At 36.8% G+C, this 576716-nt stretch overlaps 1 protein-coding gene and 2 non-coding genes across 3 annotated transcripts; 2 read left to right on the top strand and 1 right to left on the bottom strand.

Moving 5' to 3' along the window:
• Positions 1 to 283851: 283851 nt before the first annotated feature.
• Rngtt (RNA guanylyltransferase and 5'-phosphatase) lies at positions 283852 to 513229 on the bottom strand. The gene is made up of 16 exons (XM_026410973.2): positions 512986 to 513229; positions 502452 to 502561; positions 496650 to 496753; positions 496460 to 496548; positions 486737 to 486812; positions 485208 to 485448; positions 477384 to 477493; positions 476124 to 476225; positions 445081 to 445216; positions 430843 to 430914; positions 426737 to 426901; positions 408341 to 408409; positions 379105 to 379205; positions 330937 to 331003; positions 288080 to 288203; positions 283852 to 286685 (listed from the first exon to the last, which is right to left on the bottom strand). Exons 1-16 carry the CDS (start codon positions 513047 to 513049, stop codon positions 286522 to 286524), a joined length of 1794 nt encoding a protein of 597 aa, XP_026266758.1. The 5' UTR covers positions 513050 to 513229; the 3' UTR covers positions 283852 to 286521.
• On the top strand, positions 358435 to 358508 carry Trnas-uga (transfer RNA serine (anticodon UGA)). The gene has a single exon. It is a non-coding gene; the product is annotated as a tRNA-Ser (tRNA).
• On the top strand, positions 488194 to 488296 carry LOC113198664 (U6 spliceosomal RNA). Its single transcript, XR_003302870.1, has one exon. It is a non-coding gene; the product is annotated as a U6 spliceosomal RNA (small nuclear RNA).
• Positions 513230 to 576716: the final 63487 nt, after the last annotated feature.

The raw sequence follows: 576716 nt of genomic DNA, 5'->3' as shown, positions 1-576716 counted from the left end.
ATTTTATCTGTAAACCAAATTTGAAGTGGTGCACTGTGGCTCCGCCATGGGGCGAGGGGGCGTGTGATCTCCATTATAACCCTCTAGCATAATTTGGCCTCCTTTACCCTTTTTTTTCTACTTTGTGAGCTTTTTCGAATGAAGCAGACAGATGGTTTATTGGAAGACAGTCTGAAATGAATGGGGAAAAAAGTGGGTGGTACTTCACTAGAAGGTGAAAAAGATGAGAGACTAAAGAGGACCAAATTCCCAGCCTCTCAGAGATCCTTTCGGCAGCATCTGTTGGTTTTTAAATCAATTTCCTTCCTATTTCTTCCTCAGTAAGACTTTGTTGACTGCTTTCATTTTATTGTTTAAGTGAAAAAAAAAATAGCATGTGGGTTATCTAGTGCTTTACCTTAATGAAAAAAAAAATGTTGCCTTTAATATTTCTTCTTCCTTAACTGACTGGCTCAGCTCTTGATGTGATGAAAATAGATTATCCAAAGAACACATCCACTATAAGCAGCTACCATTGGACTTAGCATCCAGCCTAATGATTCAGCAGCTCAGTTTGCCTCCAGCAGAGGTTAAAACACTCAAAACCAGGAAGAAAAAATGGTAGTGGGGATGGGGAGACAATTGTAGCTGCCAATCAGTGGTTGGATTTTTTTCATAACACTATCACAGGAAAACTGTTTGCAGTATTATCAAGATTTAACTTAAAATTGAAAAGTTACAATGATTTCTTTCTTTCTGCTACTCCAACATAGGAAGCCAACAAAATAAACAGTTTCATCTGTAATGCAAATGGAACCTTTGGAAAGAGAAAAGGTACAGCCATCAGTAAAAGGGAAAAGGGCAGCCACCACTGAAAGACAGGGCTGTGGGTTCAACAAAGGAAGCACTTTGTTATGACACTCATGGAATTAAAGATACCTTGTTGCTCACAAGCTGGCCTCTGGTATTCTGTTTGAATCTGGTCAATTACTGTGATTATGACCTTGAAAATGGCTTAAAGTACTGTCTTCCTAATGTCACCCATCAATTGTCCAATGCCAGAGAATATAAATCTCTCTGATAATTGGTCTTGTGCAGTATTGAATTATTTTTTTGTGATTAGTTTACCACCTATATTAGCTTCCTAGAGCTGCTATAACAAAAGTGCCATTCACTGGGCAGCTGAAACAACATAAATATATTTCTCACAGTCCTGGAGGCTAGAAAGCTGATATCTAGGTTTTGGCAGGGTTGATCCCTTCTGAGGGCAGAGAAGAAGAATCTGTTTCAGGTCTCTCTCCTAGATTCTGATTGTCTGCTGGAAGCCTTATCCCTTGATTTGTAGATGCATCACTCTGGGCATCTGCCTTGACCTGCAAATTTCCCCTTGTGTCTCTTCATGCAATCCTCCCTCTCTATATGTGTGTGGTCAAATGTCTTCTTTTCATAAAAATATCAATTTTACTGGGTTAGAGCCCATTTGATGACTCACTTTAATTTGATTAACTCTATAAAGATCTTAGTTCCAAATAAGTCACATTCTAGTGCTAAGGGTTATGGCTTTGATGTCTTTTTTGGAAAACCCAACTTAACCCATGACACCACCTATGACTAACTTAGTTGGTGATGATTCTTTTTTTTTTTTTTTTTAAAGAGAAAGTGAGAGAGGAGAGAGAGAGAATTTTTTAAATATTTATTTATTTATTTATTTTTAGTTCTCGGCGGACACAACATCTTTGTTGGTATGTGGTGCTGAGGATCGAACCCGGGCCGCACGCATGCAAGACGAGCGCGCTACCACCTGAGCCACATCCCCAGCCCAGTTGGTGATAATTCAACTGAGATTTCAGCTATTCTTAAATGAGAATAATCAACTGTCCCTGACAATGAGACTATTCATTGTCTTGGTGTACCTCTTTCTGGAATAGAACTAGGCCTGTTCAGGGCCTAAAGAACAGAGACAAAAATTCCAGGAGATTTAATTCTATGCCTCCTTTTGGGCTCCAAGTTGCCTTCTGGTGACTTATCTTCCTGCTAATCAAAATAGTGTCACATTCCACCCCACCAGTCACATTCCACCTCACCAGTCATCCATGGCCCCAAAAGTGTTTGGAGTCAGCCATGAAAGATGTACTTCTCCCACCAACATGGCACCTCTGCTATGTGGTAGTTCACTGATCTTTCTCTGGAGGTTTCGGTATTGAGGGAGTTTGCTCCAGGGTATCAGCTCTCAAAGATCTTAAGGGTAACCCCCTTTCTTCAATTTGCTGTCTCCTCTACTGAAAATACTGGAAAATTTTTTCCAGGATCGGGGGTGGAGATAGATGAGGACATCATGTAATGTCTCATTTCACCTGCTGTTCAAATGAAATGCAATTTGCATCATGAAGTTGAAAATACATCCGTTACAAGAAGCCTGACAAGTCACATCCAGAGGCTTGGACTTACAAGAAAGGAAGGTAACATTATAGTTTCAAAGATGGATGCAGGCTAGAGTAATGAAAGATGCTATGTCGACCACAAGTTACTATTTCAGCATCAGACAAAGTCAGTCATTCCTTTACTATTTCATTTAACCTTTCTGAACACAGGCCTAGTCCAGAAACCAGAATTCTAATGCAAATGAAATAAGCATGAAGATCTTTGGTTTCCACATGTAGGCCTCATCTGAGCAGCACATTTCTCATGTGTATACTAAGGCCATTGACTGAAGTTTTTTCTTCACCTCTTTATCCACAGTCACGGTGAAAGTATCATTATGGAGACTCTCGCCAAATAATTCAAGGACTTAAGAAAAGGAAAATCACAACAGAAACAGACTATTGGAGAGATCATTTATGGGGTCACAAATATCTATTTTGATGACCATTTACCTTTGTTTGATAACCAGAATTCACCAAATCTAGTGGCAATGAGTCACACACACTGCAAGTATACAGAAGTACATGCTCAGTGGTTTGGAACCCTGAGTAATAAAAGTTGAACAAATGGATAAATGGTCTTCTTTATGATTGTGGAAATAAAGGGAATATTTCTTCAGGAAGTGGTAGCTTTCCATTTCTATTATTCTTTTCATGAGTTTGATGGATGTATCATATGGGATTTTTAAATGTGTGCATGTGTGTGCACGCGCATGCGTGCGTCCATGTGCATACATACAGTGAAAAATAAGAAAGCATATTTCAGCTTTGGCTTTTTAAACTTGTATTGCAACACATATGTTTTGTTTTTATTATAAACACAAGGCCATTATTTCTGGCAAAAGAAAAAGAATGCTTACCCTTTATGAGGAGACTGAAAGCAAATATGAAGGATTGAATTGTATTATCATTCAGTGAAAATTGGGTGCTTTTCTAGATTGACATAAAGAACTCTTTCTACAGTCAGTTAGAAAGTAGCTTGAAATCCAAAAAACATATAAGGCAGTTCTCAAGTTGAATAGCAGAAGGTTGAAAGTTGAATTTGTACACTGCTTGTATGCCATCTATTTCCATGGTGCTTAGAACAAATTCAGTAGGTACAAAAAAAAAGTGCCTTTGGCTCAGTGATAAATGAAGCAGAATAAGTCATGCAAGGAGACAAAGATAAAACTATGCTAGGGAGAATATAGAAGAGATGCTCTGGAGCGAGGGGTTTTAAACATACATCCCTAAGGCTGCTAAAAATCTACCTATTGTCTGAGCAGAGAGACCAAAGGAGAATTCCTGAAACTTCCTGCTGTTGGAAAAGAGGGAGCTATAGTAGTACTACTCTTTGTTCCTGACACAATAAGAAGGTCTGCATGGTGAGTTAATGGCAATAGGAAAATGTGCACAAACACAGGAAGAGCTCACCTATTCCTGACCAGAGGAAGAGCAGTCAAGAAGCGGACCACATCTCCTGAAAAGCTAAGGGTTGGAAGTCTGGTGTGATGACTGAAGACCAGAAAACCTGAGAGCTGAGTCAAGTTTCATTAATCCCGGCCGTATGACCTTGGGCTAGCAACACCTGGTTCTGAATTTAGGTTCCTTCCTCCATAATATGAGTATAGATCACTTTTCTTAAAAGTACTAGGTGATGAAGATTTGGAGGGACACATACAAACACAAATAATAGTGGAAAAACAGGAGCAGAGACCATTTGATGATTAGCTAGGTTATGCCAATACCCTGTAGTCATCTAGACTGCAGTATGTTATGTAAGATCAATTAAGCTTGATAGATCTTCTCCCACTGCTTGAAGTTCAACTCTTACTGCCAACAGGTCTCTGGAGACCAGAGCATTTAGAGTTTATAAATAAAGAGAAGAAAGCTAGAGAAATGGCCAGCCCACTCCCCAAATCCAGACACTGGGCAAGTTTGCCATGTTGAGAAGGGGATGCCAGAGGTCAAAGAGAAAGGATTCATTTAACTCAAGTGTCTTTTAAAATCTGGTTTTGCTGGGCATGGGGGGGGTGCACACCTGTAATCACAAGGACTTGGGAGGCTGGGACAGGAGGATCACAAATTTAAGTAGCAGCCTCTGCAATTTAAGTGAAACCCTATCTCAAAAGAACAAATTAAAAACATCTAGGGATATGGATTAGTGGTTAAGTGCCCTTAGGTTCAATTCCCAGTACTCCCCCTCAAAAAAAAAAAAAAAACATCTGGTTACACTAATCACTTGTAACCATGGTTCAATCAGTATGGAATTTGGAAATATGGAGGTAGGAGATGGAGGGGGCAAGAGATTTCCCCACCACCTTCGTCCACCTGCTTGCTTACCTCAAGAGATTGGTAATAATTAGATCAATCAGGTATGACCCCCTTTGTAAATTGCAAAGTACTACAGAAATATAATGGATTGTTATTGATAGAGGAAAGGAAGGAGGACAGATTTGTTAATAAACCACCACATGCCTTGAAATGGCCTCCAGCCTCCCACTTTTAGGAACGCCAATCAGTCTTGGTGGTGAGCTTCTGCAAATGTTGGAATTCCAGCATTTCAATATTGTATTGAATGAAGGAGGTGATATTGGAAAGCCCAGTTCCCCATACTGACATGGAAACTGGTATTAACTTTGACATATGAGATCAGTCTTTAAGTCTTGTCTGCAGCAACTCCAATAGAGGCTAATGTGATATACTAACATGAACACCATCTGCAGAAAGCTAAAGTTATTAGTGCCTGAGGTTCTTAACTCCAAAGAGCAATTGCAGTTTACTATTTGAATGTAGAGATACTCAAATTCAGTATTTGAATGCTAAATTCCTAGCTTCTTTTCTTCTTTTGACTTTCTCTTTTGTTATCAAAAAAGATTTCACTAATTTAAAGGTTAGCAATACAAAAGTAGGTGAATATATTATAGTTGTAGCCAAATAATGGGATACCATGCTACCCAATGTAAAATGTTTTTGATGTAACAGACAAAGTGAAAAATTTAAGTTATAAAGCAGTGTGCAGGCTTTGATTTCATTTTTGTGAAAAAAAAAAAACCCATAGCTATCTGGAAACACAGCTATACATACTTATGCACATACAAATGTCAATGTTCACATTTTCCATGTTTTCTATGAATACATAGAACCATTTTATCATCAAAAAGGAATGTTACTTATAAATAATAAATTTTACAAGGACTTAATAAATCTTTTTTCATTGTTCTTGTCATTGGTTTCACAATTCCAGGAGGAATTTTGACCTCAGGCATTGTGGTCACAGATTGCTACAACTGGCACCGTTTATTTTATTTACATCAAAACTTCCACCTATAGCATATTTTTATTGTTAATGATTCACATGATACAGCAGAATGCAGAATGCAGTATAAAAATGCCTGCACGGAAGGTCTTCCACTTGTCCCTCCAAATTCATTCTTCACCTGTCCCTGCCCTGACCTCTGCTCTGGGCCAGCTGATCCCCATGGACAGCATCAGTGGGCTCCTTTACCTCTGACTTCCTGGAGAGTTCAGTCAGTGAGGAACCTTGCAGGAGAGTGGAAGGAGGGAGGAAAATGCAATTGGTCAGATATTTAATGCCCTGACTTCTTCCCTGAGCAGCCATCAAAGATTGTGTCCCTTGGTCAAAGGCCAAAGATCCTCTGGGAACAGTTCTTCTCCCACTGATCCTCTTATACTGGGTTCCAGAAACTAACCTCTGCCCTTGTCCCTTCAAACCTGTGGATGAACCATTCTTTTCCATATAGCTTTCTCACAGCTTTGTAAATTATAGAACCACCTTTAGATTATTCTAATTTAAGGGCTTTTAATTAATTTCAGGAAGTTAAATTTAATAATTTCCTGATAGAAAGTTGATACTGTGCCCATTCTTACGACCCACTCCCACTCTGTATTTTATCACAAGGGAAACTGTAGATATGAATTTAATAGACAGCTATCCAGATTATTTTTCCTACATTTGCACATCAATATATGAGTGTGTATACAGATGTGATTATATTTGCATATATGCATGTAGGCATAATATACATATATAATTGTTTTCTTTTTAATTATCATATATATATTGTCCTGATACTTGCTGTATCACTCCATAATTTATTAGGAGTTATTTCCCTGTCAATGGATATTGATTTATTTCTGATGGCTAAACAGTATTCCTTAACATGGGTTACCTAATTCATTTAACTTCTTATCATCAAACATGTATCTTCTTTATAATTTTTCTTTAATCCAAGCATGTGAAAAATGCACACATTTACACATATACCTTTTTGCATGTGTGCAAATATTTCTTTAAGAGGAAAGATTCCTAGAAATGGAATTGTTGGATCCAAAGACATTGGTTTTGAATTTTGATTAAAATTACCAAACTGTCTTCCAAAAGTTGTGTCACCAATTTTCACTCTAATGGAGAAAGAAAGGGCCAATTTCTTCATTCTTACATTATCCATCTTTTTCAATTTTGGTATTCTAGTGGGTGAAAAATGTCTTATTGTTTTGATGTGCATTTTCCTGATTACTATTGTGGTTGAGCATCTTTTCAAATGTTTATTGGCCATTTGGGTTTTTTTCTTCTGGGAATTGCCTCTTTAGATCTTTTGTACATTTTTCTTCTGGTTTGTTTGTCATTTCTTTTTTATATAAAAGAGACTTTTATGTTAGATACATTAATTATGGCCTATTAAATAAAATATATTTTCTTTCAGGATGTCATTTATCTTTTAATAAGTTATGTTATGACATCTTGTTATGTTATTTTCTGGCCTACAGAAATTTTCAAATTGGTACTTTTTTATTTTATTTGCTTTTTTTTTTGACTCAGGAGTATAAAAAACACATTTAAACAGATAAATTCTCCTAACCTCACTGTGTATTCATTTTATTACTTAAAGTTACATAATGTAAAAGTGGTTACTTATATAGCCACAATTTATCTATTCACCTACTGAAAGTCATTTGGTTTATTTGGGGGTTTTGGTCATTACAAATAGAATAATTAAAAACATTTATGTGAAGGTTTTTGTGTGAACAAAAGCAGAAATCTTAAATTTTGGTAAGATCTAATCATTTTTTTTCTATCATGGATTATATTTTTGTTGTTAGATATTATCTAAAGAATCCTTGCTTAATTCCTGCTCACAAAGATTTTCTCCTGTTTCTACTAAAGGTTTATAATTTTATCTTTTATTTTTAAATCTATGAATCATTTTGAGTTGACTTTTGCTATAATTTTGAAGTTTAGGTAAAGTTTCCTCTTTTTTCTTCCTCAAATGAATGCCCAATTTTTAAACTTGAAAAAAATAAACGGTACTTTCTCCTTTGGATAGCCTTTGAACATTTATTAAAATCAATTGGCCATAATTATGTGAATGTATTTCTGAACTCTCTATTCTGTTTTATTGATCTATGTGATTATGTTTTTACCAATTTCACACTGCTTTAATTAGTTCAGTCTTATGGTTTGACTCTGTGGTGTCCCCTAAAAAATGTCATGTGTGAGACAATGATAGAATGTTCAGAGGTGAAGTGATTAGATTATGAGAGATGTGCCCTAATCAGTAGATTAATCCACTGATATGGATTAACTGGTTAGTAACTATAGGCAGGTAAGACGTAGCCATAGGAAGTAGGACATTGGAGGTGAGCCTTTGTGGTTTATATTTTATTCTTGGTGAGCTGACCTCTGCTTCCTGTTTGCCATGTCCTGAGCTGCTTTCTTCTCCATCATCTTCTCACCTGGGGCCCAGAGCTATGTAGTCAGCTAACCATGAACTGAACCTCTGAAACCATGAACCAAAATAAACTTTTGCTTCTCTGCATCATTCTTGTTAGGTGTTTTGGTCATAGTGACAAAAAAAAAAAAAAAGAAAGAAAGAAAAAAGCTGATTAAAACAGAAATTGGTACCAATAAATGAGGTTGTTGTTATGACTAACCTGACTACATGATTCAGAAGCCTTTGGAGCTGGTTTGGAGGGAGGAGAAGGGAATTTTGAAAAGTTTAAAGATGCAAGCAGGAAGAGCTTTCAAATATTGTAAGGAGACCTTAATGGGCAATTCTGGTGGGAGCTAAGAGGACCAGAGTGCTGATAGTAAAGACTGAGCCCATGAAGTTTCAGAGGAGAAGGATTCTGTTGGAAACTGGACTAGAGACCATTCACGTTATGTTCTGGTAAAGAAATTATCTACATTTTGCCCATATCCTGAAGCTTTTTTGTGGGGTTGAAGTTAATTAATCTGGTGGAGGAAATTTCAAGGCCACATAACATTTGGGCAGTGGTACAGACACTGATGGCTTCTGTTAGCCAGGTTTACTCTAATAATCAGAAGGAGAAAGATTTGAAAAACTTGGAGTTTGACCAAAAATAAATAAATAAATAAGAAGTGAGTAGAACTGGAGCTAAGGATTTTTTTTGGCTAATGAAGACATTACAACCACTAAAGACATGCTAAGTACTTTGCAAAGAGACAATAAGATGGTTTGAGGGCATTTCAGGAATTGGCAAGATCACACTCAGTCTCAAGACAGAGAAAATAAAAATTCCTTTGAGAAGAGACCATGTGGGCACCCTCCTTGTACAGAAGGACCTAGGAAGTTAATTCACTGTGCTGAGTCATGCAGTCAGAGGCTGCTGTGGTCCCAAGAACCTTGGCTATTGCTCAATATGGAGGCAGACCTTGGCATCCACAATGCAGTGCTGGATTTGCAGGAATGGAGGATGCTGGAGTTATAGGATCATGGAGGCTTTCACTGAGACTTCAAAGAAAGGTCTTGGAGGTCAGGCAAAATATAGAAGGGTTAAAGTCCCTACAGAAATGGATGAAAATATGAGAAGGAATCCAAAGCTGCAGTGAGACCCACTGAAGATTAGAAGATGCCAGTAATGTGGAATGTCTGCTGTGAAAGCTGCAGGAATTGAGACAAGCCAAAAGAGAGGCCATGTGGGCTGCAACCAGCAGGGCCATAGGTACAGAGGTAAATGAGCCATTTGGAAAGAACATCACAATGTCATGTGCCTTAGATGCTGGACATGGAGTGACAGAACTTATTTGCCCATCTGGATTTCAGTCTTGCTTTGGTCCTATTCTTTTTCTTTGTCCTTGTTTCTCCTTTTTGGAATGGAAATATTTACTTTGTGCCATTATATATTGGAAATGTGCAATGTGCTTTTGATCTTTATTCTCATAGCTAAGAGTTTGCCTTGAGTCTCAGATGAGATTTTGAACTTGAAATTTTGAGCAATACTAGAATTGTTAAGACTATGGGAACTCTTGGGAATGGACGAAATGTGTTTTGCATTGTGAGATTGGCATGAGCTTTGGGGCACCAGGACAGGATTTTTATGGTTTGAATATGTGGTGTCCCCCCAAAGCTCATGTATGAGACAATACAAGAATGTTCAGGGGTGAAATGATAAGATTATGAGAGATGTGACCTAAGCAGTGGATTAGCTGTAGGCAGGTAGGATGTGACCAGAGGAAATAGGTCACTGGAGTTGTACCTTTAGGGTTTATATTTTGCCCTTAGTGAACAGAGCTCTTTCTGCTTGGTGATCATGGAGATCATGTCCTGAGCTACTTTCTCCACCATGCCCTTTTTCCATGATGTTATGTCTCACAATGAACCCATAGCCACGCAGTTGGCTGACCATGGACTAAGTCTTTGAAATAATGAGCCAAAAGAAACTTCCTTCTCTACCTTGTTCTTGCTATGATCACAATGGCGAAAAAAAAAATCATAGGTTTATATCAAATCCTAAAATCATACAGTGAGATTTCTCCAACTTCATTTTCTTTTCCAAATTTCTTTTATTTTGTTTTTCAAAATTGTTTTGACTCTTATAGTTCCTTTGAATTTGCATATGAAATCTTTTATTTTATGAAAAAAAATCTGCTGTTAGAGTCATCTTGTCTCAACCATAGTACAGTTGGGCCAGAGCTATGGGGTACATTGTAGACAGGCTGAAGAAAATGCCCAGAGACAGCTTGGGAAACAAAGGGTTTTTTGAGGAAAGCTTACAAGAGATGAAAGACATGACAGGCTTGGTAGCAAATACTTCTAACCCAAGAGACTTGGGAGGCTGAGGCAGGAAGAGCACAAGTTTGAGGCCAGCCTCAGCAACTTAATGAAGTCTTAAGCAATTCAACTAAGACCATCTCAAAATAGATAAATAAATAAAAAGAGGGGAAATACTGCTCCAAGAAGAGTTTTAAGGTGACAGGCTGGCAGGACCTCCATCTCTCACTCTGTTTTGCCAGGGAGTGCTTCTTCTCCTTCATGGTACTTGGTTCAGCAGCAGCTGGCTGGCCAGCGACACATATCCTTTCCACAGTTCTCTAGTTTATCTGACTTTCCCCACTCAGAGGGGTTTTATATTTTAGGCTGCAGAAGCAATGACATCATCAACATTAGCTTGCTTAGTTTGCTTATCTGACCACTATCCCTAGGAACAGCACACATACAAGAAAGTAACTTTCTACAGATAACACTAACTTGTCCTAGTTCCTAGTATATGTAAGAGAAAATCAATGTCCTCCAAAGTAATACATACCTGGACTTTCTGGCCCAGACTTGCTCTCATTGTTCCCTTTACTTGGCTATGTTTCGGGGAACAGAAAGAAGGCATTTAGGGGCATGGTATTTTACTGTCCCCTTTTAAGGATGATATGCACGACTAAGTATCTCATTTGGAGGGAACTTTTGAACTATTATCTTTCACCTGTAACTGTTAATAGGTGGAGTATATTGACAGATATTCAAATATTGAACTAGTCTTGCATTGGCAGATACAGCACCTTGGTTATGGTGTGTTCGTATGTTGTTGAATTCAACTTGCTAACACTTTGTTGAGGATTTCTGTGTCTATGTTTGCAAGGGATATTGGTCTACGTTTTTGTTTTGTTTTGTTTTTGAAATGTCTTTGTCTAGTTTTAGTAGCACTGTAATAATGGCTTCTTAAGTTAGGAAGTATTTGCTTTATACTTTCTGAAATATAATATATATAATTGTTATAATTTTTTATTAACTATTTTATTGAATTTGCCAGTGAAACCACCTGAGCCTGGAGATTTCTTTAACTATAAATTCAACTTTTCTAATAGTTACAAGACTACTCATGTTATCTACTTCATTTTGAATAAGTTTGGGAACTTGGTGATTTTTGAGAAATAAATCATTTCATGTAATATGAATTTTTTATCATACAGTTGTTCATAGTATTAAAATAATGTTATTTTAATATTCATGAGATACAGTGAGATCACTTTTTTATTCCCCATATTGGTAACTTGAGTTTTTTTCTTTCTTTTTCCCTTAATCATTGTTACTAGAAATTTATCAATCTTATTGGTCTTTTCACAGAACCAGCTTTTGGTTTCACTGATTTCTCTAAGTTTTTCTGTTTTTAATTTTGTCATTGTCTGCTCTTATCTTTATTGCTTCCTTCTTTCTGCTTGTTTTGAACTTGTATGGTTCTTGCTTTACTAGTTTATAAAAGTGAAAACTTAGATTGATTTAAGACCAGTCTTCTTAATATTATAAACAATTTATACCATAAATTTCCCACTTATGATCATCTCACACATTTTGATGTTTTGTATTTTCATTTTTGTTCAATTAAAATAATTTCTAATTATCCTTGAGTCTTCCTCTTTGGCTCTTTGGTTACTTAGGTATGTTTTTTTCTTAAAACCCAAATGTTTAAGACTTCCCTTTAGGTTAAATATTTTTAATTTATTAGGATAATAGTTTATTTTGACAAGTGTTCCATGTATACTCTAAAAAGTACTTAGTCTCCTGGTGTTGGGTGAAATGTTCTACAAACAACAATTATATCCACTTATTTAATGGTATGTTCAGTACTCTCTCTTCACTGATTTTCTGTTAGTTCTATTGATTACTTAGAAAGGAGTATTTCAATTTGTGAATATCATTTGTCTATTCTCTTTTGAGTTCTGTCAATTTTTGTTTTATATATTTTTAAGCATTAGAGCCAGATGCGTTCATATTTTGAATTGGTATATCTCATTGACCTTATAATTTTTTTAATTATGTTATGTCACTGTTTATCTCTGGGATATTTATTTGTTTAATACTAATAGATCCACTGCAGCTTTCTTCTGATTAGTGTTTACATGGTTTATGTTTTCTATTGCATTACCAAATATTATTAAATATATGTATATCATTTTATTCAAAATGTGTTCCTTATTCACATTTATTATTGTATCCAAATTGTGTTTTTGTAGCAAGCAGGAAATTTGGTCTCTTTTACTTAATTAAATTGATTAATTTCCTTATTTATTTATTTTTGAAGTACTGGGAATTGATCCCAGGGGTTGCTCTACCACAGCCCCAGCTACAAACCCAGTCCTTTTTATGCATTTATTTTTAAATTTTGAGACAGGGTCTTGCTAAGTTGCCAAGACTTGTCTTGAACTTATGATCCTCCTGCCTCAGCCTCTTAAGTCACTGGAATTACAGGTATGTGCTATCATGCCCAGCTATTATCACACTTTAAAAATAAAAGTTCATTATGACAATCTCTGTCTTTTAATTAATATGTTTATATTATTTATATTTAATAGAATTGTTATCCTTGTATTTAGGTCTTTCATTGTGTTTTAACTTTTTCTGTTTTCTCTGATTTTCATTCTTCTGTTTCCCCTTTTCTACATTCTTTTGGATTGTTTTAACATTTTTCTTATACCATTTCAATTTATCCATTGTGTTTTTACTACATTTCTTGGAATGCTTTTTATGAACTGGATGTTTTGTTCCCTCTTAAATGCACTTATTGAAAACCTACCTTTCCCCCTCAAAATGTGATGGTTTCAGGAAGTGGGGCTTTTGGAAAGCAGTTAGGATTAGGTGGAGCCCTCAGAATGAAATTCATGCCTTTATAAGAGTCGGAGAAAGCTTGTTTCCCTTTTCTCTTTTCAACCATGTTAGGATACAGTGAGGATCAGGTAATCTGCAACCTGGTAGAGGGCCCTCACCTGAATTTGACAATGCTTACATCCTGATCTGACTTATAGACTACAGAAGTATGAGAAATTCATTTTACTGTATTTTGTTATAAAAGCCTGAACTAAGTCAATACTTTTTCTAGTGGTTGCTCTAAAACACACACACTTAACTTTTCACAATCTACTGAGAATAAATGTTTTACCACTTCAAATGAAAAACATGTAGGTCCCCCACTTTATGTTGAGTTGTACCATACATCTAGAATATTGAAAATATATTTATTTTTTTAAGGCGTCCTACAAATTTTAATTTCTAAACGAGTAAATATCAGTCTCCATAAACACTGAAGCAAAAAAACTTCTGGAGTCCCTTCTTATTGTTATTATGAAATTTGAAAAAGTCCTGAAGGCTGAAAAGTGAAACAACCACTGTAGGTTATGCCCAAATATGACTAGGTCATTTCTTCCTCTGATCTCACAAGGAGCAATTTTGAGGGTATTTCAAAGGTTGGCTGTATGAGGCAGACTGTGAATGGGTTTTTGTCCTAAGTACAGGAAACTCTTGTGGTGACCTGTCAGACCCTCAGGTAGTTAGTGCATTTGGTGGTGGTTGGTGGTTGTGGTCTTTGTTATTGGGTTTTTTATTTGGATTTTTTTGTTTGTTTTATTTCTTGGCTTTGGTTTGTTCTTTTCATTTTTATTTATTTTTCACAGTTTGTATCCTTAGTCCTATTCAGGTTGCGTAGTCAGAGTAGTCCTGCTGTGAGACCACTTTCATGAACCATTATCAGGTCCAGGAGGATATTAGATATGGTAGCTTTGCCAGGTGAGACTAGCCTACCATCTACTCACTGGGACAGAGGTGGCAGTGAAAGTCCTGCCCAATATATAGCAGCACATCCCTGTCCTATCCTAACCAGATATGATGAAGATCATGGAACATCAGAATATGATCTAGCTCTTTCAGATCATTGAGACCATTAAAAATATCTACTGGTGGGGGACATACAAGTGGGGGGCAGCTATGAGATTGCATCCTAGAGGCTGGTGGCATGCAGGAGGAGGATGCCCAGAGACTGTGATCCTTGGCAGATCACAAGGGCTGTGCATTACTTCCAGGAGAAGAGCATCATGTACCAAGACCTGAAGGCAGAGAACATCCTAGTAGATTCCAGAGGCAACTTTGAATTCATTGACTTCTGCCGAGTAACAGGTCTATGGCTGGGCAAAGTGGAACAAGTCTGGGGCACTCTCCTATACCTTGCCCCTGAAGTCATCCGGTGACAAGAATATAAGCACCCCCTGCTCAGTGATGTCTGGAGCCTGAGTGTCTTTCTGTATTTTATGGTCACAAGGAGACAACGTTTTGGGGGAAACACCACTAAAGAACTGAGATGTTGTTCTAGTCCGCTTTTTTTGCTGCTGTGACAAAAGGATCTGACCAGAAAAACTGTAGAGGAGGAAAAGTTTATTTGAGGTCTCACGGTTTCAGAGGTCTTAGTCCATAGAAGACTGGCTCCATTCTTCGGGGCTTGAGGTGAGGCTGAACATCATGGCGGAGAGTGTAGCAGAGGGAAGCAGCTTACATCACCATGAGCAGGAAGCAGAGAGGGAGACTCTTCTCTACAGATACAAATATACATCAAAGTCATGCCCTAATTCCCACCTCCTACTGTTATCATGTGAGTTACCACTCAGTTAATCCCTATCACAGGATTAAGTCACTGATTGGGTTAAGACTCTCACAACCCAATCATTTCTCCTCGGAACCTTCTTGCATTGTCTGACATGTGAACTTTTGGGAGTCACCACATATAAACCATAAAAAAGTATATAGTGAGGAATATTCATCTAGTTATTCTAATGAACCACTCCTCAAAACCCAGACCCCACAATTATGACAATCATGTTTTACATGGTCTATGACTGGTATAATACCTGGGTGTCCCTAGTAAATTGAAAATACAATGAAGCAATGGCTATGTACCTAATACTCCAGCACCAGATAAGACAGGGGGAAGGCTTCTTGTTCCAGGTGAAACCTGTGTATCTGGGGGATTGATCTTGCCCAGGCCTTATGGATCCTTCCAATTTACCTGTTCACCCAAGGAATAGTGCCAGTGAGCCTGCCCTTCCCACCTTTCCCTTGTTCTGTGATCATTAGATGCCTGAGGAGGTCAAGAAGTCAAGGCAGAAAGGTGGTGGAAGAGCCAGTGTGCCTACCATTCATCTTTGCTTCCTGCATGTGAGGATGCCCACTCCCAGCATAGCCTCCCAGCATGACCCTAAGTTCCCCATACCCAGCTCCTGGAGGATCATCAGTAGGTGGGACACAGCAGACAGCAGTAAGTCCTCCCAAGGTAAAAAGTTCAGAAGAAACACACATCCACAAGGCAATCCCTCCCAGCAAGGGCTAGAAGGAGGTGACTGGGAGGATTACCACCTGCATTCAACAGCTGTGTTGTTGCATGGTATGCTATACCAGCTGGCATTCAGGAAAAAAAAAAATGGCTCCAATGAAGAGGGCAGAAATGTGTTAGATTCATAAATAGAGTGACTCCAATGAAAATGGAGAGCTGAGACAAAGTCAATAGAGAGCCAGAAGACCCTGAGCTCTGGGATCCTGATATCATGACATGCACATGGACTCAAACAGCTGCAGGAGAGAGGTGTGCAAACTGGCTTAGGCTTCTATGCACAGATTCCAACCAGCAGCACATATGGATCCACCAGAAGTCTCCTAGGCCCCACCTTAGCCAAAGTAGACAGGGACTTGTTCATCTTGAGCCAATGTAGGTAGGGACAAACTAGTCTTGAACCACTGTAGATGGAGACTTGTTCCCCTTAACAGAGATTCTCTCCTTGAACCAGAGTAGACATGATTCACTTTGACCTGGTTCCATTGGGCCAAAAATACCATATTTAAATAAATGTTGAATTATTCTTATGAATACTGGCTTCCTTATTAATTCACAACCAGTTTGTCAATGTCCCTAAAACATTTATCTGGAATTTGGTTGGAATTGCAGTAAAGTTAGACTATTTGGAGGGAAATTATCATCACTCAGTACATTTCTTGGTATGTAAGAGATCCTTGGTAAATATTTATTGAGTGAATGAACGTTTTCAGAGAGGGGATATTGTATGCCTTTCCTTTACGTATATATTTTAAGTTCTCTTTTAGAAAGATTTAGTTTATTCTTATAACATAGTCATTAATTTATATATGTGTGACTTAAGTTGGACCAACCACAATACTCTGACTCCCTTGACTATAATTGATTTGTCCAGCATGGGCAGCTTATTCAAGTGGTGAAAAACATACCCTTTCAAGTATTCTAAAAATTGGAGCAGAAATAGTTACAGTTTCTCTGATGTGAATGATAGAGTGAAATGTGGGGCCCTGCTACTAAAAGCCATCATGGCACTGTCCCATAGAGAAGAAGGGCATGAGAAGCAGAGGTGAGAGGCATTCACTACTCTCCTGGTTCCAGTTATCCCAGAAGCCAGCTAAACTCTTGCTGTTATGGTCTGAATGTTTATGTCTTCCACAAATTCTTAGGTTGATATCCTAATCCTCCACTCCCAACAAAGTGGTGATACTAGAAAGTAGGGCCTTTGGAAAGTGATTGGGTCACGAGAGTGGACCTTTCATGAATGGTATGTCTTTATAAAAGAGGCCTCAGAGAGCTGCTGTGCCACTTCCACCATGTGACAACACAACAACAAACTGTTCTCTGTGAACCAGAAGTATGACCCCACCAGACTTATCTGCTCACACCTGAACTATGGACCTCCCAATCTCCAGAACTCTGGGAAATAAATTTCTGTTGCTTACAAGCTACCAGTTTTTAGTATTTTGCTATAGTCACTCAAATGAACCAGGATACTTAAGATGCTAAGAACTTGACTCTTCTTCCTGCAGTTAAGTGAGTGACAAAAGTCATCCTTTTTATTTTTTTGAAGTTTGTTCAAACTGGATTTCTGTAAGTTAAAAGCAACAGACTCCTAACTATCATAAATATCTCTAATGATTCAAAAAGGATTCACTCCAAAGTTTCAAGTTAATATCTCTAGAAAACTAGTTTTATGAATGAGCCATGTTGATTATTATTATAATCAGCTAAGTAGTGGAGCATAAATGGTAGCTTTATAGTGGTTAAGCATATTTGAAAACTAGTTTCAAAAGTTAAGCATTCTCTTTGCAATCTTGCTCAACTTAATTAGCCTAGCAAATTATAGTTAATGCAAATCCATCAAGATAAATTTCAGGCTAGCCTCTGTCAAATTATCTAAAATTAGACATTAATTAAATAGTATAGTGCTAATTTTTTCAGGTGCTAGAATAGAGTTGCATAATTAGAAATCACAGATATTTTCTAAAAATATAAAGTCTGACAAACATTTCAGTAGTAACAGTTAAAACTGCCAAATGACTTACTAGTGATATCATTATTCTACCCATGTCATTACTCAAAATGCTAAGTAAACATTTAGCAATTAATGTTCTAGGATGAAAAGAAAGAGCCTAGTGAATTACTTATAATGAAATATGGGAGCTCATTAACCCCTTTTGCTCAAATCTCTGTAAGCTGTGGCTTTTATTTCCTTCCATAGTATCTACCTCATCCTAAACCCTTCCTCAGTCTCTGCAGCCAATCCTATTCTTGCTCTGGTTTAAAGGATTTAAGAAATCTTCACCAGAAGCATTGAGGCTCATGGCTAATACAACCTCACACTTATTCTTGCTCTGATCTGTTTCTTAAGACAAACTTGAGGCCCAACTCTACTGACCAAGTGTCCTTGACAGAGTTCCATGCCCTTGAGATCTGAATAGGCCTTAGGTTCAGAACCTTATCCCTGAACCATATGTCTGGTATTATATCTGGGCTTGTGATAGAAGTCTTGATGCCAGCTTCTACCTGCTTTTTACCCACCACAAGACCTGTGCTGTGCTTATCTCACCTACCAGGACATTCTCCTGAGATCCATTAATCCATGTAGTGTACATACATCTTCTATCTTCTTCTGGGACCTCTCTAGAGGCTTCAATCCATCCATCCTGATAGCCATGTCTAAACTCCAGAACCAAGTCCTCCATTATAAACTCAATCCCAGTACCAGCCTCCCCCAAGGACCTGTTCTTCACTGTCAATCTATTTTTCTTGGCCATTACTCAGAATTGCTTCTGTGCCTATAATCTTCCATGATCCTCTATCCTTCCATGATCCTCTCTCCTTACATTGCATTATAATTGTCTACCCAGCTAGCTCCCCCAACTAGACTGTCAGCTCCTTGAAGGCAGGTACAGAGCTATATCCAATATTACATTCTAAGTTCTATGCATATATTTTTAACAAATAATAGTGTGCATTTTACAAATAATATTGTGTATTTTAATAAAGTTGAAGTATAATACCTCAAAAAAATCTAAGAACAAAATAATAATTACTGTCCCCAGCTCCTCAAAAGAATGGTGGGATACTTTCTTGATTAGGAAGGTTGAACCAAAAAATTTTCTCCCTCATCAAAGCACCACAGTATTTCATTCCATTTAAATCTCTCTTGACTATCCACAGTGATGCAACATTCATCAGGTCATAACAGTATGGAACTCAAGACCAGTTCTGTGTTCTTCTGGCCAACTTCAGTGCATAGCTTTGATCTTTGGCTCTTGAGCTCTCATCAGTTTTAACAGTCTGCATTAACATGCTTGACACCATAGTGATAATGATATTGTACTCACGCTAAAATGTAAACAACATTTAAAAATTACAGGAATATATGGCATAAAAGGTACAATTGCAGGACCTAGAGTCAGACGTAAGATTAAATCATGGGTCTTACTGTATAATGCTAGGCTACTATTTTCTTAACTTCTGTATGCCCAGTTTTGTCCTCTTACAAATGGGGGCAGGATGAATGAGTTGAAGTGTCAAGCATAGTGGCAGGCACAGCATTATTAACTATTATAAGCCTTTAAGAGCATGTTTTAGTTAGCTTTTCCACTGCTGTGACTAAAAGACCTGACCAGCACAATTGTAGAGGAAGAAAAGTTTATGTGGGGACTCATGGGTTTCAGAAGTCTCACGCCAGACAGCAGGGCTCAAGATAAGGCAGAACATCATGGCAGAAAATTGTGGCAGAGAGAAGCAGCTCACATGATGATCAGAAAGCAGAAACAGAGAAAGACTCCCTTGGCAGATCAAAGTATATACCCCAAAGCTATACTCCCAAGGCCCACCTCCTCCAGCCACACCCCACCTGCCTCCAGTTACCAGTCAGTTAATCCCATCAGGTGATTAATTCACCGATTAGATTAAGGCTGTAACCCAATCATTTCTCCTCCAAGCCTTCTTGCATTGTCTCACACATGAACTTTTGGGGGACACCTCACAACCAGACCATAACAGAGCAGCATTTCCTTTCTTTTTCCTTGGTATTTTCTAATTCAAAACTGTTTATTGAACAGCTTACCCTGTGTGACACACTGAGCTAAGTACTATGGGGAGTAGGAAGCTATAAAGTACAGTGTCTGCCCACTCAAGCTTCTAATCCAAAGATGGGGTATGATATACACAGCCCCCAAACTACCCATAGGGACAACAAATAAGAGGTGCTTCAGGAAAGCCAGAGACTAAGTGCTGTGAAAGCTTTGTGGATGGCAGGAGAGGGCACACACGTCTCAGAGAGGAGGAGCCCTGGGTGTCAGTGCAATGATGTGTATATAGTATATAAGAGGTGTGCCATAAATACCTAATTTTTGCCCCATAGTGTTCTCAACTAGTAAAAAGTAGTGCTCTTTAAAAAAAGGCGCCAATCTGACAATCTGAGTAATATGAGAGATTTTTTTTCTTCTTCTGCTATTTATGATTCTGTCACAGAGATATTTAATTGTATAGTATTCTTTAAGAACATGCAAAGGGATCCTTGCAAGTCTGCCTAATAGGTACTCATTAATTCAGCCAAGCTAAACGAGCTGTAAATGAAACTGACAAATGCTATTATCCCTCTTGCTATATTTTTCTTTTTATATTCCGCAGAATATAGTTTGAGGATCTCAAACCTCCTGACACTGTGCAGGGAGCCAAAGGGCCACAGATAATTAATGTGGACTGGTGCTGAATCCATTTCCCTTTCATCATTAATGTGTAGTAAAAGCCACAGGAATATCCAGTCCAGAGTCTTGGATTCAGTAGTCTTGATGTCCCTTGAAAAGCATCAGATTTAATTATCTTCAACCCTATCCCTCCCCTTCCTGATCTGTGGGTTGAAGTGAGGAAGTGCGCAGGTCCACAGAGGTAGCTTCCTGGGCTACCTTCCCCAGAGAAGGGTGAGTCTCCCTGACCTGGGAGAGTGGGGGGATGAATAACAAGGCCTGCTGTTTTAAAAGTTGATGCCAAGATTATCAAATCTGTGCTGGATGTTTGTAGATGGCCATGTGGCAAGTTTTGGTGGGGATTAGGGCCAGCTCCACATTCATCTTGAAATGTCAGGGTCTCAAATTATACCATACGGCATTTATTCCTTCAAGTTTTGCACATCTGCTCTTTGTAACCTTCCTTTTAAGTACAAATGCATCTGGGAGAGTCAACATATTATGGAGTTCTGCTACATGTTAGTGAGAATTTGGTTTGTCACTCTCCCTCTGAACATCATCATCCCCATCAGCAGCAGTTTCCACAGCCATCATTTTTTGGGGTGTCTATTTTGTTCCAGTCACGCCACACCTGGATTTCAAAGGGTAAGTACACAGAATCTTAAAACAGTTTTAAAATCACTGTAACAGTTACAAATGAGATGGGCAATTCTAAATTATTTATCAAAATTCTTTGAACCAAGTAAGTTGGTTCTCTCCAGTCAATTTCTCAGTATCCAATTCCATACATTAGCACAAAAATAATGTGTATTTGGACTTGAAATGCACTTTGTGCTTTTGTTTGAATATAAGTGCATCCCACCATTCTGGGAATTTAGGAATACTTTGAAGCCATGATCATGTTGTGCTACACAAAAGTCTCTCTTTGGAAAGGATGGGACACTGCCTGGGTTCTAAACAACCTTCTTTCTGCTTGATGCCAACTGGTTCAGCACCCACTTTGGCAATAAACACTATGCTGCCTTTTAGACTGACAGAACTTCCACTCAAGACTCAGACGTACATCTCTACCATACTGGAGGCTTGGTTTGGTGGAACCAGGGTGGGAGGACAGAGGGAGATGGAAGTTCATGCTGAACCAGGAAGAGCAGGTATTATGAATGGATGTCTTTTTGGTTCTGTCTACACACACACACACATACACACACACACACACACACACATACACACAGAGCCTTATCAAGGGGTATACTCTAAGGTGCAGTTTTCAGCTCTTCTCACACATCCTTATACAAAGGTATTAATTAGAAGGATAGTTCATACAGGACCTACTTTGCTCAGGTCCATAAGGGGCACCCACTGGTACCGCCAGCTCTCTTGACAGTAAGTCGACATCTTAGTTGTTTCCCATGTGCACCAGAGATGCTACCTTTTCCGGGAACTGCATGATGATACTTGAATTCCTCTGTGCCTAATAATAATTTATTATTTTTAATTTTGTGGTACTGAGAATAAAAATCTATGGGTACTCAACCACTGAGCTACATCCCCAGCCCTTATTTTGTATTTTGAGGCAGGGTCTCTCTACATTGCTAAGGCTGGCCTCAAATTTGTGATCTTTCTGCCTTAGCCTCCCAAGTATCTAGGATTACAGGCAGGCATCAGCACATCTGGCTTAGAGAAGAATTTTTCAAGCATATTCTTTGTATATATTTAAAAGGTTTATAGGCAGGTTTAAACTCACTTCACATCATCATTTCTCTAAGAGTAAGTTTTGCAGATCCCAGACAATGTTGTGGTGGGAGTTCAGACCATGATAAAGAAAGCATTCTCAGAGGAATCTACTAGAGAGCTTTATCTCAGCTTCATGATGTATCTTCAAAATATTTTCATTCTAAATATCATATTGCTGTGTATTTCCAAGGTGTGTAAAATTCAAAGTGTAAAAGCAGTAGGTAATTTTAAAAGTTCTAGAATCCAAACATGGCTCTGATGTTTTATTCAAATTGTATTTAAATTGGGGGCTAAGAATAGAGTTTCTCTCTTATGGACAATACCATAAGGCTCTTCCATACATGGATGACATAAGACCTGTATTTATAGTGCAATTTTCCTGGAGACTTTTTCAAAACATCATATTCTTGTAAATTATCACTTAAATATCAATTTTTTTAGAAAGTATTCTAGGCAGCAAATGTATATTTATTTTTCTGGGAACATCCCCAAACCGCTGAATCCAAGCTGTGAAAAGCAGTGTGGCATCCTTTGTGTTATCCATAGCTCTCCGAGGCCAGTATAGATTGGGTGACCAGAGAATCCTTTTGCTCTTCATTTGCATTCTTAGGTTTCGGCAGGGAGTGCCCATTTGTCCAGCTCCATTGTAGCTTTTGGCATAGGCCGAGCCGAGCAGGCAGCATTTCTCTCTGCCTCATCAGTCTCAGCTTGAACACTCACACACAGCCAACTTCTCCCTGTACCTCCTGTGAGATGGGCTGAGACCAAGTGTACTTGAGTTAAGGCTTATTTCACCTATAAAATGATATCGCCTGCATCTCAAATCCTACATTATTGGTTTTGAATTGTGAAAACTGTAATATCCTTCATTTTGTTTAGATCTTTAAACTACCAGATTCCCAATCATTAAATTTTGTTATATCTACTCTACAATTCATTTGGCTTTCCAACTTTTAACCGATCTTATTTTTTACCTAAGACCTGAAAGGCTGTTCTTTCCATGACTGAACTTCTTGGATCTTCCAAGCTTGGTTTAGGAATAGTATATAAAAAGTTAAAAATCGTCTATCCCCTCATTCACAATCTACCTTCACAAAGTACCCAACAATCTTGGGACTGGAAAAGTGCTGTCTAACCAGAATATTGTCCTTAGGGCTGAAATTCCAAATATGTTTATTTATTTCTTTGTCCAAGATATATTCACCAGCAATTTCTGTGAAGTGAAAGTGTTAGCTTAGAAGGCAACATATTAGCGTTCAATAGATGTTGGGTTAATTTGGCAGGAATCATGGTCCTCAGGGAATGTGAGAAAATATGAATATTTCAAAGAGGCGAGCAGATCAGAGTGTTGGGTCCAGAGTATAGGAAACACAGGTTCAATGGAAAACTGAAAAGAGTGCTCCAGGAAGAAGCCTCCCTGACCCCAGCACAGGCATCAAAGGGAACCAATTATACACAAATAGTGAAAGGTCTATCTTTTATCAAGAGCCTCGTATTTTTCAGGAATGCTACATGACTGTTTTATATATTCTAATTCACAGAACATTGCAGCCTGTCTGGCACCCACAGATAGTACTGACACCTCCTAACAATTGACAGTAGGTACCTACACCTCTACTTCACTTAGAGGTGAAGGATGTGAGGTCGAGCAGGCTCAGGAGTTGGCCTTACCTTGATGTATCTACAAGGGTAAGATCTGGCACTGGGTGTGGTGGTCCATTACCATCCCATGCTGTATCCATTCTGCCATTGATGGCTCAAAGGAGGAGAATAAGGAAAAAAGGGAGGGAAGGCTCTCTGGAGACAAACTCTTTATAATGTCAGATGTCAGCTCTGCCAAGGATACCACCTGGGACATAGAGCACCAAAAGAAATATGTAAAAATTAACTTTATGCAAGAACTTAAGTCATGTAACTTTCAAGAGGCTAAGTATATTCTCATTTAAAGTTGAATTTCCTGTCTTTCAGACTCAATCTTCTGTGGCCGGTATAAGAGCATGAACTTGCTGGGCACAGTCGTGCACGCCTGCAATCTCAGCAGCTCGGGATGCTGAGGCAGGAGCATGGTGACCCCAGCAACTTAACGAGGTACTGAGCAAATCAGTGAGAACCTGTCTTTAGAGAAAATATTTTTTAAAAGGGCTGGGATATGGCTCGGTGATTAAGCACCCCTGGGTTCAATACCTGGTACTCCCCTCAAAAAAATCATGAATTTATTTAATATTATTCCACCATGTTACAAAAAGTATTAAAGGCAGGTTCTCTAGATTAAAGATAACAGCTAGAAATATATTATAAATAAAAATAGAGGCATAAATTGGATCACCAGTGAGATTAATCTAAAATAGCACATGAGCAGTCTGATAAACTTGCCATGGGGGAATCTTGACTTTCTAGCACAGAACAGAAGAGAGCTTGACAACATATCATTCAGTGTGCATAAAATAAGGCAAATCATTTGCTTACATGGGAATTGGATGGAAATATGTCCATACCTTTTAATGGTAGGAAAAAAAACCAGCATTGATGTTTGCCAAGAAGACACTTCTACTACAATATAACACCTTCTCGGTAAATGGCCATTATTAACATGACCATCAATTATTTTTTCTTCTTTTAAATATTGCTTGTGGCTTCTAACATTTTTTCAACTGTGACCAAAAAAAATCTATGAAGCAAAAGAAGACAAAACTTTCTTGTCAATATTAAAAACTCAAATGAATACATGTAATCTACTACAAACAAGAGAATACATCAATTAAATATAAGCCTTGTGGATCAAAATTGAACAAAATAATTAGTGTTTAGTGCAAGTCATGCTGCTAGAAAGAGCAAAACTGATGGTGAAAAGAAAATGAAAGATTCATTGTCTTCTCCCCAAATTAATTGCCTTTGGCTCAGAACCATAGTCTATGGCAATTAACAAACTAAGGAGTTCACCATGCTGCTATCCAAATAGAAGCAAGAGTACCTCCAATTCTAGAAAATAACAAGTTAGAACGTAAGATCTGGTCTGGTATGAAGCATGGTACCCTAAGTATGGATAAAGCAAGTCAAGAGGTGAATCAGAAAGAATAGCAGAGAATAGTGAAAGGACCAGCAGCCAGGGTCTTGGGCTTTCAGGTATCAGAAAATTAGACAACGGGTGTATAAGATAAGCTTAGCTCATTCTGTCAGCACCACAAGTGATGAACACCCACCCAAGTCTAAAGATGAAGACAGAATTGCATTTGGCAAGACTACCACTGTCTATAGACCAAGAGCACCCCACATGCAGAGTGAGCAGGGACAAACCAGGGAACCGATATCTAGTGTCTGAGTCCAGGTCTGGATGGAGCTCTCTGATGGAGGCTAAGGAGAAAAGCACACACACACACACACACACACACACACACACACACACAATTAAAAAATATTGCAGAACCAGGGGGAAAGATTCTTTTTATAAAATCAAAGGAAGAACATACCACTGAAAGAAATATGCTATCAAAATCAGAAAGAAAAATGGGCATTCTTAATTGCATACTGGAAGACACAATTTTTTTGTGATGTAATAATAGGAAAGTCTTTAAAAGACCAATCCTATCAGTTAGAACAAGGAATAATTGGTTTAAAATGTCCTGTATAAATATAACAAAACCCATCTGCTTAGGGGTTAAAAGAGGGAGGAGTAATCAATCTCATTCAACTGTGAAAGATATATCTAAAAGAAAATAATATTGAAAGTTCATAAATAACGTGCTACAAAGATAAAAAGGAGGAAAAAAACAAGCCGAGAATATATGTTGGACAAACAGAATGAAAAAGTGGGTACCACAATACAAAAGAAATCAAGATAAAAACATAGAAATAGTGAAAAAAGGATCATTTTATGTTAAAAAAGGCAAAATTCACAAAAAAGAAATTATATGTATATATGTTTGTGTATGAATCTGAAAGACCTATATAATGTACCATCATTATAAATTCTAAAAACTTATATATTCAGAGAAAAATGGACAATATCAATTTTGGGAGTGTTAAGCTAAAAGCAAATGTTGTGCTCTGTAAATTTCTTCTCAAATATCACGCAAATTTTATAAAATTATCATGTGTTCATGTGTTCTACTACCAAAAACCTCAATAGTTCCCAAAATGACACAGTGTCTACCTTGCATATTAAAACAATAAATTAATATAAAGTTTAAACAACAATGAAAACTTAAGATGTTTTGATAGCAACAAATGCATATCAATCTCTCCAAAATGACTCTCTTTAGAAACTATTTGATCAAAATAAAACAGAAATGACTGTAGAACATTTTTAAGCATCAGAAATTGAAACAATAGTTTCAATTTAAGAAAACAGATGGAAAATGATTCATTGGACTCAACACTTTAGAGAATATAAAAAAAAGGTAAAGAGCTAAAGTGTATAAGGCAAATTTTCGTCAATAAGCACAGAATAAACAGAATAAAGATGACAGTTTTCTAGTGACTTAAGGAGAAAAGAGCAGTACCACAAAGAATAAGTAAGTTGGAATAACATGGAAGACATAACAGACACAAATTTTAGAATGATAAGATAATGTGTTGTATTACTCAATGTTAATATTTTAAAAATTCAAATGAAATATAAGCTTGTCTTTTAAAACATAAGTTACTAAAATTGACTCATGAAGGAGTCAAAATCAAATAGACAACACGGAAAAGACGAAAAAGAAGTCCTGGCTCTGAAACCAGATGGAGATTTTTTTGAATGTGCAAGGAACAGCTAATGCTACAAAAATTGCTCCCAAGAACAGAAAGATATAGATAGCTACATAATTTATCTTATAAATCTAACATTGCTCTGCACTCAAAACGGAAAACCAATCCCTTTTGATATATTCAAAACCCTGAAACAAATTACTAGCAAACTAAATTCAAAGATATGTGAAAAATCAACCAAGCGATATTTATCCCCAGAATTCACAAATATATCAAACAGATTGAAGAGGGAAAAAATTATGTGATTGATAATAGACGCATACTGAAAGAGATTTTGGTCCTATCCATTCTTATTTTTTTTTAAGATTAGAAAACTAGAAGTTGAAGACTATCTGAACATTATTAAATCATCAAAGGCCATCATACTTCAAGACGAAATACTAGAGGCATCTATTAAAATGAGGAGCAAAGCAAAAATATCTATCAATGTTATTGTACCAAATTATGCAACGAGTTTATGACAATAAAATAAAACAAAATGTGAAATATTTTTAAACATGAATTAGGAGACATTGTTATTACTTATTGATGACATGGTAATAAGTCAAAAATTGAAGAAAATTATCTTCAAAATAAAATCTCTTGGACCTAGGGAGAGCTCAATATGTTAGTTAGAATTAGGAAAAACACATTTTAATATTATTGGTTTTCCCATGATGCCCCCAATCACTGGTCAGAAAATGTAATGGAAAAATATCCATTCATTAGTAGCATACTAAATTCATGATGTTTTATCTCTGCTGTGAGCTCCAGTCCCTAGTAATCCCATTATGTTTCTTTGGTCCACTTCCTCTCCTATCCTGGTCATCCTTTCATCTCCAACTTAGCTGATAACACCCATCAGGTGGGAGCTCTCTCAGCTTCCTCCATCCAGCTTGGCAACCTACCTGTAGCCTCTTCTCTTTTTCCACAAAATCTCAGTGGTCTCACAACCTCTTCCCCCTTCCACTTACTTTACATTGTAAATTAACCTCTCTTACTATTGTACCACCAATCTCCTTCCTTTTGCTTCTATTCTAATTCTGTGAAAATGTGGTTTTAAAAAATCTCTCCCACATTTTCATACTCCCTGCTTCTTCTCTTCCAGTTCCATCCTTTGCCCCTTTACAGATATTTCTTCTTTTAAAGAAACTGGGACATTATTTATATTTATCAGCCTCATTTCCTAACCTTCTTCACTTGGTATATGAACCTATTCTAATCTGGCTCCACCCACACTGCTCCTCAGAAAGCACAATTTTTAAAAGCCACACAAAACTACCACATCATTTTGAAGAGAATGATGAATTTTCATTCTGTAGCTCATCTGCTGGTCATTTCCTTTTTGGGATAGTTGTATTCCTAGGACACACAGTCAACTGGCATTCATCCACCCCTGATCTCTTTCATGGACATTCTTTCTTCTTTATCTGCATTCTAAATGTTTGGGTTTCTCAAAGTTGTGGACCAGAAACCGTTCTCCCCCAGAAATCTCATTTTAGATTTTCTCATCTATACCTGAAATTTATGAAACAGGACTGTACTGTTCTATGAGATTACACTGGCCACATGTATCTACTGAGAACTTAAAACCATGCTAGTCTGAAATGAGACCTGCAATAAGTGCAACATGTGCAACAGAGTTCAGAATTTGGGGATGAAAAAAATTAAGACTGTACAGTAGCTCAATAATATTGATTATATCTTGAAACACTAATATTTTGGATATATTGACTGAATAAAATATGTTCCCTGATATAATTTATAGTTTCTTGTTTGATATGGCTAACAGAAAAGTTTTAGTTACCTATATGATTTAACTTATTTTTGTATCAGACAGTGCTGGTCTGTATAGACACTGGCCATTTCAATATATGTGTCTCTAGATAAGAGTTTTCCTTTAAGCTCCAGATCCCAAATCCAACTGCCTTCAGGTTTCATATTACCTATTGTGCTAATTATCAATATATGCTTTTAGCTCCAAACCCACTTTCCTTTGCATTGTGATGCTAGTACTGAGACTCTGCTGTTCACATTCTTCCTTTTCCAGATATTTGCCTTTTGGTTCTTCCAGGACAGGCTTTAAATATTAATATCACCTGCAGTGGTTAATAGTGCTTCATCCCAGCTGATGCAGTCAGTTCAAGTTTCCCTGTTTTTATACAATTACAAAACAAGCTCATGCCCCCAACTCTGAGATTCCAACACAGAGGTCTGCAAGTCTGGTCTTAGTTCTGTGGGTGCCTCTTCAAGTTCTCAATTCTAAAGACCCCGGCCTCGTCCCTTTCTTCATGTAGCCTTATGATCAGGAGCTGCTTTCTGCAGGTACTAACTATGCATTGTTTCAGTGTTTCCCCTTTTGTTTAATATTTTTCAATACTTAATCAATTTCTTAGATTAACTCATATCTGTTAATCACATATAGGTGGTTTTTATTTTCCTGATTGGAACCTAAATGATACATATGGATTGCACAAACAGAACATGTCTCAAAATTAAACATATCCTCTTTACTCTAAAATATGGTCCTTTTTAAGTGCTCACTGTCTTAGCAAATGGCAGCACCCAGTTCCTCTTGTCCTGAGGAAGCCCTGTCACCCTTATACATGCTCCATTAACTCCTAAAATAGCCTTTTGCATCTGCTCAATTCTCTCCACTGTTGACTTCTTTGACCAGTTTTCCATGAGATCACAGCTCTGCATCTACTCTCAACCATATAACAATTCTCTCCCTTTGCAGCATAACTGATCTATTCAGTAAGCACATTTGATCATGCAACTTCTCGCTTTAAAACTTCCCATTATCCTGACATTTCCTCTGGTTAACTCCTCTCCATTCTTCAGCTCTCCGCTCAAACACTTAGCAATTAAGACTTGAATACATGGAAAGATAATGTGTTCCAAGACCATCATAATGAATACTGATTAGATGGAATTTTTTCTAAAATAATTTATAAATATAACACAAATCCAATAAAATGTCCAATGGAAAGTGGCATAACTTTGATACTAAAACTCAATGATAGCATTAAAATGATAAACTAATATTACCTATTAACATGGAAGCAAAAAAATCTTCAGTAAGGTAGTATAAAATAAGATCCTCTCCTTTAATGAAAACAAAACACTATAGTCTAATAGAATTTAGGATGAGGAAGCAATGTGCTTCAATATGGAAAAGTGATTTAATGAAATTTATCAATTGAATAAAGAAATATATGCTTATCAATTACTGTTGAAGAAGCATCTGATAAAATGTGAGATTTATTTACAATAAAATCTTACCCAAGAGACAACATAATACATAATACAAAGATTAAAAACCAAGACAAGAGTGACCATTGTTCCTATCATCAAAGAATAATGCAACAAGACCAAAAGAAAATGAAAGACATAAAAGTCAGAGAAGATAAAATCTCTGTTGTATATAGATGAGGGGATGCTCTCCCTCTCAGACCAAAAGACAATCAACTGCGTTTGCTCTCATAAACATAGAGAAACCTAAGACTTTAAAATATACTATTAAATTCAGTTAAAAGAGGCAAAAGATTCACTCCAAATGGAATCAAATATATTGACTCTCTAATAAACTTATCAAGTAATGTGTTAGAGTTACATATATATATATATATATATATATATATATATATATATGTTTTTAAACTACAAATTTACTCAAGGACTCAATAGAATATTTGAATTAGCGCAGAGATATCATGTGCCTAAAAATTTCAATTATATTAAAATAAAAATTCAATCCTAAATAAAATCTTATACAAAAGGAATTTTAAAACATATGTTTATTTTACACAAAAGGAAACTAACAAAAGCAAAACATGTTTCTAAAAATATCTAAAATAAAAATTAACTAAAAAGAATAGTCAAAATTTTTGAACAATAAAAATAAGAAATGGGCCTTTTCCTGTCTGAATTTAAAATACATTACAATAAAAAATTAATTAACTCTTGTGAAACAAGCATAGAAATGGGTGAACAAAAAATGAGGATAGAATATATGATTTTAGGATATGATAAATTCGTTACTTCAAAACCATTGGAAAATGATAAATTATTTAACAAGTAATATTGAAATATCTAGCTACTCATTTGAGAAAAATCTATGTATGCATTAAAATTCACATAATAAGAAACATGTGGCAATATACTGATGTATCAATTGACATTGTTTTAGTTCAAATAGTAAGATCCTACTTACTCTATTAACAACACCATGTTGGAAGGAAACTGCACTATCTCAGAGAGCTAAATAAAAGCTGAACAAGGAAACCTACAGAAAGACTCAAGCAAGGGTTGCTCTGAGGTCCTCAGTAGCAGGAGCTCTCAAATTTTCTAGTGAGAAGGCAACCATCATATGTGTCCATTCCAGTCAACTCTTAAGGTCTCCTTACAATTCTCAGGAAATAACCTGGTGGGTTCAGGTTTGGCTGGTTTTCTCTTTGTTTAGCTAAGCCACCAGGTCAAGGTGTAATATGGGTGACACCAACATAGCCTTATATGATGAAAAGCCACTTCATTATGTGCCTTTACAACCTATGCGGTAAGGCTCATTTTTCATAACAGGGTGGTAAAGTGCAGAGTTCTGGTTTTACATATGTTGGTATATATATTAAAATATTGGAGGGATATTTGGAAGAAAACATTGTTTTCCCTCATTTATAAAGGTGTATTGAGACATGAGTGGCAAGTTTGAGTGACTTATTTTCTTCATACTTTATATATACTGTAAAAAAATTATTCTTGTAACAACATTAATTCAGTCACAATGTTCCTAGCAATTGGCTACATTGTTCAGTCAAGTCCCCATTTTCAAATAAAAGTACACTAAAAATTGGGTATGAAAGAAGGGAAAGCCTACTAAAGAAATGATGGACCTTAAGTGTGGTGATGCATGCCTGTTATCCCAGCAACTTGAGAGGTTGAGGCAGGAAAATCTCAAGTTCAAAGCAAGCTTCCATAACTTACAGAGACCCTAAGCAACTTAACAAGACCATGTCTCAAAATAAAAAATAAAATGGTCTGGGGATGTGGCTCAGTGGTTAAGTGTCCCTGACCTCAATCCCTATTACAATCAATCAATCAATCGATCAATCAATGAAAGAGAGAATTGTGCTGCCATAAACATTGATGTGGCTTTGTCCCTATAGTATGCTGTTTTTAAGTCCTTTGGGTATAGAAAGAGGAGAGGAATAATTGGGTTAAATGGTGGTTCCATTCCCAATTTTCCAAGGAATTTCCATACTGCTTTCCATATTGGCTGCACCAATTTGCAGTCCCACCAGCAGTGGATGAGTGTGGCTTTTTCCCCACATCCTCACCAACACTTGTTGTTTGCCTTCATAATGGCTGCCATTCTGACTGGAGTGAGATGATATCTTAGAGTAGTTTTGATTTGCATTTCTCTAACTGCTAGTGATGATGAACATTTTTTCATATATTTGTTAATTGATTGTATATCCTCTTCTGAGAAGTGTCTGTTCAGGTGTTTGGCCCATTTATTGATCGGGTTATTTGTTTTTGTTTGTTTTTTTGTCTAGTGTTTAGCTTTTTGAGTTCTTTAGCTAAACTGTGGAACCAACCTAGATGCCTTTCAGTAGATGAATGGATAAAAAATTGTGGCATCTATACACAATGGAACATTACTCAGCAATAAAAGAGAATAAATCATGGCATTTGCAGGTAAATGGATGGAATTAGAGAAGATAATGCTAAGTGAAGTTAGCCAATCTCAAAAAAACAAATGCCAAATGTTTTCTCTGATATAAGAAGGCTGATTCATAGTGGTGTAGGAAGGGGGAGCATGGGAGGAATAGACAAACTCTAGATAGGGCAGAGAGGAGAAGGGAGGAGGCATGTGGTTAGAAATGATGGTGGAATGTGATGGACATTATTATCTAAAGTACATGTATGAAGACACAAATTGGTGTGAATATACTTTGAATACAACCAGAGATAGGAAAAATTGTGCTTTATATCTGTAATATGAATAGTAATGCATTCTGCTGTCATACATAAATTTTAAAAAATTAATAAAAAAAGAAATTATAATAAAAAAGAGAGGGAGGGAGAAAAGGAGAGAGGGATGGATGGAGGGAGGGAGGGAGGGAGAAAGGAAGGAAGAAAGGAAGGAAGGAAGGAAGGGAGGAAGGAAGGGAGGAAGGAAGGGAGGAAGGGAGGAAGGAAGGGAGGGAGGGAGGGCAGATAATTCCTCCTTAAGAAATATAACCTAAAGTGTGTGTCCTATTGTCCTGATAGCCTGGTTCTTCTGGGTCGGATTGACAAAATAGCACCAGCTCATTGGGAATTTCATGGAATTAATAGTGATGTTCTGGAATTAATAGTAAATCCCAGTCAGTGGTCACAACCCAGAATCAATCTCATCAGTATTTATATCAGAGTAGGCATGTGCCATCAGAGAGCAACAACACACATCTGAGATACTGCTGAGATTGGGCTAATTTCACAAACTTGCTTTGGTCATTTTGCATATTTTTTTAGTATTCATTTATCACATTTTGATAGGTTTTATTACATTACTTTCTTTCCTAAATTTAAAAAATTCTCTCATTAATTTTTGAACAGTTGATTCATTCACTGAATTCAGACCCCAATGAAATAATGGTTCTAGGCAATATTCAGAAATTTCTGTTAACATCACAAAAACGAGAGACAACTGAACATTTCCTATTGCTTTATGGAAGGGCAGAACACTGGGAATGAAGTTTTCTTGTCAACATGGTAAACCTGGATGTACTCGAGCCTCTGGCTCTCACCTCTAGTTTACAGATACACCAGGGACAGTAGAACATGGAAAATAACACCATGAAAGCCATTAGCAAAAACCAGCATGTAAGAAACCCTATAATAAACTGTCTGATTTCTTAAGTAATACATTTGAAGAGGAAAGGAAAGGGAAGTCATAGTTAAAAGAGAATTGATGATCAAGTACCAATCAGGCTTTGCTTTAATTGTGACATCAACAAACCAACTGAAAAAAACTTTTTATCCATTTAGCAAGATCTTACTAAACAATATTCCAGTCTTTGCAACTATTCAAAAGTTTAAAATGATATAGCTAATGATATTTCAGCACTGTTTAAACCAGTAGTACTGAAGCTGAAAGAGGTTTCAATTTAATAAATAGCATTTGTACAAGATGAGAAAGAGTTTATTGGTGGATGACATCAGATTTAATAACATTTTTATTGAGAAAATAGTTAGTAGATTGGGGATTCAACTCCATTCTTCAAATTATAGTTACATTGCAACTTCAGCTTAGCTACAAATATGAGTTCAGCCAAAAATCAACAGGCATTCTGTGAGAATGGAATTTACAATAAAGAAAAAGAAAATTTAAAATAAGAACATTTTGAAACCAACTATTTTGTGATACTTTAAATTACTGCTAAAATATTAAGATGTGATAATATTATTGTATTTTTAGCTTTTAAAGTTCCTTTATAGGGACGGGAATACAAAAGACAGTAGAATGAATCAGACATAACTTTCCTATGCTCATACATGAATACATGACCAAGATAACTCCACATCATTTACAACCGTAAGAATGGGATCCTAATTAGAATACATTATACCCCATGTATGTATAATATGTCAAAATATACTCTACTGTCATGTGTACCTAAAAACAACAAATAAAATAAATAAAAATTAATTGCCCTTATATTTTAAAGAAAAAGTTAAAATTTTATGGATTAAATTATATGATGTCTGAAAAATGTGAAATAATCTAGTGGGTGTTAGGAGTATAGATAAAATAATCTTGATTGTCAGTAAATAAGTGTTGGAATTGGGTAATAGAAATATGGCAATTCACTATTTCAATCTCTCTATTTTTTCCATGTTTAAAATTTTCTATGATAAAAAGTTAAAAAAAGAAATTACAAAGTTTCCATTCCAGTCACCCTTGTCCCAATTCATAATTCTCTCTAGGTAATAACTATTGGTAGTTTCTTATGTATCCTTCCAGAATGTTCATGCAATATATTTTTTTTATAATTAGAAACACCTTAAGATTCATATTTTTAAAAGACAGGTTTCTTGAAAAATAGCTGATTTTCAACCTATCCGTTGACAATCATTTGAGTCTATTCCACAAGACTCATGCTCATTTTCCCCTCTCTGACTTCCTTGGACACAGCAGCAGCTCTTGGGGATCGGGGTAAGTGCTTGAAAATAATGACAGAAGAATCATTCCTAGTGACTGTTTCCATGGGAATGGGAATGAATCAGCAGCAGAAAACTCTTAAATTTCAGCCTGAGGGTCACAGAAGGCCATTCCATTTTCAAAGGGTTGTGGCTGCTTACAGCTTTTATGTTTAGGGTGATGAAAAATATCAAACATAAATTTACTTCATTGAGGAACATTACCTAATCCTATGTGTGAAAACCTAGCCATTACTCAGACAGATCTGACATGCAGTCTGCTTATATGTACAGCCCTGGTTGTGAGTAGATGCTAAATATCATCATCTTAAGGATGGCTGTGATTGTTCTGAAGTTCTGCTGCTCTGTAGCGTTTGACAGTGAAAGACAGATGCATGTGGTTTTTGAAGGATACTGGTTTACAACTTTGAGTAGTACTGAGAAGGCTTTCTGTGGGCTAATTGGAATGCAATGAATGATAGAAATGAAAATTGAGATTAATTTAAATTAATCTTTGATAAGAAGAGTTTGAGGAAAGACAGCAGCCTCAAAAATTCTTAAGTGAAAATAAGTTTTGGAGGAAGCTATTTAAAGCTATTTTAAGTAATTATACTCAATCTGAAGGCTGTTTGTACATCTGTCTTTTTATTGTTTAGTAATACTAGATTACGATTCCAGAACAATATGTGGTCTCTTCTCTATGCACATCCAGCAGCATGAATCTTGGCAATATATCATCTGGGAAATTGTTTTCTGGGTGATGAATTGCCAGGTTAAGAGTATTATATTCTTGCTATCATGGCTTCATTATCAGAGCATTTTAGAAAATGTTTTTATATGATACAGCAGTACTTTTGTGATGAGAATTAATATAACATTTTAACAAGCAGTTTAAGAAAAACAAACTGGTGGTTTTCTATTTTACTCCACAATGTTATATAGGCAATGTAGATAATAACATTATAGCAACATTTTTAAAAACTGTGCAATTGACACCTACTTATATAATGAAACAAAAGCAGAATAAGTAAAGGCATTTTTCAGCTAGTGATTCATTAAAATAGATAAAGATAAATGAATTTCATGTGTAACATCAGAGGATAGTAAAATTAATTCCATATTCAGTTTCAAATAGGTGTGTGTGTGTTTGTGTGTGTGTATGTGTGTGTGTATGCACGCACGCACGCACAAGTATGCGTGTGTGTTTTGAGGGGACAAAGGCAGGGTGCCAATGCTTCATTTAAGAAAAATCATAAGATAGTAATTTTTTTTGTCTCTGTTTAGCTCTAGTTGAAAGCCGTAAGTGATCACTCAAGTTATGCAGTGACTTTTTATGAGATAAACTTCAGCACCTCCTTCGAGGCATGCAACATTTAAAACTAATTAACAGTTAGTGATTTTGGAATATTCCCAGACTTTAAAATTTTGTTTTCTTATAGAAACATGTAGTAAGAACACATAGTATTTGGAAAGGGTACTCCATTTTCTCTAAGTGAAACAGAAGACAAAGGAACAAAAAGGACAACTAATAAGTAACATGAAACAAGCTAACAAAAATGACAAGAGCCAACAAGTCCCAAGCAGAAGGACTTGCAGGAACATTAAACAATGGTGTTGGCATCATGCAGACTGGAGATGCTTGTTCATAACATGGAATGGACTCTCAGCTGTGCTCCTTAGATTAGTGTATTATTTCTCTATACTTTTCCTTATAATTCCACATTTGTCATTTAGAACACACTATACAAATATACTAAAGGCCAGTATTTATTTTACCTTTTGTGTCCTAAGACTTGCTTATACTGTTATATTTTTCAACCACCAGCCAAATGGAATTTCAACTCTTAAAAGTACAAAAGTTCATAAAATACTTATTAATTTTCAAGCTTTGGGGGTACATATTTACATGGTTGGGCTGTTGTTTTTCTAGTATTGTTCTCACAGTCTTTAATACTTAGAAACTGAGAATTGATTGATTGGGGTAGGATTTGAATTATCCTCTACTTATAAAACAGTCATTTTAGACCTTGCAGGGTATAAAAGAAAACATCCCAAACCTTGGGTGTCAAGTGTCTCTATGTTCTAGCATGCATGTATAAATCCTTAAGACAACCATTTTATGCAAATATAATGCCCCATCTATGCAATGTCTGGTACCAGGCTACCATGTTTTGGGTGCTTGACAAATGTCTGATGATCTGCTAAAAAAAACTGAGGCTGAAGAGCTGCGTGATTCATCCAAGAAGTTATTTGCTTACTAAGTGGCAGAACTAGAATTCAAAACTCAGGTTTCTGATTCCAAACTCAGCATTTCCCCTCTCTCTACACTCCTTCTTTTTAGAATCAAAATATGCTTCTCGTATTGTACTCAAGTCTATTTAAAAATAGAATTGCCTGAAGAACTGTTTATGGAGATACCATATTACAAAGAAAAGAAGCTTTAACACAAGACTTTTGAATTTACCTCTGGCTTTGGCTTTAGAATTCAGCAATGGGAACTCCTCAACCCAGGAAAACAAATAAACCTACCCACCTGGTTATAAAAATGTGTGTCCTTCCAATGAAAATTATTTAGTGGTGTATGATAGACCCCCATCTTGGATACACCTCGGAATCAGAAAATGGACCATGATGATGGGAGAGGGTTTGCAGCCCTCCACATCATAGCATGCAGTAGTTTATGCCAGGATGACATATGGGGCTGGCAGCAGTCTCACAATGAATTAAATTCAGAGGGGTGTTATTCCCAGGAAGAGGACTGAGTAGTTGGGCATGCATCCATTTCCTATCTTTCATTCAATAAATATTCGTCAAGTACACTTTAAGTACATTTAATCATAATTTAAGTAACATTGCCTCATCTGTAAAGTGGGAGCAAAATAGCACTTGTCTCATGGAGTTACGAGGATTAAAGGAGTGTGTGCAGATGGCTTAGAACCATGGCTGGCATGTAGGAACTGCTCAATAAATGTCAGCTGTGATTATCAAATTCTTACTGTGCACCAGACACTGTGCTGGGGGCTGGACAAAGACAAATGTGGCATTAGTCTTTTTCTCAGGAAAGTCATAGTTTTCAGAGGGAGACAAACTTACCAATGAAAGCCATGTAGATAAGAAAGGAGAAAGTTCCATAGGATGCAGGGATAGAACAAAGGAAGATAGTGGTCACGTATGTTTGGGAGTCTTGAAGAACAGAAGGATTCTGCAGGTGAGGGAGGTAGAGACATGGGGAAGACACGTTCTAAGCAGGGGGATGTGGAGAAATAAGAAAAGCTTAGAGCTGTGAATATTCTGGTTGGAGCAACTGCTGCTTTAGGATTGAAAAGAGGTTTTTGTTGGTGAGAGGAAGGTGGGATGCCAGAGACAGATCCATCCATGAAGGAACATGTCTTGTCTGCAACGAGAAGCCATTGAGGTGCTCTCAATAGAAGGGCATCATGAACAGATGTGTGCTTTAGAAAACATGTGGGGTTAGCATGGGAGATAGGTGGATGGTAGGGGAGGGATGTAGATAAAAGGTACGAGTCTGGAGGCAAGAAGGGAAGAAAATAGCTTAACCTATGAGCAGCGGCAGTGGGCTTGGAGGGGATGACAGATTCAAGAGACTTTAGAAGGGTAGGATGGAAAAGAAGTTGGAATCAAGGAGGTAGGTGGCAGTGAAAATAAAGGTCCGATACCATTATTTCTAACTGAGACACTTTGAAATATGTTCAGCAATGTAGGGATGGAGAAGTAAACATGGACAGATAGATATAAGTTCTGCTTTGAATACAGAAAAAAATGAAGATGCTTGGAGAATATTCTGGTGCAGATGTGCAGTAGGCTATTGGATGTGTGACTTTTGAATGTAAAGAGTGGTGAGGCTGGAAGTACAGATCTGAGGCCATCAGCATATTGATGGACATGGAAAACACCAATGAGATTCCTCAGAGAGGACCTGTAAGCACAGAAGAGAGGTATGCTGAGGACCAGACTCTCGAGAACCCACCATACAAGTGATGGTAGGGCAAGAGAAGCCTGGAAACGAGACCCAGAAAGAATAACCAAGAGACAGAGGTTGAAGCAAGAAGAGTTATAAAAGCCAAAGCAAGCCTGGAACCTCAAGCAGGCCATCAGTATTATATACCATAAAAGGGACATCATAAAGCCCGAAAGAAGCCTATTGGATCTGAAGAAGAGGGATTTGATATTATTGTTGCTTCCATCTTTGTTAGGTCAGTTTTCAGAGGAGCCAAACTGCGCTAGGTTTCCTAGCATACACAGTCATGTGTGCACAAACTCCTAGGTACGTTTTCTCCTAAACAAGTTGCTGTCTTTATTAAATTCCTAAATATTTTGTATAGTACGTGGCCCTTCCCTTCTATCATGTTTCTTGGCTCCCCGTGTACCTGTGCCTTATTGATAGTCTAAGCATCCATATGCTGAGTTTCAAACTTTAGGAAACTAAATTAGAAATCTTTTCCAAAGTGAAAGGACCTCCATCAGGATCCTTTTCCCTAAGGAAAATGACTTTTAGCACAAAAGAGCCATTCTTTATTATTTCAATTATGTCTACCCACAATGTCCCGAAAAGCTCCTATCTTAATAGGAGGATCTGCCAAGTGTTCCTGAAATCAGATTGATCTGTAGAAATGTCCTCCAGCTTCTACCACAGGGCAGTTTTTCAAAGAAAGTCTTGAAAAACTCTATAGAAATGACTGTTACATAGGTTTCACCATAGTTCTTTATGCTTCAGTGTAACCCTTATGAACTAAAATTATGGTTCAAAAAGTTGCATTTAAATTTTAGCTTTTTAATTTGTATATTCACTGTAAGTTTCAAATATTGTACAAAAGGTGCCATGTACCCTTAACCCAGTTTTTTTCCTAACGGGTACATCCTACATAATTATAGTATAACATCAAAACCAGGATGCTGAGCTGGTAAATGTGTCTGCATAGGTCTATGCCACTTTATTGCATGTATGAATGTGATCACCCAGGAACCATCATGGCATTCAAGAAATTATTCCAACACTCAAAATTCTCTCCCACATGACCCCTTTGTCATTTCAAAATGTTACATAAATAGAATCATACAGCATGTGATCTTTTGAATTTGTTTTTCCCCCACTCAACATCATGACTCAAGATCCACCCAAGTTATTTCCAAGTATCAATAGTTTTTTTTTTAATTTTTATTGGTGAATAGTATTCTATGATATGGATGAACTGTTTCATTTAACCACCCACCCAGTGAAGGATAATTGCATTGTAAAACTTCTGTTAACAGATTTTTCTGTGAGCTTGAATTTACATTTCTCTAGGATAAATGCCCAAGAATGCAATTGCTGGGTCACATGATAAACATACATCTAGTCTCTTTGAGGAATAGGCATACTATTTTTTCAGAGCAAGTAGATACCATTTAACAGTCCCAATAGCAGGGAATGAAAGATTCAGTATCTCCATATCCTTAAAAGCATTAGTATTGCCACTATTTTTTTTTCAGTTGTTCTAACAGGTCTTAGTGATTGATCATTGTTATCTTAATTTCCATTGTCCTGATGGCTAGTGATGTTGAACATCTTTCAATGTGCTTGTTTGTCATTTGTAAATCTTCTTGAAAGAAGTGAAAGTTTTGTGTCTTTTGTTTATTTTCTAATTGAATTGTTAGAAGTTTTTACTTTTGTTGTACTTTTGAGTTTTAAGAGTTCTCTATTGTATATATTTGTACAAAATAGAGTGTATCTTTTTCGATATGTGATTTGCCAAGGTTTTCTCCTTGTATGTAATTTTGTCTTTTCATCCTCATCCTCTTAACAGGAGCTAGTGCAGAGCAAAATTTTTAATTTTAATGAAGCCTGACTTACCAGTTTTTTCGTTTACATTTCATTCTTTTAGTGTCATCTCATACTTGGATCTTAAGATTGAAAATTCATATGGAATATCTGGAGGTATAAAGACAATCTGTACTGAGTCCAAAAAGTTTTCATATCTGATAATTACAGATGAATGGAATTTGCTCCAAAATAATGCAATTTGGAGAATATAGTGAAGAAAATGTGTGTGGAGGAGTAGATGAACAAGAATGGCCATGAGGCAAAAGCCATTGAAGCTGGGAGGACAGGTACATGGAGATCATTACATTATCTTTTATATTTTTGTATTTGTTTGACATTTTCCATAATAAAAATGAAAAAAAAGCAGCATGTATCTTTTGACTACATAATCCAGTTTGGGAAACTTTGCCTTAAGGAGAAGATTGAAATATTGGGAAAAGAAAGTTATTTGAATAGAGATGTTTATAGCAACATTATCCGTGAAAGTGGAAGGGAAAAATCAGAAGCAATACAAATAGCTAACAATTAGGGAATGGTTATATAATCTATGGTATATCATCTCCAGGGACCATTAAGAAGCCATTAAAGTGATAAACATGAAGCCTGAAGATACATGAAAAGTTTTTTGCAAAATAATGTTAGACAGAAAAAACAAAACACAATCCTTCAACTTTAATTTAGCCAGCCGTGGTATTGGGATAATGTGGTTTTATATTTCTGCAGCAAAATGTTAGTGCATTTCCCTAAACAATTTAATGATCATTTCAATTGCCATAAATAAAAGAAAATGGCAACGAGATTCAGCCCCCTTATAGACCACCATGGCAAGTCTAGGCAGGAGAGCAGGAAAAATGGTCCCCTATTCCACCACCTCAGGGTAAGGATAGATGATAGCAGCTCATACCCCACTCCTCAAAATATATTCCCTTAGGCATCGTGACAATGTGTTAAAATTTCTGGCAGTTACACAGTATTATGCTAAGGTTTATAAAAATTAAACAAAAGGCAATGCAAGTGTAAAAGACCCTAAATTTTAAAGCCAAAGGGCTAATTTTTAAAAATTACTAAAGATAAGTAGTTTACTTGACTTGTAACTTGAAAGAGGATCTACCTTAGAACATTGCAAGGCTCACACATACTTCCTGAATAAATGTGGTGAATTAGAAGAAGATCATGTTCTTAAAGGCAACAAATCTAGTTTGTATTGGAATTTGTGATTGTTCTAAAAATACGTCCACAAATTCCTTGATATTCTTTTCTTTAAAGTGGGGAGTCTAATTCTCCTCCCCTTATGTATGGACTGGATATAATAACTCTCTTTTGATGCATAGAAAAGGTGGAAGTGAAGATGTTTGACCTCCAAGATCAGGACATAAAGGCATGTGGCTTCCTCTTGGTTCTCCCACAGATTATTTGCTCTGGGGACCACAACTACCACGTTGTGAGGACACTCACCAGCCCTTTGGAGAGGCATGTAAAAAGAGGAACTGAGGCCTCTAGCCAACAGCCACTTGGGTTAGCTTGAAAGCAAATCATCCAGCCCCAATGAAGCCTTCAGATGTCTGCAATCCCAGATGACATCTGCAACCCCATGAGAAACCCTGAACTGCACTCCACTAAGCTGCTCCTGAATTCCTGACGCATACAAACTGTGAGATGATAAACGTCTGTGTTTTTTAATATCTAAGTTTTGGAATAATTTGTTATATAGCAATGTACAATACAAAAATTTTTAGCAGTGTTCTAGAAGTGTCATTTAATGTCATTTTTAATAATATATATTTAGAAGCATTTTATTGATTCTCTTAACCACTGACCTTCTCCTATATGACTATGATTTTACCCATCAAAAATTTTGCCAACTAGAAAATTCATCATGAAACGGATTCTACAAATACTGAATAATTTCTATATTTAAAACCTATATGCTTATTTATGCAGACTACAAAATATCCATGATATAAACAATAATGCTAAGGGAAAATGGATTTGTATTTTAAGATGTTTAAACAATAACAACTAAAAATATATGTTTTGTTAATATTATTTCCAATTTTTTTCTTAACAGTGTTTCATTGTTTAAATTTTGCTTTATTTGTAATTTTGTTTTTAATTTTTATATTGAACATAAGGAAAGAGAAACAAAAAATGAATAGATTCTAGAACCTGAGAAATAAAAGACCCTGGAATTTTGGAAATATTTTTCATGTGACAAGTACCACGTGTTCAGGCAATTCCCACTTCTCACCCCCACCCTGACTTTTTTGGCAGACAAAAGTATTATTTTTGAAATGTGAGCCGGTGTCTTTTTTTTTGGGGGGGGGTGTAATTTATTTTTAAGAAAATGATATAACGTGACATGTCCTAGACATGATATAAGAACCCATTTCAATGTTTTCTGTGACTATTTTTGTGTTTGAACTTATGTTCTTTGCCTTCATCAAGGGTTTCAACTAACAGTTACCACCAGAGGAAGTGTTCTGGTTTCTTGAAAGGAGACCATGGGTCACAGAGTTTTCGATTCCTATGTATCAGGATATGAACTAGCTGGCTTATCCTGTAATAATGCCATAGGTGTTCTCCAGGAGACATGCTTTGCATTTCATCTCAGAGAGCAATCCAGTATTTTCTTTCAAATACTGCCACAGAAATAACCTAATGGAAAGTCCTTCCACGGAGAGTGAGGCTATCTGTCCAGGTCAGGCTGAGAGAGAGGAAGAAAGGGTTTGGTGTCAAAATTATGCACCATGAAAGCCTGACGTGGTTAATTCAGAACAAAGAAAAGCCTCTGTGATGCTAAGACATTATGAAAATGATAAATTCTAATGATAAAAAATCAAGCCTGATTAATATCTCCTGCTTAAGAAGCCACTTAATTAATAGGATTGAAAATAATGGAACAATAAACAGTACCAGAAAATACTAAAGTAACCTATCCCTCAGTTACTATACCAAAGTAATTTGTGAAAGCAAGAATTTTGCTTTTGACTCCTGGACTTTGGAGAAAAGAAAGGTTAGGAAAACCATTTGTTAACTTGTTAGTATGGTGGGAAATCGCCACATTGAATGTCTTTTAGTAGTGAGTTAAATTGTGTATCACTTGTGCCTATGTCCATGAGAGGTTTAATGTATTCACCAGAGGCTCCCATGTCATAGCAATCATACTAGTAAAGTTTACCAATAGTTGACCTGTTATTTGAAGCACAAGATTAAGGCTCACATTTTGGGAGAATTTGAAGCCAATGCTCAGACTTTCAGTAAGAATAATGAAAGCCTTCCTGGGAAAAATATTTGAACATAGAAATATTATATGTACAATATGAGATTTATCAAAGAAAATATGCATTAATAGTTGACAAAAAGTTACAATGATTTATTGTTTTTAAAGAGAAAATGATGACAAGATGCAAAATTAAGACTATAGAACATGAGACACTAATTTCCACTTATGGCTTAGTCATATCCATATTACTTTTTTTAAAAAAGTATTGAGCAGTGCAATGTGTGTGGTACTCTACTGCACACTGTATCTAATAAAAACTAAAAGACATAACTAATCTTAAAAGTTAAACAACGAAAATGGTATCTGATACCTGTAGCTCCATAAATTCAGATGTACATAGTACCTAGAGTGAAAATGACCATGTGCTGCCTTTTATCTACAAAGATGATGCTAATGTCCTTCTATGGAGAGACTTTGAACTTTGTGCTCTTCTCAGGAGTGGTGTTGGTCTGTTTGGAGTTTCTCTCTTGGTCTATGTCATGTTTTATTTAGCTGACTAATGGAGTAGAAATCAAGGTCAGGAATAGAGAACAGAGGGAAACTAACTGGTCTTACCAGAGCCACATGCATACATGTCTCACAGAGCTTTAACGAAATTCATTGATTCGTAAGAACACGCTGAAAGAATTAGATTTATGGAGTTTGACAAGAGAAAGCCACGAACTGTCCTAGACAATCTTAACAGTAGGTTTGAAGCTACTCAGTAAATGTCATACAACTGTTCTTTATTCTATATTGGTTGCACAAAGGAGATAGTTTTCAAACTGTAGCTAGAGAAACACCTGATGTAACATAAGTAATTACTGCATTCTAGAAGAACTGGACAGAATAGTGTCTTTTTTTGTAATGGCTGGATTTTTGAGATACTGTCTTGAAAATAAATAAATGGATCTCAGGTGGCTCTATGATCCCCCAAAGCATGGTCTTCCTCTTATAAGGGCAAGATGAAGTGAGAAGCCCTGTTTTTATTGATTTTACAGGAGCCATGCTAGTCATATAGAACTTTTTGTTTTCACAGAGTTCTTTTCCATTTGAAAAACAATGTTATGTTTTAGCCATATGGATTAGTATTAAAAATTAGACTTTACTTCCCAAATGTTGCCTAGTATATATGGATCAGTATTCATCATTTGTGGGTGGGGGGTGAACACAGATCCCAGGAGGAGAGACCTAGAAGTATCCCTGGAGCATGAGGGTGAGTTTCAAACAACATCCCTGCATTTAACCTATGTCCATTGATAGTTTATGCTGCAGGGATTCATTGTTATGAACGGGGATGACACATTCCTCAATGGGTCTGGTGAAGAAATGGATGAGCACCACTGATACAGATCAATGAAAAATGAATTTGATTAAGAGGTCAAGTTGTGGACCACCTGAGTTCAAATTTTTACTCTACTGCTTCCAAGCTGTGGGCAAGTTACTCACCTTCTTCAAACCTCACTGCCCCATTCGTCCAATGGGGATAATAATAGTGATGTGTTTACAAATGGGGGAAATTTAAATGAGCTAAAGCTAGTGAAGCTCTCCAGGATGAGAGCTCATAGCAACTGGCACTCAGTAGATATTAAACAGTATGGTTAGATGTTGAACACAGAAAGTCTCTGATCTGTTTGAGAAGAAAGAACGCTATTCTCAAAATATCATTCTAGTAGTATCTGAGACTTGATGGCAATTTCTTTTAGAAATTGTAAAGGAAAGTCCTCCATTGGACAGAAATTAACTAAATAATTCCTAAGTTTTCTTATCACATTCTAGAATTCTTTGAAATGCAGTTGAATACAGGAACCTTTGCCCCTTTGGCAGTCTCTGTAGAATGAACACTGTGTGAGCAAATGATGATTATATACTTGGTAATTTCAGTGTAATTCAGAGTTCACTGGTCAGGTTCATGCCTACAATTCCTTATCTCATTTGTCCTCAGCTAGCCTGATTCTCATTATCTGTGAAGATTCACATGGAATGATTTATCAAACTTTCCAACAAAACTTCTAAAGGACAGCCAGTTGCTCTAGGAGAAAAATAAAATTCCTATGCTGAATTTTATTTTGCCTGAAATATTGCCAAAGGGATAGCTTCTTGTTTTTAAAGAAGCTCAATATTGTTCCCATGCTGGACCGAAATTTATTCTATGACCATGTTTGTATCCCTCTACCTGTCATTCCTGGTCCTGAACATGCCTCCTTGCTTTCTTGCTATTCTTTCCATGGGGGAATGAACCACACTTCTCCATGTCTCTGCTCTTTGCTCTTCCCTTCAAATCTTTCAAAGTGCAGTGCTCATCCCTTACTCTGGTCTAGCTAAAACATTCTCTCTCTCTCCCCACCCCCATCTCTGTCTCCCTCCCTCCCTCCGCTCCCTCACCCTCACCTTTTTCTTTCTATATCTCTTTTGAGTCTCCATACCCTCTATGAACTTACTGATTATGTCCTTTAATTGTTGAGAAATTGATTTTATGTCTGTGCTTTATCTCAACTAGACTGTACATTACCTACAGAAGGCACTGCACTTCTTGGCCTCTTCTTGGTCTGGGTATGTATAACTTAAATCTAGATGTTATGCAATTGACTTATTAAAGAATACCTCTAATTCAATGAAACTATTCACTAAAGTATCAAAAATAAAAGTAAGAGTTTCTACTATCATTCATTGAAGTCTTATTATGAATATTGATCCATCTTATAGCACCTACCATGAGCTAGATGCTTTGCATCTATCTCATGTCCAATTCAATCTTCACCTCAATCTTGTAAAAGAGTTATTATCGTTATCATTTTAGAGATAAGGAAACTGAGATTCAGAGAAAGAAATTTCCCAAGGTCAAATGGCTAGAGATAGAGCTGAAATGCAAGCCAGATGAGGCTGATTTTAAAAGCCATATTATCTCTACTATGCCATACCACACAGAATCCACTGCACCATGCAACCCAAGCCAGCCAGGACCTAACTTCCTGAGAGCATCTTGACTGCTCCTGGGACAGCACTATTGCTCAGACACTGTGGGGCTTTTGCTACTGGCAAAGGCACCAGCCTACATTTTTGTGCAATGCTAGTATTGCTTGAAGTAATCAGCAGTGGATGAGAAATTCATGCTATGCTTATGATGCTGCCATCAGTGGCCAAGCTGATTTTGTCTGTCATGCAGAGTAATTCAGCTCTTTATTATGAATACTACATGGGGACAATTAGTATTCTGTTGGTTCTGAAACAACAAAAATCCTAAGGTATACAGAAAGAGCATGTGGAGCCTGGCCCATGAGTGAGAATTTCGTGCAGAGGAGCCAGTAAGTCACCAGGTTGTGAAAAATCAAGTCTGTCCAGATAAATTAGTACCAAAATCCCAAACAAAAATAGTAAATTACTGAGTATTGCTCAGAAATTTTATCTCCAAATCATAGAATAATGTAAAAACAACAATCAGTTAAGTCTGGGGGGGATAAGGAAATGGGTTCTCTCAATTTTTTGCTGCTAGTTATATATATTAGAACCACCATTCAGGAGACAATTTGGAAATATATATTGAAATCATAACTTTGCTCTAGCATTCCAGATGGCCTCTGAGCTAACTAGAGGAAAAGAATAAAACACTGGGGAACAAAAATTGTCTCCTTCAGGGGACTCATATTCTCCCATGACCAATTGCATCGAACACTAATCTACATATTTGTTGAACTGGAGATGTTTGGGAAAGGGGAGATGTATTTTATTACATTTTTTTCATATAATATGCAACTCACAAAGATCAAAAGAATACACAGTGCACAATGAAAAATCCCTTTCCCATACCCCATAGCCACCCAGCTCCTTTCCCAGAAGCAATAAGTTCCTGGCTTATGAATTTTTTCAGAAATATTCTCTGCAAACACACACACACACACACACACACACACACACATATCTGGGGGGAAAGACTCTTTCTAAGACAATAGTTACAAGAGAGGTGCCAAGCTTCGGTGTAAATTTTTATCTTAAAAATATAATTCATTGTCTAACCGCTGAAGACCTCCTCAGTACAAATTCACTTACTATCATTATGCCAAGCTGAGAAGGGTAGCCATTAACATGGAGCCCTGTGTTGCTCTTGGCCACAAATATTTGAAACTCTCCAATCTGGACTAGTTGCCTCTTCCGACTGGGATCCTCCTTTTCTTTCTGCCACTACCTTGGATTTGTTTGCTTTGTTTCCTGTTTTGTTAATTCATTTTCAGTCACCATAATAAACACCCAGGAATAATTAACTTATAAAGAGAAAAAGGTTTGTTTTGACTCACAGGTTTGGAGGCTCCAGTCTGTGATCCATTGTCCTTGTTGCCTGGGCCCTGTGACATGGGAACCATTTCATGGTGGGAATTATATTCCAATATCATGGTGGAATATCAGAGCAGGATATCATGGCAGAGCAAAACTGCTTATATCATAAGCCAGGGAGCAAAGAGAAAGAGAAATAGACCAGGGTCCCATAATCCCTTTCAAGGACATGACTTAAATAACTTACCACCTTCCCATAGCATTACCTAAGGGACCAAGTCTTTCATACCTGGGCCTTTTGGGAATATTCACGATCCAAACTATAGCACCAGTGCTGTATTATTACTCTCTCTTGGTATGCTTTCTCCTTTTGGCCCAGCACATCCTTCAGTAGCCTCTTGAGAATTCATGAGAGTAAAGTTTTTGCATATGTGAACATCTTTTTTTCCACTCTTCCCCTTGATTGATAGTTTGGCTGAGTATTGAATTTTAGGTTGAAAATATTTTCTTTCTGTCTTTGAAAACATTAGTGTTTTATAGAGTGTTGCAGAGAAATCTAAAACTATACCAATTCCAAATCCTTTAAAACCTTGCCATTATTGAGAACAGGAACAAACAAATGAAACTATATTCACATTCAGCCTCACTGTTCTCCTGTTCATGGTCTCCAGGCTAGATAGACATGCGGTCGGGGCTTCTCCCTTGGGATGAAAGTGGTGATGATATGTAAAGTTTCTTTTAAACTTAGGATTGAATTGTATGATATAGGTGGGGGCATCTGAAATTCCCTGTGGGTATGAGAAGTTTTTATCATTGCTGTTTAGCAATCAGTGTTGCCTTTATCTTTCTTGTTTTTTTTTTTTTTTCCAAAGCTCCTCTTGATTCTATCCACTGACTTAGGGGAAAACACATTAATTTGAGCTAATAGGCCTGTCAAGATTAATGAAAAGTCTAAATTGCAGCATGTTTTAAAATTCCAGGCAATCTGTATGGCTATAAAATGAGCTTTGGATCATGCATGTAAAGACCTACATTTAATTAAGTCCAGATTTGCTCTACCCCATGTCCTTGAACCAGTCCATTAACCTTTCTGAGTTACAGCTTTCTCATCTGTAAAATAGGCATAACGCTTGTCTCACAGAATTGCTGTGAAAATTAAATGTGTTGCACATCAAAGCACCATATGCACTTAAGAGATATTCTTGCAGTGATTTAAATTAGATAATGTTGCCTACTGCAGTGTCTTAGGGAATGTACTTTAACATATAGGAAAGAGTAGGTATATGATTATTTTCTTATGTTAATGTGTTTATAGGTTGCTGGTAACTGTTTACATAATTTTAATTTTTGTCATAATAATTGGTTATGGTAAAATGGTCCCCGTTCCTTGCTCAAATTATTAGAAATTACAACAGATAAGTTTTATTGCAATTTTACGTTTTTCATTTGGAAAAACGTAAAATTGTCACTCTGGAGTAGCAAGAACTTTCTGAGAAATAAAATTACTGAAATAACATTGGGATTTTGGTGATTTGAAATAAATGGAACCCTGTTATTATTACTTGAAGCTGAATTGGATTTCTTTAATGGAAAATAAAATAGGACCGAAATGACTTTAAGGAAGAAGTAGCAGTTTAACTATTTTGAGGGGCTTTTCTTTTTTTTTGGAGATAGAATTGTACAGACATATCTTATAAAAAGCCCCTAACAAGGCAACAATGACTCAAGATTGGATTGAAACAGGTGTCACACACCAGTTTCATCTGACATTGCACCTCAAGGACTCTTGTTCTTTCCAAGCACTGCTGTTTAGGTTGAAGAAATAAACAAGAAACATTTGAGAGTTCTGTCATTCATGGGGAAATACAGTCAAATACTGCCAAATACTGTAAAGGAGAATTCATCCCAAATGAAAACTGAATGGGAAGGCTTTAGGAATGGTCTTCTTCTTCTTCTTTTTTTTTTTTTCCTATTACAGATTTTTCTTTCCAAAATGTTCTTATTTCTAATATTACCACAATTTTATGAAAAAATGGTATAGTTTGGTCTTGGATCAGATAACACCCTTTGTTCATTCCATAAGTATTTATTGAGCACCTACTCTGTACTTGGCACCATCCTGGGTGCTAGAAAAGCAGCAGTGAATAAAATGGGCAATTTCTTGCCCCCACAGGACTTTTATTCAAGCAGCACTTCACAGTGGCATCAGGCAAGGAAAGCCCAGATGGCAGGCATTCCTAAACAGGAGAGGAACTGATTCTCAACCACTTTCAACTTTCACTTCATGCTTAAGAGACCTAAAACCTTTGGAGCCAAAGGGTGCTCCAAAACTCATACTTATATGGGCATCTAGAAGGCAAAGGAAGACAAAGCATGGCAGTCTCAAGAACCTGGGTGCACATGGATGGACCATACCACTTCACTGAAAAACCCCTGCTCCCTCCTTTCACTAACAAAGAATGGCAAGCTGCCAACCTGACCAGGGTGTCAGGGGTATTCCAGAACAGCCTCAGTTACTAATATCTAGCCCCCATCTCCTCGTGGGTACATTCGTACTTGTCACACCATGTTTTCTTAACTTTTGTTTGGAAAAATATGGCCTCTGTCACCATAAAGCAAATGCTGGAGCAGCAGCTGAGATATTTTAACTCTGCTCTGCTAACACCATGTAGCAAGGGCAAAGAGGAGACAGACTGATTAACAGAGGCAGTAATGGCCTGACATCATAAGGAAAAGACCCATAACTTTAATATACCAGCAAGCCCAGTGGCATCTGGGGAGAAGGAGTGACTCTATGCTTTGCAGAGAGGGGAATTTCAAACATCTAAAGGTGTATCAAGAACCCTCAGAGCCAGAAGAGTGCTACCTGAACGGTAACTTTTCTTCCCCTTTTTCCTTTTCCTTCCCAGTTGGAGTGAAATAACTCTGACCTTCCTATTGGGACACTCAGTGGAACATCTGGCCCCATCTAGCCTCTTTTTCCCTGCTTGTTTCCTATTGCAAATTCACCTTGCACATTCTTCACTAGGGAATGAGGTCATGGAATCAGTACCAGGAGAAACACCCTTCCCCAGTCACAAACTCATTGATAGAGTCTCTTAGCTTTGTCTCATTAGACTGAAGTTTCCATTCCCTTCTAATAACAAAAATTACATATATTTGATCTTTTTTGAAGTTCACTTGGTTTTACAAGGATGAAGATTATTTATTTATTCTCCATTCTCCTTTCTGAGCACATCCAGGGTAGTGAAATCTCACTTGTTCATGTTGTTTGATTCTATTAAACATAATGTCACAGATTTTTTGAACCGAATCAGACTTTACAGGTCACGTGGCCCAAACTCACATTTTATAGATGAAGAAAGTGAAACCCAAGGAGGATAAACAACTCTCCCTGATTATAGAGCCAATCAATAGCAGGCTCCAACCCCATAGTTATTCCACTAGAAATGGGACAACACTGAATAATATTTCCATCAGACTTCTCATACCTCTGAAATCTGCTAGAAGTTTGGAGAGGAAATAAAATTTCACAGAGAGGCTGGGAAAATACCCAGGTTTATGGAGCAACAATATTCCTCCCTTAAGAGGGACTTAAGGCTTACCAAAGCATTGAGGCATTTTGGACCATACTTAAAGTGTTTCTTCAGCCCATAGATGGCACAGTGGAGCACAGAGTAATTTAAAGTTGTTGTCATTATGACCCTTCATGTTCAAGAACTTTGGTTCATGAAGGATGCAATATTGAATGGTCCAATTCTACAATTCCTATGGTTCTTGACACACAATACAATTTTAGCTGATAGCAAGAACATGCTATCACATGTGCTATAGAAAGCTTGACTTGGACAAGTGCGAACAGATACCCCTTTTTGTCACAGTGAATTTCTAAAATTGATATTGTATAACCATGTCTGCAAGAAAATGGGCTGTAGTTACTATAGAAACATGATCAGTGGTGTTTGGTGCAGTATTAGAAGTGCCTATGTGTACATATGAGTGTGTGAGGGAGTGGTATATTCTTGACCAAAAAACAGCCACATCAATGTTTATAATAGCAGCACAATTCACAATAGCTAAACTGTGGAACCAACCTAGATGCCCTTCAGTAGATGAGTGGATAAAGAAAATGTGGCATATATACACAATGGAATTTTACTCAGCAATAAAAGAGAATAAAATCATGCATTTGCAGGTAAATGAATGGAGTTAGAAAAGATAATGCTAAGTGAGGTTAGCCAATCCCAAAAAACCAAATGTTGAATGTTTTCTCTGTTATAAGGAGGCTGATTCATAGTGGCATAGGGAGGGGGAGCATGGGGAGAATAGATGAACTCTAGATAGGGCAGAAGGATGGGAGGGGAAGGCAGGGGGCAAAGGGTTAGAAATGATGGTGGAATGTGATGGACATTATTATCCAAAGTACATGTATGAAGACATGAATTGGTATGAATATACTTTGTATACAATCAGAGATATGAAAAATATGCTCTATACGTGTAATATGAATTGGAATACATTCTGCTGTCATATATAAATAAAAAATTAATTTTAAAAATGAGCTCCAGTAGACAGGAAGTGCCTAAAATGGAAAAAACCAGTCTGCTTACACAATAGTACTACATAATTCATTTGACTTAGAGATGATTAGCTCTTCTATAATTAATTAAATATTTAATTTGCTATCATCTGGTTTGCCTTGTTAGAATTTAGAAGAACTTTGAGGTGTTAATTTGAATATTCTAGTACTCTTTAACATGCTTCCTACCAACTCTGAACTCTTACTTTTTTGTCCCCTTGATAAATGTCTCCATAGCAAGTCCACAGTTTCTTTTAAGGTGATAATAACTAATAAATTTCCCTATCTTCTTGTGCAACTGTTTACTCAACAGGCACTGTGGCCTGGAAATAGTAAGAGCTCTTACCCATCCTTCATTGTTAAAAGAACTAGCTGACATTTTATGGCTGTTTTGAGCATTTCCCATCCACTGAAAAGTATTAAGCTAATTACTTTAGAATGGTCACTATATGAAGGAGTTAATAGAATTTTTAAGACAGACATAAGCAAGAGTCTGGCTGTACTAGTACTTTCTTCTAGTGTGGGTACATTGTCACTGGAAATGCTGAATAAAGGAGAGAAAGTGTGGGAAATTAATTATGGGTGTTAATTAGGCAGCTGGGTAATTGGGACTGACTATAATGTCTGTACAGCCAAAAAGACAGAAACGACTCTGGTCAATGTAAAATTGGTAAAATTTGTGGAGGTTGCTCCATCTTTGAAGACCAAAAAATTAACAATAGCAGTTCTATACTCTCTCAATTGTGTGTTCTATCTATAAATGTTTGGGAGGGATTCTTTATCCAGTGATTTTATTAATGTCTCCATATATAAATTGGTAGTATACCAGAAGAGGATTCAATGTGTCAGTTAATAAAGAACACAAACTAAAATGATAAAGCCCTAGCTTTTATCTCTGTCTATCCTGCTGCTTCCAAGAATGCAGTTAGCGAGCATACTCACTTGCTAAGGGAACAAGTGTAAAGAAATGTGTGTTCTCTGTAAAGCAGGAAGAAATTTATAAAACTTTGGCCAGTATTCACACTTTTAGGAATCCTAATTGCCAGTACTAAACAATCTATGTTTTCATTATTCTGGGTTAAGAATTATCCTCTCTTGACTCTAAGGAATATTCCAAAGCAGAATTTCTTTTTCTTTTTCTTTTTTTTATGTTTTGGAAGTTTTTTTAATTCCATTTTTTTATTGGTGCATAATAGCTATACATAATGGTTTGTTGTTATACATTCATACATGCCAAAAAGAATTTCTTGAATTAGATTCCACAAATATTTGTCTTGAACTTTTGACTAGACATTAGTCAAAAAGAGTTCTGAGCAATACTGAGTCCTAGACGACCTCTAGCTGCTTTCACAATGCATTTTTGACATTTTAACACTCTTTTAAAAAATCCTGCCATTAAAAACAACTTCCTTGATGTGGTTGTACCTTTTCCCAAAATTTACTTGACCTTGGAATCCATTTGTCAGATTATATCTATCAACTCATCAGGTACTTTGTAAAGCCCAGTTCTAGAACAGAAAGTCAAAGAATATGGTCTGGAGGAGTTAGTCATCTGGTCAATGCTTTTTTCAGAAATCTATTACTTTATCCCCGAGATGAAATTGCACAAGTCTAGTAAATGTGAGCACACCATCTTACAAGGATACCATTACTTTACTACTAGAAACTTTTTCCACACATTAAACTTCAATACATGTTCCAAGAACTTTCACCAGTTAAAATCCTAATTCTAGTCCTTGAAGTAGCACAAGGTGATGTTTTCTCCCACTGACGGTCTTTGAAAAATCAAAGGTCAGTGATCACGTGTACTGAGTTAATACTACTCCAGGTAACTAGCTCTGTTTCTTCAGCCCTTTATCTTGTGACATTGATTTTCAGTTCCTCAACATCTTAGTTGTCCTTCTCAGTTATTCTCCACTTTGTCTGTGTCCTTAAAACGTAGCCCCGAGAGTTGCAGGCATGACAGTATTTTGAATATAATCTAATATCAAATAATAGAGTGGGATAATTACTGTCCTTTGACCTCAACATTTACTGCACAGATTGTGACAGGTTTGGCTTCCAGAAAGCAAACTGAGATGGAGATTGGTGTGCAGGAGGTTTATATGGAGTGTTCTCAGAATCAACATCCATGGAAGGAAGAATAGTAGGGCAAGAGGAATGTTGAACTGTGATACAGTATCAACAGAAGTTGGCACTTTGAGTTAGCTGAGTTGATTTTGACCAAGTTGAGGTAAGAGAAGTAGCTGGGGCTTCTATATCACTATCCCATCATCAGTCACTGGATGAAGGTCACCCAGGAAAAGAGGACTATCTCCTTGAGAAAAGCAATCTCTAAAAGGAGCTGCCAGGGGCTGGTGCTGTAGCTCATTGGTAGAGTGCCTGCCTTAAGCACTGGGTTCGATCCTCAGCATCACATACAAATAAATAAATAAAGATATTGTGTCCATCTACAACTAAAAAAATATTGTAAAAAAAAAGGAGTTGCCAGTTGAAGACCAGAGGTTGGCCACGCTCGTGGCAATTAAAAGAATGTGTCCTTCATCCCTGAAGGGTATTGTGGACAGCACATGAGAGTAGCTACCACACAGTTAATTTAGGACCTTATAGACATTGATTAGGATTTTAGATTACCTGCAATTGAAAATCTTTAGAGGATTTCAAGTAGGAGAATGTCATGATTCAGTTTGCATTTTTTAACAGACCACTCTTGCTATTGTGTTAAAAACTAGAGTGGAGCAAGGGTAAAAACAGAGGAAACAGGAAGATACTGCAGAAGCCCATCTGAGAGTTGGCTATAACCTACAGTAGAATGATATCCATGAACATGGAGAGAAGTGACCATCCTTGGGATCTATTTCAGAGGTAAAATGGTTAGGTTTGGAAAATGGATAGAAGTTGGTTGTGAGGAGAAAAATGAGTTTGGACATGATCTAAGGGCGCTGACATGAACGACTAAGGGAATAAGGGATGTTTACCAGGATAAGGAATACTGGAGGAGGGGCCATTGGGGATGAGAGTAGGGAGGGGACATGCTAGGTTTGATGAGTATGAGACATCCAAGTGGAAATATAAAGTAAGCAGTTGTAAATATAGATCTTGAGCTCAAAAAAGAAATCTGAGCTGGCAGTATAAATTTGGGAGCCCATGGCTGCTTACTGAGCCCATGGAAATAGATAGACATTCTAGAAGGAGCTATAGAAAGAGAAGAGTAGAAAAAAAAGAAGGCCCAGGACAGATCTTGAAGGGACCCCAGCACTAGAGGCTGGCTAGCAGAGGGTAAAATACAAAGGAGGCTGTGAAGAAAAGATCAATAAGAAGAGCAGAGGGGAAGCCAGAGGATGTGGTATGGTGGAAGCTAAAGAAAGAGCATATCAGAGGAGAGAATAACTGTCAGCATCAAATCCTGATGAGGGAAAAGTAAGAGGAGGGTAGTTATTGCTGCCATTAATAAACACTGCTTCTGACAGACATAAAAGATATGGAGGGGGAGTAGAAATGGATTTATTTTTGTTGTTGTTATTATTGTTCTTTTCAGAATGCATGGCTTGGTAATGAGGTGTCAGCACATCAGCTTGCTAGATCTGGAAGGATGTGTGGTCCAGACTGTGACATTCATCAGCTATTCCCACTTTCGGCGGCTTCTGTAACAACTTACCAAAAAAAATAGAGTTGATTAAAGCAACAGAATTTGTCTTTCCTAGTTCTGAAGGCCAGAACTCTGAGATGGAGATGTCAGCAAGATTACGCTCCCTCGGGAGGTTCTAGAGGAAGAGTCATTTCCTCCCTCTTTCAGCTTCTGGTGGCTGCTGGCATTCCTTGGCTCACGTCTGCATCACTCTAAGTCCTGCCTTGGAGTCATAATTCCTCTTCCCTAGGTGTGGGTCAAATCTCCCTCTACCTATTATAAAAACATGTATGATGGCACTTAGGGACCACTTTTGTTGAAAGTCTCCTCAACTAAAGAGTCAAGTTTATCATTTATAAGATTGCACTCCACACAACTGTAGGACAAAATTAGCTTTATTTCTGCTACTAGGTCACAAATATCACCTTTTCACCAGTTTCCAAATAAAATGTAGATCATTTATCAGAAGTGCCTTCAACATTCATCTCTCTGCAAATATTTTATACAAAGACATTTAGATGTTTTTTGCTATCATGCACTTCAAGATTCTTCCAGTCTCTACCTGCTTTTACTTCCAGGGCACTTAAAAATTTGGGGCATGTTTTACAACAGTGCTCTACTTCCTGGTGCCAAAATATCTATTCATTTTCTATGATTCGGTTCTCCTCTAGTCACAGGACTGGTGTAAGAAGTAGGTACATGCTCTGGGACAGGCCCATCAGAAGCCTTCTCTGGGATTTAAAAATTCTGCCTCAGGAAAGAAATTTGTGATTCATTCTCTCATTAAGACTGTCAGGCTAGAGTCTAGGTCTGGGCACCCAGATGCCCTAGGAAGTACAGAAAGTCTATCCTCACTAGAGAACAAAAAAGACGGCACACCACAAACACAGATAAGGGTCAGATATAGAAAGTGAAGATTTATTTTGAGAAGCAGCACATTATGACCCAGCTAATCCACTCCAGGTATATATCCACAAGATCTAAAACCAGCATACTACTGTGATGCAGCCACCTCAATGTTTACGGTAGCACAATTCACAATAGCCAAGCTATGGAACCAACCTAGGTGACCATCAACAGATGAGTGAATAAAGAAAGTGTGGTATATATACACAATGAAGTTTTACTCAGTCATAAAGAAGAATGAAATTATTATACCATTTTATATTTTATACCTTTACATTTTATATTTTATACCTTTACATTTGCCAGTAAAGGGATGGAACTGGAGAACATCATGTTAACTGAAATAAGCCAGACCCAGAAAATCAAGGGTCAAATGTTTTCTCTCATATGTGGAAATCAAAAGATAATAGCAGGGAGGAAATTCCAAGAAAATAGAAGAGAGATTAGTGAAATAGAGTAAGAGAGTTGAGGGAAAGGAGAAGGGACAGAAAAGGGAGGAACTTTGAATGAGCCTAATCAAATTTTCCTATGTACATATATGAATATACCACAGTGAATTTCACCTTTATATCCATAATGCTCTAATTTAAAGAGACTATAAATAAATAGAAGTAAGATCAGTAGAGTAAAGGAAGCAGAGGGAGGAAGCAGGGAAGGAAAGGGGAAGTACTGGGGACTGAATTGAAGCAAATTATATTCCTTGCTTGCATAATTATGTGAAAATAAACCCTAATACTATGTATAACTAAAATGAATGAATCTCCCTTTTTCTTATGTTCTCCAGTTCCGTCCCTTTACCAGTCGAGGTCAAGACCAAATCTGAGAGACTCATTCAGAGGTTGGGTCAATGATGGGAGTTAAAGAGACTAAAAGGAGTAGAGTGATAGGCAAAGAGACCCCTGGAGAATGTGCTCTCCCAGAAGCTGAGAGAGATAGAGAGACCCAAGAAGAAGGAGGCAGTCAGGTGGGTCAGGTGCTACAGATTGATCTAGAAGGATTGATGTAGAAGGGAGGAGTGAAAAGGCACCCATAGGTTCGGTAATTGGGAGTAATCAGTTAGTGCTTGGAAGGCACCATTCTGGGGAATGGTGAGGACTGGTACAAGATTAGAAATGGCTGAAGAAGTGAGTGGGAGGTAAGGAGGCACAGAAGGGAGGGAGAGAATATGTGGAAAGTTGAACTTATGGTGAGAGAGTGAGGAAATTGGGGTAAATGCAGACAGGACTGGTGATTTGTTGGCAGGAATATGAGGACTTCCATTTTCTCTATAAAAGACCAGTTCTGCTGTAGATTAGAAAGAGAGAAAGAGAGAAAAGCAGTAAAGTTTGATGCAACAGGGGGTGGGGGTGACATACAGAAGTTCAGGGGATGGTAGTTTTGAAGGAAATGGAAAAGATATTAAAGTTATAGAAGAAGGTGGAAAAGTGCCTTACTCATAAAACATCCAAAATTGCCTGACAGTTTTGAGGGACTGTTTGAGTAGCCCTGTGAGCCAAGTCACACTGTTGCACATATTCAACTCCAGCTGGTAAAAAGTCTCAAGGTCTCCAAAAGGGTTGTTAATCCAGGCCTGTGCTTCAGCCAGAACACTTTCAACTGGAGAATTTTTCAGATTCTTCCCCCGACCCCTTAACTAACAAAAAATAATCTGGAGCAATATTAGAGCCCTGAACTTTTGGGAGGGGAAGAAGAGAGTAAAAAGAGGACAGCAAAGATGACTTGGAGATACTGAAGACAATTTTAGATTAAAAAAAAAGTTATACAAAATTACATATAAGAGGTTGTGAGGGGAATGGGAAAATAAACAAGGAGAGAAATGAATTACAGTAGATGGGGTAGAGAGAGAAGATGGGAGGGGAGGGGAGGGGAGGGGAGGGGGGATAGTTGAGGATAGGAAAGGTAGCAGAATACAACAGTCACTAATAGGGCATTATGTAAAAATGTGGATGTGTAACCGATGTGATTCTGCAATCTGTATTTGGGGTAAAAATGGGAGTTCATAACCCACTTGAATCTAATGTATGAAATATGATATGTCAAGAGCTTTGTAATGTTTTGAATAACCAATTAAAAAAGTTTAAAAAAATTATAAATAAATAAATATTAGGAAATGAGTGTCCTCAGTTCTTCTGTTCTGCTCACTCAGAAAACTGAGTGTTGGGCTGGGGATATAGCTCATTTGGTAGAGTGCTTGCCTCACATGCACAAGGACCTGGGTTTGATCCCCAGCACCACAAAAAAAGGAAGAAAAAAAAACCTAAGTATTGCCAGCTGAGCTTGTGATGCTGCATGGAGATTGAGTAGAAAGAAGAGGACTGGGAAAAAGAAAGTGGGGGTTCCCATTGAAGAGTGTTGAGATTTATACTTGATGAAGAATAAGAAATAAAAGCAGAGAAAAAAATCTAAAGTCCATCTCACAGTGAGAATTTGGTTTGGGGAACTAAGAGTAAAAAGGAACTTGAAGGGAGTGGCCATCTGCCAGTGCAGGATATTAAATGTGGAAGAGATAGAGAGTATACTTCAGGGAAAAAAAAAAGAGAGAGAAAGAGAGAGTATACTTCAGATGCTTAGAATGTGCTCCTGTGGTGAGATGGATCTTTCACATTTCTGTATTTCCTGCAAATATTGCAGGTCACCTTTGAAATAATGTTTATCTACCCAAAAAGCCTTGGAAGATACAGACAGTATCTCTCTTTAGAGCACAGAGCACGCATGCTTGCTGACCATATATAAAAGATGTGGGTTCTCTGAGCTTAGGGTTCCTCTCCTGTAACAAAACACAACACAACACTACCACTTTCATCTGGCTTTCTTGGGGACATCATGCTGAAACTGAAACATGGGGAACTGGAGCAAAAATGCTGATACTCTGGCCACTACCATTGCTGTGAATGATACACTGTTCTTCACATCAGATCCAGGAGTCCCTTGTCTTCTACCAGCATACTTGTAAGCTTCCAAGTAGTTTAAAATCTCAGACCTTTCATAGTTCTTAACAAACCATCTAAGCATCCCCTTGCCATCTTCTTGAAATACTAAAGCACAAATTTGAATTACCCAAAGTACCTTTTTCTATCAAACAGTTATTGCTTTCAGTTAATATCCTGAAGAGACAGGCTCTATCGACAAGGCCCAGTGAGCCCCCTTCTGTTCAGGTTACATCCCACCTCGTCCTTTTCCCACCTTGTCATACCCACTACCCCTTAACAGTAGACTAATGCCATAATATGCTCTTCATTTCTTTCTTTATTTTTACCTACCACAGATCAAAAGAGGAATTGAAGTGCCTTTAAATATTCACAGAATGCAACAAAATAATGTTTAAAAATCAAGTAAGTGAGGAAAGCAGACTAAAAGAGAAAATAAGGACAAGGGAAATTAAAAATGAAGCCAGGCACACACACTGTTTTGTCTGGGAGATCGGTCATGGATTTGATTCTCAGCTTTCTTGCAGGCATTATGAAGATGAAAATGCATAAGACTCAAATGTACTTGCTTTTCATGTGCTTGATTAAGTTCATTAGCAGCTCTTCCCTACACAAGTTTTGTACCTTCATAAATCTAATTTAAGTGTGCATTGCTAAATCCAAAGACTGTTTCCATTTTTCTCATATGAGCATTATTTGTAGATAGAAACTCTAGTTAAAGATTTAACTCTACCGCTTATTTATTTGTATGAACTTAGTAGAGTCCCTTAATCTTTCTATTATCTATAAAATAGGAATGGAACAAAAACACAGCTCACTCATTCATCACATACTCATTTTAATATGTACTGAGCATTTACAATGTACTGAGAGCTTCTGAGAACTGAGATAAGAGTGAACCAGACAAACATCCCTGCCCTCATGGAGTTTACATCAGGCAGGGGAAATGTCAGAAATAATTTAGCTAAGTAAATATATGCTATATCATAGGATGTTACTTTGGAAAACAATAAATGAAGGAAGGGGACTGTGAATGCTGGGAGAGGGCAAGAGGATTGTGATTTCATATAGAGGACTCAGTAAATATATTATTGAGAAAGTGCCACTCAGATAGAGATCTGAGATAGGGAAGGAATGAACCATATAGATATATGGGAGGTGGGGATCCCATGCAGATGAACCCCAAGTACAAAGGCCTTGAGGCAGGAAAATTCCCAGCTTGCCTGAAGGCCAGTATGACTCAGGGAGGTAAGCATGTTTGAAAGTTGGAGAAGATAAAGGCAGAGAGGTAAAGGGGAGCCTGACCAGTTGGGGACCATCCGAAGGATTTTTATTCTGAGGACAATGGGGATCCATCCTGGGGTATGAGGAGTTGACCAGAAAAGAAACATGATCTGATTTTTATTTAAACAGAATCATCTGGCTGCTTAGTTGAGAATAAATCATATGGGAATAGGAAGTAAAAGCAAAAGCAGAAAGGCCAGTATTGAGGCAATTACAATAATCTAGGCCAAAAATAATCAGGGACATTGTCCAAACTATTAGGAGTGAAAGTGGGGAGAGGTAGTTATGGAAAAAACAAATGATGAAAAAATTTTTTAAAGGAGATGATGCATATGAAAAGAAATTTAAGAACTGGACGTGGTGGCACATGCCTGTAATCCCAGCAGCTCGGGAGGTAGAGGGAGGAGGATCACAAGTTCAAAGCTAGCTTCAGCAATTTAGCGAGGCACTAAGCAACTCAGTGAGACTTTGTCTCTAATAAAATACAAAATAGGGCTAGGGATGTGGCTCAGTGCTCAACTGTCCCTGAGTTCAATCCCTGGTACCAAGAAAGAAAGAAATCTAAGAACCATGAATTCCAATACCAATTTGACTTGTTCTGATATTGCATATTGAGGGAAACTTCTTAGCATAGTTTTAAGAGGTAGCATCATAGATATAAAGGTTTTTGATGTATACCAAGAAGACATTTCAACTAGAAGCCAACTGGATAACTTCAAAGTAAAACAGAGAAGGAGGGAAAGCCATTCCAGAGCACATCAATAGGCTCTAATTTTCTGCATTTTTATCTTTACGCTTCTCTCTGATTTTCATTTTTGTTGACTATAAACTTATATTTCTTTTATATCTGGAATGTGGTTTTCTTTTCCTTGGATAAAAACTCTACCAGGGTTAGCTCAGGGTCGAATATGGCTCAGGATTGTCCAATCAGAAGAGGGGAGATGGGAAAGTGCTTGCTTCTACCCCTGGTTTTCCATGGGTAGAATGAGTGTGAATTCCCCTTGAATTCAGTCAGAGGAGCAGAAAGGCTAAAAGCACAAAAGTGAAAGAGAGGAAGGTAGAGCAGGGGTGGGGCTGGTGTGTACTGGCAGCTGTAGCCACAACTAGTGTAAGGAAGTGGGCCAGGGAGCTGGGGTGTGACTCAGTGGTAGAGCCCTTGTGAGGCTTCAATCCCCAACATTGAAAAACAAACAAACAAACAAACAACACAAAAGGAAGTGGGGCAGGAAGATGTGAAACAGGGCACAGGTCCCTCTGCATTTATAACAAGGAGCACATTGGAGTTTGTAAACTTTCATGGAGAAAAGTTTTCTAGAGCCCAGCATCAGGAAATAACACAATGGTTCCTTCATAAATTGATCTATGAGTTAGTGAACAGTCCCCTGAACCTAGCAAAAAGATCTAGTTTTCTAGCACAGCACATGCTTCTTTACCAGCTTGTAAAATCTCCAAGGGTCAGACTCCTTATGTGATAATGGAAAGCAATATTTCACCAGATGGTCTAAAAATTAAACTAGATGATAAACAGAGACATTGCATATATATACATCTATAATCTAATGTGTATTCTGCTATCTGCACAATGCTAACACAGAGAACTTATGAAATGTGAATACCTGTGGGAAATGCTCCCTATTGCAGTACTGAGCAGAGCTCCAGCAGGCCAAGAGTCTTAGGTAGGGTATGGAGGCTTCTTGGTTCCCCACAGCCAGGACAGAGAACTTCCTCTTTCCTGAAGAACAGCAGAGACAGAATCTGGGTCTCTGGTTCTTTCCACTCCATTCTCTTCCCTCTTTACCAGCATGACCAGTTAGTGAAGGAGCCCATCAGAGAATCCCAGTGTGGCTAGAAAGAAGCTTATTTGCAGCATGTAGTATGGATTCTGCCAAAGACCCACATTTCTACAGTTATCTTGTTAGAGAAAACCAGTGACAATGCCCAGCCCACTTACAACACTGCTTTAAGAGAAATTCATAATCCACACCAGTGGAGAATATTAAACTGTTTGTAGTCCCTTACGTGTTTCACTTCTTTCTTTTGATTAGCTCATTGTACATAAAAACGGGCAAAAGATTATAATTTGTAATTTAAATTTGCATTCTAAGTAATAAGTCTATTTCCTTAATTCAATGTTGATGTACTTTAAGCTATAACTTATGTACTATATATGACAAATCCACACTTTAGTTATAAAAATAATGCATTCATAAGGCTTAAAATTGGAAAACAAGAGAAAGTCTAAAGATCAAAATACTCACTGACAATGACTTCTATTATGCTGATGTATTTTTTTCCAACCTAGACATTTTTGAATATTTGGAGATTGTTTTTTCAGAAGTACAATTTTGTTTCCTGTTTTTCTCTATATCTTTCTAAAGAGATTTTTTTTTCATATATAAGAGTTAAAAGTCATAAGGTAGAAAAAGTGAATGAAAAGGGCCTATTGAAGTCAGCATGTCTGGCAGTAGACAGGTTGAAGTCCTTTTAGGTGTGGCCACAGAATAAGGGTGGAGAGGCAAGTGGATAAAGATAGGTCACTGTGACTAGCTGGGAACTAGAAGCTTCTAACATGGGCAGAGAGGATGAGAATATCTCTCTACATGTTCATCAGGTACTGTTATATCCTAGTCAGCCTCATAATAAGATTCCACGTGCCCGCTTGTATAGTCTGATTCTCTTTCTAAATGAATTTGCTGTCCAATCTTTTTGTACTGGTTGTCCAGATAAGGTTTTCTTGTTTGTTGCTTTACAAATCTCCAGAAGTCAGATTTTTATTTTCGATTTCTCATAGTTCCTCATGTGAAACTTGAAGAAAATGAAAAGTTTAAAGATGTGGGAGAAGAAGTAATAAGCTTAAGTATTCTCTATGAAGTAAACAATTCCATTATTTTCCTTGATTTCAAGGTTATATTCACTTTCATAGATCAGCATGCTGGTCTTTACATTGGGGTTTCAAGGAAGGCTGCGCTTATAAATTAGTAAAATGTATGAGTCATTCCAAAGTTGTGTTGGAGCCAAGACTCAGCTCCCAGCCTAACAAAACACCCAGCATCTGTCCTAAAATCAGTGGGCCTTTCACGAAGCACCGTTCCTGGAATCCAACCAACCTTAGGGTTAAACTATCGAATTTTTATTGCTTTTCACACTGTTGTCCAATTACTTTAAATGCTGGACTCTTGACAGAGGTTGGTGGCATTTTGAGAACGTGTATTTATGGGAATGCATGAATGGGCTATAAGGCAGCGATTCCCAAAGGACCACAACAGCACAGTTTTTAAAAATAACCTTGACCCTTGCATTCCAACGACATTAGTAAGATATAAACTAGAGTTATGTGGTTGTGGCTTTTGGAACAGAATGAATCTATGGGGAAATACATGGTTGAAGAGGGGAAAACCAAGAAATACCAGATAAATTAGTGAAAAGCACACAAAGATGGACTTCATTCAACCAGCAGAAAGTTCCTTTTGATGTCAATTAATCCCACAGATCATAGAGGTTATTAGGCTGAATTTTTATTCCAAGGATAAAACTGTAAAGGAAAGGGAAAAGATTTTTAAATGGCACTGCCTTGTACAGATTTTAGGCAATGAATCGAGCTCCCAAACAATCTCACTTATTAATGGCCTGAAGTGTACTGGGCTATCAAATTGAGTGGAATAGAAGACAGCACATTCCATGTTTGAAAATACATGCATTATTGCATTCATGCATGTCCCTGCTAGGTTAGGAAGAGAGGCATAAATGTTTTCACAGGTAGAATAATTTTCCAGCTTTTAGTCCCAAACTGACACTACACTGACACCAAGAAAATTGGTAGAATCTCACCGAAGCTTAGATTGCAATAAATGTGAATGCAAATGGTGTGCCCCTTTGGACCCTGAGCAAAAGGGAGAGCTTCTTCTCAGAGTTGAGGGGGTGACGCAGGAGATGAGGAGCAAGCATTGAGAGTGGCAGTTTTGTGCTTTTGTGCAATCAATATTGTTTATGGATTGCTGTGAGATGGCTGCATCCATTTGAAAAGGGGTCGGGGAAGACACTACAAACACATACACTTGAGAATTTCAGGAAATTACCCAAATGCTCAAATCTTTCCCGGGGGCAATGGTTTTCAATAGGAGTTTACATGATAAATCCATGCAGTGAATACATTTAAAAAATAATAATCTGGCAGCCCCATGGAACAATAGCACACCCATATCGGCTGCTTATTTTGAAAAGAGTCTTTAGTCAGAATGTGTGTGAAATTAGGCCATCAAAAAAGGAACAAGACAAAGGAGGCCCACAACGACTGGAACAGGCGGACAGGCGGCGAGGCAGCTTATCCACCGTCCCTGACAATGACGCGCACACTGCGGAAACTACTCAGAGCAGGGGCTTACAAAGAAGCAGACAAAGCCAGCGTGGAAATGGATGATAAGCAGAGATCTGCGGCCATCAAGAGGGAGAGAAGAGGAGGCAGCTGCAAAGACAGGGGGCTGGAAACGATGGAATCAGATTGTAAATAAAAGCAGATAGGACCTACCCTGTGTGGGCTGCAATTCACTGGCTGGGCATCGCTACCCTTAGCTTGCTCTCTGCCATCGCAACAGCTTATGCACTGCTGATAAATAAGGTTGACTTCCATAGCCAAAGTGATGTTAGAGTTTTGAGGATAGAAATGATACTGCAGATTCCAAGTTTGGTTGTGAAAAATATCATGTCTGCAACTAGAGTAAACAGCAAAGGCTAAATTTTCAAAAACAAAAACCTAGGGCCAGCATTTGTGAGAAAGCCCATTCACACCCACACTCTGGCTGGCAAAGGAGATGTGGGCATAACTTGCAGGGAAGTCGCTTCCTAAGGGAGAGCCCACTGACAGCCCTCATCATTCTCCTGGCATAATCTCGTAGTTACAGCCCCATCTTCTGTGAGTGCAAGATCACCACTTTTTCAAGAACTTTTTTTAAAATAAAACACCTGAGTCATTTCTTTCCCATGAGGGACAAGTGTTCCCACAAGACAAGTGGCAATCAAGGTATAAGCCACTTGTTTTAAAAAATAATTTTGGAATGTACAAGAAGCGTATTTCCAAAATAACCTTTCCATATTGAAACTTTCCATTTCCATGGCTGCAATTTTCTAAGGTTTGCTTGAATGATCCATTGCTAGATTGAAGGAATGATACATACAGCTCCTCGGGCTTATTTTGTTTTGTTTTCCCTACTGTGACTAGATGTGGGTGGATGAAAAAAGCAGGTATCAAAGCATCACTAAAGAATCAAAGGCTGTAGGGCAAAGCCAAGTCCCAGCCTAGACCGTGTCCTCTGGATTCTCAAATAGATGTGTATCAAAAGTTACTTTGTATTTTCAGGAGTGGAGGAATAATGTCACAGAAGCACTCTGAGTATCACAGTTCATTAGCTGGTCAAAGTTAGCAAGAGGGAGAGTGAAGAAGAAAAGTGTCCCCAAGAATGGTTTTACAAATTGATCCTTAGCTCTAGCACAAAGGAATGATGGCAGAAAGAACAGAGGAAGAATTTTTTTTTCCTTCCCCATTATATCTCACTCCTGGTACACAGTGAGAGAAAATTCCATGTTTTATAGCTCCACTCTGAGTCAATATCTGCAGAATTGCAACTATACTGTGGTTTGCTGGCTCAGAAAACCTCATGAGTGTTAATGGAGGGGACATCTCTAACTCAGCAAGGTGGCAGGTGTTTTGGGGGGTGGGAAGGGGTTCTTGTGATTTGTTGCTTCTTGTGGACAGAGAGAGAATGGCTCTTTGAAGCACATCACTTGTTTCAAAGTGAAAGACTTGGAAGAAAGTCTTTGAGAAAAGTGGCTGAGGTGGGTAGTCTTCTAATAATGGTAGGAAATTCTTTCCACAGCATTTGGGACTCTGAAGACCCTGTGATTTCTCCTCTCAGTTCAGCAAGCTGCATCCCTCGTTTGGATTTCGGAAAGGTGCTAGCCTGCCTGCGCCTCATTATAACGAGACTCCAGGGGGTGGGGAAAGAGTGTGTCTGCGCTCCACAGTCATCGAGTCTGCTGTAAAAATTGTACTGACCCCCTTCCTTCTCAAGAAGCTGTAATGAAGAGTCATCTTTCTTTCTTTACTGTAGTTTTATTCCCAAAACTAGCAGAAAAGATTCCCCCATGTTATTACCTTGAGGGGACCAGTGCTGTTAATAACAAGTCCATCCAGCCCAGATTCTAAATGTTAATAGACTGCCGGGCCTCGGGGGGAGTCGTGTTCGGCTGGGGAAACGGGCTGGCAGCGGCCCATCTCGCAGCGTTGACTCATGCCTGAATCACGGCCAGCCTGGCAGGATGTTGTTTTGGGGAAGTTCGCAGGCCTGTCAAAAACCTGCTGTTGCCATTGGCTGATATTATGCAAGATTCCAAAAGATATTTATTTATACTCTAATTTTGAGTATGTTGTGTGGTGCCCCCAACTCCCTGACTCTACTCAAACTTCAAGTGACCAAAAAGGAAAAAAAAATTTATATATATATATATATATATATATATATATATATATATATATAATAGTTCCATTAAAAGTAAGGAAATCGTAAGAAGAGATGATCAAAGTATGTCATTTGCATGTATGAATATGCCACAATGAATCCCATTATTCTGTATAATTAAAATGCCCTAATGAAAAACAAAACAAAATAAAATAAAAGGTGCTTTGCCCCCAAGCTCCCTTCAGCAACTGGGTCAGAGCTGTGCCAAGCAATTTGCTGTCATTCATTAAGGCCTTTCTTGACTCTGCGGTGGGTGCAGTTGGGAGGCAGGCCTGGTGAAGGGCAAGGCTGTTCCTTTCCACACTTGTGAAATGTCTCTATAACTTGCTGGGCTGAGGACTAAGCATGTCACTTCCCTAATGGAGTCAGGCCTAGGACTAGACGGATTTCCTTTGTTTCGGGTCTGACTGATGTTGGGGAGGGGGTGGGGTGGTGACTGTGAAGCTCTTGGAAAATTTGAGGAGACTTAAGCTTTTCCATCTCAGCTTCTCCCACCCCCTGAGTCCGTAGGAGTTTAACTGTTAGAGCTGAGGAAATTCTCCCAACTGTGCCATGGAGCGCTGATAAGTTCCTTTGCAGAAACTTGGTAGGCAGAAAGAGTGTGAGTGAATTCATTTCTATGCCTAATTTAAGACACAATTGAGAGGCACAGTGTTCTAATAGATGGCATTCTGGCTGAGGAATTAAGAAACCTGAGTGCCATTCTTAGCTCTGATGATGGCTCAGTGCAGTGAAACTGAGTGAGGGTTGGCACTTTCCAGAAGAATTTGAACTCTAGAGACAGTCAATTCAGGACAAAATTATACAGAAATACAGCCATGATGCCCATGATCTGCAGCTTTCATTGTTCTGATAAAAACCAAATTTAGCTCTCCCTAAATTCTTAGAAAAGTCCTAATGAAAAATGTTCTTTGAGTTGAGCCTCTAGGGGGAAAAGATAGAATTGTTTAGCATTCCCTGTGCAAGGGGAAGCTTTCTTTGGAACGTTGTTCAAAGCAGACCTGGGTTGTGGAGGGGGGCTCTCCCCCCACACTGGCAATGGGGAGGCACACGGGGCTCTTTCAAGTCCTGCCTAGGGCACTGGACACAGCTGCACTGCTGCCTCCCTGGAAAAATGACCTTGGCCATTAGCAGGAGTGCTGGTGGTTGTTTCCATCTAAATAGCACACTCTGGGAAGGTTTTTAGATTTAGAAGACTAAACAATCAATGCCCATAGTTTTACTGCCTTTACATCCACCGTAATTTGCTCACTGGTCAAAGATTGTTGGGAATCATAACAAAGTAAAAGGAAGTTCACCTTAGGAAACTGTCTCAGGCCACCATGATTACATACAAATAAATCTGGAGTATGGTTATGAACAAATTACATTACCATATTGACCCTTCAAAATAATGATCATTTAATGAATTAACAAAGAGGCCTGAAAACAATACTGTAATCCTAAGTTCTATATAAAGTGATCATTTTTGCTGTAACACTAAGAACCTCTTTGATTCCTTTTTCCCATGTTTTAATTTTTCAATTTTCAAAATTCTTTATTGATATCCTCTTCTGCTTTATCCAAAATAGGCTTTTTAAAAAATACATCTTACTGATTCAGTCATTCAACTCTGGGCCATGAACCTGGCTATGTAAGTATTCGGGATACAAAGATAAGTGTCTGTCCCTGACCTTAAACTGACAGTCTGAAAAGGGAAAACAGAGCAATGAGGACAAGACTGGATCATGGGTGCTCTGAGTTGAGTCTCTCATGTTCAGCAGGGATGCAAAGACAAGGAGAGTCTGGGAAAGGGGGATAGGAGAGAGCATGTGATAAGTAAGTGTTTCCTAGGTGGAGAAAATGCTGTGTGGCCTTCTGAGAAAAACAAAAGCACACACAACCTGAAGTGTTTGGCCAATCTCAGTATTTGGAGCCAGGATAGAGTAGGCAACTGGAAATAAGAACATGAGAAGCAAGCAGAGGTCAGACTTTGGAATGTCGCCGATGCTTTTCTGGGTTTTATCATGTAGTTAATGGGAAATGGTGGAGGAATTTTATCCTGGGAATGATGCAATTCAATATGCAGAAGATATCACTATGGTGCATGGGTAGAAGTTGGGTTGGAGAGAGGTTTAAAAGATATGGTTCCTAAGAACACATTTTCTCTTCTTCTGTGAACAAAACCTGTATTTTTCGTGAGAAGCCAACTGTCCTTTTCCCACGCCCAATCAATGAAATTTGGGTAAGATGACATGACTCCTTTCCTGGCTCAGTTAGGCTTTTGACCCAGTAAAGCCAAGCAGAACTTGTGCTGGACTTTTACTGACTTTTACTGAAGCAGATAAAGAAGAGGCTATTTCTTTTGGCTGAGATGGCTGGAAGCCCAGGACTGAGTTGCCATTACTATCCACATTGGGAGAACCTGCATCAATACAGCAGGAAGCAGAATATAAGGATAGAGTGACACAGAGTTCTATTTATATCATTTTATACCTTGGATTGGGCTGTCCCTGACACTTCAACTTCTAAGTTATATAAATCCATTTAGTTGAATTTATTGTCACTTTTCCAAGGTTCCTAACTAACACAGTTATCTAACACAGAGGCAGAAGGACGAGTGAGGAGACAACTAGAGTGGTCCCCAGGAGAGCCAAGAAAAGGCCCAACCAAGGCAGTGCTGGCAGTAATGAAGAAAATAGTGACAAAAAATAAAGAAACCATGAGGAAGAAATTCAAGACTTAGTGGTTTAATGTGAAGTGAGGAGAGGAAGCTACCTAGGATGATTCCCAGGATTTTAACCTGATGACAGGAGGTGCCATTCACCAACATAGAGGAGAGATGAGAAAGAAAAGGTTTGAGGCAGAAGAGAATGAGTTTGATTGTGGATGTGTTGAATTGGGTTCTCTGGGATCGCCAGATGGAGATGTACAGTAAGCAGTTGGATAATGATTCTGGAAGTCAGAAGAGAAGTCTGGATGAGCTTGAGATAGGAAATAACAAATGTGGCTGGCAGATTCCTACAACTCATGACATCTATTAAAGACCTAAAGATTCCAAGATGAGAACATGCAATGCATAGGAACCCAAAAATAGCTGTTTCTCAAACAAGGTGCAATTTGGCATAACAATTCTTGTTTTGTGTAGAATTCTTGTTTGTTCAGTACATTTTAACATCTCCAGATACTAGGCACTACATGCCAGGTACCTTCTATCCTTTAATCATTGAGGCAACTGGAAATGCCTACTTATAATTCCAAACATCTCCCTAGAGGGACAGTTTCATCTTCCGTATGCCATGTGAATCCCTTTGACCAGTGTGTGAATCTGTGTGCTAGCTTGTAGCTATTACTGTATCATTCACGCAAATATAAATTAAATAGCCTATTCGTAAGCTTTTAAAAAAGTTATTCAGTAAATGTAACCCTGAAGAAGCTAGTGTGCTTTGCACAGAATCATTCTCTCTGCCTATTTCTTTTTGTTTTTTTAGAACTCCTGACTTCTCAGACCAGTGCTCAGAAGTTCTATGTCCAGTTACCATCCTCATCCTATGTTTCACCTGGAATACATCATTTTCAAGTGCAAAAATGTCCACATGTGTAAGTGTGCATGTGTACTGTGCTATACCACACATCTAATTTGTGTCTTGCAGACAGGCATCCATAATGCAACCTACATGTTCCATTTCTAAGTTTGAGGAAATGTTGTATATCACTCAAAGTTAATCAATATGGCAGTGTGCTCTGAAAGTGAGAATCCAGTAATATAAATTCACATTTATCTGCAAATGAGCAGGTTTTCATGTACCCATGTGTGGGGAGTGACATGTAATGTGGGGTTTATAAAAACCTCCGATGATGATGAATATATAAAAGAAGAGTGTGTGATGATTGGCTCCTTGATTCAATGAGTAATAGGTACCTCTCAGACTAATTTGAAAGCCTTCATTTTTTTTGACAAGCTCTTTAATTTTCACAGTACCATGAATTAACTTGTATGTAAACATAGCAATTTGATGAATTTAATGCATTAAATAAAGTGCATTGAATGCACACTATTTCATACACTTGTTCTTAAAGCGAGAATCTCTAGGAAATTAAGTTGTCTTTATCTTTTAAAGCAGAAGCTGCAGGAGGTTGATTTTTCCTCCCATGTCTATTGAAATAGAAGAAAGTCTGGGGAGGAAAAGTCAAGAATGAGGAAAAGTAACAAAGGGCTAAGGGTAGGAAAATGTCATTGTCCAGAGGTGTCCTAGCCACACAGATTAAAGAACAGTTTTCAGGCCTGGAGCCTAGTCTGCAAGGCAAAGAAGGACACAGAGAAAAAAAGCTCAAATTTCCTGATCCAATATACTGTTAACAACCTCACATCTGGTCAACATTTTGTGGCATCTTCATTAATTTCCAAATTAAGTTATCTGTGTAAGTGATTGGTTTCTACTTTGCTTCCCAAATCATTACCACAAAAGCAGATGACTGTGGGTAGCAAAATGAATTTGAAAATGTCTTTTCTCCATTGCATTTGCTAAGGTGTTATGCAGAGCCAGAAGCCGAATATACTCCCTTCAGGTTGTAAGAGGAGGAGAGGAAGAGCCAGGGCATTTTGTTGGGACCTTTGTTTCCAGGGAGGAGGGCACTTAAGTGCAGACTATTTATCAAAGAGGAGAATGGTTTATAATTGAGCAGTGGAGAGATCTGGCAAAACTTTGGTCTTTATATCTCCTTAAAACTTGAAAGAAGGCACAAATATAGGTGTAAAAAATGTTTTTGATGCCTGCTTAGCAATCTTCTTCAAAGAATTGCATTTGCTTTTTATTCAGCATGACATCCTCAAAGTCTGTGTCCTACACTGAGCAGAATCTCAGAATTCAGGATAGGATGCCAGTTGGCAATGATCTCATCAACAAAAAAAACTCACATGAATTTTTAAAAAACCCAGGTTATTCTCAAATGTGCTTTATAAATGAACAAATGGAATTAATACTGTCTTGTTACATCAATAGTCCAATCACATACATCACATATACCATTTTTTATCCAGCAGAAACTAGATTTTCAAATCTCATTTCATTTTTTAAGTAATAAGCATGAATAATGATATTATGAGTAGTATTATTAGTATTATTAGCACTATTGACAGGAGCATTATCAGTACCATGTATCAAAAACCTCCTTTTTATTCTAATTGTAGTGATTATTCTATTGATTGTGGAGAAAACCAGATAATCACAACCTCCGTGTTGGCCCAGCCCAGAAATTCTTTCTCAGTAGGTTTTGGGCATGCAAGAATTTGAATTTTTAACAAATGCAGGGTAATACTGATGCTTCTGGCCCAGAGATTGCACTTTGAGAACTTCTGCCATGTTGCCTATGTATACTTCTGGTCATTTTTCCGGTCTTTGAAGCTTGGGTGCATTTGTACAAAAAAAAAAAAAAAAATCAGAGTACTAACTATTACCTGACATTGCTTTCTCCAATGTAGTCTGTAAGCAAAATATGGGTTCACACAAAAGATGGGAAAGTGTTAAAAGATGGGAAAGTGTTGGGTAATAAGGCATTACCAAAAACTAATGTTCCTGATGCTTAACAAGTACACTAACTATGAAAGGCAACTGGATGCTTTAGTCCCAGAAAATGTGCTACTTCACAAAGTCCTTTGGGGCATACAATTATTCTGAAAACAATGTTATCATAAATCCTTATGACAATAAATTCATATCTTTTGAGGAAATAACCAAATGTCACCTGAAGTTGAATGAAGTAAATAATCAAAACAGAACATATAATTTTGGACTTTAAAAAAGGTGTATTTTCTTTTGTGCCATTTAGATTAAATGATAAACTTCCAAACGAAGAGGTCCAAATTTTCATAGAGTAATGGTGGGTTTCCAATATAACTGCTTTGGAAAGGGAAATAATTTGAATCAAACAATTCTAAGATGCCTCAACATTCTGATATACATTTCAATAGCAGTCTGGATCCAAAGCAGTCGCATTCCTTATTTCTTTATATTGTCAATTGCAGGGTTCACAAATTGCATAGGAAACGAGTAATATGGAAAAAAAATGTTTTTTAGTACTGGGAATGTATCCAGGAGTGCTTTACTACTGAACTACATGTCTAGTCCTTTTATTTTATTTTATTTTATTTTATTATTTTATTAATTTGGAGGCAGAGTCTCACTAAGTTACCAAGTCTGACCTCAAGTTTGTGATCCTCCTGCCTCTACATCCCAAGTCACTGAGATTATAAGCACATGCCATCACACCCTGCTTGTTATATGGAATATTTTTAAGTAAACATTTATTGAAGCAAAACAACATACATACAAAAATGTGAGCATATTATAAGCATACAGATCAACACATGTTTAGAATGAACACCTCCATGAGCTCTACAGATTGAGCAATAGAACATTGCTTCCCCAAAGTCTCTTTTTCCTGTCACTCCCAGCCACAGCTTCTCTTCTGATTCATGTTACTTATTTTTGAACTTCCAATGCTCTTTTGTGTCTGACTGATATCACTCAATATCATGCTTGTAAGATATATCCATTCTGTTGATGCAGCAGTAGTGATTCACTCTTGGTGTAATGTAATATTTCACTGAATTAACATACCACACTTTGTTATCCTTTCTGCTATTAAAAGATATTGAATTGTTTCCAATTTGGGGATATTACAAACAGCACTTCTATGAACATTCTGGTACATGTCATGAATGTCTCTTGGTGCCACCCTATGTGCAACCCATACAGGAGCAGAATTGCTAGATCACAAGTTATGCCATTTCAGCTTTAGCAGATACATCAAAGAGTTTCCCAGAGCACTGGGTCACTGTACTCCCGAGACTGAGTGGGATACTGCAGTGCATTCCTGCCAGCCCCTGACATGGTCTGCATTTTTAAGCCTGCCCATTTTCATGAGTGTGTAGTGGTGACTTGTAGTTTTAATTTGCATTGCTCTGGGGACTGAGTACCCTTTCATCTGTTTAAAGGCCACTTGGTATTTATTCTCTATTGTGAAGGGCCTGTCAAATTCCTGAAAGTAAATATTTTTTTCCTACTGATTTATATGTGTTTCATTATTTATTTTCAGGAATTTTAAAATATATTTTGGATATGAGTCAGGTGTCAGTAATGTTTTGAAACTTTCCCATGTTTGCTCTTTCCCTCTCTTAAGGATGATTTTGTGTGTGTGGTGGCGGGGAGTACCAAGGATTGAACCCAGGGGCACTTAACCACTGAGCCATATCCCATCCTTTTTTTTTATTTCTTTCTTATTTTAAGATAGGGTCTCACTGAATTGCTTAAGGCCTCACTAAGTTGCCAAGGCTGGCTTTGAATTTGAGATCCTCCTGCCTCAGCCTCCCAAGATAATGGTATTATAGGTATGTGCCACCATGCCTGACTTAATGATGACTTTTAATAATGAGTTCTTAATTTCAATTAGCCCAACTTATTATTTTCCTTTATGTTTGGTGATTTATATGTCTTATTTAAGTCATATTTGCCTTTCCCAATGCCAGGTAGATAACTCCTAGTTTTCTTTAAGTATTAATGTTGTAATTAACTTCTGCCTGTGGTGTGAGATAAAAGTCAATATTTGATATTTTTCCAATTATGAATATCCAGTTGATTCAAAATCATTTTTTCAAAAGAGTATTTTCTCCATCGCATTGCAATGTCACTCTTGTAAGAGTGTGTGTGTGTGTGTGTGTGTGTGTGTGTGTGTATGTTTGGTTTCTATTCCTTCAATTGATCTATTCATTTATTTTTTGGCAAGTACTAGATTGTCATAATTACTCTGGCTTTATTTGTAAGTTTTGACACCTCTAAGTTCCCCAACTTTTTCCTTGTTCAATATTGTCACTGGTTACTTTTGTATTTCCAGATAAATTTGAGAATTGCTTCTCAGTATTGGCATAAAAAGAAAAAAATTAACCTTGTAAGATTTTAGTTGTCATTATGATAAATCTATAGATATTTAAAGGAAAAGGGAAGAATCTTAACTATAATGAATCTTTCAAGATATGAATTTTTCAAGATATGAATATTTTATGTTTCTCTATTTAGACAAGAATTCATTGAATATTTCAAAATATCCAGAAGAGAGGATTTGAATGTTCCCAGCACAAAGAGATGATAAACGTCTGTGGTGGTAGATTTGCCAGTTACCCTGATCTGATCATAGCATATCATATACATGTACTGACATGCCACAGTGAACCTCACAAATATGTACTATTACTATGTATCAATTGAAAATAAAAATATATTACAAATGAAATTACCAGTAAGAAGAAAATAACTAGATCTTTAATGACTTAATAATGTTATATGTTTTCTTTTGTCTAGTTTTCTTGTACAGTTTTTGGTCAAGTTATTCACAATAATTTGTGTTTTATGTTATTGAAATTGTATTTTTAATTTGAATTTTCTATTTTTTATATACTGTTATGGGAATAGAATTGATTTCAACAACTGAGTTCCCATCTGCAATATGATGTTTGATGTGTACTATAGGTTGGGTTTTTATAAACAAATTAAGGAAATTTCCCCTTGTTCCTAGTTTGCTAAGAGATTTTTTAATATGAGTGTCAAATCTATCAAATGTGTTTTCTGTATTTCTTATGGTTATATGGTTTTTCACCTTTATTTGGTTGTGGTAGTCAAATATTGATGATTGTCAAGTGTTAAATGAACTTTACATTCTTTTTTTTTTTTTTCAGTGCTGAGGATTAAACCCAGGGCCTTGCACATGTGAGGCAAGCACTCTACCAAGTGAGCTATGCTCTGAGTCCCCTGAACTTTACATTCTTGAAATAAACTTAAATTAGTTAAGAATTATTACCTTTTGAATTTACAAATTGATGAGACTTGCTCATATTTTGCATTGGATTTTTGTATCTAAATGTATGAGTGAAATTGCTTAGGTTTTATCAAGTTGTTGGTGTCAAGGTAAGATTAGACTTAGGAAATAAGTTGGGAAATGTTTCCTGGAGGAGTTGAGTAAGCTTGGAATCACCCCTTCCTTAGATGTTTAATTGGATGTTCCTATGAAACCTCAAAGGACTGGAGATTTCTTTGCTAGTAGGTTTAAAATTGCAGATTAGTTAATCTAATAGGCACAGGATCACCCTTTGGTAAGATGTCATTCTAGGAATTTGACAATTCCATCTGAATTTTCAATTTCATTGGCATAAAGTTTCATAAAGTCTTTTATAAAAATATTTATTTTTTAGTTTTAGGTGGGCATAATATCTTTATTTTCACATTTATGTGGTGCTGAGAATCAACCCAGTGCCTCATGCATGGTAGGTGAGCACTCTACCACTGAGCCACAACCCCAGCCCCCATAAAGTCTCTTCTTATCATTATAATAGGAAGGATCTGTAGTGATGTTTCCTTTTTATCACTTATATATTCATTGTTTTGCTTATTCTTGTTTCATTCTTTGCTTGAAAGTTACTAATTCTGTTAGTCTTTTCAAGTCTTTTGGTGTTTGCCTTTCTTCCAAAAATTTTCACAAATTATAGTATTTTCTAAACCATAAATTCTATAATCCACTAAGAAAAAATGCAGAGCAAGAAAAATCTTAAACTTCAAGGATTAAATAGCAAAGCCTAAGGGAAACCCATGAAGTTCATTATAGACAACACCCTGAAGGGTAAGTTTTTAGCTATTTTCTTTATATTTCCATTTTAGTAACTTTACTACAAAGCAGTTGCTACTCACCTATTTTAAAATCTCAAATTCACATTAATCTCACATTAAATTCAGCTTTCTGCTTATTCTGATATCAAATAGCCAATGTAATGTAATGCTTTTGTATCAACTCATATAGAAGAATGGGACACAATGCAAAAGTTGGGTAACTCCACATACATTTTTTTTATGTTTGTTTGTTTGTTTTGGTAGTTTATAAACTTATCTTTGTACTCTACCTCCTACTTTCTCTGAATTTAATTTGCTATTTATTCCTCTAACTGAGCTTACTTGGACAATTAATTTTAAGATGTCCTTTTTAATTTATAGTTTTTGTTTGTTTTGCCTTTGTTTTGTCCTGGGGGTTGAACCCAGGGCCTCATGCACGTGAAACACGTTATAGCAGAGAGCTACACCCACACCTTATGCAGCTTTTGTCTCAAATCACAAATATTGATGTAGTGTATTATTATCTGATTAGAAATATTTTACCATTTCCTAATTTCTATTTTCTCATTTTCTAATGTCTTCTTTTGTTTCACAGATTGTGTTGAAGTGGATTGCTTAATTTCAAAACTGTGTGGGATTTTCTAGTTGTTTTGTTGTGCTTTTAATTGTTATTGATTGATTTCTAGATTAGTTCCACTGTAGTCAATGACCATGCTTTGAATCATCTCAGTTGTTCAAAACTATTAAGTCCTGCTTTGTGGCCCATCCTATAGTAAATTTTATATTTAAAGTGTTTCTCCTGTAAGAAACATGAGTGGGCTTGGTTTATTTTAATTCAGTCTGATTTTTAATCACAATATTTAGTTCATTTATCTTTAATGCAACTACTAGTCTATTTGGGTTTATGTCTGAAATCTTAAGTGCTTATTTTCATTTTATCTCACCTGTCATATTTTTTTTTTCATTTTTAGTTTTTGCCTTCTTAAGGATGAGTCAAGAAATTATTCTTTGTTTTATCACTAGTCATCTCTTAATTTTTCTTCTTTAACTATTATTTTAGAAATTATTTTGGAAATTGTAACATCCTCCCTGACATAATATGAATTAGAATTTTTACTGTATAACCAGATAAAACTAAAGCCTTAAAACATTTTTAATTCATTACACATGCTTCTGTATTGTTGTTATTTTTAGTTTTTCTACTTGTATTGCAAACCTGCAAAGACATTGTTATTGTTTTTTAAAAGTTAATGTTCATCTATATTTACCCCCATTCTTACTCATTCTTTTGCAATTGATTCCTTTTTTGTATTCTTTGCTTTCATTTGGGGTTGTACTCTTTCTGCCTAATTCATTTAGTTATCTTTTTTAGTGTGACTATGCTGTTAAAAATTTTTATTAATATTTATTTATATGGGCATTGTTTATTTTACTTTACTGTATAAGAAGTTTTTTCATGGATAGAAAATTCTAGATTGGTACTTTTATATTTTCCACACTTGGAGATATAACTATTCTCCTCTAACATTTCTCTTGCAAACTTTTTCATTCATCTTACATTTTCTTTTTTTCTTTCTTTTTTTTTTGAAGATTTTTTTTTTTTTTTTGCCCTGTGGCTGCCTTTATGACTTTTCCCCTTAATTTTTAGTCTTCAACAGTTTACTATGATGCACCTCATTGCAGTTTTCTTTGTATTTTCTCTGGTTAGGAGCTGTAGTGCTTCTGATTTCATAGCATGGTGCTTATACTTTCACCAGTTTAGACAAATTATCACTCAGAACCTCCTCAAAGTTGTTTGTGCTTCTCTCTTGCTTTCTCTGCTTTCCTTCTTGGATTCCATTTACAAATATATTAAAACTTTTACCATGTAGCATATATTTATTATAGTCTTTTCAACATTTTTAATTTTCTTTTCTCCTTCTGTTTAGTGTGTCTGTATATATATATATATATATATATACACACACACACATATATATATATATATATCTGTCATCCCTTTCAGTTCATCTTCCTTTCAACTCTATCTGATACCACATTTTTTATTACTGCTATTATACTTTCCAGTTCTCAAATTTCTAATTTATCCTCTGTTTTACAGACTCCCACTATCTGGTGAAATTTTTCATCTTGTAGTCTATTTTCTCAGACATATCAATCACAATTCTTAAGATAAAAGTATGACTAATAAATTAAATAGCTCAGACACCCTGAAGTCTGTATCTATTTTCTGTTTTTTTTTTTTACTTGTTCTGTCTCTCAATATGAGTGGCAATTTATAAAAGGATGCCAAAAATTGTGATGGAAATACTGCAGAGCCACCTCCATGGTGGACTCATGAAACCCTCTGGCAGAGAGTGAACCGGTCACTGTTACTCTCTGAAGGTTTGGTCTCCTTAGCCCTTAGAATGTAGTCAGCTGAAAGCCTAAGGTGTCTACTAGTATCGTATTTTGGGGCTCCAATCTTTTTTATCTCCTTTGCACCATGAAACTGAAAAAATCTAATCAAAAGCACCAACCTCCACTTCCAGGATGCTTTTTAGCTGTTTTCTGTCTGGCTTCATGGTCTGTGACTCTGCTTAGTTTAAGAATCAGAAAAAGCCTCAAGGCTGTCGCCAAGTGTGAACTGGGATCTTGGCCTCTCATCACCTGGCTGCTTCACTAGACCCAAACTCCAATTTGTCACCCAACTCTGTAAGATTGCCTGTAATTATGCTTAGCTCCTCAGTTTCTTTCTCTATTCCAAGAATTTGAAAAGTGTCCCCAGAGGTAAAGTATTATGTACAATATTCTTCTCACTACAGTAAATTGCTATTCTCTCTTAGATCTTGATCTCTCAAGTCCTGGTGCTTTGTAGTCTTTAATCCTTTAAAACAACTATTTTTGCTTGTTTTCTTCTTCTTCTGGCTTTCTTAGTTGACCTCAGTGACACTTTTGGTCTTTTATAAACCATACTATCATATTGAGAAGCCAAGTCCTCAGTGCCATGGAATATCTTTGTTATATAACACCTTCCTTCCTTCCCGTGCCAACTCAAGCACTCCTGTGGTTATCTGTAGCAGAGAATAATGCTTTACATATCTTTTTCTAAAAACACTGTTTTTTAAATTTATCGTGACAGATCTCCTATAAAATACATATAATGAACCTTAAGACCACACCTTGCATGGACAGATGTGTCTTCATGAGCTACTGTACTGTTTAAGTCAAGGACACATGCAGTCCTTGTCAATGATTGAGCCTGGAAAAGTAGCAGATATTGGCCATTTCTTTTCTTTCTTTCTTTCTTTTTTTTTTTTTTTTTTTTGGTACCAGGGATTGAGCCCAGGGATGATAAACCACTGAGCCACATCTCCAGCCCATCTATATTTTATTTCGAGACAGAGACTGTCACTCATTGAGTTACTTAGTGCCTCACTAAGCTGCCAAGGCCAGCTTTGAACTTGAAATCCTTCTGCCTTAGCCTCCCAAGCCGCTGGGATTACAGGCATGCAACACCGCACCCAGGTAATATTGGCCATTTCTACTCGGTATGGGATTTTTCTGCTGGGGATCTTTATACCAGTGCTCTGCATTTGAATGGCCTAGACTCAGACTGGTATCTGTCTGGGACCCTTCCTATAGACATTTTCTTCCTTCTGTCCTCCACAGGTGTTAGACCTGCATTACTGTATGAATGCTCTGTCTACTCCTATACCCTCTCCTTTTATCCTACCCAGGTTTTACTCCATAATATTTTGTGTTTCTAACTCCATCTTGGTATCTGCTTCCCAAGTGACTTGAACTACATACACTTACATAAATCCTATCCTTCTAGTTACTCCTTCTAAACTTATTGATGATGACTGAAGAAGTACAAAATATTCTTTGTTGAGGGAGGGAAGGAATTTTGGGGGTAGGAAGAATGGTAGAATAAATCAGACATTATTACCCTATGTATGGATGTGATTCTACATCACATACAACCAGAAGAATGAGAAATTATACCCTATTACATATGATGTACCAAAGTGCATTCTACTGTCATGTATAACTAATTAAAACAAATTTAGAAAATTTAAAAAAAAAAACTAAATGGGTACATGAATCTTGTGAAGGTAATTTTATGTATGATTGAACTTTGTAGAATTAAAAGGGAGTCATATATATATATATATATATATAAAACAAGCATTAATATCAAGATTATAAATATGCAAAATTAGAATTGTGCTGCCTATCTTAATACAATAAAGTCCCTTGAATTTTTTTAAAATTCTTTGTTGAGCTACCCCACTAGCTTCTGTTTTATGCAGCATAGTGAGATTTACCTTACTTACTTTCCTGATAACTTGTTGTCGTCAGCTTTTTCCACTGCTATGACTAAAAGACCTGACTAGCACAATTATAGAGGAGGAAAAGTTTACTTTGGGTCTCATTGTTTCAGAGGTCTTAGTCTATAGACAGCAGACTCTATTCCTGAGGGTTCAAGTTGAGGCAGAACATTATGGCAGAAGAGTGTGGCAGAGGGAAGCAGCTCACATAATGATGGGAGTCTCCACTTGCTAGATACAAATACATACCCCAAACCACGCCCCCAATTCACACCTCCTCCAGCAAAACCCTACCTGCTTTCAGTTACCACTCAGTTAATCCCTATCAGGATATTAATTCACCAATTGGGTTAAGATTGTCACAACCCAATTATTTCTCTTTGGAACCTTCTTGCATTGTCTCACATGTGAGCTTTTGGGGGACACCTCACATCCAAACCATAACATAACTCAACACTGGGCCGTCTTCAAACACAACATCTCTTCTCTACATAGTTTGTTGTGACCTTTTGTTATTACTACTGCTGTTCTCGTTGGGAATAAATATTTATTAATTTCTTCTTTTTATTTTTTTCATTTTTTTGTTATTACTACTACTGTTCTCATTGGGAATAAATATTTATTAATTTCTTCTTTTTATTTTTTAGTTTGTATATACAGCTTGTGTAAGAAAGCTGTATTCAGCTTTTAACACGTACTGGAAACTTTGCTGGATTTTCTTCTCAGAAAAATGGAGTCCTAAAAATACAAATAAAAACACTTCCCATCTAGCATGTCATGTTCCATCATTCCGGCATCTCTCCTACCCATCAGACTATAGATTCCTCCACTTTTCCCCAACTGGGCTACAGCCTTCTGCTTGATATAGCCATGTTCCCCAGCAAACAATACCTTTTGGCTAGGCTATGTGAGCAGCTTTGAAAGTTTTAGCATCACTCTTTCCTATTGTCAGACAACACCCAGCTGGCTCTGAGTCCTTTTCTTATGCTTCTGATGTAAATTGAAGCCAAGGCAGTAGGGGAACAGGCCCACAAAGGGATCACAGAAAAACCGCACTAACAACAAATCTGAGGAAAAGACTTGACAAGTCTTGAAGAGAAGAAGATACCAGGCAACCATCAAAAGCTGATAATTTCCCAAGGACTGGCATTTCCTCTGGAAGCATGGCCAGGGGGGAAGTTCTTAATGGCCTGTGGGAAGCTCATAATGGCTTCCAGGTTCCTTTCCATTATCCCTGCTAAAATAACTCTCATTTCAGAAAATACTATTCTCAGTCGTTCTCCTCCAGCCCATGGAAACCAGGCCGAAGAGTTTCATTATCATTATGTGGCAGAAAGAAAAACTAGGTCTCTGACTAACATGCCTGCTCCAAGAGGCAGCCAGGAGCACAAATGGGTCAGTGGCAATACTGAACAGAGGGTGATGAGATTCTAGCACACGGTGCTTCTTCTGGGCTTGCCAATCCTTTCTGTGGTCTCATGGCCGCCCTGCACTGCTGAATAATTTTAAAGAAATAGCTGGGCCTTGACAACTAGACTAAGATGAGCTTTTGCTCTTTCACAGTGCCTACCACCAGGGATCCAATTTTGAATGGTTTACATGAATCAGTAATTTCCTCCTTTCTTGACAGGAACTCCACACTGAAGTCTACTAAATTGTATCTGGTATAATGTCCAATAAAACACAAGTACAATACGCTCAAATGAGAAGATGGAAAATATAACTGATAAGCTGAAAGGATCTCAAGATAAGGAATTGAAATACCACAAAGAAACAAAGATTGCAGAAGGGCTCTGTGTTCAGAAAGCAAGCACAATTTCAAGCTCACTGATATGTTTTCCCTGTCTTCAAGGCACAATAAATCAAGAATACTCAAACCACCGAAGATGAGATGATACTGAAGCAATTTTGCAATCTTAATCACAGCAAACTCTTTCTTTTCCTGCCTTACATCCTCTGTGAATGAGTCAATGCTTTTTTCTTCCTTTCAACTTCAGTATGAAATTTGTGGTGCAGCTAGATAAGAAAAATGTGCAGTATTTATCTGCTCTACTTTTCCACTAAAGTTTGCCTCTAACAAGGCAGAGAGTGTGCGTGCATCAGGAAATATTCCTGACCAAACTGTGAGGTGACTATGCAGCACCCTGCTGCCATCTCTGTCAGAGCTCTTCCTTGTGAAATACCCAGAAGTTCCCACTCCAGGGAATCGATTCTGTGTGCTCCTCTTAATCTCTACTCCCCATCATTCTGACCTGCTGAGGTGTTGATTCTAGCAAGCTGTTGGAAGAGAGCATGACATTTTGGCCTCCAAACCTTGGCTCAAATTCTTTGCTTGGAATTCCCTCCCTGCTCTCTCCATCTGTTCAGTTTGTGCATATTCTTAAAGGCACATATATCAGACAGGATACTTTTGATTGTAAGTAACTAAGATCATATTCTAACCAGTGAAGGCTGGAAGGGGTTTTGTTAAGCCAGGCCATGGAGAGAGCAGGACCTGGCTGACTACAAGGTATCTGGAGCTAGGGTCCTAAGTTAGTCAAGACTTGACTTCTCCCTTTTTCATCCCTGGTTCTCTAAGTGGTTCAGTTAAATTCCCTTCAAGAAGCTTTCACATAACATTGGCAATGGCTTTCTGACCCTCAACTTTTTTCCCAACTTTGCCAACAGAGAGGAAAGAAGAAAGGAACTCCTTTTCCATGGGTCAAATTTTTCAATTCTGTGGAAGAACACTGAATGGCCTAAATTGGTCACATGCCCATATGTATGCACTTGGGAACAGGCCAATATCATTTGCAGACCTCAGTAGGGCTACATGGTTGGTGAATACAATGAAAAGAATTCTCTAAAATATTTTTTTAAAAAAATAAAGCTTTTTTCTAGAAACAGAAGAACAAGAAGAAGGTGATTTATAGATCAAAAAATGGGTGTCCTCCTAAACCTCAGTTCAGTTCTGCTTCTGTTAAAAGTATGACCTTCACATACTGAGACAAGTATCTTTGACATTCTCAACCTGTTATGGTTTGGATGCTGCAAAGTGTCTCCAAAAAGCTCACATGTGAGACAATTCAAGAAGGTTCCAAGGAGAAGTGATTGGGTTGTGAGAGTCTTAACCCAATCAGTGAATTAATCCCCTAATCCCCAAAGAGGGATTAATTGAGTGGTAACTGAAGGAAGGTAGGGTGTGGCTGGAGGAGGTGGGAATTGGGGGCGGTGCCTTTAGGGTATATATTTGTATCTGGCAATTGGAGTCTCTCTCTCTGCTTCCTGATCATTATGTGAGCTGCTTCCCTCCGCCACACTCTTCTGCCATGATATTCTGCCTCACCTCAAGCCCTGGGGAATGGAGTCTGCTGTCTGTGGATTGAGACCTCTGAAACCGTGAGACCCCAAATTACCTTTTTCTCCTTTACAGTTGTTCTGGTTGGGTTCTTTAGTCACAGCAGCAAAAAAGCTGACTAAAACACTACCTTAGTCTCATTTATTAAATTAGGGAGTTGGGTTGAATTAAAGGACCCTTCAAGGTCTAAAATTTTATGTGTTTCAAAGTTTTTTTATCATAAAGGCTTTCTTGAGCATCCTATATTACTCTCTCCCTTCTTGGAATCACTCAACATTGGTGACATAACTTTCATGGATGATATGAGGAAAAATATTTATGTTGGACTTTATCTTCAGTTAACTATTTGGAATGTTAATTTAGAATATTAAGGATATCAATGTGTATGGCTCTTAAACAGAAGATTCAAAAGCAAGTTGTTGAATTACGACAAATTATTCATTCAAAGAAACTATGGTGGCAATAAATGTTAAATAAAAACACCAAGATAAAGTTACATTATAAAATTATTAGAGTCTGTAAACAAGTCTGGATGACACCTGGCATTTTGCCAGAGGAAGTGGTTTGTGAAGTAACGCCAGTGAGCCATTAAGTGTGGAGATTCCTTATTGGTTGACTGCTGTATCTAGTTTATGTTAATTAAGATAAGCTGTGTGGAATGTATAAATACCTCTGTTGTCCTACAATAAAAGGCTCCCACTCCTGCTGTATCAATCTACACAAGTTGTTCATCACCCCCCGGTTATTTTGCCCAGCCAGTCGGGCTGCGGCATAAAATCATCACTATGTAAAGACAGAAAAAGTTGGAAAGAAAGGAACTCCTCTTTCAGTCACTAGGTAAGATGGTAATTCAAGTTTAGATATTAAATCTCTCCCCAGATCATCCCCACAGTGGAATGCACATGATAAGAATATGGGAGACATTTCACTTCAGTCATGGAAAAATGAAATTGGACTATCTATGAGATACAAACCTCAAGGAATTTCAGCTGGACATATTGCAGATGGTAACAATGACAAAATATATTAAGATACCTTCCTGAGTGCCAGATTGTAGAAAAGAAGAAGAGATATCAGAAAAGCTTGTGCAAATGTTACAATGGAGTTTTGGCTAAAAGCATGGAAAAGACAAGGGATAGACAGAAGCCAATTTTTTTGGCACACATTTCAATAATTTGAGCCAATATATTCACTAGTTGCTGCTGAATAATTTACATGTTACTGAACAAAATGGATAAAAACTAGTAAGAGAGGCTTCTTAATGCAACCAGGTTCTCCTTTCAGGTAACACATAATAGAGTGAGAATGCAGGCAGACGTATCTGAAATGGAAACTGGGATGAATTGAAAACTTAATGCATTGTGCTAGCCCAAAGCACTAGCATCACCAACAGAAAAGAAGCTATGCAGAGATGAAGTCTGTCTTTTAAAAATGCAGAGAAAATGAAATTCTGTTGAAAAAGAACTTAAGAGATATTGTGAGCAATGATTAGAGATCAGGAAACAGATTAACAAGTGCTCACGAGAATCTACCAGAAAAAAAAAAGAATAATTATCAAAAATATAATAGAAGCAAGCTTAACTGAGGTAAAGGAACAGAAATTTAAAAACTTAAAGAACTTCCTGTGTGCCGAACAAAATCAATGTAAGTAAAATCACATTCTGGCAAACTGTTTAACAACTGCCAACACAAAAGTTACCAACAAAACAAAAAAATAATGCCCTTTTTCAGACTCCTTTTTTTATCACATAAAGTAAAGCACGTTTTGAGACATTGAAAAAAAAAGTTTTGGTCAAAAATACCCAGATCTAGGGGCTGGGGATATAGCTCAGTTGGTAGAGTGCTTGACTCGCATGCACAAGGCCCTGGGTTCAATCCCCAGCACAACAACAACAAAAATACAATTATACTCAGATCTAGAAATAAATACATAAAATAGTATACCCAAATCTGTGCTTGAGTAAAAATAAGAAAAATGTAAAGAAAGCAGACAAGTTTTCAAATTCCAAGAACCAAAAAGTTATAATATGTGTAATATACATTTTTTCTTGAAAAAAGTCAATAAAGGGAAAGTACAAAAACAACTTGTAAATATATGATATAGAAATACAAATATTGCAAATTTTAAAAAACAAGGACATTAGATCGAAACAACACTAATTTAAATATCATCATCATCATCATCATCAATAAAACAGGAAAAAATATTAAAGTATGCCAACCAAAACCAAGATGAGAAAATAGGGAGGAAGTCAAACTCATCAAATAATGTATTTAAAATTAGGACCGGGGTTGTGGCTCAGCGGTAGAATGCTTGCCTAGCACATGCTAGGGGGTTCCATCCTCAGCACCCCATAAAAATAAGTAAAAATAAAGGTATTGTGTCCAAAGCAACTAAAAAATAAATATTTTAAAAATTTGGTGAGATTTATTGTGTGTAAATTATACCTTATTTCATGAAGCTAAATATGTGTACAAATATATATGTATATATATACAAATATATATGAATAATACCATAAACAACTTTATGCAAATAAGTTCAAATATTTAGATGTAATAGCAGCTGTTTTAGAAAAACACAACTTTGTAAATTGACAATTGAAGGAAAATAACTTTTCTTTTACAAATTTACAGTTAAAACTTTTTATGTTATAATATTTATATTTGTGCATATATATAATATTTTTCCTGTTTTATTATTGATGTGATGATAATTATTATTATTATATTTAAATTAGTGTTGTTCATGTCATCTTGTTTTATTATGTCTACCAATGAACTCATAATGTAAAAGTTTCCACAAAGCATTTGACAAAATTCAATGTGAATTGATAATGAAAACTTTTAATGAATGGAGTATAATAGTGAATATCTTTAATCTGATAAAGTATGTTTCAAAAGAAAAACAATGAAGATCATATGTCATGGTGAAAATTGAAAACCATTTCTCTGAGATCAGGAATAAAACATAAAATGAGATGACACGAATAAGGGACTCATTTAGATAAATGTATATGATTTAACATTTAAATTAATAACAAAATTTCTAAGATTGGATAAGAAAATAGATTCTAAACAGATGATTCTTACAAAAGACACTCAAAAGTGGTGCAGATTAAAATTAGGCTCATATCAGGCAACGGCCACGAAAAAACAAAGAAATATTAATGCCAAAGTAGATTTCAAGCCAAAGACATTAAATATGGTAAAAGAATTCTTTTATAATGAAGCATCTCCTTACTGAATATATAGCAACCAATAAATAGACATAATGAACAAAAATACATCTAATAGACCCTTTTTGAAAAAGGAGCTTGTCAGAGACAATTACAGTAGAAGCTTTAATCTAGCATCCTCAGTTTCTGACAGGTTAAGTAGATAATAAATGAGGACATGAAGCCTTAAATAATTTAAATACTGACCCTGAATTAACAGATGCATGCCATGTGTTCTCTATAAGGAACATGTCCTTCTGTTTTATTTTTAATTGACAAAAAAAAAAAAACATTTAAATGATATACTTGTGGACTATGATGTGATTTTATATATATATTTACATTATATAGTGATTAAATCAAGCTAATTAATAATTCACCAGCTCACAAAATTTACTGCTTTAGTAATTTTAGAATATATAATACATTATTCCTTTATGCCTTCTTTTTAATTGCCTATGAATCACTTACAAAATTTGACTACACATATAAATTTTGAATACAAATAGCGGACACTGTGCAACCCACACGTTCAGGAAGTCAAGGCACTACATCTACAAGCCAGTAACAAGATTTAAGCCAAGTCTCAAAAAACCTGAGCACATTTTTTAGATGTTGTCTTAAATAACCATTGAATTGATGAGGACAACATAATTAAAAACAGAGACTGTCTTTCACAAAATTGAGAATACCACCTTCACCACCTTTCAGAATTTGGGGAATAGGGACAAGAACTGTACTTAGCATTTTCAAAGGAATTTTAAAGGAAATTTTTCTATTTCCTGTATTTTTTTTAAAAATCTAAACAATTCTGATTGTTTATTTAGTGATAAGCTTTAGACTCTGACATCTAATTGTCTCTAATACAGGTTGAGAAAGGTTGCCCAGCAATAAAATTTAAGAATCAATTAGACTGGGTGCAGTGGCATTTGACTGAAATCCCAGAGACTCAAGAGGCTAAGGCAGGAGGATTGCAATTTGGAAACCAATCTGGGCAACTTACTGAGACTCTGTCTCAAAATAAAACATAAAAAGGGCTGGAGGTGGGGGTGTAGCTCAGTGGCAGAGCACCCTTGGGTTCAATTTCCAGTACTGGAGAAAGAAGAAAGAAGAAAGAAGAAAGAAGAAAAAGAAGAAAGAAGAAAGAAGAAAGAAGAAAGAAGAAAGAAGAAGAAGAAGAAGAAGAAGAAGAAGAAGAAGAAGAAGAAGAAGAAGAAGAAGAACCAATTAGATTTCTGCAGTTGCTTGTAAATCAGGCCTGGAGATGACCCAGTTTATGTCCACTGACTGGAATTGCCTTCCCTCAAAACACCACCCTCTGCTCATCACATCTCTCCTTAGATGGGTTTCTTAGCTGCTTAAATTTTTGGGATTGACATATGCCTTTGTAGAGACAAAGCTCTCAGAAGGCATTGCCAGGGGGATGGCAGGTTGACAGGAGAGGGGAGTATTAAGCTGTGGCAAGTTTCACACTGCTTTACCCACCTGACCTAAGTTATCTGCAGAGTCCTCCTCTGGCTGGACCGTGATAATGCACATGGGGAAGTGGGGAAGAGTGCATCAGGCTGGACAGCTCTGATAACTGGGGAAGTCAGCTGTGGTGTCTGGCCACCCGTCGACAAACACAACAGTCCTGTAATGAAATTCAGTAAGTACAATGATAAGCAAGTTTCATCTGCACCATTTCAAAAGAGGAGTTTAAAAGTCTGAATCGAAGAGACTCTTTTACACTCCATTGAAGGCAATAATCTCAGTATCAGACAGGGCCAAATTTTCTCTGAACGATTCAGAATGAGAAAATGCTTCTGCTTCTGGAATATCTAATATCCCCACGCTTGCCTGAAGTCTGTAAAATGCAGGCCACCTCGTCCTATTTCCATAGAGATCACAGCAAGTAGGCCCCTGAATCCAGGAGACTGCTGTTTTCCTTCAAGGGACAGCTCAGCACTGTTACCTGGACTGGAAATGAGGCCTTGGTATGACAGAGATTTTCAGAGTAGAAGGATCCGCCTCAGAAACCCTGGGTCAAAAGATAAAAACAAAAATAGAGTGGCAACCAAACACTTTGATATTTAACAAAGGAAAATGGTAAATACAGTGATTCTGTAATTACAGAAATGGGAATGAAAATCAGCAGCCCTTCATTAGGGGGAAATAAAGGGAGTACCTGCTTTTTCAGAATAAGCCTTAGTTTGAATCCAAATTTGTGAACCAGATTCTATCCTTTCAAGATTTACAACTCATTACTGCTTAAAAAACGAAACCAACAAAATTTAATTTCAAAATCTAATAATCTGGCCTCTTAGCAAACTCTTTCCCATATATTAATTAAATATGTGTCATTGGTAAATAGTGTTAACATCGTGCTTTGGATTTTCCTACTTTTGATTTTTGAGTTTTATAATTCCTATGAACTCTGAAATGTGTTGTTCCTTTATCTCCGTGGAAGATAAATATCCTTAGTAGGCTAAGCCTACTGGGGCTAACAGTCCACATTTTTTAGGATATTTGTTGAAATCAGTGGTTCAAGTTTGATCTTGGAGAAGTTTTCCTTCCAAGAAAAGTTAATTTGGCTAATACAGGTACTAACTGAAATATCTGAGACAATGAGTTTTTATGTTTGTCTTCTGACTTGTAATTCTTCCCATTGCTTTATCCATTTCCATACTTGGAAACTATGGAAAGTGATTCTAAATGGTTTCAACTTGTTAAGCTGAAAATTGTAAAATTATATTGCAAAATAACTAGTACTGAATCAAAGTTTTAATGTATCTTCTTACATTCTCATGACATTGAGTGAAGATAGGTATGTCATGAGAAAGGAGAGGGACTTCAAGATGACTGTACTGCCTACCTGTGACCATGCTGACACACTAACTTGTGTGGCAAAAGTGCCAGACTTGTGCCCCAAATTGACTTTATTTTTGTCTTGTGTGTCACTTCAAGTCTTCTCTGTGGAAAGTTTCATTACTTTTCCTTTTCTCTTGATGAAAATTGGAGCAAGCCCCATATTATTTTTTCAGTTTATTTTTTAACAGCTTTAATAAAATATAATTCACATGCCATGAAAATAATCCATTGTAAATGTACAATTCTGATATTGTTCATAAGTTTATTTAGTAGGTCGTACAACTATCAAGACAATCCAGTTTTAGAAAATTTCTAGGACTCTCCCCAAATTCCTTCAACCCATTCTCAATGAATCCCTGCTCCCTCTCCAGCCCCAGGAAATACTGAGCCATATCATCTCTAAAAATTGGCCTTTTCCAGACACTTTATAGAAGTAGAATCATACAGTGTGCTGTCTTTTGTATCTGGCTTATTTAACTTTTCATAATGCTTTTGAGTGTCATCCTTGTTGAGGCATGTATGTTCCATGTTCTATGTATGTTCCATGCATGTTCCATGCCTTTTACTGCTGAATAGCATTCTATTCTCTGGCTATGTTTTGTGTATATATTTGCCAATCACTAGATATTTAGGTTGTTTTCACTTTGGACTATTATGAAGAATAACATGTGAAAATTCCCTAATAAGTATTTGTGTAGACATGTATTTTGGTCATAAATCGACCATAAAGAATTAGTTTGGGGAACCTCAATCTTTTCTCATGGATCTGAATGTACATTCTTACACCAGTACAAAGCTCTCATGATTACTGTAGCTCTACATTAAGTTTTTTTTTTTTTAAGAGAGAGTGAGAGAGGAGAGAGAGAGAGAGAGAGAGAGAGAGAGAGAGAGAGAGAGAGAGAATTTTTAATATTTATTTTTTAGTTCTCGGCGGACACAACATCTTTGCTGGTATTTGGTGCTGAGGATCGAACCCAGGCCGCACGCATGCCAGGCGAGCGCGCTACCTCTTGAGCCACATCCCCAGCTTTGAAATTGAATAAATCCTCCAAGTTTATTCTATTCTGAAATTGTTTTGGATAACCTAGATCCTTTGCATATCCATATAAAATACTAGATCATAAATCAACTAGAGTAATAGACCCCCATAACTATGGGGGATATGTTGCAAAACCTCCTATGGATACCTGAAATCACAGATAGTACGAAACTCTATGTATACTGTTTTTTTCCTATACATAGATACCATATTAAAGTTTAATTAGGTACAGTAAGAGACTAACAACAATAAATTATAATGAAATTGTTATTATTTTATGATGAACTCACGGGTATGGGCTAGCACTATTCTCCAAAGAGTTTCTTATTTTCTCAAGGAAGCCTCAGCCTTATTTTTTGTTTGTTTGTTTTTTAATTAATTAGTTAATTTTAATTAGGTATATATGACAGCAGAATGTATATTTTTTAAAAATTTTTTTTAGTTGTAGATGGACACAATGCCTTTATTTTATTTGTTTATTTTTATGTGGTTCTGGGGATCAAACCCAATGCCTCATGCATGCTAGGCAAGCTTTCTACCATGAGCCACATCCCGGCCCATATTTTGATTCATTGTACACAATTGTGGCACAACTTTTCATTTTGCTGGTTGTACACAATGTAGCATTGCACCATACATGCAGTCATACATGTACCTAGGGTAATGATGTCCATCTCATTCCACCATCTTTCCTGCCCCCATGCACCCTCCCACCCCTCCTTGCTCTTTGCCCAAAGTTCCTCAATTTTCCCCATGCCCCCCTTCCCCATTATGGATCAGTATCCATTTATCAAAGAGAACATTTGGCCTTCAGTTTTTTGGGATTGGCTTACTTTGCTTAGCATGATATTCTCCAACTCCATCCATTTACCTGCAAATGCCATATTTACTCTCTTTTAATGCTGAGCAATATTTCATTGTGTATAATACCACAGTTTCTTTATCCATTCATCTATTGAAGCATCTAGGTTGCTTCCACATTTTAGCTATTGTGAATTGAGCTGCTAGGAACATTGATGTGACTGCATTACTATAATGTGCTGATTTTAAGTCCTTTGGGTATAGACCGAGGAGTGTGATAACTGGGTCAAATGGTGGTTCCATTCAAAGTTTCATAAGGAATCTCCACACTGCTTTTCAGATTGGTTGCACCAATTTGCAGTCCCACCAGCAATGTATGAGTGTGCCTTCCCACCCCCCGCCCCACCCCCAGCATCCTCGCCAACATTTATTGTTGTCTGTATTCTTGACTGCCATTCTGACTGGCATGAAATGAAATCTTAGAGTAGTTTTCATTTGGATTTCTCTAATTACTAGAGATGTTGAACATTTTTTCATATATTTGTTGATCAAATGTGTATTTTCTTCTGAGAAGTGTCTGTTCAGCTCCTTAGTCCTTTTATTGATTGGATAGTTTGTTTTTTGGTGTTAAGTTTTTTGAGTTTTTTATATATCCTGGAGATTAGTGCTCTGTCTGACGTGTGTGTGGCAAAAATTTGCTCCCAAAATGTAGGCTTTCTCTTCACCTCATTGATTCTTTCTTTTGCTGAGAAGAAGCTTTTTAGTTTGAGTCCATCCCATTTATTAATTCTTAATTTTATTTCTTGTGCTTTAGGAGTCTTGTTAAGGAAGTCAGACCCTAATCTGACATGTTGAATATTTGAGGCTGCTTTTTCCTGTATTAGGCATAGGGTCTCTGGACTAATTCCTAGGTCCCTGATCCACTTTGAGTTAAGTTTTGTGCATGGTGAGAAATGGGAGTTTAGTTTCATTTTGCTGCATATGGATTTTCAGTTTTCCCAACATCATTTGTTGAAGAGGCTATCTTTTCTCCTCTGTATGTTTTGGGTGCCTTTGTCTAATATCAGATAACTGTATTTATGTGGGTTTGTCTTTGTGTCTTCTATTCTGTACCATTGGTCTACATGTCTATTTTGGTGACAATACCATGCCATATGTTGTTACTAAAGCTTTGTAGTATAGTTTAAGGTCAGGTATTGTAATGCCTCCTGCTTCACTCTTCTTGCTAAGGATTGCTTTGGCTATTCTGGGTCTCTTATTTTTCCAAATGAATGTCATGATTGCTTTTCTATAAGAAATGATGTTGGTATTTTAATTGGAATTGCATTGAATCTGTATAGCACTTTGGGTAATATGGGCATTTTGACAATACTAATTTTATCTATCCAAGATCATGGGAGATCTTTCCATCTTCTAAGGTCTCCTTCAATTTCTTTCTTTAATGTTCTGTAGCCTTGATTTTAAGGTCTTCCAGCTGATTCAATCTAGCCTATCAACATTGTCTCCTATAGTCTCTCTTACTTAAAATTTATTATGGACATTGCATACTTCCTTCAAAGCAACATCTAAATAATGTTTGATTGAATAGCTGGGGACTATAGGCTAGCAAAGTTAATACATTTTAAAAATACAATCAGGTAATCAATTTTTTGCAATAAAAGTCTGCTGGTACTTTGAAAGGGATTGCATTGGCTCCTAGTGTTCAGTGTGGGAAGATTTTTAATTACTAACTCAATTTCTTTTTAAAAAAATGTTTGTAGTTGTAGATAAAAACAATACCTTTATTTATTTACTTATTTTTATGTGGTGCTGAGTATCAAACCCAGTGCTACTACTGAACTACAAATCCTGCCCCATAAACTCAAATTCTCATATAGATATATTTAGATTTTGTACTTCTTCTTGCATCAATTTTGGTAACTGATGTTTTTCTAGAAGCTTATTTCAGTTGTCCAGTGTATTGGCATTTAATAGTTCATGATATTCTGCTATAGTTATTTTCATTTCTGAAGTGGCAGCAATGGTGTCCTGCTTTCACTCCTGATTTTAGTTTTGTGTCTTCTCTCTTATTTTCTCTGTCCTCTAGCCACAAATTTATCAATTTTGTTAATCTTTTAAAAGAATCAATTTGTGATTTCAATAGTTCTCTATTATTTGTTGTTTCCATAATTTCTACTCTTTATTATTTGGTTCCTTATGCTTGCTGTTATTTTGCTCTTCTTTTCCTAGTTTTTAAATTGAGTGCTTAGGATATTAGCTTTTGAGACCTTTCTTCTTTTCTGATAGGTTTTTAAAAATTTTTTTATTAGTTGCTCAAAACATTACAATGATCTTGACATATCATACATTTGATTCAAATGGGGTATGAATTCTTATTTTTTCCACGTGTACAGATTGCAGGATCACATTGGTTATACAGCCACGTTTATACACTCTGCCATACTAGTGCCTGTTGTATTCTGCTGCCCTCCCTATCCCACCTCCCCTCCCCTCCCATCAACTCTCTCTACCTCATCTACTGTAACACATTTCTCTCTCTTTTTTCTTCCCTCTCATACCATCTTATATGTAATGTTGTATAACAATGAGGGTCTCCTTCCATCTTCCATGCAATTCCCCTTCTCTCTCCCATTCCCTCCCACCTCTCATCCCTATTTAATGGTAATCTTCTTCTCATGCTCTTCCTCCCTGCTCTGTTTTGAGTCGCCCCCCTTATATTAAAGAAGATATTTGGCATTTGTTTTTTAGGGATTGGCTAACATCACTTAGCATAATCTGCTCTAACGCCATCCATTTCCCTGCAAATGCCATGATTTTGTTATTTTTTTAGTGCGAGTAATATTTCATTGTTTATAAATGCCACATTTTTTTATCCATTCATCTATTGAAGGGCATCTAGGTTGGTTCCACAGTCTAGCTATTGTGAATTGTGCTCCTATGAACATTGATGTAGCTGTATCCCTGTAGTATGCTCTTTTTAGGTCTTTTGGGTATAGTCCAAGAAGGGGAATAGCTGGGTCAAATGGTGGTTCCATTCCCAGCTTTCCAAGGAATCTCCATACTGCTTTCCAAATTGGCTGCACCAATTTGCAGTCCCACCAGCAATGTACAAGTGTACCCTTTTCCCCACATCCTTGCCAGCACTTGTTATTGTTTGACTTCATAATGGCTGCCATTCTTACTGGAGTGAGATCTGATAGGTTTTTAAAGTTATAAAATTGTTGCTCAGTATTACTTTGGACTCTTCCATATACTTTTATATTTGTTTTTGCCTCTTCAGTCCAAAGTAATTTTTAGTCTGCCTTTTGATTTTTCCCTTGACTCATAGATGTTCAGAATTATGTTAATTTCAAAATATATTGGATTTTCCCAGATGTCTTCCTTTTTATTGTTAATCTCTAATATACAATTCTTCTCTAAATCAGCATATGTTTTAATCAAGAAAATTTGTATGTGCACTTGAAAATAATTTGTATCTTCTACTCTTTGGATAGACTATTCTAGAAATGTCACATCAAGTTGGCTGATATTTATATTTTTTTTCTGTTGATTTTTTAAGTTTTTTGTCTAGTTTTTCTGTAATATTTTGAGCAGGCCATTGAAATCTTCAACTATTATTGCTAAATTGCCTCTTTCTCCTTTCAGTTCTGACAGTTTTTGCTTCATGTACTCTGGGGTTCCACTGTGAGGAATGCAGATATTTTTAATTTTTATATCTTCTTAGTGAAATTTGCCTTTGAAGTAATATATTAGTTCACCCACAGTGACAAATTATTTTTAAAAATTTTTTTTAAAGACAGAGAAAGAGAGAAAATCTTTTTTTTCTTTTCTTTTCTTTCTTTCTTTTTTTTTTTTTTTGAGATGAACACAACACAATGCCTTTATTTTTATGTGGTGCTAAGAATCAAACCCGGGTGGCACCCATGCTAGGCGAGCGCTCTACCGCTGAGCTACAATCCCAGCCCAATGACAAATTATTGATATCCTTGTATTAAACAGACAACTTGATTTGTTTGTCTATAGGAGTTTGATTTGATTCATTTGATTCATTCGTCTATAGGAGTATTTTTGCTATTCTGATCTTCCTTTGCTACCTTATTTTGTGTTGAGTAAATATTTAAATGTTTAGCTCAGGAGGATGGAATCAAAAAATAGTGTATGAAAGAAAAAAATGATAAAGTAGATTTCATCACAGAAGGCGTGGCGCCCCAGTGAAGCCATTAATTGGCAAGCAGGGAGGTTAGGGAAGGCCATTAGGTGGAATCCCACCAGCCAAGCCCACACGGACCCTTGGGCCGAGCACGGGTTCTCAGAAGGGGAAGGAAGCGGTACAGTCCCATCCCCCACAGCGGACACTCCGCCGAGCCAGTCAGCGGCCACCATCCGGGAAAGCTGAAGGATACACCGCCACTCTCCTTCAGAGTGCGACATCAAAACAGGTCGGTGTCATTCAGCTCACCCCCCAGACAGCGGGAATTCGCATAAAATCTCTCCTAGGCTTGCCGGGAGAGGGAGTATCAAGCTGAGCCTCCATACAGGCTAGGGGGAAACCAGAGACACCTGACCTCCAACCCCTCCTCCCAGTAGCAGCCAAAAGGAAACCTTGCTAGCCAGCGCTGGGGGATGGGCAAGCAGAAAAAATCAAAGTGATAGAGTGCCAGGGATCCCAGCAGCCTGCAGCAGGGCCCGGAGAGCCAGGCCAACTGATTCGCGTGGCCTGCCCTGCGGCTACAGAAGGCGTGGCGCCCCAGTGAAGCCATTAATTGGCAAGCAGGGAGGTTAGGGAAGGCCATTAGGTGGAATCCCACCAGCCAAGCCCACACGGACCCTTGGGCCGAGCACGGGTTCTCAGAAGGGGAAGGAAGCGGTACAGTCCCATCCCCCACAGCGGACACTCCGCCGAGCCAGTCAGCGGCCACCATCCGGGAAAGCTGAAGGATACACCGCCACTCTCCTTCAGAGTGCGACATCAAAACAGGTCGGTGTCATTCAGCTCACCCCCCAGACAGCGGGAATTCGCATAAAATCTCTCCTAGGCTTGCCGGGAGAGGGACTATCAAGCTGAGCCTCCATACAGGCTAGGGGGAAACCAGAGACACCTGACCTCCAACCCCTCCTCCCAGTAGCAGCCAAAAGGAAACCTGGCTAGCCAGCGCTGGGGGAGGGGCAAGCAGAAAAAATCAAAGTGATAGAGTGCCAGGGATCCCAGCAGCCTGCAGCAGGGCCCGGAGAGCCAGGCCAACTGATTCGCGTGGCCTGCCCTGCGGCTACAGAAGGCGTGGCGCCTCAGTGAAGCCATTAATTGGCAAGCAGGGAGGTTAGGGAAGGCCATTAGGTGGAATCCCACCAGCCAAGCCCACACGGACCCTTGGGCCGAGCACGGGTTCTCAGAAGGGGAAGGAAGCGGTACAGTCCCATCCCCCACAGCGGACACTCCGCCGAGCCAGTCAGCGGCCACCATCCGGGAAAGCTGAAGGATACACCGCCACTCTCCTTCAGAGTGCGACATCAAAACAGGTCGGTGTCATTCAGCTCACCCCCCAGACAGCGGGAATTCGCATAAAATCTCTCCTAGGCTTGCCGGGAGAGGGAGTATCAAGCTGAGCCTCCATACAGGCTAGGGGGAAACCAGAGACACCTGACCTCCAACCCCTCCTCCCAGTAGCAGCCAAAAGGAAACCTGGCTAGCCAGCGCTGGGGGAGGGGCAAGCAGAAAAAATCAAAGTGATAGAGTGCCAGGGATCCCAGCAGCCTGCAGCAGGGCCTGGAGAGCCAGGCCAACTGATTCGCGTGGCCTGCCCTGCGGCTACAGAAGGCGTGGCGCCTCAGTGAAGCCATTAATTGGCAAGCAGGGAGGTTAGGGAAGGCCATTAGGTGGAATCCCACCAGCCAAGCCCACACGGACCCTTGGGCCGAGCACGGGTTCTCAGAAGGGGAAGGAAGCGGTACAGTCCCATCCCCCACAGCGGACACTCCGCCGAGCCAGTCAGCGGCCACCATCCGGGAAAGCTGAAGGATACACCGCCACTCTCCTTCAGAGTGCGACATCAAAACAGGTCGGTGTCATTCAGCTCACCCCCCAGACAGCGGGAATTCGCATAAAATCTCTCCTAGGCTTGCCGGGAGAGGGAATATCAAGCTGAGCCTCCATACAGGCTAGGGGGAAACCAGAGACACCTGACCTCCAACCCCTCCTCCCAGTAGCAGCCAAAAGGAAACCTGGCTAGCCAGCGCTGGGGGAGGGGCAAGCAGAAAGAATCAAAGTGATAGAGTGCCAGGGATCCCAGCAGCCTGCAACAGGGCCCGGAGAGCCAGGCCAACTGATTCGCGTGGCCTGCCCTGAGGCTACAGAAGGCGTGGCGCCTCAGTGAAGCCATTAATTGGCAAGCAGGGAGGTTAGGGAAGGCCATTAGGTGGAATCCCACCAGCCAAGCCCACACGGACCCTTGGGCCGAGCACGGGTTCTCAGAAGGGGAAGGAAGCGGTACAGTCCCATCCCCCACAGCGGACACTCCGCCGAGCCAGTCAGCGGCCACCATCCGGGAAAGCTGAAGGATACACCGCCACTCTCCTTCAGAGTGCGACATCAAAACAGGTCGGTGTCATTCAGCTCACCCCCCAGACAGCGGGAATTCGCATAAAATCTCTCCTAGGCTTGCCGGGAGAGGGACTATCAAGCTGAGCCTCCATACAGGCTAGGGGGAAACCAGAGACACCTGACCTCCAACCCCTCCTCCCAGTAGCAGCCAAAAGGAAACCTGGCTAGCCAGCGCTGGGGGAGGGGCAAGCAGAAAGAATCAAAGTGATAGAGTGCCAGGGATCCCAGCAGCCTGCAGCAGGGCCCGGAGAGCCAGGCCAACTGATTCGCGTGGCCTGCCCTGCGGCTACAGAAGGCGTGGCGCCCCAGTGAAGCCATTAATTGGCAAGCAGGGAGGTTAGGGAAGGCCATTAGGTGGAATCCCACCAGCCAAGCCCACACGGACCCTTGGGCCGAGCACGGGTTCTCAGAAGGGGAAGGAAGCGGTACAGTCCCATCCCCCACAGCGGACACTCCGCCGAGCCAGTCAGCGGCCACCATCCGGGAAAGCTGAAGGATACACCGCCACTCTCCTTCAGAGTGCGACATCAAAACAGGTCGGTGTCATTCAGCTCACCCCCCAGACAGCGGGAATTCGCATAAAATCTCTCCTAGGCTTGCCGGGAGAGGGACTATCAAGCTGAGCCTCCATACAGGCTAGGGGGAAACCAGAGACACCTGACCTCCAACCCCTCCTCCCAGTAGCAGCCAAAAGGAAACCTGGCTAGCCAGCGCTGGGGGAGGGGCAAGCAGAAAAAATCAAAGTGATAGAGTGCCAGGGATCCCAGCAGCCTGCAGCAGGGCCCGGAGAGCCAGGCCAACTGATTCGCGTGGCCTGCCCTGCGGCTACAGAAGGCGTAGCGCCTCAGTGAAGCCATTAATTGGCAAGCAGGGAGGTTAGGGAAGGCCATTAGGTGGAATCCCACCAGCCAAGCCCACACGGACCCTTGGGCCGAGCACGGGTTCTCAGAAGGGGAAGGAAGCGGTACAGTCCCATCCCCCACAGCGGACACTCCGCCGAGCCAGTCAGCGGCCACCATCCGGGAAAGCTGAAGGATACACCGCCACTCTCCTTCAGAGTGCAACATCAAAACAGCGGACACTCCATCCAGGCAGTCAGTGGCCACCATCCGGGAAAGCTGAAGAATACACCACCACTCTCCAACAGCTTGTAACATCAAAACAGCCAGCAGCAGGACCCCGGAGATCCAGGCCAACTGATTCGCGCGGCCTGCCCCGCAGCTACAGAAGGCGTGGCGCCTCAGAGAAGCCATTAATTAGCAAGCAGGGAGGTTAGGGACTGCCATTAGGTGGAATCCCACCAGCCAAGCCCACCGCCCACGCCCGGAAGAGGCCCAGCGATCTGCCAGCATTGTAGTCACGACACCCCAATTGTAATAGGGACAGAGCAGAGCCGCCTTCCACTCCCGGAACAGGCCCAGAGAGCCGCCAGCGTGATAGACACGTCACCCCAATTGGAGTAGGGGCACAGCCGCCGCCCGCACCTGCAAGGGAGACTTTTCAACTATACAAGAGCAACATAAATAAATAGGGGGTAAATTTCAAAACACAACAGTTGCACCAAGTAGAAAGAAACGCGGGCAGTATGAAAAGACAAGGAAAGAAAGGACCACAAGCAATGCAGGTCAACTCAACTTTAGAAGAGGTAATAGCTGCAACAGATGGAATATCAGATAAAGAGTTCAGGATATATATGCTTCAGATGATCTGGAGTCTCAAGGAAGACATGAGACAGCAAAATCAGACAATGAAAGATCACATTGACAAACAAATCCAGGAAGTCAAAGATCAATTTCACAGGGAGATAGAGGTAATAAAAAACAAACAAATTGAAATTCTAGAAATGCAGGAAACAATAAACCAACTTAAAAACTCAATTGAGAATACTACCAGCAGAGTAGATCACCTAGAAGACAGAACATCAGACAATGAAGACAAAGTATTTCAACTGGAAAAGAACATAGACAGCTCAGCAAGTCTGCTAAGAAACCATGAGCAGAACATCCAAGAATTATGGGACAATATCAAAAGACCAAATTTAAGAGTCATTGGGATACAGGAAGGCACAGAGCTCCATTCCAAAGGAATAAACAGTCTATTCAGTGAAATAATACGAGAAAACTTCCCAGAATTGAAGATTGAGACAGAATCCCAAATCCTAGAAGCCTACAGGACGCCGAATGTGCAAAATCATAAGAGATCCACACCTAGACACATTATAATGAAGATGTCCAACATACAGAATAAGGAGAGAATTTTAAAAGCTGCAAGAGAAAGAAAGCAGATTACATTTAGGGGTAAACCAATCAGGATAACAGCTGATCTCTCAACACAGACTCTGAAAGCTAGAAGATCCTGGAATAACATATTTCAAACACTGAAAGACAATGGGCTCCAACCAAGAATCGTGTATCCGGCGAAATTAAGCTTCAGGTTAGAAGATGAAATTAAAACCTTCCACAATAAACAAAAGTTAAAAGAATTCGCAGCTAGAAAACCATCTCTTCAAAAAATCCTTGGCAAAACATTACAGGAAGAGGAAATGGAAAACAACATTGAAAACCAACAATGGGAGGTAGGACAGTAAAGGGGGGAAAGTAGTCATAGAGGATAACAAATCAGGTTTAGTAACATCAATAAACAAATATGGATAGAAGAACAAACCATATCTCAATAATAACCCTAAATGTTAATGGCTTAAACTCACCAATTAAGAGACACAGGCTAGTAGAATGGATCAAAAAACAAGACCCAACAATATGCTGTCTACAGGAGACGCATTTGATAGGAAAAGATATACATAGACTGAAGGTGAAAGGTTGGGAAAAATCATATCACTCATATGGACCGCGGAAACAAGCAGGAGTGTCCATACTCATATCTAATAAAATAGATTTCAAGCCAAAGCTAATCAAAAGGGATATAGAAGGACACTTCATACTGCTCAAGGGAACCATACACCAACAAGACATAACAATCATAAATATATATGCCCCAAATAATGGTGCAGCTGTATTCATCAAGCAAACTCTTCTCAAGTTCAAGAGTCTAATAGACCAACATACAATAATCATGGGAGACTTCAACACACCTCTCTCACCACTGGACAGATCTTCCAAACAAAAGTTAAATAAGGAAACTATAGAACTCAATAACACAATTAACAACCTAGACTTAATTGACATATATAGACTATACCACCCAACATCAAGTAGCTACACTTTTTTCTCAGCAGCACATGGAACCTTCTCAAAAATAGACCATATACTATGTCACAGGGCAACTCTTAGACAATACAAAGGGGTAGAGATAATACCATGCATCTTATCTGATCATAATGGAATGAAACTGAAAATCAATGATAAAAGAAGAAAGGAAAAAGCAAGCATCACCTGGAGAATGAACAATAGGTTGCTGAGTGATCAATGGGTTTTAGAAGACATCAAGGAGGAAATTAAAAAATTCCTAGAGTTAAATGAAAACACAGACACAACATATCGGAATCTATGGGACACATTGAAAGCAGTTCTAAGAGGAAAATTCATTGCTTGGAGTTCATTCCTCAAAAAAAGAAAAAACCAACAAATAAATGATCTCATACTTCATCTCAAAATCCTAGAAAAAGAAGAGCAAAACAACAGCAAAAGAAGTAGAAGGCAAGAAATAATTAAAATCAGAGCTGAAATTAATGAAATTGAAACAAAAGAAACAATAGAAAAAATTGACAAAACTAAAAGCTGGTTCTTTGAAAAAATAAATAAAATTGACAGACCCTTAGCCATGCTAACGAAGAGAAGAAGAGAGAGAACCCAAATTACTAGCATACGGGATGAAAAAGGCAATATCACAACAGACACTTCAGAAATACAGAAGATAATCAGAAATTACTTTGAATCCTTATACTCCAATAAAATAGAAGATAGTGAAGGCATAGATAAATTCCTTGAGTCCTATGATCTGCCCAGATTGAGCCAGGAGGATATAGACAACCTAAACAGACCAATAACAATAGAGGAAATAGAAGAAACCATCAAAAGACTACCAACTAAGAAAAGCCCAGGACCCGATGGGTATACAGCAGAGTTTTACAAAACCTTTAAAGAGGAACTAACACCAATACTTTTCAAGCTATTTCAGGAAATAGAAAAAGAGGGAGAACTTCCAAATTCATTCTACGAGGCCAACATCACCCTGATTCCAAAACCAGACAAAGACACATCAAAGAAGGAAAACTACAGACCAATATCTCTAATGAACCTTGACGCAAAAATCCTCAATAAAATTCTGGCGAATCGGATTCAAATACATATCAAAAAAATTATACATCATGATCAAGTAGGATTCATCCCTGGGATGCAAGGCTGGTTTAATATACGGAAATCAATAAATGTTATTCACCACATCAATAGACTTAAAAATAAGAACCATATGATCATCTCAATAGATGCAGAAAAAGCATTCGACAAAGTACAGCATCCCTTTATGTTCAAAACGCTAGAAAAATTAGGGATAACAGGATCATACCTCAACATTGTAAAAGCAATCTATGATAAGCCACAGGCCAGCATCATTCTGAATGGAGAAAAATTGAAGGCATTCCCTCTAAGATCTGGTACAAGACAGGGATGCCCTCTCTCACCACTTCTGTTCAACATAGTCCTCGAAACACTGGCCAGAGCAATTAGACAGTCAAAAGAAATTAAAGGCATAAAAATAGGAAAAGAAGAACTTAAATTATCACTATTTGCAGATGATATGATTCTATACCTAGCAGACCCAAAAGGGTCTACAAAGAAGCTATTAGAGCTAATAAATGAATTCAGCAAAGTGGCAGGATATAAGATCAACACGCATAAATCAAAGGCATTCCTGTATATCAGCGACAAATCCTCTGAAACGGAAATGAGGACAACTACTCCATTCACAATATCCCCCCAAAAAATAAAATACTTGGGAATCAACCTAACAAAAGAGGTGAAAGATTTATACAATGAAAATTACAGAACCCTAAAGAAAGACATAGAAGAAGACCTTAGAAGATGGAAAAACATACCCTGCTCATGGATAGGCAGAACTAACATCATCAAAATGGCGATATTACCAAAAGTTCTCTATAAGTTCAATGCAATGCCAATCAAAATCCCAACAGCATATCTTGTAGAAATAGATAAAAGAATCATGAAATTCATATGGAATAATAAAAGACCCAGAATAGCAAAAACAATACTAAGCAGGAAGTGTGAATCAGGTGGTATAGCGATACCAGACTTCAAACTATACTACAGAGCAATAGTAACAAAAACAGCATGGTACTGGTACCAAAACAGGCGGGTGGACCAATGGTACAGAATAGAGGACACAGTAACCAATCCACAAAACTACAACTATCTTATTTTTGATAAAGGGGCTAAAAGCATGCAATGGAGGAAGGATAGCATCTTCAACAAATGGTGCTGGGAAAACTGGAAATCCATTTGCACCAAAATGAATCTGAATCCCTATCTCTCGCCGTGCACAAAAGTTAACTCAAAATGGATCAAGGAGCTTGATATTAAATCAGAGACACGGCATCTGATAGAAGAAAAAGCTGGTTATGATCTACACGCTGTGGGATCGGGCTCCAAATTCCTCAGTAGGACACCCATAGCGCTAGAGTTAACAAATAGAATCAACAAATGGGACTTACTCAAACTAAAAAGTTTTTTCTCAGCAAAAGAAACAATAAGAGAGATAAATAGGGAGCCTACATCCTGGGAACAAATCTTTACTCCACACACTTCAGATAGAGCCCTAATAACCAGAATATACAAAGAACTCAAAAAATTAGACAATAAGATAACAAATAACCCAATCAATAAATGGGCCAAGGACCTGAACAGACACTTCTCAGAGGAGGACATACAATCAATCAACAAGTACATGAAAAAATGCTCACCATCGCTAGCAGTCAGAGAAATGCAAATCAAAACTACCCTAAGATACCATCTCACTCCAGTAAGACTGGCAGCCATTAGGAAGTCAAACAACAATAAGTGCTGGAGAGGATGCGGGGAAAAGGGCACTCTTGTTCATTGCTGGTGGGACTGCAAATTGGTGCAGCCAATTTGGAAAGCAGTATGGAGATTTCTCGGAAAGCTGGGAATGGAACCACCATTTGACCCAGCTATTCCCCTTCTTGGTCTATTCCCTAAAGCCCTAACAAGAGCATGCTACAGGGACACTGCTACATCGATGTTCATAGCAGCTCAATTCACGATAGCAAGACTGTGGAACCAGCCTAGATGCCCTTCAATAGATGAATGGATAAAAAAAATGTGGCATTTATACACTATGGAGTATTACTCTGCATTAAAAAATGACAAAATTATAGAATTTGGAGGGAAATGGATGGCATTAGAGCAGATTATGCTAAGTGAAGCTAGTCAATCTTTAAAAAACAAATACCAAATGACTCCTTTGATATAAGGGGTGTAAACAAGGACAGGGTAGGGACGAAGAGCTTGAGAAGAATATTTACAGTAAACAGGGATGAGAGGTGGGAGGGAAAGGGAGTGAGAAGGGAAATTGCATGGAAATGGAAGGCGATCCTCAGGGTTATACAAAATGTCATATAAGAGGTAAGGAGGGGTAAGTCAAGAGAATACAAATGGAAGAAATGATTTACAGTAGAAGGGGTAGAGAGAGAAAAGGGGAGGGGAGGGGAGGGGAGGGGAGGGGGGATAGTAGACAATAGGACAGACAGCAGAATACATCAGACACTAGAAAGGCAATATGTCAATCAATGGAAGGGTAACTGATGTGATACAGCAATTTGTATACGGGGTAAAAGCGGGAGTTCATAATCCACTTGAATCAAACCGTGTAATATGATGTATTAAGAACTATGTAATGTTATGAACGACCAATAAAAAAAAAAAAAAAAAAAAAAAAAAAAATAAAGTAGATTTCATCAACAGAAAAATCTTTTTTGTTTTGTTAAAATATTTTAAGATGGTAAAAAACAGATTTATAAACTGGGAGAAAATATTAGCAAGCTATACATTCAACAGTAAACTTGTATCTGGAAAATATAGAGGTATTCCAAAACTCAACAGTAAAAAAAAATCTAATAATTAGAAAATGGGCAAAAGACATTTAACCAAAAGAAGGTGCACAAACAAGCACACAAAAAGATGTTTACCAGGCTGGGGCTGGGGCTCAGCAGTGGAGCGCTCACCCGGCATTTATGAGGCACTGGGTTTGATCCTCAGCCCCACATAAAAATAAACTAAAGGGTGCTGGGGACCGCGGCCTGTGCCTCCGCTCCTCCGCCAGATCGCGCGCCTGCTGTTTGCCGGGGCAGTCTCTCGTCTCCAGCCTCCCGTCTCCCGCAGTGATCGCCGCAGTATCCGCCGCACTGCTGCCCGCCCCCCAGACTATCTTTTGCTAATATTGAGAAGTAGCCCTGCCCCCAGTTCTTGGAGAGGACCTGTGTTCCCATCTTGTTGTCCTGCATGGAAATGTGTCCAGAGGAAAATTCAGAATTTAATGCAGAGGTGAATTATTTTGCATTGCTTGAAAAGCTAGTTTAAAATGGCAGTGTTGAGGCGGGACCCTGACCACCGGCGGATGGCCCCAGCGGCCTGCTGAGGGGTGGAACCGGCCCCTCCCCCAGTGCCTGCAAGCTAGGCGAACCTGCAACCCACGGGCGGGTCAGGTCCAGCAACCTGCCGAGTGAGAGAACAGCTACACGCGCCTGCAGGGAACGCGGTCAGGACCCACAAGTAGGACAGGGCCGGCGGCTTGCTGAAGGGCAGGCCCGTCCCCTCCCCCAGTGTCTGCAAGGTAGGCGGGGCTGTGACCACTGGCAGATCGGGCCGAGCGACCTACTGAGTGGTGGAACCGGCCCCTCCCCCAGTGCCTGCAAGCTAAGCGAACCTTCGACCCATCGGGAGGTTAGGCCCAGCAACCTGCGGAGTGACAGAGGTGCCCCTCCTGCCTGCTGGGTAGGCGGACCTTTGACCGACCAGCAGAGCAGACCTAGGGCCTGCCAGCGTAGTAGACGGATCACACAAATTGGAGGAGGATCACAGCCACTACCTGCCCTGCAACGTGATCTTTCAACCATACAAGAGCAATATAAATAAATAGAGGGAAAATTTCAAAAACACAACAGTTTCACCAAGCAGAAAGAAACGCCAGCAGTATGAAAAGACAAGGAAAGAAAGGACCACAGGCAATGCAGGTCAACTCAACTTTAGAAGAGGTAATAGGTGCAACAGATGGAATGTCAGATAGAGAGGTCAGGATATACATGCATCAGATGATCTGGAGACTCAAGGAAGACATGAGACAGCAAAATCAGATAATGAAAGATCACATTGACAAACAAATCCAGGAAGTAAAAGATCAATTTCACAGGGAGATAGAGGTAATAAAAAACAAACAAATAGAAATCCTAGAAATGCAGGAAACAATAAACCAACTTAAAAACTCAATTGAGAATACTACCAGCAGAGTAGATCACCTAGAAGACAGAACATCAGACAATGAAGACAAAGTATTTCAACTGGAAAAGAACATAGACAGCTCAGCAAGTCTGCTAAGAAACCATGAGCAGAACATCCAAGAATTATGGGACAATATCAAAAGACCAAATTTAAGAGTCATTGGGATACAAGAAGGCACAGAGCTCCATACCAAAGGAATAAACAGTCTATTCAATGAAATAATACGAGAAAACTTTCCAGACTTGAAGAATGAGACAGAATCCCAAATCCTAGAAGCCTACAGGACGCTGAATGTGCAAAATCATAAGAGATCCACACCTAGACACATTATAATGAAGATGGCCAACATACAGAATAAGGAGAGAATTTTAAAAGCTGCAAGAGAAAGAAAGCAGATTACATTTAGGGGTAAACCAATCAGAATAACAGCTGATCTCTCAACACAGACTCTGAAAGCTAGAAGATCCTGGAATAACATATTTCAAACACTGAAAGAAAATGGTTTCCAACCAAGAATCGTGTATCCGGCAAAATTAAGCTTCAGGATAGAAGATGAAATTAAAACCTTCCACGATAAACAAAAGTTAAAAGAATTCGCAGCTAGAAAACCATCTCTTCAAAAAATCCTTGGCAAAACATTACAGGAAGAGGAAATGGAAAATAACATTGATAACCAACAATGGGAGGTAGGACAGTAAAGGGGGGAAAGTAGTCAAAGAGGATAACAAATCAGGTTTAGTAACATCAATAAACAAATATGGATACAAGAACAAACCATATCTCAATAATAACCCTAAATGTTAATGGCTTAAACTCACCAATTAAGAGACACAGGCTAGTAGAATGGATCACAAAACAAGACCCAACAATATGCTGCCTACAGGAGACGCATCTGATAGGAAAAGATATTCATAGACTGAAGGTGAAAGGTTGGGAAAAATCATACCACTCATATGGACTGCGGAAACAAGCAGGAGTGTCCATACTCATATCCAATTAAATAGATTTTAAGCCAAAGTTAATCAAAAGGGATAAAGAAGGAAACTTCATACTGCTCAAGGGAACCATACACCAACAAGACATAACAATCATAAATATATATGCCCCAAATAATGGTGCAGCTGTGTTCATCAAGCAAACTCTTCTCAAGTTCAAGAGTCTAATAGACCACCATACAATAATCATGGGAGACTTCAACTCACCTCTCTCACCACTCGACAGATCTACCAAACAAAAGTTAAATAAGGAAACTATAGAACTCAACAACACAATCAACAACCTAGACTTAATTGACATATATAGACTATACCACCCAACATCAAGTAGTTACACTTTTTTCTCAGCAGCACATGGAACCTTCTCAAAAATAGACCATATACTATGTCACAGGGCAACTCTTAGACAATATAAAGGGGTAGAGATAATGCCATGCATCTTATCTGATCATAATGGAATGAAACTGAAAATCAATGATAAAAGAAGGAAGGAAAAATCAAGCATCACTTGGAGAATGAACAATAGGTTGCTGAATGATCAATGGGTTTTAGAAGACATCAAGGAGGAAATTAAAAACTTCCTAGAGTCAAATGAAAACACAGACACAACATATCGGAATCTATGGGACACATTGAAAGCAGTTCTAAGAGGAAAATTCATTGCTTGGAGTTCATTCCTCAAAAAAAGAAAAAAACCAACAAATAAATGATCTCATACTTCATCTCAAAATCCTAGAAAAAGAAGAGCAAAACAATAGCAAAAGAAGTAGAAGGCAAGAAATAATTAAAATTAGAGCTGAAATTAATGAAATTGAAACAAAAGAAACAATTGAAAAAATTGACAAAACTAAAAGTTGGTTCTTTGAAAAAATAAATAAAATTGACAGACCCTTAGCCATGCTAACGAAGAGAAGAAGAGAGAGAACCCAAATTACTAGCATACGGGATGAAAAAGGCAATATCACAACAGACACTTCAGAAATACAGAAGATAATCAGAAATTACTTTGAATCCTTATACTCCAATAAAATAGAAGATAGTGAAGGCATAGATAAATTCCTTAAGTCTTATGATCTGCCCAGATTGAGTCAGGAGGATATAGACAACCTAAACAGACCAGTAACAATAGAGGAAATAGAAGAAACCATCAAAAGATTACCAACTAAGAAAAGCCCAGGACCGGATGGGTATACAGCAGAGTTTTACAAAACCTTTAAAGAGGAACTAACACCAATACTTTTCAAGCTATTTCAGGAAATAGAAAAAGAGGGAGAACTTCCAAATTCATTCTACGAAGCCAACATCACCCTGATTCCAAAACCAGACAAAGACACTTCAAAGAAAGAAAACTACAGACCAATATCTCTAATGAACCTTGACGCAAAAATCCTCAATAAAATTCTGGCGAATCGGATTCAAATACATATCAAAAAAATTATACACCATGATCAAGTAGGATTCATCCCTGGGATGCAAGGCTGGTTCAATATACGGAAATCAATAAATGTTATTCACCACATCAATAGACTTAAAAATAAGAACCATATGATCATCTCGATAGATGCAGAAAAAGCATTCGACAAAGTACAGCATCCCTTTATGTTCAAAACTCTAGAAAAATTAGGGATAACTGGATCATACCTCAACATTGTAAAAGCAATCTATGATAAGCCACAGGCCAGCATCATTCTGAATGGAGAAAAATTGAAGGCATTCCCTCTAAGATCTGGTGCAAGACAGGGATGCCCTCTCTCACCACTTCTGTTCAACATAGTCCTCGAAACACTGGCCAGAGCAATTAGACAGACGAAAGAAATTAAAGGCATAAAAATAGGAAAAGAAGAACTTAAATTATCACTATTTGCAGATGATATGATTCTATACCTAGCAGACCCAAAAGGGTCTACAAAGAAGCTATTTGAGCTAATAAACGAATTCAGCAAAGTGGCAGGATATAAGATCAACACGCATAAATCAAAGGCATTCCTGTATATCAGCGACAAACCCTCCGAAACGGAAATGAGGACAACTACTCCATTCACAATATCCCACAAAAAAAATAAAATACTTGGGAATCAACCTAACAAAAGAGGTGAAAGATTTATACAATGAAAATTACAGAACCCTAAAGAAAGATATAGAAGAAGACCTTAGAAGATGGAAAAATATACCCTGCTCATGGATAGGCAGAACTAACATCATCAAAATGGCTATATTACCAAAAGTTCTCTATAAGTTCAATGCAATGCCAATCAAAATCCCAACAGCATTTCTTGTAGAAATAGATAAAAGAATCATGAAATTCATATGGAATAATAAAAGACCCAGAATAGCAAAAACAATACTAAGCAGGAAGTGTGAATCAGGCGGTATAGCGATATCAGACTTCAAACTATACTACAGAGCAATAGTAACAAAAACAGCATGGTACTGGTACCAAAACAGGCGGGTGGACCAATGGTACAGAATAGAGGACACAGTAACCAATCCACAAAACTACAACTATCTTATATTTGATAAAGGGGCTAAAAGCATGCAATGGAGGAAGGATAGCATCTTCAACAAATGGTGCTGGGAAAACTGGAAATCCATCTGCATCAAAATGAATCTGAATCCCTATCTCTCGCCATGCACAAAAGTTAACTCAAAATGGATCAAGGAGCTTGATATTAAATCAGAGACACGGCATCTGATAGAAGAAAAAGTTGGCTATGATCTACATACTGTGGGATCAGGCTCCAAATTCCTCAATAGGACACCCATAGCCCTAGAGTTAACAACTAGAATCAACAAATGGGACTTACTCAAACTAAAAAGTTTTTTCTCAGCAAAAGAAACAATAAGAGAGATAAACAGGGAGCCTACATCCTTGGAACAAATCTTTACTCCACACACTTCAGATAGAGCCCTAATAACCAGAATATACAAAGAACTCAAAAAATTAGACAATAAGATAACAAATAACCCAATCAATAAATGGGCCAAGGACCTGAACAGACACTTCTCAGAGGAGGACATACAATCAATCAATAAGTACATGAAAAAATGCTCACCATCGCTAGCAGTCAGAGAAATGCAAATCAAAACCACCCTAAGATACCATCTCACTCCAGTAAGATTGGCAGCCATTAGGAAGTCAAACAACAATAAGTGCTGGAGAGGATGCGGGGAAAAGGGCACTCTTGTTCATTGCTGGTGGGACTGCAAATTGGTGCAGCCAATTTGGAAAGCAGTATGGAGATTTCTTGGAAAGCTGGGAATGGAACCACCATTTGACCCAGCTATTCCCCTTCTCGGTCTATTCCCCAAAGACCTAATAAGAGCATGCTACAGGGACACTGCTACATCGATGTTCATAGCAGCTCAATTCACGATAGCAAGATTGTGGAATCAGCCTAGATGCCCTTCAATAGATGAATGGATAAAAAAATGTGGCATTTATACACTATGGAGTATTACTCTGCATTAAAAAATGACAAAATCATAGAATTTGGAGGGAAATGGATGGCATTAGAGCAGATTATGCTAAGTGAAGCTAGTCAATCTTTAAAAAACAAATACCAAATGACTCCTTTGATATAAGGGGAGGAAACAAGGACAGGGTAGGGACGAAGAGCTTGAGACGAAGATTTACATTAACAGGGTTGAGAGGTGGGAGGGAAAGGAAGTGAGAAGGGAAATCGCATGGTAATGGAAGGCGATCCTCAGGGTTATACAAAATGACATATAAGAGGAAAGGAGGGGTAAGTCAAGATAATACAAATGGAAGAAATGATTTACAGTAGAAGGGGTAGAGAGAGAAAAGGGGAGGGGAGGGGAGGGGAGGGGAGGGGGGATAGTAGAGAATAGGACAGACAGCAGAATACATCAGACACTAGAAAGGCAATATGTCAATCAATGGAAGGGTAACTGATGTGATTCAGCAATCTGTATACGGGGTAAAATTGGGAGTTCATAACCCACTTGAGTCAAACTGTGAAATATGATGTATTAAGAACTATGTAATGTTTTGAATGACCAACAATAAAAAAATAAATAAATAAACTAAAGGTATTAAGTCCACTTACACCTAAAAAAATAAGTGTGTTTTTTAAGATGCTTACCATCATTAGCCATTAGGAAAATTCAAAGTAAGAACACAACGCTATATTATTACACACTTAGTAAAAATAGCTGAATTAAACACCAGAAGCTGAACAACACCAAATGCTAACAAGAGTGCAGAGAAATTAGATTTCTCATACTTTGCTAGTGGAATTGTAAAATAGCATGGCCACTCTGGAAAACAGCTTTCTACTTTCTTATGAGACTAAAGATGCACTTATCAAACCACCCAGTAATTCCAAGCCTTTATCCTAAAGAAATGAAAACTCATTCACACAAAAAAATTGTACCTGAATGTTTATAACAGCTTTATTTAGAATATCCTCAAACTGGAAACAATGCAGATATACATTAAAAAAATTAAATGGTTAAACAAACTCTAGAAGAACCACACAATGGAATATTATTTAGCAATGAAAAGAAACAACATTTGATTTCACCAACAACTTGGGTGGATCTGAAATGCATCATACTTCGCAGGAAAAAGGGCAGTTTCAAAAAATGACATATAACATGATTGTATTTATATGACACCCTCAAGATGACAAAACTATAGACATGGAAAACAGATTAGTGGTTTCCAGAGAACAAGGATGAGGTCAGGACTAGATATGACCATATGAGGAGTTTCTTTATAGTGTGAGAATACTCCTGTATTCTGATAGTGATGGGGTTACACAAATTTATATTTGAAACCAAACTGCATAGACCACACACACACACACCATAAGTACATGTAAAATCTAATGAAAGCTGAATAAGATTTTCAGTCCAGTTTACAATATTATACCAATGTCATTTTGCTGGTTTTAGATATATTTTACTCTAGTTATATAAGATGTTACTATGGCAGAAACTGGTTGTAGAGCACAATAGAAACTATGTTCTATTTTTCTATTTTTTTTAACCATCCCGTGAGTCTACAATCAATTCAAACTATAAAGTTAAAAGCAAAACACATATTCATATATATCCACTAAAAATATCTGGTCTAATATTCCATTTTCATCTGAAGATAATTCTTCCTAAAGGTTTTTCCTCTTCTCCTATATTAATCAATTGATCTCTTTCTCAGTAATAGTCAAGGTTGGAGAGGGGAACAAAAGGAAGAGAGAAAATAGAAGAGCTCAGATTCGTTCTGCACTAGGATGGCCTCCGGTTCTTCAGGCCTGGCAAGTATTCATAGTGGGTGCTCCCCATCAGCACATCCATGTCCTTCTTCCATCATCTGTCAGTCTTGCAGACAATTTCCTGAGTAAAGGCAGTGTCTCTTAGTTGCAGATATGCCAGTCTCTTTTCTACTTCTGCTCCCATTGGTACTCCCCACAACTTGTGAAGGCCAACACCCTGGAAGGTCAACCCTGGGCACAATTTCTTTTAAAGCAATTTAAGATCACCATGCTCTAGGATTTCCATATCTGGTGACTGGGATTCCCTATCCTTTGATCTGCTGATCAAAGCAGGTGCAGTCCACTCTGTGGTCATGGGACATTCAAGCTTTTCATATATGAATTGGTCCTCAGTCCTCTCTGCATCTTCCCTGACCCCACTTAGAAAGATTATTCTAGAATATTTATATTCATAGAATATCTATAGCAACATGAACAGTAAAGGCTACCATCACCTCAGCAAAATTATATAGTTCATTTGATATCACTACATTTGATCTTGAAAATCAAGCCCAATGGCTAGTTGAATGAGTGCTAATTGAAACTTGTCTGATTCATTTCTCATACCTAATAGCCAAACAAGGCAGTATCTTGAATTTAAATTCTTATTCAGGCTACAAAACATGCCACCAATCCTGAAATGCAAATGTAGCTTTGGACCACTCTACCACTATAGTTTAGCAACCAATTAAACAAATACATGCAAACAGATCAATCTTAACTAGACAAACTTCACTAAAAGATAGATCTTTATAGAGCCTCAAGACTGCCATGGAACTCTGCGGCTTGGGCAACACTCTGGAAAATGACACACTAATAAGGAAAAAAAAAAAGTTACAGCAAATGATCCAGCAGAGCTTGAGGGAAACTAGCAGGCAGAATCCTAAATTGGATATGTCACATTTTGGCAATAGCAGCCACTTGTGATTAGTGTGGAACAAGACACTAACAAGGCCCACAAGAAGTCAAAATAAGTGGGAGACAAATGAACCTCAAACAAAGGATGAAAATGAAGACAGCTCAATCATTGTGGCCTTCCTTGTCATGTTGGCGGCTCCACCACTCTCCAAGATACAGTCAGACCCACTTTTCCCTCTTTCTTCAACTTTGCACTCTGACTCTTTCTGTCCCCAGAGTCTACCTTCTGAAGCCCCCCACCAGCCCCTGCGGTAGGACTGGTCCTCTCACACCACCTGGGTTGTGGCCTTAGTTTCCTAACGGGTGTCTGTATATTCCATCCGCTGCCTCTGTTTTCTCCTGTGTAAAACACCAAGTGAAACTCCCCCAAGTGACATTTTCACCTTGTCACTTCTGAGTTGAAGAACTTACTGCTTCCTCGTCAGCTACCTAACTCTTCAGAACTCTTCAGCTCAACTTCCAAAGTAAAAGCAGAAATCTTTCTCTGAGAGTCTTCTATTGCAGACTCTGGAGAAAACATGAAAACCCAGCCATACTTTAATGTTTTCTGGCATTTCTCTGGACCAAGTCAGGATGAAAAGTAAGATCTTTTGCCAGAGGGGGCCTTCAGGGTCTCTGGTTCCTACCACTCCAGGGAAGACAGTGCAAGCCGATGGCATAGAAGGGAATGAGCCTGGTTCCAGCCAGTGTAGGTTCTCCCTACCTGGCCTGAGGCTCTGTATTTGGACAGGCAGCTACAGCACATAGAGCAGCTATAGTACAAGTGGTTGGTATGCAGTCCACTGTCTCAGGACATTCCTAAAAGCTGGCACTAACACCCTCCTTCTCATAGCTTGAGGAGGTCTAAATACAAAGTCTATCCCAACAGTGAATGACTAAGTACTAGCATTAATATAAGACTAAAGCCAAATAGCACCTGTAGTGGGTTTAATGGGTTCCCCAAAATAGATGTGTCCAAGTCCTAATCCCCTTATCTGTGAACGTGACCTTTTTGGAAACAGGGTCTTTACAGAGTAATCAAGTTAAGGACTTACAGATGAGAACATCCTAGATTTATGGTGGACCCCAAGTCCAACAAGGGCCTTTTAAAGAGAAGGGGAAGGAGATGTGAGGCCTGAGAGACACAGAGAAAGTGAAGGCAGAGGCGGAGGCTATGGAATCACAAGCCAAAGAATAACAAGGGTCACCAACACCAGAAGCCAGAAAAGAAGCATGAAAAGGAAATTTTCTCAGAGCCTCTAAAGGAGCCAGTGCTTCCAACAACTTGATTTGTGACTCCTGGCCTGGAACTTTAAGAGAATAAATCTCCATTGTTTTAAGTTGTCAGGTTTGGGATAATTTGCTATGGCAACCATTGGGAAACTAATTCACCAGAATAGAATAAGCTTTTAGAGACAGGATTAAATCAGAAATTATAGTTAAAAATGTAATTATTACTTTAGTTGTATTATTGAAGTTTTAGGGTCAAATTTGAAAATTTTACTGTGATAGTACTGGAAAAATAATTTCTCAATTGCTATATTTTATCTGTGGTCATATATAGTACATATTCAGGATATGAAGAGACACTTTCAACTGAGGTTAATATAAGAGCAAGATTTCTAAACTATCTCATTCCCCCCATAATTGTTTTTATTTTCTTCAAATTTGTTTTATGTGTTTATGTAAGGTAATTTATCATGTATGTCACTGTACCTAGTTTGGGAGTAGAAGTCAACTTTAGTTAGCAAGATTGATATTTATTTTCAAGTGACTTTAAAAAATAACCTCCCAAATAGAACTTTTACAGACTCACATTCTAAATGGAATTATTTATTTACAATTTTTAATTAAATGTAACTTTCTAAGGTTATTTTTATAATAACATACATATTGTTATACCAATAATTCTAACAAAATTATAACATAAAGTCTATCTTTATGGTAGAGCTATTAGACATATAAGTCACATATATAATTTTAAATTGTCTAGTGAACACTTTAAGAAAAAGTAAAAAGAATCAGGTAAAATTAATGTTTCTTGTGTGCCAGGGATTGATCCCAGAGGTGCTTTACCACTGAGCCACATCCTCAGCCCTTTTTTTCCTTATATGTTTTGTTTAGAGACAGGGTCTTGCTGAGTTGCTTAGGATCTCACTAAGTTACTGAGGCTGGCTTTGAACTTGCAATCCTCCTGCCTCAGCCTCCTGAACCACTAGGATTACAGGCATGCACCACAGCACCTGCAAAGGTTAAATTAATTTTAATAATATACTTCATATAACCCAGTAGATTCAAACTATTACTGTTTCATCAGGTAGCCAAAATAAAATAATTATGGAGGTATTTTGTATTCTAGCCTTTTTGTTGTTGTTGTTGCTGTTTGTACTGTCTTCAAAATTCACAGTGTTATTTATACTTACAGAAACCTCAGTTCAGATTCACTCCTCTCGTGTCCTCTATAGTCACATGTACCCCCAAGATACCCTATTGACCAGCACAGCGGTAGAGATTGCTCTTGGTCATTCTACACATTCCTATATTGGATGACTACTTCTAGGTACACCAATGACTTCATTTCAAGTTGACAATATTTTATTAAAATTTCCAGACTTAGAGAAAATAAAGTAACTACAGATAAGAAAATTCTAAATGTTGCTTTGAAGCAATCTTTGCTCATCCTTTCAAGATTAACTTAACATTTTCTTTTAAATTCTATTTTCTAACAAGAAATCAGTTCAAGCCAAAATATATTTGAATTTCATTCCAACAAGTTTCTTTTGGGGAATTATCAAAAGATCATCAACAAATAATTTTCTTAAAGTCTAAGACTTAATGGGTGTAGAATTTCGGTTTTGCAGGATAAAAAGAACTCTGAAGATGGATGGTGGTGAGGCTTGCACAATAATGTAAACATACTTGATGCTCATGAACTAAACACTTAAAAATGGTTAAGATGGTAAATTGTATGTTATATGTGTTTAACCCCCCCCCACACACACACACATACCCATAAGACAAAAGAAAATTCCACTCTCCTAATGAAGGTTCTCCTCTCTAAACACTGGCAATGCCAAACTCACATGCTAACATTTTCCCTCTGGATTTCTGAATATCTGCATAAAAACAGAATAATTTCTATATCCACAAGTTTTATTTCTTCTCATGATTCCAGCCTTGTTCTCCAATGAGTTTTTTAAAATATTTTTTAGTTGTAGATGGACACAATACCTTTATTTTATTGATTTTTATGTGGTGCTGAGGATTGAACCTAGTGCCTCATATATGCTAGGCAAGTACTCTATCACTGAGCCACAACCCCAGCCCCATCCAATGAATGAGTTTTGATCAGATTAGTAACTGTAGCCTATACAATGTGGCCATTTGTTTCTCTCTTTCTTCCCCCAAACACTATCTAATCCATAGGGCCATGAGACCCCACCTCAGGACCCTGGAAAATCAGCAATGTGCATGACAAATACATAGACCGCATAATCTGATCCACAGTCACGAAAAATGGACTTAATCATTTCCTGGGTGCTGACATTTTCTGTATCATACCTTTCCAAAAGGCCCTGGCAACATAAACTAGGACAGATGTGTGCCTGTCATCAGCAGTACTTGGTGGATCACGCGACATCTACTGAAAAGTGTGTGTACTGTGCCAGGAACGTATTCCCAGCCCATGTGAGCATCATCGTGCTCAACCTCAGTCCAAGTCGTGTGGCTGCTTTTCCTGGTACGTCTAAGACCACTGAAAAAAACGAGGGATGATCACATAGAATAAGAAGTCCACAAAGGTGCTACAAACTCCCCGGAAGCACAGAGTCACAGGATTCCTGGGGAGCTCCCATCATCCTGCACTTGGTTTGGGTCTCAGTTTTTGCCACCATCCAACCCTGAAACTGGTTTTTGTCCTGAAACTAAATCCTGTTTCTACTAAAGCTCACATATAAAGTCAGATTTTTCTGGGTAAGCAGAAATTGAAGATGTTTTAGGATGGGAACAAAAGGTCCAGTGGCTATTCACCTCAAAAAATAAATAAATAAATAAAACTTGGTTTTGTTTACAAGAAAGAGAAACTTTGTTAAAATGCAAAGTCACATCTTTGATAGCAATAGAGGAAGGGGAAAGGCAATAAGAACACCGATATTCACCACTTTCTCAGCTTATTAGGCAGGTGAACAGGCAGAAGGGGACACTTTGGATATTTCTTAGCCAACTTTCAGCTTTGAGAATAGCTTACTTGAAAGAAAGCAAAAGACCTTTTCAAAGTAAGATGAAAGAAGATTCTCACATACTGACGAAAAAATAAAGCAAGAACTCAGGGTGCCAAACCCATCACTCCAGACCCTGGAAGAATATGTGTTTCATTGGGATCTCTGGCAACCTTTGATGTGCAGAAAGATATGCACAGGGGGAAAAAAAAGTTATATCCATCTTATCCTTTTAATAAAAGTTTTTATGTTATAATATTTGTATAGTATTTGGAATAAATAAAAATATCCATAAGCATAAAAAGTAAAAACTGCCAGAATCCTACTAGCCACATAATTATTGTCAATGTTTTCAGGGACAATTATTTTTCTAAAGAAATGGACCAATATTTTATATATTATTACTTGCTTTATTTTCCTAATATTTCAAAATTAAGATATATTTTGCAAGCAAAGTATATCCATTATCTACTGCTACATGAAAAAGGACCCCCCCCCCCCAAAAAAATTGTAGCTTAAAAAAAGCAACAAACATTTATTAGCTTATACAGTTCCTGTGGGTCAGGAATCTGGCAGTGGCTACATTGGGTAGCTCTGTGCAGGATCGCCCATGACATTACAGTGAAGGTATCAGCCAGCCTGCAATCACCTAAAGACTGGACTAGCCATTTCCAAGCTTCCTGTGTTGATTGTTTCTGGTGTCTTATTTGATTTCACTAATATGTGTATTAATATTATTTATTAGGTCTAAACTTACACCTAAACCAATATCACACTATCTTCATTACTGTACTTTACAGTCCATTTTGATGTAACCAATTTTTAACATGAAATAATATGTCATGAACATTCTTCTAAGCCAACAATTCTATTGTGACATCTTCAGTGTTTATAAATGTCTAGAGCTCTATTTTCTAAAGTATGCTTTATGAAAAAATTCCTTATTCTTGTTTGGTTAACCTTTATATTTTAAAAAATCATGGTAAACATCCTTGATGTTGTTCTAAACTATTTGCCAAGAATAAATTTTTAGAAATTGAAGTTCTAAATTAAAGTGTGCACTTATTCTTAAGGAGTTTCATATATATTGCCAAAGGCTATATCAGTTTACACCTGCCACCATCAGTGTACTAGAGAACCAACACTGGATATTATCATTTAAATTAAAAATTGCTATATAATTTTAATTGATAGACAACACTAGTGTATCATTACTATTTTAATGTGCATTTATAATTACCAGTAAAGCTGAAAGAATATTTTATGCATATTAGCCACACAAATGGCTGTACAAATACAAATTTCCTCTTCTTTGAATTGCCTGTTCATGTCATTTGGTCATTCTTTGTTTGCCTTTACTTCTTTCATAATGGATTATGGTCAAAGCTATTTGTATCCTCAACGTAGAAGTCCTTTCAGGCCAATTACAGTATAATTTAATATAATTTTTTTCTAGAAAAAGTAAAAGTGAAATGATAACATGGAAGAAATGCTATTAAACATCACTGTTAAAATGATTTTACTCATTATAATTATATTATTGCCTTGTCGCAACCATTAGCTCATTCTCCTTATATTTGCATAAAAGTCAGGCTCCGCTTCTTCAGGGCCTTGGCACCACACTCCCCTTATCCAGATGGCTTCTGACTTCCTATTTTGCCCTTGCTTTTTCCTAAAGACTTGTCATTTCCATACTCTTGACCTGTTCCTTCCAAATGTGTTCTTTGCCACTCCTCAGGTGTTCTTTTCAGATTTCTCCCAGAAATTCTTTTTCACCTATCAAATCAAAGTCTTTGGCCAAGATATCCTTACTACCAACCTTTCCTTATTTAAAAAAAAAAGTAAATGTAGAAAAATTACAGGGGATGGGGAGACTTTTTAAAGAACCCTCAAAAATGTTAAAGGGGAAATTTTTGTATCACTTACTCAAGTGTTGTGCCTGCTTCTCTTAATCACTTGAGCGTCATCGTTTAGCACAGGAAATTTCCCTTGGATCTCAGTACCAGGAATAGTTATACTCTTAAGCAGCTGGTTTGTTTTCACTTATGGACCTCATGAATCATTTAACCGATCATGCTCTCCTATCTGAGTTGGCTGCTAGAAATCACAGAGTCAGATTTGCCGTCCATCTGTAGCAAGTGGATTGCATCTCAGGACATACTTTCTGCACATGAATCCCACTCTCAATTCTCATCATCTTGCTTGTCTCCTTATTTTTCCTGTGCTTCTCTTATTTTTCCCAGTACTTATTACCCATTCCCTCTGGCTTTTTTAACTTAAAAAAGTAAAGTCTCATATATTTTGAAAACTGACTAAAGATTCTTTTCTTCAGAATAAGAGGAGTCACCTTTAAATAAATAGACAGTCTCCTGTTTTATGAGAAAAAGAAAGAAAATTTGTCTTGGCCTAATGTTGCAAGGCATGGTTTGCCTACCAAAGACTAAAAGCTCATAAAATTAACTCTTATACCCTAATCTTACTATCCTTTGAAAATAGAAAGGAGGATTATCAAAAATTAAATGAACTACCCAAGAACATAGACTGAGTCAGTGATAAGGGTCCGTAAAGGCCCCTTGCTTTCTCCCCCTGCACATTGATCATTAGCCCAGCACTCTTCTTGTACTTGGGTCATGACACCTTGGACTAGCTGATGCTTCAGGAATTCACTCAAAAAAACCACCATTCCCTGGCAGCCACCTTGGGTTTTAGACCTATTGGGAAGTTGATATAAGGCCATTACAAAATTAATTGTTTTTGTTTGGGAGTGGTTATTTATTTATTTAGAGAGGCTATAGTAGAGCAAAAAATTATTGTCTCTTGACTTTTGCAAAATCTATCACTCAAAACTAAGAAAAAATTACTGTGATTTTGTTCATCCTCACTGCTGAAAGAAAAGTACAAAAGAACGCTATCACAAAGAAAAATACTTTCTATTATCAAAGTACATTTGGTATGTTCAAATGTACAAGGATGCTTAGAAATTCAAAGTGGGCTCAACAATGATTTTGGTTAGAGTTGTCAGGGGAAGCTGAAGAGCATAACTGAGTTAAGACTGAAGGAAAGGGGAGAGTTCTAATCATTTTAGCCAGGTGGAAAAGTCTTCAGGACATACTAGTGATACAGAAGCAAGAATCAGGAAGTTTATTGGATGTGAACAAAGAACATCATTCACTAAAGGGGAAGGACAACTTGTGGGTTTAATCTGTATTTCTCACCTTCATAGAAAAAAGTGAAAGCCAAGGGACATTTTTCTATTTTGTTCTCAGAGGTGGCCACAAGGCACTGTATGTTCCTGAATAGGACAGTAATGGGGTAACCTTTTTTTTTTGTTCAAAACAGTGAGAGAAGAATAGGAAACAGCATTGGGAGGGGTGGTGTTAGGAGTGCCTCCCAGTGACTCTGTGAAGGGAAAAGAAATGTTCAATTTGAGACTCATAGTACCATATATTTTCAAAAACTAAAATAAATAATTTTTAATGTTTTCACTATAATGATAAATGTTTGAGGAGATAAATATGCATACACTGATTTGAATAGTCAACAATATAAACATGTATTGAAACATCACATAATGCCCAATAAACATGCATAATTTTACATATCAATTAAAAAACCAGTAAATCGTCTAGACTTGAGCGTTTGTCTAGAGGAAACCTTCAATAAAAGTGCAATTTATTTAATAGCTATAGGGCATTCAAATTCTCTATTTCATCTTGTTTGTTTTAGTGAGTGGTATTTTTCAAGAAGTTTGTCCCTTTTATGTAAATGATCAAAGTTGTTGGCATAATATTATTCATAACAGTATCATCCTTTTTGTGTCTGTAGAATTTCTAGTGATAACTTTCCTCCATTTATGACATTGGTAGTTCATGTTCTTTAGTCCTCATTCTTGCTAGGCACTTATTAAATTCAGTTATCTTTTCAATAAAACTTTTTTTACTTTTTAAATTACCAATTGCTTGCTGTATTTAATTTCATTAATTTCTGCTTTTTATATTTGCTGCCTTTTATGTACATTGAGCTTACACTCTTCTAATTCTTTATTCTTAAGGATTCACATTAGGTTATTGATTTTAGGACTTATTTTCTTTCTCATATTAGCAATTAATGCTAGAAAGTTCCCCTTAAAGTACTGTTTTAGCTGTATCCCATATATTTTGATATTTTAAAATAATCATTCCATCAGATTTGTTTTCTAATTACATGGCATTTATTTGATACACAGTTTATTTTAAAATAAACTCTAATTTTCAAAAATGTGGACTTTATTTTTTGAAGACATTTTATTATGAGTTATTTATAATTTATTTCTACTATTGCCAAAGAACATTTTCTGTATGATTTTAATGCTATTAAATTTATTGATATTGTTTTACAGCCCAAAGTATTGATTGTTTACTGTGCACATGAAAAGGTTTCATATTCTACTATTTATGGGTGGCATGTTCTACAAATATCCACTAAGTAGTTCAATAGTATTGTGCAAATCTATATTCCTACTGATTTTCATCTAATTTCTTTGTTAATTTTCAAGAGATTAGATAAAAATTAGCTTAATAAATATGCAAAGAGCTGATAAGCATATAAAAAGTTGTTCAACATCCTTATCATCAGGGAAATACAAATCAAACCCACAATGAGATATTTCCTCACACCTATTGAAGTAGCCACTATCAAAAACAAGAAACCAGAAAAAGAAATGTTGGTTAGCACGTGGAGAATGTGGAAGCCCTGTGCACTATTGGTAGGAATGTAAAATGACACAGCCACTGTGGAAAGAGTATGGAGGCTCTCAGAAAATTTTTGAATAGCTATCATGTGATTCAGCAATCTCACTTCTATCATGTGATTCAGCAATCTCACTACATCCAAAGGAACTGAAAATAGGATCTTGAAATGTAGTTGAGTTATTCATAACAGCCAAGAGGTGGAAGCAACCCAAACACCCATCAACAGGTAAATGGATAAGAACAATGAGGTTTGTATAGTCAATCATCAGTTTTTAGAAAAAAGAAAATCCTGTCACATGCTTCCACATGGATGAGCTTGAGGTTATTAGGCTAAGCAAAATAAGCCATTCACAAATTACAAACACTATATGATTCTGCTATGCACATATAATTAACACTATACAGTATATTTTTAAATAGTTAAAATGGTAAGTATTTTTACCATATATATATATTTTTTTTAAAGAATGGAATAAATCTCCAAGTTTGTAAGAACTGAAAAAGAAATGTCTAGGGTCCAGAACTGAGCCTTGGAGGAGAACAGAATTTGAAGGAAATTCTTAGAAGAGGCAGAGAAAGAGTATGAGGAGTTGAAAGAGTATAATATCCTACAAGCTGAGAGAAGGAACAAGTTGTAAGAAGAACAAAATGCTACACAGTGATGGATCAGATGTCAAGGAACAAGAAACCATGACAGTCCTTAGATGGGATGGTTTCAGCATTCATTAATCAATTCAATCCACGGGTGTGTACTGAGCTCTAACTATGCGCCAGGCAATATTCCAATAGGGGACAAACAGGGCAGAGTCTTTTGCTGTTTGCAGACAACCAATAAATATATGTCTGCTAATCCTAAGTACTATGAAGAAAAAAAAAACAATAATCAAAGAAGGCTGATGGAAGACACTATTTTGAATTTTTAAAATAGGGTGCCCAAGACATATGGATATATAGGGGAAGAGTATTGGGGAAGGGGAGAAAGAAAATGCCAAGCCTTAAAAAGCAATAAAAAGGCCAGTACACTTTTTTATTTGTTCTTTCTAGATATGCATAACTGTGGAGTGTATTTTGGGATATTATACATACATCAGTATAAGTGATTCTAATTAGGATCCCATTCTTGTGATTGTACATGATGTGGAGTTACCCTGGTCGTGTATTCATATGTGAACACAGGAAAGTTATGTTTGATTCATTCTACTGTCTTTCCTATTCCCATCCCTGCTTCCCTTCATTCCTCTTTGTCTAATCCAATGAACTTCTACTCTTCCCTCCCACTCCCCTTTATTGTGTGTTAGCATCTGCATATTGGCCTTTGTTTTTTGGGGGATTGGCTTAGTTCAATTAGCATAATAATTTCCAGTTTTGTCCATTTACCAGCAAAAGTCATAAAGTCATTTTTTCTATGGCCGAGTAATATTCCATACTGAATATATACCACATCTTCTTTATCCATTCATCTTTTGAAGGGCATTGAGGTTGGTTCCACAGCTTACCTATTACGAATTGAGCTGTTTAACATTGATGTGGCTGTGTCACTGTAGTATGCTAATTTTAACTCCTTTGGGTATATGTCAAGGAGTGGGATAACTGGTGGTTCCGTTCCACACTTTCTGAGGAATCTCCATACTGCTTTCCAGAATGGTTGAATCAATTTGCAGTCCCACCAGCAATGTATGAGTGTACCTTTTCCCCCACTTCCTTGCCCAAATTTATTGTTACTTGTATTTTTTATAATTGCCATTCTGACTAGAGTGAGATGGAATCTCAGTATGGTTTTAATTTGCATTTCTCTAATTGCTAGAGATGTGGAACATTTTTTCATATATTTGTTGACCATTCGTATTTCTTTTTCTGTGAAGTGCCTATTCTGTTCTTTTACCCATTTATTGATTGGGTTATTGGGGTTATTTTATTTTATTTTTATTTTGGTGTTAAGTATTTTTTCATTCTTTATATATGATGGAGATTAATGCTGTATCTGAGGGCAGGTAGCAAAGATTTTCTCCCATTCTGCAGTCTCTCTCTTCAAGTTCTTGATGGCTGCCTTTGCTCCTTTGCTAGGAAGAAGCTTTTTAGTTTGATACCATCCAATTTATTGATTTTTTTTCCCTTTGGTACTGGGAACTGAACCCAGGGGTACTTTACCACTGAGCCACATCCCCAGCCCTTTTTTATATATTTTATTTAGAGACAGGGTCTCACTGAGTTGTTTAGCACCTCGACATTGTTGAGGCTGACTTTGCACTCGAAATCCCCCTGCTTCAGCCTCTCGAACCACTGGGATTACAGGCGTGCACCACCACACCTGGCCCATTTATTGATTCTTGATTTTACTTCTTGCACTTTAGGAGTCTTGATGAGGAAGTCAGTTCCTAAGTTGCAAGGTCTCTGGGCCACACTACCAAAAGCTCAATACACATTTAATGCAATTTCTGTTAAAATTCCAATGATGTTCTTCAGAGAAATAGAAAAAACAGTCATGAAATTAAGCAATTCTCAGGAAGAAAAATAAAGCAGGAGGCATCACAATGCCAGATCTTAAATTATACTACAGAGGTATAGTAACAAAAATAGCACAGTATTGGCACCAAATAGGCAAGACCACCAGTGGAACAGAATAGAGGACACAGAGACAGACCTACATAATTACAGTTATTGTGATAGTAGGAGCAAATGTGACTCCATTTTGTTTTATGACTTCATCCTGTAAAACAACCATGCCAAGTAGAAGTCATGACTGGAGCAAGATGTTCTTTCCCTTTTGCTATAGAAACCTTTAAGAACACGGAACTACCTAATGGGGTATTGTTTCTGTAACTAGGGTAACAGGGCTCTGTTTCTGTAACTGGGGTGACTGGGCTAACTGTGATTGGTTAGGCTTGCCTCTGCTTGATTGCACTGTCCCGCTTCTGTAACCTGGCTTGCTTGCATTGGCTAGACCCCCCAACATTCCTTTTGCAGTTTTCAGGCTTATAAGGAGTGCCCTTGCAATTGTTCAGGGCTGATCAGGAGAACAGCTTTATGTTCTGGTCAATCTCCACTAGTGTGCTTCAATAAAGGCTTGATTCAATTATATGTGAGTGGTCTGGAAGTCAGTTTATGAAACCCTGGGATTAAGCTTTAACTATAACATTATCTCATTATAGACAAAGGTGCCATAAACATACATTGGAAAGAAAATAGCCTTCTCAACAAATGGTTCTGTGGGTAACTGGAAATCCATATGTAGAAAATGAAATTTAACCCCTGTCACCCTACATAAAACTCAAAGTGGATCAAGGAGGCCAGTACACTTGAAGCACTGTGGGGAAAGGGAAGAAAGGGAAGATGTGAGGTCTGGTGGGTGGGTATGGCACTGGAGATCAAGAGGGAGGGGCATCAAGTTCACAATACTTTAAGTAGTTTGCTAGTGAAATTAAGGAGAAATGCAATGGACTACATTGAATGGCTCATTGGTGTCACAGGAAATCTTGTTGCTTGTTTTTAAAGAAAAGTGAGATATAAATATTTTTGAAAAGTAAAAAGAAGAGATAGGGAAGCTCTGGAAAGAGACAAAAAATGTTATAGAAGGAAAAAAAAAACTTTGAATGAAAGCCAAAACAGTGTTAAAGGTGTTAGATCAGGGAACAGGAAGAAATACCTTCCTCCAGAGATCCTGGAAAACAATGGAAGAATAAACCTGCAGCCATCCATGCCTGCTTTCAGCACTGTTCCCATACGGTGCAAAGTCAGGCAGTATCAATTCAACTCAATGGAAGACAGATGGTCCTAGAAGTCTGTAGGCACAGAAAGATGTTTGAGGTGATTCATTACAGCCAGTGAAGAAGGCTTTTAGTGGCTGACTACAGAATTACTACAGAATCTTCACAAAAACTAAGGATTGGTGAGATATGGGTTTAATATGCCTGGTAATCATAAGGAGAAACTGTTCAACTTTCATTTTCCTTAAGTCTTCTAAAAAAGATTGAAATCTAAAACAAATACTTTGTAATAATTAGGCAAGTTAGACACATTAGAATATATTAGCAGGATTATTTTATGAGGGAAATCATGCCCAGTAAAACTAAAAGGCTTTCAAGGTAAAACTAAAAGGCTTTCAAGGTCACAACCTGACTAAAGGTTTGAGAGATGTAATAATGTTAGACCACTATTCAACATTAGAAAGGTTAGTTTAAACAATCTTAGGTTCATAGCCCCTCTGTCTTAAAAAGGTTTACAGTAAACAAGGTACTTTGGATTTTTGACAAAAGGCAACATAATGTCTTGAAATCTAACGTGCATGGTTGGTGTAATTTACTAGAGCTCAGGCTCAGCACTGAAAATCATTAGAAAAAGCACAAAGAGGATGAAAGTCAAATTAATAGCACAGTGCTTCTCTGTAAACCATAATGCAATACTTATCAGGCGTCAAAATGACTTTTTGTGTAGGCTGATACCAGCCTGCATCTTCATTATTATTGTTTTAAATTTAATATATAGCATCCCCCCAAATTAAAATAAAATATAGCATCCGTATAAAAACACATATAAAACATACATGGGCAGTTTAATGAGTGATAATCATAATTATCCATTTACTTTCCCTCAGGGATCACTACCATCCTGAATTTTATGTTAATCATTCCCTTGCCCATTTTATAGCACTTCTAACTATGTATGATCCTCAGATAGCCATATTGTTTAGCAACAGCTACCTACTTCCTAGCTTTAGTATTGACCAACATTTAGATTTTCGCCTTATAGTGAGTATGAAATTATGTGTCCTTGTGGTTTTAACTTACATTTCTCAGTTACTGAGTTTGAGCCTCTTAGGTTTTATGGAACAGTGGGAATGGATCTTCCAATAGCCTCTCTGTCCATTTTTGTATTGGTTTCTTACTTCTTTCAAGAAATTCATTATAAAATCCAATGAGCTGTATGTCCTACAGACATCTAATTTGGTCTGTTTTTCCAATGAACAACCATCCTTATTATGTCTAAGATTCACTAATTCCCCTCTATGGTTTTAGGCTCTTCTAATTGGTTGGGTTGGCTCTTGTCCTAGCCATAATCAGTTTTTATAAATGTTTCATGTCGGCTACATATTAGTATGACAAATCAATAGTGCATTTTCAAACCATTTAATGGTTACTATTATTTAATCTATTAGATTAAGATTAATTGTTAATCTATTAGATTAAAATTAATACAATACTAGATAAGGTAGACAAATGTCAATTCCATATCTTTATTGACATTTGTCTACCTTATCTAGTATTTTAGAGAGTGTTACAGTAGTAGATTTGCCAAATTTTTTTTGATAGCTTGTCAACTTTTGATTTACCTGTTTTGAAACTACATTACCTTGATGCTTAAAGTTTAGATTTTCTGTACTTTAGAGTCAACTAAAAATTGCAACATTAAGTTGTGATTCTTTTTATTTATTATCACTTTATAATAATTTTTACCTAATATTAAAATAACTGCCTATAATCCCAGAGACTCAGGAGACTGAGGCTAAGGCAGGAGAATTCTTTCAGTTTTTTATATCTTTTTTTTCCATCCTTTGATTCTAAATATTTAGATATCCTTGTGAAGTACATGGTTTGTTACAGTAGTATAAGGCTGGGTTTCTTTTTTTGTTTTTTTGTTTGTTTTGTTTTATCTAGCCTCGCCATCTTTATACTTTACTTGCAGAGTTTAGTCAATTTATATTTACTCTGATTAATAATATAAAAACCTTTCCTTCTTAATGTCAATAATTCATTCTTAAAATGTCAGATATTTTGCATGAAAACACTAACTAGGAGTCCATTTTCTTTTATTTTAACTGAGAAAATATATAATGCATTATATGTTAATCTTACCTCCCAACCATTTTCTTAAGTAAAATACTTAAACTTAAATAACAAATTATCATACCAGGATGGAAAATACTTAAAACATTGTTTTCCAATTAACAAATATGTAAAGTCTGCATGTACACTTTAAATATTATAGTCACAATTTGGCAAGGCAAATGACAACAATAATGAACAGATTTGTTACAAAAAATAGAGTGAAATTTTCCAATAAAAACAAGACAATTACCTGTAATGAACTGTCAGTCACCAAGTTAGAAGAAAACTTAAAAACAGACAGGAGCAGGGCTGACAGTAATCATCACTGGCTATGCAAAGTATTGATGCGGGATGAGTGAGTTTATAAAACATAGTTTCAAGCAAACCATCAACTCCGAAACTGACAGAAATTCTCCATCATTTGTCACTGCTGAAGATGATCCTGAACAAGAAGGCCAGGAGAAACTTTCAAAGGAAGTGAACAATATTTAAGGGTGAAAGTTTTTGCAAAATGGAACTTTGTTTCAACTCCCATTACTTGTATTTGCTTTCTTCTTTCTTCATAGTTTTCTTCAACACTTCTTGGGTGTGGTGGCACTGGCCTGTAATCCCAGAGACTCAGGAGACTGAGGCTAAGGCAGGAGGATTTGAAGTTCGAGGCCAGTCTGGGTAAATTATCGAGGCCCTATCTCAAAATAAATGAACAAAATTAAAAAATTTAAAGGGCTGGGGATATAGATGACCAGTAGATCACCCCTAGTATCGATCCTCAGTGTCGAGAAATTTGTATTTTTATATGGCTGAATATAAAAGGCACTTGGCTTATGTTCAGGATAAGCACACAGTGGTAAAGGGCAGTTTTCACTAAATGTGACTATGATGTCTTGCTCAGGGCCAGCATCTGTTTTGCTGGAGCTCTGCTTGCTTTTCAAAAGATCTTCAGATGATTCTAATGATTTATCCATTGTATTGAATGCAACCTGATACTTTTTCAGCCTATCATTTTATTAAAAATCCTTCGAGTATTTGGAATGTCAGCAGAACCTGCTCTTGCATACCTACTGGCTGGTAAAAATTATATTCAGTGGTATGTAAGTTCTATGATATTTGGTTGTTAAAAGGAGATGTTCTTTAGACAGATGCTAGCTGAAGAAATCTCTACACTATATGCCTGTGTTTTAATTTACAATTTTATCATTTTTTTTCAATTCTATCCCTCTTCTCAGTTTCCCTCCCTCCCTCCCTCTTCTTTCTTGCCTTCAAGTCCAAATATGGGCTGGCTTATGGCTCTGAACCATCAGCAAAGACACTAGACACCTTCTCCCACTCCAAACACAAAGTTTCACTCAGGTGGTTCACCTGGCTGCCTCCTTCCTTGGAATGGGTTTCGTTTTTTATTTTCTATAGCTCCAAGTAGGTAGCTTTCCAGAGTCCTGGCTTATCTGGAGGTCACCTCTGAAAGCATTCCCAGCTTTATCTGGCTTTAGTGCTCCTTTCCTGTCTCTGTGTCTCTGCCAAAGCAGAAGCACAAGGTCTCAGTACAAAAGCCAGCTGGGTGCTCCCATGCCACCTGAGGTTCTGCCTCGACTTTAAATCTTACCTCTGAGAAGTCCTTAATTATGTGCCAGCTCAGCAATGGATTTGGAAAGGTTTTTTTTTATGATTCAGTATTTAACTTTTTTCCATCAAGAAGGCTGCTGCAGGCATCTAATCTGCGTGCACTGCCGCCTGCATGCCCGTCCTTTTTACCATTGTTCTCCACACCCCGGGAGCCAAAAGACGGTCAATTAACTTCTCAATTTATGCTAAATGAATCCAGAAAATAAACCAGCAGACCAAAAGTGCTATAATATTTTAATATGGCAAAAAGAAACTTAAATTCAAAGAGTAAAATTAGGGTGAATCATGTACCCAACTGTCACAGAGGAGTTGTGTGCATAGAGAGGTAGGTTGCTCACCAAATTCAGCAGAATTTGAAATGAATAGGGCCATTACTATTTTGGGATATCTGTAAAGAATTTTTACAATGATTTTGTTTAAAATAGCATTCTTATGGAGAAAAGTGGTTTCATCTGGGTCATGGGAATTGTACCTGATTAGTACTTTATATCTGCTTATACTTTTCACCCTAAAATATCTATAATAAACATGTCTTACTTTTGTGAAAAGAAAAAATGGCAATAAGGGCTTTTTAAGGCCAAGATATAACATGAAATATATTGGGGACTGGGAGGCAGTATCTACCAGAGGACTTCAGAAGGTCAGCACTTGGCTATAGATACCACAGAGCAGACGAGTGCCTTTGATCGGAAAGGAGAAAAAAAAAAGATCAAATGGCTTATGGCAGCAAATGGTGTGGAAAGTTTTAAGTATGAAGAATTTGGCAGAGAATGGATTCAGAATGTTATAGGTCTTCATGCTTAGGGAGACGTGTTCCTTTAACTCACAATGATGTGACTAAAAGATACAAAATGAAAGCAGCTCTTTTGAAGTCTGACAATGACAAAAAAAACTTCCTGAAATTGCCTAAAATTAGAAAATACATTTAAATTTTAATTAGGATGATGAATTGGCTCAATATCCTATACACACAGGAAAGTACAGAAGAAAATCAGGTTACTCTGGAGGATGCCCAGGCTGAAGTCAGCAGAGATTTCCTTACTCAATCCATTCATTAAGTTATTGGATGCCTACTATGTGCCAGTTACTATGGTGGATCTCGGGATCCACAGACAAATAGTGAGTCATTTGCCTTCAAGAATCCTGAGCTCTTTTTAGGAAGGCAGATTTGTCCATGGTGCCACAGTATAGCACAGTAACAGCGCATATGTGAAGGACTAAGTCCTTTCATGGATTCCACACAGCACAGTGTCCCCTCCTTGGTATCTGACCCATTCTCCAGTCAAAATGCATGGATTTTACTAGGTAAGCTTTACTGAAAGCAGAAGAGGCAACCACCACCACCAATTTCTTGAACAAGAGAGACCTTAACTAAATTTACATTAGGAGAAATAGAATTCCAGAGAAATAGAATTCCCTGGCTTCACGGAACAGTATTGATGATTAAAGTATTTGGCCAAGTATGTGGCCTAGAAAGAGAATTCAAATACTGGTGTTTTGAAGCATAGAACATATACACTGATGTCCTCTGATCCAGAAATTGTTTTATTTTATAGTTTCTGCAGAACTGAACTGCTTTTAAAAGAAAAACAGAACGGAAATGCTATAACACAAATGATAGAGTACAGGCATATGATACCATCGCTCCTATTTCCAAAGCAGCTGTCCAAGAAGTAAACGTGAGACAGTAAAGTCAGAGATGAAAAAGTAGCTCATTGTTTATCAGGTTTTGTGGCCTGAGCTTCCTAAGGCCAGTGTTATGGTTTAGATATTAGATGTCCCCGCAAAGCTCATGTGTGAGACTATGCAAGGTTTAGAATAGAAATGATTGAGTTATGAGACCCTTAACCCAGGAGGTGGATTAATCCTCTTATAAGGATTAACTGAGTGGTAACTGAAGGCAGGTGGGGTGTGGCTGGAGGAGGTGGGTAATTGTGGAGGGAGTGTATATTTTGTATCTGGCTAGTGGAGCCTTTTTCTCTGCTTTCTGATCATCATGTGAGCTTCTTCCCTTTGCTACAGTCTTCCGCCATGCTGTTCAGCCTCACTTCCAGTCCCAAGGAATGGAGCCAGCTGTCTATGGACTGAGATCTATGAAACCATGAGCCCCCCAATAAACGTTTCCTCCTCTAAAATTGTTGTTGTCAGGTCTTTTAGTCACAGCAGCAAAAAAAAAAAAAAAAAAAAAAAAAAAGTTGTCTAAAACAGCCAGTTCTAGAGAACTTGCCCCATCCATACCTTGAAAAGAAAATCTGGAAGGTGACATTATATGGAGAAATTGGGCCAATCACATTTAACAATAGGAACTGTAGGAAAGCAGAGGTTATGAGTTGAAGCTGTGGCTTTGTTATGTCACAGGCAAGATTAGTAAGAGAAGATGCTGACCAAAAAAGCAAGAATATACTGATCAGAGAAAAGCAGAGGATTGGTTGGCAGAGATAAGAATGGCCCTGAGATATAGGGAAAGCATCAGTCTTTCACTTTGTTCCTGAATCCATACATATCCCTGAAATGACCTGACATACCTGTAAAAGAGCTCACTTTTTGCTTAGACTAGCTTCAGTGGATCTGTTTTTCTTTCTATTCTAAAGAGTCCTGACTAAGACAAATCAGAAAACAGCTGAGCAGAACCATTTTATTACTTGGCATAAGTAACATTCAAATGCTTCAGTGGATAAACAAGCTCTATTAGTGAAAATCAACAGAATACTGCAAAGCAAATGGTGAAAAATGCACTGCTGGCTACCTTAACACCTAAACCCGAGAGTGCAGAATAGATTGCATGTAACTTGGTTTCTTGGGAAACCAAGATGCATGTCACAGGGGACATTTTACGTGCACATTTCTTATGGAAATAACAGCCTGAAATGACTACTGATCTCAAAAATGTTGTGAAATCAGGTGCTTCCTATTGCAGCAGAGACATTAATTTAAGTGTAATTCATTATGCATCACAAAAACATAAGGCTTCACAACAGTCTCTGAATTTTCCAGATCACGATATGATCTGATGGACTGAATGCATCAGCTTTTTTTTTTTTTTCTGGAACAGTGTTTATGTGCATGAGTCATATATGCACTTACACAATCTTTTTCGATACTTACAAGTCATCTATTAAATGGTAATAGCCTAAATACCATTAAGACAATAAAAACAGATTAGTCTTCTGCTTAGCAGATAAGCCTATAAACTGGTTTCTTGTCTATATCACTCATCCATTATAGATCTTCCACCTTCTGAAAGATGAATAATTTTAGCCCCTGAAGATATTTGCTACATATATTACTGTGGTAGTCATCAAGTTGGAGGGAGGGCTGATAGGTGTGGGCAACAATGATAAAACGAACAGCCCTCTTGTCTGTCAGGCAGCAGAGTAAATGGGTGAGCACAGCCCTCATTATCGCCAGTTGAGTGGGTATGTGTGGCATCCAATTTCTGGGCATGTACTCCTCTCTGTGATAAAATAAATATGATGCCACAAAAACTTACTTATCATAAATAAATTCATCTTATGAGTAAGTAAAAGAACATCACATGTGACTTACACATGAGTTCATTTGGGGCCCTGTTTTTTTTTTTTTTTTTTTTTTTTTTTACAAATAGCCTGCCCTTTAAAATAAAATAGCCATATTATTTTTTGCCACACTAGAAGACTATATTCCTTGGGGAAAAATGGCAGATCAGAAATCAGAATCTAACAAGCTGTGCATAATAAATGTGTAGCATATGTTACAGCTGAATTCATTCCCACTGTTTTCAGGGTATACATCTACCTAGAATTGCAGAAGTGCTTGTTATCTTGACAACACCAGGTCAAGAAAAGGAGATGACGAGAAGAATGCCATACACAGCTCGAGTTATTGCCTCCTGGGACAATATCAGGATTCCTCGCAATAAATCCATGGGAGTAAATTCTGGAATCACTAGGGCTTAAAATTACAATATCCCAATTATAAATTGTTCTCAGCATTCCCATAGGACCCTTGGATTAATTTTATAAATTGTATTGATTTTATTATAATATACATCCTTTACAAAACGCAGGTTGCAAATGATTCAAGCCTCCTATTAATTCATTCTATTCTTTGGATTTATCTTCCCTAACAATTCTTACTAGTGTAGCAAATACTTCTCTCTCTCTTCTTCAAAACCCCCACTTTCTTTTCTTTAAAATGTCTTCACAATTTATTATCTTATCCTTCATTCAACAAATATTTATTGACTGCCAACTAGTTATAACATTATACTAGACACTGGCAGAGATGTAAACATGTGTAATATATATCCCTAGCCTTCTAGAAATTAATCTTTCCCAGGACAATAAGACATGCACACATGAAAAGTGAAATATCAATACAGAAATTAAAATAATGTAAGGTTATAAAAGAGATGTAAAGCAGCACATTTTAAAATGTAACTAGTATAGAAAAAAAGAGAGGAAAATAGAAGAAGCAATAATCTTTCAGGGCTGGGTGGTCAGAAAAGCTTCCAAAAAAAAAAAAAACCAGATAAAATAATTTTAACAGTTTTAAAGGAAGCAGTCTGGGTGTGGACAAGGGTACAGGTTAATACTCAGAGGTAGTATAGACATGGTGTGTTGGGAGAAAATGCACCACTCCACAGGCTGGGAACAGGTTTAACAGGAGTGCGGAAGAGCAAACGAGAGCCACTTGAGGATCGTGTGCAGAGCATCTCAGCTAGTAGTCTGTGCTTAATCCTAAATGCAATGGGTACCCATGAATGGTTTTGACTATTAAATGAACTTTATTTAAATCTAATTTATAGTGGCTGGGGTTGTGGCTCAGTGGTAGAGCACTTGCCTAGCATGTGTGAGGCACTGGGTTCGATTCTCAGCACCACATATAAATAAATAAATAAATAAATAAATAAATAAATAAATGTAGGTCCATTGACAACTAAAAATATTTGAAAAAATAAATAAATAAATCTAATTTATAGGGGGGATAGTAGGGGATAGGAAAGGTAGCAGAATACAACAATTACTAATTGGGCATTATGTAAAATTGTGGATGTGTAACCGACGTGATTCTGCAATCTGCATTTGGGGTAAAATTGGGAGTTCATAACCCACTTCAATCTAATGTATGAAATATGATATGTCAAGAGCTTTGTAATGTTGTGAACAACCAATAAAAAAAATAAAATTTAAAAAAATGTAAAAAAAATCTGATTTATATACAATCCAATGTGCACATTTTGTTTTGGCTTTCTAAATGTATTTTTAATTATAAAATAAAAATTTTATAAATTTATGGTGTGTTACGTAACATTTTGACATATGTGCACATTGTAGAATGGCTAAATTGAGATATTACCATATGAATCACCCCATACATCTATTGTTTTGTGGTAAGAACACTTAGAACCTACTCCCTTAGTGATTTCCAAGAATACAATGCATTGTTATTAGCTATAGTCACCACGACATACAGAAGATCTCTTGAACTTATTTCTGATGTATGAGATTTTGTATCCCTTGGCCAACATCTCCCTAAACCCCTCACCCTGGCCTCTGGCTACCACCATTCTACTTCTTGCTTCTGTGAGTTCAGCTTCTTTAGATCCCACATTTAAGTGAAATGTACACATAGTATGCTTCTAGATGAGCTTTAACAAAAGGGTCTTGTCATGTCACCACCACAGCAGTTAAACTATGGCAAGTCTGCATCACTCCATAAAGCTCTCTTGGTCCTTCCAGTAAATCCATCCAAAATCCATTCTTTTGCAGTAACATACCACAGTCCACTACTTCCCATTACTTGGCATTTTGACTAGTTGCACATTGAACTTAAAAAAAAAATTGTGGTGTTGGGGATTGAACTCAGGACCTTGTACATGCAAGGCAAGCACTTACCCACTGAGCTATATCCCAGGCCCTAAACTAAGATTTATGTTGCTCTATTATATTTTGTATTTGCTACAACCATTTCAAAAAGAAGAGTTTTTTCCTTTAAGCTTTATGAACCATTTCTTAAGTCCAAGATTCCAAAGTGCTATTACTGGGTTAAACCATGGGATGCCCCATTCACCCCCACATACACCCTATTTTGAGTGTGATGTTGAGTCTTATGCAACAGTTCTACCTTGCTCTGATTCCTAGATTCCTGAGGGACATGATGGAGGTGTTGTTGTTGTTTGTTTTTGTTTTTATTATTATTTTATAGTTCTGCACTATAACAGGGTTAATTTTGACAGAATCATATACACATGGAATATAATTTGCTCCATTTCAGTTCCCAGTACTTTCTTTTCCCTCCCCTTCTCCTTTCCCCTGTTCCCTTCCTTCTACTCTACTGGTCTTCCTTCTATTTATTTTTTTAACTTGGTGCTTTATATGTATAAAGGTGAAATTCATTGTGATATATTCATATAAATACATGGCATAATTTGGTCAATTTAATTCCTCAGTTCCTCCCTTTTCTCATCCCTCCTCCTTCCCCCTACATCCTCTTCCTCTACTCCACTGATCTCCCTTTTATTTCCATGGTGTCTCTCCAGATACCTGCACTTCTTCCCTTTATTTTACTCTAGTTTCTGCATATACAAGAAAACATTCAACTCTTGACTTTCTGCATCTGGCTTATTTCACCTAGTATGATGTTCTCCAGTTCCATCCATTAATGCCATAATTTCATTCTTCATGGCTGAGTAAAACTCCATTGTGTATGTAATCACATATTCTTTATCCATTAATCTGTTGACAGGCACCTGACCCTGGTTCCACAACTTGCCTATTGTGAATTTTGCTACTATAAACATTGATGTGCCTATATCACTATAGTATGTTAATTTTAGTTCTTTTGGATAAATATCAAGAAGTAGGATATCTGGGTCATATGGTGGTTCTATTCCTGTTCTTATGAGGGATCTCCATAGTGTTTTCCAAAGTGCTTGTACTAATTTTCAGTGCCACCAACAATGTATGCATGTACCTTTTCCCCAACATCCTTGTCAGCACTGTGTGTGTGTGTGTGTGTGTGTGTGTGTGTGTGTGTGTGTTTCTGGAGATTGAACCCAGGGCCTTGTGAATGTGAAGCGAGCACTCTACCAAACAAGCTCTATCCACAGCCCTATTATTTGTATTCTTAATGATTGCCATCTAATTGGTATGAAGTGAAATCTAAATGTACTTTTGATTTGCATTTTCCTGATTGCTAGATCTGGAATATTTTTAATATATTTGTTGGCCATTCATATGTCTTCTTTTCAGAAAAACCTGATCATTTATTGGGTTATTACTACTACTACTACTACTACTACTACTGCTGCTGCTGCTGCTGCTGCTGTTGCTGCTACTGCTGCTGCTGGTGTTAAGTTTTTTGAGTTCTCTATATATTCTAGATATCAATCCATTGTTGAAGGAGTAGCCAATGAAGATTTTCTCCTATTCTGTAGGCTCATTCTTCATACTTCTAATTGGCTCCTTTGCCATGTAGAGGCTTTTTAATTTGATGCCATCTCATTTATTGATTCTTGGTTTTATTTCTTGAGCTTTAGGGATCTTGTTAAGGAAGTTGGTGGATACAACAATATGTTGGAGTGTTGACCCTATGTTTTCTTCTAGAAGTTGTAAAGTTTCTGGTCTAATTTCTAGGTCTTTGACCCACTTTGAGTTGATTTTTATAAGGGATGAAAAATTGGGGTTGAGTTTCATTCTTCTATATATGGATACACAGTTTTCCCAGCACCATTTGTTTAAAAGGCTGTTTTCTCCAATACATGTTTTGGGTACCTTGTTGAATATCAGATAACTATCTATTTGGATTTGTCGCTATTCTTCTGTTCTATTCCATTGGTCTTCAGGTCTGTTTTGATGCCAGTACCATGCCAGTTTTGTTACTATAGCTCTATAGTATAGATTGAGATCAGGTATTGTGATACCGTCAGCATCACTCTTCTTGCTCAGGATTGCTTTGGCTACTCTGGGTCTTTCATTCTTCCATATGAATCTGGGACTGAATTTTTCCTAGTATGAATTTTTCCTAGTTCTGTAAAAATGTCATTAGTATTTTGATGGAATTGCATTGGATTTGTATATTGCTTTTTGTAGTATAGCTATTTTGACAATATTTATTCTGCCTATCCAAGAAGGTCTTTCCATTTTCTGAGGTCTTCTTCAATTTCATTCTTCAATGTACCATAATTTTCACTGGAGAGGTCTTCCACCTCCTTAGTTTAAATTTATTCCAAATTTTGTTTTGTTTTGTTTTTTTAGATTTTTGTGAATGTAATAGTTTTCCTAATTTATTTATAAGCAGGTTCATTGGTGGAGTATAGAAAAGCTATTAATTTTTGTATGTTGATTTTGAATACTGCTACTTTGCTGAATTTGTTGATCAGCTCTAGAAGCCTCCTGGTAGAGTTTTTTGGGTCTTCTAGGATCATGTCATTAGCAAACAGATAATTTTACTTCTTTTCCTTCAATTTTTCTCTCCTGCCTGATTGCTCTGACTAGAGTTCCAAGGACTATATTGAATAGGGGTGATGAGCATGGACATATTTGCCTTGTTCCTGATTTTAGAGGAAGCATTTTCAGTTTTTCTCCATTCAATGTGAAGTTGACTTTGGATTTGTCACATAGAGCCTTTATAATGTTGATGTAAGTTCCTTTTACCTTCTACCAGTGTTTTTAACATGAATGGGATTTTGTCCAAGACTTTTTCTGTATCTATTGAGATAATCATGTGATTCCTGTCCTTAATTCTATTTATGTGGTGAATTACATTTTTTGATTTGCCTATGTTGAACCATCCTTGCATCCCTGGGATGAAACCCACTTGATCATAGTGTACTATCTACTTAATGTGGTTATAGGTACAGTTTGCTAATATTTTATTTTAAAAATTTACAGTGACATATGCATGTAATCACAGCAGTTTGGGAGGCTGAGGCAGAAGGATTGCAAGTTCAGAGCCAGCCTCAACAACTTAGCAAGGCTCTAAGCAATTTAGCAAAACCAAATCCCTAAATAAAATTTTTAAAAATTGACTGGGGCTGTGACTCATAGTTAAGTGTCCCTGAGTTCAATCCCCTGTACAAAAAAGAAAAATTTTTTTGCAACTATGTTCATCAGGGATATTGGTCTGTAGTTTTCTTGGTGCATCTTTCTCTGATTTTGGTATTAGAGTGATACTGGCTTCATAGAATGGAAGTAGGAGTATTTCTTCCCTTTCTTTTTCATGGAATAAACTGAGGAAGATTGAGATTCATTCTTTAAACATTTTGGTAGGACTTGGCTGAGAATCTATCTGGTCCTGTAATTGTCTTTGTTGAAAGGCTTTTACTTTTCAATCTCATTACTTGATATTGGTCCATTTAGATTTTCTATATTCTAATGGTTCAGTTTGGGTAGGTCATATGTGTCTAGAAATTGTCGATATTTTCTAGGCTTTCCTGTTTATCGCAGCATAAATTTTCAAAATAGTTCCTAGGGAAGCTATTAGACTCTGCATTTCAGAAGTGTCTGTGGTGATATCTCCTTTTTCATCTCTAATTTTGTGGATTTGGGTCTACTTTTTTGGTTACTTTGGATATGGATTTGTCAATCTCATTTATTTTTTCAGTTCTTCATTGCATTGATCCTTTCTATCTTTTTTAAATTTTAAATTTCCTATTTTGGTTCTGATAATGTTTCCTGTCTACTAATTTTGAATCAGTCTGTTCTTCCTTTTCTAGAGCCTTGAGATGTAATATTGGATTATTTATTTTGATCTTTCTCTCTCTCTTTTTTTAAATATAGGCACTCAAGGCTATCTTTCCTCTTAGAACTACCTTCATACTGTCTCAGAGATTTTGATATATCTCTGTCTTAATTTGTTTCTAAGAATTTTTCTGTTCTTTCCCTTGAGTTCTTCCATGACCATTCCTCATTCAAAAGTGTATTATTAAATCTCCAGGTGTTAAAATATGTTTTTATCCTGTTATTGACTTCTAGTGTCATTCCAATATGATCTGATAGGATGCAAGGAATTTTTTTATGTTGTTGTTAAGACTTGCTTTGTATTCTAAAATGCAATTTATTTTAGAGAAGTTTCCATGTGCAGGTGAAAAGGAAGTAAATTCAGTTATTGATAGATGAAATATTCTATATCTATGTTAGGTCTATTGGAATTATAGTATTTTTTAGTTCTGAAAAGTCTTTATTTAGTTTATGTCTAGATGACCTATCTGTTGGTGAGAGAGATGTGTTGAAATGACTAAATATTAATGTATTGGGGTCTATTTGACTCTTTATATTGAGTAGAGTTTAATGTATATAGGTGCACTGACATTAGGGGTATATATATGTTTATATTCATTATATATATGTATATTATATACATATAATATACATATAATATACATTATGTACATAATGTATATTATATATATAATATAATATATACATATAATATACATACATATAATATAATATATACATATAATATAATATACATATAATATAATATACATTATATATATGTATATAGGTGCACTGACATTAGGGGTATATATATATGTTTATATTTTGTTGTTGGATTATTACCTAACCAGTATGAAGTGAGCTTCTTTATCTCTTCTTATTAATTTTGGCTTTAAGTCTACTTTAAGAGAATAGCTACTTCTGCTTGTTTTCACTCTCCATTTTCATGGTATAACTTTGACATCCTTTCACCTTCAGCCTGTGGATGTCTTTGCCTATGAGTGTCTTGAAAACATATGGTTGGGTCTTTTTTTTATCCATTCTGCCAATCTATGTCTTTTTATTGGAGAGTTTAGACCATTTACATTCAGTGTTTCATAGATGATTTTTATTTGGTTTATTTTTGATGTTTAATTTAGACTTAATTCTACTTTCACTATTATTCTAGTGAGATTCATCCATATACTGGATCTGATATTTACTTTTTCATTTTTCTGCATGAAATATTCATTGAGTTTGTTTTATAGTCCTGGCCTACTGGTTATGAATTATTGTAATTTCCACCTAGCATGGAAAGTTTTTATTTAATCTTCAATTCTGAAGGATAGTTTTGCCAGATATAGCAATCCTGGTTAGAGCCCTTATCTTTTAGGGATTGTTATGTATTATTTCAAGCCATCCTGGCTTTAGGATCTAGGGTGAGAAATCAATACAAATTCTAATAGACTTCTCTCTAAATATGGCCTGCCATTTTTTCTGTGGCTGTTAGAATTCTATCCTTGTGCTGTACATTAGGCATTTTAATTATAATGTGTCTTGGAGAGGATCTTTTTTGATCACATATTTAAAGTAAAAGTGTTCTTCATTCTTCTCAGCTCTGTAGACTCAATTTGCCATTGCTAAATTGCTAATTTGATTTACTCTTGGGGAGCTGCTATGATAGTATGGTTGCTTCTGAACTGCTTTATTCCATTCCCCCAAAGGGATAAACTACATGGTTAAAAAAAATACTAAAAATATAGCTCATTAAAAATAAAGAGGTTTGGATATGAAAGCAGAAGGAAGGGTGGAATATTCTAAAGCTGAGAGGAGAGAAAGTGGAAGGTCATGCATGAAGGTTCTAAAGGAGGGGAAGGGGGAGTGATGGAGTAGAAGAGAGAGAACAAGATATTTTGCTATTAGAAGGATAAAAGAAAGAAATAAAAGTAATAAAACAAGCAAACAAGTACATAAGAAAAACACCAATCCCCCGATGTCAAACAAGAAATATGAAAAATAGAAGAGCAATAAATAAACCACAAAATAAATAAACAAACATCACTATCTCTTAGAAAAAGAAACCAAAATAGTAAAAGAATAATAAAGGAAAAGAAATAATAAAAAGGGGGTGAAATTTCAGAAACATATGTGTATATGTATATACATGAACCAATCACTAAAAATTTTTTAAAAATAAAAACTTTAATAATAAAAGTTAAAAAAGAGGGACTGGGGTTGTAGCTCAGTTGTAGAGCACTTGCCTAGCACCTATGAAGCACTGGGTTCAATCCTTAGCACTACATAAAAATAAATAAATAAAATAAAGATATTGTGTAAAAAAATGAAAAAGAAAAACTTTGACTAAAAATGCTTAAATATTTCCATGGAGTTAGCTGAATGAAAATTTACAACTTATTCCAAACTATCCTTCTGTCCCTCACTTCTTGGACTATGAGCCTCTTCGAGGGCACCAGGGCTTGATAATATTAAACCCAATCTATTTTTGTAATTTTCACCACTTGGCCTGATAGAGTAGATTGGAAGTGTAGCCAGTAGAAATGACTCTCAGCTTCTCTGCTCACCTGAGCGGGGAGGTGTACAGAATTACCTTTTATTGAGATTTTGTCCAAATGTTTTAGATTTCTGCTACCACTATTTGGAAATGGTGCAGAGATCTTTTGGGAAGTTCCCTCTCCTGGGGTTGAAATAGAACTTTGGACCTTTGTTTGGGGTATGTACTCTGGAGAAATTAAATCCTTCAACCCTGAGGGCTGAGTAGATGTTGATCTTGGCTGGACATCTGAGTGTCTAGTCCCCAGAGTTCTACTCAAGGACAGGGCAACAGACCCTCTCTTGGATGGATGGAGTGTGGTATGCTTCCTGTATCCTGCCCACCACCCAAATGTGAATTTCCAAGTCTCCATCCACAAATAAAATCACATCCACCTAATAATTTTCTTTTTATCCTTTTCTGCTAGTCATTCTCATGCCACCAGACTCAAAGGGAGAGCAGGATGCACTCTCCTCTGTAACTCTGAGCATCAGCAAGCCTGCTTAAGGCTTCAGGTTTAGATCCACTATTCTCCATAACCCTTTGAGGATTGTGATTTTCTAGGTGAACTCTAGGTCATGCAGTAGGCACTGCAGAATGGAAGTTTTTGTAAGGACTCTGTTTCCCATCGAAACAAGATTCAGCATAAACTTCTTGAGCTGAATCTCTACCTCAATTCTTCACTTAGACATTGAGAAACATGGAGCTCATTTTGTGTGCCACATTAGTCCACTGTGTTGCCCCTCCATCTGCAGTGACACAGCACTACTGTTGCTGTTGGGCTCAAGTGTATTTCTTATATCCCAATCACGACACTGTAATCTCTGGGCTTCTCCAAAACTCTGACAGACAAACAACAATTTATAATGGTTTTCTTCAAACACCTTGTTATGAAGCTTTATTCATTTCATTCAGGTTCTAAACAACAGAGCAAGTGGGGAGTGCTCCTTCTTCTACTCTACCATTTTGTAATCCTTAATTGGTATTATTATGGGCATCAGCAAGCCTGCTTAAGGCCTCAGGTTGAAAATGCCAGATTGATCACATTTAGGCTTCCTCTCTCTCTCCCAAGACCTGACAAAATGAAAATAAATAAGAGGATATATGTTTATCCACAAGGATAAAATGAATGAGAGATATTAGCAGACAAGAAACTTCAACACATCTTGGGAAGACAAGAAGCAGATGGAGTTTCAGTAACTATCTTAGCAGAGCGTATTATATTTGATAGAACTTCGGAAAGGAGAACTCATTTTATCCACAGACTCTCTGAATTGCTCAGACTATTGATCAGATGTGGCAGAACAAAGAGATTGAAAGTTTGTGTGCGTGTAATGACTAGACTCCTTGTTCTCTCTCCTGTGTTATTCTGTCAGAAAATATGCACCCCTACTCTCTCCAACCAGTGCACCAAGCAAGAGGTAGGAAAGTTACTTTCTTGAGAACTCAATAAATGGCAAACAGACTCATATAAAGACATATTATTGTAAATTCCAGAACACTAGAGATAAAGCAAAGATTGATAATATTTTTTAAAATGTTTTCTGAGAAGAATATAAAACCACACACAGAAGAACATGGATCAGAATGTTACTAGATTTTTCAATAACTACACTAGATGGTGCAAAACCATACAGCAATATTCTCAAAATTCAAATGGAAAATTATTTATGAACCTAAATTGTATACCCAGCCCAACTATCAATCAAGCATGAGAGTGTAAGGCAGATATTTTCAGAAAGGCAAGGTCTCAAAAATTGTTTTCCTGTGCACCATTTCTTAAGAAACAACTGAAGGATGTTTTTGATCAAAATAGAAAATTATCAAGATAGAAAAGGACATATAATTCAGAAAATGTAGGAATTCAACAGGAAAGTAGTGAGTGAAATTTCCAAAATAATGTTGATGGCAAGTTCCCTTGTGACAGCCAGGGAGAGAGGGGGCAGGGAAGCAGGAGTACCATTGGTTTGGGGGGAATTATCTCCAGGAAAAAAATAAATGAAATTGATAGATTATCTGAAATGTTTTAAAGAAAACTATATAAGCAAGGAGTAGGAAGGAATCAATAAATTCAAATTGAATATGTAAAACAATGCAAGCTAGTAATATCTTGGCTGGAACCAGGTGAAGGTGTCTTTAAATAAAAGATGCATGCATGCATGTCACAGGGGACAGAATATGAGGACAGAGGGTGAAAGAAGAATCACACTGTATCCAGAGGTTCTCAGGCTGCTTTCTGGAAATGTCTCAGGCAATTGCAGAATCTGTTTGTTTTTGTTTGTTTGTTTTTCCAGTTTACTGCAAGGTGAGAGGTCTCCGCTATTTCTGCCAAGTGGCCTGTGGTGTGTTACATCTTCTTGGGAGCCATCTGTCCCCAGGCACAGCACTTGAGTTGAAGCTTGAGAACTCTGATGGTGGTGTGAAGTCTATTGATGTGAAAGGGTTTCCTGGGGTCCACCTTATAACCCTTGTGCAGGAGTCTGTTGTCACATCCTAGAGCTGAGTTGTGTAAAGTAGACTAAGTAGAATACAGCTCAAACGTTACACTTTAAAGCCGCCATGTGGTGCTTCCGCCTATTGAAAAGGCTTCCACAAAGAGTACAGGAGACAGCTAGGCTTCCTGCTGATTTTGAGAAAGCAGACAGCTCTCTGCCTTTTAAAAGTCTAGGTGGAAGTCACAGTGGGAGTGTTAGTCTGCAAAAACGTTTGCTTTTTTACTTTTTTTCATTCTTCACTACTATTATGATTGTTGTTATTTGTCATTAAAGTCTGACGGTGTTGTAAAGTATATTGATGGAAAAGGGAAACAGAAAAGTCTTTAAAATATTCTTTGCTTCACACAGCATAATGCACATTGTGCTAAGATAAAGGTGGAATGGCAACCTAGCCAAAAAATAAAATAAAATAAAAAACCAGCAGGGACATTGAGGGCACTAGGCTGGGGATGGTACCAGACCAATGAGGAGGATGCTAAATGGGTATACCAGCTGGGCATGCAAGCCTGAAACGGAGGCTCATAGATCCGAATTCAGATACTCATTTGAATGCATGCAAATGTTTGACATGCTTGCAAAATAGAGACAATAATTCATATTGTGGGATTATTTCAAAGAGCATATTGAAAAACTTTAAAAAGTTATAAAAGTATAATTTATTATTAAAATTTACATCATAACAATTCATATACAACAGTTCACATCATACCTTACTCTTTAGTCAGCTTTTTCGCTGCAAGGACTAAAAGACCCAACCAGAACAATTTTAAAGGAAGAAAAGTTTATTTAAGGGCTCACGGTTTCATAGGTCTTAGTCCATAGAAGACTGACTCTAATCCCCGGGGCTTGAGATGAGGCAGAAGAGTGTGGCAGAGGGAACTAGCTCACATGGTGATCAGAAATCAGAGAAAGAGAGAGACTCCAATCGCTAGATACAAAATATATACCCCAAAGCCACGCCCCAGTGAACCACTTCATCCAGCCACACCTCACCTGCCTCCAGGTACCACTAAATTAATCCCTTCAGGGATTAGTTCACTGATGAGGTTAAGGCTATAGGCCAATCAGTTCTCCTCTGAACCTTCTTGCATCATCTCACACATGAGCTTTTGGGGGACACCTCACATCCAAACCATAACAATTACATAACATATAATTAGTACGATATAAGGTATTATTATTATGATACTCTTTATAATATAAAATGTATATCTTTCCTGTTTTAGAATTTAGTTGGATCCATGGTTCCCAACACATAGACAATTAAACTGTATCTGATGTATAACTGGAGTCACTAAGGTGACAATTCTCAAATTATGCGTTTGATATAAAGACCAACTTCTCAGCTGAGGCAGCTGTTAAGTAGTAAAAAAGCCCTGGTGTCCTTAGGATCCAACACCAGTTATCTTGACTCTACCACTCCTGCCCATGTACTCTAGTCAGTTCTATTCCCTCTCGGAGCCCAAGTCTACACATATATCCAACAAAGAGTTTAAATGGGTAGTCTCTAAAGCTCTGTGCCTACCTAGAAATTTTGTTTTTCATACAAAGCATTTGGGTTAGGTATAGGAGTGAAAGCAAATGTGTTAGTTATCTATTCCTACATTTAAAAAAAAATGACCTCAAAGTTAGTGACTAAAGCAACATCTCTTATCCTACAGTTTCTGTAGGTCAGGAATCCAGACTCTGCTTAGCTGGGCACTTCTGAAAACGAGCATATTGAAAAACTTTAAATTATAAAAACCTCTGACTTGGGAGTCTCTCAACAGGCTGCATTCAGCTCTTGATCAAGGCTATAGCAATTGCAGGGTTCAATGCAGGAGGATCTGCTTCTAAACTCATTCATATGTCTATTGGTAGAACTCAGTTTCTCAAGGTTGTTGGACTGACAGCCTCAAATTCTTACTGATTACAGTCTAGAGACATCCATTCCTTCTACATGGACTTCATCATAGGGCCACTCAAAACAGAGTAGCTGGCTTTCCCCCAAGTAAGGGTTCTGAGAAAGTGAGAGAGAAACGGTACCCAAAAGGAGAAGCCACAGTCTTTTCATAACCAAATCTTAGTAGTAATATTTCACTATTTCTGCTAAATTCTGTATATTAGAGAAAAGACAGTCCAGCTCATTTTCCAGGGACAGAGATTATACAAAGGTGTGTGCAATGAGAGGCAGGGCTTTCTGAGGCATCTCTGAGTCTGCCAACAATAACTAAGGGAGCCTCATCAGGGAATTGCCTCCTAGTTAGAATCACATGCTACTGTTTATCTATGAGTTTATTTATGCAACAAACATTATTCACTGCCATCCATGACAATGCCTTGTGTTATCTACTCTGAGGTAACAAAGACAATAGCTTAGAAGGTCCTTGTCCCCATCTACTTAATTTGTTCTCTGTAAGTAAGGTAGGAAGCTACCAGAATCCCCTGAAGCTGCTTCTCAACTCTATGTGCCACGAGAACCCAGAACACACCATGATACCAATATCCTTTCCTGTTAAGAACTACTAATAGGAGAAGAGCTAAAGCTGGTTTCTATGAACTACAGGAAAAAGTAGGAACAGGGAGACTATAAGAGGATCTGTCTCCCTCTACCTCAATTTAGTGTAATGGTTTGCATTCAAAATGTATGATAAATTGTTGTTGACTTAAAAAGTAAAATAGAAAAGGAGATACAAAGAATACTACAAGAGTTTTTAAAAGGCAGGATACTTAACTAAGAATATTCTTTGAAGACTTCCCAAAAGAGAGACGGAATTTATATTTGCTTTCTTTTGAAATAAAATTTTCCTGTAAAGTTTTGACAACAGTTCCTGTTGTTGAGAGAACAGCACGGGTAGGAGTTAAGCCCCTTGTGAGAAACAGTGAGAGAGAAGTGGGTGAGAGCTACATACTCCTTCAGTTTTTAGCATCCAGAGCCTCGGGAATATTCTGCCTCCTTTTATCTTTCTTATGTCAAGACTCAAGGAGCAAAGGATGTCTTTATCAAAGACAGACTACTGGCCCAGGGCTATGGCTATAATCCCATCTCTAGGCAAGAGGATGACAAGTTCAAGGCCATCCTTAGCAATTTAGCAAGACCTCACCTCAATTTTTTTTAAAATGTAAAGGGCTGGTTTTGTAGCTCAGAGATAAAGTGAAAAAAAAAAAGACTACTGTATATTGTGAGTCTGGTTGATGTTAGCAGTCACATGAAGAGACACAAACAACCCTGAGTGGATTATTAGTGGCCTCCAAAAATCCATGCCCATTTAGAACACCTAAATGTGAACTTATTTGTAAATAGGGTCTTTACAGATGTAATTAGTTAAGAATCTTGTGACTGAATCACCTGGATTTAGGGTGGACCCTAAATCTAATGATTTAGAGAAGACACAGAAACACAAAGAGGGACATGTAAAAACAGAGGCAGAAATTGGACTTTTGCCTCCAATAACACTGTGATTTTTAATTTAAAAAAAAAAGTCTATTTCAGTCTGCCTCACAAGTTCCTAGAAAAGAGCCCTAAAACCCTTGTCATTTCCTAGAGCCATAGAGGTGATAGGAGGATATTTTGTTTTAATATTTGGTCTTTGACCCTAGTTCCTGGCACAGAGCAGCTAATCCCTGGGAATTTTCTGGGCAATAGTAGCATCTTTTGTTCAAATGAAGCTATTCTTGATAGGAGCTGGTCAGAAAGACAAAGCCACCATTAGACACTTGGAACTTCCAACCCATCCCCCATTCTCCAGAAAGGGGAGAGGGGCTGAAGATGGAGTTAATAATCAATCACGCCCATGTGCTGAGGCTTTGGTAAAAGTCACTGAATGAGAGGGCCTAGAGAGCTTTCAGGTTGGTGAACACAACCATGTGCTAAGTGAATAGCACACCCCAGTCCACCAGGACAGAAGCTCCTGTGCTCAGGTCTTTCCTGACCTCCCCCTGGGTATCTCTCCATCTGACTGTTCATCTATATTCTTTATAATATCCTTTATTAATATACCCAACTAAGAAATGTAAGTGAGGATTTCCCTGAGTTTGATGAGCTTCTATAAAATATCAATGGAGCCCAAGAGGGGGTCCTGGGAGCCTACAATTTATAGCCAAGTTGGACAGAAGTTATGAGTTGTGATTGGTGTCTGAAATTAGGAGCAATGTTGTGGGACAGAGGCCTTAACTTGTGGGATCTAATGCTCTCTCCAGACAGTATCAGAGTTGAGTTAAACTGTAGGACACCCAGCTGGTATCATAGAATTTCTTGACCATGGACGAAACCCCACACACATCTGGTCACAGAGGTGTTCTGTGTTGAATGCGTATTGAATTTTTTTTTCTTATCTCTTACACCTCCATGAGCCAAGAAACACCTGGAGCCACCAAAATTGAAAAATGTGAGGAGGAACTCTTCCCTAGGCCTTTGGAGGGCATGCAGCCTCGAGGACACCTTGATTTCAGACTACTGGCCTCTGTAACTGTGAGAGAAATTCCTATTGTCTCAAACCATGAAGTTCGTGGCTATATGTTACAGCATCCCTAGGAGACTAATACAGTCCCAATTACCCACAGAACTATGGGTAAACCCAAAATCAGATGTATCAAGAATTATTTCCCTAATATGGGTGCTAAGTTTTTAAGTCTTCCTGTGCCCTAGTGGGATTATTTTCTGCCTTTTTGTGGTTTTTTTTTTTTTTTTGGTACCAGAGATTAAACTCAGGGGCACTCAACCACATCCCTAGCCCTATTTTGTATTTTATTTAGAGTCAGGATCTCACAGAGTTGCTTAGCGCCTCACTTTTGCTGTGGCTGGCTTTGAACTCATGATCCTCCTGCCTCAGCCTCCTGAGCCACTGGGATTACAGGCAAGCACCACCTCACTGGGCTATTTTCTGTTTTTTGAACATTGTGCATGATAGGAAGAGGAGCACAGAAAACTAAAGTGTTTGCATTGCTTTGGTTTCCTGGCCAAGGGGGTCCTCCAGTTACATCCTATTGCAGCTCCTCAAAGGGGCTTAGCTCAAAAGATGTGCTTGGATCTTTAGAGAGTGTCCTGTAGAGTTAGGCAGGAGAGTAAGATCACAGGGTCAACATGTCCCTGTTAGACAAAGAGGACAGTAATCATACCTCCCCAATGTGGTATCTTATGAAGAATTGATGCACTAATGTTCACCACACATGGGATTATATGCTTAATACATAGTTTAATTCATGTTAATCATGATCACTATTACTATGAGCTAGGACACAATGTTCACAGGAGCAAAAGATATATTTGGAACTATCCTGATATAAGTGAGCAAGAAGGAGCCTTGTTTGATGATTAGAGAATCTTACAGGGGCGAGTCCCTTTCAATCTCATTAATGAAACTTTCTTTGATCTCTCAACTGTTCTCTTGAAATTCAATCAGTTGAAGTACAAATATATATTCATTTTTGTAAATTGAAATTTTGTAACAGTTGATGATTAGGAAAAGCAATTCGTTTTATTTATAAAACAATTACTGAGAACTTTCAAAGAGGTGAATAGGGAAATTGAGACAGTCATATGATATAGTGTTAGCTAGCTTATGTTAGAAAGAACATAATTTTACTTTTGAGCTAACATTCTTAAGAAGTTAAAATATAACTAGAGGCAGACCACAGATCCACACTGTCTAACAGTAAACACTAGCCACACAGGCTTGAAGCATGGCCATGTGAATTGAGAAATGATGTGCTTATAAACTTCATGTTGTAAAGACTTATAAGGAAAAAAAAGAATTTAAAAATATCTCAAGAATTACTTATATTTCTGGGTACAATGGTATTGCTCCTATGCTCCCAGTGACTTGGGAGACTGAGGCAAGAGGATCACAAGTTCAAGGCCAGCCTCAGCAACTTAGCAAGACGTGGTCTCAACATGAAAAAATTTTAAAGGACTGGGAATGTAGTTCAGTGGTAAAGCACCTCTGAGTTCAGTTCCTAGTGCCCACAAATAAATAAATAACTTTTATGTTGATTATGTTATTTAAATGATTTTTTGACATATTAGGTTATATAATATATTTTTAAAGTTTATTTCACTTGTGTTTTTCACTTTTTTAACATGGTCACTGGGTAATTTAATTTAACATGATCACACACATCTTGCACTTGCTGTTCCACTTACACCTCTCTTGGATATAGTTGCCCTAGACAATGAGAGGCAGAAGCCCTTTCCATATATTCATTAATATATTTATTCTGCCATCATCAGTCCTTTGCAGTGGGCACGGTAAGATAAATCCACGACAGGCTTTAGCACTTAGGGAGGCTGTTGGGAGGGAGCTGAGCTGTGTGGAGACACGTGTACTGAGCTGGGCCAACTTGCCCCTGGTCATCTCCCTGCTGTGTGCCCTGGCCACTGCAGGCCTCACCCCACACCTCTCAGCTTCAGGGGGAATTGGCCACTGTGACCTACACACACGGGGTCACACACAGAGTTTTCTCCAAATTAATCCCAAGAACCCTTATGGATTCTTTCCTAAAAAGCAGCAGAATCCTTTGTTCTGGACAACAGGATTTTTTTTTCCCCAAGAAACTTCTATGAAAATTCTCTGCCTTCCTTTCCTCTCTTCCAACTCTACAAAATTCCATAGTGTACCTGATAACCAAGTCGGTATCTAACAACTTCACATGACATAGGAAGTGACTGTTCCACCAGAGTGCACCCCGTTGCAATTCAGTCCCCATCCTGTGGTTCTTTCAGACGCACTGCATTCAGCCGGGCCCACACATGTTTGCATGTGGTTGATAAATTAGTCTTTCTTCTTTTTTCTAAACGATATTAATATTTCTTTGATTTTTGTTTGTTTGTGCCTTACCCACGATTCTTTTAATATTTCTTTGATTTTTGTTTGTTTGTGCCTTACCCTCGCCTTATTTTTCTCCAGTTTAGAAGCGGTACACTATTTCATGCACTCTTGGGTTCTTATTTTCTAAAACTTGTTTTCTTTGATCTTTTTAGAGTCCCCCTCCCACAAAGATCCTGGTGTTCCGCTTAATAACTGAAAACAGTACTTTAAAGCAAGATGCGTGGAGTGAAAAAAAAGGACCCTTGGCTTCCACTTTCCACCCCTCCATTTATCCTCACACAAGCTTCCCTGTCATGGTAACAGGCCTGAGTTATTGATTCACGTTCACTGTGCAGCCGCCCCTTCATCCCTTTCTGTCATTCTTGTGTTATCTGCTGTTCCCAACAGAGCATTCATGTCACAGTCTTTCCTGTTATCCTGCAGGTTTTCATCTTGGATTCCATCCTACTTGTTTTAGAATTGGCAAAGAAATAATATTAATAATGCTGGGTTTTGGATTGTAAGTAAAATTGTATAAAACAGGAGTGCTAGTCATTTTTTTTTTTATTTTCTAGCTTATCTTATTCCCAAAAGTGAAAAATGCACCTGCTACTTAAACCATAATTCTTTTGGAAGTGGTTTCTTGGTCAGAATCAAATTTCCTTTGCCTTTGAAATAGCAAATACATCAAGACTGTTGTTTCATTCCATATATTGAATTATGGAATACCCATAATATTTCCTGGGACCTGAAGATTTCTTAATGTTTGCAGGATCTAGTTCCAGAACACTATTGCTTCCTGACAACTCAGCTAGAGAAACATAAAGGGCACCATGTGAATTTGGAGTCAGAAAAAGATGTTTTTATACATTTTTCTTTATTTATTTAGTATGTGGATATAAAAGGCCAATTTGGGATTGCTACCTACAGTGGTCTACTGTGATTAAAAAACACAATTGATAATTAAAATAGCCTTTGTTAGTTAATATGTTTTTAATCAAAAGCTACATTACAAAAAGATTAAAACCATGTGTAAAATTTTAAAAAATAAATTTTTAAACATAAAATAGAGAAGAAATGAATCTCAAGGATTTAAATATTTTAATAACCTTATTGGCATATCCTAACTCCTTTTTCTTTTTTAAAGCATATTTTTTAAAGAATGCATTTATAGAAAATATGCTCCCATAGGCAAAGACATAAAGAAGAAATTAAATTATTTTAGAGAGATTTATTTTTTACATTTTTAAATTTATGGAATGGTTTTAATTGTTTAAAAATCCTTCCAGCTCTTATTTCTTCTTTTCATTATAAACTGTGCTCTCTCACTCTCTCTCTCCCTCGCTCTCTCTCTCATATGTATATATAAAATATATATATATATATATATATATATATATATATATATATATATATATATATATAATCAATGAGAATGCTATGCTACCTGGATTTCTTTTCATCCCCCTAATATCTACCTTTTTATTATCTGGGTAGATCTCCTTCTTTACCAGGTCCTGATTCTCCACAGAAACTTGATGTCTGTGTGTCAGAAAACAGGTTTCAATGTTAGGAGCTGTTGTGGAGTGGACGCCTCTGTGGACTGCGGAAGGTGTCGTGCGTGGTTCAATTCCCAAGACTGGTCTACCCCAAAGCTTATTTTCACAGGAATATAGGCCCTCCCTCACTTTTCTCCCTACCTCCCAAAGCAGACAAAATCTGGAATCAGATCTCATATCCCAAGCTACAATCATGGCTTTTATCCTGTCAGATACCATGTACTCTGATATGAAATTAGGGAATCCATAATTTGCTGCAGAAGATGGGAGCAGGATCATCCAAAATTAATAGTTTAACAAGCTATTAATGTATCACCATCACCCTCTCCTACCATGTGAGCTTGTCAGAGTCCCAGAAGTGATAAAATTCTGTCAGGTTTCCATAAATGAAAACATAACAGCCAGATAGACTTTTTAAAAGAGAAATTCGATATCTATCTACTTAGTGGGAAAGCATATTTGAACTCTACCTCACACCCTCTGGTCATCATGCCCTCATGTGTGGCAGAGTTAATTGGCACCAGAAACTCAAAAGAAAAATGTGTTCTTGCCGGCAAGTCCTTTCCACCTCAACCTCCAGTAAGGTCATATACCAAGAACACAGGTAAACCCAGGAATTACCCGAGAGGGTGTCAACATGACACTCCATTATCACAGGAAGAAGAGAATAAAAATTTTAGTTATATGACAAATAATTTTATCAAAATGGCAGCAAATACCCAGAGAGCTACATTATTCACTTTTCAACTGTATTTTTTTGTCAAATGTACAAAACCCTATTCCCAAACCTTTGTATTTCTCTGAAGATACCCTGCATTCTCTTTTATTGTATTGTCAGCCTAACTCCACGTCCCTCTTGATCTCTGTTCCCATTCTGATCTCAGCTTTTGAAGAGACTTAAAGCAAATCTTGCTTTGGCCTGGCAGACACAGAGCATGGGTTAGCAACCTGACACATTTGGGTTTCCATGGCGGCTGTACCCTTTTCACCTTGTTTCCCACCTATATGTTAATGCAACGCTCAAGGAATGGGTAATACATTACCAAAGAACAGGAGTAGGGGCCCAATTAGAGATAGGATGGGTATGAATCCATTAGTTCTTAAGTGGAGCCTTTAGAAATTGGAGAATTCTAGAAGCTCCTTTCATCCTGAGTGGATGCTGGGAAGAACACAAAACCTTCAGTGTAATCACATACCTGCTCTCAAGGCGGGTATACATAAGCCCAGCCTGATCAAAATGGAACCCTGAATAGAGCTGGAATAAAAGTTCCTTTTGCAGAGTCTGCTCTTCTGGAGACAATGGTAAAGCTTAATCCCAAATCTGTTCTGTATTCCCCTGCAGGGGGCGAAGGCAGGTGGCAATTTCCTTGAACTCTGAAAACCATTTAATTCTCTTCTGGGAAATATTTAAGTTGGCCTCACTCTGTTGGCCAGCTCCCCTCCTGGGTACCTGAGCATTCAGGGATATCTTCTCCTAGTTCTAAAAACTCCATGCTGTGGAACTCAACAGGGCCTCCTGCCATGAGGGAAAAAGTGCCAGTGATGTTTCCTTAAAATTAGAATCCAGTTCACCAAGGCTGGCTTTCTTACCATCACTAATAGGAAAGTTTCCATGCAAAAGTAATTCAAGTATTATATCAGGCATGAGTTTATAGGATTGCATGACTTCTGGTCATGTAATTCCATTATTTCTGGTTTTCAACTTAATATGGATTACACTAAAATTAAATTCCAGCATGCACCAGATAAAGGAAACCCTAACATAGAGTAAGAATTGCCTTGACTTTTTCTAGTGACCTTCCTTCCTATTTCTTTGATTTAAAGAAAAATTTTTTTCAGCACCCTGTGCTACCAAATTAGGACCCTCCTACCAGGTGAAATCCTAAATTGAAAAAAAAAATAGATTTCATATTCTCCCAGAATAGTGTTTAGGAGAATTTTGCCTAAAGTCACACTTTGTGGGGAGATGGACCATTTCAGGGAAGTAGTTGGCTGCTCCTGTGTGGTTGTCTTGATGGCACTGCCAGGAAAGTCAACATCCCAGGGTTTGCCGTTGAGCATGAGGGACGGTCTCATGTAGGCACTTGGAGATCTGCCACTTTTCATAAAGCACAACTATGTTATGATTGGAACTCCTATGCCCTCTGTTGCCCTGGTCACATAAAACTATAAAAACACAAATGGACGAAAGCAAGGTAGAGTGATTGTAACCACAAGTGTTGACCTCTGAGGAGAGGAGAAGACAAAATCATTGTCTATGGGTCCCAGGACTGCCTGAGGAAACCACCTACATCCCAGCTCTGAGGGGTCTATAGTTCAAAAAGTATAACTAGATCCTTCCTGTTGAGAGCACGCACAAGGAGTGAGGACTTATCTGGGGAACGTCAGTCACCAGTGCCCACTCAGCCACTGAGGGACAGGACCAGAGGCAGAATCCTGAGCTTGTGGGTCTGCACTAGGAACTGTCCCCACTTCCCATCTCCAGACCCAGTGGACACACCAGCAGGGGACTGCAGCTGTAGGTAGGTTGGGTTCACGACTGGATGCTAATGGTCAGATCCACATACACACAACATATACCAAAAAAAAAAAAAAAAGGCAGGGATTTTGTGATTATTCCTTTCACAGGATAAATACGAGACGTTCCATAATATGTACATGAGCAGTTTTTTACACAATTTATGAAATTAAATGTTCCCTTTCACATCAGGGAATGTTGTTGAGACTTTGTGTTGGAGAACATGGTAAGAAGTAGTAAGGGGCACCCCAAATGCATTCTGTGTGTGTCTGCTCCTCCCCCCGCCCTCTCTCTCAGAGACAGGAAATTCTGGGCAGTGGTCCTTCTGGAGTGAGGAAGGACAGGTGTCCTGGAGTCAGGCCCAAGGAGCACGCTCAAGAGCAGCTGTGAGGAGGAAGTCTCCCACACAGAGCAGCAGCAACAGCCAGGCGAGCAGGTCAGGAAGAGCAGGCTCTGCACAGGGGACCACAGGTTCAAATACCTGCAGAAACAACCCAAAGGCAGGCAGAGCAGAGGGTGTGTGCTTTCGGTTAATAGAGATGCAAGCACAACTGTTCTCCCTGCAAGTCCCACAGGCCAACCCTGTTCCATCTTATCAGAGCTCTGATAACTGTTATGTTAATCTCTTACCTCAAAAAAAAAAATTTTTTTTTTTTTTTTTTTTTTTGCTAGTGTGCCACTTTGGAGGTGATGTTCACAACAGGTGACCATTGCCCCTCCTGGCCCCATTGCAGCTGCAGTTCTGCCCTGAATTAGCTAAAGCTGGAAGAGACATAGCCAATCAACTCACTGGACCCAACACTGCCAGCTATGGGGGATGGGATCAGGTTTAGGCCCAGGCTTGAGCACACAGAGGACACAAAGAAGCCCCAGATGGCTGTGGTAAGTGCAAGGCCAGGGGCCCAGACTTTCATGGCCAGGTGGAGGAGCAGAGCCACAGGAGGAGGAGGACATAGCAGAGTGGACAGAGGCACAGCTCTGCCCCTGACTGACTGAACTCGGAGCCTCCATTCCTAGACCTACTTTGCATGCCCTTCAGGTGTCTTCCACTCCCAGCCTCCCTTTCTAGGTGACACTGCCCAGCCACCTTTGCCCAACACAGAAATGCTCAGTTTTTGCACTGAGTGCCTTTAGATTCTCCCTGTCTTCATTCAAATGATCCGAGGTGGTCAGCTGAAAGTTCTGTGCACCATAGCAGGGGTGGTGACCAGTCAAGGCCACCTAGATGCCTCTTCCTGAATCAGGGAGACCTGGGGGAACGGTCACTGGGCTGCACAGGAGAGAGAAAGTAGACATGTAGACCACAGAACCAGGAGAGAGCCCCAGAGACAGCCACTGCTCCCTCCAACTGCCTCAGGTCCTGACGGCTCTTCATGTCCATTGACAGTCGTCCACAGTACTCTCCTCTTGGTGGCAAAGTCAGCAACGCTCAGCTCATGTCCTATTCACTCCTTGACACTTATCATTTCTCAGCCATTCCCAGTTAGGCACAGCCCTATTACCAGTGGTCACAACAGCTGTAAGGAGCAGACACTATAAGTCACTGCTGAGTGGAGACATTCCAAAGCCCACAAGTGGGCCTTCGTTCTGCCCTTCCCTGCCGCAGTGGCATTCCAAGTTTCCAGAGTTAAGTGACAGCTACAAGCCGAGGCCCCCCACCTCCACCCTACCAACACCACCACCTCAGTTCCTAGCACAGGAAATAAACCTTGGGAATTTCTGGGTTATGTAGCCACCAGAGCATAACCTCGCCTATCCTACCTAACACATCCCCAAACCCTAGTCCTTTTTCTTAACCCAAACTGCAAGAATTTCCTTATTCTTACAAGTCTAAGCCACCCACCCATAAATATGAGATGACAGTCACAACAATGCCGAGGGAACATTTGACCAAAATGCACAGTCTCTGCCTCCGTCTTCACATCGCCTCCTCCCTAGTGTGTCTGTCTCAAACTCCCTCTGTCTCTCTTGAGGATACATGTGATTATATTTAGGGTCCATGGGATAATCTGGGAAAAACTCCTCCTCCAAAGAGCCTTAACTTAATCACATTTTTTTGTTACATAAAGTAATATTCACAGGCTCTGGGGATGAGGACATGGACATGTAATTAAGTCGGGGGCCAGGTGCACCATTCGGCCTACACTACCTAGCAAAAAGTGAAGTTAGCATTCCCTAATATTTGTTAAACAGATCAATACATTATAAGTGAATCACTCCTCAAAGCCTTGACCTCCTCTGTGAAATTTGGTGTATCCTTACGCAGTCTTGCCAGGGTCTGTCTTCCCTACGCCCTGCTTGCTGGATGCACTTCTACACCAGGTCTCCTTATGGCATGCTAAAACTGTCGGTTTCCTCATCTGCCTCCTCCGCACCACATCCTGCCACCCCAGAGTTTTTCAGGGCACAAATTGTGTGGCACAGTCTGACCTCTCTACTCTCTGACACAGAATTTAATATTCCTTCAATAAACAAGTGACCTCCTCCTAAATTAAGTACATGGAATAAGAAAAACACTAAATGACTGTACCTGAATCCCCACCCCTAGAATTTCCGTGGATTGCAAACACTGCGTTTGACTGAGCTGAAGGTAGGAAAAGCCTTTATTGTGTCTAGAGGAAGGTGCATTAGGCCCTGAACCTGTGGCCCTTGACTGGCTTGTGCGTGTTAGGAAGAGGGAAGGCTCGCTTCCCTTTGTCATGCTGAGCAAATCCACACAGGGTCTGAGGCCCTTTCTCTCAAGGCTGATGGGAGGATTAATCTCCATTGGTGAGACTTCTTTCTTTTGCAGTGAGTCAGCGGGAGCTCAGGCTCAGAGCGAATCTCACCAGATGGAAGGCTAGAGATCCAGGCACTGCCCAACATAGAACCAACGCTATACTTATTAGTCACGTTAACGAATCAAGTAACTGAACAGAGAAGCCCGTTATGGAAATCAGTGTAAGGATAACTGGGAGGACAAGGTGCACATCTCTTGGTGAACATTATGACCACTTTTCTCTCATAGGCGAATCACAGATGATTCCTTCTTCTCTCATAGGTGAACTGGTACTCTGCTTCTTGCAGGGACTCTGGCGCCTCTCTGGCATTATTCCTGGTCAAGCTGACGTCTGGTGTTAATGTTAAAAACTCTTACCCTGGAATGACTTAGAGATACCTCTCCTCATATCAAATCTCGTTTAGGATTGGTGTGAATTCTCACCACCACTGAAGCACAGTAGGGTGTCTATGAGGAAAGAATGCTTTTTTCCAGTGCACAGAATTGGGAACCCACTCCTCCCCAGAAATTTCCAGGTGAGAACAGAATTGCTAGAGTTAGCACACTGACATTTAGTAGTCCTACCTGCACCCTCCTTATACAGACACACAGGGCACAAACACACAGTCGCTACTGATGCAAGGGTTCCCCAAGGAGCCCCATATTTCCAGATCAAAGCAAAGGCCAGCACTCCTGCCGTCAGGGGACCAGAACCCCTGTGACGGTAACTGGACCAAAATGAACTTCTAGCACTGATGCTGCTGGAAAAAAGCCCTGTGTGATCTGACGTCAGGGCTTAAAGATGTTCAGGGGCACAGAACCATGAGGAAAGGACCAGTAGAAAAAGGGAGACAGCCTATAGAATGTGCCTATTCCTGAGCACTCTGGGCTGTCCTTGTGACCCTGTGACAGTGGTGTGCCATGAAAGCACCCACTGACCTTGAACACTGGGGTGGCACCTTTCCCAGGGTCCCTATGGGTTCCATCTTGTGACTTGCATTCTTGCTTCTCTGCACACCCTTTTAAAAAGCTGCCGCTGCTTCTATTTGGCTTCCTGCTTCTCACCTCACCCCTCACAGCAGCAAGCCTTGAGCTGCCAAGAGGAAAGAAAACAATCCCCACTAATCCATTTCTTCAAAACTGCTAGTCAATTAATGTTAGCCTGACTTTCAAAAAAATGAAAGTTTTTTTGAAATGTTCAGAGAAAACACATATTTTTTTGCATATAAATAGAAAACTGGGAGAATGTACACCAAAATGTGCACAGTGGTGCTTTGATTGGGAATAGGAGAGGGGAAAGAAAACAGACTTCATTTTTGTTTTCCTTCAATTTTTTTTTTTTTTTGCAATGGGCCTCCATTCCTTTTACAGTTAGAAGAAATCAATAAAGATATTTTCTATTTAAAAAAAAACAGCAGAACAAGTTCATTTTTGCTCCTGACTTGACCAAGAAAAAGCAGGAAGATCATTCTGAAATTGCAATTTGTTGAGAGGTGGGCTCGTTTGGGTATGCTGTACATGCACTTGCATTTCTCACAATGACAGAGCATGCGTGCACATGAAGAGTGCAGAGAAAACAGTGCCACGCAAGGCTTTTGCCTTCCATCTGCAAGATGCTGAAGTGTGAATCCTCCATCTGCACTTCCCTGGCTGTGTCTGAGAAAGAGTCAACACCTCTTCTTCCTCTCACAGCTGTGCAGGGACCTTTGTGCCACAAGGGATTGGGCCTTTTTTTGGTGTATGCCAGGAATCTTCATGGAGAATCTGGTGCATTGTGCCTGAAACACTTAACTTTAAAAAAAAATGAAGAAATATTTAATGAAGATGACGAAGGTTGGGGATGTAACTCAGTGGTAGAGTGTTTGCCCAGTATGCATGAAGCCCTGGGTTCAATTACCAGCACAAAAATAAATAAATAAATAAATAAATAAATGAAGATGACTGACAGAAACATAGGTGCACACGTCAACCAACCAAGTAAACAAAAAATATGGAGGCAAATAAACATTAAAACAAGCAAAGGGAATAAAAGAGAAGAGATAATGGGTGTGTTTATCTATTTTTCATTACTGTGGCAAATTACCTGAGGTAGACTAACTTTATAAAGAAAAGAGGCTTATTTTGAACTCACAGTTCTGGAGATTCAAGGGCATGGCCCCACATCAGCTCAACTCTGGTGAGGGCTTCATGGCAGAAGGCATCAAGGCAGCAGGAGCACATGTAGGAGTAAAAGATCATATCAAGAAGCCAAAGTGGGACTGGGCTCAGTCTTTTATAACTACCTTCTTATAAGAACTACCAAGGTTCAAAGAAAACTATGTTAGTCCCTTCTGCAGCTCCTTCAGAGACCCAGCAACTCCTATAGGTCTCACCTCTTCAGGTTCCACTACCTCTCACATTACCATACTGAATACCATATTGAATACCAAGCCTCCAACACATGAACCCTTGGGGGAAAAAACTACCTCCAAATCAAGTAGTGGGAATTACTAAACTGATTTGGGAAAGATGGAGTGAGCTAAAGATGGCCTTGTGTTGAGGGAGATGAGAAGGGGGAAGGGTGGTATAGAAACTCCCCTCCCTTACTTCTTGTCCTATGGTCATGAGTTGGAAATACAATAACCCTCAAAAAAAAAAAAAGCAGATATTTCTGTTTCCACCTTAGAAATGAAGAGAGCATTGCAATCACACTCATAATTTAAAAAGCTAAAGCAAAACACAAATTGACAACTTTTCCTGAACCCATCAGAGAACTGAGTTCACAGGCAAACATCCAACCTCCAGTCTGGAGAGGCAAGTCCCTTTGGGAATAAATAACGCCACACACTTGCATTTGCATACCTGGGCAAACACTGCCATATAGCAAATAAGTTGATAAGAGGATTTAGCTAAAATTTTTAAAGAGTTACTAAAGGCTGGTCACGGGCTAGTGAGAGAGTGCTAAATCCCTGACGTATGCAGACATGAGTGGGGTTTGTATCCTTTTCAAGGTTTCACTCCACGAGAGGCTTACTGGAAAAACTGGGGGAAAATTCTGAGAAAGCTTTTGTTCATGATGCCGACTGGAGAAGGCAGAAAGCAGACACCAGTGAAACTTCACCCAAGAACTATTTCTTCTCCCTCCCACAAGGAGCACAAGCTTTTAGTCTGCAGGAAAATCAGCAAAAATGGCCACCTACCATCACTGCCAGAGTCCTACTGCAGCAATGAGAAAGAACCCGAGTTTTGTAAAGGTGTACCCCGAGTGGAATGGCAGCATCACCCCCTGGGATCCCCACTGCTGAGAAAAGACCTGAATGCTGTGAGAGCCACACCCCCAAGACCCGGGCTCACCGGGCCTGAGATTAAGGCTAAATCAGAACATCAGAGAACAGCTCCCACACACACCCTTCCCCTCCACCACAGTAACAAACAGTGAGTAAAAATAATAGTGCAATACGGCTGGGGGAAGTGTCAGTGATGGATTCTCTCTAGGGAGCAGAAACAGAAAATTCTTCAGGAAAAGTAGTAACCCACAGGGCTGGGGATGTAGCTCAATGGCAAAGCACTTGCTTGTCGTGTGCAAGACCCTAGGTTTGATCCCCAACACTACAAAAGAAAGACAGAGGCAAGGAGAGAGAAAGAGTGACCCAAATCCTACAAAGAAGTTATACTAGAGAAGCTCAAAACCTGTGGTACACTAAAGGTAACCCAGGGTGACAAGAAACATCGCTTATATAACAACCTTCTCGCAAGAACTACCAGGTAGCCTAGCTCCTGACTTGATTAACACAAATCCCACACTAAAGCCCTGGAAGAAAAAAGGACATGCTCATCTCCAGATATAAAAATAAATTATCTTCTGTCTATAAAACATGTATAGTTATTATTATACTTAATAATTAATTATCTTCTATTAAACATAACATACATATACATAAGACACAAAAAGGTCAGAAAAAAACACATTTTGAAGAGAGAAATTTTTCAACAGAAACAGACTTATGTATGACCAGATATTAAAATTATCAGAGAATTTAAAATAACAATGGCTAATATGATATGGTTCTAATGCAGGATCATATAGGTAATTTCAGCAGAGATATAGAAACCCTACAGAAGAATCAAGTCAAAACCACAGGTACAGAGAGGAAAAATCCCTTCACAGAGCATCCAAGAGCCACAAGACAAGATTAAATGCCCTAACATAAGTAAAATTGGAATCCCAAAAGTAGAAAATATAACAGGTCAAAAGAAATATGTGAAAAAATAATGACTGAGAATTTTCTAAAATTAATGATATACACGAACCACAGGATGAAAATCTCAGAAAACACTCAAAAAAATTCACACATGCACACAAACACACACGTACACATCTGAGTTTATCATATGAAAAATTCTGAAAACCAAAGACAAAAAGAAAATCTAATAAGCAGTCAGAGGAAAAAGACACATAACTGACAAAGAAGCAAATTAAAACCACATAAGATATCACCATGTACCTATTAGAACATCTGAAAAATAAACTGATACTATCAAGTGCAGACAAGGATGTAAAGAAATGGAAATTTACGTTGCTGGTAGAATATAAAATGGTACAGCTGCTCTGGAAAAGAGTTTTCCAATTATATATGAAGATAAATATATAATTATTATATATATATATAAAATATATATTTACCCTATGACCCAGCAATCCCACATCTAGATATTTATAATGGAGAAATGAAAATGTCTACTCACACAAATGTTTGTCAAGATTCTGCTCATAATCTGCAAAAATTGAGAACAACTCTAATGTCCTTCAATGGATAAATGAATAAACAATATATGTTATAATAAAATGGAATTGCTCAGAAATTTTAAAAAAAGGAATAAACTACTGATACAACATCATAGATGAACTTCCAAGGCATTATACTGAATGAAACAGAAAGTCTCAAAAGTTTACTTACTATGTGATTCCACTTTAAGATATTCAGGATAAGGCAAAACTCTAGAAAGGGAGAATCTCTCAGTTGTCACCAGGATTTAGTAGTTAAGAAAGGGTATGACCTCAAAGGGCAACATATGGGATTTGGGAAGATGACACAATGGTTTTATATCAACATTGTGGTTGTTTTTACATGCATCAAAACCATAGGAACAGAGAGGAAAAAAATCTCTCCTCAGGGCATCCAAACATGACAGTATCAAATTTGGCTTAAAATTGGAATCCCAAAGTAGAAAATAGAACAAGGCAGAAGAAATGCTTGGAGAAATAATGGCCGAAATTTTTCTAAAATTAATGAATTTTATATACTCTTAAAAAACCAATTTCACTGTATGTTAATTTTTAAGTATAATTTTAAAAGTAAGAAATGAAGATAGAATAAGACGGAGAAGCTGTGAAATTCTATAGCCAGGGAAACTCATCCTCCAGCTCATGCAGCTTGTTCTTCAATACATAAGACTAATTACTCTAGGTCCTGGTTTCTGAAGTGCAAGGGGTTGATTCCTGGGAAACAGTAAAGTTCTTTTTATGTGTTAGGACAGTTTCCTTTGCCTTGACACCAGGTATCATGCAACTTTGCATCAAGTTTAAGGTTTGCTCAGCAGAAAGTGACTTACTAGAGGTATGACATAGGGCCAACAGCACCATGATGAACGTACATTTCAGAAAGCTGAAATGTCCTGGCTCATTTTGATTTCACTATAGCAAATGATACTGAATTGTTAACTAATGTTTGTTCTTCCAATATTTTTACTCCTGCCTCCAATCTAAGCAAGTAGACAGACTCTTGTTAGCCCTTGTTTCAAAAGAAATTGGAGCCAGGGACTGAAGTCAGCCAGTCTTCCTGGCTTTGGTTTGCCAAAACTTGAGCTAATTGAGAGGACTATGCTTAAGGTTAAAGATGATGGGGAATTGTTAGAATTCCCCTAAAGGACAATGACATCATTCAGCAGCAAAAGAGAGGATTCAAACTTTCAGGTTACAACATATGAGGACCCATTGCCAACTGCCTTCCAGCACCCCAGGGTGAACGGAGAGTAAAGGGGAAAGCAAAATGTGCATGAGGAGGCAAATTCATAGCTCTGGAATACACAACCACTGCTAAGCTTTTTTTTTTTTTTTTTAATGGAAACAAGTCTGATAAAACAATGAAACAAGACTCCCCACAGAATTTGCTTTGCATAAGTCTTCTGGAACCTTTGCCCAACAAGCCAAGGGACAAGAAAAATACAAATAATAAATGGTGAGAAATTTTCCACCAGCCTACCTGGGTGAGAGCTTGGAACACCTTAACTCTCATCTAAAGACAATGAAATATTGTAACATTTCTTGAATCCAATCAATGCTATCAGAATCCCACCCTTATATCTTCAGCATCCACCATTTCCATGCTTACTGGCCTAATTTCCAACTGCCCAAACCTCCAAGTCTGTTCCTAAGGGCTGTCAGTGGCTGCTGGTGTTGTTTTCACCTATAGAAGAGTAAGGCTTTTGAATTCCAAAATCTTATGCTACCTAAAAACAACTTCCCACCAATGACTGGTGAATATCCTTAAGCAGGATAACTCTAAAATATATGTTTTATACTGCTTCTCAAAGTTCTCCAATAAATGGGGGATTAAATGCCAGTTGTCAACAATGTAAGGTGCTTGATAAAACCCCATATTGTCTTTCTGGCCTTCTCTGTCTCGATTCCCCAGTGACTTAATAGTATTTACTGATACCAATTCCCAAAAAGACTGTTTTGACTCAAATTCTTGTCTTATGGTCTGCTTCTGAGAAGCCCAAAGTGAAGACCACCAAGATCTTAGCTGCAGATTAGTATCTATTACTTTTTTATTTTTAAAATGATCTCTTAACTAATTATTATTGGGAAAATCATTTATTCTCCACCATTCTACTTTCAGTAATGGAAAGATAATTAAATAATAATTAAAACACAGATTCTTACTACTCATTCACTCACACCTCTATAGGAAAAATGAGTTATCTAGTGAGTTCAGAAAAATGAATTGAGAATATTTAGCTTGACTTAGCCCATCTGGGCTTCATTATCGTTTCAGATCTGTCTGCCTACAGAGAGGATGCCTTCTGGTCTATCCAGCCCTGTGGCAGTTACCAAGGCAAGATGGATCTGTTATTGCACAAGTAAATTTTCTCATTCAGAGATTCAGGATTACTACTTAACCCAATTCCATCACTGATCGAAGCCATTCTCCAATTCTCTAATCAACTTGATCAATAATAAAGCTCAATATTGATTTCTATCTCCTGCATTTTGTTTCTCAGCTGATTCCAAATTTAGAAGAAGTAGGGAAATGAAATTGAATCATTGTTTAAGTGTTGCCCAACTACTATTGAGATCAAGCCCAGCCAGGTACACCTGGAATCCCAGCGGCTCTGGAGGCTGAGACAGAGGGATTGTGAGTTCAAAGTCAGCATCAGCAATTTAACAAGGCCCTAAGCAACTCAGCAAGACCTTGTCTCTAAATAAAAAAGGGCTTGGAATGTGGCTCAGTGTTAAATGGCCCTGGGTTCAATCCCTGGGTACCAAAAAAAAAAAAAAAAAAAATCAAGCCCATGTTTCGTTTGTTTACTCATTATTTGTATAAGTAGAAAATTCCAGATTGACAGGATTTTGTTCTCCTTTTAGTTCTTTAAAGTTGTTTAGCTGTTTTGTTTCTAGTAAGAAAATTTCTGTTATCTTTTATTTCTTTTTATTTGACATGTTTTCTGGCTACTTTTAATATTTTCTCTGTCATTGGTTTCAAGCAATTAGAATACTAAGTGCTTTGCTTAGATATTTTTCATATTTCTTGAGCTTGGAGTTTTCTGGCCCTTTTTGGATATATGGGTTTATAATTTTCATCAAATCTGAAGAAAATTTAGCCATTATTTATGTGATTGTTTTTCTGTTCTTCCCACTCCAGCACTGTAATTGCACCTCTCTGTGACTGGTATCCCATAGCTCACTGATGATTTTAATCCTTTCTTCCTGTGTGTTTCATTTTGGATAGTTTTTATTGATGTCTTCAGGTTCACTAATTTTTTCTTCTGCAACATCTAATCTAACACTAATTCTATTCAGAGTATTTTTTATTTATACCTTGAACTTTTCATCTGTAGAAGTTTCATTTGGATCTCAGAACTTCCTTGACTTAACATTTTGAACAACTGGATTACAGTTACAATAGCTATTTCAATGTACTTGTATGCTATTAACATCTGTACTAATATTTTCTTATTTGATTTTTTTCTCCTTATTATGGATTCTATTTTCCTGCATCTTTACATGTCTAGTAATCAGTGATTGGGTGACACAAATTGTAAATTATACCTTGTTTTGTGCTGGATATTTTTATGTTCCTATAAATAATCTTGAGCAGTTTTGTTCTGGAATGTTGTTAAGTTTCTTGGAAAGAACTTGGCTCTTGCTTTTAAGACTTACTAAGTGGTCCAGAAGAGCCCTTAATCTAAAACAAATAAATTTCTTCAGCTGAAGCAAGACCTGTCTGAGTATTCTACCCAATGCCCTGTGACTTGTGAGGTTTTCTAATGTGGTTTACAGAAGCATTGAGCAAAGGCCATTATTCCCACCACGTCTGGGTGATTTTTCTCAGGTCTTAGTTTGTCTCAAATACATGAGCTCATCAAGTACTCTGTTGAGAACTCAAGGGTGTCCTCTGTGCATTTCTAGAACTCTCTCTCTCTCTCTCTCTCTCTCTCTCTCTCTCTCTCTCTCTGGGACTCTCTCTCCTCTCTAGGGCTTTGCGCACTTCCGAAGCTTTGGTCTCCCTGGATTTGAACTTCTGGGCACCTCCGAGCTCTCCCTGGATTACCCTCCCTAGGCTGTGGCCTGAAAACTCAAAAACAGTAAACTGGAACAATTGTAAAATTCACCTACTTTAGTTTCTGCCTGTCGGGGATTACTCTTTTTCATTTCAAAAACAAAGATGAAATAAAGACTTTTTTTTTTTTCAGGCAAACAAAGGCAGAGAGAATTCATCACCAACAGATCTTGAACAAAAATGTTAAAGGAAGTTCTTCTGGCAGAAGAAAAATGATACCAGATGGAAATTTGGATCTACACAAAGGAATGAAGAGCACCATAAATGGTAACTATGTGGATAAATATAAAATCCTTTTATTCAAATGGATAGCCAGTTTTCCCAATAGCAGTTATTAAATAGTCCGTGATTTTCCCACTCAAATAAAATGCCTCCTTTATAATACATCAAATTCCTTAAATATATTTGGATCTATTTGTATATTTTCTCTTCTATTCCAGAGACCTACTTGTCCATAATTACATGGTAGTACCATTCCATTTTTATTTCAGTCGCTATATAATTTAATTTCTGTTAGGATGAGTTCACTTCATTGTTAATTTTTTAAATTTGCTTGATAATTCCTCCAGAGTTTTTCTATGATTTAAATTTAAAAGGCAATGTGTTCATTCCTGTACCCTGCCCCATGCAAAAATGTAAAATCCTGTTGGGATTCTGACTAAAATTGCAATCAGTGCATGTGTTGATTTTCAGTGCAACAGTTAACTGAGAACATGTTTCCATATATAAGATATCAGAGAAAGAAGTCCAGGGATTCTGGGCCTAGGTAGCACCCTGGTATGCTTCACTTCATGCTGAAGCTGTGGCAGCTTAGAGAGTCACTCAGTAAGTGCTGTGTCACATGCTGTCTAATCAGAGGACATTGCTAAGGGAAGAGCACTCTGAATCAGCCAAGGAAGGAGGGGGGAGAGGAATGTAAGCGTAGAATAGTAATTCTGATTTATCTGGCCCAGTAGTCTCTCTTAGGAACATAGTCAGCTTCTCTTTGAGGGGGTAACTTTTTTGCCAAAGGATTTGTCAAGGAAGAAATGGAGAGAGAAATTACCGTAAATCTAAGGAGGTATATAAAGACAAGATTTTGATCCTTGATCATGGACTAACCCATGGCTCTGCCACTCACGCTGTAGGTCCTGTTTGGCATTCTCAAAGTAAAGGTAAAAGAGGACAGGAAACCATGATTTTTTTAAAAGACATGAAAAATATATTGTAAAAGTGTTAAATATGTTTGTAAATAACAGCTAAAATTCCGAGGATTTTTCATTTCTCCAATGTGCATGGAGGGATCTTTAATGGAGACAGCTACCATAGTCCCCGGGGGTGAACTGCACCAGCCACCTGCCCCTGCCCCGGCACCTGAAGCTTGCTGCAGGATTGAGAAGAGAGAGGACAGAAACTCCTGAGCTTCTGGGCTCTAATCCACCTGAGGCAGATGCCACTGTGCTCTCTACCTCAGTGAGAGGGGTTGCCAAAAGGAATCCTTCTCTTACTCTTAGCTTTACTGAGAGCTGTCAGTTCTGTCCCTGGAATGGTTTTATTTCCCAACTGAAACTCTAAACTGTGAAGACTTTGAGACAAAAGCTTATACCACGCACACATAAATGTACTTGTATTCTGCCTACATCCTTTTATATAAGAATCTCAGAGAACTATGAAAACTGCGTAGTGTCAGGGTTCACGTATCCCCATCTTTCATGTGAAGGAACAGAGAGGAGAAAGAAGTACTGAAGTCCTTTGAGCTGGAGGATAACCTGAAGGTAGAGCTCAGAGGGGAACATATGCCAAGAACATACCCTTGGAATCATCCCACTCTGACTGTGGCTTGCTGCCAACTTGAGTGGGCAGTGCAAAAATATTCACTTTGCTTCAGAGATGTTCCTGGGCAGTGGCCTGGTTACTACACATATTACAGACTGAGCAACTATTCCTTAAGCTGAATCCTCAGCCCATTAGCTACCAGAAAGACTCAAAAGAAGAGGAAGGTAAGATCAAGAGGATTTAAATCTACTAAGAGGAGAAAATACATAGAAACATAATGTAGAAATGCTATACCATGTGTTCTTGGAGGCCAGAGACTGTTTCACTCAACTTTGTAGCCCAGGACCTGGCTCCAAAAATAAAAGGTAAACTAAACTGAACACTTGCATAGTACACAAATAGGGGTAATCAGTGCTGAATAATTCCTAAGAACAGAGGGTTCCTGCTGGGCTAACCAGAGAGTGAGGTCTACCTGCTATAGGAAGGATTTGACCTGGATCTCAAAATTCTTTAAGAATGAATTCCTACCTAACTTTATTACTTCTTTCTCACTCTGTACTGTGAGAAAGTGAGATATTCCAATGAACACTTTTATTTATCCAATGATAACCAGCTCATTCATTCATTCTACAAATAGTGTTTAGCACATGCTATGTGCCCAGCATTGCCCCAGAGTCCAGGGTTACAAAAGTGAAGAAGTCAAATAACCCCTGCCCCTAATACTCCAGAGAGCCCTGGGTCCATATGCTCGCCTCCCTTTGGCTCTGACCTCCCCATTGTGTCCTAAGACCTTCTTCATATCAAAGGCTAATTCATGCTTCTCTTCCATCTGAAAAGAGACAGCAGCCCATCAAGATCCCTCAATGTACTGAAGAGGTTAGCAGTGACTGTAAACAGCAGGTTATTCTTAGGCCCTTGGGAATCCCTAATGAGAAGAAACTGTCATGCTCAAATTCTCCAGTGACAGTTTCTTTGGGGATATTCCCTTGGGAAACACTGACTGGACTGTGTGTGTGTGTGTGTGTGTGTGTGTGTGTGTGTGTGTGTGTATGCACGCATGCTATTCATAGTCTACTTCTACCAGGGAAAGAGTACAATTGCAAATAATTCAGAGACACCATAATTAGCAACAGGGTTTTCATAACAACAAGAAAATCAGATGGGGACTCTGACCCTAGCAGCCCACCCACATCTTGCCTTCCTGCTTTTAGATTTTAGTTCCATTTTCATCGTTACCTCTCTGAGATAAAATGTGACTCTCTCCCATAAACACTCATTGTAGGTGGGGTTCTGACATGCCCCCAGACCCATCCTCTGACCTCAGTGACTATGCACTTGCTCTCTGGCCCTGTCTACTTAAGTTCAACCTACCCTCGGAGTTCTTTGAACACCTTCACTATTAAGCAGAGATTGGAAATCCATGGCCCATAGGCCCAATTGGGCCCACTGCCTATTCTTTTGTAAATAAGGTCTTAAGGAATACAACTCTACCCATTCTATTACATATCATCTAGGGCTATTTTCCCACCATAGTAGCAGAGTTGAATAGTTGTTACAGTGACTATATTGTCCAAAAAACCTAAAATAGTTATTATTTGGCTTCTAATACAAAAAAAGTTGCTGATTCCTACTAGAGAATAATAGAAATTTAAGACATATTCCATGTTTTTCATTGTATCAAAAATGCAATTGTTTGGGTTAAAAAAATTACATTATTTTCAAAAATGTGAATTTTATATATTGTTTGTAGTAGTTTACCTTTAAATATAAGATTTCTATAGGTTTTTGTGTGTAGTCCTCATTTGTTAGTTTCCAGTATGTCAAAAGCCAATAACATTCTATTGAGTTCAAAGCACAGCTGTTAAATAGAGAAGTGAAATGTTTGAGAATGGCCTCCCGTGGAGTTTTTGCTAGCATTTGTAGGGATATCTTGTTTTGACATGTGCCATTCTTTCTTTGGTCAAACTATGAAGTGGAATAGAAGAAATAGAAAAACAGCCATAGAGTTCATAATATTTAATGTCATTTTCAGTTTGGACAAAAGAAAATTATCTCAAAGAAAATCAAAGCCTCAATGGGAAGCAGGAGTTCCTGAGACATCTTGGTATTTCCTGCTTTAAAGGATCTTAAAGTTATTAAACTTGCTAAGGGACCGTAAAAACAAAAAGACCTCTTATGAGCAAATGGTCATTTTGGTTACTTTTATAAGAAAAAGGTACACTCATACATTGTTGTGAGACTGCAAATTGGTGCAACCACTATGGAAAGCAGAAAACTGGGAATGGAACCACCATTTGATCCAGCTATCCCACTCCTTGGTTTATACCTGAAGGACTTAAAATCAGCATACTATAGTGACACAGCCACATCATTGTTTATAGCTCAATTCACAATAGCTAGACTATGGAACCAACCTAGGCATCCCTCAATACATGAATGGATAAAGAAAATGTGGTATAAACACTCAATGGAATATTACATAGCTTTAAAGAAGAGTGAAATTATGGTTGGAGTTGGAGAATATCATGCTAAGCAAAATAAGCCAATCCCACAAAACCAAAGGCCAAATGTTTTCTCTAATATGCAGATGCTAATTCACAATAACAGGGGGCACAAAGGAAGAATAGCATTACCTTTCATTAGGTAGAGAGAAGTGATGGGAGGGGAGAGGAGGGGATGTGGAGATAAGAAAGACAGTAGAATGAAACATTATTACTGTATGTATGTATATATGTGACTACATGACTAATATGATTCTGCAACATGTATACTCAGAAAAATGAAATTATATCCCATCTATGTATGATATATCAAAGTACATAAATGCATTCTACTGTCATGTATAACTAATTAAAACAAATAAAATTTTTAAAAGATAATCTATAGCTACATATTCACAGCTAGCTGATAATTAATTGTTTCTAAATTTTCTTGAATTTGTTATATGTAGCTGCTTTATATTGGGAGGAAAATTTACTTGGATAATGTCTCTAACAGACCTATAGATCAACAGAGTACCCTGTATATGCTGAGTCACTGAGGGACTATCCAGGGACTAAGCAGATTAACTATTTCAGACATGAAAAGGGAAATTAACCTGGGGTGGGGGGTTGCTGAAAAGAGTCCCAGGAATGAGTCTCTCAAAGTGGGCCTCAGATGACTTTGATCACACAGGAAGTGGGAAACCTATTTACAGGTGGTATAATTGCCTAAACAAAAAACTAGGAGTCTCTAACAAATTAGAATTAATAAGAAAATGTGATAAAGAGGCTGAAGATAAGACAAATAGACAAAAAAATGTGAAGCTTTTCTTTGTACTAACAGTAATTGATTTGAAATGGAAATGGAAAAAAAAACTTTATTTACATTTGCTATGAAAGTATAGAAGGGCTGATCTCTCTTCCAGGATGCTCACCACAGTTTTAAAGAAAATATTTGGGATCAGGGGACTGATAGCTACCTCCCAGTCTTCTACAGGTTTCGTAGGACTAGACTCAGCCTAGTTCCCATGTCTGTTTAATGTCAGCCCAAGTCTTCCCATAGTGGCTTTTCCAGAGTCTCTGAGACTCCACACAGCACTAGCAAACCCTAATCACATCCAATTCCCACCCCATACGACCCTCCCAGATTCTTTCTCAATCTGTGATCAGAAACCAACCTCTGAATGGTTATCCACAGAATGCTTCCCCTTGCCCTCCTCTGACAGAGTCTATTCTTTCTTCCAACACATCATGTGTCTTGGGACCAGGAAGGAAGTCAGCATATTTCTGATTCATCATTGTCACTTCCTATTCAGAAACTGCCAATGAATGCTCTTCCTTCAAACTCTTATTCCCTCTCCTATATAGCCAGCAAGTCACCATCTACTTTTGTAAATAAAGTTCTATTGGAACACAGCCACATTCACTTCTTTCCCTATTGCCTACAATGGCTTTTAAGCTACAATGCTAGAAGTGAGTACTTGGGACAAAGACCATATGATCTAGAAAGCCTGGCATTTGCTGTTTGGGCCTGTACAGAAAAAGAGTAGAGAGACAGTCTTAATAAAGTCAGGAAGCTTAGAAGTCATTCATGAAAAACACAATAAAAATTGAAGTTTATGTAGCAAAAAAATATTATAAACAAAGCACAGAAGCAAATAAGATATTGGAAAAAAAGATTTATCACAAATGAAGAGTCAATATTGCTAATACATACAGCCTTTGCAAATTGATAGAACAGACATCAAATATCCAGAAGACAAAAACAGTCAAAGGATACAAACAAGCAGTTCATAAAAGAGGAAATACAAATAGCCAATAAACATTAAAAGATGCTCAATATCAGTAGTGATCACATAAATGCTCAATATCAGTAGTGATCACATTAAAACCATGAAAAGATACCATTTGCTATTTTAAGAGCATAATAACAACTAATGCTAACCAGGGCATGGGAACAGACACTTCCACTCATATGAATTACTTTAGACTTTTGAAATGGCAATTTGACAATAGCTATTAAGATGGTTGACAGATTGATAGACAGATAGATGGATAGACAGATATCTTGAACAAGCAATCCCACTTTAGTAAATCTACCTTATAAAAAATAAAATATCAATTCTTGTATATGGGATATTTTTGCAACATTATTTGTCCAGGCAAATAAACCCTGGAGGAAGAAAAGAGAATATCTAGTAAAAAGCATATATGCTACATAATATTATGTAGCTATTTACAATATTGTATTTGAGGAAAAGGGCTAATTTCCTTAACATGTAAGAGGTCCCATGAATCAATATTGAAAATAAATAATCCAATTTTTCTAATAAGTATAGAATAAATAATTCGCAAAAAATTCAAATCTCCTCAAAAAAAGGACCATCAATCTCATCTGTAATTTTAAAAATGTAGGTTGGAACTATTCTCAGATGCCAATGTTTGCCTACCATATTGTCAAAGGAGAAAAGTTTAATGCCATATTGGCAAGGGCAGGGATTCAAGCCCTGATTTACAGGTAGATCTATAAATGACTAGAGCTCCCTGGAAGACAAATAAACTATGGTTATCGAAATTAAAGTCACATATTTGATCTAACAGTTCCATTTCCAGAAATGTAGCCTACAGATAAGTGTATATGCATGCTGAATGGTATAGTTATAAGGTTATTTACTGCATCACCATGAAAGCTAAACTAGGGGGAAAATAAGCTAAATGTCGGATGGTAGGATGTACATTAAACACATTTTGGGTTATTTGTATAATGGGCAGTCATTTAGAAGTGTGAAACCAAATAATAAATAAAGGAATGAGGCAGCTTTACCTGGGCTGATATGGAACACTTCCCAAGACATATTTTTAGGTGAAAAAAGCAAGTAAAGACAATGTGGGAAGAATTCTATCCAGAATGAGACACACATTTTCATGCATAAAATAGCTCTGTATGTCCTCAGAAGATAAATGATAGCAGCAATCACTCTATGGAGGGCCAGTGAGTGACCTTGGGCCTGCATTAAAAGGAACACTTAAGTTTCATTGAATAACACATTTATCTTGAACTTTCCTATCATGCTCACATATTACAAAAACAAATAAATTTAATTTTTAAAAAAGGATTCTGAGATTTGGATCTAGAGAGGTGTCCACAATGTATTGTTAAGTAAGAGAAAGTTGCAGAGAAATATGTACAATATAATTCTATTTTTGATAAAACACTGAATATTACTCTATGTACATATATACAATAAGTGGCATTCTACACCATGTACATCCAGAAGAATGAGAAATTATACTTCATCTCTGTATGATGTATCAAAGTGCATTCCACTGTCATGTATAACTAATTTAAAAAGTTTAAAAAAAATAGATGAACACAACATTAAAAAAAAATTTTATTTTTTTATTTTTTTTTTATTGGTCGTTCAAAACATTACATAGTTCTTAATACATCATATTACACGGTTTGATTCAAGTGGATTATGAACTCCCGCTTTTACCCCGTATACAGATTGCTGTATCACATCAGTTACCCTTCCATTGATTGACATATTGCCTTTCTAGTGTCTGATGTATTCTGCTGTCTATCCTATTCTCTACTATCCCCCCTCCCCTCCCCTCCCCTCCCCTTTTCTCTCTCTACCCCTTCTACTGTAAATCATTTCTTTCATTTGTATTCTCTTGACTTACCCCTCCTTTCCTCTTATATGACCTTTTGTATAACCCTGAGGATCGCCTTCCATTTCCATGCAATTTCCCTTCTCACTCCCTTTCCCTCCCACCTCTCATCCCTGTTTACTGTAAATATTCTTCTCAAGCTCTTCATCCCTACCCTGTCCTTGTTTACACCCCTTATATCAAAGGAGTCATTTGGTATTTGTTTTTTAAAGATTGACTAGCTTCACTTAGCATAATCTGCTCTAATGCCATCCATTTCCCTCCAAATTCTATGATTTTGTCATTTTTTAATGCAGAGTAATACTCCATAGTGTATAAATGCCACATTTTTTTTATCCATTCATCTATTGAAGGGCATCTAGGCTGGTTCCACAGTCTTGCTATGGTGAATTGAGCTGCTATGAACATCGATGTAGCAGTGTCCCTGTAGCATGCTCTTGTTAGGTCTTTAGGGAATAGACCGAGAAGGGGAATAGCTGGGTCAAATGGTGGTTCCATTCCCAGCTTTCCGAGAAATCTCCATACTGCTTTCCAAATTGGCTGCACCAGTTTGCAGTCCCACCAGCAATGAACAAGAGTGCCCTTTTCCCCGCATCCTCTCCAGCACTTATTGTTGTTTGACTTCCTAATGGCTGCCAGTCTTACTGGAGTGAGATGGTATCTTAGGGTAGTTTTGATTTGCATTTCTCTGACTGCTAGCGATGGTGAGCATTTTTTCATGTACTTGTTGATTGATTGTATGTCCTCCTCTGAGAAGTGTCTGTTCAGGTCCTTGGCCCATTTATTGATTGGGTTATTTGTTATCTTATTGTCTAATTTTTTGAGTTCTTTGTATATTCTGGTTATTAGGGCTCTATCTGAAGTGTGTGGAGTAAAGATTTGTTCCCAGGATGTAGGCTCCCTATTTATCTCTCTTATTGTTTCTTTTGCTGAGAAAAAACTTTTTAGTTTGAGTAAGTCCCATTTGTTGATTCTATTTGTTAACTCTAGCGCTATGGGTGTCCTATTGAGGAATTTGGAGCCCGATCCCACAGTATGTAGATCATAACCAACTTTTTCTTCTATCAGATGCCGTGTCTCTGATTTAATATCAAGCTCCTTGATCCATTTTGAGTTAACTTTTGTGCACGGCGAGAGATAGGGATTCAGATTCATTTTGGTGCAAATGGATTTCCAGTTTTCCCAGCACCATTTGTTGAAGATGCTATCCTTCCTCCATTGCATGCTTTTAGCCCCTTTGTCAAATATAAGATAGTTGTAGTTTTGTGGATTGGTTACTGTGTCCTTTATTCTGTACCATTGGTCCACCCGCCTGTTTTGGTACCAGTACCATGCTGTTTTTGTTACTATTGCTCTGTAGTATAGTTTGAAGTCTGGTATCGCTATACCGCCTGATTCACACTTCCTGCTTAGTATTGTTTTTGCTATTCTGGGTCTTTTATTATTCCATATGAATTTCATGATTCTTTTATCTATTTCTACAAGATATGCTGTTGGGATTTTGATTGGCATTGCATTGAACTTATAGAGAACTTTTGGTAATATCGCCATTTTGATGATGTTAGTTCTGCCTATCCATGAGCAGGGTATGTTTTTCCATCTTCTAAGGTCTTCTTCTATGTCTTTCTTTAGGGTTCTGTAATTTTCATTGTATAAATCTTTCACCTCTTTTGTTAGGTTGATTCCCAAGTATTTTATTTTTGGGGGGGATATTGTGAATGGAGTAGTTGTCCTCATTTCCGTTTCAGAGGATTTGTCGCTGATATACAGGAATGCCTTTGATTTATGCGTGTTGATCTTATATCCTGCCACTTTGCTGAATTCATTTATTAGCTCAAATAGCTTCTTTGTAGACCCTTTTGGGTCTGCTAGGTATAGAATCATATCATCTGCAAATAGTGATAATTTAAGTTCTTCTTTTCCTATTTTTATGCCTTTAATTTCTTTTGACTGCCTAATTGCTCTGGCCAGTGTTTCAAGGACTATGTTGAACAGAAGTGGTGAGAGAGGGCATCCCTGTCTTGTACCAGATCTTAGAGGGAATGCCTTCAATTTTTCTCCATTCAGAATGATGCTGGCCTGTGGCTTATCATATATTGCTTTTACAATGTTGAGGTATGATCCTGTTATCCCTAATTTTTCTAGAGTTTTGAACATAAAGGGATGCTGTACTTTGTCGAATGCTTTTTCTGCATCTATTGAGATGATCATATGGTTCTTATTTTTAAGTCTATTGATGTGGTGAATAACACTTATTGATTTCCGTATATTAAACCAGCCTTGCATCCCAGGGATGAATCCTACTTGATCATGATGTATAATTTTTTTGATATGTATTTGAATCCGATTCGCCAGAATTTTATTGAGGATTTTTGCGTCAAGGTTCATTAGAGATATTGGTCTGTAGTTTTCCTTCTTTGATGTGTCTTTGTCTGGTTTCGGAATCAGGGTGATGTTGGCCTCGTAGAATGAATTTGGAAGTTCTCCCTCTTTTTCTATTTCCTGAAATAGCTTGAAAAGTATTGGTGTTAGTTCCTCTTTAAAGGTTTTGTAAAACTCTGCTGTATACCCATCCGGTCCTGGGCTTTTCTTAGTTGGTAGTCTTTTGATGGTTTCTTCTATTTCCTCTATTGTTATTGGTCTGTTTAGGTTGTCTATATCCTCCTGGCTCAATCTGGGCAGATCATAGGACTCAAGGAATTTATCTATGCCTTCACTATCTTCTATTTTATTGGAGTATAAGGATTCAAAGTAATTTCTGATTATCTTCTGTATTTCTGAAGTGTCTGTTGTGATATTGCCTTTTTCATCCCGTATGCTAGTAATTTGGGTTCTCTCTCTTCTTCTCTTCGTTAGCATGGCTAAGGGTCTGTCAATTTTATTTATTTTTTCAAAGAACCAGCTTTTAGTTTTGTCAATTTTTTCAATTGTTTCTTTTGTTTCAATTTCATTAATTTCAGCTCTGATTTTAATTATTTCTTGCCTTCTACTTCTTTTGCTGTTGTTTTGCTCTTCTTTTTCTAGGATTTTGAGATGAAGTATGAGATCATTTATTTGTTGGTTTTTTCTTTTTTTGAGGAATGAACTCCAAGCAATGAATTTTCCTCTTAGAACTGCTTTCAATGTGTCCCATAGATTCCGATATGTTGTGTCTGTGTTTTCATTTAACTCTAGGAATTTTTTAATTTCCTCCTTGATGTCTTCTAAAACCCATTGATCACTCAGCAACCTATTGTTCATTCTCCAGGTGATGCTTGCTTTTTCCTTTCTTCTTTTATCATTGATTTTCAGTTTCATTCCATTATGATCAGATAAGATGCATGGTATTATCTCTACCCCTTTGTATTGTCTAAGAGTTGCCCTGTGACATAGTATTTGGTCTATTTTTGAGAAGGTTCCATGTGCTGCTGAGAAAAAAGTGTAGCTACTTGATGTTGGGTGGTATAGTCTATATATGTCAATTAAGTCTAGGTTGTTAATTGTGTTATTGAGTTCTATAGTTTCCTTATTTAACTTTTGTTTGGAAGATCTGTCCAGTGGTGAGAGAGGTGTGTTGAAGTCTCCCATGATTATTGTATGTTGGTCTATTAGACTCTTGAACTTGAGAAGAGTTTGCTTGATGAACACAGCTGCACCATTATTTGGGGCATATATATTTATGATTGTTATGTCTTGTTGGTGTATGGTTCCCTTGAGCAGTATGAAGTGTCCTTCTATATCCCTTTTGATTAGCTTTGGTTTGAAATCTATTTTATTAGATATGAGTATGGACACTCCTGCTTGTTTCCGCGGTCCATATGAGTGATATGATTTTTCCCAACCTTTCACCTTCAGTCTATGTATATCTTTTCCTATCAAATGCGTCTCCTGTAGACAGCATATTGTTGGGTCTTGTTTTTTGATCCATTCTACTAGCCTGTGTCTCTTAATTGGTGAGTTTAAGCCATTAACATTTAGGGTTATTATTGAGATATGGTTTGTTCTTCTATCCATATTTGTTTATTGATGTTACTAAACCTGATTTGTTATCCTCTTTGACTACTTTCCCCCCTTTACTGTCCTACCTCCCATTGTTGGTTTTCAATGTTATTTTCCATTTCCTCTTCCTGTAATGTTTTGCCAAGGATTTTTTGAAGAGATGGTTTTCTAGCTGCGAATTCTTTTAACTTTTGTTTATTGTGGAAGGTTTTAATTTCATCTTCTAACCTGAAGCTTAATTTTGCCGGATACACGATTCTTGGTTGGAGCCCATTGTCTTTCAGTGTTTGAAATATGTTATTCCAGGATCTTCTAGCTTTCAGAGTCTGTTTTGAGAGATCACCTGTTATCCTGATTGGTTTACCCCTAAATGTAATCTGCTTTCTTTCTCTTGCAGCTTTTAAAATTCTCTCCTTATTCTGTATGTTGGACATCTTCATTATAATGTGTCTAGGTGTGGATCTCTTATGATTTTGCACATTCGGCGTCCTGTAGGCTTCTAGGATTTGGGAATCTGTCTCATTCTTCAAGTCTGGGAAGTTTTCTCGTATTATTTCACTGAATAGACTGTTTATTCCTTTGGAATGGAGCTCTGTGCCTTCCTGTATCCCAATGACTCTTAAATTTGGTCTTTTGATATTGTCCCATAATTCTTGGATGTTCTGCTCATGGTTTCTTAGCAGACTTGCTGAGCTGTCTATGTTCTTTTCCAGTTGAAATACTTTGTCTTCATTGTATGATGTTCTCTCTTCTAAGTGATCTACTCTGCTGGTAGTATTCTCAATTGAGTTTTTAAGTTGGTTTATTGTTTCCTGCATTTCTAGAATTTCTATTTGTTTGTTTTTTATTACCTCTATCTCCCTGTGAAATTGATCTTTTACTTCCTGGATTTGTTTGTCAATGTGATCTTTCATTGTCTGATTTTGCTGTCTCATGTCTTCCTTGAGACTCCAGATCATCTGAAGCATATATATCCTGAACTCTTTATCTGATATTCCATCTGTTGCAGCTATTACCTCTTCTAAAGTTGAGTTGACCTGCATTGCTTGTGGTCCTTTCTTTCCTTGTCTTTTCATACTGCTCGCGTTTCTTTCTGCTTGGTGCAACTGTTGTGTTTTGAAATTTACCCCCTATTTATTTATGTTACTCTTGTATACTTGAAAAGTCTCCCTTGCAGGTGCGGGCGGCGGCTGTGCCCCTACTCCAATTGGGGTGACGTGTCTACCACGCTGGCGGCTCTCTGGGCCTGTTCCGGGAGTGGAAGGCGGCACTGCTCTGTCCCTATTCCAATTGGGGTGCCGTGACTACAATGCTGGCAGGTCGCTGGGCCTGTTCCGGGCGTGGGCGGTGGGCTTGGCTGGCGGGATTCCACCTAATGGCAGTCCCTAACCTCCCTGCTTGCTAATTAATGGCTTCTCTGAGGCGCCACGCCTTCTGTAGCTGCGGGGCAGGCCGCGCGAATCAGTTGGCCTGGATCTCCGGGGTCCTGCTGCTGGCTGTTTTGATGTTGCAAGCTGTTGGAGAGTGGTGGTGTATTCTTCAGCTTTCCCGGATGGTGCCCGCTGACTGCCTGGATGGAGTGTCCGCTGTTTTGATGTTGCACTCTGAAGGAGACTGGCGGTGTATCCTTCAGCTTTCCCGGATGGTGGCCGCTGACTGCCTCAGTGGAGTGTCCGCTGTGGGGGATGGGACTGTACCGCTTCCTTCCCCTTCTGAGATCCCGTGCTCGGCCCAAGGGTCCGTGTGGGCTTGGCTGGTGGGATTCCACCTAATGGCCTTCCCTAACCTCCCTGCTTGCCAATTAATGGCTTCACTGAGGCGCCATGCCTTCTGTAGCCGCAGGGCAGGCCACGCGAATCAGTTGGCCTGGATCTCCGGGGCCCTGCTGCAGGCTGCTGGGATCTAAAAAAAAAATTTTAAAGAAGTGTGGAATGAGCTATGAGCACAGGTTATCTTGGTAGAAATGGATTTGGAGAGAGATGCTTAGCTTTTCCTGATGTGCCTTTAAAAGAAATAGTCTACTATTTAAAAAGCATCATTTTTAAAAAGTTTAGTAGTTTTAATACAGTAAAAAAAATGCCTAGGTGGAATCAGAATAGATGTTTATTCTCTTTATTTTCTGGTTGATATTGCAATGAGTTTAAAGCCCCACAGACAAATAGTGCCTGACCAGCATTATTCTTCTCCCCATCTCCCTCTCAGATGTGAACATTCTGGCCTTCATGCTCTCCTGTCCACAGATGCAGCACTATGCAGTTATTTCAAGACACCATCCCAGCTAACTCCATTCCACATTTAAAAATTCTTAAGAGTGCACAGTTACCTTGAATGCACTCTATGCAGGCCTTTCCTGTCTCCACTTCTCTCTTGGCCATCAGTGTAAGCTACTGCATTTCTGCATAAACAGCAATGGTGCCACAGCAAGCCAAGTTGGAACTTAAAACAACAGGAAAAACCAGTAGCACTGATCCTGTCTTTACTTAAAATGTTCTGTTTATTGTGGATTTTGTCACATGAACTTTGACTTTTTAAATGGTTTATTACTATATCTAAATGAATTTTTTGGCTTAAATTTTACATCCTAGGCAAATGCCTCACTTGCCCTGCTCAAGCCCAGCACAGCTCAGGCCAAAACAAAATGAAAATGAACAGTAGGATGGGCTTATCTCAGGAACCCAAAAATTATCCCAGGGATTTATGCTCTACCAAGGGCCACTGGGTGACTTTAAACACGCCTGACTGCCCAACTAGAGCATGACCTCTGCTTGGATTCTCCTCTTATGCTAGAGCTGCTCTGTCCAGTACAATAATCCTAGCCATGTGTGGTCTGTAAATTTCACTGAGCTAAAATTACAAGCACAGAAGGAAGAGCAAGTCCCTGATACAACTCTGAGGCAGTTCTGTGACCTCCCATCACCCTGTCGTATCCCACCACCCTGCCATGCTCCCCTGTGCTTGGCAGGAAAAGTATGGACAATAACACACTGCCCAAGTCACAGTAAGCACAAAGTCATTTGTTCCTTCATTGTTCAATCAACAAGCATTCATTAAGTACCGACTATGTGCTCTTCTAGGTAATGAGGATACATTAGTGACCAAAACAGAATAAAAATTCCTTCCTGGTAGAGCTTTCATTATAGTGAGCAAGATAGAGCAGTAAATACAATAAAGGAACAGGACTTGCAGTACATTTGGTGATGACAAGAGCTAAGGAGAATAAAGCAGGGAGGAGGTGGGATGAATTTGCATCTGATGGCAGTTTGGGGAGGGGCCACAGGAAAAGTCACATTTGAGAAAGACCTAAGAGGTGAGAGGGGTCAAGGTTCTGGCAGAGGCATTAGGGGAAAACCAAAGGCCAAGGAGGTTTGCTGTGTTTAGGAATGGAGATGGGCCCCTGCTCTGGAGTGGGGTAAGCAAGAAAGGATGACAATAGTGCAGGTGCCCTCAGAGCCCACTGGACTGTTGAGTTTTGGCCACTTTTACCCAGGTATGGAGTTTGTTACTCCATGGGAATATCCTTGGTCCTTTGTCTTTCTGTCTGTCTCCTGTTCTTGGCTACCATGGGAGGTTCTGTCTACCATCCCACTACTTTCTAGTGGTCTCTGGAACCCTACTACCAACCCCTACCTCCATTCTGCAGCCTCCCTTCTGAAGCTCAGAGTCCTCACTGATTTTCTTTCATTCCACAATATCTTATTAAAGTTCCATTCCTCAGGGTCTAACCACTAGCCAGGACTCTATTATTTAAGTTTACAATCCTCCTTGCCTTGTCTTAGGGAATCAAAAACACTTAAGACCACCCCAAATTTGCCTGCCTGCATGCTTCTCATTAAATCTCATTAAATCTATTTCAAATGATCAAATAGAGTAAGGCCCAGCAAAGATCTTCATGAACCCCACTGGGCCAGCTTAGCTTTTGTTGCTGGGCTGCCAAAGGTCTCTGAGGTGACAGGAGAGGCAGGGGACACTCAGAGGTCAGGGCAATAGTCACTTCCTAAATGGCACAGAAGCACTGAATATTTTAAGAACTTGTCAGGCCATATCAGAGCCTGACAGCAGCTGAATATGTGCCCAGCCTAAGGCCACACGTACAACTTGATGCAAACCACTCTAGTCTCCTATGTGATGGCTTGACTTTAAAGTTATAGCCACAGGCTCCTCTAGCAATGATTCTTGAGGAAACTAACTTTTTCTTATTTGTCAGTGAGTCAACTACACTTACCAGCACAACACTCCTAGAAGGGATAGGCACATCTTCCTAGAATTGCCTGCCATAAAAAGAAAACGGGTGAATGAACAGAATGCATCCTCTTTGAATTGTTCAGAGATGATTTGCCTGCGTGTACCACCACCAACTGCTCCTTTCTGTATCAAACATTCAGATCATGTTCACTGTCACTGAAACAACAACACGCTGGCCTGCTGAGAGATCAGACAGCCAGCATAATCTCTGAAGCTAACAGAAGCTCATTTGTGACCCTGACAAGTAGAACTTGTGTAAAAAGAGGAAGAACCACCTTCAAGTTTGCCTGCCTGCATGCTTCTCATTAAATCTGAAACCACAGGCACTTCCTGCAAAGTGCCTTAGCCCTGGCAGTTCTTGCTACACCCTTGGCCACTGCTGAAGATTGCCCACTTCACCAGCATCTAGCACGAGGCCTGGTGAGGCAAGTGGAAGAGGTATGATGCTCTGGGAAAGTGAGAAGGGCTGGAGCTGGGTGGGTGCACCTCCTGCTGCCTCTCAACAGCCGGACCCCCTGGATAACTCCCATCAGGGAACTCTTTCAACTCATGCTGCCACCAGGGAGGCACCATCATGAGTAGCTACCTTGTCAGCTAAAAATGTTGGCAGATAACTCTGGATTCACAATGGCAGGCTAGACACACATATTTGCCTGCCATTGCTATTGAGAGAGACTCTCTCCACCACAGATAAATATGCCAAGAGCCCCAGACCATCAGCAGTGTGTTGCATGAAACTGGCAGAGCCAGGGGGAAACCACTTGGCAGAGGGGACTTTGAGTTCTGTTAGGGAAGAGCCTTAAGGTAGAAGTTAGCAAGTATGGTTTACAGGAGGGGCCAGTCAGAATTTCTAAGTTGGATAGTTGCTGGAACAGTCTGTGAACTTAGGAATAAATAAGTTTATATATATATATATATATATAAACTTATATATTATTATTAATATATAAGTTAATATATATTAATAATATACATTATTATTACTCATACAGCAATGGGCATTAGCTTAGCTTACCCATCATGAGTATGGTACAGCTCATCTGCGAGTTATGGTACTTCTACTCATTGCAAATTGTAGCTTCTGTTTTTCAAATCCAAAGAGAAATAAATCCGTAAACAGGGGAGAGAACGGAAATATGAGGCCATCAGTGAATGAGAAATTGCAGCAAATTTCTGGAAAACAAAATGCAAATGAAAGTGGTTTGATGGATGAACAGATGGAAAAGAGGCAATCCCATAATATCCTATGAGAGAGTTGCAAAGAGGGGCCACCTTGTGTGTGACCAGATATCCAACAGTGATAACTACTGTGTCATGCACCGCCTCCTGGCCCATGCCCTGTGCCCTGGGCTTCCTTGCCTTATCTTCACTTAATCCTTGAAATGTCCTCAGGCCGTGAGTAACCACCCCTAAATTACAGATTAATAATTTGACACTCAAAGCCTTGGTGGGGTGGTGAGCATCTGTGATCCCAGATACATGGGAGGCTGAGGCAGAAGGATTACTTGACCCTACAAGTTCAAAACAAGCCTGGGTAACATAGTGAGACCTCATCTCAAACAAACAAACAAACAACAAGACAAACAATCAGAAAATAATGATTTTTTTTTTCTTAGCAAGTGTCAGAGCTTTTACTCAAATTCACGAGCTTGATTAAAAGCTTCAATAAAGGAAAGGTAGTATCTCTGGCTCACTATCACATGCCCAGTACTTGCCTGGCCAGTTCAGTACCCGGCATGTAGCAGGCACTATGCATGCACATGTGACACACACAGAGAGGGTGGGAAGATTGGAATGATGAGTAGGTAAGTAGAAGGGTACATGGGCGATTGTACCAACCCAGATCCCAACGATTCCAAAACCCACAACACCACATTGCCTGCCCAGTGTTCTGGGGTATCAAGTAAGGCGGGCCCTAGATAATAACCACAGATGTTAGTTAAAGCCAGACGGTGCAGAGACTATGGCTCTCAGAAGGCAGAACTCAGGGTGAGCAGGAAGTGCGCAGCAGAGATGTCAAACAACAAAGATTGATGTCAGACAACAAAAGGTCAGGAAAGTAGACCAAAAGGTCCCAGCAGGAAGAACCAAGAGTTAAGAGAGTCCTGAATAGCAGGCCTGGGCTGCTTCCCAGTACAGGAACAGAACCTGTTATTACCTTGTGTTTGGATTGAGCCAAAAGGCCAAGAAGCAGTGAAGCGTGATGTGGAGCCAGAGGCTCAGAGAGCCAGGTGCTCACTATATTTATTCCTGTATTTTTACCCTGCTTGGTTCTAGGAAGAGCATAAGGCACCTCACAAGGACACAGAAAGTACAAGGTAACATAAATAAAAGCAAGATGAAAAAGGAAAAAGCAAATAATAAGGACTGGGTCATAAGAAGCAAACAGAAATGAAACGACAGGGATATCTTAAGATCCTATGCACTAACTGAAGATATGCATGTCTGCCTCTAAGCTTTCTAGAGGCCAGCATTAAATGTGTGCGCGCGCGCACACACACACACACACACACACACACACACACCCCTGTCTGTGAGCTACAAACAAACCAATTGCTCAAGAGAAACACAATTCTTCTGGTACTCAAACCAGACAAGAAAGTATCCCTTTGTTCTTCCTTATAAAGATATTCTGAACATCCTCAGAAACACCAGTGTCAAAGTGCTCACCAGGAGCTGCCGCCCGTCACAGGCCTGCCTCTGGTCTTACACCTGAGGCTGTTTCCTGACCGGAGGACTAGAAAGAGACAGGACCCCAGGCCTTCTGACACATGGTGCTGAGGAAAGTCAAAAGACCACATTTCTCAGGCAGAGCCGAGTCTTTCCAGTCCACAAAGGCTTTCCCCAGATCCCCCTGGTGTGTATTTACTGCCACCTATGAAGAGAGAAGATGAGAAAAAGAAAAAGAAGGACAAAAGCAATGAGAAGAAAATTTAACTCTGTTAACATTGTCAGATGGGGCATGTCAGCAGAGAGCATGCACCCTACTCCTTGGATCTGCACGTGGCAAAATGCTCCTAGCCTTTCCATTGTTTTTTCCTCTCCCTCTGTGTTTTAGTCAACTTTTTTTTTTTTGTCACTGTCGCCCAAAGACCTGACAAGAACAATATACAGAAGGAAAATAAAGAAGGAAAAGACTTGAGGAGATTATGCTAGTAGAGACTGTTGCACACCTTACTCCTACATTACAACCTTGTTTTTACCATCTTAATTTCCATATCTTATTTATTTTGGCTCATGACTTCAGAAGTTCAATCCATTCTTGGCCAACTCTAACAGCTCTGGGCTCAAGGTGAGCAGGAACATCATGGTGGAAGGGTATAGCAGAGGAAGCCAGCTCAGGACATGGCAACCAAAAAGCAGACAGAAAGCTACACTTACCAGAGACAAAATACAAACCTCAAAGGCCCACCCCACAGTGACCTATTTTTTCCAGTCACACTCTACCTGCCTATAGTTACCACCCAGTTAATTCAGTCTAGTGGATTAATCCACTCATTAGGTTATAGCTCTTATAATCTAATTATTTCACCTCTAAACATTCTTGTATTATCTTACACATGAGCTTTTGGGAGACACCACATTTCTAAACCATAACACTCTGTGAACCAGGTAGGACGAGTCCCTGATTGGTGGGTGACAACCAATAGTTTCTTGATGGAATAAATCTAACCTTGTAAAAATAAGCATACAGGATCTGTTAGCATAGAGGATCTGCTTTCTTTATATCCCTGTTCACCTTTGCCCTCATGGGTAAGTACATCAGGCTGCAGGCACAAACCTTCCTGCAGGAAGGCAATCCAAGGCCTAGACTTGAGGAGATTGTGCTAGCAGAGACCGTTGCACACCTTACTCCAACATTACAACCTTGTTTTTACCATTTTAATTTCCATATCTTATTTCCATGTCTAAATATCTTCGTAATTCTATATTTGGGTGGGGAATAAAGCAACTACCAGGTCTTCTCAAACTCTTATGAAAAAATACACAAGGTTTCTCTAACTGAAAGATGTTAAAAACTAGAATGAGTCATTTGCTGTGGTTTCAATGTTTGTGTCCCTCCAAAACTTACATCAAAACGTAATGCCATTGTGCTGCTATTAAGAGGGCTTCATACTCGTGAATGGAATGAATGCCCTTATAAAAAAGGCTTAGGGCTGAGGATACAGCTCAATGGTAGAGCACTTGCCTAACAGGTGAGAGGCCTGTGCTTAACCACCAGAACCACAGAACCACAAAGAAGAAGAAGAAGAAGAGGGGGAGGAGGAGGAGGAGGAGGAGGAGGAGGAGGAGGAGGAAGAAGAGGAAGAAGAAGAAAAAGAAGGCGGCTTTAGAGAACTAACTAGCCCTTCCATTTCTTCTTCCATGTAAAGATGCAGCAAAGAGTGCCACCATGAAAGCAGGGAGCTCACCAGACTCCATATCTACCAGCACCTTGACTTTGGACTTGCCAGCCTCTAGAACTATAAGAATGAACTCTGTTGTTTTATAAACTATGCTAAGGTATTTTGTTGTAACCACGGAGACCAAGACACACTCAAGAGCAGGCCTTGTGCTTTATGTTTGCACCACTGATTATCTATAGGCCTTGCACCTAGCAGTTTTCAAGCATTATACATTTTTGGTCCCCTGGGATTTTCAATGACCTGTTATGCTATGGTTCAAGAAATATGACATCTGAGAACTATCCCATTTTCATTACCAGAATCTAGATTTTTGTAAATTTCATCCCTGAAATATCTGTGGTAAAGGTGTTGGAGACGCCATACTGTGTAATTGGTAGTCCTTAGGTAATGGTCAGAGCTTAAACTATCAGTCCCCTGGTATATTGTGGATACTCTTCCACAAAGTCTGACTCAGAACATTAGGAGCATTTTCTAAAGTAAATGTAGGGGCTATACTTAAAATCTGTGGGGGAAGGGGGAAGGAAACTGTAGCTCCTGAACATGAAACAAATTTCTCTCTCCCACTACTTTTCTTGAGGAAACTCAGAGATCCTCATTTGACCTGAGTTTTGATCTATTTCTGGATTTATGTAGAACACCAAATCTGCTAATAGTGAGCATTATCATTATGTTATTTTTAATGTTTTGGCACAAAAACTTCCCTGACTAATCAATTATTTCCAGCTCAGCTAAGTCTTCCACCTAAAACTATCCAGTCCCTTGCTCTGATAGTTCCTCTTTGGTCTGTTTCACCTCAGAGCTTACAGAGCAGACAAGATGCTATAGGGTCCTTCGGCTGTGAAGTTCTTCTCAGAAAGAACATCAGCCCTGAGAGCTGAGGTGAACTCCTGAAGGACATGCAGTAACTGAGCACTTATTACCAGCTTTCTTCAAAATCATTTCTTAATTATCCCCTCTCTAGAAAGTTATTATTATTATTAAGCTAATCTAACAAATTTATGTAACTATTATACGGGGGAAACTAGAAAAATTTAAAGTCTAGTTGCTTCCATCACTGCAATAGAATTGAAAAAAAATGAATATCTATATTCCACTCCATAAATGGTTGAGCAACCAATTTGCACATAAGCAAATACAAGCAGAAAATTATCAAGGATAGAAATGCTTGACTCCATAGCAATGACAAATGCCAATTTAAATAACTTCAAGTTATCATTACACATCAATTTACACAATTATTAAACATTGTTGATGGATCTGTTCAGAAATAGTCTTACATATTTTAGGAGAGCAGCCCATCAAAATGTATTGAGTTAAAAAGATCTAATGCAGTAATTCCAGTTTAGGAAATTTACTGTAAACAAAAACAATGTATAAAAGACTCGCAGTGACGTTATTTATAATAGTAGAAAGTTGTTAATAGCCTGATTCCTAGCAATAGAAGGATGGCTAATACAAATTAGGATAGGTCAACACAAGAGTTACTCTACTGGCTTTTTTAAAATTAGTGTTTAGTAAATTCCATTTACCACAGTCATTGATATGCTATTGTTTCTATATTCCTCATGACTTTTGCTGTTCCTCTATTCCCCTTTTACTACCTTCTTTCCTATTAAACATGTTTCAGGGCTGGGGTTGTGGCTCAGTGGTAGAGTGCTCACCTAGCACACATGAGGCACGGAGTTCAATCCTCAGCACCACGTTAAAAAAAATGAAATAAAGATATTGTATTTACCTACAACTAAAAATAAATATTTTTAAAAAGTGTTTTAATGTTCCATTTTAATTTTTCTCTGTTGATATTTTATTATATATTTTAAATTATTTTCTTAGAGGTTGCTGTGGGAATTACAATGTCTATAATTTATCATAATTGATTTTAGATTGATACTGACTTAATTTTGGCAGAATATAGCAACTCGATTCCAATATAGCTCCATTTTCCCCTCCTTTGTATTACTATGACTATATACATTGTGGACTACACGTTATATAGATATTTTATATACTCTAATCATACATAATGTATCATATGTAACCATATATGACATAGATGATTTTGTATAATACATCATATTATATATTATATATTTTATGTATTGTAAACCCAACAATATAGTATCAAAATTATTGCTTTGAGTGATCATGTATGTTTTAAGAGATGAAAAGAGAAAAATTATATACATACACACACACACACACACATATAGTCCTTTATATTTACTTATATATTTAACATTGGTGCTCTTCATTTCTTCTTATAGATTTATCTTACCATCTTGTGGAATATCATCTCCATCTAACTTTCTCACTTTCTTCAGTATGACAAATATTCTTCTTTCTCTCCCATCCCTTCCTCCCTCTCTCCCTGCTCCCCCCAACCTCTCTAATTTATTTTGGAGTGTTTTTATTTCAGCTTTATTTTTTGAGGAAAAATTTCATTAGCTACAGCACTCTTAGTGAACTTTTTTTTTTCAACACTTGGCCTCCATTATTTCTGAGGGGAACTCCATTCTAATGCTTTCCAGTTTGCATTCTTTTGCCTTTCTTGTTTTTAATATTTCCATGTTCAGATGTATACATTTTATTTTCTTATTTTCCTCTGTTTAGTAGAGAGAAATTTATCTCATCCACATGTATGAAAAAAAAGACAGTATTGCTTGCTTTCAGATTTTGCAGAGGTTTGTTGTAATGTTGTTATTATTGCTCATTCAGCTTTCCAATCTGTATGGCCTTACATGGTGTATGACTTGACCCAGGTGTATTCTCTCCCAAAGTAAAGACTTCTTGTCCTGGTGCTGGGCAAGTTAAGTCCAGTTGAATTCAATAAATAGTTTGAATTGGGAATGAGGCCAAGCTGAAGCACTGAGGACCTGTAGGACACAGGCAAGTAATGGCCTGAGGAAGGTCCAGCAAGAGATAACAGGATGAATGACAGGAAGACGGGGCAGTCAACAGAGAACCTTGGTACAGGCAACATTCAGATGCATAAGCAGGAGAGTAATCAGAATCAAGTATGTCTACAACCAGGTTAGCAGAACCCAGCCAAGTACCTGGACTCAAAGCAGGATTTCAGAGTGACTGTGGAAAGGAACAAGGTTTAGGAATTCAAGAAGCATAGCTTCCTTCTGCTTCTGTGATCTTGAGCAAGTTATTAACCTCACTGAGCCTTATTTTTCTATTTGTTTTAAAGGGCTAAAGATAACTATTTTTGCAGAGGTATTGGAAGGAATATGTTTTAGTCAATTTTTCATAGCTGTGACCAAAAGACCTGACAAGAACAATTTTAGACAAAAGTTTATTTGAAGCTCATGGTTTCAGAGGTCTCAGTCCATAGACAGCTGGGTTCATTTCTTGGGGCCCAAGGTGAGGCAGAACATCATGGCAGAAGCGTGTAGAGGAAGAAAGCAGCTCAAAACAGGACAACCAGAAGCAGAGCGAGATTTTGCTCACCAGGGACAAAATATATACCCCAAAAGGCACACCCCTAGGAGCCCACCTCCTCCAGCCACACCCTACCTGCCTACAGTTACCACTTGGTTAATTCCTTTCAGTAGATTAATGCACTGATTTCGGTTAAAGCTCTCAGAACCCAATCATTTCACCTCTGAACTTTCTTTCATTATCACACCCAAGAGTTGTGGGGGAACATCTCATATCTAAACCATAAGAGACTAAATTTATTATACACAAAATAGGTGGTGCATTATGTGGGAAATAGTAGGTGCTTACTAAATAGTAACTTTTTATTATTGAAAATGTAGAAGGTGATAAATAAAGCAGAGCTTCACTTATAGAGGACCATTAAAGCTTAGTACAAGAAATTGAAGATTTAGTTCTCACAATCCAAAATCAAAATGATATTCTATTTATCTGCAAGGAAGCAAAGATCAGAGCTAGAATGTATTCAGAACTCACCTAAATATTGCACTAATACCTTATATTCCTATTTGAAGCACCTGATACAAAATCAGCATCTTTTAACAGTTTGAGAAGTTCTTTTCCTACAAAGAAGCCAATATGTTAATACCTGTTCTAGTTCTCATTACTCAGTAACAAACTTCTTCAAAATTTAGAGGCTTAAAATAATGAAAATACTTGCACTGATGGTGAATCTTCAATTTGGGAAGGTCTTGGCAGTGTAGCTAGTCTATGCACAGCTCAGTTTCAGGTAGGGTGATTGAAAGTCTGGGAACTGCAATCAATTAAACTTGTTCACTCACTACCAGCTGAGACCTTATCAAGGGCTTAGCCAGAACACCTACCCGTGGACCCTCCATATGACCTGGCCCTGATCCTCCTCATAATATAATGGCTAGGTCTAAAGGTGAATAGTGGGAGAGAGACTGAATAGCAGGAGTCAAAAAAAGCTTATCTTTAATGAAAGAGAGTCAACATTACAATGTTAAAAGAGCTTGTTGAATAGGACATAGTAATGGAGCCACCTTTAGGAAGAAAAATCTGCCACTGAACTTGTATTTTCTTTTTTTCAGAAATGCCTAAGAAAATGTGCAATTGAAAGTAAATGAAATTTATTTAGCCCAGTAATTTGATCTAAGTTAAAAGTTATGACTCCCAGAGTGATGCATAATGCACCTTCTGCAGCCACACACGTAAATCACTGTTTTCAGAAACAGTAAAGTAGCTACTAATTTTTTAAGTAAATGCTGATGACTGTTGAGGAGATTTATGTCTTCTGGTTTTCATGTGGTCAACGATATCGCACAGTCTACTTTGGAAGTTGATGATTTTCAACAAATTCTTGTTTATAAAGTTGTACATTCATCACCAACTTTCTCAAGAAACAAAAATCCAATAGTCAATATTTCATGAAACATGAACTGTATTTTGATCTCACTGCCAACAAAAGAGGAAAAATTAGCAGGAAATTAAATAAATTGAATAATTCCATACGATGGAATGTTATTCAACCTTAAAATGGAAGAAATTTTGACACATGCTCCAATGTGGATGAACCTTAGAAACATGCTAAGTGAAATAAACCAGTGATAAAAGAACAGAAGTTCTATATTGTCACTTCTATGAATTACCTGGAAGAGTCAAATTCATAAAGTAGCATAGCCATTGCCAGGCACTGGGGAAATAAAATTGGGGAATTAGTGTTTAATGATGCATATTTTCATTTGGGGAAAAAAACAAACTCTGTAGATGGGTGGTGATGATAGTTGTGAAATAATGTGAATATACTTAATGCACCAAACCATACACCTAAAACTGACTAATATGGCAAAATTTATGTTACATATATTTGCCATGAATAATAAATGCAATGAATAATTAAATAATAGGTGCATATGTATCCTACAGGATAAATACATGACAAACCATTGTGTAAACTGTTCAGAATGCTTTATGAACTCTATTGGAAGGCTGTTGTTTCTCTATATCTTGTACATATTTAGATTATGTTACAAAACCTATAATTTCCCCAAGTTCCCCACAGACCCTTCCAAACAGCAATCTGGTGGTTTCAGGAAAATGATTCTTACGAACAGCCAGTTAAGTCACCAAGTCACCAGTAGATGACAGCCACGTCATTACTGCTCCCACCACCACCTGAAAATGGAAACAAGTAGTTATCTACTGAGTCTGTGTGAAGTGGTTTTATTTAAGAGTATGTCCTCCTCCTGCCTGCTGCATATAAGGGAGGTTTTAGTTACTTGGTATCAAGTTAGGGTGAGGGAGAAAATGATCATCTTCCAGATTTAACACCTTAAGTGAGAATTCTGTACACTACATATTCTTCTTATTCATTACTGAACAAGACCGTGATAGAGGCTGGAAGTACTCCTTGGAGATGGTACCAAACCTCTCCCAGATTGTTTTAATGCAACTATTAATAATAACATTATCTTTAAAAATGAAAACATCAGACTTGGCATGGTGTTGCACACCTGTAATCCCAGAAACTTGGGAGGCTGAGACAGGAGGATCACAAGTTCAAAGCCAGCCTCAGCAACTTAGTGAGGTCCTAAGCAACTTAGCATTACCCTGCCTCAAAATAAAATAAATAAATAAATAAATAAAAAGGGCCAGGGATGTGGCTCAGTGATTCAATGCCTGGTATTAAAAATAGAAGAGAAAATATCTGGGGAAAATATGAAATGAAAGGGAACATTAGAAAAATAGCATAAAGTATGTCTACCCTGGGTACAATGGGACTTATGGTCACAATAAAACTGATGTAATAATTAAACATGGCTCATTACAAGAGTCATTGTGGGAATTAGATGAGATAATCTTGTAAATGCATTTTGTATAATCTTAAGTGTTACATGAATATCAATCTGTATATTGATTCATATCTGCATCCTTGCCCACCAATTATTTCAAAAAGATTTTACCATCATTTTCTAAATTTCCAAAAAGTATCTTGCTGTGATTTTAATAGGCATTGCATTAAATCCATATATTAACCTAGGAAGAACTGTCATCTTCACTATTTTTAGCTTTTCCAATAAATAGTATGGTGTAGCTCTCCCTTTACCCAAGTCTGCCTTTATTGTCCTCATTAGAGGATAATAAAGATTATTGTTATAGATTCTTTAAACAAATCTCTTTGTCCTGATTTAACTTAATAGGCAAAGATTGAATGTCCTGTTGCTATTTTAACAGAATCTATGCCTTCGTTGCATTTTCCAGCTTCTCATCACTAGCATATAAGATTTTTGAGTGTGTGGTGAATTAATCTTACATCCTTTTCTCATGCATGCATCCTATTTGATCTCATTACCACTTATGGTTTCAGTTCCAGAATCTCAACTCAGATATCCCACAGACATCTCAGACAGAATATAACCAGAAGAAAATTCATCTTCCTCCCAGAACCTCCTCCTCCTTTGATATCCCTAATTGCAGTAAACCACATTCCCTGCTGTACAAAATAGAAACTCGGAAGTCAACCTTGACCTTTCTTGTGTTCTTTTCCTCCCCTACATCTCTCCAGATATCAAATCATATACACGCTAACTCCTGCGTATCTCTTGAATCCAATGTCTTCTCTCTCTTCAGGTTCAGGCCTGGAAATAAAAATAGGTCTTGGGGAGGGAGCTTTGTTGTTGTTTAACTGTTCTCCCATCCTCCATTTTGTATGACTCTCCTCTTTGCCCCAGATCCTCCCAACCCCTACACACACTCAAAGGGATCTTTCTGGAATCGTGCTGCTCCTCTGCTTAGAATCCTTCAAAGAGTTACTCATAGATTCTAGGAGAAAACACAAGCTTTGTCCTCCTGAGGAGGATGCACAACACCCATGACTCAGTGCTATCTGCATCTGCATCCTCATCTCCCAACACTGAACCACCTTCACCCCCTTTATTATAGTCACACAGGTGTATTTCAACTTACATGATTCCTATTCCCTCCATCTGAGAATATTCTTAAGTTTTTCAGGTCTCTAGTAAGAGCCAGCCCATCTCCAGAAAGACTTCTCTCACTGCCTCTAGGTTTGACTGTCAGTCTCCAGATGTAAAACCAGAAGTGGGCATCCCTGAAGTGAGCTTATGCCAAGGACAACACAGTACATTTCTTGCTCTTAAAGTCTTAACATTCCATAGGGAAAGCAGATGGCAAGTGAAACAGATCAGCACTTGAAACTTGGTAGTATATGAAATCAACTACCTAAAACGGGAAATGAAACCTCCTCTTCTTGTTCTTGCTCAGCATGCCTGGTAAGAACAGTAAAATCTTTGTCACAATGAACTGAAATCAAAGATAAACTAATGGAGATAACATCCAGCTCTGTGTTAGATAGTGACTCCTCCTGCTTCTGCCAGGGCCACTGACCAGGAACACAGGTGAGCCCATACAGCAAGGTTGTGAGGTAGGGATCAGAGAGGCTGTGACATGCTCTCACAAAAATGGGGAAAAGCCATTGTTTGCTGTTTGGTGATTTTACTTATACCAATTTAAATTACCAGGATATGTCATTCTGGGGTTAACATCTGCAGAGTACTGATGAGGGATGGTGGAAAGGGACATGCAGGAGCCCAGGAGGCCATCTACTGGAGTCCATGCCAGTCCTCATGGAGTGCAGGAGTATCAGAGATGTCAGTTTGTTTTTTGTGGTGTCTGTCTTCAAAGTACAATACAGGAACAAACCCTAGTGTTAGTACTTATCTGTTTTCCAGAAATTCTAGCATGATACAAGAGGACAGGACATGGGCATGTTACACTCCAGTGGACCATTTAGACTCCCTTCGCCACTGACTCCTACCAGGACAAAGCAGAGTTAGTACTTTGTCTTGTCATGTTCCACTCACACCAGCATTTGTGTTCACTTTCGATCACATTCTAATTTATGCCGCTTAGCTATATTAATCCTAAGTGAGGTACATGCTCAGTTCTATATATTTTGCTGTTGTTTAAACAAAAATTGACCCTTCTTTCTCTGTAATGGATCCCATTACATTTATGTAATATTATATATACTGTCCTGGAAACCTCACTCTCTCTCTTTGCTTTTTCCTTTTCTTTCACATAGAAGGAATGTAAAAATCAGTTAAATTCTTTGTGTTTAAAAAAAAAGAGAAAGAAAGAAAAGAAAAGAAAAAGGCAAATTGGAATATCTAGGTTGAGCATCTCTAACTTGAATGCCTAAAATCCAAATTGCTCCAAAAGGAAAAACTTTCTGAGTGCCAACATGCTTCTACATTTGGAAAATTCCATCTGTGACCTTATGTGACACGTTACAGTCAAACTATAGGTGCACTATTAACATTGCTTAAAATTACCTTCAGGCTATGTTGTATAAGGTGCATATGAAGCACAAATGAATTTCATATTCAGTGTTGCATTCCATTCCCAAAATATCTCATTATGTACATGCAAATATTCCAAGATCTGAACTCAGAAGTGCTTCTGGTCTCAGACATTTCCTATAAGGAATACTCAAACTGTAACCTACTTTGCTAACCTCATCTTCAGCAGAGATGTAGCTAGGTTTTTCCCTCTTGTCACTTTCCTTAACTGTCTCTGTGATTATATCTTTTTAAAAATTCTATATTCACACCTGGTAGTTTTCAGAGCATATAAAGTAATCCAGTGATTTGCAAACTCAGTCAGTTGGCAGACCTCTTATAAGTAGTTATGATATTTTTATATTCATTATAATACCATAAATATTCATTCAACCAAATATTTACTGATATCTACAGTGTGCCAAATTTGAGGGCACAATGGTATTTAAGTTTACTTTTTTGATGTATCCTAAACACATCTAAACCTCATATATCTGAACAACAATATATTCTTTCTCACAACTCTGTCTGAAGACATGGCAACTCTACCTGAGCCAGCTAGAAAGACCTCAGCTAGGCTTGTGCATATCTGTGACAGATGGCTGGTTAATCTGGATGTCCTAACTCAGGTGTCTGGCAGTTGATAGGTGTTGGTCAAGGTGTCTAAGTTCCTCTTCATATGGCCTCACACCCTCCTGGGCTAGCTCAGTATTGCTCACCTGGAATCCAATACAGAAAAGGGATCCAATACAGAAAGCCTCATTACACTTCTACCTACATCATGTTTGCTAATCGCATCCTAGCCAGAGGAAATTATATGGGCATTCTAGATTCAGTAGGTGGAGAAACAGAATGCACCTCTTGTGAGATTATTTATAAAGTCACACTGCAAGAGGATAGATGCAAGGAGAGAAGAACATGTGACTATTCTTGGAATCTATGATAGCCTCTCCTGGCCACAGATTATTCATTCTTCCCACATAAAAGGACTCCCACTTCCCTCCTAAAAATGAAAATCTTATCTAATGAGGGCAGTAGGTTTTAAGTCCAGAATCTCATGTCCTAAATTAGGTCCCCATGTAGTTCCTCTTGACTCAGACACTGATGAGCTTAAAACCCAAAATACAATAGTAAGGCAAGACAGGATAGCTCCCTATCCCTTTCCCTAAAGGGAAGAGATGGGAGTCACCTGCCAGTCACAAGTTTGTGACTATTTTGGTGCCAATACCATGCCACTTTTGTTACTATTTTTCTGAAACAAATTGAGCATGTGCTACAGGATTCCCTGCTGTGAGAAAGAGACTGGGTTTTTTCCACATTTTATTTATTTATTTATTTATTTATTTATTTATTCATTTATTCATTTATTTATTCTAATCACTTATACATGACAGTAGAATTCTCTTTGTACCCAAACTAGAATCATACATGTACCTACAGTAATGATAACCATCTCATTCTACCATCTCTTCTACCCTCATGATCCCTCCCTCCCTCCCATTTGCCCTATCCAAAGTTCTTCCACTCATCCCACCCATCCCCCATTATGGATTAGCATCCATTTATCAGAGAAAACATTTGGCCTTTGGTTTTGGGGGATTGGATTACTTTGCTTAGCATGATATAGCTGCCATTCTGACTGGAGTGAGATGAAATCTCAGAGTAGTTTTGATGTGCATTTCTCTAGTTAGTAAAGGTAATTTCATTTGTTTGTTGATTGATTGTATATCTTCTTCTGAGAAGTGTCTGTTCAGCTCCTTAACCCATTTATTGATTGGGTTTTTTTTTTTTTGGAGTTAAATTTTTTGAGTTCTTTGTATATCCTGGAGATTAGTGCTCCATCTGACGTACATGTGGTAAAGATTTTTCCTCATTCTGTAGGCTCTCTCATCGCATTATTGATTGCTTCCTTTGCTGAGAAGAAGCTTTTTAGTTTGAATCCATCCCATTTATTGATTCTTGATTTTATTTCTTGCACTTTAGAAGTCTTGTCAACGAAGTCATGTCCTAAGCCAACATGATGAAGATTTGGGCTTACTTTCTCTGTATGAGATGCAGGGTCTGTGTTCTAGTGTCTAAGTCTTTGATTCACTTTGAGTTGATTTTTGGGCATGGTGAGAAATAGAGGTTTAATTTCATTTTGCTACATACAGATTTCCAGCTTTCCCAGCACCATTTGTTCAATAGGCTATCTTTTCTCCAATGTATGTTTTGGGCGCCTTTGTCTAATATGAGATAACCGTATTTATTTGGGTTTGTCTTTGTGTCTTCTATTCTACTCCAATTGGTCTACATGACTATTTTGGTGCCAGTACCATGCCACTTTTGTTACTATTTTTCTGTAGTATAGTTTAAGGTCTGGTTCTGTGATGCCTCCTGCTTCATTCTTGCTAGGGATTGCTTTGCCTATTCTGGGTCTCTTATTTTTCCAAACAAATTTCATGATTGCTTTTTCTGTAACTATAAGGAATGACATTGGGATTTTAACTGGAATCACTTTGAATCTATATAGCACTTTGGGTAGTATGGCCATTTTGACAATGTTAACTCTGCCTATCCAAGAGCATGGATAGTTGGGAGATCTTTTCTAAGGTCTTCTTCAATTTCTTTCTTTAGTGTTCTGTAGTTTTCATCGTAGAGGTCTTTTGCCTCTTTTGTTGAACTGATTTCAAGTATATTTTAAGGCTATTGTGAATGGGGTAGTTTTCTAATTTCTCTTTCAGAGGATTCATCACTGATGTATAGAAATGCATTTGATTTATGGGTATTTATTTTATACAGAAAGCCTCATTACACTTCTACTTACATCATGTTTGCTAATTCATTGCTGAATTCCTTTGTTAATTCTAGAAGTTGTCTGGTATCATTTTCTGAATCCTCTAAGCATAGAATCATGTCATCATTAAATAATGATAGTTTGAGTTCTTCTTTTCCTATTCATATCCCTTTAATATCTTTCATCTGTCTACTTTCTCTGGCTAGAGTTTCAAGAACTATGTTGTACAGAAATGGTGAAAGAGGGCATCCCTGTCTTGTTCCAGTTTCTAGAGGGAATGCTTCCAGGTTTTCTCCATTTAGAATGATGGAGAGCCTTGGGTTAGCATAGATAGCTTTTACTATGTTGAGGTATGTTTCTACTATCCTTAGTTTTTCTAGTGTTTTGAACATGAAAGGGTGCTGTATTTTGTCAAATGCTTTCTCTGCATCAATTGAAATAATCATAATGACTCTTATCTTTAAGTCTATTGATGTGATGAATTACATTAATTGATTTCTATATATTGAACCAACCTTGAATCCATGGAATAAACCCCACTTTACCATGGTGCACAATTTTTTAAATATTTTTTTGTATGCAATGTGTCAGAATTTTATTGAGAATTTTTGCATCTATGTTCACCAGGATATTGGTCTGAACTTTTCTTTCTTTGTTGGGTCTCTGTTTGGTTTTGATGTCAGGATGATTCTAGCCTCACAGAATGAGTTTGGAAGGGTTCCCTCCTTTTCTATTTCATGGAATAATTTGAGAAGTTTGGGTATTAATTCATCTTTGTAGGTCTTGTAGAACTCAGCTGAGAATCCATCTGGTCCTGGGCTTTTCTTGCTTGGTAGACTTTTGATAGCGTCTTCTATTTCCTTGCTTGAAATTGATCTGTTTAAATTGTGTATGTCCTCCTAATTCAGTTTGAGTAGATCATATGCATGTAGAAATTTGTCAGTGTCTTCAAGGTTTTCTATTTTACTGGAGTATAAATTTTCAAAATAGTTTCTAATTGTCTTCTGTATTTCAATAATGTCTGTCATGATATTTCCTTTTTTATCAAAAATTTTAGTAATTTGAGTTTTCTTTCTCCTTCTTTTCATTAGGGTTGCTAAGGGTTTGTCAATTTTATTTATTTTTTCAAAGAACCAGCATTTTGTTTTGTCAAATTTTTTAATTGTTTCTTTTGTTTCAATTTTGTTGATTTTGCCCTGATTTTAATTATTTCCTGTTTTCTACTACTTTGGGTGTTAGTTTGTTCTCTTTTTCTAGGACTTTGAGAAGTAATGTTAGGTTGTTTATTTGTTGACTTTTTCTTCTTTTAATGAATGAGCTCAATGCAATGAGCTTTCCTTTTAGCACTGCCTTCATAGTGTCCAAGAGATTTTGATATGTTGTATTGGAGTCCTCATTTACCTGTAAGAATTTTTTAATTTCCTCCCTGATGTCTTCTGTTATTCATGCATCATTCAGTAGTGTATTATTTAGTCTCCAGATGTTGGAATAGCTTCTATATTTTTTTATTTTAGCATTGCTATATAATTTTATTCCATTATGGCCAGACAGAATGCAGGGTAGTAACTCTATTTTTTGTATTTTCTAAGACTTGTTTTGTGGCATAACGTGGTCTATTTTGGAAAAGGATCCACATGTTGCTGAGAAAAAAGTGTATTCGCTCATTGATGAATGGAATATATATGTCTGTTACATCTAAATTATTGTTTTAGTGAAATCTCTAGTTTATTTGTTTTTTTTTTTTTTTGGAAGATCTATCCAGTGGTGAAAGAAGTTAAAGTCACCCAGTATTATTGTATTGTGGTCTATTTCATTCTTGAAGTTGAGAAGGGTTTGTTAGATACACAGATGCCCCATTTTCGGGGAATAGATATTTATGATTGTTATGTCCTGTTGATGTATGATTCCCTTGAGTAGTATGAAATGTCCTACTTTACAGACTTTCATTGTTGCTTTTCATTTCCCCCTCGCAGAATATTTTGCCAAGAATGTTCTTTAGTACAGGCTTTCTCATATAAATTCTTTTAACTTTTATTTATCATAAAAGGCTTTTATTTCATCATTAACTCTGAAGCTTCATTTTGCTGGATATAAGATTCTTGGTTGACATCCATTTTCTCTCAGAGCTTGGTATGTGTTGTTCTAGGATCTCCTGGCTTTGAGGGTCTGGGTTGAAAAATCTGCTGAGATCAGAATTGGTCCTCCCCTATATGTAATCTGATTCTTCTTTTGCAGCCTTTAAAATTCTATCCTTATTCTGTGTGCTAGGCATTTTCATTATAATGTGCATTGGTGTAGATCTGTTGTAATTTTGTACATTTGGTGTCCTGTAAGACTCTTGTATTTGATTTTCCATTTCATTCTTCATGCCTGGGAAATTTTCTGATGTTATCTCATTGAAGAGATTGTGCATTCGTTTGGTTTGAAACTCGGTGACTTCCTCTATCCCAATAAATCTTAGATTTGGTCTTTTGATGCTATCCCATAATTCTTGGATGTTCTGTTCATGGTTTCTTACTATCTTCACCTCATAGTCAACTTTATTTTCAAGATTGTATATTTTGTCTTCATTACCTGATATTCTGTCTTCCAAGTGATCTAGTTTCTTGGTGATAAGTTTTTTTATTTGGTTTATTGTTTCCTTCATTTCAAGGACTTCTGTTTGTTTGTTTGCTTGTTTGTTTGTTTTCAAAATTTTTATCTTTCTTGAAGTAATCTTTGTTACCTGTGTTTGCTCTCTTAGGTCATTCTTTAATTCGCAGATTATTTTAATTATGTACATTCTGAACTCCTTCTATGTCAGTGGATTCTATTAGTATAGTATCTTGGTTTGTTTGGGGCATTTTCCTCCCTTGTTTTTTCATGTTGTCTATGTGTCTTCCTCTCTTGCAGTGTAGATCTGAGGTACTGCAGTTTCTACCCTATAATCTTGTAGTGCCTCTGCAGGTTACAAATACCCTGCCTTTAAGGGGGAGATCAATGTTTACAGCACTCAATGCAACTAATATGCAGCCATAAATCAATTAGCTTCTCTTTAGATGCCTACAGTTTTTCCACTATAAACAGAAATAATGAGTATGGTTATCTTCTACAATATAGCCAGTAGGTTTGCATAAGGTTTATAGTTTCTAGTGGTGGGTGGGAATGGGGGGTGGTGTTGATGTGATGTTTATGAGGTAGGACGTGAGAATATAGAGGTATTGGATTAGTAGGACAAGTGAACAAGTGAAAGGGGAATCAAAAGAAGTTGATTGTTAGCAGGAGAAAAAGAGAGAGAGAGAGAGGTGACTTCATGAAAGGCTCCCTTTTGCCTCAGCAACAGGATGGTGACTGTTAGCACACCTAGTAGTGATACTTCTGGTGCAACTGGGTCCACAAGGACCTTGGTGATGGTCTTCCAGGTCCCAGTTGTTGTCCCTAGAAGGAAGCAGCCATGTCCCTAATTGATGGCGGCAGTAGCACCAAGCCTGTAGGTAGGTACCTTGCTGTTGAGCTTCCAGGCCTCAGTCAGTGTTCTAAGGTGGATTCTGTCCCCAACTAAAGATGGCAGAGGTGGCAATGGAGGTAACCCAAGATGGTGGTAGGACACCAATGGTGGTGTCCCAAGATGAAGGCAATTGCTCTCAGAGATGGAGCTGGAAGGATGGGCTGTGCCATGGCATTGGGTGGTCTCTTCAGTGATGGCACACAATGCTGCAACAGGCAGTTGCCACCGGGCCCTGTCTGTTGTCCCATGGTGGAGATTACCAGCTGGGAAGGGCTATGGCAGTGGTTACAATGTCCTAAGATGGAGGTGGTTGGTGCAGCCACATGTTGGTAGATCGAGCACTGACTTCCACGGGTGCAGTGTTCCTCTCAGTGCAGGCACAAGGGTTCCTGGCCATGGTCAAGGCGATATGTGAAGGGTTCCGGTCTGGGTTCCCAAGACTGTTTCTTGATTAGGGATCATTCCATTCTCTCTTCAGAACAAATGTGTGGTCCTTTATTGGCACACTATCCTTAAAATATATGTGGGTTTTTATCTATCAGATTATGGTCCTCTTCCTTTGATAAAAATTACATCCATGGTACTTTTCAAGATAGGCCTCTTTCTACTTCAGCAGTATGTGAGACTGACTTCACTGAATGCTTCAGGGTCCTTAGAAGCCTTTTTGTCTAACTGAGCTGGTCCAATAGGCTTAAGTCTAAACCAAGAATCTTATCAGTGCATTCTGGATTTGACCTTTGGCACCAGCTATCCTTTCAATTTGAGAATCTTGTACTGGCTGTAGTCTAGGGATGAAAAATTGTTTTGCTTTCCAACCCAGCAAGTCCTGGGCTCTCTAATTCTCTCTAAATTATGCTTTCAATTAAATAGTTCCTTCTTTGACTCATCTCCTCTCTCTCTCTCTCTCTTGCAGTAGCTGATTATGTACATCCAGGTGCATCCTGACACTTGCAGTATTTTGTTTGAAAATCTACTTAGCCAGATCTAAAATTTTATTAGGTACATTTTCTATCTTCCAATTTACCACATGCAATATTTGCAATATTTTGCCAATTGTCTTACTACTATGTATGTGTTTTCATCTTCCCAGTTCCCCAACACAACTCCTCAAAACAACTTTTATCATCTTTCTAGCCTTCACCAAAAAAGTCTCCCTAACGCTTTTCCAGACCTGCCTCTTCCTGGTCCCAAAGCTAATGGAAGATGTTTTGAGTTTTTGTTTCAGCAGCACCTTCCTTCTAGGTATCAATTTTTTTTTAAATCTTTTAGACTTTTCTGATGTATCAGTTGTCTTTTGCTACATAATAAACCAACTGCCTCAAAAGTTAATGATTTTATTTCTCAAAATTTGGGGGCTTATCCATTTGGTCAGGGCTCAGATGGTCAATTGTTCTTCTGGTCTCTCCTAGGACCTCATGCAGCTGCAGTCTCTGGCAGTTTGATCAGGGTGGGATGGTTTAGGATGGTCTCATTCATAGATCTGGGTGTTGTGCTGACCTTGAACCCCACAACATCCTTCATTTGAAAGTAGGCTGATCCAAACTTCTTTACAACATAGAATCAGGGCTCAAGGCTCCAAAAATGAAAAGCAAAAATGAAAACCTACACTCCATTTCACTTTCATTACATTCTATTGATTCAAGCAAGTCAAAAGGCCAGCCCATGAATAAACTCCACCTTTGTTTTTGTTTTGTTTTGTTTTTGTTTTTTCTTTTTTTTTTTTTTTTTTTGGTATTGGGGATTTAACTCAGGGACACTCGGCAACTGAGCCACGTGCTCAGCCCTTTTTTTATTTTTTTTTTTTTCATTTAGAGACAAGGTCTCACTGAGTTGCTTAGCACCTCACCATTGTTGACACTGGCTTTGAACTTACAATCCTCCTGTGTCAGCCTCCCAAGCCACTGGGATTTTAAGTGTGAATCACGGCACCTGGCTAAACTCCACCTTTGGATAGGAAGTCTCACTATGGTGGTCACTGGGTTGTACTACCCTGATCTCTCTTCCAAGACCAAAGTACTCACTTCCCACCTCCTAGAAATGTTGGCTGCTTATGTTGGGCATAGCCAAGTCCATCTCCAGAACTTTCCTTTGCCCAAGGGAACCTCCTAACCCCAGATTATGACCTCTCCCCAGGGGCCACTCCAATCCAGTAACTCAGACCCATTACCTCCATGAGAGACATCTCTGAAGCATCCTTCCATATTCAAAGTTCTCATGAGATTGACTAAGATCATTCCTGTAACTGCATTAAAGTTCAAATTTTCCCTCTGCCTAATTTCATATCCCCCACAACCTAAATGAGAATCTCCAGAGCATTCCTTTGTATATTGCATGCATGAAATCTTCCTATGAAACTTTTTCAGGAAAACCCAACCTAAGATAGAAGAGTTATATCACAACCTACCATACTTGCATAATAAACCACCCAAAATATAATGGCTTACAACAGCAACCATTTATTGCTTGCCAGGATTCTGTGTATTGGCTGAGTAGCTTGATGATCTTATGGCCTCACTTACACATTGGGCAGTTTGCAGTCTGCCCATTGAGTTGTCCTTGTTCTTTGTGTGCTTCTCATTCTCTGGCAGGGTACCTCATATTGCTAATTGGTATTTCCACAGAATTTTTTTTCTTTCCTTGTATCCATGCCTTTGCAATAGAATGTTGCAAATCTCACAGAACAGACACATGAGTAAGTTCAGCAGAGGTCAGTTAAAACAACTCAGATCAAAAATCATGAGAAATAATCAACATTTATTGTTTGGAGTCTCTACATTTTGAGGGGGCTTAGTTCACAGCAAAAGCTGTGTACATCAATGTGATATATAATGATAAGCAAAACAGACCTTCCATCACATCAACTAAGAAGGTTAGCAAAACATAAATGTATACAATATAAGATCACAAAAAGATGAACATATGTCCATACAAATCTAACTGGTCAATCAATAATGATTGTCCTTTCTTGAAATTTCCCAATAGTATTTAATTTCTAGCTATTAATGGTATATTCTCTCATATGGCAGGAATGGATGTTTTAAAAATTTTTTGATGAGGGAGAGGAAGTGAATGTTGAAAGTTATATTCTTCAACTTATTTTTCTGTACATTGGGGAAATATTGCAATCGTCTTATTTTTTATTGGGATACTGATATTCTGCAAAAGAGCATTTGAGAATGACATGTCTAATTTACCTATTGATTTTATTTTATAGCATTCATCTTTCCCTAAAGGGATGTTCCAGTCCACTTATCTCTTATTAGTGTCTTTCATCTATATTCAAACCATAAAAATCCCTTGTAATGATCATGCCAACTGTGAAACTTTGTCAACAATACATCTCAGAGTAAAGCCTACTTAACCAGGCACAAAAATTATGATGATATCCTCATTTCTCTTCCCATGCACATCTCTCATCTGAAGCCTTTCCTCCCTCTAAAACTGAGGGTCAACAATGTTATTCTTAATGTGCCTAGAAGTCTTTCTGGTTTCTTCTTAACAACATGTAAATGAACTTTAAACTGCTAATTTTGTGACAAAAGTATAACTGCCAAGGGGGAAACTAGGCCTCTTGTGAGATTAGAAGAGTTGGTTTTTATTTTATCTTTTTCATTTACTTACTTCACAAATATTTATTAAGCATCTATGATATGACAAGCATTCTGCTGTGCATTGCAGGAATTACCCAGTTAACTCACAGAGCTTTGCCTGTATAACCACATTCTATTCTGCTAACTACTATTTTTTCTCATGCTCTGATTATTCACAAATTCCATCTTCTGTGTGTGTTTTCTCTGTATTGGTTCTCTTATAAACGTAGTTCTGATTAAGCTTTGCAGAGCTGTAACCTTAGACATCCTCAATTAGTTTTTCATAGGGTGGTGCCTCTCTGTCCCTGTAGTTTTGTTGTTGTTGTTGTTGTTGTTGTCATTCTACATAATTTGAATTGCAAATGTCATTTATGTTGTAACAAGATGAAGTGTTGACTATTCACTAGAATAGCTGAGCACTGAACTCTGGGAAGACTGAAAATAAGATTTCAAGTCCTAGAGAGAAGATAGAGTATATTCTATTCAGAGGCAGGAGATGACTATAATTCTTGACAGAAAAAAACATTTATATTTTAAATTACAAATTTTATTTCTGCTGACACATCTATTCCAAAAATGTTGACACTATAAGACAATGCTTAAGCTCCCAATCCCTGGAGTCCAAATTCTGGTTCTGCCCCTTGCTGATTCTGTTGACCTAGGCACACACTCACACTAAATCTCAGTTATCTCATCTGTAAAATGGGAGTGACAGTGAAATCCAACATCTAGGACTGTTGTGGAGAGGAAATGAGATGTTGCATGAAAAGCACTTGACATTGTGTCTGCTGTGAATAAACATTTTATAAATGTTAATTATTAATATTACAACGGTCATCAATACTGATCTTTAATTAATGAGTCATCTGGTTTTTCTCAAGCATTTCTTTGTAGTTATAAATTTGGTCTCATCCACTACTCTTATGATACATTCATGACTCTGGCCAAGAGGAAATTATGAATTAACAAGCTTTGATAAAATAAATACAGATGACGAGTAAATTTATTCCATGTGTACTGTGAACATTGTCTGGTCCTAGGTCACATGTATGTGTAACTGAATTCTAATAGTATTCCCAACAAAAATAAATTACAAGTACTTGCTGGGAGCTATTTTGTAACTATCAAAAAAGTGAAATGAAAGAAAATTTCAACATTTCTGACTTGCCTAGAAGTGTTTAACATCAATCTGAAAGGAGCATCAGTTTCAAGATTCACATGGAAAATAAAATAAGAACATTTCCCTTCTAGAAGTTTAGACTCAAAAGCTTCAATACACTTTACAATTCTTTTTTAAAAAAAAAAAACATTATTGTACAAAGAGATAATATCCTTATAAAATCATAACAGTAAAATTAAATAGCCAATATAAATTCCCAGGACAGCCAAAGAGAAAATGAAATGAAAATAAAATTTGTGTTATTGGGTTTCTCATTCTGAGCAAAGCTGTTTGGTTTCTGTAATATTTGGGAAGCAATAAGAAAGTTTTTTACAGAACTGCTTTATTTGAATATGCAAAATATATCTAACAAATCCTGAGGAGACAGAGAAGACAAAAGTGAAGTTTACTGAGAGATAGAAGGTCCCTCCCAACAGGGTTGCTAATCCTGCCCCTTCTGGAGGGTTTGTGTTGCTGACAGAGTTTAACAGCGAGCTCCCTGGAAATCCCTCAAGCGAGACTTGCTGGGGTAAGGCACTGGCTTCCCTGTGATTCCAGGGACGTAGCCTCTCTGAGAGCAACACAGATGTAGATAAAGAACTTCATCCCCCAGCTGAGCTTGAAAAAGAAGACCTGATGTTTGAAGACACTAAGAAGATTAAAGCATTAAAATCTTTTTATAAGCTTCAAAACACTATCTTCCAGATGGTCCTTATTGAGAGAAGGGAGTTTGTTGGTTTTAAATGAGTGAGATAAGAAATCCTCATTCTCCCAGGCTATGACCCTCACAGAACAGGACTTTGATTCTCACTCCAGGGCAAGGCTCTTGACTGTGTCCCCCCCCCCCAGCCCCCTCCCCCAAAGGCAGAGAGAAGACAGAGCAGCCTCACAGAATCTCTCCTCAGAGAAACTCCACACAGTCCCCACTGCCATTCCTCTGGCTTGGGAGGAAGGGCCCCCCGGCACCTGGAGGGGTGAGCGGTGACTATCACATGATTCCAACAACAGCTATGACCAAGTTTAAAACATGAAAAAAGAAACCTCATCTTCCCTCCCACCAACTCACTCACTGCTCTTGTCAGTTATGCAGGTGGGAAGGGAGGGCAGATCCGGTTTGCTGCATGTGCTAGTCAGACAAGGCCCAAGGACCAAGTTGTGTATGCATTGGGGGTGGGACTTCTACCCAGCAGGTAGGAAAGAAGGTGGTTTTAGGTAGACGAAGAACACAGGGGAGGTTGGAAGTGAGGGCCTTCATCAAAACTTGATTCAATTCTTTGCTAAATTACCACCTTCCAACAGAGACCTGTGCACAAACAGCACCCTGTCCTGCACTCTCTCATCTTTTACTTTGCTTCATTTTTTTCTCTGTAGCACTTATCACTCCCTCGAGTTGTATTATGTATTTCTTTGTCCATTGATTTATTGGTCCATTCATCAGCTCTTTATCGATTACCTACTCTGGCAGGCACTGGGATTATAGTGCTAAATTAAATGGACCAAGCACCCGCTCTTATGGAACTCGCTTCCGAGTTAGGGTTGAGGAGAAAGATCCACAATGAACAAAGAATTGGCTAAATACAATGTCTGTCAAATAATAAGCACTCTTGAGAAAAAAAAAATAATGTAGGAAAGGAGGATGGGAATGACAGCATGTGGAGAATAATGATTTTAGACAGAATCGTCTGAGAAGGCCTCACTGAAGAGATGCCCTTTGAAGAGAGAGTTGCAGGAAGGGAGAGGCAGGCATGTGGCTCTCTGGAAGAGAAGAGTATTCCATGCAGCACAAACTGTGAGTGCTACAGCCCTGAGATAGGAATGTTCTTGGTATATTCTAGGAGCAGTAAGGAAGCTAGAGGGTTGGGGAGGCCGCAAGAAAGTGATGGGCAATTAGGTCAGAATGATATTAAGTGCCAGATCATGCAGGGATCTTGTAAGGATTTTGCCTTTAACTTTGAGTGAGGTAGGAAAGCATTGGTTTAGCATCATATGACCAGTGAAATACAGGACATCTTGTAAATTTTAAAGTTAATATTTTTTTTAGATATCTCAAATATCATATGAAGTATATTCATACAAAATAAGTATTTGTTGTTTATCTGAAATTCTCATTTCGCTGGGAATCATGTATTTTTTATTTGCTAAATCTGGCAAACTTACACAGGAGGACTTTGAGCAGAGGCCTGATATCTAATTCGACTTAGGTTTTAAACAGGATTGCTCTGGTTGCTGAGGTGAGAATAGGCCACAGAGGGCAAAAGTGGAAGCAAGGAGATCCTTTAGGGGACTCTTTCATAATCCAAGATTATGAGACGTTTCCCAATGTTGAGGGAATGAATGGATGGTACATCAGCATGTGCAAGTGTAGGGCCACAGTGGGCAATGGGCAGTCAATACTGGAAATGTCTATAGGGTCAGGTCAGAGCAGACTCTTAATGCCAAACAAGAGATCTGTACTTCATCTTTTAGGAAATGGGAAGCATTTGGAGGCTTTGAGTAGGGAAATGGATCCTGAAAGATACTCTGCTATCTTTGGATTACAGAGGAGTTATTAGAAGAGGGAAATCAGTTATAGGGCTGTTGAATCTCTGGCTTAGCAATGCTGAGGGCTTGACCCAGTATGAGCCGTGTAGAACTGCTATTCAGTAACTCTAGATAGATATTCTTCTTTACAAATAGAACCAAAATGAAAAATATTAAATATGTCTGAGCTCCCGCCATGTAAAACAAAATATGTGAAGATTCACACATCTCACACACTCATTGATCCAATGAATGGACCAACGGTCATGGCTCAGCCATCTTACAAGGGAATAGGTCCTTTCCTCTCCATTCCACCATCCTCTGATCCAGACCCTTCACTATCCAGAATATGAAGAGGGAGTGTTTTTACTGAAGCTCTACCTGAGAATCAAGAAAATTTTCTTGAAATTTTCCTTGATCCCATTTTTCCTTGTTAGCAAGAAATGGGCCTCACTTCCTCTGTGGAGGCACACTGATGGGCACAACCCAAATGTCTTCATGTCTGGCCCATAATGCTTAAATAAGAAGAGTGCATTTCTCTCACACACGGGAGAGGTGAGCAGCCTAGATTGGCTGTACATTTCACTCATGTTCATCTGGGGACCCAGGTTCTCCAACCTAGGGTTTATCATTGCCAATATCAGCATCACATGTATGGGCCATTGCCATATCCACATCCCAGCCCCCAGGAAGGGATAAGAGAGGAGAGGGGAAAAAAATTCTCAGCACCATAAGTCCAAAGGGAACACATGTCACATCCACTTCTTCCAAACCTGGTCCTGTGGCCAAAGTTGATTGCAACAACAGAGCACACCTCTATCTTGATAGCCATTCCCTAGAAGTCTAGGAAATAGACCTCTGATTTCTTTGGATGATTTTTTGATTCCAGGCTGCACTGTCTTCCCATTAGCCAGGCAATGCTGGGCTGGGATTAACACCAGAGAAGAAAGGAGTCATTCCCGGACAATGTGACTTCCAGGAAGCAGTTCCTTCCCACTGCTGCCTTTCAGCAGGGCTGTGGGGGTCTTTCCTGACCAGGGGATGAAGGAGCTGAGTTTTCTTTGCCAGTTGTCATGCCCGGGAGCCAGGTCTCTGCTTTGCCTGGTACACAGAAGGCACTTCATAAGCACTGGAGCAATGAATAAATAAATGAACCTATGGTAGGGTAGGCTCCATCCTTCCCACAGGCAAACGCTATATCCTGTGAGCAACGCCAGAGCACTACACCTGTTCCAAAGTGGCCTGTCCCCAGCAGGAACATTCAGAGAAACAGTCAGCAAACAGCAGCGCCTAACTGAGAAAGCATGGCAGAGAATAAGCGTGTTAAAAAAACAAGAGCAAAAAATCCTTTGTTCTTTGTTTCCTTTGTTGTGAAGAGTCTTGCTACCAAGATGACAATCTTCTTGCAATATCTACAAGTTGTTTTTTTTTTTTTATATTCTTTCTCTAAAGTTTCTGCTGCCTGCTGTTGGCTATTTCTCTGGGATTTAAAACATGAAAGCAAACAAGCAATAAGGGCCTGGACAAGCTTCACAACAGAGGGTGTGTGTGCATAGGTAGCCCTGGGAGGCCTGGTTTATCACCTGCTAGGGCTACAGCCCTGACAGAGCAGCCATTTCCACTGCAGAAGCCCAGAGAAAACTAGCAACCTGTGGGCTATGGATTAAGATTTCCAGTCCTCAACCAGGACAAGCCATGATGCTCTCATAACATCCTGAGCTTCACTAACAAGTTCAGCACCTCAGTTTCCCTCCCTATAAAAGAAGGTTAATATAACCTTCACAACTTGTTTTGTAGAAAAATTCAAATAGAATGATATTCGTTATCAACATTCCTGGGCTCATGCCTGAGCTCTGCCTCCTTTCTTTGGTTTTCTCTTGTCCTACACAACCCCACCAGCTATGCCACTAGGCTATGGAATGCTCAGATCCCCTCCTAGGAATAATCCCACCTTCTGAGTTGCCATCCAAGAACCTCATGGAGAGCATAGTTAGGATGACCCTGAAAAGGCTTAACATCACAGATCTGCCCTGTTGATAGCATCCTCTAATGGCCTTTAACCCTTCAAATCCCAGGTTTTCAATTCTGCAAATACTCCAATGAAATAGACACAGGTGCAGTAAAATGGATTGGAAATCATAATCTAGAGCTTATTATAGAATTTATTATCATTAATAATATTAGTGAATATAATTATCACTAATCATTGACCTATAATTTTTTCAAAAGAATAGAACTCTGAAAACAAATATTTTTTTTTAAATCACTATAACTGGCATATTTTTTGCTCAGTTCAAGTTTGGCAGGTGTTCCATAGATGGGACAATGGGACAACATGACAAATTAAAAACTTCCCTTTTACAGTGGATTCGACAAAGGGAAATGAAGGGAAGAGGGGGTGGGAATAGGAAAGACAATAAAATGAATTGGACATAACTTTCCTATATTCATATATGAATACTCAACCAGGGTAACTCCACATCACGTACAACCACAAGAATGGGAACATACTCCATGTATGTATAATATGTCAAAATACATTCTACTGTCATGCACAGCTAAAAAACAAGAACCTTTCTTTTATTTAAAAAAAAAAAAAAAATAGGTAAGATGCCCGGGAAAGGAATAAGATTTTAATGGAAATGCTTTTATCCTCCTAAGTGACCCCTTGACTCTGAAGATCAAGCCCCAAGTGCTACAAAGTAAAAGCAGCATTGCCTTGCATTTGAGGGGACCATTTCCATCTTTCCTGAGTTGGAAAGAAAGAAGTAGAGAAGGAAGAGAGGGAGGGAGGCTGGAGGAAAGGAGGGAGGGGAATTTGTGCCCTGTCCCTGAAAGGTGGCCTTAACAACAAAGGGCATTTGCAGGCCTCTCCTTCAGGGAAGGATTCCTGACCAGGCTCTGACCCTGGCAGTAAAGCAAGCCCTTGGCTGCAGGATATCCTTAAGGACTTAGGAGGAATGGAACCTTCTTCCTTCCCCCACCCCACGAGGTCTGCGTCTGGGCATCACAAACACAAAGGAGTAATAGCAAGCGGGAGAAGTGGAGAGATGGAGGGAGATGGCTGAAATCTCCATCTAGGACTCCGGTGTGTCTCTTGCTTGTTTGTTGTAAGGTTGAGTGCAGGCTCTTGCTTGCCAGGAAAGGCCATGTTTATCACCTCAGAAAACAAACATTTTGTACCTTACCAGGAAAGAGAGATTTCTTTTCAACACAGTTTGGCAGGGAGAAGCAAAACCCTCCCTCCAAGAGGTGGGTGTATTGTGCTTAAAGCACTCTACTATGTCTTTGTGCTCCTCAGCCAGCCTCAAGCCTCATTTGGATTTAAATTGCCAGCTCCAGTTTCTGACTCTATCTTTAAAGTTCTCACTCTGCCCTAGAGCGGGCCCACTCCAGATCCACAGGCGCAGGCAGAGCTTAGTGAAAATCTAGCATGCTGGTTCTCAGACCCTGTGTCACATCAAAATAGCCTGCAAAAATGTTTAAAATCCCATGACAGATTGCCTCAGACCAATTAAAGCAGAATCACTGGGAATGGGACTGGACATCAGAGCCCTCCGTATGCATAGGATATCTCTTGAGAAAAATTTTCAGGGTACAGATGCCTGATCTGATCCCCAGAAACAGTCTGAGAATTCTGTCTAGTGAATGCCTTCTAGCAGCTGGACCAGTCTTCTACTCCATGTCTGTCCCTTCTGAGCCCTGTCCCCAGCAACAGTCAAGACCCAGGGGTTGTTAGGCATTGGCCAGCCAAAAAGTTGGGATTGGAGACACTGAGCTAGTAAAATAGGCATAATGCTAATAACAACAACTGCCATGTGCCCTGGGCCAGGCATTAAGGAAAGCGCTTTTACATATATTATCAAATATAATCCTCTAACAATCTTGTGCACTGCTTTCCCAGTTCTACAGAGGAGAAACAATCTCAGAAAAGGGGCAGAACTGACTGCAAATGTCACACACTTAGTAAATAAAAATGCCAAAAATTCAACCAGCTCAACTGATTCCATGATTGGAGCTTTTAACCACTTTATCTGAAACTTTCGTACTTTCTGTGTTGACATACAGTGACTTAAATCCACCCAGATCTCCAAAAGCCAATTTTCCAAAACACAAGTTTGCCCAAAGCTAATTTACCAATCTACCAAGTCACTGGAGATGTTCACGAACCATCTAAAGAGTACATGAGTACATAGTTGTTTTCAATATATTTTTGAGGATATCCCCGCCTCAAGCCACATCCAAAGATATCTTTTGATATATGCCACCTGGTGAGTAGAAGAGGTGAGGTCCTGCCCCCTCCACAGCAACAGCCCTTGGCTCCTGATGAAGACTCTACCGAAGGCCTGTCTCCTACACCCAACCCCTACGTATGTGTCCCTACCCCTCACAAAGCTCCTGGCCACATTGAGAGTAACAGAGAGATGGCACCCCAGCCTGCTACCCTAGACCTACTTCTATTTTGCTGTCCCATGTGATAAATTGGCCACTCCTCCACTTATTCAATAGGTTAACAAGACCCATCCAATTCAGACTCCCATGCACTATGGTGGCACCCTGTCCCCACACAAGGTGAACATTTCTCATGCTTTACTTTCCTCCCTCCTGCTGCAGATTATGAACCTCTTAAGAGCAGGAACCCTCTCCCCAGTCCCTATCACCTTTGTACCTCCAGCACCTAACAGCATATCGTGTTGTTAGAATGACCATAAAATTTATCATTCAAACAAGGAAATTGCAGGGTGAAGAGGGGGTGCTAACTTGATGGCTGCCAAAACAATGCATATCATCCAGAGCAATGTGGATCATGGTCACTCTTCTGATAGTGGATGCTTAAATAAATGTTGGTTAGATTAATAAAGTCACTGGGACATTCACAGCACTGGCCTAGGTGTGTCTCAGTTGAGATAGGGTTTTCCATGAGAAGCCTTGGATGGTACAAACAATTCCACTGAGCTCTGAACATGTTTGTCCCACATCTCCTCTGTGCCCTGTTTCTAATGCAGGGCAAATGATATGGTACCTGTCAACGAGAAAACACTCCATAAATACATGGTTGGTTGAACAAATGATTGAGGTCAAGGGTGGTATTGTTTGTTTAATTGTGTTCCCTCCCCAAAAAATATGTTCAAGTTCAAACTCTCCATAACTGAATGAGTTCTTATTTAGAAGCACAGTTTTTGTGGATACACTGAAGTTCAATTGAGGTCTCACCTTGTATGAATGGTATCAGTCTTATATGACGGGTATCATACAAGAGGGAAATTTGAACACAGACACATAGGAGAGCATTTTATATGAAAACAGGGGCAGAGATGTGTCCACAAGCCAAAGAACACCAAAGATCACCAGTAACCACCAGAAGTTCAGAGAGAGACATGGAACACCTTGTCCCCTGCAGCCTCCAGTAGGAACCAAATCTACTGACATCTTGATTTTGTACCCCTGGCCTCCAGAAGGCTGAAAGAATAAATGTCTAATGTTTTAAACCATCTAGTCTGTGGCAATATGTTACAGCAGCCCTACGAAACTAACAAAGATAATGCATTTTTATTGTGAATGAGAATGAAAATGAAAGTACAAACGTCATAACCTGATACACAATCCCTCATTCCTACCCCCAAACTGCCTCTGTACCCTCCTTTGAGCAACTATCTTTGGAGCATATTCTCCTCTGCTTAAGTGAACTTGTTCATCATCCCAAGGTCATGCTTGACCATTTCAAAATTCTGTGTCTTTGTATAGTTATTTCTCTGCACCTGTCTTTCAAATCCTAGTTTAACAGGAAATTCAACTAAACATCTTCTCTAGATCTCCTGGCAAGAATTAAGGGCTCACATCTTTGAAGTCCTACAGAATGTTCTTCTCTTTCTCTTGGAGTTCCTTGGAATTATTTTCATTGTTGCCTACTTTCTCCTTTGAGTGTTACACCCTTCCATGAGCTATGCCTTACTACCCTGAATCCACAGTGCCTAGCACAGTATTTGGCAGGAAAAGGACATGATAATAAATCAAGGATAGATTGGAGAAACTTGAACCTGGGGAGCAGTGAGATTTCAATAAGTAGTGTGTACAGCTGGTTGAAGTTGAAGCTAAGATTAGGAAGATAGGTTGAAGCCAAATTGTGAAGAGTCTGAGGAGCCATGAAGTACTACAGATATCTCAGAGCCTGTGGAATATTTTTGTCTGTGACCTGATCAGACAAGTACTGAAGAACTGCAGTTCTTCTGGTGGTATGGAAGACAGTCTGACGTGGAAGACAAGCAAGTGCCATTAAAGTCAGTCAGGAGGCAGCTGCCCTTCTGAGCAAGAGGCTGCAAGTTAGCGAACTAAGGCAGAAGTGGTTCAACTGGACTCAGAAGATGCATCTGTGTCCCCTGAGGAGTTGGCCAAATTGATGTGCAAAATAGTAGAGAAAAGGTACCAAGGAGAGATCTGGGGCTTCCAACTCATCAATTTGGATAGTCAATGATACTATCCAATAGGAGAGGAGCATGTGTGCAGGCAAGACTGGGAGTATCCAAAGGGTCACGGAAGATTCCCAGGAAACCACTGTCAATGTGGTTCAGGATCTCTAGTAGGACGCAGGTTGGAAATACAGCTGTGGGGGTGTTGAGGCACAGGTATGAGGCACCAAGGCAAAAAGAGAGGATGAGATCTTTCCAAGGAGGGTATACATAGCAAAAGGAGAAGTGGGCTGCTGACAGACCCCTGAGGAACACCAGCAAGAAGTGAGAGCTTCTCCATCAGACCCTTCTTAGATTTCCTATCTCTGAACCAGCAATGAGGTTGTCTGCAGCTCTGCAGCAGCTGTCCTCAGAGTCCCTGGGCTGCCTCTGGAACCATTCTCCTAGGAGGAATAATCCTTTCAGTCTGCCATCTCTCAAAATTATTTTTCTGTTTGCTAATAATATTCAGGCATAAAAACTCTGGCTCATAAGCTTGGATTTAATGTGATAAAAATCCATATTCACCTTGAACGGGCTATTTCAGATAACACATATTTATTTGATCAGACTCCATTATGCCCTCAGCTATATCCCTGCCTACAACAAAAAGGGCTCAGTCCAGGGTTTGGGAGACCATTGTTCAGGGTCCTTCAGTCGCTGGAACACAGTAACCACAAGAAGAGACATTAAAAATTAATGAATGTGCTGTACTCAATGTCTCGCAGTCAAGGATATTTAAGTAGATAAAAGAGGCGGCGGGGTGGGGAGGGGTGGCTAATGTTTTTCTTTATAATTATTAGGTGAAAAAAAAATGGTGACGAAAGTGGGGGAGGGCCACTGAGACGAAATGAAAGGCCTGCATTAAGAAGTAAGGAGACAGAGATGAGGATGTGCAAATGGAGTATTTTTAGGCTTGTGTCCCCACTGGGGAGGGGTGGGGGGCAGGACACAATAAGAGTGCAGAGCGCTATAGGGAAAGGAGCAGAATGTTTCCACCCAGGCAGCTTCCCTAAAGCCTGGCCAGCCCTCACTTGAATAATGAGGCCGTTTGGACTAGCCTGAGGCCTGGAGCAGAGACTTACATAACAAAAAAATAAAAAAACAAGTCTTTGGCTTAGCTACCTTCCTCAAAGAAAATGAGGCTCCCACACGTGGTAATTGTTTGTGGTGGTGGAGTGAGTTTTGGGCAGCTGCTGTGCTGCTGCGGTTACCACCAAAGGAAATGTGTGTTTCCTAATAAGAAGTGAATTAAAATGCTAGTAATCAAATTAAACCCTCTCCCCCACACATTCCAAACATGTACGTGATTTTGCTGATCTCTGAAATGGAACAAACCCATACTTGTTTTTAATAAACTAGTAAGATCCACCAGTTTTTCCCCAAAACAGAGCACCTAGTAAGCTAGAAACAAATCGATCTATTTTCTAATCCTACTTCAGTACCACAAACCCGGAACACCAATAAGCTTTCTAAATCAAGCCTGAAGCAAAAAAGATTATGTTTGGTTCACGTTGTGCTTCACAAAGTAGACTACTATTTAAGGAGATGACTAGAATTGTAAGGATTGAATGCCTATAGAGAGCAGATATCCCTTCATTGAGGCACTGGTGAAGTGTGTACTATCTGTGACACAGTGCAGCTTTTGGCATGTTGGATCAGTTGAGTAAAGCTTGAAGAGCCACAGAGACAAGGTAAGAGTTGTGATGGTTTCATGGGCCAACTGATCCCTGTTTTTATCTGACACCATGAGCCAAAGATATTGGGAGTGACATATACTGTGCCTTTCTTCCACAAAAGTGAGTGCACTTTACCCAAGCACCTCACTCATCCCTGTGCAGAGCCTGCTGAGTTCCACAACACAGAAAGTGACTCTTGCTGACCCAATGGCCAAGCTTTACATATCTATGGAAGCAATGGTGGGGGCCCTGGCATCTATGGTTCACTAAAGTTCTCCTGGTGCTTCCAATATGCAATCTGTTGAGAGTTCTGCTTTCTCCCTTCCAAGCTCCTATTTGAGTCCCCTTGTCTTTCTTCCAGGACCAGAGAATGCCATTAATATCCCCTCCTCCACCAAGCGTCTGCAGATGGTACAAAACCCAGTCACTCTGAAAGCTAAGAGAGTCGGTGATTGTCTCCAAGCAAGGAGTGATGTAATCTGATTTGTATTTTAGGAAAGTTACCATGTAGGCAGGATGGCAGAAGGACAGACGGGGGACAGCCCGAGGCCAAGGACACCAGTTGGGCACTTGACCGATGCTGGCTGTCAAGGCCGTGGAGGAAGGGGGGGTCAGGATGACAGATATGGGAGAGAGTCTGAAAGCATGTCTGAGACTGAACTGACAGATCTGGTGACTGTGTAGGAGGGTGAGGACGAGGAGGAGCTGAGGGTACAATTTCAAGACAGGAAAACAAGGTTAAGAGTGACAAAATTAACTAAAAATAAGACCAACTGATTTGGGGAGGGGGAAGGAAGATCCATCTGCCTGGAATGTGTGTCCCTTCTGCCTGGGCCCTGGAAGAACTGGGGCGGGTCACACAGAGCTGACCTTAAGCCTGATGTCATGGATTTATATTGCAATAATGTGTGGTTATGTCTTGATTCTGAGCTACTGAAGAGTGGGGACTAGTGTTGTTTCTTCTGCAGTAAGTACACAATAGGCACATGTGACGTTTTGGGTAAAAAGATGAATGACATAATGGAACTGGGAACAGCCCACTACTACCAAGTCGGCATTGTGACAAAGAGGTTCTGTATAAAAAAGAACCAAAATTCCTTGTTCATCTGGACTGCAAATGGCACACCTGTCTGTGGTGCTACCTGCAACCTCTTGGGGGAGCTCTTGGAAAGGAAGGGGTAAAGAGGCTAGGCGTTTAGAAATGAGGCTTCACTCTTTGGTTTCCAGGGTACCCTTCATCCAACAAAGGCCATCGCCATGGTAGGTACTACCTTCTGAATGGGGAGAAGAGGGAGGAGGCTGGCACCTGAAGCCAGAGTCAGAATCTGTCCTTCTCATGGACACACTGGGGTGAGGGTGGGGAGACTTGGAGGGGCCAGCGGTGAACTTGGTCAGCAGAACTTGGGGAAATGGTAGATATGCCACCTGGTTCTATAACAGAAAAAAAAAACTCCCTTCAAATGGGATGCATGACAGGGGTGAGAGCCCCCAAGGGAGGGCAATCTCTTTCCAGAGCACAGGGAGACAGATTTTATGGCTCCTTTCAGAACTTCTGTTCTTTGCTTTCAGATCTCCCTGCAACACACCTTTCTTTTCCTGAGTTCCCTGAAATGACACAGTGAATGAATATGTTTAATTATCAGTCAATCATAACCAGTAATCATCAGACAGCTGCTGGGTGCCTATCACAGGGGAATCTTCCCACGTGCAAAAACAGGGGGTAACCTGGACCTGTACGCATATGTGACCCCAAGTATGCCTCTGGCAGCGCTTGACCTGTTGTCCCCCTCTCACCACTTCTCCCGGATGCTTTCTAAGTAGTTTGATCCTCCTCTAATAAGAAATTGATCATGTCAGCTTTAGTTATATTTTTCACATAAAATCTCCCTGTGTAATTTTTTTTTAATTGGGAGCCCTCTCCCCATTCCTCTCCCCACCACCACCATCCTACTCCAGTCCCTGCAGGGGACACTGCTGCATCGCCAATTAGAAGTATGATAACCCAGACTTCTTTGTCTGCAGTGCTGTGAAAGCTTCATTTTCACATTTCTCTTTGGCTGCAAGTGTTAACTTCCCATTTTGGAAGGTAAGGGTAGGTTTTCCTTTTCGTATCCACTTGTTCTCGCTTTCTCTGCCCCATACGTTTTCCTCTTCCATTTCTCATCTCCTTCATATCACAAGTCAGCAAAATTCTATGCTGGGCAGAGTCTGTGGGAGCTGTCATTGACAGCTTGGGAGGGCAGAAAGGAAAGAAAACAGAAAAACAGGGGAAGAAAGAGAGCAAAAGGAGAAAGGGCTCTGGAGGCAAAGGAGAAGCGTGGAAAATGGCTCTGGAAACAACTCACTGCTCCTGCTGTCTGCCAGGCCCTTGCTTTACAGCATCCCCAACTTGGTTCTGTGAGCCCGATTCAGATTTAACATTGCCTGATACATGTCTAGGCATATTTCCTGCAAAGGCATCCATCATGGAAATGAAGCTGTGTTTCAAGAAAACACAACTAAAGCTGAAAGGAAGAATTTAAGCTATGAGATGAAAAAAATTAACATATAAATATTCAGAGCCTTGCCCTCCTGCTTGCCTGAGAGAATCAATCCTAGGCTTTGCCTCTCTGTATAACAGAAAGTTATGGAGAAGAACCTCAAACCTGGTGGGGTTTGCTGCAGAAACCAGAGCAGAAGGAGCAAGGAGTGGGGGACGCTGACCCCAGCACTGGGCAGGAGCATGACTATGGAAGAAGAGACTCTTGATCAGGGAAGAGAAGCGGCCATATTTGGGGAGAGAGAGATGGAATTTCTGGAAATTTTCTGTGTATTGGGATTATAATTTGTCCTCAGCATTTTCTCTGTAAACTGTGAAAAAGATCCAAGTACTTTTAACTATTGAGGAGTGGTAGGTTGTACTTTAAATATGACTCCATGCTATGTGGCAGCTCATCATTACAAGGTTACATATAATCTAAATTTTCTATAGACACTAAGTATGAGGAAGAACTGGCAAGGAACTTAGGGTTCGTGGGAGAGGGGTGTTCAGAAAATAAAGTGAGGGGAACACGATGTTCATAATGGTATAAAGAAGACAGACTTAATTTCCTATCAGACTGTCCTCACAACTAACTTTTGTCATTCATGGAGCAAGGCCAATAGTGACTTTACAAGGGTGTAACTGATATCCAATGTGCCCAAGGACCCCAGGTCTCCTCTTGATGAAACAACTTCCTTGTCCCTAAATGTCAGTGCCTCCCTCTGGGACCACAGAAGCAAAGCTGACCTCCTGGGAGGCTAACTGGGAGACTTCACATAATGAGGGCAGGATTCCTCTGCCCAGGAGGCTATTTATCATGCTTACCTGTGGATGAGGGATCCCTCTAGCTCTCTCCCTTGGCAGTATATCTAGAGGTATCCTCCAATTTGAGGGCTAAAGGGAACGTAGAGAAAACAGTCCTCCCCTTGGGGCTCACTGAAATCATGAACAAATTACCATAGGTGAGACCTCACTTGACAGCAAAAGCAATGATCAATTCCCAAGTCACTATGCAGGATATCTGAGTGAAGAAATAGTTGCTGGGGAAGTAGGCATAGGAGGATTCCAGCTTTGATATCACAGCTCCAATCTTATGACTCTAAAATTTGTGTACCTGGGACTCCATCTGGGCCTCCTGGGCCAAAGAGCCTGTCACCCAAGTAGACGGGCTAGTTGGAGGGCTTGACCAGTGCACACAGGCTCCAACCCTCCCGAGCCCCACTCCAGCCTCCTCAAGAAGGAAGGGGCACTTCTTCCACCCTCAAGATGTTATTTCGTCAGAACAGTCAAACAATCCCATCCTGAGCCCCACAAGAGTGGCCCAAGGAGCCCCCAGTTCTCCCAGAGATCCAAGGTCAAGTCTTGGTTCTTGGTGCTTAAAATTGTATAAACACCATGAACATTGCTAAACTGTGTGGGAGAGGGAGAGACGGAGACAGGGAAATTAGAAACATAACCAGTGTCCACTTCAGTTCTTATTTTCTCCATCAAATGAAACTTTTCTTTTCCCAATTTTCAGCCATGATCACTTATAACTTTTACAATCAGAAAACGTCTCTTTCCATTGTGAAAAGAATTAAAAGTTCTTGCTTTGCCCCTGATTGCCCAAGGGTAATTAACCTCTCTAAGCCTTGGTTTTCTCATCTGTGAAATGAGAAGGTTGTGTGTGTGTGACTTGCTTGCTAAGATCCTACTCAGCCCTAATACTCTGGAAATCTGTGAGAAATTCGATTACAAATTATACTAATTTAGCCACAAGAGAGTACAGCCCTTACAAACCTGTGAAGAATCCCAATTATCTGTATCTAACTTGACAGGAAAAAAGTAAACTTTGCTTGGCCTAGGGGAAAATAATTAGATACATTAATTCTATTTTCTTTTTCATAGAGTTGAATGGTCCACTCACTTCTCAGACTTTTTGATGGATCAGTTGTAGGTCAGGCCCTCTATCAATCACTGTTATACTCTTTACAGTAATTCTTTAGTCTTGACATATAGGGGACTGACAGCTGTAACAGATAAACCACCACCTATCAGCAGCTTATAAACTGTTTGTATCTCACTCTCCTGAAGCCCAAATTGAGGGATAGGCTCTTCCAAGTGACAATTAAGGAGATAAGGCTGCCCTGCCTGTGTCTCTGCTGCTTTCCATGCATGTTTTCATAGGTCACAGTTCTCGACTGCTTCAATTCATCATAGATGGAGGGAAGGGCAGAAGTTTTTAAGGCCCATTGCTGTGGTCCTTAGAACTCTCTCATATTCCTTTCATTATACCCAGTGACATGACCAGGTATAAGGGGGTTTGATAATTGGCTGTCAGTCTTTGCTTTGACAGGCTTCACCCCCAAAGATGAAGAAACTGAGGCTTAACCAATGACAGCTCAGTAATTTGAACTCAGGACTTATGACTGAAAGACACATGCCACATTCACATAAAGAGTAATAGACGATAACTTTGAATGCTGAATTGTTCTAATTCTAAGAAGAACAAAATGTCAGAAGAACTCATTGGGAAGGAAATTAAAGTTACCTGTTGGAGGATGTGCGGGATACAGGAAGAGAAAGGTTAAATAAACTGCTCAAGACCAGCCCATAAACTGGGCACAGTGGCACATACCTGTAATCCCAGCAGCCAGGCAGGCTGAGGCAGGAAGATTGGGAGTTCAAAGCCATCCTCAGCCACTTAGAGAGGCACTAAGCAACTCAGCAAGACCCTGTTTCTAGATAAAATGTTTTAAAAGGGCTGGAGGTGTGGCTCAGTGGTTAAATGCCCCTGGGTTCAATCCCCAGTGCCAAATGTCAACAACAACAACAAAAACCCAGCTAGCTAAACTGAGACTCAAAGCCCAAAGCCCCCTTGCTACCACGGTACCATATTGCCTTAAACTTCATCTTGAAAGATATGAATGTGTTTACTGGCTGACAGAAGGAGTCAGGGCACTGCAGGCAGAAGAAGAACATGTATGTAAGTTGAAAGGCAGGACAAAATCCACAGAGAAAGAACAAGTCACTTTATGTAGTCAGTCATCTTTTACTAAAGCAATCAAACTGCCTAAAGCCAGTCTGAAAGTAGATTATGCCTGTAGAATATTATTTCTTGGATAGCCCAATTGTTATATTGCCTGTCATTTTTATTTTTGCATAAAATTGAACTTTATGGTTTTATAGTAATAAAGTCCTTTCATTTATACCATGTTCCTAACCACTAACATTTCACTAAGGCATATTCTTTTACTTTGCTGCTATATACTTTGATTAAGGCAGTTACAGACCCATCTAGTTCCACATTCAAATAACTGCCATGACCAATTTTTATTTTTTATACTTTCCTTTTTGATCCATTATCCCATTTCTCCAGAATGGCTCTAAGATAATTTGCAATCTCTGGCATTTGCTCTATGTATAGGTGCTGACCTATGCTTAATACTTGTGCAAATCAGCCTGACTCAATCTGTGTTATTCTTCATTACTTGCAACCTGATTAAAGTCATGAATCTCTGAAATATAACTGTGTTTTCAAGATTGTCATCTAAATTATGTAAATAACTAGCACCATAATTAGCTCTCTTCTTTGATGAGCTTCCGTTCAGGTTCAAGGTGTGTTGATCTATATTTATCGGTTCGAGGTATGCTCAACTCCCAAACAGGCATGCCTGAGCTGCAGGTGAACCTCCAGGGGAGGTGTCCAGTCAGTATCCTGACCAACAAGGACCACCATCCCATCTCAAGTGCTCAACTCACATGCTTGCCAGCCCTCCATCCAGAAAGATTCTTTCAAGGAATGCAGATAGTTGAATCCTTATTTCTCCTATCTACTTTTCACAAGCTTAAGACAGCACCATTGTTCTTTTTCTATATTCTATCTGTCAGGGATGACCCGTACTGATTCCTGCTGCTGGCCAGAGTGCATGATGGGAGCCTGTAGGGCACAGCCAAAAGCCTCTGCAAAGCTCTTCTGCCTGCGTAGCTGCAATTGGCTCCATAGCAAGTAGGGACGCTTATGCCTTCAGACCAGACCAGGAAACCAGGGAATGCTCCCAAAAGGGAGAAGTCCTGAACTGTATTTAAAGCAGATTTTAAAACATCTAAGGGTCGGAGGGTCTCCTGAGTCAGGAGAGGAGACACTATCAATATTGGCTATAAGATTTTCAAGCCAAACATCTCACATTCAAGACTGGAGGCCTACAAGTACATAGAAGAGAAAGTAGATGACTGGATCCCAAGGGCTTAGAGGATATGGTAATGGAGTGTGATAGCACATGGGTATGGAGTTTCTCCTGGGGGTAATAAAAATGTTCTAAAATTAAGTAATAGTAAGGGTTGCACAACTCTGTGGATGTTCTAAAAACCACTAAATGGCATATTTAAAAGAGTGAATTTTATGGTAAGTGAGTTATATCTTAATAAACCATTGTGTGTGTGTTTTTTTAAGAAGACTGGATTCCTAATATGATCCATAGAAAGGTCTCTCTGTTCTGCTGGTCCCCCTTGGGAACTGCCAGGAAGCAGATGTGCTCTTGGTACAATGCCATAAACCATGAGGATAAGCACGCATATTAATCGATGATAACATTTTTTCATCTAGCTCAGTGCTTCACAACTGGGTGCAATTTTGCCCCAGAGGACACTTGGCAATATCCGTAGACGTCTTTGGTTGTCACACTTGGCCAGGGACACTGCCAAATGTCCTACAATGCACAGGATTGTCCTCCACAACAACAATTATCTACCTAGCCAAAATTCTACAGGTTCCTCTTACGTCTTGTTTAATACAAGTTATTTTTTAAGTTTAAAAATGAATATCGAAAAAAATTGAAAACTTCTCTTCCCAAAGATCTTTTCCTATTAAAAATTGTAGTGAGGATATCTTAGTGTCGATTTATCTCAGATTCACAAGGAAAGCAGACTTTTCCTATAATTTCCCAATTTAATTCTCTTTTGCAAGAAAAAAAAAAACAAAGTAAATTCCCTTCAGGAATATGGTATTTTCAGAGAAAGTTTGTGTATTCAATTTGATTATTTTCTAAGTTTCTTATGCATTCCTCTGGGGAGGGGGAGCTTTTATCTAACTGAACAAAAATAATATTGCCTTTTCTCTTAAAAATGAAATTTAGAAGACTCTCTTACTGGAAAAAAAAAAAAACAGAAGTGTGTGTGTTCATCATTAAGGGGTATCAGAACTGAGAGGTACTTGGTAGAGAGAAGGAACCAGAGCTCTGAGTTAATTGAGAGTGATTCTCCCATCTACCTTTATCATTTAGTGGGCAGGTCACTGACCCCTCTGAATCTGTCCCGTCTTATAAAAACAAGGATATTAGCACCTGCTGCTCAAGGTTATGATGAGAATCCAGTGAGATGGTGCATGTGGGAGCACTGAGAAGATAACTCAATGATATTTCCTGCTTGGCCCCAGGAGCTCTTGCCATCGGCCCGCCTGGACCACCCAACTCACCACTGACACACACCACCTCCCACCCCTCTCTCACTCACATTGGTAAACACTTACAGGACCCAAGCTCCTTGGCAGGCACTAATGGTAATTTCTAGGTACTAGGAAATAAGTTTGCCTTTGGAGGCAGCTCTCCCATTGCTAAGGCTGGGGTGAAGGTGTTGGGATAGTTCCTGTCATCTCCCCAGCCTGACATTTTGGGGTGCTGCAACAGTCATTCCCTTCCCTGAGGTCAAGCAGGCTGCAGGGCTGCCCTGAGTAGGTGTGGCATAGACACCCTGGAACCTGCCCCACATTTGCTCTCAACTCTTAGGTACTCTGTTGAGTCCTTACCTCAGAATCCTGATCAGCTGGAAAGTGACTTCAGGAAAGGCCACTTTAATGCCTATTGCACACCAACAAGGGATAGTGTTATGCTAGGTACTTCATGGCCACCATTTTCATTTGACACTTTGCAATAAGTAATCCTGGTTCTAATCATAACAGATATTTAATGATGGCTTGACTCATGTAGCAGCTCACTTTATTTGCACAACAAACATTTTAAGATGATACTAATACCCATGATACCCATTTTTCAGGTGAGAAAAAGCAAGAATGAAATGTTTTTAGCAACTTTCTCTAAGACATAAGACAAAAGTCAGGATTTATACCTTGTATACCAAGGAATTTTATATGACACAAGAAGCGACACCTCCCTCAGAATTTGGCATTTTGCTGTCCTCACCCTGACTCACTATCTTCTTGACTGATATAACAGTATCACAGCGTTGCAATTCATACACACAGAAGTTCATTCAGCTCATGGTTCTGGAAGTCAGGAAGTCTAAAAGCATGATACCAGCATCTGGTGAAGACTCCTGTGCTGTCATAACATGGTGGAGGCAAACAAGCAAATGGGAGACAAAATCAAAAGTGGGCCAAACCCATTTTTAACAAACCCAGTCTCTGGATAACTAGCCCACTCCCATAATTGAGAGGGCATAGCCATCACCGTCCATTAGGCCACATCTCCCAGCATTTTTGACTAAGTTTCTAACTGGTGGCCACTGGGGGACACATTCAGACCATAGCACCCATCTTGCCCTAAGCTGACTTCTTCCTGTTTAATCTCCTTCAGTTTCAGTTAGCAAGTATGGAGCACAGTCCAAAGCCCAGTGTCTCAGGACCAAACCCACCTGCCCCTAGTTGGAATGTGAACTACCTAGAGAATCAAGAGCAGTCATCTTAAACACAGGCATCAAATTTGACTTAAAAGTCTAAAGTAGACTTTCAGAATTGGATAACACCAAGACTTCTGCCTTCATAGCACTTTTAATTTTAAAATGAAGCATTTACTGGGGATATAACTCAGTGATAAGGTGCTTGCCTAGCATTGTAAGCCCCTCGGTTTAATTCTTAGAGCTGCAAAAAATAGCAATGATAATAATAAATAAAATGAGGCAATCTAACTAAGTTGTTTTTCTTTCCCCTTAGAGAAACTTGAAGAGAGTGCTTCGGGGCCAGTTCAGCTGTCGATAAAAAAGATCCCACAGTGCCTTCCTGTACAGACCACTACCTCCTTTGGGGATCCTAGCCTATGATTCCAGGGTCTCTATTCTACAGTGAGCCAGTTCTCCTCCCTTCCAGTAAAGCACATGTCCACAGGAAGTCCTAGATTTAACATTGCACCTCCAGTCATACCAGGACAAGACTGGACCACACCTCCTAAGACAGCTCTGAGCTATGATCAGTTCCCATGGCCAATGCAGTCCAGACTGTGAACCCAGAAATGACCTTTGGGAAAATGAAATGTAGGTAATGGCATGTCCCAAATAGCTCAATATTTCATCACATGTCACAGGAGTAGAAAAAAAGCACAAGTAAAGGATATATCACTGATGAGTCATCCATCAGAGAGCCACCTCAGATGACATTTTCCCTCTGCTGAGAGTGCCTGTTTGCACTTTTCTCCCACCTTCATCTCATTTATCCTCAAGCAATGCAGCTCAAAGGTTCCCACCCCTGGGAAAACTTTCCCCTGCGCCCACTGAATGAATTGTTCCCATTTCCGTATTCCCACAGCACTTTGTACCTACAGCAGCTCTAGCAACTGCTGTACCTGAAATGACCTGCTTGGGCCTGTGTCCTCCACCTCACTGAGCTGAAGACAAATGACATGTTTATGTCTGTTGCCCGTTGCTAACTGTAGCAGTGAAGTCCTTCATAAGAGGAGGGGAACATACAGGAAGGAGAGAGAAGGAAGGGTATAAAGGACGAAGTAAAAAATGGGATCTGGTAGAGTGGATGCACACATGCTGAAGTCTTCCTCAGAGATCCGTGGGCAGAGTGGGAATGGATTCATTTCCTAGGGCTGCTGCAAAACCTTCTCAGACAACAGAAATTTCTCCAGAACTCCAAAATCAAGCTATTGGTAAAGTCCCATTCCCTCTGTTGGCTGGAGGGGAGAATCTTTCCTTTTCTCCTCCAGCTTCTGGTGGCTCCTGGCATTCCCAGGTTATGGTTGCATAACTCCAGTCTCTACCCTCAATTTCATGTGGCCTTCTTCTTTCCCTGTGTGTGTCAAATCTTCCCAGCTTTCTCTCGTGGTTCTGGACACAAGCCATTGCATTTTGTGCCCACTCTAAATTCCCCATGATCTCTTTTCTGGACCTTAACTTAATTATATCTCCCAAGATTCCATTTCCAAATACGGTCACATTCACAGAAACCAGAGGTTAGGACTTGCACATATAGGGACCCAATTCAATGTACTGCAAAAAAGAGAACCCCACATTCACAACAATTGTCCACTATCTCCTAGGTGATCCCAGAGGAAGCTACTCTATTCCAGGAATTCCCAACCTTGTTCACCTCACACACGCAGAGAAATGATGTTTCAGCAGCACACTGGAGCAAGGACATAGCTGCTGATGGCCTGAGGCTGTCACTGAGCACATCTGTCTGCCTCAGACCTGTTCCATAGCCCCAAGCTGAGGGAATCATTATTTCTGCAGCCTTGTGACCCATTCCCAGCAGCTGCAGCTCAACCAATTATCCCTAAACACATAAGAGTTTAAAAAGGTGGGGTTACCATCTCTAATCTCATAATATCTGAAGCTAGCAGAAGGTTCAGAAGAAGCCTTTCCTTTTTGGAAACCAACTGCTTCCTCCTTCTCCACCTCTTCCTCCTCCTCCTCCTCCTCCTCCTTCTCCTCCTCCTTCTCCTCCTCCTCCTCCATCCATCCAACCAGAAGTCCTTGATCTTGTATTGGCTTCTGAATGGCTAGAGACAAGGTAGATCTGTCTCTGCCCTGGTCTGTGAGTTGCCAGAGAGTTCAGGAGCCCCTTTACCCTGTGAACCTTCTCCCACCAAGCACCATAGACCTCACCTTTGTGACTCCAAGTCTAGTGTTGATTTTACATTTCTTTATCTCCTGTTATTACTCCAGGGGGTCTTAATTACATGCAGGCTACCTCAGAACCACACAGAAGATTGCTGCTTTTATTCCTCTGCTTCTGTGTGTGTCTGGAGAGGGGGCAGTTATGTGGATTTTTTGGCTGAGGTCTTGAAAAGAGGAAGGTAGGGTTTTCCCTTATGTGGAACACTTCCACCAGCTCCATTCTGGGATTCTGGAAAAGGCCTTTCCTAGACAGAATTCAATTCACATCTCTATTTTGTATTCCGATGGTGATTTGAGTATAATCTGTCCTTCCTGAAACACCCTAATCAACTAACTTGGCCAAGTTCTTCCCTAAACAAACCCTGTGCAGATTCCAGTTCTTTTTCCATAAGAAATACCGAATTAGCTGCTTTGTGGTTTGCTGGTGAGCCTTGAGGCCTTCATTTCATTATCAGGCACTCCCTGGCCTACAGGGAGAACTGCCCAGAATATCTAAAACTGTCTATTGTTGAAGTTCATTTTGTCTCATTTCTGTGCCTGCTTCCGTTGGTGATCTTGAACATGGGCTGTGTACCAAAATGCTACTAGAGAGGAAAGAATACATGAATAAGATGATTATTATGGAAAAAGAATCCAATTTGTTTAAAATTCCCACACTTCTTTTGAGATTTAATCATTCTTTCTTTCATCTGTGCAAGCACGATAGTCAACGCTGGCTGATCGTAAAGATAATCAGTTAAATTTCTCCAGGAATATATTCTCCAATAGCTGCATAATATGCATGGCTCTGCTTTTTTATATTTGAAAGGGAAGGTAATTTTTATAAAAGCAATTTTTTTTTTTTTTTGCAGAGGATATTCAAACCATTGATAGAGCTGAGTAGATCATTTTTGGTGGATAGAGTCCATCTACCCTTGCTAGGCTCACCTCTCAGCAAGGACCCTGACAACCCTGCAGATTTGACAGGGCTCATTTGCAGCTTCAAAGACAGGAAACATTTAAATTCACAGCCTCCGCAAGAGTTGGATGTAAGGAATTATGGTAAGGCTGACATTTTGCCCCTTTACTCAGCTGTGAGTCAGAACACGAACTACCACAGTGCCAACATTCTCAAGTGATAATGTTAATATTCTTATTGGATTAATACAGGCCATATATATATGGGCCCTCTGGGGTGACTATGTAATTTATCATACAAATGGGGAACACTTCTGAGTATGAAAAAGGCTATACTTTCCATAATTTGCAGGACCTTCCCAAGTAAGCTGGGAAGCTTACTAACACTGCTCCTAACTCTATAGTTCTCTTCCCTTCTCCAAAGTCCCCATGTCATCCCCATCTCATCCCTGTTGTTCAATTCTTCATGCTCCAGTGATCTTGTGGACAGCAGTGTTAGCTGAGGCTGGAGCTGGAGCTGGGGCTGGGGCAGTAGGATGTCCGAGGCTGCCATCTCTATAGTGCATCTCCCTCTCACATTCAGATTCTGCCATTGTTACTGTGTGAGACCAGTGGAAATGGATGTGTACAAGCCTCAGCAGGGATGCATGTGACTCCAAATGCATTTGGAAAACTTTATTTCCTCCTAGGTCTACTTCTCAATGGCCATTATCTGCCTCATTGCATGATACCTGCTTCACCCCACCAGCTCCCTCAACCCATTTGTATTATGAAAAGTAGGAATACCCAAATTCGTTCTAGGCAAACTTAACAGCTCTTCTGGTTAACCAACATTTAGCCTTGATGTTGGAAACAGACTTCGGATCATAGATTTGGAAGGACCTTTGAGAATCTGGCTGCTCTATCCACTGGTCCCAAAGGAAGACATTTTAGTCACACAGAATAAATTTTGTTGCTAGAATTTATCTTGAGTTGAAGCTTCCAAAACCTATTTCAATAAATCGAGCTTCATGTTTGCCAACATGAGCAGCCAGAAACTCCTTATGTTTAACATGCTCTGTGATTTAGGACTTATTTCCTCTAGTCTGCCAATGTGCCGTATCCTCCATAGAGCAATCCCTTCCATGGGGCTTTTCCTTCTAGCACTTTAATCATCTGTCTGGTTCCATGTGGTTTCACAATCATTTTTGATTGCACAGACTATCAGAGAGATGATTTAGAAGTAACAGATTTGCTGCCTATTATTTCTAGAGCTTGAAAACTTGACTTCTTTAATGACATCATTATTTATGGTTTTACAGAGAGACACCTAAATGCGTGCCCTTCTATTCACTTGGCCGTTTTCTACCTCCACCTCTTATTTCTAAATATGGATTTCGTGTCTAGAGAGTTCAAGGCTGCCATGTTCCCAGGTTGGAAGGTTCCCACTTGGTCATTAGCTTCTAACCGTTCATCTGGTTCATCAAGGACAATTGGGTTAATTATTATGTTTCTCTGCCTTCATTAAGCCAATTAAGAGGAAAGCCATGACAAAGTTAGTTATAGATGGAAAAGAGCTACAAGAACCTTGTCTGGGGAGGACACACAATGCCTTACAATTAGTGAGTACTCAATGCATTTATTGACTTGAATGCATTTCAAGCCCCAAGTGTCCTTTTTAAAAAATGTACAGGCATGTTTGCAATGTCTCCAGTGAAGAATCTTCTGTCACTTATCCCAGAGTGAGAGCAGGGCATATTTCATCATTAGGAAGGCTTTGCTTAAGGCCTATGCTTATGATATATGTTGGACAGAGAGCTATTGGCTGGGGACACTGGTGTAGACTTGAGTTACATTCTGATGGCACCACTCTGTGGTCTTAAAAAAAAAACAAAAGTCACTTTACCTGTTAGAGCTTTGTGTCCTCATTCATAAAACACAGTTCATAAACTAGAATTATACCTTATTCTCTCAAGTCATAAATTCTATTACTGTATTCCTCTACTCCAGTAAACAATGCAGTTACTTAAATTTTAAGAAATATATTGTTCATTGAAAACAGAAAATTTTTTTAAAAAACCTATTTACCACCCACCAATATTTAACACATCTTAAAATTTTGCCATATTTCTTTGAAATAATATCTTTTCTACAAAAAAAGAAAAAGAAATAAAGGGCTGGAGGTGTGGCTCAGTGGTAGATGCTTGCCTAGCATGTGTGCAAGCCCCAACAGTTCATCCCCAGTAACAAAGAAAGAACTCCAATGCGTTTAAAACCCTGTATGAAATTTTTTCTTATTCTTTTCTATCCCATCTTCTTAGTTTAACACTTTTCCTGAGACTAGTGTGCTGTTTATTTCATCCTTGTTTTTATACTTTCACAATATAGGCAGATCCTCAAACTGTAATTACTATTTTCTGTGTGTATATTTAAAATTTTATATAAATATTGTCATGGCTTAAACTCTTAAATCCTTCTTTCTTCTCTCTTCAACTTTTAAGAGGTTTAAGATCAACACATTTTATTGAATCCACCTGTTCAATTTCTGTTGCGAGTTTATCTCACTTAACAAATCCCTTATCCTATGAATCATGTTTGTCTTTCTCCTGGAAGTTCATTTGGATGCATTGGACTTCACTGAACTCATTGTTCTTTTTTGTCACAATCTGAAAGTGTGTATTCTTGAAAGGGGAAGGGAAATTCTCTTTCTAAAGTTCATAATTTATATACTAAATGAGAGCAACAATTATAGAAAATGATACCATTTTGTAGTGCAGTTTCTCTAAAGAATTGTTAACGACCTCTGGTTGTTCTAGTTTGTCCTATGGAGAAACAATTTCCACAGGATGTACAATGATGGTTTCATTTCATTTATAACCAGCATCCTTGGGGAAAGCCCCAAGAAAGCCCTGCTAAACACTTGGATGGACTGGTAAATTTCTCATACTTATTCATCAACATTGTCTCTCTCTGAGGTAAGCACCAGGGAACACTTTGTCTTGTGGAGTGGCGTAGAAAATTCCAGCATGTAATAAAAGTTCTGTGATAATAATGATGACAGTCACTGTTCTGGATGCAAAGCACTGCAGAAAAATGAGTGAGACAAATCAAAGCAGATGTTAACCTTTATTTGGACCAGAATTGCATACTCTGTAATTATCAGACCAAAAGAAAATTAGAGTCAGCATTATTAAATCCCCTACGGCTAAAAATGGGTGAGGGTGATAATGACCATTTACTTTTGAAAAATCTCACATTAATATCAGAGTACAGATATTTCAACAACTGGTGGAAAATATAACTTTCTGCATTTCATCAATATCATTACTGTGGGATTACTGAGAATCTGAGATATTTGATAAAATTATGTAAGTCCAGCCAAGACTGGACTCTGATAACCATTCAAAGACCTTCCTGTTAGGCAAAAGAACACATCTCTAAAGCCAATGAACTACTATGCATCTAAAATAATGAGCAAGTTCATTTCCCACTTGGGGAACACCTGCCAAATTGGTAGCTATCCACTTGGGGAAACAATTCTTTTCTAGAGTCCTAAGAGACTGGACACGTGGGAAAGTTCAGAATTGTGTCCAATGTATCAGATGAAGCATCTAATTGTGGTGTTAAACTGTATACCACCCTGCATCTGAGACTCCCAAAATCAAAATACAAAAAGAAAAGCTTCTTTGAACATCTTTCTAACTTAGTAACAGAGTGTGACAAAATGCCCAGGGAAATCAGAGACGATAAAGGGAATTTCTTAGGCATAAAAGGACGATCTTTACAATGAGGCACCGTTAGTGATCCTCCAGAAAACAGCAAAAGGAAGTCAATGCAGACCATGGAACATTTCTCCATAACTTCCCAAGTTCTTTTCATCATTTATTACTGCACAGGACAGGCATTTCACATTATTCTTAACTGCTAGGAAAACTAACCCAATGTTTAAATATTATATTGATTCACTGTCCTTTTAATCATCACTGCAATAATGGTTAACATTTATTGAGTCATGCCCTCATATAAGGTACTGTGATAAGCACTTTATGTGTATTTTCCTATATCAATCATCATAATAATCTGTATAAAGTAGCATTGGGGAATGCAAGTATATAACCCAATGTAAATTGACCAAAGCCAACAGAGAACAAAGAAAAAGATCACATAACAATAAGTCCAAAGCAGGGCTCAAGGCTGGGACCCATTTCTTCTCTCTTCACTCCCTGGCTTCTCCCTCAGGGTTAGCTATCTTCTCCACTTGGCTTATACCTTACATTCTCCGGATGGTGGCCAATAATGCCAAACTTTATTTCCTGTCATATTTAGGTCTAGAGGAGAAAATGTCTGCCCCATCCCAGTGGTCTCAGCAACTCTCTGATTCTATGTGGGCCACATTCAGGCCACAGAAATGGCCATTTCCTTAGGCCCAGGTCCCATGATGCATCTCTGAGTGGTAGAGTGAGCCCTACCCAGAGCACCTAAACTGGAAGCAGAGGAGTGGGGGTGGTTCCTAGAGGGAAATTCCAGAAGTAAGAAAAGTTGATTGTGAGAAAATATCTCATGCAAAATGTTAAAGATTGGACAAAAGGGCTGAACCTATTTTGGGTGAGGAAAAGTACCATGATCTAAAGAGTAGAGTGAGATAACCATGGTTCTATGTAAGAACCTAGAGTTTATTACATCAGCAGAATACAGTTATCCCTCAGTATCTGTGGGGAACTGGTTCCAGGATGGAGAAAATCTATGGGTGCTTAAGTCTCTTACATGAAATGGTATAGTATTTGTATATAACCTACACTTACATTTCTGTATACTTTAAATCATCTCTATAGATTACTTATAATACTTGATACAGTCTAAATCTATATAAATAGTTGTTATACTTTATTTTTTGGGGGGAGGATAATGATAAGGAAAAGAGTTTGTACATGTTCAATAAACATAAAAATTTTTCCCAAATGTTTTTGATCCACCATTGGTTGACTCTGCAGAGATAGAACTTGTGGATGCTAGGGGCAACTGTTTTGTGATTGAACCACAGACAACAGCACTGGATAGTAAATATACATCCCAAGCAAGAAAGGCCCTAAATCAGACCTGTAGTTTAGACTATAGTTGTAGGCAGTAGAGGCATTGTATAGACTTGGAGAAATAGTTGAAAAATAATGAGAGGTCATGGGCTTTCTGGAACAGTAGAAAATTGGATGCAGACTCATGATTCATTAATGTCCCACCAGATTGATGTTGAGTCTTATTGATACTGAGTTTGGCTTAAGACTTAGAAGCTCAGAGACCATTATTGAGAATTTTTCTGAAATATTAATATAATCTTTGAGATTAAAAGGGCAGGATTTTAGTAAGAATTGCACCTTCATGATCTGGTCAGAGCTACACAATATTGCTGGCAAAGCCATGCCGTCTTAGGGATTTCAGAACCAAAAGAAGTTTCACTGGGATAAGCTTAACGTGTCCCCCACAGCATGGTGTCACTGATTCTCTATCATAGGCTGTTTAAGGGAGGAACTTTATAGGATTTTAAAGCTGAGAGTGGTGCAGCAATCTGTGGCCAGGGACTATATAGGCTATATATACAGGTAAGGAAAGGTTTTCTGCCAATTTACACCCCAACTGCAACATCACAGTTGCATCAAAGTAGGGTTGTCACAAAGACCCTCCTATTACTGGACAAAACATTAAGAGGTCAAAAAAAAGGGAAATATGAGTTTAAAAAAATACCTAGCTACAGATTAGATAGTCCATTATGTGAGACTATGAGATTTTTAAGAAATAAAAATTAAGGGAGAGACATGGTAATAGAAATCATTAACTATTTGTTTACCTCCAACAGGTCAGCTCCAGCAGATTATTTTAAAAGTCATTCTCATGATAAGATGTCTCTGGCTTTTCCTAAGTATGCCAGTCACAGCATTAGGAACCATTGAAGATCTCCAAAGAAAAGGAAAGATTAGGAGCCAGGGAGGCTTTGTTTTTTCCACCATCTGGGACAATGCAAGGAGGATCCAGGTGAGTTCCCAACCAGGAGAAACTAGAATACTGTTGAGGTTTTGGGAGGAGGAAGGTATAAGCACACACTGAGTGGTACTTAGCTATTTACTTAACTGTTACTGTAGAATATAATACTGTAGAACACTATAGAATGGCAATTTGCAAGGGGAGATTAACTTGGTCCAAAAGACTACCCGGATAGTCTGTATCTAAGCATTTTTTTTTTAACTTCTATTTCCTTCCTTCGTAGTCAAAGGCCTTTATAAAGTCCAATCCGGGTAATAGGAGGTCTTTGTGCATGCCCACTTTGACACAATTGCGATGTTGTAGTTGGGAAATAGATTGGCAGAAAGGCTCCTCTTATCTGTATATACAGTCCCTGCCACCAACTGCCCGCCCATCTTTACTGATTTTTCAGGGGTAAAAATAGCCAAGAAGAACATTGATTCCAATTTGAAATTTTTAACTGTGAGTAATTATGTCTCTAAAAGTGTGTGTAAAATAGTTCCCCTGACAGGAAAATCAGACCTTGAGACAGATTTGGAAAGATGTCCTGAGAACTAATTGAGTTAAATTTTGTGTTTCGAAGTTTCATGTTTCTCTTAAATAAGAGCATAGCAATTCCATTAGGAAAAGGGTAGATAACTGCTTCCTGAAACTTCTACTTGAAATGGTTGTGCATACACATGTGGCCTGACACAGCAAGGTATTTGAATGTCTGGGCTGAACGTAGAAGGAGAAGAGTACGAGGCACCAAGAGGATGCTCATGGTTTCCAGGAATACTGAATTAAAATGGTCTCGAGACAATTTAGCTAAAGCACTAAGTATCTAACTGCTGTGTTTAGACATGATTTTGTTTGGGGCATAAATGAGCCTGCTGGAGCAGAGCCAAGGGAGAGATAAGGGGAACCCTGGCAATGTGCCTGACATCTCCAAAGCTGGAAATCTTAGAAAAACAAGTGTTTTTTCTTTCTTTTGGGTCACCTTAGGATCTTGGCTTGAGGCCACAATTCCTTTTGTATCTGAGCTTCTGTGATAAGAAGAGTGATTAGACAGCTGTACTTCCCTTCTTTCTTCACTAAAAAAAAAAAAAAAAAGTGCTGTAGAAGATGGATATTGTAGAAGTGGGGGAGAATATGAAATGGATGGTCTTGGAAAGAGGGCATAGTACTGAATGTTGAAAGAGGAAAAAGCATCAGGGACTCTATTGGAAAACGTCTCCTATTGCTATACTTTGAATGTGTCCCACTACGTATATGTGTTAGAAACTTCATCTCTAGTGCAGGCTATTGAGAAGTAGGACTTTTAAGAGGCCAGTGGTCATGAGGGCTCTGTCTTCATGAATGGATTAGTGCCATTACTGAGGGGATTGGGTTCCAGATAAAGGATGGAACCCCTGCCCCTCTCTCATATATATGTGTTATTTTACCATTCTGCTTCCTCCGTGGGATAATGTAGCAAGAAGTCCCTCACCAGGTACAGTTCTCAACCTTGGATTTCCCAGGCTCCAAAATTATAAGAAATAAATATCCTTTATCAATTTCCCAGGCTCAGGTAGTCTGTTATAGTAGCATACAACAGACTAAGACAGTTATTGAGAGAATAAACAAAAGAAACTTGAGAAAGAACTAGACAGAAACCACTGGAAAAACTGTATACGTTTCCTTAGAGCACAAATTCAAATGAAAGAACCAGACAGGGTAAGAAGCTGGGAACATCCTAGGATAAGCAGGACAGGAGCAAGTTGGGGAAGCGTCAGCCCTTGTCTCCTAATAGGACCAAGCCCTGACATCCACTCAAGCTCCCTGTGCCAGAGGCATTGAGATGGCAGCCCATGCCCAGCCCAGATCTACCCATGCAAAAGGAGCTGAGCAGTGAGCTGGGGAGGAAGTCTGTTGGGACTTATTAGAAGTAGGACAAGGGAAAAAATCTGGCCAGTCTCTAAAGAAAAAGAGAGTGAGGAGGAGAAGGCTACATTCTTCAGCACCACTTCCCCAGACCTGGAAAGATGACCTAATGGGGCTCTATGCTTTATAGGGCCCTAAATAGTCCTTCTCTCATCTGTTAATATCAATTGGGGAAAAAAAAGAAAAATTTAAAAAAAAAAAGAAAATTTATGACTAGACATTCGGAGTGGACTGCAGCCAGAGAGATTTGTTCAAGTCCTCAAACCAAACTACTGAAACACTCAGACAAAAAAAGAATGTGCTTAAAGAATGGCACATCCCAGGACCCTCCAAGACTGGAGACAGAGGCTGTTCAGGGACCCCAGGGCCTGAGTGTTCTGGCAGTCAGTGGCCTTCGAGAACACGTGTGAATCTTACATGGAAAGGCATCAAGTGGGACCTTGTGAAGTGGTGATGTGAGCTCAAGGCTGAGGTCTGGGTAGCACCAAGAGCTGGTGGGGATCGTGGTATGTGGCAGGGTTGCCAGCCGCCTGTACCCCATAAGGAAACCTAGAGGCCACAGGAAACCACCCAAAGTAAGGCCGTCTCTTCCTACCTCGAGTTTTCACCTCAGATCTTCAAGATTTTGCCTTCTTGGCTAATGATCAGGAACTTAATGTCACCTCATTGTGAATGTGAGTTGTTGGGGGTGGAGGGGGGGTGTGGGAGGATCTCTTTTTGCCAATCTATAACCTACTTGACACATTGCACACCTCATCTTGAAAAAGTGTTTACCTTAGCTAAACAAGCAGGAATGTAACTTCTGGAGCAAGTAAGAACTCTCTTAAGATTTATTATCCACAATCTATTTGACATCGTGCTCTTCACTGCTGCCTGAAGAGCTTCAGATTCTTTGACTATAAAGTTTAGCTTACAAATATTTTTCCCTTACATTTTATCAGAGGCTGTGAAATTTAACCAGAAGGCATTTATGATCTCTGATGAAAGGTTCTCATTAAATATAATTGTTATCATTATCTGAATTCTATTTTTACTTTCCTCATTTTTTAATATATAGATGGTATGCTGTGGTCCACAATAGGTCAGGAATTAGCCTTTTTTTCTCACTTTCCCATGTATCTCAGGGTGGAAAGTGGATATTTCAAAGCCCCAAGTCACCGGCCACTGGCTTTGTGGCACCCAAGGTCTCCTGCTCCTGTAGGTGGCACTTCCTGGCAAGCATGACATTTCTTTCCAAAACAAATGCATTTTTAGTTGGCTTGCTGTGGTACAATTAGTCACTTTCTCAGAATGAGGAGCAAAGGGCTAATTGTTCTGCAAGTGGACAATTGTGGCTGTAATTATTAGCCCCTGTAATTTTTCATCCATACATAATTGCACATGCGGACCGCAAGGAACGCTCAGGCCCGTCCTCCTGCAATTCCGCCCAGGAGGCTCCTCATTGTTATGCTCAGGTTTTTTCCACTTGTCTCGTCACAGTTCGTTGTGCTTTTCCATGATTGTCCTTTTTCACTCTGTAAAATATAAATGCAAAAGCAGTTTTTAAAAAGTTCCCCCAGAACAATTTAAATACTGAATCAGCCCTCTAGTTATTTGGTTTGTACTAAATGTAATTTGTATTTACAAAGGCAAGTTTCTGGCTGACGTTTATGGAATCAGAAAAAAGAAAGAAGCTACGAACATCCCCTCAGCTCTGCTTTCCCCGTAGTCTGTACTTTTCTCAAAGTCTCCAAAAAAAGGAATTGCAGTGTCTCTTGGCAATCCCATCTCAACGATACACCCCTGACTTTAAAATGTCCAAGCAGTGAGTATTCCCAAACCCACTCAGGACTTCTAGAATCAGCATGGTGGCATGGAAGACGGTTCTCTAGGTGTGGTGGAACCAAATTTGTTAGAGCTAGGTTTGTAGCCAGAAACCACCTTTAAGGTTTTAATTTGTTTCGGTTTTACATGGGAAGTTTAATACAAAATGGTTTTTGAAGCAGCTGATATTGATCATGAAGCATTTGACTAAATTCCACTCACCTTCCCCTTACATGCATCCCCAAACCTTCAAGCTCAGGGCAAAACTGCATCTGGGTGGCCAAGGAAGGGCAGAGGAGACTTGCCTCCTCCTCATTTGCAAAGCTGCTTGAGAACTCCTTATAGCAAAGGGCATCCCACTGTTCCCTTCTTCCAGAGCATGGCTGGGTGTCCTAAACAAACAAGTTTACCCAGCACCTGCGGTGCCACAGGCTTCTCTTCAGATGAAAACTCTGAATACTCAAGAAGATTCTTTTTAGCTTTGTGAACTCCCATAATACAAGAAGTCAGAAAGCCTGGTAATGCTGGAAAGGCAAAATTGATTTAAAAGATTAAGGGGAGAATTGTGCCATTAGGCAACACTTTGATTTTTTTTTCCTTGTTCTTTCACTGGTTTCAAAAAAAAGAAAAAAAGAAAAGAAAAAAGAAACTCTCTGAAAGATATAATATGTACCTGCTGAAATGGAGAAGTGGGCTCCTGCGAAATAATTAAAGGTAAAGCTGCCTGTTTTTAAAGGTAAAGCTGCCTGCACATGGATAGCAAATGGGCACCCTCATGCCTGAAGATCTTAATGGCAACCTCAAAATAACCATCAGCTGCTCCCTACCATATGACCTGGACCTTAATAGATATGACCTGGACCCCCATTTTAGAATGTTAATAGCCACTGCCAAGATTGTGCATTGCATTTCCAGTGCCAAAATCCCCCTTTTTTCCTGCCCAGAGTGAATAGGATCCTAAATGCGCCACACTTGCTTTTGTGAGGATGCATTTGCCAGTCACCCTCAATGCAGGCCCGAGTGCTTCAACAGCATTAATAAGAGGGGTGGTGATCTCAAGAGCCTTATTTTTGTCCCTAACATTCACCCCAAAAGGAAATGTGCTTCTTACTAATAATAGAGGATGTGGCCAAAAGCACTGAGTCTATTTATCTGTTCCTAGTCCATTTGCCAAGGCTGATATTTCCCATCAGAGCTCTTTTAGAAAGGCTAAAACAATTAACCTCTTTCCCACTTGCCCTGCCAAACACCACGATGTGGCAGATTTTTGTACAGGAGTTTGGACTGAAGACCAGCCCCACTTCCCTGAACATGCAAACCAAGCTGACATGTAAAAGTCATGATAAGAGCTAACATTTATTGGTCCAGTTGCTGGGTGCTGTTGCAGGACTTTACATGTGACTCATTTAATGCTCACAAGGACCCTGTGAGATATGTCCCATTAGCTTCCCTATGCGATAGTTGTGGAAACTGAGATACAGAGGTGCTGATTAACTTGCCAGAGATCACAGAAGCTGGTAAGTGATGTTCTCAACAGACTGCCTATGGATGATGCCACTCTACGATTCACCTCTGTGTTGCAGATCTTTCTAGTTTTAAGTTGTCATGGACTGACTCACTAGCCTCCAATTAGTGTCAAGTACCACAGGGCTGGACCAAAGGCTCTCCCTCATTCCTTAAAACTGGGGCTCCCCTGAAGTCTCCTGCTATCATTCAGTGCACTTTGGGTTTGGCTGGAATTCTGACTTGCAAATCAGATGAGCTCAAAAAAAAATAATCTTGAGCCTTGGTCCACCACAGGTTCTTCCAAATTCACTCAGAAGTCTCTGAATAAATTTTCAATGTGACACATCTATTAGACAGACAAGCTTGTACTCAGATTATGTATCTAAAGAAATAAGAAGCAGCACACAAAAGCCAGTCACATGCGATTTAGAACCAATGAGCACTTATCATCCAAATTTATTGCTCATTGAGAATTTTTCCAATAAGCAAGAGGGCAGTTATAGATTAGCCTTTTTACCATTCATCTCTTTGTTCTCCTTTGATTTGGATCATCTCCATATGCCACAGAATAATGATTTTTGTTGTTAATTTGTACATAAATGTTATTATTTTAAAATAAGCATTCAGAAACTATTAGTCTTTGCAATAATTCGATGGTCACTAATTTGCTGAGAGTTTTTGTTTGTTTCTTAAACAAAAGCTAAACCCTTAAATTTTTTTCTAGCCTGATAAAACTGTGTGCCTTCATTTTTAATACTTTCTGCAAAATCTATGTAGAAAATAAGCTCAAAATCAGAACTTGACACCAAATTCTAATACCAAGATGCTTTTCTTGATCATCTGAAGTCCAGGAGCATGCAAAAGGGACACCAGACCCTGTGGTTCACATGTCCTCCTGGGTATATGTCCAGGTTCTGAGCCTTTTCCTCCTCCTGAAGTCAGCAAAGCCCACTGCCCTGTTTGATATCCAGTGGCCTACCCACACCCTTCTCAAGATCAGCTGGTGAGGCAGGAAGGGCTTGCTTGGGAAGAACTCCTTGTTTGTAGAACAGCATCCCTCTACGTTGGATTCGTGGTGGTTTTTACTTTTTAATAGTGGGTAGATTTATTGTACCTTTTAGGCCACAGAATGCTTTCCTCCACATGAGAAGTCTGTGAGCAATATGGTTTCCAACTCTAGTTGGCCAAGTTTTCTTCTCATAACTAATATTGTTTCTCTTCAGAGTAATTAACGCAAGGAGAAACCAGCAACCTGCCTTGAGCTTAACCTTCACTGGTTTCCAACTAAAAACGAAAGGAAAAGGATCCAACATCTGGCCCAGGGCCCAGCCTCCACTTCCCTTGCCAGGCATGTTCCCAACAGGTGCTGCTGCCAGCCAAGGGCCCAGCTGAGCAGAAAACCCTGTTTCCCTTCTGCCTTTGTCCTCCTTCTGCATCCCAAGACAATTGTGTTTAACAAGAGACCTACAGATCATGGAAGAGTATTTTTTTTCCTCCACTTCAAGCAAAGGAAAGCACAAAGCCCAGGTTTATCAAAAAGGCAATTTCCAGCAGTACTTTAATTAAGTGTTAACCTTTCTGTGAAGAATTATAAATTGCATTAGAACATAAACGTCAACTGACGACATTTAAGACCTGAGCTGAACTTATGTAATGTTTCCAATAATAAGTGTGTCTATTTAAGATGTCAGTTAAAAGTTCAAAACCTTGATTTGTGGGCGCCACCAAAGAGAATGGAGACAGCCCACACACTGGGGTCTTCCAAAAAAAAAAAAAATTTCCAGAAAGGTAACAGATTTTGACCAGAATTGAAACTCACTTTTGGCCTGAAGGCCAGGTTTGTTTTTTTTTTTTTTTTTTTTTTTTTTTTTTTTTCCATTATCCTGAGCCTCCCAGATGCTTGGGGGAAAAAAAAAATCTCAGTAATACTACACGTATTTACAAGTCAGACTCAGTCAATTTTATGGTCAAGATCTATCATGCCCTTTTCCTTCGTCACCAGCTGATAGCCTCCGACTGACATCCCTCACCCCGAGTGATGATACTGCTGGTTCTAATCTCCCAAATTCCTTTCAATCTGCTTACTGGTAGCAAATGGCTTTCCCTTCCTCTGGCTGACAGATGCCATAAACTGCACATTATTTTGTCAGCCCTGAAGTGAGGGCATCGATAACTTCCACGGGGACAAAGTTGATAATAATCTCTTGGTATAAAATTGTCTTTTAGGAAATTAGATGAATGTGAGCCTCTCCACACTGTCAGGCACGTCATTCAAGGCAGCTTGGTGGGTTTTGACAGCCCGTGACTCAGGACACCGTGAGCGCTGAGAGGCATAGGCGTTTGTTTCCAGGCCTCTGGCTCCCCACAACCCGCCTCCAACTTCATTCCAAACAACAAAAGTGGCCCCACTAAGCACCCTGGCTGCACCTGAGGCCTGAGCAGGCTTGACAACCCAGGGAACGGGGCCTGCCTCTCCCGGGCAGCTTTCCAGGCTAGCCCTGCAGTTGGCTGACTCTGAGGAATAAATAATTCATCTCGCTCTTCTGATATCTCTTTCTACAGAGATGTCGGTGGCAGAGACCTCAGACTTCAAATAATGTCACTGTTTGTTAATTCATAGATCGTGAGGTGCAGAACTAGGGAGGGAAAGGAAGCCCCAGCACGACTCTGGAATAGGATGGCTCACGGTCATCACAGTCCACAATGGAAATTAAGGAAAAGACCTAAGTGGGTTGCTAGTGTCTCTGCACTGACCATGGCTGGAAAAGTCCCTCTGGTCCCAACTAAGGCTCTGGCCTTCTGGACGGCTGTTCTGTGGCTACTTTGGGTTTTCAATTATGGCCCAGGAAAGAATGGCTTCCCTCTGGGTCCACTCTCACTGCAGTTGGTACCTCTTCCTCCAGTGGTTTCTCCCTTCTTCCCTCCCTGGGTGGTGGAGAGGCCATAGGTTAGTGCTCCAAGGTGTCCCAGCCCCACAGATGCTTAGGGGTCTGGCTCTATATGTTCCCATGACATGCTGGTAGCTCAGGTGTTGGCCCTGTCCTTTAGGAGATCATAAACAGAAATTTAAAATTTTGTGAGTTTATGGAGATCCAGGAATAGATACAGCAAATAGATGCAGCCCTTCTCCACGTCAGTGTCTGTGAAAGTCCGTACAGTCATCTTGCCCGAACCCTTTATTCCATCCCACTGCAGGGCCTTTGCTCCGGTTGCTCCTTCTGCCCAGAACTCCTGTACTCTAGTCATCCACTTGGCTCATTCCACCTCCCCTTGCAGATCTTTGGCCAAATGTCCCCTTTTCAGTGAGGCCCAGCATGATAATTCTGTGTCATACTTCAACCTAACCCTACCCCGCACCCACTCTCTTGACCCCTTTACCCCTACTCTTTGATCTTTTTCCCCATATTAACCACTTTTAAACAATTTTGTGTTAGATGGATTGGTGCATGGCACCCAGCTACATGGTTAAACATTATTCTGTGTGTCTACGAGAATGCTTCTGAATGAGATTAACATTTGAGTTAATAGACTAAGTAAAGCAGATTGTCCTCCTCAATGTCCTCCTCAACTAGATTTGGTACTAGCTCAGGGGTCAGAAGCTGTGGAGAGAGTGGATCTAGGCTGAGTTAGGCAGGTACATTCTTGGGATCTTGCCTTTGAGGCTTTTTAAATATATTTTTAATGGGGTCTTGCTATTTTGCCCAGGCTGGCCTTGAACTCCTGGACCCAGGTGATCCTCCTGCCTCATTCCCAAGTAGCTGGGCCTACAATCTTGCTGTCATAGGCATGCCCAGCTGCCTTCAAGACACTTTATTGAAACTTCTAAATCCAAAGCAATGCTTGTATCACCTGGAACAAGAATCTCAGGTGAGGACAGTGATCGAGATTGTGTCCCTCTCACCCAAATGTACGTGTCAATACCACCACTGTCCCTCACTCAAACACTTAGAGGCAGAACTTTTACTGGTCCCCAGGATCAACACAGGAACCCCCGCCACCCCATAGCCCTGATCCAGGGGCCATACCTTGGCTCAGTCATAAATGGCCTCACTCAGAACCCCCAAGGACCACCCTGTTCTTACTCAGTCCCTAGGGAAGGGACGCTTGTGCAGGTGGGGCTCCACATTGAAGAAATAGAGGGGAATGGGTGCAGGAGAGAGGAGGGCACATGGGCACAATGGGGAGTGAGGAAAGCACATTGCAGAGAACAAAGGCTAGGCAGCCAGGCTGGCTCCCTGTCCCAGTAGTAACTGAAGCAGGACCTGATGCCATTGTGCAGCTCCCAAACTGCACAAGGGTGTCCCTGAGAATCCAGGATGCTTGCCTGGCCCTTGACCCTGGTACATGGCTATGTCCACCCCAAGGATGGACAAAGATGCAGCATGCACAAGTAGATAGCTCTGAGCTTCCCACAAAGGGATACTCAGCACGTCACTGACATGACTGTGAGACAATTGATGAGAGTGAGTTTCCCCTTTTCTTGCAAACATCGGGGTTATATAGAATGAGACACACCAGGGCTTGGGCTTGGGACCAGCTCTGGCCCAGAAAAACCACATCCATGGCTGGCAAGTAGGGGAGAATCCTCTACAGGTGATGGGCTCATTAATCTATAGGGCAAGTACCTGCCTGAAGTTGGCCCAGCACTGGGCATCAGGTCTTTGCCTTCATCCAGAGCCTAAAGCGGTGGCAGGCAGGAACCTGCACACAGAACAGAGCAATGTCCTCATTGGGGCAGCCACCCCCTCCCATTCCCACCCATAGGCATAAGAATCCCTCATTCCCATTAACCAGCCATCTCCCAGGGTCCAGGGGATAATACCCTCCCGGTGGCCGCTCCGCAGGGATGACATATAAGAACCATCCAAAGTGCAAGGGGATTGACCCTGCTCCGCAGAGCGCTTTCTGCTTAATAGGAACAGCTGGTCAGTGAAGTGTTTGCTAGCAATTTAACAAGGCTCAAGCAGCAAGAGGCATCTGCCGATAAATCAAAAGGGAGCACCCAGCTAAATGAGGTTTAATTTAAATTCCGATCTCGAGCTGAGAGAAGAGCTTCATTGTGCCTTCCAGTTGTATCAGTACCAGCAACGCCTTGGCTGATGCAGCATCACCCCTCTGGCCTCCTGTTGGGGGGCCATAGCCCCCCTGGGAACAAGCCAGAAGATTCTGCCTAACTGCTGAAAGGAAGGCAGAGAAAGAGAGGAAAGAGCAAAGATGCAATTCCTTCTTTCACAAAAACAAAATGACAACAACAAAAAAAAAAACTCTTCACTCCATTGGAAGCCATAAAACTCATCACAGCCCTAAACACATCCAGTGCTCTTGCCCCCGTGACTGCAAAGGGCAGGAGCCCATGCAGGAGAGCACAAATGAGCCCAGCAGGGAGGAGGACTTGTTCTATGGAAATGTCACCAGTCAGAGCTGGAATGACACCCACAGAAAACAAGAGCTGCTTCGTTCCCATTGTTTCCTCACACAAAGAACTGGACACAGATGTCACCCACACACCAGCCAGGGGTTCAAAGTCGGCCCTCCTCTCAAATGTGAGCTGCTCACAGACCTCATGACCTCACTCATTGCATTTCCATATGCAAATGGCCAGCCCGAGATGGACTTATCCCAAGCCTCCCCTTCTGCTTTCAAAGCAGAGCCCCTGGACTGACCCCTCAAATCCATCCTCACTGCATGTGCCTATCCAGTAAAAGACATTCAGAAAGAGCCATGGGCCACTTCAAATGTGTCTTCTGACTTCCTGTCTCAGCGATGGCTCCCACGTGGCAGGGTGTTAAGGTGTAGCAGGCAGCTGGATTCCCAGAGCCTTTCAGTCAAGGGAAGAGACTTAGAGCAACCCTGGAGGAAGGGTTCCCTCTGCCCGCTGATACCAAATATGACTTCACATTCATGAACATAGTAAACATCCCACCACCATCTTCCCAAGCAAAATCCTTTCTCTTCCTCATTTACACACTCCTCTCCAATTTCGTCTTCCAAATTTCCCTTGAAAGCACAGTTTCATCAAGAATGAGAACAAAGCAACCTCATATCCTTTTGGAATAATACCTAACACAGGAGCACATCTTTTAGGAATTGTATTCACCTGCTAGTGAAAACCAAGAAACACGTTTATTTTTCTCTTAAATGAAACTTGACAGGTGGTAATCCTGATGCATTCATGGGCATCAAGGACCAAGGTGGCTTTGACCTTTGGGCTCTATATCTTTAACTCCTGGCTTCTTCCCTAAAGGTCATTTCATGCATGAAAATTGATGCTAGAATGCTAGCTACCACATCCAAGTTCCAGCAACCACAACAAGAGGCACTTAACAATTGTCTATCCTTTGAGAAACTTGGGTCTATATTTTAAGGAATCCCACCCAATAATTTCTTTGCATGTCTGATTGGTTAGAACCTGGTCATATGGCCACACATAGCTACATAGGAAGATAGGAGATATAGTCAATTAGCCAGGCATATTGCCACTTCCTACAAGAAACAGGGATTCTTCTACAAAGGAAGAGGAGGACAATGGGTTTCAGTGGCAGCATTTGCATTTAATTACAATATTCAACAAGTCCTCCTAGGAGGTTCTGAACTCAAGATGGGGACACCCAGACTGGGTGACAGATAGTCGGAGGGATTCTGTCTACATAGCACCTCAAAGGGTGTTATGACTGGGACAAGAGTATATAAGTGACCATCACAGTTCCCAGTCCTAATTGCAAATGAATGACATCTGAGAAGTGGATAAAGATTTCCTAGCGGACTAGAAGACAGGATCTTTCCCTATGGGGAAGGGGGCATACATAGAAAAAAGCAATACACCACAATGTGACATTATCGGGGGAACCCCAGAGGAGAAGTTTCAGGGCAGAGAAGAGAAACAGAATGATTTGTCCTGGATTTGAACCCTAGAAGTTGGTCCTGGACCCTGGGCTCTCCCAAGGACAGCCTTAACATCTATGGGGGGTAAACCAACATAGGAAATAAATTACATTTCTTTTGCACACACTGTGTCTCTGCATCCACATGTGTCAGCTTGGTGAAGTGTTATTCAGCAAATGTGTACAAGTGGGTCAAAAATAGCCACAAAGTTCCATTGGTTCCATTAGTTTTCAGCAAAGACAAAGAAAGGAGGAAGCGACTTTAGCAGGGTTGGATTCTTCCCCTCCTGGAAAACAACCTTAGCTTCTCATGCAGATATTTTGGGTTTGATGGTGTTTGAATGGCTCTTGAGATGCTCTTCAAGGAATTAGGTAAATTTGATGCCCCAAAGGAAGGGAGACAAGGGAGGGCCTCTGGTTCAGTCCAGAGCCCAGAACAGAACCTGAAGACTGCAAGTTTCTACACCGAGTGATAGAAATTCTTCCTGTTCAGTCTTTCTGTTTCACTTCATCTTTTACTTTGTTTTTGAATTGCAAGACTTGTTTAAAAAAAAAAAAAGGACGAAATTCTCATGTAATCGTCACCGAGTCACTGAAGTTCTCCAAATTATTACAGCTTGCAAAAGCATAGGACGTTCTCAAAACCGCAGTGTTGACACTGGTTCTATGTCATCACCTAACTGCAGACATCACTCATAGTTTACTTTAGCGCATGTAAATACCATCATCACCAGGATGCAGACGTGTCCTGTCACAACGGAGAAGATCCCTTTTAGAGCCTTCCCACTATCTCTGGTCCCCAGCTTTCACTGATTGTTCTCCTTTACTACAGTTTTTTGTCATTTAAAAATGTTACATAGACTAAGTCATGCAGTATGTAACCCTTTTAGATTTCTTTCTTCACTGAGCATAATGCCTTTAAGACCCATCCAAATGGCAGTGTGTATCAATAGGTTGTTCCCTTTTATTGCTCAGTAGTGTTCCAAGGCACGGATGTTCAAGAGTTTATTTAACCTTTTACTACTGAAACACATCTGGGTTGTTTTCAGTTTTTTGTCTATTATGAATAAAGCCACTATAAATCTGTACATCCTACTATAAACATTTGTAGACAGGTATTTATGTGAACATAAACTTTCACTTATCTAGAATAAATATCCAGGAGTATCATTGCAAGGTCATGTGGTAAGTACATGTATAACTCTATAAGAAACTGCCAAACAGTTTTCCAGAGTGGTCACACTGTTTTATGTCTCACCAGCAACATAAAAGAGTTCCAGCCGCTTCGCATCTTCGCCAGCAGTGGGTTTGGTAAATGTTTTTTTTTTTTTTTTTATTGTTGGTCGTTCAAAACATTACATAGTTCCTCATACATCATATTTCACAGTTTGATTCAAATGAGTTATGAACTCCCAATTTTATCCCGTATACAGATTGCTGCATCACATCAGTTACCCTTCCATTGATTGACATATTGCCTTTCTAGTGTCTGATGTATTCTGCTGTCTATATTATTCTCTACTATCCCCCCTCCCCTCCCCTCCCCTCCCCTTTTCTCTCTCTACCCCTTCTACTGTAAATCACTTCTTCCATTTGAATTATCTTGTCTTACCCCTCCTTTCCTCTTATATGTCATTTTGTATAACCCTGAGGATCGCCTTCCATTTCCATGCGATTCCCCTTCTCGTTTCCTTTCCCTCCCACCTCTCAACCCTGTTAATGAAAATCTTCGTCTCAAGCTCTTCGTCCCTACCCTGTCCTTGTTTCCTCCCCTTATATCAGAGGAGTCATTTGGTATTTGTTTTTTAAAGATTGACTAGCTTCACTTAGCATAATCTGCTCTAATGCCATCCATTTCCCTCCAAATTCTATGATTTTGTCATTTTTAAATGCAGAGTAATACTCCATTGTGTATAAATGCCACATTTTTTTAATCCATTCATCTATTGAAGGGCATCTAGGCTGATTCCACAATCTTGCTATCGTGAATTGTGCTGCTATGAACATCGATGTAGCAGTGTCCCTGTAGCATGCTCTTATTAGGTCTTTAGGGAATAGACCGAGAAGGGGAATAGCTGGGTCAAATGGTGGTTCCATTCCCAGCTTTCCAAGAAATCTCCATACTGCTTTCCAAATTGGCTGCACCAATTTGCAGTCCCACCAGCAATGAACAAGAGTGCCCTTTTCCCCACATCCTCTCCAGCACTTATTGTTGTTTGACTTCCTAATGGCTGCCAATCTTACTGGAGTGAGATGGTATCTTAGGGTAGTTTTGATTTGCATTTCTCTGACTGCTAGCGATGGTGAGCATTTTTTCATGTACTTATTGATTGATTGTATGTCCTCTTCTGAGAAGTGTCTGTTCAGGTCCTTTGCCCATTTATTGATTGGGTTACTTGTTGTCTTATTGTCTAATTTTTTGAGTTCTTTATATATTCTGGTTATTAGGGCTCTATCTGAAGTGTGTGGAGTAAAGATTTGTTCCCAGGATGTAGGCTCCCTGTTTATCTCTCTTATTGTTTCTTTTGCTGAGAAAAAACTTTTTAGTTTGAGTAAGTCCCATTTGTTGATTCTAGTTGTTAACTCTTGCGCTATGGGTGTCCTATTGAGGAATTTGGAGCCTGCTCCCACAGTATGTAGATCATAACCAACTTTTTCTTCTATCAGATGCCGTGTCTCTGATTTAATATCAAGCTCCTTGATCCATTTTGAGTTAACTTTTGTGCAATTTCACAGGGAGATAGAGGAAATAAAAAACAAACAAATAGAAATACTAGAATTGCAGGAAAAAATAAACCAACTTAAAAACTCAATTGAGAATACTACCAGCAGAGTAGATCACTTAGAAGAGAGAACATCAGACAATGAAGACAAAGTATTTCAACTGGAAAAGAACATAGACAGCTCAGCAAGTCTGCTAAGAAACCATGAACAGAACATCCAAGAAATATGGGACAATATCAAAAGACCAAATTTAAGAGTCATTGGGATACAGGAAGGCACAGAGCTCCAAACCAGAGGAATACACAGCCTATTCAATGAAATAATACGAGAAAACTTCCCAGACTTGAAGAATGAGACAGAATCCCAAATCCTAGAAGCCTACAGGACGCCGAATGTACAAAACCATAAGAGATCCACACCTAGACACATTATAGTGAAGATGTCCAACATACAGAATAAGGAAAGAATTTTAAAAGCTACAAGGGAAAGGAAGCAGATTACATTTAGGGGTAAACCAATCAGGATAACAGCTGATCTCTCAACACAGACTCTGAAAGCTAGAAGATCCTGGAATAACATATTTCAAACACTGAAAGAAAATGGGTTCCAACCAAGAATCGTGTATCCGGCAAAATTAAGCTTCAGGTTAGAAGATGAAATTAAAACCTTCCATGATAAACAAAAGTTAAAAGAATTCGCAGCTAGAAAACCATCTCTTCAAAAAATCCTTGGCAAAACATTGCAGGAAGAGGAAATGGAAAATAACATTGAAAACCAACAATGGGAGGTAGGACAGTAAAGGGGGGAAAGTAGTCAAAGAGGATAACAAATCAGGTTTAGTAACATCAACAAACAAATATGGATAGAAGTACAAACCATATCTCAATAATAACCCTAAATGTCAATGGCTTAAACTCACCAATTAAGAGACACAGGCTAGTAGAATGGATCACAAAACAAGACCCAACAATATGCTGTCTACAGGAGACGCATCTGATAGAAAAAGATATCCATAGACTGAAGGTGAAAGGTTGGGAAAAATCATACCACTCATATGGACAGCGGAAACAAGCAGGCGTGTCCATACTCATATCTAATAAAATAGATTTCAAGCCAAAGCTAATCAAAAGGGATAAAGAAGGACACTTCATACTGGTAAATGTTTTAATGTAGTCATTACGATGGGTGTAGTGGCATGTCCTCCTGGCTAAGGTGTTTGAACATCTTTCCATGCACTTATTTGCATCCACATGTTCAGCTTGGTGAAGTGTTATTCAAATCTTTTGCCTATTTTCTGTTTGCATTGTTTTCCTACTCTCAAGGTTGTATTTTTAGGATGTGAATTCTTTGTGAAATATATGATTTGCAGATATTTTCTCCTGGGCTGTGGCTTGTCTTTTTATTCTATTAATAGGATCTTTCACATAACCCAACTTTCATTTTGATGAAGTCCTACCTAAAGAAATAGTCACCTAACTCTAGGTCACAAAGATTTTCTCCTATGTTTTATTCTGAAATCTTACTTTTATATTTTACATTTACATATATGACCCATCTGGAGTTATTTCTGTATGAGATGTGATGCTTAGGTTGAGTTTTCATTCTGTTTTTTTGCGTATGGATGCCCAGTTTTTCCAATAACAATTGTTGAAAAAAATGATTCTTTCTCTTTGAATCACTGTTGTGCCTTTGTAAAAGATCAGTTGGTTATACCTTTGGAGGTTTATTTCTCAATGCTATTCTGTCCCATTGATCTATATGACTATCTCACACTGTTACTGTGGCCATTTAGTAAGTCTGAAGGTCAGATAACGTGATAACTCCAACTTCATTTTTCTTCTTAAAGATTGTTTCAGCTTTCTATCTCTACTGACTTCACATATAAATTTTTGAATCAATTTGTCTATATCTACAAAAAATCCTGCTGAGACTTCCATAGGAATTGCATTAAATCTATACATAATTTTTGAGGGAACTGACATCTTTATTGGGTTGAGCCTGCCAATCCCCAAACACAGCATTTTCTCACTTATTCAGGACTTCTTTAATTCTTTTTGTCAGCATTTTATAGTTTTTGGCATAACAGATGCGATGTCCTACATGCCCCCCTCCCCAGCAACTCTTTCTCTCTCTCATCTTTAAAGCACATATTACAAAGGACATTTTGTGTTTAATTTTGGTTTCCAGTTGTTCATTGCTAGCATATATAAATAAATGTGATTAATTTGGGGGTTTTGACCTTGTATTCTGCACCTTAGTATATTCACATTTTAGTTCTAGGAGCTCTCAGATACATTATGGGGTTTTCTACATGTACAATTATGTCAACCACCAATAGGAAACATACTATTTTTGTTGGTTGTGGTATATCATTATTTTTGTATGTTGCTGGATTCAATCTGGTTGCATTTTATTAGGGATTTTGTGTCTGTGGTTATGTTTGCTGACCTAAGTCTCTCTCTCTCTCTCTCTCTCTCTCTCTCTCTCTCTCTCTCTCTCTCTCTCTCTCTCACTGTCTCTCCAGGTTTGGTATCATGGTAATGCTTTCCTCATAAAATGAATTGTGAATGTTACCTTTTCTTCTACTTTCCGTAAGAGAGTATATAAAACACACTATATCTCTTCCATAAATGGTGGGTAGAAAGAGCCAGTAAACCTGAAATTTTCTTATTCATAAAAATTTTAACTATGAATTGTATTTCCTTAATAGTTATAGGACTATTCAGATTATCTGTTTTATCTTGGGTGAGTTTTACTACTTCATGATTTTTGAGAAATGGTCCATTTCATCAAAGTTGTCTATTTTATTTGCGTAGGATTGTTTGTAGTTTTTCCTTATTATCCTTTAAACATCTATGAAATCTGTAGTAGTACCTCTTCTTTCATTCTTGGTATTGGATATTGTGTTTGCTATCATTTTGCTTTGTCAGTCTTGCTAGAAGTTATTCAATTTTATTGACCTTTTCAAAGAATCAGCTCTTAGTTTTACTAGTGTTCTCTTTTACATTCTGTTCTATCAATTTCTGCTCTAATTACTTCTGGCTTTTGTTTTTTTTCTTTTCTTTCTCTAGTACCTTGAAATGGATGCAGGGGTTATTGGTTTGAGTTCTTTCTTCTTTTCCAATATAAGCGTTCAGTGTGCACAGTTCTTTCCACGCACTGCCTTAGCTGCTGTAGCACTGCCATCAAGATTTTGATGTGTTGTATTTTCATTTCATTTGGTTCAATATATTTTACACATCTCTTGAGACTTCCTAAGGAAGATTCTGATGTGTTGGATGGACTGTTCTATAAATATTCATTAGAACATGTTGGTTGTTGGTGGTGTTGAATCCTTTCATATCCTTGTTGATATCCTGTCTGCAGTTCTCTCAGTTACTGAAAGAGCAGTGTTGCAGCCTCTGACTATATGTGTATTTTCTTCTTTCAGTTGTGTTAGTTTTTGCTTCAGATATTTGAAACTGTCATTTGATGTGTACACATTTATGTGTCTTCTTGGTGAACCAACCCTCTTATTATATAATGTCCTTCTTTTCCCTGGCAATTTCTTATGCACAAAAGTCTACATTGCCTAGTATGAACATATTCTGTCTCCTTTTGATAAATTTTGCACAAAATGCATATTTTTTCATGCTTTTACATTCAAGCAACCTATATCCCTGCATTTGAAGTGAGTTTTTTTTACAGACTACTTAGAATTGTGTCATGTTTTATGATACATTACACTAATTTCTATTTTTTTAAAACTGATATGTCCAGACTATACTTAATGTAATTATCAGTATTTTATAACTTAGATCTGCTGTTTTACTATTTGTTTCCCCGTTCGCTGGGCTATTAGTGTTTCATTTTAATTTATCCACAATGTTTTTGAGTATATATATCTTCTCATATTTTAAGTGATTGTTCCAGTGATTCCTGTGTATTTATATAAATAACTCATTATAATCTGCCATTATCAACAACTTACCACATCAAGTGAAATAGTAAAACCTTTCTTCCATGTAGGACTCTTCATACTCCTGATGAAAGAATTGCCTCAAATATTGCCTCTAAATACATTGCAAACCACATCAGACTGATATAATTCTTTTGCTTCTTATCATCAAAATTATTTAATTAATTATTTAAACTCAAAAGTGGTCTATTATTCATCTAGAGAGTTTATTATTTATCTATTGGATATTTAGTCTTTCTATTTTTTTCCTCCATGATGCATGTTCTCAGGTTTTCACTGTTATTGTTTTCTTTCTGTTTGAAGAATTTTCTATGACAATTTTTTTTTCTGAGCAGATTCGCAAACAAAAAAATTACTTAGCTCCGCTTCATTTGAAAATGTTTTTATTCATCATCATTCCTGAAGGAAGTTTGTTAAACAGAGAATTTGGGGTCCACAGCTCTTTTTCAGCACAGGAAGAATGGTCTGCCCCTTTGTTCTGACCACCATGGTTTCTGAGCAGGTTTTTATGCTATTAGGCCGTTCTTCTCCTTAGGTATGGCATCATTTCTCTACGGCTACTCTCAAGGGACTCAAGCTTTAACTTTCAGGAATTTAATTATGTCTTTGAATGGATTTCTTTAAATTTGTCCTGTTTGAGAATTTCTCAGCTTCTAGAATCTGCAAGTTCATGCCTTTCACCAAATTTAAAGGATTTCCTACCCTTATCTAAAATATTCGTTCAGCCTCTTACTTTTCTCCTCTCTTTCTAGGACTCTGATGAGATGAATGTTTGATCTTTTGTCATTGCTCCACAGGTTCTGGAGACTCATTTTTGAAAATTGTTTTTTCTCCCCGTCTTTCAGAAATTGACTAATTTCTATTCATTTATCTTCAAGGGCATTCATTGTCCTCCCCATTCTCCTATTAAACCCATCTACAAGTTTTTAAGTTCTGACTATTTTATTTTTAAATTCTGCAATTTCCATTTTGTTCTCCATTTTTACTGAGAATTTCTACTTGTTTCAAGAGTGTTCATAATTGGTTTTTGAAGAACTTTTATGATTGTTACATTAAAAGCCTTGTAAGATCACTCGAACACTTGTTTTCTTGGTATTGGCATCTGTTGATTTTATTTTCTCATTTGAACTAGGATTGTCCTAGTTCTTGACTTAAAAACCTAATTTGGATTGTTTTGGGGCATTTTGAGAATCAGGTCATGAGGCTCTGGTACCTATTTAAATATTCTACTTTAGTAAGCAGTCAACTTTTTAAGTTCAGAGCACAAATCCTGACCTACTTCTGTGGACTTGTGGTTTAAATTTTGATTTAGTTTTCTAGACCTTTATATAGGTGCCATTTTCCTCTATTCCATTTGTATGCTACTGAGAGGTCAATCTGAAACCTGCATAGTATTATTTTGGTTTTCAGACCTTTTGCTCTGTGGATTCTGACCATTTTCACTCTGGGTCATTGTGAATCTGCTCATGATTTTATTAACAGATTTTGATGAATCCTTTTATTTGGAGAAAATTACAGAGAGGTGACAGTAATGGGTGGGGAGGGCTGGGATGCCTCCTCCTCCTCCTCCTCCTCCTCCTCCTCCTCCTCCTCCTCCTCCTCCCACCATGTCCACAGCCACAGCGTCAGTGGAAAGGGAGATGGCGGCAACTTCTTTTCTTGTCTTTGCCTGATATAAGGTAGGAGTGGTCAAAAGAGCTCTGTCTTCCAGCATCATCCTTTTCCAGCTAGAGAATGCAGGACTTTGCTGTGGCATTTTTGTCTTAGCCAGTTGGCATTTCCAGGTTTTGGGCCTTTCTAGTGCCTAGACTATAATATATAGGAGGCACACACACACACACACACACACACACACACATCTCTGATCATTCATCGTCTTTCCTCTCTACCTTTCTCAGTTTTCTGGTGGTTAGTGCTTTATGTGGGATTTTAGCTTTAACTATCAGGAGGAATAAATTAAATGCACTTACTCCATATTTCCTGGAACCGATTTTTAATGTTTCTAATAGAAATGCTATGCTCAGGCATGAGGGTAAACTTATCCTTATAAACAGGAGCTCCCTAAGGCAACCCTTGACCCATGGGCTCTGGGCTCAGCAGCCTACCTTCCATGAAGGTAGAGTCTTCCTCTGGTGACTGTGGGTTACGCTTTGGTGCTAAGATTGCATCTCTTCATACTTCTCTACCAATCACAGAAGATCACTAGGCATGTATGTATGTATGTGTCTTTATATCACATGAGAAGAAAATTAATTCTCATTATCAGAGAGCATCAGGGTACCATCCAGCAGACATTTGGGAGTTGATGCGGTTTTCTAGAAAAAGCAATCTGCAAACCCATGGAGTCTTCACGGTGCTCAGATAAGAGTGCATGAGAGAGGTGACAAGATATGAGGCATTTGCAAATGCTTGCTTTTAAATGGTGATACTGGGCAAGGGCTGAGAAGCAATATGAGGCATTTTTCTTTGTCAAGAGAGCTGTAGCTCTAGTTCGTGGGTGCCACACCCAGATCTCTAGAGAGAGGACGTGCGTGACAGCATCACAAATTGAAAACACGCTTTCCTTCTTTGTTGAGCAAGGCCAGCTTGGCTTTGAATTTGAATACAGATTGACTTTAGCAACTCACTTCAGGCAGTAAGCAAAACCAAACAAGCAAAAGCAGAAAACATTTTGGAGGAAGCGAGTCCCTTCATCACGCAGATTTGTAAGGAAGGGTGAGAACAGTGTGAATGATTGCAGTCTGTCACCAGGGCCTGATAATCACCCCAAAGCCAATCCTCTGGGGCAGCCTGGCAAAGATGCCAACTTCGTGAGCATCAGGCACATCGTCTGCAAGACAGAGCTGAAGATGCCACCTCCTCTGAAAAGCACAAGTCCCCTTTACTAAGCAACCGTGACAGACTCTGCAGGGGGAAACGTGAGACAGAAGCTAAGAGTCCTTGGCTTCCCATCTTGACAGAATGTGGTTTCTCTTCTCTCCCGGCGTTAGCAAGTGAATTCTCATTTCTGCTGTTTATGTGTTTTAAAAGCCAACACTCTCAGTGTGTTTTTGGTGTAGAAAATGATCGTCCCACAATTGGCATGATGATATTATTCCTCAGGCTACGCATTTCCTTCAAGATTGAGTTGCCGTTTGGTACAGTTTTGTTATTTGAGATGACACGTTGCCTGGCTGCTCAAGGAACAGAACAGGAGTAAACTGACTAACTTTTTGGGGAACTTAACAGCCAGCCTCAGCTCCTAGTGAGGGAAAGAGCTGGATTTGGGAGAGCACCAGGCAGAAACACCTGCCTCACTTTGTAATTTGGGCTTCAGGTTTACCTGGCCTGCAGTGGGGTGGGGGGAATAGGGGGGAGACTGTGTTACTTGTGTGCTCAGCCATCCTCCATGCCCCAAAGCCCCAAAGAGGTTTCCTTCTATGGCCTCTGACAGTGAAAATTGCTCAAGGTAGAAAAACAGAAAATGGCCTCTTCTTGAACCACATTCCAGTGGAATCCGAGATCTGTGGGCCCCACTTTCTCATTTAGTCACTCCAGGGGGTGTTCATGCTCCTCACACAGGTGTGTGGTACCTGGTGATGCCGCTTCCCTTCCCTTCCTCATTCTTCAGGGTCTCAGAAGGCTTCCCCCAGAAAGACAGGTGGTTTAGGCATTGGGCTTAAAAAAGTACAGCACACTCACCAAATGGAATGCATAAACTACAAAATGAATTTCTTGTGTGGTGCTTGGTGATCATATTCCTAAAGGTAAATCAGTAACTCAGGATATTGGAGGATTTTTACTCAAAATAGACACCTAAGTCAGGAGGTCTCCCCGGTGGCTCTCCTTGTTCGTGTTCTCAGTGGCTTCCCTATGAAATCCAATCCAACCCTTCCAACACTAAAAACACAGATGAGTTTTTTCCATAGTCATAACCAGACCACCTCAAAGAGAAGCCCTTCATGGTGGCCTGAACCATGTTATCTCCCTATAAATTCCTCCTGATGCTACTCCACAGGGCTGGGTTTTCCTCCAGTTACAAACATACCACACAGCAGTGTAATCACTTATATGGAAGCCCGCCTTCCCTCTGAATTGTACACCCGCACAGGTTCCTAGAAAGAGTTATTGAATGGGGAGGGGATAAGTGGGGGAATGGGCAGATGGGTGGGGGCTGATGGGTGAGTAGATGGCAAGGTGGGTGAAAGGTAGATAAGTGGATGGATGGATGAATGTGTAGATGGATGGAAAAGGTAAAAAGGAAGCAAATGTACACAATTCTATGCCCTTTGAAACCCCTGTCTGTGAGGCAATTTCCAGGCCTGTTGCCATCAGTGTCCTATAGGAAAGCCCTGCTTCTCCCTGGCTCTGGCCCTAACTGGCGGATGCAGAAGTAATGAGCAGGACTTGGAGCGCTCTCGCCCACACTGACATCTGTGTCTCTGCCTTGGCTGATGTAAGAACATGGTCTCTCCCAAGAAAAGGAAGATAGTAATAGGAAAAGGAGCTCAGCTAAGCACCAAGACATGGAGCTATTCCGTTTCAAGGCCAAGATCAACTAGCTACCACTGCCCTGTTCTTTATTTAAAAACTGATTCATCCGAATAAAAAAAGAGAAATAAAATTTGCATGCCAGCACCATAGTATCTGTTCTAATCAATCCCAGCAGAAACAGGAACACCAGCATTCCAACAGTGTACCAGGCAGAGGTCCCTCCCTTCCCAGCTGCCAGGCAGCATGGCCAAGAGCACCAGTCGTATAGTGGGTGGCAGCTGGGCTGGGTTCCAGGACCTGCCTCCAGGGCTGAGCCTGGGGTCAGTGGCCCTGGGCAGCTGACCCCTGAGAGAGCAGTGCAGAGAAGGGACTGGCACTCAGGGCTCTGGGCAGTGCCTGCTCTGCCCTCTCTGGCTCACTGGGGAGCTCTTCCCCCAGACTTCTTCCAATCAGTGTTTCTCCATTGTCACGTCTTGAGGAACATGCTGCTGGCTCTGAGTTGGCTGGTAAGGGCAGAGTGCCTGGCCCTGGGGAATGGAGCATGAGTCCAGCAGCGGCCTTCTGAGAAGGGGGCACAAGTCTGTCTCCTCTCTTTCCTCCTCTTTCTACAACTTTGTGCTCTCATCTTAAACTCTTCCCTCTTGTCACTGTGTCGTGCCTGCTGGATTGTGGGAGATGAGGAAAACCTTCCTTATTAATCTACTCCCACCCCCTCCTCTCCCTAGCCCACCATGAGCATGAGAGCCGACTGGGACCCAGCTTCCTCCTCTGTCAAGTTAGCACCAGGCCACATGCCGGCTAAGCTTCCTAACATCCTGTCATTTTCTTTTAAGGGGTGATGCATTATCCTCCTCCTCAGACCTGGATCCAGGGCAAGAGAGGTGTAAACACAGTAATTACAATTACATAGAGTTTAGAATTCGATATTTCAGTTGCAATAGCCACTTTTCAGTGGCTACTACATGAGACACTTCAAAAAAACATTTCTACCATGTAGAAAATTCTCCCAGGCAGTTCTGTCCCCACAGGGTTTCACGCTATCCTAATGATACTGCTCGAAATTCTCCCACCCAGAACATCCTCCTACATCTCTTCCTGTGAATACTTTAGCATTAATTGTGAATTGGAAAGACCTCCAAGGCTCCAAACATGAGCCCCACATTGAGCTTTTCGGCAGCTGTCTGTGCTGTGGTTGGTCCCCACTGTCCATGACACAAGACTTCACCCAGTAACCAGTTCCTCAGTGAGCCCCATGTACCAAGCATGTGAGGACTGAGGGAGTGCAGGGGGGAAAGAGGCCACAGGGCTGCCCCTCAGGGGAGCTGGCTCATCTTGCCCTCCAGGACACCAGTTTGAAGCAAGATACATCCTCGGAAAATTTTTCCAGTCAAGATCAGGATCAAGGGCTGCCTCAGCTTCCCAATCCACCCACCTAATTGAGAAAAATGGCCAAGAGGCTAGCTCCACTAGGGGGTCCTCTGACCTCCATTCCACTGTCTTGCAGTCCTCAGCTAGAACTCAATCCCCTGTGTGCACCATGCAAAGACACAGAAAGCATGTCCTTGTCCCTGATCTCAGCCAAAGGTGGGACAAGATCAGCTTGCAAGGCAGTCCCCATGACACAGATCTGCCTGCCATGGCCATCTTTCTACCCAGTCCCCTCCCCAGGCTCTGTCCTCACAGACCCCAGGAGGGGTCTAGCTGCCTGGTCCCCACTTGCTTCTTGGAATTCATTCCTTGCTTGGTTGTGGGCTGCTGGTCTTTTTTACCTAGTTCTCCTCCTGCCTCTCACATAGAGGCATCTCTGCCCCTCTTTGTCCTCAAATACTGCACCTCTCCCTTTAGACCCTTTTGTCTCACTCTATCTGCTTATGATGACTATTTTCCACTCCCTGTTGCCAAATCCACTCTCCATGCCACTGTGGAAGACTGGCCTCCACAGACTGCCTGACCACCTCCCTTGTCCTCTGGACTCCAGCTGGGGTCAGTCAATGAGAGACCTTGGCAGATCAGAGGCCAAGGGGACAGCATGTGGGGTACTGATGATCCCCTCCTCCTTGCCCCCTTCATGGTCTTGCTGAGATTCTGGGGGCTGTCATATTCTCCTGGTCCCTATTCATGTCCTCAGCAGCTGCAGGCTCTGGGTCACACCATCCCCTCTCCTTGGTCTCTTTAGTCCTGGGGTGGAATGGCTCCTCCTGTTGTTTTCTGGGTTTTTCACCTGGGTGAGCACTTCTTCCAATGCTCTCCTTTTCACTGTTCTACATGTGCCCCTGGTTTCTTGCCAGGCCCCAGGACATGCAGCCCCTCCCTGTGCCTCCCTGCCCGTTCTTATCTGTAACTGCATTCAAAACCCCCTGAACTCTCTGGTTCTGCTGTTGACTCAGCCCAACAAGATGGCTCTCATTTAAAGGCTTTCTCATCTGCTGTCCTGACAGTGCTCCAGGATCTCACCTGGGGCATTCACCTTGGGCCTTCCCACATGGTCAGGGATTTCTCACAGTTCCATGGGCAGGAGTCCCCGGAGCCACATGGGAGCTCCATTGTCTTTTAGAAACTGGTGTTTGGAAAGTCACACAGCAGTTATTTCTGTTGCATTGTGTTCATTAGAAGCCAGTCACTAAGACAAGTCTATTCATATTCAAGAACAGAATTAGACTCCACCTCCTGAGGGGAATGTCAACTCCTGGTACCTTCTCCTGCAATCGCAGTGGACTCTACAAACCCCTGTAGATTCCACACCCACTGGGTGTCGGGTCCTATGGACTTACTTCCCAAATATCTCAGCTCCTCTCTGTTCCTCCTGCCACCGCTAGAGTGGGCCTCCACTGTCTCTTTAGGATAGCTGCCAACCTCCTTCCTCATTCCAGGGGTTACTCCAGCCACCACTGAGATGCACCTTACAGTCCTGCACTCTGCTGCTTAGGAATATGAGGACCAGAGAGGTAAAAGGACTTGCTCAAAACCAAACAGCAAACTGGAAACAGAGGCCCTCCCTTCTCGAGGATAGATGTCTAGTGGTTCTTGGAAGGCATTCTCCTTCTGGGGGCCAGGCACAGTCTCTAAGCCTCTTCATTCCAGTTATGAAACATGGTCTTCATCACTAGATCTTGCAAAGAAACTGATGTTAGAAAAATAAAAGGCTACTTTTATTATTTTCTTTATTCCAAATTACCATTTAAATAAGCATTTCCAGATTTCTGGGCATCATCAGCTCATGAAGGAACTATTCTTGCTCTTCAGGAACTTCCATTCTAAAATTATACAAGACACAGAAGAGATAGACACAGGGAGAGACACTATGCTTTTCTTTTTTTGGTAAGGGCTGGGGGAAGTGCAGAGAAGGGAGAGAAAATAGAAAAGGATAGAGAACCATGGGCACTGTTTGGTGGATGGAAATAGCCTGAGAGTCAGCAAAGAACTTGATGGGATCTGTCCCCAGGAAGAAGGAATTTCGAAGCTGCCGGCAACTATTTATTTATTTTTGCATATGGAATCTGCCATTTTATGCAACTGATAAAATCAAGGACAATTAGACCAAATTGAGCTTTAATTTTGGATTGAAAATGTAATTCTTCCACTGAGAACTCCCTCCCACAACATCTGAAATTACTAACTAGCTGCAGAAGGCACCCAGAGCCATCAGCCTAGATAAGACTGAGTTTATTGCTTGTCAAAAATGAAGACACTGATAAGATCCAGTGAGCTCCTGCAGGGCATTAGAAAGTCTAGACAAGATGCAGATTAAGGATGCACTCCAGGGAGTATTATTTAAAGCAGTTGCTTATTTACAGTCGGCTCAATTTAAGGACTAAGAAAGAAAAAGTAACCTCAGCACCCCTGAGGCTGCTGTGCTGTTGGTTGTGGGTTATCCAGTCAAGAGCTAGATTTTTCCTTACAACTTCATTCTCCAAAATGTGCTAAACTTCCCCTTAGCTTAAAAAAAAAAAAAAAAGCCAAATTCTACCACTTCTTTTCTCCAAATCTCTGTCCTTTATCAGTCTGGTCGTAACAGCACAGCACCAAAGTTTAAAGCTCTGACTTTCTGAGGCCAGACAGATCTGTGGTGTGACCCTTTCTTACCTGCTCAACTCCCAGTGACCTGGACAAGCAAGTTCTCCTTGGGATTCAAGGCTGAGTGCCAACAGCTGCCACAACATCTGTATCCCAGGACTGCTGATGGGATTGGAGGTTGGCTCAGATTTGAAGTTCAAAAATGTTGAACTTTATCATTATCGTTATTATCATCCTTACTTATTACCAAAATGCCTGGACATAAATTCTTTAAATAACAAAGGGCTTAAGTTGTTTTTCAGGAAGACTCCAGTATTCACTCAAGGATGGTTTGAAGCCAGCTTTACAAGAATGGAAGAAGCCAGTTTTTCTAGCCAATGACATTTATTTATTTATTTATTTATTTATTTATTCTAATATGGATAGGTAAAGAAGAACTCAAATTAGCACTATTTGTCGACTTTATGATTCTATACCTAGAAGACCCAAAAAATCCTCCAGAAAACTTCTAGAACTAGTAAATGAGTTCAGCAAAGTACCAGGATAATTTGTTATACATGACATCAGAATGCATTTAAATTCATAGTACACATATGAAGCACAATTTTTCATTTCTCTGGTTGTTCAGAGTCACACCATTCATCTCTTCATACATGGACTTAGGGCAATGATGTCCATCTCATTCCACCATCTTTCCTTCCCTCATGCCCGCTCTCTTCCCCTTCTTCCCCTTTGCCCTATCCAAAATTCCTCCATTCCTCTCATGCTCCCTCCCCACACCTATTATAGGTCAGCATCCACTTATCGATTTTGGGGGATTGGCTTACTTCACTTAGCATGATATTCTCCAACTCCATCCATTTACATGCAAATGCCATGATTTTCTTTTCTTTTAATGCTGAGTAATATTCCATTGTGTATACATACCACAGTGATGTCACAAGTTCAACCACCCACCCCCACCCCGTGCAGAACATAAGTCCCCCTGGAGAGGCCCTGGGACCTGTGAAGAGGCATGGTGGCCAGCTACCCCTGTACAAGGGAACTCAAACTCCTCCTTCTTGCCATCAGATCATCTCACAGCTTCTCCCCCTCTCTTTCTACAAATTCCCCCCAAACCAACTGATCAGGGAGGCAGATGTGAAGGTTTTTTGTTTTTGTTTTATGCTCCTGTCTTCCTTGCTGTTTAACCTTGCAATAAAACTTTCATTTTGCAAAAACGAGCACCATGGTATTGACTTCTGTGCATGTTGGCAGTTTCCCTTGCATGGTAGCATTGCTATAACCATATGGCCTATCACACCTCTAGGCCCCTTTCTCCCAGCACCAGCTGCTGACAATTTTCCTCCCCTTTCTTGGCCAGACTTCTGTTGGGAAGCTTAGATGCCTGGGCCAATTTTGATTTTCTTACTGCAAGGACTGTGGGACTCTGCATCACTTTCTTGCTTGTCCCCTTGACCAGACAGAGAAGAAAAGGAAACTTTTCTGAAGAGCAGGGTGGTGAGCTCCAGCTAAGATCAGAGAGAGGCAAGGACAGAGTTCATCTCAGGTCTTTATCCTTCAGAAAGCAAAATCCAAGTTGGCGGGTCAGGGGCTGCCTGATGAAAGAGACTGCTTTCCCTTGAAGGAATTTGGCTCAGGCAGAATATGGGGAGTGTTCAACAAGAGACCATGCAGAGGATGGTGGCTGGCATGGCGGGAGAGAGACCCTCCCAGTCCTCACCTCTGTGCTCGTGGAGTCGTGTCTGGGCTCCAACTCACATGGCAGAACCTGGTATCATGGGCCTTTCCCCTGGTCCTTCTGAAATTTCTTTGATTCCCCTTTCCGTGTGAAACTTGGATTTGTCTCTTTTTTGAGGAGTAGGAGAGGCAGAAGTTGAGTGAGACTTTGGTATGGAGGGGCCTTGCTGGAGAAGGGGAACTCGAAGGAGAGAAGGAAAGGAAAACAAAATGAAGGCTTTGCTCTTGTCTTTTTGCCACTTCCTGCAGGAGTCATGGCCACCTGTGCAACATGTGGGTACAGCTCCTGCCCCCAAGGGAAAGAAGTGACCAGGGAAGAACTGCAGAGTTACCAGAAGGTCAGGACAGACTTCCTAGACCAGGAAGGGTCCAGACTAGGAGTTAACAGGTAAGTCCTGCAGGACGTAGGGGTTAGCTAGATCATGGGTTGTTTTGTTTGTTTGTTTTTGTTGTTATTTTTAATCAAAGTTAGCCCATGTGCCAAGGTTAAAATAGACAAACATGGCCACCAGGTATATAATAGAAAATATTGTCCCTGCCCATCTCTCTCCCTCCTGATTTTTATTCCTCATAGATCTTCTGGTATTTACCTCTGTATACTTAGAAAGCTCTTTCTTTCTTTTTATTATTTCTTATCTATTATTTTGAAAGACTATATATATTTTTTTTGTAAAAATGTATTATATAAAAATATATGTAAATATATATTATAGAAGATATACATATAGTTGCCCCCCTCTCCACTTTCTCAGTAATCACTGTTTTCAATTAAATCAGTGATTAGTTTAGTATTTGCAGCAGAGTTGAGCCCCCTCATGTAATAGAGAGACACCTTAATTTTGTTCCCTTTGTTTTCTTGGCGTTAGTACTGCAATTGTCAGTTGGCTTGTTTTTCCATGTAGCTGTTACTGATTCACTCACAACTCCTCCAGCTGAGCCCCATCTCCTTCCACAGGGTCCAGCAGAGCCAGCCTTGAGTCCCTTTGCCTCAGAGGCCCTTTTAGGGAACATTTGAAGACCCTGCTTCCTCATGTACAAGGGGCCATGCAAAACTTTTTTATTTAACTAGAATGATCTGGGTGCTTTCCTTTAGTTGCATCGGAAGCTACTTTTAACACACGCCTCAGCTTTCTGAGGGAGCAAAATCGAATCCCCTCTCTGGCTTCAAAGCCACTGCCACCTCTATTTGCCAGTCTGATTTATACAATGGCATACAAGAAAATGCAGCTGGTATTCCTTCCAGGTGCACAGTAATTTAACTCAGTGCTATCAAAGCCATTCCAAGTAAAAAGGCCTCCTGGGCTTGTTTTAATGAATAGATAAAGATAATTTGTAATTAGTACATTTAGTTGTTAATATGCAAATTAGGCCTGCTGTTATCTGTAATTAGCACCAAATTCTTGATTGCTAAGGATACTGCTAAAATACTCAGGAAAGCCTGTAATCCTCACCCAAGACCAGGACTCTCCCAGAACTCTCCTCCAGCCTCCAGCAGGGTTCCCATCCCACTGCAAGCCCTTCCCAGGCGTCCCTGCCTGCTGGATCTCCCCTCTCCATGTTCTAGAAGCACCTGGAACTAGTGTACAACTGAACTCAAGTTCTGTTCCCTTCCTATACTTGTAGCACCTTGTAGGAAAATAGGAAATCCTCTCCTCAGCTGCTACCTGTCTCCCCTTCTTCCTCTCCTCCTCCAGCAACGTCCCTATGGCAGGGCTATACCACCCTGGTGTAGTCACCCCACTGCAACCTGGGCCTCCTCCAGAACTCTCTGCTTCCCCCTCCCTCTTCACCTACATCCCACCTGTTCTCCATGTTGCGGCTGCTCCCTCCCCCACCCCACCTCTAAGGCCACACTACCTCTTCCTGGGAGCCCTGCAGTGGCTACCTCCTCATCTCAGAGGGTCCTTCTATTTCTCGTGTTGCAGCCAGTGTGGTTTTACCCAACCACCTCTTCAGATTACATCTTGCAGGTCTCAGTTTCGACATGGTGTCCACTGGGAAGATATCCAAGACCCCAAATTCCCCACGTCTGACATAGTGCCCTGTGCCACTTGCTCAGCTCGTCACACTCATGCCCTCCTGTAGTACAGGCCTGTTGATTTGTCTGCTTCACTCCTTAAGAACAGGGCAGGCTGTCCTCATCAACTGACGAACACAGTAGGCCATTGTTTTGGTCAACATTTTCATTGCTGTAACTAAAAGAGGAGAAAAAAAAATTATTTGAGGGCTCAAGGTTTCAGAGATCTCAGTCAATAGACAACAGGTTCCATTCCTCGGGGCTTGAGGTGAAGCAGAACATCAAGGCAGAAGAGTGGTAGAAGGAATCAGCTCACATAATGATCAGAAAGCAAAGAGAGACTAAGCTCAACTCCCCAAATATATACCCCAAAGGCACGCCCCCAATGAACTACTTCTGTCAGCCAAACTCTACCCACCTTCAGGTACCACTTGGTTAATCCCATCAGAGGATTAATGCACTAATTGGGTTAAGGCTCTCCTAACTCAATCATTTCACCTCTGAATGTTCTTGCATAGTCTCACACATGAGCTTTTGGGGGACATGTCACATCGAAACCATAAAAGCCATCAACAAATGCTTGTCAAAAAAAAGGCTGAGTCTCAGATTTTTAAAAGTTCTCCACCAATTCTTGGTACTTGATGAATATTAATGGCAAACTGCATGCAAGGGTAACCTTTGTCTTAACTGAGCAATTGATGGTGATTTTAGAATGAGGAAGGCCTAAATGAGTTATTCTCTCTAGTTTTATTGCTGCTCTCAATGCATACTGGTACACACTGTTCACCCAAAGAGGGCTAGGTAGCCCTGCCCTGGGCCTCAGGGGTCCAGAACCTTCCCATCCCTAGGCTGTGGCTCCTCAAACAGCAGGCTCTCCTGTCTGGCCTGGGTGGCTTCTATGATCTGGGTAGGGTCCGGCTCCAGGAAGCCGAGGCAGGCCCCTCCTGCTCTGGCCACATTGTGTATGAGTCTCTCGACTCTGTCTCCCACATCTGCAGCCACTGGCCCCAAATGCAGATTAAGTCTTTTGATGGCAGGCTCTAAAAACACAAGGAAGATTTTCTCTTTGGTAGGAACATTTGAAATAACATCTTTTCAAGTGTGTCGAAGATCAGAATATGAATAGGATGGGGGAGTGGTAGGAAGGGGCTGAGGAGGAGGGGCCCACAGCAGCTTGGACCACGCTGAAAGGGGCAGCAGTGATGCTCGCTTTCTTTTCTCTACAAAATGACAGAATCGCGGTGGGGACATTTACAGCCAGAATTTCTTTGACATTTTTAAATCTCCGAAATCATCAAAAATAAAACAGTGTACCATGTGCGCTGGCAAAGGAAATGCTTTATGTCATGGGGTTGTTTAAAAGACACCAGAGGGGCCTGATAGCTTAGTCAAGTCTGTTGGCCGAGTTTGGGGTAATGAAGCATTAGCTGTAGTTTTCTAGGCAGCGCTTCCTTGATGTGGAACCAGGTAGAGAGAACAAGTCACTCTGCAGGCCCACATCACCCTTTTGTAAGAGAGGAAAGAATAGAAGTGGAAACATCCGAGGTACTCAGGAGAAAGATGCATTCACTGAATTAAACCAGCCTTCACAGTTGAGGCTTAGATGTGGGTGCTACACAGGGTTTACCCCTGTGGATCTAGCAAATTCTAGAAGCCTTAGCTTCTTGTTCAGAGGGCAAGGAATGGAGCCCAACCATTCTTGGAGGGTCCTGGATTCTCAATTCCTCCTCTTGCTCCTCGGCCCCAGGATCTGGCTTGTTAGCCAAAACTCATGAAAAAGTACTTTGCCCAGAAGTCAAAGAAATGGTGACCTAGAGATGTGGCTCAAGCGGTAGTGAGCTCGCCTGGCATGATTGCGGCCTGGGTTCAATCCTCAGCACCACATACCAACAAAGATGTTGTAAGCGCTGCCTAGAAAACTAGAGCTAATGCTTCATTACCCCAAACTCGGCCAACAGACCTGACTAAGCTATCAGGCCCCTCTGGTGTCTTTTAAACAACCCCATGACATAAAGCATTTCCTTTGCCAACGCACATGGTACACTGTACAATGATGTTGTGTCCACCGAGAACTAAAAAATAAATATTAAAAAATTCTCTCTCTCTCTCTCTCTCTCTCTCTCTTAAAAAGAAAGAAAGAAAGAAAGAAAGAAAGAAATGGTGACCCTGAAGGTCCAGTGAAGAGTTGAGTTAGCTCTCCTGAAAAGTCACTTGGCCACCTCTATATAAATCATATCCGTTCCCCATTCATGCTTCACCTGAGATTTCATAATGACACCACTTTCCACAGCTTTTGCCCAGTTAATGTCTTTGGGGATCCAGTGCAATGCCACAACCCAGCAGCACCCCCAGCACTGAGATACAATTCCCAGCAAAGATGCCTGACAACAGGGGGAAGCTTCAGTGTTGCAAGTTATGCTATTTTCTGAGCAGAAAGAGCAAAAATGAGGGAGAAAAGGGGCCTGGGTCTTGTGACCCCATCTCAGAAAATGGACTGATGGAGCCTGAAACAGACTCCCTGGCACAGCTTGACTCTGGACTGGGCCTTCCAGGAAACCCAGGATATAACTGGGCTGGTTCCAAGGATGCAAACCAGTGATACTGGACTCTCTACAACTTTCTATTAACAGAAGCATGGGATCCATCCCAGCAGTGTAACCCTGTCCCACATGTACGTTGATCACTGCACTTGGAAAAAGGGAGTCAGCTTTGGGCTGACATTTCTTCTCCATCATCTTTGCAAATACGCCCAGATATGTTCGGCAACTTGTTAGGTGCCAAGAATGAGGGGGTCTCCTGACCAAAACTTACTCCGTGGCAGCAGCCCACCACAGCTCCACACTGATTCTCCAACTCCAAAATTGTACAAAAAGTTGTTTCTAGATTCTGAAACTTTTTAGATTGTAGCAACTTTGAGTATTAACTAGGCAGAAGCTGTGGACTCTCATTTAAGAAAAATTCTGCCTATAATTTCCTTTGAAATCAGGAACCTTTAGAGCTTATATATAGTTTCCAGATAAGAGCCTGGCTTAGGAGTTGACCAACAAAAGTCTCTTCAAGAGGAAGATTCTTTACCATGGTGTGTAAATTATTTTCTCCCTGAATATATTGTAAATGACCAGTTTTACCAACATTCAAATTAGTTTCTCCTTTTCTAGGAAGTCTATGCTGATGAAGAGACTGAGTTGGAGGGCATCACTGGGAAGTGTGTCTCTTGACCCTGATGCTCTTTCTGAGCAGTGTTGGTCTAGCCCATGCTTAATGACAATGTCAGTGATGACACTGCCCATGTCCCGCCATGCTGTGAGTTATTGCCAACTAGCTGGGTGGTGATTTTTGGTGACCAAGGCATACCTGCCTACCCCTTGAACAATTCTCTGGCAATCAGGGCTCTTTCTGTCTATGTGGTTGCCACCCTTTTCTCTCTAACCCCCCAAAGATTCTAGCTGGGTTGGCAGAAGTGCTGGGGCCACATTTTTCCAGGGAAAAATGAAACAGAGGAAGCTGAAACAGAGGAAGCTGCTGGCCAGTGTCAGCTTTCTCCTGGAAGAGCTGAGGCAGGTGACCAGGCCTGTCTTATGGTACAGTCTGTGCCCTGCTGAAGATGCAGGGAGGGTGGGAGCAAGGTCTGTGCCATTCATGTCTCATTTGCCATACAGAGGCCTGGCAAACCAGCGTCCGCTTCCCAGAGCTGCATGAGGGCTCCATCACTGCGGGACATGATTTGTTCACCTCAAAGCTCTCAACAGTGGCTGCCCATGATTTTGGTCCTTCTTCCTGGAACTGGTTTCCTACAGCCTCTCTTGAACCTGCACAGTGACTGGTTTCCTTCATTTCTCACACTTCCACTACTCATGTGTGCAATTTACAATGGTCATCCCTCCCACCACCTTTGGCCCTGACACACATTCACAGTTGTAAGCTTCTGAGGGCCAAATTGACAGAAAATTCACCTACACACACACACACACACACACACACACACACACACACACACACACAGCCTCTATAGCATGGTTAAGGGTTAAACCAGCCCTGCCTAGATTGAATGTTGCAGGATAAATATTCAAGTTCTAAGAAGAAAAGCCACACAGACACACCAGTGGGAGTGTTTCAAACTTGAAGATTTCCTCTGCAACAGCACTGTGTTTTTCTCTCAGCAGCAGGCTTAGCTAGCCATGTGAATAATTTTAAACAGCCTGAAAAATTACCATTGATTTCAAAGCATTGATTTTGTGCACCACAGTAACACATTAAATCTCTCTTCTGAATAAGACAAAGAGAACTAAAAGAATAAACTTTCACTCCAAAGAACAGGGTACAGGGTTACTTATGCAACATAATTAATTTAATAAGTTGCTCTTTTCTATCCTGCGTGACCTGCAAAGGACATTTTGCTTCTAGCCAGAAAACCCTGATAGACAATAAGCGAAAGCTCAGCTGTGCTCCCCAAGAAGAGAGGAGCTGATGCCTGCCATCTCCAGACACCAGGGCAGATGACCTCATGGTGGGGACCACAGGGACACCTCCTGCCCCAAGGCACTGAAATGGGCAGGAGCAGGGGCCAAGCCAGCTGTCCATATATTGTTCTGCCTCTGAATCGGAGTCCTGTCACTTGGGTCGTCCCAGGTGTTTTGTTGTTGAAATTACACATAAAAAGGAGCATGGAGACGTTCATCATGACTCCGTCTCGTGAGGAAGGAGTCTCCTCGGTCATGTGGGAAGGCTTAACACATACATGTTTTCCAAGTCAAGCCTGTTCCTGTGACCTTCCATTACCTTCCCCCCCCCCAAGTAGAAAACACTCATCACTGAAGCAGTAATGCTGTCATAACCTGGTTTCTACACTGAAAACAACTTTCCCCACCGTCCTTTACTTCCCCATCCTTCCACTTCTCCCCCTCCAAAATAACCCCCCAGAAACTTCCATACTTGGTTTCCCAGCTCATAGCAAATTTTATTTATTTATTTATTTTTAGAATGCATCAGTTAAATCTGTTCGTCTTTTTTGAGTTGAAGGACTGGAAGAAATCACACATCGTTTCTGATGTGATATACCCATGGGCGGTTTTGCATCCTACCCAAAGATAGCTCAACTTCATTCTGAGATGTTTTGCCTTCTTTGGAAATCAAAATCAAACTTTTCAAAGTAGACGTGTGCTTGTGGGTTACGCAACCCCAGGCACCTACCAGTGTGTGCTATGGTCTTCTCTTCACCTGGTATAAACTTCTGAGCAAGCCCTGGAGGAATGCATGTGCATCAGGGCTCCAGGAGGGCCCAGGAGCTCACACTCCAGTGTGCAAAGTCAGGTTTAAGGAGACTGTGGGAAGAAAGGAAGTCTATAGGAGGAGAGCTCAGTTTTGGGTGCATTCAGCTTGAGATGACTATTAGACATCCAAGGGAAGATGTCAAGCTGTCACTTGGATGTTCAAGTTTAGCATTCGAGAATGAGATGGGGCTGGAAATGAACTTGGAAATGGTTCGTGTCTGGGTAGTGCTCATGTTCAGAGTGGAGCAGAGTTCACATGGAGTGTGCACGGAGGTTGGTGGACAGAGCCTGGGCACTGAGTGGAGGTGGGAAGGTGGAGAGTGGTCAGCAAGGGAGACTGAGACAGAGCAGTTGGAGGGAGGAGCAAAGAACCAGGAGAGCACAGTGGCCTGAGGCCAAGTGCAAGCAGGGTCCAACAAGGTGTGTGTGTAGAGGGTCTTCCAGGTTTTAAAACAATCTTATGCAGATGTGCATGAGCCAGTCGGTGTACAGATAAACGGGAACTGTCATAGATGGAGCACTGCAGACTCTGAGGAAATGGAAGGGTTTGGGGTTTTGTTTTTTGTTTTGTTTTGTGTGGGTATGTGTGCTTAAGGATTTGAACCCAGGGCCTCATGCCTGCCAGACAAACACTTTACCACTGAGCCACATCCCTGCCTGGAAATTTATTTTATTATTTGCTTTTGTCTGTGAAATTTCCCATTAAGAGAAAACAAAAACTAAAAAACAAAAACCACACATGACAAAAGAATAAAAGCTGTGTAAAGTACTACTGACAAGTTGGCTATGAGGGTGGATCTGGTCCTGGAGAGGCCACTCGTGGTGGTGACAGGAACAGCCCTGTGGAGATGAGAGCATGTGGCACTGGGTTCAAGAGACTCAGAGGAAAAACTGTGGGGTGAACACATGTAATCAATTCCTTCAACAGACTTGAAGAGCACTCCCCTATGGACTAGAGATTGGCTTTCTCAAAGGTCAAATTGTCTACCTAATTGAAGGCATTTTTTTTTTATCTTCATTTTATTTCTGCAGGGAGTACTACCAAATAAGCTGGGAATTAGAAGGGCACAGAATCAGCTGTGAGCCCTTGTTAAAGTCCCTTACTGCTCCTGAGTCTCACCCAGCTCATCTATAAAATGGGAACCAATGGTCTTAAGGGTCCAGCTTAAAAGCAGTCTTCCAATTTTCTTATCTCTGGGAAGATCCCAGGAGGTGATGAGGGTCTAAAAAGTAGCACCCTTCTCCCCAAACCTCTTCCATTCAGGCAACCTTCTGCTTGTTCCTTCTTTTCCATTCTAAGAACAGCACAGGAAGACTGAGAAGAAAGCCAATAACACTAGCAGTTGAGATATGGTGGCTCCTTGATCAAGCCATTCTTGAAGCCATACCTACATTCTGGAATATTCAGTTATTTAGAGTAGATGAGTTGGGTTTTTTGTTTGTTTTGATTTGGAACCCAAAAAGTCCCTAGAGTGGGGCAAAAAAGGCAAGTCTTGCATAAGATGAATAAAAAATGCACATCACTATTCCCCACTCTCTGCTCTCTCAGGGTATGTGTGTGTGTGTGTGTGCGCACGAGAGCGCGCGTGTTTGGAGCCAGCTATATACTCTGATCTCAGAATTTGTTCCTTTTACTCTTTCCTATTTGTCCAGACTGCAACTGCCTTCTGACCTGACTTGATTTCTAGCCCATTCTGGGGTAAAGTTTGTTTTCTTTCAAGCTGTTTCACCTATTCTCTGATCCTAAATCATCAGGACAATGTCCCCTCTTCCTTTCCACATGATGACAAAACAAACAAACAAAAAACATAGAAATAATATTTGAATGGTGCCCTCAGGCAAACTAAAGAATTAGGGCATCTATATGGGTCTTAGGGAAGGAGCCCATTATATTTTCTTTATGTCATATAGCTGTGATAAGAAAAAGTAAATCACAAAAGTTCCAGGGAAGATACAGCTTTGTATGAAACTTTGAAATAAGACCTTTCCAGAGTATTAAGTGAGAAACTTGAGCTTGCGTCCATGAATATTCCTTTTTAATATCTAGTCTAATGTTTCAAATAGCTGTCCTCAAATTCGGATCAAAACTTTTTTTTTTTTTTTTTTTTTGGTACCAGAGATGGAAGCCATGGGTGCTTAACCACTGAGCAATATTCCCAATCATTTTTCATATTTTATTTAGAGACAAGGTCTCACTGAGTTGGCTCAGGGCCTGGTTAAGTTGCTGAGGCTGGCTCTGAACTTGTGATCCTCCTGTCTCAGCCTCCCAAGCCACTTGGATTACAGGTATGTGCTACCGTGCCCAGTTGGATCAAAACTGTTTAATGATACACTCTTCAAATCCTTAGTTAGTCACTATCAGTGAGAAAATTTGCTCAGGTTGGAATAAAAATATTAAAATCATGTTTTGCAACCATTCAAAAATGTTAATGTTTGCAATTATATTTAAAGAATCAATTTTTTTCTCACTTCTACAGATTTCTTGCCATTTCTCATTGACATTTCTTGTGATTTTTAATCCAATGGGATCATTTTTACAGCAATTATTTATAAATAAAATGAGGCCCCAATGTGTTGCATGCACAAGGATTATTAAATCAGTCACCCAGACCAGTGGGGTAGAGGAAGGGGGGTTAGGGAAAGGGTGGAAGGGAGGGAAAGAGAAGGTAATGGAGAATAAAATTGATCAATTTATGTTATATGCATATATGAATACGCCAAAATTAATCCCACTGTTATGCAGTTACAATGCACCAATGAAAACATTAAGAAAATCAGTCTCCCAATACCTACAAAATGGGCCATCACACGAGAGGACAGACACTTAGCACCATCTCCGAGAACCCACGCCAGACCCCCAGACACCTCCTTTTGGTCAGCCAAGCTCTGGGCTGTGTGCTCAGCTGCTCTATGGACCTTGTAAAAGAGGTGCTGCACCATGCTCTGTGGCTGGTCTTACCCTGTGGCTGGCCTCACCAGTCTCTGGTGGAGCACCAGTAAGACAACCAGGTGCACTTGAGGTGGTCATGGTGCTTTTGCTGCAGGGACCCCAGAGTACTCTCAGTCAGGAGCTAGAGGCAAAGCATTGGTGTCTTGAAACAGAGGCCGGGAAGTTCTGGACAGCCCTGTCATCATAAAGTGCATGCTCCCTGCTCCCCCACCATGACCACTACCTGTGGGAACATCTGTTAATCACCTGTTGATACTGGCTAAACCCCAAGCCCCACCACCTCCATTTCTTCCTATTTTCTCTTGACCTCACCCATCCCTACCATATTTCTTGTCACCTACAAACCAAATTCAAGGCCCCATTCTCAGTCCTTGGCTGTCCCGTACTTTAATGGAGTGGTCACAACTCTTTCCTGCCTCCTCTTGCAGAAAACATTTCTTGAGCCTGTGGCGTGGTATGTGCATGATGTTCTAGTGACTCAGAAGGCAGAGGCAGGAGGATCATAAGAGCCCAGGAGTTAGAGGTTGGCCTGGACCACACAGCAAGGCCTGGCTTTATTTAAAAAAAAACAAAACAAAACAAAACAAAAACACTCCTGCACTTTCTTAAAGCTCTTCTTGCTTCTTTCTTTACTTCTTGATGCCTTACTTTCTTGGTTGGTTAATTTTTCTCATCCATCCATGGATGTGGGAGTCCCTGACCCATTTTTTACTTCATCTCCTCTATTCACTGATTTTAGCAAAACTGTCCTGTAGGCAAATATCTAGTCTTTGCCAGCAGTGTGCCTTACCTCACATAGCCGGGACAGCACGTCCACTCATCAGAAGCCCTTAGACATCCAGCCCCCAGCCAGCTCTTCTTCTCCCTCGGGATTCTACCAGCATACCCTTGCCCCACCTCGGCTCAAACCCTCCACAGTCATCTCAGCTTCTCAACTTACTGTTGGATCTTGATGATTCACCCTCCTGAATGCTTGTCACTCTTTGTCTTCTATTTCTGTTGATGCCACCTGATATCCAGTTTTGACTCTCCCCTGGATGATGCCATCACTTCCACACAGGCCTTCACCTGTTTTTCTTCCTTCTGCTCCTTAGATTATTACTGGATTACTCTCACAAAGTGAATTTGTTTGAAAGCTTTCAATAACTCCTTATTATTGATCACATTTAGCCTAATCTCTTAATCTGTCCCCTGCCTATCCATGTAGCCCTACTTCATGTGTAGATTCAAGAAATATTTATTTTGTACCAGACTGGCTCAGGTAATGGAAATATAGCAATGGATGAAATAAAATTCTTAATTCACATAGAACTTATTCTAGAATGGAGTAATAAAGGCAAACAAGTAAACACACTTGCCAGATCAGGCATGCTTGTAGAAAAATGAAGCAGAATAAAAGAGTCGAAGGAATGGAATTGGTAGTTTAGACAGGAGGGTCTGAAAATGCCTTGTGATGAAGGAGAACAAGATAACAAGAGGGTTGAATAAAGGGAGGAGACCTATGTGGAATTCTGGTAAGAGCATTCCAGGGACCGGAGAGCTTGCTTGTCAAGTTGGAGAAAGCAAAGGAGCCAGTGTGAATGAGAAGAATGAACGAGGGGGAGGATGGCAGATGAGATCAGAGCGGAGGCTGAAGCCAGGTGATAATGGAGGGCCTCGTGGACTGAAGTATGTATGCAGTTAGGACTTTATTCTAAATAGGGTGGAATGCATTTTGGAAGGTTTTGAGGAATGGAGTGACATGTTTTAAAAAATATTACACTGACAGCACGGTGGACAATGGATGAGGAGGGGGGATACAAGAGTGGAAACTGGGGTAGCAGTTAAGGGGATATTGTGCTAGTCTAGGCAACAGATGAGATGAGAGTTGCTGTAGAGAGTGAGGAGTTGTCAAGTTCATTTTGAAGGTAGTGCTGACAACATTTGATGATGGATTGGACATAAAATGTGAGAGAAAGGAAAGAGTCAAGGATGATTCAGAAGCAGCTGAAAAATGCACTTGTCATCAACTGAGCTTTAAGGAGATTGTGGGAAGAAAGGAAGTCTATATAGGAGGAGGGCTCAGTTTTGGGTGCATTCAGCTTGAGGTGACTATTAGGCATCCAAGGGAAGATGTCAAGCTGTCACTTGGATGTTCAAGTTTAGCATTCGAGAGTGAGATGGGGCTGGAAATGAACTTGGAAATGGCTCGTGTCTGGGTAGTGCTCATGTTCAGAGTGGAGCAGAGTTCACATGGAGTGTGCACGGAGGTTGGTGGACAGAGCCTGGGCACTGAGTGGAGGTGAGAAGGTGGAGGGTGGTCAGCAAGGGAGACTGAGACAGAGCAGTTGGAGGGAGAAGCAAAGAACCAGGAGAGCACAGTGGCCTGAGGCCAAGTGCAAGCAGGGTCCAACAAGGTGTGTGTGTAGAGGGTCTTCCAGGTTTTAAAACAATCTTGTGCAGATGTCCATGAGCCAGTCGGTGTACAGATAAACAAGAACTGTTATATGCACTGCAGTCTCTGTGGAAATGGAAGTTTATTTTATTGTTTGCTCTTGCCTGTGAAATTTCCCATTCAGACAGACAGACAGACAGACACACACACACACACACACACAGAGGAAGCTGTGTGAAGTACTGCTGACAGGTTGGTTACAGGATGGATCTGGCCCTGGAGAGGGCACTGATGGAGATAAGAGCCTGTGGCAATGGGTTCAAGAGACTCAGAGGAAAGAAACATGGGGTGAACACATGCAATTAACTCCTTCAAGTGACGTTGAAATGGGTCATTGTCAGAGAGATCAAGAGGCCCAGGGAGGGTGGCTAATGTGCTGCTTAAAATGGAGTGATGTCAACTGTATTTCCAACCACTCCCCTCACACAGCTCTGGACAGAGCCTTCCGTTGCCCCTTCCCTGCACTCCCTTCTTCGTACCTCCCTGCCCCATTTATCCCATCCATTCATCAAGGCCAAGATTCTCTCTCACCATGTGCATCACCCCAGTTGCATCAGTTGTTTCCAGTGTTCCATTTCACCCTACAATCATTTTCAAGACGCTTTTAGACATGAGTTTTGGTTGTGGTGTTATCCAATGGGGGTCTTTACAGCCCTCATCTTTAATGTATAACAGAATATACTTGTTTATACTGAAGATCGGAACTACACAATGCTCCCCTGACTGACTTCAGAAGGGATGAACTTCTATAGAAACTGTAAAGTTTCTTATTCCTTTAGATCCTGGAAGATAGCATTCAATAGTAGCCAACAAGAACAGGATCTTTCACTTGTCCTTCCCACTTGAAAAAAACAAGGCTAGAAAGCACTGATTCATACTAAGGGATCATGGGCTAGAATTTATTTTTCAAACTATCTGAAAAGCCTCAGCAGTTACCAAAGGATTTCTCTTTGAAAACATCAGAAAATGGGTGAGAGCGGGTAGGTTGGGAGAACAAGCCTTCTAGTTTAAGGTATGGCAAGTTCAATGAAACTGCATTGAAAAATAAGACATGGTTAAAAACACTCCTTCCCTTACACCTCCCTCAGAGTGTGTCACAGTGAGGAGACCAGGACACTTTCTTAAGATCCTTCCTGCTGAGAAGCTTTCCTTAGAAGCACTCATTTTCAATGCAAAAGGCAAGAACAGACAAGACACTTCTGATCAGGATTAAATACAAGATGTGTTAGAGGAGGCCTCTGAAGAAATTCTTAACAAGAGATGTTATCAGTGCTTTTATTATGGTAAAAAGACTAGAGTGACCAAAAAAAAAAAAAAATTAAGTTTATGAATGACTAACAAGAGGGGGACCACAGCACAAAAGAGCATTTGAATGTCCTGCCCCTTTTCCTACCAAGTGACAACTATTGCCAAACTCTGCTGTGGGTCACAGAGATGAGTCCCTGTGCTATGTTCAGGGGCCCTTATCCTGAGGGGAGACCAAAGGAGAAGAGTATAAAGGGGCCATTCAGCAGACTCTCTGTAGGGGGAAGGCTCCCTTGATCCTGAGATGAAAGGCAATTGGGGGACTGCCCATAGAAGCAGCACCATGGCCATGTGTGAAGGCTCCTGGGCTCATCAGAGGATGCAGGACAGGCCTGAAAGCAAACCTAGGTGTGCAGGTTGGGCACAGCACTAAGGAAAATAGATTGTGGACAAGGTTCTGAGTTTTGTTTTATTGTTTGTAGTAGTGGGGACTGAATCCACTGAGCTACCTGCTCAGCCCTTTTGTTTCACATTTTTAGAATTTTGAGGCAGAGTCTCAAAAAAGTTGCCCAGGCTGATCTCAAATGTGCGATCCTCCTGCATCAGAAAAAGGAGTCATTGAGATTATAGTTAATGTGCCACTGTTTGGCTTTGAGGTTATGAAAACTGTGGCACTCTGTTGGTCTGATTTGTTATTAAGGCCAAATTCTGTTTTTCTGTGTTGTTTGGCTATGCTCTGACTGAGCCTCAAACAGCTGAGAGTTTCATTCTTTTGGGATATTTTTAAATATCCAGGTAATTCCAGTTGTCACCTATGAACCTTGGGTCACAAGAGAATCAACCCCTAAGATCAGCTACTGTGAGGCAATCTATTCTGGCAATTCTGTTACTGAAATGACCTTTGGTTATGGAACCAATATCTGCTGCTGCTTTGAGTTTCCATGTCCACTTCCATGATGATGAGAAGCTCCTGCCTGGAATTCCACCTGTGCAACAGTGGTGTTGTGCTGTGTGATTCCCAGCCTCAGTCTTTGAAAATGATTTCACCAGCCTGGAGTGAAATATAGAAGCAAAGGACAATGCCCTGAATCTATCATAAACTCTGTTCTATGTAAAAGCCTCTGCTTTCTTCTAAAATATGTCCTACTTTCTTTTTTGGGTGTTAAGTTTTCTCTTGTTTTATTAAATGATGGCAACGTAATTATTTTTGAAATGCCTTTCATGGAAAAATAGTTGGCAACCCCAGATCCATTCCCTGATGTTTTGGAATATGAAATCTGGAAGACTAGGTGGCCCCAGCTTGGAGTCCCCTCTACCACCGCCTTGTATCATGCACAGTAGTCACCTAGTGATAGTCAGATGAGGGACAGGTACATCCAGGTAAACCAAGGCTCCTGATGACCTGCCAAAGTGTCAGAGCTGACAGCCAACTATGCCACCAATCAAGAAAATTTTGGCCCAGGATGTAATTTAATCACTTATTGCTTCCTAATTACAGCTTTGGAATTTAGCATCTTAATGAGAATATTAAACTTCCCTTCATGGTAGCTTAGTCACTCGCATTTAAATATTATTAAATAGTTAAATAAGGTCCTACTGCTCTCAATTTCATTTCCTTTTAGAGAGAGGTGTGTAAAGCCTATCACTCTGTCAGCACCAAAGAAACCATTTAAATAATTTGGGATGCCTGGAGGATGGGGTCATCCATCCAGGGACTATAAGAAAGGAAGCATTTAGGAGACTACTGTACAAAAACTTAGCCATTGGAGTAGAAAGACCTTATTGGGTTTCAGCTCACAACTTAAGACTCAGGTTCTTCATCTGAAAAGTCAGTAAGAGTACCTATCTGCACAGAGTAGCTGTCCTTAGACAGTTTAGCTCTTAGTGGAAACTTAGTCCTGATAAAAAGCTATAATTGTTAAGACAGGAGATTTACAAAATACTGGCTTTTATACAAGAATCATGGTTGGACCTAGAAAGGTTCTCTTTGATCATCTGGCTCAACCTTGCTATTTCACAAATTGAAAGAAAGGGGGAAAGGGCTCCAAAGAGCTTAGATCAGTAAGAGGCAGAGCCTGGATTTGTTTCTGGGTCTGACCCAAGGGCTTCTAGGTTTCCCTCTGCCCCTGGGTCAGGGCTTTCTTCACAACATAAGTTTTTTTCATGTGGGAGTATGAGGTTGTTGATTTTCAAGGTTTCTTGAGCCAGGAAGAACTCTATGCATAGTTCAAAATGGTGGTATCATTTAAACATTTAAAGATGGCAAATTCCATATAAAAATGCACAGTCAACACAAAAATTTAGTAGTTTGCTACTTCATCACTTTGGGCTATTTATTGCTGAGTATTTTAAAAGAATTAAATGCATTAAAAATAATGTAATAGAATACTCATAGTGTAACCTCCTAAGGTAAGGTAGATAAACAAAAATGTAAACATCATATAAAGATGTCCTCCCCCAACTCTCCTAGCTTTCAAAAATACAATCCCCATGTCAATCAAATTAGTTTCATATGGATAACAAAAACCAGTTTCTCAGGAAGAAAAATAGAAGATATTTTAAAGACATGATTTTAATCTCTAGAGTACAGCAAAACTAGATACGTTACATTGGGTGTGGCTGACAGGAACAGGATCGGATACCAATAACAGAAGAAACACAAAAGCAACACCAGTGAAAACAAAGTAAACACTTTCTTATTTTAAATCAGTAGTTTTATTACAATGCGCACTGACACACAATTAGAGAAGGAATGTTCTGACATTTCTGAGCATTTCACGGAAAGCAAATGTAACCATCCAGGCAGTAGAGTCATCCACACCTTTTCCAAACAAAAAGCTAAAGCTTTTTACATGTGATAACTCAGGAAAAGCAAAGTTTTCTTATCCTTATCTAAAATACTTCAGTCTTAGAAAATAGCTATTGGGAAGTGACCTAAGAAGGGAAGGGTTTCCTTCATAATGTCCCAAGTCCTGCTTCTAGGTTCCCCTCTGCCCTTGACTCTCTAAATGACTTGTTATGATACTCTAAATGGTAGCATGTTTGGGGGCTAAATGGAATCTACTTATAAGGCCAACTATTGTACTTCAATAGAAAGGAAAGGATAAGTTTAGAAAATTAAGTCCTGCTAAATGCACAATGGCAAAAAGAAAATATCTGGGTGTATTAAAAATGAGATGTTCTTTTCACATGACTCATTTCAAAGGTTATGATTACCATAAACATTTTAACTCTAAAAGATCATTGGCAAAAGCTTGCTTTTGCATGGGCTCAAAAGCAAGCAACATACCATGTGAAGAGTTGCTAATCCTGGGGAAGCAGGCATCAGGCTACTTGGAGTTGCATAGTCTTTTTTTTTTTTTTTTTTTTTTTTTTTTAAGATTCACTTTGTAAAAGACACATGGACCCTTGAGAATTTCCCCTTTTTCAATAGTCACTGTGGCATTCAGATGTTTAAATCCCTTTAGCGCCCAAACATACAAAAGCACTTTAGGAAAAAAACCATTAAAATGGCATTTTGGATAAGTTCACACTACATATTACATAACTTGGGAACAATAAAGGAAAAAGCCCAAGCATGACTCTAGTATTTCACATAGAAAAGCACTGCATGAGAAAACTGTTTAAAAACATTAAAACTCAGGTGCATATAAATACATTTTTGGTTAATCTGTGCTATGTCATATAGAAATCCTGTCACATATTCAGCCTGCTAGGTAACTCATTTGGGTTTTCATGTCTGGCTGTATCAGTAGAAGAATATACACTGTTGCATATACTTACATATATATGCATATACATATATAAAATTTAGATCATGAAAATTTGTTTTAAATACATATATTTAAAACATGTACCTCTAAAAATAAATACATTAGCCTCTAATCAGCTAATTCTCAGAGTTCCTTCACAAATCAATCAGAATACAGTTTCTCAACAATGGCAGATGACCAATTAGCTGCCCTTTAAACCCATTATCTCTCAGTAAACATTTTGGAATTCAGATGTATCACTGAAATAACATCCCTAGAATAGAATATAGATACAGTTTTGGCTTTGACAGTAAATGTCTTGATTTCCTTGATGTTTAGTTCCTACAAGTGTAGGATTTTCTAGTGACAGCATTCCATTCTGTTGATATTATCTTCTAATAAGAGGAGTCAGCTGGCATTTCCTTGGCCATTTTATTTTAGGGAACTAACACAACATCATCTGTATTTGATATCGCTTTCATAGATCACAGTGAGTTGTGTGTTTTAATGTAATTTATAACATGCTGATACCACTGAGGTAAAGCAGAAGTAGCCCTGGCATTTAAAAATGAAAAGTCTCCCAGGAGAGCCATACATAAAGGACCTGGTGGTAAGTAGTTCAAAACTATTGCCAGAATGGACACACCGGATATTGTACTGATATTGTACTCCAAACAATAGAAACAGATTAAAATACTCAAAAGACTTGTTAAAGAAGCAATGCAAGTCACAAAAATGGAGCTTTACTTTTTTACTTTTACATCTCCAAAACAACTTCTTAAAATAATATAAGCCAGACCAAGTTGTTTAATACACAATACCTAACAACTTTGTCATCTGTTTCTGAATACAGGAATTTCAGAAATGTAGGGGATCATGATAAATGATAGCAAGAACTTTTAATGCCATTGCCTATATTTTTAAGAGGAAAATTTGCCATAGTTGAAACACAGCTTCTAAAATATACAGAGTTTTATGCACTCACAGTTCCAGATTGCTAACTTTATAAATTAAAGGTAAAGTTATCCATATACAAACAAGGCCTCTTTTTCATTGATTTCAATCTCATTTAAACCTTTGGATATTTCAATCTTCAGATTACACAAGGTAAGGCTGAGTTTACCAGATATAAATTAAATATTTAAGTCCATTAGGTACTGTAGCACTGAGGAAACAAATGCATCAAATAATATACAGGTTGGCTACAATACCTTCCTTTTTCTTTTTTTTTAATTCAAATGTGCATCAACATCAAGTCACACTTGTTTTTTCATTTTTCTGGCTGCAAAAATGGGGCAATAGCATTTTTTCTCACTCATCTTTCCTCTTGAGCCTGAAGTCAGAGGCAGGTAGGTCTTAAGTTGAAGGACGTGGCCTTTTGGGAGGTGGTGGTGGCATGAGCTCGGTGTCAGGGTCCAGGTGATGCTTTCTCTTCTGCCCTTGAGAAGCTAACACACATCTGTCAATGAACTCAAACAGCATCTCCTTGGTGACAGGGTTTGATATGCTATTGCACACAGCTGTGGACAAAGGGAGACAAGCATCTCATGTGAGGGTTAATTAGGGAAGCTGACTCACCACACACAGGCTTGTGAGAAAGGTTTAAACACTGCCATTTTACCAAAGGATGACATGCTTCTGATTAAACTAATCTCCTCCCTCTGCCCACCCTCCAAATAACTGCTTTCCTAGGGGTGATTCTTTACTGGAATATTAATTTTAAACTAAAACTTTAGGTATTTGGGTTATAAGCATGTCTTCACTATGGTTTTCTATTCCTTCAAACAGTTTTTTATGGGATTCTAGTCTAGCACCGTACACTGAACTATTGTCCATACTTTGTAGTGCACTTTTTCTGTAGATGTTTTAGTCAATCTTCCAACTTTCCCTCAGGAAGATGTCCATTCTGAAACACTTAGCATAGCATTACTCACCATGCCTATGGCAGACCATATTATTTTATTTTAATAACCTCTTTGAAAATTGTCTAATAAATCAAGCATCTTTTCTTGAATGACCAAAATTTAGTACCAATCACTTTCACTTTATTTACCTACTTGATTTTGGGAAAAAAAGACACTGGTTTAATCATTGCTACTTTTGAACTCATCCCAAACGTGGATACTAATTGCAACAGGAGCCCTTAAACGTACAATAATCACTTTTAAACTGCAAAACCTAAACTAGCAATTTCTGTATTTTCTTCTAAGCTTATCATATCATCATTGATTAAGCATGCTAAAGTCCACAACTCTATTAACCTTTAATCTTGTTTTTTACCTTTTTCAACTCCAGTAAAAAATGTAATCTAGGGCAACTGCTACTAGTAATAAGTGTACCCTATAAATTTCAATTAACTTGTGTTGTTCCTCATAAAAAAAAAACCTTAATTATTCTGAATCCCCAAAGTATTCAGATTGTACCCAAAGAGCACTTTGAAGGATGGCATAGCAGATTTTGTGTTTTTTAAAATGGTTTTCATTTACTTTGTTCTCCATTGTTTGTAAAATTATTTTAGGAGCTGGAAATTACTTTCCCCTGCTAATTTTGTCTTTTACCATCTGGCAAACAATGATTTGTATAGTTTTGAATAGATCTGAAATTATCATGGCTTTTGTTGTTGTTGTTGGATAAATTCAACTTGTATATAGCCCAGTATCCTGCCCTTTACACTCTCTTCTGGGCACATGGCACAAGCCCACTAGTTTAGAGAGGAAAACCTAAAGCTGACTGGAACCAAATAGGGTGCCAGACATGACACTGCTCTGGTCAACAAGGGTGAGGTACAAATGACTCTATATACCATCAAGTAGAATGGCACATACAGAAGAATCTGGGTTCTAACAACTTAGTTTTTTTTTTTTTTTTTTTTTTTTTTTTAATGTAATAACTACTGGTAGGTTGTCATACTCACCCATGGCAGTGTTGTAGGCATTAGGAAAACTTTTGTCTGTTCTCTGTCTCATGAAGACCCAGCTGTTGTTCTCAAATTTGCATTCTATAATTTTGTTGTCATACTGTTTTAGCTCTTTTGTCACCTGTTTTAAAAGAGAATTGACGAAAATATTTAAATCATTTGAAAGGCTTTTTGCTTCCACTATGTGACAGACACATTAGGAAATGCCAAAAACACCTCAGTAACTCTTCATGCAGAGCTCTTTGTCATCTGAAATGTCTAATCAAGCCTAAAGATATGGTGTGCACTCCCTTGTACACATGCTCATTTATCCGACATTTTATAAATAGTCATGAAAACGGCTGTCAATATATAGCAATTAAAAGAAGCTAAGCAGAAAGCAGCCACTTCTGGGCCAAATGCAAATATGTTACCATGGGGACCAAGCCTTCAATACTGTCTGTGTCTGTGGCTTTCAGAAATTGAGTATACTGATTAGGTTTCCTCAACCTTCAGGAAGGTCTCACCATCTAAATTCCTATGTCAAAATCCAAGAATTTCATAAAAAGAAAAGGTTGCACATAAAAAATAAATGGCAGAACCAAACCCAAGCAATGTGCATCCTAAATATTTTGCTTTCAAGCAGAAATAATTAACCAAAAACCTAATCTTTAGGCTACTTTCTTCTCATCTGCCAAACTTGCATGAATATAGAGATGAAGCTACTTTGACTTTAGTTGGTGGGTTTCTTGGCTTCTTCACTTCAGATGATTGAATGTGGATTAAAACTTACTTTATCAAAGCTAAAAAGTATCCATGGTAACTACAGAACCTTTCAAAAGATATTCCACTGGGCTGTGAGGACAGTTTTCATAAATAGGAACCAAAGCTTATCTTTGCAGTTTTCAAATCAAATGCCAGTCATGGTAATATTTTAATTCTGTCCTCATCTTTCACAGCTAACAACTTTTCCTCACAATATGGTAGATTGCAATCATTTAACTTCATTAGCATTATTTGAAATGCTCTCATTTTTCTACCCACATATTCACTATTACCTAGGAATATGAAGGGAAGGAAATTTTTAAAAGATGCTTTCAATTCACACATTAGATAGTGCATATCTTCATAAAAACTTTCAAATTGTATTTCTTGTCCCTTAATGAGCATTATATTTGATTGAACTATTTGCATTTTCAACAAATCTAACGAGTCCAACATTTTCAATGGTTCTGGAACTAGACCTGCCTCCAAAAACTAATGGTCAATGGTCCACTTAGCAAACCTGTATCTTTATTCTCAACTATCCATCATGGCAGACTAGACTCTCCTGAACTTTTTACTAGGGACCCACCTTTTTACTTTTGATTTACTATTTATAGCCAAGTACTAGGCAATTCATTCAATTAGATAACCACATGTATGTTATACTATTTGAAAGATCTAACAGAAATTTGTTTCCAACCCCTTCAAAGTCTTCATTTTCTTATTTCTAAAATGGGTAAACAAGTTCCTAATTTACTGAGTCATTGCAAGAATAATAAATAAAAATGCCTGGGACATCATAGATAATCAGTAAAATTGGTAATTGAATATAAAATTGGCAATGAGACAATTCTTTCTAAAAACTGGTTAAAAAAAGTGTACCATCTTAACAGTTTTCAAGTATACAGTTCAGTCATGCTAAGTATATTCACATTGTTGCACAACAGATCTCTCAGGCTTTTTCATCTTACAACACTGCAACTCTGGACCCACTAAGCATTAATTCTCCCTTCCACCCAGACCTTTCTATTTTCTGCTTCTGTGATTTTGACTACTTCAGATACTTCAAATGAGTAGAATCACACAGTATTTGTCCTTTTCTGACTGACTTAGCAAAATGTCCTTGAGGTTCATTCATGTTATAGCATGTGACAGGAGTTCCTTCTTCTTTAAAGCTACATAACATTCCATCATATGTATATATCAAGTTGCCTTTAACTATGTCAATGAACTTTTGGGTTCCTTCTACTTCTTGGCCATTATGAATAATGTTGCTGTAAATGTGGGAGCACAAATATCTCTTCAAGATCCTGCTTTGAGTTCTTTTGGAAAGTCAGAAGTGGGGTTGCTGGATCATATAGTAATTCTGTTTTTAATTTTTTGCAGAACCTTCATACTGTTTCCCAAAACGGTCGCACCTTTTACATTCCTACCAATTGTGGGGTTCCAACTTCTCTGCATGCTCACCAACATACTTTTAATAGTGGCCATCCTGATGGATGTCAGATATCTCATTGTGGTTCTGATGTACACTTCCCTAATGATTGATGATGCTGAGCATCTTTTTCATATGCTTCTGGTTAAATACCTTCTTAGAAATGTCTATTCAAGTCCTTTGCCCATTTCTTAACCAAGGTTTTCTGTTGTTGAGTTGTACAGAAGTTTCTTACACATTCTGGATCTTAACACCTTATCAGACATGATTTACAATTATTCCACTGTTTTACTCTGTTGATGAGCAAAGGATGTTAAATTTGATACTGTCTCTTTTGTCTATTTCTAATGTTACTGCTTCTAGTTTTGGTGCCATAACCAAAAAATCACTGTTAAATCTATGTCCTGAAGTTTCCCCGTGTATCTTTTTTTTCTAGGAGTTAATAATTTTAGGATTTAAATTTTAGTTTTTAATCCATTTTTCAGTTAATTTCCTATGTGATATAAGGTTAGAGTCAACTTCATTCTTTTGCATGTAAATATTCAGTTTTCCCAGCACCATTTATTGAAGAGACTGTCCTTCCCCACAGTGTTGTCTTGTTACCTTTGTGGAAAATCATTTGGCTCACCTATGCACAGGTTTATTTCTGGGCTCTCTGTTATACTGTTTTGTTTTATTTGGTGGTGGTGGGGGCGGTGAACCAGGAGTGCTTTACCACTATATATCCCCAGTCTTTTTAATTTTTATTTTGAGATAGGATCTCTCTTAAGTTGCTAAAGCTGGCCACAAACTTGTGATCTTCCGGCCTTGGCTTCCTAAATAGCTAGTATTACAGGAGTCGGCCAGCATAACTGGTGACCTGTCTTTATGCTGGTAATTAAGTACACTATCTAAATTACTATTGTAGTATGTTTTAAAATAAGGAAGTATGAGGCTCGAGTCTATTTGGGATTCCTTTAGATTCCATATGAATTCTACTTCTGTTAAAAAAAAATACCATTGGGATTTTAATAGAGATTGCTTTAGGTAGTATAGATAGTTCAACCATAAACACTGAAAATCTTCTCATTTATTTGTATCTTCTTTAATTTCTTTTAAAAGTATTGCTTATAAAAAAACTTTAGAAGGAAATTCACTAAAGGAACCATGCTGACATAAAAAGGTACATTTTGAATATAGCTGTCAAGAAAATTATATAATATTTACTTTAGAAGAATGGGCTTGCTAGTCAACAATGTGTAGTCTGTACTTCTACGAAGCGGCAATTATGGTAAGTCTTTATCATATAGCTTATCATTCTTGTGTTCTTAGTTTCAGAATTGCTATAAATTATGCGTTGCTGAATCTGACTATAGTAACTTAGCAGTATTTATTAACTATATGTGTATCTGTTTGGCCAAGCATTAACAATCTGGGAAAGAGAACTTCCTGAAAAATACATGCATCTGCCACTACTAACTTGACTGCATTCCATGTTCAAGAACAATACTTCAATGATCATGCCAGTTATATTCCCAAGATAGGTACACTGCAAAGGCCCTCATTTGGTTAGATGGTAAAATATATCTAACTGATAAAAATAATATCTCCCATATATGCACAAACTAAAGATAGATTTCACTAATACTTAGATCAAAAGAAAGACTGGCATTTAATTTTAGTATCCATATTATAATGTGTTACTATGATGACAATTATCCTCAATTACATATTATTATTTATTAAACCAGGTCCATTAGGCCTTCTAAAATCAACTGTTATTTTAGTTTGAGTTAATGAGAACTTGAAAGTAAAAATAATAAAATATTTACAAATCACAATTTCCTATCTGTACCCATAATTACATTGAATTAATACGCTTTCATTTTTTTGGGGGGGATGTTAAAAAGCAATATATATATTTTATATAGAAAACTTTTTCATGCATCCTTCTTATTGAATAACATACTTCTATAGTATGTGAATGTACCAATAATCTAGAGTTAAGAGACTGTCATATGAAACTGGACCTAGTACCTCTGAAGATTTTTAATTAGCAGTTCAAGTATAACACACATTATGAAAGACCCAAAATGGAAAGAAAAAAAATCACAGTTGCTCTGTTCTGCCACTTTTTTACAGACTGTTTTGTTGTTGCTCACAAAACCACACAATCGGTGTTGGCTGAAATGATTTGCACAGAGTAGACAGAGAGGTGTTTCTATTTCTAGGGTAGGATAGGAGCCTTTAGAATTACTGTCCCTGATCTATGGAAGTTCAGTTTCGTTATCAAAACCTCATCTTTTTATTATTTATTATTGTTGTCTTAAATTTTTGCAAATCTAATAAATTTTTAAATTTTAATTTGTTATATATGAAAACAGAATGCATTAAAATTCATATTACACATATAGAGCACAATTTTTTTCATATCTCTGGTTGTACACAAAGTGGAGTCACATCCTTCATGTCTTCACACATGTACTTAGGGTAATGATGACCATCGCATTCTATTGTCTTTCCTACCCCTATGCCCCCTCCTTCTCCTCTCTCCCCTTTTCCCCTTTGCCCTATCTAGAGTTCATTTAATCGTTCCCCACCCACCGCAGCATACTATGAATCAACATCCTTAAAACAGTGAAATCATTCGGCATTTGGTTTTTTGGGATTGGCTAATTTCACTTAGCATTATATTCTCCAGCTCCATCCATTTATCTGCAAATGCCATGATTTTATTCTCCTTTAATGCTGAATAATATTCCACACTAAATGGGCCAAGGAACTGAACAGACACTTCTCAGAAGAAGATACACGATCATATGAAAAATGCTCAACATCTCTAGCAATTACAGAAATGCAAACCAAAACTACTCTTAATATTTCATCTCACTCCAGTCAGAAGGGCATCTATTAAGAACACAAACAACAGTAAGTGTTGGTGAGGATATGGGGGGAAAGGCACACTCTTACATTGCTGGTGGGACTGCAAATTGGTGCAACCAATCTGAAAAGCAGTATGGAGATTCCCTAGAAAACCTGGAATGGAACCACCATTTGACCCAGCTATCCCACTCCTGGGTCTATACCCAAAGCACTAAAAACAGCATACTACAGGGACACAGCCACATCAATGTTTATAGCAGCACAATTCACAATAGCTAAACTGTGGAACCAACAATATGAACTTCTGGATGTTTATTTTATTCTTTGGCTTATAATAAAACACTGTCTAGATGCCTAGATGCCCTTTAGTAGATGAATGGATAAAGAAAATGTGGTATATATACATAATGGAATATTATTATTAGTTTTAATTGAACAAAGGCTAAAGGAAGGGAGGTTTCTCTGAAGGTAATATGTTTTGAAGACACTTTGAAATACCAAATACCTGCATACTGAAAAGCCACCAAGGAGTTGGTTTTCTTTCTTTTTAATTTCGAGATAATTATACACAGAAAAGTTGTAAAGATAGTACAGAGAGTTTCTTTATTTCCTTCACCCAACTTCCTCTAATGTTTATATTTTACACATCAGGTTATATTATCAACTCTAAAAAAAGTTAGCATTAGTACAACATAATAAACTGTACTACACATTTTATTAGTTTTTCCATTAATGTCTTCATCTGTTCTAGGATCCAAAAGAGGAAATCACATTGCATTTAATTGCTACATCTCCTTAGACTCTTCCCAATCCACGATAGTTTCTCAAAACACTTCTTGATTCTTTTGAAGAGCACTGGATATTCTGTAGAACACTCTTCAACTGGGAATTTTCTGATGTTTGCTCATGATGAGACTAAGGTTATAGGTTGGGAGGGATGCACCCTTCTCATTCTATCATATCTGAAAGTATTATTGGTGATGTTAACCCTGATTACTCGGTTTAAGTGTGCTTGCCAGGTTTCTGTACTGTAAAATAACTGTTTTTTTTTTTTCCTTTCCATAGTCTATGATTAGTTGTAAGTCAGAACATCTAGCTCCGTTCAAGGAGAGGGGAATTAAGCTCCACTTCCTAATAAAAAGGGTATTAAAGAATTTGTGGTCACTTAAATTTCTTAGAGAAGATACTCTAAAGCTATATACATAACCTGTTTCTCAAAGTTTCCATCATTAATTATAGAATTTATACATCAATTCAGCATGCAGCAAATATCACTATACTATCCCAACAGAATTTTCCATTTCCTCAATGCCTTGTACATTTATTATTTGGACTTCTATAATGAAGATTTTTCCCTTCTTCCCTATTTAATTGCTTATTTATATCAATATGAACTTCTGGATGTTTATTTTATTCTTTGGCTTATAATAAAACACTGTCTTCATTTATTTTGATGCTCAAATTGTTTCAATTTTGGCCACTGGGAAATCTTAGATTAGCTCTTGGGTCTTTTAAACTTGCTTCTTATTTTACAGTGGGGCCCTCCAAGGGATTTTTTTAAGAACAAAATTTTCTTTAACAGTCTAGGCTATGCTAAGGAAATATTATGACCATCGGTTTTGGCCAAATTTAAAATTATTATTGAAAGGAAGGGAAGGAAGCAAAAGGAAAAGAGAGGAAAGAAAGAGGAAAAGTGTGTGATGGTGGTGAATAAATGAGATGTCAATATAGGTTTATACTTAGACATTTTTGCCCACCTTTTATGACTTGCTGTCAGGAGTCAAATTAAGTTGGCAATTTTTTCCTTTCCTGAAGTTATAATTTTACTTTTTGGTCATTCAAAAAGTAGACAGTGTGATGAAGGGTATATTTTTAAAAATATACCTCAAGAAATCAACTCAAAAATCTTGTTTTCACATAAATAACTTCATTACTAAGTGCTCATGAAGGCAGAGAAAATAAAACAACAAATCAGAAAAAAAAGAATGATAAAGGTTTTCTTTGTGATGTAGGAGTGATATAAACAGCAGAAGACTGAATTATTAGATATATAATACATTAATACAAAAAACAATACATAATAGTAGGGTAATTATGCTGTTACTTTTAGAAAATGAATCCATTGAGTAGAGGAAGTAAAATACTTGACAAAACTTACCTTTTAATTTTAATATATTAATAATATTAATAAATTAATAATAATATAATTAATTAATTTTACAGTAGAATGCACTTTGACATATTGTACATAAATGGAGTACAACTTTTCATTCCTCTGGCTGTACATGGTGCAGAATCACTCCAGTACTGTAATCATACATGTATAGAGGGTAATAATGTCTGTTTCATTCTACCATCCTTCCCATCCCTATAGCCTCATATATTCACTCCCTTCTACACAAACCAAAGTTCCTTCATTCTTCCCTAACACCCACCCTACTACCAGGCCCCACTATGGATCAGCACCCATTTATAAGAGAAAGTATTTGGCTTCTGGTTTTGGGGGATTGGCTTATTTCACTTAGCATGATATTCCTCTAGTTCCATCCATTTACCTGCAAATGTCATGATTTCATTCTTCTTTATAGCTCGGTAATATTCCATTGTGTGTATATATATACACCAAATTTTCTTTATCCATTCATCTGTTGAAGGGCATCAAGGTTGGTTCCATAGTTTAGCTATTATGAACTGAGATGCTTTTTTATTGCATTAAATCTGAATAATGGTTTTGGTAGTATGGTCATTTTGACAATATTAAATGATGTGGCTGCATCACTGTAGTGTGCTGTTTTTAAGTCCTTTGGGTATAGAATGAGGAGAGGGATAGCTGGATCAAATGGTGGTTCCATTCCAGGTTTTCTAGGGAATCTCCAGATTGGTTGCACCAATTTGCAGTCCCACCAGCAATGTAAGAGTGTGCCTTTCCCCCCACATCCTCACCAACACTTACTGTTTGTTGTTTGTGTTCTTAATAGCTGCCCTTCTGACTGGAGTGAGATGAAATATTAAGAGTAGTTTTGATTTGTATTTCTGTAATTGCTGGAGATGTTGAACATGTATTCATATGTTTGTTGATCAACTGAATTTCTTCTCCTGTGAAGTGTCTGTTGAGTTCCTTAGTCCATTTATTGACTGGGTTGTTTGGGTTTTTTTGGTGTTAAGTTTTTTGAGTTCTTTATATATCCTGATGATTAGTGCTCTCTCTGACATATGTGTGGTAAAGATTTTTTTCCCCAGTCTGTAGGTTCTCTCATCACATTACTGTTTCCTTTGCTGAGAAGAAGCTTTTTAGTTTGAATCCATCCCATTTATTGATTTTTTATTTTACTTCTTGCACTTTAGGAGTCTTGTTAAGGAAGTCATGTCCTAAGCCAACATGATGAAGATTTGGGCCTACTTTCTCTTTTATTAGGGACAGGGTCTCTGTTCTAGTGTCTCAAGACTTTGAATCACTTTGAGTTGATTTTTATGCAGAGTGGGGGATAATTTAATTTCATTTTGCTACATTTGTTGAATAGGCTATATTTTTTCTCCAATATATGTTTTCAGCACCTTTACCTAATAGGAGATAAACATATTTATGTGGGTTTGTCTTATGTCTTCTATTTTGTACCATGGTCTACATGCCTGTTTTGGTACCAATACCATGCAGTTTTTGTTACTTTAGCTCTGTAGAATAGTTTAAGGTCTAGTTTTGTGATGCTTCCTGCTTCACTCTTCTCGCTAATGATTGCTTTGGCTATTCTGGTTCTCTTATTTTTCCAAATGAATTTCATGGTTGCTTTTTCTGGTTCTATGAAGAAAGTCACTGGAATTTTAATAGGAATTGCATTAAATCTGTATAACGGTTTTGGTAGTATGGCCATTTTGACAATATTAATTTGGCCTATCAAACAGCATGGGAGATCTTTCCATTTTCTAAGATCTTCTTTAATTTCTTTCTTTAGTGTTCTTTCTTTAGTGTTCTATCCTGCTACTTTGCTGAATTCATTTATTAGTTCTAGAAGTTTTCTGGTGGAATTTTTCGGATCTTCTAAATATAGAATTATGTCATCAGCAAATAGTAATAAGTTTGAGTTTTTCTTTTCCTATGAATATTCCTTTAATTTCTTTTTGTTTGTCTGATTGCTCTAGCTAGTTTCAAGGACTATGTTAAATAGAAGTGCTGAAAGAGGGCATCCCTGTCTTGTTCCAGTTTTTAGAGGGAATGCTTCCAATTTTTCTCCATTTAGAATGATGTTGGCTTGGGCTGAACATAGACAGTTTTACAATGTTGAGGTATGTTCTTATTATCCCCAGTTTTTCTAGTGTTTTGAACATGAAGAGGTGCTGTATTTTATCAAATGATTTCTCTTTAACTTTTTGATTTTTGTTAAAAAAATGGTACCAGGGATCAAATACAGTGTGATTTACCACTGAGTCATATCTCCAGGCCTTTTTATTTTAAGACAGGAATTCACCATGTTGCTGAGTGTGTCACTAAATTTCCCAGGTTGACCCAGAACATGCCATCCTCCTGCCTCAGCTACTGAGTAGCTGAGATTACAGGTTTGCACCATCACACCCAGCAAAATTTTAAAAACATGCTAGATATACCACTTTTTAAAAGTTCCTGCACTAATATCTATTGTTGGTGCCCTTATAATGAAGAACTATGTGTAAATGTTATAATTTGCATTTGCTAAGGTAGAAACTCATAGCAGAAAGTCTCTCATGATCAGTAAGATTTTGTGGGCTGGGGATGTGGCTCAAGCGGTAGCGCGCTCGCCTGGCATGCGTGCGGCCCGGGTTCGATCCTCAGCACCACATACCAACAAAGATGTTGTGTCCGCCGAGAACTAAACAATAAATATTAAAAAAAAAAATTCTCTCTGTCTCTCTATCTCTCCTCTCTCACTCTCTCTTAAAAAAAAAAAAAGATTTTGTTTAAGCCTTTTAACAAGACATTAAACTAATAAAATAGCCAATTAGAAAGGAAACAGCTATAATTTCACCTTATTTATACTAAAGTACAGACAAGTCACAACACAGGGTATGAAATTCATGGTAAACTATAGTTTACCACCTTCCAATAAAATCATTAGTCACAGATATTATTCAAAGTATGATAAATCTTCATATAAAATAACTGGACAGATCAACAACATGATGGTAGTACTTAGTGTGTATAGCTCAAAATTAGGAATGACTTATTTTCTTCTCTGTGTTTTGCTTTATTTTCTAAACTTTCTTCATCACATTTGACTTTCATGATTTTTAATAAAAATCATAAAAACAAACTGCTTCATTTCATTAAAGTTATAAACATGAGGCTGACTTTCAATGTAAAGGCACAATAAATTAGAAGAAATAAGCATTGAGATGAAAGACAAAAAGGTTGTAATGAGGCCCTAAGCCCAAAACTATGCAGCGAGATATGTGAGTAAATTAAATGATTCACCTCATTTAAGATGAATCACAAAGTTATGAGAAAGTGTTACAGTTTAGATCGAGGCATCCTCCAAAAGCTGATGTGTAGCAATGCAAGCAATCTTAGAGGTGGAACAATTGGGTTATGAGAGCCTTAACCTAATGGGCGCATTAATCCCGTGATAAGATTAATTGGGTGGTAACTATATCAGATGGGGTGTGGCTGGAAGAGGCCATCACATCGGGAGTGCCTTTGGGGTTTATATTTTGCAGTAGTGAGAAGAGCTCTTGGTTTCCTGATGCCATGTCCCCAGCTACCACACCCCACTTCTACCTGAGGAATGGAGTTGGCTGTCTATGTACTGAGACCTCTGAAACCATGGGCACACAAATAAATATTTCCTCCTTAAAATTGTTCTTGTCAGATCTTTTGGTCACAGCAGCAAAAAAGCTGACTAAAACAGGCAGGAATTATATTATTGCCCTTTCACAGCCATGGAGACTAAAGCTTAGGATACTTAAAATATCTCACCTCAAGTTCCAAGCCTAAAAATTGGAATAGCAAAGTCTCAAATATAGGTCTCCCTTTCTAATGCTGCAATATTATATTAAATCCCACCAGCTATTACAGGACCTGGCACTCTGGAAATTACTATGTGTAGAATGAAATAAAATTTTCTTCCTGATCAGATTTTAGCTGAAATGGGGTACAGAAACTTCAGCATATATCAGCATAAAAAGCCAGTTACACAAATACAAAGCCACCTCGCTCAGTTTCGGCACTGAGTGTCCTGGCAGCAGGAGATGTGCCCATGCTTTTGGTAACCTAACTCAACGACTGTCTTAAGATTGCTATAAAAATGGTACAGACACCAAAGCAGGATTCCACAGTACAAAATTATAAAAGACCCCTTCTGAAATAAGTTTTTCTTTTCTACTCTAATTTAAGTTTTAAACAGCCTATCCTAGTACTATTATCCTACTATAATCAAAACAGAAGTAAATGTTTCAGTGAAACACAGATTTATAAAATAGTCTCAATTACTAAACACCTATGTGGGCATATGAATGTTAGCTGATACACTGAATTCAACCAAAAGACAACTGTGCTGTCTTTTGCAGTCAACTATTAATCAACTAGCTGGGTGTGGTGGCTCACACTTGTTATGCCAGGTATTTGGGAAACTGAGGCAGAAGGCTAGCAAATTCCAGACCAGCCAGGCAATTTGGTGAGAACTTATTGCAAAATAAAAACAACAACAAAAAAGTATTCTTCTATTTCATATTTACTATCATTCTTCAGTCTATTACAGTGTGGCTTCCAGTTTTTCTACTACAGAAAAACTTCTGTTGAGTTTATCAAAGACCTCTATGTTGCTAAATCAAATGGACTCATACCTGAATCCCTCAGCACTGCTTTGGCACAGAAAACCCCTGCCTTCTAAAAACATTTGTCTCTGGTCCAAGATGCACAATCTGGCTTTCCTCTTCTATCCTTTGTACCCCCTTCTCAGGCTTATTTGCTGACTTTTCTGAAGTTATCAAGTTTCCATATGCTTGCACTTAAATACCATTTATACGTGGATAACCCCCAAATTTTATCCCTTCCTGTTTTCTGAGTTTTAGGTCCATTTTTCTCTCATCCAAGCAGCTACATGCCAAGAACAAATTGCGGACTGCTGATACAATTGAGAACATGGCAGGCACAATCCTTGCCCTTTGGAATGTAGTCTGGTGTGAAAGGCAGGCAATAAACAAAGAAATAATTACCAATTATGACAAGTTCTACAAAGAAAACATAATGTGTAACAGAGACTAATATAGGGAGAAAGACACTAGTTTTGGGTGGGATCATCCAAGGAGATGATATTTAAGCAAAGACTTAAAAGATAATAAGATGCCAGCTTACAGAAGGGAAGAAGAAGGGGAGGAGAGAAAGTAAGCATGGGTGGGCAAGGAGGAAGGGAGAAACACATATATCAGCCAGTGATTAACAATGTTTCCAAAGGCATAAGCAAAAAAGACTTTACAACATTGGCATGTAGAAGGTACAAAGGGAATGCAAGTAAAAACAAAAACTGTCTTCTCTGAGCTTTTGATGGACATCCCACTTAAATCCGACTCTTTCTCAAACTCTTCCTCTTATATTCTATATATACCCTTTTGAAAATACACACATACTGAATATATATTTCAGCTACTTATCTGACACCTTTTTCTGTTCCCCTGTGGTGCTGGGGATTGAATCTGGGGCCTTGCGTATGTAGGTTCCACCACTGAGCTACATTCCTGGTACCTACTTGACATCTTTATTTGAATATTCCACACCCTTCCCAAACTATCATGTTCAAAACTCTACATTTCATCTTCTTTTGACTCTATTTCTTGTCTTCTCCATCTCAAAAAAAAAAAAAAAGTTTTTCTAGGCAGAAACCTAGGATTCCTCCTGATTCTCTCCTTTTCTTTTCCCTCATATTCAATCCATGACCAGGGTCTACTAATCCTACCTCCAAAATACACATTTAATGTGTCTATTTAACATATGTGATCCATAAAATCAGTAATAAATTAAACTACCAAAATTTAAAACTTATGCTCTCTAAAGATACTATTAGAAAAATAATTTAAAAAGCAAAAAGCAAAATGCAAATTAGATCAAGTATTTGCAAATCATACAACTCACAAAGATATGTACATCCAGAATACATAAAATTATAAAGAAACCTTAAAACTTGATAAAAAGAAAATAAACAATCCATTTTTTAAATAGGCCAGGTGTGAGTACATGCCTGTAATTATAATTAAAACCACAATGAGATACTACTATATACCTATTAGAATGTCTGAAATAAAAATACTGATAGTGCTGAAAACATGTAAAGCAACTGATCTCTCATACACTGCTACTGAGAATGGAAAATGATATAAACACTGTGGAAAACAGTTTGGCAGTTTATTTATAAAGTTAAACAGATGCACCAATCCTAAAAATCATCAATAGCATTCCTAGGTATAACCCAAGAGAAATGAAAACAAACATTCACATGAAAGTCCAAACTACAAATGTTTACAGCAGATTTAGCTAGATTTAAAAAGCTACAGAGTTCATGACTTCATTTCCAGGACATACCAGAAAAGGCAAAATTAAAGAAACAGAAAACAGATCAGTAGTTGGTTTGGAAGTAGAAGAAGTGATTGATTACAAAGGAATGCCATGTGAAAATTACTGGGTAGTGATGGAACTGTTTTATATCCTGAGTCCAGTGGCAGCTATTTGCCTCTATGTATTTATCTAAAATCATAGGACTATATACCAAAAGTGAATTTATTGTATTAAAATTTAAAAGGCAAACTAAAAAATAAAAGAAACATGTCAATTAAAAAAACAGATAAATCAAGTCATATCATCCCATCAATAGCTTACCATTGCAATGCACTAATGACACAGACCCTACTTATTATTATCTATGCATACCTTACAACTTTCCATTATTTATTATTCTCTGTAAATTATTTTTGATTATTAATTTAATATCTGCCTCCCAGAATGAGTAACAATTATTATTCAACACTTGATCAGTATGGAATATGGTTCTAAATGCTTTAAACAAATTTATTTAATTCTTAAAACAACCCTAGAAATACTATTAGTATATCCACTTTACATATAGGAAAACAAAGACATAGGAGTTAATTATTTAATCAGGATTTAATAGATAGCAAATGGTACAGAGACATATTGTATCCCTACTAGATTCTCTAATATAGTGTCAATTTTTTTCTATATATAAATCCTGAGATTTCTAGAGATGTACAAACTGAAGCCAGAGAGTTTAAGTAATTTGCATGAGGACACAGAACTTGTTTTATTATCAAAATTCAAATTCTTGGTCTGAATCAAACCTCTGTGCCCTCTTTTTCCCTCAGAATCTAGGTTATAGGTTCAAAAAATATGATAAGAGGCAAAAGGTAGACCACACTTATGAGCAACTTTACTTCTTAAATATAAAACTATCATCTAAGTATTATCTTCAAGGATTACATTCCACCTTGGAGAGACTATTAGTGGGAGAGAAAGTGGTATGTGACTGATGAAGGATAGAGGGCATAAAATGTTGGCCTGAACCAAGCCCAATATCTGTTAAGTTTCTTTTCCTTCAATTTCCAAATGCACATCATTCTGACCTGTATCATCTCTGCTGCTTGCTATTCTAGAAGCAGCACAAACCACAAATCATAGCAATTGCAGAATTTCTCAATCATTAAGGATTTACAATAGGTTAATTTTAAAATGGGTAACATTTCACAGCTGCAAAGCTTTTGTCTGATTTCTAGACCAAATGAAAAGCCATTATTAGACTGAATGACCTTTCTATGGGTACAACTAGCAAAAGGAAAAGGTCACGTGGAAAAAACAGGCACCTTTCCAGGTAAGGTGAGGTCATGGCAATGGCTTAGTAGAGTGCCAAACTTTATATAACATGGCATGTTGACTCCCAGTCTGTTTAGTGCCAAGCATGATGAGAATTATAAGCAGATCATAATTTCACTGCATGCTCAGATAATAAAACAGATACACGACCAAGGAAAGCATTACAATATACCATTAATACAAGGGGGATAAAATGCAATATGCATATCTAATACTTTTTTCTTTATAAACAGTTGTAAGTATAATGGCAGGCTTATCTGATCTTGCTTATTTTTAAAGATGTCTATTGTGCAACCAATACAAATAATTCATGAAGTTTATCCTAGTGAATTTGACAGTCTATCCACTTCTGGCACTAGCATATATCTAGCTGAAAATCATTTTAATGATTATTAAATAGCCATGGTACCAAAAATTCAGAATATGCTGAAGCTGATATTTGAGATAGGAAATGAAGATGTCAACATACAGTTTTTTGGTTTTTTTTTTTTTTTAACAGTATTGGGGATTGAACCTAGGGCCTCACACATGCTAGGCAAGTGTGCTCTACTGTAGAGCTATACCCCCAGCTCTTGTCTAAAATTTGATATGGAGGCTGGCTCCAAACTTATAATTCTCCTGCCTCAGCCTCCCCAGTATTGGGATTAGAGGTGTGTGCCACTGTACACAGCAGCTGTTAATGTATAGTACAAATGAGCCCATTATTTTACTTTCAAGAACTTGCTAACAACTTAGGCCCAATATTACTTTAAAATTCATTTAGCAATGCATGCTGGTTATATTATTATCTCCTTTCTCTCACCTATTATAAACTCAACTATTCAACTATGCTCTTATTAAAAGGATAGAGCCCTCAAGAGAGCTGTCCTTCAGATAGATCTACATGGGTATGTGGCAGTAAATTAAAATGCTTCAATGATAATAAAAGATTTCCTTTCCATTCAGTTTAGCATTTAAAACACCAACAATAATGCTGAGGATCTTCTCCTCTGATCATCTAGAACAAGGACTTTCTCTTTAAAATGACTCAGCTTGCTTTGTGGCACTATCAGGAACTAAATTCCACAGACTCACACAACCTTTGAATCATTAGATTAGATACAAAGAACTGCTTAATTAAGTGAAAATGTTTCCATGACCAGGATTCATCTGAGCAAACAAAGCTTTCTTACAAATCTGTACCTAAAATCAATGCAGCCTTACTAAGACTTCTAACCCCAGCAGATATAACTGGACTTTGGTATGTTCAATCAGTCATTTAAAGTTATTCTTTAACTCTTTGTCAGGTACAAATCTGTGTCTTCTTTGAGAAAGAAGATCTAGAGTTATTGACAAGACATTACACAAATACAGAGAAATAATAATGCTTGGAATCATGGGGTTCCATTTTGTCTGTATGTTTTCTTGAAAGACATTCATGATGGATTTATATAAACCATCAGTTCCAGATACTTTGATATTTTGAAATATCAAAAGACAAAGTTTGAAAATTATTGCAAAAAAATTATCTGCATTGTGTCACAATTTCTAAACATCTTCATACAAGATTTTTTTTTCAAAACATCCTCAATAACCCCTCATAAAATCAAATATTTTGGAGCTGGAGCTGAAGCTCCAAACAGAAAACTTGGCAATCATCAAATCAAACACTTTCATTCGGCAATATTAAAGTACTAAAGTGCCCCTCTCATTCTCTGTTTTACTTAGTGTGGGTACACATGCATACACATGTACATGACCATTCATGTATAAAAGTCAGAGGAGACAGCAAATTCACTATTTTGATAACCTATACTCAAAACTTTTTTAAGATTTTTCAGCCAAGATCATTATTTTCATCAGAGATATTTATGTTTAATTATTGACTGACATTTTTCCTTCATGGAAAAAATTTAATACTTAATAAATGCTAAATTAAACATAATATTAATAATACTTTACATGTATTATTATCCTTTTTATAACAACAAAGAAATTAAGGATCAGAATAATCAATTATTGCAAAGTTGTATTTGGGTCTAGAGCTTTACACTGTATTTTCTCTTAGTAATAATAGTAAAATTCAACATACTAGATAAAAAGTAACTTTTTATTTGTCTTTTGCTCCTAATTAAAAAAAATATCAGGGGCTGGGGTTATAGTGCAGTGGTAGATAATGTGCTTATCATGTGCAAGGCCTTGGGTTTAATCCTCAGCATCAAACAAACAACAAACAAACAAACAAAAATATTTACTAAATAGTTAAAACCAAAGAACTAATGGAGTTGAGCTAATGAAGTATCCTTTGTGGTCACTATAAACTAGAGACACGTGGACTCCGGTAAGTTGTGCTGAACTCAATGAAATATAATCATCCCAAACAGAAATGATTTAAAAAAAAAAAACAGGCTGCATATGAGAAAAAAACAAAACCAAAGCATACTACAAGTCTCAGTGCCATATGCTGGTCCATACCAGCTTGGAGAGAAGAGGTCAAGAAAGACAAAAGAAGTTTGAGAAATCTCAAATGTGGGTAGTAAAAAGATGCAGAAAAGAGACTAAGTTCTAAGTGTCCTAGGTTAGCTCTGTGAGATATAGATCAGTGGTATTTAAAGGAGGGTCCAGTAATTTCAAGTGTTCTCTGTTTTGGCAACTGGTTTACCTGCTTTTATTTTCAAACTTAGAAAGAAGATAGGGTGGCTTTGCTTAGAATTTTGCACGTGTGTAAAGTTTATTTTATTATCTTGAAAAAAAATTCTACATTTAGAAGTAACCAATTGCCTGGTCTTTGAAAGATCAGAATTTTTACAATCTGTAATTCTTACATTTGGAATCAGATTAATTTCTTATTTTGTTCCTTCCTTTGCCACTTTTCATACTTTCTTAGGTTTTTGTTCTAGTCTTTCCCAGTTAGGATAATGGGAATATCTCCTGGTGGGAATAAGGAACAAAATCTGAAACTACATGGGCAAAAAAATCCCCACATTTAGGACATTCATCACTCCACTGCTCTTATCAAGTCTCCAGAGGATCTATTCTAAATAAGGCACTTGTGGTTATCTATTATTTGCTGGGAAATTATTTTCTGAGTACATGAAACTATGTCTGAGGATGATTAACGTAAGTGGCTTCTCACTTTTCCGCTAAAAAGCATCTAGCACAATCTTGGAGCTTATTAAAAATAATATATCAGGTAAGTATATGCTTGGCAAGAATGTTTACCAGTTGTCAGTATTTTACAGGACAGTCCCATGCTAGTGTGCTGCTTCTCTCTAATTTTGACACAGCCAGCTCAACTCTATGACTATCCAAAATTACTGTGTGAGTCTTTGAAGAGTGTCATGCTATGCCTTTGCCAACTTTTAGACAAGTACACCAGCAACACTGAGCTCCTAAGGAGTGGCTCCCACTGTGGTGAACTGTTGTGCAAGTAGCACACTTGCTATGGGAGTCTCTGCTACAACACAGGAGGGATGTTTGGGGTTTATTAAAAATCAGAGAACACTATGGAGCATTAGAACACAAAAAGAGAACACATTACCAGCTTTGTCAGCTGCCACAAGGGGCACAATGCCTAGTACCTTTCTGTGCCCAGAGGCTCTAAATTATCACTTCTTTAACTCTCAGCACCACACTTCAAATGTTACCACGATCATTTCCAGGTTTGTGTTTGGAATATTCCAGGGATAAGAGTCCTTCAAATCCTGCCATATAATTGGTGTTAAATATACATATAGTCATGCTTTCTTCATTCTGTTGTAAAATGAATATTCTAGTCATTTTCTGGCCTCAGAAAAGGTATCAGTGTGGGAGCAGGGTGAAGATCCCTGTTTCAACTATTCCGTATCTTGAAGGTTCATTAGCAAATGAAAGCTGTGTAGCCCCACTTTCTGCTCATGGCAGAATGAACAGCTGAATTTGACCCCAGATTAATCATGAGATAAGAACTCAAGAGTTAAACAGGCTAGCAATGGATTGGCAAGTCAGGAGAAGTGGCAGAGTGAATCCTTCTCTCATCATATGACATGATAAAAGGAAAAGTAACTCATTCTTAGTTTGATTTTTTAGCAGCTTGTTTTTTGCTTAAATAACTTTTCAGAAATCAGAGCTCAACAGTGAGAACAATTATGTTAATAATGCCAGGAAATTTGTTTGCTTTGTCAAATTGAGCTTCAAAAGCACTTCAATTGAACATACATTTGTGATTGCAAGTAATGCCTATTCTCATATCCATTTAAAATGTTTACTTTATTACAGCTTATTATAAATGTGAAGTCTGAAATGCAGCACCATGGCTGCTCAATTTCCAGGCCACAATTTTATGATAATCATATGAAATGTATTCATGTGTCAACAGAACTGCTTCACAATGCCCCACATGGAGCTGTTAGCAGCTCTGTTTTTCTGATGGTCACATAGTTTTCTGCTTCATCAGAAGCACAGCTATAAGCATAGAGCTTTTCATTTGAGAATTTTAACTGTAACGTGTACCATTTTGCTACACTTAGTTTAATTGCTACTGCCTAGCATACAGGTAAGCTCTTACAGAAAACTACCCTAAATACACAAACATGAACAGAATAAAAGAGTTCTGTTACTTATTACATAGCTAGACACTCTTTTTAGGTAATCTTTAAGTATCAGGGGAGTTGAGAATTCAGAATTCCTCAGTACTTAACATTGCTTATGCATGGAGGTGTAGATATCTTCTCTAGACATCTTACAAAGGAGTGAGAGATCACATATAATATATGCAGATCCAATAACTGAAAATGAATAAAGGGCTAGACATGTCCCTTCCTCCACAGTAGTCTCTGCATGCTTTCTTCACTTCTGTGACAACTAGCCCATGAAGCTACGTCCAGAAACCAAAATCTCTAGCAACATTTCTTCATTTAAACCCACATTTCTGTTTTCATGCAGTGGACCGTGCACTTTGGGAGAGACATCAACCGACAGGAATCAGGATCATGTGGTAGCAAGCCATGCATACATTTACTTCAGGCTTAAAAAGAAAAACAAAAAGCTCAAAAAGAAAAGCAAGAAGCTCCTAGGATCACTTTTCTGAGTTAATAAGGGGTTCTGTGCAACTTCAACAGAATTCATTTTTTTTTTTTTATGCCTAACTGCTTCTGAAGGAATACCATTGTCCAGAATCTTGGCTGGAAGGGAACATTAAAGCTCAGCTATACCAGCTCTCTCTTTTCAGATGGAAAACACCAAGGTTCACAGAACGACTATAACTTGCCTGAAGCATATGCCTCTTGGGTGCAGAGCTAGAACCAGGGTCCACATTTCTGGTGTCTCAGTGCAGTGCACTGACTCTGTAGTGTTCTACAGGACAATAATTAATAAACAAAAAGGAGAACTTGTTTACAAGTTTTACCAAAGAGAAGAAAAACTTCTGATATAATACATTGTTATTTTCTCTTCTATTTTAATTCATTAAAATAAAACAAAACAAAAAACTGAATGAGATCTACCACTTTGATTTCAAAACAATCACCAAAGTTGGGTAAACAAAGCTTGTACTGTATACAAAGAAAATAATGGACTGATTAAACAACCAGCAAGGAAGTAAGGGAAGCAATTTGCCTTTTCTATATAAACAATGGAGGTGGACAACTCTCAGGACAGGAGTGTTGCTCAGAATGCCATATGATACCCCACCTCAGAGCTCCCGCCATCTTCCTTTCCTACCACAACTGCATTATGAAGAGGCTGCCTGATTGGGCAAACACTCACACCCATCTCTTCTGTGGTTACACTTACACTAGTCAAGTGTTGCTGATGCTTGACTTTAAAAGATTTCAGATGGCATTTTTCTCCAGAGAATTAAGCCTATTTTGTCAGTCTCTGAAATACCATATGGCTTACTATTCTAGAATATAATTCCTTCTTTCCATGTACATTCTCCCATGTAGATGATAAGCTCTTTAAGGGAACAAAATAAGGACCATTATTTTATTAATAGCCAAATATCCCACTGAACACATAACAGATGCTCTACAGCCATAGCATTATTCCTCCCACTGACTAATATATCATCTTCTCCACTCTGGTAGCCACTTCCCTTTTACCAAGATCACTTTCTCTAAGAAACTCCTTTCTGATTCCACAGATTCTATGCTTCAACATACCTTATTTTCTCCTAATCTTGAAAAGATAATGTGTTGAATTCTCTGTCTCCAACTTGACAATAATGCTAATCAAGATTTCTTCTCTTCTTCTTCTATTTTTTTTCAAATACACATGAATAAAAAGTTAAATACTTTGGGTCTGAAAACCAAATCAAAACAGACTAAGCCCAAGCTAATGACCCATTCATAAGGGTACTTAGAAGCTGGATCAACTACAGCTATCTAAGTAAAAGTCTCTTAAAAACTGCTGCAACATAAAATCAGGCTTCTTCTACCACTGTGGCAGTGTGTATGATTTCTAGCCAAGAAAGAAACAGAATGTTACCTATCCGGAAGATGTGAAGAAGGCAAAAAAAAACAAAAACAAAAACAAAAAACAAGCAGCAAGTAAACCTTTTCCCATATATTTTTATGTCAGATGGGAAATAAAGCAAAGCATCCTACCACATCATGTTTTTTTTTTTTTTTTTTTTTTTTTTTAAAACATTTATTTATTTATTTTTTTAGTTTTCGGTGGACACAACATCTTTGTCTGTATGTGGTGCTGAGGATCGAACCCGGGCCGCACGCATGCCAGGCGAGCGCGCTACCGCTTGAGCCACATCCCCAGCCCGTACCACATCATGTTTAACATTAACCAAGAATTTCCTGCTTCCTAAAACTTGAAAGATAATGACTCACACACATATCAATATTTTTCACAGTAGCGAAAAAACAATAAATGCATCATTCCTTTCTCCATTAAGTGTCCAATTAGGAGAAGCATTAAATATACATTGTAAATATGTAAATGTGAAATAAGAAATGAATTTTTATATAGTACAACTGATAGGAATTTGAAGGTCCTATGAACATTAACCCTTCATGTTCTTATGAGCTAGTTTTGCAAACTTTCTATTTTAAACAGTGTACTACAGATTCACGTAAACAAGAATGAATTTAAAATGGCTTCAGCCTCTCTATCGGCCACTTTAAAATAAGCCCACGTCATTTCCTTTTAAAAATAATTTTCCATAATAAAAAAAATCTTAAGAAATGTAGACAGACGGATCAGTGAATTGTCTCAAGAAATATGACTTGCCAAAATCAGTCACTAATAATTTTAACTTGGTTTACACAAGGCTGAAAAAGCTACAGAATGGCTTGAAAGTCTGCCCTCAGTGTACAAAGAATTTGCTTCAAGTCTTAATAATTCATTGTTCTGTTAATGATCCAACAGATGATTTAATATTAGTCTACTAATAATATCTCAATTAAAATTCGGAAGTTCTTTTGAATCTTCATGAGGAAAGCTAACATGATAAAGACCAAACCTTTATAACATGGGCCATTGGAGGTGGATATCCAAGACCCAAACCATAGCAGTATTAATTTAACTTATACAATAGACACAAACAATAATATACTATAATGAAAATTATTTAAGAGTTATAAACTGTTTAGTTCTGTAATTTTCCATTTAATATTTTCAGACCACAGATGACCATGGCTAGAAATCACAGAAAGTGAAACTACAGATAAGGATGGGCTACTATAATCATAAATGACTTGTTTGGGTTTTTGTTTAACAACAATAACAAAAACTATCCTGAATATGGTTCAATGAAAATCACATTTTTATTTAATAACAGTAATCTTAAAAACTATTTTAAGGCAAAGATGAGAAATCAGATGCTTTTAATAAATGTGCATTGTGTTCTATACTTCAGAAACCTTTCATTATTCAATTTTTAAGCTATGTAACCTAGAGCACAATGCTTGGAAACTGACAGATGGTTGCTATTGGGGCTGAAGGAGTTAATCTATACAAACCATTTGTGAACATCAGGGAGTTGTCTCTGCTAGTTTGTTTCCCAATATTTCCTGGAATTATTCTGTACACAACTTATGTAAAAAAAGTATGATTTACATTCCGCTGTCATGTATTTAAAAAATAAAACCAATAAAAAAATACATATCCTGTAATTCAAGAACAAAAAGTATAATATATTACATAAATAGAAGAATTGTCTTCTCTTTCATCTCTAATTTCAATTTTAAACAGCAAGAAAATAAAACTAAATAAACAGAAGAAACCAAATCTCATGTGATTCACTCTTATTCAATATATGCTTTACCATAAAATTATCAGTGGTAGTAAATGAAGGCAAATAATAGACTACTCAGTTTATATTTACTTGTCAACCTGAATTGGAAAAGGCTGGCTATTCTACAAGCTTATTTATAAATTAAAACCAAAGTAATGGCTTTGAAATGAAATACCTTGAGCTCAAAATGTCTCCATAAAAGGAAACTCTATATCACAGATGTGAACTCCCATGCACAATGCCCCAAACACTCTAGTTTTTCTGGAAGTGGATATCAAGTTCTAGGGATCTAGGGTGCCCTAAAAAACATACCCTGTGTTTTCAGTTATTTGCTTGTGTTTCTCAGATCATAGTTTCTGATATGAAAGAAAGATGCAAAAAGAAAGTACTTCTGAGGATTCTAATTACCTGGATCTCAAAGTGATAGGAATAAAGCCCTCACCTGTATGGTTTATAACGGCCTTGGAGAAAAGAGGATGAAAGAAACACCATTTTTATTAGAGACTTTTATGGGCCTGGTATTGTGCTACGAACTTTATTCAGACTATTCCATATAATTCACACAATTCTAAGAAAAATATATTGAAAATCCCATTTTATAAACAAAAACTCAAGGTACAGCCACTATTACATTGTATAAGAATTCCTCTCCACCATCATTTGTCTAGTTCTAAAATCTGTCCTAAGGTTTGGGAATTAGTTTGCTTTCTAATTGAAAGGCAAATCATCCTCATGTACTTTAATAGATTCATGAAAAAAATTTCCATAAAGATTTCTAAAAACTAATTATGAAAGTTAATCCCATACTATAAAGGACATAAACATGTCTCACACCAGCCTGCCACTTCTTTCACAACTAAATCTAAGTGAAAAAGCACAAGAGTCAAAACAAACTAAAAAACTAGAGTTTTTTATTTTTTGGATATGATATGCTTTATCTTTAACCTGCCAAATTTCTTTATTCGTTACATAGTGTGAGCAGTTTTCTCACAGGAAATCTCTTGTATTTATAGCAAGCTAATTGCTTTTCAGAAGTGACTGTCATATATATGTGGATGGTTTTAAGATTCAATTTTGTCAAAAGCTGTAAAATTAATTCATGCTTCATCCCAGGCAAGCCTCATGTTTTAAGAGATTAAAAGTCAATGCAAAGACCTATTATCATGGAATTTCTAAAGCCTACTCTTAACTAAGAAATCCATTAATCTATTTTTGGGGGGTGATCTAATATAAGATAGAGGATATGTTTATTTTGGTAAATCCGATGTTCTACCAATTATGAAAGAATTATTTGATACAATAATTTTGTCTTAAAGTTTAGACCAAAAAATAGTTTCATCTTAATCACAAGTATACTGTACTAAGACATTTTATATATATATATATATTCTCCCCACCAAGAAAATAAAATAGTCACTAATTTGCCTTTCTTTAAGCAAATCAGATCTATAAAGTTTAGGACTGTACAATGTTCAAGATGTTGGGGCTGAGGATGTAGAGCACCTGCCTAGCATGCATTAGGTCCTAGTTCAATTCTCAGCACCACAAAAAACAACAACAATAATAAAAAACACATGAGATGTTAACACTAGATAACGCTGGTCTCCTACCAGTTAAACAGAGGCATTTTATCATCTTTACAGATGTTATGTTTTCAACACACTTTCCTAAAAAGCTCCAATTTGCTATTTGCTACAAAACAACTGTTTTCTCTCCAGAGAGAAATGTTAGCAACATTTTGGAAATTTCAATTTGTTGAAACATCCAGACTTCTGTGAGGCTCATAGTTTTTAACAGCAAATGTTAAGTATGCTACATTTGCTACTGTGTCAAACAAAACTAATTTTAAATGATTACCAATTTTGGTTCTTACTCTATTTTTTTTTTCAGTTCAAAAACGATGTCAAGGTTGCCACTTTACTACAGAAAAACATTACAATAGACATTTGTTAAAATCAACAGATGGTGCATCCATGAAAAACTTTTTTTTTTCTTTCTAAATTTCAGAGGAGGCAACATTTAGTTCTTCATCTACACTGAATCCCTCTCAAGCATGTGATGCTATTATAATGAAGGTTTTGAGCAATTGTGAGGTTTTTCTAAGTAACTCTAAAAACTGTAATAAGCTTTTAGGACTACTTAACATTTAGAGCACCTACTATTCATATACTTCAGTCTGTAAGATATATACTTTTTCTCTCTGAATGGAAAATTTTAGTGATAAAGATATATACAGATAAAATCTTAAAAAGTAAATATAAATACAAAAAATATAAAATGTCATAGGCAGTATATGAGTACTTGCCAAGTAATTGGCATAAATCATATACCACTTCCAGAGAAAAAGGACTTGCTCCTCGCCAGAAATTGGCTTGCACTTCCCTTATGGTTTCTGTGTATTATTCTTTGCCCTGTTTTAAAAGTTTAACATACATTAAATAATGTAGTATTAGTTTTCTCTTGGTTTATAAATGAGGGAATGAAGGTATTGAGAATAATTTGCCCCCCCCTTTCTAATTCCTTTCACACTCTTCAATTACTGGCTTAAAGATGGCTTTTTCAGGGAGTTCTGTGACCCACTTGGTAGGGCTAACTGCCCTTGTTAACCATCTGAATATATAATCTCTTAATTTTCCCTATTATAATATCTATTACTCATAAGGTACTTATTTTATTCAATTAACAGTTAGCTCTTCAGACAGTAAGCTCTATGAAGGCAAGGACCATGTCAGTCTTATTCAACAGTTGAATCCCAACACCTATCAAAGTACTTGGCACATAATAGGTGCTTAATGAATATCAGTTTCATTACTGAATGATATACAACATAGGTAGGTATTCATTAAATGGTCACTTAGAGAGTAATAAAAGCTAGTGACTCTAATGTGATATGAAAGTCAATGTAATTACACAGCAGGTGGTTGAAGTTTCAAAACTAAGGTTTCAGAGAAGAATAAGGATTAGGGTTAAAGAACTGAAAGTCGCTGAGAATTATGATCCCATATTTATAAATGACTATGACAAAGTTCAGACACTGCAGTTGATTTATTGCTGAATGCATACTACTTGCATAGAGTTTAAGTTGTAAGCTCCTAAAATAAAAATTTGGGAAGGATCCCAATTAACTAAAAGAATTGTTTAAAAAAAACTGATGAAAGAAGTTATTTTTCATAGTAATGATAAGCAGCTTGGTTTGTTTTAATGTTTAATAACATACTGCTTCTATAAGAGTACCTGGAATAGGCCATTAACATGTTTCTAGTTGGGTGGAAAAGCTCGTAATTTTAAAATTATTGTGTGTTCTCTTCTCCTACCCCAAGCCTTTTTTTTTTTTTTTTGTACTGGAGATTAAATCCAGGGCCACTTTACCAATGAGCTACATCCGTAGCCCTTATTATTTTTAATTTGAGACAGGGCATCCCTAAATTTCTGAGGCTGGCCTCAAACTTGCAATCCTGTGTCTCAGCCTCCTCATTTGTTGGGATTACATGTGTGCACAACTGACCAGGGTATGTTTTTTTTAAGATAATCGTGGTGCAGCCAAAATATGGTATACCACTAAGATTAAATACCATAAACCCTCGGATGTCAGAGATGAGCTGTGCATTGAAGGGACAAGCAAAATATTTAAATCTGCCTATGGACTTATAAGAGCAATATGGATTATAAATCATACCACATTGCTACTGCTAAGACAAAAGTGAAAATTCCAGTAAGTTACTGACAAGACAATAGCAGAACTGGTTCAGTCATCTTGCTGGAGAAACTTAAAGATACATATGTGCAAGTTAAGTTAAAACAGAAATATTTTAAGTTTCAAATCTGTTTTACATCACTTGGTATAGCTGTGAGTGGCAGTGGCAGAGATATCAGCTGCAGTCACAGTGAAAAAAAGGAGACATTTTTAGTAAAAGCAGCAGGTTCATTGAAGAAAAGCAACCAGTGCAAAATGAAAGAACATTCTTTCTGAACATAACTGCTGCTGCTTTTTTTCTTCTTGGTTGTATTCACACATACACACCCAGTAAGTAGGGGTTAAAATATTTAGGATCACAAAAGCAGTAAGTTTAAGTATATATAAATAAAGGCCTTTAAGCATACAAGACGGGGCCACAAGTATATGACAGTCTTAAGAAAAACAGAATTAAACACCCTTTCATTGGAAAGAAAAAACAGGAATGCAATGCCAATGAAACAAAGTACTATATATTTCTATAGAAGGGTATAAAAATATCTTTAAGCCTAAAGGTCAAAAGTTAAAAATATACACACAAACACACATACACACAGAGGTTCAAATTAAGGTTACTGGTTTAATAAGTTTAGTTACCAGATTTTTCCTATAAATATCAATATTTGTAAGACTAATGGCAGAGAAACAAACAAACAACAACAAAACAACTTGGAAGAAGCAAGAAAGGAACTACCAGAATTTGATCTTAAGAAACAATAGTTCTACCTGGGCACGGTGGCACATGCTTGTAATCTCAGTGGTTGGGAGGCTGAGACAGGAGGATCACAAGTTCAAAGCCACCTCAGTAAAAGCGAGGTGCTAAGCAACTCAGTGAGACCCTGTGTCTAAATAAAATATAAAATATGGCTGGGGATGTGGCTCAGTGGTTGAGTACCCTTGAGTTTAACCCCCCAGTATCCCCCCACAAAATAAATAGTTCTAATCACCAACCTTTTAACTGTGCATCATTTTTTCTAGGCAATAACTGAATTAAGAGACATTAACAATCCTTGAAGACATTACTTTTAAAGTACTGGGCAATAGCTTAAGATGATACCAAATCTAAAAAATTAAAACATAATTACAGCAAACTTTGTTTGAAAAGGTATTTCTAATCACAAAGAAAAAAATCAATATAAATGCTTACTTTAAAAAAGCTACATGGAAGTTCAGTGGTAAGATGGTTGGCATGTGCAAGGCCCTAGGTTCAGTTCACACCACTGCTTTTAAAAACTAATGAAGGATCTAGACCTAAATGTAAAAAGTTACATGAAAAATGCTTCATTTAAAGCAATTTTGCATTTTTATAGAGCTTTCTGTTTTCAATGCACTGATGTTATATGCTCATTTCCTCAAAAGACTTGATTGACATTCTCAAATGAAAAATTTAAGCCAGCTATAATTACACAAAAACAGTGTCATAAGAACAAAGAGAGCGCTGGGGTTGTGGCTCAGTGGCAGACCGTTTGCCTAGCACATGTGAGGCCCTGGGTTAGATCCTCAGCACCACATAACAATAAACAAAATAAAGGCAAGCTGTCCAAAAAAAAAAAGAACAAAGAGAGTAGGTCTAGGGAGTTGGAGAAACCTGGGCTCCAATCTCAATGCACAATCATGGGCAAGTTATTTAACCTGTGTCACAATTTTTTCATGCACAAACAAAAATAATAATTACTTTATAAGACTGTTATAAATAGGCATAATATTGGCCACATATGTGCTCAATAAAAATGATTTCTTAGTCCTCTTTATAAAATACCTTATTTACTTTTACACCTAGTATAATTAGAATCATACAAGTCTGTTTATGCCACTGTTGTTTTTAAAAATTATCTTTGAGCTCAATATAAACATCTAAGTTTGAATATGATATCTAATATTCTTTCCAAAAGGAAAGTATACATATTGAAACAAATATATGTGAATTCTATTATTGGATAGCATAACACCACAGTACTGGTTTCTGCTTCTAGAATACCATATAGAAACACTGAAAGAAATGTTTAATGAAATGGTATACTATGGAAGTTAGATTTTTAGATTTATGTATTATTTATAGTTTATGATGTAAATTTATTTACTTTTTACTCAAGAATAGACTCTTGAAGCTACATTTTTAAAGTCACAATTATAAAGACAACTTTCTGAAGAAGCTGTGAATGCAATAAAGTATAATTAGTGCTTTCAATTGGGAAAAGGATGCAATGGACTGCTTTCTTTTTCACAACAAAAATCTGCATTAAATGAACTTAAGCCAATCAATCTGTTATCGTTTCTTAGAATACCATTCTCTTGTGAGAAAATATATCTAACAGACTTAGGCTTAATCTTAACTTCTCAAGATATAAAACAAAAAATGAAAATAACTGAAAGAACAACCATGGAAAGGCTGAATCTTCCAAGGCTTGAACTATCAAAGATTCACATTCAGAAAGGCTCTCTACCTATTGAATTTATTTCCTTTCACAAATAATAGTTCAATGTGAGTAGCAACAGAATACCAAAAATAACAAATAGAAATATTAACTTAAAATATTTTTGTATCTGTTCCACCTCTTTGTTTCTTTTAGAAATGTGTTATTTCAAATGTGAAGAATATATAAAAATATTTTACCACCTGGCATTTAGGACTTTAGGAATCCAGGACTTTCTTATCCATAACAATACCCATTCATTATTAGTTTCTTCAGCTGGAACCTAAAGAAGCCATATGAAACACTGATTTGAATTATCAAGGAAGTATCAGTTCTTTATATTAAGGATGGTTCTTATCTAAAATTCTGTTGTTTCTCTAAGCATTGAGAATTTCCTCCCACTAGTTCCAGTTTAGAAATTCTCAGTCTTGCTGTTTGTTAGTAAAGTCATGTGCTGCATAACAACATTTTGGCTAATGACGGACTGCTATACAACATCGGTCCCAAAATGGAGCTGAAAAATTCCTACTGCCTTGTGACATCATAACTGTCATAACATTACAGCATAATATAGTTATTCACTGTGTTGTAGTGACGCTGGTGTAAACAAACCCCACATCTGCTGTGCTACCAGTCCTATAAAATTATAGTTCTGTACAAAATTCTTGGTCATGATAAAAAATGACTATGTTTCTTTTTCTTTTTCTTTTTTTTAAGTTTTAGTTGTAGTTGGACATAATACCTTTATTTATTTATTTTTATGTGGTGCTGAGGATCCAACCCAGGACCCAGCACGTGCTAGGCGAGCGCTCTACCACGGAGCCACAATCCCAGCCCACAAATGACTATGTTTCTGGTTTACATATTTACTATATTTTTTAATCCTTATCTTAGAGTGTCCTCCTTCCACTAATGAATGGAAGTAGGGAATGAGAGAAGGAAGGAAAACAAACATGTTAACTGTAAAATAGCCTCAAACAGATCCCTTAGGAGAAATTCCAAAAGAAGGCCCTGTTAGTATAGGAGCTGACAGTTCCATACATGTTCTTGCCCCTGAAGACCTTCCAGTGGGACAAGATATGGAGGTGTAAGACTGAAATACTGCTGATCCTGAGCACGCATAGGTTAATATTTGTTTGTGTCTTAGTTTAACAAAAAATTTAAGAAGGAAAACATTCAAAATAAGGATATAAAGAAAGAAAATAGTTTTGTACAGCTATATTATGTATTTGTGTTTTAAGTACTGATGCTTAAAATAGTTGGTTAAAAAAAATCAGAGCTTGCAAGGCATGGTGGCACACACCTGTAATCCCAGAAACTTGGGAGGCTGAGGCAGAAGGATACCAAGTTTAAGGCCAGCCTCAGTAATTTAGCAAGGCCAGAAGCACCTTCTAAGACCCTGTCTCAAAACATAACATAAAAAGGTCAGTGGTTAAACACCCTTGGGTTAAACCCAAGCATCAAAGTTTATTAACTCCCCCATCAAAGTTTGCAAAGTAAAAAAGTTACAGTAAGCTCCAATTAGTTTCTTTATGAAGAAAGAAAAAAAAATAGCATAGACTACATGTAGAGTGTTTAAAAATCTATAGTAATGGACAATAATGCCATAGGCCTTCATATTCACTCAACACTCATTTACTGACTCACCCCGAGAAACTTCCAATTGCTTATAGCTCTATTCATGTTAAGTACCATAGGGTGTAACCATTTTTAAAAATTCTTTCATGTATTTCTACTGTACCTTTTTTTATATTTACACATACAAATACCATTGTGTTACAAAAACTTATAGCATTAAATACAGGAACATGCTCTATAGGTTTGTGACCTATAGGCAACTGTTATAACATAGCCTATGCGCATAATAGGCAATGCTATCTAGGTTTGTGTTTGTGTAAGCGACTCTTAAAATATTAATACAAGGCATTACTCAGAATGTCATCAAGTGATATGTAGCAATATTATATTGTGTTTTTGTATTTAATTATCTAACACCAATTTACCTCTTCAACTATATCACCTATTATTTCCCTACATAAACCTTTGCTTCTGCTGACCTACTGCTTCTTGTACCCAAGGAAACAAGTCTCTTTGCTTTTGGTATTTTTCTACATACCAATCATCCTTCTATCTCCACAAGAGGCAAACAGAGAAAGATACACAGACATATTCTGACAACCTACCATTCACCTAAACTGGTAATACAAAACAGTTCTTGCTTCCTTTGTCAATCTACCTCAACTGCCCCAGTGCAGAGTCTTTCCCAGTTTTTGACATTTAAGTCAATTCCAAGAATTTGACATCACATTCAACCTTTTGTTAATCATGTTGTTGCAAAGAGATTTCTTCATATCACCAGACAGACAGTAAGCAAGCCAAGAAGAGATAAAATATCTTATTATAAAAATTAATGATGCTGGGGGATATAGCTCAGTTGGTACAGTGCTTGCCTCACATATATAAGGCCCTGGGATTAATCCCCAGCAACACACACAAAAAAATAATAAGAAGAATAATAAGAAGAACATGAATAATAATAATAATAATGAGGAGGAGGAGGAGAAGGAGGAGGGGGGAGAGAATTAATGGAAATTGACAACTTTAAGGAAAGTGACATGAACCTACTTCAGGCAGTCAGAAGAGGTGGATGTTAACTATCTGGCGGACAAAGTTCACGTTAAGGAGAGAACTGGTCTTAAAATGGCTCTAGTAAGGGTATTTGGGACTTACCAAAAATAACTGAAATTCAAAAAAAACCAGAATTGTCTTTTTTTTCTCCCAAACTGTAGTTTTTCATGCTTTTATTGATTCATTAAATCATTCAAGTCAGTAAAGGTAGTCAACACTGAACTTAAGATTTTACTTATTATGGATAAAAATGACTCCTGAAAGGGCCTAGGAAGCTGGATATAGTAGAATGTGTAGTAACCTCCTCTCACCAATACAATGTTCATCTTTTCCTCATGTGGCTCCACTCCACTATAGACCTGTCCATTTGGTGACATTTAATGACCTATATCATGTGCATATTACTTTATTTCATTCATCTGTTTTCTATACCATAACTACCCTGGGAACATCTCCAAGATTATTCTCATAGTTACTGTCTTTTACATCATCCAATTACCCTTGTGCTATGCAACCAACCTACTCATTCTGAAGCTTAAAAAACATCTGTTCCATCTCCCTGCAATTCTGCTATAATTTTTTTTTGCAGCTAAAATCAGCCTTAAGTCATCAAAATGCCTCCAAGATACACTTATATGGAAAAACATTAAAATGTTTTAATTCCAGCTATGCTCACAAGGCATACTCAACTTCAAGCTAGGAAATGGGAAACTGTTTCACTAGCATAACTGCCACACCTGCTTGAAAAAAAATCTTGCAAATGAGATATTAATTTTTTCTTTCTGAACTAATCAGAACACTTAAATGCACAGGCAATTTGTTTATATAGTTGATTTCCTACCAGGTGGTTCTCAAAGAAATAAAATAGATTTCTAGACACTGTTAGTAACTATATAATACTTTAACCCAAATCTTTTGGATATTAAAAAGTAATACAGATAAAAATAAAAAGTATTTCATAAGAATAAGAAAATAAGAAAAATAAGTAGGATTGGTTCTTCTAAAATATGACATGTAGAAGAAACATATGACATGGTAAACATCAAAATGACATGATGTGAGTACAGAATGGAAAATATAATTGTAATAGAAGACTGTATAATCAGATGCCTTTTAATTCCTCAGAGATTCACAAGTATTCCCAGTATAAGAACTCTTACCTCTTCCTATTAACAAATAATAAGTGTAAACATGCAAAAATGGCAAAATAAGTAGCAGAGCTAAAATCATTATCCCACTTCTTTTTATGTATACAAAACAATGATTCTCCTGTTTGACCTTTGTAATAACACCACATTCCTTTGGTCCAGTAAATGTCTTAATTAGTACATAGTAATTATAAGGATAATTTTGGTTTGTGGTACAAGCAAAACTCAGAAGGCTTCAAGGACTATAATAATGGGCTTTATGAGGTATAAACCAACATGAACAACAATTAAATATTTCAAAATAGTATAGACTGAAATTACACTAAGAGGTAATTCAACTGTCTTATAAATTAGTTTTGTTACTGTACCATGTGTTTTAGTCAGCTTTTTCACTGCTATGACCAAAGGACCTGGCAATAACCACATAAAGAAGGAAAGTTTGATTTGGGTTCATAGTTTCAGTTCATAGATGGCCAATTCCATTGCTGTAGGTCCATAGTGAGGCAGATCATGGCAAAAGAGCATGGTGGAGGAAAACATCTTACAACATGGCCACCAGGAAGCTGAGAGTGTGTTCCACTCACCATGGACAATATATAAACCCCAAAGGCACACCCTCAGTGACCTTCCTCATCCACATGCTACCTGCCTACAGTTACCACCCAGTTAATCCATATCAGTGGATAAATAAACTGATTAGATTTACCCAATCATTTCATCTCTGAAATTTCTTGAATTGCCTCACATATGAGATTCTGGGGGACATCTCAAACCTAAACCATGATACCATGTTACCGAATCTACTTCCTGATATATAAAACTGGAATATTAATAGTACCTATGCCTACAGGTTGATTGAGAATTAATTAGAATAGTGCCTGGCACATAATGCTTAACAAATCTTGGCTACAGTATTTTTCGGTTTGATAACAGTACTAACTTTAAAAGTTCAAAAAGGAATTGCTCATTTCTTTGATTTTTTGTTGTGGTGGTGGTGGGTTGTTTTTGTTTTATTTTCTTTTGTTTTTGGTGCTGGGGAATTGAACTCAGAGGCACTTAATCACTGAGCTACATCCCCAACCTTTTTTTGTATTTTATTTAAGGACAAGATCTCACTGAGTTTCTTAGTGCCTCGCTATGTTGCTGACGCTGACTTTGAACTCCTGCCTCAGCCTCCTAAACTGCTGGGATTATAGGCTTGTGCCACCATGCCCAGCTCCATTAGATTTTGTTTTGTTTTTATTTTTAGTACTAGGAGTTGAAACCAGGGGTGATTTACTACTAAGCTACATCATCAGTCCTTTTTAATTTTTATTTTGAAACAGGGTCTCACTAAGTTGTTGAAGGTCTCTGGAAGTGACCAAGGGTGGCCTCCAAGCTCACAAGTCCCTAATATTACAGGCATTCACCACCATAACCAGCTTTGTTCCATTGTTTTTTTCCCCCCACCTTTTTAAAATTAATTGGTGCATTATACTTGTATATTGATGGGATTTGCTATTACATATTTTTATATGCACACAATATAATTTGAACAATATTACTTGCCAGCACTTCCCTCACTCCTCCCCTGTCCTCCACCCCTTGGTCTCGTCTCTTTACTGATTTCCTTTTGATTTTTAGGAGACTCACTACCTTTCTTTTCCTTTTTTCTCTCTAGCTTCTGCATATGAGAGAAAACATCTGACCCTTGGCTTTCTGAGTTTGAACTATTTCATTTAACATGATGGTCTCTAGTTCTACCTATTTTCTTGCAAATGCCATGATTTCATTTTTATTTATGACTGAATAAAATTCCATTGTGTATATGTGCCACACTTTCCTTATCTAGTCATCCCTTTGATGGATGCCTAGACTGATTCCACAGTTTGTGAATAGTTTTGCTATAAACATGGGTATGCATATATCACTTTTAGTAAGTTGACTTTAATTCTTCAGGATAAATACCAAGAAGTGGTTAAATTATCCTGTTTTCTTTTTCTGTTACAAAGTTAGCAAATATTAACAGAGGGGAAAAAAAGAATAAGATTCCAAAAAAGATATCAACCTAATCATAACATTTCATGTTAAAACAAAAAAAGTTGTATATTAGTGATATATTAAATTTAAATATTCTTTCACTGTCCCTGACTTATGATAGTTCAATTTAAATATGTATCACTTTGTGAATGATCCAAAAGCACTATGCAATCAGCAGAAATCATATTTCAAATTTCAAATTTTGATGTTTTGTGAGGCTAATGATATGCTGCTGTACAACAGTCTCTTGTGATGCTGGACAGTTCCTAGTCAGCCAAGCAAATAATGAGGGTAAACAATGGATACTCTACTATGTATTGTGTTGCCAGCATTTTTTTGGCTATTATGTTTTATGTTTTCACATCCCATCATGTCTACAAAATGCCCATCTGTGTGTATACATGAGATACTCCAACACTTGCTTATAAAATAGGCTTTGTGTTAGGTGATTTCTCTAACTGCAGGCTAATGTAAGTGTTTTGAGTACATTTCAGGTGAGTGAGGCAAAGTTATGATGTTTGGCAGGTTAGGTGTGTTAAATGCATTTTCGACTTGTGATATTTTCAATTTATGATGGGTTAACCAGAACTGTAAGCTTAGAAGCAGCTGTATACTACTAAATTTTCAATGTCTCTGACTCCTCTGATCTGACCCTGCCCAAATTTATTCCAGACTTTCTACTAGAAAACTTTAGAAAGTCTAAACACCTTAGAAAAAACCTTTCTAAGGTTTCTAAACACCTTAGAAAAAACCTTTCTAAGGTTTCTAAAAACCTTAGAAAGTCTAAAATACCATCAATTGAGAAGAAATTCTGGTTAGTGGGATGAACTAAAATGTCATTTTATGTCCAGCCACATAAAATTATGGATGGATTAATTTTTCAAAAGGATGATAGATACATAATATGTGTGTCCATTTAAATACTTTCATAGTTCTCAGACTTAAATCCTGGTAAAAGCTACTTACAATTTTTCACTATTATTAACTAAGTAAAGCTATCTAAAAGTATTTTAGTCAGAAACAACATATTATGTTTCTTAGCAGATGAATAATTACTTACAAATCTATTTTCTGGGTATCAAAATGTTCTGACCTAGTGACTCTATAAAATTTAAATATCTGTTTAGTATTTAGTACATTTCAACATATAACTATAAATATCCAAATGGTACTCCAATATAGTACACTTCAACATATAACTATAAATATCCAAATGGTACTCCAATATTGATATATTTCCAATGTTAAATTTATAATATTTTCTTTAAATCTTATAGTATACTAAATTTAGCATTTTTTGTGACTTTCAGTTTGTGAACTAAAAACTTATCATTTTTACTTATAGGTAATTAATTCTATAGACAAATGAAATATTATGACATGGACAAATATTTAACATAGTTTAGAAACAACTATTTTAAGAGAATATTTACTTGACTCTAAGAAAATTCAGATCCCTTCCACTCATAACACATTTATTGACAACAGGAAATCATTTATTACGGAATTCTCAAACTTTTCAAGATGCTCAAGTATCAATTTTAATACTACCTATTGCCATATTTGGCAATATTTATGATTTGTATTACCTAGACTGTTTGTTAATGTTGTTTTGGCAGGGACAGGGGAATAATCAGGAAGGAGCCTTGCTTTACTCTCTAGGGGTTATTTGAAATGCAGTGTTGTCAGAAGAGTCAAAGAAAAGCAGCAGCAGTTTGGAGCTTTCCTAATTGCCTAAATCATGGCCATGGACCATTTAAAATGGGTCCTTCCTGTTGTGTCTGCATTTGGGTAGGAGTGGGGGAGCTGTTTTGTAGGCAGAGACTATGAGGCAAGAAGAGGGGTAAATATTCTTTTATTTACTGGAAAAATGATTTTTCTTCTCTCTGTGAGAACAGAGAGTTTCTTTAAAGCAAAGGTGGTGTTGATCTAATAAGCCAAATATTTTCTAAACAACTGTCAGTCAACAAACAAACCAAATCATTTCCTAGAATAGTATTATTATTATTATTATTTTGGTAGGGGGGAGTACCAGGGATTGAACTCAAGGGCACTCAACCACTGAGCCACATCCCCAGCCTATTTTTGTATTATATTAGAGACAAGGTCTCACTGAGTTGCTCAGTGCCTCACTCTTGCTGAGGCTGGCTTTGAACTTGAGATCCCCTGGCCTCAGCCACCTGAGCCATCGGGATTACAGGCATGTGCCATGGTGCCCAGCCTATTCTTTTCATAAGAGAATAAAATACTTTATCTTTAATCTGAAAATTAAAATTGACTTATTAATTACCTCAAAAAATATTTTTAAAGTAACAATAACCTAAGCCCCCAAGTATCTTACAGGAAAAATATTCTCTGAGAGGATGGTTTGATTCATTTTCAAATAATGACTTAAAAAAATAAACAAGAGATAAATATTTCTTTGCATCTATACATATGCACATGAATACACACACACCAACCTTATATTCCCTCAGCAGTAAAGAGATTTTTAAATTCAAATTCAGAAAGCTTGGAATATGTGACTGTGACTAATAGCACCTAGTCACTCAGCATGAACAGAAGCAGGAATAACCTGACTATACTGACTGTAAAATAACTGTCTCAGAAAAAAATAATTCTGAATAATAGTTATAGCCTCACTTCTCACATGTAGTTACTGTATGGAATTCATATTTAAAATATGAAAGACATTTTCTTAGCCTTTCTGCAGTGTCAACATTGAAACTTGGGTTTAACTCAGCCTCACAGCTCTTGCACTTACATCTTGGGTTGTCAGAACTGGAAGAGGAAATTAACATCAACCCTGCAGGAAGGGACAGCTCTGTAGTCTTGAGTAGTCTTTCAACAACAACCCTTTGGTTGATTAAAACTGATGCTGACAGGCTTCAATCCTTTTTGGTTTTATGAATTTTGACTGCTAAGTGGAGCCTCCTGGACTAGAACGCTATGAGAATTAGCAAAGATTTTTAACTGAATATGAAATGTTTGAGAAAACAACATAAATGTAAACTACTACTGAAACTTGAATATACCTACAAAAAATAAGGTATGAATAATAGAATACATTCATAAAACACAGAAAGATAAAGGTATTATGCAAAGATGTGCAGAAATACCCAACCCTAAATTCCATATAAAGGACTTTTGAGGGGATGGGGTTGTGGCTCAGTGGCAGAGCCCTTGACTAGCACATGTGAAGCATTGGGTTCAATCCTCAGCACTACATTAATTAATTAATTAATTAATTAATTAATTAATGTGTTGTGTCCATCTATAACTAAAATTTCAATAGCTTGAAAGCTTATAAATAGGAATTAACCAAAATATTTTTAAATAAAACTTCCCTTTTTAATTCCAAAGTCTACATATACACTGATCTCTTAATAACACCCTAAGTTGTAGACAGTTCACTATATTTAGAAACTTAAATTAATCTTGATACAGTTAAAATAATTAGTCATAGATCAGGGTGAAATCTGTCTCCTTTATAGTACCAAACAATAACTAACGACACATAAGACACTTCCTTCCTTATTGTATAGTGTAATTCATTATAAAATAATCAGTTTTATTTAATTATATATTTTTTAAACCACATGTTTAAAATCAAAGTGTTCAAACAAAAATTCCCCTGAAAACTTAAATTTTCACATATTCAATATTTTTATGGTTAATAGGAAAACTTAGGGAAACATTTATCTGTTAAGATTCTTAATTTGGGGGCCTTCAAATACACTGAAATTAGAAGCAGAAGTGTGTACATTTTTCTAGGAAGAGATTCATTGCTTTTAGAAATTTTTTAAACGGGTCAATGATCTGATAATAGTCACTGCTTTGGGTGAAAGTTTTGTATAAGAGGAACTTTCCCATGAGTTACTGAAGATGTTAAGAGATAAAAATTGGAATAATTTCCCCCTAACAACAAGACCTGTAATTATCAGGAAGATACACCAATTCTAAGACTATGCTGAAGTTTATACATATTTATGTTTTTATTTAGAGCTTGGAAAGAAAACTAAAACTAAAAGATGAGTAAACAATGAAAAGTGTTTGTTCAGATAGAAGAATGGTTGTAACAACCTGTGTTATTGCTAGCAGTACAGATATCTATGGGCAAGCTGTACCAAATTTCTGAACTCATTAAACGTTTGTCCAAGTATCTATTATCCTTTTTATGTACTTTTTTCTTTTTCTGACCTTTACAAAATGGAGCTCCTTTTAGAATATCTCTTTAGCAAACAGTATCTAACACCATGCCACCACTCTGAGAAATAAGTCCTGTGATTTTAATAAATGAGAATTCATTTTCCTCAATAATCAAATGAACAATTTTATCCTGATTTATTATTTTAAAAAAATCAAACCAATATTCTCTTAAGAAAAGTAAAGCTATCACCATTTTTAAAGGTTATTCCTGATACCTTGAAATATAACACGATCATTACATTTCAATGTAATGGGAATAAAAGTTCAATGGGAATAAAAGGAATATAACTAATACTGGTATTTCATGCCCAACAGAAATTAGGTACAATGAAGATAGAAAATGAACCTTAAATTTCTAGCCTAATCTCCAAGCATTTAAACTATGATATATTTTACTATTTTCCAATAAACTTGTAAGTATTCTAATTAGGCAAGGATCTAATTAGGTAGAGCCATAGGAATTATGAAAGCACATCAACAATTAATAAGGATCAGAAATCTTTTCACAGTAAAACCCTTTTCATAAAAACATCAAAGGAAAAAGACAACTTAAAATAATGGACTTTTCTTTTCAATGAAGTTGATCATCCAGGCAGAAAGGGTTGACAAAGAATTGACCTCTGTCACTAAGCTTGTTAGCAAAGACCCGGATAAAGAAGATATTATGTTAATGAATCAAATGAGTGACACAGAAATTACCCTCACATATATACTGATATTATGCATTTTGGGACACGATGCAATTCACACCCATATACAAAACAATTTTATCCTTCCCTAAATATATCAGATAAGTCTCTTGTTTTTTAGTTATTTCAGTTCTAATAAGGAGGAATAGGATTTTCCAAACCACTGGACAGAAAAAAACCTGGACTATTAGAAATGGTTCTTGCTGAAACCTATTAGGATTTCTGGCTCTACTACTGAATTCAGTCAATGGGATAGTGAGGGAGTTTATGAAAAGACTCTTGCAATACCACCTGTGTTTCAGAGATATTAAAAAATTGAAGAAAAAAAACATGTGCCAGAATATCTGTCATTACTTAAGGGAAATTTAAAGGTTTAAAAAAGTTTGGAAAAGTTTAAGAGGGTCAATGACTTAAGATCCTAAAGACAGATTTTTAAAAGTGTTCTGATTTAGCTTAAATTAATGGAGGTATTTAAAGGGGGAACAGACGCTGTGGTAACTAAGATAAAATTTCTCATTTAATAATGTTGATAATGTGATCAAACTCCCTTAGTATTAAAATATCTCAAGTCCTATTCAGGCTCAGTCTACTAAAAAATCTGAGTTTTTCAAAGCAAAAAACATGTTAGAAATGCACAGGTTGAAAGGAGTTTAAACAACCCTGAAATAAATGGATAAAAGTAGCTCATGTGGCAAAGAAACAAATGTAAAGAAAATTTTAAAAACTAAATGATGATAAAACCCACAAAACAAACTAAATAGGCTGTGGGAGACCAACCTTGCACGTGACTGAGTCGCACTCCCCAGTCGGGTGCTGAGGCACTCAGTCACAGAAATGTGGTAGAGCTTTCCCCACCCTTCTTGGGTTCGAGGGTTGGTGTCTCTTGCATGGGTGTGTCTTGCTACAGCCCCATGAGTGGAGCTATGCTTACCTGTTCCTTTGTAATATAACTCCTTGCCCTGTTTAGGATAGAATCTTCCATGGAAGAGCCTTGTGTGTGTCTCCTTCTCTTACTGTGCCCTTGGGTGTGGCCTACCAAGGTGTCAGTCAACTGCTCTTGCTCTCTTTCTGCAGACCTTAAGATCAGAGGAGCCGTCACAGAGACTCCAAAAAAAAAGGTATTTGTGTCTCTTGTGCGGTTATTTTGCGCAGCCCAGTCAGCCTAGTTTTCCTGGAGTGACCCCTGAGCCTTTTAGTTGAGAACCAAAACCCAGCAATAGGCCCCACAGAAAACATTTACAGATAGTTATAAAAACAAAGAAAAATGATGCTCTCAAACTTTCCTTTCTATTAACTGTCTTGAATATTATCATTTTTTCATTTCTTACAAGAAAGCTTAGAATTAATCAATCTTTAACTAATGTTACTATTAAACAATTGATGAAAGATTGAATGTTTTCAATCTAAAATTAGTAACTAAGCAAGAATGTCTGTCCTCATCATTTCTATTCAACCCCATATTGTAGGTTTTAGCTGGCATATTTAAAACAAAGAAAAAGGCATCCAGATCAGAAAGGACTCTCTTTTTTTTAACAGCCCACATAATCATTATATAGAAAATTTTATGAAATCTACAAAAAAGCCAACAGCACTAATAAATGAGTGCAATGGGATTTCAGAATTTAAAATCAACACATTTAACATATCAGCGTTTTGCATACTAGCTATGAATCTCATACTAAAACAAAAAAATACTTACAATAGCACCAAAAATATAAAATATATATTTATTTTTTAAATGTGCAAGATCAATATACTGAAAACAACAAAATATTGCTAAGAAATATTAAGACCTAAATAAATGGGGAGAGATGTAGTCTTCACGAATTGGAAGATTCAATATTGTTAAGATGTCAGTTTTCCTCAAACTGACCTACGAATTTAACACAATACTAATCAAATCCCAGTAGCCACTTTTAAAGAAATTGATATGATTCTAAAAATTCATATAAACATGAAAGGAACCTAAATTACCAAAAACAACTTATAAAAGGAACAAACTAGGAGGATGTAAACTACTTGATTTCATTACCTATTAAAAAGCTACAGCGATCAATAGTGAGATACAATAGAGGAATAGGCACATAGGTCAATGGAACAGACCTGTGTGTTTATCCAAGAGAAATATAGGATAATCTGTTACCCAGGAGAAAGAAGGCATATGTCTATACAAAAAATTGTACATAAATGTTTACCTGCAATAATCCCAAATTGGAAACAAACCATATATCCATCAAAAGGTGAAAGGAAAAACAAATTATATTCCAGCCATATAATGGTATACTATTCAGCCCCCCGCCAAAAAAAAGATAAAAGAAAAAGAATAAGTGATAAGTGCAAGAATGTAAATGAATCTCAAAATAACTGTTGAGTCAAAGAAAATTACCATATGATTCCATTTATATTAAGTATGAAAAGATGAAGATTCATCAATGTCATAAATCATGTTAGTGTCTGCCTAAGGACTAGAAGGGAAAAAGGAAGGACAAGAAAAGGAAATTTCAAGGGACACCAATAAACTGGGGTGAAGTATGTTAATTATCTTGATTGTGGTGATGATTTTCACTAGAGTAAGCATGTCAAAATTTAACAAATTGCACACAGTTTATTATCTGTATCATCAATAATACTGCTTAAAAAAATTTAAGGTCAAAAGGATTTCTGAAAGATGATTTGGTATACATCTCAATGTACTCTTCAAAATTAATCCTGAACTGTTCTGGTCAAAAATCAACATTAGCAAAAATATTAAAATAATTCCTTCAAAAAGCCAAATTACTTCTGTAGAAATATTCAAGAGTCAATGAAATTACTACTTGATGTTTAAGATATTTTTGATATGGTGATGGTTATTAACAAGGTTTGGATGGTTTCTGGACAAGTGAATGTCTAGGAATAGTACACTAAAAATGAATAATCATACCTTGATTTGTGCAAAGGGTCTCTCATAACCTCCAACATAGAGAAGGCCAACATTCTGGGGAAGTAACCTATAAGGTGGAAGAAGAAGCATTATTTATAAAATACTCTTCCTTAAATGTAAGGTTGTGCTATGATAAAAATTTATATGAAAAAATTAAATATCTATGTATAATTATTGTATTTTGCACTATGGGATAGTAACCAGCAAATGAATAATTCTTACATTTCAGAAAATAGTGGGTAAAATGTTAAGAATGAAAACTTACATGTAGAATAACATATTAGGAATTCTAATAAAATTACTACATAGCATCTCTCAGAAAGAAGTAAATGAAATAATGCATGTATTTAAATATTCAATGCATGTCAATACTATGCACTACAAGAAATAAACCTAAATAATTCAGTACCAAAAATTCAACAGAAAAAAACCTGACACAACTCTTAAAAATGCAGCTACTGATAAGTTGTATCATAGTATTTATTTACCATAAGAAAGCAGTAGGGCAAAAGGTGCTTGCTATGAAGGGATCTAGAAAAGTTTGAAGAGATGAAATTTGAACTTAGCCTTAAAGGGGAAAATCTAAACAAGTTCCTGAGAACAAAGAGAAATCAAGACAAAAAGAAGACAAGGAATAATTTTGATGGAGATGAGAACCGAAAAAAATTAGGAATGGAATATGAATAATTTTAAATGACAAATACTGTATTTTGAAGTAATTTGGGATCATAAAAATATGGGATTATAAAAATATGCTTTATAAATAACAAATGCATGTAGAAATTTAAAAAAAACATATAGAGGACGTAAAATTAAGAAATAATGGTTACTGCTGGGTATGGTGGTATATGCCTATAATCTCAGCAACTCAGGAGGCTGATGCAGAAGGATTCCAAGGCCAGCCTTGGCAAATTAAAGACCTTGTCTCAAAAAAAAAAAAAAAAGTGATGGAGGTATAGCTCAGTGGTAGAACACTACCTCCCCCAGTTCAATTCCTAGTACCCACACCAAAAGCAAGAAAAAGTGATTATAATCCCTACTTATTCCTTGTTCCTAGTTCCACTTTTAAGAGGTCTATCATTCTTGATTGCACTAAAATACTGTGAATGAAAAAATACCAAATTTAGATCTATATTTGTGAAATGTGTAGAGGAACTGTTAGTGGTGTAGGCTATGGGAAAGACAAACATTCTTATATTTAATTCAGCTAAATGTAGATATATCTCATTCTTCTTTTATCATAAATAATTTTCTAATGGACATCATGAATAAACAAAAAACAACTCCAGTCTTACTACTACTATAAAGAAAAAGAAAAAATAATTTTCTGACTTCTTTGTTGAGTTTCTAAAACAAGACACTTAATAGTTAGAATAGCCTTTAAAGGCAGATAACAAAAAGCTAATGATCTCTTGGATAGCAGTAAATTCTATCACACGAATCTGAGAATGGAACAACAAGGGGTATATAAAGAAAGAAAAAAGCACTGCAAACTGAAAATATTCTACTGGAAAATTCTTAATATACCATACTGTCCTGATGACAGAAAATTAGAATAATCAAGATTATCATAACTATCTTAAAATTTCAGTTAGTGGCTTAAAAATCCTGCTTCAACAATTTCAGGGTACACACTTATACATAGCTTCTCTGAAACTGGGGTGCTTTTGATACTTGATGGTATCTTATAATTGATGTCACCATCAATTGTATCAACAGTGTAAGGTGATAGTGTTATTACTTTCCACTGACAGGGACTAATAAGATCATTAAAGTACACTCTCAGAGCAACTTAGATTCTATGAAATAAAGGAACACTTTTCCCAATCTCCTGGGAACATCTTCTGTTATGTACATTGTATAAGTGTCTATAAAGCACTAAAGGTCACTAACAATGTTAATAAGAGGATGAACACAACCTGAATTAAACCAACTTAGTAAAAAGATTTTATTTTTGAAATACAGTGATAAAATGTAATAACACATTAAAATACTGTTGAAGGCTACAAACAAAACTTCAAAAGCATTTGTTTACTGGACTCAAGTAGAAAGTATAGAAAACAATCCCCAAATCTTAACAGAGAAATGGAGAATTTCTTAGCCATTACTTGACAAATAAGAAATTAATCCAATTTTAAACCATTTCTGGTCCCACAAATTTGGTATTAGCTATAAATAGCAGTGGTAATTTATTTCCTGTATAACAAATGTTCACAGAAAGCTTGATAAACCCTCTTCAGAAGAAATAATCACTGTTCATACAAATAGATGCTAGAATAAAAGAGAATAAAAGTTGGCTGACATTTAAAATTCAATGTTTCTAATTACTATGTATATACATTTCAGGAAGCTTGCCAATATACTATTTAGTGTGCTCCCTCCCTTCAACATGCCTATCTAATAACTACCCTTTTCTAAGCAAATTTCCTAAATGTACCTGTTAGATAGCATATTTCACTTTTAAATTACACTTCTTTCTTATTCATGTACCTATTATTCCTTACCATATATTTTATTACTACTTTCATTTGAATAGGTTTTAATATGTATCATAATTTAAAGGCCTGCGAAGTATAAGATACATATTTTTAAAATGGAACATTTCTTTAAATGTTTTTACCTTTCAAAAAATTATTTTTCAAATTGCATACATAATTACTACCAGTAATAGGCACCATTTTATCATGACAGGGTGCTTGTATACAATAAAGCAATTGTACATTTTTTAAATCCCCAGGGTAAGGTATTAATTCAGAACTGAAAGACACATTTGTAAGTATATTTTAAAACAGAAGTCCTAACTCATTTAAAACTAAGTAATTGTTTTGGCCTTAAGTTAGGTGAACATTATGATAACCTTCATGAAAATGCTAACAAACTCTAAAACATTTGCTTGTAACTCAATTCTTCTATGTGTGGCTACCAAAGAGGATATTTTAGGAAAGCAGCAATACAAGTGTGTGTGTGGGGGGGGGGGGTCCTACTACAGCTTTTGAAAAAGCAAGAATAGGCAAGATTAATACTGATTCCATTTTACTTTCAATATCCCAAATACAAATATTAACAAATACTTATCCTTAAAATAAAGTCATCGTCGCTCCCACCCTCTGACAAAAAAAGGAAAATCTCAATATTGTTTTCAGAAATCTTTCACAAAAAGGAAAAGAAAAAAATCTATCAGGTAATAGAAGACAGATTATTTAAACAAATTTCATATATCAGGCATATACTGATACGTCACATATTCTTATGCATTACACACAGAAAAGCTGCATTAAAGGGAAATTGAGTGTATATCTATTTCAAATTTTAAAAATTTTAAAGAGATCTTTCAAAAAATGCTAACTAAAAATTAACTATTCTATCTGTAAGAATATAGTGTCGACTACTAGATATATTCTTAAATTACAAAGAAAAACCTTAAAAGAAGTTACAGTATTTTGAATACCGATTTATTTAAAAATCCCACTTTTTAGTCAGCAAGTTATCTAAACATCAAATTCATCCAATGTATGTACTAGGTGAAAAATCAACAACCAAAACCAAGCACTACAGTAACAGAAAGCAAATGCACTTAACATGAAATCAACGGTAACATTTTGATTAAAAGAAAATGAGAAGACCTCTGAATCTTCTAGTAGGATATAAATTTTAAAAGCACGCCATAGGGCAAAAGACAGGGTCTCACTAAGTTGATTAGGGCCTTGCTAGGTTGCTAAGGCTGCCCCTGCGCTTGAACTTCTGTTCCTCCTGCCTCGGGCTCCAGAGTTACTGGGATATAGGTATGCACTAGCATAACTCGCCATAGGGCAGGTTTCAAGCAAATGATTCAAACCATAGTTTCAGAACACAATAATTCAGCTAGAAATCAATAACAAAAAATAACTGGAAAATCTCCATGTCTGAAAAGATAGATGTATACTTGTAAATAATCCATAGGTCATAAAGGAAGTCTCATTTGAAATTATAAAATATCTTGAAATAGATAATGAAATAACAAAAAACCTGTGGTGTGCAGCTAAATCCAGTTTAGAGAGAAATCTATCATCCCTATATATACATACATATATGAAATGCTTGAGTTATGTATCAACCTCAAGAAATTTAGAAAAATCAATTAATCCAAAGAAAAAATAATAATGAGCTAAAAGTTATGAAATAGAAAAGTTCAGGAGAGAGGAAAAAAATATTAAAAACTATTTTTAAACTAACATTAAATTGATCCCTAATTAAGACAATAAGATAAATAATAAGAGGACATTATAAACACTTTTATACCAACAAGTTTCAAAATTCAGAATAGAAAGATACAATTTAGTAAAGCCAATATAACAAAAAGTAGAAAATCTGAGTAGTGTTACTATAGAACTTTTAAAGTTATTTCTACCAAGGAAGCAAAAGGCCTAGATGGACTTACCTGTAAATGCTACTAAATATTTCAGGAAAAATTAATTCTAATCATACACAAGGCACACAAAACAAGAAATATTTTCCATTTATTTGACACTTGGATGCAAAATCGATGTTGATCAAGACGGAATAAGACAAGCTATAGACTGGGTGAGAATATTTGCGAAAAACATATGCAAAAGACCTGAAAATTTTTGCATAGGATATTTATGAAAAAGAACAGTTATCTGAAATATACAAAAAAGAAACCTCTTAGAACTTGGTGATAGGTCCATAAAAAAATATGCATAGGGATTTTTATAATAACTTTATTCATACTAAAACAGGGAAGCAACCAAGATGTTCTTTGGTAGGTGAATGGATAAACAAATTGGTACAGACAATGAACATTTTTCAATGCTAAGAAATGAATTACTAAACCATGAATAAACATTTAGAGATGGAAAGTGCTTATCCTGGTACCAGGGATTGAACCCAGGGGCACTTAACAACTGAGCCACATCCCCAACCCATTTTATTTTTTATTTTAATGCAGGGTCTCCCTAAATTGCTTAGGAACTCTCTAAGTTGCTGAGACTGCCTTTTAACTTGCAATCCTCCTGCCTTAGCCTCCAAACTGCTGGGATTACGGATATGTGCCACCTCATGGAGCTAATATTATTAAGTCTTGAAAGAAACCAATATAGAAAGGCATATGTATAAATTCCAACTAAGGAACATTCTGTGAAAAGCATAAGTCAGGAGACAGTAAAAAGATCAGTGATTGCCAAAGGTTGATGGGAGGAACAGATGAATATGCAAAGCACAGTTTTTTAGGGCAGTGGGATTATTCTGTATGACAATACATTCTGTAGATATATGTCCTAATAATATATTTATTTGTCAAAACCCACAAAATGTACAACACAAAGAGTGATCCTTAATGTGAACTACAAACTTTTGGTAATAAGACATATCAATATAGATTAATAAACAAATGCACCATTCTGGTACAGGATACTGTCCGTGGAAGTAGGCTGTATATACTGAATGGCAGGAATTATATGAGAATTAAGTACTTTCCACTATTTCTGCTGAGGCCAAAATTTCTCTAAAGTGTGTGTGTGTGTATGTGTGTGTGTGTGTGTGTGTATGTGTGTGTGTGTTTTAAGAAAGATGAGCTATACAACCACAAAAATATAGAGGAAACTTTAAAATGCATACTACTAGTGAAAGAAGCCAATCTAAAAAGGCTACCCTATATGACATTCTGGAAAACACAAAAACAATGAAAATAGTGAAAAATTCCAGGTTGCCAAGAATTCTGGAGAAGAACAAAGGGGAATTTTTAGGGCAACAAAAGTATTCTGTATGACACTCTAGTGATGAATTTCATTTGGTCATTATGCATTTGTTTAAATTCAGAGAATTATATGACTATGGACTTTAGTTAATAATAATGTTAATAATAATATTGATATATCAATTACAAAAGTACCACCCTAACGCAAGATGGTAATAATATGGTACACTGTATGCTGAAGAAAAGCACATATATGGAAATTCTTTCTGTAAACAAAGTAACAAAGTCTTATTTTTTTTAATTGACAGTATAAGAAGTCAATTGAGAAAAGAAAAAAATTCTAATAAAACTCCCTACTAAACAAAGTCCAGCAAAATTTTTAAAGAAGATAGTATGCAACCATCAAATTGAGTTTATTCTAAGAATGCTTTAACATTAACTAACCTGCCACTGTAATTCTACCTAATGAATAGGACAGGAGGAGAATACCATATTACAATGACAGGAAAAGTAGTGGAAAAAAATTAAATTCCCTTTATAAGTACTCTTAGCATACAAAAAAAAAAAACAAGCTAACTTTTTCAATTTCATCTGAAGGATATACATTCATACATACATACATACATACATGCATACATACATGCTTATCCTATAGAAAACACACATACAGTAAATAATTAAGATCAGAGCCCAAATCAATTAAACAGAATTTTTAAAAAATAGTCTAAAATTTAGGGGCTGGGGATGTGGCTCAAGCGGTAGCGCGCTTGCCTGGCATGCGTGCGGCCCGGGTTCGATCCTCAGCACCACATACAAACAAAGATGTTGTATCCGCCGAGAACTAAAAAATAAATATTAAAATTCTCTCTCTCTCTCTCTCTCTCTAAAAAAAAAAGTCTAAAATTTAAAGATTCCCCTATATGTGTATCCCAAAATGCATAATCTCAATAAATAGAAAGGATCAATGAAGAATTGGTTATTTGAAAGATAAACAAGATTGATAAACCCTTAGCAAAACTAACCAAAATAAAAAGAGAAAAGACCCAAATTAATAAAACTAGAGATAAAAAGGAGAAATCACCACAGACATCACAGAAATGCAGGGAATCATTAGGGACTATTTTGAAAACTTATACTCCAATAAATTGAAAAACCTAGAAGACATAGATACATTTATAGACACATACGACCTGCCAAAATTGAATCAAGAGGACACAGAAAACCTAAACAGATCCATATCAAGCACTGAGATAGAAACAGTCATAGAATCCTTCCAACCAAAACAAACACCACACCCAGAACCAGATTGCTTCTCAACTGAATTCTACCAGATTGTTAAAGTAAAAACTAATAGCAATGCTATTCAAACTATTCCACAAAATAGAAAGAAACAGTACACTTCTGAATTCATTCAACGAAGCTAGCATCACTCTCTTACACTTAGACCTGATAAGGACACCGAAGGAAAGAAAACTACAAGACAAATATGCTTGATAAACTTAGATGCAAAAATCATTACTAAAACATTAGCAAACTGTATTCAACAACAGAGTAAAAAGATTATATATCCTGACCAAGTTGGTTTTACTTCAAGATTACAGGGACAGTTTAACATACACTAATCAAGGAATGTAGTAATCTACTACATAAATGAACTAAGGATAAAATTTACATAGTTATTTCAATAGGTACAGAGACAACTTTTGACAAACTTCATCACCCATAATAAAAAATTTAAAGAAACTAGGGACAAAAGGAAATTACTTCAACATCATAAAGGCTATATTTAACAAACCCAAAGTCAAAATCACAGCAAATGTGAAAAAACTGCAAGTATTTTCTTTACAATCCGAACAAAGCAAGGATGTCCACTCTCACCACTCCTATTCAATATAGCACTGGACATTATAGCCAGAGCAATTAGGTAAGAGAAGGAAATAAAAGGAATAAAAATAGGAAAGGAAGAAGTCAAATTATCAGTGTTTGTAGATGATATGATCCAATATTTAGAAGATCTAAAAAAAGCTCCACCATAAGACTGCTAAAACTAACAAACTCTGAATCTAAGCCTAGAATTTCTGTTTCAGGAATCTGATGTGAATTATTGGGATGCGAGTGGAACGAATGTAGTGTAGATAAGGAAAGAGAAATCAGGAGAACAACATTTTGTATCCCAATTATAGAGGTCCTTCAGTTAACTACATGGGGATTTCATCTGCTAATATTTCTTAACTCTACAAACATAAAAATTGTTCTCATAATTTTTTATTAAGATGAGCAAGTTAGCAGCAAACAAACACCATGAAACAAGACTGAGTAGGTCATATAATCAACACCAACACTGAGTATGTCCTAATGCATGAAATGCCTATTTTAATAGGAAGAAAAAGTGTTTTGGGTGGTAAAATGTGCTAAGGCAAAGGTGTTATCTCTGAGACTGGACTCATTTTAATTAATTTATTTTTTTAAAAAGGAGAGGTAATTTTATATTTTATTTAACAAGGTACAATTTTTAACAACAGATATGACAAGTGGCTAATAAGAAGAAAAAGACACTGCAAATTTATCTAGTATACATAAATAAGTTAAAGATGGATACAAAAAACTCACTATAAATGAGATACAGCACAAATAAATTCCTTATCAGATGTCAAGTAAAAAGTGCACATTAATATGATTACATAATTTGAATGATTCCAAGCAGCAATCTGAAGCTTTAAAAATAAGTAAAGACCACCTTGTAGGATATTTTAAAAACACAAAACAGAATTCTGCAATACCTAAAAATGTTAAGCACAATTGTTTTATCTACTTTACAAGATAAAAATATACTTCATACTTTATAAGATAAAAATATAAGTAAAACAAATATCAAGGTAGCTTAAAATAAAGGGAAATAACCTTCTATATCTACAAGGCACAAATGGAAGTATCTCTTGCTTCCCTACTGCTAACCCAGGGTGGGGAGCAGAGGCCCAGGACAGGCCCAGGACTGCACCTACCAAGCTGCCAACACACACCCTCGATGCCAGGCCCAGGACCACCCCCTGCCAATCCACCCAGGAGCCCAGGCCTAGCCCCATTTATGAAAGTGGTTGCATCCATCTTGGATACCCCCACTGCTATCCTGAGTTACCACCACTATTGCCACAATCACCATTAGTTGCCATACAGTCCATCTTGGGACACCAGCCGGGGACAGTAACACAACACCAAAGTGAGGTACAGGAAATCTGTATGGATATTACAAAATTATAGGGCAAAAACTGTAATGTCTCAGATCTGCATTGCAAGAAAGGAAGACACATAGACCAAAAAAAAAAAAAAAAAACAAGGGAAGAGGAGTTGGGGTTGTGGCTCAGTGATAGAGTGCTCACCTGGCATGCATGAGACACTGGGTTCAATCCTCAAGACCACATAAAAATGAAATAAAGATATGTGTCCCTCTAAAACTAAAATAATATATAAATAAATTATATATATATATATATATATATATATATATATATATATATAAGAAAAAAGAAAACGAGAGAAGAAAGTACCCCAAACAAACCAAGATAACTAAGATACAACAAGAGAATGTATTGACTGCATAATTAATGACATGTCAGAGAAGGAGTATAGAATTTGCATAATTAAAATGATCTGTGAATTAAAGAATGACATAAGAGACCAAATACAGGCATCCACTGATCACTCTAACAAAGAGGTAAGGGAGGAAATATGGGGAACAATTGATGGCAACAACAAAGAGATAAGGGAGCAAATACAAGGAGCAAAAGATTACTTTAAGAGAGAAAGATTCTGGAAAAGAAAAAAAAAATAAAAAATCCTTGAAATGAAGGGAACAATAAGCCAAATAAAAAATGCAATAAAAAGTATCACCAACACACTAGATCACTTGGAAGACAGAATCTCAGATAATTAAGACAAAATATAAAATCTTGAAAATAAAGATGACCACATAGTGATGATGGTAAGAAACCATGAACAGAACATCCAAGAATTATGGGATATCATCAAAAGACCAAGTCTAAGATTTATTGAGATAGAGGAAGGCACAGAGTTTCAAACCAAAGGAATAGACAATCTCTTGAATGAAATAATATCAGAAAATGTCCCAAACATGAAGAACTAATTAGAAAAAACAAATACAAGAGGCTCACAGGACACCAAGTGTACAAAATTACAACAGATCTACACCAACGCACATTATAATGAAAATGCCTAGCACTCAGAATAAGGGTAGAATCTTAAAGCCTGCAAGAGAAAAGAATCATATTACATATAAGGGGAAACCAATTCAGATTTCAGATTTTTTAACCCAGCCCCTCAAAGCCAGGAGATCCTGGAAAAACACATATCACAGTATGAAAGAAAATTGATGCCAACCAAGAATCTTATATCCAGCAAAATAAAGCTTCATATTTGATGACATAATAAAAATCTTGCATGATAAACATAAGTTAAAAGAATTTATGGCGAGAAAGCCTGAACTACAGAGTGTTCTCAGCAAAATATTCCATGAGGAGGAAATGAAAAATAACAATGAAAATCAGCAAATGGAGGAACTACACTAAACGAAAGGTCAATCAAAGAAGAAACCAAGCCAAGTTAAAAAACAAATAAACTAAAATGACCAGGAATAAAAATCATATTTCAATAATAACCCTGAATGTTAATGGCCTAAACTCATCAACTGAAAGACATAGATTGACAAACTGGATTTTTTTTTTTTTTTAAAAAAGACCCAACAACATGCTGCCTTCAAGAGACTCATCTCAGGAAAAGATATCAAGAGACTGAAGGTGAAAGAGTGGGGAAAAAATGTACCACATACATGGACCTTGTAAACAAGCAGGGGTTTCCATCCTCATATCAGATAAAGTGGACTTCAAACTAAAGCTAGTGAAAAGGATTAAAGAAGGATATTTCATACTGCTTCAGGGATTCATACACCAATAAGATATAATAATCATAAATATATATGTCCCATACAATGGGGCATCTATGTGGATCAAACAAACCCTTCTCAACTTCAAGAATCAAACTAACCACAACACAATAATACTGGGTGATTTAATACACCTCTCATGCTAATGGATAGATCTTCCAAACAAAAACTAAACAAAGAAGCTCCAGAGCTCAATAACACAATCAATAATTTAGACTTAACAGACATATATATAATATTCCATCCATCAATGAGCGAATACACTTTTTTTTCTCAGCAGCACATGGATCTTTCTCCAAAATAGACCATGTGATGTCACAAAGCAAGTCTTAGCAAATACAAAAAAGTAGAGATAATACCCTGTATTCTATCTGACCATAACAGAATAAAATTAGATATAAATGACAAAATAAAAAATAAAAGCTACTCCAACACCTGGAGACTAAATAATAAGCTACTGAATGACACATGGATAACAGAAGACATCAGGGAGAAAATTAAAAAATTCTTAAAGGTAAATGAGAACTTGGATACAACGTATCAAAATCTCTGGGACACTATGAAAACAGTACTAAGAGGAAAGTTCACTGCATTAAGTTCATTCATTAAAAAAAGAAAAAGACCATAAATAAATGACCTGACATTATGTCTCAAAGTCCTAGAAAAAGAGTAACAAAACCAACACAAAAAATAGCAGAAAACAGGAAATAATTAAATCAATAAAATTGAAACAATTCAAAAATTTGACAAAACAAAATGCTGGTTCTTTGAAAAATAAATAAAATTGACAAACCTTTAGCCATCCTAATGAAAACAAGGAGAGAGAAGACTCAAATTACTAAAATTCATGATGATAAAGAAAATATCATGACAGACACTATTGAAATACAGAAGACAACTAGAAACTATTTTGAAAATTTATACTCCAGTAAAATAGAAAACCTTGAAGACACTGGCAATTTTCTAGAGGCATACGAGCAATCAAAACTGAGTTAAGAGGTCAGACACAATTTAAACAGACCAATTTCAAGCAATAGAAGACGCCATCAAATGCCTACCAACCAATGAAAGCCAGGGACCAGACAGATTCACAGCTGAATTCTATAAGACCTACAAAGAAGAATTAATATCAATACTCCTCAAATTATTCCATGAAAGAGAAAAGGATGAAACCCTTCCAAACTCATTCTATGAAGCTAGTATCATCCTGATACCAAAACCAGGCAGATTCACATTGAGGAAAAAAAAAAAATTCACAACAATACCTCTGATAAACATAGATGCAAAAATGCTCAATAAAATTCTTTCAAATTGCATACAAAACATATTTTCAAATGGGGGATGGGGTTGTGGCTCAGTGGGCTGGGGTTATGGCTCAGTGGTAGATGCTCACCTAGCACATGCAAGGCCCTGGGTTCAATCCCCAACACCACATAAAAATAAATAAATAAAGATATTATGTCCAACTACAACTAAAAAATAAATAAATATTTTTTAAAAAATGGTGCACTATGATCAAAGGGAGTTCATTCCAGGGATGCAAGTCTGTTTCAATATACAGAAATCAATAAATGTAATTCATCGCATCAATAGACTTAAAAATAAGAATCATATAATTATATCAATTGATTCAGAGAAATCATTTGACAAAATTCAGCACCCTTTCATGTTCAAAAACTAGAAAAACTAGAGATAGTAGGATGTATCTCAACACTGTAAAAGCTATCTGTGCTAAAACCAAGGCCAAATCATTCTTAATGAAAAAAATTTGGAAGCATTCCCACTAAAACTCTGAACAAGACAGAAATGCCCTCTTTCACCACTTCTATTCAACATCATCCTTGCAACCCTACCAAGAGCAATTAGAAAAAGAAAGGAATTAAAGGGTATGAATAGGAAAAGAAGAACTCAAACTATCAATATTTGCTGACAACATGATTCTACACTTACAGTATCCAAAAAACTCCACCAGAAAATTTCTAGAATAAATGAATTCAGCAAAGTAGCAGGATATAAAATCAATAACCATAAATCAAAAACATTTCTACAAATCAGTGATGAATCCTCTGAAAGAGAAATAAGAAAAACTATCCCATTCACATTAGTCTCAAGAAATAAAATGAGGGCTGGGGATGTGGCTCAAGCGCCTGGCATGCGTGCGACCCGGGTTTGATCCTCAGCACCACATACAAACAAAGATATTGTGTTCACTGAAAACTAAAAAAAAAAAAATAAAATAAATATTAATAAATAAATAAATAAAATACTTGGGAATCAAACTAATAAAAGAGGTGAAAGACCTCTACAATAAAAACCACAGAATAATAAAGGAAGTAATTGAAAAAGACCTTAGAAGATGGAAAGATCTCCCATGCTCTTGGATAGGCAAAATTAATATTGTCAAAATAGCCATACTACCCAAAGTGCTATACAGATTCAACGTGACTCCAATTAAAATCCCAATATCATAGAAATAGAAAAGGCAATCATGAAATTCATTTGGAAAAATAAGAGACTCAGCATAGTCAAAGCAATCTTTACCTTAGCAAGAAGAGTGAAGCAGAAGGCATCACAATATCAGACCTTAAACTATACTACAAAGCTATAGTAACAAAAACAGCATGGTATTGGCACCAAAACAGGCATGTAGATCAATGCTACAGAATAGAAGACACAGAGACAAACCTACAATGTTGTTTATAACCCATTCATCAAATTTGTATTGATTCAGTTTTAACCATAGTTTAAAAAGTGTGACTGACAATGAAAACAAATCTAAAACTATGTAGTATTTATTGATAAAACAATAAAGAGTGCAGTATTAATTAAAGTCATTCCTAAATAAGAAAAACACTACTATAAAACAACATCATATATGAAATACTGCTTGAAATGAGAGATAGGGGTTTACTTTCATTTTGCTGCATGGATTAAGGATTAAATGCATGTTGATAAGAATAACTGAACATGTACATGATGGTTTGGTTAAGCCACTTATTACTCATACTTCACGATGAGATGAGCATCTCTTATAATTTCTTTACAGGAATACTTAATACTCAGTTTAACCTTCCTCCTCCTCCTCCTCCTTCAATTTTGGGGTATTTGGCAAGTGCTCTACCACTGAGCTTTATCTCCAGCCCCTTTCCTTCCCTTTTCATTATGATTTTAACAGCCCTTCATATTGCCATTCCCCAAAAAGTTGCTGTACAGAAAAAAATGAGGAAACAATAAATACACAGATCTGAGAATCAAGAAATTTGATGCTAATTGCTTCAATAAGCAGACACTAACATTGGGAGTGCTCCTGCAGTGATAAAAATATAGAAAGAAATCGACACAATGTGTCTTGCTTCAGAGAAAGTAACAGGTCAGCATTCATACGGGAACATGGTAAGTCCATAGTTATATGTGTACAAAGAAGAACAGAAAAGACTTTACTATGAAGATGCTTAAAATCTAAGACAAGGGCATAGATTTTATTCTCTGACTTTCTTATTACTCATCAATCAGATATCTCTACTTTCTACCTTTTCACCCTCTTGAATATGTGCCATAGTCATCTGCACCTGAAATAACCTGTCATTTTCCATTTTTCCAGACATAGTCAAATGCCATCTCCTCTATGCTTACTTTGATTGCCACACACTTACTGATTTACCATTGCCTGAATACTTCTATAGCATCAACAACTAATGCCACACAATGTGATCCATATTTATACATCGTCATACGTAGTTCTCCCTTGTTCATGTGTATGTTTAATCATTCTGTATTGAAGCTCCATATAGGCAAATGTTATGTAATATTCTATATCCCTCATATTGCTTATCATTGTCCTAGGTATTCACTAATATATTCAATAAATGCTTGCAAAAAATGATAATAGGGCTGATATTCTCAAATTTATATATATATATATATATATATATCACTGTGCTGATATGGATTATTTAATATTATTTAATTTAATCCTCACAATAACTCTATGAGGTTATAATTAAAATTAATTATATTTACATTAACCTAAATTTATTTACAATAAAATCAAAGCATAATTTGGTAATAACTGGGATCACAGTTATTAATATCTGACAGAGAATAAACTATTGAGAAAATGTTGAATGGCCCAAGGCTCAGTCCTGCAACCTTTTCATGTAGATCTTCACTGTTTTGGTGATCTTGTGATTTTAGATACCACCTATTCTCTATAATAACTAACAAATTTCTCTATCTTCATGATCACCACTTGTCTGATCACTAGATTTATATATAGTTAGCATCTCCATGTGAACAGAAATTTTAACTGAATGGGGCTCATTTCTTCTTTAAACTATTTCTCCTATATTCTTTCTCATCTCAGTAAGGACCAGTTTTATTTTTCAAGTTGTCTACAGAAGGACAAAAACAGGGGTTGGGGCTGTAGGTCAATGGTAGAGTGCTTGTCTAGCATGAATAAAGATTTAGGTTTGACCCCCCCAGTACCTCAAAAATAAACAAATAAATGAATAAACTAACAAATAAAAAAATTTGTCTTCTCTGCTTCTTTCTCCTCATTACATGGGCCATTAGCAATCCTGCTGGTTCTACCAATGAAATATAAATACTCACACATTTCTTTTTTTTAAAGAGAATTTTTTAATATTTATTTTTTAGTTTTCAGCAGACACAACATCTTTGTTTGTATGTGGTGCTGAGGATCGAACCCGGGCCGCATGCATGCCAGGCGAGTGCGCTATCGCTTTAGCCACATCCCCAGCCCTCACACATTTCTTTTGCTACTAGCCTTGTTGAAACTATAATCATCTCTCACTTGGATCACTAAAAAGACTTCCTGCAAGATGCAGTCTATCACCAATGCACAGCTAGAGTTCTTCTTTGAAAATATAGGACATTTCATTACAATTCTCTTAATGTCCCAATTGCTCTTCTAGCTTCCACTTTTCCCTCTACAAACTCCACATAGCAATCTAAGTGATTATTTCAAAACAGAGGTCAGCTCATGTCAATTTCAAAGCCCTCCAGATTTGTCCCATTTCTAATTTAGAACAAAAACCAAAGTACCTAAAAAGAAGTTCTACAAGATCTACTCCTATCTCATCTTTTACCACTTGCTCATCTGCTAATTTATTTATTTATTTTTTGTATTAGAGATTGAATTGGGGGGCACTTAACCATTGATCCACACCCCCATCTCCAGAGCTATTGAGATTATAGGTGAGCATCCAGCTTCATCTTCTAAATTCTTTAAATGTGCCAGGCAAAATCTCCTCTTGAAGTCTTTTGTACTTGTAATTTCCTCAGATGCCATATGGCTTGCTGTCTCACTTATTCAGATCTCTGTTATCAGTGAGGCCTTCTCCAACAACTTTTTATAATATAGCTACTTACACCTATTGCCCTAACTCCCACTTCATTTTTCTCTATGGAATTTAAAAGGAGTGTACATAGTATATTTTACTTTATATTTCCTTAGTGTCCTCTCCTTAGAGTACACTCTATGTACACTGTATAATTTAGAATATACTCCATATGAGGGTAGAGTTTATTTTGTTGACTGCTCTATCTTTAGCACCCAGAATAGTGCCCAGCTCATAAGAGGAGCTCAATAAATAACTGCTCATTGAATAAATGCTTTTATCATTTTACTCTTTGCTTCTCAGAAACTATTTGTTTAGATTATTCATGTTTCATAACTTCATTAAAGCAGCTTGACACTGATATTGGATACTACTCAAATATTCACTTATAATTTTAGATAAACACTTTAAAAACCAGCAAGAATCTACCATAAGAAAGTCATCACAGTATAGTCCTAAATAATATCAAACTGGTATATTCTTTATTTGCCAATCCCTCATCAAGTAATAAAAAGATATTAAAATACCTGGTATTAAGTAAATATAACTGCACAAGGAAATCAATTCCTTAAGTTTAATTTTAAGTATAATTAAATTTTAATTATAACTAATTAAAAGATGACTGGTCCTCTACAAAACAGTAGTACCAAAGATTTAACTGTCAAGAAAAAAAAAAGAAGTACTTTTAACATGGTAGTTCTTAACTCAGGGCCCATGGATAAGCTTTAGAGAATCCTTGAATCACTTAAAATTGCATACAATGCTATCTGTGTTCATTGTTTTTTTGATGGCAGAGGCTAGGAGCAAGAAAAAGGGGATACACAGGTCCTAAGTTTTCATCTCAAAGATAAATGCTCTCTAGAAAGATTTGAAAACTATTACACTTAGTTTTAATCTATGAATAACCTCCTAAGTGAAAAATATTTTTTAAAACTAGAAAGTCTAACTACCCAGTTAGTGCTTCAAACTCACCAAATTGTCAGGGGCCCTTAATGTCAGTGCCACATTCCCTAATTGGAAGTTAAGAGACAAGTGCCAAACACTATGCACACCATAGCCTTGAATAGGTAGGTACATGTGGTAATAATAAACATGTTTCATGACTTCTCTGATACAGGTAAACTTTTTACAATCTACCATTCTTTTTCTAGATTAATAAGTAACAGAATAATTAATGGAGAAGAAAATGACAGTAGGCTTATTTTAAATTGTTTCTCCCTATTAAGTTCACCAGTCCACACAAAAATTCAGAACTTGTCTTATAATTTCAAGATTACTTTGAAAAGATGGTGCATAATTTTCAATAATATAACAAAGACACCTCCTCTACCTACTCATAGTTTAGTTTCCCAGTCTCAGTACCCACTGTCAAATGTAGTATGAAAATATTAAATTGAAAAGTACACAAATGAATACTTCATAAGTTTTAAATTGCAGGCTACTCTAAAAGTGTGATAAAATCTTGTGTCAAGCTGCTCAGTCATGTGAGTTATCTCCTTGTCCAGTGTATATGCACACTGTATACACTACCAGATCATAGGTCACTTAATAATTGTCGGTTAGATGGTTACAGTTGGTATACAGAAACCAAGTAGCCTCTATGGAGTAGCCTAATGGTGAGTCACAATCCTACATCATCCAATCTCATATTACCTTATCATATAGATATTGTAATATCTCAGATCACCACAAAAAGAAAAGAAAGTATAGTATAATAAGATAAGTCTGAGGGATGGAGTTGTGGCTCAGTGGTAGAGTGCTTGCCTGGCATGTGTGAGGCCCTGGATTTGATCCTCAACACCACAAATAAATAGATAGATAGATAAATAAAATTTTAAGATTAAATAAATAAAATCCACTGACAATTTTTTTAAAAAGATAGTCTGAAAGACAAAGAAACATATTCATATAACTTCTCTCATAGTATATTATTATAATTGTCCTCTTTTATTATCAGTTATTAATCCCTTACTATGATTAATCGATAAATCAAGCTTTATAATAAGCTAATGTATAGAAAAAAGGGCTCAGTAGTATCTGAGGTATCAGGAAACCATGGGGGTCTTGGAACATGTCCCTCACAGACAAGGGGGAACTACTATATAGTATCATATACAATAAATATGTATATAACAAATCTAATATTATAATACACCATGTATTCTAGATTAAATATTTAAGGGATCACTTTTTAAACGAACAGAATTCCAAATTTACTTTCTTTCCCAGAACCTTATAAAACTAACAATAGATTAAAGCTCACTTTAAAAAATAAATTTATACTAAAATACTTGCTATATCAAAATGCTACACACACAAAAAAAAACTACAAATAGTGGTTAAACAAATTAAATATTTCTACTCTAAAGTGATATATTATATAGAGATGTTATCTGAAGAGGTTTAAAAAACAAACTATAATTAACCTACAAATCTAGGCTCTATTTCCATCAATTATTTCACAATGGTTATTCAAACAGTGAAAGTAATAAAGAGCTAAGAAATATAGTTTATTTCCTGGAATCTCATGGAATTGAGAAACACATTTAAAAAAAGAGAGAGATTTTTTTTCCTCTTGAAAGTCTGCTACTCTGCAACTGCAAGCTGCTGGGCCCATGAGAGAAATATCCTGCCGCCAACATTATGACTCTTTTTTTTTGCTATCTTCCCTTATAATTTATTTTTAAAAATTAGGATAGAGGTTTAGCTTGTGAATATTATTCCATGGAAATAAACTTCTCATGGCTGAATTTTTTTAACACATGCTGAAATCAATGATGCCCTTTTGTTATTTGTGAAAATTTAAAATGTTAAAGTCTAGTAATACAGTAGGCTTTGCTCATGAGAAAAGATGCCAGAATGAGAATGAAATCCGTATCAGCTTCTTAACTTTTAGGAATTACAATTGTATATATGGAATCGGGTGACAAGTCTTTCCCAATCTTACTACAGATAATTCAGACAAGGCAGACAATACTAAAAACCTTTCTTCCTTAAAGTTTATTTTCATAAATGATACAATCAGTAAGGAGAAAAACAGAATGCTTTTCACAAATAGTACAGGTATTATCTCTGCTATTCTTCCTCCATCACAAAAATTTGCTGGGTGTGAATCCTTGTAAGTAAAGTAGAACTTGGTGACCAGATTAACTAGATCCCTCTATTTCAAAAGTTTGAATTGTGTATTTTTTTTTCATTCTGTCAAATGTTATGGTTAATAAAAATATTATTAAAATATCAAGTAATAATAGCTGTAAAAATTAGGAATTATATCTGCCCCCCCCACACACACACAAAAAAAAAAACTTTGCACTTCATTAAGGTGTTGGTTTACTATGCTGCAAAGGATAAAACATGTTATCAGGGAACAAGCATCATTTGGTTTAAGCAGAGCTAAATCCATAAAAATAACAGAGTGATTTCATCAAAGGTTTAAATTATTATAGTGCATTCATTATGATTTGTTAGAGATAGCATATGTCTGAATTTTTATTCTTTTAAGCAAAGAAATGGATAAAAACTGTTTCTGAGAAAATATTTAAAGAGTTCTCTAAAATATGGCGCTACAACCTAGGTCAATTTCTAGCTAATACCACTTTTTTCCTAATTTAGAGAGGCTCTGACAGTAGTCCTTCATCAATCACGACAAATTCTATTACCTAAAGCATTTACACCATCTCCAAAATGCAAAAATGCCTTTAAGACACTGGTACTATGGTTTTTTGTTTGTTTGTTTGTTTTGCTATAATGACAGATTCTATCAAATATTGTTTTAATAAAAGACATTGTAAAATCAAGATCTTCAATTTGATGTAATAAATACACATTAGAAGAACTAAGGTACTCGGGTACAAGGAAATACTTATCTTTCAGTATTTTTTCAATTCTGAGAATTGAACCCAGGGCCTTGTATTAATGTACAGGACTAATGAATCAGGGCTAATGTACTCAGGTATAAGGAAATACCTCATCTTTCAGTATATTTCAATGCTGGGAAATGAATCCAGGACCTTGCACATGCAAAGCTTCTGCTTTACCACTGAATTACACCCCCAGTCCTTTCTTTTAAAGTATATTTGAATTGATGACATTATCAATATACTCTACAACTTATGGTTAAAGACATTAGATTTTCCTGGAGCAGGCAGGAGATCCCAGGAAGGGAAAGGCCTAGGGAAGGAGGGATGAGGGTACCCTCCAAGATGTTGCAATCCAAGAGCTCTATTTTCCATGCCACAGTGAAAAACTCCCTTTATAATTTCTTTTTTTTTAGTATCATGGAGTCCAGGAGGGCTTCTGCAGCCAGCTTAGTATCCCCTAAGTTGTTTAGTTACTTCACAGACCACTAACTCAAGGATAATAGCCCTGCTTTCTTAAGGTGACCTATAAATTTTTTTTAAAAAATGTATTTTTGCTTATTTACTGAGACCTTCTCCGTCTAGAAAGTTTTCAACAACTTTCATCCCTCTTTCTTCCTTTTCCTGCACTGGAATCTGATCTTAGATCTCATTGAACATGGTGGTTTCAGATCCAGTTTTGGAATTTTAGAAGGATCTACCCCTAATGTAGCCCATCAGTGCAGATGCTTTCTGAAACCTGCCACAGTCTGGCCCCTTGACTCTTCCCAGGCAGCAGTCTGATATTCAATGCTGTGAGGCAGTATTTCAGTCACTTGTGGTAGCACATTAGAGTTTGAAGATTGGCATTTTTCTGTCTTCTAGAAATAGAATTTATGCAGCTCTTTTATTTTCCGTGTTGTTACATGTTTTCCGAAAGGAAAAGGGAAGAGTTTAGATCCTAAACTATAATCTTTGGACTTTGGCAATAACACAAAGCAACCCTAAGCATTCTTCCATGAAAAAAGAGGAATCTGAAAAATAGCTAGATTATAGATTTCACTTTTTCAAAACACATAGGATTAAAATATTCATATTCATTTAATGAATTACTTGCCAATGTCTTTGACCTGTAGAAAAAGGAAGATGAAATCTTAATTTATAAATATTTATTTTTAGATATTATGGAGATTAATAAAAAAAGAAAATCCTATGCTGGGATACTAGCATAGGATTCAAAGTGGTCTGGGAATGAATGGGAGGGAGAAATATAAAGAAGGAAATTTTGGCCAAGAAAGGTCCACCATCTGAACTGCTTTTAGAACACAAGTTAAACTGTAGTTATCTAATACATATGTACATTTTAAAAAGTCATATAAGTCAGTGATGTCTAATAATGCTGTGTACAGATGTAAGTAATATGTATCTATCTACCTATGTGTTTATTTATTTTAAGATTTATGGCAGCACATTAAAAATAAAAAAATGATAAAACTAATTTTAATAATTTTAATTGAATATTCTATAAAATATTCATTTCACTTTTCTTCATTATTTCTAACTTTAAATACACAGAAATTCTACTCTTGTTCTTAAATAATCGTTAGACAAGTTTAATATTTCAACGTTCAGCCTCTTAATATTTTGTACAAATAAATCAGAACAACAAATATTTCATCCAAGATGAACCCCATAAAACTTCACTTTTTAATTACAGTACTGGCATTTAGAATGCTTTCTAACAATAATCTATTAGAAGTATACACTACAGGGTTGGAGGTATATCTCTATGCTAGAGTACTTGCCTAGCATGTATAAGATCCCAGGTTTGAGCCCTGGCCAAGGGGAGGATATATAAAGAAGAAAAGGGAAATATACCCCACAGACTTTGTGATTTATATTTTTTATCATAAATGCATCCTTCTAACTATTTAGCAACACTGAAAGACACTTTACCAAGTGCTCAATGCTCCTATGAAGCTTAATTCCAATCTTGATAATCTATATACAGTCCAGTCTACATGCTTAAACATACACTGCATATTCTAAGAAACAAAATCATACATTTTTTTGTATTTCAGGAAGTGTAGTTACATACTGTATAACATCACATTATTGATTCCACATTAATAAAGGTTTGCTTAATACACAGAGTAACGTTTGTATAGCACTTCATAATTTTAGACTCCCCTTCATGGACATTGTATCTTATATAATTTATATAACAATTCTATGCAATCTACTTAATGGACTCTACCCTATCAATTTACCTTGAAAAACTATTAACTTGATATATCTTAATTAACAGATTTCAGGTAGTATGTTCATGTCCACTTGCAGAGTCAAGTCTTTACCATGAAGAAGTTTAAATGAAGAACTTTTAACAACCACAAATATTTAAACTAGCAACTATGCCCATAAATACCTAAATGAATAAACAATTAAATAAACAGGTAATATATACCATTCAATCAATCATTTATTTATTTTTGAGCACCTACTGTGCTGTGTGGTAGATATCGTTATGGTTGGACTAGGTATCTAAATGGCATTTATTAGAGTGGAATTCACATTTACAAGTAAATGTAATCTATTTTTACCATGTGAAATTAAAAGATTCTAGGGGAAAGAAATCTCAATAATTGAACCAGGTGAAATAAACAATTAGTATATAATTTGATAGCCCAGTGATAGGCAAGCTGCAACAGAAGTTCAACAGATCCCTTTAAAAAAATCATATATCAAGAAATCACACGTTGATCTTTTCTTCAGGGAACAAAATTTAATTCTAAACATGTACCTGAAAATAGGCAAGGTAAGGGTCAGGTCAACAGCTGTCTATAATACAAGGCGAAATACAATTAATGCTAATAACAAAGAAGAGAGACTTCAAAGGTAAGAAGAATTAGTTTGGGCTTAAAGAACAGGTTTTATAATAGTTTTGTTTCATTCTAGGCTTTCTTGATCTTAGATAACTAAGACATGGACTTTAATTTTAAACCTCTTTAGTATCACCTCAAACTGGGTCATCTGAAAGAAAATACCCAACATGAAAAACACAAGCTTTGAATGGAAACACAATACATTATTATCTAGCTTTACCTACTGTTGACTAGAATTTTAACAATAGAGTAAAAAGGGAGCATCTTAGGAATACAGGAAAAGGTAAAAAGAAAGAAAGAAAGAAAAAAGCACAAAAGAAATCTTAGTTGAGCACAGTGGCACAGCCCCAGCTACTAAGGGAACTGAAGTAGGGGGACTGCTTGAGCCCAACATTCAGGTACCAACGTGGGCAACATAACAACACCCTTTCTCTTAATAAAAAAAGAAAAAATGATATAAATAAATCTCCATGATGCTATGATACAAATAAAATGCTACATCAGGATTCTAACTTCCAAAGACAATACTGCAAACACGCTCTATGACCAACATATTTAGCAGAATAAGAAATCTAGAACTCAGGTCCTTAATCTGTGATGATAATTTTTTCCCAGCAAACTACTCTAAAAAGAAAGCATATATTTTATGTTAGAGGCTGTACATGTATCCCTCAAAATCAATATATGGAACCCTCATTATGGCATTAGTGGCCTTATATGAAAAGATTTTGCTCCATTCTCTTCATCACATGAGGAAAGCCACCAGCAAAGGAGGAACAGGACTCTCACCAGAACCCAATCATATAGACACTCTAATCTTAGACATCCCATCATCCAGAATGATGGGAAATAAATTTGTTTAATTCACCCAGTCTATTGCATTTTTATAACAATAGCCCAAACTAATACCACATTTGGACAAATATTTCAAACTCATGGAGAAGACAAAAATGGAATGAAATTTAAATAAACCTGTTTCCAAATTCCAGTTTAATTTACACAATAATATTCTTATGCTAGCACCAATAAGTTTGTAAGCCTATAAGAAATTTCAGTAAAACTTATATTGTATATACATAATATTATATAATACAGGCATGTAATATACTTCATGGCAAGTATATGCATGTTATTTTATTGTTTGTTATACATACCATATTTGTTTCTGTAAATTGTAAAAAAAAGTTATTTTGAAATAACTGCCATACTTCTTATTAAGGATAACATACTTTTTAAAATCATTGTATGATGTAATGGGCTTTTTATTATGCTGCATATGAAAGAAGGGATATAATAATGATGAAACATTCTTGATGCATCAGACTGAAAAATTAGATTTTATGGACCCATCTGAAACTGGGTTCTAACTGGGAAATCCTCATCCTCTTCCCCCCCTTGCTCTCATTGTGAAAGATATATCAATTTAATTTGGTTCCTGTTATGGTCTGTTAAATTAAGCACAGAATGGTAGTAAAAAAATATTTAGAGTTCCAATCTTGATCAATTGTTCCAGTTCTAATCTCAAATTATGTATGCTCTTGGATAAGTCATAAACTAAATGACTTCTCAATTTCTTCATCTGTAAAATGGAAATAACTATCCAACCTCCTGAGGACACTAATTAATTAACAACTGGGTAAAATGAAACATTCAGCAAAATTATAATATAAATTTAAGTCTTTGTTCAAGCTAAAAAAAATTTAAAGCATTTTAAAAAAATCTACACTGAATAGCATTCCTAACTTCATCTTTCTGATTATAAGACAGCCTCAAAATCAGCTGACAACTTATTATGTAAAAGAGAATGCTTTTACTGGCTTAAAAGCTCTACAAATCATCTGTGCTTTTGTAATAAAAATGAGACTCATTTAATCCAAAGTACCACAAAAGAATTAAAATTATCATCCAGAATTTCATGTAATAGAATCAGTTTGTAGGAAACAATAGAAATGATACTAAAAGACTAAAGTTATTGCTCAATATAATACTTTCTGTCTCCCCTCCACTAAATTACAAATTATGTTTGCTAAAAAGTATAGAAATGGATATATTTGAAAACTAGTTTGTTGAAAATGCTGCAGGTATTGATTTTACTCATCTCCTCCTTCTGTCAATTCAGAGTTCTTTGATGGAAACAACTGTACTAAAAAAAACATGCACCACTTTGGATTCAATTCAACAAGTAATTAGTGAGCAATTAAATACAGTGTTAATTATTCTTAAAATGTTATACATTACATGATGTTTATAAATTAAATTATATGTTCCTGAGACTTCTGCTTATGGATGGAGTAGACATACATTTCCCTATTGTTTCACTAATAAAACTAAAAATTACTGGATATGACACAACATAAGATAATTCTAAAAAGTGTAGAGATGGTAGTAGTACAACTAAGTAGCTCAGCACAATGATGAAACTCTGAGGTTGCTTTTTGCCTTATAATTTCAAACTGATACTAGAGAAACTAGCAACCCAAGCAATGCCAATGGAAGGAGATAAAAGGAAAGGGGGAGGGGTGTTAAGAAAAGTCTTTATCAATGACAGAGGTAGTATAACAAGATAGAAAACTTTTTAATAATTACCACTAAAAAGCTAGCAAAAAAAAAAAAAACTTGGCCCACCCATAACTCAAGACGACAAAGGCCAATAGGGTAGCCAAGATACCCATCCTCCCAGGGGGAATGGATTCCCAGTCTCCTGCCAAGATGGAGTCAGAGAAAGCTGAGTGGGAAACCAAGAGGAACCCCTACCAAGCTGTCAGTGAAGAACAGGCAGAGGAGCAAGACTTCCACTCCACCCCTATGTAAAAAAATATCTTTCTATCTCTCTCCATGGTGGTATCAGCCCAGGCCTAAGAGAATCAGGACTTTCACCATCATCCAGTGATGATAAGGTGTACCTCCCTAGAACATTAACATCAGTGGAGGCCACATGGGAAGCCTGAACTTTCACCTCCACCTTGCAGTAACAAGAAACACCCTCCATTCCTTCACCCAAGTAGAGAACACAACTTTTACCCCCATCTGAGAGTAACAAGTTAATGCCTGCCTTTCTCCTGCTGGGTTGGAGTCAGGGGAGGTCTGCAAAAACAATACTGAAGCAAGACCCAGGATCCCATGGCATAACATCCAAAATGTCCAGGTTTCAACCAAAAATCACTAGTCACACCAACAATTAGGAAAATTGCAATTTAGGAAATGAGAACTATTACACTTCTGCATACTTTTACTTAATTTACAGATATCCTTTCTTCATTTTCGATTTTCATTTTTGTTTTTTATTTTTTGAGGCATGTAGTACTGGGGATCAAACCCAGGGCCCCAGACAGAGCTATATCTCCAGCCCTGAATGATTTTTAGCTGAGAGCAATGTTTAAGATTTTAGATTTAAATTTATTTTTTATAGTTTTCAATCAAATCTATCACAGACAAAAGAATTACAAAAACTATAAATGATCCTATAAAGGACTGTATGATGTCACCACAAAAGGTATGTCTATACCCAAATCTCTAGAACTACAAATGTTAGCTCACTTGGTAAAATCATGTGTGTAAATATTATTAAAGATCTCAAGATAAAATCATTCTGAAGTACCTAGGTGGGCCCTAAATCGAGTCCCAACCATTCTTAAAAGAGAGGCCACAAACATTCTCAGTTGAAGATGGAGCAGACAAATACAGATAACAAGCCAAGGAAGCCAACAACCACCAGAAGCCAGAAGAGACAAAGAAAAGATTCTCCCCTATGGCGTCAGAGAGAAAGTGCAATTCTGCTGATACTATGATTTCAGACTTCTGGCCTCCAGAACTGTAAAACAATAAATTTTTTATTGTTTTAAACTATCCAATTAATAGTAATTTGTTACAGCTGGCCTAGGAAATTAATACCAACTCCTTCCATTAAGAAAAAAAACCCACAAAAACAAATAATTACTTTCTGGATCAATAGCTTCAAGGATTTTATTAAAAAAAAAAAACTATAACTTAAGCATCTCTAAACAGGTTTAGAAAATCCAAAATTCAAACTGCTTCAAAATCTAAAAAAAAATTCTGGGTGTCCCTGTCAGTACTCAAGAACTTCCAGATTTTAGAACATTTCAGATTTCAGATATTTGGATTAGTGATTCCCAATCAGTAAAGTATACAAATATTTCAAAAATTCAAAACCTCTGAAATATGAAACACTCTGGTCCTAAGCATTCTAGTTAAGCAACATTCAACCTGTAATAATGACATGTTAGTTCACGTCCTCATCATTGGACAGGTTGGAGAAGTGAAACTAGAACAGGAAATATAAGACAATATGAATTACTAAAGAATATTAGGTTCACTCAAGTCTTAAAATATCAGTACATATATGATAAATAATAATAAGAAAAAGTTGATGGAATAGATTCACAAAATGCTTCAGGTTGATATTCCTTCATTCCCTTCAGAATTCAGTCTTTAGGCTCAAGGAAGCATTTACTCTTCCTTACTAAGGATCCCAAAGAGCTATTGTTGTTAAGGGGGGTGTTTTGAGGTTTACTATACAAAAAGAAAAACAAGGAAATTTTTTAAAAGCATTTAAAAATAACCAAGGCAATCTATTATGTATCACATAAATAATATTTTTAATGAAAAATAACTATTTAACAAAACAAAAATGTATTTAGTAAGAAGGACTTTGTTTATGGGTTTTTTTGTTTTGTTTTGTAAATCTGTTTTCTGTCTGGCTTAACAGAATTCTCATATTATAGTACATGAAAAAAAATCAAGCCCTTGGAACTGCAGATATAGCTCAGTTGGTAGAGTGCTTGCCTTGAAGGCACAAGGTTCTGGGTTCAATCCCCAGTATCTCAAAAAAAAAAGTCTTTTCAGATACTTATGAACACTCTTCTTTGATATTATGTCAAAACAAAAGTGCTAGTTTTATATTTATTTAAACCCTTTATTATGAGAATTATAGACTCACAAAAAGTTACAAAATACTAAGATTACTCAGCCTTCCCCAGTGGTATCATCTTATATACCAGAGTGCATTATCAAAACCAGGAAATTAACACAATTAATGAATGCAATTAACTAGACAACAGACCTTATTTGGATTTCACCAGTTTTTGCAAGCACTTGTTTTTTCTTTCTTTTTTTTTTAATCTTTGTGAACAGTTTCTTAAAAGTCAGTTGTGAAGTAGAATCTGAAAAGATAACAATGAACTGTATACATTCCTTAGTGAATGACATAGTTAAGTATTATTATAAAAATAGTTTTGACATCACAAACCCCCTTTTTAAAGGGTTTCAAGGACTCTCAGAGTTCCCACATCATGCTGAGAACCACACCTTTAGACCAGTACTACTCAGTCAGAGCCACATAATAATTATGTAGCCTTGATTTGTTGTGCTTCACTTTATTAAACTTTATGGATATTTTTTAATTGAAGGTTTGTGGCAATCCTATGTCTAGCAAATCTACTGGTGCCATTTTTCCAATAGTTTGGATGATTATTTGCTTTTTTTTTTAATTAAGTATTTTTAAATTAGGGTATGCCATATTTTTAAAAATATAACATTACTACACATTTAACAGCCTACAGAATAATGCAAATATAACTTTTATATGCACTAGAAAAGTAAAACACTCACTTGCTTCATTTACTTTATTGTGGTGATCTGGAACTGAATCCACAATATCTTCAAGGTATGCATGTATCTGTAATATCTTAAGAGATTCAGGTCCATTTCCAAGGATTTTGATTTAAACAGTGTGTTTGTGGCTCACTTAGTATATAGTTTATACTAACTTAATGGGTAATTCTAAATGTGCAACTGGGGCAGAGGAAAAACTAGTTTAGGCGAAAGAGATTCAATAAATGGTCGAGAATGGATTTCATGTTTTTTTCCTACCAAGTAGTGAATTCAGAAGGATTTTAAACAATCATTCCAATGTTATACCACTCAATCTTGTTTCTCAGTTAACTCTTTTTTTTTTTAAAGGCTGTACGACTGCACTGATTTGGTGTGATTAGGACAAGAACAGAATACAATGCGGGAATTCAGAAGAAAGTGCTGACTCACAATTTAAGTACCATTTATAAAGCTCCTAATGTTTCATGGAACTATACTAAGATTCTTAAAAATTTAAGAGATGACCACTTACCTTTCAACACAATCCTGTTATCTGTCCTAATGACAAAGAAAGCTTTCCATTTTCATAATATAAAAAATAGTTAGATTTATATACATTTAGGGTAACAGAAAATAAATATTTAAGTAACGTAATTTCAAGGAAAATGTACAAGTCATTGAGATAAGAAAACAAGATGAAAAGAAAATAGCAGGCCTGAAATTAAGGCTCACTAATACTCTGTACTGCTAGTATATTACTGATAAATTCAATAGCCTTAGTGAGGTTGTCATGGTTGTTGACCTTTTTCAATCCCTCTGCCTAGCCAACTGCATACTACCTGTATATGCTTACTTAATACAAGAATTCCACGTTTGACATTGGGATTTCCCTTCATTTGGCATCTATGAAACTTTTCTGGCATGCTTGAAAATCGCAAATCATCACTTTGAATTCATTTACATGCCATTCTTCAACAATTTTGAAGCTTTTTATTTCTTTTTGGTTTCATTCATAGACACTGCAACTTTGAACTGAAATAAATGGTCATCCTCTAATCTAAATGTATTTTACTGGTTACCAGGAAATTTTCAAATGTTGAAACCTTTAAAAATTAATTATAGTACTTTAATACATGCCTTCCAAATGTTCCAATACTTTTCAAAACTAGCCCTAATATTTGACCTTTGTAATAAAAACAAATATTTTGCATAATAATTATTACCTACCAACTTCTGTTTTATCTATAAAACTTGGGGAAATGTAGCATTTTTTACCTTGTAGGTTTATTCAGTTTAAATAAAGAATTCAATTTTTACCTATACAGGGTTGAGTATCCCTTACACAAAATACTCAAGAAGATCAGAACTGTTTCAGATTTTAGAGGTTTTCATTTTGGAATAGCTACATAGACTTTAACAGCTGAACATCTTTAGATTTCAGGGCATTTCAGATTTTTGTATTATAGAAGCTCAATCCATCTATACTAGAAAGCCTATGAAATAAAAGGACACTTGCCTTCTAGTTTGTAGATCAAAGATCTATTTCAACAAGATGGGTTTTTTTCTTGTTTTTTTTTCTTTCAAAAATATTTAATTGCAGTTCTCTTACTACTTGTATCAAATTATATGTTATCATGAAACAGGTAAAAAAATTCATGGATGACCTTCCAGAATATCTTTGTTATCCTTTGGTTAGTCATCTATCAGTCTATTTATCCACTTCATTATCCACCAAGTGTTGAGTATTTCTAGACTGGCACTAGAACACGGTGAAGAATAAAGGGAGGTTCCCTACTCTGTGGCTAGTAAAATACAAAGACTAAACCTTGATCAATCTCAACTCCTAGTCTAATGTGCTTCCATTATACTGATTAAATCTCAAAACTTGATTTTAGGACATTTTATTTCCCAAGAACAGTATCTGTTACTAATATTTATTTAACTTTACCATTCATTAGCTAGAAGATCATAAATATGTTAAACTTTTCCAAAATTATTTAAGACTTTGGTATTATTAATATGCTACATAGTTGCTATAAGAAATCATTAGTAAATCTATACTTGGTTTGATTTCAAGGCCTTCACATATTTACTCTGTCCTACCTAAACTTTACAATGAAAAAAGATTTTTCTGTCACCAAATAGCATAGTCTGGGTGGCTTATAAGCAATAGAAACTTATTTCTTACAATTCTGGAGGCTGAGAAGTCCGAGATCAACCTGCTGGCAGAGGCAATGTCTGGCCCACTTTCTGGCACTTGGAAGATACTTTCTCACTTTGTCTTCATATAGTAAAAAGGGAAAAGCAGCTCTCCAGGTCTCCTTTTATAGGGGGACTAATCCAAGTCACATGACCCAGTCACTTCCCAAAGGCTCTACCTCCTAATACTATTACAATGGTGATGAGGTTTCAACATATGATTTGGGAGAGGGTATAAACATTCAGACTGCAGCTAACATTGCCTAATAAGTCTGCCTAGGATCACCTGATTATTTGGGCACATAATTTTTGTTTGATCTACTATGTTTCATTGTTTAGGGTCCTAAGTGTTCAAAATTAGATGTGAACTCCTATAAGATTCACAAATTGCAAATTATTTAAAAAAAAAAAAAAGAAAAAAGAAAAAAGATTTTTCTCATCAGCAACCTCTTTATCATCATTCCTAATTCCCCTATCTTTACTCAAATACATAATCCAGTCTCTAATTTTTTACATAAGTGATAAACTTCTTTGAAACAAGTGCCTGGTCAATTGTCCTCACTAAACTGTGGACTCAAACTTAATTACAAAGAATAACAAGATATTTATCCTCTCCTTCACACTTAATAATCAAGCACTAATTAATTTTTTCACTCAGAGATTTTAATTGCCCAGACTGTTAATAATAAGGTATTTGTTTATGTCATAAAAGAAACTGAAATTAAAAAGAGAATTTTCATGGTCACTTGTGAAGAAAAACACTATTGAACATATTAGGAATCTGGTCTATCATCACTTATACAAATACAGAATAATAATAAACAGTAATTCTTTAAAGAGCAAAAGTGAATGTAAGGAAGTGATGGGTATTTAATGTTTGTTAAGGAAAGGCAATTTCTAGCTAAGAAAAGGTGCTGTGATGAAAATAATTGTTGGCTAAAGGACTACAAAGTTTAAAATAAGGAACTTCACTTGCAAATAACAAAATCAAATCATGTTTCCTACATTTGTTCAAATGTTACATGACATTTTAAAAAATTATTCAACTAACTCTTTCCTCGGACAGGGTCCCAGGGCCTATTTTCTCCTGAACTTCCTTCCTTTCTTTCTTTTTTTAAGTTTCCTTCAATGTATGCATTTTATTGGCTTCTCTTCTTTTGAGAACTCTTAAATATTATTGCTCTCCACAGCTGTATCCACAAAATTTGTGGCTACAAATGAGATCAATTCTCATTTTGTACATTAATCCTGGACAATTTAATTTAATTCCCTTGGGTGCTTTTAACATATAGATTACTCTTAAATCTTTATCTTTATTCCAAACTGCTTTCTAAATTCAGAATAATATATGCTACCATTTGATGGGTAATATTACTGAAACATCCCAAACTTATCCATCCAAAACCAAAATCATACCCAACCACCCTGTTTAATCCACTCTTTGTCTTATAATATTCATTATGCTTTTGCTGGTGATCTCAGACTCCTTAGGGACAGAAAGTGGGCTTCTTCTACTCCTCACCCTCATAACTAATCACTAAATCTCTCTTTTCAAAAAATGTCTTTTGAATTATTCTCTCTTCTCTGCAAACAAACAATTCCCTCCACAACCCAAGGTCTTTTCTTCTCTTTTTCCTTTATCAAGCTTTTAACCCATTTTATAGGTTGTCCTTAGCATGACTAGAAGCAAACCTGATTACTTTTCTTATTTGCTTAAGTCTTTCAATGAATCCCTCAAAATATAAGATAATGGACATACAATCAATCAACAAGTACATGAAAAAATGCTCACCATCTCTAGCAGTCAGAAAAATGCAAATCAAAACCACCCTAAGATACCATCTCACTCCAGTAAGATTGGCAGCCATTATGAAGTCAAACAACAACAAGTGCTGGCGAGGATGTGGGGAAAAGGGTACACTTGTACATTGCTGGTGGGACTGCAAATTGGTGCAGCCAATTTGGAAAGCAGTATGGAGATTCCTGGGAAAGCTGGGAATGGAACCACCATTTGACCCAGCTATTCCCCTTCTCGGACTATTCCTTCTCGGACTATTCTCGGCACTGTCTTCACAGTGCCGGTGAAGACAATGTAAATTGTTAAGAAAATTGTTTTCTTTTAGTGCCTTCTGGAATGTTACATAATTTTTTCTTTAGCCATTATTGCCAGAATTCCTATCTTCAACCCAGTGCCTGTGAAGACAATGTAAATTGTTAAGAAAATTGTTTTCTTTTAGTGTCTTCTGGAATGTTACACAATTTTTTCTTTAGCCATTATTGCCAGAATTCCTATCTTCATCCTAGTGCCAGTGAAGACAAAGATAAAACTAATCTACAGCTTCTGCAATAGCCATCACTGAACTGCTTGCAGAACTTGCCTAGACTATGTGTCACTTGTATGCATTGTGAACTCACTTGTATGCATTGTGAACTATCTGTTGGTGCATCGACTTGTGGTAGTGTTGGGGTATTTTTGCTAATGATGTCATCGGTGGTACAACTTTCCCAAAAGGAGCAGTCAATTGGCTTGGTATATCTTCCTCCCATCTGCTTGTCATGATCGTTCAGCTAAAATTTGGGGGCCAACAGAGGTGAGGCAAAGAACCTCACCCCCCCCCCCCGCTGGTACCTCTCCACAGGTGTGGCTGTATATTGGACCGGTAGTCAATGACGGGTAAGATCCAATTACAATGGTACCAACCTAAGACAGGAGGCTGACGCCCTGAAGTCAGCTCATCCGAAGACGAGTAAGGACCATATGTAGTATTGGACAACCTAAGGCAGGCACGGTCCCCAAGCCACATGCTTGTTGTTTAAACAGAGAGGGGGAGATGTTGAGAGCCACAGCCAAAGGGGCCCCAGCAAACTTCCAGCTGCCAGCAAACTTCCAGCTGCCAGCTGATGATTGGCTCACAACGGCCCCAGCAACATCTAGCTGATTGGCTCCTCTGCGGTGATGTTCATTGGGCTGTTTCCCTGCCCTTCAGACTGCCAGCTGATGATTGGCTCACAGCGGCCCCAGCAACATCTAGCTGATTGGCTCCTCCATGGAGCTGCTCATTGCTCCACCCACACAACCCAGCCAATCGGCCTCAAGAGCAGGAGGATTGTGGGAGGTGGAGAGGCTGGTGTGGGAGTGAGAGGCTTGGGGGAAGCCGGTGGTGGCAGTTGGGCTCTGATGGTTTTTTCCTGAGGAGCTGTTTTGTTTGGCATTTGTAGTTCTAAAAATAAAGTTAGTTTCTTTTGACAAGTGGCTCCTGAATTGTGCTCAGCCAGACTGCAGCACCTGAAGACCTTAAAAGAGCATACTACAGGGATACTGCCACATCTATGTTCATAGCAGCACAATTCACAATAGCTAGACTGTGGAACCAACCTAGATGCCCTTCAATAGATGAATGGATAAAAAAAAATGTGGCATTTATACACAATGGAGTATTATTCTGCACTAAAAAATGACAAAATCATGGAATTTGCAAGGAAATGGATGGCACTAGAGCAGATTATGCTAAGTGAAGCTAGACAATTCCTAAAAAACAAATGCCAAATGTCATCTTTGATATAAGAAGAGCAACTAAGAACAGAATAGGGAGGAAGAACATGAGAAGAAGATCACCATTAAACAGGGTCGAGATTGGGGAGAGAAAGAGAAAGAGTTAAGGGAAATTGCATGGTAAAGGAAGGAGACCCTCATTGTTACACAAAATTACATTTAAGAGGAAGTGAGGGGAAAGAGGAAAAAAAAAACAAGAGAGAGAAATGAATTACAGTAGATGGGGTAGAGAGAGAAGATAGGAGGGGAGGGGAGGGGAGGGGAGGGGAGAGGGGATAGTAGAGGATAGGAAGGGCATCAGAATACAACACTAGTATGGCAGTATGTAAAAAAGTGGATGTGGAACCGATGTGAATCTGCAATATGTATACGGGGTAAAAATGGGAGTTCATAATCTGCTTGAATCAAATATATGAAATATGATATGTCAAGAGCTTTGTAATGTTTTGAACAACTAATAATAAAAAAGAATAAGCAAAAAAAAAAAGAATAAATAATGACAAAAAAAAGATAATGGATAAACTCCATAGAATGACCTGGCTGATCTTCTGCATTATATTCATTAAAACAACTCCCCTTGTAGTCGAAGATCCAAAAATAAAATGCTATCAACAATTTTCAAAGTACCCAAAAATGAAATGCTATCAACAATTTTCAAAGTACCCCATGTTGTTTCCAGTTTCTGCTACCTGCCTTTACATATTCTGTTCTGCCTAGAAATATCTCCCTACTAGGTCTATATGATAAATTTCCACGTATTCCTCAAAACCAACCTTCTCTACGCCTTCATTTGAGAGACAGATGCTTCCTTCTTCTACACAAAGATCATTACTCTTTCCTAGTGCTACCTTTTCAATCTTGTATAAATTTGTTCCCCCTTTACACTAGGAGAAATAAGAATTATGTCTAACCCATACTGTATTCTAACCACTACTACAAAGGCTAGCATACAAGTGTCCCTCCAAAATACTTATTAATTTATATAAACAAAAAGGATTCAAAAGAATTCCAGGTAAATAAATATTTATCAGACTATATTATATCAAGAAAAATGCAATTAAGAATATATTTTAAAAGGCTAATGTAAACATTACCATAATGTTCACATTTGTTAGCACGGTCATCATTTATACATTTTATTAAGGAATTACAGAGGTTATCATTAAGAAATACAGAATAAAGGACTTAAAATCAGCATACTACAGTAATGCAGCCACATCAATGTTTATAGCAGCTCAATTCACAATAGCTAAACTATTGAACCAACTTAGGTGTCCCTCAATAGATGAACGGATAAAGAAAACTTGGTGTATATACTCAATGGAATATTACACAGCTTTAAAGAAAAGTGATTTTATGGCATTTGCCAGTAAATGGATAAACTTGAAGAATATCTTACTAAGCAAAATAAGCCAATCCCACAAAATCAAAGGCCAAATGTTTTCTCTAATATGCAGATGCTAATTCATAATAAAGTGGGAGAGCACTAGAGAAGAATAGCCTTACCTTAGATTAGGTGGAGGGAAGTAATGGGAGGGAAAGGGAGGGAATGTGAGGCTAGGAAAGATAGTACAATAGTACAACAGATATCATTACTGTATGTATATATGTGACTACATGATGAATATAACTCTGAAACATGTACCCCTAGAAAAGTGAGAAATTATATCCCATCTCTGTATGATATATCAAAGTGCATAAATGTATTCTACTGTCATACATAAATAATTAAAACAAATTTAAAAATTTAATGAAAAGATTTTAAATCACAGATTTCTGGTTGCAGCTACAACTTCTAAAAGAGCTTGGAAGTTATCATTCCCACCCTTAAAACAAAAAAAAAGTAACAAATTAAAAATAAATTACATTGCTCAGTACTACCAGAGAATTCAAATAATAAGGCTGTCTATCATCCTAAAATCTAGACACATGGAAGAAAACTCACAAGGAATCACAGCCCAGATCAGCATAAATAAATCAGAAGCTTCTAGAGCCACAATATAAGAACAATAAAACAGCACAGTTCACAAGGCTGTGTTTCCTGGATTGTAAGCTTTGGAAGTATTTCTTAGTCTTTTGTTTATCTGATTTTTTGCTCTTAGACAGAATGCTGAACAGGGTTGGAGTTGGTACTTGCCCATCTCCCTTGTCAGATAAGCTTCTGTATGACAGTTTTACTTTGGGACAAATTGTTGTTATGTAAAACTTTTGGGGAATATTTCCATGGTTACTTTTCTTCTCTTGCTCTCCTACATAGAAGGGATTTTCCTTAAAGGTTCAGTGTGAGAACTTTGTGCAAAGCCTGAAGGTAAAAATCCATCAAAGTAAAATAAGAAACCCAGAATAGCCAGAGCCAAAATCTATGGAATCTTTCTACAGAGTCTGTTGCCTCTCTTATTTGATGGCAGATCTGTATTTGAAGTTGATGGCAGCAGGGCAAAAAGGAAAACCTCCAGGATACAGAATAGGGCACTGGAATGCCTGAGAACAAAATGGAATGCATGAAAACAAAATGGAACCCTTGTGTGGAGTTTTACCACAATCTAAATCTGATGCTGTAAATAATCTGTGTAAGAAATGTTTCCCTTTCCATAGAGCTGCATATGCTCCTGGCCCATGACTCAAAGAAGTTAATGGAGAATATTCAGGGAGAAGCTGTCAGGCCAACTGCTGCCCCACACCAACAAGATAAGCCAGCAGAGCAATAACAAGGTGTATGCCTGAATTTAATAGCTGCTGCTTTAATTCTGCTTTCCATATACCACATATTTTACATGGCTAGCTTTATCCAATACCATACAAGGAAAGGAAAACTTGGAAATGTAATTTAAGTTTAACTGAACTGTACCACAGTAAATAAAATGACCAAAGTACACCTTCAAAAGACATCTAGAATCTGACACCTTCTCGCCATCACCAGTGTTACCAACCTAATCATACGAATTAGTCCCTGAATTCCTGAAATAATTTCTTATTGATTTACCTGGCCATTTCTGTTCATTCTCATCATAGCCATGAAAGGAATTATACAGTAAGCCAAATCATGTCAATTCTCATATCCAAACCCTGCAATAGCTCCTACTTTCCTCAGAGTAAATGCTGAAGTCCTTACAACAGCCGTAATACGATAAGTAAGGCAGAGGCCTAATCTCTTCTAATTCTCTCTACTTCCTTCACTTAGTCATCTCTGTCACACTTGCTCCCATGCTGATTTTGGGATCTTCTCCTCTGTTTCTTCTGTTATATTCCTCCCTCATATATTTGGTTCACTCACCTCCTTCAACTCTTTGCTTATATCTCACTTTATCAATGAGACTTATAATTTGTCCCTCCTTTTCTTCAAAATGGAACAGCCAATCCTCATATTATCCTTTTTAAAAGTCACTAACTCTTCAGTGTAAGGGTTTTTTGTTTTTGGTTGTTTTTTTTTTGGGGGGGGGTGGGGGTGGGGGTGGAGGTTGTTGCTTGTTTGTTGTTATTGCTGTTGCTTTGTTATCAGAACCCAGGGGCACTCAAACCACTGAGCCACATACTCAGACCTTTGTATTTTTTATTTTGAGACAGGGTCTTGCTAAGTTGCTCAGGCTGGGTTTGAACTTGCAATCTTCCTGCCTTATCCTCCCAAACGGTTGGAATTACAAGTGCCCAGATAAAGCATAAGTTTTAATTCCTTACTCTAGCTTTCTTGGTCTATCATAATCTAGTCCTGGTCTACTTTATTCAAATCTCCACTCCCATAAACTCTAGTTATTTTATAAACACTGTTATGTTTCACACCTTCTTTCAGATATACTTTCCATCTTGAATGCCATTCCTATGTATTTTTAAAGTTCTATTCAATTGAACCATCTCCTATGGAACATTCTTTGTGCTCTTAATAACAACTCAAATATTTTTGTGCTTCACTTTTATACTTTATATATACAAGACACAAAATTATCCTGAGCTCCTATAGCACTTTATTCACACTAGCAGAATCCACAGCATTTTTCACACTGATAGTTAACTTAAATCTGTTCTCCCAGTTAGGTTACTCACTCTTTCATGATAGAACTTATTCATCCTTTTTATTCCCAGCATCTAACAACACAGATGGTTTTCAATAAATGCTTGCTAAATAGTGATAAAAGTCAATTATGACTAGCACTGCTACTTATGCTAAAAGTTGAAAAGTAAGTGGAAGACAAGTAGGATATGAATTTTTTTCTTTTACATAAATTAGATTCTGAAAAAAGATAAAAGGGTCTTTGTTCCTGAGTAATGAATTCATGTAATTTACAGTTAATTTATTCTAAACTCCCTTGAGACCAAGTAATATGGTCTATACCTTCTACAATGAACCCACAACTTAAATGCCCATGCAATTTTTTAATCTAAATACCACATATTCCAGCTCCAATGGTAAAAATTTAAATACTACCAAAAAAGAGATAAATTTAATGATATTTGCAGAACTCATATAATTACCAAGTGGTCAGTAAAAATACTCTTAATATTAGCATGTTAACTTCCATGTAGTTTAGATAAATAGTTTTCCAATAATTAAATGAAAATAAAATGAACAATTAAAAAACTGCATAATGTAGGTGTCCTCTGATAACCTAAACGTATTTCTAAAACCTTCAATGGCTTTTCTTTAACAATATGAATATAAAGTATCTTAGATTTAGAAATAGAGTAATTTAATATAAATACAATTGCTAAATCCATAGTGTTTATGTTAGAAAATGCTGGTATGATAAATAGGCATTTACAAAAAAAAAAAAAGGTGGGGGGACTTAAATTGCTATTGCACAGTAAAATGCATTCCTATGATTAAGATATTTTTAAACAAAGATTATAAATAACAAGTACCAACATATCAAAACTAAGATATTAGAAACTAGCACTCTACCATTATATGTAGCTTTGCAAAAATCTTGTAATTGTTCTTACTATCCCTTTATTCAATACCTGGAAGTCTAATTTTCTGATGTACACAAAGAATAAAGTGAGCCTATCCCATACCCTCCCCCATATACTCTCCCCTGAGATTCAAAGCTTAATATGAGTTCCATTTTCCAGAGATAAAAGGCGTGCATTAACAATGATGTATCCTAGCTTTCTTCTTCTTATAATAAATTACCATATTTATATTTTGAAGCTGTCATATGCTACAGGATATTAAATATCCTCTCATCATAATTAACTCTTTACACCAAATTAAACAGCCCGATTCAAAAACAGACTATGAAAGTTAAGGAATATGGTTCTATTACTAATAATTTCACAATTATTTTAATAATTAGAGCTATTAAATTTATTCATGATTTTAATTTAGAAATGCACAGTGGCTAAAAGCTGAAATCTTTCTTCCCTTTATTCTTAAAAAAAAAATAAGAATTTGAAATTAGAGTGTTTAGCAATATATACATAGAGTAACTTCATAAATACTTTAGGGCAAATTCTAATATAGCAAACTGTACTAACAGATTATTTCAAAATTCCACCCTCATTTTACTAGGGCTTAGTCACATTTTCATTATAAATAATTATTTCTGCAGTAGACTAATATAAAGTCATAGGAAATATTCTATCCCTTTAATCATGTTCAAAATATAAAATTAGATAGAATATGTTTTTAGGAATTTTACCTGAAATAATTTTTTTTAAATTGTCTTTAGCTTGCCAGACTCCAGGTTTACCAACTAACATTCAACATACCACACTGCTATATTACCAACTGATTTCATAAAAAGAAACAGTCATCTATCACACATGCACAGTTGCATTGAAAATGTGTAAATTGGTCCTTGAGGATCAAATACTTGGTATGTCCCAAAGCCCAGGAATCTTAGAGGCTGATAGTTCTGGTCATTACCTACCAAAGTAAAACAAAAAGGCTTCAGATGAAAGGATAAGCAAAGAAACACCAAACAAATCACACACACACAAAAAAAAAAAAAGCAGAAGAGGTGATATAATGTAAGACTAGGGAGAATTTAGGATTAAAGGAGAGAAAAGTAATAAAAAAGTACTAATATAATAGCAAAATGTGATCTGGGGTCAGAAATATTCATTAAAATTGGTATAAATCAAACAACATAACATCTAAATACAATAACATTATATATACAAAGAATATTTGATTATAGTTCCAGGCTTCAACATTTCTTATATGGGGTGGAACTAGTAAAGGGAATAAATAAATTGACTAATACAATAAAAACCCTAATTTAATAAATACACAGAAAATGCTATATTCCCTAAGTAGCAAAAATACCTGTATAGCTATTGATATGTGTAAAGAACATCTAGAAAAGTTAATAGATGATGCCAAGGACAGGATCAACAAATTTTTTAAATAAATTTTACATGCTAGATTTTTTATTAAAATTAAGTAACAATAAAAATAAATCACAAACAGTAACAAAATAAGCCCAGACAGTCCAGTTATAACACAGGATTTCAAGAATATTTAAAATCTGATGAGCCAATCACAAAGTCCACCTATCACAAGTTAATCCTAAACCCCTTTTGGAATTTTCATGTACCAACTATCTTTACATATTTAAGTAACAGACTTAGTCAATCTCCATCTGTCAATATAAACATTATTTTATGTTAGGTTCCAGTATCCTAAACGTCAGACAAATGTTTATTCAAGTGACTTAAAACATTTCAACACTATTTTTAAAAAGATTTCAAATCTATCTCTTTTTTCTTTTACTATACCTCAAATTCAATTATCTCAAATTGTTCTTGCTAACTTGATACTCTTTACTCTATACAGTATCATTAAAAAGGTCAAGATGCTCCCTCCTCATAAGGGAGAGGAAAACAAAAAGCGTTTATATGATTAATGTTCAGCAAAAGTGTTTATTAATTGTTCTATAATAATTAAAAGTCTGTTTGATAAGAAATCACCAAAATAATTTTATAACAGTGCTGTGGTAATTATGATTCAGAAAATTGTGATTCAATTTAGAAAATAATCACTAAATATACTTTAGTGCTTGGTACACAGGAAGGAAAAAAATGAACAAATGCTCAATAAAGAAAGGGATAGCAAAGAGTAGGGAAGTATCTCAAAGATATTATACTTCTCAGAGATAATATATTTTTATTTCGACCCCCTGAAATTGTATGTTATGTGTATTCATTTCTCAGATTTTCTTCATGACCCTGACATATTTGCATAATATAGATTCCTTTAAAAAAATCCAGAATTCCACATTCGATATCTTTTTGTTCCTTCATTAAAGCTATACATCCACAGTCAGAATACTAGGTGACTGAAACAATATCCATTTTATTCTCACTTCTAATTTAATTTTTTAAATATTTTTTAGTTGTAGATGGGCACAATATCTTTATTTATTTTAATGTAGTGCTGAGGATCAAACCCAGTATCTCCCAGCATGAGGCAAACGCTCTGCTATGGAGCTACAGCCCCCTAACTTAATTTTGATAAGTAACTGTATAGTTACTATTTTTCCCTTTGCAGATTATAAGTAATCCACAGACAGATATTTTTAAACTATGAAATTATTCTATTTCTCAGAAAAATTTCTCTCCTAGACTTAGTATCATCCACTGATTATTTTTGCTGGAATCAAACTTTACTCTGAAGTTGACAAAATGATTCTCTCAGGACTCCCTCCATATTTACTAATCAGCATTCTACTAAAACTACTTCTTATTCTCATTTACAAACTCTATGAACTCATGGATCCTGTTTTTATCATAGCTTATAATTCATTACTGTCCTTTTGATGCTCAAATTATCATAGATTTGACAAGAGAGTCCGTTCAAGCTCCATCAAGTATGGGCCCTTTAAATTCTGCATCTTTTTGACATGCTTTAACATATCCTCCCTATCCAGCACTAAAAATAGGTCATTTCTCCCAGGATATCTGGCTCTTTTCAGTGAGGGATGGTATTAGACACCAACATTATGGGTGACAGGTGTGCTCATTATTTCTAGGGTATCTTAGACTATCTCAGTAGACAGAGCTAAGAAATGTGTGTGAATGTGTATCACCCAGTACATAAACGAATCCACATTTTATATGTATTTGAATACATGGCTATGTGTATGTACACACACACACACAAGTATGTGTATATATATTTATATACATATTTAATAATTTAAATTTTTAATCCATCCCATAGGGTTCTTCACTATCTTCCTCCATCTAATATTTGTATCTTCTTCCTTCCTTGTTGCAGATGCTCAACAATCTCTCTACTCATTTTTTTCAATCCCATAACATTTCTAAAATAGTTTGTAGAGTTTCCAAACCATTTAAAAAAAATGAACAACAACAACAAAAAAACTACTAACAAAGTTCTAAATTTGCTTTCCATTCTTCTCATCCCATCCCCTTAAGAAGCTCTACAAATATTGTGTTCCTAAATTACCTGGATTAGTTCCCCAATAACCTTCAATGTGAAGTAAGAAATTAAGTAGCATTTAATCTATAAGATTCCACAGAGATATCTAATAGATAATAAAATTCTCATAACAAAAACAAAAGGTAAATTAAGAGACTGCAATTAAGAAAAACATGCATTGAGAACAAATAACACAAGCAAAAGGCTCTCGATATAAAGAACAGTGTTAAAATTAATAAATAAGAAAAATTTTATAGACCTAAATGATGAAAAAAATATTGATTTCTCTTTCATAAATTAACAAGTGAAAATATCAAAAGCAGAAAACTACATTCTCTTTTCTCCTACTAGTTATTTATAGGCACTTTCATTATGATATTGGCTTTTAGTAGGTGGCCTGGAAATGATTTTTCTCTAAGAAGTAGGGAGGATGAAACAAAAAGGTTAACAGAAATCAATAATACTCTAGAGATATCCAGGCTGCAGAACTAAAAAGAAGTTAGCCACAGACCCTACTTTCCTCTCCTACGCTATATCAGAAATAAAACATTATCAAGAATATTCAGGATAGTAACCATTCAAAGACTGAAAGTCATGAGGCATTATTCTTCAAAAATGCTTGGGTGATGAGAACATTTTCAAATAAGAAAGCAGTTACTGGGGCTGGGGTTGTGGCTCAGCAGTAGAGCACTTGCCTGACAAGTGTGGGGCCTTGGGGTCAATCCTCAGCACCACATACAAATCAATAAAATAAAGGTATTAAAAAAGAAAGAAAGAAAGAAAAGAGTTACTATGGGTCATTTCCTAAAAGATGAAAGTTACCCATTATTATTCATAGAAATGTACATATGCTATATGCCAAACAGCATAAGTCACTAAGTATATTACATACTAATACTGATTATATTGAGTTTTTATCTCTAATTTCAATTCTTCAAATATTTTTAAGTGAAATAAGTGGATCAAGATCCCATTTCAAAATGGAAGAGGGAAGAACTTTCTGAGCAAAGTAATAAAAGCTTTTCACCCCCACAGTTTACTAACTATATTATTGCTGACTTAATCCTTTTTATATAAGAATATTTTTGAACATTCTCAATATATTTACCATTATAATTTCTTTCTTTTTTTTTAAATAAACATAAGCAAGACGAAAAAAATTCTAGTCAGCAGATTAACAGGACTTTTTCAATAGCAAGTAAAGCAGAGCCAGTTAATCCATTCTACACATTCCACTGAGCTGCTATGAAGCTAGCACTTCTCATCTTCAAATGCACAGACCTTAACTGGCTAACAAACCTAAGCCCCTTTGATAGAAGGGGTCCAGATCCCCTTGCAGAGAAATACCCTACAACACTATCACAAGTGTATACTATAAACTGCAGTTGGCAAACTATAGTTCCCCAGGTGTGAAATCAGCTATTGTAAATAAAGCTTCATTGTAACATAGACAGGTTCATTCATCCACATACTGCCTATGTTCAATTTTGCATTACAATGGCAAAATGGAGTGGCTGAGACAGAGACTGTAATGAACCGCAAACCCTAAAATATTTACTATTTGGCTTTTTACAGAAAAAAAAAATGCTAACACTTAACTATAAGTCTTCCAACTATCTTCCAAAGGACTGTCAGCATTTGCTAGGGTGACTGTGCACTGGAAAAAAAAAAAATGCCCAGACCACTTGGAAAATTACAGGACACTCACTTTAAACAATTAGTCAGAAACACACAATGCCCTCATGATCCATCAATTAAATAGAGAACTAGACTATTTGGGTGATAATTGTGTTTCTGGCTGAAAAAATAAAATTCTGTCATTTGCAAAAAACATGGATAGAACTGGAATCATTATGTTAAGTGAAATAAGCCAGGCACAAAAAGACAAGTATTATGAGATCTAACTCATACACAGAGTATAAAAAAGTTATCTCATACAAGTTGAGAAGAGAAGACTCATTATCAGAAGCTGGGAGAGTGGAGATGAAGAAAAAACAAAGAGATTGATCAAAGAGAACTAAATTACAATTATATGGAAGGAAGAAATTCTGGTGTGCTATGTTTTTTGTCCTTGTTTTTTTCAAAAAGCAAAAGTGAAAACTGAATGGTTTCACTATAGAGAAATAATAAATGTTTAAAGAGATAGAAGTTTGACCTGATTTAAACATTACACAATGTAAAGCCATACCATAACATCACATGGCACCCATAAATAAGTATAATTTTTGTTCTTATGTATCAGTTAAAAGTAGTTTAAATAAATTCCAAGAACAAATCTAAGTGGACAAGGATCTTCATAAATACAATCTTGGTTATTTTTCTGTTGATGGATATACTGGGGAGAAATACTTGGCAACTGAAAGAATTTTCACTGTGGCTCTCTGACCCATTGAGTAAGAGTCATTATTCTAGAAAAGGCCAAATGAAAGTCCCTACAACTTGCCCTCTCCACCAGAAGAACCCAAGGGAAATACAGAGACAAGTGCCACCCTCAAAGACTTAGAATAATTATGAATTATCATAAATTTAATCCGGTTGTTATACCAACTGCAGTTGCTATTCCAGATGTGCTATCTTTAATGAAGCAAATAAACAAAACCTCTTTGATTATATACAACCACAAAATGACAAATACTTTTATTTCTATACCAATCTGAAGTACTATCAGAAGATATCTGCTTTTGCCTGGCATGACCAACATTATATCTCACAGCCATAGTATATGGCTCTTCTGTTTTCTGCCAAAGGATAATATAAAGAGACAGTGATCTTTTTTAAATTAATAATGACAAATACATATTTAATATTCATTGTGAAGCATGCAAAAATCTTAAATGTTTTACATGCATTATTTTATTAAACTCCAACAGGAGGTAGGCTCTACAATTATCCATATTATAGAGTTCTAGAAACATAAGCAATAGAGAGACTACGTTAACTTGATTAATAGTGGCAGATTTGGAATTGAAATGCAGGTGGTATAAATCCAGAGCCCCTTTGCTTAAGAAGATCTACACTAGTGTGATGGATAGAAGAGCTACTTTGTCTACACAATAACCATTTGTCAGTTGGCAGATATACGAGTTGTTTACATCTTCTGACTATTATAAATAATGTTGCTAAGAAGAATCATGGATTATCATTTCTCTTGGGTATACATACCCTGAAAGTAGAATTAATTGGGTCTCTAGCATTCTGAGGAACTACCAAACTGCAGGCCAAAGTGTAGCAATTACAATCTTAATATCAATATTTCTCCACATTCTCATCACCACTTGTTACTGTCTTTTTCAGAGACACTGGTCTCTTTTTAACCACCATTTTAAATTCATGAGTCAAAAATACATGCATTTCAAAAGGGAAAAATTAACAAAGATTGGCATCAAATAGGAAACCGTTCACATAGGAAGCTGAACTTATGTGGTACACCAGTAACAGATAAAACTGCAGGAGTGACATGAAAGAAATATGGACTTTTAAACCTATTTCAATTAAAACAAAAATAATAGCAAACATTGAAATGTTTTATCATGTGCCAGGTTCTATTCTAGATATTTTACATATTTAATTCTCAGAAAACTCTTATGAGGCTGATTTCTATTTGATGATGAAGAACCTGAGGCACAAAAACAGGTAATAAGAGATTGAGTTTACTACAAATCAATATTTACCCAACATTTAAATCAGAGAAACTATTTTGGAAACTGCCCCCCAAATCATTCATACATGTGGGTATTAATGTGTTATCTACCCATTCCCATCAATAGTTGAAACTTATCTATTCCTATGTTAAAATCAGACCATGAATGCAAAATACCTATTTAGGGGCCCCGGAAAATTATTCTCTACCAATTTTTTATTTTATTTTATTTTATTTTGGCCATTAAGTCTCAATCAATAATTAAGTTCTGAACAATTAGGATGTAAAGATGTAAAATATTAAATACCCTATTTTTGGAAAACTAGTATCCATATGCCTAGTTAAAGCCCTTTCGTTACTTAGAATTCAATACATTGCATAGTATCCTTTCTTTGAGAATTTTTGCTCTCTTAAGAGACTAATCTTATGGAGTCTCAATTCCTATAACAGATAACATCCTTTTTTTTTAACCTTCTTCCACCTTTACTGAGGTATACATGACAAATAAATATTATTTATAGTGCACAGTGTGATTTTTTAATATTCAATACATTGTGAAATGAGAAATGGTGACCACAATAAGGCTAATTATCATTCCTATCACCTCACACAGTTGTGTGTGTGTGTGTGTGTGTGTGTGTTGAGAACACTTAAACTCTACCTTTTAAGTAAATTTCAAGTATACAGTGCAGCAATATTAACTATAGTTACCATAGTATACATTAGATCTCAAATTATTCATTCCACATAACTGAAACATTAAGCCCTTTGATCAGCATATCCTGATTTTCACAATACCCAGCCCCTGTCAAAGACCATTCTTCTTTCTACTTCGACGAGTTAGACTTTTTAGATTCCACATACAAATAAGATCATGCAGTATCCATCTATCTGTGTTTATTTCATTTAGCATACTTTCCTCCAGGGTCATACATATTATTGCAAATGATAGGATTTTCTTTCTTTTAATACTGAATATAATTTTTTATTCATTTGTCTTTCCTTTGTTCCACATTTCAGCTATGATAAATAATGCTGAAATAAACATGGGTGTACGGATCTCCAAATTATTGATGGTGTTTCCTATGGATATATTCATATAAGATTGCTGGATGATATGGTTATTTTATTTTATTGGGAGATCTCCATACCATTTTCCATAGTAACTATGCAATTCACACTCCCACTAATAGTGCCCAGAAGTTAGGAGTTCCTTGTTCTCCACATCCTCTCTTATACTTGTTATCTCTTATTTTAAAAAGTATATCCTTTCTTTCACTATCTACAAAAGGCATACCTGTTTTACATTTGATAGGTAAAATGAATTTCATGGCATACATTGGTAAACTGTAATCTCTTTGCTACTGTTATCATTCACTTTTTTATGATCTCTCCTTACGATTAAGCATTTTTCATTTTGTTGAATTTACTTAAATGTCTTAAAAATTTTAGAACAAAGTAAAATAAACAATTTGAAAATGCAATGAACATATTCATGCTGAAACATCTTTTATTCTAAAACAGCAACTACAAAGGAGGCATTCTAATAAATGAAAAAATTAACTCCTAACATCATAAAAAATCTTAATGTCAACATGAAAACTTTACCCTAACTAAAGTATGAATAAATGTTTGCTGTGCATATGCAAGTATATGTAAATTACTTATATGTAAACTATAGAACTAGTAAACCATTTGAAGTAATATCTTTTCAAAGTAAAAAAATACTTATTTCAATAAATCTTATCATAATCCCTATGATCACCTTACATTTATTGGTAGGATTAAGTTTATTTTTAATATCACTGGTAGCCATTTAAAATTAAAAAGGATTTTTAAGGCTAAAAGCGAAATTTAAAGGTTGCTACAAAATGTTAGTCACTGTAGGTCAAAGAATGAATTATCTTTAAAAATAAGATAGATGTACACGTGAAATAGAAAATATTTCACATTCTTTTTAAACATATTGCAAAATACCCTAGAAATAAAGAAGCCTTAGATTATTATTTCATGCAAAAATGACAGGTTGGGAGAAAGTATTGGTAAGGGGAATACTTACCCTTCTCCTCCCATTCTTGTTATCTTTAAGCGAAAATCTACAGAATTCAGACTCGGGGGTTTCCATTTCAAAATATCATCGCATCGACCAGGCTTATATTTCTAAAGTGAATTAAAATGATGATAATAATTAGTAACAAGCTAAAAATTCAAAATTCAATTTATTAAATATAACATTACTTTTATTAATAAGCAAAATTACTTCTTTTCTGAACATGATTTTTTTATCTTCTACCAACAAATGAGAATAAATATATCCCTCCTTTCTGATGGCCCTTCTTCTTTTCCTACCAAAGATACAGACCCTTCCTTATGAAAGTCGAGAAAAATAAAACCAGCTTTTCAATCTAATCTTTCTATGGCTTAAAGAAAGTTTGACAATTTTTTTAAAAACTTATTTTTCTTTATTCATATTTACTGAGGGATAAATTACAATGAGCAAAATTAGGCAATGAATTTTAACAAAGAGATACAGCCATATAACTATCACCAAAATCATAACATGGAACATTTCAGTGACCCAAAAGTTGCATCCCGACATTTGCAGTCAATTCTCTCTCCTTAATTTTTCATAACGATGACCTGCTGTCTATCACTATAGTTGTGTGGCTCCTCAGAAATGCATAGCAACAACATAAGGTTTTTGAGATACAGTTATGCTGGTTATGTATTAGGAGTTTGTTCCTTTTTATTGCTGAGTAAGATTCCTTTGTATACATATAACACCAATTGCTTATGCATTTACAGTTTGATGGATATCTGGATTGCTCACAGTTTTTGTCTATCATGAATAATGCTAGTCAACATATATACACGTTTTCATAACTCCTAGATCAATACCTAGAAGAATGGAATGATAGTATCATGTAGTAAATGCATGTTTTACTTTGTAAAAAAATCATCACACTATTTTCCAGCAAGGCTGTAATGTTTTCCACTCCAACCAGCTATGTATGTTGGTCAGCCTGTTCAACATCTACCCTATGACTAGGCATTGTCAGTCTTTTCAATTTTAACCATTTTCATAATTTGCGTTTCTCTAACAATTAAAAAATGTTGAAGATTTTTCATTTACTTAGTGTTCAGATCTTTTATTCCTATTTTTACTGAGCTGTTTGTTTCGTCATTGACTTGTAAGAAGAGTTGTTTATATATTTTTCACCTATGTATTACAAATATTTTCTACCAGTCTTTGGACAGTCTTTTCATTTTCTTAACAATTTCTTTTGAAGAGCAAAGTTTTTTTTTAATTTTAATGAGGTCAAAATTAGCCATTGTTTTTAAAAATATATTTTATCTTTATTTTATTTATTTATTTTTTTAATGTGGTGCTGAGGATCGAAGCCAGCGCCTCACACATGCTAGGCGAGCGCTCTACCGCTGAGCCACAACCCCAACCCCCCTAAATATTAGCCATTTTAAAATTACATAATCTGCAAGTTTTTGTGTCCTGTTTAAGGAATCCATTTCTAATCTAAAGTCACTAGAATTTTCCCTACTGTGTCTTCGTAGAGAACTTTCATAGTTTTAGCTCTTATTTTTAGGTAGATGATTCATTTCAAGTTTACTTATTTATATGGTGTGATGTAAAGGCTTAGTTCACCGTTCAGCAGATGAATATTAAATTAATCTAGCACAATTTGTTACAAAGATTGTCTTTTCCTCATTGAATTGTCTTGGCACCTTGATCAAACATCAGTTGTTAGAAATATAAGTATATTTTTGTCCTCACTAATCTGTGGCATTGACATATATGCCTTTCTTTCTGCTAATAGCACAGTCTCAACTTATAAATTTTGAAAACAAGTTGTACAAATCCTCAAAACTTTTTTTCTTTTTCAAAACACTTTTAGCTAATGTGACATTTTATTTTCACATGAATTTTTAAGTCAGCTTGTCAATTTCTATGAAAAATAACCTTACTGGGAATTTAATCAGGATTGTATTAAATCAATAGATTAAGGGGAAAAAAAGATAACTTTACACTGCATCTTATGATTAATAAGTACTAAAAGTCTCTGCACTTATTTAAGTCTCCTTAAGTGAACCTCGGTAATGTTCTATAGTTTTCAGTATACAGGTCTTGTACAGCTTTTACTAAAACACATCTCAAAGAATATTTTTGGTGATATTATCCATGCAAAAACTTGACTTAGTATCTATATACCAGCAATAAAAATCCAAAAAGAAAATTGACAATAGCTTCTAAAAGAACAAAATATACAGGGATATATTTAACCTAGAAAGTGAATGATCCATATAGCAAAAACTATAAAACATTGATAAGAGAAGTTACATAAGGAATAAAAATGGAAAGAGACCACATATTCATAGATAAAAAGACTTAATATTGCTATGATGTCAGTACTACTTAGGGACCATTTATATCAGAGTCAATGCATTTCCTATCAAAATTCCAACATTTTTCATAGGAATGAAAATACCAAACTTCAAAATCACAAGGTATCCTGAAGAGCTGAAATGATCTTTTATTTATTTATTTATTTTGAGAGAGAGAGAGAGAGAGAGAGAGAGAGAGAGAATTTTTTTAATATTTATTTTTCAGTTTTCGGTGGACATATCTTTTTATTTTATGTGGTGCTGAGAATGGAACCCAGCGCCCCGCGCATGCCAGCCAAGCGTGTTACCGCTTGAGCCACATCCCCAGCCCTGATCTTTTAAAAAGAACAAAAATATTCTCACTTTCTACTTCCAAAACTTACTCAAAAGCTACAGTAATCAAAGCAATACAATACTAGCAAAAGGATAGACACAAAGACCAATGAAATAGAATTAGAGTACAGAAATAAACCTATATATCCATAGGCAAATGATGTTTTACAAGGGCACCAAGTCCATTCAATGAGGGAAGAATACTCTCTTCCAGAGAGTGCTGGGCAGTGGGATTTCCACATGTAAAACATTAAAGACAGACTCCACAGTATATACAAAAATTAACTAAAAATGAATCCAAAACCTAAATATAATGGCATACATAAGTCTTTCCACACATATGAGGAAAATACAGGAGTAAATCTTCTTCTTTTTTTTTTTTTTTAAAGAGAGAGAGAGGAGAGCGGAGAGAGGAGAGAGGAGGGAGGGAGGGAGGGAAAGAGAGAGAGAGAATTTTTTTTTAATATTTATGTTTTAGTTTTCGGCAGACACAACATCTTTATTTGTATGTGGTGCTGAGGATCGAACCCAGGCCGCACGCATGCCAGGCAAGCACGTTACCGCTTGAGCCACATCCCCAGCCCAGGAGTAAATCTTCTTGACCTTGGATTTTGGAATGGATTTAGACTGGGTTTCAGAAGCATGGACAACTTTAAAGTCCAGCACAGTGGTGCACAACTGTAAATCCTAGCTACTTAGAAGACTAAGATAGGAAAATTTAAAGTTGGAGTCCAGCCTGGGCAACTTCACAATATCCATCTCAGTAAAAATTTTTCAAGTCTGGGAATGTAGCTTGCCCAGCATGCATGAAATCCTGAGTTCAATCACCAGTAAAAAATAAACAAATAAATAAATAAAACTTTTGTGCATCACAGGACACTACCAAGATAGTGAAAAGAGAGCCCACATGATGGAAGAAAATGTTTGCGAATTATATATCTGAAAAGGGTTTAATGTCCAGAATATATAAAGAACTTCCACAGTTCAACAACAATAAGACCAATAACCCAACCTAAAATGTCAAAGGACTTGAATAAACACTTCTCAACAGATATACACAAATGAAAATAAAATACAATATAGTTAGTCATTAAGGAAAAGCAAGACAAAGCCAAAATAAAATGACATTTCACATATCTATAAAGGTGGCTAAAATAAAAAACACAGAAATTAACAAATAATGGTGAGGCTGTAGGGAAATTGCAATCTGTGTACACTGTTGGAAGAAATGCAAAATGATGCAGTCACTATGGACATCAGCTTGTCAATTCGAAAATACAAGATAGAGAATTACCCTCTGACACTGCAGTACCATATGACACTGGAGTTCTACTCCTACCTACATACTCCAACAAACTGAAAAGTTTCTCAAATAGATACTTATACTTATATGAACTCTATGTTCACTGCAGCATCATTCTCAAAAGTCAAAAGGTAAAAATAACTATAAAGTTTCTACCAACAGAAGAATGAATTTAAAAAGGGAGCATATACATACAATGAACTATTATTATTCAGCCACGAAACAGAATGAAATTCTGACACATGCTACAAAATGGACGAACCTTAAGAGCAATATGCTCGAAATAAGTCAAACACAAAATAATATTGTATTATTCCACTTATAAGAAAAAACTAAAGTAGACAAAATCATAGTAACAGAAAGTGGATTAGAGGCTCCCTGGGATAGAGGTAGAAAATACGGGAAGTCGATGTTTAATGATTACATATTCCTGTTTATTGTGATTAAGAGTTTTGAAAACAGAGTGGAGATAGTTTCACAACAAAGCCATTTATGTGATTATTTATTGTGCTCTTATTATTGACTTCATATATACATAAAATGTAAACATGAATAAATTATAATAATAATATATTTATATTCAGTTTATGGTTAACCTAATTGGAATGCATTTATTCAACTAAATCAAAACTTACTTGAATGGATTTTATTGTAAATACTAATAACTGTAATACATGGTATTTTTGTATACATAGTGAAACTATTACAATCAAATTAACATATACATTTCCTCACATAGTTAGCACATATGTGTGCATAAAACAGTATGTAAAATCTATTCTCTCAGCAAATTTCCAGTACACAACACAATATTATTAACTACAAATTGTACAGCTGTACATAGATCTTCAGGCTTATTCATCTTATATAATTGCAACTTTGTGCCCTTTGACTAGTCCCTCATTCCTGGCCCATGATAATCACTGTTCTACACTATTTCTATGAAATTGACTTTTATTATTTCTTACATACAACACAGTAGGAGTGCATTAGATTCACACTTTTTTCTGTATTACAATTCTTTTTTTTTAAGTGTTGATGAATCTTTATTTTATTTATTTGTATGTGCTGCTGAGAATCGAACCCAGTGCCTCACACATGCTAGGCAAGTGCACTACCACTGAGCCACAACCCCAGCCCCCATTACAATTCTTAATACACTTTTATACAATTTATCAAATCTCTGTATATAAGGTATGTTGACACCAAATTCACATCTTCATACGTAAATTTTGTATAATGATGACTGTCTTCTTCCACTATCCTTGCTATTCCCATTCTCCCTCCTTTTCCCTCCCACGCCTATTCCCTGTCTCGAGGTAATTTTCCACCCATGCTCTCCCTCCCTACCCGACTTTGAGTCACCTCCCTTATATCAGAGAAAACATTCAGCATTTGTTTTTTTGGGGGATTGGCTAACTTCACTTAGCATAATCTTCTCTAATGCCATCCATTTCCCTGCAATGGATTAAGATTTCACACAGAATTGAGATCATGCAGTCTTTTGTTTTATATGCTGGGCTTATTTCACATAGCAAAATGGTCTCAGGTTCCATCCAAATTGTCACAAATGGCAGGTGTCCTTTTTTTAAACTTGAATAATTTCCATCTTATATATATGCCACAATTTATCTATTCACCCACTAAAGGACCTTGATATGTTTCTATATCTTGGATATTACACATAATGCTACAGTGAACCCTGGGAGCACATATATCTTTATAAAGGTGCTTATATCATTTTTTTGGTACATACCTAGAAGTGGGATTGCTGGGTCATACAGTAGCTCTACTACTAATTGCTCACAAAATGTTCACACTGCTTCCCATCACGACTATAACAATTCACATTCAACAACATTGTGCAAGTGCAAGGGCTCCCTTTTCTCCCTATCTTCATCAACACTTGTTATCTCTCATCTTCTATTCAAGTACTTTTTGATACTTTGGAGGATTTTTGTTTGTTTAGTTGGTTGTTTGCTAATGAGTTGAGGTCCTTATAGTGTACAGTTGATACTAACCCCTAATCAGATATATAGTTTGAAAATATTTTCTCTCAATGATAGGCAGCCTTTTCATTATGTTGATTGTTTCCTTTGCTCTGTTGAAGCTTTTTAGTTTGAGGTAAGTCTACTAGTCTATTTTTCTTTTTGTTACTCGAACTTGGTCATTTGGTATTCAAAAAACCATTGCGAAGATGAAAAAGTCAAAAAGCTTTTCCTCTATGTTTGCTACTAGCTTTACAGTTCCAGGTCTTAATATTTTGGTCTTTAATTTAATTTTTGTTGATTTTCAATATGGTATAAGAGTCCAATATCATTCTTTTGTATGTGGATATTCAGTTTTCCCAATGCCATTTATTGAGAAATTACTTTTTGTCCAGTGTATTCCTGGTGTCCTCTTCAAAAATTAAGTTGACTGGGGGCTGAAAGTGTAGCTCAGTGGTAGAACATGACACACTTTTAAAAGGCCCAAGTTCAATCCCAATAAAAACAACAAGAAAAACTCAGTTGACCATAGACACTTAGGTTTATTTCTGGACTCTATATTCTGGTCCATTGGTCTATGTGTTTGCTCTCACATCAGGACCACACTATTCTGATTAACAGAGATTGATAAAATTACATGAAATCAGGAAGTGTGATGCCTCCAATTTTATTCTTCTCAAAACTGCCTTGGCTATACAGGGTCTTTTGTAGTTCCAGATAAATTACAGAACTGTTTTTTCTAGTTCTATGGAAAATGCTATTAGTATTTTTATTAGGATAATGTAAATTTGTATATAGTTCTGGGTAGTATGGAAAAACAAAGTAAATTTTTAAAAAACATAGAAAAATGTAGGATCTACTAAAGGAAAAGCAAATATGTCAATTCAGCAAGGACATTATGGAATTAGGGACATATTAAGAAAAAGATAGGAAGAAAAAGCTGCTAATGAATGTCCTCCTTAATATTATTTTTAAATGTGAAAATCAAATTGCTTTTCTAAAATCTAACCAATTTTTATAAATTTGAGAAAAACTGCAAAAAACCTAGTCATAGGATCACCAATTTCAAAGAGAAGTCCACATGACAACTGAATATAACTTCAGTTTTGCTACACCTTTTATATGTAGCATATTTAAGAATATGTATTATGTTCCCCTGGGTCTTATGTTTAAACATGAATGAAAATAAAATAAGATATATAATTTTTCAACAGAAATTTTTGTCCATAACAGACTCATTAGGTAACACATATAATTCTAGATGATCACAAATAAATATCTCTAAACTTCCTTTAAATGTAAATTGCTTAAAATGTGAAATCTGAAAAATTTTCCTGTCGATCCATTAATGAGAAGAATCTGATAAAAATTTAACCATATTCCTAATAAGACATATTACAGATCTTTTAGTAAAGTAGCTCAATATGGTAATAAGGGTTCAAAAAGAGTAAGGGAGAAAGAAGTATTAGCAAAGTAAAATGGGCTGAAAAAGAAATAATGAGCCTATGTACTTTGAAAAAGGTTATGTCCATCCCTTTCCTAGCCATTCATAGCCTCAGTGACAGGAATTTTATACATACATCATGTACTTCTGTTCCTTATTTATTTATATAAGTGACTATGAGTATAGGATCACTTAGAAAATAGATGCAATCCAAGTTATTGTAATTTAGTAAAGTTTAATGATTGTACGGTTTAAAATTATCTCATAACAGGCAATGTTATCCCTTGAATGTGTCCCTCCAACCCAAAGTTCAGGTGAAACCTCATCTTCAAATTCATAGCTATTTAAAAGTGGGCCTTTTAAGAGGTAAAAAGTAAGATTAGATGAGCCAGGCACAGTGGTGTATGCCTGTAATCCCAGAGGAACAGGAGGCTGAGTGAGGCAGGAGGATCACTAATTCAAATCCAGGCTCAGCGAAAGCCAGGCACTAAACAACTCAGTGAGACCCTGTCTCTAAATAAAATACAAAATAGGGCTGGGGATGTGGCTCAGTGGTCAAGTGCCCCAGAGTTCAATCCCTGGTACCACCCCCCCCCCAAAAAAAAAAGATGAAGTTATCAGGGTGGGGCTCATATAATGGCATTAGTGACTTTAAATAAATGTACACACTCACTCTGTTTCACCATGCAATGTCCTCTGTCATGTTATAATGCAACAAGAAAGCCTTCACCAGGTGTTGGCACTATGCTCATGGACTTTTAGAACTATAAGTCAAATAAACTGCTATTACATATAAACTACCTGTTCTCAGCTATTTTGTTAAGGCAATAGAAAATTGCCCAACTACCTAACAGAAAATTCTAAGAGTATTTAATACATAATTTTATTTGTATAATAAATATCAAATATCATTCATATTCTCCCCTTTAGAAATCAAGACTCAACTTTCTCTAATGAAATTTCAGAGCAATTTTGTGTAAATAAATGAAATGTATGATTTAAAAAATTAGAAAATGGTATCTTAAGTACTAGTTTCCAATTATTAAATGTAGATTCAACAATAACACAGATTCTATGAGTAAAATGTACTGAAATACCTATTAGAATGTGAATTCTACTTTAGCAGAAGTCATATCAACTTGTGCCTATAAAATGAGTGAAAAGCTTAATCAGTACATTATAAAGAAGAAAATAATAAGAGTCTGGGGATGTAGCTCAGTGGTAGAGCATTCACCTAGCATGTGCAAGGCCCTAGTTCAATCACCAGTATGGAAGGAAGAAAGGAAGGGAGGGAGGGAGGCAGGGAAAAAGGGAAGAAAATAAGGGAGGCAGATTTGGAGAATTATAAGACTTGTTATAAAATATCTGCCTATGGTATATTTAAATTTATTTTTAAATAGAATATTTGAAATTATGAAATAAGTTAAATAAGCAATATTTATGAAACAATATATCAATCACTATCAAAAGAATCATATTTATGATCCACAAATAGGGGAAAAGACATTAAATAATGCAAATTTAAGCCTTGAAAACAAATATTTATGATCTATCACTTTGAAACATAGAATCTTGCCAAACTATAAATAAGAACAATAAGCAAGAACAACACAAAATATCCCTTCAAACTACATATTCTAGTGTTTAATTAGTAATGCATTTTAATTTCACTAAATTTGCCAACATAGATTTAGATTAAATTATTATCAAAACTATATTTAACTGATAAAAGCAATACTTAGTTCTATACAAACAAATTGAATTTTATCAGGTGAGCTATTGAAAACAACCAGGAGTGGCTTTGTGTCTGAACGCAATTTTCAATGTGACCTAAGATATCGTATTACCATCTTAAAAAAAGGCAGTGAACGTAAATATCAGGCAACAAAGTGATGTTAACAAAGTGGCAAATATGAGCTGACCCTGGCTTTCAAGTAGATGGCCATATGGCAAAGGGAACTTTTTAAAACTAAAGGAGACGGAAACTAACTGGAAGCACAAGTGTTATATTCCTTGTGTAAAGCAGTGGCTTGCGATAAGGGGCAATCTTGCCCCATGAGGATATCTAGCAATAGCTTGTCATTTTGGGCTGAATGCTAGAAAGGGAAGGAGGTGCTACTGCCATCTAGTGGTAGAGGCTGAGGATGCTGCTAAATAACCTACAAAGCACAGGACAACTAGTCATAACAAAGAATTATCCAGCTCAAAATATCAGTTGTGTCAGGATTAAGAAACCCTAGTGGTAATAAACAGCTAACACAGCGAGATGTTTAGTCCTTCTGTGCTTCTATCAACTTAATAATTTTAAGCAAGTTCAAAGTGTGGGCTTCATCCATCTCATTTGTAAAAATACTAATAGCACTTGGCTTGCCTGAAACAAAACTTCGAGACTAGAAGTATCTAAAGTGCCCTGGAGCTATTGGAATTATTCAATAATTTTCAACTGGCAAAATGTGAGCAGTTATGACATCAGAATATACATTACAGGTTCTACTTTGAATCTTGAAGACACAATGCCTTCTTCATGAGGCTTGCACTTAGAGCAAAGAGAGATCCCTGTCCTGACTATATTAGTATTATTACTTATTATTCTAGAGTTTCATTTTAAATAAAACTAAAGAAATTCTAGAAGGTAATGCTACTAGAGACAGCAAAACAATGGAATCAATTTTTAATAATTACACATTTTTCACACATCTATTCTCTGCTTTCACACATCTATTTTACTGGTACTCACTATATATAATACACTCTTGCAAGACTACAAATATACCCAAAATGAAAATTACTACCAAATCTTCATTTCTAGTCCTAATTTTTCCACCAAGGAAATCTAGATTCTCATTTTCAAACATAAAAGTATGTTGATCACAGGCCTCCTTCATTAATGTCTTGGTGGCAGCCTGAAGTTTCAACTCTATGACTGAATCATTTTATATTCTTAAACAAAAAACTAGGTCCTCTCCATTCTAATTTTCATTTCTGATTAATATAAATATCCCAACCAAGCAGGTTCTAAACTTCTGAATGATCTTGATACAATCTGTATCATTCAGATTCCATCAATTATCTCCATTCTTCTTTGATCCAGGCTACTATGATAACCTAACAGGTACCCAGACTATCAACAGGCCCTATTCAAATATAATTGATTCTGACTACATCTGGTTAGATGGCTTACTGCCTCGTAACATACATATAAGCCTCTTAACCTAACAACCAAAACCTCTCCTTATCTAGCCTTATTAGTCCTCTCCAGTTTTATCTCATTCTTATATATTATCCCATGCTCCTAACATAGACATATAAAGATAGCAATAATTTCTAATGGCTACTATTTATTATTTATTTTCCACCAGTTTCTAGTGCTGAATGCTATTTATTTTAGGAATAAAATATATAAATATAAACATTTATATTCACAGATCACAAATCTGAGGTAATAAGGAAGTTGGATAAAGTGACCAGGCAGGACAGAAAGATATTCAAACCCAGTTATTCCACTGCAGCTCCCAAAATATATATTAACTACCACATTCAAATGAGCCAATGGGCCGGGTGCTACAGCATGCACCATAATCCCAGCAACTCCAGAGCCTGAAGTAGGAGAATCACAAGTTCAAGGCCAGAGTCAGCATCTTAGCAAGACTCTGCCTCAAAATTTAAAAAAAAAAAAAAAAGAAAAAGAAAAAGAAAAGGAAAGAAAAGAAAAAAGAAACAAAAAGGACTGGTGATATATCTCAGTGGTAAATCTCCCCTGCATTCAATCACCAGTACCACCATACCACTCCAAAACAAAGAAACAAAATAACTTAATTAAATAAATGGAGCCAATGCAAAGATGAAAGAGTTCATACCATAACATACAAATAAACTCAAAATGAATTAAAGACTTAAAATTAAAAGTTTAAACTGGAAAAATCATAGAAGAAAACAGGATAAAATCTTGACAGTGGCCTTGGCAATAATTTTCTGGAGATGACACTAAATGCACATATGACAAATGTAAAAATAAACAAGTGGGATTACATCAAACTAAAAAGCTTCTGCACAGAAAAAATTAATAATAAAATAAAAGGCAACTTACAGAACGGGGAAAAATATTTGCAAAATATATATCCAATAAGGGGTTAATATCCAAAATATATAAAAAATTCATACAATACTAAAAATATAAATCACTCAATTAAAACATGGCATAAGGACCTAATGGACACTTCTCAAAAGAAGAAATTCAGATGACCAACAAGAATATGAAAAGGCTCATATCTTTAATCATTGTTGTGATGCAAATTAAAATCTCAATGGGAATTCACACCACACCTATTAAGACAGATAATACCAAAAAGGTAAGAGATAACAAATGTGGTGGAGGGATATGGAGAAAAAGTAACCCTTGTATGTTGTCAGTGGGAATGTAAATTGGTAATTCCACTATGGAAATAGTACGGAGATTCCTGAAAAAAAAATTAAAAGATAAAGCCACCATATGATCCAGCAATCCCACCTCTGAGCCTATCAAAAGGTAATGAAAAAAGAATTGCTAAGAGATCTGCATTCCCATGTTTATAACAGGATTGCTCATAATAGCCAAGAAATGAAAATGGCTTTTGATGTATGAATGGATATAGAAAACACAGTGTATGTTTAATCAAATATTATTCGGTCTTTAAAACAAAGGAACCCCTACCACTTGCAGCAACATAGATAGAGCTAGAGAACATTATGCTCAGCAAAACAAGCAAAACACAGAATGAGAAATATTACATGCTCTCACATGTGGAATCTAAAATAGTCAAACTCATGAAAGTGGAGAGGGTGGTGGTTCCCAGGAGCTGGAGGTAAGTGAAGAGATAAAGTTGGCCAAAGAGTCCAAAAATAGTATCTATGATATGTTAATTAGCTAGTATGTGGTAATTATTTCATCTTTGTGAAATGAAAATATCAAATCATATACCTTAAATATATACAATTTGTACAGTCAAAAATGTCACAAAATAAAGAATTTAAAAGAAAAAATGTTATGGTATCCTCTGTTGCAGTAAATTCAAAAGCTCTAAAAATTTATGATCCTGTAAGTCTAAGATAATATGAAGATGGTGTGAGAACTAAATCCAAGTCTACGGCAGGGTTCTTCAACAGTAATACACTGACATCAGGCCAGGTAAATCTTCACTGTAAGGACTGTTCTGTGCACTCTAGGTTTTAACAGCATCCTTGGCCTTTATGGGATGCCCAGTAGCAACAACTATCACCCCCACAGTAATGATAACCAAAAATGCTGTCAAAAGTAAAATCATTCCCTGGCCTGAAGTAAGCATCCATTCCCCCTGCCCCAAAATATCTACCAATCAACTACTAGGTCTATGTCAACTTCTGTGCTAGAGACCAGAGAGATAAAGACAAGGCAAATTTTCAGACAAATTAAACAGTTACAATCAATTGTGAAGAACCTAACAAAATATGAAGTTCATTCAGCATGCTATGACAGCATGAGAAATATAATCAGAAAAATCAATAGAAGCCTCCCAGAGGAAATGTATTTTAAGCTGAGAATTATAAAGGCAAAAAAGATGAGGGTAAACAGATACAAGAGAAAGTATAGCAAAATGGAGGAACAAAGACATTCAGAATGCTTAATGTAAAACACAGTACTGAATATTCATCCCTGAGAACCTATTTTTATAGGTACTAAAAGTATTACTGTAAATGACACAGTCACTGCCTTCATAATACTTACAGTCTAGTGAAGGAAATAGAAGTTTTAAACATAACTAAAAAACAATAATGGTGGCAACTGCCTTGGGAAGAGTCATGTTCACCTGTCAGACCAGGCTTCCCCAAGGAAGCATACCTAACAGAATATTCAAAAAGAATGGGAGCAACACAGAAAAAAAGAAAACAGTCTAAGGCAAAAAGAACAATTTATGTAAATAAATACATTTACAGACTATTTTAGTACCAGCTTTTACAAAACAAAATGGTCTACCAATAGAAAGAGCCACTAAAGTTCTGAACTTTAACAATAAAGGAAAAATCCATTTTCTCACTTTAAATTGGCAAAATGTATCCTTTTAAATATTTCCTTCTAAAATTTGGAACAGTTACAAGATGAGGAATAGGAGATGTCAATAAGTTCCATTTTTTGCTATGATTCTTTTGTGCCCCCAGATGTTAACATTAGAGAACTAATAAAACATACATGGAAATTTTTTTGAAAAATAAAGTACAAAATAATATGCTCCCCTTTTTGGAAAGTAGAAAAGGAACAAGAATGTATGCTTATAAATGCATAAAGAAACCATGGAAGGATAGATTTAAAAAAAAACTAACTGGAAGGGAGGAAGTATGAGAGGAAAACTTCTGTAATTTTAATACATGTTACAATTTCTGGATCATGTAGTAACTAATAAAAGATTAAAAATATACCACTATAAACACAAATTTTTGAAACTATCACTAATGTTTCAACATTAAATGTTATCAGCAAAAAGAACTATCCCAAATTCATTGTTTAATAGGTATCATTTTATAAAAACTGATTTTGTATTCAATTTTTAACTTCGAAGAATTTAATGATTCTTTCATTTGTGTGAAATTCTTATTTCAATTAGTTTTCCCTTTCTCTTCCATCAATCTATCATCATTAGCAATTCCTTTTAATTTTACAGTAAAATTATATATCTTTACCCAGCCGAGAATGATTAGAAATTTATCATCTGTAGCTCTTTGTCAAAATACACTGGAAAACATATTTTATTTATTAAGAAAACTAGAAAATGATATTCTTCATCCTACACAAAGCGGGCTAAGGAAATATTGCTATGCTCTAAAAGTTGAATAAGAAAAAAGATTTTAAATAAACAAAACATATTTTCCTTTTTGGCACTTCACTATTACAATTCCTTGGAAATTATTATACTTTTCAATAAAAAAATAACACATTTTGGGGAAAGATAGGATGACACTTTCCCAGTCTGCCAGGAAAGAGAGCCCTTCTTCAATTGAAGACCTATCAAAATATGCAAGCAAATGTCATGGAAACAGAAGCTCTCACCATGGTAACACCATCCCTGCTACAGAGAAAGCCACTCTAATTCGTCATGTACTTCAAGACAAGGCATTAGACTAATTCCAATTTTCATTTTACAATCTATCCATAACAGTCAATATACATGACAGTAGTAGAGATTTCATAAAAATATTAATATTTCACAAGAATGAAATATTAAAACCAAAGCTGACTCTAAATTTACATGCAAACTGATTAATGCCTGAGATATAAGAACAATCTGACCCATTGTAGAGAAAAATCAAAATAGTGATGAAAACATTAAAAAACAATTATATCACCACTGCTTGAGAATAAATACTCTAAACTCAACTTAGAAACAATTTTATGTTTTACTGGTACATCTTTTTAAAAAGTAATTTTTCTAAAAATAAAGCAAAAATACTTAAAATATTTCTATCTTTATCTCAATTATGCAATCCACCATATATAATTATTCACATTTGATAGTAGTAGATTACTTTCCCACATTTTTATTGCTGCATTATAGCTGTACATAATGTTGGGATTTTTTGGTTGCATATTTGTACATGCACACAATATAACAATAAGTGATGGATTATAAATAGCATAAAAATTCTTGTCTGGAAACAGAAGTGTCCCCAGATGATAAAAGTAAAATCAAACATGATCCTTAAAAGGCTAAAAATTAATCAGTTATTATCAAAAGTAAAAGGCTAATATGCTACATAAATCACCATTAAAATCCCCTTGTAAAAGCTGGAAAATAAGATTTAATGTTGTTGTCAACTTCATAAATTAAATCACCTAATAGCTATCAAGTATAATATCTACTACCTATAACAGACATTTAAATGTCATTCATTTTAAAGAAACAAACCACAAAAAATAAGCAATTCAAAATGGCACTGAAATTACAGAACTGAAAACCATATAAATAAAGGAGTCTAATAAAACCTACTTGATTTATGATATATACTGGAAATGAGACATAAAATTCAATTTAAAAGTGGCTCTTTTTAAAAAATAATCATTTCAGTTTGATGAAGACCTGAACCAAAAGAATACAGTTTGTACTGGAAATAAGAAGCTAATTATTTTCTTTTAAAGAAAATACCAACTTTGATTTCTCAAAATGTTTAAATATTTTGTCACATCCAGCTTACATTTCAAATTTCTTAAAAAACACTATGTGGCAGAATGAATGTTTGTTTGCCCCCAAAATTCATATAGTAGAAATCCAACCCCAATGTGATGGTATTAGAAGACAAAGTCTTTTGGGAAAACATTAGATCATGAAGCTGCTCATGATGGTGTTAGTTTTGGGAGGAGGAGGAGGGGTGGGAGGGGAGGAAGGAAGGAGAAGGGAGGAGGAGGGAGGAGGAAGGAGGGAGAAGGGAGGAGGAGGGAGGAGGAAGGAGGGAGAAGGGAGGAGGAGGAGGGAGAGAAGGAGGGAGGAGGAGAAAGAGGAGAAGAGGAGGAGGAGGAGGAGGAGGAGGAGGAGGAGGAGGAGGAGGGAGGAGGAGGAGGAGGAGGAGGAGGGAGGAGGAGGAGGAAGAAGGGGGGAGGGGGAAGGGGGGGGAAAGAAAAAAGAAACTTGACTTTAAATTTAATTTTGGTCCCCAACCTGAAAATAAACAGAAAGTACTATAGTTCAAGAAAGATCACTCTGGATATAGAATGAAGACTTGAAGGATACAGGAGTAGGTGTTGCAAGATGGGTTAGAATACCATTGCAATTTTCTAGGCTAGAGACAATGAAGGAAGACAAACTGAATTAGTGTTTTAACAGTGGCAATGATGATAAAAGGGATGCTTTTAAGAGACACCAAGACTTGAGATGGGGAAAGGAGAAAGTGACAAAGATGACAACTGTATTTCTGATATAGGTAACTAAGGTAGAAAAGAACCAGGCTATACAGTTAGTTAGTTTGTTTGTTTGTTTGCTTACTTGATAGTTTTGGGAGTAGAAAAGAGTTTAGCTTTAAAATATATTAAGTTTCTGGTGTTTCTTGTAGCAATATCAAGGTAGGCAATCAGACATTATGGGTGTGAATGAGTAGAACATGAGAAAGAATGAAGGTCCCAGGACCCAGGGCCCCAAGCTTCAAAAAACTCTAAACTTGAATGACTAGAAAAGAATGAAGTGCTTGAATTGAGACAGAAAAGGCAAAAAACTAGTAGACAATCAGGACCATGTGATGCCACAGAAGTCATAGAAAATAGTATTTCAAGAAAGAACGGACAATATTACAAACTAACACTAGAGAATCAGTGAAAACCAAATTTGAGAAATTATCTTGATTTTTCAATGGCAACTTCTCAAAAAACATACTGCTTTAACATCATTTACTTATCAGGCAAAGCCCTTCTCAATAATTATAATTTTATCAAGAATTACAAAACATAAAAGTAATATCAAGTAAAATCTAAGCCACTGTGATATGAGCAAAATACCTATGCCTTCAATGTGGTACCCATGAGGCAGTTCACAGAAACCTAGAATTCTAGAGATTATTCTAGAGATTGGAAACCAGTAGACTAGAAAATCCTGAAGGTACTTTTTTCAGCTCTGATATTCTATACTTCTGTCAATGCAATTTCATTCATTTTGTTTGAATCAGAGCTTTCGTGATGATTTTTAATGGCTGCTCTTTGTTTTAATCAAAATCAGATAATGGTACATTTCTATACAAACACATAGAAATATTCTAAGCTTTATTTTTTTAATAAATCAGTAATGGGCTACCCCTTCTCTTTTTTCTTCTAAAAGTAGTAAGTAAACTATGTGCCATTCTAGGTACATCTCTAAAAATAGAATATAAAATCAAAAGGTAAACACACATTTGCTTCTAAGCTCATTTGGGGGGGGTTAACTCTGAGCAGAATTATCACTTTAATATAGTGTCTTTATCATTACCTTCAATATTTTTCCAGGATTCAGAACATTTTCAAAACAATACTAACATCTTCTACCTTTTACTTAATTCATTCATTATTATTAATGTAACATAGAAGAGTTAACTTGTTGTTAAGTTTTAAGTAACCGGCACCAAACACATTTTGGTGAAGGAATTTTTTTTTTACAAATAGATGCACAAGGAATCCTCTTCATCCTTCACCATTCATTTGCCTGTGAAATATTTCTGTGGTGCCAAGGAATGGAGAATGAGTTAAAATCAATCTTTGCCTGCCCTTCATCAGGACTTTTCCACTTTAGACAGACTCACAATGCTAGGATGATTACTTAAAACAGTCCCTTTCTTGATTTAGTTGAATTACTGAAGGATAACTACAGTGTGAGAAACTTTGGAGGATTTTCTGGTAAGTGTGATAGATTAAGCACATGCATTTATATCCACTTTGACTTGAAATCTCACTAAAATGAGATAACAAATTAAAAGATATCTACAGAAATGGAAAAAGAAAGAAGGAAACCTGACAATAGCAGGGAAAAAAATGTTAATATATTTTTGAAAGCTAGAAAGTAGATGGAATAGAGTTTAAGGCCAGGAAGGATACTGAATACTAAGTGCTTGGAAAAAAACTTTTAAAAGGATGCCAGTGCATACATAGGCTGAAGTTGTAGCTCAGTGGTAGTGCACTTGCCTCATAACTGTGAGGCACTGGGTTCAATATTAGCACCACATAAAAACAAATAAAGGCACTGAGTATATACTCAACTAAAAAATAAAATATTTTTAAAAAGGATGCCAGTGCAAGCAATTTATGCACACTGCAGTACTGCACATCCAATCAAGTAATATAAGGATCAAATAACTGAGAGGGGCTGTCAGAGTGACGTATGACATTGAAAATAGAAGTCTGGTGAAAATCTATTTCAGGAGCACTAAATCTCTAGGTTCTCTCCTGCACACTTGGTAAAGAGCAAGAGATTATGTTTATTATACAAAAACACTAAAGGCTGGAAGCATCAGTCTAGATCTTTAAACTAGAAGATAAAGTGAAAGTTCATCTACTGTAACTTCTCTGCTCCATGAATATTGATAGTCAGGGAAGAATTCCAGAGAAAAGAAACATAGATGCTAGCATTTGGATGGCTATCTCCCAACTTAAAAGGCCAAAATTTATATACCCTTTAACATTTTTTAAAATAAGGTTACCTCCAATAAACTGTATTTTTTTCCATAAGTTTATGTATCACTTACCCTGTACTTAATTACTAAAACTAAGTTTATCAAAAAGTTATACACTTTCCCAGAAAAAAAAAAAAGATTCTTAAATGTTGATAAATTTTACATTAAAAGTTTATGGTCTGATCAGGGGTCCTAAACTTTTCATTTAGAACCTGCTTTGAATACAAAGATGAAATCAGAAGTTACACTGGTCTTTAGGGTCTACAGTTATTATTTGGCTATGTCATATTAAAATGAAATCAGTGGTAGGCCTCCTTAAGATATTGAAAAAACTTACATGGCAAACTTTATGTGTATGATTAAATCAAGGGTCTTCAGATGGGGTGATTATCTTGGATTATCCAGATAAGTCCTAAATGTCACCTTTACATGAGGAAGGTAAAGGGAGATTTGACGTAGAAGATGGTAATGTGGCCGCTGAAGCAAGATATTACATTCCTGGCTTTGAAGATGCAAGATGGGATCACAAGCCAAGAAAAGCAAAAAAAATACAATTTCGAGAAGGTATAAAAGGCAAGCAAATGTTTTCCCCCCTATAGCCTTCAGAGGAAGCATGGCCCTGCTAATGCCTTGATATCAACTTAGTGAAACTGATTTTAGATTTCTACCTTCAGAACCAAAAGAAAATAAATGTATGTTGTTTAAAACCACCATGTTTTTGGTAATATGTCAAAGCAGCCAGAGGAAACTAATATAATAAGTAACACTACAGTGTTGTCTAAATTTTAATCTCTCAGGCAGGTACAGTCACATACTTGTGATGCCAACTACTCGGGAAGCTGAGACAGAGGATCACAAGTTTTAATGCAGCCAGGGCAACTGAGCAAGACAATGTCTCAAAATTAAAAATAAAAAGGGATATGAGGTATGGATCAGAGTAGAGTGACCCTGGGTTAAATTCCTAGTTCTTTAAGAAAAATTTTTTTTTTAATTTCCTATGTAACTCATGATTTCTACCATATCTAAATACCACCCGTATTACTACTTATCTACTATTTTCTTTAAATTAATTCAGTCTAAAATATAAAACATATATTTGTAAATGGCAACTTAAACCAAATGGTATACCATTTATATCATAAATAAAAAATCGTATTGCTTATCCTAAATAATAATTACTCCTAAAATTAGATACAATGAAAATTAATGATAGTAATTACAGATATGTTGCTTATAGAATAATCTAAAAATAGGCCTATTGTTTTGTTGAAAAAGGTCACAGATATCAAAAACTAGAAATAAGATTTTCCCCTTATATAAGAAAATAAAAACAGAATGGGACTAAGTTTCTCATTGTATGAGGCAATGTCATTTAATTTCTTGTCCCTGGATCAACTATAATTATGTATCCTCTCACCACTGGAAGCTACACCTGTCTGTAATCAACTCTCTTCTGGCTTCTTTAAACAGAAGTGTAGGGCTGCTGAAAAGGAAAATTAAGGTGTTTCCTTTGAATATGTAATAGCAATCAAAAAAAAAAAACATTTTACCTGGTAAAGAAAAGGAACTTGATGACAATGTATAAGCACAATGACTTTAATTCCAAAGAATTAGATGAGAAAACTCTTTAAGTATTCCTTCTTTTAAAGCCATTAAGAGAATTCATTAGTCAAAAATTACTACAAAATATCTTATATTCCGCTTTATTATATCATAATAATATATGATACTGTCATTCTAGATCACGTTTTAATAAAAACTAATAGATGTCTATGTATGTGTGTATATGTATGTGTATGTGTATTTTCTTTTTTTAAGAGATAGAAATTTCTGTGTAAGATATAAGTAGAATCTCAACCTGGGTCTTTGGCAAATTGAAAGTCTAAAAGTAGAATGTACTGTTGTAGTGATGGCATTTAAAACAAAAACGCAGTAAGTACAAATTAGAAAAATTAGCCCATGCCAGAGAATCTGAGATCAAAACTATGATACCAAAAGATGGGGAGTTTGGATTCTGCAAGAAATTTTAAAATAACAAAAGATACAGAATTGAATATGAGAAATTTTACATGTAAGGGTGGGAAATGTCTACTACTTGTCCTGAATGGATTCATGCTAAATTGGAACCTATTCTGGATAGCATAGATAATATAGACCTATATTCGAATATCTTTACAAGGTTTGACAGAGATATGGTAGGAATGTAAAAGAACCATTGAATTAAATAGAATGAGAATGTGTCTACATACCACACCCTTGGTATAGCAAGATGCTATTTCACTAATGGTGAAACCCAACTGAATAACACACCATGAACCCAAGCAAAGGTATACAACACTGGTAAAAATTAAGAGAATTAGAGTTGGCAAAGTGAGCTTTGAAAAAATAAGAAAATAGAAAATGATCCTAAGAAACTGTAATTACAAATGCAACATGTCAAGAAACAAAGACTAAATCATTAAAATTTCATGGAAAATTTTTAAAAAGAACAACAGACTAATAAGAAGCCCAGTATAATCCTCTGCCATCAATTAAATTTTAACAAAAATAGGCAGTTTAAAACATCTTTTCTAAGAAAATGAGTGTTTCATGAATATAAACAAATCTGTTTGATAAATTACTATTATTGGAAGAAACTGAAAATGTCCACTGGTAAATAAAATGTGATATTTTTCAGAGCCATTCCATACAATGTACAATCTTAACAATTTAGAAAGTAAAGTATATAAACGTGAAAATTCTAAAGAAGTGAGTGATGTCAGGAGAAAAAATTAATAGGAATATAGTCACATAATCTTCATATTATCAGACTTTGTAAGAAATATATTTTATCTATTTTAATCATCTAAATTTCCACTTAAGCGATATATTATCTTTAGGAAAGTAAAATAAGAAGAGTTCCCTCCTTCTGTTATTAAAAATTCATTACTCAATGCATTTTCACCAGATACTGGCAGGAAGAAGGAATTCTTAAGTACTGATTAATATTCATGCACATTCATCATCATATGATCATCACAGAAATTTCAAAGCTAAACTGTTATATCCTCTATATTTTCCAGTTGAAGAACAGGAGAATCAAAGAAATATTTAGTGGCTTATTGTAACCACAGACCAATGCTAAATCACTGGGAAGTCTCTCAGGAAAATGTGCAAAGGGCAAAACTGATGGTATTATTTCAGGAAGATGGGGTGTATGGATTCTGCAAGAAAACAAATGGGAATTTAAAGAAGGTAACAAATTTCTTGAAGGAAAACAGACACAGCATGATAGATTATATATATGCATGTGAAGCAAGGAAGACAGCAATCAATTTAAAAGTTGTTTACCTAACTTGGTAAAATATAAAAGCAGCTGAATCTGAAAGGCTAAGGGAAAACATAGAAAAATGAATTTCCACTCCTTTAACAAACATTTTCCAAGACCTACTGAACCAAAAAACACTATCCTAGACACTACATTTAAAGAGAAATAAGAAAGAACTAAATATCTTAAAGAAAACCAGTGTTATTGTGAGACAGAAACCTAACCAGCAGATATCTGTGAGGTGGTAGTTAACTTCCTTTTCTAATGTAAGACAATAACAATGCATCTTGAAGAAGATGGTTTTTGCTGTGAGAATAATCATGTAAGTGTATTTTAATTCAAAATATATTTGGCAATTAAGTAACAACTGTTCAATCAGAAGATGGAAAAGGACATTACTTTGGGCTTTACAAAAGCAAAGTACTCACCAATAAATCCCATGTAACAGGAAGCAAAGAAGAGACTGAATATGTAGAGGAAGCCAAGATCTCACTGAGACCCAAACTGTTTCTCTTTTTAGTCACAATGTTACACCTTTTTGGACTAGTAGCCTCAAAATGAGATCAAATAACATCAGAGAACCTAGATAGTGGAATGAGGACTCTTTGACTGGATTTAGTTTAAAATCCAAGAATGCAATTTTAAAAAGGAGGAACATAAAAAGTACAAAAGGGATTCATGCAATATTATTATATACTACAATTTGGAAATAGTTGAAGAATAAGGGGTGGAACTATTTCATTTAAATAATAGGGAAATGTAATCTTATTTTGTCCTGTGAGTTGGAAAATAAAGAAAAACATTATTACATAGAGAATTTAAAAAGTTGAAGACAACAAATAAATTACATAAAAATGCCATGAACATACATAAGAAAGGGAACATGAGAAGTCAACATACCTATGCCCATACCTATGGCCATACACATATGGCCATTAAGTACTTGAAAATTAACAAGTCCGAGATGTGCTGCAAGTGCAAAATTCTTCCTGGATTTCAAATACCTAGTATGAAAATAACAACTTCTATATTGAGTAAATGTTTAAATGATAATTTTTTACATAGCAGGTTACATAAATATATACCGTTAAAATAATTTCATTGGTTTCTTTTTAATTTTTTTAGTGGAGCTTACTGAAAAAATTTAAAGTATATATGTAGCTCACATTTGTGGTTTGCATCATACAGTCATGAACTGCTTAAGAATGGAAACAATTCTTAGAAATGGGTCACAAAGCAATTCTGTATGTACACAAATATCACAGACTATATTTACACAAACTAAGATGATTAGGACACCACTAGGCAATATAATCTTATGGGACCAGTCTTCTACACAATCTTTCATTGGTTGAAACATCCTCATGAAATGCATAACTGTATTTCTGACAGTCGTCAATGGTCTCCTTTCTATCATTCAGTCTTGGTCTCCCCCAAGTAAGGCTTTTTCAAAATGTAATTTTATAAGGACTGGAAAGATAGTACACATAAGAGCAATTAAGAAGCTACCAAAATAGCTTTTATATAAAACAATATGAACCCAATCTGACACAATTAAAAACAAAATAGTCCAAAACGACAAAGTGATAAGCCACTTAACAAAGTTTAGTGATCATTTAAACACAATATCCTTTTAAAATGCATACTGTGAAGAGATATTAAAGATGAAATAAAAGATTTGGGTTGAAAGTTGATTTGGGAGTCCACAACAGTTATAGCCAGAAAAATAAATGTGTCTCTCTAAAAAGGATAGCAATGCCATAGAAGAAAAGGATAAAACAAAATATATAAACTAAGAGTAAATCTAAAACTTCTAGAAATTTCTGACATTTAGACAAATAGTCTTAAGCTACAAAACTTATTGTGCCTTTTTGATAATACTCCAGTATATATGATAAAAGATTGAGTCAGTCAAAATCATAGGCAGTAATGAGTCCATTTTAGACTACTGAGAACAGCCTCCTGAGTTTACAGCTGAAACAAAAATCATATAAGGAATAGTGACATCACATCTGATATGCAAGGTCACTCAAACCAAGAAAGTAGAAAACATACAGTTCAAGAAGGAGGGGATCAATCAGCGAAGAAAAGTAATGGAATTTCCAGGATGAGACAGTAAAGTGGAATTATACGAAAAAAAAAAAAGGGTAATGCAGTAAGACTAAGAAGATGGAGCACTCAGAAAGATTCCCTTTAAGTAAAAAGTGAACCTGATAAAATTGACTGCACTGAAAAAAGTTTAATAGTTCTTTTAGAAAATGTGAGGGAATGGGCCTAATAGAAGAAAAAGTAGGTCCAAATCTACATGATGTCGCTTAGGAACTAACTTCCTTAACAAGACTCCTAAAGCACAAGTAGTAACATCAAGAATCAACAAATGGGATGGTAAAAAACTAAAAACCTTTTTCACAGCAAAGGAAACAATCAAGAATTATGAAGAGAGAGTCTACATAATGGGAGAGAAATCCGTGCCACCTGCACATCAGATAGAGCATTAATCTCCAGGATATATAAAGAATTCAAAAACATTAACACCAGAAAAACAAATAATTAATAAATAGGCAAAGGAACTAAACAGACACTTCACAGAAATACAATCAGCTGGCAAATATATGAAAAGATGTTCATTATCTCTAGCAATGAGAGAAATGCAGATTAAAACTACAAAGAGGGGTGGGGCTGTAGATCAGTGGCAGAGTGCTTGCCTAGCATGTGTGAGGCATTGGTTTTGATTGTAAGCACCACATAAAGATAAATAAATAACTACTTACCAAAAAACTACATGGAGATTTCATCTCACTTCAGTCAGAATGGGAATTATCAAGAATATAATCAACAATAACTGCTTTCAAGGATGTGGGGGGAAAGGCACACTCTAACATTGCTAGTGGGAATGCAAATTGGTACAACCAATCTGGAAAGCAATATGGACATTCCTTGAAAAACTTGGAATGAAACCACCATTCAACCCAGCTATCCCACTCCTCCGTCTATTCCCAAAGGACTTAAAATCAGCATACTACAGTGATGCAGCCACATCAATGTTCATAGCAGCTCAATTCACAATAGTTAAACTGTGGAACCAACCTAGATGCCATTAAGTAAGTGAATGGATAAAAAAAAAACTGTGGTATATATACACAATGGAATATTACACTACATTTAAAAGAAAATAAAATTATGGCATTTATTTTCTGAAGGGGGATATCAGAGTAGATAAGATGGTGGAAAGAAATGGACATCATTACCCTAAGTAGATATACGACTGCACAAATGGTACAACTCTACGTTATGTACAACCAAAGAAATGAAAAGTGTGTTCCATTTGTGTACAATGAAATAAAATGGATTCTGCTGTCATGTATAACTAATTAGGGGAAAAAATGCAAAGTTAAGGACAATGGCCCTGGTGGAAAAAATCTAAAAGCTAGTAATTTTAATGGTGGGTCTACAAGTGTTAAAAAGTTTAGCAAAGTAGGAATGAGGGAAAGACAGAAACTTTTGTGGACAGAAAAGGCAGAGAAAAAAATACCAAGAGACATGGAATTGAGTGAGCCACCCCAATCCTCCCCTTCTGCCCCCAAAGGAATTACCATATAAAGGACAAGAAAAAAAATAGGTGGATTTAGATGTGGTAGTAGGTAAGTGCTTGCTCAAGTGAAAAAATTATTCATGTCTTCAGGAAAAAAATGTGAAATGAAAGGCTTTGTAACAACGTATGGACAGAAATGAAAAAAAAACTTCCTTTTTTAATATAATGGCTTGGGAGGGAAAAATAAAAATAGATGATGTTTAGGGAGAGAGGAAATAAACTAGAAGGATAAGGGGAAATAATCTATGGAAAAGAATTATGCTTTAAAAACATGTAGTTAGATACAATAAGAAATATGTGGGAATAAAATCTGAGAAAAGAAACAGATTAATTAAAAAAGAAAAGAATACAAGTAATAGCCAGATTCGGTAGCACACACCTATAATCCCAGCAGCTCAGGAGGCTGACAAAGGAAGATTGTGAGTTCAAAGCCAGCCTTAGTAATGGCAAGGTGCTAAGCACCTCAGTGAGACCTGTCTCTAAATACAAAATAGGGCTGGGAGTGTGGCTCAGTGGTTGAATGTCTCTAAGTTCAATCCTCGGTACACCACCACCACCCCAAAAAATACACTCATACATTGCTGGAAGGAAAACAATTGATATAACTATTAGAGAAAGTGGTATGGAGATTCCTCAGAAAACTTGAAATGGAACCACCATTCGACTTAAATTATTCCACTCCTCAGTTTATAAACAAAGGACTTAAAATAGCATACTACAGTGACATAGCCACATCAATGTTTAAAGCATCTCGATTCACAATAGCTAAACTATGGAATCAACCTAGATGTCCTTCCACAGATGAATGGATACATAAAAGTAGTATATGTATATAATGGAACATTACTCAGCCTTAGAGAAGAATGAAACTATAACATTTGCAGGTAAATGAATGGAACTAGAGAATATCATGCTAAGTAAAATAAGCCAATCCCCAAAAACCAATGGACAAGTATTTTTTCTGATATGCAGATGCTAATTCACAACAAGGGTGGGGAGGAGCACCTAGGAAAAAGAGAGGTACTTTGGATTAGGCAGAGGTAAGTGAAGAGAAGGGGGTGGGGGAGATGTGGCTCAAATGGTAGCACGCTTGCCTGGCATGCGTGCGGCCCAGGTTCAATCCTCAGCACCACATACAAACAAAGATGTTGTGTCCGCCGAAAACTAAAAAATAAATATTAAAAAAAAGGAGAGAGAAGGGAGAGGGTATGGGGGTAGGCAGGATAGTAGAATGAATCAGACATTATTACCCTATGTATATATATAATTACATTACTGGTATGATTCTACATCATGCACAACCAGAAGAATGAGAAGTTATACTCCATTTATGTATGATATGTCAAAATGCATTTTATTATCATGTATAACTAATTAGAACAAAATAAATATATATATATTTTTTTCACACACATATATATAAATATATTTATATATTACCTTCATTATTATGAATATACAAAAGAAGGGAGGGAAAACTAAGATGATAGCAGAAATCCTCAAGAAAATATCACAACCAGATCAACAGAAATAATTTAAAATTTATATATATATATATATATATATATATATATATATATATATATCATGAGGAAGTAATATTTATCCTAGGAATACAAGGAGGATCAACATTAGAAAAAAAAAATCAATGAAGTTTACTATATGCATGGAGGCATAATCTTAACAGATAGAGAAAAGGCATTAATGCCTTAAATATCCCCCAAAAGAGGCTTTACTAAAGATACACACGTATTAAACAATAAAGGGTTATCTAGCAGAAATCTCTCACAAACATACTTAAGTAGAAAAAATTTAGCTAGCTTTCCTTGCAAGTTGAGAACTTCCCTTGGAAGTAGAAATGTTTTCCACTCCTCCAAGCAATCAGAGCCAACATTTACTCAGTACTAGAGATTTGGGCCAATACATATTACTAAAATTAAGAGTTTTCAGCATGATTGCTTAATCATTAAAATAAATCAATAGTGTGACAATATACTAGAAGTACCAAATAAAGAGAAAATAGAACACCATTTACTGTATAAACAGAAAATGATAAATATCTAGAAATTAGTCTAACAGCAATAAACAAAAAAATTAGAAAACAAAAAAACCTGAAAAGAGCCATAACTTATTCATTGAGATGATTTAACACTGTAAACACGTTGCTTTTCTCCACATTAATCTAAAATCAAAGTTATTCATACAAGAATTTTGCGGTAACTGGACAAACTGTGAATTTTATATGTTAAACCAAACATCTACAAATATTTGAAAAAATCCTAACAGAGAGTTGCCTTATCAGTTATCAATTTCAAAGTCATTGTAATTAAAAAAAGTTACTAAGATGGGTATAAGAATAACAAATCAACTGAATTTACAATACATCCTAGAAAGAGACTCATGTATTTGTCAGGTTATTTCTCATACATATACCAAACTCATAAATGAATAGGTCTGAATGATAAGTTTCACACACTTAATTTTCTGTAATTGCTGTTATATTTAATATTTAGACTTTATCTTTTAATCTAGGGAGGGTGGACCTGAAAAATTCTGAAACTCCAAGGTCCATCCATCTTCCTAAGCCTAAGACAGCATTTTCTGTAATTTCTTTCCCCAGTTTCTAGTTCTCCTGTATTTCCTCCTCCCTCCATATAAGATTCTTCCCTCTCTCTAGGAGCCTGTGAAAAAAACAAAAGGAAATCACACAGCTCATTATATCTAAATGTGATTAAAGCATTAAAACTCTGTTTTAATGCACATATAAAACATCTATAATATAGTGTTCGAAATATTAGAGCCCTTTCCTTTCCTCCAGTTACCCAATTTGATGTCATTTTATGTAACTTTCCAACAAGCTCAGACCCCAGTTTCTAAGGACAGAGTTGGTGAAGGCAAAATGCAACAAATGATGGATTATCACATAAGACATACAACCCTTTACCACAGAGTAAGTAGTTCTCATACTTGAACATGTTCAGAACCACTTAGGTTATTAAAAGACAAACTACTTGATCCGATCCCCAGAGTTTCTAATCAGTGCATCTGAAGTAAAATGAACTTCTAACTTCCTGGGTAGTGCTAATTTTTCTTCCTGTGCCACAGGAAAAACACTACCCTACAGAGCACTAGTTATCAAGTGGATAACAAGGAATGCTAGTTATTTCTTGGGGGCAAGGATGCTGCTAACCATCCTACAATGCATAAGATAGCTCCCAGAGTAAATCAAATCATTATCAGGTCAAACATGTCAATGGTGCTAATGTTGAGAAATTTATTAAAAATACATGATGTGATCATTGAATCATCTTGATGAAAGTTCTTCTTTCACCAAGATAATTCTATTTTCCTTCAGGTATTGATAACTCTTTGAATTTTACTCATTTACAGCAAAATGAAGTTTTGAAGACATTAATACTTAAAGGTATATGGAGCCACAATAGGGATAAGTACTTACTCAATGCTACTGATAGATTTCTAAAAAAGAAATACAAATTAACATTCATTTTGCAAGAATTATAAGAAAACTAATTACATTAAAAGAGTGACTTCCTTAAAAGTACTAACAATATTTCTTAAGCTGAGTGAAAAACAAACTGGGGTTCATTTCAGTATTATATATGTATGTGTATACATATATATGCATTTGATTTAAATGAAATCTTTAATACTGTACAATTGATCTTAAGAGAAAGCACTGATCACAGCAATAATCAATCCTAATAAATATGACTGAGGTAATGGTACTTCCTATATAAAAGTATATATGTATATGAACACACAGAGACAAATGAACTTACTCCAATGGGCTGAAAAATAAGTCCATCCATTTCATGACTGACTTCTTTGGCAAAATTTCCTTCAAGTAGCTGTAAAAAAAAAAAACAGCATATATTCCTTAGAAATACAATAATCACGTTTAAATTATTTTAATTTCTTAATAAGCTTTATAAAAACATAATATATAAGCTATTAAAATTGAAATACCAAAATAAAAGAGATAGATACAGAGAGATCTAGGTTAATATACTGTAAGATTTTTTAAACTAATACATAAGGATTTCAATTTCCAAGAAAAGCTACTTTGAACCACAATCCTAATTCAACCACTAAAAAAAGGATAAAAAGAGTGAATATGATTAATCATACTGCATGATATATCTCAAAATAGTTAGAAAACAACACTTTGAATATACTCATGCTAAAGACACAAAAATGTTTAAGGTGATAGATATGCTAATTACCTTGAGTTGATCATAACCCAATATATACATGAATCAAAACACTACACTGGGTCTCATAAATATGTACAAATATTATATGACAATCAAAAAATAAAATAAAATGATCATAAAGAATTGAAGATATTCTGAATGCATTACTAAGCCAGCACAAAAGGAAAAAAGATGTACCCCCCCAAAAAAAGTGAAAATAGAAACTCAGAAAAGTAATAAAGGGAATAAAATAAATAAATAAAAACACACAAAAAAGGGGACAGCAAAGAAGCTTGTTTGGGGACAAGAATTTGCAACCACAAACTAGTTTAAACATGAGGAGTACAGTCTCCACAAAAAAGATAACTAATTAAAGCAAAAATACAAACAATGTATTATTGTGTTAATAACATGCAGAAGAAATATACAAGAGAAAATGTGATGATTCTATCATATGGTTCTTTTTTTAAATATTTTATTTTTTAGTTATAGTTGGACACATTACTTTTATTTTATTTATTTATTCTTATGTGGTGCTGAGGATTGAACCCAGGGCCTCGAACTACTAGGCGAGCTCTCTACCACTGAGCCACAACCCCAGCACCCCCCCCATCATATGGTTATTAACCCAACTATCAAGTGATATACTTTTTTAATTTTTTTTTAATTTAACAGAATTCATTTTGATATAATTATAAAATAACTATAAAAACTGAAAATTAAAAACCTTAAAGCAACAACTGCTACAACATACCCAAAGATGATATGCCTGATACAACTAAAAAGTGAAGATACAATAGAATTAAAATTCTCTAACAGAATAATGGCAAGAAAATATAAAATAGGACTACATGAGAGAAATCATATGGTAAACCAAGTAGTAAGATGGTAGATTTAAAAAAAATTAGCAATAATTATATTAAATTTAATGGTACAAATACTCCAATCAAAAGGCAAAGGGTGCCACACTGAATTAAAAAGAAAAAAAAAATTCAGCTAGCTTAAAGTAAAAGGATGGAATAAGATGTTAAATTCCAACACTAATAAATAGAAGGCTTACATTAATTAAGGACTTAAGAATAAGAAATATTAAAAATAAAAAGCAACAATACATGCTGACAAAGCAAGTGAATTCAACAAGAACCTACATAATCCCCAATGCACTTACACCTTTAAAAAAAAATCTCAAATGCTTTTTTTTTTTTTTTTTGAGAGAGAGAGAGAGAGAGAGAGAATTTTTAAATATTTATTGTTTAGTTTTTTCGGTGGACACAACTTCTTTATTTTTATGTGGTACTGAGGATCGAACTCAGCGCCCTGCGCACGCCAGGTAAGTGTGCTACCACTTGAGCCACATCCCCAGCCCTCAAATGCTTTTTTTAAAAATCCTAATATAATAAATAAGAAAACAGGGGGGAAATCCTCAGTTATACATGGAGAATTTAATTCTGCTCTTCAAGTAAATGAATCAACATGTAGAAAAATATTCAGTAGGAGTTAAGACATCTTGACAAGACTTACAGAACATGAGCAGACAGAAAATCAGTATAGATATGGACAACTAGAAAATCACCATAAAACAACCTGGCCTAATACCGCCCAACAATAGAACACATTTTTTTTCTCAACTGCACACAATACATTTAAAAATTGAAGTCATACAAAGTATATTCTCTAATTGCAATGAATAAATTAAATGTCAGTAAGAAAAACATACTTGTGAAGTTGTCCCATGTTCAGAAACTAAAGAAAACACTTCTAAAGAATTCAGGGGCTGGGGTTGTGGCTCAGTGATAGAGCGCTCGCCTAGCACGTGTGAGGCCCTGGGTTCAATCCTCAGCACCACATAAAAATAAACAAAATAAAGGTATTGTGCCCCACTATAACTTAAAAAAAATCTTAAAAAAAAGAATTCATAAATAAAAGAAGAAATCAATAGGAAAATTTTTAAATATTCTGAACTTAAGAAAAAATACAATAGTCTGACATTTGAAGGATGAAATTAACACACACTTTACTGCATTAAAATCACTGCATTAAATGCCTACTTAAAAGAAAGATAGGTCAAAACTCAAGTGACCTTGACTTCTACCTTAAAAAAGTAAGGAGAACTCTAAAGAATTTAAGAGTTACAAATATAAGAGTTAGTCATTTGAGATGAGCTAGTATATAATCAATAAAGATGACCTCTGCCCATAGGGATAAATCCCAGTCCTTGCTGAGGAGGGTGTAGCCAAAGCTCACTAAGCTGCAAAGAAGTTGTTGTAATGTCTCTGAGTTTTAAAAATGGAAGCTGTGGTCAGAAAGCAGAAGGTAGGAGGATAGAAAGTCTGAGGCTGGCCTCAGCAACTTAACCAGGCCCTGTCTTAAATTTAGATAGATGATAGATAGATAGATAGATAGATAGATAGATAGATAGATAGATAGATAGATGGATGGATGTATATATGTATGTATAGGCTGTGGCCCAGAGCTTAAGCATTCCTGGGTTCAATCCATGGTGGAAGGCAGGAAAGCAGGCAGAAGGCAAACAGGCAGGAAGGCAGGAAGGAAGGAAGATATAAGACTCCAAAGCAAAAGTAACTAAAACAAAAGAAAGTCACTGAAATGAAAATTTTGTAGAAATAGGCCAAGGTGATCAGAAGGTCAAACCAAACATGAGGAAGCAAGGATGATGGGCAAGCTTTGAGAGAAGAGTTTAGGTTAGGTTCAATCTCCACAGAAAGAGGAAGAGTTACCAAAAAGTCTTAAATGTACTTAGTTAAAGTAGCATAGCTTGAAAGGTCACATTTTACTTAGGAACTTAAATGTCAGACATAATTTAAAACTTACCTTGGTATTATTTTGTCTCTGATATTATATTCCAAAATAAAATGTCTTATACTTTTTGAGTTAGTCCATATCTTTTTCTCTTTTTCTACATTTTAAGTAAAATTTTCTCATGTGTTACATTGGAATACTAATGCAAGAAGAACCAAGCTAAACTAAGCTTTTGTTTGATAATTTACTGGAAAATCAACAGCTCAATCAAAATAAAGTTTATATTCTGTGTTCATTAGGTTGATATCTCCCAAATGCCTAATAATGCTATAAACCAAGCAAGGGACACTGGGAAGCCAATGTTAATATAAGCCTAAACCCATATGGTTACATAATACATCTTCACTTTAATTTGAAATTAAAAATAATTAAATTCAATGATGTCATTAGCCATTTGTCCCTGTCAATCTTTTGTCAGAAATACAGTTCTGGGGGCTGAGGTTGTGGCTTAGTAGTAGAGTGTTTGCCTAACACAGTGAGCACCAAATAAATAACTTAATTAAATAAGTTATTATTAAAAAAGAGAGAAAGAAAGAAATACAGTTCTGCTTAAATTAACAAAGATGTCTCTAAAACATTTCTGATAAGTAAAGAATCCTGATTTAGAAATAATTTCAAAACCCTGGAGTGAATAAGTAGACTATATGTTCAATTACCTAAGTTAGGATATATTCCTTTTCAGAATTATAATTTTCTTGATTATTTTCCCTCTAGATAAAATTAGAAGATAATTGGATGAAAAGCAAAACAGTAGACATAATATATCAAATAGGTTTTAATAAAACAGTAGTATTTCATAAGGTTTTATTTCTAAAACAAATTTGCTCACTTATCAATTATCCCTTAATTACCATCTGAAATATCATACAAAAGGCATGCAACTTTCCATGGACCAAAGATTACAAGAACTGACAACGGTTATACCAGATGATTGACTCTGAATTGGTATTTTATATGTGTATGAATCAAGAATTGAAAACCAAATCATTATAAATGCATAAGCAGAAAACGATAATGCACAAAGGCTTAAAATTAGAAACATGAGAAGCAAAATAGAAACTGTGAAGTTACAAAGTATACAAAGGAGTCTTTTAGAAATAATAAGGAAAATGACAGCTTAAGAATACAGCAAAGAAGAAAATGAAACGGCAGTGTTATCTGGAATACAAATTGGCATTATCAATTCATTATAGAATAGAAAATATACCAAGGGAATATTTAAAAAAGAATAAACTCTCTCCACCTTGCAGTTCTGGTCTATTTTACTCACATCAGATATTTTCTGGAAACTCCACAGAACCTCAATTGACTGACTGAGAATACTCAATGAGGTAATTATATCTGTTGACCTCTATAACATGTTCTCATCACCCTCCTAATATCTGAGGTTTAGTTTCAACAATCCCCCCAAAATGGATATTTGTACTCTCCTATATATTAATATTTATTTTTTCATTCCCAAAGTATAATTCTACTTCAGGTTAATGTTATTCAATTTGTCCTAAATATTCTTCTAATCAGAAATTAATCATTTTACAATAAGCCATACTTCTTGTTCACCACAAAAGAACATGGTTATCTTCTTTAAAATGAATTATTTGATTACCACTATTTACCAATGTTACCTAAACAACTCCAGTATGATTAAAGTTAGCTCATCAAAATATAAATAGCTTTTTGATACTATCATTGGCTTTTTCACTATTCTACAAAATTGCAATTAAAATTAGGCTTAATAGTTCTGGTGAATCCCAACTGACAAGGTAAAAAAATTTAAAAACAAAATTTCTCTAGGACAGTTTATTACTTTTCATTGTTGTTAGTCTTATTTTAATCAAAATTCCCTTTTAATTCCACAAAGAAGCAGTTCACTATACTTTTAAGAAATGATTGACATTTTATTTCATCAGATTTCCAATTTTTTTTTTAATTTCATAATTTAGGCACAATTTATTCATTTAACAAACATTCACTTCCTGTCAGTAACTGACAACCACTCTATTAAGTGTTTAAGATTTAGAAGAGATTAATCTTCAATTTGGAAGAACTTTGCAAGATTCAATGTCATAGTCAAAAGACTGTAGGTGCCAGGACATAAACCTAACTGGACTGACAATAATAGAAACTCGTAAGATCAAGGACCAACTAGAGAGAGTATCCTCATATATAAAGTCAGGTTCAATATTTTTTAATTATTATGAGTTTAAACTTTATAAGGCTCTCCAATGACTTCAAGTTAAGAAGGACCTCAATACATAATACATACTTACATACACACACACACACACACACACACACACACACACACACACTAGTCATTTTACAATAAGTGCTCTTAATAGAGATATTTAAAGATTTTTAAGGGAAGCAAAAAGCAATTACATTTTCACCTATGATTCACAGATGTATTCAGATGTTTACTTAGTAATAATTATGTGTCCTTTTTTAAATGATGAGAAGAGCAAGAAAAGGAAGAAGTAATACATACAAAACTATATTTTAGGTACTTAAATATAGTAAATGCTTACTTACCGGTACTGACTCAGTTTGGCCTCCTAACTATCACATGAAGTGGAGATTACTATTACCTCATTTTAAAAGTGAGAACTTGCCAACAGTCACAATACAAGCAACTAAGAACCCAAATTCATTTGAGCTCCAGAGTTCACATTCTTAACTGATATTCCAAACTAGAATATCACAGGCCCAGAAACTTCCTAATCTCTAGTCTAGGTTAAAGTTCCTTCAACATACTCTCATTATATTGTATGTTTTCTTCCATCAGAGGCTTTTCTCATTTGTCTGATTATCAAATTGATCTGTAGGCTTTTTAAGGTTAATAATCACATTTGCCTAAGTTCCAGGAAAAATTAATTTTAATAAGAGTAAAAACTGGGCTGGGGCCCGGGTTCAGTGGTAGAGCACTTGCCTAGAACATGTAAGGCATTGGGTTCAATCCTCAGAACCACAAAAAATAAATAAATAAAATAAAGGTATTGTGTCCATCTACAACTAAAAAATATTAAAAAAGAAGAAGAAGAAGAAACTAAAATCTATGACTTGCATTAAACCAGCGGTTTTTAAATTCTTGATTTAGTTTTGCTTGTTTCGCATATTTGTAATTGTGTTTCATTTTACATTTAAATGATAATAATGTTAACTAAAAAATCACATCTATATTCATCGAATCTTCAGTATCAATTATAATAATCTGGCATACAGTCAACTCTCATTTCAATTAATGTATGCTAAATAAATATAAAGTAATAAAGAAAGGATCTATAAAAAAACAAACAATGGACACATTATAGTCAGAGGTTATAGGTTAAGTACAAAACAGACGGAATGCATTATACTAATAGGTGGCATAAAGCATAAAAGAGTTTTAAAGTCACAAATTTTTGACTCTTGTGGTAGAGATTAAGAGAATACGATTCAAAGGAAAAAACCTAAAACAATCTCTTCTACTTAATATTTTCCCACAAACAATTCCTTATTACTTTCTTAATTTCCAATGAAAACAACAATAATAGTGTCCTAATTGATCTCTTTGCTTTTAAGTTAACTTTTTTTCTCCAAACTATTTTTATTCACCCATGTTAGAACTGACTTTCCAAAACAATCTGTCATGCATCACAGCCATTTCTAAAGTGCTTTGAATGTTCCCCACTTCTATACATCAATTTACCTTAGCATAGTTTTGTTTGGGGTTTGTTTTGTTTTGTTTTGTTTTTGTATTTTGTTTTATTTTATTGGTGCCAGGGATTGAACCCAGGGGCACTCAACCCCTGAGCCACATCCCAAGCCCATTTTTGTACTTTATTTAGAGATAGGGTCTCAATAAAGTTGCTTAGGGCCTCAATACGTTGCTGTGGCTGGCTTTGAACTTGCCATACTCTGGCTTTAGCCTCCTAAGCCACTGGGATCACAGGTATGTACCATGCCCAACCAATTAGCATAGTTTTTAAAGTTCACTTTTTTCTAACAACCTCTCCTGTATGTATCTATAATCTAAACAAAATAAAACACTCCCTTTTCCACAATGTATATATACTTGGATGCCATTAAAACTGTTCATCTAGACTCTGTATCAAGATTGTAGCTGGTAAGAAATATATATTCGTTTTGTGGGTAGAAAAGCAAGATCCACTGGTTGGGAAGGCTATTGAACAGTTTTGGAGGGAACAGAATATGATAGAGACTGTTTTAGTCATATTTTTTGTCACTGTGATCAAAAGACCTAACAAGAACAATTAAAGGAGGAAGTTTATTTTGTCTCATGGTTTCAGAGGTTTCAGTTCACAAATGGCTAACTCCATTGCTCTGGGCCCAAAATGAGGCAGAACATCATGGCAGAAAAGGGCATGGAAGAGGAAAGCACCTCAGGACATGGCAATCAGGAAGCAGAGGGAGCTCCGCTCACAAGAGACAAAATATAAACCACAAAGTGATACCCCCAAAGTCATACCCTCCTCCAACTACACACTACTACTTATAATTACCACCCAGTTAATCCAGATTAGCAGATTAATCCAATATAATTACCTACCTATCATAATCTAATCATTAGGTCATTACTCTTGTGATTAAATCATTTCACCTCTGGGCATTATTGCACATCAACTTTGGAGGGATATCATATATCTAAACCATACCAGATACTTAACAATAAGCATGTGCTGCAGTGAAAAATAAAACTGAACTACTTATGTGTCTGGTCTGAATGTCACCAGGGATTAAAAAGCAGAAAGATTTTTAAAATTCAAAAATTCATCCTCTGTTTAAACAGGCAGTATAGAAGAAATTAATTTTACCACAAAGAAGTCTGGCTTCAGCTACTGGAAGATGATCTCTATGTCTCTGGAATAACCTGCCTGATAAGAATGCCTTTGTTGTTTGGCCAATGGAGAGTCTAACCACATAATTTTTGATAAAGGCTATGCCATAAAGTTCAGGCCTCCAAAGGAACTGAAGACTAAGGGTATAAGTCTGAACTTCCAAGAAGGGATAAGAATAAAGGTCAAACAAGCAGCATTTGATGGAACACCTATATAAGCTCTGAACACAAACAGCTTGGATAAGTGTTATTATAAACCACAGTCTGGAAGAGGTAATGCTGTCCATGTCTCCACAGTGAAAAAACAACCAGAAGCCTTGCACTGGGCCTCATCCAAATTTTGTCCTAGGGGGTCTCTTCATTGACTGGTCTGCATTTACATCTTTTCATGATAATAAAATTATAACCTGAAATATGGTGCTTCTTGAGTTTTATGAGCCATTCTAATGAATTATCAAACCCAAGAGAGTCAGTAGGGACCCTAAAATTTGCAGCCAGCAGCTAAAGTAAAGGTAGCCTTAGGGACCCCAAACTTGAGCCTGTATTTGAAGCAAGGGCAATCTTGTGGGGACTATGCAATTGGCTTAAACTCATTCCAAAACATTTGTCACTGTATTTCTCTAGTTGATACAATTTAGGTTGTTCTCAAAGTCATACCATCTGTGGGAAAGGTTATAAATTCCCTTATGGGGCATTATTACCAAGAGGCTATTCAAAAAATGGCAAAAAAATGTGGCTTGGCATTATAGAAAGACTAATGCCAGAGGCAGGAAGATCATAAGTTATGGCCAACCTCAGCAACTTAGCAAGACCCTCAAAATTCAGTGAGATCCTGTCTAAAATAAAAATAAGAAGGGTTGGGGAGGCAGTTCAGTAGTAAAGCATCCATGGATCCAATCCCTAAAATCAAAATTTTTTTTAAAAGACAAAGATTGGCAAATTGGATTAGAAAGTAAACCTCAACAATAAGCTGCCTGCAAGAAACTGACTTCACCTACAAAGATATACACAGACTGAACATGAAAGGATGGAAAATGGTATAAGAAAATGGAACAAAAAAGCAAGCAGGAGTAGCTATACATACAGCTGACAAAATAACCTTTAATACAAAATCAGTTTGAAGTGAAAGAGATGGTCATTACATATGGATCAAGGGAACAATCATTATATGTAATGACTATAAATATACATACATACACCAAACATCAGAGCACCCAATTTTATAAAACAAATACTAATTGCCAAAAAGAGACAGATCATCCACTAACAATAATAGTGGATAACTTCAAAATTCCACTCTTACATATAATTCATACAGACAAAAACATCAACAAAGAAACACTGGAGGCAGACTACACTATAGATCAAATGGCCTTAATAGACAACTACAGAACATACCAACCAACAGCAACGGAATACACATTATTTTCATCAGCACATGAAACTTTTTCAAAAATTTACTATATATTAGGTCATAAAATTAATATTAACTAATTCTTTAAATGAATTCATTTCCTGCATCTAACCAGGTCACAATGGAATAAAACTAGAAATCAACAGCAATAAAAACACCTCTGAATGAACATTAGTTCACTAAAGAACTCAGGAGAGATTTAAAAATTCATAGAATCAAACAAAAATGGAAACACAGATGAAGTTATGGGATGCAGTAAAATTACAAATAAAAGTTTATAGCAGTGAGTGCCTACATTTAAAACAGAGGAATCTCAAATAAATAACCTAATAATACATATCAATGTCTAAGAAAAATAAGAACAAACCAAACTCAAAATCAGTAGAAGGAAAGACATAATAAAGAGCAGAAATAAATGACATAGAAACTAAAAGAATAGCAGAGATCAATAATACAAAAGAGTTGGTTCTTTGGAAAGAGAAAATTGACAAATATTTAGCTAGACTAACCACAAGAGAGAGAAGACCTCTGTAAGTAAAATTAAAGGTGAAAAGAAGACACTATAACAGGTACAAATGAAATTCAAAGGATCATTAAAGAATATTTTGAAAAACTACATTCTAGTAAATTGGAAAATCAAGAAGAAATGGGAGAAATTTCTGGACACATATGATCTAACAAAATTAAACCAAGAGAATATTAAAAAAAAACTAAACAAATCAGTAATAAATAATGAGATAGAAGCAATAATCAAAGAGTCTCCCAACAAAGCAAAACCTAAAAATCAATTTTTTGCTGCTAATTAACACCGGTACACCTGAAATTATTCCATAAATAGAAAGGGAAGGAATCCTTTGAAACTCATCCTACAAAGTCCTTATTAACATTCTTCCAAAACCTGATAAAGACACAACAACCACAGAAAACTATATACCAATATCCTTGATGAACACAAAAATCCTTAATGAAACACTTGCAAATTGAATCAGCACCACATTAAAAAAAATCATATACTATAATCAAATTGATTTCATAAAAGGGTTCGAAGGATGGTTCAATATATGCAAATGAATAAACAATGCAGCTCATAAACAGAATCAAGGATGAAAAAATCACATGATCATAAAACAGATGCAGAAAAAGCCTTTGATAAAATTCAACAGTTCTTCATCATAAAACTCCTGAATTAGGTATAGAAGAATAATAATTGAACAACATAAATGCTATATATACAAACTCATAGTCAACATCATCCTGAATAGGAGAAAACTGAAAGCATTTCCTCTAAAATCAGGAATAAGACAATAAGGTCAATTCTCTTAGTCAATACAATAAATTTTAGCTACAGCAATGAGAGGAAGGAAGGAAGGAAGGCATGGAGGGAGGGAGGAAAGAAGGGTGGCCAACAGACCAGAAATATGAACAGAAAATGAGAAAATAATTTTTTTTTATTTTCTGATGATCATATTCTTAGAAATCCCTAAAAACTTCACCAAAAGACTCTTAGAACCAATAAACAAATTCAGTAAAGTAGCAGGATACAAAATCAACATGCAAAAAACAGTAGCTTTTCTATTCACCAATAATTAACTTCCTGAGAAAGAAATCAGGAAAATTATCCCATTCACAATAGCATAAAATGGATGGATGGATGGATGGATGGATGGATGGATGGATGGATGGATGGATGGATGAATGGATGGAGACAGGAAAAAGAAGATCAAAAAATTCTACACTGAAAATTATAAAACACCACTGGGAATGGTGGTACATTCTTATCCCAGCAACTCAGAAGGCTGAGGCAGGAGGATCACAAGTTTGAGGCCAGCCTCCACAACTTAGCAAGACTCTGTCTCAAAATAAAAAAGAACAGAAAAGAACTGAGGATGTAGCTCCATGGTAAGGAGCCCTGGCTTCACAAGGGGAGGGGAAGAGAGATAAGAGGACAAACACAATAGAATAGAGAACCCAGAAATAAATCCATGCATCTAGAGCCAACTGATTCTTGACAAAGGTGCTCAAACCATATACTGAAGAAAAGATCCAAAGGCATTAATATAGGACCTGAAACTTTGAAATTATTAGAAGAAAACACAGAAATAACAATTCAAGATATTGGCCTAAGCTAACAATTTCCTGAATAAGACTCCAATAGCTCAGGAAACAAAAAAAATTAAGAAATGGGATTACATTGAATTAAAAGGCAAAGGAAACAACAGAGTGAAGAAACTGCCTACAAAATGGGAGAATGTCTTACAGCTATTCATCTGACAGATGAACATGTCAAGAATGCAGAATATGGCTGGGGATGTGGCTCAAGCGGTAGCGCGCTCGCCTGGCATGCGTGCGGCCCGGGTTCGATCCTCAGCACCACATACCAACAAAGATGTTGTGTCCGCCGAGAACTAAAAAATAAATATTAAAAATTATCTCTCTCTTTCTCTCCTCTCTCACTCTCTCTTTAAAAAAAAAAAAAAAGAATGCAGAATATCTAAAGAACTTCAAAAACTCAACATCCAAAAACAAGTAACCTAATTAATAGATGGGGAAAAGATCTGAACAGACATTTCTCAAAGAAGTACAAATGGCAATATATGAAAATGCTCAATATCTTTAGCCATAAGGGAAATGCAAACCAAAACTACATTTGAGATTCCATATCACCCTAGTCAGAATGGTTATTAACATCAAAAAATAATAACAACAACAGATGTTGGTGAGAATGTGAAGAAAAAGAAAACATTATACACTGTAAAAATCTAAATTAGTACAGCCACTGTGGAAAACAGTATGGAGGTTCACCAAAAAGTCAAACTACAACTACAGCCTAGGTGCCTATCAACAGCTGAATGAATAAAGAAAATATAGCATAGATATACAATGGCATTTCAGCCATAAGGAAGAATGAAATTATGTCATTTGTAGGAAAAGTAATGGAACTGGAAGACACTACAATAAGCAAAATAAGAAAGACAAAGCAAGATAGGTATAGCATGTTTTTTTCTCATGCAGACATTCTAAAAATAAATAAATATATACATACACACGTATATACATACAAATGACCTCAAAAAAAGAAGAGGAACTATTAGGAAATAGAATGGGAAGAAAGGGGAGAACAAAGGGGCTTATATAAAATATATATAAGATTTTTTTAAAACATGTAAAACAACATTTTAAACAAAAAAAAATAACTGTTAGGCAAAACTGTATTAAGAAAAGTTAATATTTCTAAGCAAATATGACTAAGCAAAACTCTAAACAGAAAAAAATATATCAACTTATTTGGAAAATAATTCATAGTAGAAAAATAAGTGATAAATGTTTATATGCTAAAAACGTTCTACATTAGAAAAAAGACTATGTAATAGCACTGAAAGATTTTAATATTCCTCTTACTCTATGACAAACTTAGAACAAAAATATATTCATACAACATAAAAACTGCTGCTATATTAGGCAACAAAAATTCCAGCAAACTCCTAGAAAGAAATTACAACAATTTTTTCACTAATGAGAAAAAGAAAAAATTTAAACTATGAAAGATAAATTTTTAAAAATAGAGGAGAGTTGACAAATTGGAAATTTTAAAACATTCTTTTAAGTATTACTCAAAGTAACTGAAAATTTTAATTACTGGCTTGTAGGAAAGATAAAAAAAAATTATGGCAGCCAGTTTTCCCCTGGAAGCATTTCCCAATTCTAAACTAATAAGTAGATATTCCTTAAGAAAAGGGCTACTGTTTTGAGATGTTACAGAGAGATGATTTTAGTGGACTTAAAGAAATAAACAAAATTGGAAGGGACTGAATACATAGTTGGACCTCCCCTTAAATTTTTGGCAAATTTTTGAAGTTGATAGTTGTATTCTATCAACAACAACTAAAAAATAAATATTTTTTTAGAAAATAATGGAACTAAATTAGAAATCAAGAATGAGAAAAAAAACACTCTTACATCTGGAAAGTAAATAAAAAACTTCTGAATGATGAACAGATAGCAGAAAGAATCAGGGGAGAAATAAGAAAAAACTTCTTAGAAGTAAATGAGTATAATGATACAACATATTAAAATTTGAGATAAGTAAGAAAGCAGTTCTAAGAGGAAAATTCATAACCTTGAGCTCATACATTAAGAGAACAAAAAGATATCAAATAAATAATCCAACATTACAAAAAAAAAAGAAAAACAAACCAATACCAAAATCAGTAGAAGACAGGAAATAATCAAAATCAGAGCCAAAAATCAATGAAATTGAAGATTTTAAAAACAAATACAAAAGAATGAAACAAAGAGTTAACTTTTTGAAAGAATAAACAAAATTGATAAACTCTTAGCCAAACTAACCAAATGAAAGAGGTGGGGGACTCAAATTATCAAAACTGGAGATGAAAAAGGAAATGTTACCACAGACACTAATAAAATCTAAAGGATTATAAGAAACTATTCTGAAAATTTATATTCCAATAAGATAAAATATCTTGATAAACACAAATTCCTAGACAAATATGGTCTACCCCTACCCAAGTTGAACCAAGATTATATGGAAAACTTAAAGAGAACAATTTTAAGAACTGAAATTGAATCAGTTATCAAAAGCCTTCCCACAAAGAAGGTGCAGGGGCACATACCTGTAATCCCATCTACTTGGGAGGCTGAGGCATAAGGATCTTGAATTCAAAACCTGTCTCGGCCAACTTAGCAAGGTCATAGGCAACTCAGCGAGACCCTGTTTCTAAATAAAATATTAAAAGGGCTGGTGATGTGGCTAAGTGGTTAAGTGCCCCTGGGTTCAATTCCATGTTCCAAAAATAAAAAGTAAAGAAAAACCTAGAACCACATGATTCAAAGCCATGTTCTACCAAACCTGTAAAGAAGAAGTAATACCAATCTTCTTCACATTATTCCATGAAATAGAAAAAGAAGGAACACTGTCAAATCATTGCCAAAACTAAAGACACATCAAGGAAAGAAAATTTCAGACCATTCAGACCAATATCCTTGGCTAACATAAAAGGAAAAATTCTTAATAAAACATTGGCAACCACTTACAAAAACATATTGAAAAGATAGTGTACCATGATCACATGGGCTTCATCCCAAGAATGCAAGGTTGCTTCAAAATATGGAATTCAATAAATGTAATTCACCACATAAATAGACTCAAGGACAAGATCACATGATTATTTCAATATATGTAGAAAGAGCATGACAAAGTATAGCACCCATTCATGTTAAAAACACTTGTAAAAATAAGAATAGAAGAAACTTACCTCCACATTGTAAAGACTATATATGATAAACCCAAGGCCAACATTATTCTGAATGGAGAAAAACAAAGCATTTCCTCTAAAAACAGGTACAAGATAAGGATGCCCAGTTTGCCACTCCTACTCAACACTGTCCTTGAAACTCTAGACAGAACAATTAAGCTAGAGAAGGAAATTAAACAGATACAAATTGAAAAAGAAGAACTCACATTTTTTTTTTTTTTTGCTGGTGACATGATTCTATATTTAAAAGACCCCCCCCCAAAAAAAAAAAAAAAACTCCACAACAAAACATTTAGAACTCATAAGTAAATTCAGCAGAATAGAATATAAAATAAATACCTATAAATCAATCATGTTCCTATTAGAAATTTAAATTAATTTTTCCTAAAAGAAATTATGAGAAGTATCCCATTTACAATAGCTTGGTTGGGGGCCCACTTGGGAATCAATCTAACAAAAAAGGTGACAGGCCTGTACAATGAACACTATAGAACACTGAAGGAAAAAAAATGAAGAACTTAGAAGATGTAAAGACCTGCCATGCCCTTGGATAGCAGAATTAGTCAAAATGGCCATACTACCAAAAAGTGCTATGCAGATTCAATGCAATTCTCATCAAAATTCCAATGATGTTGTTCACAAAACTAGAAAAGGCAATTATGAAATTCATTTGAAAAATAAGTGAACAGAAGAGCCAAAGTAATTCTTACTGAGAAAAGTGAAGCAGAAGGCATCACAATACGAGGCTTCAAATTATATACAGAGCTATAGTTTTTTTGGTTTGGGTTTTTGTTTTTTGTTTTTTTTTTAATGATGCTGTCACCAGAATGAAACGTCTTAGGTGCCACGTATAATTTTAATGTAAAAGTACTGGTAATACAGTATCCTGCTTATTCTCTTCAAAGCTAAACTATGCAGTGAACATATAATAGAAAGATATAAAAAGAAAAAAGTGGGTCCCACCCAGACCAAGTTTCTATCTGTAAAGATAAAAATTTGGTTCTGAAACATGACAAATTTCACAAAAGGTATATCATTCTTTGAAGCATCTTAGGAAAGGTCAACTAGACTTCTTTTCAATGCCAAATATGACACTTTATCTTTCAAAAACTTCCAAAATGTTTATCTGTGAACAATCAAGAAGGACCACATGATATGCATGCTCAAAATGTTATCAATGTTCTCATAAGGAAAGTAGAGTTTTATGATGAAAAATTAACATATTTCAAATAATTAAAACCCATCAATTAGAGTTATTAAAGAAGTAAGCCACTACCAAAACAGACATTCAGAAAATAATGTATGTACAAAAATAAAAATAAATAATCAATGTTTTTATAAAAATAAAAAGGAGAAAAGAAAAGGGAGAGAAGAAATTAAGAGATAGATTCAATAAATCTAAACAGCTTAACATATCAGAGTGACAAAAGAACACACTATATGAAATTTGTATACAGATAAGTAAAAATCCCACAAAAACACTAGTGAGAAATGGAGAATGTTTTAGGAAATAATGAGTCAATATGCGTTATATACCTCATATCTTAACTGCAAAAACTCTAAGATACATTTACTTTTAAATGTTAAGATGTGGTAAACATTCTAGTGAACACTAACTATTCAGTAGTACTAAGAGTAGTAGGAATATCTATTGAAAATAATAATGTAAAAAGAGGAAAGAGAAAAGAAAAAAGGAGAATAAACAGGAAAATGGAAAGATTAAGCATAAACAGAATTAATATGTTCATATGAGATAGCAAGGGATGAAGAAGAGACGATGAGTAGAAGAAACTACAAGATGCTAAACCGACTGGAAACAGAAGACAATTTCCTAATGTAATAAAAGAAAAAATACATCATCTAAATGGATCTATAGGCTGGGCAAGGTGGTGTATACCTTTAATCTCAAGAGGCTCAGGAGGCTGAGGCAGGAGGATCGGGAGTTCAAAGCCAGCCTCAGCAACTTAGAGAGGCCCTAAGCAACTCAGTGAGACCCTGTCTCTAAATAAATACAAAACAGGGCTGAGGATGTGGCTCAGTGATAGAGTGCCCCAGTCTGAAAGAAGGAAGGGAGGGAGGGAGGAAGGAGAGAGAAATGGATCAATACGCAAAATCCTAACAATACTATAATACTTTAAAGAAAATTTTGGCAATAAAGTGCTTCCTGAGCAAGACAGAAAACCTAGAAGATGTAAGAAATACATTTCCAAATTTGACTACATAAAATTGAGCTTTGCATTTATGGAAAACACTATATGTAAACAACTGAAAAAAATGTATTTATAAACTAATACAATAAAAATAATAATAATTCGTTTTGTATTCATTGGTTGCTTTTCTACACGCCAGATATTTACAAGCCATGCTTCAATAAATTTACAAAACAAACCCATAATTTATAACCTCAAATTATAGATAAATAAACTTTGGCAGAAATTTTAAGTATATTAGAAAAGATCCCAAAGCCAGTAAAAGAAAAACAGAACAAGGCAACACTCCTATCTCCTGCTCTAGAACTGATGCTCACCTCTACCTTAGAATACTGATGCTCATCTCACCTCTACCTTAGAACACCTCTGCCTTGCCTCTAGGCCAGGAAGGAAAGGACAGTGGGCAGTGGGGGACGAAACAAGTTCTCACATCTGCTACAGTGGCCTTATTTGGAAGACAAATTGTTAGTAGCTGCTAATACTGTCTATAATCTTTACACCAAAAATTCTATTTCAACATACCCTGAAGAAATACCCACTCATATAAGCAAACAATGAAACAATATTGTTTTTAGCAAGAGTAGAAACAATCTAAAAGTGTATGTGTGTATGTAAAATGTATATAAATGTGTGTAAATAAATATATTTGTATATTTTTATATATTATATATGTTTTATATACTCTATATTAAAGTATACACACACTATATATATGCACCCAGTCTTCATTTTTTTCATGTCAAAGATTTGTAATTTCTCATTCTATACACTATAGACAAATTTTAAAAAAATCACAAGCTCCAACTGGCTGGACATGAATTAAATAGAAAATTTTTCCAATTTTAACTCCAACAACTAATTCATCAACATAATTATCAAGGAAAACAAAATACATCTTTAAAAATAAGAATACATACCAAACAATGTCTACCTTCAGGAGTAGGATTATACCTAAGAAATAGTTTTCACTCTAAATGATTCTAAGCTGTTTACAGCTTTTTTAAAAAAGCAACATTGACCAACCAAGTGTAGTGGCACATGCCTATAAACCCAGCAATTCAAGAGACTAAGGCAGGAGGACCACAAGTGGCCACCTCAGACCTAGTGTCAAAATAAAAATAAGAAGGATTAGGGATGTAGCTCAGTAATAAAGTGCCCCTGGTTACAATCCCCAGTACCAGAAAACGAAAAAAGAAAAAGCATAATCTGGACCATGAATCAAAACCTATTATGAGAAGCAGGGAAGCAACCTAATTTAGTTTTCTACCACTGCGAATATTACTAAAGAGGAGAAGCCTGAGAATCACAAAAGTTTGGTCAAAATGGTGCTATATCAATTCAAGTAATTACAGACAGGAAAAATGTCATTCATATTCCTCTCACAAAATGAATTATAATACATGAGTTAGAAAACAAAAATAACTTTACCTTCCTTGAAGTATATATGTCAAAAAATGGCTTATTTCTGACACTAAATGGTTCCTGTGTTTTGTCAATGAGCCCACTCTTCATTTTTTCATGTCGAGGATTTATAATTTCTCGTTCTATACACTGCAGACGAATATTAAAATCACAATCTCCAACTGGCTGGGCCTATATTAAAAAGACAATTTTTTGAATTTGAACCTCAGCAACTATTTTATCAACATAATTATCAAGACTGCCACAATGAATACAGTAGTCTATGTAAACAGGATCCTGTACAGTTGTCTAGTGCACAGCCTGTACAACCACTATGCAAGTCTAGATAGTTAGTCTAACGACAGAAATACATCTTTACATACACACAGTTATTTTAAGATTATAACTACATAAAACAGTATACAAAAGTGTCATAAATTTACTCTAAATTGATCCAAAAATCTCACATTTGAATTTAAGCATTAATATCCTCACTACTCATTTTTATTACTTACATAATTCAGTAAAATACCTGTATAAAAATTAAAATCCACATAATTTGGGAAAGCATGGGTAAATGGCACATCAAAATAGCAGAATCATCTACAATGCTTTTTTGTTGCTTACTTCTAATACTTTACAGCATTAAGAATTTAGTAGATAAATACATCCTCTGAAAATACAAAAAAAAGTTTACGTAATGTTCATAATATGTTACATATTTACATAATGTTCATGATACATTTTTACATAATGTTTACAAAAATGTTCAAAGTCACAGTTATAAAAATATAGCTTTCCTCTCTTCTCCCCAGTAAACTTTTCCTTTAGTGTCCTTAAAGTATATATGTTTAAACCATGAAATAAAAACTGCATGTAAACTTTTGAGTTGAGAGTGTGGACTTGCCTTATCCATGCATACACAGAAAATAGCTATAATGAATTCTCTGGTTGACAGTAATCATCTAGATTAGAAGGCATCACCTCAAAGGAATATCAACTACTCTACTCTGCAACTGGAACACTTTCATGCATTTTGCCCCCATCTTTTCTGTCTTCTTCCTCTCCTCCAGTCTTTATTATGTAACCTAACATTTATTCTAATGTTTACACAGGGACAGCAGCACTTGCCTCAGGGATGAACATTAGATACAGCTAGGGTATGTTTTTTTCTCAGCTTTGAAAGGATGATGACTTTGATGATCCAAAAGAATAAGGAGTAAGACAAGTCAACAAGAGCTAGGCATTAGGTAAAACATGTTCTCTTTACAGGGTATACAACTGTTTGTAAAGGGTATTTATTGAGGAAATGCTAATAAATTCAATGCTAACAGTTCATGTGTGACCTTTTTTATGCAATGTACGTCATCAACAGATTGAAAAACTAAAATGTTAGACTTGTATATTAGCTCAGGAAGAGGAATTCAGATACCTACAAAATTAAAAGTGGAAGAGGCAAGGCTTTTTCTTTTTTTAAGTCTAAGAACTGTTCAAATATATGTAAGTAATCTAAATTCCCTCTTAAATGCTTTCCAACTTAAAATATACATCAACTCACCAAAACAACAGGAAAAGACAGAAAACATGTTCACCTTCAAGTCCACTGGGTCTACAGTAAAGGAAGCACTTGACAGATATATGTAGAATCATTATGAATAGACTAGGGAAAACATTCAGTAACTACTGACTAACTGGCCTCCCTATTTTCTGTTCTTCCTCACTTCCAAAACACTATCCATGATGTCACTGAAGTTCTTCAAAATGAGAACAATATGATCATTTCATTACCTTAATTAGTAGCGTATTACATGAAAAACTAGGTTAAAATGCCTTATTCAAACAAGCTGGCTCCTTCTCATCAATCTATGCATATTAAATCATAATAATTTGTGTATGGAAAAAAAATAATTTGTGTATGGGTAGGACTGTATAATATATGTTATAGAGCAAAAAATATAGAATAGAATAAAAATAAATAGTTCTCCTATGTTCTTCCCAAATTCCAATAAACTACTTATGGAAATGGACTTCTTTGGAAGCCGGTGCACTAATATATGAATTCTCGAAAAGCAAGAAACCATGTATTATTCATCTCTACATACCCAATACGTACAGTATTTAACATATAAAAATGATTGATGAAATTCATCCTAGATAAAATAATAAACTAAGGTACTGAAAACATTTTAACTAAGATTTGGGGTCTCTAGCCACCATAATTATGAGTCAAATAAATCTTACTACTTTGAAAATACCCAGGCTCAGATAGTTTGTTATAGTACTGCAAAATGGATAAATAAATCAATGAAAGGTCTGTAATAGAGGACATATTTATAAATGCATCCTAATATCAGAAATATGAAACAATATGTGATTTTAAATCATTAAGTATGGTAACAGGCATAATATAAATAGTTATGGAGAAGTTTCCGTACTTTTCACTGTTTTCAGAATCTATCTATAGTTTTATATAAATGCATGTGTTATGCACATTGAGATGCCTGATAAAATGAGAAGCTTTTAATTATGCATAAAAGAGCCCTACTGAATGTGTTATAAATAGTAGGGAAACATAGTAAACGTGATTTAAAAAATGCTTTGAAAAAATAAAATAAATATAAAGACAAAAAAGTAAAAATAATCTAAATTTTAAAATAAATAAATAAATAAATAGTTATGGAATGAAAAATTATAAAGCTAAAGATGATAAACACTCTAAATCATTTTTACAACAAAATACAAAAACAAAATTTTTGAGAAAGTCTGATAACTTTGATTTCTGAGCATCAATAGACACTGATTCGGAAGAGATATCGTTAGCCAAATGTATAACCAAAAATAAATTCAAATCCAAAAAATATAATTCCTGCATATTAAGAAAAAAAGATAGACAAGAAAATGAAAAGTTAAAAGATTTATAAACTTATAACTAAATCACCAAAAAATGTAATGAATATAAATATATGTTCAATTTCATTAGTAAAAACAGAAAAACAAATTAAAATAGGATGAAATAATGTCACAAATATTGAATTGGTAAAAACTGTTTAATAAAACTATATTAAATAAGTAAGTATAAGTACTTCAGAGAGGAATATAGAAAAGCAGCTAATGAAATTGATGTTGAAAATTTAATCAAAAATGCCATGATATAATAATGAGAGACTGGACTTTTAAAAACACTTCAAATGAAAAAACTCAAAAACTTTCCAGGTGAATATATCCCCAAAATGAGAACAACTGTCATAGAGAAACTTTCACACACATGTACAAGGAAAAACATATAAAACTTAGATACTTTTAATTCCAGAATACTTAAATGTTTTCAGTCTGGCTTGAATAACAAGTGATTATATAATTTGAATAATATATATGTAGAGGAATGATTATACCTTTTTATAGAAATATACTTGAGGTTTTCATATTTTAGAAGTTGTCTTGTAATGTCTAAATAATTTAGATATTCATATTTTAATAAAATGAACAGGAAAAGATTTGGGGATAATCTAATATATAGTAAATGATTAGAAATTTAATTTCTAATTTTTTATATCTATTTTGTATTTTACTTGGGGAAATTTTGTACTTTATTTCTGTTTCTTGCTTATATTCATGAATAGTATATTTGTACCTACAAGTACATATTCAAACTCATAGCTTCTTTTTCTTTCTTTCTTTTTTTTTTTTTAAGTGACAGAAACAAAGCTTGTGGGCATTTTCTTAATCACAGGATAATTAAAATCAAAAAACATTCATTTTACAAAAGAATGTATTATTCTATCAGAATTGAACTGTTTTTCTTGACTAAGTTGAACTTAAAGAAATCTAAAGGCAAAGATATATATTATGTATTAGGCAATAAGATAAGGAAAAGTATATATAAAAGTATTAACAAAAGAGATGTTCAACAAGTAACCTGAATCACAATTTTTCTTTCCTACTATCATTGAGACGGTAACAAATAAAATATCTACTGGGCTGGGGATACGGCTCAGAGGTACAATGTAAGGCCTTGGGTCTAATCCCCACAACCACCAAATAAAAAAATAAATTAAATTAAAATATATCTATTATTTCAGTCACGATTTTTATTCTATAAAATATAAATTTTACAAATTATATAAGGTACTTACATTGAATTTAATTATGTCATATATCAAATATCTAGGGACAGCCTGTCCATTTACTTTGTCAATAATCATTTCCTTGAAAGAGAAAAGAAGATAAGTGTTTTCATAATTTAATAACAATTTACTTTATTTCAATCAAGTAGTACATAAATAGTAATATTTATTTCAATCAATAGTACATAAATACTAAGTATACAACTTGATGAAATTTCCAAGTGAACATAACTGTACCCAGATCAAGTCTTATAAACAACACTCTGAAAATCTTCATTATGCTTTTGTTATATATTAAAATAAAATCATGAGAGTATCTCTTCATTATATTTTTTATATTTAAATTGCTATATAATATTTTGTTTAATGTCTGAATTACTAGGCAACACTTAAGGGTAAAGAGACTACAAATTTTAAAATCAGTATCTAAAACTTAAAAATCAGGATCATTTTTATAATAAATTTTGTTTAATCCTTATTACTTTAAATTTTATTATGACAATTACTTTGACCATAAATTCTATAATTATAAATGGCACTCATATGAATTCTGGTTTTATGGAGAGATCTCCGAAAAGTTATCAAAGTCAATAAAAAGTTAAATAAATTCTACACTCTGACAGAAATAAAATCACTACAGGGAAGGCAGTGTAAAGTGCTGGGGAGTGATACTGGTCCAGTTATATTGTTATATTGTGTGCATGTACAAGTATGTAACAACATTTTCCATCATTATGCACAACTATAATGCACCAATAAAAAATGTAGAAGGGAAAAGAAGAAATAAGGACACTAAATGATGATTACAAATATATAATGCATTATTTGATAAAATTTTAAAGGTTTTTTGCCTAAAATAATTTTATTGCCTCATATTCTTCCTAAGAAATTAAGCAACTTTTCTTGCTATCTAAATTCATGACAGAAAATTCATATACTACCTTCTAAAATTATTTTTAAAACACTAAGGAAAATATATTTTGCCATTGTAAGAATATTACCAATTAATTAATTTCCTGAATATGTGTTTGTTAACTTAGACGTTTCTAATGGTTATCATCTTTAACCCAATACATGACATAAGCCACATTTGTTATTTTAAAATGTTTACTGAAATATTTTTATTTAAATACTTGTATCTGCGCATTTTACACAGTCACAAGGCAGTAGAGCAATAAAAAGTTTCAATTAATTATTGTCTTCAAAACTGCAAGGTTGGAAATAAAATAGACACCAGAGACAGTAGATATCACAGAATTTTTCTCCCCAATTTCTCTGATAAGATGAACGAGAATATGTTTTCCTTTAGATATGATGTTTAAAAGTCAAAAACCAAATTTATTATTAGCAAACAAAATAAGTAAAAAGGAATAACAAAATATGCAGGCTTTAAACTGACAGCCAAGAAACTACCAAGAGTCTAGTGAAACAAACAAAGAAAATCACTCAGTTCTAAGAAAACTAAACCTTTAGAAGCCCTGTTTGTAAGATGACAAATATCTGGGGCTGGGGTTGTGGCTCAGTGGTACAGCGCTTGCCTAGCATGTGTGAGACACTGGGTTTGATTCCCAGCACCATATATAAATAAATGAATAAAACAAAGGTCCATCACATCTGAAAAAAAAATGTTTAAAAACAGATGACAAATATCTGATAATTCTTACTATTACAATCAAATATAAATAGAAGTAAAGAAGTGGTTTTCTTTTCTTCATTTTTTCCCTATTCTGACTTAGAGTAATAAAAATAGCTAAACACTTTTTCTGTCTGAAGTAAAAGGTCTAGGACTCCACACTGTAGTGCAGCAATAAGCTAAGCACTATTGCAATAAAATACTGCTTCCAATTAAGTAAAGAAGACATCCATCAAAAAATTCTTGCAAAAGAACAGCACTTCTGAGTTAGCTGGTAATGGGAAAATATTGGGATACTGAGTTCTTCCCAAAGACCCCACCATCACAATGTCCCCTTCTCTACAACTGCAACAACTGCCCTACGCTAGAGCAAACTGGTTAAACATAAACTATATGGCTTAAAACACAGAGAAATTGGAATTCCTGTGCACTGCTGCTGGGTTTGTAAAATGATACAACTACTATGGAGAACAATATGTTAATTTCCTGAAAAGAATTTAAAATAGAATTACCATATAATCCAGCTATCCCTTTCTGAACATACAGACAAAATAATTAAAAGCAATTAAAAGAAATATAAAAATTAAGAATTTGGAATTAAAAGTAGAGTCTCAAGGAGATATTTGTAAACCCATATTCACAGCAGAATTATTCACAATAGCCAAGAGGTGGAGAGTAACCCAAGAATACACTGATGGATGAACAAATAAACAAAATATGAGTATGTACATATAATGGAACATTATTTAGCCCTGAAAAGGGAAAAATCCTGTCACATGCCACAACATGGACAAACTTTTGAGGATATTATGCTAAAGTAAATAAACCAGTCACACAAAAATATAACTAATGTATGATTTCACTTTCATGAGGTATCTGAAGTATTTAAATTCAAACAACAACAAAGTAGAATGGTGACTGTTCAGGGTGAGTAAGGGAGAAGGAGCTACTGCTACTTAATGGTAAAGATTTGCTTTATAAGATAAAAAACAAGTTCTAGAGAACTACTGCACAATAATGCTAATATTAGCACTACTGAACTATATACTGAAAAATGGCCAAGATGTTAAGTTTTTGTTATCTGTTTCTTACCACAATTAAAATTTTTAAAAGAAAAAAAAACCATAGTTAGGACAGATCAAAAGAGCATAAATGCACTGGATTTATTCTTCTGCCTGAAACAACCAAAGATATGAACAGCACATGAATCAATGTTTTTTTTTTTTCCTGATACTGGATATTTGGTAACAAAGGTCAGTAATCAGACTCAGTGACCCCTGCAATTGTCCCAAGTATTGTCTAAGGAGAGTTTCCAGAATCTAATGCAGGCAAGGGGATCATAAGTGAAGGCTAGTTGGCATGGTGGTGCATGCTTATAGTACCAGAAACTCTGGAGGCTAAGGGAGGAAGATCACAAGGTCAAGCCTCAGCAACTTAGACCTTGTCTCAATAAATAAATAATATAAAATAAATGAAGACTCATGATCTCTATGAGTTTAAAAAAAATTGAATAGGTTGTCTAAGGAGACCAATGCAGCTAATATTCTCAGGAAAGAGTTTAAAAGGACAGAGAAATCTACCCAGAGAAAGAACTCCAGATATCTGTCAAAATGTGCACCACAGGGGCTGGAGATGTGGCTCAGCGGTAGCGCGCTCGCCTGGCATACGTGCGGCCCGGGTTCGACCCTCAGCACCACATACCAACAAAGATGTTGTGTCCGCTGAGAACTAAAAAATAAATATTAAAAATTCTCTCTCTCTCTCTCCTCTCTCACTCTCTCTTTAAAAAAAAAAAAAGTGCACCACAAACTCCCCACAAATATTTAGTATAATGTTCATCAGTACTTAAATATGCAGAAAGGAGACTCAAGACCAGGAGGCAAGAAAACATCTATAGAGAACAGAATCCTATGTCCAGTACAGGGACAGAAATAATGCCTATTCCTACCAGGCAGATTAAATAATCCATAGGGGATCAGGTACTAAGAAGGATCTTGTCTCAATAGTAGAAAAAGAACTTTATTAAAGATGTCTCTGGTCCACCAAACAAATCTCAAAAGCAAGATCTGAAAAGAACAAATTAGTTCCAAATAAAGTAACTGCATTCCAGAACAAAGCTCAAGAGGATGTATGAACCCCTCCCAACAAGGTAAAATTCAAAATGCCTGACAATCAAAATTTACCAGGCATTCAAATATGATCCATAAAAATAAACTGAAACAGGCCCAAAACTGATGGAGATGCTAAAATTAACAGATAAAAACATTAAGACAGCATACTATTAAATTCATTTATAATATTTCAAAAGGCTAAGTGGAATCACAGAAGAGATTTTTTAAAGGACTCAATAAATTTCACAGGTGAAAACTATAATGTAAGATGAAAAATACTAGAGGAGGATATACAATCAATCAACAAGTACATGAAAAAATGCTCACCATCTCTAGCAGTCAGAGAAATGCAAATCAAAACCACCCTAAGATACCATCTCACTCCAGTAAGATTGGCAGCCACTATGAAGTCAAACAACAACAAGTGCTGGCGAGGATGTGAAGAAAACTTGTACATTGCTGGTGGGACTACAAATTGGTACGGCCAATTTGGAAAGCAGTATGGAGATTCCTAGGAAAGCTGGGAATGGAACCACCATTTGACCCTGCTATTGCCCTTCTCGGACTATTCCCTGAAGACCTTAAAAGAGCATGCTACAGGGATACTGCCACATCATGTTCATAGCAGCACAATTCACAATAGCTAGACTGTGGAACCAACCCAGATGCCCTTCAATAGATGAATGGATAAAAAAAAAATGTGGCATGTATACACCATGGAATATTACACAGCACTAAAAAATGACAAAATCATGGAATTTGCAGGGAAATGGATGGTACTAGAGCAGATTATGCTTAGTGAAGCTAGCCAATCCCTAAAAAACAAATACCAAATGTCTTCTTTGATATAATGAGAGCAACTATGAACAGAGCAGGGAGGAAGAGCAGGAAGAAAAGATTAACATTAAACAGAGACTTGAGATGGGAGGGAAAGGGAGAGAAATGGAAATGAAGGGAGACCCTCATTGCTATACAAAATTACATATAAGAGGTTGTGAGGGGAATGGGAAAATAAACAAGGAGAGAAATGAATTACAGTATATGGGGTAGAGAGAGAAGATGTGAGGGAAGGGGAGGGGGGATAGTAGGGGATAGGAAAGGTAGCAGAATACAACAGTTACTAATAGGGCATTATGTAAAATTGTGGATGTGTAACCGACGTGATTCTGCAATCTGCATTTGGGGTAAAATTGGGAGTTCATAACCCACTTCAGTCTTCAATCTAATGTATGAAATATGATATGTCAAGAGCTTTGTAAATAAAAAAAAAGAAAAATACTATGGTTGAGATTAAAAGCATTTTAGACAGCACAGGAAAAAAAAAGGGGTAGTAAATCTGAAAATAAAAATAAACAGGAAAGAAAAAATAATTGTTTAAATGAAAAGAGCATTAATAATTATACGTCCAAGGGGTGAGATAAAATTTTTTCTACTACCAATGGAAATTATAAATGCTTGGATAAAAGAAATTCAACAAATCCCAAGCACAAGAATCTTGCAAAAAAACACATCAACATACAGCATCAACTTTATATTCGGCAAGAAATTACTAGAAATGGCACCACTGTTTTTCAAATGATGCTGTGGAAAAATTTGAGGCTTGAATTCTTCAATATAGCCCCTACCATACGCACCTATCTCAAATATGTCAGCATGCTCACTTTTCCATCCTCTGCCCTTTCTATATTCAAAGTCCCCAGGTACACAAACCTTCTGTCTCCCCAACCAATATTTCTTAAGTCCAAACTAAGAATTAGGCATAGTTCTAAGTGCTAGAGAAATAAACAATTGATCCCTAGAAAGAGAAGAAAATAATGAACATGTAATTTACTGTCCATACCAGGATACTTTTGAGAGTGAAACGGATAGTTATTTATAATGATACCTAAACAACAAGCATGTATATACACTATCCCAGCCAAATTAGAACATATGGTATAAGCCTAAGCAGTGGTAGTTATTTCTACTTAAAAGCATAAGAGAAAGTTTATAATAAAGTACATACCATTAAATGAATCCTGAAAAATGTGGAGGATATTTTCCAGCAGGAAAGTGAATTAAACAAATAGTGTAAGAAAAACTTAAAAAAAAAAAAAAAAGATGGTTTTAGATAAATTGTCCAAACTTCAATATAGTGGAATTTATGGTTTAGGATTACAATAAAAATTAAAACTGAAGATATAGGCATGCTTCAGATATAAAAGAATACAAGTCTGAGCAGTTTGGCCTTTATGCGATAGATAATGAGAAACCAATGAAGGATTTTAATGAAAAGAAGGAAGTAATCTCTTTCCTCTCCTCAACTGTTCTCTGAAAAACCAGTGAACCTCTTAAGCTCATTCTTAGTAATCCATTCCCTTCAATTCTTTTAGATCAGACCATTTGGCTCTAATTATCACAATCTTTCTAAGTGATAGCATGTTCCGAAATTATATAGCAGAAACTGTTGCCAATCTTGTGAATATACTAAAACACTGAACACCTGAAAATGGTATGTGAGTTGAATCTCAATTTTTTAAAAAATAAAACTAAATTTTAAAAAAATCTAAAAGCAGTTCTTCAGATAGAAGAGAATGATAAAACCCCAGATACAAAATATATATTAAATCTCAGCTATGTATGTATCAGTTATATATGGTTTATAATATAGGTACCATAAAATAACTAAAAGGAAATACATCAAAATGTTTTTTAAAAATCTTTTTCCAAAATTCTTCCTATTAACTTTAATGATTAACTACGAAATCCTTTTTCTTAGCTTCGTGTTAAATTGATTAAATTTCACAGACTTGGTTCAACTGAATTAATGCCATATTTCTAAACGCCCATTTCCACATTTTGTGGGTCAAGGAACATAATTTAGCAAAGCAAAACAAAGCCTCAGTGTTCACATCCGACAGTCAGACAACCAGGTAGTATCAGTTATTCTTGGATTTGGAATCTTACAAAAACAATTTTCAAGTGAAAATACAGAAGAAACAGGAAATTACAGCAGGCTGTTTTAATTAACTAACTAGAAAAACAGATATGGCAACTATAATTCTGGCCCAAGAAAATTGACATCATGAATCATATTGCTATTTAAAACCCTCACAAGAATCTATTATATTTATAGGGTGAAAATAAATAGTATTACTAAGTCAAATCTGTAGATCTTTAAACATATTTTTAAGGATTATTTCCTACCTGGAATGCACTCAGCCCGTCTCCAACAACAATCTTTCTCTATAGCTATCTTCCATTTCTTTAGATGTGACTTATTTTTCCTCTAAACTACCATAGCACTTGTTTTAAATACCTCTTTGGATTAGAGTTTTATTTAAAGTTCTCTTGCATGATTACCAATCATTCTACATCCTGCCCAATTAAGTAAAATGTCTCAGAGTGAGGTGGCCTTCTAAATAATTGTCTAAGTAATGCCTGCACTCTTGACACCAACCTGAGAGGTACTCAACAAATATTCATTCAATACACTAAACTCTGGCAAATGCTGTTACTTAAAAAGTCCTTTTCTTCCTTTTATTTTATTAATTATAATGCTTAAAATACTACACCTTAAATAAAATAAAGGTAATAAGAACTAATATGTTCCTGCTATTCCCATGAACATCTACAAGGGAGTCTCTTACCTTGCGAACAAAGGCAGTGACAATGTGGCAGAAAAGAAAATCTAGCCATGGCAACCAGTAAAGTGAACAGTCTGTATACAAGCCTACCAGAATTACTTTATAGGAAAAAAATAAGTTTATTGTTGTATAGATCAGCATACTCGTAGGTGTAACCTATGAGTCTAGTCCAGTTTATCAATTTCAAAACTTGTTCACCAAAAGCCAAAGAAAAGAATAAAATCTAAGTGGCAAACATCAGAATAGCTAAAACTAGGTACACGTATCTGGACTGTCAGACATTGAAGTGTACGCTAAAACAATGGTATTTAAAACAATCTCAAATGACCACTAGAAGATAAAAACATTAATGGAATAGGAACGTGAATTAAGAAACAAACAATGATAAACCAAGGCCTCAAAGACCTAGGTAAGCACTCTATCAGTAGGCTACACCCCCTGCCTACCCTACATATATTTAAGCTTCTATGTGCTAGAATAAATACCAAAAAAAGGAAATACATTTTTCAAAATACAGGACATAACACAACCCTAATAAGAGGACCTCATAAATCAATGGGAAAAAGATGAACACCCAATTGAAAAATATGGAGAGGATTTGAATAAGCAACTCACAGAAGAAATACAATAACTCATACTACAGTAAAAAAATATTACGCCTCATTAACAATTCACATAAAAGAAAATCAGAAGAGGAAAAAAATTTTTTTTACTACATGCCACACACTAATATCATGATCTTACAAACTTTCCAACTTAAATCTTCACAAAAGCACAAAGAATTAAGTACTATTATTAACCTCCTCTCACTACAAATAAGAAATTAAGTATACCGAATAGGGTCCCTCATGCAATAACTGGAGAAGCTAGGGAGGCAACTGTAGTTGAGGCACTTAATCATGGCTATACTATCCCTTTAAATGAAAAGCCATTCTTATCAAATTAAAAAATATTAAACCAAAACAGTGTTTAAGGCAATGTGCAGATCCTCCACATACAGTTAGTATAACTGTACATGTGTCCAGAAATAAAGGTGACAATTATACATCTTAACATTTTAAATGGGCATATCCTTGATCCCAGCATGGCATACATGCATTTCATGGGAACAGTACTCCTACTACACTACAAGTGGTGATGCAACCAATGAATACAAGCCTCCAGTGTAATTCTCCGACGTATATATAAGACAGATGGGTCCTAATAGAAAAAGTTCTCTTTCCGTTTGGGCTATAATGCAACATGTCTCCCATGTGGAAAGAGTCTTCATACAGAAAGGGACCAAGCAGACAAGCAGAACAAAAGGATGAAGAGCAAAATAGAGCATAAACAGTATCATTTGAGACCCCAGATCTAGCGAGGCCTGAAGAAAGCCCAAGCTGAAATTCAAATTGTTTAAACAAATCCAGCCTTTTTTTATTTATTTAGTGCTTAATTCTATTTTTTAAATTTATTTTTATTTATATATATAATAGCAGAATGCATTATAATTTTTATTGCACCTATAGAAGACAATTTTTCATATCTCTGTATACATAGTATATTCACACCAATTCATGTCTTCATACATGTACTTTGGATAACAATGATCATCACATTCAACCATCATTAATTACCCTTTGCCTCCTCCTTTCCCCTCCCATGCCTCTGCCCTATCTAGAGTTCGTCTATTCCTCCCATGCTCCCTCCCTATCCCACTATGAATCAGCCTCCTTATATCAAAGAAAACACTGGGCATTTGGTTTTGGGGGATTGGCTAACTTCACTTAGCATTATCTCCTCTAACTCCATCAATTTACCTGCAAATGCCATATTCCATTGTGTATATATGCCACATTTTTTTTTATCCATTCATCTATTGAAGGGCATCTAGGTTGGTTCCACAATTTAGCTATTGTGAATTGTACTGCTATAAACATTGATGTGACTGTGTCCCTGTAGCATGCTGTTTTTAAGTCCTTTGGGTATAGACTGAGGAGTGGAATAGCTGGGTCAAGTGGTGGTTCCATTCCCAATTTTACTTGGGAATCAACTTAACAAAAGAGGTGAAAGATCTATATAATGAAAATTACAGAACCCTAAAGAAAGAAATTAAGAAGACCTTAGAAGATGGAAAGATTTACCTTGCTCTTGGATAGGCAAATTAATATTATCAAAATGACCATACTTCCAAAAGCACTATACAGATTTAATACAATTCCGATCAAAATTCCAATAACATTCCTCATAGAAATAGAAAAAGGAATCATTAAATTCATCTGGTAAAATAAGAGACCCAGAAAAGCTAAAGCAATCCTTAGCAGGAAGAGTGCAGGTAGCATCCTATACCAGACCTTAAACTATACTACAGAGCAATAGTAACAAAAACAGCATGGTATTGGCACCAAAACAGGTCTGTAGACCAATGGTACAGAATAGAGGACACAGAGACTAACCCACAAAACTACAATTATCTTATATTAGACAAAGGTACCTAGAACATGCATTGGAGAAAAGACAGCCTCTTCAACAAATGGTGCAGGGAAAACTGTAAATCCATATGCACAAAACTCAATTCAAAATGGATCAAGGATTTAGAGACCCTGCGTCTAATAGAAGAAAAAGCAGACCTTAATCACTATCATGTGAGATTAGGCCCCAACTTCCTTAATAAGACTCCTTTGGCACAAGAATTAAAATCAAGAATCAATAAATGGGATAGACTCAAACTAAAAAGCTTCTTCTCAGCAAAAGTAACAATCTGTGAGGTGAATAGAAAGCCTACATCTTGAGAGCAAATCTTTACCCCTCACATATCAGATAGAGCCCTAATCACTATGGTATATAAAGAACTCAAAAAGCTAGACACCAAAAAAAAAAACAAGTAACCCTATCAATAAATGGGCCAAGAACCTGAATAGATACTTCTCAGAAGATGATGTACAAACAATCAACAAACACATGAAGAAATGTTCATCATCACTAGCAATTACAGAAATGCAAATCAAAACCACTCTAAGATTTCATCTCACTCCAGTCAGAATGGCAGCTATTATGCATACAAACAACAATAAGTGTTGGCGAGGATGTGGGGAAAAAGGTGCTCTCATACACTGCTGGTGGGACTACAAATTGGTGCAGCCAATATGGAAAGCAGAATGGAGATTTCTTGGAAAATCCATCATTTTTTAAGATGAACTTCAATTATTTGCAACCAAAAGTTCCTTAATACATGCTATATTCTCACCTCTAAGATTTTTCTTAAATATAAAATAACAAAATTTTAGCTGGGCGTGGTAGCACATGCCTGTAATCCCAGTGACTCAGAAATCTAAGGCAGGAGGAGTTCAAAGCCAGCGTCAGCAACTTAGCAAGACACATAGCAACTCAGCGAGATTGGAAAATTAAAATATTTACATGTTACAGTTGATACTTCTTCTGGATTTTTGATGGGCTCCCTTCATCCCGGAGAAAAAACTAAAGATGTTATAGCTCATTGCTTACAAAATTTTGCCACTGTGGGTGTTCCTAAACAGTTAAAAACTGATAACGGTCCTGGTTACACCTCCAAGTCTTTTAAACAATTTTGCTCATCATTTGGCATTACTCATATAACAGGAATCCCATACAATCCACAGGGACAAGGCATAGTTGAAAGAGCTCATCAAACTATTAAAACGTACTTATTAAAACAAAAGGAGGGAATTGGAAAGGGGTATATATCCCCCAAAGATAAACTTAAAATAACCCTTTTTACTCTAAACTTTCTAAATCTGGATTCATCAGGACTTAGTGCTGTGGAAAGACATATGTATCCGAAAAATGTACATAAGCCTAAGGTACTTTGGAAAGATATTCTAACAGGACAATGGAAAGGCCCGGATCCAGTAATAGTCTGGAGTCGGGGCTCTGTCTGTGTCTTTCCACAGGAAGAACAGCAACCAATTTGGATTCCAGAGAGATTAACTAAAACAATTTCTACAGAAAAAGAAGATGATTTGACTCAAATCCATAACAGCTGATATCCAGAGTTCCAGCCTGGCTATTCTTACATCTGCGACAGTGATTTACCACGGTGCCTTTTTCAATATCTATTTTATTATTTGCATTTTTCCCACATCATAAAGTTCTATTTTATTTTATTTTATTTTACTTTATTTTTTGAGCTCATACAAACCTAGGTTAATGTTTTTCTGATCAGTTTTATTTTTTGACTGTGTTTTATTTTTTGACTGTGGAGTTTTTAAACATTGCAATGGAGATTTCACCTAGGTATAGCTACAAGGCCTTTATTTACTATTGTCTTATGTGTTGTATGTTATGTATACACTGTTTTGTGTTGTATGTCTGTATGTGTGTATGTCCATATTTCATTTATGAGGAGCGCTCATGTATAAATGGATCCAAAAAAATTTTTTTTTTATTCACGTGATTTAAATGGTTTAATTTAAATTAGGTAAACAACTGTTAAAAATTTATTTTAAAGGTGGTTAACAGATCTATTTGTTTACTTTCACCTTTCCTTTTCATTATATTTAATAATTCTGTTCAGGATAATGTCTCTTTAGCATCATGGCCAGAATTCCCATCTCCATCCCAGTGCCGGTGAAGACTAGATAAAATCAGACTACAACTTCTATAACTCAACAAGTAATACTCAATCAAGGACTTGATTTACTTTGGGAGAATATGGACATATTGATAGACTCCTCCACTTTGATTCTGCTTACACAACTAGCCTGGACTATGTATCACTTGAATGCATTGTGCTCTATTTGTTGATACAGCGAACTGGTAATGCTAAAATATCTTAGCCGATGTGTCACCAGTGTTTCCAAAGGAGCCATCAATTGGCTTGGTGTCGTGGCACTTCTGTGTCTTTCTCCCTTCTACTAGTGATGGTCTAAATTTGGGGGCCAACAGAGGTGAGGCAAGAACCTCACCCCCCCACTGGCACTAAGGTTAAATTTGGGGGCCAACAGAGGTGAGGCAAGAACCTCACCCCCCCACTGGTGCATAGGCCTACTCCACAGGTATGGCTATATACTGGACCGGTAGTCAGTGACGGGTATGATTCGATTGCAGTGGTATCAACCTAAGCCAGGAGGCTGACGCAATAAGGTCAGTTTTCCCATGACGGGTAAGAACCATATGTTGAATTGGACATACCTAACAGGCACGGTCCCTAGCCACATTGCCTGTTGTTTAATTAAACAGAAGGAGGCAGATGCTAGGAGCCACAGCAAAAATATTGATACAGGTACCTTTGGTTTAGGTGACTGCCAGCTAGCCATTGAGATTATGATTATGTTAAGTTTTACATTCATATGAAAATTGGACTCCTGCTGTTTACCTCAGCCTGTTACGGGACTCAGGTTACTCATGTCACTCATGTAATGGAAGAGTTCCCATTGGTTGGGGAAGGATAATAGGAGGGAATTTCCGGGGGAGGTGTGCGCACCCGGTTCCGGTGACACACGTGGGTCGACGGGCTGGCTAGCAAGACGCACAGGGATCGCTGGCGGCTTTTTTAAATAAAGCTTTGTTTCCCGCTTGAGCGGTTCGTGTTTCTGTGTCTAGCCGGGTTGCTGGCGGCTCGTGCAGCCGGATTGCGGCGGCTCGTGCAGCTGGGTTGCGGCAGGCGTGGTAGCACATGCCTGTAATCCCAGTGACTCAGAAATCTAAAGGCAGGAGGAGTTCAAAGCCAGCGTCAGCAACTTAGCAAGACACATAGCAACTCAGCGAGACCCTGTCTCTAAATAACATACAAAAAAGGGCTGGAGATGTGGCCCAGTAGTTAGGCACCCCGGGTTTAATCCCGGGTACCAAAAAAAAAAAATTAGAAAAAAAATTTTTTTTAATTTTTTTTTTTGAGAGAGAGAAAGAAAGAGAGAGAGAATCTTTTTTGTAGATGGACACAACACAATGCCTTTATTTTTTATGTGGTGCTGAGAATCGAACCCAGGTCCCAAGGGTGTTAGGCGAGCACTCTACTGCTGAGCCACAATCCCAGCCCAGAAAATTTTGAGAAAAAGGTATAGGATATACATTTGAATGTGTCTAGGAAAAACTACCCAAAAAAAAAGTCTAAAAATGTCTACCAAAACAAAACTGATCAAATAAATTATAGAACTGTTTCTCAAACTTGCCTTATTAGAATCATCTTGTTGCTTTTGTACAGCTACCTAGGTCCTGAGAGATTCCAATTCATGAAGTCTAGGATCAGCGATAGGAAAGGGTAATATTTTCAACAAGCAATCTTTAATGCTTATAATTTCCACCAACAAGATAGTTTAGAAACTCCAAACTTTGATGGTTATACATACAGAGGAATACTATTCAGACATTTGTAAGAAAAATATGTCCAAAACAAATTGTTAGGTGGAAAATGACAAATTACAAAACAGATGGAACACTGGTTATTTCATACAAAATTATATAACTATCCTTGTTTGCACATATTTGATCAGAGTGTGTTCATCTACAACTAAATAAATATTTTTTAAAAATCACAAAATCCTATTTAGGTTCATAGATTAAGTTGGCAGATCCCTTTTTTAAAAAATGTCAATTAAATATAAGTGCAGGTAAGAAATAAAATTTAACATCCAAATAAAATTTAGCCAGCTTGGTGGCACATGCTTGTAATCCCAGCAGCTCAGGAGAATAGTGAGTTCAAAGCCAGCATCAGCACCTAGCAAGATCCTGTCTCTAAAGAAAATATCAAAAGGGCTAAGGATATGGCTCAGTGGTTAAGCACCCCTGGGTTCAATTCGTGGTACCAAAAAAAAAATAGACCCAATTCTTAACTTCTTAATAAAAATACACATTAACTTATAAGGAAAAGAAAAATAGCAATGTTTAATTTTGTACACATTTTAAAATAAATATGACTTACCCCATCCAAGAGAGTGTTTGATAAATGCATTCGGAGATCTTTACGAAATGGAAATTCCAAATTTGAGACGTGAAATACTGAATTATCTCTATCAATCATAAAAACTTCATTCGTGCCATCAATCAACATCATATAACTGTAAATAAAACATTAAACAGATAATATTAATATAATATCAAGAATAGAAATAATAGTTGAATGGATTTTCCTTAAGCTTATAACATCTTAATGGAATTATGTTCACTGGAGTCCCTTTTCTCTATTATGAGAAATAAAACACCACATGCGGCCTTTTTTTTTTTTAATACTTCTTCATTTCCTGAAGAAAAACAGAGTGTAGGGAAAGCAATGTTTTTATGGGATAATGTAAGGAGCAACCTTATGATCCATTTTAGGAGGGGGAAGTTTCTCTAATTTGTATTAGATCTTAAACATCAAAGTCTCTCAAAGTTTACAAAACACACATAACACACATACGTAATTGCATTTTAGGGTTCAACAACTATGAATTAGATATTACTCTCTCCACTTTGAAGTAGAAAAAAAAACAGTGAAAAATTAAGGGACTTTAAAATGCTGCCAGACCTTGTGCTATTCATTGCTCTTTCTACCACAATAGTTAGCAAAACAACTAATTCCTCTCTTGAATCACTATCATGATATAACCACATATAATTTCAAATCTGTCATTCATGAATATAAAATTAACATTTTAAACAAAAACAACAAGATTTCTTAGACTTTATTTTCTAAAACCTATGGAGGGATTTATAAACATAATCTCTTTGAATGGTCAGATTTATTTCACACCATATAAACAAAAATGTCCAGATAGATTTAACCTGGGGAAATTACAGACTAAGAGGCTATGCTACCAAATGAACGAAGGCAAGCCAGGGTAAAAATAGAGACCATATCTAGGCACCAAAGTTGTCAAAGAAAAAAAGAAAATTGACAGCAAAATGAGGGTTAGTAAGTTAAAAGACATGCGCCTGAAAGAATCAGAATCATTTTGTTAACCTGTTCTTATTTGGTGTTAAATGAAAGAGTGGAAGAAAAACCTGGTACATCATTGAAAATGGAGGAGAAACAGATTCATACAACCTCCTACTCACAAGGTATATCAGGAAAAAAATAGCAACAACTAAAAGATGGAGCTGAGGGTTGGTGATATAACTCAGTTGGCAGAGTGGTTGCCTCTCATGTACAAGGGGGAAGAGGGGGGAGGGGGGGGAGGAGGAGGAGGAGGAAGAGGAAGAGGAAGAAGAGGAGGAGGAAGAGGAAGAGGAAGAAGAGGAGGAGGGGGGAGGAGGAGAGAGACAACGAAGAAGAAGAGGAGGAGGGGGAAGAAGAGGAGGAAGAGGAGGAGGGGGAATAAGAGGAGGAAGAAGAAGAGGAAGAGGAGGAGGAGGAGGAGGAAAAGGAGGAGGAGGAAAAGAAAGAAAGATAGAGAAAGAAAAAAGATGGAGTTGAGGCAAATTAAAGGCCAGGGGAAACGGTAAAGAGATGGAACCTAATACAGTACATAGAGGCTAACACAACAGAAGATAATTTGTTTACCATAAACAAAAATTTAGAATAGGTGAGGAGAAATATGAGAACTGATTAAGACAAAAACAAAGGGGAAAGAGCAACAAGGAAGACTAAAAGGAGAATTGTTTGGGGGAACTAGTATGCTCTGACTTGCTGCTCCTAAAATAATTACTTCCAGCAGACTCCTGGGGAAAGGATGGATTGCCCAGGACCCTGGTACATATTGAAATAGTTGCAGCCATGGCAGATGGAAAGTGTGGAAACTCAGATTTCACTAGAAAAATAAAATCAGCCTCAATCTGGACTGAATGTGCATTTGAGAAACTATTACACCAAAGGCTAGACTAGCAGGTTCACAAACAACAGGAATACTTAGTCCCTCAAGGGTCTCTTTTTACTTACTCTTCAAAAGTAGCAACTCCTGGTGGATAGGGAAAATTCAGGAATCTTAAAAGAAGTAGGAAATGCTCTGGATTGTTTTCAAAAGAAATTTAAATCAACATAAGGAAAGGTCAAATAAAAAGCAATTATGGGAGCTTGGGTTGTGGCTCAGTGGTAGAGGGCTTGCCTGGCAAGTTGGAGGCAGTAGGTTCTATCCTCAGCACCACACAAAAATATATAAAGTAAAGGTATTATGTTCATCTACAACTAAAAAAAAACTTTTTTGAAGAAAGCAATTATGATATTACCTACAAATATGAGCTCTGTTTTCAGAGATTTCTGTTTTCTATATTTTGTTCCTTCCCACAGATCAGACACCTTGTGCCTTGCACCTTGTCTATCTGAACACACACAAAACACTTGTTAAGCAATACTATACATACAAGGAAGTGCATCACAGCATTTCATAACAGTAAAAAGTGAAAACTCAAATATCCATCAAAGAGCAGATAGGTTAAGTAAATACCACATGTGCATGTAAAAGCATACTATGCAAGCATTTTCAAAACAATGATAAAAACAATAAAGTGAAAAGCGATTCATAATCTGGAAAAAAAGTGGAAAGGAAACAAGTTAAAAATCAGAATGCATAATATGGTAACAGGGAAAAGGGAAGATAAAACTGTGTATACATACTAGATAAAGACAGACAGGAGGGGGCTGGGATTGTGGCTCGGCAGTAGAGTGCTTGCCTAGCGTGTGCAGGGCCCTGGGTTCAATCCTCAGCACCACATAAAAGTAAATGAATGGAATAAAGGTATTGTGTCCAACTACAACTAAATAAAATAAATATTAAAAAAAAAGACAGGAAAACCTATACAAAAATGTTAAGAGCTGCAATTTCTATGCAGTGAAACTATTAATGATATCTGCTTGCCTCATTATACTTTACTTTCAGAAGTAAAACACAAATTGCTTTCTAAAGCATAGAAAAAGGCAAGGGATTAAAGCTACCAAAAAATTAAATAAGAAGAAAAGGAGGGGAAAAGGAAAAGGGAAAGATAAGTAATATATAATCAGACCTGGAGAAATATTTTCCTTTGAAAAGTGTCAATAAAACAAGGATGTTAAACTTCATTAGTGGCAATAAAATAAGGATGCTAAATTTCATTCTTTATACTACAGTAGCTTCCACACAATAAATAGTCTTCCTCCTCTAGCCTCCACATAAGTATTTTTTAACAGGCAATACAAACAGAAAACATTGGTCAGTTAAATTGACATATTTTACCACCATCCCTATCCATTTTTGCTAACCCCTATCAAACTCACTATTTTTTTTTTAAAAGATTAACCAGTTTTTTAAATGTTTATCAGAGGGTCAGCCAGGAGCCAAGCCCAATGCTACATGGACATAACAGTGAAGAGCACAGATTCTCTTTCCAACTTCATATAATTTATACCCTAAACAAGAAAATATGACATTAAACAAATAATCCCAGAAATAAAAAGTTTTGGAAAGTTGAAGTACAAGGTACTACAGGAGGATACAATATATATTGCAGAGTGAAGATCAGGGAAGACATCCCAAAGGGTTACATTGATTGAGTAGCTAAAATGTGGTTATAATAAGAGTTAAAAAAAAACTTTACATTTATTATGTAGGAGTTAGCCAAGCAAATTACTATGGGGTGAGCAGGTCAGGGAAAAATAGGAAGGGCAAGATACACACTAGCTGAAGCAATATCCTTGAGATAAGACAATGTAGCACCTTCTGACAAATAAAATCTGCAGAATACTGAAGCAGAAGGAGAAAGCAGGAAAATTACATAGCACAAGGCTAAAGAAGTAGCCAGGGACATAGTAATTATGAAACTTTTTTTTCTTAATCCTAAAAAATAGAAAATCGTCTGTACACGACAAATGGAAACCATATGGATAATTAATATAGGATATTTAATATAGAAATTAGTTATACAGATACTGGAAAGCTAAAAAGGTAAAACAGGAAAAATGAAGTAACCCAGAGATTAATAATTCCAGGAAGTACTACTACCTGCAGAGCTGGGGAACAAATGGAAGAAGTATCAGAAACTAGCAGCTTAGAGAAAAGGCGTTATGAGACTATGCCTGGAAAGGGATAGAGGAGGTTCAAATCTCTAAGGATGGTACCATATAGTGGGTACCTAGACCTTTGAGAAAAGCCTATAGCTCAAGTTTGAATCCCTATTAAAGAGCCCCAGGATGAAGACTGCTCAACACCTTAAAGGAACATAAATAAAATTATGAGACCTCTGTAGTAAGACCAAGTCTAGTGGGTGAGAAAGCGATACAAGTGGCAGGCACTTACTTCATCTCCTAGGATTCCTGACCCCAAAGCTTGTAGCTCTGAGAGGGAAACAACACTGATGGTGAATTCTCCAAGAGAAGATGAAGAATGGAATGGCAGGGGTCCTCATCTGCTATAGGCATCCTTACGGAAACTAGAAATGAGAAGTCCTTTCTCCCACCTTCAAAATTCCTACCAGTACCCCCAAATGCTGAAACCCTACAGAAGCATGCTGGTGAAGGAATAGGGAAATGTATTTTACAAATCTTGGCACCCAACCACCAATATAAAAAAGAGTAGATTGGAACCAAGAAATTGGTAAATAAATGCAGACCACTGAAAAGTTTTAAGCAAACTAATAACACAATCTGATAAGCATTTTTAGAAGTTCACCCATACATAATATATATCTAAACAGGTAGGAGCCAATGGGTAGACAATGAGAAATTATGAGACCTCTGTAGTAGACCTAGTAAGAAATCATAGTGGCTGGAACTACAAAGATAATCATAACTTAGAGATAAGTGGCTAGATTCAAGACATTTTGGAGGTAGAATGACAAGACAATAAACTATTTGCTTGATATGAGGCTGAGAAAATGGGAAAAAAAATCAAGGATAACTTCCAAGCTTCTAGCTTGAGGAATTGGGAATATTTATTTGTTGAGCCATGCAACACTTGAAGGAAGAAATAATCATTTCATTTTGTTCAGGAGAAATGACAGACACTATGAGTTTGATCTTTGCTATGGATAATTTTCTTTTTAGAATAGAAACCAAAAGCCTGGATTTCCTCTATCCTTATCCCCAATAAATAGTTTGGAAATAGGCTCAGGATCTAAGCCAGACAATCAAATATTCCATTCCCCAGACTTTTTAGCTTGAGTGAGTGACAGAGGAACCAGGACAATTGAAAAATTACTCGTAACAACCGCTGAGACATTGTCAGCAAGTGTCCATGGGGGCTTCCTACTCAAAAGTATTCCTGTGTCCTCACTTTGGCTCTTCTCCTTGCTGAAGGTTACCACTGTTCCCATGCACTTTCCAAGACCAGTTCTCCCAAGAGCCTTCAATATATTTCTTTGCATAAATTAGCCAAAGTTGATTTCTACTGCTTATAATCAAGAATGTTAATGGATATGCTGGTTGTTCCCCACCCCATTTCTTTTTTGCCCAATACAGCTAAGTTCAAGTAAGTTAAATATACCTATGATATAACCCTATTGTTATGTTCCAGCATATCCTCAATACCTACCAAGGATTACATAATACTAACTATTTATATATAACTTCATGCCAAGTGACATGACATCTACTTTTCATGCTTCAACAGAGACAAGTGTTAAGCCCAAAGTTAACTTTCCCTATGCATCTTTTCTTTTATAAGAATCTACTTCCAAACCTCTGTTCTTTCTATACCAGCTATATTCCCTCCCTACTCCCAACAGAATTGGCAAACAAGCCTCTGAAACCTAATTCACAAGGTTGTAGAGCTATATGGAAATAAATTCAGGTATAATAAAATTTCTTATAAAGAAAATTCAGAGTTTACATATACTTTCCCAGATATAATTTATAAACCTTCCTAACATAAGAGTAGTTGATCAGAGTTTGACCCTTGTCTACCAACACCTATCATACCTTGTTCTAAAAACCATACAAGAACAGCTGAAATGCCAAACTCCAGCTTTCCCCTTCTCCATGGAACTTATGCACACTTCACCTGTCTTTCTTACTAGCTCACTGCTCAGTAAATTCTACTCTGATCACAAAATGTATCCATGCCCACTTTAACCCATTTTCAATTTTTTTTTCATATTCTAAAAAACACAGTATTGAATAAACTTTATCATAGGTTTATTAAGAAGTTTATTAAAAAGTGCTGGTGTATGCCTGTAATCCCAACATCTCAGGAGGCTGAGACGGGATGATCGCGAGTTCAAAACCAGCCTCAGCAACTCAGTGAGCTCCTGTCTCTTAAATATAAAAAATAAGGCTGGGGATGTGGCTAAGTGGTTGGGTGCCCCTGAGTTCAATCCCTGGTACCCAAAAATAAAAAAATAATAATAGGGCTGGGGATATGGCTCAAGCGGTAACGCACATGCCTGGCATGCTGGCATGCGCGGGGCACTGGGTTCAATCCTCAGCACCACATAAAAATAAAAAATAAAGATGTTGTGTCCACCGAAAACTGAAAAATAAATATTGAAAAATTCTCTTTCTAAAAAAAAATTTTTAAATAATAATAATATTTTTTCCTTCTCACCTTCGTTACTTAGTTCTTCATGAACTTAATTACGTATGACCAAAGATAGAGACAGATGTTACCAAGCAAAACTAAAAGTAGTAAGATTTTTAATCCATCTAGAGAAAATAATCAATGTCAGAGTCCCCTTCACAATCTCCATAAGAAATCTCTATTCTCCTTATCATATAAAATCAAATCAGTTTTCCAAGAGTTTTTAAACTATTCAAAGTTTTAATAAACTTCTTATGTTTCAATTATAGTTTAATCACTAGTTATTTGTTATTTTTGTAACAGATAAACACAGTAATTTAAGTACCTTAAGAATTAAATAAAATTTATAGGCTAAATTGGGAACTCAACCAATGACTATACTATAATTCCATGAAAACATAGCTTAAAGTTAAGGAATCTCAGAGTAGCACTTCAGGTAATTTAAAACCTCAATTGCTTCATTTTATCACTGCTGTTTACAACCACTGAAATGAAAACACAATTATATTCAATTTATCAAAAACTATCAAAATTTTCATTTAACATTATGAAAAGATTCCAAACCTATAGATAAATTTTAAGTTTGGTTTATTGTAAGCACAACAGTCTTCTCCAAAAGGATAAGCTCCTCTTTCATCCTCATATCACACCAATTTAAAGTCATGAAACAGATGTGATTAAGGCTTTACAGTCTTAAATTCACTTTAAGCCCATAGCTTCATTCTATTCTGTGATCACTTACGCACACAGTAATTAAACAGACAACACGTATTACTTAATTTTAAATTGCAAAGTCCATTCACTACCCCACCAATTTAACTGCTAAATCTGTCTAACCATTCTTTTATCTTAGAATGTTAATTGTATATTAAATGGCAGGGCAGCAGCATATCACAGAAGACTTGGACAATCTGCCAACAATTACATTTCTTCTAGATAAGCACAGTCGTTTCTATTTTATATATTATTTATACTACAAACTTTCTACCATGTTCTGTTTATCAAGTTTTATTTAAGCATAACAGTTTTTATTAAACTTTGCTTGTGGAAAAAAATCAGTCGAAAGACTATCTTATATTTCAATTTGAGTTAATTCATCACAAATAAATTTTGAAGACCTACAATAAACAACTGCAAAATCTCCAAACTATCCTGTATATTTATTTCTATTAATCATTTTCAAAATCTAGATGTTTTTGTTTTAAGAGAGTGTCCTCAAACAGCAAGATTTAGAGTCTTCTGCAAAGCTTCCCATCCACATAAAAATCAACACTATTAACAGAGTTTGGCACAGCATAGGGTGCAATGTCAGTTTATGAATTCCTCTCTCCTATTCCACAGAATTAATGACATATAATAAAAATAATCAAGTGTATAGTTACATAAAAATTTTGGCTTAACAATGAATTAACATTTAATAAGGTAGAGAGCTAAGTTTTTAAATATTTCCTTATACTGTGAGAGATGACTTTTTTACATTAAAAATTAAAAGTCCACCATTACTGATTAGGTATAAGAACTTGAGCAAACGACCTGATCTTTCCAGCTCTAATATCCTCACGCTGAGAAAATGAAGTAGATTCTTGCTACATAAAGTGTGGTCCCTGGACAAATAGCATTGGCAGCACCTGGTAGCTTGAAAAAATGCAAAATCTTGGGCACCAGCCAAGGCTAAATGAATGAGAACTAGAAAGAAACCCAATTGTATTAAATAGCCTCTAGCTACCCTAACACTAAAACTGCAAAAAGAAAATATAAAAGCCAGATAGCAGATGCCATGAAAAACTAGAACTTTTTAAATCACATGAAAAAAGAGGCTTCTATTGAAGAATGTGTCCAAAGGCTACATTAAATTTTTCCTTTCTAAGCTATAGAAATGTTCTTGTCTGGAATCCTAGCTACTCAGGAGGCTGAGGCAGGAGGATCTGAGTTTGAATCAATTTAGTGAGACCCCTGTTTTAAAATTTAAAAGGTTGGAATGTAGCTCCATGGTAGAGCAAATCTGAATTTAGTATACTGAGGGTGCAGCAGGGGGAGACAGTTCTTGTTTTGATCCTAACTAAGATAAAAAGAGCAAAGGAAGTAGGTAAAAAGAAAAAAGGGGGGGGGGGACTAAGCATGATCACAAGCAAGTTCCAATCAGTTTTCTAATTTTCATATTATTATACAACTTTTGAAATTCACTACTGGGAAATTTCAAAATGAATGAATGCTAATATAATCTACTTTCAGTCAAAGCTTTCACTAAATCCCAATCACCTAATACTTCCTGAATTACAACTGAAAATGGGAAAGTGCTGGGAGTTAACTGGAAGATAACTGATACAGGGTCTTCCAGAGCCTTCTGCTAGAAAGGTGTTTTGGTGATGTCTCCCAGGCTTCACTTTCTGAGACATCACCACCTTTGGCTAAGCACATCTCTCTATTGTCACAGTAACTATTACTCTGCATTCTATATAACTATGGAAAATATTCTTACCATACTCTATGCTCAATTTCAAAAACAACTCTCTTAATGTCTCAAAAGCCACTGGGTTAACCCACTAACTCAGCAGTCAGTGACCCTAATTTTTTAAAAGATTGAAATAAAGAAAACTCCCCATCCTTCAACTTCCTAAGAACAAGTCAAGAAATGTGAGTTGACGTAACAGTTTAAAAAGTCAGAGAATCTTGGTTCAGCAAACTCTGACACTCTTCAAAATACAAATAAAGGGATTGAGCAGCAACTAGTGTAACCATTTTCTTCCTTTAGCCTAAGCACCTAAGCACCTAAATGCCAAGGGTTCAGAACTTACAGAGATTTAGGGTTTATACCAATTATCAGTAAGGTCAGTCCTACTCAGGCTTTTTGAACCTCAGGACTTCCTTCTTCATATCGCTCCTCTTACTTACTACCTGTCCTTGGCTAACATCCTCCACCTAAGACCTCCTTCATTTTTAAGTACATGTCATATCATTTATATGCAATTATACTTCATAATGTTCTCTCCTCGTCTCATTTTAATACCACAATTAAATTTTTATCTATTTAAGGGCATAAACATGTCTTAAGTTTTCTGTTTTTAATTATGCAAATTCATTCTTCTCCCAAAACTTTATTGCCACACATCAAGATACTTGGCAGCTCCAAATAAGTTGTCCAAACAGTGACCTTTTAAAACTTGTCTGAAATTAAAAATTTTCCTTAAAAGAAGCTATATTTTTTTCATGTTTTCATGTAATTGCTTCTCAAACAATGAATATTTTCAAAACAGTATTTTATTGAAAGGAAAAGATGTAATCCAGAAGAAATTTGAGAAAAATTTACTTCTAACATAGATACCAGATTTTAACATAAACATTTTACTATAAAGATCCTGCCTTTTTAAATTCAGAAATGAGCTAATAGCATAACTGATGGGTTTTTTAACCAATATAATAAAAAACATTGAAAGTATATAGTAATGGGGCATCATGTAATGTTTGATACATGTGTATATTACATGTTTAAGTTAAATACATTTATCTCCTCAAATATTTATCATTTATAAAACTTTTAAAATTCTTTCTTCTATTTTTATTTCTTCTTTTTGAAATGTACAGAATATAACTGATATCTATAATGAAACATATGCAACAGAACCCCAAAGCTTCTTCCTCCTAACTGTATCTTAATACCTATTGATCAACCTTTCCTAACCCTCTCCTCCCACTCTACTGTTCCCAACTTTAGTAATCACCATTCTACTCTAAACTTCTGAGATCTACTTTTTACATTCCACATGAGTAAGATCATGTCAAATTTGTCTTTCTGTGCTCAGTGTTTTATGTTTAACACCATCCATGTTTTCACAAATGACAGAATTTCAGTGTTTTATGGCTAAATAATATTCCATCGTGTATATGTACCACATTTTGTTTATCGGCACTTCGGTTATTTCCTTTTTTTCACAATTGTGAATAGTGCTACAATGAAGGTGGAAGTACAGAGGCTCTTCAATATACTGATTTCATTTCCTTTTAATATATACCCCATAGTGTGATATCTAGAACAAATACTGGTTCTACTTTTAGTTTTTTGAAGAGGCTCCATACTGTTTTCCACAATGACTGTACTAATAAACATCCCCCCAACAGTGTACAAGGGTTCCCTTTTCTCCACACCCTTACCAGCACTTGTTCTCTTCAAGAGAACTTATTAAATGAGGTGATATCCGATTATGGTTTTGATTTACATTCTTTGTGTATATATATATATATATATACACACACACACACACACACACACACACACGCACATATATATGTATAAATAAAGATATAGATATAGATATGTATATAAGTATATTAGTTATAGATGGAGACAATGTGTTTGATTGATTGGTTAATTGATTTTTCTGTGGTGCTGAGGATCAAACCCAGTGCCACACACATGCGAGAAAAGTACTGTACCACTGAGCTACAACCCTAGCCCCTGATTTGCAATCTTCTGATAATTAGAGGTATTCAGAATTACTTCACATATCTGTCAGTCATTTGTGTGTCCTCTTTTGAGAAATGTCTATTTAGATCTGCTGCCTATTTTTAAATTGGGTTTTTTTGCTATTGAGTTATTGGAGTTCCTTATATACACTATGCATATCAACCCCGTCAGATGTATACATTGTAAATATTTTCTCCCATTCTGTAAGTTGTCTCTGTGATCTGCTGACTGGTTTCTTTCCTGTGCAGGAGCTTTTTAATTTGGTATAATTCCATTTATTTATTTTTTGCTTTTGTTTCTTCTGATCTTAAGGTCATGTCCAAAAAACCTTTGCCCATCCCAATGTCCTGAATCACTTCCTATGTTTCTTCCTAGTAGTATCATAGTTTCAGGTCTTACATTTAACTCCTTAATCCATTTTGAGTTGTTTTTTGTAAATAGTGAGGGATGGAGGTCTAACTTCATTTCTCTGCATGTAGATATCCAATTTTCCCAACACCTTTATTGAGAAGTCCTTTCTCCAATGCATGTTCTTAGCATCTTAGTTCAGATTATTGAATTTACTTCTAAGCTCTCTATTTTGTACCACTGGTTTGTGTCTGTTTTTATGCCAATATCATGCTGTTTTGATTATTACAGCTTTGCAGTATGTTTTCACATGAAGTAGCATAATGCCTCCTGCTTTGTCCTTTTTTACTTAAAATGGCTTTTAAAAAAAAAGAAAATTCTGTGTTGTCCGAGCTGGCCTCAAACTCAATAACTTCCTGCCTTATCCTCCCCAAGTAGCTAGGACTACAGGTGCATGCCACCATGCTTGACAACTAAGGTACTTTTTAAGAAAGATAATTAAAAACACCTACAGAAGATGCACAACATGATAATGCTTGATTGTACTTAAAATCATTGCATGTACACAGGAAAATGCATGCAAGTAAGATTATATTTAAGTATACCAAGTGTTTTAAATGGGTTTTCATCTCTTCATTTACTAGGGTCAAAACTAAAATCAGAACAAGTAGAGAAACATTGAAATATTGTCATGTGAAAAGTACAGATGGAAATCTGGAAAACTTCAAACCAAATGGTAAAAATTGCAGTTACAGCAGTTTATAAAGCATAAAGGAGGAAGTATTTTTGGCCTTTCTTGTGTTTAGACCTTTCTTGTATTAGATATTAACATCCTTTTTAGGGCAAAAAAAAAGCTGTTCAATCAGTTGTCTATAGCTGATTTGTTCAATTTGTTTTAAGGATAAGAATAGAATCAAGGACCAAAAGCTTATGTTTTGTGTTTCTTTTATAAGTACAGATAGCATTTCAAGAAATCAAAATTATTTTAAATTTGGGTTTAAAGGGTTTGCCTTGGTGTATGCCTAACTATGACCTCCATTTTCACTTTTATTTAATACTAATAAGTAATGCTTACTGGATCAGACTAGTAGAAGTCAATTGGTTGCCACTAGTCTTTATTCATGTTTACACAAAAATCAGAAGAAATTCTAGATGCACCATCTCAACAGTTAAATACCAAAAACAAGTGACTAAATACTACCAAGACTACAAAAATAAATGTAATGGGGACTGATATTAATAAATGCAACTATCAAAACCAGATTGCAGCATAATTTCGATGTGCAATTGTTTGAAATTCATCATTTAAATGGGAACTTGATTTGTTCTGATCATATTCTATATTCTATGATTCTAATCAATTAGTTTGCATTTTATCAAGCTAGGATAACATATAAAAGCTTAAATTCCCTTCTAAATAATTCATGATGAATTAAATTTAAGTTCTTTGACCATGCAAAAGTATTTAATCAAATTTTTTAAATTCTAAAATGTTACTAAAATAAAACTGGTCCAAGAAAGTTCACCTTACCAGCAAAAATATTAGCAATGGCAGCAAATTTAGAGCTGAACCAAAAGCCAGAGACACACTGTACTAAGAAATGTTTACAAATTCTTCAAATCAAATTTCACACTTTAAAAAAAAAACTGTCAGAAATACAAATTTTCCAATTTCTTTACCTGGTTAACAAACACTTTTAGGGACCAAAGTACCATCAAACATGCAAAAACTCAATGTCGTTTCTGAAGAAAGTATAATTAAATAAGTACTCAATTATATATGATTTTTTAAAATATGATTTTGGAAATTTCTTTCCCAAAATATATAATTAGAGCTCATTGATTAAAATCTCTGTTCTTCATACCATATGCAAGTAAAATAACGTTTCTACTTCATGAGCATAAATTTCAGTATTTAAGATTAAAGAGCTTTACTCCAACACTGAGTTTTTCTATACAACTCCTTCATTCTCAACACAAATAAGAAAAAATAAACAAATAAACCCATGTAGGATAAAACAGAACTTTCACTTAATTCTCTTCCAAAATTCCAACACAAGAATATCTGAGTTTCCTGAAGCAGACAAAACACTTCTAGAGACTTTATTATAGCTAATTTTTTTTTTTTTTACGAAAATACTTCAAGGTCATCTACAAATAATTCAAGTGCCAGACACAAAAGAACATGTTAACATCGTCAAATGTCTATGGTTTCAATAATGTTGTATACATGATCCTGCTAATTCTTACTAAATTTTTTTAAATCCCAAATTACTATTTTAAGATGTATTAGATATAAGATGCACTGGATATCAGAATTCTACTGCAAGCAGTGTGAATAAAGCTGGTCCTCTGCTGCCATCTAGTGAACTCATAAAACACCAAAACTAAACCAGAAGTTACAGAAATTTTTCAGCAATTAATCTGTTTTAATAAATCATTAAAATATTAATTATTTTAAAATATGGCCACAAAATACCATTGCAGAAAATACTAAAATAATAAATTATGCACTGGATTTTTTTAACACTAAAAAAGTATGTATGTTCCATAAATACTCATTTGAGAAAAGTTAACTAGAATAATATTATCATAGTATTGTTACCAAAAACAAAAATGTCAAAACAGTCTAAATTTACAACCATGAGTAACAGTCAAAGTATAGTACATTCATATAATGGCATTAAGAATCCAGAATGATTCCTCTTCTAAGACATCATCAAAATAATAGCAAAGTTTGTTTTGTTTTTCTTTTTAAAACATAAAGCTATTTGGTAGCTTAAAAAAATAAATTCCTAAAAGCCCACAAACTCTTTGACCTTCCAGAGATAGAGATTAATTTCCCCTCCCCTTAAGGGTGGGTTGAGTTTATACTTCTTAAAAAAAAGTGATCATATATCACTTTTGAAATTGGATGATAAAGGTAGTACCACTTTGCTTCCAGCTGCCAGCACCACTTCATGTGGGTGCTTTCTTAGATCAATTGCTCTGGAGGTGACCATGTCTTGAGGCACTTAGGCAACTGTGGGAACCCACTTAAAACCCCAGATTTTAGTATAAGGATTATTTTAACTTGAAGATATTTGGGGATTCAATAGATATAGAAAGAAGCCTTTTAAGAGTTTCCCTTTAATGACTTAAAAGCAGAAAGTTCTGGAAATAAGGATGCCATTAATCTGTTCCTTCTAGAAACTCCACCCCCAGGAAGAGTTAAGCTATCATAAATCCCCTCTCTGGAGAGTTTTACATTCATGAAGAAAAGGAAAAAGATTACTCCCACCTGCAAAAACAAACTATCACAAACTTAAATTACCATTTTTCTCCAAACATCTATTTCTTTCCTAATGAAACTCATTTATTTTTCTCCTAGAACCCTATTCTCTACCTTTCCTTTTTCCTATTAAGTTAGGTAAATTTAGCAAACCACTCATTTTGTGTACTTTCACATGCATAAGTATATAATACTTAGCTTTTTCTCCTGGTAATCAGCCTTTTGTTAGTATAATTTGTAGGCACCCAACCTCAAAACCTAAATGGGTACAGAAAAGCTCTTTTTCTCAAACACAACTAATGGAGAAGCCCACAAATAAGATATAGCCAGTGAGGAACTGAGGCCTAATATCAACCTCATAAGTGAACTTAGTAGTGAAGCAGTGAAATAAAGCAGCCCAAGCCAAACGATAAGTTAGTAGGGTAAAATGACAGCCTAAAATGCCCTCATCATATGGTGGCCAGCTTCCTCCAGAACAACTGATCCAAGAGAACACCCAGGATGGAAGTAGTAAAAGTACTTTTATTATTTATAAATCAAGCTTTTTATGTATAGAAAAATATGAATATATGTAGAGGAAAAAAATCATATATATGTTTTAGGCATCCATTGAGGGTCTTGGAATGTATCTTCTGCAAAGGGGGACTACTATACTGTTACAGGCCTATTTAACAAAATAGTAAAGTTATTTTACCCCATTTTTATTAGACTTTATTTTAAAATTCATATATGCAATTAATATATCCAGAATGATTCTATTAAAGCTAGTCAGATTATGTCTTTTCTTTGTTCAAAATCTTTCCATGACTGCTCATCTCACTCTGAATAAAAGCCTATCTTTGCAATGGCCTACACGGCCCTACCTGACCTGACCCAGGTCCTTCTTTAGTGCTGAGTTCCAATCAAACTGTCCTCCTTGCTGTCAAACACATGCATGTTTCTGAGTTAGAGATCTGTTTACCTTTGTTGAGGATAAATAAATGTTCAAATTCATGGAATATAGGTAAAGTAGTATATGGATATTAATATACATTAAAACACCTATAATAGGCCAGGCATGGTGGTACATACTTGTAATCCCAGCAAATCCGGGGGCTGAGGCATCAGGATCACAAGTTCAAGGCCAGCTTCAACAAATTAGCAAGGCCCTAAGCAACTTAATGAGACCCTATCTCAAAATAAAAAGAACCAAGGCTGTGGCTCTGAGTAGTTCAGTCTTGGATTCAATCCCGACTACCAAAAAACAAAACAAATTAAAAAAAAAAAAAAAAACTATAATAGAAAATAAGAAGATAGAAAATGAATGACTTTCAAGTTAAAATTTAACTAGGTAGGGAGAAAAAACAAAATAATTTTTAAGCAGTAAAATAAAAACTAATAACAATAAATGAAATTAAATTAGTGAAATTAAAAACTCATAGAGAAATGATCAACATAAAAGTAGTTAGTTAAAAAGACTAAAAATTCTGGCAATTTTTTTTTTTTTTAAAGAGAGAGTGAGAGAGGGAAAGAGAGAAAGAGAAAGAGAGAATTTTTTAATATTTATTTTTTAGTTATCGGCGGACACAACATCTTTGTTGGTATGTGGTGCTGAGAATCGAACCCGGGCCGCACGCATGCCAGGCGAGCGCGCTACCGCTTGAGCCACATCCCCAGCCCAAATTCTGGCAATTTTGATCAATAAAAAAGATACAGGATAGGAGTAAATATTAGGCATTAAAAAGGAGTAAATTCTATTAGGAATTTTAAAATTATGGAACATCATATGACAGTTATGAAAATAATTTTGTAAAACATAGATGGGATAGGTATTTTTAAGAAAATACAAGTAACCAATACTGACTCAAAAAAAGATATTTTAAAAGTACAAAAATACCAATATACATTGGTGATGATTTATGGTCAAAACTTTCCCTCCTCAAAAGGCATTAGATCTGGTAGTTTTTAAAAGTGAGTGAAGGATATGAAAAGTAACAACCCTCAAGAAAAATGGGAAATATTAACCCCCAGGGAGAGAAGATGACAATGTGACCTGGGAGAGAAGGTAAACAGTGGGCTCTCACCCTTTCCCAGAAACAATGGGTTTCGGAACTTTTGCAACTGTTTCCTCTGATTTGAAGTTGCACAACTGTTCTCCTTGACTACCCAACCAATGCATTTTTTGCCATAATTCAAATCTCACTTGTCATGATTCCAATCTCTCTTGAACTTTATAAAAATAAGATCCAATGGATAAAGAAATCATGATATATATGCACAATGGAATATTACTCAGCATTAAAAGAGTATAAAATTACGACATTTGAAGGTAAATGGATGGAGTAGAGAATATCATGCTAAGTGAAGTAAGCCAATCCCCCAAAACAAAGGCCAAATGTTTTCTCTGATAAGTGGATACTGATTCCTAATGGTGGCATCGGATCAATGGAGGAACTCTGGATCAGGCAAAAGGGAGAGGCAGAGGGGAGGGGGCGTGGGGGTAGGAAAGATGGTGGAATGAGTTGGACATCATTACCCTAGGTACATGTATGATTGCACAAATGAGATCCTACATGTGTACAACCAGAGAAATGTAAAATTGTGCTCCATTTGAGTACAATGGATCAAAGTGCATTCTGTTGTCATGTATAACTAAGTAGAGCAAATTTTAAAAAATCAGATTCTAGTTGTAATCAAATACCATTTTCTCTCCTAAATATGTAGCATTCCACTGCTTAATAAAGAAAGCTTGCTAAAAAAAAAAAAGCACTTTTATTATCTAAACCCAGAAGTGACAATCACTTTCTGCCATATTTCATTTTTTAAAGTGACACAAACCCAATCCATACTCAAGGAGAGGGAAATAAAGTTCTATCCCTTAAAAGAATGATGTTTTAAGTTGCTAAATTAAGAGAATCAGCAGATGTATTATTTCAACCAAATTTGAGGTTGACATGAAATAAATGGTGAAGTGCTGAGAAGTGCTGAGGTACCAATATCCACAGATGGAACTGTCTATTTTGCAAAACCACAAAACTCCAAACCCAGAAGCATCAACTACAAAGAATGAGTGGAGGGACATATGGACTGGAAAAGAAGAATTATTTTAAACTAATATACAATAATTTAATTCCTACAAGACACACAGGTCATAAATGGCGACCAGAAGAAAAAACTTCTCTATATAGTAGTATTTAGAGTCCTTCAGCATAACTGTTTATCATAAAGCAAAGGTCAGAAGTTGACAAACCCAGCTTACATTCACAGAATTTCCAAGCGGTCTCATTTTCCAATGCAGTCAACCAAGAACCAAACACATTTGAGGAAAACTAGAAAAATGAAAAAAGAAGATGAGTCAAGGAATAAAAAACAACTTTAAACCCCCTTTAAACTTTCACAGATTCAGGAAGCTATTGTATCCATAAATCAAAAACAGGCGGGAGGATACTGCATCAGTAGCAGAAGACTAGAAGGCTTGCCTAGCATACACAGTGTCATAGGTTTGATCCCCAGCATAGCAAAAAAAAAAAAAAAAAAAGGAGAGGGAAAACAGGTTGTCAAAAAAAAAGAACAAGCAGATAACAAAAATGTATGTGCTCTTTAAAAATTAAAAGCAAAGCTGCTGGGATAAGTAATTCAACTAGAAGACAGGAAAATGAGAGAACTTCCCAGAAAAAGAGAAATGATTAAAATTATAAGAGAAAAATTTAGAAATGGGGGGTGGGGTGGGAAGTAAGTTTAACAATCAATAGTAGTTCTAGAAAATGAAAGATAAGGTCAAATTAATCTAAATGGAAGAACCCAGGTTTTCTGATTCAGAGATCACCAAATACACAATCAATGGGGAAGGGAATATTATAATGTTAACGCACGCACGTACACACACACAAAATTACATACAACCAAGAATAAATAGAAAAGTCTAAAAATGCCCAGTGACAGTGCAGACCACTTAATAAGGAATTCAAATCAGAATAATATCAGAACTTTTATCAGTAATAGACGTTACTAGAAGATACAGAGGTATGGGCTCAGGTTGTGGCTCACTGGGAGAGCACTTGGCTAGCATGTGTAGGGCACTGGGTTTGATTCTCAGCACCACATATAAGTAAGTAAAATAAAGGCCTGTTGACAGCTAAAATAATATTTTTTTTAAAAAAGGAGATACAAAAGTAAGGTTTTTAGTATCCTAAGAAAAAATTATTTTACCTTACAATTTATTCACAACCAAATTATCATTAAGTATAGGGCCAGTGCAACAGCATTTTCATAAACCTAGACATGGATATGAGTTACTTCCTGAACATTCTTAGAAAGTGACTGAAGGAGGTGTCCTTATACAATGTGAGAAACCAGAAGAAAACAACTAGAGGAAAGCTGAGCGCTGCGGTACAAACCTGTAATTCCAGAGGTTCAGGAGGTTGAGGCAGGAGAATCTCAAGTTCAAAGCCAGCCTCAGCAATTTAGCAAGGCACTAAGCAAATCAGTAAGTCCCTGTCTCTAAATAAAATACAAAAAAGGACTGGGGATATGGCTCAGTGGTTAAGTGTCCCTGAGTTTAATCCTCAATATAAAAAAAAAAAAAAAAAAAAAAAACTAGAGGAAAGGAGGGAAGAAAAACTTGAAACCCAGAAAGTTAGATCTAACCAGGGTAACAACTGAGAACGCTAAAGGCTAGAAACCATAAAAAGTTCTAAGAAAGAAGTCTTTGGAACAGCTAAAAAAAAATAAGAACGGATAAAACAATTAAAATGTTAAAAACACTTGATAATAAAGTAAAGACAATTAGTAAAGTATAAAAGTAACTTCTACTTGAATTCAACAACAAGAATTTTTTTAATACTTTTATTTTTTTTTTATGTGATGCTGATGGAACCCAAGGCCTCACACGTGCTAGGCGAAGTGCTCTACCACTGAGCCACAACCCCAGCCGCAACAACAAGAACATTTGCAAGGGCAGAGGGGTCAGGGCATTAAACTCTAGGCAAGTTAGCTGTATCTTTGGTGGTCAATTCCACCTCTGTACTTGTGTGCTCTCTAGCATACCTGATTTGAGAAGTAATAGACACTTCCCAGGCTTGTTGGCTCACTGGCAGGAGACTAAAAAAAAGGAGGGAGAAACTTACTTATTTTTTACTTCTGGCAGCATCTCAGAAGTCACTTAAAGCTGCAGCCATGAGGGGGCTCCTCAGTGGAAATTCCCTCAGTGGGGGCCACTTCGCTGAACAGAAAGTATCCTTCTAACAGCAGCAGCACCTCCTCCAGCACACAGATCAACAGCTAGTGCTACTCAGGCTCCAACCAGAAGCAGCATCAGCTCACTCATCTCAAGATGATCCTTTTCTTCCTTTTGCTTCTACACCTTCTGATGCCTTTGTAAGCAATTCTATGTATTAAATCCTTATACCTTTCAAACATTAATAATGATTTCTCTTTTCTTGCCAAAAAAAAAAATTTTAAGTCTTTCCACTAAATAATAGAAAAAAATTAAGTATTTTCACTATTTAAAATCAACCACAGAATTTTAAAAAAATTTAATTTTTAAACTATGTTCAGCAGTCAACATGTAAACACAAACAGGTATCAGTATTAAATTTAGGGCTTGGGGCTGTGGATGTAGCTCAGAGTCAGAACACTTTCCTGTCCTATGCAAGGAGGTCCTACGTTTGATCTCTAGTACCACAAAAACAAATTAATCAATTAATTAAATAGGGATGGCATAACTTAAGAGGTAGATGTAAGACAGGGAACTCTTAATATCCTCATCTTACAAGATGAAGAGTCAAAAAAAAACTCTTGTGTTATTAGAACAAGAAAGAAAGGGTTAAACATACATGCATGCTCAATGAAGAAATAGCTATAACAGAATAACTATAATGGAAGACTTTAAAGGAAAAAAAATGGACACAAAGATTTTGATGTGCTACACCAGAAGGAACTCACCTAAAGTTGATTAATAGTGACATAAGCATGTATTAAAAACTTGGGGATAACCACAGAGAAAAATGTAAAAACTTAAAAAGTGATTGTCTTTTGGGAGTAAGACGGACCCAGGAAGAGTTCTAGGACTCTGTATTATAAACTTTCCAGTTCTGCTTAACTTGTTTAACCACAAACAAGAATTTAAAAGAAATAATTGTATGTTTATATGCAATAAAAATATTTAATGAAATGGGAAATACTTAGGCTGCAAATAGCAGATTATTAAATAATAAAATCATGTATATTGAATAATTTCTGCAGAAGACCCATTTCACCTAATTGAAGTTTTAATATACAGAGTCCACTCTAATTTTCTGTACCTCGAATGGGTCCCTGGCTTATAATAAACACTAAAACATTATGAAATGAATACATTTTTATTCAACTGAGGAAGAGAGGAAGACCTAAAAACACACACACCAAAACATAAGCAACAACCATATCTAACTGGTGAAATGACAGACTTTTTTTTTTTTTTTTTCATTTTTGGTCCTTTGCTCTATCTTCATTCTCTAAATTTTCTACAATGAATAAGAATTACTTTATAATGGGAAAAATACTTTTAAAAGACATTGTCTTTTTTTATTATTATAAGACCAGAATCACAAGACAAAAAAGATATTTTCACTGAAATGCATATCAAGTCAAAATAAAGTCACAACTACTAAAAATGAATTAGGCTTAGTAAAGTACAAACCTAATAACTGATCTTGACCTAATTATGGGATCTGAAATGCTTCCAAGGTAACAAGATATTGCAAACTTAGTATTCATAGCACAGATTGGGTAATTAGTTCCAATACTAGTAAGCAAACCTCACAAATCTACAGCTAAAAAGCCTCTTGGTTATTTTAATTAGTTACTTTTAGATTAAACAGCTTTATTCATAATGTATAGTGTCTTTATCAGACTTCAAAGTATAAAATCAAATGATACATTCATTTGCACTAATTACCATGAATGCTACAGGTTATGCTTTTCAGAACTTCATAGCCATACAAATTAAATATGTAAAATACTGCATTCTTTTAAGTGGTTTTCATCAGAGAGTAATGCCAACTCCATTGCTCAGATTTACCTTGATCTGAAATTTAAAAGCTACCCAAAGTGGTTTAGGCAGCACAACATATCACAGAGGTAGAAAGATATGAAAAACGCCTTAATTTTTATACAACAATCAGTTTCCATGAGAAGAAAACAATCAAAAGAAATAGCCTGTTTTGTTTCACATTTGTCACTGAAAAGGCTGATTATACTGAATATAGTTGTATTTCTTATTTATTTCACTATTTAAAAATATATGTCATCAATAAACAATATGAAAAAATATTTCTATGAACACTAAATTTATATTCCTAAAATCATAAAGAGCAGTCATATTTCATATGCAACATCAAGTAATGCTCCAAAGGAAGTTCTTTGGTATCTCTCCTTATTTATTTGTCTTCAACAAAAAATAATTTGACTACATCTTTTAATTTATCTCAAAGCTATTTGAGGGCAGGAACCATACTGTTTTGCTACTGTGTTCTGTATTGCTTTAGATACTGCACAATTATAGTGTAGGAAGAGCATCCCTAATCTGAAGATCCAAAATACAAAATGTTTAGGATGGAATTTAAAGCCACAAGTGGAAAAATTAACACCATGAAACTTTGTTTCATACATAAAGCTGTTAAAATATTGTATATAATACCTTCAAGCAAAGTGTATAAGGTATACATAAAACATAAATGAATTTTGGGTTTAAAATTGGGTCCTATCTCCAAGATATCTTATATACAAATATTCCCAAATCTAAAAAATTAGAAATACACAACATTTCCTGTCCCAACCATTTCAGATAAAGGACACCCAACCTATAGGTTAATAGTCAGCTATTAAATCAATAAATGCTATTTCTACAAAGATACTGATCACCCATAAGTGAAAAGTGACATAAAATTTCAGTTGCCATCACAAAACTATGTCAAAGAAAATTGTTTCTATGACTCATCTAAAGTAGAACAGTATATATAACATACCATTTATATGGAAAATCGAGAAACTAATTAAAATAACCAAGAGGCTTTTTATCTATACATTTGTGAGGTCTTCTTACTAGTATTGGAACTAATTACCCAATCTGTGCTATGAATAATAAGTTTGCAAAGGAAAGAAGGCAGCAGGCAAAAAGAAAAGGGCATAATGTTTCGAGGAACCAAACATCCAACTCTTAGCATTGATTATTCCAGGAATAGGATAAATATTTTCACAGAGAGAGCTTTTAATTTATCTATATAATGTTTTATAAGGAAGACATTATCAGAATAAATATCTTAAACAAAAAAAAAATTCACCCTTGAGAATCAAACAGTAGAAACACTGAAAAGGAATGAGCACATCATCTGGCAATAAAGAAATCCACTCATGATACAGTATAATAGTAAAGATTATGGGCCCTAGGACCAAACCCAACTGCATTCAAAACCCAGTCCTGTTACTTATAATCATGAATGGCCTTGGGAAGGCTACTACCTTTATAAGATTCTTTAAAATGGGGATAACAATAGCACCTACTCCACAGAGTTGTGAAGATGAAATGAGAATTTCTGTGTAAAATTCTCAGAACAATGATCTTATACAGGAAGTATTCAGTAAGTCTTAATTGCAAAAATGATTCTTACAGTAAAAATACATAATACATTTGTGCAATCACAATGGTATTCAGGGCTGGGGATGTGGCTCAAGCGGTAGCGCGCTCGCCTGGCATGCGTGCAGCCCGGGTTCGATCCTCAGCACCACATACCAACAAAGATGTTGTGTCCACCGAGAACTAAATAATAAATATTAAAAATTCTCTCTCTCTCTCTCTCTCTCTCTCTCTCTCTCTCTCTCCTCTCTCACTCTCTCTTTAAAAGAAAAAAAAAAAAAAAAACAATGGTATTCAAAAATGCTAATTAAGGCAATAATAAAATTACAGGACTTTAATGAATATTTACACCAATAAAGTTTTAAGAAAAATATTCATTTCTAATTGTCAACTTGACTACATTATTACTTATATTAAATGAAACTCGGGCTGGAGATGTGGCTCAAGCGGTAGTGCGCTCGCCTGGCATGCATGCGGCCCGGGTTTGATCCTCAGCACCACATACAAACAAAGATGTTGTGTCCGCCAAAAACTAAAAAAAAAAAAAAAAAAAAAAAAAAAATTTCTCTCTCTCTCTCTCTACACTCTCTCTTTTTAAAAAAAAAAAAAATGAAACTACCTAAAACTGTCAATGATGCAGTGACAGGGACACTCCAAGGTAATGCTTTTAGGGATTTATCACTACAACCTTTAACAAGGTATATTAAGAACTTTAAATGTTTCCATACACTTTATCTAAGTTATATTCCTTTTATTATAATTGACACAAAGATCATTATAAGGAATAAATAATGGGCTGGGGATGTGGCTCAAGCGGTAGCGCGCTCGCCTGGCATGCGTACGGCCCGGGTTCGATCCTCAGCACCACATACAAACAAGATGTTGTGTCCGCTGATAACTAAAAAATAAAATATTAAAATTCTCTCTCTCTCTCTCTCCCTCCCTCCCTCTCTCTTTAAAAAAAAATGAATAAATAAGTACAGCTATTCATAACAAAAAAAACTCATACCAGTCTCAATGCCTCAAGAATAAACTATACATATTACTGTGGCAACGATCAAGTCATGTTTTTGAAAATTGTTATATAAAGGAACCACTGATGCACCAGAAAAAATAAATAAATATATAATAACCATGGAAAATGAACATGTTAAGATAAAAGACAGAATACAGGGGCTGGAGATGTAGTTCAGTAGAATAGCAATTGCCTAGCAGATATGAAGCTCTGGGCTTGAGCTCCAGCAATGCAAAAAGGAAAAGAAGAGCAGAACACAAAAATCATCATATTTATAATTATTTCAAATTTCCTGCTAAGAATAGCAAACCTAACACAATTTCTAGCATACTGTAGATGTTCAATAAGTATTTGTTGAATGCATGCATGAACAAAGAGACAAATTCAATCTCTTTTATTATCTGTTTCTGATACATTCAGATCTAGTTGTCTAACTCTTTTGAAAAAAAATATTTAGAAATACTAACCTAAAAAGTATTTTTTAATCTCTCCAAATTTTATGTTTGCTACCCCTAATGTGGACAATGGAAAATTCTAATTTAGGATGATACCTATGCTTGCAACAAAAGTTTTACCTTATATCTACTTAGTTAGAAATTATCTAGACAGATTTTGGGAGTAAGTAATAACTTCAGTTGATTTTTATTGTTAATCTATTTTGTTTCATCAACCCACATGTGGGACACCTATACATACTTAAATACAATATATAATATATAATTATATAACACATGATATGATTTTGATGAGAAGAATATAATTATACTGTGATAATATTAATTAACACTAACGTTATAAACTCTAGATTATCAGTTCCAACCTATTTTGATAACTGTACCAATTTTGTTGAAATATTCACAGAATTGAAAACTTGGGACTCAATGACTCTATCTCTATTAATTAGCAGTAACTCTAATATCTAGAATTTAATTAAAGAAATTACTATTAGGACATTTCAATCCTTTATAAACCCCAAAGATGTAACTAGCCAAGATGTGTTTCAGAAGTTTGGTTTTAAATATGAAAATGTTTTGCTTCTTACTACTTTTCTTGTATAATAACAACTATACCACACCCTAAGAGAATTCAGAATGTACTCTGAGAAACTAAATGTTGTTTCCCGTAATAATGGTTTTCAAAAGAGTCCTCAGCTATGACAATAACTACCATTGAGCACCATCCAGTAAGCATTTTATGTGGATCTCTTTAATCAATTAGTAGACAAATTCTCAGATGTAGCCTTAAACTCAATGGCTGGCTAAATCATTATTATAAATTAGGTTACTGAAGTTTAAACTGTCACATGGACACAAAGGAAAGTGGACCCCAAACCTAGCTCAAAATCAGAATCGACTGAGGGGCTTTTCAAAAACACATAACCTCAAAGCCATCCCAAGCCTACTAAATTTGAATCTCTTAATTTTTCTTTTTTTCTTTTTTCTTTTTCTTTTTCTTTCTCTTTTGTTTTCTTTTCCTATATAAGCTTCCTGTGGTGGTAATGTAACTGGTGTTTGGTAACTACTGTCCTAAAACATTCCACAGTTACCTCAGAGATCATGCCAGAATACAACTCCACATGCTTTTTTGCAATGTGCAATAACCAAAGCAGTACTGCTTTTTCTATTTAATATAGGGAGGCACTGAGTAAAATTCAAACTAGGAGAAAGAGTCAAGTAAGTTCTATGACTTTCTTTTTTAACCAATCAACCACCAGATATCATCAACTATATAGTGTCAAATCAGTAAACAGTGGTTCTGACGGATCTCTAATCATTCTGTTAGTCTCTCTTGCCCATGATGAAAAAGAAACACTGGAGCCATGGTTTTATTATGTCTTTCCTAGTTACAAGAAAACTGGCTAGCTCCCTCAGCATAGTTCTGATGAAACTACGATAACAAACAGGGTTAAAGTCTTCAAATGATGTATTCTGGACTATTTTCTGTAAGGGTTTTAGTTATCACCAGAAGTATGAAGTTAAACATTTGTTAAATCCCAAAATTAATATAATCTCCATTACAGGAAGGAATCACTACCTTACACCTAATTTCAAAAGCCCAAGTCTGCTAAGCTCAGTGGTACACACCTGTATTCCCAGCAGCTCCAGAGGCTGAAGCAGGAGGATTGCAAGTTCAAAGCCAGCCTCAGCAATGGCAAGGCACTAAGCAACTCACTGAGGTCCTGTCTCTAAATAAAATATAAAAAAGGGCTGGGGATGTGGCTCAGTGGTTAAGTGCCCTTAAGTTCGATCCTCAGTACTCCCCCACCCCCGCCCCCCCAAAAAAGCCCAAGTCCTGGAATACAGAACATAGAACAATAAAGTAAAAAGCCAGAAAAGGGAAGACCAGAGTTGCATTACAGATTTTGCCACAAACTATTGTATGATTTGAAGCAAATATTTTACTTTTCTGGATTGTGGTCTTCCAGGCACTTCCACAAAAACTCTTTAAGTTTCCACAGAACAGTTCAAAATTAAAAAAAAAAAAAAAAACTTTCCAAGGGCTGGTGATGTAGCTCAGTGGAGCTTGCCTGGCATGTATAAGACAAAAATCATTCCAAGATATCACTTTATTACTAGTGAGTTTGTAAATATTAGTTATGATGTTTTGGCTATAATTAATATTTATTAGTAAGTAATTAAGACAGAAGAAGAAATCTTATTTAATACCAAGAGTCACTAAAGTTCTTACATTATATATAAGAAGGAACGATCTGCTTTGTAAAAAGATAATAAGACTTAAATTGAAATTTATACCTGGTCTTATTTCTTCACTCAAGTGGGACAGTAAAAAAAATTAATTGAACAAATCTAAATGGAAGTAGTATATGCAATAGCTAATTGATGATAATTTGATTTATTCATTCTGTTCCTAAATTGTATATAGTTTTTAGTTCACTGAAAATTATTCAAGTGTTTGAAACCTCTTTAATATTCCTCTTACCATGTATGACTATTCTAGTCTAGCATCTCATTATACCTTATCTATGCTATTCTTACCTGAACATTCAGCTCTGGCTATTAGAATAAACATCCACTACAAACATTATTAATGAGATACATATCAAGGAAACTACTAACCACCTAAGATAACTGCACTTTTCTTAATAAAACTATGATAGCAGCAAATACAGAAATCGCCTAAACATACTTTAATTTGTTCATATAAGAGCTATTTCTACAACACACTACTCACAGATCACTAAGTACTTATGTCAGAGCACACACAGCATGAGCCATATGTCGAGTATTTTTCTTGCAGATTTGTGTATTTTCCTAGAAAACTGTCTGTTCATGTCCAGTGTCTATTGGGACTGTTGTAGGGCTGTTATAACCCATGTTATAACAAAGCCATAGAACATCATTTTCATTCAAATGTACACATTTAATAAATCAGCTGCACAAAAAAATCCTGTCAAAGTACCAATAGCTTACCAAATACTTAGAACTATGGGGATTAAAAAAAACTTATTTCAATATTCAAAATTTACTGAAAAAAATTAAATAAAACTATATTTGTATTAATATTTCTCTGCTCTAAGCTCATTTTTTACACTTCCTTATAAAGAAAGAACATTTGAGATATAAAGTTTATCTTGTAAGGAGAATGCCAATCTTGGGTTGGGAAATTATGGCTCAAAGTCCAAATGTGGTTAATATTTTGTTTAAAATTTTTTGTTTGAAACACTGTCACTTATTTATGTGAAAGCAATGGAATATACTGTGTGTCACAATGAAACAGCTGAGGTAATTCAGAGACCACATGTATCACCAAACCTAAAATAATTATTGGGAGGCCTTTTATAGAAAAAGTTGGCTGAGCCCTGGACTAGAGGAAAATTTTAAATTGAAGGTTCTGTTTTAAGCAGTCCTGACCATGCATTAGCTAACACAAAGCCCTTCAAATATGCAGTTTTCAATATAATTCCTGAATGAATAAAAGAGGGGATTCCCAGACCAGACCCAGAAGAATGGATCTTTTTCCTTCTAGAAACATTATACAAATGTATATTGCTTAAATAGATGTGTTATAAAAAGCTTAATTGACATTACATCTCCATAAATGTCTAAATGGCTTTTTTTAAATTTCTGCAATTATTTTTCTTACAGAGCTAGTCTCACATTTACTTAATATATTTAGTTCTTCTTGAAGCAGGGTTTGTCTGTATATGTGTGTGCTATATAACTTAGTCAGAAAGTGCATATGTGGATATACATGTACACGCATAAAAACTAAGAACTATTTTTGAGTATCTGTATGCTAGGTGCTTTAAATGACTTCACTGAATTTGTTTGTAATTACTCCGAGGGTTATCATCCCTATACTATACAAATCTAAACACAACAAATGCTTTCTAGGATCTATCTGGCTTTAAATCTAGGCCTAGTATATATTGTTTTCCTTGAAATATGCTCTATTTTAAGTTAATGCTAAAGGATTTACCAAAATAAATAAATAAATAAAAGGATAAGGTTATATTTTTCTTTGGAAATTAACTCACATGAAATCATGGTTTCTTTAAATCTCAAAAACTATACAACTAGTACAAGTGCTTCTATCTTAATGTGAAGACACATATAGTTTTTCACTTATTAATACAATATATATTTGCTGAGTGCCTGCCATGTAAGTGCCAGGTACTAGTACTGGGGAAAAGGTGGTTCAAAAGCCAGGGATATAGCTCAGTTGGTAGAGTGCTTGCCTTGCATGCACAAGGCCTTGGGTTTGATCCCCAGCACCACCCAAAAAAAAACAGACAAAAGTCCCAGAAATCACAGAGCTTGCTTTCATCAATTATCAGTTCATTACAAGACTCTTCTTCATCTAATAGCCTTATATTTTTCCTATGTCAAATAATCTGTTATCTCTTAGCATAGTATTTGCATTATCATAGTAGCTATAAAAAATAATAATTTGGTTTTACATAATAATTCAGAAACAGTTAAAATTTATAGTATTTAATCTCAGCAGAAAGAATAAAAGGTGAAGAAATTAATTCTAAAATTTATATGTAAGTACTAAGTCTTCACCACTATACTAAAGACTGGTAATTTCTTTTTATTGCATTGCAAATTCTACTACTAAACTTAGTGCACAGAAAATTATATTATAAAATTCTAATTATCTTTTCCCAGAATGCCTTTAAAAAGGAGTATTTCACAATTATAAGACAGTTCAATTCCAACTGTAACCATAGAGCCCTTTAATCACTTCTTTTGGTATTATTTATACTCAAACAGAATGGACTCAATAAGTAGAGCCATGAAAAAAAAAACGAAAGAAGAATCAAGTTAAAAAAAAAAAAAAAACTTGAATGTATTTTAGGAATGGTCAAAAGGCCAATGAGTTCCCTTGAAGTAACCTTCTTTGTTTATATAGGAGTTTTCAGTAAAATTAAAGATCAATCCAATTAAGTGGCATCAAATCTTATAAAGTGTCTATCAATTATACCTGTTATTCTTTCATTGAGAGGCATCTTGTTTAGCTTAGAAATGGAAGTCGGGAAACAGTATTAAATTTCAATATACTTTCACTAATACTATATGTAGTTTAATAAAATGTTTTTCTCTTATCACATGCATAAAATACAGTTTCATGAAAACTTTGAAGCTATGGTTCTAGCTTATTTAATCTACAGAAAATGATGGCTGTGTAAAACTCATTTGATCAGTTCTATCAAAATAATCAGCCAAGGGCTGGGGATGTGGCTCAAGCGGTAGCGCGCTCGCCTGGTATGCGTGCGACCCGGGTTCGATCCTCAGCACCACATACCAACAAAGATGTTGTGTCCGCCGAGAACTAAAAAATAAATATTAAAAATTCTTTCTCTCTCTCTCTCTCCTCTCTCACTCTCTCTTAAAAAAAAAAAATAATCAGCCAAATCATTCCCATTATTTGATAAGAAAAGTCTTGCTTCATTCTCATTCCAAGTACACAAGTCAACATTCTTAAGCTGATTATCTCACATCTGAATTCTGCTAGGAGGTATAGACAGGCATATGCTGGCAGATACAAAGCCCTGCCACAACTGTCTCTGGATGAAATAAGATGCTTCAATACCACTTAAGAAAGTTCTCTTTGCTCTACTGGAAATCTCCCTCAGGAGAAACATTCTTTAAACAACAGCGAAAGGGAAAAAAGAAGTCTTTTTTTTTTTTTTTAAAGAAGTCTTTAAAGGAAAGATAATCGCTTTCAACTCACTCCCATTATCCTACTCAATAGTAACATGAACTGAGAACATCCCAACCCAATCTAAGAGATTTTATTGTTAAATCCAATATATGTTTCTCTTCTATATAAGATGTAACACTGTTGATCTCTCTCCTCTTTAGTCAAAGTTTACTTTCCCTCAGCTTCAGTGACAAATCTTTCTACTGGTTTTCTCTTACCTTTCTTATTCTAAATAGCCATTCCTTCTTTTACCAAGTAGTCTCTCCACATCCCTTTCCTATGTTATTGCTATATTATTGTCTCCTACATCTGAATTTTCTATACAGATTTTTCTTCTACGGCCTAGGTCCAAATAATCAAATTTCCAAAGGATAGTAAAGAAATGATATCCACAAAACAGTGTAGTAGGCAGTAAACATATCAAAAATCATTATTATTAACAGAAAATGATTTCAAACTTAACATCTGGAATAGATTTATGTCAAAGTAAGAGAACACTAAAACCAAAAATTTAGAAGAATGACAAATACATTACACAGCTTAGAATACCAGCAAAACAAAAACTATACAATTTTTTGAAGCATATTTATTTTGCTATCAAGTCAGAAATTCACACTCCCAAAAGTGCAAACATACCCAAAAACAAACTAAAATTCTTACAGCATTACAGTTATTTGTACAATTTTTTTTAGAAATCTAACTTACCGAGTACCATCTGCTTTCCAGCTTACTTTATATGGCTTCTGCTCTAAAAGTTTAATATTTTGCTTGTCCATGGAAACAGGCTGTGCTCCAGGGAATCCAGACCTTAAAGAAGAACATTCTATTACTAACACGGTTGATAACCATTCAAAGTAATGCATGTCTTAAACCAATCTCAAATGAGTCACACATTTATCAAAATATTCTTCCTATCAGTTTCAACTAGAACAATATCACCTTTCACAAAAACACTTTAAAAAGATTGTCATGACATTTTAGAACACAAGTTTACAAGGTTCAAAATGCTATTCTATAATTATTGAGCTAACTCTAAAATACTAGTATAGATGATTAAAATGGCAAAACAGGTACATTCACAAGTCTTTTACTTCAGGAAAAAGTTTAAATTGTAACTTAATTACCTTACACTATCCTAGACCCCATATTTCTCCATTATGACACTGCCAATTTGAAAAAACTCTACAGAGTTGGCAAATTTCTCTTCCAAAGATGCCCAGAAGTGACAGAAACAGAAGAAATACAGGTCTAAAACTTAGGGTATATTGGCAAGGGTTTAACACAACATTAACGCCAATGCTATTCATTATTTTCACCCTTTAGCTAAAATTATTTCTAGCTAGTTTATCAGAGCTGTACATGCCAGGAATAAAAGTCTTTATGTTAAGAATTTATATTATGTTAGGAAATTATATTAGGAATTTTCACAAATAACAATCCTTGTTTCCTAGTGTTCAAACTATACTAGAATTTTCTGCCACAGACCAAGATCTGAAAGTAACAGATGAGAGGAATAAACTCTCTACTGAGTCCTCTCCCATGAAATGTCTGATAAATATTTTCAAGTCATAGTAGGGAAAACATATTTAAAACTGACCTTCCCAGGTTTCTAATTACAAAACTGGAGAATGAGGCACATTCAAGTTTTACCTATTCTCCCTGAATAAATTGATAAGACCAGCCCAAACATTCAAATCAGCACCAATAGAATCAAAATGATAAAACAAGTAATAGATAGTGACAACAGTAACTTCCTCTTACTTTAGGAAGATAAGCAAGACATCTAATTTTGACTCAATTGTCTGGGTATTACATTGACTACCTTGAAAAAAAATTTGACAGTTTTTTTAGCATTTCATGTAAATATATCATCTTTAAGAAATAAAGAAGCTATGTCAATGTCTGTATTAACTTTAAATGTTACAGAGTAAGAAATTTTATTTAGAACTTTAAAATGCTTATTACCCTTCCCAGCCACAGAATTGATGACACTTCTGCTGTACTTCTCCTAACTTTGGTTGAGTTGTTACTTGAGTTACACCTCTAACAGTTACACCTTCCAAGAAAATGGCACCCTTAAAAAAAAAAAAAAAGAAAAATATTTCATTACAGATCCAATCCATTTACAAAGAAGAGATAAATCAGTTTATATTCGCAAATCGAAGCAAAACAATATATAAAGCAGAAATGGTCTGCTCCAAGAAGCTTCACAAATTCCCGGGTGAATGTACACAAGTTCTCCTTAAACAAACATTATTTTCAACATACATACACAAGCCCAGTAAACACAAAAGTCATATTAGCAATTCTCAGTAATCATGACAGTAATAGTAACTTATTTACTGAGAATCAAGCAGAGTATGTGGTATTCTACACTTTCGCTAATCCTTTCAACAACTATGAAAAATAGTGGCATATTTACTTAACAGATGAGTAAATGAAGTATAATGATTTCATTTGTTCAAGGTATAAAGATTTTATTTGTTCAAGGAGTAAATGATACCTGACATGGTGGTATATCCTGCAATCCCACCTACTTGGGAGGTTGACACAGGAGGATCACTTGAACCCAGGAGTTGCTAACAAGCCTGGGCAACTCAGTAAGACCCCACCTCTTTAAAAATAAAAATTTTCAAAAAGATAAAAAGGAGATAAATGACAAAATTTGAATCCAGGCCTACCACTTATGCCAGTCACTGATGGCAGAGGAGGGGAAGGGAGGGTATTAACTGGTGGAATATGGAGTTTAAGGAGGTAAACACCCAAAATCTGTATCTTTGTAAACTAGAATAAAAGTATAACAGTAGAGGCAAAGGGACTAAGCCACAGTCTTTAATGAATCAACATAAAAGTTAGATTATCATTTATTGAATTTTTAATCTAAGTTCTTTAACTTAAAATACATATAATATTTTATCTCATAGCAATATTTTTGAAATATCACAGAAGTGAAGCAAATAGAGAATTTATACATCAAAAAACAGGCCCAGAAATTTTAAAGACTAAAATAGTCTACGGCTGGGGTTGTAGCTCAGCGGTAGAGCATTCATCTAGCACATACAAGGCCCTGGCTTCAATCCTCAGCACCACATAAAAGTAAATAAATAAAATAAAGGTATTGTGTCCAACTACAACTAAAAAATAAAAATATTTTAAAAAAAAGAAATAGTCTAGATTTATGCTACAATTACTTTGAGATCCATACAGGGGTTGGCACTGATCTCAAGAAAAATCTATTAAAAAAAAAAAAAAAACTAGCTGTTAATATAATTAAGGAATAGGGCTGGGGATGTGGCTCAAGTGGTAGCGCGCTCACCCGGGGCATGCCTGCGGCGCTGGGTTCGATCCTCAGCACCACATACAAACAAAGATGTTGTGTCCACTGAAAACTTAAAAAAAATAAATATTAAAAAAATTATCTCTCTCTCTCTCTCTAAAAATATATATATATAAATAAAATTAAGGAATAAAAAGTATGATCTACAAGCTGTAAAGATCAACCTTCAGGCAAAGACTTGGCAACTCAATCCACTTGGGAAGGGAAAAATATATACATAATATTTGTCCACATACATCCATGTCAAATCTAGCAGAGTCCAAGTCCTTGTCAGCATACAGTGGTCCTACTTTCTGCCCTTAATTCCAAGTCACTTTTCATCACTATCTATCTTCTGTTTTATCTTCCTTAGATAACTAGACTTTAGAAAATTAGCAAGTTTGTCCTGAAAACACAAACACTACTACTTTTTTTTTTAAGCAAACAATTAAAAGGACTAACAGGTAGGTAAAAGGATTAAATATTAAACAAAGTGGTGCTTGCCCAAAATATTACCACATAAATATTCCAAGTAAATTCACTAAGTCTATGCAGATGAACAAATTCAATATTTTTAATTTAACAAAGCCAATAAGTACTGAGAATCAGTATAGATTTAACTACTGAGTTTAATTTTAAAAATAATAATCCCAACCATGTAGTAAATGTCTGTCATCCATTTATTTTACTTCCTCCTTAATCTATCCTACAATGCTTCAACTTCTTTTTTAGCTTCCTCTATTTTCTTCTTGTAATAATTATTAAGTGAAAAGAAAGGCAGATTAAGTCCAATAAAAATAGTATGCTGAATTTTATACACTATGATATTTAGTAACTTTAGGTTCACAAAATTTCCTGTTTATCATTACAAAAATTTCCTCTGACAAAAAATATCATTTTTATAGTATTCAATATGTAACAACTTCAAGGAAAATCACTAATTCTAAATTATAAACAGCAATGTCTTAAATCAGGAACTATTTTTAACATACTATAATTAAACTTTAAAATCACTGACATTTATTTTCATTTTTCAATAAATTACTATTTCAGGTTGTGACAGTAAAGAAAAATCAAATGCAAAAAAAAATTAGTATCCTTAAAATGAAAGAAGTTATTTCATAAACAGTGTCCACCAGCCCTAAAATGAAAACTTGTAAGATTACCAAAAACAAGACAAAAAAAATGAATCATTCTTTCATGGGGAAATTCAGGAATTTATTATATAAGATGAGGGTAATTTATATGTGAGAGACATCTGTGTATGTATGTGCACATATGTATATGTATGTGTTTACAAGTATGTATATGTAGTAAGCACATTTTACAAATGAGGAAAATACCTTAATGGTTTTATTCAAAGAAATGATCTCAGACATCAGTTCAAAGGAGTAAACAATAATTTTAAGTTATACTCTTGCAATTCAATAATGGCATATGCTCAAAAGATAAAGAGGAATCTTAGTAATATAAGAACAAACATAGCACAAGCATCACTGTTATAAATCCCAGAAATCACTGTAAGAATTCCATTACTTCAAATTATGGTATCAACTTAAGAATTTTAAAAAGAGAACATTTTTTAACAAAAAATAAAGTCTCAAACCAAAATAACATCATTATGTCAAAAGATGTTAGCTATAAAATAATTAATCAGTCTTGGCTCGCCTGTATTAATTATCTCCAACCTCAGATGGAAATAAAATGTAAATGAAAGCTTTTCCAACCATGAATTATTTGCCAATTAATTACATTATGCTTCTCATTGCTGTCAACCATGTCAACTACTATTGACATCACCTACAATTCAACCCTCCAGTCACCTTTCCTTTTTTTAGTTGTATATAAACACAATGCCTTTACTTCATGTATTTTTTAATGTGATGCTGAGGATGGAACCCAGTGCCTCACACATGCTAGGCAATCACTCTACCACTGAGCCACAACTCTAGCCCCTTCTTTCATTTTTGATGGTTTTGTCCTCACTGCTTTAGATTCCCCTCCTTGCTTTATCTAACCACATAACACCTTCCCTAAAAATTTCCATATAAATCCTGAAATTCCTTTTTTAGAAATAACTTTCCCCTATAATATCAATTTTCTTGTTGAACACCTAGAGCCTATATCTGAACCAAAACCTAGCTCTCCCTAAAGAGGGCTATTTCCTCAAAGCCTCACCTCTGGACACTGCTGCATTGGGAACCAAGTCTTCAAGGACATGAGACTTTGGGAGACATTCTATATCCACACCATAACAATAACTTTCCAGGTCTAGACCACAGTATTATACTAATTTCTGACTATATTTCTATGCTTGAGTTCTACCCATTTACTCATGATAAATCTGCCTTATTATTCAAGCTAATTTGAGTTAGTTTCTTCTACCCCTCTCCAGAGTCTGAACTAATAAAACCATCTATATATTAAAGAATATTGCCCCACATTCATGTAGTTGATCTTTCTCCCCATTCTAACTTCTATGATTATACTAGTAACATCAACATCCACTGAGATAGCTTGACACATCAAATAACCCAGCTTAGTTTAGTAAATTCATTGACAATGGCCTCCATTTTTTGGCCAATTTAACTCACTTCAAAACCAAAGTATGATCATTCTAGATCATCTCTATCTTTTGAGTCAACTCAACTAACATTGAATGCCTGCAACACTCCAAAATTCTTTGACTTCCTACATTATGTAGTTTAATTCTTTTACTCTATAATTAAACTTTAAAATCACTGACATTTATTTTCACTTTTCAATAAATTACTATTTCAGGTTGTGACAGTAAAGGAAAATCAAATGCATGTAGTTCATCTTTCTCCCAAGTTTTCAATTGCAAAAACTAACAATCCTTTCATTCCTCCCATTTCCCAATCTACAGTCCCCCCTACCTAGAATTACTTCCTATCCAGTCTAGTACCTACACCTGTTTCAACTATTCCCTGTCCTATATCCTCAGTACCTCTTAGGCTTGGAGCAAACCCTTATTAAAAAGCCCTAATCACAGGGGCTGGAGATGTGGCTCAAGCGGTAGCGTGCTCGCCTGGCATGCGTGCGGCCCGGGTTCGATCCTCAGCACCACATACAAAACAAAGATGTTGTGTCCGCCGAAAACTAAAAAATAAATATTAAAAAAAAAAAAAGCCCTAATTATAACTCCAACCTCTCATTAGTCTTCTCCACTCATGAATATAGGTAGCTAAAACTTACCAAGAGAAAAAAAAATCACAATCTCAGTTGCCTTAGTGCTGAGATCTTGCTGAACATCTATTTCTCTGTCTTCTCTTGACCTCCTTTCAATTTCATCTCCTCAGAGCTTTCTCCATCACTCATTCCCCAACCTTATTTTCAATTTCATTCACTCCACTAGCTCCTTATCCTCAACTTACAAAAATGTTTCAGTTTATACCATACTAAAAAGTCTTTTCTGACTATGTATCAAGCAATCACCTTTATCCTGTCTTTTTTATCATAACAAAGGCATTTGAATGAATAGTCAATTCAAATGTGCAGAAAAGATTTAACAGGACTTGCTAGCAAAATTGGCCCCTTTAGGAATCTAACTTTCAGTGTTCTCAGTTAACTAACAAGGGTTAACCATGCTAAGATTATTTATGTCAACAATACAGTTTATGCTAAACAAATGCTTTCCTTCTGAGATCCTGGCATTCTGGTACCTGCTTAAACAACCAAGACGTCAAAAAAACCCTAGTCACTGAACAAGTTAAAAATCCCAGTAGAGAAATATATCTCCCTCCCTCCCTCCCTCCCTGCACCCCTCCCTCTCCCCCCCCCTCACACACACACACACACACACAGTTACAGAAAGAGTAAGCTTGAAATAATTCTTCATAGGAAGGAAACAGTGTAAGAAAGCCAGCACATAGACTCCTTCAGACTGCACTTGTCTTTGTTCCTAATGATTCCACTGTATATCTTCAGTACATTACTGTAATAAATCTAAGCTATGAGTACAACAATAATAGGTTCCTTCATTCCTAGCAAATCCCCAAAAGTGGGATAGTACTAGGCACATCAACACAACTGTCTCCACTTTCTTACTCTCCATTTATTAGCTTCGTAAAATCACTACTCTGACCCAGCTAAAATCACCACAAAAAATAATCCTCAGATATTTTCTATCCTTATTTTGTCTTCCTTCTGACATTTCATACTTTAAATCACTCACTACATAATTATTTTTAATTCATTATATATATTTTAACTCCAAACTATTTTTCATATTTGACATTTCTTTGTCCTTTTGTGCTGCATCCTGGAAAATTTTTCTTTAGGAGATGGGGCAGTTACTGGAGATTGAACCCAGGGACACTTTACCACTGAGCCACATTCCCCCATTTTTATTTTGAAACAAGGTCTCAATAAATTGCTGAGGTTGGCCTCAAACTTACAGTACACTTTTTATCAGCCTCCAGAGATGCTGGATTATAGGTGTGCATTACTACATCTGGCCCTAGAAGAATTTCTTAGTTAGATCCTCCAGTTTAATCATTTCCTCTTCGGCCAATTGCATTCTGCTATGCAGTCTACCTACCTTTTTTTTTTAAATCTTATCATTTCCAAGATCACTAATTGGGGGTTCTTCTAATAGTCTGCATTATTTTATGAACTGACATTGTTTGCTTTATCACTGAGTTTTCCTCTGGTGTTAATTACTAAGAATAGGCTAGTTCTGTATGAAGAGGAAAAAGGAAGAGGGAGGAGGAGGAGGAAACAATAAGACCCCAGTAAAAAATGAAGCTCAAATACATTTATGTTAAAGAGAGGAAAGGGGGAGATCCAAAAGAGAATACATATACAAATGCACAGAAAAATTAGTATAGAAGGATAACCAAAGAGCAGAGAGTAATTTTTAACTCTACATACTACTAGATATTTGAATTTTTATTTTCAAATACAGCTTATCTTCGTGTCATTTGTATTTTAAAATTAAATAAATGGGAAAATTCTTCAATAAAAATGCTAGTGGTTAATATAAAGATTGAAGGATAGTAAGTTTTTTTAGTTTTTAAACTTTCTTTAATGTAACTATATTGCTTTTGAAGTAAAAGCAAATAATTCTAATATTTACAAATTATGGCTTGAAATGAGGGGGGAAATAAATCAAAACACTACATAAAGCTATAGAATTTTTTCATAACTCTGCTTCTAGAAGTATAAGCACAAATACTGTCAAAAATTATCATTCCAGGGGCTGATGCTGGGGTTCAGTGGCGGAGTGCTTGCCTAGCATGTGTGAGGCATTGGTTTGATCCTTAGCACTGCAGACAAAAATAAATAAAATAAAGGCATGCTGTCCATCTACAACTCCAAAAAAATTTTTTTTTAAAAATATATCATTCCATGCCAGGTGAGGTAGCAAAGCCTTTAATCTAGCAACTCAGGAGGCTGAGGCAGTAGGATCGAAAATTCAAAGCCAGACTCAGCAAATGTGGGATGCTAAGCAACTCAGTGAAACCCTGTCTCTAAATAAAATACTAAATAGGGCTGGGGATGTGATTCAGTGGTCTGGTGCCCCAATTTCAATCACTGGTACCAAAAAAAATTTACCATTACTCACCATCAAACCAAACTTAATTGCATTCTCCAAAATGGAAGAAAGATGTGTGCTTTGACAATGGCAAGCCAGTATATAGACTAATTTTGCAGGTACGAGAGGCTGGACAAAACACTAAAAATGCCTGAAGATATAAGAGAATTTGAAAGGCAGTAAGGACCTGAAGGGTCAAGAACTCAAAGGGAAGAAAAACCAAAGAGGTAAATCAGACCTCAACATGATTTTTCCTCTCTAAAATTTTTCTCCAGAAGCACTGTTAACAGATTACCTCTCAACTAATGTCTAAAGAGTTCAATCCCTGATTAAGTCAATGCTCTCTGCTCTTAATCCTTATAGGAACAAAAATAAATCCTCTCTGAAAGAAAATCAGAACCTCAAATTATGCCCATAGTTTCTCATAAATAATATCTAATAATTCAATCAAAAATACTAAGTATGAAAAAAATTACAATTGGCAAGTAATCAAAAGGACACAAAAAGAAAAACTAACAAAGATCCTATAGGAGATCCACACTTTCATTATCTGACAGCTGGGCATAGTGGGGGACATCTGTAATCCCATATGTAAAAGAATTTTAACTATGTAACAACTTTAAAGCATTAGTAAAAATTCTTGCTAAATATTTGGTTGGAATTTCATAGCACTTTATTAAAAAATAGTAAATTTTTATTTTAATATCTAAGATTTCTTTGGTTTACCTAAGAAATTTAAATAAGATGAATTTTCATAACTGCAATTTTTCTCTTAGAAGGCATACTCGTAGCTATTAAAAACCTTTAGAAACTTTCAGATACAAACCTATCTAAAGAAATATGGCTACCATGCCATTTTTCCTAAATCTCAAAAAGTTTATAAGAAGGTTAAGAATGCAAGATTTTTAAACATTACCAATTTTAAACGTTCTTTTCTCCTCTTGCCAAAGGAAGCACTTGACCCAGGTTCTGATTCCTTTTTTCCATCCTCATCTTCATCTTCATCTTCATCATCCTCAAAACACCAATCTGGCAATAAAGGTGGTGGTGGTGCTTCCTCTATATCACCATAGCGACGAAAAAGTTCCTTCAAATAATCACCCTTATAAATTCCTGGTGGTCTGGCTTGGGCAAAAGTAGCAACTGCTGCTTCAATACTACGGAAAACAAACGCCACGCAATGTCCTCACTATTCTCCATTTGTTCAGACTTATCAAAACTTACTTATATTCAAGACATCACAAAGGATAATAGAGGTTTATAAAATGGATAAACTATACCCTCTAAGCATTTAAACTTTACCCTCTAAGCATTCAAGTATTAAGGGATAAATTCATTCTGAAATAGTTTTAATATAAGGCATACTGACAATTCCTCAATTCTAAAAGTACATTTCTATAAGCACATTAAAGATGTGAGTAAGAGGTCTGGAGTTGTGGCTCAAAGGTAGAGCACTCGAATAACATATGTGAGGCCCTGATTCAATCCTCAGCACCACATAAAAATAAATAAAGGTATTGCATCCAACTACAACTAAAAAATAAATAATAAAAAAAAAGATGTGGGTAAAGTCACTGAAGAATTTCAACAAATTTTTAAAGGTTAAAGTCTTACTCTAACAGAAGACAGCAGTCAACAATTGTATAATAATGTGAACAAAAATAAAACATGTTGTTTTTCAGGAATTTCTGAAAGACCCAGGCACTGAGAATGCAGGTCATGAGAGAAAGGTACGCATGGGCTAAGTATGGCCTAAAAGTCTGGGGTTACTGTACAGAGTTTCTCAATGGCCAGAAAGCACAGGAGGATGTATAAAATGGAATAAGCACAATGAGATGTGTATTTTGGCTGATTATATTCAAAAAAGGACCTACTATGTAAAAGGCTTTATAAACATAAATAATGACAATCAGTCAATGAAAAAATTCAATTAGTAATATCTTATTCTCTTTGAAATTTTAGGTAACTAATGTTCTAATCTCTCTAAAATATATGTTTCTCTAAAAAATATATGATACAAACAACTGATGCTCAATAAGGATGTACTGAGTGGTTTAAATGAAATCCTATTCCAGAAAGATTTCCTTCATATAATATTATAATTTGTTCCTAGTACTTAACAGCTATACAAAAGACAATATTTAGAAGGGAAATAACAACAATTTCCAAAGCTGAATATGAACACAAAATATTGAAAAAATCTATCTCTGATAATTCTATGAGAAAAAAAATGGAAATGTAAATACATAATTTATGGAATTTGTAATCACTCAACTAATGTGCCACTTAATACAAAACAAGCAGGTTAATCTAAAGATTAATCATATTCAAAATGAAAAACATTTCAAATTATATTAATCATGAGCTCAAAAAACTTGGCAATATAATATGCTACAACTAAAATATCAATAAAAATTTTTATCAATTATAACAAGATACAAATACCTCCAATCCATCTTCTCCACCAAAAAGGCACATATGAGGAAACCAGTGCGATTGAAACCATGGGTACAATGAACACCTACAAAATAAATTAACTTGGTTAAAATTTAATAAATCACAGCAGAGGCTACATTTTACTTTAAAATTCCAAATTGTCATCAAAACAATTCAGTTATTTTATAAAATTACACTGTACATTTAAAGAGCTTGAAATACATTCTCTTATAATTTAGTAACTTTTCAGTTCAAGTTGCTTAGAATCTAATTTACAGCATAGGCTAGAAGTTTAAATGTAATATATTGGTTTACTGATTTAAAATTGTCTCTAGGTTATAAGTATAAAGTATCTTATATAAGGAGTTATTTTCAAATTCAAAAGGACTCACACAAACACACATAAGAAACCTCTATTCCACATATTCTGGAAAAAATTTTCCAGCCCTTATAATCAATGACAAGCATATGAAAGATAGAAATCGTGTATTTTTTTTAAATGCAGAAACTAGAGCAAAACCAAGAAACTAATGGAAATATAAATTCATCTGAAGGTTGATACTAGTAATCATTCAAAGTGACTTGACACAGAAAATAATTAACTGATGAAGATATAGTATAATAAAAATAAAACTAGCCTGAAGTTCTCTAGAAGCCAATTTGCTTATAGTCTTTCAAAGTAAATTTTTAGAAGAAAGAAACCTAGGGTGAAAAGGAAACTTGATTTTCTGAAATCATCTTTTAGGACATATTCAAAATTATTTTAACTACTTATACAATAGTTTGGTGGATATTACTAACATGAAAACATTGCTGCCAGGTTAAATGACCCTTGAAGATCTCAAAATAAAGTTTTTCCTGAAATATCTGGGCTTTTTTGTTTGTTTGGTTGGTTAATTGTTTAAGATATTTCTTTTTTTTTTTTTTAATGGTCTTCAAAAAAAAGTAAAATTTCTCCTTTGATCTTTGTTAACCTTAGTTTTCTATTTAGGCAGAATTTAAATTTTAGTGAGAAAAGTTAAATAGTTTACTATTGCTTTTCATCTTTTCTCATTTTAATAAAAGAATGAATTTGGTTTCACAGATACAAATTATATACACTGTATATTAATAGTATTTCTATGGAAATAAATAACAAATGGAATCCATAAATAAAGTGAACACTCCCTTAAGAGTAAATTTTACCTCCCACCCAAATTTGTACTCTTCTCCATTAAATTTACTCCTCCTTTGTACATGTAAAAAAAAAAAAATTCTCTGCATACACAGTTTATCTTAGAATGCAATCAAGCTCAAATATAGAAATAAACTAGCTAAAATTACTAAACTTCCAGAAGAAAAATCTTCACCATCTTAGAAAAGATTTCTTCAATAAAACATTTTTTAAAGTGTGAAATAATATGAAGTATGATAAATTAGGTTATTTCAAAACAATAAATTTTGCTCCTTGAAAGATACCATAGGGCTTGCTTCAGCAGCACATACACTAAAATTGAAATGATACAGAGAAGATTAGCATGAATCCTGAGCAAGGATGACATGCAAATTCATGAAGCATTCCGTATTTTTCTAGCCTATAACAGCTCTAAGTGTAAAAGAAATTATTCAGAGATACTCAAAAAAGAAGGAAAGAAAGGAGGAAACAAGGGAGCAACAGAGGGAAGGAAGGAGAGAAAGAAGGGGGGAAGGAGGGAGGGCGGGAGGGAAAAGAAAAGATGCCATTAAGAAAATAAAAACATCAGCCCAGGGGCTGAGGTTGTGGCTCAGTGGTAGAGTGCTTGCCTGGCAAATGTGAGGCACTGGGTTAGATTCTCAGCACTGCATATAAAAAAAATAAAGGTCCACTGACAACTAAAAAATACCTGAAAAGAAATCAGCCCCAGAAATATTTTCAATACATATAACTGGAAAAGAATACATAAGGAACATTTACAGGGCTGGGGGTGAAGCTCAGTGGTAGAGCAACTGCTTAGCATGCATTGCCCAGCATGCATAAGGCCCTGGATTCAATCCCCAATAACATAAAAGGAAAAAAAAAAATAAGAACTCTTACAGTTCTTTATTGCTTGTTAATTAAGACAGCATAATTTTTTTAAATCTATGCAAAAGATTTGAATATTCACTTTTTATAGAAAAAAAACATGCAAGACAAAAATGTACATGATTACCAGAAAAATGCAAATTAAAGGTGTAATGAGACCTTACCATACACTCATTAGAACTGCTAAAATTAAAAAGACTAATCACATAAAATGTTTGTGAAGATGCAGAGAAATTGAAACCCTCATACACTGTTAATGAAAATGTAAAATGGCAAAATCACTTTGGAAAACAATTCGGCAATTACCAAAAAGTTAAACACACACCTATAACAAGTGACCTGCACATTCTGATCCTATTTAATGAAGAAAAATAAAATGTCCATGTAAAGATTTGTACATAAAGTGCACAGTAACACAAAGGCAAATGTCCAGAGTAATCTTATTGACAATGGCCAAAAACTGCCAACATCTCAAATGCCCCTTATCAGCAAAATATATATTCATACAATGAATACTTAGGTAGATACAAAAAAAAGAAAACTATTAATAAATGCAACAAGGATGATTTCAAAACCACTATGCTAAGTGAAAGAAGCCAGATAACAAGTACATATATAATTTCATTTCCAAAAAAATTCTAGAAAATGTTAACTAGCTTATAATGACAGAAAACAGAAAATGACTGCCTAATCTAAACCAAGAGAGAAGAGAGAATGGACACAAAGAAGAATGAAATGCAAACACTATGAATCATGACTGTGGTTTCATCAGCATCTTATATACATCAACTCATCATTTGGACATTTTTCTTAAATGCAATTTAATATATATAAATGGTATCTCAAGGGGCTGGGGATGTGGCTCAAGCGGTAGCGCGCTCGCCTGGCATGCATGCGGCCCGGGTTCGATCCCCAGCACCACATACAAAACAAAGATGTTGTGTCCGCCGATAACTAAAAACATAAATATTAAAATTCTCTCTCTCTCTCCCTCTCTCCCTCTCTCTTTAAAAAAAATAAATAAATAAAAAATAAATGGTATCTCAATATGTCATCATTTTTTTTAACTTGATGCTGGTTCTAGTCTGCAACTGGCATTAATAACATAATCCAAATGTTAGTATTTATCAATATTGTTCTCAGTGACTGACCTTACCAAAAAATAAATATAATAAACTTGGCCAGGCACAGTGGTCCATGCCTATAATCCCAGGTACTTGGAAGGTTGATGTAAGAAGATCACAAATTTAAGACTAGCCTCAGCAACTTAATAAGACACTGTCTTAAAAAATAGAAAGGGCTGAGAATGTAGCTCAGTAGCAAAGGAACCCTGGGTTAAATCCCCAGTATGGACAAAAGAAAACAAAAAGTTATACATTTGATATATTAAAAAATGCACTGGTGTTGTGGCACTGAGTTCGATTCTCAGCACCCCATATAAATAAATAAAATAGATCCACTGACAACTAAAAAATATATTTAAGAAAAAAAAAAGGAGCAATAACCCAGGCTTAGTGGCACTCACCTGTAATCCCAGCAGCTTCCAAGACTGAAGCAGTAGGATCAAAAAGTTCAAAGCCAGCCTTAGCAAAAGCGAGGCACTAAACAACTCAGTGAGACCCTGTCTCTAAATAAAATACAAAATAGGGTTGGGGATGTGGCTCAATGGTCAAGTGCTCTTGAGTTCAATCCCCAGTACTTTCAAAAAAAAAAAAAAGAGCAACACAATATCACTGTCATCTCATTTCTATATTAAGGAAAGATTTCAAAAAAAATTTTAAAAAGGAAGGATTTCTTTCAACAAGATTTTTGTTACTTAAAAGCAAATTTGAAAACCACTATCAACAAAGAGCCAAATGATTAATTCCTATATCCATAAAAAAACAGAAAATGATAATGATCATGAGTAATTTGAATAAAAATCTTTTTACTGAAAAACCCTCAATATACAAGGATATAAAGGAGTTGCAGACAGTAGGAACTATCTTCACAAAGGTAAATGTATGAATCAAAAATCACATATGGATTAAAATTTTAAAAATTTTAAAGGCACATATGGCAAACTATAAATAAATCAGAATGGCTAGAGCATGGGGTATAATAAGACAGTAATACCTAATGCAACTGGAGAGACTGAAAGGGTCCAAATCCTGAAGAAACCTGAGCACCATACTATAGAGATCATTAAAAATAATGGAAGAATACTGAGGAATTTTAAGCATGGAAATAAAAAGTATCAGGCTTTACAAAAAGCCAGAATGGAGAGAACAACAATAAAGGCAAAGAAACCATTCCAGTAGTTAATGTGTGAAATGATAAGGATCTGACTGACAAGCCTTATGAAATGGGAGCATAAGAGAGACAGACTGAAGACACATTTAAGGTTAAGACTCTGGAAGCTGAAGGGCAAATAACTGTCAAGATTGAGAGAAAAGATACATTACCAGTCTTTGGTTTTTGACTTAAGTGACTGGTACCGCTGTACCATTTAATAGGTTAGGAAATACAAGAATTTTATCAGTCTTACCAGTAAGACAATGAGTTCAACTTTCAAATATGATGACTTTAAGATTCTTATGGGCTTACAAGTAGTTGATAAAAACTTTCCAAGAAAGTTCTGGATGGAACTGTAGATTGAAGAATAATCATTAACAACTATAGAAGAGATGTGTGATATGGATAAGACCACTGAGAATGGATATGTAAAATTGCAAAATCAAGCATGGAATCTAAGGGAAACCAACCTTTCAAGAATAGGAAAAAGATAATCCATAAAAAAGTGAGAATGAATGGTCATGACCTTAATAAAACAAAGAGAACAGGGTCATACACACAGAGAAAAGAGGAAGTTTCAAGATATGGGTATTCACCTGTTTAAATGTCATATAATGATTAGAACTGAAAGTAGATTTAATTAAGAGTGCTGAAGAACAAATCCAGGCTGCAATGAAGTAAACAGATATAAATGGATCCAAGTACAGATTCTTTCAGAGTCGGCCGAGACTAAACTGTGACACAGTAGTAGATACACACCACTGTGGTGGGGAGCGCGGTGGGAGAGGCAGCACATATGACACTCTGCTGAGGGATGGGGAACTGCAAACAGGAAGAAAGGCCTGGGTAGGAGCTACCAAACAAGATATTTAGATGTGTTTACAGACTAAGGAAAGGACCTAGTTAAGTAACAAATGTTAACAATAAAATTGAATTATTCAACTCAAGTTTCTGAACGGAAAAGATGAAAAATGGAAACCATCTTTGAACAGAAAGATCCTTTAAAAATAAATATCTATCATCATAAAATTCTATTAAATTCCATTATCTCTGTTGCCTTAATTTTTTTTAATTTGTTTTAATTAGTTACACATGACAGTATAATGACCTTGACATATCATACATTTGAATCAGATGGGATATCATATCTCATTTTTGTGAGTATACAGGTTGCAGAATCACATTGGTCATGTATTCACATATATACTGTTCACATATACATTTTTTTTAAATGTCCTTGATAATCACAGAGCCAAGTATGATGGCACATGCCTATAAACCCAGGTGAAGCCGGAAGACCATAAATTCCAGGCCAACATTAGCAAATTAGCAAGGCCCTAAACAACTTAGAGAGACCCTGCTATCTCAAAATAAAAAATAAAAAGGGCTGGAGATGTGGCTCAGTGGTTATACACCCCTGGGTTAAATCCCTTGTATCCAAAAATTAAAAAGTCACACAAAGATGTTAGCTATAAACAGATTTTTTTAATTTAACATGTATCTTAACCCAACATGTTAATATACCTCATATTTTCAAGCCAACTTTTAAGCCACAAGTATTTCAACATTAGATGTGTTTCAAAAAAAATACTATGGCTTTTGTATCCAGTTTTCACTCTAGCAAGATTAACTAAATATTTTGAGTAGAAAATGTAAGAAAAAGTAATTCTTAATAATGTAAGAATTACTAAGTAATAAATTATGTGAAAGTGTATAATTTTTTAAAATACCATTCATTTCTCATTTAATAACTCTTTACTATGCAAATACAGTTTTAGTTCTAATGTTCAGTTCTCCATCAAAATATAGAGGACTAGAGTTTTAAAAGTAAGAAGTATGAAATTATAAAACCAACAAACTCTTTAGAAAAAAATGTGTGCACATGATGTAAAAAAATTCCATTAACTAAGTATACTACAAGCTTAAATATATCTTTTTTAAAATATTTTTTAGTTGTAGACGGACATAATACCTTTTATTTTTATATGGTGCTGAGGATCAAACCCAGGGCCTTCCACATTCGAGGTGAGCACTCTACCACTGAACTACAACCTCAGCCCTTAAATAGATCTTTGATGTTAAAAAAAAATTTTCAGTTTTCATTTCATTATGAGAATGGGTCCATCTAGTGGCAAATAAGACATAGTTTAAAACTAAAGACTAGTTCACTATTAACTTCAAGGAAACTTCTTAATCAAATTTGACTTTATCTTCTAGGTAAGCTAATCAAATGAAATAAATTTATATAGCACTTAAAATCAAATTAATGAAAGAAAAATTCCTCAGCCAAAAACTAAAACAATGAGGTATAGCTATATATATGTATATGTTGGATACAGAAATATCAATTAGGGAGATGTGACTAGTAAAGAGCTGGTGGTGATATCTTCTTAAATAAAATCTGGTCTCAATATATACAACTTTCATTCTATCTCAATAGGCTGATAAATTTTTAAGATAAAAAATACCACTTTTCCACTAAAAGCAACCAGTTTCCTTGGAGAAATAATTTACTCCAGGTCTAGAAAACACCTTTTACCAAAAAAATCAAAAGAAGCCATAAAAGATTGAAAAGGTGATATCAAAAAGATACCACAAACATGAAGGGGCACCCACTGGCAGCAATCTGGATCTCCAAATAAATATTCACTGCAACTGACTTAAATACATCAATCATACAAAATTCATGATTTTAATTTTGGATACTCCAAAATTAAAATTAATCGGTCACCACTGGAGACGATTATATTATCAATCCATTAATTTAAAATTGAGAAATAAAGAATTAAATATTTAACTTGCTTTTTCAGTACAAACTGCATTTCAGAATAACCAAGTTGTTGAAAAGAAATAGGTTTTCATCAAAGAATTCCAGCTAATACATAAAAATAATTTCAAAATATCATTTTTTAGATAATCAAGGAAATCTAAAATTAACTAGGTTTCAGATGGCATTAAGAAATGTATGTCTATTCTATCTGGTATAATAATTGCACGGTGATTACATAAAACCTGAAAGTCCTTAACAAAGACTCATACTGAAACATTTTTAGTGAACTGACATAGTATCTATGATTTCCTTTAAAATATTCAAAAAATGAATAAGGAAATGGAAGGAAAGATTAAAAAATTCATCAAATGATAATTTCTAAAGCTGAATAATGGCTACTTGGGTTTCATTTCACCATCCTCACTAGTTTTGCGTGTTTGAAAATTTAAACTAAAAAATTAGGTGTACTGCCCCAGGGGAACTAACAACTAGAAACACCTGACCACAAGGTTTTCAGATTTGGGACTGCAAAGTTAAAGTTCTTCCTAAAAATCAGAAAATGTTTCAGGCTTTTATATGTTTCAAAAACTTTAAATTTCCACTAAGACTATAAAATCAACCAACACCCACCCCATCTATTATCAACTGATAATTTAATTAACTCTCAACTCTGATGGAGAATTACAAATACACCAGCCACTTTAGAGATGGTTATTTTTAAACCCAGGACAGCTTTGAAAATAAATGTATGTGAATTTTGCCACATCACCAATGTCTACTATTGGTTACAAGTATGCTTCCACATTATTAAAGCACGCAATACTTTCAGATCCTAAGAGTCTCTAAACTTAACTCTTTAATATCTCTTGTTTAAAAGGATGTTATCAGCTACCAACTCTATGGTCAGTTTCTGTTATTGTCTTCAGACTATTCAGTAAATAATTGACAATACACCCTGCACTCCCAAACTCAGCAGGATCAAAGCAAATCTACTTCAAACCACTATCAACAGAATCACTGTCAGTAATATAAAACAAATAATATATAATAGTACATGCTATAGCAGGTTCTATGATTTTTATAACCTGTAAAATACTAAACTTGAAAATTTTTCCTATCAGTCCTTCTGAGAATACAACTGCACAATTTATGACAAGGGAGGACTTATTTTCCTAAACCAGGATTATAAATCACTGTAAAATCATGACATCTGATTCCAGATGTTAATTCTTATTGCCAGGCATGAGGGCAATCCAGGAAGCTGAGGCAGGAAGATCACAACTTCTAGATCAGCGCCAGCAACTTGGCAAGGCCCTAAGACACCTGGCCAGACCCTGTCTCAAAAAAGCATCCCTGAGTTCAATCACCAGTACTTACAAAAAAAAAAAAAACAACTGTCCCCCTTTAAATTCATTACTACTGGTTTAGGAAAACAAGTCCCATCCCTGGTTATAAATTGCACAGTTTTTGTGTCACATATGTCCTGAACTTTCTTACAAACAGTTTTTCAGTTATTCTGTGAATGAGGAAAAATATAAGCTACTTAAAATCAAATAAAGATACAAAACAGGAGCTGGGAATGTGGTTCAGTGGCACAGTGCTTCCCTCGCACATATGAGGCACTGGGGTCAATCCTCAGCACCACATAGGGATAAATAAATAAAATAAAGGTATTGTGTCCATCTAAAACTAAAATTTAAAAAAAAAATTGACAATAAGTATTATCAAAAATATTTGACAATAAAAATATTTTCAAATATATCCAAAGAAAAATTAGAAAGTAAATGACTCAAAGAATTTTCAAACAGTACATGTGAGAAGTTAATTTATGTCATCTAGCTATCAGGAAAAGAAAGAATGATTCAAAAAATTGCTAAAACAAATGATTAGTAATGTAGAAAAATTTAAATTAGATTCTTAATTTAAACCATATGATAATATAAACACCAGAAAAAGCAAAAAAAAAATATTAAAGTTAAAACAAAGCTTTGAAAATTCAGAAAGATGACTCCTAACAACATTTTTATAATAATGAAAAATTTGAAAATAACTCAAATATCATTTTAGTTAACTGTTAAGTAAATTTTAGAAATTATGTACTATCTTCTAATTTATTATCTAGATCTCCCACACTAGAATTCAAACTCCACAAAAACAAAAATTTTTTTTCCATTTTCTTCATTGATGTGTTCCAAGAGCCTATGGCTGGCATGGAACAGCACTCAAGTCAATCTCTGCCCAAGAAACTGTCCATCCACAGGGGAATGAATATAATGTAGTACGTTCGTATGTTTGAATACTACTACAGATAAATTACATCACTCTTAGAAATGTAATGAATGAAAAAGCAAGCTTCAGAGAAATACAAACGGTACAAAATGTAAACCAAAAAAAATATATATATAGTGTTTAAGATAGAGGTTTTCTAACATTATACCTGAATGGGAACAATTAGGGCTTCATCTTAGAAATCACAAAAATTGTGAAAATATATTTATTATAAAACTCAGTCTCTTACTTTAATAAACACTACTTGGTGGTTATTTAAAAGAGAAAAAACAACTTCCATATCAACCAACTTGCAAAGAAAGAACAGAAAATGCAAATACAAAATAAAATATTCAATGGTGGTAAAGCCAAATGTTACCTATAAGTTCAGGTGGATTTCTTTCATTAAACCGCTCACACAAACGAATGAAAGTCTCAGTATTCTCAGTCGTAGGGCATTCACCATGTCTAATAATACAGGGGGAAAACATTTTTTTTTTTTTTAGAAAAAACAATTTACAAATTTCAATGAAAAGTTTCAATTTAAAGACTCTTAAAACATAACTTACCCTTTACACTGAAGTTTTATATATTTGATTCCTTCTTTTTCTATGTCATTTCTGTCATAGAATCTTGAAGTATTTGTCAGGTCCACCAACAAGCCCATTTTAACCTTAAAAAACAAAAAACCAGATTTACTAGTAACTGAACAAGTTAGCTAGCCAGGCCCTAAGCAATTTAGCAAGGCCCTAAGCAACCTGTCTTGAAAAAAAAAAGCAACCCTGTACTAAAATACAAAAAGGGCTAGGGATGTGCTCTGTGGTTAAGCATCCCCAGGTTCAATCCCCAGTACCAAAAATAAATAAATAAATAAACAAGTTAATTAAATGGCAGTACTACAGTTCATCCATCCACATTGAGGGAGACTTTTTGTTCACTCTGCCACTGAACAATTTACACTGATAGTACTACTTGGCTAAGTGTTTTTCAAGACAGAACTTAGCAGGCACCCAATGAGATAAATTAACCCCTAAACTAATGAAGGAAGAGGAACATAAGCTAAACAGACTCCACTCTGAACACCACAATAGCTTACCCAAAAAAGAAAACACTGGTGCCAGGTGTGGTGGCACACACCTGTAATCCCAGCAGCTTGGGAGCCTGAGACAGTAGGATTGTGAGTTCAAAGCCAAACTCAGCAAAAAGTGAGGTGCTAAGCAACTCAGTGAGACCTTGTCTCTAAGTAGAATACAAAATAGGGCTGGGGATGTGGCTCAGTGGTCGAGTGCACCTGAGTTCAATCCCTGGTACAAAAAAAAAAAGAAAACAAAAGACTGGCATAGTTTTCTACATCTATCTGTGCACCTGTGATTTATTAGACAAGAGACTGGAGCAGGAAAAGCATCCGTCTGAAATATGCCACAGATCTAGCTCCAGGCACACGTCACCCCAGCATTCCAAGAAACCATCACCAATCATTCTGTTCCTATCTATTGAATATACCATACTATATCCCATACATAAAATATTAGACAAGTAATTTATACCATATTTATGGCTTGTGCATTCCCCTATTAATAACCTTTCTATCTATTTTCTGAAAATACACTATAAATCCTAAAGTTATACTCTTCAAAAAGATGCAAGGTTAAATAAAAAGAGACTTTCAGGCAAGTATAAGAAAACAATTTCCCTCCTCCCTTCCTGGATATCATTTAAAAAAAAAAAAAAGTAATGGTTTAAAATAAGAACAAAAAATAAATAAATAAAACCCAAGCCTCATTTTCAGTGAATATAAAAGGCATATAAAATCTACACATTCAAGACAATGTCTAAGATGTGCCAAAAAAAAAATTAAGAGCACTGCAGAAGCTTTATGAGAAGAAGGAAAAAATAAGCAGACCCAGGAGAGGCAGAGTTTAGCAAATACCAACAAAAATACATTTCCTGGGCTGGGGTTGTAGCTCAGTGGTAGAGCACTTCCCTAGCACGCGTGAGGCATCGGGTTCAATCCCCAGAACCACATAAAAATAAACAAATAAATAAAGATATTGTGTCCATCTACAACTAAAAAATATATTTTAAAAAAATACATTTCCTATAAAAGCTCACCCAAAATGATAGAACTGTCTCTCATTTACAGAAAAATAAAGGAATATGGAGAAGACCAGGAAGACTATAGTGAAGCAGAAGGAGAGAAGGGAGAAAAGGCAATGAAGACACACAAAAATAGTAAAAAAAGACCCAGTGCCAATAAATCTCTTACAATGCCAGCACAAACACACTCCATCAAGGAACCATTCATGAAAATAAATCAGCAAGGGACTAATTAAATTATGGTACATACTTTAGAGGAATAATATAACCCTATTTTTAAAAGGATGTTTGTTGTATATTAATATATGCAGATCTTCCAAATATATTAAGTTTAAAACTCAGGCATGTTGCATTACAACTTTAGTCCCAGCTACTAAAAAGGTTGAGGACAAGGGTCACTTGAGCTCACAATTCAAGACCAACCTAGGCAACACAGCAAGTCCCTACAACAAAAACAACAAAAGCAAGATTCAGAACAACACATACGGAATGCTACTTTGAGTCTAAAGGGGAAAAAATAATAATCTCTATTCCTGTTGCTTAAATATGCACAAGGAAAGAATACATTAAAAACTTAGGACCTATGGAAGTTGTAGTGAGAGACTAGACAGAGAGCAAAAGAGGGGAGATTTCACAATCTCAACTTTTTAAACTTGGATTTAGAAACAAGTGAACGTATTATCTGTTTAAAAATCAGAGTAGAATCACATCTTAGGCAGTTAAATTCTAAAACAACTGTATATAGTAATAAAGTATATATAGTTAAAAATCCCTTGTAAATCCCTTAAGTAACCAATAACAGTACACACAGCCTTATTTGTGCGTCTCATTGGAGATTTAATCTCACCTCTCAACAAATTTGTTACAGCAAATTTTTATTTCTGGGTTGGAACAAAATTCATAAATTCTTCTGCTGAGCACTATCTGAAATAGCTGACTTGTGTTCAAGGATCATGTGGTATGAAAATTTCTTAACTATAATCACAACCAGCCTAGCAAGACAATCTAAGAAATGCATGCCTGAACTGAGCCCAAATAAAAGAACAGTTAATTCACATCTCTTCCACTAAATTCTGTTAGACATACACTCTAGAAAAAAAAAAAATGGCAAGAGAAATAACCTTCACTTATTAAATTATCTTTTCTCTTTGTTTATTCTGCTTTTATTGAGAAACAATTATTGGACTTGCCTACTAAAGACTAGTCTACATAATGATTAGACTCCATTGTTACAGGAGAAAAAAAATGGCAAAATCATTTAAATTCCACACATAACAAAATAGACAAAAAGGCACACTTCTAAAATGCATACTCTCAGCTCTAATAATGAACTATTTTTGTTGTTGTTTTTGTTGTTGTTGTTGTTGTTGTTGATGTTGTTGAGTTTTTTGTTTTGGTTTTGGTTTTGAACTCCTAGGCTTAAGTGATCCTCCTGCCTCGGACTCCATCATAGGGAAACTACAGGCATGTACCACCATAGCCATAGTTAACTCTACTGCTTTCTTCAGAGACTATAGATTGCTAGACTTAAAGATTTACATACCATAATACAGCTTCTCAGTGAGCTAGGTTTAGAACTCAAGTTGTCAGTTACCAGGTTCAAAGTAAAAACAAATGTGGTAATCAGGCAGGAAAATGTGAACTATTTAACTACACAGGAATATTTTAGCCAACTAAACAAACTATTAACATACCTTAACTCCCACAAAACCTCTGATTTATGTATATGTATCAATAGGTGTGTGATAAGTTTGTGCAAATAATGGTTTATGTGAATATGTTTGAATGGTTTATGTGTATATATGCATATATTACATACACATATTTTCATAATAGATAATACCAATTCATAAGGAAATGTCTACCTCAGAGAGTTGTTACAAGATTTAAATGAAGTTCTTACTCTATGCCAATTACTGTTCTACATACTTTACATGTATCAATTTTTTTAAAAGATGCAGAAACTGAAGTATGAAGAGATCATGTAACTTGCTTACAAAGCTTTTAAACAGCAAACCCAGGTACCTGCTTGTAAGCCCAAGGCCCTAGCACACTACTTAGAAAATATTAAAATATTAACACTACATAAAATGTTAGGTAAGATTTATAATATGATTACTAATAATGAAAATTAAAATGAAACTCTATAAGTAAGCAAAAATAAAAGATATAAACAAATGAGTCAAATTTACCCTGAGGAAAGGGATGAATAACAGGTTTTCAAAAATCTAAGTGGCTACTTTTCTATCCCATATGGGCATTGCACATACTAGACAGTAATATTCATTCAGTGTACTAATATAGCATACAGCAATAAGATTACCAGGAGTATAAAATATAATAGTAACAAAGACTGATGCTGAGGGTTGAATCATGTTCTGTAAAAAGATGTGGTCAAAGTCATAATCCCAGTACATGAGAACGACCCACTTGGAAATGGAGTAACTGGGTGTTGGCAGTTACCAACTGGCAGTTACCAAGTTAAGATGATATCATAGGGTAAGCTCTAATCAAATACCTTATAAAACGGGGGGGGGGGAATCTGGACTGGGGCTGAAGCTCAGTGGTAGACAGTTGCCTAGCAACATGTGAGACACTGGGTTCTAGCCTCAGCACCACATAAAAATAAATAAATAAAATAAAGGCATTGTGTTCATCTACAACTAAAAACATATCTATGGAAAATATACATATGTGGGAAATTGGAACACAGAGACATACAAGTGAGCTTATATGATCATAGAGACAGACACTAAAATGATAGAGGTACAAGACAAGGAAAACAAAGGACTGCAAATAACTGCCAGAAGCTAGAAGAGGCATGGAAAAAATTCTCCCTCCAACCCTCCAGAAGGAATCAACCTTGCTAACACCTCAATTTCAAACTTCTAGCTTCCAGAATTATGATACACTAAATACCATTTGCTTTAAGCTGCCTAGTTTGTGGTAATTTGTCATGGCAGCCGGAGAAACTAATGCTACTGGTATTATGACAGAATATTGTGAAAAAACAAAAAGTTTCATTTACTCTAAAAAAACAAAAGCTATGCTGGGTGAGATGGCACATGCCTGTAATCCCAACAGCTCAGGAAGCTGAGACAGGAGGATCTCGAGTTCAAAGCCAGCCTCAGCAACAAGGTATTAAGCAACTCAATGTGACCCTGTCTCTAAATAAAATACAAAATGGGGTTGGGGAGGTGGCTCAGTGGTTGAGTGCCCCTGAGTTCAATCCCCAGTACCCAAAAAAAAAAAAAAAGCTACCTGATGTACACATTAAATGGTACAGTCACTCTGGAAAACAGTTTAGTACTGTTTTGTAAAACTAAACATGCGGGGCTGGGGTTGTGGCTCAGCGACAGAGCCCTCGCCTAGCACATATGAGGCCCTGGGTTCGATCATCAGCACCACATAAAAATAAATAAAGGTGTTGTGTCTGACTACAACTAAAAATTAAAAAAGAAAGAAAGAAAGAAAGAAAAACTAAACATGCATTTAGCCTATGACCCAGCAATCATACTTTTAGGCATTTATCCCAGAAAAATGAATACTTAGGTTCACACAAAAACCTCAATAGCAGCTTTATTCACAATCCCCTCAACTGAGAACAATCCAAATGTTCTTCAGGAGGACACAGTTAAACTGTGGTATATCCATACAATTTAATACTACAACAATGAAAAGGAACAAACTTTTTGTTAATAGGTGCAACAACTTGGACAGAACTTAAGAGGATTATTCCTAGTGAAAAAAAGGTCACATACATACCTTCATACAATATTTATAGAATATTCCCAAAGTGACAAAACTACAGAGATGGAGAATGGATTAGCAGCTGCCAATATACCTGGATAGGGGTAGGAAGAGGATGTGACTATAAAAGGATACTTTTCTCTTTTATAAAATGGAAACATGAAGGAGTTCCTCTGTGGAGATGGAATAGTTCTGTAACCATCACCAAGAATTTACATAGAGAATCAAATTTTATAGAATAATACACATGTACACATACAAACATATGAATGTATATAAAAATTAAATGAAATCTGAAAATAATACTGTACCAATGTCAATTTCCTGTTTTTGATATTATACTACCATTATATATCACCATTAGGAGAAACTGGAAGAGGAGTCACAGAACTTCTATACATAATTTTTGCAACTTCCTCTATTGATCACCTCAAAATAAAACGTTTGCTTTTAAAAAGCCACCTAAAGAACAAAAAAGAGATAAAATATATTAAATCAGTAGCAAAATAAGTTTTGCTTCTTACCTTTAGGCTCTTTAGATAATTTGAGAGCATACTGGGATGGAATCGATTTTCTTCAGCAACTTGACTATCATATCTTGGTCCCAGCATTGTCTTCAGAGGTAAAAATCTTCCTAAACAACATTAAGATGGGTAAAAACTTTCGTTAATGATAATGTTTCAGACTAAACCCCTATAATTAGGAATTCTCAAATCATCTTCTTAAACCATGGTAAATGGAAAAGTAATCTGTAAATCCAGTTATTCATGAATACTCTCAATCTAAATGATACTTTGAAAAAAGTGCTGCCTTGAATTTTTGAGAAAAAAAAAATAATTCTAGAAATTGAGAGTTATGTAAGAGCAAAAGAAAAAATCACCAGTGAATCGAATTTCCATACTCTTCCGTGCTAAACCACCATCATTACAAAGACAGGATGTTGCTTAAGTGGTAGAGTTCTTGCCTAGCATGCATGAAGTCCTGGGTTTGATCTCTAGCACTGAAGTGGGGAGGAGGGGAAACCCACTCTTAATAGACATGCAACTAGAAAATTTGAGGATGAAGTAAATTAAATCAATTCTTTAAATTCCCTGACCACATGACTCTTAATATGAGGCTAAAAGTTTCATTATCTTATGGACTTTATCCTATATCTCAGGATAAAGATCATGCTAGGATATGCTATTGTGGTAAGAGGTTGGTAACAAATATTACTCTCCAAAGAACTAGTGAGTATAACCTCAGCAAAAAGATTGACCTTTATTTTCTTCATTATCATAGTACAAGCATAGAAGTCACTTTGTATAATCCTATGTGTGTGTGTGTGTGTGTTTGTGTGTGTATATATATATATATATATATATATATATATATTCTATTTAACTGACTTATATTTTCAAACAAAAATTCAATAAAAAGAATACCCAGAGGCGGAGGTTGTGGCTCAGTGGTAGAGCACTTGCCTAGCTTGTGTGAGGCACTGGGTTCGATTCTCAACACCACATAAAAAATAAGTAAAATAAAGGCATTGTGTACATCTATAACTAATAAAAATATTTTTAAAAAATAAAATAAAAAGAATACCCAAAAATAATATCTAAGTGAGGGGCTGAGGTTGTGGCTCAGTGGTAGAGCACTCACAGCTAGCATATGCACTAGGATCAATTCTCGGCACCACATATAAATAAATTATATAAATCAAGGTCCATCAAGAAAAAAATAATAATATCTAAGTGAAATCTTAACATCTATCCAGAAGCTTTAAACCTAAATTTCATGAAAAGATTTTTTTAAATTTTCTTTTCTACAAAAATTTAAAAACCTTTACATTGCTAAATTCAATGGTCAAGTCTCAGTTCTCACTCTACTTAAGCTCTAAGTAATATAAAACAACTGATCAGTTTTTGATTAAAGAAAGAGTTCTTGAATCACTTTCTTCAGATTCCAGGGGAATATGTCTTCCTCATTTTCCTTCTACCTCTATGGCCCTGCCTTCTCAGCCTCTTCTATTGGCTCCTCCTTATCTTCTTGATATCTCCCTCTGGTTTCTTTTTTTTGTTGTTTGTTGTGGTACTGGGGGTGCTCTTCCACTGAGCAACATCCCTTTTTATTTTTTTATTCTGAGACAAGGGTCTCACTAAATTGCTGAAGGCCTTGCTAAGTTGCTGAAGTTAGCTTGGAACTTGTGATCCTCCTACCTCAGACTCCCAAATTGCTGGGATTACAAGCTCCTGCCACCCTGTCCAATATCCACCCCTAACCCCTCTCTACGTTTTCTGTCTCAGGCTTAGTCCTTGACCTTTCTATTCTTTGGTGTTTAACCCAGTCTCATGAGGTTTTTGAGTTGTTTTGTTTGTTTGCTTGTATGTTTGTTTGTTGTTTGTTTTGGCAGCCCTGAGGATTGAACCAAGGGCCTCTTGCATGTAGGCAAATGCTCTAAACTGAGCTATATTCCCCCAGCCTTAGTCATGGATTTAAAAGTCATCAATGTGCTGATGAATTACAAATTTATATCTCCACTCAAAACCTCTCCCTTGACTCTAGGCTCAGATATCAAACTATCCATCTGATTTAGTCAGTTTAGCAAACATCTCAGATTTTATATCCAAATATAATTTCTCAATACTCAATTTCTAAAATCTATTCTTTCTCATGTCTTCCCCATCTCAGCAATAGTACAATCATTCTTTTAATAACAAGACAAAACTTTCGGCGTTACCCTCTACTCATGTGCTCTCATACCCCCATCCATCCATCAGCAAATCTGTCAGATCTACCTTCAAGAATGTGACCATTTCTCATCAACTCCACTGTCATCTCACCTAGACAATTATATCCTTTGGTTTTTTGTTTTGCTTTGGTTTTTTGGTTTTGTTTTGTTTTGTTTTGTTTTGTTTGGGGGGGGGGATTGAATTTGGGCATTCAACCACTGAGCCACATGCCCATCCCTATTTTGTATTTTATTTATAGACAGTATCTCACTGAGTTGCTTAGCATCTTGCCATTGCTGAATCTGGCTTCGAACTTGCAATTCTCCTGCCTCAGCCTCCCAAGCTGCTGGGATTACAGGCATTAACAGACAGTCAATAAGTACCCTCTATGTAACAGAATTTGTTCCAGGTGTGTAAAATACATTAGTGAAAAGAAAAACAGAAAATTGCCTGCCCTCATATCATTTAAATTTGATTAGGAGCAGATATGCCATTAATGATAGACTAATAAATAATATGTAAAAAAATCCATCCACTTAGACCTTATTTCCTTTTCACTATTGCTTCACAGATTTAATGCTATTTCCACCAGCTCCTTTAGACTTCACTTTCCTTCTTATCCCATGTATGAGTCCATACCTGATATTTTCAGTTCCCTTGCTCTGCCCCCATGACTCAGTCAATGAACTCAATCACTGACTTTTATGGGCCTATAGCTCACAGCTGAGACTTTCTAGAGAAATTTCAGCACAAATGATGAGTGATACTATAAATCATAATAACCAATCCAAAATGCATTCCCACCACATACTAACTACAAGGTTAAATAACTGTATCATACCTTTTCCTCCTTAATAATATAGCAAGCTTCCCCACCTCTTTTTTTTTTTCAATAGTTTTACTGGTACAATATATTAATATATAATAGTAGAATTTGTTGTTAAATATTTGTACACAAACATAAAAATATAATTTGGTCAATATATGAGAGAAAACACGCGAACCTTGACTTTCTGAGTTTGGCTGATTTCACTTAACATAACACTTTCAAGTTAGATCCATTTTCCTGAAAATGATATAGTTTCATTCTTCTTTATGTATATATAAAACACATTTTCTTTATCCATTGATGGACGTCTAGGCTGGTTCTATAATTTAGTTATTGTGATTGTGATAGTATAAATATGGGTATGCATATGTCATTACAGTATGACAACTTTAATTTTTAGCATAAATAAGAGCGGTACAGCTAGGTCACATGGTGGTTCTATTTCTAGTCTTTTGAGGAACATCCTGCTAGGTTAAACACTAATCTGTGTCTAGGAAAGCATGCAGTAAAATAAGGACTCTAAGAATGGGGTAAGGAGGGAAATGAAGAGGGGCCACTTCCCTTATCACCAATGGGTAAGAGAGGATCTGAAGAGAGAGACCCTGGTTATAAAATAAAGGTGTGGCCACAACATCTGAAGAAATCCACCTATGTAATGGGAATGCAACCTATCCTATATATTCCCCCTACTTGCAGGCAATGGTACAGCATGACCCTCCACAACCAAGGAATAAGAAATAAAATGTTCAAAACCTCTCCATTGCTGGGCATGGAAGCCCATGCTTGTAATCCCAGTAGCTAGGAAGGCTGAGGCAAAAGGATTGCCAAATTCCAGGCCTGCTTCAACAACTTAGAGAGGCCCTAAGAAATTTAGTGAGATCCTGTCTCAATATAACAAAAAGGGCTAGGGATGTGGCTCAGTGGTTAAGTGCCCCTGAGTCCAATTCCTGGTACCCAAAAACAAAATAAAACAAAACCTCTCTGTTCAGTCCTCTAGTTCTTTTGGGGGGATTGGAAAACATGCTGAGGCATTTGTAGTCCTAGGATTGAAGACCTCCAAACTGATTTCCATAGTGGCTCTACTAATTTACAATCCCACCAAGAATGTAAAAGTGTAATTTTTTCCCACCACATACTCTCCAGCATTTATTATCATTTGTATTCTTGATGGCTTTTCCATTCTAACTAGAGATGAAATCTCTGTGCAGTTTTGACTTGCATTTCCCTAACTACTAATAATGTTCAACATTTTTCATATTTGTTGGCCATATTTTAGGGGGTTTTTTGTTGTTGTTGTTGTGGTTGTTGTTGTTTTGTTTCTGTTTGTACCAGTGAGTGAACCCAGTGGCACTTAACCACTGAAACAGAGTCTCTCTTTTTTTTTTTTAATTTTGAGACAGGGTCTCATTAAGTTGCTGAAGCAGGCTTAGAACTTCGATTCTTATGCCTCAGCCTCTTAAACTGCTGGGATTACAGGCATGCCCCACCACACCTGGCATATTTTCTCTTTTAAGAGTCTGTCTTGGCTGGGGATGTGGCTCAAGCGGTAGCACGCTCGCCTGGCATGCGTGTGGCCCAGGTTCAATCCTCAACACCACATAGAAACAAAGATGTTGTGTCCGCCGAAAAACTAAAAAATAAATATTAAAATTTCTCTCTTTCTCTCTCCTCTCTCTCTCTCTCTCTCTTAAAGAAAATCACTTTAAAAAAAAAAAAAAGAGTCTGTCTAGTGATTTGCCCATTTATTGAGTTATTTGGGTTTTGGGTAAGTTTTTAGAATTCCATTATATAGTTTGTATATTAATCCTCTGTCAGAAGCGTAGCTAGCAAAGATTTCCTCACATTCTGTAGATTCTCCCTTCACATTTTCAATTGTTTCCTTTGCTGTGCAGATTTTTTTAATGATGCCATCCCATTTGTGAATCCTTGGTATTGTTTCCTGAGCTTTAGGGGTCTTACTGAGAAAGTTGTTGCCTGCATCTATAATATGCTAGAGTGTTTACCCTTCATTTTCCTCTAGCAGTTGCCAAGTTTCTGGTCTAATTAATAAGTCTTTGACCCATTTTGTGTTGACTTTTGTGCATGGTGAAAGATATTGATCCAGTTTCATTCTTCTGTATGTAGCTAATCAGATTTCCCAACACCATTTATCTTTTCTCCAAAATGTTTTTGGTGCCTTTGTCAAGCATCACATCTACCCTCACTGCCATCTATTTTGTTTCATTGGTCTATGTGTGTTTTTATGCTAGTACCATGTAGTTTCTGCTACTAAAGTTCTGCAGTATAATTTGAAGTCAGATATTTTGATGCCTCCAGTATCACTTTTATAGCTTAGAATTGCTCCGTCTATTCTGGATCTTTTATTATTCCATATGAATTTTAGGATTGCTTTTTTGCTAATTTCATGAAGAACATCATTGGTAGTTTGACAGGGATTGCATTAAATCTATGTTTTGCTTTTGGCAGTATGGCCACTTTAACAACATTAATTCTGCCTATCCGTGAACATGGTAGACCTTTCCATCTTCTAATTTTTTCTTTAATTTCTTTCTTCAGTACCTCAACGCAGAGATCTTTCACCTCCTTGGTTAGATTTATTCCTAGGTTGTTGTTGTTTTTTATTTTCTTTTAGGCCATCATGAATACTTCCCTACTTCTTTTAAAGCAACAACTATATACCTCACTAAAAAGAAACAGAAGCCACAGTAAAAAAGACTTTATGTAATGTTTGCCACATGTTAATGCTGTTTAATACATTTTTACATAATTTATTTACTTCTAACAGTAAGTACAAATATTAGCCCCATTTTAGATAAGAGAAATAAGGCCAAAAAGACAATTTAAACTGCCAGGTGTCACACTATTAATAAGTGGTAGAACAATGATTCAGAGGTAGAGCAAGATGTGCTGAGTAAGATCCTCTAGTGATGTTCTCCAAAGCTGAACAGATTAATGCACCAAACTACCTTTACAAGAGCTAAGGAAATCAGGTAAGACACCACAATGCCTGCTTTTAGTATAACAAAACAGTGACTAAAACCAAGATTTGGATCTAAAATTCATGCACATCACTGCTATTCAACAATGGCTCTCTACTATCAGGCAGAATTTTACTTCACCTTTGCAGTTAATCTAGAAACTTGTCTGTATATGACCCCATCCTTTTCCTCTTCCAATTAAAAACCATTCCCCTCCCTTCTGCTGTAGATTCTCTTCCATCTTGCTATTCAAGGACCATTAATCAGCTTTTCCTTTCTCCCCTCACCCAAAACATTTTCAGCATCTTGGACATTTGTTGGTTCATTCCCATCAGCAATTAAATAAGCCCTAAACTCTCTTTTATCATCCTCCAACTTCATTTCTAATTCTTTTCACAGTCAAATTGTTTTTTTGAAAATGAATACACAAGATTGGGGATATAGATCAGTTGGTAGAGTGCTTGCCTCACATGCACAAGGCCCTGGGTTAGATCCCCAGCACCACAAAAAAAAAAAAAAACAAAAAAAGAATACACATACCCCTACCTTCCTCACCTCCAATTCACTTAAATGTAATAACTTACTTTTCCATAATAATGCCTAATTTAGCTTTCGAATTCAGTCCAAGATAGCCCACAGTCTAACCAGAATCCTCTTTCCTCACTCCCTTCACTTTCCCTCCACATACAGACATTTACATTTCTATAAAGTAGAGCCATTGGTATGCTGGAGTAAGGAACAACTGCTATTTGTACACTATCTTTTGTCCTCAATGGCCTCCTTATAAGGAGAGTGCAGCAGATAACTGTAAATAAGGGATCCAGGAAACTTGCACAAGCTGAGAAAGCCAGATCTCAGGTTAAAGTTTTTTTCATAATTCCATACTAAAAATACACTTAGAAAGAAAGGATTATATACTATTAGAGACTGCAAGAAATAAGGTGAAAATAACTGGAAAGTGAGCCTATGAAGAAAAATGTAAAGATTGACAAAGTGATCAATTTGCTTGAAGAAAATACAATGTTTATCAAGCAGAACTGTTTTCATCACAATTGAAAATGCACGTAAGGGGCTGGGGATGTGGCTCAAGCGGTAGCGCGCTCGCCTGGCATTCATGCAGCCCGGGTTCAATCCTCAGCACCACATACAAACAAAGATGTTGTGTCTGCCGAAAACTAAAAAAATTAATATTAAAAAAAAAAAATTCTCTCTCTCTCTCTCTCTCTCTCTCTCTCTCTTTAAAAAAAAAGAAAGAAAGAAAATGCATGTAAGAATGGTTAGAACATTAAAAAAATCATTTCATGTTTCTTAAAGATTCTCACATTGACTTGTTTATATTCTCTTTCAATATCACTTTTGTCCATTGTTTATCTTTACTGAGGATTTCATATAAAATGTGAAGGAAAGCTAACAAACTGAAAGAAAGTTTGAGCAAAAAGTAACTACAGAATATCCTCTTTTAATAATTTTAAATAATTAGATGGGGCTGGGAATGTAGCTCAGTGATAGAGTATTTGCCTTGCATGTGCAAGGCTCTAGTACAATCCCCAACACTGCGAAAAATAATATATAAGTAATTAGACAAACATATGTAAATAACTACAGAATTAGGAAGTATTCTTGGCTTACTATAAAATCCTTTTTGTTTTAAAACTACCTTCTAGAAAAAGCAAGTTAGTTAAAATATGAACTTTTACTCTTCAAATGAATCAATTAAAAGAATGAAAAGGCAAACCACAGACTGGAAAAAATATTTGCAAAAGCATGTATTCAACAAAGGACTTGTATTTATAATATAAGGAATTTTAACACCCCAATAAGACAAACTCGATTTAAAAATCAGCAAAGAAGAGCAGAGCATAGTGATGTACACCTCTAATCCCAGTGGCTGGGGAGGCTAAGGCAGGAGAATAGCAAGTTCAAAGCCAGCCTCAGCAATTTAGCAAGGCCCTAAGCAAATTATGAGACCCTAACAACTTAGCAAAACATTTTCAGACACTTTACAAAAAATACATGAATGACCAAGAAGTAAATGAAAAGACAATACTGAACTACAATATTACTACACATCTACTACAATGGCTGAAATCAAAGACTAACCATAACAAGCGTTGCAGAGGATGTAGAACAAATGCCATTCTCATACACTGACAGTGGGACTATAAAAAGTCCCACTTTGCTGTCATGTATAACAAATTAGAATAAAAAATAAATTTAAAAAATATATATTTTAAAAAATAGTCACCACTTTGGAAAAGAGGTTGGCAGTTTCTTTAAAACAAACATACACATACTTTATAATTCAATCATTCCTTAGAGATTTACACAAATGAAAGCACATATCCATACAAAGAACTGTACACAAATATTCATATCAAGATTTATGTATAGTAATAAAAACTGGCAACAACCAAAATGACTGTCAACAGATGAATGGATAAACACATTATGTACTTATAACAATGGGAATACTACTTGGCAATAAAGAGGAATGAACTACCACATGCAAAAATCTAGATGAGTCTCAAAATAATTATGTGGACTAAAAGAAGCCAGACAGCTTGGCACAACAGCACACGCCTATAATCCCAGTTACTCAGGATATTGAGGCAGGAGGACCATAAGTTGAAGAACAGGGCTGAGGTTGTAGCTCAGATGGTAGAGCATTTGCCTAGCATCTCTGAGGCACTGGATTAGATCCTCAGCACCACATAAAAACAAGTAAATAAAATAAAGGTATTATGTCTGTCTACAACTAAAAAAATATTTAAAAAAAAAAAAAAAAAAAAGTTCAAGACCAGCATGGGAAAATAGCCAAAATATCTCAAAAAATAAAAAGGCTGGGGATGTAGCCCAGCAGTACACCCCTTGCCTAGTTTGTGTGAAGCCCTAGATTCAATCCCTAGTACTGAAGAGGGGGAAAAAAATGGCAAACACACCTCCAAAACAAATACATGTGTTACTATTTATTTTAAAATTCTAGAAAATGCAAACTAATCTATAGTAACAAAAAGCAGATCAATGAGAAGAAAGAAATTACAAATGGGCAGTAGGATACTTAGAGGGATGATAAGAGAAAAATTCCAGAGGTCCTAAATTTAATTATAAGGGCCTGAAGACGGAGAAAGAAGCTGAGCGTGGTGCTGCATGCCTGTAATTCCAGCAATTCAGGAGGCGGAGCTAGGAGGATGGCAAGTTCAAAGCCAGCCTCAGCAACTTAGCAAGACACTAGTAACTCAGTGACACCCTGTCTCTAAATAAAATAATATATATATATATATATATATATATATATATATATATATAGAGAGAGAGAGAGAGAGAGAGAGAGAGAGAGAGAGACAGAGAGAGAGACAGAGAGAGAGAGAGAGAGCTGGGAATGTGGCTCAGTGGTTAAGCACCCCTGAGTTCGATTCCCAGTACCAAAAAAAAAAAAAAAAAGATGGAGAAAAGGAGAAAGAAATTAAGGAAATTAATCAGTTAACCACTGAAGCCCAAAACACAATAACAAAAACTGTTCTACCTTTCTAAAGTACCGTTGAAATTTTGACCCAAACCTCAAGTTGTTGAAACTGTTAACAAAATAATTTTTAAATTATTTACCTCAACTAATCCAAAAGCAAGGAAGACTCCTTATGGACCGTCCTCCTAACCTAAAACTTAACCCTGCTTTCATTATCAAGTCGGGCTTACCTACAGCCAATATAAATTCCATTTGAATAATTCATGTATTCCTTCCTCATTTTTTATTATAAAAACGCCTCTTGGTTCCTAAGTTACACCGACATCGTTCCAGCTGCTCACTAGTATTGCTACTGGGAATTGCGGAGCCTTGTTCAGAGGCTGTAGTTTTTTTGTTTGTTTTGGACTACCATCTATATGGCTTAATAAACCCTTTTATTTCAGTGAACTCTATCTCAGGAGTTCTGGTTTAGCAAGGTGATAGGACAAGGGGTGTGTATGTGTGTAGCCAAAACCTATCAAACTGTACACTCTGAAGTTTGCATGCTAAACTCTTTTAAAAAAAGTCCACAACAACAGTCATTAAAAAAAAAAAAACAACAACAACAACAAACAAACAACTTTCTGATTCCCAGTCTTGATGTGGACCCATTGCACTGCTAGTCGCCTCTCTCCTTCTTGGCTTTCCCTTCATCTTAAGACCCACGTTCGTCTCTCCTTTGCCTCCTCTCCTTCCGAGGGTTAGGTTGAACCCCTAAACCTTCTCAAACATCTGACTAAGCTTTAAAGTACTGCCCTCTGTATTCCTGGGTCCTCAGTTATTGCTACAGGGGCCTCCTGTTTACCTACCCGTTCGCAATACTTAGCCTTACAGGAAGAGTGACAAGTGTCCCCCATCCACGGACCATCTCCCTCCAGTCCGCGTTGTCTCTCATCCACTAAGCTTCACCCGATCGAGCACTCCTCGGTCTTGAAATACCGCTAACGGGCACAGAACCACTACCAAAAGCTGTGTTCTTCAGTAAGCCCACCCCTGGCTTTCGGGGAGTGAGGATTCGAACACCCGCTCCCAGGTTACCTGCCACTGGCTGGCCGCGCCGCGGACAGTTCAGCCACCGCGGTGGTATCTTGTTGTGTGCCATGTCGTGGAGCCGCTCAAAGCCGCGCCCCTTCGCCAACGCCCCCTGTGCCTCAGCCGCCGTCTCCTCGCTGTCAGATTCGCACCGAAGGTTCAAGGCACCCGAATCCTGGCCGGAACCCGTATGCCGCCCGCTTCTACCGGGAAACGTCAGCGGCTGCACGTCACTTTCATTCAGGATGAACTCCACTGCTCTAGGTGAACCCACAATACACCGCGACTTCCGCCCCTTAAGGCTCCACCCCCTTTTTCCGAGGTCAGAGGGGAAGTAAAGGAAGTTCGGCAGAGCGACAGCAAGGAGTTAAAGCCACGGCGAACGGGAGGGTTGGGCTTCCCTCTCCCCGCCCCGCGCCTCTGCGCTCCGCCTCTCCCTGTCAGGGATTGCCTTAGCGCGTGCGCAATTGCTGTCGTAATGCAGAGCTATGGGCGGGGTTATCCTTTTCGCTTTAGAACCGAGAAAAGGTTCTAAAAGGTGGAAGGAAGCCAAGGATCTTTCCGCGCGCAGACTTAGCTTCTCGTTTTGATAAAGGCATGGTTTTACCGCTTGACATCCCTGCCGGATCTGGATTTGATTTAGCATTTGGGAAAGTTTTCCTTAACGTGGATCAGGGAACAAGTTTTAGAGAAATCCTGAGGCCCAGCGAGTCGGGAGGCAAGAGCAGAAGGGTCTCGCAAGTTTTGAGGCTAGCGTAGCAACTTAGTGAGACCCCGCCTCAAAATAAAAAAGGTTGGGACTGTAGCTCAGAAATAGAGTCCTGCTGGTTTCAAACCCCAGTACTGCAAGAAAATAAATTCTAACCGTGTAATATGATGTATTAAGAACTATGTAATGTTATGAACGACCAATAAAAAAAAAAAAAGAAAATAAATTCTAAGCGCCAGAGATCAGAGCCCCAGAAATGAGGAATTTCTCATTTGTGGGAGTACTGCCTGCAGCATCTGAGATTAATTCTGAAACATTTTTTTTTTTTTAAGAGAGGGGGGGGGGAGAGAGAGAGAGAGAGAATTTATTTATTTATTTATTTTAGTTCTCAGCGGACACAACATCTTTGTATGTGGTGCTGAAGAACAAATCAGCAGCAAATACAGTAGAAGGCAAGAAATAATTTAAATTAGAGCTGAAATCAATGAAATCGAAACAAAAGGAACAATCGAAAAAATTGACAAAACTAAAAATTGGTTCTTTGAAAAAATAAATAAGATTGATAGACCACTAGCCAGGCTAACAAAGAGAAGAAGAGAGAGAACCCAAATTACTAGCTTACAGGATGAAAAAGGCAACATCACAACAGACAATTCAGAAATACAGAAGATAATTAGAAATTATTTTGAAACCCTATACTCTAATAAAATAGAAGATAGTGAAGGCTTCAATAAATTCCTTAAGACATATGAACTACCCAGATTGAGTCAGGAAGATAAACAACCTAAACAGACCAATATCAAGTGAGGAAATAGAAGAAGCCATTAAAAGACTACCAACCAAGAAAAGCCCAGGACCGGATGGATGTACAGCAGAGTTTTACAAGAACTTTAAAGAAGAACTGATACCAATACTCCACAATCTATTTCAGGAGATAGAAAAAGAGGGAGAACTTCCAAATTCATTCTATGAGGCCAATATCACCCTGATTCCCAAACCAGATAAAGACACCTCAAAGAAAGAAAACTATAGACCAATATCCCTAATGAATTTAGATGCAAAAATCCTCAATAAAATTCTGGCAAATCATATACAGAAACATATCAAAAAGATCATGCACCATGATGAAGTAGGATTCGTCCTTGGGATGCAAGGCTGGTTCAATATACGGAAATCAATAAACGTTATTCACCACATCAATAGACTTAAAGATAAGAACCATATGATCATCTCGATAGATGCAGAAAAAGTATTCGACAAAGTACAGCATCCCTTTATGTTCAAAACATTAGAAAAACTAGGGATAACAGGAACTTACCTCAACATTGTAAAAGCTATATATGCTAAGCCTCAGGCTAGCATCATTCTAAATGGAAAAAAACTGAAGGCATTCCCTCTAAAATCTGGAACAAGACAGGGATGCCCTCTCTCACCACTTCTATTCAATATAGTTCTCAAAATACTGGCCAGAGCAATTAGACAAAAGAAATTAAAGGCATTAATATAGGAAAAGAAGAACTTAAATTATCACTATTTCCGGATGATATGATTTTATACCTAGAAGACCCAAAAGGGTCTACAAAGAAACTATTAGAGCTAGTAAATGAATTCAGCAAAGTGGCAGGATAGAAAATCAACACGCATAAATCAAAGGCATTCCTGTATATCAGCGACAAATCTTCTGAACTGGAAATGAGGAAAACCACCCCATTCACAATATCCTCAAAAAAAAATAAAATACTTGGGAATCAACCTAACAAAAGAGGTGAAAGATTTATACAATGAAAACTACAGAACCCTAAAGAGAGAAATAGAAGAAGATCTTAGAAGATGGAAAAATATACCCTGTTCATGGATAGGCAGAACTAACATCATCAAAATGGCAATATTACCAAAAGTTCTCTATAGGTTCAATGCAATGCCAATCAAAATCCCAACAGCATTTCTTGTAGAAATAGATAAAGCAATCATGAAATTCATATGGAAAAATAAAAGACCCAGGATAGCAAAAGCAATTCTAAGCAGGAAGTGTGAATCAGGAGGTGTAGCGATACCAGATTTCAAACTGTACTACAGAGCAATAGTAACAAAAACAGCATGGTACTGGTACCAAAATAGGCGGGTAGACCAATGGTATAGAATAGAGGACACAGAGACCAATCCACAAAATTACAACTATCTTATATTTGATAAAGGGGCTAAAAGCATGCAATGGAGGAAGGATAGCATCTTCAACAAATGGTGCTGGGAAAACTGGAAATCCATATGCAACAAAATGAAACTGAATCCCCTTCTCTCGCCATGCACAAAAGTTAACTCAAAATGGATCAAGGACCTTGATATCAAATCAGAGACTATGCATCTGATAGAAGAAAAGGTTGGCTCTGATCTACATATTGTGGGGTCAGGCTCCAAATTCCTTAATAGGACACCCATAGCACAAGAGTTAATAACTAGAATCAACAAATGGGACTTACTTAAAAGTTTTTTCTCAGCAAGAGAAACAATAAGAGAGGTAAACAGGGAGCCTACATCATGGGAACAAATGTTTACTCCTCACACTTCAGATAGAGCCCTAATATCCAGAGTATACAAAGAACTCAAAAAAATTAAACAATAAGAAAACAACCCAATCAACAAATGGGCCAAAGACCTGAACAGACACTTCTCAGAGGAGGACATACAATCAATCAACAAGTACATGAAAAAATGTTCACCATCTCTAGCAGTCAGAGAAATGCAAATCAAAACCACCCTAAGATACCATCTCACTCCAGTAAGATTGGCAGCCATTATGAAGTCAAACAACAACAAGTGCTGGCGAGGATGTGGGGAAAAGGGTACTCTTGTACATTGCTGGTGGGACTGCCAATTGGTGTGGCCAATATGGAAAGCAGTATGGAGATTCCTGGGAAAGCTGGGAATGGAACCACCATTTGACCCAGCTATTGCCTTTCTCGGACTATTCCCTGAAGACCTTAAAAGAGCGTACTACAGGGATACTGCCACATCGATGTTCATAGCAGCACAATTCACAATAGCTAGACTGTGGAACCAACCCCGATGCCCCTCAATAGATGAATGGATTAAAAAATGTGGCATTTATACACAATGGAGTACTACGCAGCACTAAAAAATGACAAAATCATGGAATTTGCAGGGAAATGGATGGCCTTAGAGCAGATTATGCTAAGTGAAGCTAGCCAATCCCTAAAAAACAAATGCCAAATGTCTTCTTTGATATAATGAGAGCAACCAAGAACAGAGCAGGGAGGAAGAGCAGGAGGAAAAGATTAACATTAAATACAGTCATGAGGTGGGAGGGAAAGGGAGAGAAAAGGGAAATTGCATGGAAATGGAAGAAGACCCTCATTGTTATACAAAATTACATATAAGAGGTTGTGAGGGGAATGGGAAAAAATAAGGAGAGAAATGAATTACAGTAGATGGGGTAGAGAGAGAAGATGGGAGGGGAGGGGAGGGGGGATAGTAGAGGATAGGAAAGGTAGCAGAATACAACAGTTACTATTATGGCATTATGTGAAAATGTGGATGTGTAACCGATGTGATTCTGCAATCTTTGTAATGTTTTGAATAACCAATAAAATAAATAAATAAATTTTAAAAAATTAATTAATTAAAAATAAATAAATAAATAAATAAATTTGTACCTCAGTTTAACAGTAACTACTGAATTTGACATCAGGATGTGGAACTGTGCAAAAATTCTAGGACATGGACAAGCCATTCTTTCATTTAGAACAGCAAACATTATGGTACAGTTGGCTTGGAGTTACATTTTTCTCTTGATTCAATTGAGGGAAAACAGAATGAGCACAAATATCAGTGATCTGAACAAAACCTTTTTTGGGCTGAGGTTGTAGCTCACTGGTAGAACGTGTGCTTAGCATATGTGAGACTCTGCATTCCATCCCCAGCAACTCAGAAATATAAAATAAAATGCAATCTTTTAAAAAAAAAATATGTCAAGTTGAAACTTGATGTAGCATGTAATTGCTAGGTTATTCCTGTGGATTATTTGCTAAAACACATGATGACTTATGTGGGTGATTGCTGTTGTTAAGATAGAGGTGTGGATTTGGAGCCAGCTCCGTTTGTCTGTTCTGGGTGTTTCCTGTCTCTCTGGCTACACTAAGCTTCTTATGGGAAGAGCCATGCCTGTGGCTGTGTAAATCTCTGATGCCCATAGAAGGTGCCCATAAAACATATCTAGAGATGGTTCTGCTGCCTGGGAAGGGATAATACTGTGAGCTGAATCAGTAGTAACTGTTATCTTTTTGGACTATAATGTTGTTAAAAAGGTTGAAGTTCTCTTAGGCTGAGTGATATTTTGGCCCATTTGTAAATTGTTTTAAATAAAATAGATTTAAAACTAAAGAAAAAAAAAGCCAGCTTTAACAATATAGCGAGGACCTAAGCAACTCTGCAGCACCGTTTCTCTAAATAAAATATAAAAGAGGGGGCAGGGGATGTGGGTCAGGGGTTAGGTGACCCTGGGTTTAATCTTTGGTACCAAAATAAGTAAATAAAAAGTTTCTAATCAATGTGAATATTTGGTAAAGGAGGAAATGTCCAATGTAGTACCTCTCTGAGGCAAGGTTCTTTGACTGCAAATAAATGGTTCCTTTTATTTTCTCTTAAAGTTAAGCAGAGGTGCTTGTAAGCATTTTTTAAATGCCATCCTATAATGAATTTTCTTTAGTCACCAGACTAAATTAACGTAAATCTGTGTGATGGAAAATTAACTATAACAATTTGATTTCATTCACCAGTCCTATATTTGCAAGAGTATAAGGCTACAGAAAAGACATTTTAAAAGTTTCAGTGGGAACTTCCAGGGTAACTCAGCTCTCATTGAATGCCTAGACCCTCTTGGTAAGTCAGGATTAGGCTATAAATAAAGACAGTGCAATGGCAATCTCTCTGAAGCAACCTGAGTTAGTTCACACTCTTGGTCTGTCTCACTCTTAAATTTATTCAGTCCTTTTAGTGAAAGTGTCATTTCTACCCTCAGGGGACAACACCCTGTTTCCCTACAGACCAGCAATCTGCCTAAATGATGCCCAGTTAATTCCCTTCTCTTCTGGCATGTGTGCCATGCCCAAAATAGCAATATATTTGATAGAAAATACCCTCCAAGAAAGGGAAAGTTGAGCCTAGTCTCATGGAAGAATATCCCAATACCCACTTCTAGGGAGGACTCCCCTTGGAGACTGTCCTTCCATTCATTCCATATTCACCTAAAGAATCTCAGTCCTAGCCCCAGAGAGCTCCCTACCACAGATGAGCAACAATTATTGACTATAAGGCAAAAATGTGTTTTTTTAACTCCACCATCCAGTTACACCCTCTTCATCCTCAGCATCACAGATTGGGAGGACCCTCTGGTTCCTATTTGCCCACAATAGATGATAAAGGGGGGAAAGCAGCATCCAAGTCAGTGAGAGGTTTCTCCTCCTAACAAGAATCCCATGCTGATGAGAATTTCTGCCTACATGGCTCCCAGGTCCCAGATATCTCTGCTAGTCAGAAGATTAAATGCCCACAAAAGGACAATTTTTTTAAATGCCGTCCTATAATGAATTTTCAACTCCTCCCTGGCTTTTTAGAATCCCCAACTCACCCTCCCAAATGTCCTGGCTTCCTCTTTATTGGCATAGATTCTCTTCGTGGTGAAATCTTCCATCAAACATGCATTTTGCTCATAAGAAAGGGAAGGGGAGAAATAGACGAACTCTAGATAGAGCAGAGGGGTAGGAGGAAAAGTGGGGGCCAGGGGGTTAGAAATGATGGTGGAATGTGATGAACTTCATTATCCAAAGTACATGTATGAAGACATGAATTGGTGTGAATATCCTTTTTATACAACCAGAGATATGGGGAAAAATGTGCTCTAATGTGTAATATGAATTTTAACGCATTCCTCTGTCATATATATATAAAAGATTCTAAAAAATCAATAGAAAAGATTCTAAGAAAGAGAAGGGATGATGGCACATGCCTGTAATCTCAGCAGCTTGGGCGCCGAGGCAAGAGGATTGCAAGTTCAAGGGCAGCCTTAGCAATTAAGCGAGGCCCTAAGCAAGTTAAATAAAAAGGGCTAGGGATGTGGATCAGTGGTTAAGCACTCCAGGCTTAAATCTCTAGTCCCAAAATTAAAGGGGTGGGGGAATAAAAATAAAATTGAATTTTCCCTGTTGACAAAAGGGAGCTTTTCTTGGAGCATTTCCTTAGAGAAAACTTGAATTTATAAATTTTTTCTCTTCACTTTGATATGTACACAAATCCTTAAAAAATTAAATGAGCCTCTTGCCTGTTAAATGAGCCTCAGAGCCCAGTCTTTAGAATGTAAACATCAAGGAAGATAATATTCCTATCTCCTCGTTGCCTTGGGAGTTTTGCCTTGGAGTTTAACCAAGGAGCTTTTTCCAGACTGTAACAACATGTTTGTGTTAGAGATAGGAAAAGTTTTATTTTTCTTTCAAATAATGGCAATTAACTAAGCCAGGTGGCCACTCCAATTACCAAGTGAACTTAGGATGAACTATGAAAGAATGTTTAGCAAATGGTGCTGCCAAGTCTTCTTACATAAGGACAGGTTGTTTACCTTGAGAACATGCATGTAATAGATTGTATATGCTTGGCAATATCCCAGTGAGGTTTCTTTCTCTTTGCAACCTCGTTAGATTATGAGGTGCATCTCAGTGTGGCTTAATGTTCAATCAATAATAAAACTCTTTATTTTCTACATAGGTGGAGAGGAGTTTTCTAGGTTGGCAAGTTACATTCTCAGTTCCCCCAATGTGTATTTGTGCCTCACTGAACTCCCAAAGGCTATTGCAAAAATGTGCCCCCCCTGAGACTGAACAATGCTCTCTCAAGCTGTGTTTTTGCGGAGTTCAGTCTCCTGCTCCATGCCTTTCTAGGAATGGTTGATTAAGGAGTGAAACTGTTTATTCTCACAGCCTGTTATCCAAAGTGTGTAGAAGGACACGCCCAACTGGCTCCAGAAATTGACAAAGTGTCAGAGAGGGACATCACCTTCTTTGGTCAGTCCCCATCTTCCTTAGCTGGTAGGGTCTAAGCTGGTGCCACCTATTTCTCATTCCCTTTCCCATATTTGTGAGCCACAACCTCTACCTTCTGCCTGTACTTCCCCAGCTTTGGTAGGCGCTCCTGATGGGTTAGTTTAGAGCAGAGGAGGAACACAAGAGTTCAGGGTCTAAATTCAAGGTTTGGGCAAAAGAAGACAAATTCAAAATTATCCTCTATTGTTGTTGTTTTTTTTTTTTTTTCCTTTGAGCACCAGCTAAAGTTATTGAATGGCGTTCAAGGCCATGTTTTGCAAACACGGCAACCTTCGGACAGAATCTCACTTTTCACAGACAAATTCTCCTTTCCGAGTCTCAGTTCACATCTTACTCCAAGGTATAGGGAGCAAAACAATAAGCAGCTTCTCTCTCTTGCAGGCTTACACTGGTATAGGTGAATTCATATGCATTAAATGTGGTACAGAATTACTTCATTGTGGTCAAATTGATATATGCCAGTGACTATTCTAATGTCATAAGCAAATCCCAAGCTCCTTCCCAAGACCAAATTAGGTATGTGTAATTTTATATCCTTAGTCTTATAGAGGGTCCCACAAATTATAAATTATATAAATTCAAGACTATTATGAGTTGAATTGTGCCCACCACACACACACAAAAAAAAAAATTGAAATCCTTCTCACCAGAGTCTCAGAATGTAATCTGATTTGGAAACAGTCTGTAAATTGGGAATCAAGTTAAATTGGGGTCATTAGGGTGGGCCTAAGTCAACATGAATGGTATCATAAAACTGGGAAACTTGAGCATAGAGATGGACATGCACAAAAGAAAGAGTGTGTGAAGACACAGAGCAAGAAGATGGTCCTGTGACCAGCCAAAGAACACAAAGGATTGCTGGCCAGCACTGGGTGCTAGAAGATACAAGGAAGAATTCCCGCTAGAGAATGGCCTTGCCAAACCTGTGAGACAGTATACTTCTTACCGTTTTAAGCCACCAGTTTTCGATATGCTTTTACAACAGTCCTAGGAAACTAATACAAGGCCTCACGAAACCTGAGTCTACTTTCTAGTTATAAAGCCCCTGGAGTCCTTGTTCTCTGAACCAAAGTCTCTTACCCTTTCACTTTTTTTTTTTTTTTTTTTTGTATTGGAGATTGAACCCAGGGACGTTTGACCACTGAACTACATCCTCAGCTATCGTTTGGTGCAGCGAATTGTGGTAGTGCTGGCATATCTTTGCTGATGGTGTCACCAGTGATGCAATTTTTATTTCAGAAATGCCACGACACCAAGCCAGTTGATGGCTCCTTTGGAAAAATTGCATCACTGGTGACACCATCAGCAAAGATATGCCAGCACTACCACAATTAACATGGGGTGCGCTGGCAAGGAAATTTCGATGTGTCATTCCTACTTGGCAATGGCTCTCAGCACTCAGCCTTTTTTTATTTTTTATTTTGAAATAAGGTCTCATTAAATTTCCCAGGCTGGCCTCAAACTTTCAGTCCTCCTGCCTCAGTCTGACTGCCAACATCTTCACAACCCTCCCTAGCCAGCTGTTCACTGTACCTGTTCCTGAGGTACAGTCCACCCCTAAAAAATGTCCTGGGACTGTATAACCAATGTGATCCTGCAATCTGTACACGTGGAAAAATAAGATTAAGATTACATACCCCATTTGAATCCAATGTATGATATGTCAAGATCATTGTAATTTTTTGAGCAACTAATAAAAAAATTCAAAAAAGAAAATACCCTGGGACTCCAGAGGGCCATCTTTCATCAGAGCCACCACCCTGTTTTAGTTGCCTGAATGAAATACCACAAACAGGGATGGCGTAACCGGAATATATTCTTTCACAGTTCTAGAAGCTAAAAATCCAAAATGAAGTTTTGAAGAAAGCTTCTTCCTTGGCTTTTCCAGTTTCTGGTTAATGAAGTTTTGAAGAAAGCTTCTTCCTTGGCTCTTCCAGTTTCTTACCTATCTTTCTTCTTCAGAAAACAATACAATTTTTTACAGAAATCTGAGACTGAGAGCTGAGGGTATAGGTCAGTTGAGAGTGTACTTAAGACCTTGGGTTCAATAGAGAGGGAAATAGAAGAGGAAAATAAAAGAAGAAACTAACTGCAATAGTGGCTGGAGAGAATGATATGTATGCAAACTCAAGTTTGCCTTATCTTCCTTCCTTCTGCCAATAGCCCTGAACCTGCCTAAGGAGTGTAGATGTTTCAGTATCTAGTCTTTGGAGGTGCCAGGTGTCCCCTTGGTGATCAGTGACTTCTAAAGATTCATACTCACATCTGCTTATTAATTCCTCAACAAAGTCTCATCATGAAATAACTCTAATTCTAGGGCTGCAAATATGCACCCCATCCTAAACAAGCTCCTACACAGAGAAAGCTGATTCTTCAACCACAATTCTGTGTGTAGAAATATTACATCTCTTTATTTTCTATAAACCAACTTCATATTATTTCTGTATTCTTTTCTTACTAAACAGATAGGAAATCCCAGTTTTTTCCAATCTTGGGGCTTCCTGCTCCACTTCTATCCCTAGAAATACATCTTGGTTCTAGAGGATCAGATAACATATTTCCAAGAATTGTATAAAGGGAATGATTGGTCCATGTCATTAACCATCTGGTCACACAGCGTACACTGATCTTTGATAGTTCCTCCCAGTTCAATAGCTGTCTTCTGCTTCTCAAACACATTGTGGGGAAATGACATCTTTTGTGAATCTGGAAATCTTTTGCTCAAGCCTTCTCTTTCTAGATGCACCTATAGCCATTCCTCTCCAAATCACTGCAAGGGAGCAGGACCTGGATGCCCTAAATCAGCCGAAAGTAATGTCCAACCCCTTCCTTCACCAACCAGACAAGCCTGAAATAAACATTAAATTAGAACATGCGATGGGATAATATTCTGAGAAATTAATTTTAGGAGGGCATTGGTGATTTAAGCCAGTGGTGATTTACCGCTGATCTACATCCCCAGCCCTTTCTATTTTTCATTTTGGGAAAGGGTCTCACTAAGTTGCTGAGGCCAGCCTTGAACTTGTGATCCTCCTGTCTCAACTTCCTGAGCCACTGGGATTACAGGTGTACACCACTGCACCCAGTGTGAGAAATTAATTTTTTAGGATTTGATGAAAGAATGGACACAACAAGTAAGGGAAGCATCAAAGATGACTCCAAATCTTTCCACTCTAAAAAGACCTCCAACTGGGCTGGGGATGTAGCTCAAGCGGTAGCGCGCTCGCTTGGCATGCGTGCGGCCCGGGTTCGATCCTCAGCACCACATACCAACAAAGATGTTGTGTCTGCTGAGAACTAAAAAAAATAAATATTAAAAATTCTCTCTCTCTCTCTCTCTCTCTTAAAAAAAAAAAAAAAGACCTCCAACTTTCCAATTAGCTCCAGGGATCCTCAGCCTTTTATTTTAACAAATAGATCTAAAATGTGTATTTGGAGTCATTTCCCTTGAATAGTGAGAAGTTGAGTATGTGTGTGGAGGGGTAGGGGGAGTCTCATGAAAATAGAAGGGAGACCAGTAGAGACAAGGGACCAGGGGGAGAGAGTAAGAGAAGTAAAATGGAATTAGTTTGACAAAATTACAAGCATGTGCAAATATGTAACAACAAATCCCACTATTGTGTATAATTAGAAGGAACCAATAAAAATTAAGATTAAGAAAAGATAAAACTAGACTGTGATTTTTGTACAACCTAACTGAATCACACATGGACACTAGATGGAGCTAAAACCACATAATCTAACCTCCCACAACTTTGGAAACCAAGAAAGTAGGTCAGTGAGTCAGATTCTTCAATTACTGTATGTGTGTGTCTATTCCAAATGTTGGGTTTGGCCCGGGTTTCTAAATTCTTAGTAACAGAGGTCAACCTAACCAACCAGGTGATTAATAGTGACCAGCAAGGTACTTATACTGTCTGGCTTTTGTAAGTATCTTCATTTGAAAAGATCAAAAGAAAAAAAAAAAAACTGCTTTCTAGGCATGAAAGATTTCAAAGATAATGAGTATCTGCTTCTGTGTGCCATAAAAATCTAACTCTACTGTTTAAATTATATGGAACACTGCCTGTCTTTCCATTTGAGTATGACATAACTTCACGTGTGGATTGTGCCTTTCCTTGCACAAAGCATTTGTTCAGAGATTAACAGGAGCTAATCCTTGCAATTTATGTGAAACAGATATTGCCATCATCCCCATTTTATAGATGAAGAAACAGACTCAAAGAAAGTTACAGTAATTTGCTCAAAACCTCCTATCCAGGAAGTGGAAGAACCAGGCTGTTGGGGGGCGGGGTGATGAAATCTGCCAGCAGAGTCCAGAAAGCTTTGTTCTAATACAAGCTATGCCATCCATGTGTACGTTAGACCTTGAGGGTGGGGGAAATCATCCTTCAAGGCCTGTGTTTATTTATTTTATTTATTTTTTAAGTGATAAGATGGTTCATACTTTGGTGTGCCTTAAATGCAGGAAATCACCTGGATATTAAAATGTAGATTCTGATTCAGTAAATTTGGAGTGGATCTCAGATTCTACATTTCAAACAAGTTTTCCATGATGCCCAGGCTGCTGTTTGGAGGTCCACATTGAGTAGCTTTCCTACTGTGGGAAGGGTAATAAAGAACATACAAATGGGAAAATATTTTTAAAACTAAGAAATGGTCTAATTCTATATCCGTATCAATATTTGTAATTTGAGATATTAACTGATGGCTGTCTATTTGAAAATACTCTTTTATTGTTAGTACTGATATAAATGTGACTTTGTTTTATGCTTCTAAATTAATTGGAGCCTATCAAATCCTAGTGGGTAATAAAACTTTGTTATCCTAGTTATTAGCCACCAATATATTACTATTGTTTGATTCTCTTTTTTTAATATTTATTTATTTTTTTAGTTGTAGGTGAACACAGTATCTTTACTTCATTTTTATGTGGTCTGAGGATCGAACCCAGGAATTCACGTATGCTAGGCAAGCACTCTACCACTGAGCCACAACCCCAGCCCTGTTTGATTCTTAAGTTGTTTTTAATTTCTGATTAATAGCACAATTGGCATTTCAGATGAATCACCTTAGATTTCCTAGTGACATCTAATATGAATTCAATGTTTTATTTCTACAACATAAAATCATCATCTTTACCCAATTACATGGGAAAAGGAAGCATGCTATTTCCTAAGTAACCTCTCCAACTGGATCACTCTTTTATCTCCTTACAGATTCCACTTGCTTGCTACTGTTATTAAGTCATAGCATGTGCATAGTATAGATTGATTTGTCTAGAAATTTTGCATTTATTCCATGTAGTACTTTACAATTTGCAAAAGCGCCATCTGCATTAACTCATTTCAACACGCAAAACTTAGTGAATTAAGTAGGGAAAAGAACATTTCATTTTTCCATATTGTATATGAAGAGATCAGAAGGTTGTGTCACACAAGAACACATCCAGGCTGGCCATAGTGGCACATGCCTATAATCCCAGTAACTCAGGAGGCTGAGATAGGAGGCATACACATAAATAGGTACTGAGGTCCCCCTCAACAATTTAGCAAAGCCCTAAGCAACTCAGTGAGAGACCCTGTCTCAAAAAACAAAATAAAATAAAAGGGGTTGGAGTTGTAGCTCAGTAGAAAAGCACACCTGGGTTCAATCCAGATACCAAAATAAACAAACAAGAAAACAAAGTCAGTGTTTTTTTGTTGTTGTTGTTTGTTTGTTTGTTTTTTTGGTTTTGGTTTTGGTTTTTAGCCTCACTAAATTGCTAAGGCTGGCCTTGAACTTGCAATCCTCCTGAGTTGCTAGGACTACAGGCATGAGCCCCTGCACCTGGCCAGCCATTGTCTCTTGACTAAAACCCAAGCATCTTTTACTGCACCACACTGCTTCTCTATTTGTGATTCAATGAGCATACCATTCTGTTATCAGTGGCCTCTGTTGTTGAAGCATCTTGGTTTGTTTGGGGTGCTTTATTCCCTTGTTTTTTTCATGATATTAGTGTGTTTTCCCATCTAGAAGTATGGATCTAAGGCAGACCTATAGTGTCTCTGAAGGTTTCCAGCACTTCACAGTTAATGGTGAGACCAATATCCAAATTATAAACTCAATAGAAAGCATCATCAACAGACTAGACCACTTAGAAAACAGAACCTTAGACAATGAAGACAAAATATATAATCTTGAAAGTAGAGTTGACTATGAAGATAAGATGGTAAAAAACCATGCACAGAACATTCAAGAATTATAGGATAACAAGAAAAGATCAAATTTAAGAGTTATCAGAATACATGAAGGAGCAGAGATACAAACCACAGGAATGTATAATCTTTTCAATGACATGATAGCAGAAAATTTCCCAAACCTAAAGAATGAAATGGAAAAATCAAATACAAGAAGCTTATAGAACCCCAAATGTACAAAATTACAGCATACCCACACCAAGACACATTATAATGAGAATGACTAACACAGAGAATAAAGATAAAATCTTAAAGGCTGTGAGAGGAAAAAAATCAAATTACATATAGGGGGAAACCAATTTGGATCTCAACTGATTTTTCAACCCAGAACCTCAAAGTTAGGAGGTCTTGGAATAATATATTCCAAACTCCAAAAGAAAGCAGATGCCAACCAAGAATTTTATATCCATCAAAATTAAGTTTTAGATTTGAAAATTAAATTAAAATTTTCCAGGGCTGGGGATGTGGCTCAAGCGGTAGCGCGCTTGCCTGGCATGCATGAGGCCCGGGTTCGATCCTCAGCACCACACACAAACAAGGATGTTGTGTCCGCCGAAAACTAAAAAATAAATATTAAAAATTCTCTCTCTCTCTCTCTCTCTCGCTCGCTCTCTCTTAAAAAAAAAAAAAATGTCTGGTAGATCTCAGGGTTGGGGCTGTGGCTCAGTGGTAAAGCACTTGCCTAGCATGTGTGAGGCACTGGGTTTCATCCTTAGCACCACATAAATAAATAAAATAAATGTATTGTGTCCATCTTCAACTAAAACAATATATATGTTTTAAAAAAAAAGAAATTAAAACTTTCCATGATAAACAACAATTAAAAGAATTCACAACTAGAAAGCCTACATTACAGAGCATTCTCAACAAAATATTCCATGAGGATGGAGTGAAAAAAAAAAAAAGTGAAAACCAGCAAAGGGAGGATCTACACTAAAGGGACATTCAATCAAATGAGAAAAGAAGACATATCAAAAACCAGAAATAAATCAGAATGACAGGGAATACAAAGCATATCTCAATAATAACCTTGAACATTAACAGCCTAAACTCATCAATCAAAAGACATAGATTGGCAGCTTGGATTAAAAAGCAAGACCCAACAATATGCTATCTTCAAGAGACTTACCTCACAGACAAAGATATCCACAGGGTGAAGGTGGAAGGATGGGGAAAAAAAAAAAACTTATCACAGATCTTCCAAACAAAGACTAAATAAGGAAACTATAGAACTAAATAATGCAATCAATAATTTAGACTTAACAGACATATATAGAATATTTCATCCATTAATGAGGGAATATACTTTCTTCTCAGCAGCACAAGGCTCCTTCTCTAAAACAGACCATATTTTATGCCACAAAGCAACTCAATAAATACAAAAATTAGAGATAATACCCTTAAAAAAAAAGAGATAATACCCTGCATTCTATCAGACCACATTGGAATGAAATTAGAAATCAACAATAAAATGAAAAATACAAGCTACTGTAACAAATGGAAACTAAATAATACACTATTGAATGATGAATGGATAGTAGAAGAAATCAAGGATGAAATAAAAAAAATTCATAGAGGTAAATGAGAACACTGATACAACATATCAAAATCTCTGGGACACTAAGAAGGCAGTACCAAGAGGAAATTTTATTGCATTGAGTACATTCGTTAAAAGAATAAAAAGTCAACAAAGAATAACCTAACACTATATCTCAAAGACTTAGGAAAAAAACAAATCAACACCAAAAGCAATAGAAGACAGGAAATAATTCAAATCAGAGCTGAAATCAATGAAATCGAAACAAAAGAAACAATTGCAAAAATTGACAAAACAAAAAATTGGGTTTTTTTTTCAAAATAAATAAATAAAATAGATAAACCCCTGGCCATGCTAATGAAGAGAAAAAGGGAGAAAACTCAAATTACTAAACTACAAGATGAAGAAGGAAATATCACAACAGACATGTCTGAAATACAGAAGATAATTAGAAACTATTTTGAAAATTTATACTCCAACAAAATAGAAAATATTGAAAACGTCAACAAATTTCTAGAGACATGTGACTTACCCAAACTACATGAGGAGGTCATACATGATTTAAACAGATCAATTTCAAGTAATAAAATAGAAAATGCCATCAAAAGCCTACCGATCAAGAAAAGCCCAGGACCAGATGGATTCTTAGCCGAGTTCTACAAGACTTTCAAAGAAGAATTAATACCAATACTCCTCAAAGTATTCCACGAAACAGAAAAGGAGGGAACCCTTCCAAACCCATTCTATGAGGCTAATATCACCCTGTTTACCAAAACCAGACAAAGACACATCAAGGAAAGAAAATTTCAGACCAACATCCCTAATGAACATAGATGCAAAAATTCTTAATAAAATTCTGGCAAATCGCATACAAAAACATATTTAAAAGATAGTGCACTACAATCAAGTGGGGTTCATCCCATGGATGCAGAGTTGGTTCAACATGTGGAAACATAATTCATCATATTATGGAAACATATGGAAACACAATTCATCATATTAATAGACTTAAAAACAGAATCATATGATCATCTCAATAGATGCAGAAAAAGCATTTGACAAAATACAGCACACCTTCATGTTCAAAACACTAGAAAAACTAGAGATAGTAGGAACCTATCTCAACATTGCAAAAGCTATATATGCTAAGCCCAAGGCCAGCATCATTCTAAATGGAAAAAAAAAATTGAAAGCATTCCCTCTAAAAATTAGAACAAGAAAAGGATGTCCTCTTTCACCACTTCTATTCAATATCATCCTTGAAACTCTAGCCAGAATAATTAGACAAAAGAAAGAAATTAAAGAGATACAAATAGATAAAGAAGAACTGAAACTATCACTATTTGCTGATGATATGATTCTATACTTAGAATATCCAAAAAATTCCACCAGAAAACTTCTAGAACTAATAAATGAATTCAGCAAAGTAGCAGGATATAAAATCAACACCCATAAATCAAACACATCTCTATACATCAGTGATGAATTCACTGAAAGAGAAATAAAGAAAACTACCCCATTCACAACAGCCTCAAAAAAATAAAATAAAATACCTGGGAATCAATCTAACAAATGAGATGAAAGACCTCTAGAACAAAAACTACATAACATTAAAGAAAGAAATTTAAGAAAACCTCAGAAGATAAAAGATCTCCCATGCTCCTGGATAGGCAGAATTAATATTGTCAGAATAGCCCTATTACCAACAGTGTTATACAGATTTAATGCAATTCCTATTAAAATCCTAATGACAGTCTTCATAGAAATAGAAAAAGCAATAATTAAATTTATTTGGAAAAATAAGTGACCCAGAATAGCTAAAGCAATCCTTAGCTAGAAAAATGAAGCAGGAGGCATCACAATAACAGAACTTAAACTATACTACAAAGTTATAGTAACAAAAGTGGCATGGCTTTGGTACTAACATAGACTTGTAGACCAGTGGTACAGAATAGAGGACACAGAAACAAATCCACATAAACATGGTTATGTCACACTAGACAAAGGTGCCAAAAACATTCACTGAAGAAAAGATAGCCTATTCAACAAATGATGCTGGCAAAACTGGAAATCCATATGTAGCAAAATGAAATTAAACCTCTATCTCTCATCCTGCACAAAAATCAACTCAAAGTGGATCAAAAACTTAGACATTAGAACAGAGACCTTGCGTCTAATAAAAGAAAAAATAGGCCCAAATCTTTACCATGTCGGCCTAGGATCTGACTTCCTTAACAAGACTCCTAAAGCACAAGAAGTAAAACCAAGAATCAATAAATGGGATGGATTCAAATTTAAAAGCTTCTTCTCAGCAAATAAAACAATCAATAACTTTAGGAGAGAGCCTACAGATTGGGATAAAATCTTTACCACATGCACCTCCAATAAAACATTAATTTCGAGGATATATAAAGAACTCAAAAAACTTAACCTCCCAAAACCCAAATAACCCTATCAATAAATGGACCAAGGAACTGAATAGACACTTCACAGAAGAAGAAATACAATCAATGAACAAATATATGAAAAAGTGTTCAACATCTCTAGCAATTAGAGAAATGCAAATCAAAACTATACTAAGATTTCATCTCACTCCTGTCAGAATGGCAATCATAAGAATACAGGAAACAGGGGCTGGGGATGTGGCTCAAGCGGTAGCGAGCTCACCTGGCATGCGTGCAGCCCGGGGTTCGATTCTCAGCACCACATACAAACAAAGATGTTGTGTCCGCTGATAAATAAAAAATAAATATTAAAAAATTCTCTCTCTCTCTCTCTCTCTCTCTCCCTCCCTCCCTCTCTCTCTCTCTCTTAAAAACAAAAAGAATACAGGAAACAATAAATGTTGCCAAGTATGTGGGGGGAAAGTACACTCATACATTGCAGGTGACACTGCAAGTTGGCGCAACCACTATGGAGAGTCCTCAGAAAACTGAGAATGAAACCACCATTTGACCCAGCTATCCTACTCCTCGGTTTATATCCAAAGAACTTAAAATCAGCATACTACAGAAATGCAGCCATGTGAATGTTTATAGCAGCTCAATTCACAATAGCTAGACTATGGAACCAACCTAGGTATCCCTCAATAGATGAATGGATAAAGATAATATAGTATATATACTCAATGGAATATCACTCGGCTTTAAAGAAGAATAAAATTATGGTATTTGCCAGTAAATGGATGGAGTTAGAATATCACGCTAAGCAAAATAAGCCAATCTCACAAAACCAAAGGCCAAATGTTTTCTCTTAAATGGGGAAGCTAATTCACAATAAGGCAAGGGTGGGGGCCACTAGAGAAGAATAGCTTTACCTTAAATTAGGTAAAGGGAAGTGATGGGAGGGGATGAGAAGGGATGTGGGGATAGGAAAGAGTAGAATGAAACAGACATTATTACTTTATGTATATATGTGACTACGAGACCGATATGATTCTGCAACATGTACACTCAGAAAAATGAGAAATTATATCCCATCTATGTATAATGTATCAAAGTGCGCAAACATGTTCTACTGTCACGTATAACTAATTAAAACAAACTTAAAAATTAATTTAAAAGTATATAAAATATTAAGTTTCCTTACAGCAATGGTATGAGTGGCATTTTTATTTTATTTCATTTAGATCTTGATTTAATATATCATATTTATCTGTGGAATCTGGACATGGTGGTCTTTCTACAGGAAGGCATTTTGATGTGGTAAGGTCCCCACTTCCCTCTGTAAGCTCACACACCTGGTGACTGCTTATTAGCTTTGTTTTTCTGTAGGTACTGAAGCTATGGGGAAAGGTCTTGACTCTCAGGGCTTCCCTGCCACCTTCCTCTGACATTGACCCACCCTGATGTAGGACTGAGGAGAGCTCATCACCAGCAGTGTAGAAGATGACCCAGCAATACTGTGAGTCCTGTAGGGGCTCTGTGTATTCATGACCACTTCTGGGGGCTTCTTCCTCTTTGGAGATTTTCTTAAATTTTCTTTTCTTAAATTATAACTGGCAGATGTGATGTGGTAGCAGTCCTCCTAGTTCAAACTAAATGATCATTCTTGGTGTAACTTGGCAAAAACATTGCTATTACAATGTGACTTGTTTGGTACTGGGGATTGAAACAAGGGCCTCTTGCATTCTAGGCAAGCACTCTACCACTAAGCTACAGACACAACCTTTTAGAAAATATCTATTTTAAGACAGGATATCTTGTTAAACTGCCCAGGTTGCCCTCAAACTAGCAATCCTCTTGCATCAGCCTTCAGAGTAGCTGAGATTAAGGTATAGACCACTGCATGGGGACACAAAGTGCTTTTTGAAGATTAAATGATCTAATCAGATGGAAAATCTCTGGCACAGAAGACCCACTGAGAGCCACATTAATTTTATGATGTTGATTATATGCTTATTATATATTGATGTATCTGTGCTGTGAAATTAAGCTACTCAAACATTTCAAAAACTTATTTTGGATTAATAGATGATTGATGTTTGCTATCAGTATAGAAACTTCTAGAATATTGTCTATAGTACATAACTTTGAAGTTTTCATCATTTTATTTTATTTTTAAACATTTATTTTTTAGTTGTATGTGGACACAATACCTTTGTTTGTTTTTTGTTGTTGTTGTTTGTTTTGTTTTTAAGAGAGAGAGAGAGAGAGAATTTTTTAATATTTATTTTTTATTTATTGGCGGACACAACATCTTTGTTTGTATGTGGTGCTGAGGATCGAACCCAGGCCACACGCATGCAAGGCCAGCGCGCTACCGCTTGAGCCACATCCCCAGCCCCCCTTTGTTTTATTTTTATGTGGTGCTGAGGATGGAATCCAGTGCCTCACGCATGCAAGGTGAGAGCTCTTCCTCTGAGTCACAACCCTCATCATTGTTATTTTGAACTTATTTTAGATATCCAGAATTCACTTTTATTCTTTGTATTTATTTGCTCCATAGTGAGCATTGATCAGAATGTGCACACTATACATACTTTGAAATATACTGGTAACATTTATAATAAATGCATGTTAATAAAAAATAAAATATTTAAAGAAAAAAAGAAGGAGGAAATGGGATAAGTGTGGTATCATATTTTGAAAGAGATACAAGGAAATAAGAGTAATAAATCAGAGCAAGTTGGTGTCTAGGGTAAATCTTAACTTTCTGGTGATGTATTTTAATATTTCAGATTTTTGTTCCACAGACTGATTCTCTTCTCAAATGCATATTCTTAAATTAAACTCCTCTGTGCATTGGTTCCCTCTCCTATAAAAGAGAGATAATGGGGTACCTACTTCATGGGGTTGTTAGGGATATTAAAGGAGTTGGTTGATACATGTAAAGCACATGGAACAAGGAACATTCTGCCAGTTTGGTTACTAGAGCCCATCTTTCTCTACTAGTTTGTGGAGATTTTGTCTGTTTTCTTTCCAGCTATGTCTCTGTTCCTTAGAACACAACCAACCCACAATGTGGCCTCTCCACAAATGCATGTTTTTTGTTTTAATGAGATAATTATGTAAAATCAATATTCACTATATATGCATGTATATGCCACTAAAAACATTCACTGAATCTGAAACTAAAAAGTTAAATTTGTTCATGAATCATATCATGTCACACTTTCTAAGGAACTTGGTAAGCAAATATAAAATAAGGTTATAGTAACTTTTAAAACATATGGACAGACATTAAGCCTTAAATTGTACTTAGTCATCATCCAAATAATATGACCTTAGGGCAGAAGAAAACTATGCACAGGTGAAAATAGTTGAATATTAATATTATGAGCCAGACATAGTGGTGTATGCCCTGTAATGCCACCCACTTGGGAGTCTGAGGGAGGAGTATTGCAGGTTCAAGGCCAACCTCAGCAAGTTAGCGAGGCCCTAAGCAATTTAGCAAGACCCTGTCTCAAAATAAAAAATAAAAATGGCTGGTAGGGTGAAGTGCTGGGATGGTGGCTCAGCAGTAGAATGCTGGCCTAGCACATGCAAGGCTCTGGGTTTGATCCTCAGCACCACATAAAAATAAATAAATAAATAAATAAATAAATAAATAAATAAATAAATAAATAAATGTATTGTGTCCATTTACAACTAAAAAAAAAAAATGGCTGGGGCTGTGACTCAATGGTTAAACACGTCTGGTACAAACTCTGGTATAAAAGAAAGAAAGAAAGATCATAGGATTACAGTGATTTTAACCTTTTCTCACTTTCAACTATTACATTATTTTCATTATCTTTTCCTTCTAATGTTAAACAAAAAACAACTTTGCATATTCTTTTTTTTTTTTTTTTTTAAGAGATAGGGTCTCACTGCGTTGCTTAACATCTTTCTTTTGCTGATGCTGGCTTTGAAGTCATGATCCACTGGGATTACTGGGAATACAAGTGTGTGCCACCTCACCCGGCAACTTCATATATTCTGAAAAGAAAAAAAGATAGAAAATAATCCAACAGTTGAAGTCTGCCCTCCACATACACTTTCACCCCCTCATACTGAAGACTGAACCAGGGTTTAACACTGTGCTCTACCATGGAGTTACCCCTCAGCATCCCACCCTTAATTGCGGAAGGGGAGACCACCAGGGATTGAACCTAGGGGCACTTAAGACTGATGCACATCCCCAGATCTTTTTTTTTTTTTTTTTTAAAGAGAGAGTGAGAGAGGAGAGAGAGAATTTTTAATATTTATTTTTTAGTTCTCGGCGGACACAACATCTTTGTTGGTATGTGGTGCTGAGGATCGAACCCGGGCAGCACGCATGCCAGGCAAGCGCTCTACCGCTTGAGCCAAATCCCCAGCCCTCCCCAGATCTTTTTTATTTTTTATTTTGAGACAGGGTCTTGCTAAGTTTATTAGGGCCTTGCTTTTGCAGGGGCTGGCTTTGAACTTGCCATCCTCCTGCCTCAGCCTCCATTATCACTGGGATTACAGGCATGCACCACCACACCAGATGCAAGGCTGCCCTTTTAACAGCCATAATTTTTCTTTTTTTGTGGTGCTAGGGATTGAACCCAGAGCCTTATAAAGTGAGGCAAGCACTTTACCAACTGAGCTATATCCTCAGCCTCCTAACAGCCATAATTTTTCATGGAATGACTCCAGCAACCCTCTGGCTTGTGGAAAAAAAAAAAAAATCATTTAGGAAGTTTCTACCTTATAAGCAATTTGTAACTTTAGAAAAATGGATCAAGGAAATGTACAATGTGCCTACAAGTCATCCTTAAAATACTGGTATTTTCTTCAATCAGCTTCTGTAATGGGGAAAAAATATAATACCACACAAGCGTTGGAGACCTGTTATCACTTTGTAGATTGAGTAACCCTTGGAGACAGGCAATCTAGTAGTGGCTAGACAGCCTGGAAACAGCAAATGGACCAATCTACTGCCTGGAAACAGTTCTTAGACCAATCAGTCACCCAGAAACAGCACACAGTCCAATCAGCTGTTTTCTGAGAACTATTTTTCCCTAAAATCTGCCACTGCTGCCTTGCAAACCAAAACCAGAGAAATAAAATGCACCTGAATTGTTTCTTCACTGAATTCATCTCTCCTAGACCATCTATGGCTTATTTGACACAAGTACCAACTATTCTGTGTCCCTCAATGGAATCATTCTGGACCGAGTAATTTGTTAGCCACGTCACATCCTCTGTGTGAAGAGGTAAGGTATAATTAAGTAGATTTCAAAATATATCATTTTGTACATTGTAGTTGTTCTAATGTCATTTTTTATTTTTTAGTTATAGATGGACACAATACCTTTATTTGTTTATTTTTATATGGTGCCAGTGTATATAAAAATAAAACCCAGTGCCTCATGCATGCTAGGCAAGCACTCTACTATTCAGCCACAACCCCAGCCATCTAATGTTGTTTTATATGAGGATGTTTTTTTTCTGTTTGGTTCTCAACTTTGGCTGCATATTAAAATCATCTGGGGAGTATCTTAAAATCCCTTTGTCCAGGCCTCAACACAGATGAATTAAATCAGAATTTCTATCATCAGTATTTATTGAAGTTCCACAGATGATTCTAGTGTGCATCATAAGTTGAAAACCACTACTTAACTAAATCTTAAAAAAAAAAAAATTGAAAGTTCACAAAGGTGAGGAGTGTCTTGTTATTTTGCTTTATCTCACCCCACGCTGCATAGTACAGATTTCTGCCTAGACTAGACTAAGCAACCAATTGATATTAATGTAAATAAATACAAAGGGAGTTACAGAAAGGTGCCTAGACTTGGGAAGGCCAGGATTATTTCATCCTTGGAGCTGAGTAAGGGAATAGCATTAGTGGTAAGAACTTGTTCTTAGGGACTCAGACCTGCATTTGAAGTTCAATTCTATTCTTGCCTAACACTGTCCTAAAGTAAGTGAATTATAAAATGGGAAACTATAAGTATATATTGGGGGTGGGTGTCATAGGATTACATTTGATAATGCAGATAAAGCACTTAGCTTGGCCCTTGGGTCATGTTCCACAAATAGCAAACTAAGAATCAGCACAAAATGGTTGAGATGACCCAAAAAGTAATCCTTTCTAAGAGATAGAATATGTAATAGGAAGTCTTAGAAAGGAACCTGCAGTGACAGTGTTCCTGTTATTTAACTAAAGAAGCTGTAATCTAATCACTTCTCCTGTCATTTGAACATTTCAAGTAATATTATAGAAATGGAGGTATCACTGACTGCACAGGCTAGTGAGGAAAATTAACACAGTAGAGATGAGAGCAAAAAAAGAAGGAGTTTTTAGAGCATCTCTAGTACTTTGTGGAAGAGAGAACATATCTTCCATGGTGGCAGCTTTTGTCCCAGAGCTGGGAGACATTTCTGAATTATTGGAATGGTAGGAAAGAAACTGTGCTGCTACTCTAGCTGCAACTTGACCCCTTGGTGTCAGTAGGACCTTTTGGAAACAGAAACTCCTTGGGGAATATCAAGCCTGACCTAATTATAAAGGTCCCTGGATCTGGGAGCCAGAATCACATAGCAGCCTGACTTTTTGTCCCTAAGAAACTCCTCTCAAAACACAATGTGTAGTAGGAAAAGATGTTCAAAATTAAATTTAATCCCATTTATATTTTAGTTTATTAGAGCAGAGTCTTCTCTCTTTCTCTCTCTCTCTCTCTCTCTCTTTTTTTTTTTTTTTGGTACTGGGGATTGAACTCAGGGTCACTCAACCACTTTGATTTGATTATAATAATAATAATTATTATTATTATTATTACTATTATTAATACCAGCCTTTTTTGTGTGTGTATTTTATGTAGAGACAGAGTTTCACTGAGTTGCTTAGCACCTTGCTTTTGGTGAGACTGGCTTTGAACTCCCAATCCTCCTGTCTCAGCCTCCCAAACCACTGGGAGAGTCTCCTTTTTTTGATTTACCTTCATTAGTTACAATGATACCAGGTCTCATATAAGAAGGATATATAGTGAACTTGATTCTTCTGGCATCTAAAAGATGCCTTAGAAATAAATTATAATAGACAAATTAACTCTTTCAAGCTATTCAGCTATTAGGTTTGTGAAATTTCATTTTGTGCAGGGAGATGGCATCTGCTTCTCCATCCCAACTAGCAGCCTCACAACTATGTATCATTGGTCACAAAGGAATTAGAAATGTATCCCTCTTTGAATGTAGGAGAACAGACTAAGAACAGAAGGCCATTTTTATTATATCATCCACAATATAAAATGTTATATAATGAAGTCAAACTATTTTCTAAACAATGTCCTGGTATCCTCAATGTTATTTCAACCTCTTAAGAAATTTTACTTAATAAATAATATTTCTATGGCTTAAAAAATTAATATAGCAGCAGCAGATGTATAATTTATTTTCCAGAACATGGGAACATAGCCTGGAATTGTAAGCTATCATAAAAACATATTACAAATGTAATATACAATGACAATTTTTCCATATAGAAAGAACTTCATATAGTATCTAGTTATTTCAGTCACATTTATTAACCTATCATTTTATTTTTACATTACATAATAATTGTATATCTGTGGGGTATGATGTGATATATATACACATACACATACATACATATATGTACATACACACACACACAATGTTTAATGATCAGTTCAGGGTAATTGGCATATCTATCACCCCAGACATTTATCATTTCTTTGCATTGGGAACATTCAAAATCTTCTCTAATAGCTATTTTTTTAAATATTTTTTTTAGTTGCAGTTGGACATAATGCCTTTATTTTATTTATTGTTATGTGGTGCCGAGGATCGAACCCAGTGCCTCGCACATGCTAGGAGAGTGTTTTACCACTGAGCCATAACCCAAGCCCCTCTAATAGCTAATTTTTAAATAATTAATTAATTGTTGTAAACCATAGTTATCCTGTGCTGGATTCTACTCTGTTTCATGGATCTACTCACATCAGTATCACACTGTCTGGATGACTGTGGCTTTGTAGCAATTCTTGAAATCAGGTAGTGAAGTCCTCTATATTTTTTTTTCTTTTTCAAGATTATGTTACTATTCTAGATCTTTTACAAGAAGCTCATCTAGTCCTACTTAAATAATCCTAGGATTTTGATTGGGATGGATCTGACTATAAAGGCCAGTGTAAGGAGGGTTGACATCTCAGTAAGATGGAGTCTTCCAATTCATAATCCATTTATTTAAATCTAATTTCTCTCTGTAATGTTTTATATTATTCAGTGTAGAAATTTTATACATTTCCGTTAAAGTTACTTATTCATAGGTATTTTATGTTTTGATGCTTTTGTAAATAATATGATTTTTTAATCTTATAGATGGCCCAGAATATCAGGTATATCTTGGAGAATATAATGAACTTGAATAGCTTATATTCTCTGAAACTGTTGAATCATCTAAACATCTCAATTAGGTCATGTTGTTGAGAGTGTTATTCAGATCTTCTAACATCCTACTAATATTTTGTTTACTTATTCCATCACAAACTGAAAAAGAAATATTAAAATCTCTAAGTATGATTGTAGATTTTTTTTCTCTCTTGTCAATTTTTGCCTCGGTGCACTTTGAAGCTCTATTACAAAATACACACACAATTGAGATTGTTACGTTTTCCTGTTAATTTATTGATCTATTTTTCATTACAAAATGCTCTTTATCTTTGGAAATATTCTTTGTCTTTAAATCTACTTTTCCTGATATATGGAAATACTAGCTTTCACTGAACACAGTGGTGCATGCCTGTAATCCAAGCTAGTTGGGAGATTGAGGCAGAAGGATCACAAGTTCAAGGCCAAACTTGGCAACTTAGCAAGACCCTGTCTCAAAATAAAAAATAAAAATAGTTTTGTAGGGCTGGGGATATAGCTCAGTTGGTAGAGGGCTTGCCTTGCATGCACAAGGCTCTGGGTTCGATCCCCAACACCACACAAACATACAAAAATAATAGATTTGTGGGGGCTAGAATTGTAGCTCAGTGAGGCACTGGGTTCAAACCTCAGCACCACATAAAAATAAATAAATAAAATAAAGGTATTGTATTCATCTACAACTAAAAATATATATATATTAAAAAAATAGATTTGTGGGCTGGGGTTGTGGCTCAGAGGTAGAACGCTTGTCTGGCATGGTGCGGCACTGGGTTTGATCCTCAGCACCAAATAAAAATAAAGATATTGCATTCACCTATAACTAAAAATTAAAAAAAAAAAAAAGATCTGTGGATGTAGCTCATTGGTAAAGTGCCACTGGGTTCAATCCCCAGTACCACCAAAAAATAAAAAATAAAAAGAGAGAGAGAGAGAGAGAGAGAGAGAGAGATTAGCTACCTTATGTTTAACCTTTGCATGAGGTAGATTTTTCCAGCATTTATCTTTCAAACTATCTGTGCCTTTATATCTAAAGTTCATGTCTTGTACACAGTATATAATTGGGTTTTGCTTTTTATTCAGGTTCCCAATGTCTGCCTTTTAATTTGAGCATTCATTTCATTTGTATTTGGTATAATTATGTAATGAGTGGATTTAAGTCTATTTAAATTTTGCTGTTTGGGGCTGGGGATGTGGCTCAAGCGGTAGCGCGCTCACCTGGCATGTGTGCGGCCTGGGTTCCATCCTAAGCACCACAAACAAAATAAATTTTGCTGTTTGTTTTATTTGTCCCCTCTGTTTTTGCTCCTCCTTGTTTTGGGTATTCTTTTAGGTTGAGTATTTTTTTACATCCTAGTCTATTGCCTTTATTGGCTTTTTAGTTCATTTTTTTTTCAGTAATTACAGGTGATTACAATATGCATCCTTAATGCATCAGTGTATTTTAAGTTAATATTATAACATTTTCTTGTATAAGTTAAGAAATTTACAATGCTACCTGATGATAATTTTTGATAAAATTTGTATCTTTTTAAAATTTCAGATATATACTTTTTTTTTTTTTACTTATTTTGAGACAGATCCTCACTAAGTTGTCAGGGCTGGTCCTTAATATATAGGTTTAGATATATATTAAGATATATATGTGTATATATATTTTTTGCATTTGACTGCATATGACTTGGACCATAAAAAAGAGAACCACAGACAAATATTAAACACTAGATAATAATATGCATACTGACATCTAGGGATGAAGTCTACAGCTAATCTTGACGTACACTGAAAAAGTAAGATGAATCTATGAATGGATAGAAGGATGGTTAGGTAGATGGTTACATAACAAAGTAAAATAGCAAAACTTTAGCTATCAAATCAGGTGATTCATTGACTTTTTCTCTTTGAAATTTTTCATAATAAAATGTTGGGCCAAAAAAAAAAACAGTCTTCTAATTTGACAAGAATATAAAATTTAAACTATTTTGCAATCTCAGTTAATTATGTAATGAAATTTTAAGAGGAGAAAAAAATATTCAAGCAGACTTTATTCTGATTATGGCCTTGAATCTCTACCTATGCATATCTCACCCTTGCCAACATTTTCAGTCTCATCTGGTGCCCCCTTCTCCTTACTCTGCATGTAAAGGAAATGAGACTTTCAGGTCCCTGAATTCCCTAGACTCAGGCTTGCCGAAGCCCTGAAGTCACATAAGCTGTTGCCTGACCTGCAATGCTGCTCTCACTAACCCTCCCATTCTGGATAAATCATGCTTATCATTTAGGTTTCAACTGAAATATTTCCCTAATGAAGCAGTCCCTTGCCTCCCAAACTAGGTCAGCTTTCTGTCCTGGGGGAAACACAGGAAAGCACCTCACAGGTTCTAAAATTCCCCAAAGTCAGAAATGGAACCATGGAATTTCCTTTTTAAAGAAAGCAGATGTGGGGCCCGGGTTGTAGCTCGGTGGTAGAGAGTTCGCCTAGCACGGGGGAGGCCCTTGGTTCGATCCTCAGCACCACATAAAAATAAGTAAATAAAATAAAGGCATTGTGTCCAACTACAGCTGAAAAAATTATAAATACTTAAAAAAAAAAAGAAGAAAGCAGATGTCATGAATATACTGTGTAAGTTGTTCTTAAGCAAAGTGTGCTCCTTTTCAGAGATAAGGAAGATAATTTGTAACGTCTAAAAATCTCCAATTAAAAGCCTGATCTGGTTTAGGAATCATATTTCCTTGCTTTGCATGTTAAATAATAATGGAAATAGGCTTCCTCAGTATCCTAAACAAGGAAAAAGAGATGCAATCAGACATTACCGTGGACCTACAGCTTCTGCTACAGGAAACAGTAAAATGAGTCAGAACACCAACAGACACACACACACACACACACACACACACACACACACACACACACACAGGATAGCAGTCAGGTAGTTTGTGCAGTGGCTTATCAGCAGGCTGTGGGCAGAACGCCCTTGTCACCTGCCCCCAGTCTGCACTGTCTGCAGCTGTCAACATGCACAACCATCTTGGAAGCTCCAAAGCTCCACAGCAGTGCCATTATCACTGAATATTGATAAACTAGATTAACATGGAACCCGGAGCTGGTAAAATCCAGCTCAGTCTCTGCCTTTTGATGCCCTGCATTGTCTGTCTCACTGTAAGCAAAAGATTTAGAGTGAGATCTGATACTGATCAAGTGTTTGATAAAGCCTAGAACAACCCTCAACTCCCTGCCCTTCTCTCTGTAAAACTTATTTGCAGTCATTTCTTCAATAGATATGCTCTCCATCAGGATACAAGCTCCATGAAGTCAGAGACATGTCTGTCTAGCTCCCTGTAGTATTTTCATCAAGTAACATGGTACAACATCCATAAATATTTTGGGATAAAGGAATCTTTGTCTCTTCTTCATTCTAACACTATTTATAGTTCCTTGTGGACTATCCTAAATGCTATCTTACTGCGTGTATTCTTCATGATATTCATTCATTTATTCTTTCATTTAATTACTTATTTAACTAACATTTATGCAATGCCTGCTAAACATTGAGGAAGCAAGTATTAATATGAAAAATTTCCTTCTTCTAAGGAGCTCATAATCCTCAAGAGGCCCACAGATTAACAAATAAACAACCACCATTTGATGCACAAGTGCCACAACTGAGTATAAAAAGGATATTCTGGACCTAGTGGTTGAAGAAGCAATAAGGAACTTTTTTCCCCAAAATGAGCAAATATAAAAATAAACCAATAGTGGGCTGGAGTTGTGGCTCAGCGGTAGAGCGCTCACCTAGCATGCCTAGCAGGAGACCCTGGGTTCAATCCTCAGCACCACATATACATAAAATAAAGCTATTGTGTCCAACTGAAACTAAAAAATAAAAATAAAATAATAAAACAAATAAATAAAACAAAAGTAATCAACTCCCTCTTGTTCCATCCAACAGAATCCCAGTTTTCCTTCAGGTACATATGCCTTATCTGTGCATCCATGTAATTTAAGATGCTGACTTCATTCTCAACTTCAAGGCAGATTATTTTATTTGTTTGTTTGTTTGTTCTAGTAGTTATACATGACAGTAAAATGCATTTTTAAAGAAACTATTCTTTTTAAAAAAATTTTTAGAAGTTAATGGACCTTTATTTTATTCATTTATTTATATGTGGTGCTGAGAATCAAACCTAGTGCCTTATACATGCTAGGCAAGCACTCTATCACTGAACCACAACCCCAGCCCCAGTAGAATGCATTTTGACATATTGTACACAAATGGAACACAGCTTCTCATTCCTCTGGCTGTACATGGTGCAGAGTCACTCCAGTAGTGTAATCATACATGTATATAGGGTAATAATGTCTGTCTCATTCTACCATCCTTCCCATTCCTACAGCCAAAACCCTCCCCCCACTCTCTTAAAGGTGGATTCTAAACTATTAAAAAATAATAATCTAATAAAAAATTATAATCTCATCCAGTGGGATTGCCAGTGATTCATTCAAGAACTCAAGTTTAAACAGGGCACAGTAGCACAGGTCTGTAATCCCAGGGACTCAAGATGTTAAGGCAGGAGGATTATAAATTTGAGGCCAGCCTCAGCAATATAGTTAGACCCTGTCTCAAAATAAAAAATTAAAGTGCTGGGAATATAGCTCAGTGGTAGAGCACCCCTGGATTCAGTGCCCAGTCCTGAAAAAAAAAAAAAAGAAATATATGTATTTTTAAAAGAAGTCAAAAGAAAGAACCCAAGCTTAAATCACGGATTAAGTTTTGAGGTAGATCAGATGCCCCTTGGGTCTATTCTTTGTCCTTAGAGAAGCATGTGACCTAAATTTGGCCTAAAATGGCCAAATCAGACTGAAAAGTGGAACTTTGTCCTATCATTAGGATAGCATTTCTCCCTTGGTCTTGGGTTGACCATGAATAGAAAGGAAGCTGCCCAGGCTTATAATCTAAGGGATCCCTGACATTCGTGCTAGTCCATCAAAGGGGGTGGGACAGATGTGAAAAGATTACCAAAAAATAGGGCTGAAATCCAAATTATGACACACCTGGAGCCTACCTCACTTCCAAGTCTCCTGTTTCTGCACCAATCGTCATACATTCCTTATTATTTAAGGCAACTTAAATTGGTTGTTCGATACTTGTACCCAAAAGTCTGCTAATTGATAAAGCAAAGGTATTAAGAATTTGTGTGATCACATGGAGAAATGTTTATATCAATATTACTAGTCACCGAAATGTAAAATACAAAATAATATATATGCAATGATAACATTATTCAAAGGTCTGAGAATACTTATAAAAATACTAACTTCTTATAATAGATATATGCTTCTATTACAATGAAAAAAGGTTGAAAATGTTATGGAAACATAAAGAAGGAATATTTAATTCTATCCACACAAGTCAGGGCAAGCTTTGTAAGAAATTATATGAGCTGACATGGTGAGAAGTGTCGCTCACAAGAGGAAAAAGACAGATGCAATTCTAGGTCACATCTATTGTTAGGTTTGGGCAAATTAATTAACTTCTATTAGCCTTGCTTTCCTCGTTTATAAGCTGGGGATAATATTACCTATCTTGCAGAAATTGTGTTGAAATTTTAAATTATCACTACTGATCTTTGTTATCTCAAAGGCAAAGAGTCATGAAAGTACATGGCTGGTTTAGAGAGATTCTTTTTTTTTTTTTTTTTAATATTTATTTACTTATTTAGTTAGTTAGTTTTTAGCAGACACAACATCTTTGTTTGTATGTGGTGCTGAGGATCGAACCCAGGCTGCACACATGCCAGGCGAGCCCGCTATCACTTGAGCCACATCCCCAGCCCCGAGAGATTCTAATATTTTAATACATTCTAATATTGAGTACATTTGATACATGGGACACATGGCAAAAATGGGGCTGAAAAGCTAGCAGTACCAGATCATGAAGCAATATAGTGAGTCATGTGAAGGATTAAGTTTCGAATAAGCTAGAGGCCTTATCCTGTTTGGAAAAGTCAGATTCCAGAGGTCACCTGAGGTTGCTCTTGGACTCTACCTGGGCCCACTGTGGCTGCTTAGAAATGTCTTGGAACTGACTGTCACTGTCTCAAAACCAAGCTGAAATGAGGCTTGGAGGTAAATATCTTCAGGGCAGGATGCATTCATTGATTTCATCAGCAGGTTGTCAGGGAGACTAGCCTCTCAAAAAAATTGGGAGAGCCATTCTGAGAGGGCCTGAAATGAGCAATTCTCTGTCAATGTTGGTGAGGTGGTTTTGTGGGCCTAGAATGTCACTGTGGGAACTTGAAGGCAAGGAAAGCTTGACTCTACAGTAGGGAGGAAAAAAAAAAAATATATATATATATATATATATACCCCCAGATTCGATTCAATTCAATTCAGTTCCGCCCACCCTCCCCTCCCCCCAAAAAGCACTTGAATTTTGTTTATCAGTACTCAGTTTTATGGAAGCTTTGGACAGCTACCAGAGCAAGTTCTAAGCTACATGGCATTTAGGTCTCTACAGTGCCATCTCCCCACAAGTAGAGCAACCCAAATTCACCAATCTGGCAAATGTTTATGATTTATAATATTAAGCAATGAAAATGACACACAATGAATTTATCAAAAGTTCTGATTCTCTGGAAATATGCTAAATTCCCTATAAATAAAACTATTGATCCTAAGGAAAAAACAAACTGGGCACAGTGGTGTGCTCCTGTAATCCCAGTGACTCGGGAGCCTGAAGCAGGAAAATTTTAAGTTCAAGGTCAGCGTCAGCAATTTAATAAAACCCTGTCTCAAAATAAAAATAAAAGGTGCTGGGGATGTAGCTCACTGATAGAACACCCCTGGGTTCAATTCCTAATACACAAAAAGGTAAGTAAAGGAAAAATATAAAGAAAAAAAAAGACTAAGAATAATTTTTCAGAAAGCATTATTTTATATTACAACAAAAATCTGTTAGTTGAAGTAGACACCTAGATACAATCAATTTTTAAAAGAACATAGAGTACTTCTACAAAGATTTATTACTGATATGGGTTTCCTTTTTTAACTTAATGACTCACCAACAACATCCTTCAGAATTGGAAGCCTCTGTACTTTGAGAGACTGCCAGTTAGTCACTAATTTTTCCCCAAAGTGTAATGTGAAAGAATCTGCTGTGTAAATCTGAATACCATAAACCTGTAGGCCACGAATCTTTTTAAAACGGGTTGTCCTATTAATTGTGCCTAATGTTTGAGGATAGACTTGTAACATACCTTTACTGTGCTTAACTTCTATGACTGAACTTACAGCTGGAAGATCAGCAGCAGGTAGAGCCAGGACGGCAGCAGAGCTCTGGATCTTGGGGTAGGCAAACCTAACTTTACAATCACAGTAACAAGAACTAATGCCTTTGGGTTGGGTAGATACTCTTAGAGTTCTTGAATTTATCACAGGAAAGGGACTCTGAAAAGGAATGTGATTTTTGAGTTGTGTATATTATTATAGATTGCAGTATGTGATTTATGTAATTATTGGTACTGGAGATAGAACCCAGGGGTGCTTTACCACTGAGCTACATTCCCAGTCCTTTTATTTATTTATTTATTTTTTTTTTTTAATTTATTTAAAAATTTTGAGACAGAGTTTCACTAAATTTCTGAGGCTGGCCTCAAACTTGCAATCTTCCTACCTCAGTCTCCCAAGTCGCAGGTAATATAGGGATGGGCCACCATGCCCAGCTGTAATAAGTCTTCTAAAAGAAACGTGCATACTACTATGATAATGTCTAATAGTGGAATTATCTAGGCCTAAGAGTGTTGCAGGAGTTTTTTTGTTTTTGTTTTTGTTTTTGTTTTGAGGTGGCTGTGTTGCTGCTTAACAAAATAAACCTAAACATAATAGCTTAAAACAACCACCTTGAAAAAGACAAAGGGATAACAGAGGAAACTTTGCATTTGCTCACAGTTCTGTAATTTAATTTTGTCTCAGCTGGAGAGTTCCTCTATGTTCTTGTCAGTGGTTAATCACATGGCTGCATTCAGCTGGCACATGGGCTCAGGTACAACTAGGATTGTCTCCTGTAATCTCTTCATTTGCTGTCTCCAGCAGGATAATCAAACCATTTGTATGTAGGCTCAAGCCCTCTAAGAGCACAATAGCAGAAGCTTCTAGTCTTTCATAAGGCTTTGGCTTGGAGTTGATGTTGCCGCTGTTGAGTCCTTGCTTCCCCAATGTTGAAGTATAACACCAGAGAAGCATGCCAAGGCAAGGTCAGAGTGGAAAGTAGAAGTTTATTAAAGGACAGCAGAAAAGACTTCTGCTGGAGGAAGAAGGTGTTATGCTCGAATTCGGGACCCGCAAAGACCACCAGAGACCCAAGATCAATGTAAGCAGCAAAGAGGTGTTTATTGCGAGCTAGCTCGGTCCTCCGCGAGCGCACACACACAGCAACTGGTGACACTGAGAGGCCCCGAACCCAGGGTTTGCAGCAGTTTTATACATTCTTTGGAGAGGGCAGGGACTTCACATACATCATAGCAAATCATCACACACCGCGGGAAAATCAAATAATAACTCTAAAACATGATTAGCACATTAACTGGCGGGAACAAGTTGGGTAGGGGTGATTGGTCAGTACAAAAGGGGGATTCATTTGAACTGATTGGTTTAAGCCAAGAGGGGTGTACGTGCTGAACTACATGGTTTCCTGCTGCAGTCTGGCTGGGCACAATTCAGGAGCCACTTGTCAAAAGAAACGAACTTTATTTTTAAAACCACACACGCCAAACCACACAGCTCCTCAGGAAAAATCCTCAGAGCCCAACTGCCACCACCGGCTTCTCACAAGCCTCTCAACCTCCCCCACTTCTCCTGCTCTTAAGGCCGATTGGCTGGGTTGCGTGGGCGGAGCCAAAAGAAGGCCCCAATGAGCAGTTCCGTGGTCTGAAAGGGCCGGGAAACAGCCCAATGAGCATCACCGCAAAGGAGCCAATCAGTTGGCAGCTAGAAGTTGCCAATCATCAGCTGGCAGCTGGAAGTTTGCTGGCAGCTGGAAGTTTGCTGGGGCCCCTTCGGCTGTGGCTCTCAACAGTTTCCCAACTTGTTATCAACCACCATAAACTACTGGGAGGGTCATCTGGCATCCCAGGTATTTCCCTGTCTCATGCTGATTGGTGGCTGCTAGGGGGCTGCTATGGGTCCCCACCTAGCCTGACTGAGTCAGGGACACCTGGCCCAGCAGATCTCTCCTGTTATTTGTAGATAAACAACTTAGCAGGGTGGGAATGTGCCTAGGAGTGCTCTGTGGGTTTTTCCAAGGACAAAGATCATGTCCCTTCCTTGGACAGGCTTTGCTCTGAGATAGAAGCTCAGGGGACCCAAGAGATGGAATCCATTAAAGGGCAAATGTGTTCCCTCTTTTATAGTTCTTTCAGTGATGGAATGTAGGTGGGAAGGTCCGAAGGGTGGGGCACAGGTGGGCCAAAGAAGTAATATTTTAGGACTTTTGGGTTAGCATCTTCAAATTTGCTGGGAGCTGTTTCATTAACATTTCTTTGGGATGGGCTCTGGGCCTTGGGAACATTAACATTCCATGAGTTGTCCGGCTTTTCCCAGAATTCATTCTCAACCTGGCCTCCATTTTCAATTTTACTTGATATTAGACCCGATTTACCTAACTACACTGACTACCTAACTTTAAATCTGGCTTCATTGACACAGTGTCATATCTGTTTAAATCTACTACCAAAGCAGTCAAAGGGCCAACCCCAGAGTCAGGAGGAGGGCATGAATACTAGGTGTCATTCATGGGGGGGGGGGGGAGAGCACCTTGTTACAAACTACCAGAGTGATCTGGAAGATGAACAAAAATTAACTTGGGCAAAGAAGGAAGTGTTCTAAGCAAGAACAGTGGTATATACAAAGCAATTGTAGCACAAGGTGTTTCTAAGTGACTGAAAGAAAACTGGTGTAGCTTGGAGTGCAGAAATCAAGGGGAAAGTGGCTATAGTCAGGGAAGGGCCAAACCATGTGGTGCCATTGGGAATCTTAAAGATTTAAGTGATAGAGAATCCCAAAGCAAAATGGTGAGGTAACTCATGCCTGTGAGCCCAGTAGTTTAGGAGGCTGAGGCCGAAGGATTGAAAATTCAAGGTCAACTGATACCTCTGGTTATCAGTGACTAGTTCTGCTTCCTCACATGTTGAAGTTTGAACATTAGAGAAGCACGAGTGGCAAGGATATAAAGCAGGGTTTATTTAAAAAGGGGTAGCATCGACTTCTCCAGGGAGGGAGAAGGGGGCCACAGCTGGTATCCTGGTATCCCAAGAAGCAAGGTGTTCTGCCCTTTTTATATGTCTTAGGCTTCCTTCATTTTTCGGCCTTCTTCCCCTTATCTTTCTCCTTTCAGCTTACAAGAGCAGGCCTAGGAAATGCTGCATGGTGGCATGGCCAAAAGGTGGGAAACAGATGGGCTGAAGGGGGAAGGGCAGGATGGAGCAGCCAAGGACACATTAATTAACAACCTTATAGCTCTCTGTAGGGAGGGGCAATTCCTGCCACTGGTTATCTTAGCAACTGGTTGGAACCTGGGCAGGTTCTTGATAAGAGTGAAGGAAGAGCTCTGAAGGAATTTACATTTCAATTCTCTAGGGGACAGTCTCCAACTTCCAAGACTCACTCAAAATTGGCCTCCTTGATCCGACCTGACTTGATTTACCTATCTATACTGGCTGCCTGTCTATTCTGGCTTCACAGCCATTGCAACTTTGTAAGATCCTGTTTCATAATAAATAAAAAAGTTTGGGGATGTAGTGCAGTGGCAGAGCACCCTTGTGTTCAATCCCCAGTATGGGGGTGGGGGGTGGAGAATCCCAGTGCAAACTGGCTTAAATAAAAACAAAAAGAGAAAGAAGAATGTATTCGTTCCTGTTTCTGACAAGTCCAGTTGATTTCAAGTTTCTGACAAGTGCAGTTAATTTCAATCCTGGGCTTCAAACGAAATCATCAGGAATTTATATCCCTGGCTCTGAACTCTGCTTTCCACTTTGATGGCTTTTAGCACCAATGATGCACACATGATGAAGGCGGGACGGGAAACAAACCTTGGATCAGCAAGCTTTTCTTTATTCAGTATTCAGCAACAGAGTCGGTGGTGGAACCTAACATGGCTCATTTTGGGGCAGAAAATGGCGGCCACTGTAGTAGCCAAAGGTCTAGATTATACAGGCTTCGTTTAGAGTGGGCCAGGAGAGCAATTCCTGAGGTTCATTGTATTGGAGTCCTGCTGATCCATTAGGGTGGAAGAGAATGTGAATAGGGAATTTCCTGGGGCTTATTATATTGAGGTCGTGTGACTCATTAAGATGGGGGTGGGGGTCAGGTGTCAGTCAGGTGAGAGTTCCCTTTGTGTTCCCTGCTCTGGCTGAGGCCTGGGATTTTAAATGTCAAAAGTATAGCGGATATGTCCTTGGAATTATTTTCCATATCCCTCAGTGGCTTTGTGTTCAGACTTCTGGAAAGTGGAATTCTGCAGTTCTAGGTTTAGATCCCCCGGATTTAAGTCTTAGGGAAAGAAAGTTCCTTTCTCTGAATAGCGTATGTTCCAGATTTGTATCATCATTAGTCTGGGGCCCAATAGCAATCAGATGGCACACTCAAACTGAGATAATTCAAAGATAATTTACTTATAAAGGGACTGTTTCAAAGGGGTGCTGAAATTGCTTTATAACAACTTGCAAAAGCTGATTCTTAGCATTTCTTCCCAACTCTGCATGAGTGACTTCACATTGGTACCTTAAAATGGGTGATGATGGAAACAATTACACCACAGCAATTGGCAAACACTGCAAATTAGGGTAGCCTCCCCCTCCTCCTGAAAACCCGCTCCCATACACAGCTATTTACCAATCACCACTGAACTGTTTACTAAGTATGGAAGAAGTATAGGAATCATGCAAGGAACTAGATTAATAATAACAGAGAGTTGCTGGGGATACCAGCCCCTGTGAGGCAGCGCAGTTTCCTGCTGGGAGATGTGAACCGGCTGGGAAAATAAAAAGTCTGAAAATGATCAATAAGGAACAGAAGACAATAGACAGAAAATAGTCTTAAAAGTGGGGCACCTTTGTTTGTCAGAGCACTCCATAGATGGAGAGAGGGCAAACAGGCTTGGGGTTCGGGAGTTGTAGGGGTCAGGCTCAGGGATTAGAGGAGGGCGGGTCCTAACATGGGGGGTTCCTAAAGCAGGTGGTTAGGGTTGGGTTGGTATGAGGGAGTGGTGAGCCTCTCTCAGAAACGCCCTTGGGCAGGAAAGCCATATTTTTTCTTAAAATGGCGGCTGTCACTTAAGATGGCCATCCAGATGCTAAGCAAGGACCTTACATATAGTGTCCAGTTAGAAAGTCCCTATGCTTTCTTCTGCTGGAAACTCCCATGGCTAGACAGTTCAGGGAACCAAGCCCAGTTCTCTTTTCATGTGCTTCCTTCTTCCCTTTGTTTCAGATTCACTTCTACATAAAACTTAAGCTTTTCCACTTATAAGGGAAATTATTATATGAAAAAAGGATTTCAAAACATTAGAGAAGGGCTGGGGTTGTGTCTCAGAGGCAAAGCTCTCAGCACCACATAAAAATAAACAAACAAAATAAAGATATTGTGCCTATGTATAACTAAAAAATTTTTTCTTTTAAATTAGAGAATTCATTTAATAGCATTGAGGCAATACTTAGGCATTTGAAAAACTGTTATGCTCAAATTCAGGACCCCCAAAAGACCACCAGAGACCAAGATCGATGTAAGCAGCAAAGAGGTGTTTATTGTGAGCTAGCTTGGTCCTCCACGCACACAGCAACTGGTGATGCTGAGAGGCCCCGAGCCCAGGGTTTGCAGCAGTTTTATACTCTCTTTGGGGAAGGTAGGGACTACACATACATCATAGCATCTCTCAGCAAATTATCACACCCCGTGGGAAATCATAAAACAACTCTAAAACATGAATAGCACATTCACTGGTGGGAACAAGTTGGGTAGGGGTGATTGGTTAGTACAAGAGGGGGATTCATTTGAAATGATTGGTTTAAACCACAAGGGGAGTACTGCTGAACTACATGGTTTCCCAACATGTTATCAACCACCATAAACTACTGGGAGGGTCATCTGGCATCCCAGGTATTTTCCCTGTCTCATGCTGATTGGTGGTTGCTAGGGGGTTGCTAAGGGTCCTCACCTAGCCTGACTGAGTCAGGGCCACCTGGCTCTGCAGATCTCTCCTGTTATTTGTAGATAAACAACTGGGTGGGTATATGCCTAGGATGCTCTGTGGGTCTTTCCAAGGACAAGGGTCACGCCCCCTTCCTTGGACAAACTTTGCTCTGAGGTAGAGGCTGGTTTTTCAGTAGGAGGATCACAAGTTCAAAGCCAACCTCAGTAATCTTGTGAGGCCCTAAGCAACTTATCAAGACCCTGTCTCAGTGGTTAAGTGTCCCTGAGTATCATTAAAAAAAAAAAAAAAATGGGCCAGGCGTGGTGGTGCATGCCTGTAATTCCAGGGGCTGAGGCAGAAGGATCAAGAGCTCAAAGCCAGCCTCAGCAAAAAGTGAGGCATTAAGCAACTCAGTGAGACCCTGTCTTTAAATAAAATACAAAATAGGGTTCGGGATGTGGCTCAGTGGGTGAGTGCCCCTGAGTTCAATCCCTGGTACCCTCCCCCTCCCCCCACCAAAAAAAAAAAAAAAACCGGCTATTGGTGCACACCTGTAAACCCAGTGGTTCAAGAGGCTGAGACAAGAGGATCATAAGTTTGAGGTTAGCCTCAGCAATTTAGCAAGACCCTCATTCAAAGTCAATATAAAAAAGGGCTGGGGGTGAGGCAATATAGCTCAATTGTAGAGCACCTCTGGACTAGATCCCTAATACTACCATAAATAAATAAATAAATGAGACGAATACTCCACAGAAAGGAGCAAGCAATATGAAAAGGCAGTCCTATCAACAGACATGACATTTCACTAGTTATTATGAAAATAAGAATCCATTTTCCACCAACTTGTCTGCAAAATTTTAAACTTTTATCATATCAAGTTTTATATCAGGGCTGGGGTTGTGGCTCAGTGGTAGAGTGCTTGCCTAGCATGCATAAGGCCCTGGATTCGATCCTCAGCACCATATAAAAATAAATAAAGGTATTATGTCCAACTACAACTAAAAAATAAATATTTTTTAAAAAGTTTTATATCAGATAGATGGATAGACAGACAGGAAGAGACAGTTTCATTCACTGTGTAAGGGAATTTCAGATCCAATTTGACTATACTTCTCCCCCTCCTCCCTCTCCCTCTCCCCCTTCTCCTCTTTAGCACTGGGAATTGAACCCAGGAGCACTTACCTCTGAGGATTATAGCCTTGATAATTTGCTGAGGCTTGCCTCTAACTTGTGTTCCTCTTGCCTCAGTCTCCTGAGTTGCTGGGACTAGAGGTATATGCCACAATGCCCAGCCAGATATACTTTTAAAATTAAAATATAATTTTATGACCCAGCTGTCCTACTTTTCTGTGTTTACTCTGGATAAATGTTCAGACATACCCACAAAGAGATACACGGCTGTTCATCCCTACATTGGTTGCAAAATGAGAAACTAGAAACAGCCTAAATGTTCTTCAACGAGGGGGTGCTAAATGAATTAGGGCCTACCATGAAATGGAACACTATATGGCAACGAAAAGAAATGGCACATACATATGTGGACTGACATGGAAAGCTCTTAAGAGTGAAAAAAAAATCAAGATAGAGAATAAAATACAGTATGATAAAATAAAAATATAAACCAAATTATGAAATCAGCCTAGGTGTCCATCAATGGATGAATTTATGGATAAAGAAAATGTGATATATATATACAATGGAGTTTTCTTCAGCCATAAAGAAAAATGAAATTATGGCATTTGGAGGGAAATGGATGGAACTAGAGACCATCTTATTAAGTGAAATAAGTCAAACACAGAAGGTTAAGGGTCATATTTTTTTTCTCATATGCAGGAACTAGAGAGGAAAAAGGAAAACAAAGGTGGGGGTAGACCTCCTAAAAATTAAAGAGAGATCAGTAGAAGAAAAGGACCAAAGGGTAGGAGGGGGAGAGGGGGGGGGAAATACTGGGGAGTGATATTAGCCAAATTATATTGTTATATTTGTACATGTGTGCATATGTAACAATAAATCCCATAATTATGGACAACTATAATGCACCAATAAAAAATGTGGGAAAAAAAGAATCTCACAGGAATACCCACATAACTATCACTTAAATAAATAAATAATAACAATGAAAATCCATACATAAAATTAATATGCTAAATTAAATATTAAATATAATACATTATATTTAATATATACAGACACATACACATATCTGGAAAAATTAGTACCTAAGTATTTATATTTTGGAAGGGTAAAAGAATTGAAGTTTTTTATCAAGTGAAATTTAAAAAAAAATTTTTTTAGTTGTAGATAGACACTATACCTCTATTTTATTTATTTATTTTATGCAGTTCTGAGAATCAAACCCAGTGCCTCACATGTGCTAGACAATTGCTCAACCACTGAGCTATAATCCCAGCCCGTATCAAGTGAAATTTTGACTTTATTCGTAATGTTTGATTTTTTACAATGAGAATGAATTATTTCTTGTGTGATCAAACTTTTCAAAAATATTATATTTATCTATTTATTTGGGGGTACTGAGGCTTGAGCTCAGGAAGACTCAACCACTGAGCCACATCACCATCCCTATTTTGTATCTTATTTAAGGACAGGTCTCACTGAGTGGCTTAGCGCCTCACTTTTGCTGAGGCTGGCTTTGAACTCGTGATCCTTCTGCTTCAGGCTCCCAAGCCACTGGGATTACAGGCATGTGCCACGACATCTAGCTAAAAAAAAAAAAAAAAATGGCATGGTTTGTGTTTTTTTTAGTTGTACTTGGACACAATGTCTTTATTTTATTTATTTATTTTTATGTGGTGCTACGGATCCAACCCAGCACCTCTCATGTGCTCTACTGCTGAGCCACAACCCCAACCTCATGGTTTGTCTGTGTTAAACAGCTCTGAGATAAAATATATATATTATAGAATTCATTAATTTAAATTGTTCAATTCAATGGTTTATATTATATTCATAGAGTTTTGGGACCATTACCGCAATCTAATTTTAGAACACTTATCACCTCCCAAAAATAGTCACTTCCCATCCACCCTCACTAGCCCAACTCTAGGCAATGATGAATCTACCTCTTATCTCTCTAGATTTCCTTTTCCTAGACACTTTATATAAGTAGAATCACACAATATGCAGATTTTGAAACTGGCTTTGTTCACTTAGCATAATGTTTTCAAGTTTCATCCACGTTGTACAAGTACACGTATGAATTTTTTAGTCTTAACAATCAGTGGATGGATAGATGGGTTCCATTACATGGCTATCCATTCCATTGTATGGATATAACATTCCCTTATATGAATACACCACATTTTATTTATTCATTCATCAATTGATGGACATTTGAGTTATTTCTAGTTTGGGCTAACTGTGCATATTCATGGACAAGTTTTTGTATGGATATAGGTCTTCATTTCTCTTGGGATCTACCTAGAAGTGAAATTACTTAGTTATATGGTCACACTTAACCATTGTGAGAAACTGCCAGACTGTTTTCTAAAGTGACTACACCACTTCAAACTACCACCAGGAGCTTTGTCTTTTGAAAATTGTACTATAGGTAAAGTTACGAGAATCAGTAGCTGTTTTCCTTCATTTAAACTACACCAAAGCCAAGCACAGTGGTGCATGCCAATACTCCCAGCAACTCCAGAGGCTGAGGCAGTAGGATCCCAAGTTTGAGGTCAGCCTCAGCAACTTAGCAAGATCCTGTCTCAAAATAAAAAATAAAAGGGGCTAGGGATGTGGCTCAGGGATAGAGTGGTGCAAACCCCAGTTCTGCAAAAATAGGTAAATAAAAATACACATAAACAATAAAATAAACTATCCAAAAAAAGTATTTTAACCCATAGTCCTAACATAACCCATAGTGCAATTTTTGAAGTCATATATATATTATGTGTGTGTGTGTGTATATATACACACACACACACACACATACATATGTATGTATGTATATGTATGTATATATATAAACTTGGTACATATATAAATATATACACACAAATATGTATACATGTACACGCACACCTATACATATATACTGAAAAGCAGTGTGTGTGTTTAATAAAATTTTCAGTAAAGAGGGCTGGGGTTGTAGCTCAGTGGTAGAGTACTGGCCTGGCACATGTAAAGCACTGGGTTCTGTCCTCAGCACCAGACATATAGATAGATAGATAGATAGATAGATAGATAGATAGATAGATAGATAGATAGATAAAACAAAGGTATTGTGTCCATCTACAACTAAAAAAAAAATTTTTTTAAATTTTGTAGTAAAGAGCAAAACCCTGGGTAAATACCATGTTGGGAAGTCCCCTGGGCTGAGGGGAGGAGATGTTAAGGGCTAGAGTACTACAGTCATTGGCTAGAGTGGTCCAAAAGGGCAGGGGCATAAAAAGCCTCTTGTCTTGGAGGATGGAGGAGAGAACCATGAGTCAGGAAGCCTATTTCTCTGCTTTGTCTGAGACTTCACAAGGTACTGAATTAGGAAGGCTTGAGGCATAATAGACGTGATTAGAAACAGAATCAGTTTTAGGGGAAGAGTTTTGCTGAGAATCAGAGCCTGCAGAACACCAAGCAGCAGAGCCATGCCCTTACAGTGAGTCAGACATGATGGGAGCTGGGTGGCTTTCAGACCCCAGTCTTGCCAATGCTAGAGACCATTTTCCAATTGCCCAGTGGAAGGGTGTGTTTTGGTTTTAGTTTTGGTGCTGGAGACTGAACCCAGGGGTGCTTTACCACTGAGCACTACATCCTGAGCTCTTTCTCCCCCACCCCTTTTATCTGAGTTTTTAATTTTTTTTTCTTTCTTTCTTTCTTTTTTCTTTTTTTTTTTTTCTAGTTTTGGGCGGACACAACATCTTTGTTGGTATGTGGTGCTAAGGATCAAACCCGGGTGGCACGCATGCCAGGCGAGCACGCTACCGCTTGAGCCACATCCCCAGCCCCGTTTTTAAATTTTTTAAAGTTTTTAAATTGTTTTATGAGTCAAGATCTCACTAAATTGCTGAGGATGTAAAATTCTAAGCAGCTGCGTGGGAAAACCTGAGTAAACAGACACCATATTCTAATTTATTCACAAATTATTTATACCTCTCTTTTTCTCCCTCCACACTGAGGATTGAACCCAGGGGTGTTCTACCACTGAACTACATCCACAACCCATTCATTCATTTATTTGTTTGTTTGAGACAGGATCTCCCTAAGTTGCCGTGGGTGGTCTTGAACTTGGGATCCTCAAAATTTGGGATCCTCAGTGTCCAAGCAGCTGGGATTACAAGTGTGTGCCACCACATCCAGCAATTTATACCTCTTTGAAGCAACCTGGGCAACTGTACTCCAGCTTTGTCTATAGTATTTGCATTTTCTGTAGGCACAGCCTCTTGGGTAATGGGTTCTATATTTTAGTGCCTGCTATATAAAGAGGTATTTCCTTTTGTTTTTGTTGGAAGGACTATTGGGCTTCAAGAAACAATGCCTATGTTTGTATTTTTAGGATTTGAGAAAATAATCCATGATTTCTTCATGAGTTTAAGGTTGACTTTTTTTTTTTTTTAAAGAGAGAGTGAGAGAGGAGAGAGAGAGAGAGAGAGAGAGAGAATTTTTAATATTTCTTTTTTGGTTCTCGGCGGACACAACATCTTTGTTGGTATGTGGTGCTGAGGATCGAACCCGGGTCGCACGCATGCCAGGCGAGCACGCTACCGCTTGAGCCACATCCCCAGCCCAAAGGTTGACATTTTTGCAAATGGAATCTTTTTAATTCTTATCAACATACATGATTTTCTGCCCTTGATCATTTTTAGTGTCCTTCTCTGGATCTTTTCTTGCTCTATTATATATCTTCAAGAAGCAGAGACTCTGAAATATTCATCATATAAAATATTCTGTGGCCCAGCACTCCTTCGATTACAGTCACCTCTTTTTTTCATTTTTGGCAGTGTTGGGGATCAACTCAGGGCCTTGCTCACATCAGGCAAGTGCTATATCCCTGAACTATATTCCCTGCTCAATATCTATTCCCCCCCCCCTTAATTTTTTTTTTCTTGTTGTAGATGGGCACAATATTTTATTTTTATATGATGTTGAGGATTGAACTCAGTGCCTCACATGTCCTAGGCAAGTAAATGCTCTACCACTGAGCCACAATCCCAGCCCCATCTCTCTCTCTCTTTCTTTCTCTCTCTCTCCCTCTCTCTGTTTGGTACTAGGGTTTAAACCTGAAGGCATTTTACCACTGAGCTATCTCCCCAGCTTTTTTTATTTTTTATTTTGAGGCAAGGTCTCACTAAATTGCTGAGGCTGGGCTTGACCTTGCAATCCTTGGCCTCTTGAGTCCCTGAGATAATCTTTCTTTTTCTACAATAATCCCCAGGTGTGTTTTCAATAATTTCCCCTGACACATCTCCCAGACCTGTGCTTGCCAGAGATTGAACCTTATTTGAGAATTCACTTTTGATTCTTCCATCTTCACATGAACTGAGTCCAACCAAAACAAAAGCTGTACTTGAGATCATAATCTTTCCTTTACCGGGTACCTAATGGACCTTGAGAAAGTACCAAGCAGTGTGTTGAATATGTGGAAGTGAGATTAGGGCATTGTTTCAAACATTAAGAAATGGCAGTCCATAAGAAATATAGTCCAGAGCCAGGTACCATGGCACATGTGTGTAATCTCTGTAGTTTAGGAGGCTGAGGCAGGAGAATGGTAAGTTCAAAGCCATACTCAGCAAAAGCAAGGTGCCAAGCAACTCAGTGAGACCCTGTCTCTAAATAAAATACAAAATAGGGCTGGGGATGAAGCTCAGTGGCCAAGTGCCCATGAGTTCAATCCTCAGTACATGCCCCCCCCTCAAAAAAAAAGAAAAAAAATATAGTCTAATAGGGGAGACGTATGAATCTAGGTGTAAATGCTATGTGTTCAATTCATCTCAAGGAAATTATTATTACTGCTATTAAAAATTACCACAAACTGAATGGATTAATTCAACACATTGATCTTCTCACAGTTCTGGAAGTCAGAAGTTGAGAAATCTGTCGTAAGGGCTATTAATCAAGGTATAAGAAGGACTGGCTCCTTCTGGAGCCTCCAGGGAATTGCTCCTTCCAGCTTCTAGAGGTATCTGCATTCTTTGGTTCATGGCTAAGACAGTGAGGTACCACCATAGGGGCAAGGGGCAGATACACTCCTGAGGTCTTAATTCGTGTCCTATTGTCTGTCTATTCAAAGTATCACAAAAACGGGATGCCCCGGAGCCTCTGGTTATAACAGGGATTCAAGACACTGCCTCTGCTAAAAAGTGCTGACTCTTCACTTCCTTGTGCTGATGCCTGATAGGTAACTAAAAACAGGATAAAACTTGGCATCTCTGCCTTCATTTTGTATCTGTCTCCTTTATTATCTTAAACTTGGGGTCAAAATGCTGCTCAGCTCTTCATGTAGGCATACTAATTACTTAAGGAGTGTCTGTCTAAAAACTAGTAATACAAGGTTTATTATCCTAAATTTACCTAACCTATCTCATCCTCATTCAAGAGTGAGGACACCGACATAAGAGTGACTAAGGTATTTTCAAAATTTGCATGAACATCCAACTGCTGGCTTTTACAGTGTCCTATTCCTGATTCCCTGAGCAATACCTAGAAGTCTTCAGTCATTGCTCTATACCTTCCAAAAGCAGCAGAGACTTGCAGACAGGTCACTCAAGGTCACTCATCCAGGATCAAAAGTCTGGTAGATAAACATCTTGCATGCAAAAATAGATTGTCCACTCAAGCAGTAAAGACTTCTCTGGAGCCACCTGGAAAAACCAGAACTGAGATCATGATAAACCAGGTCCTTGCCCATTGCAATGACCAGATAAAAGACTCAGCCCTTCTTTTATTCAGGTCTTAGCAACCTGATATCTCTCTCTTACTCCCTTCTCTCTTCAGACACCTGACCCACCTAGATAATTTAGGATATGCCCCCTTCTTAAGACCCATAATTATATCTGCAAAGTTCCTTTACCATGTAAAATAATGTGCTCACAGGTTCCAGGGACATCTTTGGGGAGCCATCTTTCAGCCTACCACAGAAGTCAAGATACCAATGATTTAAAATGACACTTGAATATTGAATAGTAGCAACTGCTGACATTTATTGGGCCTTTGCTCTGAGCCAGACATCTTACTAAGTGGTTTACATGTAATTTCTCAGTGCATCTTTACACTAACCCTCAGAGGTGGTGTTTGTTATTATCTCCACTTTACAGATTAGGAAAATGAAACTTGAGAGGTTAAATGACCTGCCCAACACTCCAGCTAGCAAGCAGAGGAGTCAGGATTTGAATAAAAGTGTCTGACCCAAGCACTATACTGTACTGATAATATATATATATAAAGGAGGAGGGCATTTGAGGACAAGGAATCAGTGTATTGAAAGTCGCAGAAACTTGAAAGATCACAGAGCCTCTGTGTTCTAACTAGATACAAGGGAAAGAATGGTGGAAAATAAAGGTGGGAAGGAAGACAAGAATTCCGTGGTGGTAGACTCCAATGGTGATGATGGTAGGGGAGGAGGTTCTGTTAATAATAGTGAATCATTAAAGGAATATAGATCAGATGATTGTTGAGGAAGATAGCATTTTCAAAGTAAATCATAGAGGAATAGTTTTACAACAGGAAGACATGCTCTGAAGTTAATCTAAAGATCCTGGTAAGACCAATGCCTGAAGAAAATATGCAGGTGGGGATTAGAGAAGGGGGACAAATGGAAGTGACACAGAAAAGGCAGGATCCAAGGGTCTTTCAAATTTTATGAATTTGGGTATTGAGAGAGATAAAGGGAAAGCCTTTAGTTCTGGCATGGGTAACTGGCTGTCAGCAATTGAGCTGAGCAACAGAAATTTCAAATATTAGCAGGGTGCAGTGGCACATGCCTATAATCCTAGCCACTCTGGAAGCTGAGGCAGGAGGACTGCAAGTTTGCAAGTTCAAAGCCAGGCTCAGCACTTTAGCGAGGTCCTAAGCAACTCAGTGGGACTCTGTCTCAAAATAAAACATAAAAAAAGGAATAGAGATGTGGCTAAGTGGTTAAGTGCCCCTGGGTTCAATCTCTGGTACCAAAAAAAAAAAAAAAGAAATTTCAAACATCAGACTATATAATATAAGGGCCTTTTGAAAAAAAAAATAGTTGTAGATAGTGTGGTGCTGAGGATCAAACCCAGTACCCCATACATGTGGAGCAAGTGTGAGCCACAACCCCAGTCTAAAAGGCCTCTTTTTGATTGATGAAGTAAACAAGGGCTTTCTACCCTCTGAAAAACTGAACTCTTTTGATACTTAAGAAAACCACACGGGCTGGGGATGTGGCTCAAGCGGTAGCGCGCTCGCCTGGCATGCGTGCGGCCCGGGTTCAATCCTCAGCACCGCATACCAACAAAGATGTTGTGTCTGCCGAGAAAAATAAATAAATAAGTAAGTAAATAAATAAATAAAGAAAGAAAACCACAGTCACTCAGGTCTAATAGCCCAATGCCCCCACATTCCAATTACCTGGTCTGTTCCTGTTCCCATAGTCTAATGGAACTGAAAACAGTAATATCAACAAACTACACGTAAGATATTCAAAACTGGCATAATCTTGCTCAGTGAATGGAGTAGACATTCACAGGAGACCCCCTCACCCCCAAACAGAGCCTTTTTTTCTCTCTAGAGAGAGGTTGTAGACTGAGAAGACAAGACAGAGGCCACATGAAATAGAGCCAGAATACAAGGGACTTTATAATTAAGTGCTAAATTACAAAGTAAATTCCATTTGGAGAAATTGATGTTATTGTTAAACTAGGACAGCCAGGAAATATATTTTTATTGATCATCCACAGCCAAAGTGCCACCTGGGAGGTATTGTTTCATTTTCTGGGGAGAATAAAGGAACATCCCTAGGTCACACAGTTGCTAAGTGGCCCAGCCAGGGCATGCAGTCAGGAAGAAATGTCTCATAGCCACATCTCCAGGAAGGCACAGCCCAAGTTAGCTGTGTCTGGAAGGTACGCAGAGTCTTGCACAGCCAGGAATGCATCGGGGAGCCAGAGAACCTCCTGAGTAATGCCAGGGAGGCAGGATGGTGAAGGCGATCCCCCCTCTCACTGTCTTGACAAGGTCACGGTGAAAATAAGTGCTGGCAAAGCCACTCTCCCACTGTCTTGACAGGGTTACAGTGAGGATGAATGCTGGCAAAGCCACCCTGGTTGGTGGGAAACTGAAACTATGAGATCCTTTTTTAGGTAATTGGGACTTTTCATTTTCATGCTCCTGTTCCTGACAAGAGGCATGAGTATGTTAAATGCCAAACCAAATTAAATTTCAGCTGGCTAGAACAGAACAGGTAGTTCATGCCTTGAAGGCTGTTCTACTACCCCTCAGCATATCAAGAACAAAGTAGAAAGCTGTTCTTCTATCTTAGCACATTGAGGACAAAACTGATAATGGACAACAATCATTCTCTGAAAGGTCATGAGAATTTTAGGCACCACATTGATTATATCAACTAGAATCCAAGCCCATATTTCTGGCCTCTTAGAAAACCTAATCATTATGCTCATTGTACAAAACCCACCATATGTAGTTTCATTCTTGATTAAGGAAAGTTATGTTATACACTTAGGAAAGTTAAAACATATAAGAATACATTCTTTTAATTTCTATAAACCCTCTTTTACTTTACATAGGAATTTATGATGAGCATACTTAATATTGGTGGAAAGTGGACTGATGTTTACAACTTACTTTTTATTGAGAAAGATTATAAAGATGTAAGAACTAGTGCACCTTGACTGAGAAACAAAGAAACTCTTTGAGAAAGCAGCTCAACCAGTTTTATGAGAATTTAGGCATTATTTAAAGTAGCTTTATAAGACATATTTTTAGAATAATGTTAGAAATATTATTCTATTTAGATTCTTGGGTTTAGAATTCTTAAGTTTTTAGTTGTATGGGCTTCTGATATGTTTTAAGAATGTTTATAAACTTTAGGATATTTTAAGTATAAGATTTTAAGAGGACTTTTTTAGATAGGAATTTTAGATTAGAAATAAAAGTGCAGTGTACTTTAAAACTGAAAGGTTAATGATAGGTTAGGAGACTTAGAGTCTGGTTACGTAGTTTGGCATTAGTTAATAAGAAAATAGCATATCTTGGGGAAAATAGTACATCTTGGGAAAATCTGAAAAAAATGTAAATTAGTGACGCATTTTATTAATGATTGATAACTAAAGGTCACATCCTGGAAAAATGTAAATTGATGTTACATTTTTCTATACCCCTAATTATGGTTAAGGAAACGTTATGTCTTGGCAAAGTTTTGAAATTGTATAATCAATGACATATTCTGAATCTATAATGATGAGAAAAATTGCAATAAAAGATGACCCAGAGAAAGCTGCATTAGAGCTCTCTCTCTCTCTGGAGATTGCTCCAACGGAATGACTCCTGTCTCATCTTTTCCCCTAAGCCACTTGTCCTTCAGGACTCCCTGGACCCCGCTAGGGCAGGACCCAGGCAGCAGGACACCACATAGGTCGTTCATCATCCCAGAAAGGACACATTCAGACTGGAGACTTCAGTTTACCTACCACCTCTGCACCTTTGAGGCATTTCAGTTTGGCAATAAACAAAAAGTTTAGTAACACAAGCATAAGCCTGGAATATTCAGTGACTGCTCACTGTCATGAATAATTATGACAAAATAACGACTGACCATGAAGAGATTGTGATTCAGCGTGCCCCACCTCAGTCCACCTAAGTCCCACCTAAGGACTTTCCAGAGTCTGTGGAAATCAGGCCAGCTGAGCATTCCAATCACTGCTCAGTTGGAGTCACACTTGAGATACAAAGTGTTATTGGTGAGAACGATGACTAACTATGACTAACTAGCAGAGTGATTTACATGCAAGTTACAACTTGGCCTTTTTCCTGTCAGCACAATTTACAACTATCTTCTAGCTGCCCGCCCACTTCAGTATTAAAAATTGTTCCAACACTCCCAGCAGTAAAGTGCAGCCAACCAACTGACAAAAGGTTAAGGAGAAGTGTACACATGTGGGCTGGACTTTTCCAGGAAGACAAAGGGCAGATGCTATCCAAGGAGTGTTGCAAGTAAGGAATTTTCTGGTCTTATGCAAACTCTGATAACCCTGGGCAATATTGTGGTTTCACATCTGGTTTATATTAACTCATACTAGAAACACATAATGAATGACCTAATTCTTTTCAAGTGGATTTTCCCTATATTGAAGCTGTGTCCTTCTAGGCTGCTTAATAATTTTAAAAATCAACACTGAGTACTACTTTGAGTTCAGCCTTGACTTCAAATCAAATGTGTCATTTCAATGTTTAATAAGTAGGAATTCAGTTTTTAAACAGTCTTTTGAGGTGTGATTTTCATATTCCATGAAACTTTCCCATTTTAAGTACACAATTCAATACTTTATTTACTTATTCATTTATTTTGGTACAAGGAATTGAAGTACATTAAACAACATGCACTGGATTTCAGCAGGAAGAAAAAAGACAGATGCACAACAAACAGGGGCACATTACCACTGAGCTACACCCCAGTCCTTTTTTTTTTTTTAAACCCTGAATTGAACCCAAAGTGCTTTACCATTGAGCTACACCCCTAGCCCTTTTCATTTTTTTCTGGACAGGTTCTTGCTAAGCTATTTAGGGCCTTGCTAAGTTTCTGAGTCTGGCTTTGAACTGGCAATCCTCCTGCCAAACTGACTCCCAAACTGCTGGGATTACAGGCCTGTGCCACCATGCCTGGCCCTTTTTTTTTTTTTTTCCCTTGAGACAGGGTATCACTAATTTGTTGAGGGTCTTGAGACTGACCTCTAACTTGTGATTCTCCTACCTTAGCCTCAGTTGCCCAGATTACAAGTATACACAACCACACCAAGATAAAATCCAGGACTTTATAACATATTTACAGAGTTGCTCAACCATCACCACGATAAGAATTTGTTTTTGAACTTATTTTTTATTTCAATTCTTCAAGAGATGATAATTTTCAAGGAAAAATGATATGCTACAAAACTCTGCAACCAAAGTTACTAACTCAACTTTGAGTTTGACTTGAATAGCCGGCAGTGTCTGTCTTGCTCTGCTCTTTCAGGCCCTTGTGTTTGGAAAAACAGTGTCTAGATGTGTGTATTGCTCAGTTCACTCTGTGGCTTGGCTGTTAGTAGATTCCCCCTCCCCTCAAGTGAATGACGACTGAGTAGGAAGGGGCTGTTACTTTAGGTCTCATCAACACACAAGCAGTCAGTGACTAAATGACTCCTGATGTTACTGATAAGTGCTTTCAAAGTACAATAAAATCAGTTATTTTTAATAAACCTTGACAGCGCTAATGGGAAATCTCATGGTTCAACAATGTCAGGTATTTATACTTCTGGTTTTCAACCTTTATTTTCCTTTTATCCATCTACTAAGGTAGTCACTGAACTTGAAAATGGATAAATCTCTTTCCAAGTTCTTCCTTTCCCCACATTGGCTTTTTAAATTTGATTTGCTTTCCCTTTGAGTTTGAAATACTTACTAATCTACTTTTTTGTTCAAAGCCATCCTCAAAACTGTCTCCTTTCTCTCCTCTGTTCACAAATTAATCTCACAGCACATTCCAAAACTTTACTTATGAAAGCCTTATATAGTCGCACGTAGTAGCACATGCCTGTAATCCCAGCTACTTGGGAGGCTGAGGCAGGAGGATCACAAGTTCAAGGCCAGTCTCAGCAACTTAGCAAGATTCTGTCTCAAAAGATAAAAAGGACTGGGGATGTGTCCCAGTGGTAAGACACCCCTGGATTCAATCCCCTTTGCCAAAATAAAATAGCCTCACACATAGAAATTTAAAACGCTAAAGTTCTATAGCTACCTCTTTAGGGAGTTGCATTCAAAATCTCAGTCTCAAGTATCCTACTTTCTGATCAGGTCTGAATCCTACTTTCCTATCTTCTGCCTTCCCCGCTCTAACTTTATTAATTCTTCCTCTGCCTGAGACCTATAATCCCTCGATCCTAGAATCATTTTACTGTCATATCCTCACGTCTTTCCTCAACCAGCTTCTGTCCATGATTATTACCTACTCCTGTCAAACTTGCCCAGCAAAACCAACTCTCCCAGCTTCGCTTTTGCGCCAGTGCAGTTCAACATGGCTAGAGAGAAACAATCAGCAGCTGTTCACATTGAATCATGACCACTAACCTCAGGTGAACACTTTGTTTTGCCTGACAATCTTACAGTCCTAAAATCCTTCACTGTCTTCACACCTCTTTTTGCCTTGAACTTTATTCAGCTGATGACCTTACCTTATTTCCCTAAGAAAGAGAAGGATCCAGAAAATCTCATCCAGCACATCCTTTGCCTTCCTGGGAGCTGTCATAGATAAACTCTCCAAGCTTCTGTCCAAGGTCATCTTCTCCACTTGGGTATAAATCCAATATTCTCTCAGCTTTTGAGACATTACTTCAGAAATTAGCCCTCACTACTGCACAAATTTTCCTTTCTACTAAATCATTCCCATCGGTTTTATCAAAACACTTTAAAATATCCTCATCTTAGCAGTTTGATTAGTTGAGCTGCACAGGGATCTAGACCTGGAGGTCAGCTTTAGCTCCCCAATTTTTGCAGCCGCCGGGCAGTGACTCGGCTGCAGTCACTCATTGCCTAGGTCACCAAGCCCAGCGAGGACGGGCAGGGTGGCCTCAGCTTCAGTCGCACCTGGTTCCATCACACCCAGAGCCACAACCTCACTGGAGCATGTTCTCCAGGGCCCAGATGATATCTACCGAAGAAAAGCGAGACAGTATCAGAAAGGCCTGGATGACACATCTGAGACTGAACTTCAGCAATCAATAAAATGAATATGAATTTTCACTAAAATAAATAAATAAAATAAAATATCCTCATCTTAACGTGTGATAAAGCTACCTCCCAACACAATGTCTCCCTCCTGACTGCAGCCCTATCTTTCTGTTTCCTTTATTTATTTATTTTTTTAAAGAGAGAGAGAGATTTTTTTTAATATTTATTTTTTAGTTTTCGACGGACATAAAATCTTTGTATGGTGTGCTGAGGATCGAACCCGGGCCGCATGCATGCAAGGCAAGCATGCTACCACTTGAGCCACATCCCCAGCCCTTTCTGTTTCCTTTAAACAAAACTTGAAGGCATTGTCCATACATGCTATCTTCAATTCTCCTCCCATTCTCTGTTGACCCTATTCCAGTAAAGTTTTTATCCCCACTTCTATTATCAAAGTCACCTGTGAGGTCTGCATTGTTAAATCCAATACTCAGTTCTGAGTCCACATCAGATTTTCATTAGCTTTTGCCTTTATTATTGCATTTGCCTCCTAACTAGTCTCCTTGATCTAAGGACCTCATCTTAACATGAAAATAGCTGAATGACGCAAGCAAACAGCTAAGCTGTATAGAGCTTTGCTAAATTTCTGAGGCTGAATTTGTGATCTTCCTGTCTCAGCCTTCTGAGTCAATGGGATTATAGGCATTACAGCCACACTTTTTTTTTTTTTTTTTTTTTTTTTTTGTGGTGCTGGGGATTGAATCCAGGGCCTTGTGCATGTGAGACAAGCACTCTGCCGACTGAGTTATATCCCCAGCCCACTCAACATACGCACTTTGAGAGGACACAAACATTCAGATTATATCAACACCTCTTCCTCTAGGTGGTCCTAAGAAGATGTCTTCAAGCTGGGTGTGGTGGTACACTCCTGTAATCACAGCAGCTCAAGAGGCTGAGGCAAGAGGAGTAAAAGTTTGAGGCCAGCCTCAGCAACTTAGTGAGACACTGTGTAAAAATCTTAGAAAGGTTATGTGGCAGGGGAGGGGGCAATAGCTCAGGGATAAAGTGCCTCTGAGTTTGATCCCCAGTACCCCTCTGCCCCCCAAAAAGTGTTTTTTAAGAAGGAAGTGATCAGTTGTGTCAAGTGCTACTGAGAGGTGGAGTAAACTAAAACAGAAAATTATCATTGGATTTGCAATGGAGAAATCACTGAGAAAGAGGTTTCAGTGCAGTGGTGGGCAGACAGAAAGCCTGATTACAGTGGGTTGAAGTGATCAAACAGGCTTAGGATCTAGTAGTTCTAACTAATTACAGGCCTTGGGCGCATAGTTTAACCTCTTTGCCTTTCAATTTTCTTATCTGCTGAAAGGGAATCATAACTTCTTCCTCATAAAAATGTGATACAGATTGAATGTGAAACTAAAAATTCTTAAACTACATGCAAAATTAACTTGAATATTTTAATGTTTGTTATCATGTTTAATGATATATATTTTAAAAATGGGAAAGACTCTAATATGTATGAAAGGCCTTCTGTAAAATCCTTATGTGAGTGTGTTTGTTTGTTTCTGTGGTGCAAGAGACTGAATTCAGGGCCTGGTGCATGATAAACATGTGCTGTACTATTGAACTATATCCCCAGCCCTATATGCTTGATCTTATTTAGTTTTGACTATTCCAAACATAAAAACACTAAAGTGTTGTCACCTCTTCTTTAAAAATATAAGACCATGGTTGGGAGTGTAGTTCAACTGTAGAATCCCTGCTTGGAAAGTAGGAGGCCCTGAGTTTGATCTCCAGAACCAAAAAAAAAATAAATAAAAAATAAAAAAAAATAAAGGGCTGGGGATGTGGCTCAAGCGGTAGCGCGCTAGCCTGGCATGCGTGCGGCCTGGGTTCAATCCTCAGCACCACATACAAAGATGTTGTGTCCGCCGAGAACTAAAAAATAAATATTAAAAATTCTCTCTCTCTCTCTCTCTCTCTCTCTCTCTCTCTCTCTCTCTCTCTTTAAAAAAATAAAATAAAAACACAAAGAAACAAAAAAACACCTCACCTCTTGGGCTAGGGATCTGATGGTACCAAGTTACAGGTAGTTAAACAAGTTCTGGTATGCTAATGCACATAGGATAACTATATATAAAACAATAATGTGCCATATATTAGCTTCAAAAAGCTAGAAGAAAGGTTTTTTAATGTTGGTCTCTTATTTTCTCCTTTTGCAGTGCACATCTACCGCCCTACCACTGAGCTATATCCCTGTCCACAAAGGATTTTGAATGTTTTCAACATAAAGAAATCATAACTGTTTAAGGAAATACATATGTTTATCCTGATTTAAGCATTGGACAGTACATTCATGCATGGAAACATTATATGGTATCCTATTAATAAGTACCAAAAAAAAAAAGGATGAAATTGAAACAAAGAAATACCTCATTTAATTTTCCTTACGAGACTTTGAACATTTCTCTTTTATTATTATTAAAATAATCTGTGCTCAATTTTTTTCTAAAAAGCTTCATGTCTAACTGCAATCTAGACCTCTGATATTCCCGTTAGAGAAAGTGAACACCCCACTTTGCAGGGTGGAACCAAGATTTTTTTTCCAAGATGTGTTAACCAACCTAGCTACTTACACAAATCACACTGTGTACAAAGCGCACACTTGTTTCTGTGACTTTTTTTCCTAGTCAAAGTCCTGGAGAGCCCTCTCCAACTGGGCGCGGGAGTCTGGAATCTGGCTTCTCCTGAGGGGGCGTGGCCTACCAGCTGGAGCAGAGGTCCTGCAAATCACTGTCTCCCTTCCTCACGGCACAGAGGCTGTGCTGCATTTTAAAATGTAGTCTGTTTTAATCAAGGAGGGAGATCTAATGATCATTGATTTATTTTATTTCATTTTCATTTTATTTAGCGATCCTGAGGATTGAACCCAGGGGCGCTCTACCACTGAGCTACATCTCCAGCCCTTTTCAAATTATGCATAACTTGGGACACAAAGATGAAACTTCCTCTTGCAACATCTGAGCTACTCTTTGTTCCAAGGCTTCCTACAGCTGTCCTCACTTTTCTTTGGCGCCACCCTCATGGATGGGGTAGGTTTAAAGTTGGGAAACCAGATTGCCCAGGACTGAATCCTCTGAGTCCCACCTCTCATGGCTTCCAGTGTGTGGAAAGTGTGCTGGCCTGAATGGCAACTGATTTGGCTTCAAATCCCAGCTCAAAGTCCCAGTATTCCTCCCATGCTTTTGTGTACTAGTGTAAAAAAAAAACAGGGACCAGAAGTGCTGCCAAGTTCCCACTAACCTTGTTCCTCAATTGAAGACACTGAGGCATGAAGATGGAAAACTTTAACGACTATGGATTCCTCTGAGGCTGTGTCAGAGGAGAAAAGAGTGGACTGAGAATAATTCATTGTTCGATTGCTCTTAGCAAAGAAAATTATACGTGATGACTAAAAGTCCATCTACTTGGGTCCAAATTCCTACTGAAGCAATCTGCTAAGTACTGAGGATTGAACTCAGGGGTACTGGACCACTGAGCAGCATCCCCAGCCCTATTTTGTATTTTATTTAGAGATAGTGTTTCACTGAGTTGCTTACTGCCTCGCTTTTGCTGAGGCTGGCTTTGAGTTCGCCATCCTCCTGTCTCAGCCTTGGGAGCCGCTGGAATTACAGGCTTGAGCCGTCGCACCCGGCAAGAGATTTCTTGAGAGTCATTTTTAAAGTGGTTATATCTCTTGGGCCTATGGTTAATGGGTAATTTCTATTTTATCTTTTTATGTCTTCTCTGCATCTTTTACTAATAATTAGTAATATTAATAGAATTAGTATTATTAATTCTGAATCAGAACAGGTAGTTTTAAAAAAGGTTTTAATTGTGCAAAAGGAAGAGAACAGAGTGAAAGAAACATTAAAAAATTAATGATGAAAATTGACATTTACCGAATATCATGTAATATCTGGTGGACAGTAACCGACTCATTTATTCCCTCTCAACTCTGAAAAAGCTATTATCCCCATTTTATATTTAAGAAGAAAAAGAAAGAAAGTCAAATAATTCTTCCAAGGTCACAGAGCTAGTAAGTGCAATCACAAGGACTTGGTCTAGGTGGTGAAGTTCGGGGGCCCTGCTTTTTGTCATAATGCTCTATTGCCTCTGAAATGATCTAAAAAATAATGTGGCTGGGGCTGGGGCCCAGTGGTAGCGTGCTTGCTGAGCATGTGTGAGGCACTGGGGTCCATCCTCACCACCACATAAAAGATAAACAAATAAACGTGTCCATTTATAACTAAAAATATTTTCTTTAAAAAAAATTTTTTTAAAAACAAGCAAACTTGGCTTGGGGGAAAGTATAATTTTTGAAAACAAATTTATCATGCAAACTATATTTTATGGTTCATATACCTTGAATTTATCTTAATAAAAGACTGGAAGAAAGTACTTTGAAACTGAGGTAGGGTTGTGACTTTAAATTTCTCCATGAACAAATAAGATTTGATAAAACAACTCTGTGCTAGAGGTAATTGTTTAACAAGTACTGCTCTATGCCAAGATCTGGAACACTTTGTATAGTATCTCAAAGAAATTTGAAAGAAAAATATGAGGATTTCTTAGAAAAAGGTTGGGAACATTAGGAACTGCTGACTTTTTTTTTTGTACGGGGGATTGAACCCAAGGGCACTTAACCACTGAATCACATCCCGAGCCCTTTTATTTTATTTTAAACAGAGTCTCACTAGGTTGCTTATAGCCTCCCTAAATAGCTGAGGCTGGCTTTGAAACTGTGATCTTTCTGCCTCAGCGTCCTGAGCAGCTAGGATTACAGGCATGCACCATCATGGCCAGAAGCCAATCCTTAAAACTGAATGTTTCAAAAGGCACTGTCCAAGAATCCTTCAGCACAGAAAACAGAGAAAAGAGGTGGGCACATGAACACATCATACACATCATACACAAATGAGTGAGTGCATAGAGTCACATACATGCTAAAGAAGAGACTCACTGTCACCATTTCATTTTGTATAAAAACAGTGCCTGACCTGCCCTCAATCTGCAGCATCAGCTACTGGTTTAGAAACCTCAGCTACCTTAAGGCTTTTTCCTCTCTTCCTGTATTTCCCGACTTTTCAATCAGCTCTCCTTCTGTGGCTGGATCCATTTAACCGCATATTGCATTTCAGGAAATTGGATCAATCACAGAAGTGATTTCAGGACCGAGAACTAAGGACAGGTCTTATACTCAATAAATGTTTTATGGGTAAATGAATATTTGGTTTAGGTGTGATCCTTCTGCACAAGCAATTTCACCTAATATCCCAGCATGGGGAAGGACATAGACTGCAAGATACAAGAAAAATAACCTACACTAACCAAATTAGGTTTTGACAGGAAGAGGGATGGGGGCTTGAGGAAGCAGGAAAAACTGGTTATACTTCACATCCAGACAAATCTGGTTCTCCTCCTACTTAGCATATGACTTCAGTTACTTTTTTCTTTATTCTTTTTAACCCAGGGGCTCTTAACCATTGCACAACATCCCCAGCCTTTTTCTTTTATATAGGATCTTGTGTTGCTTAGCTGACTTTGAACTCACAATCCTTCTGCCTTAGCCTTTCCAGCTGCTGGGATTATAGGCACACACCACTGCATCCTGCTAATTTCTTTTCTTCCTTTCTTTCTTTCTTAATATTTTTTAGTTGTTAATAGATTTTTAAAATTAACATATTCAATTGCAGTCATTATACTTTTTTTAAAAAAAGAGAGAGAGAATTTTAATATTTATTTTTTAGTTTTCAGTGGACACAACATCTTTGTTTGTATGTGGTGCTGAGGATCGAACCCAGGCCGCACGCATGCCAGGCGATGGCTTGAGCCACATCCCCAGCCTGTTAATAGATTTTTTTTTTACTTTATTTGTTTATTTATCTGTGGTACTGAAGATCGAACCCACGGCCTTACACACGCCAGGCAAGTGCTCTACCACTGAGCCACTACTCAAGCCCCTCAATTTCTTTTCTTAACCTGAGCCTTAGTTGTTGCATTGGAAATGCCTAACTTTCACGGAATCTTGCTGTTATGGTTTGGATCTGGAATGTTCTCCAAAGGCTCATGTGCTAAAGACTTGATCACCAATGCAGCTATGTTCAGAGGTGGGAATTTTAGGAAGTAATTGGATCACAAGTGCTCTAACTTCATCAATGAATTAATTCAACAGGGGATTCATATTTTATGGCATTATAGAGAAGTGGTGGAAACTATAAGCAGTGGGCCCCAGCTGGAGGAAGTAGGTGACTGGGACAGTGCCCTATAAGACAAAATCCTGTCCTCAGCCCCTTTCTCTCTGTTTCCTGGTGGCCATAAGATGAACAGCTTTTCTATGCCATGCACTTCCACCATGATGTTCTGTGTTACCTTGGGCCCAAAGAAATGGAGACAGCTGAATGTGGACTGAAATCTCTGAAACTATGAGCCAAAGTAATTTCCCTTCTTTTCGGTTGTTTATTTTGTTACAGTGTTAAAACACTCACTGACATATTTACCAATTTAAGATTCTCATTCTTCTGACTTAAGGTGGTTTTCATTCCCCCTAATAACTCCCTATGACAGCTATTTATCTACTTTTTTCTTTTCCTCCAGATGGTGTTGGAGGATGGTGTTTAGGTGACCTAGTGATGGCTCAGAGCTCATGCTCTTCTCCTCTGGATAGTTGCCAGCCTGTGGTGCTGAGACTGTTGAGTTCTTGTCCCTGAGCTTCCAATCCTAAGGTCTGATCTGATTCTCCTCCTTACTCTACTCTTAGGACTGGAAGGAACTTTTCATACATCATATCTGCCTCCTTATCAATCTCCTTAGGACATTTGTGAAAACCCACTTCCCAGAGATCTGAAGCAAAATGGCTCTTGGGGAATATAAATGAGAAAGATGAGTAAAATGCATGTGTGTGAGTGTGTGTGTGTGTGTGTGTGTGTGTGCGCAAACACATGTATAATCTTTGTCACATTACCTTAATTTCTTTTTTCTTTGTTGTCTGAATATCACTTTTGGTAACCTTGAAGGAAAAGAAATATAGAATTTGCAATTATCTGAAATGCTTCATTAAGTCAAGATCTTACAGATAATTTCTTGTATTATATCTACATAAAACTTTATTTCCCATTATAATTTTTATGCTTTCCCAGTGTTCCTTAGTTTTTCAGGACTCCCAGGCCCTAGTATTAGGACAGAGCCCAGGTTCTCATTCTCCTGACCTCCAATGTTTTCTGCTTAAACTGCACAAATTCAACAATGAATAAAACAGCTGGCAGCCTTGAGCAGTAAGATTAGATAAGAGGCAGTGCTTGGGGAAATATGTTGATTTTAAGTAAAGGGGGGTGGATTTGACCTCATGGAACAGGGATGAGATAGAGAAAACATTCATGCATTTTAAATGAGGAGAGACAAGTCAACAAGGTATAGTTCAGAGGTAGAGTGCTTTCCTGGCTTGCCTGAATCCCTGGGTAGATCCCCAGCATTACCCTAGGAAAAAGGAAAAAAAAAAAAAAAGAATAAAAAAATTTGTGTACAACTTTGTCCATGCACATCTTTTTTAGTTCTCTTGAGTATACACTAAAGAATGGAAACTGTTGGGTTATTAATAACTGTTTTAACATTTTGAGAAACTGAAAAACTATTTCTGAAATTGCATGATTTTAAAACACACAAATGAAGGATGAGTTCTAATTTTGCCACATCCTTACCAACACCTATTATTCTCTGTCTTTTTAAAACTCTAAGCAGCCTACCAGATATGAAGTGGTCTCTCTGTAGTTTTTTTTTTTTTTTTTTTTTTTTTGGTGGACACAACATCTTTGTTTGTATGTGGTGCTGAGGATCAAACCCGAGCTGCAAGCATGCCAGGCGAGCGCGCTACCGCTTGAGCCACATCCCCAGCCCTCTCTCTACAGTTTTAATTTGCATTTTCCTAATAACCAATAATATTCAGCATCTTTTCCTGTGCTTATTTACCATTGCATATCTTCAGAGAAATGTCCATCCAAATCATTTGCCTATTTTTTAAATTGGGTTATTTATCATTTTATTATTGACTGGTAGATTTCATTATATATCATGGATATCATATATATATAGTAATTTCTTTTATTCTGTATGCCAGGTTCTATCCTTAACTCTGAACCTTGGGCAAATTATTTCCCTTTCCTCATCTGGAAAATTTGCCAGTTAAGAAGACCCCACAATTTACAGATTGTGGTTCACATACACTGGAAAGCAACTGTCAGTGACCCAGGAGTATAAGACATCAAGGAATTTATGTAATTTAGCTAGATTGTCAATGTCACTCAAAGATTTGTGGTGTAAACAGAATCTTACTTTTCCATGTGTTAAGGTCTGGAGAAGAAAAAATAACCAGTATTTGTTGAGAAAATAGAAACTTTGATAGTTTGAGAACCTAGTGGGAATGGCATTGCTGTGATCCAAACGGCATTACTGTCAAAGTAATGGAGTTGAGTAGACTTTGGAAAGATAAATTATGCTTGACCCTTGGAACCTGTGAACTTAGCAAGTGGCTTAACAACGAGCCTTCAAAAGTGATTTTTTTTTGATTAAAGAAAACAAGCCAGTGTTTATTTTATGATAACTCAAAAATCATTAATTCATAGAATTCAATTCAATTTCCTGCTGCGAACATTTTATTTACAGATTCTGTTTAGTTCCACTTCCTACCAGTTTGTTAATTCCCTCAAAACAAAAAAATCAGGATGGGCATGATGGTGCATTCTTGTAATCCAAATGTCTCAGGAGGCTGAGGCAGGAGGATCACAGTTCAAGGTCAGCCTTGGCAACTTAGAGTCTCAAGCTAAAAAATAAAAAGGACTGGGTGTAGCTCAGTGGTAAAGTACTCTTTTGGTATGTGCAAGGCCCTGGGTTTGATCTCCACCACTACAAAAAAAAAAAAAAAATCAAAGATTCTGATTTTCCTAATTGGTTTTGATGAACCCAGTCTAATTCCATTTTAAGATTGGGAGCCATCTCATTACAAGTCATGAAACCTTAGTGGTGCCTCATAAATTCTGGTGTTAGGATCTAAATTTACTCCCTAACTTGAAATGTTGAACCATTTAGATCATTAACCTACTATCTGCCTTTGTATTATGCTTGTCAAAATCCTATTATCTGTAAGTTCTCAAGACACCTTCCTTTTGCAACTTTTGTGCTATAAAACCATGTTCCTAGAGAGCTGGGGTACTATTATCTAACCCAAGGA

This window comes from Urocitellus parryii, chromosome 8, assembly GCF_045843805.1.
Source record: "Urocitellus parryii isolate mUroPar1 chromosome 8, mUroPar1.hap1, whole genome shotgun sequence".
Taxonomy (NCBI): domain Eukaryota; kingdom Metazoa; phylum Chordata; class Mammalia; order Rodentia; family Sciuridae; genus Urocitellus; species Urocitellus parryii.
This window is presented reverse-complemented; position numbering and strand designations above follow the sequence as displayed.

Bases quoted from the DNA above. Each gene is read 5' to 3' on its own strand.
- Rngtt (XM_026410973.2), bottom strand. From the start codon at position 513,049: ATGGCACACAACAAGATACCACCGCGGTGGCTGAACTGTCCGCGGCGC. The intron at 445,217-476,123 runs GTAAGTTAGATT...TTTTATTTACAG, and splicing joins TGGAAAGCAGATGGTACTCG to TTATATGATGTTGATTGATG. The intron at 408,410-426,736 runs GTAAAGTTATTT...TTTTTTTTACAG, and splicing joins ACATATATACTTCAAGGAAG to CTACTTGAAGGAAATTTTGC.